The sequence below is a fragment of the Podarcis gaigeae genome, assembly GCF_964106915.1.
Source record: "Podarcis gaigeae genome assembly, chromosome: 9".
Taxonomy (NCBI): domain Eukaryota; kingdom Metazoa; phylum Chordata; class Lepidosauria; order Squamata; family Lacertidae; genus Podarcis; species Podarcis gaigeae.
In genome coordinates this window covers 61,046,309-61,620,852 of record NC_139685.1, presented here as the reverse complement: position 1 = coordinate 61,620,852, position 574,544 = coordinate 61,046,309, and the positions used below count along the sequence as shown (strand labels likewise).

The following is a 574,544-nucleotide window of genomic DNA, read 5'->3' as shown; positions in this document are numbered from 1 at the left end:
ATGGTGGCATGCATCACCTTGCCTCTTGCAGCTGCAAGTGACGGGGCCAAGAGGTTAGTTTATTAGGACTGAATTTAAGTCTTGATGAATGAATAGCTGTGGCTTGTAGCTATTGCTATGAGCTTGTCCCTGACCTGTGCAGCTCATTATAAGCTCAAGGACTGGCTCATTCTCTTTCGAACATCTTGATAGTCCAAGGAATTACACTATTCTCCCCTGCAGTGTTGGCTTATCCATTGATCAAATAGGTTGGGTGCCTTTGCTACTAGTGCTTAAAGGAATCCCCAACAGCCAATTTATCATTTATATCATTCCCTTCCATTGCTGCTGCCCATTCCAGCTTTACAGCCTGGGCTGCCATTTTGGTTGATATGTAGAAGGAATAAGCTGGGATTTGTTGAGGCAGAGGCTGGTGCTGGCATACCATTGGGTCCAGTTGGAGAAGAGGATGCCTTCACAGCCAAGCACAGAGAGGGATGAGGAGAGAAAGGGAATTGAATATGAATAGCAGCACATGTTTGGATAGTTCAATTAGTTAGAGTGTGATGTTGATGATGCCAAGGTTGCAGGTTCAATCCCTGTATAGGACAGCTGCATATTCCTGTACTGCAGGGTGTTAGACTTCCTGACCCTCAGGGTCCCTTTCAACTCTATGATTCTGTGTTTCTGTGTTAAAGCGATGCAGTGTGCCTACTCTGAAGGGATGGGTGAATAGAATAATCTGAATTTAAAAACTCAGAGGAGTATGGGGAACAAATTTGCACTTTCCAAAACAATACATGAACAGAAACTGTCATCCTTCAAGATTTTCACCTCTCTGAATTTTGGTATGCTGTTTAGCAAGCTAATGTTTACAAAAATGCATGTACGAGGGGTAAAGCATAACAATGCATTTGTTTGTGATAAATAACATACAAAAGCACATTACATTAGGGGAAATAAGACTGGGGGGGAATGAAATTAACAGATTCACCCATCCCTATATGGGTGTAGGTACGAGCAGCATGTCTAGGCTAGGCATTGTGGACTCTCCTTCATTGGTGACTGTAAAGCAGAGGTTGGAAGGCCATTTGTCATGGATGCTTTAGTTGAGATTCCTGCATTGCAGGGGGTTCCCTTCCATCTCTATGATTAGCCTAGCAGAGCTAATACCTGTTCAGGACACAAGCAATTCTGCCCTTCACAGTATATATATATACTGCCAGAAAAAAATACTGAGAAAGTCATTTATTTAATTAGATAAGCACTCCTATTTTATTTTTTATTTCATTTCATTTTTTAAAAAAGGTTCTCTTCAGTCTACACTGTGATGAGTACATAATTGGGCTGGCCTTGAAAATGGCTGTCAGTATGTTTATAAATCATCGTTTTAAAATTACATGAAAGGTCTATGCCCTGTCTTTGTTGGGAGAGACAGCTGTACAGTCCTAAAAAAATAAGCAAGGGCTTTTGTTTATTTTTCTTAAGAGTTACTCAGCAGAAAATGAACATTCTGTTCTCTTAATCTAAGGCCAGAGATTCTTCATCCTCCTGTTCTACTGTCAGGTGGGGATTTGCAGGATTTAAAAGGTTGTCATAATACACGGTTGAAGCTCCTTCCAATGGTTAATATCTAACCTGAAAAGAACCAGGTCCCAAATCTGCTAGGATGAAATGTGCCTTGTCTTAGAAGCCCTATATCTAATCCCGAATGTGTTGGGGCTTATTCTGATTACTCACTGATGAAAGAAGGGCTCCTCTAGAGCCACGTCACTCGATGATTAAGCTAAACATAAACTACAAGGATAACCCTCAGATATATTTTTTTTAAATGGCTCCGGGACTTTGCCCAGATTTGCTTGAATCCTTGGCTCTTTCCCTCTGAATATTTTCGTGCATCTTGACAGGTAGATCAGGCTCCATTGCTTCAGACCTTCCTTCCCAATGCAGAGAGTTGTTGGTGGGGCTTGGATAACAGGCACAGCCCTACTGTCTTTATCAGAGGATTGTGAATTATGTGAGAGTTAACACTTTCAGTAGGGGTTTTCAATGATGATCTCTCATCTTGAGATCAGAGAGAGAAATGTGAGGAAACAGAAGATGTAGAGAGGATGCAGCCTAAGACATACCAGTCTAAACTTTAATGGACAGAGAGGTCAGCATGGAGATGAGAGGTCCAGGGGTAGTCTGGGGATCCTGAGGTCACCTGAATTATCTGTTTTAACCCCATGAAAACCCCTTTCAGTGAGCTGAGTTGCACCCAAAAGTGCAGAAAAAAAAGTTGTAACATTTCAAAATCTATATTACATATCTTTTTTAAAAATACAATACTTAAAATGAATGTAAATACAGAAATTTTGTATCTGTAGTCAACTGTGCTTATGTTCAGTTCTGTCTTTACTGCATGCAATTCCCATGTTTATATATATATTAAGTGTGTTTGGTTAGAATCTTGGTGGCTATATACATTTAGTTAATGGTATTTATAGTATTATTCTGTATTTTTCTATACATAATAATGATATGTGGGTTTCTGTGCACGCGTGCACAATTTTCTTGCCCATTGGGAATTTTTTTATACAGTAGACTTCCACAATGCATGTTGGAGTAATACCTTTATTAGGCCAACTGGAATCTCACATGTGTGCAAGATTTTGAGTTCTCAGGAACTTATGATCAAGCTAAATGGTAAACAAAACAAATGCAGGGAGAGGGGGATAAAACCCTTGTCTAACACCCAGAGTCTACATCTGGTAAGAATCTTAAGGAAGAAAGGTTAGAGGAAGTAGCAGACATTGTTTTAGTTGCTATGCACATATCAGGTTGCACCATGGCCTTTTGGGAAGAAGAAACCTAACAATGGCTGATTCTCTGCCTCTGGAATTACAAAAGTCAGCTGTTGCTGAATTTTGTCTCCATCATTAGGCGAACACACAGGTTCCTTGGTAGGTACAAAACAAAGAGAAACTAAGCAGTCTTTCTATCAACAGCAGTAGAATTTTAAGCAGTGTGCTAGATTAAACCAAATTGGCAGCATTAGTTCAAAGGACTGATCCCTCAAAGTTCTTTTTCAGGTAGTATAAGACCCTCTTCCTCCATGTTAGGCTCATGCTGTTACACAGCTAAATTCAGTATTTTCCTACTCATTCAGAAAGTAAACATAGTTGTGTTGGCCCATAATGATAATTCCCAAATCCATATAACAGAAATACCTTTGTAAGGCCAACTGAATTATTGCAAAAGAATGGTTGATCAGGTTAGATTGGTGATTCCCAAAGTGGGTGGTACTGCCCCCTGTGGGGTTGTAGGATTGCCTAAGGGGCAAGGAAATGGCAGGGGACTCAAGAGGTGTAAATGATTACCAGACTTTGAAAAGCTGCTATCACTAGATTAAGTTCATCAGTTTTGTTGAATTAAACTAAATAGTTTTAATTGAATTTTAATTAAATGTGCAATTAAATGTTACTGTTCTGAATTTTATTGTGTATGGGTCATGCAAACCACTGTTCTGAATAATGCTTTTTATAGGGTAGGGGCATTAGGGATGAGTTCATGGACCTAGCTGGGCTGTGGCTCAAAAAAGTTTAGGAACCACTGGGTTAGATGGTAAACAAAGCCAGGGAAGATTGTATCAAGTGGGTGGATGTACGTACATACACACACACACACACACACACACACACACAAAACACAGAACAACCCACAGAAGGAAAACACCAGTCAATCCACAATCAACCTGTGTATCTTCATCCCAATGTATCTTTCCATGGTTTCCTGGTGGGCGATATTTTTTTGTTACCACATAATGAGTAAATCAAGATCAAGTAGCTGCCAATTGGTTTGTTTTTCCAACATGCACAAAGCTGGTGTGTTAATTTCCCAGGGTCCACAATTAGTGGTTTCTACAGATTATTAGATCAATGGTCAGGGATCTCCAGTAATTATTGTCATAGAATAAACAACAAGTTATTTATGCGTTAAATCTCAGGCCTCCAAATCAAAAATGGACAAGAGAGAGATTTTCATTGCATATCACGTTTCGGAATTAATTGCTGCAATCTAAAAATATAACTCTACCTGTGCAAGTGGGACTGTCCCATTGGTGGCTGTGGCAACATAAGTGCCTGGATATGTTCACCTTCCTCACTTCCCTTTTTTAAAAAAATTACCCATGAGGTAAACTCTATATATGTCAGTCTCTGGATAACAGCTCTTGAGATAAAATAGATTGTTTTGCTTACTGCTGTAAAGATACAGACCAATGGTTCTTAAAAGGTTTTACTAGAGGGGACCTGTCCACAGAACTGTATCTTTAATTGGATTCCACCTGTTGGTTGGTTCCAATCCTGAGACCAAATTAAAACCATCTACCATATCGAAACTATTTGGAATTCATGATGCAGAGAGTGTGGATAATCCACCATGAACTCCTCCTGCACATGTTCCACTAAAATGAACTGGGCATGCAACTGAGCAGAGATGTGCTTTCACATGATTCCTGTTAATTTGGATATCTTTCCCTGTGACAAAGCCCTGGTGAATTCCTTCCATCATGGATTCCCAAATGGGTTGCAAATTATAGATTGTGTTTATAGATCCATTTTTCTTCCCCCTTGGGCAGAAGGGATGAATCACATACCTTTCCTTGGACCCAGCCAGAAGAACTGTGGACTGGGGGGCCTGGTTTAGTTCGGTTATTTTTTGCTTACCGGATCAAAAGAAATCTGATTCCCTTGGAGCTTAATTGGACCAAAATAGTGCTGGAAATCCTCTGTGCCTCCCTGGGGTAGAAGAACTGGTCCAGCAAATTGTGTAACATGGCATCTTTTGAAAGAGCAACATATCAAAGTATTGGGGAGTACTTTGAGACCATAATGCCACTGGGCTCTTATTTTTAGAACTGGTGAACTGACAGCTATGAGGTGATGTTGTGCAATGGGAGATGCAGTGAAACAGCACTGGTCAGTCTTGGCCATACGATGAAAATGTTCTGTCTCTGTGTAGGGACTTTTTATGCTCTGCAAGATGTATTCTCTTAAATCCTTCTTCTTCTTTGTTTTGTGGGGTTTTTTAGCAAACTGCTATTCTGAACAATGCTTTTCAAGCAATTATCCTACTGATAATTTCAGGTTAAAAAGTAAGTTTGCAGTTCTCAAGAAGGCAAGGAGATTTTCTAACAGCAATCCTAAATGTTTTTCGAACGATATCCCAGTGATGCTTCAAAGCAAAAAAGGGGGAAATCTGGATATTGGGTGTCCAATATTTACATGCCAAATGCATTACATAAAGATTTTCACAAAGGCAATAGTTTTGCTATATTTGAGCAATTTTGTGCTTTCAGAGTTCTTGCCTTTTTTTCTTCTTAAAAAACAACAACAAACCCTTCTAGCTTTAAATATCTGTATGGGGTGGGGGAGTTCTGTACGGTGACCTGGGTTGAAATGCAAAAGGAAATGGTGAGTTCCTGCTTTCATGCGCCAATGCAGATGAAATATAACTGACATGTTTTTCTAAGTGCAGAGGCATAGAAACCTAAGATTTTGCCTAACCTCATTCTGAGTGGAAACGCAAAATCAAAGCGAAAAATATTCATTGCCAAAGATTTCTGTGAAGCTCAAGATTGATTTCCCCATGTAAGTCTCCTACAGTGTGTCCTGTGGGAGACTGAAGTCTAGGCCACTGCTTTTAATGCAGAGAAAGAGAATCATGGCAGAAACTAACTGGTCAACATAGTATGAGACCTGAAGCTTACTTTCTTCATAAGAACTTGCAGAGAAGGTGCACAGTCACATGGAGAAATATTAGTGGTTCTCAGTTGGTGGTCTGCTGACTCCAGGAGGTCCTCATAAACCACCCAGGGGATCTGTAGCACCATTCACATAACAAAAACTAAAGTAAGGGATCCATGGCTTAGCTTTTGAAAAACAGGGCGTCTGCAGGACTTGGCTAATTGGGAACCACTGCCCTAATCAGTACATTAGGGGTGGGGAATATGGTGGTGGGGGTTGTTTATTGGATTATCATCAGGACTAATCATTGGCCAGGCTGGCTGGGGATCATAAACTGGCCAATGGAGAAGAAGCTGTTTCAGGGTACACTGATGCAACAGGCTGCAGTGATGTGCAACCTTCAACAATATTCAGGTATTCGGCTGATTAACTTTCCATGGATTTTTAAATCTGTTTGTGGGAAGGGGGTTATTGGTTTTTTTGTTTTTGTTTTGTTATGTATTTTGTATTCTCATTTTTGTATTTTTCTGTTGTGAACTGCACTTTGATATTCAGATAATGGGTGGTATACTACTGCTACTACTACTAACAACAACAACAACAACAATTAACTCCTTCCTAAAGGGGGAGAGTGTTAATTAGTGGTAAATATTTTCAGAAATTTAAAATATCTCAACCTGTTAAGATATTTTAAATTTCTCAGAATATTTACCACTAGCAGCCTGATATTTGGTATTGCTCAGTAATTTTAAAAATACCAAAATATCAGTACAGTCTTGAAATTGGTGGTTAAAATCAGGGTACTTTTGAAAGGTTATGTCTGTCATCTTGAACCAAAGTACCATCCAGTTATATCCAAACATAGAAGAAAAGCTTGATCGTAGGAACCATCATTCAAAATTTGGTTATGATATCTTAAGAGATATCCAAATGCATAGTGAACAGACATGCAGCTTTCCAAAATATATAGTAGATTAAAAAATAATAATTCTGGCTGAAGCTCAGTAGTGTAAAAAAGAGTAGAGAATGATGCAGGTTGATGTCTTTCACACAAGCTGGATAGGGGTTACATGGAAAGTAGCTTGTTCTGGAGCCTAATGAGAGTACAGACCAAACACTGCAGTTTCTTACTGTCTAAACATGCCATAGGTCATGTAGAAAATATTGACCAACCTTACAAGAAAGTTGCAAAGGATACTGTAGGTCAACAAACGCAATTGCTAAAAATCAATTCCAAGTAGTAGTAGTAGTAGTATGATAAAATTATAACTGAACTTTTGGTAACCATGTATGAATCTCTCTCTCTCTCTCTCTCTCTCTCTCTCTCTCTCTCTCTCTCCTGAATATTGCATTATAGAAAACCTAGTCCCCTCTCTGCTGGTTCACAGAAGGCAAATGCATTAATTAGAAAAGTGGGTGGGGTACAGTGCTTTTTAAATAGAAAAATAAGTGCCAGTACTAACCATGAGGTTGTTACAGTAAATGCCACACTTTTTAACATCATCATCATCAACAACAACAACAACAGAGGTGCCGGTACTGGGTATCCTTGAGTACCCATTGAAAACAAAAGCCCTGGTTGGGTGGAAGATTACATTAGTACTGTGCTGAAATCTGACTAAAGAGTCAGCACCGCTGAATAAATACCATTAGATTAAACTAATTAAACCATAGAACATGAAGCTAAAAATGGGATTAGTCCACATTATTCGCATAATGAGTGGTTCAGGGAACAAAAAGAAATCAAATGCAGCTCCAAGAAAAGTAGATGGAGAAAAATGATCTTTGAGACATTTAGGAAATGTGAACAGCTTTGCTGACGTGAGTCATGCCATTGAGCTCCAGTGTGGTCATCCATTAGCAAATCAGCTTGTGAATATAAGTTTTTTTGTGGAGTGTACAAAGTTCGCTGTGGGATATTCCCTTGTCCAGGGGGAGGGTAGGAGTATAAGGAGACTATTTTTACCCTAAGGCATTGTGTTTGTGTGGAGGCCCGTTACTATGGATTCTTTGTTTTTATATTTTATCATTTTGTAACTGCTTGAAGGTTTTTTGCACTGTAAAACTTGAGTTTTACAGTTTAGTTACACTAAAAAGACCCCCAGTTTTCCTTGCAGTAGCAGTACTCATGTAAGTTGAAGTGACCACTTCCGTGAAATAATTCAGAACAGGGTTGTCTGCTAGCACTGGCAGAGGAAGAGGAGTGCGGGGGGAGCGCACAGCCCTCGGCAGCGCAATCCTGGTGGGGTACCATCGTGGCTGCCCCCCCCCTGCGCTGGGCGCCATGCCCCCGCAGGCAGTGTACCATGCCCCCAGGACATGTGCCATGCCCCTGCAGGAGACGTGTCACACCCCCGAGATGCACACCAGCCCCACACCCGCCTGCTCTCCACCTCCCCGGTGCCAGAGCATGAAGCTCCGCCACTGTCTACTGGCTTGTCTTCCAGAGGTGAGGCATAGAAAGAAAACAGTAACCCATATCCTCAAGGTCATCACGCCATCATTTGACATTTAATATTGTACACTAGGGATGGTGGAGAATTTTACAATAATAGAATTTTAATGCCAGCTCTGCGCTGTTCACTCACTCACTGACTGTAGAAGACAACTGGTTTTCATGAGACTGCTAGAGATATTTAATAGTACTGATGTGTGTGTGTGTGCTTGTGTGTAATTTGTGTATGTGTGTAATGAACTTAATGACTATACTAAGAAGCAATGTGCTAAAATATGTACTCCCTTGATCTCGGTTTTATTGAGGTTATGATTGTCTCCATTAATATTCATTATGTTTCTTATCCCGTCTCCCTACATTTTAAGCTCTTTATTACAGGCTAGATGCAAGTGTGTGTAAGGTTGTAATGCTTAATGGTTATAGCAGCTTTCTAAATACACAGCCAAATGAATTTTAAAAGCAAAGATGATTCACGGAGCTCCTCGCCAAGTCACACCGTGATGCAGTACAAACCTGAGCTCATTCTGATTTACACTAGTTTTATTTAGCCTCTTCACATCTCATCCTTAATTAGTAATATATTAATATCATGCTTTTCATTTATTTCTTATACAGAATAAAAAAAAATAGTGCAGGCACTTTTCCCCCATGGATATTTTTAGGACATATAGAGCCCATTACCACCCCACCCCCTGTACCAGTGGGATGTGCAATGAATTACAGTAGCAGTACTGTAAATAGCAATATCCATTATGCAAGCAAATGCTGCCAACCTAGCATTCGAAAGCACGTCAAAGTGCAAGTAGATAAATAGCTACCGCTCTGGCAGGAAGGTAAACGGCGTTTCTGTGTGCTTCTGTGGTTTCGTCAGAAGCGGCTTAGTCATGCTGGCCACATGACCCAGAAAAACTGTCTGCAGACAAATGTCGGCTCCCTCGGCCAGTAAAGCGAGATGAGCGCCACAACCCCAGAGTCATTTGCGACTGGACTTAACTGTCAAGGGTCCCTTTACCTTTACCTCTAAGCAAATGCTGGTAGCATTGCCAACAGGAACAAAAACAATTGAAGTTATTTTCACAAACCTCCAAACTGGGCCATGATCATGTACGTTTACAGAAATCAAGACCACAAGAGACTGGGCTTGAGTTATGATGAGGTGATCAAAGGACAAGCAAGTACAGAACAGGGAAACCAATCCCTATTATGAACATAGAATCACAGAACTGTAGAGTTTGAAGGTATTGTGAGGCTCATCTAGTCTAACCTTGTGCAATGCAGGAATCTTTTTGCCCAGCATGGGGCTCAAACCCACCACTCTGAGATACTCTACTGACTGATATACTCAGCCATAAATAATCACAGAATGTACACAGAGATAGTATAGTTAACTCTTTACTGTCAAAAGCGAGCACTTACAAAGCCTTCTATGACTCCAAATACCCATGCACACCAGTTGAACATCTAGGCAGCTATTCCCCGGTCTGCACTCTAGGGAGCAGTTGCAGCAGCAGGGGTCAACATCACCACCAGCTTATGTATCTTCCCCCAGTAGGCTGCACACAAGCAGGTAGAGACTACATCTGCATGGCAGCTGCCTCTGTTTCCCCCGCTTCAATTATCTCCTGGTTCTGGGAGACAGTGGTGCAGAAGATGGTGGTGAAGCACCTGCCCCTTCACTGACCAGACCTGCCTTTTCTCTTCCTCTCCCTGTGCTCCTCCCTCCAGCTCTAAAGCTGCCTCTCTTGCCTCCTGGCTAGTACAGGTCCCCACAAATCACTGGCCCCATCTCCCAAGTCAGACTCCAGCCCTGCTTCCCCTGTTGCACACTTGTCAGCATCTTGCCAGTCCTGATAGAAATTATCTCAAGAAAGTTCAGTTTATTTCCTCCTCATTCCTCAGATGCTGCTCAGGTCCTCTGATCCTAATCCTTCAACTTCCACCAATTATATCCCCCTTCTAGTGCAGAGTTCTGCAAGACAAGGGGGAATCTGGTAGCAGATCCTTCTGGTGTATCAAATGGAGTAAAACCAGGGTATGAAACCTGTAGCTTCACTATGCTGGCTGGGGTTAACAGAGTTCTAATCCAACAACATATGAAGAACCACAGGTTCTTTCTCAGTCCTACCTGAAGATGCCAGGTGTAAGTGGTATGACATCACTTTCTGGGGAGCTGGGCTGTGGGATACAGAGGGAGGAAGGGAGGATGCCACGGACTGATGGAGCAACTGCAGCCACCCAGGGACACTGTGCTGCTACCCTGAACAATCATCTTGTCAAACAGGTGTGGATTTGGGTCAATCCCTAGAATGGAAAACTGCTGGGTGAACCATATAAGACTGGAATATCATAAATATTTTGCAGGAATTGTTGAACAAAGTTTCAAAGCAAGTGATGATTTTTGTCCCCTTGACACTTTGTTTATACAGTATGTGATTACAGGGGCTTGTGTTATGCTGATATTTAGGGCATCTGAAGAATACCGTTCAACACTCTGAGGGTCAGGGAGCTGAAATCATGCAGACCACTTTGCAAACCAGAGTGAACATTTCTGTGGTTTTTGTCTTGTTTGCTTTGGAAGTAATATCAGTTTTAAACAATTACTTACCAACTAGTGTTGCTGCTGACAACTCCAAGCAGCATCTTGTCAGATAGCTCTATCTCTTCTTTGAAACATCGCTGTTGAGAGCTCTGAAACATCGCTGTTGGCGGCCAAGAGTTTTTACAAGTGCCATTTAATAGACAAAGCAGCTCAAAGAGACTGTTAACCCATGAATTATGCATGAAGTAGTCTCCCCTGGAAAAACAAAGCAGAAGGGCAGGAAGAAACATGGTCAGTGTTTCAGCAATTTTTTTTTTAAATAATATTTTTGGAGTTGGATTTTAGCAGCATCTGGAAGTCCATAGGTTCCTCAGCCCTGGTCTATCTGTTTTAGCTTTACAGCCTGAAAGACAAAGCTCGTTGGTCCCATTTATTTATTTTTCACAGCTTAACAACTTCTGCTTTGATAATTCTCCAGTTTAGCAATATCACATTGACCAAATACGGACACTATATAGTCTGCTAATCTTATTTATAGCTTTAAAAAGCAATTTGCCTTTTTTCAATCATGAAGGAAGGCATAACCATCAAAAATTTGAGGTGTTTTCCGCTCTATAAAATGCTGCTTAATTCCTTGCCTTTGCCCTACTTCTATTCATTCTTTCTTTTAATACTCTTTTTTCCATTTCTGAAGGTTTTGCCCTTTCCACAAACTCTAATTATATAGCCAATATTTGCCCATATACCTTATCACTTTATTTCCTGCTCTCTCCATCTTATGACATGTGCATGCTTCTTATGCTTTTCCTGAGCACTGTTCAACTCTTTTGTGCTACATAGTATGCCTATGGGTGTAAAATATTGCAAGGAACAGTTCAACATGAGGCAGCAAAGTGTCTGATGGGCAGCGGGGATCGGTAAACACCTACGAAGGGATCTATCAGTGCTGTGAGCAGGAAAATTGCCAAAGGAGCCAGAGGTTTTGAATGTGTGAGAATAATCTGTGAACATGAATTTTGCAAGCTTAGGCCACAGAAATCAAACAAGAGCAATCTTTCTTGTAAAGCCTCCAATATTTCCGCTTCCAGGCTCAGTCAGTCCTAAACCTTTTCTCGCATGCTTTGAGCAGTTCTGGCTTGGGTCCCAGGCAGGGCCTACAAGTGCAAAGGTGCATGAAAGGAAAAAGGCAAACAAGATTTCGCCCAACATGTCAAGAACTTAATCAAAGGTTCAGTCCTCAAAGTGGGTGACAGGTCAGGTGGAGGAACTTTTTGTTTCTGTGTGTTTGCTTTTGAACTGGTTTGCACACTCCTTGGTATGTTTCAATGTCCCAAAATCTCAAGAGCACTTCTTTGCGTTCTTCCTTAGCGTTCCTCCACAATATGAAAAACAAAAGCTTTGGCCTTTGTGCATGTGCTTCAGAAACACATCAAGTGGAACTTACAGTGTAGGTAAGGTAAAGCTAAAGGGACCCTGACCATTAGGTCCAGTCGTGACCGAGTCTGGGGTTGCAGCGCACATCTCGCTTTATTGGCCAAGGGAGCTGGTGTACAGCTTCCAGGTCATGTGGCCAGCATGACTAAGCTGCTTCTGGCAAACCAGAGCAGCGCACGAAAATGCTGTTTACCTTCCCGCTGGAACGGTACCTATTTACCTCCTTGCACTTTGACATGCTTTCGAACTGCTAGGTTGGCAGGAGCAGGAACCGAGCAATGGGAGCTCACCCCGTCGCGGGGATTCGAACTGCCGACCTTCTGATCAGCAAGGCCTAGGCTCTGTGGTTTAACCCACAGTGCCACCTGCATCCCTTCACGGTGTAGGTAATCTGTAGCATTCAGGGCCCTACCATTGGGAAGAATGAGATTCCCACCCCACTTCTTTTCTTGAACACAAGGGTGACATTCAACTAACTGGAAATAATGGACCTAATTTAGCCCTGTTCGTTAATTTCAATGGCTCTATGCTGAGTAAAACATAGTTGAATACCACCCAAAATGTGGAGTTTGGGTGGGGGTTGTGCAGTTGGAAAAATGACGAGGGGGAATTAACCATGATGAGCATATCCAATGACAACCAATGCCAGGGACAGCATGTGCAGTCAAAGGATGTGGTTGGTTTCCACACTTAAAACAAATGGCCCACTTTCTTCTTATTTTTGGCTGGCACCACCTCCTCTTCACTTTTATCTTCAGGCAGGTAATGCTTCAGCACATTCTTAAATTATAATATGAAAAGTACTCCTTTCTTGTGCTTGCTAGTTACTGTACTAAGGCAGATTCATAAATGGACCTTCGCCAACAAGAAGTTGCTACTACTGACTCCTATGGAGCTAAAGTGGTGCTTCAGGTTAAGAATAGTTTCAGGTTAAGAACAGACCTCCAGAACGAATTAAGTACTTAACCACAAAGGGAGAAGCACACTTTATACTTTTTTCAGCTTACCCCACCCTGCTTTTTGTGCGTGCGCAGTGTGCCTGATAAGATAACTTGTGCAATGAGAAAATCTACTACACCAGGTGGTAGATGCTGGGGGGCAGTGGCAACATAAACCCTCTGGCCTGCCTTTCTGCGTCCCCTGGCTGAACGCTTCTGTTGGAGGAGAAAACTGTCCTGCACCCCCTTAATTGGCCTGCTGCCCTCTGGTGTGATGCAGGATACAGTGGTACCTCGGGTTAAGTACTTAATTCGTTCTGGAGGTCTGTTCTTGACCTGAAACTATTCTTAACCTGAAACACCACTTTAGCTAATGGGGCCTCCTGCTGCCGCCACGCTGCCAGAGCACGATTTCTGTTCTTATCCTGAAGCAAAGTTCTTAACCTGAAGCACTATTTCTGGGTTAGCAGAGGTTGTAACCTGAAGCGTATGTAACCCGAGGTACCACTGTACTATCCTAAGACCAGTACTGAAATAAGTGAGGAGGGCTTGGAACTGGCAACCTTACACAGTGCACAATTGATATGGAGTAGAAGCAAGGATGAAATGTTTGTTCCCCACAGGGTCGGCTGTACGATAAGTCAGAATAAGGGTGATACCTCAGGTGGGAAGTGGGCAGAAATCATCTCCCTTAGAAGGAACATAGGAAGCTGTCTTATACTCAGACTATTGTTTGAAGTGACTGGCATCAGCTCCTCAGGCTTTCAGAGAGGGTTCTCTCCTGGCCCTACCAGATTGAACCTAGTACCTTTTGCATGCAAAACAGGTGCTCTACAACTGAGCCACAGCCTTTCCTTATAGTACAAGGAGGTACAACTCATTTCCGCCTTCTTACACTTCTTTTGCTACAGGACCAGACCAATCCTATCTCTTTGGCAGTTTGCATAAAGTAAATTTGGATGTTGTCTTAGTCTTTAATCCTGTGCACACTTAAATGGCGTAATCTCCATGGAGTATAGCGGAATTTACCTCTGAGTAAAGATGCCTAGGAGCACATCCATAGCGTCATTCTTTTGCAGATATACTTCAACCACATGCTGGCCAATTGAGGTTGCATAAGCAAATTTGGGTGCTCTTGCTCAACACACCCGTTTCCAAATCAAATCAGAGTTATTGGGTTAAGGGACAGGAAAATGCATTGGAAAGTGTGGGATAACATGACACTGTGCAATGCTTTCTCACACATTACACTGAACTCAGGCACAAGCTGCCTGTATGCATGTAAAAGGTTTTGTGTGTACACATGTTGATTTGTACAGTTCATCTGTTTGTGTACACAGATGGTAAACTCCTTGAACACTACATGTGAGTAACCCCATGAGTGTACAGTCTGCCTATTTGTGTACAGTGGTACCTTGGGTTACATACGCTTCAGGTTACATACATACGCTTCAGGTTACAGACTCGGTTAACCCAGAAATATTGCTTCAGGTTAAGAACTTTGCTTCAGGATGAGAACAGAAATTGTGCTCCGGCGGCCCGGCAGCAGCAGGAGGCCCCATTAGCTAAAGTGGTGCTTCAGGTTAAGAACAGTTTCAGGTTAAGTATGGACCTCTGGAACGAATTAAGTACTTAACCCGAGGTACCACTATACATAGCTACACAGATAGTACTGAATGTGTTGTGTGAACACCCCTGCAACATCCCCACAAACAATTTGGAACGGATGCTTAATAAACTCCTGGATCATAATAAACTCCCTGCAAACAAATTCTCATAATTGACTCTGCTGTCTGGAACTGATGGAAGTCGGTGCTTAAACACACCTGGGGAGGCACACAAATTCCCCATCCCTGATACAAGCCAAAGTGGGTTCTAAAAGCCATCGAGTAAATTTCAATACAGTAAAGCAGTAAATTCGCTGCACGTGATGCATCGCGCGCAGGCGGCGCGTTCTCACCCCCAACACGTAGCATGCTCGATAACGTGTGAATGAAGGTTCAGCGCCTGCATTCTTCGGCGTGTGGAGAGGGGGGGTGGAGAAGCGAGAAGAGCGAGGCGAAAAGAGCTGCCTCGTATACTCCCTTCCCTTGAAAGCATTTGGCTCTCTACAATCACTAGTGGGAGCTGGAGAGGGCAAGGAAACCAAGCCGAGCAGATCTGTCCTTGAGAGAGAATAGAGGCGAGAGCAGCTGGAGCAGCGGCTCCCTCAGCCCGGAGACGAGCAGCGGCGTGGCGAGGGGACGCCGGAGACGCCGCGCAGGGAGGCCGCCGCGGCTCCGGGGAGGAGAAGCAGCCTTTGGCGGCGCGAAGTGGGCGACGCCGCTCTCCCGCCTCCTCCCAGCCCAGGAAGGGAAGCCCGGCGTGGCTCCGCTGCAGCCTGCCAGCAAGACTTCGGGTTTCCAGGAGTTGCAAGTGAGTTTGGGAGCAGCCCGGGCGGGAAAAGAGCGAGCCGGGGTGGGGGTGCTGTGTATTGTTGAGGGAGAAAACTCTGAGGTGGGGGGTTTTAATTTTTGCCGCGCTTGTTTCACCGCGTTTTGCTTGGAGTCGGTCCGCGCGCCCCTCACGTTTTCCCGCCCCCTCCCTGTAGTCTCCGAGGCGCCTTTTCACTCCCGGCGAGGCAGGGGGGCTCCTGAGGGTGGCGGTGGGAAGCGCCTGGGCAGAATTGGGCGCGCGGGGGAAAGAGAGGTGTCTGGAGGGAGGGGGCGACGTATTCCTGCCCCCAAACCCTTCAGTTTGGGAAGGGTCCGAGTCCGCGGCGTCGGTTCCTTCCTGGGTCTCCTGGGCAGAGCCCGGCCCTCCCCTCACTTTCCGCGGGGTTCTGCCGGGGAAGCTTTCTGGGCTTCTGAACACAGGAGACCGAGTCGAGCACCTCACGCTTCTCGTCCTTCTGCCGGTTGCTATATTAGAGGAGTCCGATAAAGAGCAGAAGACGGCCGAGGAAAACCCACAGCTGGAGACTCCTTTTATTAGGGCCAACGAAGATGTCACAGAATAGTAGCAAGCTTTCAAGTTGAGCAGGACTCTTCGTCAGGCGAGATGGTAACACAAAGCAGGAGGGGACCGAGGAAAAATAAGCAAACCAAGCAGAAAAGTTAGGCTGGGTGTTGTAGCCCTAAGGTCAACCTTTAGGACAACGTTAGCCTACCCTAGGTAAAAATGATTGTCTATGGTTGCTTGCAGGTGCCCGATTGAGCACGCATCCTGCTTTGTTTGTGCAAAGGCTGCAAGCAAATTAGACAACGTTGGCTATTTATTGTGCACCCACTCTGGGATGTATGCAGCTAAATTGTGCTGGGAGTGGACTCCTTGAAATGAATGAACTTAAATTACTCCTGTCCATTAATTTCAATATATCTGCTCTGAATAGGGCTAACATTGTATTACCTTTTCCAAAAAAATATCAGAGGGCTGTATCCAATGTTGCACCAATCAATCATCAGCCCACAGTTTGCAGCACATTTTCCCGCTACTTTACTTATTGCAAAAAGTTTGATTTGATGGAGAAACAGGTTTGCTGTGCAAGAGTGTCAAATTGACACTAATGCTCAATTTAAAATTGTCACCCCTGCTATCCCACAGTGTATTTGCTATCCTACAATGGCCAACCAGATGCCTATAGGAAGGCCCCAAGTACATGGGCAGCTGCCCTCCCATCAATCAAAATCAATACAAATCTGGGGTTCTGCCCCCATCCCCCAACAAAAATCCTGGCTACACTGATGCCCAAGCAGGACATGGGAGCAACAGTCCTCTCCCATTGTTGAACTTGCAGTCACTGGGTGGGGGGGAGAGAGTAATGCTGGCACGATAACTGGTTTTGTGTCACTGTTGCTCTTTCTTTAGTTTGGAGTAGCAATGGCCAACACAATGATTGGGAACAGTCACCATGGAGATTGCAGGCATTGTGTGTGTTTGAAGCAGATACAGGCAAAACCATCTGGAAGTTCTGTAGCAGATTGATCTATCAATGTGATTAATTGCACACAACCACACATTTCTCTGTAGGATTAAAAAAAGAAACTAGAGCAAGACAACACAGAAATGTTGGGGACAGGCGCATCTCCTCAGCTTGGTGGTAGGAGTTAGGAGAGAGATGTATTTTTGATACATACAAAGTAGCCCACTGCTGAAAACTCCACATTTGTTTCTAATTTGACACCAGCTAAATTACCGGGGGGTGGGGGGGGAGTTATATCTAAATTACAAAAGCCATGTGAACCAACATTGCACATTTGGCCTGTAGTTGGTCATTTCACTGGCGAAATAAATTAGCCCCATGTGTGGTCTTTTGGAGTGAGGGCATTTTGAACATTAAAGGCGAAAAAGGTTTCTATTCATTGAAAGTCAACTTTGCGATCAGTAGTCTAATACTTAGTGTGCTACTGAGTGTCCTTTATCCAAGAACTGTACTGGCAGCAACTGCAAACTCCTTGTTCTAACAGGTGTCCTCTGTCCACTATAATTTTCCATTCCTGCTGGTAAGATGACCCACCGGTTACTAGGAACTTTTATCAAGTTAACTAAGCCTCATCAAGGATAGTAATCCATATGCTATTCATTGCACCTGCATTTTTTTGCACTTTACTGTTGTAAAGATACATAGATATTTTCTGTCTTGATTCAGTGATATCTGACTTTTTTGGACGATTATATCAGAGGACAGGTAGTGGATTTTGGTGGCTTCAATAAGCATTAATTATACGAGGTCCGCTATTCTTGGAAGAACATGTAGGCAAAGGAAGAATTGATTCCATATTCATAGTTTCATGGAGATGAATCTGTGAGAAGGAATGCAGTCTGAAAACCATTGTAGACAGCTACAAATAAACCATTCTTGGCAAGACGTGGCTAAGAGAAGATCTGGTGTACTTATTGGGATTTAAGAGAGGGGCTATAGCTCGTTCCTTAATCACAGGTTTTGCACACAGAATGTTCCAAGTTGAATTGTTGGCATTTCTAACTAACAGAGCAAGGAGAGATCTCTGCCTGAGACCTTGGAGATCCAATGTCAGTCAGCATTACACAGTATTGGGACAGATGTGCCAATGGTCTTACTCAGTAACGGTGAACTTGGGCAAAGACAGACTTTGCAAAATAGATGAGATTCAGTTTGGACCCTGATTTTTCAGCTTTACAGCCTGCCTCAGTCCAAATCACTTTGGAGGTTGCCCGATTTGATGGGGTTCAGTACCCTTTTCTGACCAAAATGAAGCTCCATTTTCCTTTCCCCTCTACTATTGGGAAATAAAAACCAGCTGTAACTTCCCCTCTTTTGACAGCAGTGGGTGAAATCTGCTGTTGTAGGAGCCTCTCTAGAGTCCAGAGTGGATAAAACCTGCCAAATTTTAGGAAAATGGGTTCTAGTTTGTTTGCCTCTCCCCACCCCCATGTGTGTGTGTTGACAGACAGATTTTGGTAAAGGGGGAAACTGTAACTGATTTGCTTCCTTCTCTATGTGATTTCTGTCTCTCTCTCTCTCTGGTCACTAATTCAGTGGCATTCGATGCGTGCCCCCTAGGTAGTGCTGCATGCAGAGATGCAAGCAAAGTGTTTTGACTTCAGTAGACTGGTGTCTTGCAGCCTTCTGCCTGACTTCCCTGACTCTGCATCTTCTTGGAGCAAGAGGACCTGGTGCAGGTGCAGGATGAGGCTGCTGCTGGTGTAGTGTCTTCTGCCTGCTCAGCTGCTTCCTGCAGTGCAAGAGGATAGAATAGCTTGTAAAGGTAAAGGGACCCCTGACCATTAGGTCCAGTCGTAACCGACTCTGGGGTTGCGGTGCTCATCTCACTTTTTTGGCCAAGGGAGCCGGCACACAGCTTCTGGGTCATGTGGCCAGCATGATCACTTCTGGCGAACCAGAGGAGCGCATGGAAACACCATTTACCTTCCCGCCGGAGTGGTACCTATTTATCTACTTGCACTTTGACGTGCTTTCAAACTGCTAGGTTGGCAGGAGCAGGGACTGAGCAATGGGAGCTCACCCTGTCATGGGGATTCGAATTGCCGACCTTCTGATCGGCAAGTCCTAGGCTCTGTGGTTTAACCCACATCGCCACCCGTGTCCCTAGAATAGCTTGTACCCACTGCCAACTCAAAGTAACCCTAGACTATGATCTGTACCTTGCTGCCACTGCTAGTGCTGCCAGTCTCAGAGCACCAAGGCTGGGGTGAAGCTGCCACTGCTGCCTGTCATCACTGCTCCTGCCTTCAACAGTGTTGGTGTGTTTGAGCAAGAGGAGTAAGCCAAATGGCCAGTGTTACTACCAACTCTGCCAGTGCTCCCAGTCATTGCTCCCTGGGGGCAACACATGGTTTGCTGCCAACATCATGTGCATGCCTCATGATCAGGCACAATAATGGATTGCTAACAATAAGGGTGTGGCTGTGTAACAATAATGGTGATGAATGTCAAAGTGATGCCTTGCTTCTTACAACACTGCCTGTGCACTCAATATTGTAGTGTAGCAATAGGCAGTACTGTGTGTGTGAGGGAGAGAAACCCACACATGCAGTAAGGTGGCGGTGGTGGTGATAAGATTTAAAAAGGTAGATTTTTGCTTGTTTGAAAAAAATAAATACATTTGGGACAAACAAAGGTGTATGTGTCTTTCTTCACACAAAGATACTAATATTTAATAATATAAGGCAGATCACTGCTGAATAAAATCAGTGCACAGAGCATGGGGTTTTTCTCACCAGGCTGCATGGTTAACAGCTGACTCTCTTTTCACTCTTTCAGAGGAGGCAGATGACAACAATAGGGGCAGTTCTGGGGAGGGCAATTGCAATAAGTCACCTTCCCCAGCCTCCCAGATGTTCTGGTTGCTGAACTGCATTCCTGAACACCTAGATCAGTGTTTCCCAACCGGTGTTCCGCGGCACACTAGTGTGCCGCGAGACTTTGCCTGGTGTGCCGTGGGAGGGAGGCGGGCTCCATGTGCTTAGAGCAACAGGCTGCCGCCCCAAGCCTCGCGCTCACGACGGGAGCTCCTGCCGGGTGCGCAAGGCTTGCAGACACTCGCCCGAAGCACGGGGCACCCTCCGGAGGGCTCCGCGTGCTTCGGGCAACAGGCTGCCGCCCCAAGCCTCGCGCGCCCAGCGGGAGCTCCTGCAGGGCGCGCAGGGTTGCAGACACTCGCCCGAAGCACAGGGAGCCCTCCGTAGGGCTCCCTGTGCTTCGGGCAACAGGCTGCCGCCCCAAGCCTTGCGCGCCTGGCAGGAGCTCCTGCCGGGCGCGCAAGACTTGCAGACACTCGCCCGAAGCACGGGCAGCCCTCCGTAGGGCTCCCTGTGCTTCGGGCAACAGGCTGCCGCCCCAAGCCTTGCGCGCCTGGCAGGAGCTCCTGCCGGGCGCGCAGGGTTGCAGACACTCACCCGAAGCACGGGGAGCCATCCGTAGGGCTCCCTGTGCTTCGGGCAACAGGCTGCCGCCCCAAGCCTTGCGCGCCTGGCAGGAGCTCCTGCCGGGCGCGCAAGACTTGCAGACACTCGCCCGAAGCACGGGCAGCCCTCCGTAGGGCTCCCTGTGCTTTGGGCAACAGGCTGCCGCCCCAAGCCTTGCCGCCTGGCAGGAGCTCCTGCCGGGCGCGCAGGGTTGCAGACACTCGCCCGAAGCACAGGGAGCCCTCCGTAGGGCTCCCTTGCTTCGGGCAACAAGCTGCCGCCCCAAGCCTTGCGCGCCTGGCAGGAGCTCCTGCCGGGCGCGCAGGGTTGCAGACACTCGCCCGAAGCACGGGCAGCCCTCCGTAGGGCTCCCTGTGCTTCGGGCAACAGGCTGCCGCCCCAAGCCTTGCGCGCCTGGCAGGAGCTCCTGCCGGGCGCGCAAGGCTTGCAGACACTCGCCCGAAGCACGGGGAGCCCTCCGTAGGGCTCCCTGTGCTTCGGGCAACAGGCTGCCGCCCCAAGCCTTGCCGCCTGGCAGGAGCTCCTGCCGGGCGCGCAGGGTTGCAGACACTCGCCCGAAGCACGGGCAGCCCTCCGTAGGGCTCCCTGTGCTTCGGGCAACAGGCTGCCGCCCCAAGCCTTGCGCGCCTGGCAGGAGCTCCTGCCGGGCGCGCAGGGTTGCAGACACTCGCCCGAAGCACGGGCAGCCCTCCGTAGGGCTCCCTGTGCTTCGGGCAACAGGCTGCCGCCCCAAGCCTTGCCGCCTGGCAGGAGCTCCTGCCGGGCGCGCAGGGTTGCAGACACTCGCCCGAAGCACGGGCAGCCCTCCGTAGGGCTCCCTGTGCTTCGGGCAACAGGCTGCCACCCCAAGCCTTGCGCGCCTGGCAGGAGCTCCTGCCGGGCGCGCAGGGTTGCAGACACTTGCCCGAAGCACGGGCAGCCCCCAAGCGGCATATAGTCAATATAGGCACAGAGTTAATTTTTTAAACATTTTCTAATGGTGGTGTGCCTCGAGATTTTTTTCATGAAACAAGTGTGCCTTTGCCCAAAAAAGGTTGGGAAACACTGACCTAGATCATGTCTAGATATCAGAAATCAGGGGTGTGCAATGGCCACAAGATTTGCTTTGTATCTGTAACATTTGGAAGCAGCCCATTGTGTTTCAGATCTGCTCTGATTCAATTTATTATTTGCCTCCAAATCTGAATATATGTTCAATCCCCATTGACTAAAAATGGCTATGACTCTCTTCCTCTTCACATAAGTGGATGAAATTTGCAGGCAGATGAACCACACCTGTGCGAATTAAGCCTGCCAAATTTCAGGTAGATCCATTCAGGGGATATTGTGCAGGAAAACTTTGTTAAAAATGCAAAAAAAAGGGGGGGAGTCTCTCTTAGTTTCTGATGAAACTGAATACAAATTGCACATGTGGTCACCCTTTGGAGGAGATGAAGCCTATCACATTTCAGAAAGATAGGTGCTGTGGTTCTCCCACAAAGGCAGATATTACCACTTTGGAGTGGGAAGAAAGAAATCACATTTCCACCTCCAATTTCTTTAGGGGGGCAGGCAGAATTGGTGCTGGGTTAGAAACCTGCCAAAGTTTGGAAAAATCATACCTTTTCTCTCACACCTCCTTACTGAAATTCCGCTTAGTGAAGAAAAGAGACAGTGAAAGCTATAGTTTTAAATTGTTTGTTAGGAAAAAGAATGCTTGGGAAAGAAGCAAGCCACCCCAAAAGTCTTAATTCTGCTGTTTACACGCTTTTCTCACAGACAAAACTCAGTGGAGAATGATGACCCATGAGAAGAACAACTCTGTTTACTTCAAAATCCCTCCACCAAATCACAGTGATTGAAGTGCTCTTGTAAAACAATTAACGGTGATTAAAAGCAGGGCCTGTATGTCAAAATGAAAGATTGTGTCCTCTCTCCACCCTTCCCCTCTCATCTTCATCATCTCTAATCTTAAGCTCTGGGAATTTCCTCAGCTTGTTTAATATCTCAGAAAATAAAATAAAAACTTGCACAAGTCACAGAGTGACTTGGAAGCTTAGCAGTGACCCTGACACCTCCTTGAGACACCTTGCTAATGGTGCAATCTCACTTGGGAATGTGACATCATGACCCAAATCATCCTGATTTGCCTTATTTTGGGGGGTACACAAAGAGCCACTGTGTTGGCCACTGTGGCGACAGGATGCTGGCTAGATGGGACTTTGACCTGATCCAGGAGGGGTCTTCTTAAGTTCTTAGACCTTTCAGAAGTTGATATGGGACCTGCAACAAACTGCTGCAGAATGGAGTCCTGTGGTTCAGGATTCCAGCCATTCCATTTCACCATTAATATTTCATCCCTCTTTGCAACCCTGTCCCAGCTCCCTGGTATGGTCAGTCAGCATTTGTGTGGCATGCACAAACCTTGTTGGGAAGGTTTGTTTGGTTCTCCACAGCCCTAAGATTTTCCAGAAATGTTTTTGTTTTGTTTTTTTTTTTTTTTTTTTTTTTGTACTTCAGCAAACCCTGGCATTCTCCAAAGCCTTCAGATATTTCCTCCTCTGGGGTGGTGGGTGGAGGTATGCCATTTTGGCTACATACACAACCACATTCACAGCCTGAACTTTGGAAATAAAAGGAATGACAGATTTGAAGATGCAGGGCAGTGTTTTAATCTGGTGGCCATTTTTTACTTTCTAAATTGCAACCAAATATTACTTCAATTCCTACTACTTATATCTTTTTTTCAATAATACTAACTGGATGCAAGCAACACTTGTGAGTGAAGCTCAGTTCTTTTGATTAGGTCAGTGAATGCTGTGTTCTGCTATCAATAATAATAATAATAATAATATAACAATACAGTGGTACCTTGGTTTAGTAATTAATTTGTTCCAGAGGTCCGTTCTTAACCTGAAGCACCACTTTAGCTAATGGGGCCTCCTGCTGCCGTCGCGCCAGGAGCACAATTTCTGTTCTCATCCTGAAGCAAAGTTCTTAATCCGAGGTACTATTTCTGGGTTAGCAGAGTCTGTAATCCGAAGTGTCTGTAACCCGAGGTACCACTATAATCTATACCCTGCCCACTCCGGGCAACTCACAGCATATATCAGAACATATTAAAACACCATACATTAAAAACTTCCTGATACAGGACTGCCTTCAGATGTCTTCTAAAAGTCAGATAGTTGTTTATTTCCTTTACATCTGAAGGGATGGTGTTTCACAGGGAGGGCCCCCCTACTGAGAAGGCCCTCTGCCTGGTTCACTGTAACCTTGCTTCTCATAGTGAGGGAACAGCAGAAGACCCTTGGAGGAGAACCGTTTTACGCCATTTTATGCTTGTCTGATATGTGCGCAACCGTGCACAAGTGCATCACAGCAACCCAGAGGTGACCAGAAAAAGGGGGTGGTTGGGGTGGGGTGTAATGGGCAGAGCGAGTTCCCCCAATGCACATGGGGGTCAGGAACATAACCCTCATGCAAAACAGTTGTTGCCTGTAATGTGCATATCCTTCCATAGTATCACAAACACATATTTTAGACAAGGATCAGAACTGTGTGTGTTTTTTATTAAGGGGTAAAATAAATAGCTGATACAAGTGAATAATTCTGATTTAAATGAAACACTTTGAGGAGCAGATGGAAAACACATTCACTTCTACAATGCAGCATATTTATAGTCTGGTAGAACTTCACTACATTACGTTCATGAGGAAAGGGATTGAAAAGCTGTTCTTAAAGCTAATATTTGTAAAAAAAAAAAAAAAAATTACTGTTCCTATTCCACAAGAAGGAAAAGGAGGAAAAGGACTCCGTCTCTCCACGCCTGAATATTCAGATTATATTAAAACAGTGATAAGGAACCTGTGTCACCCTCCAAATGTTTTTGAACTACACATCCTATCAACCCGAGCCATCACTGAGAATGGTCAGAGTTGTATCCCAGCATCTGGAGGTTTCCCCATAGTCGTATCAATTCTGAAACAGCAATAGATTAGTGCAATTGTCAGCCACATGCACAACACTATGACATCATCATTATTTGTGCATGTTAGGTTGAGCTTGTGAATACAGATGCCATCTGCCATCTGGCTTGTTCATATTCTGAAGCATGACAATAGAGGAAATTCTCAGCTGATTAATCTTTTGGGACCTGAATTTCGACCTGAATTTCACATTTTGCAAATTTTCTATGGCTTTTCTACTCAAAACTGATGGTCTAGGATTTTGATCTGATGTATACTTGTGTGTAGTCATGCAATCCAAACCTACTCACAAATAAACCCATTGCATTTAGCAAGGGGGCTTATTCTTCTGAAATAGTGTTTTCAATTGCAGCCCAAGTCCCATTGAACTTTAAATTCTAATTAAAAATTCACAGGATCAGAATGGAAAGCATGCAATTATTTTCAGTTTAATACAGAGCCAACCAAAAGTGAGAAAGGAAGGATCCAGGTCATCTGCAATGTTGTTATTTTGTTGCTGATAATATGTCTTGAGTTTCCATTCTATATGTGGTCAAGTAGCTGAGTACTGTACTTTTCTGTAGGGTGTAAGTGGTCAGCGGCTTCATCGCTGGTGATGAATTTATGAAGTCTGCTCTTATATCCGATCCCTTCCGAAAGGGGATTAACTGACAGCGTATGCCAGGTGGAGTTTTCCATTGTGGAAATAGGTTCACTTTGCAAATGTTGCAAGCAGGTCCGCATCAACTGGGCTTTAAAATGTGAAAGTTTACTCCCTGGCATAATATTTTGCTCAAGGAAACCCTCCTTTCATTTGTCAGCTAGCTCAGCACCCTAGTGACATCACAAGTCACTTGAGCTTTGCCCTTGTGCCTAACCATAATGTCATTACAAGTTCCTTGATGTGTGCAGTATCAGGTGACCTGATTTGGATCTCATGAAATAATAAGGGGACACATCATGGAAAACATTAGTTGAACCAGGTTAAAGCTTGCATGAGAGCCCACTATGAATCTCCTGAGCAAATGGTAATTTGTGGGGATTTTCTGGATCCCTTCCTTGCAACCTCAATTTAGCCCAGCTATGAAGCATTTCATTTTAAAAGAAGACAACAGTGGTTCTTCTTTTGAAATCTTCTTTACTGCAGGTTGTTGCTTTATATTCTGGACTGTTGTGGCATGAAACAGCAGCAGCAAGTTACATGAAATTTCTTGACTCAGGTAAATAGGACTTGCCATTTTTTTATCTGTATAGCTGCTGTGAATTTCAGATGTTTAAAGCATGAAGTATTGGCCCTGTTTCTTCTGTGAATAGAGCTATTGAACCATTGAGTCACTGTCTGGGTGAGTTCATGGAGAAGTATTAGGTGGAAAATGTAGTAATAGCTTGAAAAGTGGTTTTTACAAATTACATCATCCTCCTTCTCAGTGGTCCAGGTCAGATATACACATTTAGAGTGTACAGTGCTGAAAGTTGGGCGGGAAGGAGTGAGAAAGCTTGCTTTGTGTTTTTCTTCTAACATTAGCACACTCTGTATTTGGAGATTTATACTTAACCTTAGCAAGGCTTGGATGCAACAGATGTCTTATTAAATTAAATAGATATGCTGTTTTCCCATTATATGGATCGTGGTTGAAGCAGTTCCAAATTCCTTAAAGGAAGTGCTGGAAGAAGTATACCATATATACATACTTAATTTTGTTTGTATGCCGCCTTTCCACAGTTCAAACCATGCTCAAGGCAGCTTACAATATGAAAAGAATACATAGCTACAATATAACAAAACTAGTAATAAACAATGAATAAAACATTAAAGTATACACAAACAAACTAAACAATGTCCACATAAATCGCAACAAGGTCAATAATAAAAATGGAAGAAACTGTAGCAACAACAGCAACAACAACTCCCCAGCCCCAAGTAATATGTTTGGAGATATGAGTCACCCCAACACCAGAGGAGACATGGTAGAGAAGTGCAAGGAGCTGTGTTCATCTATGTGATTTCCTAGCGCTTCTACTGTATATTTGGAGACATAGGAGGACACGGGTGTCAATCTAGCAGACACACCCAGTTCTGTAAATGTGATTTGGACTTAACTAGGTTAAAGTCTTCCTTCCTTTTCTTATGGAAGGTAGCAATAACAGCAGCCTTGTGACATGGCTTATTTGTGCCAAATGGGTCCTAGATGTTAGAAAAAGGCTACGCTCATCTTTCCCAGGCACCAGGTGTTGGCAAGGAAGGCAGCTGATCAATCACAGCTATTATTTGTCAATCCATATGCATTGGTGCTTAGGACAATAGGTGCATTAGTGTATCCTTGCACAAGTTTCTGTCCCCTGGAGGAATGAAAGCTTTTCCTGTTAATGTTTGCAAAGGCAAGATTTCAAAATTTTATTTCCCCACAAAGATTTTGTATTCTCCCCACTCATTCTCTGCTGCTGATACGCTGCCTGATCCTTTGACCTGATTTTCAAAGGTGAAACCATTACAAATTGTGAGGAGTCAGCACCTTTTGAAAAGCTAGGGAACTGCAAAGAGTTTGTTCTCAGCTGAGTCCTCTTTGAAAGAAGGATTAAAACCCAAGCTGACAGATTGTGTCTAAAGCAGATCTAGGAATGGGATGACAGGGATCTTGTGATTGAATGGCAAAGGCGCATTGTTGTTTAGTTTTATGGCATTCATGAAGATGGGAGAGGCTGTGAACATCCATGCTTTTGCTATGGCTGACTCATGTCAGATGTTAGCTGTTCAGCTTATTGGGAACAATTGCCTTGCAAATGCATATGCTCCTGGCATAAGGATCTTCTTCAAAAAGTATGTTACCTCCTGTGGTGCAATGGGTCAGTGCATCCGGCTGTTAACCAGAAGGTTAGTTGGTCTTTAAGGTGCTACTGGAAGGATTTTTTTTTGTTTTGACTATGGCAGACCAACACGGCTACCTATCTGTAACTGGAACCAGAAGGTTGGTGGTGTGAGCTCACACAGGGGTGCCAACTTGAATAAAATATTGTGGTTACCCAGGAGGTTGGACTAGATGACTAGATGACCCTTCCAACTCTCATTTTGTAATTCTGTGTTGCAATGTGTGATACTATTAAACATATGAATTAATTACTTTTGCTGTATCTAAGCAAAGGATGCTGAGTGGTATGGAGATATGCACCAGCACTCTTATTGACTAATTATATTTTCTCGATCTCAGGAGTCTCTGTTTTCCTGCAGAAGAAATTTTTTTTAATTTTTTTTTGCAAATCCACACTGTATGTCTTGTAATCGAATATGACTCTGCTTGAATCAGTGAATTTGTGGGCATGGGTGTGATCAGTATGTTTTGTTTCACCTGACTCACTAATGAAAGATATTCCAAAAGCAAAGGGCATTGGTATGACTGTACTGCAGCTAAGCAGGCAAGTTTAGATTAGGCCACCATCTGAGCAATGGTGGTTATGGGGAGAAGGAAATGAATTTAATGAAAATCAAAACCCCTACCTCTTGACTTCCCCTAATGATAGCTAACTCATTTCCTGCTCTGAAGTTAGTAGTAAAGAGATCTCTTGGAAGGTAAGAGGCAAAGACCTCCCACCCCCTCACCTGATCTTTGGGGTATGTGGAGAAAAAGGTTCACCGACTCTTACTATACCAGTATAGTACAAAGGGTTGGAATTGGGCGTACCACGGGATGCTTCAAAGGCCCACTGTAACATGTTTGTACAACACTTTGAGGATAAAGCTGTTCACCTTTAGAATTATCTTGATGACAGCTCCTGACGACAGGTCCAATATTACAACTTTGTGGAATCAAATTCAGCTGATGCAGCCTGATTACATGGAAAATGTACTTGCATTAATGTGCCCAGCTATGTACCCTCTTCTACCCTGGGAGTGCTTCTGACACTATGGTCTTATGCAGTACAGTGGTACCTTGGGTTAAGTACTTAATTCATTCTGGAAGTCTGTTCTTAACCGGAAACTGTTCTTAACATGAAGCACCACTTTAGCTAATCCAGTTCAGTTGGTGTGGCAGTCATAGCCATTCCTAGATTGGAATATCTTGTTTATGGAAGCCCAGGCATTGGTAACATCTAGACTGGAGTACTGCAATGCACTCTATGAACCCCTGGAAGGCACAGCTAGTGTAAAATGCTTCGGCAAGGTGGTTGAAGGGGATGCCCTATCAGCAACATGTAACATTTGTGCTAAAAGAGATGCACTGACTGCCGATACATTACTGCACCAAATTTAAGGTCGTGCTATTACCAATTCAAGCCCTGAACGATAAGATACAATACAATACAATATCTTTATTGTCATTGTCCCATACAGAACAACTTAGGACCAGGTTTTCTTTGGAAATGCCTCATCTGTCTTGTTACTTTAATCCTCTGGAGAGACACCTTCAGATTTTTATCTGATATCTGCCTATTAGAGTGATGTGTACCCTTTTTTCATATTCCAGCATCTTCCAATTAAAGGTTGCATGTGTAGCCAAGCTGGAATCATAGAATTGTAGGGTTGGAAGGCACCCTGAGGGTTGTCTAGTCCAACCCCTTGCAATGCAGGAATATGCAGTTGTCCAGAACTGGGATCAAACCTGCAACCTTGGTGTTATCAGCACCACGCTCTAACCAGCTGAGCTATATTTATACTGGCTGCCTTGCATGCAGATTCTGGGCTGATTTCAGGGTGCTAGTCTTCACCTATAAATCCCCAAATGACTCAGGATCCAGATGTCTGAAGCAGCCACTCCCTGTCTCAGCCTGCCAGTGTCTTCAGATCTGGGAGGGAGGCCCTTCTCCTTGTTCCACAACTGGGAGAGGTCCATTATGTGTTGACAAGGATAGGGTTTTCTCTGCATTGGGGCCCTGTTTATAGAACACCTTTTCCCAGAAGCATGAGTGGAACTGACTTTTTTTTTTCATTCCAGAACCGGGTAGAGACCCATTTGTTTGCCTGGGAATTTGTGGGAGTGTTGCTACTTCAAAGTAGGGAGATGTTATGTGTCACATTTTTGCTTTATCTTTATAGATTTTGTGTGAACTGTTGTGGTGTTTTTATTGTAGTATACTCTGCAGTGGGATTGTATGATGAAGGGCAAGCTAGAGAAATTCTTACAAAATAAATAAACAACAAACAAGTAGTTCCTGGACCACACCTGCTCATTTAGGAGTATAAAAACCTTGCTTTAGTTAAAAAAGGAAATGGAAAATTAAAGGCTGATAAATTCTGCACAGTAATCAGTTTCTGTCTTGGGAGACCTGTTTGACAATATGGTTAGATCCCTAGCCAATGGTACCATCAAACAATACTTCAATCTTCATTGCAACTTTAAAGGGCTTGATACTGCTTTTGTTTTCTCATGATGTGACTTTTCTTTGTGGAATCTGTTCAGGTGTCCTAGTTAGGGAACTAGGTTTAAGACTGCCTTTAGTGAAGGTGTGTCTTGCTTATCTTGCTGTTGTTTTAGCAGTTCATTTGAGAAACTCCTTTAATCTATTACAAAAGGTTGTGCTGTGTTTGTTGTTTCTGTGGATTCATATTATTTATATTGAGAATGTTCCCCCCCCCCCATCTGTCACCCAGTTTGACAAGCCTAATTTTTTGGTCTTCTCCTATTTTTTAAAAAACATAATTATTATTTAACACCTATCGTTTAAAATCCAGCCAAAGTTAAACACAACAAAATCCCATTGATTTAAGTCTTTCTCCCATTGAATCAGTGACATTGTAAAGGTATCATGCCATTTTATATAAAAATAAAATAAAATAAATTGTCCAGTAGCACCTTAGAGACCAACTAAGTTTGTTCTTGGTATGAGCTTTCGTGTGCATGCACACTTCTTTTTATTTTTTGGTATATTTCTACTGCGTCAGACCAACACGGCTACCTACCTGAATCTATGCCCTTTTTATTTTATAGTTTAGGATTGATTTAGATAACTTACCCTTTCATCTTGCCTGTCTTTCTGAGGCCATTAAATGGATGGATATGCATAAATCTGAGCTATCATTTGAAGGCATCCACAGCAGCTTACATTTCTTACATTTCTCCTATCACTCATAGATGATTTAAAAAACTTAACCATTGAAAACTTGCACCATTCCTTTGCATCCAGCCAGTCCATGACAGCAGAGCTGTCTTGGTAGAGAATCGCACAGGGCCATTTTGTGAACCAATGGGACCCGCAGAAAGATTGGATTAGTAGCAGTATGAAAAAGGACTGCCATAATTGTACTGCTCATTTTGGCCTCACATGGAAATGCCAGACCATAAATTCGGATTCTTGTTGACAGCCTCAAGGTTACCCGTGGACAATTGCATGGGAGTCACCAAGTATTTGACTGCTATTAGCACCACCATATGACTATTACCCTCTTATATCCCAAGCTGGCATCTCTGTTGATTAAGTCTTTCATTTGCCCACCTCACTGCTCACATATGCTTTTACTTAAGCATTTTTTCTTGACAGATTTAGTTGCCTCTGCTCTGGCTAAGTGGGCACTTTCTAGTGCCATTTGCCCGCCAGTGAGAGACATAGTGGTATAGAAGGAATGTGAGTGAGGCAGCTGGTGGCCTGTGGTGCTGACAAGAGGAGAGGCGCCAGCAGCCAGGGAACTGATTTATTAGTAAGGCCAGCATCCTTTTCCAGAGCCAGGAGAGAAGATTTCTGATGTGGTTTCCAGCATCACCCAAATTAATTGGCGTGTGTGTGCGCGTGCGCTCACATCATCTGCATACCAGTGGCTGCAAAGGATGCTGAGTGCTATATGCAGTTCTTCAGTAATTTCACTGAATTGGTTGTGAGTCTAGTGAGTCACTGGCACTTTTTAGCCCAGCTTTGAAGCCAAATAATTGCTGGTTTTAATATGTATTCCATTGCCAGCTTTTGTTACTTCAAACAGCCCCTGCACTACTTGGGTCTCCCTGTTGCACAGTCAGTGTTTGAAGTGTGGTAGTTTGGGGACACCATTGCAGTTCTCTTCAGGTGGACCTAAAACTACCCCAATTTCTTCAATGCGTGTTATTGAGCCTGGCCCAACCAGAATGAAACCATTCTAGTTCCCATCCCCTTGCACTGCATGGCCTCCATGGCTTGTGCAGTCACAAGAGTTGCTAGTTCCCTTTGCTGGATGTTGATGTCTCCCATTGCCTCCACTGACACTTTGCTTTGGCAAGGCTCGTGACTGAGGCTCTGCACCTTTTGCACCTGGCACAAGTTCAGGGATGGCCCCAAAGCCTTGTTTTGGCTTGGGAGGACATTGCTTTGCTGCCCACTTCATGTGTTGGCTTGTCCTTATTTGCCCACTGTCAGGGCAATGTGGGTTTTATGGCTTACCAGTTTCATTTGGAACCTTGTAGGAATTTTTGTTCCTTAGGTTCCCCCCTCCATCTGCGCTGCACAGACTTTGGCGGGATGGGGCACTGGGGCCTTCATTTCGCTCTTGGTTAATGTCATGCAGGGCTGGATAAAAACAGGGGTAAAGAGCTTTCTGCTTGATGAAGGTGTGCTTCCTCATGCCTTCTTGTCAGTGCCACAAGGCTTCAGAGTGGGTATCTGAGTTAATGGGCAGGGAGGTCCTAAGCCATGGAAGCTCACCCCCAAAATTTGAGGTGTAGATATATGATCCTATGCCTCAGATTTATAGAATCCCACACAATCTAAATTGTTGTTACCTGCTTGCAGAGCCTTCGAATATATAAAATAAAACGTGTGGGTATTTTACAGTACTTCTGTCACAGCCTCTCTCTTTTTTGTGTGTGTGGGTAGGTGTCTGGGGGCCTCCGATGAGAAACAGGAATGTGAGAGCAGGTAGCTGGACTAGGTGGGCCTTCTGCCTGATCCATGTAGCCCTCAACAGAAAAAAAGGCTCCCCACCTCAGTTGTATAGCCTTTTTGTATGAACTGATATCACCTATATTTAAGCTGGCACATTTCAAGGGTAGAAGTACTTGCAAAAATAGAGTTATAACACTAAATTGCTTTCCCTCTCCAATATCCAGTTCTTCAAGTGTATATGTTCAACAGCGGAGTTGAATATATGTGTCTTTGTTTCTATTACTTAGCATTACAGTTTATGCAATGTGGAAACTATTTTTTAGCCCATGTACCTAAGCAGTGAACCTTCTCTTTGATCCAAATAGAATTTTCTCCCTTGACCGAATGGAAGACTCCAAAATGTTTTACTTGGCTGCAGGGAATATATATATCAAACAGGACTCCCTTACCCTGGTCTTTAGTAAAGAAATAGTACTGTAAATATCCCCAGTCGTAGACTCTTAGAATTGGAAGCGACCCCAAGTGTCTTCTAATTCAACCTCCTCCTATGCAGGAATCTCAGCTAAAGCATCCATGACAGATGGCCGTTCAACCTCTGCTTAAAAACCTCCAAGGAAGCAGAGTCCACTACCTCCTGGAGGAGACTGTTCCACTGTCAAACAGCTCAGAAAGTTTTTCCTGATGTTTATTCAGAATCTCATTTAACTTGGAAGCCATTGGTTCGAGTCCTACCCTCCAAAGCAGGTGAAAACAAGCTTGTTCCATCTTCCATGTGACAGCCCTTCAAATATTTGAAGATGGCTATCATATCTCCTCTGAGTCCCCTCTTTTCCAGGCTCTACATACCCAGCTCCTTCAACCATTCCTCATAAAGCTTGGCTTCTAGACCCTTGATCATCTTGGTCACCCTCCTTTGCATATGTTCCAGCTTGTCAACATCCTTCCTTAGCTCCTTATGCAGCCACACCAGTTTCTTTAGGTGCCTCCCACTTTTCTTTCTCATTGGAATTGTCTGCATTTTTACCATCAATATCTCACATTTACAAAATTCCCATCTATCTTGGACTCCCTTCTCTTTGAGTATTTCTGGCCATGGGACTCCACACAGTAGTTCCTTAAGCTTTTTGAAATCAGCCTTCTTAAAGTCCAGAGTACATGTCCAACTTCACTTAGCTTTCCTTTGCCTGTGTATAATGAAACCCAAGAGGACATGATCACTTCCTTCCAAGGTTAGTTTCACTTCATCAATCAGTTCAGAGGTGGTTTTAGGTTAGCACGACTAGTGCGGTGGCACTGGGCGCTGTGCTGCAGAGGGCACCACAACAATGCCAGGAGGATGCTGAATTTTAGTGTCATGCAGGGCACCACTGAAATTTGAGAGCCCAAAGTCCTCCACTGATCAGTTACTCCCTGTTGGTGAGGACCAGATTCAAGAGATATGACCCCCTTATTGTTTCTTCCACCTTCTGGGAAATGAAATTGTCAGAGAGGCAATTGAGGAATTTGTTGGACTTTACATTTTGGCAGAGTTTGAGTAAATTTCCCCAACCGTGTGCTATGTATCCTGATCCTGTCTACGCCATACATTTAAAGCACATCTGCCCCAAATGTGTTGCACTTATTCTTTGCTGTGTATGGGTCTCTTTTCCTCCCCAAGAAGCTAAAAATAATATATTTGCAGTTACCAAACCACAATTTTGTGGTACTATTTATCTTATTCAAAATGGGTTTTTCAAGCCTAACAAAATGCTTCTGTTACTCACACACCAATTCACTTCCTGAGATAAATATAAAATAAAGTATCTGAATAGAGCTGATAAATTAAACATAAGCTCTCCTCGTGGTGAAGTTAATTCTGTTGCAAGAGGAGCACAACAGGTCTTGCATAATGAATGCTACAGAGATCATGGTTCAGGTTGATTCTGTTGGTACACTTACCACTGCATCCTGTGCAGGGCTACTCAAAGTAAACACCAAGTAAGTGAACATACGGTTGCAGAATTAACATTCCAGTTTATTCAGAAGGTATATCAGTCCATTAACACAACTCATATGTCCACTGGTGCAGCAGCTAGGCAACATTTGATCCTGGACTAAACTGTCTTATGCATGGGGTGGGCTTGTGTTCAGTTTTGAAGCATGCAACATCCCCCTCCTCGCCCCCGCTTTACGCACCTGTTTCTAAACTGGAATTTTCTTTTTTTCAAACAACGTCTTCTCAGAAGCAAGTTCCATGGTGCATACTCCCAGGTGAGTGGGGTTAGCACTGCAGTTTTCAGTGCCTGGTGGGCTCTGAGTGGTGCAGCCATTGTTGGATCTGCAAGTCTGCTGCTTGTGCCAACCAGGTTGGAAGGTAGGGCAGGAGGAATCTAACAGCTGTGCCAGCTCAGAGCTGATTTGGGTTCCTGTTGGGCTCAGTGCTGTTACGTGATAGCAGTGGGGATCCTGTGAGTGGAAATGGGGAGTTCGTGCTGGCATCAGTCTGCAGGCAGAAGTTGGCAGGACTGGGTGGAGGGACAGCTCAGCCCAATCCAGCCCCACTCCTAGTCTAGGGCAAAAGGGGTCTTGATTGCAGCATACTTGTAGAAAAGAGTAATATATATATTAAGTAAAAGTAATAAAACGGTCATCTGTAACCATGTATGTATCTGGCTTGCCACCCTGACTATAAAATGTTTTTAAAAATAGGAAGAAAGGGAATGCTGTGGTGACTGGCTTCAGCCTTCTGGGTGGTCATCCTCCCCTCACCCTTGGAGCTGTCTATTTCTGTCTTTCCAAATGAATAAATAGTATCACAGTCTCTATTGTGTGCATGTTCCTGTTTGCATTGTTACGTCACAAGTTAGTTCTCAAAGCATGGACTTCTGCAGGGTGAAGTCAGGTGCTCCGTGGCAACATATATCTCTGGGGCCCTAGATTGTTGCTGAACAGAAGCACATTTCAGAACCAAACCAGATATTTCTTTTAACATGAGTCAGGCTTAAAAAAAAAAAAGATAAACAAATACCAAGTAGCCCCTTCCCATGATTTTGCAACAGAACCATAGCACATTAGGAGAGGTGCCTAAATCTCTCTCTCCCCACTAACAACAAAAATTGCCATTCATGGGTGTGACAATTAGTCTCAGGTGAGAAAAACAGCTCTCATTGGCACCAGTGAGAGAGATTTTCATTGGGTTTTGTCTTAATAGTTTGAGGATTAAAAGTATATATCTGTAGCTTTCTTTCTATAGCTTTCTCCCAGAAATCTGCTTTATTCTGTAGTAAATATCCATTTATGTGCTTTTTTTAAAAAAAATGCATGGCTGCAGCTAATAAGATATACAGGACTGTAGTCTGTTTGAGAAGCAAAGAGTTAGTAGCTGTATCAAAGTATCTTATAACTAATATTAATGCCAAGAACGATTCTGAAAGTTGATAAGCAAGATTTATTGCAACCTTGCTGAAATTGTTATAATACCCCAAATAACAGATGTAGCAGAGCTATATCAGAATTGGAGAGCAATGACAGAAGAGATTGTATACAAAATAGTATTAGAATATTAAAATTGTAAATGTTAACTGAATTGCAGATTAGTTTATCTCTAATGGAAATATTTTGCCTTCTCTGATATTATAATGATGGTGTATAATATTATCATTCCTGTGTTTGACCACCGTCTGTTTGCAGCAGTATTTCCTTTCAAAGAAAGAGCACAGCCTTTAGGAGAGAATTCTGTAAATCAATGAGGCCCTGATTTGTGGTAGACCACCACACTAATCTGTCTGAGCAAAATGCATATTAGCCACTTTTGTGCATGAAAGGTCTTAATTTCTATTTAAACAGTTTTTAAATTACTGAAGCAATACGTACAGGAGAAAGATGCATAAATTTAAATGGCTGTGATTTTTGGCTGCAGTTTCTTAAGGAAAACAAAAATGGGATTTTCTTTTCCTTGTCTCTTACTTCCCTCCATTTCAGTTAGCTCAGCATTGGTGGCCTGTTTTAAAGTTACCATAACTTCAGGACTCAATATTGTATGTTACACATAAGTCAAGAGACACAATTGTATTCATTCTGTAGTGAATGATGTGATTATTTTTGTGGTGCCCTTTGTTCCAGGAACCTCCAACTTGAGTTCTGAGTGTTGCTTTGTTTCTAAAAATGAGAATAACCGCTTTATGAATGCAGTTTTAGAAAAATTCAGGCCACATTCCTTACCAACTCAGGTTCAGCAACTGCCATGTTAGTATTGATAACCTGCAGAAGAATTGCATGCAGGAGAATCCTGGCAGTCTCAGTGCTCTAATTCTTGTATGTTGTGTCATCTGAACTCGCTGTGGTGAACAGCTGTTGTACAGATGCTCTGTTTAAGTATCCAGGACCCAAACCATAATTTTAGGCACACTCATGGATTTGCATATGCTTGCTAGGATTGATGGCATTATAGTTTGAAAGCATGCCATGTCAACCAAAATGCTTTTCAACCTTTGTACTGTATACACTTCAAAAGTTTTTTAGCAGTATGGAACAGAGAGCTGTTGTACTACTGTACAAGAAATGCAGTAACCTAGATCCATTAGTCGTTAACATAGTTGTTAATGGGACTCTTAGTTGTGGGACTATTCAGACTATGAGAAAGAAATGTTCTTTGAAGACTACCTGACATCTTTCATTTTAGCCTCCCCCATCGGCTTTCTCTGTTGCATTCTGTTTTAAAACACAGACTAAAACTTAGCTCCACCCCAGTTTATTTAATAACTTCTTTCTGTTTACTATTCTCCTGATTGTGTAGTTACCAATTTAGTAAGCTGCTCTGACCTCGTTGGAGGAAGAACAGGATATAAGAGAAATAACTAAAATAATATTTGGCACTGAGGTACTAAAAGTCCACCCAGGAGACTTGGGAAAGCTTAATTTTGAATCTGTTCAAGGTCAATTTATTAGACAGAGTGTTTTTGTCAGTGTTCAGAAAACTACAAAAAAAGCCTTCATAGATTCCTTCGGAATAAGAACTTAAGGGGTGGGGGGAAGACAATTTTTTACACTTCATTTCCCCCCCCCCCCTTAAAACTGTATTTTAAGACTTGGAAATAAATTGGAAGGGACAAAGTAATTCAGGCTGACAAGCAGTTTCAAAATGATATTCTTCAAATTAAGGTGGGCCACTTTATTAAATTATGAGCACATGTTAGGTTTTTGGAAGTACCAAATATTTTGGCTTGGTCGTACTGACATTCCCGACAGCGTTTGCAGGTTAAAAATAGGAGCGTTTGAGGAAAGAGAAAAAGATACACGCCCATTCAATTTTCAAGAAATACACTGGGCTGATCCTGTCTATAGACCCAGTAGTGACTAATTTGAGAAGAAATCAAAGGGCATGTCCTTTTAAAACTGAAATTGTTTTGGGGAAATAAGACTAAACAATGGTTAGTTAACTTAGAGGTTGTTCTTCTTGACCAGAGCCAGTGACTCTCGTTGTCTCCTCTACTAAAACTTTTCAGTGCAGTTTCCAGTTCCTGTTTAAATGTTTGGGATTTTTTTTATATACAGATTCTAAGCAAGAGAATATATTTCTTGGACTAAAATAAAACTTTAGATCTCATGTTTAGTTTCTGTAAAAGGGATGCATGCTCTTTTTAATGGACTATTTATTCATGTATTTTAATTAAACTCTGCCCTTTTTACCTGACAAGACTGAAGGTTGGCTTACAGATAAAAACAAGAATTGCTAGAAACATAGAAAAAAAATGAAACATCAATAGAATTAAAACTATAAAATCTGTTAAAACGGACAAATAATTGCAATAAAAATAAAACAGCACGGCACCAGGAAAGGAGTTCCAGATTCTGAAAACAGCCACCAAGAATGTCCTCTTCCATGTCCCCACTTAAACATGCCTATGAGGGTGGTGGGACTGAGAGAAGGGCTTCCCCTGAAGATCTCAAAGCCTAAGCGGGTTCATATGAGGGAATATGATCTTTCAGATAGCTTGGATTTAAGCTGTATAGGGCCTTTGGTGTGGCAGCATCTAATCTTTTTGAACTCCCTCGCATTGCTTATCAGAGAGTTGTCTTCTTTACTGGCTTTTTGGCGCTTGCAAAATTCAATGTTCCTCTTTCAACCAGCTGTCATGCTTTAAAGAGTAGGGTAGGAGCAGTGATTTGCATGGTTCTCATCAAGTGAGGAGACTGTTTGCAAGTGAGAGCTCTCCTATGGGGTGGGGCTGTGGCTGTGGCTGTGGCTGCGGCTGCGGCTACTGCCTCAGCCCAGATGGTGATGTAGCCTTAGCAATGAGACCTGAGTCCAACTATTCCAACTCTTTCTCTCTCTGCCTTCAACTCACCCAGTTCCACTGTTTAGCCAGGTGCCTTTTTGGCTATCCTGGGATCTTAGTTCTCAGGAAACAGAGCAGGAACTGGCCCAGCTAACTTTTCCTCCATTACAGAGACACCTGGTAACAGCCGAGCAGGACCCTCTTCTCTATCACTAACTGAATGTTCCCAACACCACCGCCCACACATTGGAATCTTCCTCCTTTCATAGATCCCACCATTCCCACCCTGCCATTCCCACCCTGTTCCTGGCTGGTGTTATGGGGCCAATAACACAAGGCTTCTAAAATCTCTATCCCAGTTGGTAACTGTCTTGCATTTGAATTTGTTTTATGTATTTGCAGTTGTTGTTTTGTACCACTTTTAAATTTATAGTTGTTATTTAATATTTTAATTTATGCAGTTTTTAATATATGTTATTTTACTGCAAATTGCTGAAGGATGTCTCACGGGAAACGATTCACAAATGAAATAATAATTACAATATTTTTTCTAATTATTAAATTGTTATCTTGAGATTGCTCTGTCTATTTAAGATCAGATTCCTCAAAGTTACAGACATTTAAATAGATATTCTATATGGTATCGTTTTCCATCCACACCAAATGTCAAACACTGAAAACTTAATTAAATATTGTTGGGGCACATTTTTATTTTGTAAGTTCAGTATATCAGATATGAAGAAAATCCAGTAATGGGAATTTTATGTCCACAAGCTGGGGATATAAAATTGAGGAGGTCAAGCAAAGAATTTGCTGGATTTTATTTAACATAGACACCTAATCCTATGTTTGACATTTTTAAGATTTTGGCCAAGGAATGTAACTACTATAAATTTATATTGGCTACAATAACGTGCAAAGCAAGCCGTGTCACTAGGATATCTTGAACATTTCACAATCATGTGTTCTTCTTATGTATTTCTTACATCTTATACACCTGCTATGAAGCAGTTTGTTCTTCTTGATTATTAAGTTTACCCATACAAAAATTCTCAGGAAGGAGTCAAACGAAGAGTCGATCTATTTAATTTAAATGTGTGAATAATTATTATTTCCTCAGAAATTTTGGAACTGTTCTAGAGAACATTCTGGAAAAAAAGCCTACAGTCTTCTCAATCCATTGGCCTATTAATGTTTAAGAAGTCATTAAAAGCAGGAGCCAATTGACAATAAAAGTCATGTATGTTTCCCAGAAATTAAGTACTGTTGGGTTGAATAGTAATTTGGCCAGCAAACGGACATACTTTTTCCCCTTTTTTGTGTTAGCAGAATTTAATTTGTTACTTTTTGGCATTTTCTTTAATAAGGTGGTATGAAACTTGAAGCTTTGAGAACCGATGTAATCTCTGAAGGATGTTGTTTCTCCCTTTTCCAAACTATCCACAGCTGTTGCCAGTGTAACCTGACTTTCTCATTGCTCTGGCCCCATTTTGCCAAACTTCAGGATTTGTGCTGGCATTCTCCTTTTTCAAAAAGGTCAGCTTTCTTCAACATTAACTTTGGTCTGCTAGTATGTGGCTGATCCATGTTCTTCCCTGCAGTATGCTGCTACTTTGGGGGTTTTGTTGTTGTTTACTTTGGGGCTAGGGTGTTGCTTTGGGGGTCTTGTTGGGGGTCTTCTTGCTGTTGGTTTTTGGTGTTTTTTAACCTTTCTTTTAGATACTGTAGTGATTTATGTGGAAATTGTTCAGATGGGTTGTGTGTATTATTACTTTTCGTATGTTGCAGTTATGTATTTTTTTCATGTTGCAAGCCGCTTTGAGCATGGTTTGAACTGTGGAAAGGTGGCATACAAATAAAATTCTGTTTTTATGTTTTCAACTTCCTCATGATAACAGTATAAGGTTACTAGATGCTCCATCTAAACCCTGGTTCTGAAACAAGCTCCCCCTTGCAGTCAGGCAGGCTACTACACCGAGTGAGTTCTGGCCACAGTTAGGGACATTTTAATTTTGCCAAAACTTGCAAGTATTTGTTGTAGCTGTTAACTATGCTGTTTTTAAGCAATGGGAAATACTGTGAGTGAGACTTGTCCTTGCTGGTTGTAGAGGTTTTAGTGATTTAGTTTGACTAATTATTTAATTTCTTGTTATTGCCATTTGATGTTGTAATCCATCCTGCACCCTTAGGCACAAAGGCAGGATATAAATTTTAATAATAATAATAATAAATGGATTTGCTGTTACTGCAAATATTATTATTATTATTATTATTATTATTATTATTATTATTATTATTATTATTTTATGTATTTATACCCCGCCCATCTGGCTGGGTTTCCCCAGCCCCATTGGGCAGCTTCCAACAAAATATTAAAATACAGTGGTCTGTTAAACATTAAAAGCTTCCCTAAGCATGGCATCCTTGTGACTTGTCTCCATCCACAATGTGTTGTGACATTTACCTGTGTTGTGGAGTTGTCATGCTGTGAATTTTCATCTCCCATTACACGTTATTGGCCTAAGGATGTATTGAAATTTCAAAAGTGGTAATATTATATTGACATTTAAGTATTATTGTATATTTATAGGCGAGATCATTTGACATGTTGATGTTGTGCTACTGCATCAGTATGAGTGGGCTTCCTTTACATCAGGGATAGAGATGTAAATGTAAATGGCTCCCACCATTTCTGACCACTGGTGTCAGGAGCCGGAGTTAAGTGTAGGTCAGCAGTAAACAAAAAACCATGGTGGCAGTACAGTTAACTCTTTATTCAAAGAAACCAAAACAGCACAGGTCTAGTGATCCCAGTAACTCTTCCCAGTAGGTCTTGCCCCAATGAAACAGTTGCAAGGATTGAAAGTCCCTGCCTTCCTACCACTCTCAATGGCTCCTCCTCCCCACAGTCTTTGCCAAGCAGTCACATACTGCATCTGCGCACAACCAATTTCTGCTCTTCTCTTTTCATTTCTCTCTGTGTTCTAGGAGACCAATGTGGAGGGGAGCTGGTCACAGCAGGAGGGGTAGACTCCCTGGATTCTTCAGCAGCCTTTCTCAGCTCTGCCTCTTGGGCCCCCCTCCTCTCCAGCCTCCACTTCTGATTCTCTGCCACAGCCTCTTCCTGCTCACTAAACCCTGTTAGCTCCTCTACTTCTGACACCTTCTCCTTCCAATCTGCTTTTTCATTTCCCTCTGAATACTCGTTATCCCACCACAACTCCCCTGGTTCTCGGGGGGCGGGCGGGTGCTAGTAAATTATCTCCATATGGCAGAATATAGGGTACAGGTTTTAGTCCTGGGAATGTGGATTTGGGAGAAAGCACCTTTGTTTGAGACACTGTCCTGCAGACATGTTGCAGCTGGTGCAGTTGAAGGTGTCCAGTTTGCTGCTACAGGTGCACTCAGGTCCTGCTTGCAAACTTCCCATAGGCATCTTGTTGGCCACTGAGAAGAGAATGCTGGACTAGCAGGGCCTTTGTTCAGATCTAGCAGGGCTCTACTTATGTTCCTAAGTGTAGTCCACAGTGCTTCATCACTGAATACCTTTCAGTGTGCTCCCATAGTCCATCATGCATCCTACAATTAGACATTATGGCTTGCCTTCAGTGGCAGAAACGGTTGGCACTCTTTTGATTTCCTGGAGCTGAGAACTAGAGCACATCTGTTTCTAAGTGTGGCTGTGATAGATATGATCCCATGTATAAGCTGTTCGAGAGGACCACCCAAGTGGCTGCTCTGGAAAATAAAATACAGGCACTCATGGCCACCTGTTTGCCCTCCCCCTTTGCAGTCTAGAGTTCTGTGGAACTGACTGTCCCAACTTTCTTAGCAGTTCCTTCTGAGTTTTCTGAAGGTGGTATCTGCCATTTTGAGACCACACACAATATTAATTGGAGTCAACAAGGAGGCTTGTTTCCATACCACACAGTTTTAAGCATGTTGTTGGCAAAGTTAGTTGCTGCCCTGCTCTACCAGCGCAACCCTTTAAAATTAAGTGTGCCAAGATATGCTGACCAGAAGCTCTGCTCAGTTCATTACGATAGGTGGAAAAATGTGTGAGCACATAACCGTTTTAATGGATCTCTTGGTGGCGAAATAGAATTGGAGAAACCTTCTAATTGCCTCTCATGCTATTGTAGCACTAATTCTAATAAACTGCCCAGATTTAATCATGATGAAAAAGTTTATAAAGTGTGGCTCAGAGCTGAAACAGAAGTGTTTCCACAGGTTTACTGCATGCATTCACTTCAGTATTAACAGGCTTGACTTCCCACCCTCTCCTGCAACATGGAAACTTTCCAACTTCAGATCACCACTGAAGCCCATGTGCTGGGGGCTGCTTCTCTAAACTGTCGCTAAGAAAATGGCCAGAAGGTCAAAGAAGAGTGTGATAGATTGTAATAGCATTTAAGCTTCTGCTTAACCATTAGATTTACGTGAGTGTCTCACTGAGTAGGCAATAGAGAAAGTTAGGCTCTAATCCTGATGCCCCAAATGTATTGCCAGCAAGACCCATTCACACCACCGCTGCTCCCTCATCACACTGCTGATTGGCCACTAATGTGCAGTGTGTACACCATACGGGTGGGTGGACAGATTTTGCCCTGTGATCTCTAGTTGCTTGACTTGCCATTTACATGTTACTAAATTGCTTCTGTGTTCTGGTTCCTTCTCTTCATATGTTTTAAGAACAACACATAACAGAAATGTGATTTTGGAAGTGACCCTTGGGGGGGGGGTAGCCAGATATCTCCACAGTGAAGTATGCAGTGGAAGGTCATTTCTGCCATTGCAGATTAGTGTCCAGCTAACAGCGTGATAATTCAGTTATGTTATGTCAAGTTAAACTGCAGTGGCTATCATGCCCATGCACTGAGCCAGGGCAGGCAAGAGTCGCCAGAGCAGATCTGGAAGCATAGCAAGTCCAAACAAGTGGAAGATCCAAGTTTCTGAAAGAGAATATTTTCAAGGAAGGTGATGAGCAGTGTGCCCAAAGGCTAGCAAAGGTCATAGTTGAAGGGATCTGCAGGTGAGGTGCCATGTTCAGACAGACGTGAGGGTTAAAGGCAAAAGCAAAGTTAATTTCCAAATCCAAGGCATGCTGGGGCAAGAGATCAAGAGCAGTGAGCCTTGCATTAGGGAAGTTACTTGGTGTGAACACTGTAACTTTGGCAGAATGAGCAGATGTACTAAATCATTTAAAGCACAATTAGTGCATAGGGAGAGAAGTTCTGAAGGACTTTTTCCTTATGGAGAGAGGAACTCTGTATGGAGTAAACATGGCCTGGATATTCTTTGTAAGCCTTTCCCACTTGCAGAAGCATTGGGGGAAAGTTGATTTGACATGGCATTCTTCAGCCAAATTATCCTATTGTGTTTGTTCATAGCCTTAGGTTTGAAATGTACTTCACGTTTCTGGATAGCTTCTCTCTTTTGATCACAGTGAACGATTTTTGGTCAGTGACCTGGCCACTACTTAATGACTTGGAACGAGTGCCTTAGTTAGCTCTGAAAATCTCAAGGACTTTGGAGGTGTGTTTTAGGGCCACCACGTTTCCCTCCTCCACCACCATTGGATCTTAGTATGGTAAACAATAATATTGTTTGTGTAAATTTTGAATCACATCCACTAGATTTCAGATCAAAATGATTATCATTTCCTGCAGCAAAATATTTGTAATGTCAAGTCTTTTTGCAGGGGTCACCAACTTACTTAGGTCGGTGGGAATATCTGGAATTTTGAGAAAGTGCTGTGTGGACTTGGCATATATTTCAAAACAGTTGCCACATCTAAAAGAGCAAAGAAAAGAGACAGGACCACAAATTGGTGCTGGCTAGCCCTCTTCCCGCCTGCCAACCTAGCAGTTCGAAAGCACCTCCGGGTGCAAGTAGATAAATAGGGACCGCTTACCAGCGGGAAGGTAAACGGCGTTTCCGTGTGCGGCTCTGGCTCGCCAGATGCAGCTTTGTCACGCTGGCCACGTGACCCGGAAGTGTCTCCGGACAGCGCTGGCCCCTGGCCTCTTGAGTGAGATGGGCGCACAACCCCAGAGTCTGTCAAGACTGGCCCATACGGGCAGGGGTACCTTTACCTTTACCTTTTTAGCCCTCTTCCCACCCATATAAATGGCAAAATGGGACCTATATCAGCCACTGCCACACTTGCTTCCAAAGAGAAGTTATTTGCCGCTCTCCTGTGTTCGGAAAAGTAGAGTGGGAGAGTTTCCAACCCCCCCCCCCCCAAAAAAAAATCCCACATCTCTCAAACAACCGTGAATTTGTAAACTAAGTATAAGAACTTCTTACTGGCAAGATGGAGGCAGAGGGGAATTGGCCACAGTGTTGTACCATGGAGTCAAGGCATAGAGTCAAGCCAGAGGTCATTGTAGAGAAATGAAGTTATAAATCTGAGCTGAGGAAGACAGTGGTTGCTTAGGCAAAGTCCCAGCCCAAATAGGAAGGCTTTTATGGCCTTTTCTGTCAGTCCACAGCCTGAGATTAATTCTTTGCATAGGAAGATGCTTCAAGCTGCAATTCTGGTGACTCATCACGTGAGTTTCCACTACAGTATCATGGCACGGATCTGTCTTCTGACTTTGCCAGAACTGTCTTTTCATTCAGCGTCATGTTCTCTGATGCCGAATTAGGTGGTTCTCTTTCAGTTTGCTGTTGCTGGAGCTGGGTTTCAAGGGCCTCATTTGTTTGCAATAAATGCAGCAGGTGTTTCACATACTGTACTTTCATGTGCTAAAATCAAGAGGGGGAAATTTCTAATGTTGGAACAATAGCTCTGTTGGCCACTGAGTTTTATCGGTTACATCCTGGCAAATCCAAAGTGACAGCTTCACGTTTGAACAAGTGACTGCACTGTGTCACTGTCCTTGGCTTCTGTCCACAATAAGCAGTTTATTTAGTTTCTCTGTGTGTGTGTGATTGTAGGAAGTATGAAGTAGAACAAGAACACCTATATGCTAACCAGAAACAAAGAAATTGGTGATTTGTGTACTGGTAAAGCTTCCTGAGGACAGTTTGTGCTTATGCAAAGATATGTCCTATACTGCTGTGAAGGTCAGGGAGACCTTGAAGATTTTAGGTGTTCTATATATGCAATACTTACCAATTAAGGTCTTTATACCTATTGTCCTTTGCATAGACACATAGTTCCATTTTATCTACAGTATGTCTTACTGCAGGAGTGGGGAACCCCTGCCAGAGGCTCAATAAGCCTCTCTGTCTAGACCTCAGGACTCTCCCCCAGGCCATGACTCCTCTGCAGTCCACACGTCTCACTTTTTCTTCTCAGTGTCCTCCCTAGGTGCTTTTGCCTGGCTGTAATGTGTGCTAGCCTTGATGGAGGTCAAAGAGATATGTTTGCTGGGGTGGCGCTGTTGTGTGTGTGTGTAGAAATATCTGACTTCTGTGTGGTGGGAATACAACTTATGATACAAAGATGTCATGATCCAGGAGTCAGCTTCTCCTGCTTAACAGCAGCCTGGAGGGGGAGAAAGCAGAGTGTGACTCCACCTGCAGTTGATCAAGGACACAGAGGCTGGCTTCAGCCTTCTTAAGCAGAGTTTCCAACAACAGGCAGATGCTGGAAACAACACTTGTAGTTCCTGGCCCTACCTCCCTGCTTTCTGCTTGTCTTGGCCCTTGACCATTGCATTCCCTGATTCCTGGACCATCTGACCACATGGATTGCTGTTCACTCGACCCTAGGACTGGAACTGACTTTGGATACTGACTCTGCCTTCAGGCAAGTACACCTCAGAGACTCTGCTGATTGGCTGCCGTCCTGCTCCACTGAGCTCTGCTCATTGTTGCTCAGCATGAGACAATGACAAAAGGGAAGTGTTGCATGCATTGCTCTTCCCAACTTTTTGCCTCTGGTCCCACCCACTACTGGCAGGGGCCCTCCAGCAAGCTGCCCACAAAGGAATGCAACCTTCTACCCCTTACAGTGATCACCATAATGTTTGAAGCCAGTGCCACCACAGCTTTCTGTGGAATGTGTGCCATGGGGGTCCATGGGATTAATATCAGGAAATTAATAATAGAATCATAGAGTTGGAAGGGACCATGAGGGTTATCTAGTCCAACCCACTGCATTGCAGGGATCTTTTGCCCAAGATGGGGCTTGAACCCATAACTCTGGGATTAAGAGTCTCCTGCTCTACCAACTGAGCTATCACAAGGGCACATAGCCATTTCAAATGTTATGGAGTCCACCAGGAGGCATACAATGGATATCCTGGAAACACATTTCCTATGTAAAGTGGCCTTAAGTGTTCTGTTACAGTATATCCCTAACCACCACCTAATATGAAATATAAATAACTTCAATATATAAATTATATTGTAATGCCCCAGGTGCATTTTTTCACTTGTTATGGTAAAAATGGGGAATAGATTCCCATTTTCATAGGCCAAAGTTGCTTGCTTTGTGGTATGTCTGAAGTCAGATGAAAATACAGATATTCTGGATCCAAACCTAGCACTGTATCCATTTGGACAATTTTGGCTTCTGTTGTTTGCCTGTCATCAGCAGACAGTTTTTCCCAGAAAGACTGAAGTATGTTTCATGTGAAGCAAAGTCATTTTTTTCTGGATGGGACTTCTTTTACCAGATCTTTAAACCAGTTGCCTAAGATAATGAGGCACAAATTAGGAAGAGCAAGTTATAGTAGAATGGCTACTGGAGCCAAGTGAGAATTCCCAGGTAAGATCCTCCCTCCTTTGTGTGGGCAGGTAATCCCTCCCCTACCTGGCCTGGTCTCCTTGGCAACTCTTCCCCCAGGCGGGATTGGACAACTGACTGAGGTAGGCGGAGACCTCCAGGTATCCCACCTGAGGGAAGGCAAAGCCTAGCCTATGCTGTTGGAGCCGCTCCAGATCTAGGGGCTGCATGCGTCCATGCAAAGGGCGCCCCCCGTTTTAAGCGGGGAGCGGTCATTATAGTAGAATGGCTCCAAGTAACTGATAAAAGCCAAGGTCGAGATGACAAAGGGAAGATAGTTCCAGCTACTTTCAGGATTTTCCTGGAGCTTCTAATTTTAACAAACCTGCCAAAAAAAGTGACAAGCCTTATCTTCCAAATATGATTGTTTGATTGCTATTGCTGGGGGAAGAGAAATGACTCAAAGGGTAATGATCTTCCCCAGTGAAAAGAGTACAGTAATGTAGGCTGTTGAACAAGGAGCATTTTTCATTCACACTATCATTTGAATGTGTCATGACTCAAGAATACTTCAGAGTTCCTCCTTTGCTTAGCCAGTAAAAAACTCAGGAAGATTCATCTGCACTGATGATGGTTCCTTTGTAAAACCTTTTCAGTAAATTGGTGCAATGGATATTAGCAGTACAAAGTGTGTTTACGTGGGTTAATGGCTACTTTTCTTCATCCACCCCGGTAATACTCTGTAAAAATGCAAAAATGTTTGCAAAGGTTTTTCAAAGCTTTGTACAAAATGGTAAGCTTTTTTATATATTTTTTAAAAATCAATGGTTTGTTTAACAAATGATGTGCAAACAGTAAGTTGTCTCACAGGTGATCAAACAACCATGACTTATCTGTTCAAGTTTGATTTGTTTTCAAGCAGCTCTTGACTTGTGCCTTTGTAATATAGTGGGGTTGGGTTGGGTCTGGGGTTGGGTAGACAAGCAAACCATGAAGGAAGGGTGCTGGCTTCACATGTAACACCAAGACCTCCAAGGTTTGTAAACCAAGAACAACACATGGCTTCAGATTGTGTTTTGTTGGCTGTGAACAAGGCATAGTTAATCTGCTAGTATTGTTCACACAAAATGCTAAGCCATGGTTTATTGAGCTATGATTCAGTGTTATGCTCAAACCTAGACAAGCACAGGAGTGAAAAAGAGCTATGAAAGTTTGCAAGAAAGCAGAACAAACCTGTTTCAATTGATGTTTTCAAAATTTTCAAGCTGCTCTATTTCAAGGCTATAATAGAACAATTTTAATTATTCTATTAATGGCTTGTATATTGCTACCTTAATAGTACTTCAGGCATGACTGTTCTGTTTAATGTTGACTACATCTTCATCGACCACATACAAGATTTAAATATCAAATGCTACAGCCTGTTTGAAGGTTGCAGAGGTTATGAAGTTTCTGCCTCAGGCTAAGGTCAGATTAATTTATAATTTCAGGCATTTTTGTAAAAGCACAAGTTGAACCTTTAACCTGCTGTTTCCTGTTGAATGATTACAGGATGTGAAAACAGAAGAACTGAAAAAGCTTATTCATAGTTATTAATGGAATTGGTCTAAAACTATTGTTATCTTGTTACCATAGGAAAGTTTCATAAATTAAACTCAGGCCAGCTACATTTTATTTTGTATGTGGACATAGAATACTATAATTAGATTTTCACCTCCTAGAACAAATGTCATTGGAATAATTTTTGTTGTTTTTAATACTAGAAATAGACGGACCTGATATTGATTTATCTGCCTATCTGAACACTCTGCTCTTCCTTTAGAAAGTTATTCCATCTTTGGCAATCACTCGTAGCCGAGTAAGATTGTCTTCCATAAACACGGTTTTGACAATAAGTCCGTAAGTGACTGTGGAGGCCAATTCTGGATCCACACATCCTTCCACAGTGGGGACATTGGTTTCCGGGTGCGAGTTGATCACTGTGTGGATTTGCCAAGCGTGCCTTCCTCCTAGCACGTTTCTCCCTTGCGTCCTGAGTTCGAGTGTCTTCAAAGCCCACAACACCTTTGGTAAATGCTGTTCTCCAACTGGAGCGCTTGCAGGCCAGTGTTTCCCAGTTGTCAGTGTTTATACTACTTTTTAAAGATTTGTCTTGAGACAGTCTTTAAACCTCTTTTGTTGACCACCAGCATTACACTTTCCATTTTTAAGTTCGGAGAAGAGTAGTTGCTTTGGAAGATGATCATCAGGCATCCGCACAACATGACCAGTCCAACAAAGTTGATGTTGAAGAATCATTGCTTCAACACTGGTGATCTGCTCTTCCTTTAGAAAGTTATTCCATAAGACTCCCAGGGGGTACCTTATCTGAGCCACTTCACAAGTCCTCACTTCCTTGGCTTCACCATTGTTCTGGGTCAGGGGTCTGCAACCTTTAAGACAAAGAGAGCCACTTGGACCCGTTTCCGAAGAAAAAAAAACTGGGAGCCGCATAACTCGTCATTATAAAAATAACTTTTTTGTCACTTTTTTATTATTTCTTTGTTTGACCCCTCAGAATTACTCCTCCTCATAGAAATAAACGTTAAATTAACAAGTTACCTTTTTTGTGTGTATGTGTTCTTCACTCCCCTTCAAAACAGTGACCAGCGTACATGCCCCTTACAATGTAGTGGGCAGGCGGGCGGGAAGGTGACATCGGGACGGTGCATGACTAACGCACGCACCGCCCCCATGCGACGTCACAGCCAGTACAGTGCCCGCCACAGTGGGGAGTGTCGGGGCGCACAATGCACCTCCTCCCCTCGCTAGTATCCGCCCCGGAGCCGCGGCAAAGGTGTAAAAGAGCCACATGCGGCTCCGGAGCCGCGGGTTGCTGACCCCTGTTCTGGGTTTATGATAGGGAGCTCAAAAAATACCACATGCTTCAGCTTAACATCTTGTGGCATCATGGCATTAACTACCCTGATCCATGCATTATATTGTTACAAACAGTAGTTTTTTTGTGTAGGCTGGGGCATTTCTTCAAATCTATTGGCTTTGGTTTACATCTCTAGCAAGAGAGATGGCTACTGCTAGGTTACTGCTTCTGAGCTGTTGCAACCCCCTGCTGTAGGTATTTAAACAAGGGAGAAACTGGTGTTTGTGTAGGGCATCCATCAGCACCACCATAGGGTCTCAGGCTACTATTTTTTATATTATACTTGCATGATTTTGAACAATGGTCATTCTTTGATATTTGCTTAACATTCACCGGCACTGCTAAGTAAAGTTGCTGCTCTAGAATACAAAGGATACATTTATTTTTAATTCTAATTACATTAAACATAACACTGGCTCCTGTAGAATGTAGAAAAATGAGTCAATTTGCAAAGCAGTGTGTCATTTGATAACTATTGCACAATATTTTTAGATCTTGTGGTATTTTTGGAGGATGGATGTAAGCATGGCTACATGTAGTGAAGTGTGACCCTTCAATTGGTAAATAATGTACTAAATTATCTTTCCTTTCATCTTTACATGAAAATAAATTGGCAGGCTGATGCCTGCGGTCTATTGGGCACCATTTCTAAAACAGTATGAGAAACAGGCAGGATGCATTTTAATGGCAGTCAAACTAGCTTGATAATTATTAACCTTGATGCATATAAAACATTCCCTATTGTTTAGCCAGTCTGCATACTGTTAGTGCCATATATGAAAATGATCTAGACTCGGGTAATTATAAGGTATCTACTAGTAAACCTCTGGTTGATTTGTAATAGATCAGCAAGGTTTTGTGCTTTCCAGTTGGCTAACAATAGCTACCACATAAAAATTCACCCCACGAAACAATAGGCTTCTGAGTTTTTGTTTCACAGTGGGAATTATGAGTGGAATTTTATGTGGAAAGTCTGTGAGCTAAGTTAATGGTAATGGCAATGAATCCATAGCTGAACAATTGCTCATAAGCATCCTTTCCCTTCATTATAAGTGTATGAACTGGTTCACATATATTGCTAAACTATGGTTTCATATTTTGAGGATGAGGAACAATAATTCTTGGATTTAAACATTTCCTTCTGAAGGAGTGGCCCAGAGAAGAAGGTTAGAGTTGGAAGATTTCACTTCCATTTTACATTGTCACCATAGTTTGGCATTTCATCTAAACTCTAAAACTATGGCCCTCCTGGTTTGACTCTTATCAGCCCCACCCTGCATAGCCAATGCTCAGGGATAATGCGAGTTGAGGTCCCAACAACATTTGGCCCAATTGCACCATAAACTATTGATAAAACTAACCATGGTTTGTTGAAACAAGCACACTTCTCATTATAGTTTGGTGCTCTTGTTTCTACAAGCCATAGTTAAGATGAACCAGCTTGCCCAGGCTCAAGCATCACAACAAATTGTAGTTAATGTAAAATGGGCCATGCCATAGGAGGGGAGATGGTGAATATGAGTCCTAGGCCCACCAAGTTTGTTGTCAGAGTTCTGATATATAGTGTAGTGTATGAACCAGCTGTATGTCTTCCCCTTGAACCACTATTTTTCAGCTTGCTCCAGCATGATGAACACTGTGGAGTCCTACTAAAATGAACAATTAGCTCCCTCAGGTATGGAGTCTGCTTACTCCTGTTCTACATCTTCATCTTAAATAAAATAAAATGATGGATGTAAACAATAGTGCGGCTCAGATGATACTGAGGCTTCCATGAGTGGAATGGGAAATGAAGCAATTTTTGGCACTTGCCTCTTCCTTGAAACTTCCTCGGTCTAACACTGCTCCAGAGCTTTGGGGTCCCTCTAGAGCAGACTTACAGGCTTTAGAAAACAGGGAATTGCTAAAAATTGCTTCCCTTCCCATTCTGATGATAGAAGCCTCACCATCAACTGAGCCCCGTCATTGGCTACAATGTATACCTGAGTGTATGGATGAGTCCCAATACTTTAGCATCAGAAAACACCATCTGTATAAAAAATTGTGAATGCAACAACAACTCATTTTCATAGTAAAGTATTGACATGCTGGTGTACCCTTGAGGATATTTGTTTTAGGCATTTTTATAAAAAAGATTCAGTTAGCTTCAGTGACCATACTGCTCAGGAATGGTGTAAATGCTCTTTTTATCTTTGTTTAAAACAGTGGTAGCAAACTTAAAATGTTGGAAAATAAAAGAGTGAAGAATTTGAGGTTGCTGGCATTTTGCAGCTTTTCCTTTTTTGTGGAGGGGATGTTGACAATGCAGAATAAACTAGTTCTGTCTCCTGGTAGTTTTTCAAAGTGCTTACTTTTTTTTTCCTAATTAGGTGCAGTTTTCCCCCAACTATTTAATGTTCTGCTACAGTTGATCTCTCTTTTTGCATCTTAAGAGATGCTGACATTTTTATGGCAGATTCCTAGACAGATGTTTGACAAGCATTTGAAAATATTTTAGCCCTGCAATATGTTGTTGTATTGTTCCAGGTATACTGAAAGGGATCTGGAAATGATTTAAGAGGGTGCTTTCTTTGGAAGCCAAGTATTTGTCTTAATAGGTGCAATGTGGACTTGGCACAATGGATGAAAAGCCAGTTCAAGCAGAATAAACTAAGAAGATATTTTTGTTTAGATACCCTTTCCCTATAGGAGAATGTTGCTGTAAAACAGAAAGATTTAATGGGATTAGAATGCAATTTTTTATAGCAAATGACCAATGATGGAGCTAAGTTTTAGTTTAGTACTATATGATGGATAATTTCCAGTGTGTAAGCTGTGCAAACCAAAAGCATGATGTTTGAATAATGCTTGTTTGTTAGTTTAGATTATTTGTATACCACCCTTTGCAGAAGCCACACAGTCACTTACAACAAAGTGACACAAGATAAAAAGAATACTTAATATAACAGTCTTTAAAATACACAGCATAGCGTCTCATAACAACTCACAAAATATTAGCAAAGACAACCTTCGCTTAGCTAGAATTGAAAGCTGTTAGCCTTTCCCTCCTTTTGTTTCAACCTTAATTGTCAGACCCAAACCAGACATGATGGCAATAGAGCTTTGTGTTTAAAACTTGAATTTCCACCTGTTAGAAAAAACAACAAAACCAGGAGTATGTATGGTTCTTTGACTTCATAGTTCATGAATTTGAAGCCACATTTGAGCTTTAAGAATATAATGTTATTAGTTTAGTGGAATGGCCTTAGAACACACATTTTTTCTGTCCTGGTAACAAACAAATACTCAGGTGTGGACTGGTTTAAGGGCATGCAATATTAGCTTACTAATCAGTCCATTGTAATTGTGGATTAATTATATTTTAATTGTGACCACTCTAGTATGTTTGAACTCAGCACACCCTTCTAAATGCAAAGGCACTTGTCTTAGCTGATTTACTGTTAGCTTTAGGACCTCTGAGAAGGGTTTTTTTTTGTTATGGAAAGGTGACTTTGCTTTTATAATTTTATCTCTTATCTATATTTACTCTTTGCTTTTTTCCTGGAAGCAGACATGCAATCTGAATTAGGTACAATAGTATCCAGGGCTAATTGATTATGTTTGCCCAATATTTCTGTTAGGGACTTCTGCAAGTCCTCCTTGGTGAATGTACTGTTAATAATATCTAGAGGCAATGGTCGTGTTCATCAGTCTCTCTCTCATTTGGTGAAAAGCAATGCATGAGTTATGGAATGCTTTTTTATATAACAAATGATGAAGTGAATTTTCTTTGTCAGGTCTTAACACATGGATAGCACAGCCAATAATCTGATACGCCTATGTTTTTAGCTCTCATAAATGCATGTGGAGTCAGGCACACAAATGATTGTGTTAACCAGGGGTCAGCAACCTTTTTCAGCCGTGGGCCAGTCCACCGTCCCTCAGACCATGTGGTAGGCTGGACTATATTTTGAAGGAAAAAATGGACAAATTCCTATGCTCCACAAATAACCCAGAGATTCATTCTAAATAAAAGCACACATTCTACTCATGTAAAAACAGGATGATTCCCAGACCGTCCGCGGGCCGGATTGGGAAGACGATTGGACCACATCCGGCCCACGGACCTTAGGTTGCCTACCCCTGGTGTTGACAAACAAAAAACCCCAAACCATAGTACATGTGCCTTGCAATATAAAATAATGCTGTTGTGGTCATTGGAATCTATGGGGTATTGAATACTACTGTGGAAACAGCCAGCAGCAGCAGCCAACTGTGTGTGTGGAAAATGTACAACACAAAGATGTCACAACGCAGGGCAAGTATACAGAGTAAGGTGAGAATCGGACATGATTTTGTTCATTTGTGTCTTATTTCAAATGAACTCCAAAACACTAATGACAAAGATCTACATCCCCTGATAGTCTAGTTAGGTTGATCCCATGAAAGGGTTGGGACCAGGAGGCAGCAGCTCTGGCAAAAGCTGTTATGGACTATGTGCTTAAATCGAGGCAGATGGCAAGGACAGTAAGAGATAGGTCCTTAAGTACCTTGGACAGTTCACAGAGAGCAGATGACTTGTTCAAATGGTTTTCTATCTGCTATGAGTCCTTATATCCCTTCTAGCTATCCCTCCTAGGCTCTGCCCTCTCCTGAGGAATATCAACTATTCTAAGGACTTGGGATGTGTTACCTCTCATGAGGGTGTTTCTTGGTTCTCGGGCTCAATGTTGAGATTCAAATCTAGCAACTCTGCTGCTTATATCACTGGTTGCAAAACTGGCTGGCTGCTCCCATTCTGAGTTGAAGTCATAACTGCTGCTTGAAGTTGAGCTCACAACATTTCCCCCCTATTGGTTTTATGGCATAAATATAAGAACTGGAGTGGTTTTTCAATAATTTAATTCCTACTATATTTGTTGCATGTATGGCATATTTATCCTGCTATTCTGTTATGGCTGTTAATAGTGGTGTTTATAAATTTATTGTTAGTTAAAAAGAAAAAGAAAAAGGGCTTAAGAAGAAAATATGTAGTCAAATATAAAATCAAAATATAAAACTGTATGAAGTATCAAAATTGTAGTACTGGAATAAAACGGTCTTCAAAATCTGATGAGAAATAGAGAGGGAGCCTGGCAGATCTCAACAGCGAGTGTATACACGATCTTGGCACCACCACCGAAAAGGCCTTGTCTCTTGTACACACACCTGCTCTCTCATAATGATGGGACAGAGAGCGAGGTTTCTGATTATGCTTTTAAGGATTGGGCAGACTTACGTGAGAACAGGTAGCACCTGAGGCAATTTAGTCCTAAACTGTTTAGTGTTTTAAAGGTTAGTATCAGTACTTTTAAAGAAATGAATAGGCAATTAGTGCAGATGACATGAGATTAGAGGGATGTGCTTGGATCTCTTGGTCCCAAATGGAAGTTTTGGGGTTATTTTTAAAGTCCATTTAGATAGCATTGTAGTAGCTTGGCCTGGAAATGACTAGAACATAGATATTGGATACCAGGTCTTTTGGAAAGACCAACTGATGCTGGTTAAGGCATTCCTAGTCACTGCCACCACCTGTGCATCCATGGAGAGTGCTGGGCCAAGAGCTACTCCTAGGCTGAATCCTTGCTCCCTCAGACACAGCACAAACTCATCCAGAACAGCTTGTACACTCTCTCAGGTGGTCAGAACTCCTGGACAATAGCACTTCCATCTTTTTTTGGATTAATTGCACCACTGATTTACATCAACCTTCCTGTTTCTCATGGAAACTTTCCATCTTAATGTGTGATTTTTAAAATTCGTGTTTCGGCTACTCAATTTTCTCAGTACCTGAGAATTATTATTATTATTATTATTATTATTAATTTTACTACTCTTAATTATCATCTTTCCTTGTCTTTAGATATTTACTGTATAAAATGATTATTTCAACACACACAGTTATCAACCACTTTTATTGATGAATCACTCTATAAAAATAAATACCACTATACTGTAGATTCAGTATCTAAAGTTGTTCTCTGCCCCTTAAATTTGGCTTCTCTCAGAAGTATTGCAAAGGATTTACACTCAGTATTACATTCAGTCTTTTCTCCTGCAAGCATTCTCGTTGATTTTGCTGTGCAGAAGAGGCATCAAATGAAATATAACCTTTTTTGTATTGTAACACTTTTCTTGTAATTTGCTGTGCTCTCAGAGGTTTAATGATAGATCCTTATCTTCTCAGATGTTTTGAGCTCTATTGAGTTTAAGTAATTTCCTTAATTATCCTAATGCTGTCTCTGTAATTATTCCAAGATGTTCCTTTTTATCAGAAATTGCCTGGTGGGGCATATAATTGGCATGGCAGGATAAAGACCAACTTGCTTTATTGAGTTACCATGATGTTGTTTCTGTAGAATTATTCACAATGCATGAAGTTTTAACAGCTGGGTTTTTCTTTTCTTTTAATTCTGCGCAGTGAGGTTCTGAAAGCAAACTGCAACAATGTTGTACTTCATTGAGGACTTTTTACAGAGCATGCTTAATAACAAAAGCCTCCTTAACTATTTCTGTTTCAGCGTTGCTAAATCTTTGATTTTACCTGTCATTGTTTAAAACTGCTGATCCAGGAATGATCCAGCCCACCCAGCAGGCAAATGGAGTAATTTGTTCCAGGTGGTGGAACCTGAAGGCTCAAACTGTTGGCCTTCCCACTTCTCTGAGCAGTTGCAGCCTCGTGGGACTGGTTTAGCCATGTCGCCCCAGGATGAATATCTCTTCTTCTCTCATTCTTCAAAATAGGAGAAGTTAGAACATTAAATTTCCTGAGAACCATGAACAGAAATAGCAGGAATTTCCTGCCGCCTTCCAATCCAGTGCCCTTGTACAGTACAATCCCTTGTACAGTACTCCCCAGAAAGCCATTCCTAAGAATTGAGAAACCCTGAATTGAGTTCCCCCTGAGTTCCCCATAATGCTCAGGAGCAGTTTTGGGGAGATTCTCTCTTTCCACCATATCCTTAACTTTCAGTAAGACCTCTTAATACCTCAGAGAGGCTTTTGTGGGTTGGAGGGGATGGGAAGCTTATCTTTTGTGAACATCCTTAAGATGAGGACTTAAGGTTCTAATATCATCAGAAGCTATATGTTCTTCCATCATTTTGATGTGATGCATCTTGTTGATGCCTGCCTCTTCTTGTAGCACATTCTGGATTGTTGCTAGCTTGTGTGTGTGTGTGTGTGTGTGTGTGTGTGTCTGTCTGTCTGTCTGTCTGTCTGTCTGTGTGACAGAGGGGGGGAAAGTGTATGCACAATATTCTCTCTTGGCCAAGGAGGTCCACTTTAAGAAAAAAAAGTTCATGTGCATTCTAACTAATGACCAGCTTCCTATATATTCCAGTCCTCTCTTCATAAAGCATCTATTTTTTCAATAGCCTGTTTAAAATCTCCAACAACCTATGTCAAGGTGAGCTATCTAGTTTCCTATTTGCTTCCCCCCCCAAAGATTCATTCTTGAGTGATAAAAGATAACTGAAATACTAGCACAAGGCATTTTGCCATCTCTTGTACAGCAACCGAATGTGTGATTGCACGAAGTTTCACACAAAATGTCATATTGCATGCTTGTTCTAAATCTGTCTTGTGTGAAGGCTGCAGCTAGGTCTTGTGCAATGGTTTGCAGAACAGCACCACTGCCAGAATTTCTTCCATTAACATATCTCAGGATCTAACCCATAATACATATGCGTGAATGCAACAAGTCTTGGAATCAAGTTGTAGAAGTTAAGTGTCATTCAGGGAATACCCTGCTTACATTCTGTGTATTCTTTTTTGGACAATTCTTAGCTTAGCACACATATACTAAAACATTTCTTGCAAAGACCATTACAGACTATTGAAATTGGTAGTTTGCTGTTGATTCTTTGAGACATAATCTCTTGAGATAAGTAAATGACTGTAGCTCAACATAACAAAGTGGATAGAAATTTGTTACACAGTCGCTTGTGGCATTTCCCACACTCAGGTTAATTTAAAATATTGGCTTACCCAGTTATTGTGCTGTTCATCAAACATTTGCACAGGTGGTGAGAGCTGTTAAGAAATATTGTGTTACTTTTGAGACACTTTAAATGAAGAGAAAAGGAATGTAAGCTCATTAGTGCCTTCGTAGAATAACAATTAATTTTGTTTTCTGCGGATAAGTTGACAGATGATGATGTAAACCAGGATCTAAACAGTTGTTTCAGGCTTGTGCCCAACAGTTTTGCCAAACTACTGTTATGAGCAGTTTTACAGGCAGCATAGTGATCTGCAGCTCAGTAAAATAATAACTCAATCACCTGCTTTGTCAGAGAACTGCATTTCTTTGGATTGTTTGGCTAAAGTGGGGCAGAAAATCTCCCAATGACAAAACCCTACACTTACTGTATATGGCAAGCCCTACCTTCACCCTGCCTTCATAATGAAGAGGGGAAAGGAGATACTGATTTCTTTCCCAATCTCTTCCTGGTGGTGTGTTGGGCAAATCTGCAAGTACTAGTATAACAGTTGAATTTCTGGATTTGATTGACGCACTGCTGTGGCTGTTTAGAGATTAAGAGCCTCTGATAGCCTGAGCTGCTTCTCTAGTGCTCAGGACAGGAATGCATGGAAACCCTGTGTTTGAGCTCCCTAGAGTGTAAGAAGTGTTACCTACTTCTTTCTGCAAACACTGGTGCTGTTATAGCTGTGATATGGGAAATCCCTTAAACATGGCATTTCAGGGCTTCGTGGGGACCACCCAAAACCACTTGCATACAATCCTAAAGGATATTGTGATGTCCTTGTCACATAGCAGCAGGATAGATTTGCTTCATCAGGAAGCTAATCGGGTAGATAAATGTGGCAAATGTGACCTTGAGTTTGAAGTTGCTCTACTAGCTAAAATACCAAACACACACAAAAATCTTAATCTTTGGAAGCTAGTGGAGCTGAAAATGAGCAATGTTAAATTATTTAATTTTGTAAGTATAGTGTCTCTAATACTGAGAAGAACATATTCCCCTGCAAGAGACATATTAAGGGGGGAAACTTCAGCAATAGAATGTGTTCACAAATGTAAGGCTGTTTCTCAGAGTCTTGACTAGGGCTAATGGGTGATGCTGTTATAACAAACAATAATTGCTTCCCATTTGGTGCTGCAAATGGGCACCATATGGAGGCAGTATTCATGCTTTGATGCTCCAGCAACTGTTGGCTTATGTATTGTATTCATGTTTCCACACCAGCTATCAGGATGTGTTCTTTGCATTCCTGTTATCTTTGGTTTTCACACTTCGTTAACTTGGTTAAAACCAACATGGAACAAAAAAAGAAAAAATGAGAACAGAGGTCGTACTATTCTAAATAATGGGGAAGCTGTAGCATCTATTTGTGACAACCTTCAAGGTTGGAAGTTGTAGACAAGTTCAGATATTTGATGCATAAAACATTGACATTTTATGTTGACTCTGTAGACACGTTCATCTTTAAACAAAGGAGTCAAGTGACACACTTGATCATTTCAAAGGCATGTAAAACTCTTAATTGCAAGTTTTCATACCATAAGGCTGTATTCCCATGTTAATTGCTTCAGTCATCTTTGTCTGGTGCTCCATACAATGCAGACAAGCAGGTGTGCAATGTAGGAAGTGATGCTTGTTTCTTTTTTAAACACGGTGCCTCCATTTATTCTGGCACTATACACAGGAATGTGGAAGAGGCTGCTTTCTGCTTTGCACCAGTGGAGACTTGGTGCTATACACCACAATCTGACAGTATGAAAGACTTGTTCATTTATTCCATTTATTTATAGGTCAAAAATTCATTCATTTGATTTATTTACTTTATAGGGCACAAATAATAATTTATTACTGTCATTATTATAAGAGATATCAAGCATCACAAAGTACTGGTTTCTGGTTGCTACAGCAACAATTCAGTATATTCATGTCTCATTTTTGTTGCAAAAAGAATGCAGTCCAACAAGTGACTTATTTATTCTGATGAGCAAGCATGTAACAAATCTTTCTTAGACATGGTGCAGCAACTGTTACAAATACTTTGAATAAACCCTTCTCTATGTGTGTTACAATTATATTCCCTATTACATTTTGGTAATAAACACAGAGGCATATCAATGATCAAGGCTGGCTGAAAAGCAGAAGACCACAAATAACCTTCAGTTATGAAGATTCTGCAAGCAAGACGTCTTTGTCATGGTCTCAGCTAAGCTCCTTCTAGTGTGCAGGCAAATTGTATGAAGCATAAGATAAACACTGCATCAGCTAGCAAGAGGAACTCTGTCAGAGCACAAAAAGATGAAGGGCTTCTATGGCATAAAATATGTCTAGATTGTTTAGGAGAATGCATATTGCCCAGCTGTTCTGCCTCATACAAGCACTCCAGAATGTACCACTGTTTTGCTTTCAAAAGAGAACATAACAGGAATACAAAGTTGTCATGAGTTTATGCCAGATTTAAATAGCTTTTTGCAGAAAGATCATTGACCCATCATCTCTCACTGCTGTTTCCTGATGCCTTTGTAAACTCACCACCTATTTCTCTATATACTTCCTTCCACAATTATATCACTAGTATTTGAAGCAAAAGACTTAAATGGCACTTAAGTTGGATTTCCTGAACTTGGAATGTACAAATTACAGGCAACATGATGGATTTGTAAAATATTTGTGACATCTTCATGCCTGTCTTTATTTTGCATGTTTGGGGGGGATAGTTAAAAGGGAGAGATTAGATGGAAAAAATAGCTGAAACTGGAAATGGCACATTTTTTCTTTTTGGTAGAATGATTCACCTACTGCCATAGGAACACAGGAAACTGCCTTATACTGAATCAGACCACAGACCATCTAGCTCAGTACTGTCTGCACTGACTGGCAGGAGCTCTCCAGGATTTCTCCCAACCCTAGCTGGAGATGCCAGAGATTGAGGCTCTACAACTAAGCTACGTCTCTTGCCATTATAGCTTTTACCAGCTCTGTCTTCTGCTGCAATAACTACCTCTCCCAGTTTGGTGCCATGTGCAAATTTGATGAGCAAATTTGAACTGAAGAATAGGGACCCCTGACCATTAGGTCCAGTCATGGCCGACTCTGGGGTTGTGGCGCTCATCTCGCTTTATTGGCCGAGGGAGCCGGCATACAGCTTCTGGGTCATGTGGCCAGCATGACTAAACCACTTCTGGCAAACCAGAGCAGCGCACGGAAACACCATTTACCTTCCCGCCAGAGTGGTACATATTTATCTACTTGCACTTTGACGTGCTTTCGAACTGCTAGGTTGGCAGGAGCAGGGACTGAGCAACGGGAGCTCACCCCGTCGTGGGGATTCAACCCGCCGAACTTCTGATCGGCAAGTCCTAAGCTCTGTGGTGTAACCCACAGTGCCACCCGCGTCCCATTATACATAGGTAGGGCTTCCATATTTCAAAAAGTGAAATTCCAGACACAAAAGATTTTGGGGCAAAGTTTTTGAGCTTTGTTTAGTTTAGTTTTGCCCAATGTTTTTGAGTTCATTTTTGACAAGGGTTGCATTACACCCAGATTTTCCTGGACATTTCAGGGATTTTCGCTTGGACACTGCTTCCGACTGCTGTATTCCAATAAATTCTAGATGTATGGCAACCCTAACATAGGGTCTTCAGAAACCAACTTGCTGTTTCTGGACTGGTGAAAATATATGTATATGTTCAAGGAGATTCCAGACATGGATAGAAATGGGTACTTTGCTAGTTCAGATGTTATTTTTTTGTCTTGAAGGATTGGGATGGGGTGACATGTTACAAGAACCAATAACTTGCTCCCTCCTCATACCAGCTTCGTTAGTCAGTGCCTGACCAGGTCTGATGATATACTTGCAAATTAAATGCAGCTCAAACCTTTGTGGGAATGAAACCTTTCTGTGCTTTCCTAAGTGCATCACAATACTTTCAACGATGGCAGAAGAATTTAAGAAGGAATATTTTATTGCCACCCTAATAACAGGCAAGGCCAATTTTACACGCCGTCTTCACAACCGGCTTTTGTGGTTGCAGCTGTTGGAATGCTAGAGAGCAGCAGCTGGAAAAATGTGAGGTTTTTCTGTTTTGCTTCATTTGTGAATGCACAGCAGTGTCACCAACAGGAGCTCCTGCTGCTGCGATAACTTGCAATGTTCTTTTGTGTGCATCTCAGGCAGGACTTTCTCAGCCTTGAGCTTGCTTTCTGTCAGGCCACCATGTGACTGTTCCAAAAAATGGAGAAACCTGAGAAGGAGATAGGAGCTTTCCTGCAAGTAACAGATGGTTACTGTTTAAATGCATGCATAAGCCATTCCTTACCTCACATATAGAGAGGAGAGGGAAGCAGTGCTGAGGGAGGTGAGAGGTGGAAAGGGGGAGGCAAAAGATGGAGAATCAGAAAAGTTGATTGGAGCTTTCTTATATCCTTCTTAATCACATTCATATGGTAGGGTTTCTTTAAGCAAGCAGGAAGGGGAAGAAGTGATGGCCGTTCAAATGTGCAGTGTGTGTTGGAGTTCTGCAAATGAGCTGCAATGTCTGGTAAGTGTATGTGTGTATGTGTGTGTGTGCTTTCTTCTTTAATGAATAGAGTCTTTTCCAAGTCTGCCAAGCCTGCAGCAAATGCGGTCAAGGGATTTATTATGAAAAGTACCAAATCTTGGCATGGAGCTAATTGTGTATAACAAGAAGCGTGCTGGAAACTCAGCCCTGAGAGGTGACAAATGCTGCAAGTATTCTATTTCTGACGTCCCTGAAAGAGGTTTTGTGTAGGAGAATGCCGGTGCGTCAGGGCTTTGTTGCTAATGAGCTCCTTAACAGGACTGCGTGTTTTCTTGATGTTTCAATGCGATAAAGATAAACGGAGTTTTCTCGTTTGGATGTTTCCACCACCACCTCTTTAAAAGCCTAGCATAAGAGGGATATTTCCCACCACAAACCCTCCAAGTCAATGTTTTAAGAGCTGTTCTCAGTCTGCCTTCCTAGCACACCCAGATAGGAACAAAAGATCAACATGGAGAGGTGTATTATTAAGATGGTGCTTTTATTTTTAGATAGCGGAAGTTTAGAAAGTGGGACTGTTTTCTTTTTCTTTTAATGGGCCTTATATTTTAAGGACGAGAACAGCAAATGCTTGTTAAATTAAGCATGCCTGTTAACAAGCTGTGAAAGTTTTAAAATCTTGTTAGACCCCTTTTTTGCACACAGCTCATTCTATTCATCGCTGAAACCCCTGCTATTACAGTGGTACCTCAGGTTACAGACACTTCAGGTTACAGATGCTTCATGTTACAGACTCCGCTAACCCAGAAATAGTACCTCAGGTTAAGAACTTTGCTTCAGGATGAGAACAGAAATTGTGTGGTGGTGGCTTGGCGGCAGCAGGAGGCCCCATTGGCTAAAGTGGTACCTCAGGTTAATAACAGCTTCAGGTTAAGAACAGACCTCCAGAACGAATTAAGTTCTTAACTCGAGGTACCACTGTACAAGCAATACCTTAGGAAACAGTCAAAAAAGCATGAAAGAGCTGGGTACCTTCTGCCTTTTCTACTACTTTCCCCAAGGGTGTTTATAGAGCTATTGCTGATTCTTGCTGCCTGATATGGCTACGATATCCTCTTTAAGCCACACCAAATGTTCTACATATACTCCTTTAAGGCCACTCTTATAGTGTTAGAAGAGTCTCTGTGAGAAGCCCAGACCCTCAAGGTATAATCACAAGCATCAGAAGTATTTTCTGACTGATCCTGGAGAGGACTTCACAACTGAAGCCTTTTGACTCCTTTAGCACTAGGAGTAGTAGCATTCTTATGCCTTTATTAAGAACATTAGAAGAACCTGGCTGGATCAGGTCAAACACCTGTCTTAGCCCACTACTCTGTTCTGACAGGTTCCAACCTGACAGCCGTCTTAAGTAGTGGCCACTGAGAACCTTATAATCCATTAATTAGCTAGATCCAAGGTCTACACTACCCATCACCTCGCTTGAGCAAAAATGACAAGAAGCTTGTGCAGAGTTGGACTTTCCCATTCCTGTTATCCATTCTACTTCAAATGTTTGCCAAATTCAGTAATTACTTGGACCTAACAGGGCTGGATATACAGGCAACGTCCAGTGCTTGGCTTCAACCAAGATCTGTAGCAGACTACTGGGTCCTAGACTGGCTGGGGGTCTGGTTCTAGTGCAAACAGGGAAGGGAGAAACCAAATGATTTGAGGCAGTGACAATGCCATGGCTGGAAACAGGCTGTGGTCAGCTTCTGGTGCAGGCAAGTTTGACAAGGAGGTAAGGCAAGTGAGCTTCTTGCACTTTGGAATGATGACCCAGGTTTGGGGCAATTATTATTTTAAGGAGTCAGTGGTAGAGCTTCTTCAAGCCACAACTGCTTCAGCTCAGATGTATCGACAGTATTACAAGGCTCTTGGAAAATTCAAATAAGTCATCTTTTGGAAAACTCCCTTTAATCTTAGTATACCTGGTCAGTGCCAGGAAGTATTTGAATTACTGAAACTGTAAACAGCCTGAGTTTAGAAGTTGCATCCATTGGAATCAAGGGGAATTATTATGATCTATGATCAGGCTGCACATATTCCACTAGCTTACCAGTTGCTTGTACTTTATAAATCTTTATTGAAATTATTAGTTTCACAAACTGCTTTGACCTGAATAATATTATAGGAATGCTTAAAATACTACATGTTTTATATTTGTTACTAGATTAACATTGAATATTACAATGCGGGCCTGGACTGGTGAAATGAAGTAAAAAGTTCACTACTATGGTTGGGCAACACCGCACAGCCCTTTGTGTGCTTGCTGATGGTGGAGTGGGCTCTCATGTTTCATTTACTGAGAGCAGGTGCTTTCTGGTGCATGGCTTTTTATGATTCACCATCTCATTCTGAGATACTACTAATTACAAAGGGATCTTCATGAATGTTAAGGTTAGATCAAATAAAAAAAATGGGGGGTGTTTGCAGAACCAGTGGCTTCTTGCCTTTTTCCACACTGTGTGTGCACCGTATATAGCGCAAGTCACACTTTTTGCACGTAAATAACATACCTGGTTTTACAAAATGGTGCAGAAAAGTTGCATAGCATATGAAGAGATGTTGCAGTTTTAAGTAACAGTTACTAAGGACGTAAAGAAATCAAGTTGCCACTGATTCTGTAAAGTCAATAAGAACTTTGAGCCTGACAGCTACTGCAAGACTTCAATTTAATAGTGAATAGAGAAAGGCAAAGCATCAGATGACTAGGATGTATGGACTCTATTTTTGTTTCTAACAATGAACCCACTGAAACACTTCCCAACCACGTGTATGTATTCTACTGTATCCACATCTGGGTAAATGACTCCAATATGTGCAGAAAAGGCTGGATTTGTGTTCATTGATTGTGGCTTCATAGGATGAAAACAAGGGCATAGTTGCTTGTCGTACAGTTCCTGTCATATTGAGTGTGGGTGTGACAGAATCCCATTTATTTCACTCGGCATTTGTTTCATTTGGCACTGAGTGATGAAGTTTTCTCCTAGAAAGCACAGAAAGATTGTGATATATGGTTTGGGTCCATGTTTTGCCAGGTCACAACAAGGGTGCGCAACAGCAGCTGTTATACTGCCACTGTAGCAAAGTTTAACATGGCATCACATAAGCAGTTAAATAAATTAAAATGTTTAGTGTTAGGATTTTAGCAAGTCTTCAAATGCATGCAAATACTATGCAAGGAGGAGCTGTTTCCCAGGCAACCTAGCCCTTTGTTATTTTCAGGGCATTTTCTTCTGCTGCTACTTTTAGCTGGCTGATTGCATGTTTAGTAAATTAAGTGCTTGTTTTGTACTGTAACTAATGCTTCGTAAATTGCCTAACCTTCTGACAAGTGACTTTTGCAGAGATCACATTACTGCTTTGTAAGGCACCTGCATCGTTTCTTTAAAATGGGGTTCTTCCCATCACTTACCAATTTGAATTATGCAAAAAACCCAAAAACAAATCCCATCTGTCTGGCCTCTGGGGTTAGATATAGCACTGAAACATTTGTCAGGTATGTCCCACATGTCAGCAGTGAATGCAGGTTGAAGCCTAGATGAAGCCATTTGCAAAAGTCATTGAGCCCAAACATGTGCAATAAACCATCTCTGGTACGTTTTGCCTCTTGTTCAGCAGACTGACTGCAGAAAGTGAAGGGAAACATGGTACTCAAGGGAGGGGGAGTCAACTGAAGCAACAGGCACTGAATCATTCTTTGGGAAGGCCAAACACGTAATTGCTCATCTGTTTGATCAAGTAATAGTAAGATATGCAGGAAACTGTAAGTTCCTTAGTTGATGCTGCTCTCAGTTTGGGGGTTTTCTGCTAAAGCAGGTGTCTGTAAAACTTGTCATGACGAACATTTCTCAAAGTGACTTTTTTTTAAAGCAACACCTGGAGAACCTCAAAAACATTTAACAGCTGCCTGATTTTTCTCTCAGCACAAGGTAAGAATTGCACCCATCCCAATTCCTCTGACAATACTGGAGCAGCTTACATATGCTTCCCAAGTGGTTTCCTATTTAGACAGCTTCCGTGGTCAAACCTGCATAGTATCAGTAGAACTTTATTGTGTGCTTTCAGATCCTAAGGATGGACAAACCTGTCCATTGTGGTTTCTCATATTTCCAACCTTAGCCACATTTTTATGTCAGTTTGCAATTATTATTATTTTAATCCTCATAAAAGTTCACCGGCATTTTATTCTATACCCCTCTTAATATGCACATTTTTTGCAATGACTTTCCCCTACTAAAATGCATTTTGTACATTATTTTCACAAATATATGTATTTTAATGCATGCTTTGCCCTAATGTACACATTTTTTGATGGAAGAACTGCATCACAAAATTTGTAGAAGTGTGATTTTCGAAAGCTAGTTGTGTTTAACCCGTGCTGTCTTTGGGACGATATGAATTAGGTAGGTTCTGAACAAAATTTCTTCTCCCATCCTTAAGTTTCACCTAGAGCAAAGAAGAACAAACTTATCAACGAGTCTAAGCAGCCTAGGCATAGAATATCTGATACAAAGAATTGCTCCCTATTCTAGCTTCTGCCACTTCTCTGTTTTCTACAAGAAGTGTCTCCAATTTTCCAGTATTCCTTCTTCAGAAAGACCCTTCAAACCTGTACCCTTGGACAATTGAAAACTTTTTATTTTCCCAGGCATTTCAGTTTGATCAGGCCAAACGCTTTAAAGTTATGTTGTATATGCAGCTGTAATATAGCTGATTGGTTCTTTTTATTGTGGAGCTTTGAAGTAAGCTTGTTGACATGGCTGAAAAGCAGCATAGAAAAGCGAAAAGAATTAAAATAACATATGTGGGCCTTAGGCCTTAGGAAAGGACAGGAGGAAAAGCCCCGAGACCATCTGTTAGAGAGCTTAGGGTGCCTTTTGGCACATTCTCCAGAGATTTATAAGAAAATAAAATTTAGAATTATAAGAAGGGAGAGAAAATTTCAGAGAAATTCACATGGGGTAGGATATGTGGTTTTAGTTGCACTGACTTAACTCTCAGCAGGTGTTTGTGAGTGTCTTATCTTCCATTCCATAAATCATCTTGGGCATTGCCTAAAAGAGTAATCTAGAAATATCTCTGGTGGCTTGTTGTCTGCAGCCTTCTTATCTGCCTGCATTTCCAGAAAACCTCATTACTTTATTGGCTTGGCTTTCTTGTAAGCCTAGGAAAGTGAGGAGGCTGTTTTCGATGTGCTTGACAGCTGTTTGTCATTCTTTAAAGTGAAGCATTTTTTACCTTCAAAGAAATCAGTATAGAATTTTTTTTTAAAAAAAAAGGATAAAATGAAGGACTTCCATTTTTTTAAAAATGAAATCTGTGAGTACACTGAATGACTTCAGGTGTTCAGTAGCCAGCCTCCCCCTCTTTGCAGTTCTCAGTTAAAACTCAAGGGAAAGATGTTATGAGGTAACTTATCCCAAAGGCCTTTCAAAAGCACATGCAGTCAAGGAGAGTGCAGAATGCTAGAGAAAGTCTTATGGCATTCTTACCACCCACAGCTCTCTTGTAATAATAAGGTAGGGTCAAAACACAGTACCAACTGAAATTCTAAAGTGGCCTGAGAAAGAGAGTATAAAATGGAAGTCTTTTTTTGCGGGGGGGGGGTGGCAAGAGAAGTTTCGAGAAACTGGAGGACACGTTTTGGCACAACACTAGGAAGCTGGACCTTAATAATGAAAGATTGTGATCTGGCAATACTAAGGGAGCTTAATGGAGGGAAGCATGCTCCTAAATTTTTACATATTGATTTGAAATATGCAGCTAGCCAGTTATCCAGCTGAAGTTTATTTTTAGAGTTTTGAAAATGTCTGTGTACTTTCAGCAGGCCTTGATATGGGACTGTTTTATTCCCAGTTCACAAGCAATATGGCTGACTGGCTACTTAGTAATAGGACTTCTTATAATGTGTTCCTTTGAGTCACACACACACACACACACACACACACACACACACACACACGTGATAAATGACCTTCACCTTTCAAGAGCCAGAGTGCTTGGCTTGATCAGCATTTCGCCTGGTCTAGTTATTTTGGAGCATAAAAACTCCTTTGGGGAAATGGGAAGCAGACTTCTTATCAATGTAGGCTTTCAATAAGTGTTTGGCGCCTTCAAAAACAGTGAGAGAGGTCTTGAAATCACAGCCACTTTTGAAACCTCACTTGGCTTTTTCCTGTACGGGCTGTATGGGCTGATTTTCAAAATGATGAAAACTTGGAAGCATTCATGGTTTTATATATAGTGGGATGCTGGCAAGAAATGCCAGTTTAATTTTGTCCATCATCTGCTAGCTTATTTCTCTTTACCTCTACCTCTTTACCTTTGGTTGCTGTATAGCATAGTCACCTATACACACCTACATACAGTGCTTAGTGCTGGAAGAGAGATGAATATGTTACAATAGGTAGCCAATTCCAGACAGGCAACACACCATTTTTCTGACTCCAGTCTTCACCATGGTGCATTATTAAAGTAAATGAATCTCCGGGGACAGATAAAGGAAAGCAGCTCCTTAGTTTTCTTGGAAGTAGTGAGTATAGGTGGTAGAAAAATGCAGCTGAGCTCATCTTAGAGTCTACCTGCTAAATGGTTGCAGAGACGCAACAGCTCCCTGCTACAATCACATCCCTGCCCGCCCCCTGTTGCTGTTCAGCAGCACCAGAAAATACATCTTGGGAAGGGCAATAGCTGAATGGTAGAACATCTGTTTTGTCTGAAGAAAGTCCCAGGTTTAATGCCCAGTAACTCTAGCTAGGACTGGGAATGTCCCCTTTCTGAAACCCTGGAGAGTCATCACTCAGTCTAAACAATGCTAAGCTAGATGGACCAATAGTCTGACTTGGTATAAGGCAGCAGCTTATGTTCCTTAGCCTTCTGTTTGCTAAGCACAAGAATAAAGCCACTGATATCAAATGGAGACTTGGCTGTCACTTCTTTTACAGTATAGACACTATACAGTTAGTGGATGTGCCAGAACTCTTATGTCCATTATTTAATTGTCTCGAATATTTGTATACCACTTTTCAACAATAAATTCTTAAAGTGGCTTGAGTCTTCAATGCTGCACTGTATAACAGTAGCTAGCTTTCAGTTTGTCTTGGGGATAATTTTTGATGAACAAGTTTTAGTTCCTGATACCCAAGGATGCAAATAAACTAAAAGTAGTACAGTGGTACCTCGGGTTAGAGATGCTTCAGGTTACAGACTCTGCTAACCCAGAAATTGTACCTCTGGTTAAGAACTTTGCTTCAGGATGAGAACAGAAATCGTGTGGCGGGGGGGCAGCAGCAGTGAGAGGCCCCATTAGCTAAAGTGGTACCTCAGGTTAAGAACAGTTTCAGGTTAAGAACGGACCTCCAGGAAAAATTAAGTTCTTAACCTGAGGTACCATGATATGGTTTTCCATCTGTTTTCTCGATGTTTGGAGGAGATTGGCCTGCTGGGTGCCAGGAGGTAATCATTGTATAAGTGGGAGAGGTTCCAGGAAAGAGGAACTTGTAAGGTCACTCATAAACAAACCTTCCTTAGATACTGAGGACTGTACCAACTACAGTGGTACCTCAGGTTAAGTACTTAATTCGAAGCAAAGGTCTTAATCCAAGGTAATATTTATGGGTTAGCGGAGTCTGTAACCTGAAGCATATGTAACCCGAGGTACCACTGTACTAGACAGTCACTAATATATGTTCATCCTGGGCAAGGTACTAATGCAGCTGATTGCTGTACAACACTAGACACTCCAGACTCTTGGATGATACTAATTATCCTCCACCACCTGAAAGTGAAGTGAGTGGAGATTAAGGAGAGACACTTTTCTGTCCTGAAGACATGGTTATCGAATGCCTCCCCAGTGATAGTATCATAGAATTGTTCAGCTCAAAGGGACCACATTAGTCATCTAGTCCAGCCCTCTGCAATGCAGGAATCACAGCTGAAGAATTCATGACAGATGGCCATCCAACTGAAGGAGAGTCCACCACCTTCCAAGGTGCTGAAGTGTTGAAAGTCATCTGAATGAGATAGTCAGCATTCATTGGTATATACTGTGCATAGGTGGGAAATATATATTTCCACTGGAACCCAGTTCACTTGTCTGAAGTCTTATTCTCCAAATAAGACTACCCGGTATACTTTGCATAAAACCTAATTTTTTTAATAGAATAACTTGCTCAGACATGAGATCTTCTCATGGCCCTGGGGCTAGCTCTTTGCTAGACAGCTCCTGACATGGAGAATAATGTAACTGGAACATCAAAGAAGATCCTGCCTTAAGATTGTTATTTATATAGTAATCAGTAATACTTCTGTCTACCACTCATAACAGAAATGCATGAATCTTACTTAATCTATGACTGCATTCTTGCTTAATAGTATTTTTTTGCCATTCTTTGTTACATGCTTTCAGCAGACCTGTTTATATCATAATTATGTACCATAGCAATATATGATTTTGCCCAGGCAAAGCTAAAGTCTGTTGCAGCAATAAAGAGCTATTAGCCTTGCCTTAAAATATGGACCATTCCGATTTTTCCATGGTTATCCTCACCTCACAAAGCCTTCCAAGGCAGTCAGACAACTAGCAAATATGCTCTAGCCTTGTGGTTGGAAACCACTTGAAGGAACCACTTGTAAGCACATAATTCATTGAAAGTATGTGTTATCTGTTGCCCAAAGATCATTGATGAGGATGTGGTTTCAGTGGCAACTATACCTTTGGATTTGTAGCTTATTCATTGCACCAAATCCAGTTGATACACAGGGAGGTTAAAATCTCTTCTCCTTTTCCTATAAGTGGGAAAGAATAATTTGAAATGCTCATTCAAGTTCTCTATTCATTATTTCCTGTACTCTAAAGTAGTCTCACTGACCCACTGATACTACCCTAGAATTAGCACAGCCATATTATGGTTTACTGGGTTGGCTTCCATTGACCAAGCCAATAGAAGTCATGCTAAATTAAGCTTAGTTAGAAGCTGCTTGATTTGGAGCCAGTGCTGTGAACTGTACTCATGCGTATTACAGAGCTTGGCCTCAGAGCAACTTAACATTCACATCACTGGCAATTATGCAAGTAACCATGAAGCAGGAACCAGTACAGAAACTAGCTATAAAACTCCTGCTTTCTATTTATTTTTATTTATTATTTCTTGGGAAGTGCTTGCTATGCGTTCCCCTATGCACACTGTGCTGTATTGGATTAATCAAAACAAAAACCAGAAATGGAAGCCTTCAACCCAGGAAGGGGGGTGGGTGGGAGGGAAGTAAAGCAAAATGTCCACTAGATGTATGTTTCATAGTGTTTTGCAATATGATGTTGGGTTAAGTTCAATGACCTGTACTGGATTCAGGCAGGCAATTACAATTTAATTTATTGCCAACCTTCCTTATGCTCAAACTGAGCTGCCATTTCTTCTTTTCCCTCCAGAAACTAAGTATGTCAGATTGACTTGTAGTAGACCTTAAGTACAAATTAACTATTTTCCCTCTTCTACCACAATACACACATGATTTATGAAATGTACTGCCAGTGATTTGTTACCAGATGTTATTGAACCAGCTGCAGAATATGAGAGGTTTTTACTTTTAAATGTGGACTGGTTCTAAAAATCGGGACATTCATAAGTTGAGATGACAAAGCGGACTCAGAAGAGGCTTAGACATAACATTCCAGGTGTATTTGCAGAACCTTTGAGTACACAAAACTGAAATCGCAGCAAGGTTTTAAATAAGAAGATATTTGACTGGTTTGATCAACATTTCATCTTGAACTACATTTGTGGAAATGAAAACGCCATTGAGTGGGGTATATTGGGTGGTCACATTTTGTTCCCTTGCAAAATATGTGTGCATTTTATGTCAGATAGGGTGACATTAGCCTTGTTCACACATCATGGTTAACCAGAGTGGCTTAATCTGTGGCCCACCCAGATATTGTTGGACTCCAATTCCCCTAAGCTTCAGGCAGCATGGTCACTGGTCAGGGATGATAGGAAGTGCCACCCAACATGATCTAGATGGCCACAGGTTAGTCTCCCTTTGTTTACCACAAACGTGTTGAACATGCCTATTTTGCTTTTTCCCACTGCTGCACAGGACAAACAAACCACAATTCCCAGCTTACCATTATGTCTGAACTGAGGATCATGTTTTGTTTAGATCATTATTAAGCTAAGAATAAACTTGGGCTGCAGATTGCACATTGCTTGGAGTGAAGCATGCCACCACGACCGCTGGTTTGCACATAATGCTTGGACAGGGGATCATGGCTTGTTTACCTTGCAAGCTAGCGGGAAAAGGAGCAAAGCGGCAAAGATCAGTGTGTTTATGGAAAACCAATAGTCATGGTGTTAAAACCGGGACAGTGGATGATTGTGCATTTTGCATTTAAATTGTTCAGTAGCAGAGGACAGCAACTTGACCGGAAAACTAATATGTGCATTTTATTTATTTATCTATTACATGTATTTGTTGAGCCGTTTCCTCGGCTCCTCTCAAAAATGACACTCAAGTGGAAGGGCTCACAGTGTTGCATAAGCATATGATTTGTGTGCAAAAGGTCCTCAGCCCAATGTCTGGCATCTCCAGGTAGGGCTGGACAAAAACTTGTGTTCAAAACTCTGGAGAGCTACTGCCAGTCAGGGTAGGCCAGTCTTCCCCAACCTGAATTAGACGGCAATCCTATATACACTTTCCTTCCTTCTTTTAAACTTTGAGCCACAAAGTGGTCTACAAATAAGCCATGATATAATATGGTGTACCTAGAATTAAGGTCAGCTGATCAAAGTGGGACTTGTGTCTGTGCAGGGATGCCAACTTGAATAAAATATTGACAGGCGGCAGGTAAGTCCCACTCTACATAATTGATCGCAAGATGCAGCACGCACACACTACAGTGGTACCTCAGTTTAAGAACTTAATCCGTTCCGGAAGTCCGTTCTTAAACTGAAACCATACTTAAACCGAGGCACGCTTTCCCTAATGAGGCCTCCCACCGCTGGTGCCCTTCCACCATTTGGATTTCATTCTTAGACCGAGGTAAAATTATCAAATTGGGACACTACTTCCAGTTTTGCGGAGTTCGTAAACAGGACTGTTCTTAAACTGAGGTACCACTGTATTTGAATGGCAATGCCTATCAGATATTTTATTGGGGAGGCAAAGGGACCTCAGCCCCTATGAGTTGACTCCTATGCATCTGTGTTATAGAATTGTAGATCTATACAGTGGTACCTCGGGTTACATACACTTCAGGTTACAGACTCCGCTGTTAACCTCAGGTTAAGAACTTTGCTTCAGGATAAGAACAGAAATCATGCTCCGGCAGCATGGCAGCAGTGGGAGGCCCCATTAACTAAAGTGGTGCTTCAGGTTAAGAACAGTTTCAGGTTAAGAACAGACCTCCAGAACGAATTAAGTACTTAACCCGAGGTACCACTGTAGAATTACATGGCACTTTGCACTTAGTTCCCATTGAAGTCATGGTCAGGGTTCACTTAATCTTGATACAATCTAGTGTTTAATATAGTGAGCCAGAGGAAAAACAGCTCTAAGGATGAGAAAGTGTCTACCCACCGCCAATAAGACAGTTAGGTTTGTTATAATGGTATTTAACTCTTCATTATTTAAAACTATTATAAATATAAACAGTTTCAGTATAAGATCTGTGTTATACTGTTAAGAAAAGTTAAGAAAAAACTTGTATGCAGTAAAGTGCAAATGATGTTGAATCCATTTAGGAAAAACAAGTATTTTTTCAACAATTTTCTGAATATTGCTTCTAATTTCTGACCATAACCATAGGTATACCCTTAGTTATCCCTAGCTATAGCTATAGCTATGTTTAGAGGCCACTACAGAATATATAGTGCGTTTGAAACTTAGGGTGTATTCACATTACCATTTAGCACAGCTCCAGCATGCTTGCACCACTGGTTTTTAAAGCTGGGTTCACACCACATTGGTCACAATCCATCGGTATCCTGTGGCTTTCCAAGAAATACCCCTCTTTGACGTGATTTCCCTCAGACCGTCTTCTGCCTGATTAAAAAATAGAAGCCACAGTTCTGTTATGGTGGGGACAGTTCAGGTGGCATTTGTGCACACACAGATGACCATGCATGCTTAAATGTAAGCTACACTTGATGTGGGGAAAGAAATCATCAGGTAAAATCAGCCCTGTTCTTAATCTGATGTGAACAGAGGCAGAAGCAACTGACTTGGAAAGAACATCAGTGGATGTTGAAACTAGTCTTAGTTTCATATTTAGATTAAGTAAGTTTATGTTTATAGGTGAAATCACAAAAACAGAAGATTCTGAGGACCTTTTATTCCCCAAGGAAATAAACAGCTAGAAAAGGAATAAAAGAAAAACAAAAGGAAATAGCAATTTTCTTAAACATCTTGACTATTACATTAATATCTAATAATATAATTAGTGGCTCTCAGTTCCAAGATGCATATTCTGATGTATAACTGTGCAGACAAAATTAGTAACTGAAAATAAGATCTAAATGTATAACTCATTCTTTCTGTTAAAATGAGAAGCTCTTTGTCAGTGCAATTAGCTAATATGATTTTGCCTGTCTGGAAATGTTTAACACCTTTGAGAATGGCAAGATTGGTGTTACATGGCCTGAAACCAAAGGCACTTTTGTAGAATTAGTTTGCTTTTCCTTCACAGATTAACACTTAGTACCAATGTGCTGGATGTCAAGGAAAACGAGCTTGAAAAAGTGTATTTTCCTCTTATTTGTTTTTCTTAGCCTCAAAACAGCTGCAGTGTGTGTGGAGCTGAATGCCAGAAAAAAGCCACATTTTAAATTAAATAATCCATTTAAAGGCTTAGGGAATTACTCTGTCTACTGAGTTTTTTTATACCCCCCCTTTTTTTGGTAGACACCAGAAGGATTGTTCGAGTTATAAATATTGTGACTCCAGGGCTTTTCTGAATTTCTTTTTAGAAATGTCATAAATAGTGACTTTCAGAGCAAAGGGATACTGTTGGAAATGTGGATTTGGATGTTCTGTTGTATGTTACAGGCAGACACATGAACTGGAACAGAGGATTTGAAGGAAATTCCTACCAGTCCTTTTCTACTTAGGTTCAGATACCCAAGTAAAAATGTAAGAGCCCCGCTGGATCAAACCAAAGTCCCACCTAGTCCAGTATCCTGCCCTTCCCAACAAATCCAGACAAAATGCATATTTATTGCATAAGTTGCACAGTGTGCCTGTTTGGCCAAACTAATGCAGGCAAGCACTAAATCCCACAAGCTTTAGAATTCACATGGAGGATGATGTGTTTGATGTTTCCCCATGTCATAAAATTAGCACATCATGAAGAACATTTTCAGCATAGCTTTCATCTCTGTTGTACTGGCATCCTATGTGCTGAGAGATTTCATGTGCAAGGCTGGAGTAGTACAATCTAGTGAAGATGTATTTATTTTAACAAAAAATTATATACTACTTCACGAAGAAACAATAACATCCTCTTGATGGTTTGCATAAAAAGTGTAAAAATATTCATAAGGAAATACTAGCAAGAACAACAGACTTTAAAACAAGTAGAATAAAACTACCAAAATACAGATATAATCATCAGTTTTAAAATATATATGAAAGCAAGTCTGGGCAGAAGAGATAAGTAGCAGGTGGCAGCACTTGTACTGCTGTTTACTAGGAAGGTAGAACAGCAGGACTGATGTGGTTGTGAGATTGACATAATGCAAATGCATTAGGTGGAGCATTGGATTGGTTTCACCATTGTACTTCCACCTTGCCCTCTCCACCTCTGCATAAGGAGCAGCAATGTGACCAACCAGAGGTCAGGTGAGCACCGTGCCACCTGCTGCAGGGAAAGATGGCACCACATGCATTGCTAACCATTTGGATAGATTATCAGAACTTGGGAAGAGAGATTTTCAGGTCATGATGAGCCTAAGTTAATATTGCCGCTTGCTTACTAGGAAAACCAATCACCTTGCTGCTTGGTAGAATGCGCCTTGGCCAGTTTTATTCTCTCTCTCCCTCCCTCCGCCAAAGATGATTTTCTGACTCATGGGCACAGCAAACTGCAATGGGCCAGATGAACCACTGGTTTGCAGTCTGATTGGTAAGTTCCTGATAGCAGTGGATCATGATGCAGCTAGCTGTTACAGCATCTTCATATGAAGTGGTAGGGGATACAAGAAGACCATTGATGGAAGAAGCATAATAACACACATAAAAACAATTCTGTCTGGGATTTTATAACAAGACCTTGTCTACAGCAAGAGTTTTTCTTCTTGTCCCAGCTGAATTGCAGGTATACGAAAGGACCCTAACCCAGCCTGAAAGTATGCACCTGAAATCTCCAGTCCCTGTGCCGCCTGTCCCATAGCACTGACACATTCTCTTTATTCCCTTGGCTCATGGATGGGCTGTAGGAAGCGTGGAAAGTACACCAGACTTTCCAGCGCACGTTGTTTCCCCTCATGATATTTTGAATAGGTTATGGGACAGCTCAGTCCTATTTTTTCCAGGGACAAATTCTGTTTTTGTTATTACAGAAAATAAACTTTGCCAGTACAACTGTGATTCAAAGTCCCCACCAGTCAGGTGCTGTATTTAACCTAACACAAGAAATTTACTAAAAAGGGATCCCTTCCTGCAACCGTTCTTGACATCACAGCAAGTGCCACGGTTGTTAAACTATGGAACGTAATTTTAAAGGGCGATTTGGGACACGTGCCATCCAAGATCTGCATTATGGAAACCTACAATAATTGCCCAGTTGGGCCAAGTGGCAAGCAATTGTGGATGGAATTTCCCCATGAGCTGCTTCCTGTACTTCCATGTTTATTGCGCACGACCTGGCTGCGTTATATAGACCTGAAGTATTTGTCCAGAAAGAGAGGTTGAATTAAATGAAATATTTCATCCCTTTGTTCTTTACTTGGAGGAAAAATACCATTAATGCATTTTCAGTGGTGCTTAATTGGCTGTACATTGTAAGTTGCTGTTTTAAAATGTACTTTTATTAGGTCACATTGATGTGATGTGCAGGAAAATAATCCCATTGCAGACCACTCCAGAATATGGAGATAACCACCTCACTCCTCAGGTTTGCAGTGCTTTGAATTATTGCAGGTGACTAACAGTTGGGAACTATCCTTTGTTGTCAGTAGGTAGGGATGCTACCCAATCCCATCCTGAGCATGGGTCCTTCTGTTCTACAGGTACAGATAGGGAAATTAGTAGCAAATTCATGCTTAGGGATGAGGGAGAAATTTGCTTTGACTTGCAGTTTTAATGCTAGTCAAGCTAATTCAAACTTCATGAAACAATACACAAACTGAAATGCAGATATCTCTTGACTATTTACAGTTCTCTAGCTGAAAAATGTGGGCCAAAATATGTACATTAGGAGAAATGTGCATAAAATGCATATATTAATGAAAGTAACATATATCAGTACAATGCATTGTATCAGGAAAATTGAGGAAAAAATGTATATATTTGGAGCAATTAAAATGATGACATATTTTCATGGGGATTTTTGGGGGGGCAGCGGATATATGTAAATTGCAAACTGATGCAGAAATGATAGGGGGGGAGAGGGAAATGGAGAGAAACCAGAACTGACAAATTTGTCCATCATTATTCATTCCATACTGATTTTTTAAAAACTGTATGGCCGCTCCCAATCTACAGAGCATAGGTAGCTGTGAACTACACGTAAACCAGGACATGTGACTGGTATGTGCACATTTAGCTTGGTTGTTGTGTGAGGCTTGTTTGAACAGCAGGTGTGTGTAACACACTTCATTTAATGGCTGCATACAGACATGGGTGTATCTTAAAGTAGCACTAAATACAGTGATCAGTTTTGGGTTTGTTTTTTTTTAAAAAAAAGTCCATTTCCTGCTTCTAATGATAAACTGAAACTCAAAGCCCATCTATCCACATGCATTGTTAATTCATTTAACATAATAAATAAATAATATTTATGATCAGTTATTTGTATTGTGTACTAGGTCAACTGCCTGTGCCCCCCATCTGAAAACCTATCTGGAGGGTCAGGGCCTAGCTGAGCAACAGTGGAGGGCAGTACTATCTTTCTAGAAAAAGAACAACATGAATTGCCTCCCTAGTTCTCGTATAATGGCAATGGTGCCCACCTGTGAGGTGCCAGAACTGAGTTCCTGCGAGTTCTGGCTATAAAAAAGCCCTGGCGGAGGGGACATGGTAAGATTGCCTGAACTTTAGCAGGTCTCACTCCTCAGTTTATAGCAATTCACCCTTGTGCAGAAGCCTGCATGCCTTGACCAACGTTGTTCAGGAGAGCCCATGATCCTATAGTTGGGGTTTTTGGTTGGTGCCGTGAGGAGCAGAGGGTGGTAAACCTTCCTTCTGTGAACATCCTTGAAGAACCGTATCTTAGTTTGTGTCATAGTTCTTCCATTGTAAGGCTAGAGTCTAAAGAACAATGAAGATGTGTGCATAACAGATAGCTCTTGAAACTTAAAGGAGAACAACTGGTAGTCAGTTGATTTAAAGAAAACAGTGGGGAAAATCCATGGGCTAATAATGCACACTCCTTTACATTACTGTTAAGCAGTTATTTGGATACTAGCCTAGAGAAGCACACGTGTGCCTTATTTTTGTATTTAATACCTCATCTCATTTTTTGATTTTACAAATTTGAGATGATGTACCTCAGAAGGAGGAGAGGGGGGAAACAGTGCTGATGGAAAGTTATAATGGGAATGCTTTTAAGCAGTCTTAATTAGTGAGGTTGGCCGTATGCCAGCTTTCATTAAATTGGGCAGGGGGAACCCTAATTTTAATTCAGAGGCACTCAGATATTTTCCATGTATTTTAGCTATCAGATTTTAGCCTTGAAATTTTCTGTGAGGTTTTTGGATTTTAATTAGTCAAGGAATGTAAGCCAGAATTTGACCTGCGAGTGACCCTCTTGCTTGTAATACTGTGTAATCAGTTACACGAAGCCTTACAATGGCTGCAAATCTTTTCCTCAGTAGTTATTTAATTGGGAAGTGTTTTGCTCATTGAAGCGTTTGACATATGAGGTGGAAGACATCAACTCTGGTGGTACTGAGACTCTGGGTATCAAAGGCATTTTTGTTAATGTCCCAAGAGGGCCTCACGCTGCTGCAAATGCTGTAACAGGACCAAGGCATTTGTTCCTTCATGCTGGGTAGTCATGTCTGAAAAGTTCAACCCTTCATTTAATGAAGGACAATATGATAGACACATGCAGCTGACCTTGTGCAACTGGACATTTATATATTTATTTTTTAAAAAGAAAATGGTGCTCAAAGTGGTTTACATAAACCAATAAACCCAATATTACAGCCTTCTAAACAAGCTCACAGAAGCTGTTAACCTGCAAATTTGTCGACTAGCCTTCTAAGAAACTAGTATCCTGTCTTTTTGATGCTGCCTACAGGGGATGGGAGCTAAAAGGAGACCATAGAGGAGGAATGAGGGACTGGCTTCTTTCTCAGCCAGACAGTGGAGGAAGGATAGAGAAATCTGTTCCTACTCCAGTCACCTGCATGGGATTCCTTGAAAATTGAAATAGAAGGCTGTTACACAGCAATAATATTAACAAGGAATACAAGTTCATCAAAAGAAATATAGATGCAGCACTTAAAATTATGCTAAAGGGCAGCCAAAACCAGATGTGGGAAGAAAGAATAATAAAAGAATGAAGAGAAGAAATAGAAGAAATAGGAAAAGAGAGGGAATAATTTTGGTAAGGGATTTTAATAAACTTGCTTGGTAAATGAAAATTTGCTTCAGATTTGACTTCTCTGCAACCATTTTTTGTCAATCAAGTGTGTCTTTTTTGCAGACTCTTCATTGTCATATCCGTCTTAGAATAGTTATGAGCTGGGAGCAACTAAGAATGGGAGGGTATGCTGCACAAAACACTGAAAATGGCTGCTTCTGTTGAGTTCACTCCCTCTATTACATGTCATAAACATTTTTGTGGCCTGGTAGGATCATGTTGTTTGCTTCCCTACACCTGCAACACTGGGGGAACAGACAACACAATTATCAGTATGTAGGTAAGTTTTACCACATTTACAAAGGGACATGAGCATAGCTTCCTTTTTATCACAATGTCTAATTGTCTTCAGACCTATAAGCTCACACCTGGCAAGCTTGATATCTGAGCAGAGATGAGCATGTAGCTGAAACCATGTGCCAAAAAAAAAGAACAAATGTTTAAGAATAAGTACAGGTAACTCACAACTTATGTACATTTAACTTGTGCACATTCAGCTTTATGTGCTTGGCAAAATAAAAATAAAATAAAAAGGAAGCAGAAAGAGGGCAGGCTTTGGGGGGTGGAGGCCTTTTCAGCCTATTCCCAACATTTAAATCTCCCTTTCCAGTGTATGCATTCTTGTTTGACCAAACTAGGACTCAGCACATGATGTATGTGTTTCTTGTAATAATAAAGAGACAGTACTTGTATCTATTTTCTTCAGCCACATAGTTCCTGGGCTGAGTCTGAATTGGTGCCTTGTGCATAGTGGAAAGCCTTGCTTTGTTCATCTGATCCACATGTGCAATGTCAGTGCAAATGCCCCATCATATGTGAGTACACTTGCAGTGCTGGAGCAACAACTCCCAAATGCTCAGTTTGATGTTAAGAGGCCAAACCAGAAGCAAGAAGAAACTCACTAGCAGATGCTCTACGTTTCGTAGTCTGCTTTGGAATTGCCAAATGGAAAGCATCCTTCCCTGATGGGACTCTTAGACTGTTAGTAATAATTTGTATATAGTGGTGATAGCAGGTCATAATTGGATTCAGGAAGGATATAATAATGTGTCCAATAGCAAGTGTAAAGGAAATTTTAGGTGTATTTAAGAAGTAATTAACTGAAGCAAAACTTGGCCAGAATGTTAGAGCTCACACCTCTCTACTTGGGAAATGTCTTGTGTGTTGTTTTTCTAATGATTATAATGTGTTCAAGACCTTGGTTTTTAATACTTTCTGCAAGTGTTTTACAGTCTCAGCTGTGGTGCTAAGAACATACTTCTACATTATTTTCAACTTTGTTACCAAAGTGAGTTATAACTTGGTGGGGGAGTTGTGAATTTGCCACTTCACAAAGTTTACCATACGTTTTGATGCAGAATATTTCAGTATTGTTGTAACCAACCTGTATTGTCTTGCATTATGATCCTAAGCATGCATTGGAATAATTCCATGTAAATGCATTTGGGATCCACCTGAGAAACTGGGTAGTAGCCTTGCAGCATACTATCTTAACATTGGAAGCTGATCCCAAATGCATGGACATGGAATTACTCCCATGGACCTTATTTCCAAGTCACTGGCGGAGGAAGAGGGGGGCAGGGGGAGCATACCGCCCCTGGCAGCGTGATCCCAGTGGGGTGCCATGCCCCAGGACGCACCTGTGGATCCCACCTGTGCTGGGTGCCATGCCCCAGGACGCACGCCACACTCCTACGGGCGGTGCACCATGCCCCTACCTGCGCTCCGCCCCCCGGTGCTGGAGCATGAAGCTCTGCCACTGTTCCAACCTGTTTAGGATTGCAAACATGCTCATGCTTACCTGAATGTAAGTTTGCCCCTTGGGGCTTAAAGGTACCCCTGACTGTTAGGACAACTCTGGGGTTGCGCGCTCATCTCACTCTATAGGCTGATGGAGCCAGTGTTTGTCTGCAGACAGTTTTTTGGGGTCATGTGGCCAGCATGAGTAAGCCTCTTCTGGTGAACCAGAGCAGCGCACAGAAATGCTGTTTACCTTCCTGCCGGAGCAGTACCTATTTATCTACTTGTACTTTGATGTGCTTTCAAACTACTAGGTTGGCAGGAGCAGGGACCGAGCAATGGGAGTTCACCCTGACGCGGGGATTCGAACCGCCGACCTTCTGATCGGCAAGCCCTAGGCTCTGTGGTTTAGACCACAGTGCCACCCGCATCCCTTACTCTCCTTTAACCTTACTATATTTTGCTGTAATTTATTAAGTCCATTGTAACACTTGCCAGAAGGAACAAAGTAACCCACAGAGGGTCTGTTGTTCAGGAGAGCTTCCAGTTAATATAGTTTCCAGTGTGGGTTCTAGTATTTTGCAATGTGTTGAGGATAGAGGAAAGGGCTGTTGGCCCATAGTGAAGGATGGCTTTCTTTCTAAAAATGTGAACAAACGGAACTGTTTTCCACCACTGTTAAATTATCAGATGGTATCCAGACATATCTGGATTTGTTTTATTCCCAGGCGTTGTTTCTCCATCCCTCTTTTCTGTACATTCATAACCTTATTTGCAAATAATAGGCATATGTTTCAAACGAACTAGATAATTACTTAAGGTCCACCACAAATATGCAGCAATAAAACAGCCACATCCTACTGTAAAACTGAGTACTGCTATCACTTAGTGAAAATATATGAGTGTAAGGTTTCTGAATTTTACAGAAAGTAACTGGATGTTTTGCTTCCTAGATATGCAGATATTTTATGGAGACAATTATTAAGCCATTAACACAAGATTATTACAACAGTCAGCACTGATTACAAAAAACAAAGTTAGAGTAGAATTGAAAAGGCAACTTGTTTGTTTGGAAAAAGCTGCTGCTGCTGCTTCTCACTCCCCCCTTCAGGTGAATCAGTAAGCACAATTTTCACATGCAAGTGTTAGTGATGTGCTCAGGTTCCCATGCATATTATCAAGGCAGGCTCTTTGGTGCAAAGCAAGCTTTCTCAGTGCTTTCTCTCACTTCCTTGCTTGCTCTAAGTCAGGGGTAGGCAACCTAAGGCCCGGGGGCCGGATGCAGCCCAATTGCCTTCTCAATCTGGCCCATGGACGGTCCAGGAATCAGCATGTTTTTACATGAGAAGAATGTGTCCTTTTATTTAAAATGCATCTCTGGGTTATTTGTAGGGCCTGCCTGTGTGTTTTTATTTAAAATGCATCTCTGGGTTATTTGTGGGGCATAGGAATTCGTTCATATTTTTTTCCAAAATATAGTCTGGCCCACCACATAATCTGAGGGACGGTGGACCGGCCCACGGCTGAAAAAGGTTGCTGACCCCTGCTCTAAGTGAATACAACAGGAGCACAGAGATATATAGCTCCATGCTGTCTTCAGAGTTACGTCTGTCTTTTTGGTGTTTATATACTGGTGCTGCTGAGTTGCATCACAGTCCATGCATAATAGCATGGGTGGGATGGTCATAAATATGGAGGAAGCTTTTTGGTTTTCCATTCCCTCCCCCACCCCCATTAGAACCAGTGGAAGGGAAACGCTTTGCTCCAGGTCTGCGGCTGGTGTAAAGTTGGACCACCAATGACAGCCTCTGGATTTTCCTTACCTCTGCTGCCCCTGACCTACCTGAATGGCCCAATTTTGGCTATTCCACTGGCATATCTAGGCAGTTTCACTGGTGCATCTTTCATGTTGGCAGTACAACACAAGTTCTCATTGGTGTATCAAAGCTTCTGCCAAATCCTATTGCCCTCAGCTGGTGGATCTGGAGTACAGGACTATACCCTGGGGCTACTAAGAAATATTCAATCTATACTGATTTGCAAAATGCAATATACTATGAAACAAGCCTGATAATTTATTTGTTTAAACTGTAGAGCTTATGTGTAAGAATTTGATATGTTCAAGCTACCCATTTGAGGTTTTGATGAAATGTTTTAATCCCATTGATTAGTATTTTGAGCTGTAAAAATATACTGTGGTTTATGGATTGTGTGCTCTTAGTTATTTATTTATTTATAATATAAATAAACTATGGTAATATATTTATAATGCTGCAACATAATCCATGTCATTAATGTAAGGTAGGCAATCAAAACATTTCTCTTTCACTTTGACATAAATTTCAACAAAAAGATATTCTGTAGCTAAATATTTGAAACAGCTAACTGTTTCTGGTTGAAGTGTGAAGCTTTTGTGTATCATGTTCAGGGTTCAAGTGATATTTCTTTCTGTTCTACTGCATAGCGATGGCCATGTTTTAGTTTACCTAGACAGCATGAAGAAAACATTTTGACCCTTGAGATTGGTGCAGGTAAAAGTTCTATTGTTTCAATGAAGCGGCCACTTCTTATGTAAAATAACTTTGCCCATTGCCTCCATTTCACAATTATTACCATAGCTAATACACTTCCATGCAAGTGATGTTGGTGCATTGTTGTTGTTGTTTAGTCATGTCTGACTCTTCATGACCCCAAGGACCAGAGCATGCCAGGCACTCCTGTCTTCCACTGCCTCCTGCAGTTTGGTCAAATTCATGTTAGTAGCTTCGGGAACACTGTCCAACCATCTTGTCCTCTGTCATCCCCTTCTCCTTGTGCCCTCCATCTTTCCCAACATCAGGCTCTTTTCCAGGAAGTCTTCTCTTCTCATGAGGTGGCCAAAGTATTGGAGCCTCAGCTTCAGGATCTGTCCTTCCAGTGAGCACTCAGAGCTGATTTCCTTCAGAATGGATAGGTTTAACCATCTTGCAGTCCATGGGACTCTCAAGAGTCTCCTCCAGCACCATAATTCAAAAGCATCAATTCTTCGGCGATCAGCCTTCTTTATGGTCCAGCTTTCACTTCCATACATCACTACTGGGAAAACCATAGGTTTAACTATACGGACCTTTGTCAGCAAGGTAATGTCTCTGCTTTTTAAGATGCTGCCTAGGTTTGCCATCGCCTTTCTCCCAAGGAGTAGGCGTCTTTTAATTTTGTGCCTGCTGTCACCATCTGCAGTGATCATGGAGCCCAAGAAGGTAAACTCTCTCACTACCTCCATTTCTTCCCCTTCTGTTACAGCTCAGCAATTCCCAAACTATGGTTTGTGAATTCAGACATAACAGAAAATCAAAGCAAGCCAGCGTCAAACTGTAGTTTGACATCCTGGATTGGCAACCCTTCATAGACTGTGCCTTGTACAATGGAGCAAGTTCAATTATAATGCTGAACCAGTGTTTGGGATTATATTTCTATATGCAGACACACTCAAGGCCAGTGTTGCAGTGTTAGTGAATGAGAGCAGAGGGTATCACAATACTGCAGTTTCCCTTGCTTTTGCATCCTCCTTAACATAGTGAATGTGAAAAAGACACAGATGTATTGCAAACGCAATGATTAGTAAAACCAAGATGACCCTTGGGTCCCTTCCAACTTCATAATTCTATGATTCTATACTAGATTGACTTAGAAATTAATGCTGCATAAGCCTTTGCCTAGCCTACTTGTATGTGACAGCCTCTAGGCTGTGGAATTCTCTCTCCATAGAGTTGTATCTGGCACCTTCATTGTGTAGCTTTTGTTGCATGCGTCTAGCACCCTCACTGTATAGCTTCATTGCATAGCTTTCATCATATCCCTCTTTGCAGGCGGAGAGGGTGAAATGGCTGCTGAGTGATACTGATGACTCTGTGACTTATAAGGTGACTTTCTATGCCCTAGCAGCTAGGAAGATTAGGAAGAAAGAACTGGATGGGCTAGCAGTCAATTGCAAAGGGGACTCTGAGATCTAATCTGCACATTTTATTTGAGAATTACTTTTCATTCTGTGTAATAAGAAATTTTGGTGGATTTGACCATGGTTTTACTGCATATGCAGCGACAGTTCTTTTCTTCCTTCTTTGGACGTTGCCATGGCCTTTGGCTAGCACAATAAAATATTTTAAATTAAATATGCCTCTTTACCCAGCCCTTTGATTCTTGCAATATGTTTTGGGGTTTTTTGGAACCACCCCATTCTTTTGCTTTTAACTGGTTTTAGTGCTATATTGTATTGATGTGATCTGGCCCTGGGACCCAGGGTGTCAACTTGAATAAAATATGGGGGGCAGGTAAGCCCCACCTCACATGATTGGTTGTGCCCCAAGGCCCCTAAGCCCTTTCCCAGTAAATAACTTCAAACGGACACATAATTTAGTTTTAAGTTTTTGAGCAAAATTTAGGCCATAAGTTTATTGATTACAAAACAAATTGAGCGGTATTGGCCTAGGCATTGGTCAGGGACTATAACTGACTCCTGCCTCTCTGGCTGGCAGTCTGAAAGGGTAAACACCAAAAGAGTGAGCAACATTGGTGAAGACTGATTGAAGCTCACCCCAGGGTTCCTGTGGTCCTGGCATGGCCCTAGCCCCTCAAGCAGACTTCGGATGAGATCCAGGACCCCCAGATTCCTTTACCGGAGTACCGTATTTCTGGAGGAGTAGGTGATGGCCACACCTCCCCTCCCGCACATTTCTATAAACCAATGCCTAACCGTCAATCCTTACAAAGTTGTGATGATTGCTAAGGGGGTAGGCGAAAACCAATTGGCTAAAGGCAATCTGCCAAATGGAAAAAATTCCTACTCAGCCCCTGCTCCAAAGCAGGCAACTCAATCCAAAGCAAGGCCAAAGCAGCAGCACCTAAAATAGGGAGGGAGGGCGGGTGTTTGGCAGTGCGAAGCAAGTGCCCCACCCCCATTGTGCTGCCACATTTATAGGTCCCTGGGATCACGCCACTCAACCCAATTGGCCCAAACAGCCAAGAGCAATCATGGGGCCCAACTGACAAGGCTTGGGCCACGCCTAGCAACAACACACCCTTAAGGGCCCTGAGCGCAACCAGGACCCTTGATTTAGGAGGATCCCATTTGCATGACATGGCATGCACACACCATTTGAATGACAATGCCCATCAACTTGGGGAGACCCTCAAATATTTTATAGGGGGGCTGAAAGAACCTCAACTCTGAGGAGTTGGCCCCTATGTCTGGGACTTTATGGTGGAGGTTGGGTAAGTAATTCAATAAATAAAAATAGGAACAAATCTTATTAGTAAGGTAATAATAAAATGGTTTTGGATATACATTGTATCATATATTCTAACTTTGTGTGTGCTTGTCTGTACATTAACTTTCAAAAGTAACATGTGCCGTGCTTATGTGTGTGAGAGGGGATGTTTTATCTCAAAATTGCATGATATGGTATTCATTGGAATTCAATATGTAAAGTTATTGATTCAATATATACACTATTGAAGTGTCTTCTGTTGAGTGCAGACCAGGTTTTATCCAGCTAATCCTTTCTTTGAAGTGTTTTAGTGGCTGCTCAGCTTTTACTACAGCTCCGGTGCCTGATGCCAGTTGCTTCAGAAGCCTGCTGTTTGGCCAAACTGAGATGCGGTTATAGCTCGAAGAATTTATAGAAACATTTTATTGTATGTCTGTTTTACTATTTATTGTTGGAAATGTTTCAAAAATGTATGGGACACCTTTTGGATTTATTTTACTCTTCCAGACTCTTTGATTAGAAAACAATAAATTTCTCACTTAACAAATAGGAATGAGGGTCCTGCAGGCTCTCACAGTATTATTTAAGGTCCAAAATCAGGATGTGTACAACCTTTCCTATTATTTTCATGGATAGTTCCACCTTGTGGAAGAATAACCTTGCACGTCCAGGACATGTGCCTTCAAAATAAACACAGGGTAATACATTAATTCGCAGTTACTTGTTGGCTTGCTGTTGCTTATTTTTTTCCTGTCAAAATTCTGAAAGCCTTTTGTATACCACTGGGCTGCTTCCCAGAAGACTGGACTATTGCTCATTATGCTTTACTCTCTGAAATATGGGCACATGTATGTTTTCCCTGTGTGTTGAATATCTGTGTTAGGTTCTCCAAGTGTGTTTGTGTGATTGAAATCAGGAAAATAGTATGGGGAAGAAGGCTTTCCTTCTCCCATCACATTGTGGGTGCAGTGGAAGCTAAAGCTGCTTATATCTCATATAGAATAATAATAAAACATAGGAGGTCCAGTTCACCAACATTGCACAAACTGTGTTCCTTTGCCTGTTGCTCCAAATATGTATCTTTTGCTTTTGTAATTAAACACAGAACCCTTAGAACAGTGTTCTTCAACCAAGGGGCTCCAGATGTGGGTGGACTACAGTTCCCCTCATCCTTAACCACTGGATTAACCTGGCTGTGTATAATGGGGCTTGTAGTCCACCCACTCAACTGGGGACCCTCAATTGAAGAATACTGTGAAGGTTCCCAACCTTGCTTGTATGCATTCTTCAGCTAGCAGGACTTCCCTGTCCAACAAGATTTCCCCAACTTTCATTTCTTGCCTTTCTTTATCTACATTTTCTCTCTGTATATTGACCTCTGCTTTGGCCTTTTTGACACCATAATGGTTACAGCCTTTAAAACCTATGTAAGGAGTTAATTTTATTGCCACAACACAGCTGCCATATTCAGGGCCACGCCCAGTTGGGTTATAGGCTATCAACCAGGCTTAAGACATAAATTATCCATCCTGCTTCTTTTCCCATGTTTGGCCTATAATTTCTTGCTGTGTGCTCAGAATTAATTCTTCCACAGCTGGACCAAGCAAGCTGCTTTTCAAAATCCAAACACTTAACAGTCTTGAGCTGTAAGTATTGCTTTCAGAGGAACAGTTCAGATATTTCCCCTACTTCTCAAGAGCAGCAAACCTATCATGTACACCCACCCTCCCCAACCTGGTATCCTCCAGTTGTCTAGGACTACAACTATCATCCCTGGCCAGTTCATCCATGCTGGCTGTAGACGGTGGGAGTTGTTCACAACACCTGGAGTCCAAAACATCTGGAGGACACCAGGTTGTGGAAAGCTGATCTCCATGGTCATTAGGCCTGAACGTGTGTAGATGTTGAAATCAAGCCTTGTCAGAGGAATGTGCCACTCTCCAGGCACCCGGCTGATTTCCTTGTTGACCTCCCCGTCTGTGACTCCCGGCATGATCAGGCAAGGTCTCTATTGGCGATCCTCCTCAACGTGAGAAGAACACACCACTCCTCCCTCCTCCCTGCCTTTCCCCAGGGAGGGGAAAGAGACAGACAGAAATGTATTTACATGCCTTTATTTCTGTCTTTTGCAGCAGTACAGAGAAACATGTCTGCACTCTCTTAACACCAACAGCAGAGAGATATAAGACTCCACCCATGTACTTCCAGTACAGGTCAGATGACACACTGAGCTAACATCCGGTGCTCAGTACAGTGAATGGACTGCCCCTTTCTTCTCACGGTAACAGTCACAAACATCAACATCCTGTTTGGCTTTCCAGCCAGCTGCAGCTGCTGCTCACTGCTGCATTGCTCCTTTTTCGTAACAGTTTTCGACCTGTTACCTTTTGAACATCCATAGAGCTATAGGAGAAGAAGTTTTCTAACATAAACTTGCAGATGCATGCAGATCTATACCATATGGCTTTGTATAATAAATATGACTTCAGTTGGCTTGACATGCCCATCTGAGGCTCTTGCTGAGTTCATGGAACAAGGAGGGTGAATCACAAAACTTCATTATGCTGCTTGTTATAGAAATTCCATTGATATGTTAACACAAAGCTTTTATTATAAGCAACAGCTGAAGTTCAAAAGGATCAGATTTTCAAAAATGGGCAAGTTGATTTATACAATTGCATTCTTCTAGGCACTGATTTTTTTTTATTTCCCAGTGCTTTTACAGAGTTCAGACAACCAACAAGAACATTTCTCTAGAAGCCCTCGTTATCCAAACATACTACATATATGTTCTGTTAATAGGACTCTTGGTTGATCTTAGTGTTTGTGGCAGGGTGCGAGAGATGTGGGTCTCAAACCATTTGTTTGACAGTTTGCTAGTCTTGTAATGATCACAGTTTCATTAAATAAAGCTAAACAAGCATGTGAATTGCCCAATCTCAATGACATTTTTTTGAAAAGGGTTCCATTCTCTGCTGTCTTGTACTCTAGTGCACGTGGCTCAATATGTGAACATGTATTATTTTGAGTGATTGAATGGTCTTTCTGTCTGATACATTTTAATCGATTCCAGGCTTTTCCATGACATCATTGCTATACCAGACTTTTCTTGAAAATAAGAACAGCTGCATGTACTTTTTAAATGCTTTATGTTACAAAGTGTAGCAGATTTCCTGCTCCACGCAAGTGACAGTGATGCAGCTTTCGATGCAGCAAAATGATTAGGGCCAAGCAATGAGCCAATAAGTTTTTAACTGGCCCTGTAATTTTTTTAAAAAGGGGGGGGCTCACCATCAGGAGCATTCTGTAATACATCAGGGGCAAATGTGCAGGTTCTTTTGCCACAATGAACAAAGGCAGATTACGTTTTTGAGCAACTAAGTTACAATGTGTAGGGTAAGGACAATACCGGAACCACTGACGATCCTGGTATATTAAACTTCATTGAGTTTAACACGCAGCAGAACCTTTTGTGTAGTTTGAGGGTGGTTCTAGAGTGTCACTGTTTGCAGGAGGGATTCAAGCACAAATCATAACTTTAGCTTGTGCAGTAAAAAGTGGATTAAATCACTATGCTGTTGTAGCACAACAAATGTACTTTAAAAAGGAAAAGAAATGGACCTTCTTGCAGTTAGGGCAGTGATGGGGAAATGCATTGAAAAATATGGGATGAATGAATGATGAACAGAATGAATGCAGGATGGATATTTATTGTTATGTTGTCTCATAACTGCCCTGCAAAGAAATAAGAATGAATGTTCAATAAACAGGTCAGCTGGAAAAGCAGGGTGTGATATGTGCTATTTCTACTTCTTTGGTATTTACCCCCCCCCTTGAATAAATGCTTTAAAAATTGTATAATCATTTTATACATTGCTAACTTAATAGACTCTAAAATTAAAAAGGGAAGGGATGCTAACAGTTGATGGTGCACTAAAGGTTTCTAGTTTCCCTTCTTATGGCCTACGCATAGAGGACTGTCCTCTAAAAAGCAGGACATGTGGCCACCCTATGCTGGTTCTAACTTGTGCATCAGGATTTTTCACATTCTAATTCTACCGGTTTGAATATTTGTTCATAACCTGGTACAGACCTGTCTTTGCCTCTCCTGGGATATATTTTATTCTTGTCTTACTGCTCATAATTGGTTTGTAAAAGCAAACCATGACCCCAGGTGCAGAGGTGCTGCTAAGCCAAACCATGGGAGTAACAAACCTTGGTTATAGCTCATGGTTTGTGTAGAGAAATGCAATGAGCCTGAGTTCCAATGCTATGCCAAGTATAGCAGGAGTGGAGGAGAAGTGAATTAAGTATGATTTCAGTATCGTGTACCAGGATGCTGTATGTTCAACCTTTAAACCATAGTTAAGCTTTACTGTATTTTAACATGATGTATGTATCAGTCCAGTTGCCCTGATCCTGAGCAAGATGGAGCCTGTGATTTTAGGAAGATTTCAAGCTGTGTTTTACTTTCATTTTTTCTGATGTTTTTATTGTTACAATTTTGTTAGCCATTGTGTAATCAGTTATTGTTAAAGTTTGGGTATATATAATATAACCAATATGTTTCAAAATCAAAAGGTTTGCCGATGGATGTGGGGTTTTGGGGGGGGCGGGGATTTATTCTGTTCTTCTGACGTACTGACTACCAGCAGATTGCAAAAGGCTTGCTACAATTCTCATTCATGGTTTTCTTGCAAAGCTTTTAGAAATGTGCAATGAAACTGCTAAATGAAGTTCCAAAAGGTATTTGGAATAGGGTAGTAAAAGGAGTTTGGTGGGGTCTGCTATAACTAAAAAGAACAAAAGTTGTAGTGCTTCTGGGCAGAGATCCTAAATATTTTAGAGTCAAATATGGAAACTGTTCATAATGTTGCATAGTTTTACTACTACTGACCAACGGGAAAAAAACAGTTTAATGAATTACTTTCTTGGAGTAGAAATTTTGCACAGGTTAAACTAGTTCTGCTCAAAAGGAAATCAGTTCTTGTGTATTTAGGGAGACAAAGGTAGTGTATGGAAACCATATGACTGCTGCAGTTTAATTACTGTATCATGGGCTTGGTCCCAGGAATTTCAGTGCATGAGTCCATTATTTTCTATTTAAGTCCATGGTCAAATGTCTCAAATATTTGACATGCAAGGACTGATTATCTAGACATCACATCTCCTGAAATATGGAAAAGACCACTGCCATTTTAAAAGCTTGTTTGGATTGTGTATTTTGACCTTGTATCATGTGGCATGTTAGCCTACGTAGTTGGATCAGGTGAATTTAGAGATGCTCAAGTAAAGATATGGGCAGTTATTTCAAGTATGTGATGTGTATACTTTGCTGTCCCTGATCCCTTGACTTCTTGACCTCCTATCCATCAAGGGCAGACCTCCCCCATTGCTTGCTTCACCTTTCTACTGCTACTCAGATGTCCACCCATTTTACTCTTTGATTCCTTTCTCCTCAAAAGTATATGACAGTCCCATCTGTAAGACCTTAGTGAAGTTTTGCCTGATCAGCTTTAGATTTTCTTGACAGCACTTGAACTAATTCCCAGCATTCTGACCCTGCCTCTTTGGCACTTAAAATGTTTCGTGAGCATTCCATGACATCATTACACCTTAAGTAAGACCTAGCAAGTTCACAGGTGTCAAGCTGACAGGCAATGTTTAGTCTATAAGTATATTTCACTTAATTATAGCTTTTCTTTTTAGTTGGATTTTATAATTTTATGACACTAAACATGAAAACGGTAGGACATAATAACAACAAAAAATCCTTTATTCTCCTCCCCCTGTTCCTTAGCCCTCAGTGGTACAGTTAGATTACAAGCCAGTTAAGAATAATTATTTATAAGTATTTCTCATCCTCATCTAAGTACCTCTTTCCAATCCATTAGTTTCATACCCAGGGTCATTCTCAAATCATAGTTTAAGCAGATCACAGTGCCCAAAATGGGTAACTGCAGTTAGTATATCATCAGCAACTGATGGTTCTGATATCCTGGAATACAAAAAGAAGATGGGAAAGTAGATTGTGTCAGCCTGAGGCTCACCATAGTTTGTTCACATTGTGGGAAACCATGATTTTCTGTAATGTTTGTACTAGGCCAACAAGTTAACTGGCTGCAACAGTAGAAATCCTGTTAAACAGCAGTGAGCGATAAAGATTTTGAAATACGAAAGGTGGAAACAGTAGTAATGCAAGGCTTCATTCTTGCTCTGTTTTGTGTGTGTTGCACACAAGAAAACAGTAAGCTTATGAGTCTCTCCTCCACCTGTGACCTTTGCCCTGATCTGGGCCCAGGTCTCTTGAGGTGGAAGTCATTAGTTCCACTTCCCCTTAACGATTTATCTTCCTTTCCTATAGTGTATGTTTAATTGAAATGGCTGCAAATGTATAGTTCATCGGGGCCTGCTACACAACCAAGTCTGGAAAGCATCGCTGCAGCATTTCCTGGGAAAATAGTAGCGTACTGAGCTTCTCCAGAGCTTCAAGAAATATAGGTGTGTATATCTTTAGCAACAGTGAATGCAGTAGGGCATGTGCAGTGTAACATCTTGTGTCCTGTACTTCAGGGTACTTCCCTGAAAAAGCAGAGAGGAAAAAGTACGGTAATTGTTTCTGGAAGGAAGAAGTCCTGCAGATAGCTATAGGCAAAGCAGATAGGGTCCTCCACAAACCTGAAATATTGACACAGTGATGCTTTCAAGCTTTAAGGTAAAGGTAAAGGTACCCCTGCCCGTACGGGCCAGTCTTGACAGACTCTGGGGTTGTGCGCCCATCTCACTTAAGAGGCCAGGGGCCAGTCCGGAGACACTTCCGGGTCACGTGGCCAGCGTGACAAAGCTGCATCTGGCGAGCCAGAGCCACACACGAAACGCCGTTTACCTTCCCGCTGGTAAGCGGTCCCTATTTATCTACTTGCACCCGGAGGTGCTTTCGAACTGCTAGGTTGGCAGGCGCTGGGACCGAGCAGCGGGAGCGCACCCCGCCGCAGGGATTCGAACCGCCGACCTTTCGATCGGCAAGTCCTAGGCGCTGAGGCTTTAACCCACAGCGCCACCTGTGTCCCCTTTCAAGCCCTTTCAAGCTTTAGAGAGCCTTAAATTCCATATCCGCAAGGAGCCACAAGGCTCTTGTAAGTGCACCCTTACTTGTCTCATCCCCTCCTAATTTAGACTGGCCCTATGTGCTTGGATACTATGGGGAGTTAGCTTTCTACATATCTATTCATTTTGCTTTGCTTCCTGCTTTTCTCTGAGGCTATGCTACCCCTCTTTTGCCTTTGTAACATTGGTTCATGCATCCCAGAGCTTCAACTGCTGCTGTATCTTGACATCAAACTATGAATGAAGTTCAGACAAACTACTCTGAAGTGAATCTGAACAAATTTTATGTGGAGGGGTCTGAGGAGTACAGTCAGTAGCTGCAAAAGGAGTTCAACATTCTTTCCCCCCTTTGGTACAGGCAGGACTGAAATGGGAGAATGGAAGCCATGATTACAGGGTGGTGAAATGAGAGCTCCATAGCTGGCCTACTTCTCCTGCCCCCATGAAAGCCCCAAATGAGTCTAGACTTTAGGATTTATAGAAGGACCCTGGGTGTTTGTCCTATATGCAATATTTAATCTGGATATAGATATTTGTAGCTGCTTTAGCCTCCCAAAAATATGAGTTATGGCACTGAGAAGGTGAGAACTTCTGCTAAACAAGTTCAGTTGGGGAACAAATATAGTGTGCAAAGTTTTTCATAGCTTTTTTTTCTTTCTTAGGTTGCAAATTGTGTGACCGCTTTGACCATATTCCTAGGTTATATGAAGTTGATCTGTGGACTTCTAGGTCTTTAGAAACAACCACCACCACCACCAGTGATTTATGCTTTGACTTTCTCAATTTTATTTTAGTGGCAATAATGATGAATAGCTAAGCTGCTTTTAAAAATTACATTGGAAATCAGGCTTAAATGGAGATATTTGTATTGTTTTTCTTGTTTAGCCATGTTTGCTTGAAAAGGTGAAGGCATATAATGCAAGTCAGAGTTCAACTAGAAGTTTTTGAAGCCACAAAAATGTTAGCCTTGTATCTGATTCTCTCTCTCTTTCCCATAATATCCATGCTGCTGTGTTTACATTTCACATTAAACCACAGCTCATATTAAATATGGTTTAATGCAAATAAGCAGTATGCTGGTGCACACTGCTCAAAAGTCCATGCTTTGCTCCTCCTGGCTACACCATGCTGGGAGCAGCAAACCAGAAGATTTGGGTTGGTGTGTCATCTGAACCCAGGCTCATTGTTTGCTTTCAAAGAAACCATGAGCAGTAAGCCTTGGCTACCACCAAACAAACCACAATATGGGGTTCTGATGGCACAACAAGCTAATGTTTCTGTTTCGTTGCTCCCAGTGTGGCATGGTCCAGGAGCATTAGAGGAGCCAAGTGGGGACTTTGGAGAAGTGGAGCACTACTATGCTGCTCATTTCCATGCAGCCATAGTTATATGTTAACTATTGTTTTAATGCAATGTGTGAACCAGCGCACTGAGATTTCCTGTGCTTCATCCATGTTGTTAGTTGTCTCTTCTAGGCTCTGTCAAACTTAGAGTTAAACTCACATATTGAGTTTCATTAGATGTTACAGAGGAACAATGGAAAACTAGACATGGGGATGATAGTTCTGGCTATATCCCTACATCTTTTGCAACCTTCAGTTTTGCCATACGTGACTTGTTTATTTCCTGTATTATAAAATTAGTGTGCAGATTACAGTTAATCTCAGTTTACACATTTTTGCCACTAATTACAGAGTACAGCTTGGGAAATGGAAAAGGTATTAACTTTGAGGGAAGACTAAGCCAACCATCTGCTATGCCATGACACCTATTTAATAGACACCAGCTTTTGTTTTAAGCACACAGTATTGTTTTAACAGAAGTGAAATCTTCTGGGTTTGTTCTTTCTAATAAATAATGATGGAAATATGACTTCAATTTTCTATCTTTTTTTTTCTTTTTCATTTTAAGCTGTTTAGCAGAAAACAGCTTTTGCGTTTATCTTTCCAAGTTCAGACTGCCTCAAGGCTCAGTAAACATTTGCCAAGGAGTCATAATAAGGAGCAATAATCAAATTATTTTGTCCATAAGGACTATTTTTTCCAAGGTCACTGTTGATATGCCCAGTCCCCACCTGCTGGAAGGATGTTGGAAGGATGGTAAATAGTTTAAGATGTATTAATTCAGAACCTCGCGACATTTGATCTCAGCGTTTTGAACATCTAGCAGTTGGGATTTCTTCCAAGTATTTTCCTATGTACCTTTCGAAGAGGGACCATAACTTAGTGCTAGAACACATGCTGTGCATACTGGACGTCCCAGGTTCAGTCCCCAGCATCTCTAATCTAAAGGATCTTGAGTAGCAGGCAATGGGACTTTCTCTTTGAGACCCTGGAAAGCCACTGCCAGACAGAGTAGGTGCTTAGAAGGGCAAGCAATATGATAGGGTCTAAAGCACCTTTGTATGTTCCTCCCATGTGGACCACCATGCAGTCTAGGGGCTTATCCACACTTCTGTTTGCCCCATGCCTAGAAATCATGGATCTGAGAAGTTTTCTGCTTGACCCACATTTTCCAGGGATACATCCAAGTGTTTTCCCCCTTGCCCCTCCTCCTTCCCTGGGGAAAATCAGTTCTTTAGCTCTAAATGGCAGTCAATGGAAAATCCAGTTACAGATAGGTAGCCGTGTTGGTCTGCCATAGTCAAAACAAAAATAATTCCTTCCAGTAGCACCTTAAAGACCAACTAAGTCAGTTCTTGGTATGAGCTTTCGTATGCATGCACACTTCTTCAGATACGTATCTGAAGAAGTGTGCATGCACACGAAAGCTCATACCAAGAACTGACTTAGTTGGTCTTTAAGGTGCTACTGGAAGGAATGGAAAACCCAATTACTGTTTGCTTCAGTTGAGCACTAAAGAGCAGTTTTCCACAGGGGAAATCAGCAGGACAAGAGGAAGTGTGGATAAACCCTAGGTTTTTGGAAGGGAAAGCCCTGGGTTAAACAAAGCTCCATGCAACAGACTTCTTAAAGAGAAAGCCATTCTGGAATGGGAGATTCAAGAGCTGCACAAATGCAGTTTTCAAACCCTTAAACAACCGAGATTCTCCCTCTAGGAGCTCTATAAATTTAAGAGGGAGATATCAGCCATCCTGAGCATTTCACCATGGAACTGCTGGATTCACTGCTGTGCCCCAGCAGCAGCAGGAAAGCTGTTGTAAGTATAAGACTAGACTAATGGCTTGGTAGCTACTTTATTATTCAACTCATCTGTCAATCTTCAGGGTGGGCAACATGTGGTAATCTCCCTGCTCTCTGGGATAGCTTTGAACCCTAAATAATTGGCCTATGAGCAAGAGAACAGTTGTAGAGCAGGATTAGCAGGGAAAGGGGAAAGTTTGACAAGCTAGATGTGGCCTCCAATATCTACGTTGTTGATCCTTTGTTCTAGTGTTCTTGTTTGAAGAACATGGAGTACTGAATCCAGGACTGGGCACCACTTTTTAAGGTGGACATGGACAAACTAGAGAGGGTCAGGATAGTAAACGGTCTAGGATCCAAGTATTGAGGAATACTTGAAATAACTGGGCATGTTTATTTGAGTGAAGTAAAGATTTAAAGGGAGATGTAATAGCTGTCTTCAAATCAGTAGAAGACAGAGCAGGCTTGTCCCCTCTATTGTTCCTGAGTGCATGACTAGAATCAACAAGGATAAATTAGAAGGAAACAGATTTTGGCTAAATGTTAGGAGAAGCTTCCTAGGTAGAAGCCTATTTCACAGTGGAGCAACCTAACTCAGAAGGTGGTGGGTTCTATTTCACATGACATATTTTAGCAGTGGCTGCATAGCCCTCTGCCAGGGATGTTGTTATTGCAAAATTCATTCATGCGCCGTTCCAAGTATAAAATTCTATGATCCTGCTTCGTAAAGCCTCCTTCATCTTGCTATTTACAAGCATTCATGTCTACTGACTTCCCAACTTTATTTTCATCTTCAAACGGGTTGGTCCAACCTGGTCTTTCTAAGGTGAAGTCCCAGAAGCTGCTTTCTTTTTACAATGTGGAACGTTTGTCTTTGCCCCCCTCTCTTTTCTAAGTGAGAAGCATCTCTCTTTGTTTCTTTTCAAAGGAGTTCAAAAGTAACTTTTTCTCACCCTTTATCAAATCTGTGGGAGGAATTGCACCCATACACCACTTTATCTTTGCCTTCTCATGACTTCTACCTTTTTTTTTTTTTTTTGCTTTATAAAAATCTTCTTCAGTACATAAAAGACTTTCTTGCATGCATGTGCATGACCTAATTACTCAACATTTTGCAAGTTTCAGCTGACTGATGTGTCTCAGGGGCTCTGAAACCTGTGTCTCTGATGTTTGATCTCTGATAGATCTTTTCCACTTTATGTTGCACTTGTCAAGTGTTAAATGTGCATGTGTGATCAGCATAGATCTCCACCCATTAAGACAACACTAGTATTGTTTCCATGGTAATTTATATTAGAATTACAAATATCAGAACTCAGGCACAGATCCCTTAAATGAAGATTGTCTTGTAAAAGCATGTCTTGTGTATATATTTTTTGGTGGTGAGCTATAAAACTTGGCAAAACTTGAATTGCAATGAGAAGGCAGCAAAGAAAACTGAATTATATCTGTTCAAGAACATTGCTACTCTTTAGTGGGTTAACCTGGATTCTGGGTCTTAATTAGTACCTTATTTCAGTCTTGCAAATGAGTCCAACTCTTACTGCCTGACTGGCAGTATGTGCCTAGAAAGAATTTGATGCTAACTGAAATGTTTAGTCTGCTTTTAAGCATTCATAGCATATCATTGTTTCTTTTTCCTCCCTGCCCTCAGCTATGAGTCCAGTGATTTCGCAGCAAAATTATGTAGCTAGGAGAGCAGGCAGGCAGCTGTTGGTGGGCATCAAATCTCCATAATAAAATGAACTACCTGAGGGAGGCTTTGGGTGAAACTGCATCTCTCTCTTAAGCACATGAATGTTGTTGTTGTTGTTTAGTCGTTTAGTCGTGTCCGACTCTTCGTGACCCCATGGACCAGAGAACGCCAGGCACCTCTGTCCTCCACTGCCTCCCGCAGTTTGGTCAAACTCATGCTGGTAACCTCGAAAACACTATCCAACCATCTCATCCTCTGCCGTCCCCTTCTCCTTGTGCCCTCCATCTTTCCCAACATCAGGGTCTTCTCCAGGGAGTCTTCTCTTCTCATGAGGTGGCCAAAGTACTGGAGCCTCAGCTTCACAATCTGTCCTTCCAGTGAGCACTCAGGGTTGATTTCCTTCAGTATGGAGAGGTTTGATCTTCTTGCAGTCCATGGGACTCTCAAGAGTCTCCTCCAGCACCATAACTCAAAAGCATCAATTCTTCGGCGATCAGCCTTCTTTATGGTCCAGCTCTCACTTCCATACATCACTACTGGGAAAACCATAGCTTTAACTATACGAACCTTTGTTGGCAAGGTGATGTCTCTACTTCTCAAGATGCTGTCTAGGCCTGTCATTGCCCTTCTCCCAAGAAGCAGGCGTCTTTTAATTTCGTGGCTGCTGTCACCATCTGCAGTGATCATTGAGCCCAAGAAAGTAACATCTCTCACTACCTCCATTTCTTCCCCTTCTATTTGCCAGGAGGTGATGGGACCAGTGGCCATGATCTTCGTTTTTTTGATGTTGAGCTCCAGACCATATTTTGCGCTCTCCTCTTTCACCCTCATTAAAAGGTTCTTTAATTCCTCCTCACTTTCTGCCATCAAGGTTGTGTCATCTGCATATCTGAGGTTGTTGATATTTCTTCCGGCAATCTTAATTCCGGCTAGGGATTCATCCAGCCCAGCCTTTCGCATGATGAATTCTGCATATAAGTTAAATAAGCAGGGAGACAAAATACAGCCTTGTCGTACTCCTTTCCCAATTTTGAACCAATCAGTTGTTCCATATCCAGTTCTAACTGTAGCTTCTTGTCCCACATAGAGATTTCTCAGGAGACAGATGAGGTGATCTGGCACTCCCATTTCTTTAAGAACTTGCCATAGTTTGCCGTGGTCGACACAGTCAAAGGCTTTTGCATAGTCAATGAAGCAGAAGTAGATGTCTTTCTGGAACTCTCTAGCTTTCTCCATAATCCAGCGCATGTTTGCAATTTGGTCTCTGGTTCCTCTGCCTCTTCTAAATCCAGCTTGCACTTCTGGGAGTTCTTGGTCCACATACTGCTTGAGCCTTCCTTGTAGAATTTTAAGCATAACCTTGCTAGCGTGTGAAATGAGTGCAATTGTGCAGTAGTTGGAGCATTCTTTGGCACTGCCCTTCTTTGGGATTGGGATGTAGACTGATCTTCTCCAATCTTCTGGCCACTGCTGAGTTTTCCAAACTTGCTGGCATATTGAGTGTAGCACCTTAAGAGCATCATCTTTTAAAATTTTAAATAGTTCAGCTGGAATACCATCACTTCCACTGGCCTTGTTATTTGCAGTGCTTTCTAAGGCCCATTTGACTTCACTTTCCAGGATGTCTGGCTCAAGGTCAGCAACCACACTACCTGGGGTATACGAGACATCCATTTCTTTCTGGTATAATTCCTCTGTGTATTCTTGCCACCTCTTCTTGATGTCTTCTGCTTCTGTTAGGTCCTTTCCACTTTTGTCCTTTATTATGGAAATCTTTGTACGAAATGTTCCTTTCATATCTCCAATTTTCTTGAACAGATCTCTGGTTCTTCCCATTCTATTGCTTTCCTCTATTTCTTTGCATTGCTCGTTTAAGAAGGTCTTCTTGTCTCTCCTTGCTATTCAATTTCCTGTATCTTTCACCATCTCCCTCGCATTTTGCTTGCCTTCTCTCCCCCGCTATTTGTAAAGCACATGAATACAAACACTTAACTGGTGACTTCCAGATTAAAATAGAGGGTCAATGAAGTGGATCTTGCATGTAATCAATGTTCTGATGTCACTTTGCTATGAAATTCCTAATTACCTTTCCCAATGGAGACTATAACTGCCTTGCTATGGGGAAATAGCAGGCACACTTAGCTGTGACTTTCCTAAACCACTTTCCTTACTGCTATTTTCACAGAGGATGCTGGTTGCTGTCACATCACATTAAAGAAGGTCATGGAAGGTCTTATGAAAGTCAGTGGGAAAACACAAAGCAAGCTTTGCTGTATGCTCCTTGGCCAACCTAACTCAACAATTGGAAAGATATTTGCAGTTCTTGAGTTAGATTGGCATAACATCTATTTCAGCCTGGAAGGACGATTTGCTAAGGCAGTGATGGTAGTTAATCATAGAAGCCACAAGTATGCTTCGCCAACAGCAGCGCTAATTATTTCCCACTGTGGTGATTTCTGATGTGTGAATCCATTAAGAATCTGGCAGCTTTATTGGAGCAGCCCAACTAGGCTAATTCCTGCCAACATAGATGCTGGACTTCGATAAATCTTTAATGTTCTGAGAAGGATGAAAGACTTCTGGGTTGTCTCCACTGCTGCTGTTCTGCTCAAACAACAGCATTCTGCTTACACGACAGAACTTTCCTTCCTCTCTAGCCCTCCTTCAAGAACTTCAGAATCTGCTCCAGAGCATTGGGGAACTCTCTGGGGCAGATGGTGAGGCATGTGTGTGGGGAGAAAGAGAGTTCTTTAGCAGCTCATGCAGCACTGGATACAGTACAACCTTCTATATGTGCAATCAGTAATCATGGAACCACCTCAACATGCTGTTCTTTCAAATATTGCAAATATTATATGTCTTCTATTTCATTGCTGAAATATGATCTAAGTACTGTTAGCACTCTTGCCTTTTTTTATTCAGTGTTTGTTAATTTTGCAAGGATGTCGAGGCGAACTGAAAACTCCCAAGCTCAAGAGTTTCCTAGGTTTTCTCTGAAGTTACACTGTACTGATACCATGGCTAAAAAAGCCCAGTGTATTTATTAAGTGTTCAGTCAATAGTTTTGCAGCTAATAATGAATAAGCACCTACAATGATCTGTCAACAGTAGAAGTCTTTTGGAGTCATGTATGATCTTCCTGTCTAGTCCCAGGACTCTAAAGTATTTATTATGTGAAAACAAAGACTCTTAGAGTCAAAGGTAAGCAACTTGGTGCTTAAATAGCAACAGCATGCTCATAAAACGGGAAGGCAGAAAACAGTTAATAATAGTCCTTCAGCAGGCTATACTGCATACTGAGATTTACTTGCACCCTTTACCCCTGTAATCCCTTTTTGCTGAATGCCACAGTTCCCAATGGCCTTGCTCATAAAGAGTAAGCTCACACATTCCCTATATTTTTCATGCTCTCATTAGTTTGTGAGGAATGTAACACTACTGCACGAGCATTTTGTCTAAACAAAGAGCCCAGGGTTTCAGACCCATGGTGTTGAGAGTAGTTTGGGACATTAAAGAGATGCATGGATACAGGAAGTGCGACTCAATTGCACTTCCTGCACTTGCACCTATCATTAATGTCCGAAGTTGCTTGGAGTGTAGTGTTTATTATGTTGCGTACTACCAGAAGAGTTTAGGGTTTTGGTCCCCTAATTTATGTTAGCTTTTAATTTGTGGTATTTAAAAAATATTAGCTTGGGGAGGGGGAAACTTCCTAAGGCACATACATAGTATTCTAAGTGTAGTCACAACATAAATTTGTATAACATTATAATGTTGTCAGTTTTAATTTCAAACCCTTTCCTAATGATCTTTAACACAAAACTTTTAACAGCTGCTGCACACAAGCTCAACATTTTAACTGAGGTATTCACTACGACCCCAAGATCGGTGTGAGTGAAGTTAGGATTTCAATATGCGTTGCTGTACACTTGCTTATACTGAATCACATTTGCTATTTAAATGTCCCTTTTTGCTTGGCTGTAGTCAAGATTAAGTTCTGAACACATGTAGCTTCCAGTAATTCAGATGCCAAAACTGTAAATCATGCATGCTTTGTGGGGGGTGTTTTTTGTGGTGTTTTTTTTTTTTTTTTTTTTTTTTTTTTTGAGGGCTGGCTGATCACAGAACAGTTTTGAGTGCATCTGCTTGCATATGTGAACATTCAATTCCACAGTTGGACTGGGTTGACAGACAATGGTAATTGAATGTTTTAATTCCCACCCTGACCATACAGAATGGGCTACATTGTAACTATAACTGAATAAGCAAAATAATTACAGATATTGGTCCTGGAATGATGGAAGGTAGACAAACTCTCTGACAGTCAATAATTGGGGGAAACTTTTAGTTTAGTTGCTAGTCATGGTTCAGTATTATATCGTTCATAGAACGTTATGTAATTTGTAGTTAACAGTTTTGAGCCAATTATTCCATCTCTTTAAGACGGCCTTTGCCAATCAGGTTTGAATTGCCACTCCCAGCAGCCTCAGCCAGCACAGATGATGGGTGTTGTAGTCCAAAACATTTGGATGGTACCAGATTGGTGACGGATGCTTTAAAACAGGCATGGCCAAACTTGGCCCGCCAACTATTTTGGGACTACAATTCCCATCATCCCTAGCTAACTGGACCAGTGGTCAGGGATTATGGGAATTGTAGTCCCAAAATGGCTGGAGGGCCAAGTTTGGCCATGCCTGGTTTAAGAGAAGGCATACAGATAAGAACATAGGAACAGTCTGCTGGAACAGGCCTCTGGCCCATCTAGTCTAGCGACCTATTCTCACAGTGGCCACCCAGATTCATGTCAGAAATCCATAAGCAGGATCTGACCACAATAGTAGTTGGTCCCCCACCCCCATGGTTGCCTGCAGCGGGTATTCAGAAGCGTTATTCGCTATGAGCACGAAGGCAGAGCATGCCCAGCATAAGACTCCTGGCTTCCAGAATGATACTGGCCCTGTTGCTGGGGCAACACAGCCAACAGAGAGCCAAGTCCATTAATAAAGGAAAGAGGAAGCAGAAGCCATTCAAAGAAGATGAGAGCACCTATGAGAAAGAGGCTGAGAACTGGCAGCTTTCAGTTGACCCGATCAGGCAGGAGCAGCTTGGAATTTAGGGCTTGTTGACAATAATATTGTAGGTACTGATTGAAATAGTAGAAATAATTGCCTTATGCTACTTCCTCTACATCTTACTTTTGGTTATTGTAGTTTGTTGAGGTGAAGTTACTTTAATATGTTATAGAAAGACTCCCATAAGGTTTATTAATATCACTTCGATATTACAACAACACTTTTTACAACGTAGTTTAGCAAAAAAAAAAAATACTTAACCTCTACTGATTCATTCCCGTTGAAATTTGGAGGAACCAGACAAACTTCAGTGTACAGTGGTGCCCCGCAAGACGAATGCCTCGCTAAACGAAAAACCCGCAAGACGAAAGGGTTTTCCGATTTTTAGCGGCTTCGCAAGACGAATTTCCCTATGGGCTTGCTTCACAAGACGAAAGCCCATAGGGAAATCTCCGGGGACAGCGGGGAAGCGCAGCGCGCCTTCTCCTCTGTTCCCGGACCTGTCCTGAAGGCTTGCGGTGAGAGGTCCGGGAACAGAGGAGAAGGCGCGCAGCGCTTCTCCTCTGTTCCCGGGGTTTGCGGTGGGAGGAGGGTTTTTCCTCCCCACCGCCAACATTCAGAACAGCATTCTGAATGTTGGCGGTGGGGAGGAAAGCCCTCCTCCCACCGCAAGCCTTCAGGACAGGTCTGGGAACAGAGGGGAAGGCGCGCAGCGCTTCTCCTCTGTTCCCGGACCTGTCTTGAAGACTTGCGGTGGGAGGAAAGTTTTCCTCCCCACTGCCAACATTCAGAAGGCTGTTCTGAAGGCTGGCGGTGGGAAGAAAAGCCCTTCTCCCCCGCCAGCCTTCAGAAGAGTTCCCCGCAGGGCTCTCCAAGCTGCGGATAGCAGCCTGCTGCCCATATCCGCAGCTTGGAGAGCCCTGCGGGGAAGTCCTGCAGGGCTCCCCAAGTTGCGAATGTCTGCCCCGCGCGAGGGGCGCTCTGAAGAAGAGCGCCCCTCGTGTGGGGCAGCAGGCTGCTATCCGCAGCTTGGAGAGCCCTGCGGGGAAGTCCTGCAGGGCTCCCCAAGCTGCAGATGTCTGCCCCACGTGAGGGGCACTCTGCTTCAGAGCGCCCCGCGCGCCGGGCAGCAGGCTGCTATCCGCAGCCTAGGCAGCCCTGCGGGAACTCTTCTGAAGGCTGGCGGCGGGAGAAGTCCTTCTCCCCCCGTCAGCCTTCAGAGGAGGTCCGGGGACAGACTGTCCCCGGACCTGGTCTGAAGGCGGTCTCCCTAGGAACGCATTAATTGATTTTCAATGCATTCCTATGGGAAACCGTGCTTCGCAAGACGAAAAACTCGCAAGAAGAAAAAACTTGCGGAACGAATTAATTTCATCTTGCGAGGCACTACTGTAAAGGGTTTTTACAGGTGTACCTCCTTGACAAAAACAACAATATCTCAAGAGCATGACACAAATACTTTTCCATGTGATCTACTGCTTATAGTGTCTTACTAGGATAGGGAAGGCTTAGGTTGAAATTACCGCTATCCATAAAGCTTGTTGGGTGACCTTGGGCCAGTCACTCTCTCTTCCACGAACCTACATCAATAAATACAGATAAGACACACATATATTAGAGGATTTTAGCCATGTTTTGTCTCTGTGTTGTTGTTTTTTGCACAATGCTTGGAGAATTGTTTGATCAAGCAAATAAGAAAAATTCTAAATAATAAAATTTGTATGTGCCCATTTGAACCGCCCTCCCTAAAGAAGCTCTGGCTGACTGGCTGGTAGACTGGCTCATTGTTTCAGCAAGCTTTTGGGAATTAACTGCTTTTAATGAAAGTGCTGGTGCTGTGCTGTTTTTACTGTAATTATTTGTATGGTTTTATTAGAAAGTCAATGTTTAATTATTATTTTTAATGATTCCTTCCCCCCAGCTATGTTTTTAGCTGGTCTTATTTTTATTAAGTTGCCTTGAGTCCCTGCCAGGGAAAAAGGTGGAGTATAAATAAATGAATATTTAACAACAACAAGAAGAAGAAGATCCAAGCTGGCAACCTTTTCCAATAGCGTAACTGCCATTCTTTAAAAGGAAAATGCATCCACATGTGTTAGGCAAACATAACTGATTTATGACAAACACTGGTAAGTTTCAAAACAAGTCAGCTTAAAACCATGTGTTACAAATCTGGCTTGTTGTTGAAACTAACCAGAATTTGTTGTAGCTGTGATTCCTGGTTCATTTGTAGCTTGTTGCCCATTTAATGCCATGCTTTAATGCACAGGTCAAACACAAGGCCCGCGGGCCGAATGCGGCCCGCCAGACCTGGTCATGTGGCCCATGTAGCCGCCGGCGGCCGCCAGCCTTCACCTTTTATTCTCGCTTTTTTTTTTTTTTGACACAAGAAAGCAGCCTCTTCAGCGCATGCGCGGCAGCCTACAAGCCAGAGAACGTCTGCCCTCTAGCGGTGCCGGCCGTTCTACACAGGAAACTTGCCATTATTCTATGTTTCTGCTTTCAGAGCTAGTTATTACTTACATTATTACAAAAAACAGTAACAATTGAATGCAGTAACAATAATTTATGATAATAAAGAGTGGACACATAATCCTACAGATACAACCGGCCCTTTGAGGGTGACCAAACTGCTGATGTGGCCCCCGATGAATTTGAGTTTGACACCCCTGCTTTAATGTTACTTTAGTGTTGCGAATGCAGGCAGTATCATAACCAGTAAAAAAAAGTTGCTTTCAACTAAACCTGATATGTGTTTTGTTAAGCCCTAAATGGCCTTGGCCCAGTATACCTGAAGGAGCATCTCCACCCCCATCACTCAGCCTGGCCATTGAGGTCCTCCTCTGAGGGACTTCTGGTGGTTTCCTCCCTGTGAGAAGTGAGGTTACAGGGAACCAGGCAGAGGCCCTTCTTGGTAGTGGTGCCTGTCGAATGCCCTCCCATCAGATGTCAAGGAAATAAACTACCTGACTTTTAGAAAACATCTGAAGGCAGCCCTGTTTAGAGAAGTTTTTAATGTTTTATGTATTTATATTTATCGTGTTTTTAATATTCTATTGGGAACCACCCAGAGTGGCTGGGAAAACCCAGCCAGATGGGTGGGATATAAATAATTTATTATTATTATTATTATTATTATTATTATTATTATTATTATTATTGTTGTTGTTGTTGTTGTTGTTGTTATATTAAAAATGTAGCCTGTGATAAATGTATTAGTTACATTCTTAGTCTTATGGTTGCTTTCCAGTGGAGCCATTGAGTAGTATTCAAAGATGAATTTGAATAATTCATAAATAATGTGTTAATTATTGGAACTCGTTAGAAGATTGCCAATTACTATAAACCACTAACGAGCTAATTGCAATGCAAAAGTAAACAGAAATGTTGCCAATGCTGGTTTCAGTGAAAGCAAGGCCTACTTAGGATGTTATTTTTGGCAGCAGAGAAACCCTGTTCACAATTTAGAAAATTCTATTAGAAGCATTTTTCCATCCCATCCCTAATCTCGGCCAGGGATTGCCAACATTATACTGCCCTGATGTTGTTGGATTCCAGCTGTCATCAGTCTGAGCCAACATGGCCAATGGTCAGGGATGATGTGAGTTGTAGCACAGTACCATCTGGAGGACCATGGGTTCCCTTCCCCAATGTGAATTGACCCAAATAATTCCCTCTGTATGCAGGAGATACATGCTTTAGATACAAAAGGTCCCAGATTCCATCCTTGGCATCTCCAGTTAAAAAATGATCAGCTAGGAGGTGAAAGAGATCTCTGACAGACACTGCAGGATCTCTGCCAAGAAGAACTGAAACAAGATGAAACAAAAGCCTGGCTCTGTACAAGACAGCTTCAGTACATTGACCTCTGAATCCTTTCCTGCACGGGGAGAAATAGGGGATGCGTGTGTCTTGCAGTCTTGCAGTTTCAGAGTAACTGCAAGATGTTTCACTCAATCTGACCACATCATGGAACAAATGGAGGCCAAATGGAACAAATGATGGAACAAATGGAGGCATTCCTAAATTGCAAGGGGTTATGGCCCTTGCAGCCCCTTCCAACCTACAAATCTGTGATTCTGTGAAGCCAGGTCACTGCACAAAAAACCATGTAGATTTGCAGGACAGGTTCATGTGATGGTAATGGAAATCACTGGAAGCGCTGGGCCAGACTGGTAGATTTCAATCATATACACCAACAAGGTGCCTTCTAGATGTTTGGGTCTACAACTCCCATCATGCTTGATCATTGGTCTCACGGGTTGGGCATCATGGGAGTTGTAGTCAACAATTTCTGGAGGGTGCAATCCCTGATATGCATGCTTAACCTGGAATTAAATCCCATTGAATTAATCTGTCAGTTTTCCAAATTCAATCTGCATTTTTGTCTGTCTTGTTACGCAGTTAGCACTTGCTATTATCCAGTCTTCCGTAGCTCTAAATGCTTTGGGTTTCTGTGGCTGATATTCTTAAATATGGTTGCACTGGATTCGTTACCAAGTCTATTCTATTCTCTGTAATTGTGTCTTCTGTAATTCAGAAAGTCTGCATGCTCTTTAAAACACTTAGGAAGCACATTTTTTACTCTTTAAGAAGCTGCTTTTAAAGAATGCTCTTCCAGAATTTTTTTGACATCCATATTATACAGTAATTAAATTTAATGATCCTAATTGAATAATATTTAGATATGTAAAGCCATAAAGGGGGTTGGAGATCAGGCAATTTAGCCAAAACAAAGGTAGTTGTTCCCTCCTCCTTTTCCCCTTCCTCCTTCCTCCGGCTTTTCCACCTGCTTGGAGAAAGCTCTGTTTCTTCAGACAAGCCTCATAATTACCCTTCTGTGCCTGATCTGAGCCTCCAGGAAAGGCCCACAGCATCTGTAAAGCTGGCAGCAAAATGGTATTTCCAGGCAGGCAAAGAGCTGCAGGGTAGGAGCCAATTCATGGCTTTGTCTGAGCAGCTGAGGACTCCAGCCCAGTAATACCATGGTGTACAGTAACACAGACCTGTGCCATGAGCAAGTAAAGGAGCAGGCCAGTGTCGGGGCCAATATTTATAGACCACTACGTAGCAATTCTAGAAAGTGGGAGTGAGAGAGAGAGAGAGAGAGAGAGAGGGAGAGAAAGACATATGCAGAAGGGAAATTAGAGTAAGCATGGGCTGAAAGGAAGCTTAGATTTGCAGCAGAGTTTTGCATTTCTCTTGCAATTAATTTTATTCACAAATGCAAGCATCTAAGTGTTGTTGTTTTCACTTACCAGGTTTAAACTGCTTTTCAATGGTGAATCATAGCAGTCTTGCTCCAATGACGAAGGAGAATTCTGGGGTAAAGGAAGGATTCTAAAGGTATGTAACTGCTCTTTCAGTTTCACCTTTCACATCGCCTCGCTGCATGCTGTGCCCTTTTGAGAGCTCTGCAGCCATAAGCAGAAGCCCTGTGGTCAGTGGCTTCTGCTGTCCGTTGAGTTACAACTGTTGTTGTGAGTGTGGCTGCCTTTGCAAATAAATCATATGAAGATGGAGAAACCTTAGTTGTGCACTCATTAAGGCACTTGAAAAGAGGACATGACTCCATGTCATGAGTGAAAGCACTCATCTTTTAAAAACACACATTTACTTATGTGTACTTTGCAATTTTCTGCTTTCAAGTATCCATCTTGACAAGTCATTTACCTGAATATGCGTGGGTGCACCTGCAAGTAGTTTATATACATCTTCTAACACCTCTTTTAAACAGTCTAGAGTCGAAATGAAAAGAAAAAAAGGGTGGGAGTCAATGTCTGCATGCTTGTAGTGTTCAGACTATATGTGTTGGTGGCCTCTTTGCTTTATAATGTATGTGCTGCATAGGTCTGATTTCTATTGCTGATGTGACACAGGTAAGGTACGGCGCTAAACCTTTATCTGTCCGCAGTATTCTCACCAGGTACTTTTCTTCTCACCAAACTCCAGTAAATTCACAGTAGGTAGAAACATGTCGGTGAGAGATCTTCAAAGAAGTAAGTGAGGGATGCAAGGAGGGTTCTGGTTCTCCTTTTCCTTTAAAGTTCAGACACATACCTCCCCATTTTCATACATGAGTGGGGTGAAACCAGGTTTAAACAAATGAGTCTCCCTTTGCCATGTGTGGTTTCTACTGCCTTGTGATGTCTGCCAAGCCTGCTTGTACAATTTGACACTGCAGGAGTGGGAGAACAGCCGATAGCAAAGGTCTTTGCAGGACATAAAATGTGTGTGTTTTTCAGGATTATGCAACGAATATGCATTTCTAGGCTAATAGAAGGAAATTAAATTTCATATACAGTATAGTGCATGTGTACTTATAACCTTCGGAATCCGTTTACCGTGCATGCAGTTTCTGTGTACATTATTCGCGGTATACGTTAGAAAAAACCAGAATGAAATAATACTTGGAAAAGGGGGGTGATTATTTTAAAGGCCTTTCCTTCCAGCAACAGCATGCTTAAGTATAGAAAATGCTTTTTTAAAAGGAATAATATACTTTTGAGGAAACTTGTTTTCAGTTTCCATTTGTCACAGCGCATATTTGTTTCTTTAAGGAGGAGAAGCAGAAGTGATTAGAACTTGTTGTTTTCATTATTCTGCTATATGTAGCCAAAGGGAAGCTTGTGTATTTTCCCTGTTGGAAATGTGCATCATGCCCAGTTTCAGGCAATGTGGTTCCCGCATCTGAAAGGTGGTGCTATTTACTATATTTCAAATCTCACATAGATGTGATAAACTTAGGACCAAATGTTAACTAGTTTTAACACCACTGCTGGAAGGGAAAAGTAAAAGCCCCTCTCCATGTTCGCTCCGTTCCGGTTACTGATCACATCCACCCACACTCACCGGCTGATGCAATTTGCACTTAAATAAAACAAAACCCCTGCATGCTAAATGTAGACATCATTTATAGTTTAGCCCTTGGTAGGTCACCTCAGGCAAGCTATTATTGATAAACCAAAGCTGGACTTGGACAGTTCAAACAGAAAATGCTTGCAGTGCAAAGTGGGAATAGGTTGGGGATTATGAAATCAGGACAGGGAAATGTCTACCCTATTTTGTTGGGCGAAGGGCTTCAGCAAGTTTGGCATCAAGTGATTGTGAACAGAGCTACAGTGACTGTACCTAGTAAAAGCAGGATCGATGAATGCAATTCAGTTATTGATTAAAGTATTTGTTTATATTTTCCTAAGTTTATGAATGCAGAATGATGTTGGGTCTCGCAATATTGAGCGCATTGGTGGATATCCTATAATTAGAGGACTTCTCTTGTTTTGTTTTGCTATACTTAGTGATTGTATGCATACTAGAAATGAGAGCTGCATTTCTTGTGCTTATTTTGTTTGATTGTTTCGTTGTTCCGATATTGATTGATATTAGGATTATGACTGATTCACATACACAAATGCATATTCACATACATAGGTTGTTGACAATACTAAATACACAAAATAAATTATTCCATACCATGCCAGTTGTAGACTATAATCTGTGCAGATTAAAGTGAGCTGATATGTGGGCTGGAGAAGAGAACAACAAAATGTTCACCCTGGATCACTGGCCGGAGTGAGGGGGTGATAACTAGTTAGTTTGGTCTGATAAGAAAGATTCCATGTAGTGAAGGCTATTTTTATCTGTAAATTGAGATTTAAGAAACCTCAAACCAGACTGTTCAAATGATGCTGCTTCTGTTGTCGCTGTGCATATTTGCCCACTCCATAGCTCTAAGGCTAGAGCTGGTAAGTATGCCTTTCCTGAATTTTGTGCCTGTCATTTGCACTGCATGCAAGTGTTGCTTAGTTTTAAGAAAGGAAGGGAGATTAAATATTTCTTTTCTAAGGGTCTGTAAGGCTGCATTCGCATGGCAATTTATTCTGCTTTCATGACTTTCCCCTAGCTGTTAAGCCAGGCATTATATTTGATCTTTAACGTGACACAAAAGCCACCTCTGTTCGATTTTGAAATACTGTCCAATCCGTTTGCTTCTCAAGGTGCAGCATAGGTGAGTGAGGAAGGAGCTGGGTTTTTATGTTCTTCAGGTGTTCAGTTCACACAGCAACCAGGAAGACAGAATTGGCAGGGCAGCTTTTCTCCTTTAAAGTGTGAGTACCCTGGTGAGGCTAGGGCTTTGGCTTGTTTATGATAAATCACCCCTTGAGAACAGCCTTCTCTCTCAGCAGGGGTCTAGCTATACTAATTTTTCTATATCCTTCATGGTCCAGATCATGTTACCATAAGACCATATGTCAGCATATCCTTTGTTTGGTGCCAGAGCACTGAGGCAGGACCTTTTGTTGAAAACTGAAATAATCCAGCGAATTGCCGCTATTTATTATTGCATAGCACCCTACTCTCTGAAGTCTAAAGTGTAAAGTATGACTTTTAATTAACAAGCACATTGTCCCTGTGCCTCGACTTGGAAAATTGCATATCAGCATCCATAACGGTTAGCTGGCTATGCCTACCTTCCCAGTGATTCTATAATGCCCATAGCCTTCTCAGCTGTCATTTTTTTTGGGGGGGGGGGGTTTCTAAACTGCATTGCTAATTAACAAGCTATGACAAACAACCAAATATAGTTGTGTGCTGTTAATACAAGAAATGCCTGTATTCCATTTTGTGCCTTCCTATCTCAGTCACCTGCATGGCTATTGACATTTACTAATCTTTTGAAACGTGATTTACATGTTTATTGTCGGCACTCTGCTGGTAAATCAAGTTTGGCAAGTCAAGTGGTAGGCTGGAGGAAGCAGAGTGACCTGGGACACAGAGTTCTGCTAAAACCTTTTGAAGGCTATTGAATCTACCCCCAGCCTGCCCCCAGATTTATAATGAATCTCATTACAAAGTGAGCAACCTGGTTAGCTATTAATGGGAAGCCTTTGAGGAATCGCGAGCTCCTTCTTTGGATCAAGGTTGTGAAATACAGTAGCTAAAGGAATCGCTAAATGAAGAATGGAAAGGGTGGTATTAGTGGGGAGGGAGAAGAAGCAGAAATAAGTATGGGTCTTAAAGGAGGAGGTGCTGCCATTTTCTCCTTTGTTAATTAAAATTTAGGGAGGTAGTGCTAATGGAGTTAATTTCTCTCTTCAGACAAGGTTTCTGAAAATAGTGGGCTGTTGTTGTTTTAGATAATACTGAGTTTTTTTAGATGGGGTAATATTGGATTTGATACTCTGCTGATTATTTCATGCCACAAAAGGGGCATGCAAGAAACAGGCCAATGTGCACCATGTTGGAAATACCTTTGGGTTAAGCCACCTGGAGCCTATCTGTTCTGCAGGAACATTTTGTGTGGCGTTTCCTTTTCATCTCATTGGAGCCTCCTTTCATCTCAACCATGTAGAGTTAAACATCTGTCAGTGATGACAGATGGGGGATGTTCCCAAGGGCAGCCTATTAGTCTAGAATCCCTATGAAGGTTCCTTGCTTTAAAAATAATATACCCAGATGGGGGAACATCGCGGCAGGGCAGTTTCAAACAAATATGTTCTCTCCCAAGCCCACATTCCCAGCGTGTTTGCACTTCTGTCTCAGTGGCATCTATGCTGGCTTGGTCATGTCTACAGGATGGAACATGGCAGGATCCTCAAGGACGTGCTCTATGGGGGGCTGGCTTCAGGCACCAGACCCATTGGCAGACCAATATTGCATTGCAAAGGTGTCTGTAAAAGTAACATGAAGGTTGGCAGCTTCAACCCTTGCAGACAACCAGGGTGCCTGGAGACAGATAGTCATGTATCCATCAGCAGTGACCAGAGGAGGAATGACTACTGGGAGGAGTGCAGAGAGAAGAGATGCCGTGGTGCATCTGCAACAGCACAACCACATGCTTTCATCGGCCCCTGCTGCAACAAAACATGTCTCTCCCGTATTAGTCCCTACAGCTGCAGCAACAAGTTGACTTAACCACCAAAGGCACACTCCTCCATTGTCTCCCAAAACAGACGGATGCCAACAACAACAGATGGGGGTGGGCAGCAACCCCACAAACCGTAGATTAAATTTCAATGTCATTTAGTTCTATTATATTTTATTTGTACCCCACCTTTTCTTCTGGGACCTCGAGGCTCTTCCTCTCCCCATTTCCTCCTCCCCATTTCCTTCCACCTAACTATGGTAACTGGCCCATAGTTACCTAAATAGCTTCCTGTTTCTGTAGGGATTTGAACCCAGGTCTCACAGCTTCTAGCCCAAGCCACTATGCATTAAGGCCCACTGGTGCTTGGTGGCAGAGAGACAGAGCATAGACTTTCAGGACCTGGTGTTCATCAATCAAAATGATCTTGGGAGACAGGAATAGGAAAGACCGCTCCCTCTGGGCCCTTGGGGAGCTTTCCTGTCAGTTAGATGGATGAATGGTCAGCCTAGATAGATGAATAGGCTGACTCAGTACAAGGGAGTCCCTTATATCCAGTCTGGTCATGGATGGGTGGGTGGAGGGCTAGAATTCATGACTGGCTCCAAATGTTCTCTGTTTTGGTTTTTAAATCCTCTTCTGCCTCCTAGCCCACTCATGGGCCATCCTGGTGGCTTAACAAATCAATACCAGTGCGAAAGCAAAATGCCATCCCCAACAGAATGCTGCCTTTGCTGTTTAGCACAGGTCCAGCTCAAGCGTTGCTATGTAAGACCTCTCTTGATCATGTAGACTTCAATGGTGATCCACAAAGCTTCTTTGTGAGCCTACATGGGCTTTCATGAGTGCCGTGGTTCCTCTTACCTCACCTCTTAACAGTGGCTTTCCATCTCTGCAAGATCATTTAGTTTTAAGAGCAGTGTGTCATGTGACCAAGTGGGTGTGTCATTGGGGTTTCAACTCAGGGATGTGCTTGTGGATCTTCTTGCATGCCCCTCTATTTTGCTGTTTTACTTTGTCTTGCATTTTGCTTCTGCCGCTTTGCAAATGAGATTTTGATGGAGACTGAATATGCTTCGGATTGTAGGCTAACTTTAAAACCAAAATAATTTTTCGACTTGGTGACATTTCTCTGACCCTCCTGAAAACAAAAATATGATTAAGCAAAGTGTATACATTTATTTGGGGCTTAAACAAATTCTGCATACTCCCTCTTGTGGCTAGAATTAGAAAAGGAAACTATGTCTTTTTTATTTTTGTAGACCCAGGAGTAAAAAAAAAAAAAAAAAAAATCGAAAGCAGCGGTTTTTCTAAGCCCCTTGGCCTTTTACCATTGTGGATATACTAGTCATTATGGGAATCTTGACAAAGAAAAGGCCACTTGTATCTTGTGCTTCTAATAACCTACATAAAAATCATTCCTAATTACATATACAAATGGGGTAGCTCTGTTCGTCTGTTGCAGAAAAAGCAACACTGGGTTTTGTGGCATGATAAAGACTTAACACATTTGTGATGGCACAAGCTTTGTGGACTAGAATAAAGTAAACTGTAGTTTGCAAAAATGTTATAGCCTAATAAATTTGTTAGTCTTTAAGGTGCCGCATAACGCTATATTCTTAACAGATAAAAGCAACCTTAGATCAGACGAATGTCTTTTAGGGTTTTGACTTTTTTTTACAAAACCAACTCTTATTGTTATCCATTCATTTTTGGAGGAGTACAGGGGGAAAATATTTTCATGCCCACCTTCTTCAAAGGTTTGAGAGAAATTGCCGTATCAAAAATCTAAAAATAAGCCTTAAAGTATATAATGCATGGGTTAATAAGATAAAACTTTGTCCCAAATTAATGTTCAGAGAATAATTAGGTGCTTGGATACATTTGCACTGGCTGTTTGGTGCTGGCTTAATTCTGAATCTTACTAGTACTGTGTTATTGTGTCAAACCAGCAGAGATGCCATGTTGAAATGCTGCAGGATGATCTACTAGAAGCGCAGTAGAGCAGGTCTGAGGAACCTTTGGCTCTCCAGATGTTGCCGAACTGCAACTTCCATACACTCTGGCAAGCACTGCCAACAACTGGGGATGATGGGAGTTGTAGTTCAGCGACATTTGAAGGGCCAAAGGTTCCTAATACCTGCAACAAGTAGTGTCACTTGTTCAGACTGCATTATTGCTTCTGGTCTCTTGGTGCACTAAGCAGAGAAACTTTAAAATGCAGCATTTTCCATACTCCCTTCTTCAGTACATGGAAACATAAGGTTACTTTTCATCTAAGCCTGAAGAAAATAATTTCATCTCTACTTTAGTTAATGTTCATTGAATTACAAACAAAGTCGTAATTTGCTGAAGTTAATGCTGTTTAAAAAAGCAGCTGTAATCAGAACCAGGAGTAGCTTCCTCTATCAGTTCAGTTTTTGCCCTTAATTACGGTCTTTGGCAAACAGTGCTGGTGCCATTTTTAAAAACTAGATTTGTATGTATTCATTTAACAATATTTGTGTACAATTTAATTTTTAAAAACTCTTCTAAACAGTTTACATAAAACAGTGTATAAAATATTTATAAGAAAATACCAATAAAGCAAAGGTAGAAATAATAAAAAGAAAACTCAGTGGATTAAAAAAATCTAATATACATCACAAAATTACATGTCTGGGTAGGCTTGTCTGAACAAATAAGGTTTTAACAGGTGTCAGGAACAGTATATCCCACTATTCCTCCAAGGAGCTGAAGATGGTGTGCACATTTCCTGCCCCTTCCACCCCAATTTTTTAACCTTGCAACAACAGTGGAACAGGCCCCCTTGGGAGGTTGTGGACTCTCTTTCCTTGGAGGGCTTTAAACAGAGGTTGGGTGACCATCTGCCATTGACGTTTAGCTGAGATTCCTGCATTGCAGGAGGTTTACCTTTGGGGTCCCTTCCAATACTACCATTCTATGAACCCTGTGAAATATGTTAGGATCAGAGAGGGTGACTGTCCCAAGGTGCTTCAGGGCTGAGTGGATATTACTGCAATCAGAATCGAATACTCGAGCCCACTGGTCTTCAGCTGGCAGGTTGCAGCCTGATCCAAGGTGGGTCACAGCAGGAGAACCACCAACAGGCTAATGTATGACAAAAGATTAAGAAATGGGTCCCCAGATTCATGTCTGGGTTAAAAGTGGGTCTTTGGTCTGAAAAGGTTGAAGGCACCTGCTGTAACATGGTTAACGTAGCTTTGGAGATGGCCTGATTCCTTTGGAAATGGTATGATTCCCTGAGTATAGTCTATTGTTAGTGAGGATTTTTATTCTGGTTGGTTTTGTGGCAAGTGTATCAAGGTTTTCTGTTGTCAGAGCCAAACATCTTTCAGCGTTCTCCTATGTCAGCCTTGCGTCTCTGGAGTCTAGACAGAGATCATGTCATTGTGATCAGGCAGGGGTTAAGTATAGAAGGGCTGTCACATCTCAATCCATCCAGTGCATTGTCCTGAACTTTTAGTCAAAGTTGGCTGTTCTGGGGTTGTTGTTTTTTGCAAAATAAATGTTAATAGCTGTTGCCTCCCACAGACTCCAGGTGAACTTAGATGGGGCAGCAGTTAAAAGAGCCACCACTTAACTTGAGAAAGTTTACCCTTGGACTCATTGCAAGACAGTTATTGAACTCCCTTTAATTCCATTTTTCAGATAATTGAGCTTGAAGGATAAGGCAGAGAAATTGACATAGCCTGTCCAGCACCTGCTTGTATAATTTTATCCTCCAAACCTCAGTTTTGCCTCTGCTTCTCCTCTCTCTCTTCTGCTGGGTTTCTTTGCCTTAGATTGGGGTCAGCAAGGTTTATCTTGCCTGGGCCAGATTGGTCCCATGGAAATCCCTCCGTGGGCCAGATCGTGCGCACACCTGTAATTTTCAGTATCTGCACATGCGCAGATGCAATTTTCAGCACCACAAAAGTGAGTCCCGTTTAGCCATAGCTGTCAATTTTAAGATTTAAAAATAAGGGATCAGCAGTCTCGAAAATAAGGGATCAGCAGCCTCACCTGTCCCGGGGACAGTCTACGGGATATCTAACAATCCAGGATAGCAGCGGGAAATGGCGCTGGAATAAGGGAATTTCCCACAAAAAAAGGGAAGGTTGCCAGCTATGCATTTAGCGCAGTGCGCGAGCGAGCAACTCGGTTCGGGGCGGCTTGTGCGTCAGTCAAACAACCTCCACAGGCCACTTCCAGCCCATGGGCCTTAGGTTGCTGACCCCTGCCTTAGTGACCACCACCTGCTTGCCTGCCTTTGGCATCTGCTTCTGGCCCCTCAGTCTTTCACTGCTGCTTTAAAAACTGATCTTCTACTTGACTTGAGTCTGCTCTTGCTTCTGGCCATTTGATCTTCTGCTGTCTGATCTGACCCCTGACCTCCAGCCTTTCCAGTGACCATGCCTGTTGCTCTTCTGGTCCTGTCCTCCACACCTGAACTGCATCTCAGCTTCACCCAGTCTCAGAGCTAGGCCAGAGCCAGACATATAGGGGCAAGGGAGTTAAATCATAGGCATCACTGAAGAGGTTACCTTTAAGGAAAAGACAGTGTTGTTCTAAGTCTAGGGGGCAGCAAGGTAGTTTGGGCAGGATCATTTAAGGGAGCAGGAGTGTTTATAGCAGCTGGTGTTGGTAGAATTGGAAGTAGCAAAAAGAAAAGTTGTTTCTGCAAAGCACAGTGTTGAACTTGGATAATTCAATTTGAAGCCCTTGTAGGATGTATTTGCTTCTGTCTATTAAAATATCTCTCTGTTGACAGCTGTTGCTGGATTCTGTTTCTGCTTATTAGAATCAGCCACCAAACACACACACACACACACAGTGCATTTGAGTTTCATTTGATATAGTGGTTATGCTGGCAATTACTGGCATAAATCTGATCATACACAGGTATTGCAAGGTCGCTATAGGAGCCAAGTTGTTGTTTAATACATCAGGGCAGAAAAGGCTAAGTTTAAATTAGAACAATTCTAGGTACAGTGTATTTTTCATGGTACAGTGTATATACTATCTGTTCGCCAGTGACTATGCTGCAAATGCAATATGGTTTTGTTTTGTTTTTAATTCAAGGCTATCATAAATCATGTGTAATAAAGAGACCCGATGCTTAAAGGATTAAGTTTATCTCCTCTCAGTACTACATCTGGCTGCTTTAGTAACAAACATATGCTGAACTATTCAGAGGAATGGCATGATGATAATTTTAAGGCTATCTCAATATTTGAAACCTTTTCTCCATTGTTCTCTATATTACTTGTATAAACTAATATAATACTCTGAATGTATTTCCTATCTAGAGGCATCTGGCAAGGAGTCTCCAGGTGCTCCATTTTTATCCCCAATGAACAGCTGGGTGAAATTCTATTATTTATTTTTATTCTGCTCTTCAGCAAAAACAAAAAACAAACAAACTCCCAGAGCAGCAAATTCCATATCCTTCCCCCCACTCCCCAACTGTCAGTGTATATTGACAGGCCCCAGTATACATAATAAGCATACTGCAATATAACCAGAACAAATGTTGCATTATTTGAGATATTTCTTTTTGCCACAGCCAAGCAGGAAGTCCTAGTGTGCGATTCCCATTGAAAGGAATGGAACTGTGCTAGCATTTGCCATTAAGTTTTAACATTTCACTTCTCCCTTAGGGGGAGTGAAAAGGCTACAATCTCCTCTCCAGTAGCCTGCTTGTTTGCTCAGTTTTGCTCAACCTTGGTTTGGCTTAGCTGTAGGTCTCAACAAGGTCAGTGTAAGCATCCAAGGCTTTGAAAGAGGATTAGAGAAATTCAAGGAGAAGGCGGCTATGAACACCTACTAGCCACAAGGTCTGTGGGCAGAGTGCTCTTGCTTGTGGGGGCTTCTCATAGGTATCTGGTTGGCCACTGTGAGAACAGGATTCTACATAAGCACTTAGCATGAATAAACAGGTTCTTCTTACATTCTTTTGCTACTGTGCCATTCTGAGCAAAGCCATGGCTTGGCTTAGTGTATCATCAAAACCTAAGCTTGTGGTTTAGCTCTCTACAGACTAATCATTGTCTGCAACCAAGGAAACCCAGCCATATGGGCGGGGTATAAATAATAAATTATTATTATATATGTTTGTCCTATGGTGTATGGCTCATGACTATGAGCCTGGGTATGGATTACACACTGGGCTAAGATATCTCTTAGCAATATACTTTCTCAGAGCCCATATTCTCACAAATTCATCCTAACCCTTGGCTGGCTTGGTGTGACGTGTAAACCAGGACAGATTTGCCATGGCAGCCAGTCTGATAATTGGTGAATACTGCACATGGCTGGTGCTCCTTCACATTTTTAACAATCTATCAGTGGAGAGGGGGTTTCTGTTTGTTGCATGACAGCTGCATTGACTAGTGTATAATACATCTTAGAAGAAAAAATGAAGATGGTATCTACAATTCAAATCCTGACATAGCTGTCTGGAAACAATCTATAAAAGTTTCCAGTGTTCTGTCACACCTTTGTATGACCAAGAAACAGAAGCCAGACTGGAGCTATGCAGGTAGCATCAGGCTTTATTCTTCGAGTGGCTTATTAGTGGAAGGTATAAGCTTTGACAGGGACGCGGGTGACGCTGTGGGATAAACTACAGAGCCTAGGACTTGCCGATCAGAAGGTCGGCGATTCGAATCCCCGTGACTGGGTGAGCTCCCGTTGCTCAGTCCCTGCTCCTGCCAACCTAGCAGTTTGAAAGCACGTCAGAGTGCAAGTAGATAAATAGGTACCGCTCTAGCGGGAAGGTAAATGGCATTTCTGTGCGCTGCTCTGGTTCGCCAGAAGTGGCTTAGTCATGCTGGCCACATGATCCAGAAGCTGCACGCTGGCTCCCTCGGCCAATAAAGCGAGATGAGCGCCGCAACCCCAGAGTCAGTTACGACTGGACCTAATGGTCAGGGGTCCCTTTACCCTTTACCTTTTAAGAGGGGACAGCAGGGACATTCATACTGGTGGTTGACACCCCCCCCCCCGCCTAGGTTTTCTATGTAAGTAAATTGTTGCCATTCACTCCGCTAGGGGGGAAGTAAAATGATGCACTGTTGCAATGAGGGCAAAACATTCACCCCAATACTCAGTGCCCGGATGCTCCCAATATGGTAGGTTTAGTCAAGCAGGGGTTCCATGTGCAGACCATTCAGAAATACCCTGCAGCTTCCCTACCCTGGCAACTTGCAGTACAGTGGTACCTCGCAAGACGAATGCCTCGTAAGATGAAAAACTCGCAAGACGAAAGAGTTTTTCGTTTTTTGAGTTGCTTCGCAAGATGAATTTCCCTATGGGCTTGCTTCGCAAGACGAAAACGTTTCCTTTTTCTTAAAACCGTTAATACCCAATGCATTCCTCTGGGAATCCGTGCTTCGCAAGACTAAAAATTTGCAAGACGAAAAAACTTGCAGAACGAATTAATTTCGTCTTGCGAGGTACCACTGTACATGCATCCTTTCTGCATACATACCACACCTCTTCAAATGACGGGCATTTTGCATTAATGCATTGGGCCATTAGGTTTCTTGTTTGCGATTGCATTGGTGCGACAGTTTAATGTCCTTTCTCTAAGAACTTGTGTGCTGGCACAGCAAGTCTTAAAATGGGCTACAGGCTATGGGATTTTACAGGCTGTTGAGTTTGACACAAACCTACAGCCAAAACAAATATTTTCAACCTCTGCCTGGGCTCCTATTGCAATATACAGATCAATGTGGGATTTGAAGTCATCGTAAGCTATTGAAGGGTAGTGTGAGTGTGCAAACACTTACAAATCCTTCTCCCCACCATTGAAGAAGGAAAGCCATTTGGCAGGGATGCAAAGCTTTCACCCATTAGAGTTTTAACAGCTGCTGAAGGTTTGTTTCACCATGAAGAAAATAATTGGTTGTAAATTTATATAATTAGCAAAGCATTTTTTTTAAAAAAATGGTGTGCCTAATTAAACTTTTAATTACAGATAGATAGCCGTGTTGGTCTGCCATAGTCAAAACAAAAAAATTTCCTTCCAGTAGCACCTTAAAGACCAACTAAGTTAGTTCTTGATATGAGCTTTCGTGTGCATACACACTTCTGCTCTGAAGAAGTGTGTATGCACACGAAAGCTCATACCAAGAACTAACTTAGTTGGTCTTTAAGGTGCTACTGGAAGGAAATTTTTTTGTTTTGACTATGGCAGACCAACACGGCTACCTATCTGTAACTGGAACTATGGAAGGCACCACATTGAGCCGCATGAAATGGAAGTCCATCAACCTTCTGAAGAAGTGTGTATGCACACGAAAGCTCATACCAAGAACTAACTTAGTTGGTCTTTAAGGTGCTACTGGAAGGAATTTTTTTTGTTTAAACTTTTAATAACACTTGCATCACATAGCTACTGTTGAAACAAGTGAGCTAGAAAATGGTTGTTGGGTTTTTTAAAAAAAAAGTTATTTTTTTATTAAAGTTTTACATAATACGATAAAATAATAGCTACACAAACTAAAAAAACAGAGCAGACATAATAAAAGAAAGAAGAAGAAAAAGGAAAAGAGAGAGAGAAGAAGAAAATGAAAGAAAGGGAAAAAACAAAGGGAAAATGAACATTAGAGATGGAGAAAATGAGCTTCTAATTTTCCATTTGCCGGTTACATTAAGAGAAAGATTATTTAAGACATACAGTCCATGTTAATATCCGTATTCTTCGCTTTCTGTTAAACCATATTTGTCTTCAGCCTGTGTGTCTCAGAATCATTCATTTATTCTTACAACGAAAAGTCCAAGAGGGATTCCCAAATTGTTGTTAGTTGATCTGTGCCTATTTGCTTAATCACCAACATCATTTTGCTCTTTTAAAAATGTGGACCTAAGTTTAAGATGTTACCTTTAATTGCCATAACACATATGTGGAACTGTTCTGTTAATGACAAATAAATTGACCTAAGTAAAACCTGTGCCTTTTCTGAAGGAAAACGCTTCTAGAGCTGATTGTTTTTAACAAGTTGCCTGTTGCAGATGAGTTTGGGGATTGACCCTGCTATATTTCAATGCCTTTAAATGTGACAGTGGAGTAAATTCTGAAAAGAGGCAACACCAATTACGAAGACTGTAAGTTTAACTTCCTAATTTTTCAGAATTTAATGGGAATTTCAGTTTAATGCCGCTGAAGGGTGCCTGAACTGACATTCGGTAAAATGAATCACCCCTCAGGGCAATAATTATTGAGTTTGGGGGGAAAGGCAGGTATTAACACTGATCTTAACTGGGCAAATGTAAGCACGCCGTTTGTTTCTTCAACATCTGTTGAATGACCTTCAGGAAACGATGAGGTGGGCTTGGATTTTGGCTGGAAGGTCGTGCAAATCATGCTAATAATTACCCCTTGAAAGAAGTTTGTGTTTCACTGTTGCATCAATAAACATATACTTCATAATAAAACAGACCTTGGTGATTATAGACTGAGTTTCATCCAGAGGTTAACAGTCATTTAAGCTTCACGGTGTTGCTGTAAACTTTTACACCATATTGCATAGAGAGGTGCCTTGTTAGTGGAACTGATGCGGGATTGGGATTAGGGAAACATGTGGCCTTCCTTGTGTTCCCTTGTGGATGTTGCATACTTGTGACAGGATGAGTCTTTGTGGTGTCTGCTTTGTGAGTCTCTGTTGATATTCTTAGGGTGTCTAACTGTCAGGATCTGCCAGGGCTGGAACTAGGAGGCCCCTGACTTCTGCATTTGCTGTTCCTTGAAGAATGCCATTTGAAGCTACAGGATTGTGAGCAATGTATCACTGCGCTCCAGCATGGCTCCATCCCCATGCAAAGGGATTGCTATATAATAATATAGTAATAATTTATTATTTATACCCCATCCATCTGGCTGAGCTTCCCCAGCCACTCTGGTTGGTTCCCATACAGCATTAAATATTAAAAACTTCCCTAAATAGGGCTGCCTTCAGATGTCTTTTAAAAATAAGATAGCTGCTTATTTCCTTGACATCTGATGGGCGGGCGCCACTACCAAGAAGGCCCTCTGTCTGGTTCCCTGTAACCTCACGTCTCGCAATGTGGGAACCACCAGAAGGCCCTCGGTGCTGGATCTCAGTGTCCGAGCTGAACGATGGTGGTGGAGATGCTCCTTCAGGTATACAGGACCTTTTAGGGCTTTAAAGGTCAGCACCAATAGTTTGAATTGTGCTCGGATCTCTCAGGACCGGTGTTATGTGGTCCCGGTTGCCACTCCCAGTCACCAGTCTAGCTGCCACATTCTGGATTAATTGCAGTTTCTGGATCACCTTCAAAGGTAGCCTCACGTAGAGCACATTGCAGTACAGTGGTACCTCAGGTTAAGTACTTAATTCGTTCCAGAGGTCCATTCTTAACCTGAAGCACCACTTTAGCTAATGGGGCCTCCTGCTGCTGCCGCGCCGCCAGAGCCCGATTTCTGTTCTTATCCTGAAGCAAAGTTCTTAACCTGAAGCACTATTTCTGGGTTAGCAGAGTGTGTAACCTGAAGTGTATGTGACTTGAAGCGTATGTAACCTGAGGTACCACTGTAGTACAAGTGGGATTGCTGCATTCCTGTTTCAGTGTCCTTCAGATAATTTCATTTCAAACCTTGGTCGTCACTTGGCTTGGAAGATTTGAATGGTGATTGGCCCATTTCATCATAAATATAGTGTGATGGCATGGAAGCACACCACAGGGAAACAGCATGGATGGAGAAACCTTTGGCTCTGCACATGGTGCTGGACTGCAACTCCCAATTCCTGATCACTGACATACTGAAACTGAGGAATGGGGGGGGTGGAGGATTTTCTACCATTCTGTAGCAGTAACACTGTTGTTTGAAGAGTTTGGATTTGATATCCCACCTTTCACTCCCTTTAAGGAGTCTCAAAGCGGCTAACATTCTCCTTTCCCTTCCTCCCCCACAACAAACACTCTGTGAGGTGAGTGGGGCTGAGAGACTTTAAAGAAGTGTGACTGGCCCAAGGTCACCCAGCAGCCGCATGTGGAGGAGCAGAGACACGAACCCAGTTCACCAGATTATGAGTCTACCGCTCTTAACCACTACACCACACTGGCTCTCCACCACACTGTTGTTGTTGCTGTTCCATCAATGTGCAGAGTTGCTTGAGCAAAAATAACAGCTTTCTGCCCCAAGGAACTTACTAACTTCATAGGCCGATGGTACATGATGCAACAACCTAAATTAAACTAAGCAGGGCTGGATGTTGTCAATACTTGATTGGGACACTGTCCGGAAACTTGGTAGTATAGAGAATTATTGTATATGAAATTAATATTCCAAATACATTTTAAACAATATTGTAATCAAAATACGCATTCAGACATGGTAGTATTTTATAATTCCATATTTAATGGAAATTTGAGTGCTAGCCCACATAATTAAATGAGGCCATGGAATGGTGGCATTTTAGTGGGACTTATTTGGCAAAGTTGTAGGCCACCTTTTGTTTGCTGAACGTATGTAGTATATCCAGTGTATAGATCAAATTCAAAATCCCTTTTTGCAGATTGGATTCCGAGGACTCCATAGAATGCAGAGCAACAATTCATAAGTAAACCCCTGGCTGCAAATGTCTCTTCATTGTCCTTTAAAGCTCTGGGAAGTGGGGAGGAAGGCAGAGAGAAATGTTTACACTACATGATTTAGGGTCGGTCAATTAAATGTGCAGTACTGATGAATAACTCAATCAGAGTTATATTAGCCCTACAATTACCAGAGGGTATAGAAAACACTTATTTTCCCTCGTTGTTATGTATATGTATATCTGGGCCTTTTTTTCAACCAGAGCTCACTGGAGCTCAGCTTCAGCACCTCTCAGGTGGGCGCCATTGCCATTTAAAGAGAACAAGGGAAAAGTTAATGGTGAGCTCTGCCATCTCTTTTTTTAGAAAAATAACAGTGGTGTGTGGGTGTACACACACACACACACACACACACACACACACGTGCGCGCACACACAGTCTATGCCAGGCTACCTCAGCCTCGGCCCTCCAGATGTTTTTGGCCTACAACTCCCATGATCCCTAGCTAGCAAGATGAGTGGTCAGGGATGATGAAAATTGTAGTCTCAAAACATCTGGAGGGCTGAGGTTGAGGAAGCCTGGTCTATGAGTTAGTAAAAAGATGTTGTGAATGTATTTAGTACTTTGTTTTAAAAACCACACTAGGAATTTTGTGCAAATATTTTTGAATGTTTTACTTTAATTGAGAAGGGATTCATTTTTTCCCCATCTTAGAAATGTTTTGTATAGTATTTGGGGCTGTGTCCACTACTGATGGAAGGCTCTCTTATCCAGCAATGGTTCCCATTAGCAGAAACAGGGAAGTCAAAATTGCCCACCTAGCCCAGATTTACTCCAGAAGGTTGGGGACACTTTGAAACTGCATGATAGGTGGTATAAGGGATTTCAGGCAAAAAAAGGGGATTTGCAAAAAACCCCACCTTCCCTCTCCTCCAGCGAATTGAAGAGTCCTCCATCAGTGGAGACAGAACTGGATACAACCTTACGTGTTTTCCTTTTATTTAAATAGTCTAAAATCACTTTCAGCTAGCTCTAGGTGCAATCAAGAAAGAGAGAGGACTCAGAATCAGAGAAGCAAGAGGAAAATCAGGGAAGTATGTTATGCCACTGAAGCGTAGCTGAAACCTCCAATCTCTGCATAAAAGTAGCCCCAACCCAAAGTAATGCAGCAGCAACAGCCTTTGTGCTCTGCATGAAATGGTGGCCTCGGACTGTGTTTACTGACCCCTCCCTCTTTTCTTTGTTAATTGGCACCTCAGATTCTGTACTAATTAGTGAGGTTGCAGGGGGCAGGTGGTGCCATTCTGTTTTGATAATCCTTGTCAGCAGCATCTGTATAATCTCTGTGTTTAATGAAAAGTAATGTGTAATAAGGGCTCATGAACTTTGACGGGTTATTGCTGTTGTTTTTGTACTATTTAGGAGTTTTGCTGGTTAAGCACCCGTTCTGCAATCGCTGAGTACGCTAAACATTCTGTCGCTGTCTGGAAATAACCACTCATTAAAGCTTATCCAAATATACGGCATTTATTTTTAGGAAGGTCTCTGCATTCAATGCTGAGAACTCTTCAAATGAATCCCTGCAATTAAGCTACCCAAGATTACAAAAAGAATACAACAATATGAATTTAGAAGGCATAGGTGCCAACTCCCTGGGAACCTGGGTGTCCGAGCACCCACAATATTCCCCATGAAGGGTCAGGGCACCCACAAATTTTGGTGCTAGGGCTATGCATGCTGCATGGCACCTGTGACCTTGGGCATCCATAGTTGCAGGGTCAAGTTGGTACTCTTGCTAGAAGGGATAGGAGCATAGGGAGCTGCCTTCTATCAAGCCTGACCATTAGTCCATCTTGTTTTTTCACAGTATTGAATGTCTATTATTGAATGGTGTAAAAAAAATTTAAAATCTTCATTTTGCATAACCAGTGTTAAAAGTGCAATGTAGCCATACTCTGTGGAAAATTATTAGCTTAAACAATTCAGTTGTGTTAAGGAGTGTTTCTAAATTGGGAATGTTAGCTGTAGTTGCAAGCAGCCTCCTAGTAATGAGAAAGGGAGCTCCATGGCGATCTGACCACTTCAGACTAAACAGGCACTGGCCTTTTGGGGACAGAGGAGCCTTTGGCCTAGAATTCTAAATATTGCTGTTGTTTGTTTGTTTGTTTGTTTGTTTGTTTGTTTGTTTATTTATACCTCACCTTTTCCCATGACAGGGACTCACGGTAGCTTACAGATAAAATAAGAACAGCTAAAAACATAGAAATATAATAATTTAAAAAACAATTAAACATTCATAGAATTGTGTGTTGTATGTTGGCATCCTTCTGTTTCAGAAGACAATGGAAGAGTTATCCCTTTGAGGGTGATGTCAAATCATTGGAGAGTTACAGTGCCTGCTGTGGCTGTAGAGACTAATATGGGAGAGACATGTTTTGTTGCAGCTGGGGCAGATGAAGGGACCTGGTTTTGCTGCTACAAGTGCACCATGGCATTTATTCTCTCTTTATTCCTCCCAGTGGTCATTTCTCCACTGCTCACTGCTGTGGATCCGTGACCTGTCTGTCTGTCTCCAGGCACTGCAGTTGTCTGCAAGAGATTCCCATACAGTGGGTTTAATGTTGTCAGCCTTCATGTCATGTTTGCAGAAATCTTTGTAATACAGTGTAGGTCTGCCAATAGACCTAGTGCTCCTGTATAGCATATCCTTGAGGATACCTCCATCTTCTGTGTGGTGAACATTACCTGAGACAGAAGTGTGCCCATGCTGGGAATATGGACTTGGGAGAGCATCCCATGTGATGCTCAAAATCTTCCTGACACAGCACATATGGAAGGCATTGAGGCATCATTCCTGGTGGGTGTAAGCTGCCCACAACACATTTCCATAAAGCAGCATGCTCAACACACAAGCAAGGTAGACTTTTATCTTGGTGTTGATCATTAGCATCTCATTCTCCCATACCCTTTTGCAGAGGCAAGCCTTTGCCGTAGCTGCCTTGCCAATACACTAGTCCAGTTCAGCATCAATACAAAGGTTGCTGGTTATGGTGGGAAGCCCAGGTAGACAAAACTGTCTATCACCTCAAGCATGTGGTCACCAATGCTGATGAGTGGAGTGCTGGTGACGTCCTGTTGGTCTTTGTCAGACTGATGGACAACACGGTTGATGAGTCTCTGTAGAGCTTCCTCAGAGTGCAACTGCATCCCGTGCAAACAAGATACCTTGGACAAAGACCCACTGCACTTTTCTCTTGGCATGGAGATGTGCCAACTTGAACATAGCACCATTACTCCTTTAATGGAAGTACACAGTCAAGCTGAAGACATAGGAAAGCAACAGGGAGAGAAATATGCCACAGAGATTTGGAGCCAGAACACAGACCTGTTTCACACCACTTTTGATAGGGTAGGCATCTGAGAATGAACTGTCATACTGGACAGTGCTGTTCATGTTCTCATGGCAGGACAGGATCATCTCATGGAGCTTAGGTGGGCATCCTATCTTGTTGAGCAGTGTGAAGAGTCCTTTTCAGCTGATGAGGTCAAAGGCCTTCGTCAGGTCTGTGAAGGCAATGTGCAAGGGGCGTCTCTGCTCTCAGCACTTCTTCAGCAGCTGGCACAGTGAGAAAATCATGTTGACTGTTGACCTCTGAGCTCTAAAGCAGCATTGTGACTTGAGATAGCACTGTCAGCGAGTAACTGTAATCTCTTGAGGAACTACATGGGCAAAGACTTTACCCACAGTACTCAGCAGGGAGGTTCCATGGTAATTGTTACAATCATGGCAGTCACCTTTGTACTCGGAGAAGGTCACAGTGCTGAGGTCACTCATGTTTTGTGGCACGGATCCTTTTTCCCAATACTGCAATAGAAGGCCGCGCAGGTGTGTCATGAAGGAGGAACTGAGGCTGGCTTTTCAGAACTTCTGTTGGGATTCCGTTGCCCCCCATTTGCATTGATTTTCTCTTCCCACATAATGAAAGAGGAATTGCCTTTTCCTTACAGCTGGTAGTGGGGTTATGTGGTGAGATCTGCATAGAGACACTTTGTACTCAACATGCAGACTTGCTTCTTTTTAACAGCAATTCCGCTGTGTTGCGAAGGCATCCTGTCAGGTCTACAAATCAGAATATGCACCAACCTTACAAAGTAAGACTGCAAACCGCAGGGAAGTAAGTGCTTCCAGTGGCACTTCTAGCTGCATACCAGCCATGAGAACGCATCCTATAAATCCTTGGAAGATATTCAGCTGGCAAAACTATTCTGTGGCATCAAGGCATAGGCATTCCTGACCTTTTATTCACCTTCCTGTCTCAAATGTATCACCGGGAGGATATCCTCCAAATTAGCACTGGCAAAAGATGCAGTCCTCAAAGGATTAGTGGCAGGATTAGTGATGGGATTTAAATTTCCTCATCTGACCTCCTTCTCCCTTCCATTTTAGATTCCTCCTGTGATAAATGGGAATCCAGTATATGATTGTGCAGCAAAGGTGCTAGAGTTAGGATGATGAGAAGGTGAGGACTGATGCTAAATGGGCTACTAAGGAGACTTAGAGCTATTTCATACACTGTGTGAAGGCAAATGAGGATTTACAACCAGGAGCAGGCAGTTCCAGTACCCTGGCCATTGTATCTGCACTGATACTTGCGCGTACTGCAATCATGCTTTACACTGCCAACTATATTTACATTTTAATGCATCCAGTAGCAACATTTTCTAAGTTGGTTTACCTTTTAAGTGTACACTCAGAAAGCTAAAGTAGACCTTATATACTGGACATTTTCATCTTTGGAAAGCTACAGTCACAAAACCATTTCAAATTCCATAAAAGTAGCCCTGTTACTTTTGAACGTTGGTTACACATTACCTTTGTAGCTGTAAGCCAACTCCCAGCCACTATCCCCCAGTTTGATTCCATAGTGCTTGGAAACTGGAGCTGCTATTCATGTGAGGTGGGAGATGAAACAAAATAAGGAAGTGGTATGGGAGTATGTAATTCTGGGACACAGTTCCAGACATAGGAGCACCAGGAGATAATGGTTAAGAGCTGATTGGATTAGGTCAGTGGTCCAGCCTGTCCAGCACCCTGTTTTCACAGTGGCCAGATACTCATGTGAAGCCTATCCTCAAGACCTAGCACAAGAGCACCCCCTCTTCTTGCATTTTCCAGAAACTGGAAGCATTACTGCCTCCAACAGTGGAGGTGGTAGAACATAGCCATCAGGGTAAGTAGCCATTGATAGCCTTACCCTCCCATGAATTTGTCTAATCCTTTTTTCAAAGGCCATCTAAGATGGTGTTGTATTGTGCAAGAGAGCAGGTGACCTTTGGGAAGCTGAGGGTGGTATAAAGGTGAGGCCCTGGAGAACTTCAAAATGGAAGGGCAAGAAGTTTCAGCAAGTAGATCTTGTGATTATTTGTCACACTTTCATATTTAGAGTCTACTCTGCGCTGAATATGGCACTGCCTTGGCGATTCTTTAAAAGCATTATTTGGCATAATAGAATTGACCTGTTTTCATCCTAATTCGGAATTGACCTGTCAGGATCATATTACATCAAGAGGTGGCGGAACCTGTGGCTCTCCAGATGTTATTGACTCCATGATAATATATCAGTTATGCCAAGGAAAGGTTATTTCATTTGTGTGCGCACACCTCACCATTTTAACTATAAAGCTTTCTGCTTATTAATTAGTATGGCAATTAAATAATGCATAGTGCAGTTATTTTTAATAACTCACAGATTGTGTTCCTGTGCATTTCCAAAACAGAGCAGAGCCGTTGCTAATTAAATCTCTGGAATCTAAAAAAAGGAATCTTTTGAGATAATGCTGCTTCAGCTGGGTTGGACTGACAAGTTGCTAGCTAAGTATGCCTTGCTTTAATGTTAGAGGCTTTATGTTCATGTATTGTGTCAATTGCCTGCCTGAGTTGCTGCATGGTTCATTATACTGTGAAAGCTGTCAGGGGGCATTTCTGGATGTCCATGTGCAGTGAACCCTCCAACCTGAACTGGTCATCTGCTTGTTGCCTGTAGCAGTGACTTTGTTCATTCTTAACACTGTTGGCAACCATTTGATTATTCCCAGAGAGAGAGAGAGAGAGAGAGAGAGAGAGAGAGAGAGAGAGAGAAATACCTTGTAATCTTGACTTGTTCAAGAGTGGCTGCTGTGGGCTTGCTTTTAAACTGCTTTCAGCTTTCCAAGTATGTTCCAGCTGAGCACCTTCATGGAATAAAGCTTTTTACTTAGGAGTCTTTACAAAATCCCACTGATCTCAGAATGAAAATGCATATAATGCTACCTTTCAGCTGTGGGAGAAAAGAGAGGGTGCTTTGAAACTATCATAAAGAGCTCTGGAATCTCATGCATCTTGATTCAGAAGTAGGGCCCATTTAAGTCCAGTGAGGTGTGCGAGAGTGCATGGCATGCAGTCTAAAGGTATGTGAATCTGTGGTTTAAAACAAATTAAATATTGATCAAATACTGGCAAAGTTCGCAAAGAGGGAAGGGTCAAATCTCTCCTGCAGCATCATGGCTCTTACAGTGATGGGCCCCAAATGGGATGGTTTTAAAAGGGGATTACATAAATCCATGGAGGATGTGGCTATCCATGACGACTGGCCATGTTCCAACTCTACTGTTCAAAACAGTATGTTTCTGAATACCTGTTGCTTGGAATTGCAAGTAGGGAAAATATTCTAAACCAGTCTTCCTCAACCTTGGCCCTCCAGATGCTTTTGGCCTACAACTCCCATGATCCCTAGCTAGCAGGACCAGTCATCAGGGATGAGGGGAATTGTAGTCTCAAAACATTTGGAGGGCCGAGGTTGAGGAAACTGATAATCTAGCTATGCCAGGAGGAGGTTGTGATTGTGCAAGATTATATAACCTTGCAAGCAGGGAGATTAGAAAGCCAGTATTGTATTTACTTCAGGGGCTTCTTTTTAATAGATGGCTCCCTTGAATACTAAACAGGAAGGTACTTTAATTTAGCATCAGAATTGCTACAGCCAAGTTCTGTGCTGCTACATATCTTCCAAGTCCCCAATTTTACAACCTTCCTTTGTAAGCATAAAGAGAGTTTGCGTTTCAGTAACCCTAGCAGAGATTCCTTGGGCTTTACACAATCCTGAGGCTGCCCTTTAAACCTTGTACATGCACACAGCAGATAGGTTTCATGGGAGGGGGAAAGGCCATTCAGCATGTAATGTAACTGCACATGTTGGTAGTTTTCTAATTTGTGGGGCTGGGGGACTTCAGGAGCTACTATGTGAGTGTTAACAAGACTTTCATTCTCCTTTTCCCTGAGCATCAGACTACTGAGTGAGACTTTTATCCAGTTCCATTCTTCCCACTCTTTACAGTAGCCAACCAAATGCTTGTGAAAACCCCACAAATGGCCTGAATTCAAGAAGTCTTTCCTGCCATTGCTCCCTAGCAATTGCTATTCAGAGGTAGATTTCCATTGAACATGAATGATTTATTTTCACTTTTAGGAATGAAAATTAAAAAGTATCAAATAATGCAGCCTTTCTTCATAGGGGAGTTGCTCCAACTCCTTGATCCTTTTGGTTGCCTTTTTCTGAGTCTTTTTCTACTCTGCAGTACTTTTTCTGAGGTGAAATGGACAAGCTATGGCAGAATACGTGAATGCAATTAAAGCAGAAAAGAGGAAAAGGAAGTTAATCCTTGACCTGAGAAGGTGACAACTATGTCCCTGTTTGCACCTGTGAAATGTTAGGGTGTGTATATAAGCATACACAAACATAGTTTCCCAATCTGGTGCTGCAGTGGTTTGTTCATAGCATCCTTCTTTGCTGCTACCTATAGAGAAAAGCTCAAATTCAGCTTTGTTCCATGGGAAGTGAAGCATGGTAGCCAAATGGGTTGCTGCATCATTACAGGAGAATGTGTTGTTTCCAAACATTCCTTCCTATCCCAACACTAGAGCTGTAAAAACAAGAGGTGCACTCTCCAGGTCAGGAGCTGTTACTCCACTCCCAGCTCAGCAAGCAGAGCCTAAATCTATTTCTCTTGAATGTTCAAATTGTAAGGACTGCATGCACTTAGCTGATGCAAAAACCACTTTGGGACATAACAGGATGCAGGGATTTACTGAACCTTGTTTTGACTCGTGTTCATATTTTAAATATGTATACCTATTACAAGCAGATTGTACACATGGCAGGCAGCTGCTGCCAAATTATATTCTGTGCATATTTGCCCTCTAATTAGAGAGTACAGCTGTTTATCTGTTTGTTTTCCCCGTATAAGGTGGCCTGCCTCTTGTGTGGGGCTTAAAAAACCCCACACAAGTTAATTTTTAGGGAGCGGAGACATTCACATCACACTTTTCTCAGTGGTTTGAACAAACATAAAGCATACAAATAGAACAAGCCAGTACCTTTTATTGGACCCATTAAAGTTAAAAATGTTGGAAGTGCAGGCTTTGGCGTCAGACTGAAATATCCTCCAGACCGGTTTCCTGTGAAGAAGAGTTTTGTATATGGTTTTTAAGACTGTGAGCTGCATTGGAGCCTTGTCTGTGTCTGGCTGCAGCAGCCTGGTATATTGAAAAAGATGGCAGCTGGTTATGGTGTAGTAGTTAGATGATTTTTTTTAAAAAAGTATTTTTTATTAAGGATTTTCTTGTTTTACAGAAGTGTAGTGCCTCATATTTTTTTCTTCTTCTTCCATGTAACATTTTTACAAATCCGTTTCACTTGTTGAGGCATTAGGGGGAGAAGAAAAAAGAAAGAAAAAAGAAAGGGGGTGGAGAGAGGGAAGATGGATGGCGGTGGGGTCGGGTGGCGGTGTTTCTATTATGTTTAATGTATGTAGAGTTTGGTGTCAGCGTTGCTTGTGTTGTTCACTTGTGTTCCTTTGGTGGTGAGAGAGGTTGGGGTTGGCCTAGGGTGTGATTGTTTGCTTGTGATTGGCTGTGGTGATCTTTGTTTTCGTGTGTGAGTGAGGTGTGTGTGTGTGTTTTGGATCAGGTTAGCCATATTGATTTGTATGCTGTTGGTGGATTATTGTCATTGTCTTGTTGGGCTGTGTATGTGATAAAGGGGAGCCATACCGGGGTGAAGGCGTCTTCTTCTGTTTGTCCCCGTGTCAGTTTCAGTTTATTAGTTAATTTTTCTAGTAGGGCTGTTTCCCATACTATTTGGTACCATTGGTCCATGCTTACTCCTGACAGGTCTCTCCAGTGTCTGGTTATGATGTTTCTGGCTGCTGAGAGCAGGTGGGTTATGAGTTCTTTGTGGTGTAAATGGGCATTGTTGTCTTGGAAGATGTTTAGTAGGGCCAATTCTGGGGTGATGTCTATTACTTGCTTAGTTATTTTACATATTTCTTGTATGGCTGTTGTCCAGAATAGTTGAATTTTGGGACACTCCCACCACATGTGGAGGTATGTGCCTGTGGAGGTGCACCCTCTCCAGCATTTTGGTGAGGTTCCTGGGTGCATTAGCGCTAGTTTCCTTGGTGTTAGGTACCACCTGTAGGTGAGTTTCAGTGTGAGTTCTTTTCTTTTCGTTGATATGGATTTAAAGGGGGGTTTAGACCACATTCTGGTCCATTGAGTGGGGTTAATCTCATAGCCTATGTCATTCTCCCATTGTTTTTTGATTGCGTCTAGGGGATTTGCGGGATTTTGGAGTAGTATTTTGTATATTGCGGATACCGTCCCTTTACCGTTTCCCTTTGTTGTTAGGAGGAGGTTTTCGAAGGTTGTCAGGGGAGTAGTTAGATGATTTGATTAGGACAGTGTTTTTCAACCACTGTTCTGCGGTACACTAGTGTGCCGCGAGATGTTGCCTGGTGTGCCGTGGGAAAAATTGAAAAATTCGAAAGGTGTAAAAATTAAGTATTTCATAATTTTTCATATTTCTGTTTACTATTTCATAATAAAGTAATTATAAAATACTTTGTGTTTATTTGATTCCTATTCAAGAGAATTACTTTGTATATAGTCAATATAGGCACAGAGTTAATTTTTTAAACATTTTCTAATGGTGGTGTGCCTCGTGATTTTTTTCATGAAACAAGTGTGCCTTTGCCCAAAAAAGGTTGAAAAACACTGGATTAGGACAGGGGAGACCAAGTTTCCGGTCTTTGCTCAGCCATGAAACCCACTGGCCAACCTTGGAGCAGTAACTACCTATTCAGCCTAAACATCAGTTTCTTGGAGGAAAGGTGGGATATCAATAAATAAAAGCTTACTCTTCCATACCCTCCAACATTTATCTGATGAAAATAGGGATGTCCCATTCTATAACGATAATTTTACTATTTATACCCCACACATCTCACTGGGTTGCCCCAGCCACTCTAGGCAGCTTCCAACATATTTAAAAACGTAATAAAACATTAAACATTAAAACAAACTTCTCTATACAGGATTGCCTTCAGATAGCTCGGGAGTTCGGATAAAGCCATACCCTCCAACATTTCTCAAATGAAAAAAGGGGCATCCTAAGGAAAAGAGGGACATTCCGGGATCAAATTAGAAACCGGGGCTGCTTCTCTAAATCAGGGATGTCCTGGGAAAATAAGGACACCTGGAGGGTCTGCTCTTCCAGCATTAGAAAATGTAATAATGATGATGATGATGATTTATTATTTATATCCCACCTATCTGACTGGGTTGCTCCAGCCACTCTGGGTAGCTTCCAGCAAAATGTAAAAACACCACAAAACATCAAACATTAAAATCTTCCCCAAAAAGAAGTCTTCTAAAAGTTATATAGTTGTTTATCTGTTTGACATCTGATGGAAATATGTTCCACAGAGTAAATGCAAGAAGGAAGGCCTTCTGCCTGTTTCTCTGTAACTTCACTTCTTACAACAAGGGAACTGCCAGAAGGTGCCCAGAGCTGGACTTCAGTGTCCTGGCTTAACGATGGGGGTGGAGATGCTCCTTCAGGCATATAGGGCAGAGACCATTAGGACTTTAGAGGTCAGCAGCACCAAAACTTTGAATTGTGCTTAGAAACATACTGGGAGCCAGTAATTTTCTCGTCCCTCGCTTTTTCTTGTCACTTTCCTAACTGCAAAAAGTCCACTTTTTAATAGATTTAATCCCCTTTAATTGAGCAAACCTAAAGTTCCTCCCTCAAAATAATGATAGTCTGCAGGCACCTTAACATTGTGAATATAAATAGTCACTGGTAAGAGTAGATTAACTTCTCTTTTTAAAAATCTTTAACCAGAACAGTTAGGTGGAATTTTGACAAAAAAATGCAAATGCATTAAATTGGGAACTACTCCACGTGGAGTGATCTTGAGAATGCACCCTAACTGAAAAGAAATGATTTGCAGGTGTACTTACTGCTTGATATATATTTTCATAGACATACAGGATATAAAGGATTATCTATTTAATGCTGTATCATAGGTCAGGCCAATGAAGAGAGTGTTTGCATCACTGTTTGTTTGAGCTTCACACTTTCTGTTAAGTCCTATTTTCTCTGCACTGTGTCAGCCAGTGTGATGCTTTATTCTCCCCGTTTTTTTAAATGTTCTTTTCCTAGAAGGTTGTTTAAACAACTCATATAGGGCTGCACTCACCCAGGCTGAGGAAAATCCTGTACAAACTGGAAAGTGTTAGAAAGGGATTTAATGAGATTATCACGGACTGTTCCTTCACAAAAACACACATGCATAAAACAATCCCCCCCCCCCCAAAAAAAATCCCATAAACCAAGCAGCTGCACTGTTTAACTGAGGACAGGTGACAGAATTTGAGGGAATAAAAAAAAAACAGTGCAATAGTTAAGGAGCAGGGGATTTAAAAGGGAAAAAAGGAAGGCTTTTCTTTTTGCAAGCGTTTAAAATCAATACCTAACCCAACAAAACCGAGTTGAATTCATATTTTATAGTAGAAAAGTGCTTCATGTTTCCCATCCTAGTATTCAAGTTGACATGGGTCTCTACACTTGTTTTGTAAAGAAACTCTCCTTGCAGTCTCAGGAACATAATCGAGCTTTGTGGTGCATTCCCATTCCATATTAGTTTAGGGCCATAAGTTTGAGAAAGTACATACATTTCAACATTCTCTGTTTACCAGGGAGAGCCACTACTGTTGTTGTTATCATTAGAAGTATTTTGTTTTATTTTACAGCTTCCTGGTAAATCACTCTCCTTCCCCCGCCCCCTAATTTTTGCCTGTTGGGGAAAAGCCTCATTATAAATTTGTTGCTGTGAGTTACCATATTTTTCACCTTATAGGATGCACCGTCCCATAAGGCGCATATAGTTTTTTGGGGGGGAAATAAATGGGGGAAAAATTTTTTTTCCCCCAGGCACGGGGCTGGGGCGGGGGAAGCCCGAGCTTCCCCCCAGCCCCCAGAACAGGCAACTCTCTGCAAGCCGTGGGAGCCCAGCGCTGGGCTCCCGCGCCTTGCGGAGAGCTGCGCGAAGCCTGGAGAGCGAGAGGGGCTGGTGCGCACGACCCCTCTCGCTCTCCAGGCTTCAGCGAAAGCCTGCATTCACCCCATAGGACGCACACACATTTCTCCTTCATTTTTGGAGGGGGAAAAGTGCGTCCTATAGCGCAAAAAATACGGTGCTAGACTGGACAGTCTTAGGCAAACCATTCTGGGTTCACAGTGATGCACATGGCTGTGCATGCCTTGAATGTGTGTAATTGCGGAGTTGCCTGTATACAAATTAATAAATAATCATAATCATAATCATAATCATAAATAATATATGTTGCTGGACCAATCCCCCACATCCCTGACTCTTGTCCATGCTGCCTGGGGCCAATGAGAACTGGATTCCCAACAGCATGTGGAGAGCCACAGTTTCTTTGTCCCCCTGATGTAAATTCATGCACATGGAATTCTAAAAGTATCATGCAGCTTATACACTCTGCTATTTCATGTACCAGACATGTGTATTGTGAGCTGTTGGTAACACAGCAATCATGTTTTCTCTGCTGTTAGGTCACCCTACTCCTCTGAGTCCTGAAAAATTCTAAGAGCACTGTGTTTACCCAAGTTTGGTTTCCTTTGGGAGGCTTAAGCTGCCTGATAATAATTGTGAGTTTATTTTGAAATGTACAGGTTTGAATATAGGTGGAGGCAACAGACAGTGAAAGTCCACTATCAGATCTCTAGGGGGATAGCTAGAACCTGACACTTACACATCTCAAAATGTAGCTCTCTTGTGTCTCTGTCTAAACTGCAATCTTTTGTTCTTTCCACACGCAAACACCTTGCCCCCTCCTCCTCCTGGCGATCATCTTAGCTCTCCTGGAGACATGTTGCCTGAATATTACAAGCTATCAACAAGTCTTTTGTCAAGAGGTTGGTCTGGTATTGCCTCAGGGTAACCAACACTGATTGCCCTACTCACAAAACTTTGATAGGAAGCCTATAAACATACCTTTATCTCTTCCCCACCCCCTTCTTGGCTTTTAAAATTGTATAGGACAGGCTACTCTTGATAGAGCAGAACTTTCAGCATTGTGCGAGGAGGCAAGGAGTGCTTGGACAGAGTGAAAAATAGGTATGTTATAAACTTATCCCTATTTTCATCTTTTAAAGGTTGGAAGGTGTGAAAGCTAGGTCTGGGCAGGGTCCCTGTGCTTTTAAATTATAGGAATGAGAAATTTGGCTGGTGTAGTTTTCCCATTAGTGCCACTTTAGTAATATAAGCTCTGCCTCTTGAAATTGTCACTGATAAACAATTGACAAAACAACAGGTGCTTTATTCTGCCTAGTTGCACAGGGTGATTCCAATATAATACAAGAAGAGAGGAAAACAGCACATGTACAGAAATACAAGAAGAGAAGGTGCCAGCACATGTACAAAGGAATTAGGTCTCCAAAGGGCTTTACCAATATATATACTCCATTAAACTTTTCAGTTCTGCATAACTATCATTAAACCTGTCAATACTTGGTTTCAGGTCAACGATTGTGGGAAGGCAAGAATTTCTGAATAGCAGTGCATTAGCAGGGGTGGGGTGGGGTGGGGATTTGCAGTAAAGTTGTATACAGGTGCGCTCAAAAGTAAGTCCCAGTGAATTCAGTGGTGCTTACTTCCATTCTCACATGGGATTAAGCCTTAATTCTGTGTAAACATGCACTGGGTTGAAGTGTAAGAGTAAGGCTACATGAAAAGAGATTTTTACATACCCATTATGACTATTTAAGAGACTATTAAATATTGAAATATTAACATGAGCCTAAGCGATGTTAAAGTACCGGTAATTCAAAACAATTGTTACTTACACACACACACACACACACACACACACACACACACACACACTTCATTGTCAAAGTGTTTTTTCCTTCTTTACTGAAATTGGTTGAGTTTTTGTTTCATACTTTAAATTAATGTTTACAAAACTGGTAAAAAGACGTGGATTTCTGATAGATGAATGACTTATTAACTCTTACTGGAACATTTGTAAGGCAGTGCAAGATAGTGGCTTCTTATTGTTCCTTTCTGGGCAGGAAGCTGAAGGGCCTTGGGGTGCAGGTGGTCTTTATCAACACTCCTTCCTCTTGAAGGTCATGCCTCAGGAAGAAAGAGGAAAGAACTAGAAGTAAACTACTGGCTGCACTGGTGTTGATTTCAGGAAATGTTTGGCTTCTTTGACCATTGTATCTGCTTTCTTGAGGAAGGACTTCTGGCAAGAGATGGATTATGGGCTCTTGGATACCCCATAAGGGAAAAAAGGGCAGATTTTTGTTTACAACAGTTGCACATCACAGTAGTGACAAGAATGTGTTTGCTGAGTTCAGAAGAGCTTTAAACTAAATCCTATGGAGGAGCAAGACAGAAGAACACCTGGTATGGGGGATAATAGTGTATCTGATGCACAGGAAATTGAGGCAGTGCTCCAGAAACCTGCTGAAGAGCAGGAAACTACAAGGAGGAAGCAGCTGGAGAGAATGACTCATGGTTTTAGTTGTCTCTATACTAATTCACAGAGTATGGGAAACTACCAAGACAAATTTGAGCTCTTAATACAGGATGGCAAGTATGTCCTAATAGGCATTACTGAAACCCAGTGCGATGAGACTCATGACTGGTACATAGAAACTGAAGGAATAGACACAACAGGAAGGGATAAGTATTTATAAAGGATGTGTTCATTTGTGAAGAGATCCATGACCTGGAGCTTGGAAGGGATAAAAGTAAAGGCTTATTAGAAATAGAAGCAAAGTGATTAAAATTTTGGATATAGGCTAAGATGATTTGGGGCAAATCCACACCATGCATTTAAAGCACACATTGATCTCATATTTAAAGCACACAACTTCCCCCCGGAATAAACCTGGGAGCTGTAGTTTTCCCCTCACAGAGCTGCAATTCTCAAGATTTTTTAACAAACCACAGTTCCCAGGATTATTTGGTGAAAGCCATGTGCTTTAAATGTATGGTGTGGATGTGCCCTTAATTCCCAACTCACTCAGTCTGGCTTTACCCCTTAGGGTTGTTGTTAGGATAAAATGGATTAACTCCCCACATATGCACCCTGAACAATTTGGAGGAAAGGTGGGGTGTAAATTGTGAAGAAATAAAGAAAATAATATAAATATAAGCAAGTCTTGCAAAATGCTTAAAGCAAACAAGAAGAACAAATATTGACAATTACCGGCAGTGTTTTCTTTGAAATATTGTTGCATTCTTGAAATGTATATGGCTAGGTATTCTGCAGTCATTGCTGTAAATATTTACGTTGGAATTAAGTTCCACTGGGTTCAATTTTGCTTACTCCTGAGTAAGTGAGCATAGGTTTCCCACCTCTCTATTTTGTGATGTACCCCGAAATTCTCCCTCAATTACACACCAATTTCTTATAAAAAGATATGCATTTAAAATAATGTTATGTTGTAGGTTCATGGGAAATTTACTTATATTTATTAAAGAGAACGGTTGGAGGAAGAAGAAACACATACACACACAGACACACAAGGCATTTCTGCCAATTTGTTTGTTCACTTTCCCCATGCTAAATTTCTTTAAGACATTGTTGCTAATAGCAACTGCAGGGAATTTGTTGAAAACCACACTTTTTCGGGGGGAAGACAATGGGCCCCAAGTCTACTGTGGCACAGCTTTAAACTTTATTAAGTCTGCCTTGGACTCTCCTTTCCTCTCGTCAGTTAAATGGAAGAAAAGTTTGGCAGCCTCCCTGCTGTGAGCTTGATTGATGCACAGAACATCTGAGGGACTTTTGTTTCCCTGGCTTGCACTCCATGAGTGCATAATGTGTGAATACTCAAATAAGGTCAGCCCTTATCACATGTAATCTAGGCCTGAAAGCAGATCAACAGTGACAGTCATACCCCATAAGCGAGAACACAAATCATCCTCTGCAGGCTTTGGAAAAGTTATGGGATTTTCTCCCCTCGCCTTGGAAGGTTGAGGGCGGCGGGCGAGACCCAGCATCGTTCTGAAAAGCAAGGGAATACGTGCTTGGAATATAATGCTGCTCATTCAAGGGGGCGGTGGGGGTGATTGGATTGGATTGTTTATTTGTAACAAAGTGTTAGTCTTTTCACTGGGAGTTTGAAGCAAGTTCTCCGCTACTGGTTGCTACTGGCCTGTGATGTGGAATGTTGAGACCTGGGAATGGACTGGGGAGGGGGGAAATTCTCTGGCTTCAGGGGAAAAAAGACTGTATCAAAGCGCTTTGATAATGATGCTGAATGGTTTTAGCCCACATCTACAAAGCAGAAGACTTGTGGGATTTGGGACCTGATTTAAAACCGACACCATGATGCTTCACATATACAGTGGTACCTCGTGTTAAGTACTTAATTCGTTCCAGAGATCCGTTCTTAACCTGAAACTGTTCTTAACCTGAAGCACCACTTTAGCTAATGGGGCCTCCTGCTGCCATCGCACCGCTGGAGCACAATTTCTGGTGTCATCCTGAAGCAAAGTTCTTAACCTGAGGTACTATTTCTGGGTTAGCGGAGTGTGTAACTTGAAGCGTATGTAACCTGAAGCGTATGTAACCTGAGGTACCACTGTAAAATGGTCCCTTGGCAACCCACATGCAACATTAGCACATCAGTACGGCGCTTGCTCCAGTTCACTGATTCCTGACATGTGCTAAGGCCATGTGTTCAGACAGGATATGTTATGAGAAATGAGATGCTAGACACATGAAATGCCACAAAAGCAAACAATTTCCTGCATGCCTGTGCACACGGAACATCCCATTTAAATTGATTCTTTCTTTTCAAGTGTATGCGCACAGGATGAGGAAATGAAAGTGACTATGAAGTAGGCTAGCTTTCTTTGTTGAGAATTTACACCTTTCTGCTAGGTTCAAGCAGCTGGCCAACAAACCAGAACATAACGCATATCACACAATCAGCCTTCTTCTGCTGAGGATATCATTTGCGATAACATTGACACAGAACAACTGGCCTTGTAGTGACTGAGCTACACTGCTAATATACGGAGTGAATTGTATATTGTAAAAAATTAATAGTAATTCTAGTATGTGTAGAGGAACATTTGGCATACAGTCATTTCTCAGTGACTTCTTTTCTGAACAATTTATGATTTTTCTTTTAAAACAACTGAAGCATATGCATTTTTGTACCAAACGTTTACTAAAGATAACATTTTTTTTTTAAAAAAAAAAGGAGAAGCATGACTGTTAACAGTGATGTAGCGTGGGTTGTCAGCACCTGGGGCAAGGCAAGTAATTTGCGCCCCCTAACCCTAACCCCCAGATGTTGCGCCCAGTGCGGCCGGCCCCCCCTGCACCCCCCACGCTACGCCAATGACTGCTAATCTTTCCCAATTTAGTATCATAGTTGGTTTGGGCTTGAAGAGGGAGCAAGGCAGGATTTCTTGTTGCAATTAATCTGTGGCTGTTGGTTTTGTTCCTTTACCTAATGCATTCAGTGGCTTTCTAAAGCACATAATAAGATGATCAGCATAAAAAAAATAAAGAGCTAGAGTTACATGGCTGATAAGATTAACAAGCATGGAAACAATGATGTCATTTTCCAAACCATGGAAACAAGCGAGATTCCCCCTTTTATATTTATATTACCTTGGATTTTTTTTTTATTCAAGGACCTCCCCCCCCCCCCCCCCCCGGACAGGACTTAATAGTAACTGTGCTAACCTTATACAGTGGGAAAATGTAATATGGATTAAATGACTTATCAAATGCAAAACTCCGAAAGCCTTGACTTCTACTTACAAAACTGGCATAATCATAGTAGTTACATGCTTTATTTTGAATCACACTGTTGTTGCCACATATAGGACCCTTGATACTTACTTAGTATCATTGAATACAGTCTGACTTCTTAATTGCACCAGTAATATGAAAGCAGGAATAAAACTGAGTAAAACCTGAGCCTCCCAGTAGAATTCACTTAGCATTATACAGCTCAGCAGCCTCTGTTCTCTTACCAAGGAGATAAGGAAGCTTGTTGGTCTCGCGTCAGAACTATCAGCACATGTCCCTTCTTATTTCAGGGTTGGATTCAGATGCAGACGTAACATGATTTTTTTGTCATGGGCTGCTGATTCAGTGGCATCTTTTATACGTTACTGGATTCTTAAAGTCAGAAGCTTACTGGTGTAAGAAATAGCTGCTGCCCAAATGAAGTATCACAGAATAGTAGAAGAGTAGAATTGGAAGGGATCCCGAGGGTCTTTTAGTCCAGCCCTATGCAATGCAGGAATCCTGCCCACAGCCATCCCTGGGTGTGTTCGAACCACCAACCTCCAAGTTAGCAGCCAGACTTCTTAAACTTTAGCTGTGCTGTCACATTGGAAGTAGAGGGAAAGGCTGTGTAGAACGTTACTGTTTACTCTGGTTTCAGCATGCTCCCACTGCTGTTTTTTTGTCTCCATGTACACATGGCATTACCCACAATGGAGCAGACCTATCCTGATGTTTCTTAAGAAATACTACTGTTTGATGTGTTTTCCCTCAATACAAAAGTTTAAGCCAAAGTCACTTTGCAGTTAGTCTGAGCTGTGCACTTTTGAGATAGCCATTGTGCATACAGTGGTACCTCGGGTTATGAACATAATTCGTTCCGGAGGTCCATTCTTAACCTGAAACCGTTCTTAACCTGAGGTACCACTTTAGCTAATGGGGCCTCCTGCTGCCGCCGTGCCACCAGCACACAATTTCTGTTCTCATCCTGAGTTAAAGTTCTTAACCCAAGGTACTACTTCCGGGTTAGCGGAGTTTGTAACCCGAAGTGTTTGTAGCCCGAAGCATTTGTAACCCGAGGTACCACTGTATGCAGATAACAGCTTCAGTTGTAGGTGTGGGAAAACCAAAGAGACAATGCCCATGCCCATCCCCTCTCTGGTATGTACAACAGTGTGCAAATGTGACTTGACATACAGTGGACGGGGGCAACAACCTCCATTTTAAGCTGCTAATGTGCATATAGTCTTGTTAGGCTATGGGCTCGGTCTAGATAGAAGCACAAGCAGTCCTCATGAGTATATTGACCCTTTCCTTCTCTAAAGTGGCATGACAGTGATGGATAAACCACACTTTTGCAAGCACTGCATATGCTGACAAGTAAGTTCTGTTAGGAAACTCGCAAAGTGGCGTTGAAACAAAGCAGACACGTTCACGATACATTAGGAACTGTAATAGAATCAGTTTTGTGACATGAAAAATGTTGTGAGATGAGCCACAAATAGGTTTCTGGGCTAGCTAGTACAAACATGTACAAATGACACCTGTTCAGAAAGAAAGGAGAGAGATGGGAAATGGCTGTCTCTCTGTGTGTTTCGTTTGTTCTCTTTACCTTTTAGGATCAATATTTATCTTCGCTTTCAGTTTTGCATGATATGTACATAGGCCTGATTCGTAGCATTATTCTTGTAATATGGTTGATGTTGAAACTTAACTATATGATACTCAGACTAATCTGTGCATGTTTTGATCATGGCGGCTGCATGGTTGCTTCTCTCATTGATGTCCCATCCTCAGAGGGCAGTGAGGTGTTGGTATAGAATGGGGTAGTCAATGAGCTCCCAGTGTCATTGGACTACAGCTCCCATCATCCCTGGTCTTTGTCCATACTGGCTGGGGCTGATGGGAGTTGAGGTCCATCAACATCTGGCTATGCCCACTTAAATATGTACCGTCACTGGAAATTGCACTTTAACATGTAAATGTTTTCTAGAGATTTTAATTAATTAAACTAGGAGCCTGGTACCTGGCATTGCTTGGAATTCCAAACAACAACAACAACATCATCATCAGTGCAGTTTTAAAATCAGTGGTTAAAAACTGTGTTGTTTTGAAATGTTTAGAAACGGCAGCCACTGTTATCCAAACATAGATAGAAACCTACTCTTTGAACTGAGGAACCATCACACAACATTTGGTTGTGATATCTTAAGAAATGTCCAGATGCATAGCAAGCAAACAACTTTGCAAAATATGTAATGAATTTTATTCGGGGTTTTCAGCCCAGTATCTTCCCAGCCACATGTTTATTGTAAAGCTCATAAGCAGCACGTGAGGGCAGTTGCCATCCCTAGCTGTTATTCCAGAAGCATGTTGCCTTTGATCTTGGAGAATCTGTCTAAGCCTCCATCCCTATTAGTCATGGTGGGGAAAGCCTCTCCCCCACCCAAGTATGTCACTACTTCACAATGTAGTGCTGTTCTAGGTCCAAACCTCTTAGCCTGTGGTTGGTGAGGAGAGAACTTAACCACAAGTCCTAGTTCAGAGGCCACACTCCTAGTTCAGAGGCCACACTAAGTCAAACCTTGGTTTTGCTCATGCAGTGCATTTAGCAGAAAGGGCAAGGGAGGAACTAAGTGAGTACAAACTGCTCTCTGGGAGATCCAATATGCATTCAGGCTGCATTCACATGACAGTTTATTTGATTTTCATGACTCTTACGTTCCACATTATATTTGAGCTTTTGCACAACATAAAAGCTACTTCTGGAACAACAGTGCAGGTTTACTGCTTTTTTTGTATTATTTGCTTCCAGAAAACATCCACCTGTAAATAATTCAGAAATATTCCACTATAGTTCTGGAATTGGCTTTTTACATCCTGTGAAAACTCAAATACAATGTTGGGGAAACGTAGTGAAAACAGAACCAATTGTGATGTGAATGCAGCCGCAGTGTCACTAAGTTCATAATATTGTGCGAACCAAGCCATTGTCTCCTTTTGATTTTGATTTTACATATGTTTTTAATGTATGTTTACATGTGTTTCAATACTTTGGGCCCACATGCATACAAGTAAAGGTAAAGGTAAAGGTAAAGGTACCCCTGCCCGTACGGGCCAGTCTTGACAGACTCTGGGGTTGTGCGCCCATCTCACTTAAGAGGCCAGGGGCCAGCGCTGTCCGGAGACACTTCCGGGTCACGTGGCCAGTGTGACATCGCTGCTCTGGCGAGCCAGAGCCGCACACGGAAACGCCGTTTACCTTCCCGCTGGTAAGCGGTCCCTATTTATCTACTTGCACCCGGAGGTGCTTTCGAACTGCTAGGTTGGCAGGCGCTGGGACCGAGCAGCGGGAGCGCACCCCGCCGCAGGGATTCGAACCGCCGACCTTTCAATCGGCAAGTCCTAGGCGCTGAGGCTTTAACCCACAGCGCCACCTGCGTCCCAATGCATACGAGTAATCTCCATTTAATCCTCTAGATTTACTTCTGAGTGGGCATGGTTAGGGGTACAGTTAGTGTTGAAATTCTATTCCAATTCCTTTGGGATTCTTGGATGGAAAAACGGTCTACAAACGACTCCAACAAACAAATAATGAAGACAGCAGCATCTTCAGCTTTTATTTTATGTTGTTATTTACAATGTTAATCCCTTCTTCGACCAGACTTTGGTGCATGAAACCCTGTAGGAACCAGCCAGGGTGTGGAGATGGCTTTTTATGCCAAATCCTCTGTGTCTGCCTATTCTTCACTTTTTTCAGGAAGGGGTTCCTCCTCAGATAGTTTTTGAGCCCATTCACTGAATACCACCATGCTCCTTCCTCCCTCTGTTCCTATTTCCCTGCCCAGGAACGGGACACACATTCCTGTTGCCCTATGTTTTTACCTTCCACAGTCTAGGAGGAAATGCCAAGTATCGAACTCCTAATGCCTCTGTTCCTCCTGCTTCTTCACACTGCCCTCTAGTTCACTTCATGTTTCAGTTCTTGCCATCCTTGTGGCCACCACTGTCCTGTTAGAATTCCTGCTCTGTGATTGCAGTAATAGGATTTTTGTCTTTCACATGATGGTGTATAATTTGACTCCACAGAGTGGGAAGTGACTGAGGCAGGATGATTGTGTTACTGGGTTCCGTGAAGTGGGACTTTTGTCCTTTGTTTTTTCTCTTTACTGTCTGATGCTAGAGAGAGAGGGAGCCATGTTGCAGTGCTCCGTGTGTGTTTATATGTAAATAAAGTAGATTAGCCAAAATGCTGAGTTGCTGAGGTCTGTTACGCAACCGTGCAAACTCTGCGGATCCCTAAGTGTGCCGGTGTCGGTTGGCATCGGTCGCTGTGATGTTCGGGCAGAAGAAAGCTTTTGAAGCTCCCGAACGAACAACCAGGAGGGAGAGAACATGCCAGTCAGGCATATGTCTCTGCCAGGGTCCTACTCGACTGTAGGCTGAACTCCTGACATGTCCTGCCCACCAAACAGAATCTTCTCCGCACACACTGCCTTTTTCTTGCAGTATTATAAGGACAACAGTATTGTTTGGGCCAGATGTTCGGTTCTTATTTTCAGAAATTGGAATTCTTTCAATTAAGATCAGACCCTTAGAGAAACTACTTTTAAGAAAGAAACAAAATGAAAGGGTGTCCTGCTGATTTTGGAACATAAGAAACTGCTTTGTACTCAGTCACACCATTGGTTTGTCTAGGTCAGTACTGCTGACACTGACTGGCAGCAGCTCTCCGGGTTCCGGGCTGGAGGCTTAACAAGCCCTAACTGGAGACACCAGGGTTTGAACTTGGGATCTTTTGCATACAAAGCTAATGTTTTACTACTGAATTATGACCCATTTTAAAAATTGCAATAATGTGATGTTGTGATTCTTTTTATATAAAAAAACTTTGTATAAAGTATATATGGTAAGAAATGGTGAAATATTGCTTTGTGCAATATATTCAGTTATATTGCATATACGTATATTTTTAATGACCCCTCCACTGTTGGTATACTGGTACGCTTGTATTTTTTGATTCAGTGTGCACTATCTTTTTCATCTAGTTTAACTTCTAAATTCATCATGAAAGACTGAGTCTTGTGTCAAAATCATATGTTTTGTGGTTGTTGAAGAGCATAGGTGTATTTCACCTGCACAACCTTTCTTTGATCAGATCAAAATAACCTAGATGTTATCCACAGAAAATGGTTTGTGGCTGCTCAGTAAATATATAACATTAAACTACAAATAACATGTACTGCTATATTTTGATATCGGGGTTATGGCTAATCTGCCATTGTGGGTGCCCAAAAGCAAGTGGATATGCTATCTTGCAAAAACATCAGGAACCCAGGCTTACAAAGTGGAGCCAGGTTTGGCCCCAGACATTCTAGTAACTAGCAGTGCCATCTTCTCCATGTCTTTTCAGGAGTAAGTCCCAGTGAGTTTTTAACAGGGCTTGGCGCTGTGGTCTCAACCACTGAGCCTAGGGCTTGCTGATCAGAAGGTCGGTGGTTCAAATCCCCATGATAGGGTGAGCTCCCATTGCTCAGTCCCTGCTGCCGCCAATCTAGCAGTTTGAAAGCACATCAAAGTGCAAGTAGATAAATAGGTACCACTCCGGCGGGAAGGTAAACGGCATTTCCGTGCTCTGCTCTGGTTCACCAGAAGTGGCTTAGTCATGCTGGCCACATGACCCAGAAGCTGTACGCCGGCTCCCTCGGCCAATAAAGCGAGATGAGCGCTGCAACCCCAGAGTTGGCCACGACTGGACCTAATGGTCAGTGGTCCCTTTACCTTTACCCACAGGTAAGAGGGCATAGGACTGTTGTCTAATAGTGATGCACCCAAACTTCAGAATCAAACTTCTCAAGTCCAAAATTTCTAGAGTAGTTGTTCCCTTCCACCTCCAGATTTCTGGAGTTTGAGCTTAGCTCATAATAAGCCGAGCCTCTACCTCCCCAGGAGCAGCCTCCAGCCACCTCACTGCCGAACCTTGCCTTACAGCAAGGATGCAAGGCGCTAGGCATTCATTAGGCCCTGCAACGACAAAAGCTATGTGCGATGTGATTTCCCAGTGGTTCTGGATCCTTAGCAAAGGAACCCTTGAATGGGACAATTCCTAGGAATCCTTAGCATGCATTCTTGGCACCAGGAGCCAAGGAAATTGTAGACTCTTGGTGCTTTGGGTTCTTATGAAAGGACACTTCTGGGGCACCAGCGTTGCATGCAGAGAGTTAAGGAGAAGAGCAGGGAACCTTGCAGAAGCAATGGAGAGCATTCGGAGCCCCAGCTTGTTCCAGATCTTGTGTTTCCAGTGGCGTCTCCAAAAGTGTGATGGAGCTTTGATGGAGCTGTGCTTAAAATAGTAATTGGGATTGATAAAAAATGAGCCGAAATTAGCCTGTGTTTAGGAAAGCCCAGTTTGAGTAATATCACCCATCACTATAGAAACAACGAAAAAATATTTCTGATGATTAATCACCCTTTAAAACCTGCAGATTGATGTGCCCACTTCCTTCTGCCTCACCGTATGACTGGTGCCGAGTGGAATACACAGTGATCTAAAGCTCGGTTTACTTAAAATGCCACTTTTTAAAAACTTTATTTTTTTGCCTTGCTTCCTCAGGAATAGGCTGAAATGAGAAGCCAAACAAACAACTTTAAAAAACCCCATAATTTGAAGCTGCGCAACTTTCTGTTGATCAGTGCAAAGCATGGTTAACAAGCTAATTCGAACTGAAGAAATCACAGTTGTACTTTTGTTTTCATAATAACGCCTGGCAGTTTGGTATTTTCTTTGTATTCCTCAAGGATCTTCTGGCTTTGTTTTGTGCACATGAATGTAAAAGAGAAGAGAGGAGCTGAAATCTCTCTGTCTCTGTCTCTCTGGCTGCAGCTTCTAAGTTTACACACATTCCCAGTGTGGGCAGCAATCAGTCCATGCTCCTGTCTCAGGAATCCAGTCCGGCTTGAGAGCCTTGCTGCCCTTTTGTTGTCCTCCCCACGAGGGTGATCAGTTGAGGACTATGTGGTGACAGAACCAGTTTGTAACAGGCTTGTCTTTCACCTTCTCCTCTCCAGGCTTTGCTGGCAAGACTCATGTAAGGATCTGAGAGAGGCGGGAGTGCAAAAGGGCTGCAAAGTGAAATAAGAAAAGGAAAGAAACGGGAGATTTAAACCACAAGCAAATCACTGCTGCTGCTGCTGCCGCTGCTGCTGCTACTGCAATGAACTGGCTAGAAGAACCAAACTGGAGGTTTCACGTTTCCCTCCTCATGCTGCTCTCGATGCACACCAGGGGTAAGGAGATAAAATGTTGTGCAATGTACTTCTGACAGGGTGCTGATGAGCTGAAGATAGCCTCTAACTGCTCTGTTGCTATTGTGAAATGGAAAGCTTAGGGGAGAGTAGCTTGGAGTTTGCAAGCCACCCGTGCTTTGTGCAAAATAAAAAAAGTTTCAGCAGTGCATGGGAATTGAAAGCTGATGTGTGTTAAACTTGCAACCCTCTACTTTACTGCATTTTTCTTCGCCTTCCCTGCATTTTAGTCACGTTGCCATTTGCTTTTGAGTAGGGTGATAGCATTCTCAAACTTATAGAAGCAGCAAAACGCCGTTAAGGTCGTTTTGGTATCAGTAGCAACTGATGTTTGCTCTTACACTGTTGATACAGTTCTTTGAAATTACTTCAGTGATGTGTTGGAGTAAAATTATGCAAAAAAGGAAAAAAAATCTAAGCGGGAATTTAGAGATTTATGCCTTTTTATTTTTAAAAAAGATTACTTTTTAAAAAGGAAGCTGAGTTGAATGCAAATGATTGGGAAACATGAGTCAGCATAATAACTTTTAGCTTGTTTAAAAGGACTGAAAAGGTTCTCATTTTAAAAAGGGGAAAGTGAAGAGTGAAGTTAATGAATGAACTGCACAGGAAACAAGTATCTGGGAAGTTTTAAAAGAATGTATAAATCGACATTCGCCAAAGGGAGATTTTGAACTGAATACAAACTGGTATAAATAAATGTGTTTAGTTAACGGTTTAGTTATAAGGATGATGTATCTTTAGAACTGTGAAGATGCTCTGACAGAAGCCAGAACCTAGGACCATTCTAGTTGTTATTTAATTAATTCATGAATCACCTTTTGCATTTGTTTCAAGGCATGTTACAAACATACCATAAACAGCTAAAAATTCTTTTAAAAATTACAAATGTAACTAAAAATAGGGTTTTTTTCTGTATTGTTTTTAAACCTAATGCAGATATATTTTCATGTGGCTGGAAAAGCTTGTGTAAACAAATTGTCTTCAGTTGTTTCTGGAAAGTACATCTAGTGGTTTGCTTGTTGTATGTCAGCAGGGATGCTGCTCCACAAAACGGGCCACTACACTGAAGGCCCTGCTCTGAGTTCATGCATCTGATATTTTGGGGACTTTAAGGAGAAATTCTCCTGCACAACACAGTGATCTACTGGGAATATAAGGAATAAGCTGTTCTCTCAAGTAACCTTGTCCTGAGCTGTATTGGATCTTACATGTTAGTACCGAAATCTTGAACTTTCCCTGGTAGCAGACTGGAAACAAGTGCAAATCCAGAAAATATTGTGTTGTACCTTGATAGTAGTTTGTCCCCCCCCCCCCCAAACAACCTAGCCAGTGTGGTGCAGTGGTTAAGAGCGGTAGTCACGTAATCTGGGGAACCGGGTTCGCGTCTCCGCTCCTCCACATGCAGCTGCTGGGTGACCTTGGGCCAGTCACACTTCTTTGAAGACTCTCAGCCCCACTCACCTCACAGAGTGTTTGTTGTGGGGGAGGAAGGGAAAAGGAGATTGTTAGCCGCTTTGAGACTCCTGAAGGGGAGTGAAAGGCGGGATATCAAATCCAAACTCTTCTTCTTCTTCTTCTTCTGCACTTGCTGCTGCTGCCCGACCAACCTCAAGAGTAGCCCCACATAGAGTGTATGGCAGTAATCCAACCTTGATGTTACTAATGCATGGACAAGTGTGGTCAAGCTGTCACGATTCAAAAACAGTCTGAGCCACCTTACCAGTCAGTGCTTCTTTTCTTAAAAAAATGTTTAGGGATACTCTCATTTTCCTACTCATATTAAAATACTGCCCCTCAATGAGGCCAAACTTAGATTCACAAAATGTTTAGGGGTATGCGTACCCCTGCGTCCACCCAGAAAAAAAGCACTGTTACCAGCCATAGCTGGTCAAATGCACCCTTAGCTACTGAGGAGACCTACGCCCCCAGTAACAGGGCTAGATCTATTATTTATTTACTTATTGCACTTATTAGATTTATAATCTTAAAACTAGTAGAAAACCAAAACAGAAGAAAAACCTGAACACATGCATAGATATAAAACGGATGAAGGTGCACCCACAAACTACACACTACAGTCAGGGAGACTGGGACCCCATTTACTGACTTCTCATCCTGGGAATCCCCCACATCTGACTTGCCAGGAATCTGACCCAGTTGTTAGCCCTCAAAGTCCACCACTGCATCTGGACATCAGGGCCTGCTCGACCATTCCTGATTCAGATGCTATCGAGAGAAAAAGTTGGGTTTCATCAGTGCCCTGATGACACTTCATTCCATATCTCCCACTGACCACTCCTGGTGATTTCATATAGATAGATGTTAAACAGCACAGGATACAATAGAGTGTTCTTTGGCACCACACAGCTCAAGAGTCATGGGGCTGAGGAACACTAATCTAATGCTACCTTCTTCAGCTGTCCCTGGAGATGAAACCAGAACCACTGGAGAACCACCAGGCAAGAGTGTTCAAGGAGGAAGTGGCCTGTAGGAGGTGGGTGGCCTGAAGGCTACATTTGGCCCTTGGGACTGAAGTTCCAAACCCTGGCCATAAAGTATAAGAACTGGAAGGGGCAGTCCTTTGATAAAAATAAATTGATGTATGGTTGTTGGTTTGTTTTTTTTAAAAAAACTTTTCTCAAAGATGTATCTTTTTTTCCTCTCATAGGTTAGAGAACAAATAGGTAGGGTTCTGTGTGTGTTTGTGTGTGTGTGTGTGTGTTTGTGTGCAAATGATTCCTAGCTCTACCTCTCCTTCAAATCAGATCCAGTGAGGTCGGTGAAGGTGGTTGGCAGATGGATGGTGGCTAACAGATTGAAGTTGAAACAGAAGTACTGTTTTGGGGGGACGGGCAGGTGGGTGTGGAGGACTCCCTGTTCCTGAACAGGGTAACTGTGCCCCTGAAAAACCAGCTGTGCAGCCTGGGAGTCATTTTGGACTCACAGCTGTCCATGGAGGCACAGGTCCATTCTGTGTCCAGGACAGCTGTCTAGCAGTTCCATCTGGTACACAGGCTGAGACCCTACTGTCCACAGACTGTCTCACCAGAATAGTGCATGCCCTGGTTATCTCCTGCTTGGACTGCTTCAATGCGCTCTATGTGGGGCCACCTTTGAGGGTGACTTGGAAACTACAACAAATCCAGAATTCTGCAGCTAGACTGGTGACTGGGAGTGGCTACCGGAACCATATAACACCGGTCCTAAAGGATCTTCACTGGTTCCCAGTACATTTCCAGGCACAATTCAGAGTGTTGGTGCTGACCTTTAAAGGCCTAAATGGCCTTGACTGAGTATACCTGAAGCAGTGTCTCCACCCCATCGCTCAGCCCGGACACTGAGGTCCAGCTCCGAGGGCCTTCTGGCGATTCCCTCACTGCAAGTAGCGAAGTTACAGGGGACCAGGCATAGGGTCTTCTCAGTAGTGGTGCCCTCCCTGTGGAACACCCTCTCTTCAGATGTCAAGGAGATAAAAAATGACACAAGACATCTGAAGGGAGCCCTGGAATGGGAGGTTTTTAATACTTGATGTTTTATGTTTTTAGATATGCTGTAAGCTATCCAGAGTGGCTGGGGAAACCCAGCCAGTTGGGCAGGGTATTAAAAAATATATATATTCTTATTAAACTGTGATTGTGAATTAAAGGGGTAATATGTAGCTAAGTTGTACTCTGAGTAGATCCATTAAATTTAATGAACAAAAGTTAGGTTCATCAGTTAAAATGAGTCCACTCTTAATAAAACTTAGTTGAATACCACTCAAGGTTTATAGGATTTTGTGTTTCCTGTGTCACTCCTATAAGATGCATGAGTGCACCCAAATTCACCTGTTCTGTCACTGTATCTTTGCTGGTGTGTGTTTTGGTGGCAGAAGTGTTCATGGCAATCTGTTGGTGTTTCATGGCTTCCATCAAATCCTATTGCCAGCAGATACTGAATATAAGAATATGCTCCAAATCTGCTTCATGGGTTTCTAGAATTTTGGAAATATGTTTACTGTTGTGCTGGAGTCATTTGTGGCTGGCTATCTTTCCTGCTGTTCTGTAAAATGTGGTGCTAGTTTGAGAGACATTAATTTTCCATCATTCTTTGTTCCACTCCTTTTAACATCCCAGAGTATTTTCTGGGAATGAAGCTCTATTGCAAAAACTTGTTTCCAAGTAAGCATACTGCTGCAGATCGCATTCTGTGTGAAAATCCGATTGTACAAGCACAGGTGCTCGTTTTTAATCTCGGAGGACCCATTAGAAAGAAAACGTTCCAATATTACTGAGGAAGTTGAAGGAGCGGCTTTGGAAAAATTAAAGAAGCCTTAAACAGATTTTGAATATATAGATTATATTCCATTGCCAGATGCTGGGCAGCTCCTCCCACATTAAAACACAGATTCTTAACGGTTTGGCTGACCCTCAAGGGAAACAGATCTGTACTAAGATATGAACATCTGTAAGGGCGTGGAAAGATTTATGCAGGAAACCTGCAGTGGACAGCTGAAAGACAAACACTGACAATCTCTCTACCCAACGAAATGGAGTTTTGTTGTCTTATTAGGCCTATTCCAAATGGGAAACATGAGAAAAAGTAAAATAAATATGAAGGAATACAAAGTCAAATTAGGAGAACTAATTCAGCTTAACATGTGATATGTTATCAATTTTCATGTAACAATATTTGTCCGTTCACATACACAGTCATCCTCCTTGCTTCTTCCTTTTCTGATAGGAGCATTTGTTAGCTACATAGAACCCTGATATTTGCTGCATACATAGGCAAAGATAAATCTATCTTACTTCACTTAAAGTTAGGATATTTATACTTGTTTTCAGACAGAGACTAAAAAGATACCCCAAGGTATTTCTAGGTCAAAAGTAGAAGAGGTGTCTCTTCTATTACAGTAGAAAACCATTGGTGGGGGTAGCGACAATGAACCACAGGCATAGTTTACAGATCATGGGCTTCATTTGCACTATACATTTGAAGTAGCGATGGCTTCTCTCAAAGAATCCTGGGAATTGTAGTTTACTATGGGGCAGGGACCCCTTCATGGATCACTGCCTTGCCGTGGCGAAGGGGCTTGAAGAACTCAGAGAAGCTATGAACTATGCCGAGCAGGGCACCCAAGATGAACAGGTCATAGTGGAGAGTTTTGACCAAACGTGATCTACCTGGAGGAGGAACCGGCAAGCCACTCCAGTATCCCTGCCAAGAAAACTCCATGGACAAAGACAACAGGCATATAAAAGATATGACGCTGGAAGATGAGCCCCTCAGGTCGGAAGGCGTCCAACATGCTACTGGGGAAGAGTGGAGGGCAAGTACAAGTAGATCCAGAGCTGATGAAGCGGCTGGGCCAAAGCCGAAAGGACGCTCAGTTGCGGATATGCCTGGAAGCGAAAGGAAAGTCCAATGCTGTAAAGAAAAATATTGCATAGGAACCTGGAATGTAAGAACCATGAACCTGGGTAAGTTGGAGGTGGTCAAAAATGAGATGGCAAGAATAAATATTGACATCCTGGGCATCAGTGAACTAAAATGGACGGGAATGGGTGAATTCAGTTCGGATGACCATCATATCTACTACTGTGGGCAAGAAACCCGTAAAAGAAATGGAGTGGCCCTCATAGTCAACAAAAGAGTGGCGAAAGCTGTACTGGGATGCAATCTCAAAAATGATAGAATGATCTCGATACGAATCCAAGGCAGACCTTTTAACATCACAGTAATCCAAGTTTATGCACCAACTACTTGTGCTGAAGAAACTGAAATTGACCAGTTCTATGAAGACTTACAAGACCTTATAGAAGTGACACCAAAGAAGGATGTTCTTCTCATTATAGGGGATTGGAATGCTAAAGTAGGGAGTCAAGAGATAAAAGGAACAACTGGCAAGTTTGGCCTTGGAGATCAAAACGAAGCAGGGCAAAGGCTAATAGAGTTCTGTCAAGAGAACAAGCTGGTCATCACAAACACGCTTTTCCAACAACACAAGAGACGACTCTACACATGGACATCACCAGATGGGCAGCATCGAAATCAGATTGATTATATTCTCTGCAGCCAAAGATGGAGAAGCTCTATACAGTCAGCAAAAACAAGACCTGGAGCTGACTGTGGCTCAGATCATCAGCTTCTTATAGCAAAATTCAAGCTGAAACTGAAGAAAGTAGGAAAAACCACTGGACCGGTAAGATACAATCTAAATCAAATCCCTTATGAATACACAGTGGAAGTGAGGAACAGGTTTAAGGATTTAGATTTGGTGGACAGAGTGCCTGAAGAACTATGGATGGAGGCTTGTAACGTTATACAGGAGGCAGCAACGAAAACCATCCCAATGAAAAGGAAATGCAAGAAAGCAAAGTGGCTGTCCAATGAGGCCTTACAAATAGCGGGGGAGAGAAGGCAAGCAAAATGCGAGGGAGATGGTGAAAGATACAGGAAATTGAATGCAGATTTCCAAAGAATAGCAAGGAGAGACAAGAAGACCTTCTTAAATGAGCAATGCAAAGAAATAGAGGAAAGCAACAGAATGCTTTCTGTTCAAGAAAATTGGAGATATGAAAGGAACATTTAGTACAAAGATTTCCATAATAAAGGACAAAAGTGGAAAGGACCTAACAGAAGCAGAAGACATCAAGAAGAGGTGGCAAGAATACACAGAGGAATTATACCAGAAAGAAATGGATGTCTCGTATACCCCAGGTAGTGTGATTGCTGACCTTGAGCCAGACATCCTGGAAAGTGAAGTCAAATGGGCCTTAGAAAGCACTGCAAATAACAAGGCCAGTGGAAGTGATGGTATTCCAGCTGAACTATTTAAAATTTTAAAAGATGATGCTGTTAAGGTGCTACACTCAATATGCCAGCAAGTTTGGAAAACTCAGCAGTGGCCAGAAGATTGGAGAACAGTCTACATCCCAATCCCAAAGAAGGGCAGTGCCAAAGAATGCTCCAACTACCACACAATTGCACTCATTTCACACGCTAGCAAGGTTATGCTTAAAATTCTACAAGGAAGGCTCAAGCAGTATGTGGACCGAGAACTCCCAGAAGTGCAAGCTGGATTTAGAAGAGGCAGAGGAACCAGAGACCAAATTGCAAACATGCGCTGGATTATGGAGAAAGCTAGAGAGTTCCAGAAAGACATCTACTTCTGCTTCATTGACTATGCAAAAGCCTTTGACTGTGTCGACCACGGCAAACTATGGCAAGTTCTTAAAGAAATGGGAGTGCCAGATCACCTCATCTGTCTCCTGATAAATCTCTATGTGGAACAAGAAGCTACAGTTAGAACTGGATATGGAACAACTGATTGGTTCAAAATTGGGAAAGGAGTACGACAAGGCTGTATTTTGTCTCCCTGCTTATTTAACTTATATGCAGAATTCATCATGCGAAAGGCTGGGCTGGATGAATCCCTAGCCGGAATTAAGATTGCCGGAAGAAATATCAACAACCTCAGATATGCAGATGACACAACCTTGATGGCAGAAAGTGAGGAGGAATTAAAGAACCTTTTAATGAGGGTGAAAGAGGAGAGCGCAAAATATGGTCTGAAGCTCAACATCAAAAAAACGAAGATCATGGCCACCGGTCCCATCACCTCCTGGCAAATAGAAGGGGAAGAAATGGAGGTAGTGAGAGATTTTACTTTCTTGGGCTCAATGATCACTGCAGATGGTGACAGCAGCCACGAAATTAAAAGACACCTGCTTCTTGGGAGAAGGGCAGTGACAGGCCTAGACAGCATCTTGAGAAGTAGAGACATCACCTTGCCAACAAAGGTTCGTATAGTTAAAGCTATGGTTTTCCCAGTAGTGATGTATGGAAGTGAGAGCTGGACCATAAAGAAGGCTGATCGCCGAAGAATTGATGCTTTTGAATTCTGGTGTTGGAGGAGACTCTTGAGAGTCCCATGGACTGCAAGAAGATCAAACCTCTCCATACTGAAGGAAATCAATCCTGAGTGCTCACTGGAAGGACAGATTGTGAAGCTGAGGCTCCAGTACTTTGGCCACCTCATGAGAAGAGAAGACTCCCTGGAGAAGACCCTGATGTTGGGAAAGATGGAGGGCACAAGGAGAAGGGGACGGCAGAGGACGAGATGGTTGGATAGTGTTTTCGAGGTTACCAGCATGAGTTTGACCAAACTGCGGGAGGCAGTGGAGGACAGAGGTGCCTGGCGTTCTCTGGTCCATGGGGTCACGAAGAGTCGGACACGACTAAACGACTAAACAACAACAACATGGGGCAGGGAGCTTTCAGGAGACTCTGTATTCTCACAGAGCTACAATTCCCATAGTAGTTTAACAATCAATCCTTCTTCCCAGGGAACTCTGGGAATTGTACTTCTGTGAGGGGAATGGGGGTGGGTGTCTGTAAGCAATTCCCAGCACTTTTAAAATCAACCGTTCTTAAGGTTTTTGGGGAGAAGCCATGACAAATTAAAGTGGTATGATACTACTTCATATGTATAGTGCAGATGGGGCCAGACTATGGATTATGACTGTGATTATGTGAACATGCTGGCTCCTGGGCGGGGGTGGGGGGAGCTTGACCTGCTTTGGTCCTCCCTGGTCCTTTAAGCAAAGTGTGGTGGGGCAGCTATGCTGAAGTTTGTCTGAGCCCAAGATTATGGTTTAGATCAGGCTTCCTCAACTTCGGCCCTCCAGATGTTTTTGGCCTACAACTCCCATGATCCCTAGCTAGCAGGACCAGTGGCCAGGGATGATGGGAACTGTAGGCTCAAAACTTCTGGAGGGCCGAGGTTGAGGAAGCCTGGTTTAGATCATGGGTAGGCAAACTAAGGCCTGGGGGCTGGATCTGGCCCAATCGCCTCCTAAATCTGGCCCGCAGACGGTCCAGGAATCAGCGTGTTTTTACGTGAGTAGAATGTGTCCTTTTAGGGGGCCCCATTAGCTAAAGTGGTGCTTCAGGTTAAGAACAGTTTCAGGTTAAGAACGGACCTCCGGAACGAATTAAATATTTAACCCGAGGTACCACTGTAATTAAAATTATATATAGCATATTAAAATTATATCATATGATTTATTATAGTGATATAAATCAGAGTTTTGACCTGTGAAGAACAAATTTCATTTTAACAAAGATACAGCTAAAATGACTTATGAATTATAGTGGTCTGCAGCATCCATATCAGTCACCAAACCCCCCCCCCCCCCATAACATCTCCTTTGGTATTACTTAACAAAAGAATAGTACCACAGCATTATTATAACACCATTATGTTTGGCATAGGTTAGGCAAAAATGTTCTGTGAGTTCTTGCCTCAGCTATTTTTTTTTCTAGGATTGTTTGAGGGTGTCAAGAAATGTGGCTAGATATCATGCAATAGCAATACCCTGTGTTGGCAGGATATTGCTCTTTGTAGTAGAAATTTCACAGGGTTGGAAGCCACAAGGAATGTACTGTAGGCAAAATGGGGCCATTAAGATGCAACACAAAAGTATTTTTTTCCAGCATGTTCAGGGTAGCCCCAAGGTTAGCAAAAATACAGGAAACTCTTTTTTAAAACAACAACAACAAAACAGTGAGACAAAATGTCTAAAAACAGCCAGTGGGAACTTAACAGGCTTGTTAGCCATGGTATGCAGAGTGACAGCTGGAAAGAAGAAAACCTAGAGAACACAGAGAAAAGAGTAGAATGATTGGTTTATGGATAATGGGTGAGATCAGTGTGTCCAACATAATTCCACCACTTTGTAACTTGTGGACTGGCTGTATATTTCTATGCAACTGTCCATAAGAGGGTGTGTACATGAATGTTCTGTATGAGGAACAGACAATGTGTCACAGTCTTCTGTCTTGTTCTTCAATAATACTTTTCCAGAATAAAATGATATTGGGCACCATATGGAAAAAAACGTAGTGGAAGTTGCAGTAGTTAAGGACAGTTGCCACCTGTCTGCCTCAGGAGACAATGGAGTGTGCCTCCAGAGGTGACTCACAGTGTGTGAAGTGACCTCTGTGGAGCGCAAGCCCTGGGCAGTGTGTCTGGAGGTCCTGGGCTGCCTAGGCGACAAGACCTCCCTCTGGGCCTTGCTGATGTTGTCCAGAGGAAAGCAGAGCAATACGTTTGGTGTTGCCTTAACTGCAGGAGTTTCCGGAAAAAGGAATACAAGAGTCCATCCAATCATCATAGGGACTTCAGTCCAGATTTGTGTAGAGTTTGCTCCTTAGCCTTCCCCTCCCCGAAGATGTCCTGCAAGGCAGCGGAGATTTAGTTTTCCTTTTCCTAGGTGGGCTACCTTCCCAGGTGGACAAGCCCCATCTGCCCCTCACTTCCCTCTGCATCATGTGTAGGCACAGTTCTTAACACAGAGTCATGACTGTGACCTGGTTCTCATGTCACAGTAAGCCAAACTATGGTTTATGAGGACCATGTGGATGTGTGGGCTTCAAAAGAACAGTTACTTTGCTCTTCCCAGGTCTTTTTCACTCCAAGGTGGTTTCTTCTTGATTACAGTTCATGATGACTGAGGAGAGTGCTTAACCACAAGTCAAAGTTTGGAAAACATGCTAAGTGTGGAGTAAATGAGACCAGGGAAGAGGAAAGCAACTGTGTCGTCCTCTCCAAGAGCCTGCACACACATGTGGTCCCAGTAAGCCATAATTTGGCTTCCTGTGACATGTGAACCAGGGGTGTGGGTGTTTTTATATTTAATACTGTGATAGCTGCAGTGGTGTCCCTCTGAAAAAAAAGAGGATTGTAGGTACTGACTTGAGGACTGTTGCCCCAAGGTTTTGCAGTACATCCATTCCTTGGCATTCCTGTTAAATTTTCTGCTAAAAAATTCAGTAAACACAACTTGTGCTCAGTATTACAGATGCTTGAAATTTTATCTCATCTGTGATTTTTCCCAAGGGAGAAATGACACAAACTTGGCATCCTTTTTCATCTCTCCTTCCCTCCCTCCCTCCCATTTACGTTGTGGAAAAGGTATAATATTCCAAGTCATCTTCCAAACTAGTAATAATGCATTTTTCCGTTTCGGCCATAAGATGAAGCTGTCTATATTTATTAACGATTATATTTATTATTTATAAAGCAACTAACGTAAGTAGGCACTGTACAAAATAATAATAATAATAATAATAATAAAATCAGGCTAACAAGTCCCTGGCTCTAAATCTGCAATCTAATAATCCCAAATTGCTGCATTTTAACTGCTCAGCAAAATTTGACAAGTTTATTACGTCTACATATTTATTTAATTGGTTAGTATGGGTTGTATTAAGTGACTGCGTCAAAGTGATACATTTTAATCTGTGTGTTTTATTGGACACATGTCTCTAGCTAAGTTATTTGGAATGTCTTTAAAAAAAGAAAAAGTTGCCGTCCAAAAAAGTTGAATAAATATGTTGCTTTCTGTAATGTTGATGTGTCTCTAGAAATGAATGTGAGTTACACTTGAATCCTGCCTAAGTACTTCTCTTTAGAGGGAGAAAACAGCTATCACTGTGATAACTCATTCCTGTATTTGGCAGTTATTGAATGCCCCGTGGGGGAAAATGCTTAGAAGACTAAAGCTGCAATATGTTTTGCATATCTCCACTCATGGAGACACTTCTCAAAAGAGGAGCTTTAGTGCCAGCACAACACAAGAAAATCAGTAGCATTGAAGACCTTCTAAGAGTGCTGCTGTGGTTAAAGCCCTACCTACTCTTTATATTTCCTTGAATTTAATTCCTAGCTGTTTTTGCTTTGTTACCCCATTATTTTCTGCAATAGGCTGCATTCTGAGATGCTGTATTGTTGGGAAAGAAATTTACCCTTGTACAGTAGTTTCATTGGTGGGTATAGTTTATGGCACTAATCAGGATTAGTACCAGTGACTCTAGCTTCTGGAATGTACAGGGACTAAAGTCTTAGCTGGTTACATAAAACAAAAGCAACTTAAAGACATGTGTGAAGATCTCCATTTTAATCAGACCTGTCTCAGTGTGGGGAAAAGTGGGTGGCGTTGGGGTTTTGTTTTGTTTTGTTCAGAAAGAACCCCCCCCCCCCAATTTCTCTCTCTTAAGCTTAAAGCAATCCTCCTTGCAGATTTAATTTTCATCAATATTTCACCTCTTTCTTCTGCTTGATTTAGCCCATGAAAGCACTGTTGAGATACCTGATATTTTGCCTAGCCAGATGCGTTTCATTTTCAAAAAGGGTACCCTAAGCAAGAGCCTGTTTCTTTCCAGAAGCTGCTTGTTATTTTGGTGGTTTTGGAACAGTTCTTCTGTGAATACAGCTGGCAGTGGCTGATGACTTGACTAGCAAAAATTGGATTCCACCTTCTTTGCATGGCCTGTAGGAGTGACAGATGGATTTATTAGCTTTATATATCCCCCCATGGAACTCCAGATGGCATGCGTAGTGTTCCTCTGGGCAGTATCCCCACCAGGCACCCGCCAGCCCCCAGGAGTGATGTGTGGAGAAGGTGGAGTTGCAGTGGCATCCCCCCAGTGGCAATAGCACTGCCAGTCACTGGGATGGCTAGGAAAGATGGTGGGGGAGTCAAGGGAGATCCATGTTGTTGCTGGTTGTCCCGCAAATATGTACTCACTGCATGGCCACCACCTGTGCAGGTGTCCCCAGCCTCACCACCATCTCATGCCCATCTTGGCTGCCTATGGGAGGAGGATGTTGCTGCAGCTTAGCTTATCACTGTTGCCAGGCCCAGGCAGCATGCTTCACATTAACAAGGGACACATCCACACAGTTTTCTGCTTGTCCCATGCTTTCTAACCACAGATCCAGGAAGTTTTGCTTTGCCCTGCTGCTTTCCCCCAGAACCCCCACTCTTTAGTGCTAAGTCAGGAGAAACGGCAATCTGCTGGAAAACCTGATAGCCGTTTGTTCTGATTCTGTGCTGAACTGTGGGAAAGCAGTAGTGCAGACGGAAGTAAGGATGAGCCCAAGGTGTCTGCCTCACCACCTGCCTTCATCCATTGCCCAGCTCTTTTAAGCATTTGTTCTTGAGTAGCTGCTTCAACTCTCTTAGTCATGGAATTGCCCAACAAGACGACGCTCTTTCGTTTAATCTGCACAGCCTCTGCATCCCTGATAGATAGCTTTGTCCTTGTTACAGATGGCATTAGAGACTGCCTCAAACAGTTTTCAGAAACTAGGACCATGCATGTATTGGGGGGGGGGGAGTTTTTTCTGGGTGGTGGTGGTAAGCAGGTTGTCCAAAATCACAACCATTCAGGGTTTCAAATGGTTTTAAACACAATTTTAGAAGGATTTCCCCCCCTCCAAAGAGTGTATAAAACAGCTTTAGATGCACATCTCCCCATCTAGAATGTAAAACCGAAACAAGTTGCTTTATTTCGCTTTGTTAGCAGAGCCCACTTCTGCCTAATCAGATATTATTTAGGTTAAACTCTAACATTACAGTATTGATTCATCGTTTTCAATGTTTTATTAATGCATTCTCCTCTTCCCTCTTGTGCTCATTGGTAATTCGATGTGAGGAGCTCCCACAATCGCCAGTTTAGGTTTCTGATGAGCACTGTCATCTCCCCCTCTCTGCCCCCACAATAAAATATGTTTGTGAATACTGTTTTGAGAAGCAAATTACCGCCACGGTGCTTGCAAAATGATCTCCAGTTACTATACTTTTACTTCTAATGGAAGTGTGCACCTTAGCCATGTGTTTGGGTGAATGTGCACTCTGGATTTGTGGCTGAGCTTTTAAAGTCCTGTGTTCGATTCTTAAAAGGGTTTTTAAGGAGCTAATTAAAGATGTGGTACAAATGGGACAGCGGTTTGTCTTTACAAGGCTATTAGTGAAAACAACAAGATTTGCCTTTCACTTCTGGCATGTCAGCCCTCAAGATTTACGTGTGTGTGTGTGTGTGTGTGTGTTAAAAACTGTCACTGTGGTTTCAGATGTATTGTCACCAGTGGTGACCTTGTTAAACTAATGACAAAGGAGAAGGGGGGGAATCCTCTTACTGTAGTCTCCTTATTTAATAAATGCCCTTGCACAGTACAGCTGCTTTCACCCAGCTGTGTTCTGTTTTGCACTGCTTTTTTAGGTTTTGCAGTCCTTAAGGTGGCTGCAAACATGGATAAGTCTGATTTGTATCTAACTGTTTAGCATCTTGAGGATTCCAGATGTCTTATTTATAAAAGGGTTTATTTTTTTACCCATCGTGACTTCGTAACTGTGGAGAAATGTTTGAAGATGGCGAGCGTACCTCCTTAATAAATCTTAGAAATCATCACAGTTTTTGTTGACCATGCTTCTGAATGCCCATTTTGGGAACCATAGGTTGCAAGAGCACTGTTACACTTGGGTCCTACTTGTGAACTTTGCATAAGGCATCTGGGCTCCCACTGTGGGAACAGGATGATGGGCTAGATGGGTCTTTGGCCTGATGCAGTAGGATTCTTCTTATGTTCTTACCATTGGCCAAGGAGCCAAGTGCTTTGTTTTGAGGCATCTGAGTGCAATATTTCACTCCAGGATTGTACTCAAAGACAGAATGAGGGCAGGCTCCCCTCAACTCAGGGAAAAGTGAGTAAATGAAACGAGAAAAGGCTGGATTTATTCAGGGACAGACTATGTCAGCAAAAGACCCAAACTTGTGGTTGAACTATTGCCTGAACACGTATTTCCCTGTGGTTAGTATTGCCCAGCCTTGGCTTTTGCTGCCCATCTAGATCTAACTTCTCTATCCTTCCCTACCGTCAAGCTCCCAACTCTTGCTAAGAAAGAAAGAAAGAGAAAGAAAGAAGTTGCAATTCCTTCTAAAAACTTGGAACATTGAAGCAGAATCAATTTATAATCAACAAGAAGTTGAACACAAACAGTTGTGATTTACAGTTAACTTTGCTGTCTTGAGTTTTGCATCCAAAGAAATGTGGGATCTAAATGTACTAAAATAAAAATAAAGTAGTTGTGAACACAGTTTATTTTTTAAAGTTAGAAATAGTATTATCAAGGTAGCTTGTAGTATGTAAAAGATTTGCACTTCTTTCAAGGACTTAAAAATAATTATTCCTACAAGATAGTGTTAATCCCTCTTGGCCCTGCAAAGCAACAGCCTGTTAGTTGGATGCATTTTCCACAAAAGTGCAGTGTTTACTCCTGTTGTATAAGAGCTGCTGACTCTGATATATACTGCAGAAGTGGAAAGGCTTTTCCCCTCCTTCTTCTGTGAAAGAAAATGAATAGTAAGGAAGTAGGGATTAAAATCTCTTTATCTGCACAGGGCTGTTAATCTTGTAAAATAAGGAAAAGCCTCCCTACTTGCCATCTCCTGTTTTTCTCCCCTTGTTCCCTTTTCACTATTTCTGTGGGAGTAATTCGAGGTTAAGCAAAACATGGACTCTTCCTGTCAGCAGCTTGGGATGGAGTAGAGAATGTGGATTAAAACACATAAACAAAGCTGAAGCTTTTCCCTCAGAACTGCCTCTACAAACGATTTCCAAAACCATCAGCATCACAATGCTAAGTTTAGACTGGTTGTTTCAAATATCTTTATGTCCCCTTCCAAAGAATAAAGCTGGATGTGGTGTCCTCTTTGAGAATAGTCTCAAAAGATGTCCAGGAGGGCTATGCACTTTAGGATTATTGTCACTGAAACTTTTTAGGCACATACCACAGTGAAATTCAAGGCATTTCAGCAATGCTCAAAATGCACTGTGCTTGTTTCTGTAGTGTTCACATCCCACACATAAAAAAAGCAGTTTTCATTTCTCCAGGCAGAAATTGAATAGCCACTCTTCCACTGCTAAGGTGGAGCTTATAGGGTCTACTTATATACAGCAGTTCTCTAGTGCTATATGTGTCCATCTAATGGGATGGTGTTGAAATGCAGGGTTGTGTCTGTTAAGTTGTGGGTGAACATATCAGACGACACAGCGATTCTTCAAACAGCTTTTGTTTATTCACAGGCCAGAACAGAACTGAACTGAAGGGTTCAGCCAGCCTGCTTATATAGAGCTCCACTAGAACGCAACAGTAACCACTTTCTGTAACGATCCAATCACTGAACGTCACTTTCAATCCCTTATTTGCATATGTGGACCTGAGTGAAAACTATCTACAGTATCCCCCTGCTGGCCCAGGGTGAGAACTTCAGTACATAAGTGTCTTAATGTTATTTGACATCTTAGCATTCTCTCTCCCTCTCCTAAGAAGCTACTTACTCTGGAGCATGTTGTGGTTCCTTCCCCGTAATTCTGTGGGATTTATTTGGGTGATGTGTTAAATCATGGAATAGGAACTTTTTTTCATGGCCAATGCTTAGCTTGATGTCCAAACACAGGCACTGTAAAGGCACTGTCCAACCTGTGCCCCCCCCCCCCAAAAAAAGTTCTCTTAAACAATTTCTAGAGTAAGGGCTCCATTTTGGGGAAAAACATCATGCTGGTTTTTGGGGGGGTGGGGTAAGATGCAAAAAGATGCAGCCCAAGCCTGGAACCCCCAACTTGGGAGTGTGCCATTTTGGGGGATAAGGCTTAATTCTTGCAAATTTCTTCAATGAGTGGTCTTAAAAATCTGTTTTTGGGTGTGAGGAATTCAAATCTGCTGTTATATTTGTGACTGGGCAACATTTAGCCTGGTAAGTCTACATTTGATGCAGAAGCACATAAGCAGCTTACGTAAAGTCAAATAATTTTAATTTTACCTTCTGAAAATGTCTGGCAATGCTAAATAATAATAAAGAGTGAAAATAATATTAATATGTAATATAACTGCAAGTGCTTGGCAATCATTGTAATGGTTTCTGTGCAATTTTACACATTTTGCAAAACTAAATTATATTAATATCTTTTGAATTCCAAGGTCATGTTATAAGATATTAGCACCCCTTCATTTTTGGAATTTGAAAGTTAAAAAATGCAACATGCCTGTGCAAGCCATGGGCATTGTGGTATAAACTTGGCATCTGCCAAGGTCCCCTGCCTCAATAAATTTGTATTGGTTTTTAATTGAAAATAGTTTTCTTTTTCTTTTTTTGCTTTCTGGAGGGGATTGTTTGGTTGAGGGGGGTTGATTGCTTTTTTGTCCTTTTTTGTAGGTGTTTTGCCTGTTTGGGGGCGGGGGGGGGGGAGAGGCTTCTGAATGCTGCCAGTTTTTCTGCTCTCCAAAATATCCATGAGTCCCAAAAAGTTTAGAGACCTAGGCTAAGCTGTGCTTTGCCTACTTCTAGAACCTAACCTTTTTTTGTGCTTGCAAAAGATGTGCAGTTTAATGTTGCATGGCTATGGTCTTGGTATCCAAGGTGAGTTATGGTCCGTGTTGCGTATTCATCACAAACAACTAACTCCAAATTTAATCTTATGAAAAGTCATGTTCTCAAATATTTCATAATTGTACCATTTGCAGAATGGCAGGCAGCCAGTAAGGCACTGAATAGTCATTTCTGTCCATCGCCCTGTCTGTCTAGCTAACAGTGTGTGCTGGTTTTTGTCTTGCAGACATTACACAGTTCTCTGTCAAGGGAACCTACTTTATATTTAGACGTGCAATAAATTAGCCTTGGAGAAGGCCCAAGCCATTCAGCTGTATTTCTTTGCAAAGCAAGCTGTATGTTTATCAGACAAGAGTTTTTGGATACAGTGTTTTCTTTAAGCTCACCTGCTTGGTACTGAAATGTTAAAAGTCGACCAGAAATCTCAGCTTTTATTTTTACACATACCCCTTTTCTTCTAGATTCCCCATATTTCATTATGATTTGTGTACAACTCCCAACTTCCTTAGCGTTGGGGGTTATCTTTGGTTACCTAGGTAAATACTGTATAATATTTTTTGAGATTTGATGACAAATGAGTCCTAGGAAGCCAGCTGATAAAGTGATATGGTGATTAACGTGGACTGGAGAGGCCGAAGTTCAAATTCCTCTTTGCTTATTTCTGCATCTAAAAGATTTCCTCCTCGCCCATTAATCAAAGATTCCCAAAGCAACTAGCAACATGTTTTAACACACATGGGCTGTATCCAACATTGCATTGAGTGGAAGGCAGCTTGTGTGCTGGATCTTTCTCTTCTGACCTCTGTGCCCCTTGGAAAGCCTCTCCTAATGGTTGAGGGACTTATAGAACATTGTGGTCCATGTCACCTGATACTACTTGGGACAGGCGTGAATTGCCCAAAATTATGCAAAGGAAACATGTGCCAAAGGAGGACAACATCATTCCTTCTCAATCCATTTCCTTCTCCCCATGCTAGATGACACATATCACAAAATTTGGTAGGTCCCCTGATACTTTGAAGAGGCTTTTAAGGAGTTATGAGGATAGCAGGTGGGAGGAAGTGAGGGGGGGGGGGCTTTCCTTCCACATGTGTGGTGTTGGGCACACTCCAATATCCACAATAACCTTGCATAAAAACTAAATTTAAAACAGGCATGAAACTGAATGAGCTGGTTCAATGCCACAGCATATGAAGAGACCTCATGCCTGTGTTACCCCTTGTTGCTAACCCCTCACACTTTCAGGCTTCCTTCCTTTGTTCCAAGTTGTCAGTAAAACACAGTTACTTGTGGCTAGCTTGACATGAACCCTGAGCTGAGAGAGATTTTGAGCACATGTGGACAGTGGCATAGCAATCCCAGCCAGTGCATCCCTGGGGCGGACCAAAGTCGACGAGCTTCTTTTGTTTTTCTTCTGAAACTCGATGTAGCTAGCGTACACGGTTATATCAAAACGGTGAAGTAGGTTAGGCTGAGACGCAGAATGAGTGGCTGAAGATTCCCCAATGAACTTCATAGATGACTCTTAATTGCTTTACTATGCTGGGTAGTTGAGGTGGGGAGGAATAAAAATGTAATAGATAAATAAGGAGGAGTCAGAAGCACTTTTCTTAAGGGCAGAGTTGTTCCTTCCCTTTGCTTGTCAAATCCCATTAGTTTCCGAGCCAGTTGGCTAAGATGGCAATTTGCTGCTCTACAGATGGTGTGCATGTTTAATTGGTTGCAAAGGACACACAGCTGCTTTCCTGAACTGGTGGTTATTTTGGTTGCTGCCCTGGGTGTAGTGGACCAATCAAGTGTACTTGACAATATTAGACTTCTTACTCAGCCTAAATGTCTGCATTTACTTTAGCCCTTGGGTATACGACCTTTGTAGATAGCATATCTGAGTCAAAGATGACTTTTCTTATTCCGCTTTGAATAATGTGGATATAATGTCCACTTGCATTCTTACCTAGCACTGGAGAGTCAAAAATCTACATTGTCAGTTTAGTTATTGACCGGTACAGAAGTACAATGCGTCACGGTGAATGAATGGTTAGAGTGTCACTTAATGAATGTCAATAGCATGTGTCTTGATAGAGCTTTGTGCCCTGCCGTGAGTAGTGGATTATTTTGAGTAGTTCTACTGCCCTAGCCAGATTAATAACACATGCAATTTATTTTAAAATGCTACATGCTGAGTGGAATGATTCCGACAACCTTAATGATGCTACTGATTAGACAAATATGAACACATTTAAAATACTAAAGGGAAGAATATTAAGAAGCTACCTTGCCAGAAAGGAACATTTGGAACTAGCAAGGAGTTTGCTGTATTGTGCAACCTGCACTTGTTTTAAGAGGGCTGTAGCTCAGTGGTAGAAAACATCTGCTATGTGTACAGAAGATCCCAGGTTCAATTCCCAACATCTCCAGGTTGGACTAGGGCTGGTGGGATGTGTGGAATCCTGCTTGAATTCCTTTCCCTCTCTTAGTCTAACCTGTTTCAATGGCTAGCCATGAGGATAAAATGAAAGGGTGGTCTATGTGTGTGTTTCCCCCCACCAAAGGATGGGACATGTCTGTAATTAATGCATTAATTAATTATCATTGAAAAATGCTATGGGGATTTTGCTGTGTAAAGAGCTTTAGCCCTCCAAAAATAAGTACATAGAATGCTGTTAGTAGGAAAGCCCCAAAAGGCTTTTGCAGCTTTCAGATGTTTGGATAAATAGGAAAGCTATTTAAAGCAGATTGCAATGCCACACAGTAAGAGAAGGGTGGCCTCCTCATTAGGGCCTCTTAGCACTACCGAGGCATTATTTTTCCAGTCAGCTGGAAAAGGAATTAAAATGAGGTTCCACATGGCACTCAATGCAAAACCGTAGTTCCCATACAAATCTGGCAGTACCTCCTCCCATGACTTAAGATTCCACCACATTGAGAAGCAAGGCCCATTGCTTGTAAAAAGCCCGCTTCTCTCTGCCTTTTGTTGGTATTTATGTGTTCTACAAACTAAAGTGGGAACCACCGTTGCTTGCGAGTCATTCAAGTCACACAGCTATCCTTGTTTTATATCTGCATGCACAGTTCTTGTTGGCAGAAAAGAAGTGTGTTGCATCTAACCAAGTTGTTCTCAGAGTAGGCCCATTGAAGTTAATGGACCTAAACTAGTCATATCAGTGGCTCTATGTATTCTGAGTGTGATTGGATGCAATCCAGTGTGTGTGTGTGTGGGGGGGGGAAGCAACAATTCATGATATTTGACTTGCCTCTAACAAGCATCATATTTGAAAATGCCCTCCACGTATGCAGATCTGTTCCAGAAAATCTATTTGCCACAAAAAGCCAAATCCTCTCTTTCTTTTCCCTTTTAGCTTTTCTTCATTATACCCATGTGCACAGCACAATAACAATTTTAAAATGTAGTCGCTTACAGCTATTCTGTAAAGAGGAAATTATTTCCATGGTGAACATGATTAATCACAGAAGATTGCAGTGGCGGCCAATAAATACAATGTCATGCAAATCCAATTACAGTACATAAATCTTAAGGGTAATTGTGTTTGTTAAATTAAAAGAGCAAATCTAATGATTGCATTGGATTGGATAAATGGTTGTGCACTGGAGCTGTCTGATGCTGTTTTGTGTTGCTTACTAAAGGAATGAGAGAAAGATGCCCATCTTTTCCCTCATAGCAACATTTTAGTTTCACAGCAACCATGGTATTAACTGTTTATATATATATAGAGAGAGAGAGAGAGTGAGTGAGAGTGTGAGTGAGTGAGTTACATATTGCTCGTCTTAAGGTCTTGTAGCTTCATCCCCTTTTGCTTTATCCACATCCATTAAGTATGAACCCCCTCCTATCAACCCAAACTAGCATAGCCCAAGGACTGGGGGGTGATGTGAGCTGTGGCCCTCCAAATGTTATTGTCTGCAAGTTCCCCATTCCCACTTTAAAGCAGATGGCACAGGTTAGCAGTGAGCTTCTTCCCCTCTTTGCTTGTACAATACATTCCTGAAGGGTGGAGTGATGGCGAGGAAACCACCCGTGCATCAGAAAATAGCTGTGCTAGACATGTTGCTACCTTCAAACGGCATTTGTTTAGGTTCAGCAAGACTTTTCCCACTCGGAGGATATAAATCTCATAGAGATTTTCCTCAAATAGAAATGTTCAGCTGCTTTTCCTGTGAAGGCTCCTGCTGCAGGAGCACTAGAACATTCAAATTTATAAACAAAACAAAAGGAGAAAGAGGATTCTGGAAGCCAGTCTGAAAAAGAAATTTACAACAACAGTGTATATAGTTTACTTTCTCCTTGGGACTCTGGGTTGCATCATGGCACCAGAAGCTGGGACAAATGAAGCCGGCTACTACTCTTTTTTGAAAACCACCCACTTGCATGCAGCAAGGTTGCTTCTAGGACGGCAGTCGTTTTGCTCCATAAAGCTCTACTTGGTCTGAGAGAAACGGATCTGCAAATGTCATGCTGGGTTTGCTCAGAGGCTGGCCAAATGGCGCTCAGTAAATTTGTTATTTCATTCTCGGGAGTGTCAAAGGCGCTGTCTGAACGGAAGTGCTTTATAAAGATAAAGTGCACTGTCCCCATTTAAAAGCTAATCAAATAACTGAGAATGTAGACGTTTATGGGCCACGAAGGCATGCTTCTTGTCGAAAAACAAATGGAGACTTGTAAAACGTAAAAAAACACACTCTTACCCCCCCCCCCAATTCATAGAGCACTCTGTTGTTGTTTTTCACAAGCATGCACACAGGAGGAACACATTTCTGTTCACCTCATTTCCCTTCCAGATTGCAGGACACAATAATGCTTTTTTAATTAACTGCTTTTCACAGACAGGAGAATGTTCTGAAGTGACTAACAACATAAAAGCATTAAAACTCCAATCTACTCTCACTTAGGCAAAAATGGAGAGCGATTACTGGTATTTGAGTGGCTTCATAGAGATGTTAAACAACATGATAAATGAAATAGAACCCTGCAGGATCCCAAAGCAATAATGCCAATAAGTTGCGCAGAAACGACTCAGCACAAACCTCTGCCATTGGCTGAATCACAGGAAAGCATTAACTGCAACAGCACTCTGGGGCAGCCTATCTAGAAAAGTACCATGTCTGATGCTAATGAAAGCCACTTGTTCCAGGAAAATTAACAGGGCCACACTCTTCCAGCCCCTCTCATGGCAAAGGTCGTCCCATGAGGTGACCAAAGCAGCTTCTATGCCAAAACCCGGCCTCTGAAACACAGTTGAAATGGATTTAGAAAATCACTTGTCCAGCAGCTTATTTGCTCAAACACCTTGCCTGGGAAAGGAATGTTAGCTACTGGCTGAGAGTTGTGTGATTTAGATCAGGAAAATGAGGACAGGTAGATAGATACCTCCCACCCCCCAGGTTATTACAGCTTTGTTTGACAAAACAGGGACCACCTGGACTCTCAGACAGGCATTTACAACCTTTTGGGTCCAGCTTGGACATTCTCTCACTGCTATATGTAATAAGCCAAGAGGGTCAAGGGTTGAGCTTGCAAGCGGTCAGCCGGGCTTGCCAAACACCTTGTCCTCAGGTCTTAAAGATGGAAAGACATCTGATAAAATTGGACCAGATGGTGCTCCTGACATCTCCGTGGGAAGCAAGCAATTTTGACCTCATTGTGTCTAGTTGTCAACATGATGATTCCTCCATATTGTCTGGGCCAAATTGTGAAACCCCAAAGCAGCGCTGAGAACATCTCGACTGAATAACCATGAGAAAGACAGAGTGGTTGTAGTGAAGAAATGCTCCTATCTCTGCCGCATAATAGACTCAGTTATGAACTCTTTTTCTAATTAGACTCAATATGAGTCTTTATCCACCTGTGTGATAGCTGTCTCTTAGCCCAACTCATTGCGCTTATCTGAGATGTACACCAGAGAGCCATATGGGTGCTGCTCAGTGGAGCAGGTCCTTGGGAGCAAATGTATCACCCCCTGAAGTCATTTCTGTATTTCACAAAGCTTCAGCAGCTGGAAATCCCTCCAAAGCCTTCAAAGACTTCCTCAGAGTCTTCATTAAGGGTAAAGGGACCCCTGACCATTAGGTCCAGTCGCGGACGACTCTGGGGTTGTGGTGCTCATCTCGCTTTACTGGCTGAGGGAGCCGGCGTACAGCTTCCGGGTCGTGTGGCCAGCATGACTAATCCGATTCTGGTGAACCAGAGCAGCGCACGGAAACGCCGTTTATCTTCCTGCCGGAGCGGTACCTATTTATCTACTTGCACTTTGACGTGCTTTCAAACTGCTAGGCTGGCAGGAGCAGGGACCGAGCAACGGGAGCTCACCCCATCGTGGGATTCGAACCACCGACCTTCTGATCGGCAAGTCCTAGGCTCTGTGGTTTAACCCACAGCGCCACCCGCATCCCTCTAGAGTCTTCATTAGTTTCCAGGAATTTACCATTCCAATAGCTCCCCCTATCCCTGGAAAAAATAAAGGGTGTTGTTCTTGTGAGCCTAAAATAAGGTTATTTGATCACGGCAAGGGACAGTTAACACAAAATCCCTCATTATCAGACCACCATGAAATCCAAGTCAAGAATGTGTTTGGGGAGGGTCAGAGGTAGAACATCTGCGGTGTATGCTGAGGTCCCAGGTTCAATTCCTGGTATCCCTGGGTAGCAAAGGGAGGGCACCCTGTCTGAAATCCTAGTGTGCTGCTTCCAGTCAGTGCAGACAACACTGAGTTAGATAGACTAATGACCTGAGTATCAGTATAAGGCAGCTTTCTATGGATGGAATCTAACGCCGTGCTAGTAGAATGGGGCTCCCCCCATGTGCTGTTCTGAGGGTTTCCCTGATGCTACAGAATGGCTTGGGGAAGAAAGCCCCATTGTGCTAGTGGGAGTCCTTGTTCTGGCTTCTGCTAGTGGAGCAACTTGGTTGAAACTGGCTCTATGTTTCTATGTCCTGCTGCATGTGTTGGGCTGATGACATGCTGGGACAGTCCTGTGGTTGTTGTCATGGTGATCAGGAAGTCTTGAGTTCCCTCTTCCCCTTTATTGGGCATATGAGTGGTACCTTGATTATTCTCATAAATGGTAATGGATCATCTTTCAGCAAGGAAGAAGAAAACATGATGAAAGTGAGCTGGGTTAGTCTCTCCTGTCAAAGGTTGAGGAACAAAGCAAGACAGTGCTTGCAATTTTTATGGCAAAACATGTTTTTATGTGGTATCAATGTTTCTGTCAAGCATATTGCAAATTCATAAGCCCTTCTACTTTTTGAGATTAAACGGCTTAAATACTGACTCTTCTCCAACCCTAATTCCAGGTTTTCAAAAACTGATTTTTCATAATTTGTCAGTAAAAGGCCTGCTGTTTTGAGCCTATGTGGAAGAAATGTGCTGCTTAGCTTTAATTTATGACCAAACAGTAATTCAGTTGGTCCAGCTACTTAGCTGAATGTTAGTTCCAACATTATGCTTTTGCTCGCTTGCAATTCTAATGTTGACATGTCCAAATTCTTATCTGTTTATGCTTTCAAACACAGGAAACAAACAATACCCAGGTCACATTGCAAGAAGGAGCTGCTTTTAGTGAAGATTTTAAAAAACCCCAAACCCCTCAACTCAATTTGTGGGCCTATATTGTTAGACCATACTGCATATCGGGGGGGAGGGGGGCAAACTTCAGGCTTGTTGGATCTACTTTATTTTTTTTTACCACAGCCATAAGATTTACCAGTCAGAGCCAGGTGCAAAAGTCATGCACGTGCTATTATAATGTTGTATATTGTATTGTGTATACTGCTCAGGTAAGAAATTGCTCCCTGCCCTATGAATGGTAGTATGTTGGAGGAGAGGAGTTATACTTTGGCAGTCTCACCGGGGCGCTGGTTTTCTGTGTGCAGAATATTTTTCAGTTCTAAGAACATTGAAATGTGACCACACACCTGCATTCTTAAGTGTACTGTGAAACCAGTATGTTGTCTCAAACGGCCCTTATTTGCAAATACAGAGATGACTTGGCTGCAGAGGTAGCTACCAAAACAATTCCTTCAACAGTTTTTGCATTTCATGAACTATGGCATCTCTTTGATGTGATCCACAGCTCTCTTTTTAAAAGATTCCAGAATCACAAAAACCCATAAATTTTACTGAGGGTTAGTCACACTTGCCACAGGTTTCTGAATTGTCATGCTTATTACTTCAGCCATCTGTTTTTTGTATAATACTTTGAAGTGAAACAGACTCTGATTCTACTTCTGTGCTCTGTGGACGGAATTGTGTTAAAATGTAAATATCAACCTAGGAGTAATGGGAAACTTGAAGACAAACATAACTTCCTCTTTTTGTTTTCCTTATGCTGGTTTTACCTGGGAAATAATTTACCAGAGTTTCTCAAACTGTGTCAGAAGTCTCTCTTTCTGTATGTGTAATTTTGTGCATTGCCAAAGTTCAACTCAAAGGCTCAGCTCAGGAGTGGGGAACCTTTGGTCCTCCAGGTGTTGCTGGACTCCAACTCCCATCAGCCCCAGCCGGCATGGGCAGTGGCCAGTGATGATGGGAGTTTTGGTCCGATAATATCTGGAGAGCTATAGGTTCCACACACCTGACTTGGCTGGTAGCATTCATTATTTTCCCTGTAAAAAAAGGGGGAGGGAAAGAGCCATGTCCATAGGAATTTGCAGTAACTTTTAATGCCCCCAAGGGTGGGACTTACTTGGAGGCAAAACTGAACAAAACACAGCACTGTCATTGACATTTAAGGTCGTTTCTTTAGTTCAGTTGAGCAAATCACTGCTGAAACTATAATGAATGGCTGCAGAACAAATTGCTGCTGCTGCTGCTGGGCCCATCAAGGGTTGCATGAAACCAAACTTGAATAGGTAAAATAAACAGAGGAGATGCTATTGCCTGGATTGGAGCTATCTAAATAATCAGCTTTCCCCCCTCTGTCTGTTCAGCCTTAACTTTCAAGTCAGTGGCATGGTTACTTCAGATAATAAGTCCCTTAGTAAGTGCCCCCACCCATCTGTAAGAAAGACATACTTTCCAGTGCCAATCTCTGTTTCTGCCCTTTGCTTGCCTATCTCATTTCTAGATAGTTTTGGCCACAGACATGCCGTATATACTCGAGTATAAGCTGACTTTTTCAGCACATTTTTTTATGCTGAAAAATCCCCCTCGGCTTATACTCGAGAGAGGGTCACTGTTGGTGGTGGAGGAGGAGCGAGCAGCCTGAAAGCAGCCCTTTTGGGCTGCTTGTTCTTCCTCCTCCGCTGCTGCCACCAGCCTCTGCCTCTTGACAGCAGCCTAGGCAGGCAGTGGGATGGGAGGGGCTGGGGAGGAGAGGTTTGTGGTGTGGTGAACCGGCTTATACTCGAGTCAATAAGTTTTCCCAGTTTTCCCGGCATATATTTGGGTCGGCTTATACTCGAGTATATACGGTATTTGCTTCTTCACACTTCAAACTCCATCTCCCCCTGCCCCCAATGAGTCTTACAATTCCACTTCTAATCCTTTTAAATATATATATGCTTCCCATTTATATTTTTCCATTAGATTGGTTAGTATCCAAAGTGAATGTCAAAAGAGACCTAAATGTTTATGATTTCTCATCCCTTTTGCCAATTCATAGGCATCACCATAGAAGTATTCTTGCTTATTACTTTCCTTTAAATGTGGGGTGAGGAACTGGAGCTAGTCAGGGGGCTGAATCCCAGATTCTGTCACCTGCTTAGGGTCAACTTTGACATAATAACACCAGGTAACTAACACTTATCAAAGAAGGTTTTACTGTGGGATAACCAGCTGCATATAACCAACATGCTTAAGTCTAATTAATGCACAAAGGGGTTAATACCATAGAGTAAGCTGTCCTGCCAGGCTTAGCTATATTTTCCACTTACCTTGGAAGGAAATAGGTAATCAAGCCTCTTGTTCCACCCCCCGCCCCAGCATGTGAAGAAGTTTGAGCTGCTTACTCCAGCTCAGCCTCTTGGCTCTCATCAGCAACTCTTGCGTTCCTTTACCAATAAACCAGGAACTTTTGCCACTTTATAACTAAACTAAGTTTTACTGCCTGTGCAACTTTTTTGACCCATGTATGGGAAAGCACATGAACCAGACCTTTGAAGATTTTGTAAGTGAAACAGTTTTTAACTCACCAAACGTGGTGTTTCCTTATACTGAGGGAAGAGGGAAATTCTGGAACTCACTTGGAAGTGCATATTTTAAAGGTCTAACAGCCTATATTTCCTTACTTTACTGTGCTGCATGCATGTTTGGTGACTTTAAATCTCTGCTGGTGTTCTCTCGTCAAAGAGTACTTGCCCTAAACTTGGATCTTGGAAGACTCATTTTCCCTCCTCCTACCTCCGCTAAACAATTATAATCATCAATCAACTGGTTGCAAATAAACTTACTTTTTAAGTTAATACATGATGTTAAGTGTGGCACAATTGGGCATATGTTGTGGGGAACCACCTTACAGCCCAAATTGGGAACTGGAGGTTCAGCACCACTGCTTTAAATTGCATGAAATATTGCAAACTGATGTTCACTACTTGTTCCTGTTCATTCTCCCCCTCTGCCTGATTCAGATGATGACAAATCATGAACCAGCAAAGAGCAGAAGGGGTTGAATTGCACAGGCAGGAGGAAGAGAGTGACCAGTTGCAAGACACAGTCTTGCTGACCGAAACACCCTTTGGCCCTGCCTTCTGTATTGGCCAGTTGTTTCACCAAAATTTTAATAATGATAAGCTGGAAAATTTATCTAGATAGTTTGTAATATCTTAGTGCTTGCTGGAAAAAGAAAGGACCTTCCTATTTACATATCCTCCATCTGGGTAGCACATTCTGAAATGTTGCTTAGACCCATGTTCATGGCAGTGTATCTTAGAGCGTATAGGTTTTGTTCATGAGATCTTTGTTTATCATTGTAACATTAGAACGGTTAGTATTTTACAATACTGCAAAATAGGACTTGCTGTTGTTGTTGTTGTTTAGTCGTGTCCGACTCTTCGTGACCCCGTGGACCAGAGCACGCCAGGCACTTCTGACTTCCACTGCCTCCCGCAGTTTGGTCAAACTCATGCTGGTAGCTTCGAGAACACTGTCCAACCACTTCGTCCTCTGTCATCCCCTTCTCCCTGTGCCCTCCATCTTTCCCAACATCAGGGTCTTTTCCAGGGAGTCTTCTTTTCTCATGAGGTGGCCAAAGTATTGGAGTCTCAGCTTCAGGATCTGTCTTTCCAGTGAGCACTCAGGGCTGATTTCCTTAAGAATGGATAGGTTTGGTCTTCTTGCAGTCCATGGGACTGTTACTATGATTCTATACTCTTTATTTACCCAGTCTTCTTTCACTTTCAGAAACTTGGTGCCTTTAGATCTGCCAGGATGGGTGATGGGGTGGGGGATGGAGTCCAAAATATCTGGAGGGCACCAGGTTGGCAAAAGGCTGCACTATAGGCTGGAAAATGCTCAACAGTCCGTGCATTTATTTGTGTGTAACAGTATCTATATTATACCATATCCATTTGCACACTGCTCTAATTTTAACAAGGTTTGCTCACCAATTACATAAAGTATTTTATTCACTTTGAAAAAGCTAAAAACCCTGGGAAAATATTATTCTTTCTCTCCGAAATTATACAACCTGCCACCATGAAGTGCATTTGCTTTAGTCACCTACTTCTCATTATTCAGTATTTATTTTAAGGTCTGACCAGCTGTTTTTAAAGGAAAGCACTGTCACGGAACAATATCTTTCTGTGGAGAACAGAAGAAAATCTAAAAGCCAGAGATTGGCGAGAAAATAAAGCATTTAAAAAATAATAACACCACAGTTCGAAGTAACAATTGCATCATAACTTCCAGTCAGAACCTCAGGATAAGTTGTGCTTTGTCTCATTTGCACAAAGTATTTGCTGTTGGGGGAAAGACAAATTCATTAGTTATTTAAGTTATATTGTGATAACTATTATATTTAGTTATGGTAAATTTGATTAAACATTTTTTGAAATAAACATATGTGGGAGCCTCTAAATACGTTCCAGCTATTGCTAAGCTTAGAATGTTCCAGCCTCAAGTGAAGTGTAGAAAGTTCTGTCAAGCCATTAAGAGCTCAACCAAGTTGTAACTGTCTGGTTCCTCCCACAGCACAAGATTGATAGGTGGCGGAATAAACAAAAAGGGAGGTGATGGAAAGCTAGAGACACATTAATCTTTGCCAAATGGACAATGTTTGAGAAGATGGTGATCCCTGCACTTTAAAGGAACACAACCTCTGAGTGGGTAGTTACTAATACAGTAGAAATCCTTGTTCTGTATTTGAAGATAGTTAATAGTGAATGTAAAAATAAAGTGGGTGGGTTGAGGGACCAATCAGTGTATTGCTTGCAATTATGAATGCTTCTCTCAATATGAACCTACCCATACTCCTAGATCTTCTCTGTTGTCTTCAGATCCTTCCTTTGAGGGAGTCTCAGAGCATGATGACAAGGGAGGGGCGGTCTTTCCCCTGTTTAGGGAAGTTTTTAATGTTTGATGTTTTGTCGTGTTTTTAATATTCTGTTGGGAGCCATCCAGAGTGGCTGGGGAAACCCAGCCAGATGGGTGGGGTATAAACAACAACAACAACAACAACAAATTATTATTATTATTATTCAGTTGTGGCACTCCATTTATGCAATGCTCTCCCCAGAGCAAAAACTAATATCTACTTAAAACTATTGCCCTTGGCATTTGATGGACCACAGTGATGTTTATTGCTTATTGATTATATATTGTGGTGTTTTATAGTGGTGTGTTTTTTTTAAAAAAACAACCAGTCATGTTTTTACTATCTTTTCTATTTATGTCTTATGCTCTTAAAAAGCTGATTGAAGAGTCTTTTGTGTCACAAGCAGCTAATATGTTCAGTTAATGAAATGGGCGCAAGCCAATCATCATTATTATATCAGCCAGTGAAAATGTTTGGAATGCTTGTCAGCCCTCATAAGATATAATGGATGAGTCCCTCCCTGTTACCTACCTGTCTTGACTGTGCTACAATGACTTAATCTACTGTTGTTTATCGTTAGTCAATATTTATTGATCCCTGTCAAGCTCCAACCTATTCTACTGGGATGGTCAGGAAAAAGGATGTACAGGCTCCAAGCAGATAATGGTATCCACTCAGAAGTGTGTGCCACTGAATTCAATGCAGCTTACTCCTTGGTAAGTGGAGTTAGGGTAGTATATGGCGAACCCTTCTTTGTGCATTGTGTGTATAGAAGACCTGACCTGCAGAGAAAAATAAAAGCTTTTATGTGAGCAGAAACAGCAGAGATCCACTTTACCAGCCGAACCAGCTTTGCACAATGCCCAGAAGGGGGGATGGGAAGCCTGAAGAGATCAGAGGTGTTTGTGAAAATTAGTCAGTATTAGTGTAATATTCCTTCAGGGAGTGTTTTATAATGCCCACCGGAATGTGTGGGTGGTTGGATCAGATTCCAGACTTAACTCAGTTGCTTTCAGTTACTGACATAATGCACACCTGTGTGTTCTCTCTTTTGACCTGTAAGTTGCATTGAAAAGACCCTGACAGCTGAAATTAGGGGGCTTTGTGTGGCTCATTGTTTGTTTGTTTATGGATGAAAAGAAAATATGTTATAGCTTTAAAGAAAGAAAAAAGTCGGAGCTTTTTTTGACTAGGTGAAATTTCGCTTCCCACCTGCGGTTTTGACTTTCTGTTTTATCATTTGCTTTGCATGCTAATGCTTTGTTATGCAGATGTTTGGCCATATTGTTAGCATGATGATAGTAGTGGTGTTTCTGTCCTGTTCTTCTACAGATGTGCTCAGTAGTGAGGGAGAAGCATCTTCTTTTTGCCGTGCTTGGTACTTTGCAGTGTATTACAAAGACAGGTTGCTGCACCAAGGAACTTGCAGGTGAATATTTGACACAGAAAAGAAGTGGTTTCACTTAGGTTTGAATGCCTGCTTAGTTGCAGTAAGGCATGGGAACTTAGCTGCAGTAAGGTTCTGCTAAAGCAGGAGACGGCAAGGTTTACCTTGCCTGGGCTGGTTCATTCCCTTCATGGAGATCCCTTCATGGGCCGGATTGTACGCGTGTGTGAATGCGCCTGCCCATGATTTCTGGTGTCTGTGTCTGTGGAGACGTAATTTCTGGTGTCTATACATGCGCAGACACGTTTTTCGGTGTCTGTGCATGCACAGATGAGATTTTCAGTGCCATGGAAGTGAGTCCCAGCGCTGTGCTGCACCGGTTTAGTGCAGCATACAGGGACTCACCAAGTGGGCAGCTCAGTTCGGGGGAGGCTTGTGGGCCGGTTAAACGACCCCCGTGGTCTGCTTGTGGCCCATGGGCCTTAGGTTGCCTACCCCTGTTCTAAAGGATTTGTAGGAACTTTGAGTTGCAAAGAGGAGATTCAAAGTGTGGCATCATAGAGCTGTCGTGGGAAGCAATTCTGAGCAGAAAACTGATGAGACAGGATTTATGGGACAACATCCTGTGATGTCTACTCAATGTACACAACAAAAATCCACATGTGCAACAGAACTTTCTCTTCTTCGCAGTCCCACGTGTGCACTCCAAACCTGTTCTAAAGGGTATTCCAACCATCTGTAACAGATTTTGTTTTTATGTGGAGGTGAAAGGCAAAAGGAAGTAGAGGCCCCACTGCATGAGTAGATGCCCATTGGCATTATGTTGGATCTCATCCATAGTTCTTCAGTTACACCTACATAAAGCAAAGTAATGTGTCCATTCTTTCAGGTGTGCGGAAGTGGTTGCTGTTGTATAATTAAATTCAGTGGGTGGTATTCAACTAATGTTTACTCAGAGTAGACCTATTGAAATCAATGACCATGATTAAGTTAGGCCCATTAATTTCAGTGAGTCTACTCTGAGTAAACTTTAGTTGAATGCCATCTAGTACAAATAACATGGTGCCTGCTTTTCTATTCTGCATGGGAACTGCTTGTCTGTGAACAGATCTACACAGCCAGAGCTAATAATTGCATGGGTAAGTCTGATTGCATTGGTCTTTCCCACTGCATTGGCACTCCAATAGGCCATTTAGATCCACCATTCATTTGTATTTATTCAACAACAACAACAATTTATTATTTGTACCCTGCCCATCTGACTAGCTTACCCCAGCCATTCTGGGCAGCTTTAAGCAAGAATTGCCACTTCTGCATGTCTAAGGGACCCACATGTAGCATCCGAATTGCAGGAAAACAAGAAGAGGCTGCTGGATCAGGCCAAGAAGCCCATCTAATCCAGCATTCTGTACTCACAGTGGCCAATCATTTGCCTATAGGAATCTCACAAGCAAGACGTTCTGTGCAGCACCACTCTCCCTACTTGCGATTCCCAAGAAACAACAATCCTAAATTAATATATACACTGATAGTGTCTGAACTAATGGTAACCAACCAGGCAAGTGATCCCGGGGTCATGATGAATAGCTCAACAAAAACGTCAACTCAGGGTCATCCAATTAAATTGATTGGCAGGAGGTTCAGAGCAGACAAAAGTAATTCTTCACACAATGCACAATTAATTTATGGTGCTTGCTGCCACTAATTGTAGTGACTCTAAAAGGAGATTACACATATTTGAGGAGAGCGGCTATTTGTCATGATGACTGTTAGGATTTCATTTGTTTTAATGTTGCGTTTTTGGATGTTTGGGTCTTCTTAGTCACTTTGGACACTTTTTTGTGAAAACTACTATTTTGTTAATATATGATAAATGTGGAACCTTTAGGTTTACAGATATTGTGCCACTGAATGTCTACTGCTAGGGGACAACAGTGGAAGAAAGCTGTTGAGGAAGCAAGATGCTGAATTAAATGGACCTTTCTTCTTGGACTTGCTAAATTGGTGACACACATAATCCTAATGGCATTTGCATACACCCTAAAGCTTCATTTCCACATACATTTTTTATTTAAGGTAAAGGTAAAGGTACCCCTGCCCGTACGGGCCAGGCTTGACAGACTCTAGGGTTGTGCGCTCATCTCACTCTAGAGGCCGGGAGCCAGCGCTGTCCGCAGACACTTCCGGGTCACGTGGCCAGCGTGACGAAGCTGCTCTGGCGAGCCAGCGCAGCACACGGAAACACCGTTTACCTTCCCGCTATAAAGTGGTACCTATTTATCTACTTGCACTTAAGGGTGCTTTCGAATTGCTAGGTGGACAGGAGCTGGGACCGAACGACGGGAGCTCACCCCGCCGCGGGGATTCGAACCGCCGACCATGCGATCGGCAAGTCCTAGGCACTGAGGTTTTACCCACAGCGGCACCCGCGTCCCCTTTTATTTACATAAAACTAAATAGAAATATTAAAATAACCAAGGGAATTATTTAAAAATCCATACATACCAGTAGAATATTCATATCAGCTACAATAATCCGGGTACTACAAGCTGGCGTCAACAGCATGGGAATGCCTGAGCAAGGATATAGTTTTCAATGCACTCTGGAAACACCCAGCAGTGTGTCTGTGCCTTCCTAATCTTCAAGGGGGCATGCCACAGGATAGGTGCCACCACAGAGCGGGCTGCTTTCTTTACTATAATGAGATGAGGTTCAGCAAGATCTGCTGCAGATCTTCATGGTGATTCCCATAGGCCCATGCACTCCATTACAAACAGTGCTTACAGTGTGCATGGAGCACTCCATTAGAGCACTCCATTGTTACCTACCACACCCTCTGGAGGAAGAGTGAATTGCTTGGCATGGGTAGATGGTTGTGTAAGGGGTAGATATCAGAAGGCCAAGCCCAGGCATTAGCTGTGTCTCTCTTTCTTGGATTTATCTGATTAATTTGTTGAGTGTGTAACAGAATCAGACTGAACTGAGTTAAAGTCCAGGCTAATTGGTTGTGAGTCGAGGCCCCACCTCCCGCCTCATGATGAAATAAGACACATGGACACCAGTGTTTTAGGTTAATGGGCTAAAAATGGCAACAACTTTATTGGATGTGAGTGGTATTGGCTTAGGCATTGGATCCGAACAGACTGTACTTGACTCTTTCTCGCCCTGCAGCAAATCACACAAGGGTTAACGACCTGTAGGGGGAGCCTGTTGATGCAAATCAACTGGAAGCTCTCTAGAGTCACCAAAGGGTTGTGCCATGGCCCTAGCCACCACTTGGGCATTGGACAGGAACCACGACCACTGGATTCCTTTAATGGAATACCCTTCAAGGGGAGGGGTAGGTGATGGCCACAACCTGTCCTCCAACACACAACGCATTTTCCAATGCCTAACCGCCAAATCTTACAAAGTTGTGACGATTTGCTACGAGGTAGGTGAAAAACTAAATGGCTGGTGCCAATTTGCCAAGTGGAAAAAATTCCTACCAGGTCCCTTCAACAGGCGACCAACCAAGGTCCATAGCAAGGTCAGCTGTTGAATGCATGAGAATAGAGGAAAGGAGGGTGGGAGATCTGTGCATGCAGGAAACAAACAGGCTGAGCCACAGTCCTGCATTCACTTAAGAGTGGCAAACCATGCCCCCCAGCCAGCCGGATTGGCTGGCTGAGGGCATGACATGGGCCCAGGACTCCTTGTGACGCAGTGGGCCATCCACGCCCCCTGCGAAGCGTGGGAAGCGAGACCTGCTCACAAAGCCTCCGGGAAGAGGAGAGGCTTTGCTTTGAAAATCTTTTAATGTCTCCAGAGCATAGTATGTGCTGCTGATTTCTGAAAATTAATGCATGGGCATTTATCTTATGGTGCTATATCTTGACCCCATTTTCAAACAAGGTCACGGAGTATAGTGGACTCGCTGTACGTTTATATGTTAACATTTCTAAACTGAGATATCCTTGTGCATTTTTAAGTGCCCTTGACATAGCAGTTGCTTGAAACCCATTCTGCACTTCTGCTACTTGAGTTGCACTTTTCGTTCTCAATATCCTAAATAAATGGTCATAGAATATGCATGTTTGATGTTTTAGTGGGGCGGGACTGCATTAATCAAAAGCGATATCACTCTTTTTAAAAACAAATGCAAATGTTAAATGATTTGACAGTCTGCAGCATATTTTACGTAGTGTGTTAAAGTGAGTGCCTTCTCCTGCTTATTCTAAAAATGCAGATAAGTAGCTTTCAAGCACTGTTTGTAGTTTAATAGTTCCTGAAAGAAGCGTCAGCACATTTCCGTCTTGCCTTTTCTAGACAAAACAGTGTGATCTGATCTGTTGGCTTGTACATAACTACTGATCTGTTGTCTAGAACAAGTTAGGAGACAGTGAACTCTGCAGAAAGAGAAAGTCCTCCAAACAGCATGTGGGTAGTTTGGATGTGCTGGCGCCTGTAGCCATGGCTTTCACTGCTCTGTTGCATTAATTAGGAGCAGAAAAAGGTCCTCAGACACAGCTAACTTACTGTCACTTAACTGCTCAGCTTATGAATATGAAGGCAAACTGAGTTCAAGCCAGCAGTGCTAAAACAGTTGCACGTATCAGGATAATTGAATACATTGTACTCTCCAGCTATAGACGCCTCTATACTGTATTTGCTGTAGACTGTTGTCATGGTATTTCCCAATGTTCTAAAGGTGGTGGATGGGTTGTTTGGTTCCCATGGCTCTGAATTTGGACATGCTATTGGTTTCCCCTGTGGGGACAGAAGACGAGGGAGGAAATCAAAGCATCGAAGCCCGAGAAGCGAGCGAGCGAGCGCACAGTATCCTCTAGTCCAGAGATTTCCAAACTGTGTGTCGTGACAGGTTAGTGCATCAGCTGCAGTGTGTGGCATGTATGCTCCCTGCTCTCCACCCGGGGCTGGAATGGGGGTAGTTTAAACTTTGGTTTGCTAGTAAAACTGAATTACTATGTTGTGAAATGATGCATGTCTACAGAAGTGTGTCACCAACACGAGCAGTTTGGAAATATCTGCTCTATCCTTAAAGAATGCACAGGCAAAGCTGGGCAAGTAGAAACTGCTTTGCTTCTTCCACTTTCTCCTTTTCATAGGATGCTACCGAGACCCCACTGCCCAGGAGAAACCACACGAAATGCAATGTGGCACCAGCACAGGCTGCAATCACCCTAAGAGCATCACCTACCACTCAGAATATCCCCCTTCTACACTACATGCACCATGGATGAAGACGGACCATGTGGTGTCCTATTGGGGACAGCATTTTCTATGGAAGCATGTGCTTCCATAGAACATAGAAAAGTTAAGATTAGAAAAAATAAAAAAAGCTTGAACACTTGCAGCCACAAGTTGAAAACAAACTCAAAACCAAACGATATATTTGCTTCCATGTGTAGTGTACAGATTCATTTTCTCTTATTCTCTTAAAGTAACTACAAGCATAGGGAGTCCCTGTTATCAGTGGTATCACAACATGTTGGAAAGAGAGGTTTATCCCTCCCTTCTCCAGCTGCCCCCCCCCCCCGAAAATCTCACTCCCTTCCCAACAGCTATGAGGCTTGAAAAAGAGTTCCCACCCTTAGGGAAAAAATATTGTTGCATATAGGAATTGGAAGAGAATGGGACAGACCTGGCTTGCATTTCCCACCAATATCAACAACAGACCAACACTGTCATATTCCCATTGGTTTAAGCTTTCCGAAAAACAGTAGCATAGCTTATTTTACAGCTGAAAACAGTGGGAATAATAGGGTCTGTATGCATGGGTACTTTAAAATGCATTTGAATATGTATATGTTCTACACCTGATCCACACACGTCTTTAGCGCCTGCACATATTGCATACAACAGGGCCGTCTCACCTGTCACCTCCATGTATTGCTGGACTACAACTCTCATCATCCTTCACCATTGGCATTCTGGCTGGGGCTGATGGGAGTTGGGAGTGCAACATCTGGAGGACATACAGGGTCAGCTATGAGGACAAAAACCCCTGCATAAATGCATTGGGAGAATTATGCTTGCAGGAATAAAAGGAATCTACATTTCCACTTCCTTCTTCACCTTTTATCTTTTGGCTAAAGATTCGTACTGGTATAGGTGGATGTGTCCATAGTTCATATCCAGTGAGTGAAGAAGTCATCCTAGTTAGGTCCTGCATTACTGTTTGGAATCTGTTCATGTAACACTGAAAAACAGAATCAAAATATACCAGTACCAATTTTTGTTTGTAATTTATTACGATCATTTGAAGGAGGGTTATTTAATTTCTACACCGTTTAATATATTGAAAATATTTCTAAGTGCTGTGCAGAGTGTTATTCTTGTTGAGTATTAGCACTGACTAATATTTGACTAATATCAGACAAATTTCCTTTGGCAAAAAAAAAGAGCTCTGGTCTTTAAAAGCTGCAGTGCGACAGTTCACATGTAGGTTCAGTGAGAAGCTTTTAACCCATCTGGAAATGGTAAGGAATGGTGAATGAGCAGAAAGCCAACCATTCTCTCTAATGTGAGGCTTTCCTTTTCCTTTCCCCTCATGTAGTTCTGTGCCTGGTTGGACTATTTCTTGCTTGCCAACTATACAATCAAAGAGAATTCTAGGGGCCCAGTGGGGTAGGGGCAACAGCTGAACTGCATTAGGGCAACGACAGCCTGGGTTGCATTTCTTAACTGCTGAATAACAGATCACAGGTGCAGGATTAACCCAACATACGGAGCTCTGTTTTGTTAATGGAAGCCCCTTAGCAGCCGTAGTTTACTGCTTTGTCACATGGTTCTCCTCCAAGGGAGGAATCTGGCAAGGATATAAGAAGCCTACGGAAATTGAATGTAAGTAGAATAGGTCAGCTTTTAAAAAAAAACACCCCCCCCAAAAAAAAAACCTTTACAGAATACTTTGGGGAAGGGGGAAAATGAGGAAGAATGAGCTTTTGAGTTTATCCTCTTTGCAGGGGTAGGGGAGAGGTTCAGTGGCTTTTTACAAAGGATCAGGCCTGGGCACACATGACCAGAGAATGCCATTTAATTGAAGTGCTACTACCTGTGGGGCTAAGATGATGTTATTGTGCATATTGCCTTGCATTTCTGTATTTTCACACAGGCCCTACCCAAAGTGTCCCCATTCATCTGAGCCCTTCTGAGTCCTTTGCACATTGATCAGTTAGAAACCTCCAAATAGCACAGATTTCCCAATCACATGGAAGGTCTCTAGCCATGTTCAGCTGAACATAGTTAGAAGCTGCCTTCAGGCTTTTATGCTAAGCACATGAAGGACAGGAGGAGAGAGTGTGCCTTGTGTGCAGGGGACATTGGGGTGGGGCCACACAATTAACCCTCCTGTGGTCAGGCTGAATTCTTGAATTGGGCTAGTGATTTTCTAAGGGGCACAGGAAGTAAGGGCAGTTGGGGCACATGAAGCCTGATGTCCTTGTAGACATTACTCAAACAAATGTAGGCTCTCCCCATGCATTTGTCGTTTTCCCCCTTGTGATGAGCGAAAGGTAGAGGGATGGGGAAGGAAACCTAGAAACCCAAGACCTCCCGCTTTTTCCTCGTTAAAAAGACCAAGCAATGTCTGAACAGTCCTCATGAATCAGCTTATATGCCCAAGCGGTCAGGCTCAGCTGGTTTTATAGACCTGGCTATTAATACGTTCTTATTTTAGAATGGTTTCCTTCCTTAAGCTTCAGATAAGAGAAGTTAAAGGGAAACGTTTGCGTGTGTAAAAGCAGAAATAGAATCTTGTATAGGTTATTCCCTTCCCATCCACATCTAGGAGGGACACGGGTGGCACTGTGGTCTAAACCACAGAGCCTAGGGCTTGCCGATCAGAAGGTCGGCAGTTTGAATCCCCGTGATGGCGTGAGCTCCCGTTGCTCGGTCCCTGCTCCTGCCAACCTAGCAGTTTGAAAGCACGTCAAAGTGCAAGTAGATAAATAGGTACCAATCTGGCGGGAAGGTAAACGGCGTTTCCGTGCGCTGCTCTGGTTCACCAGAAGCGGCTTAGTCATGCTGGCCACATGACCTGGAAGCTGTCTGCGGACAAACGCCGGCTCCCTCGGCCTATAGAGCGAAATGAGCGTGCAACCCCAGAGTCATCTGCAACTGGGCCTAACGGTCAGGGGCATCTTTACCTTTACCCACATCTCGGAATGGATGAATTTGTTGCTTCTTGGCCTTTTGGCTAATATCAAGTGCAGTGCAGTTAGTAGATAGTTGACACAGCAATTTTTTTTCCTAATCAAAGGCAGGGCTTTCCCTCCTCCGAAATTTGTGGCTTGCTGCCAAAAGACCAAATGGATTCCTCTGTATTCTTGTTGGAAGATTCAGAAGTCAATGTGCTTCTACCACTGCGAAGCTTAACAGCTGTTGTGCATTTCTGAAAAGCATAAATGTGTTTGTACTGTTTTAATCGATTGAGCAAATTACATAGTATTGTTCCTTGACCGCAGGTTTATTATTGTTGTTCTATGTTGTTCTATTTAATTACCATTTCCTTTAGACACATTTTCTGCCCCTGAAACAGGTTCCATATCAAACTGATACACACAACCACTCTCCTTCTGATTCCTGCTCCCCTCCCCCAAGAAAAAATACCATGGAGATCTTTTACACACACACACACACACACACACACACACACACAGAGTTAAGAGTTTGTGGGTGCCAGACACTTAATCCCTGTACCAAGCAAATGCTGAAAGCTAAGTAAGTTGGGCTAGTTTCCTCATGACTCAATCGCCTGGGAGATGAGCCATTAGGAAAACAAAGGAAAGGTGATGGCCCATTGAGAAAACAAAGGGATAAGGCTCTGTGCCAGATGGCAAGTGGGTGGGATCCCTCTTCCAACTCTTAGATAGAAGACAAAGACAAAGAGTTTGAGTTGGCTGTGATGTGATCTTGAGAAAAGAGGTTTGCAGGCTAGTTAAAGGTTGAAAGCTGGAGGGAAGGTTAGAGTTCAGTGGTTGATTTCTGCTTGGATCCAAGGCTGCACCCATGGGAGAAGCAAGACCCTCTTGTAGTAGTAATGCTGTGAATCCCTCCATCGTAGTCTCAGGTTGTGTATAAACCATATATTGTAAAGACACCACAGTCTCTGCTATGCCTCATTATGAACAGGAAACAGGACCCTGAGTTACGAACAGGACCCTGAGTAAAGTGCCTCAACCCCTAGCATTCCACTTGCTAAATTGAGGACAGATTTTAAAAATAAAATTCCTAACCCCAAAATTTCATTTTGAATATCTGACATAAGGTGCCTTTGTTAAGATCGCTTCTCAGTTTTATCATTCCATGAACTATGGAGAGGTAGCTAGCCCATGCCTTATTCAGCACATGATCGTTGCCAATGAAACCTTATCAGTGAAACTTTTTTATTTTACTGTCCCCCTCAGAACTGCTTTATACAGTAGGCTGTGGCTGTGGTTTCAGAGGGATAATTTATTGCACTTTCCTTCTGTGCTGCTGTTCTGTCACTGATTGGTTGCCAACAATATCCTGTGGAAATTCCTTTATCTGATGCCTGAAAAATATAGGGAGTTAAAGCAGTTAATATTTCCCTTTCCCATAAAAGCAGTCATTTTTTAGGATGTAATTTGACTTGTTCAGATATAATCAGGCTGTTGATTGTGCTCTCATGCATTCAGCACTACAGCCGGGTACTTCCTGATATTGTATAATAGAAGGAAATACTTCAGCAACTGAAAATTGTTCAACAATTTGGTAATTTTTCAGGAATGCAATAATAATAATAATATTCTGTGTTAAGATTCCTGCACTGACCCTTGGGATCTCTTCCAACTCTACAATTCTGTGATAGGAGACAGTATCGATCCCCATTGATTTAAATGGGAGATACTTAATTTCCAGTTAAAACTCTCCCATTTAATTTCGCAGGATGTAAAACGTGTCTAACCTTGGCTGGACTTTGTCCTAAATTATTTTATTTACACATTATTGTATATTATTTATAACTTCTGCCTGGAACATTTTAAAAAGTTCACTGTTTGTTCATGAATAACAACGTAACTAAGTAATAAGAGCCAGAGAGGACTGTGTGTGTGTGTGTGTGTGTGCGCGCGCGCGCGTGTGTAGGGATAGAGAGAGAGAGAATGAAATTGCCCCAGAAGGTAGATAAATTTAGTTATAAAAGTATCATGGTGTGGATGAAAGAAGACTGGTATTTTTATTCTTCTTTACTATTAATATATTTTATTTAGCTCTGTTGCATCATGAGCCAGATGTCTGAAACCTCTGCCTAGAACATTTTTAAAAGTTCATTCTCTGTCCATGAATAACAATGTAACTCAGTCACAATCCTAGCTTTGTGCATATCTGCTGAAGAAAAGGGGGACTTGGTTTTAAAAGGCTCTGTTCCACTGACCCAGAAAGGGAATATCTGTTGATGCTGAATTTCCCTGTGTAGGCTGGATTTTAAAATATCCTAATCCAAAATAATCGAGAGAGCAAGAGAGAAAACTTCTTTTTCCCCACCCAGAAAGAAGTAGTATAAAAGAAATGCTTGGAACCAAATGGTAATTGCTGCTCATAGGCTGAAGGCAATATGTGCTCAAAATCTAAAGTTATTATGGTTAAAATACCAAACAACCCCCCCCACCCAAAGAAGCCAGAAGAATAATGTACCTGTTACTGTGCCCTGTATTGAGGGACAAAAGTTTCCCAGCAAAACATTGAACAATGCATTTAGAAATAGCTCATGCTACAGGCCTTTCTATCTGCAGATCAACATGAAGCTTTCCACATCTGAATGTTCTTAAGACATTGAAAGCCACTTTCACCAGCCATTCACTTAGAAAACTAATGGGGTAGGGGAGGCTAGAATGGGCCATGGGTCCTGCAACACTATGAATCCTCTCCTGCAACCTTATGGTATCTGGGAGAGTATCCCAGGGGCCATGTGATGAACTCTTGAGAGCACACATCTCCTCTCCTTCTTGGTGGCTACTCCCAGACTGTGGAAGTCCCTTCCTAAAGAGGCTAATCTGGCTCCATCCTTGCTGTACTTCCTTCTGGCAGCAGGTACTTGTCCCAACAGATTTTAATGACAGTTTTTAAAGAAAGGGCTGGTGGGTTGATGTTTACCAAGTTTTTAATGGTTATTTTCCCCAAAAAACAACAACAAATCTTTATTGCGGTTGTAGACCAGTATAAGTTACTTTTCCCCATATACCATATTTTTTCACTCTATAAGACACACTTTTCCCCTCCTAAAAAGTAAGGGGAAATGTGTGTGCGTCTTATGGAGCAAATGCAGGCTGCGCAGCAATCCCTCTTGCTGTTTTGGCTTCAGGGATTCAGAATATTTTTTTTCTTGTTTTCTTCCTCGGTTCGTCTTATGGTCGGGTACGTCTTATAGAGCGAAAAATACAGTATTTTATAGTTGTTTCTATTTTAGCTGTCAGCCGCATTGAGTCCCTGTCAGGAAAAAAAGGTGGGATATGAATAATAGTAATAGTAATAGTAATAGTAATAGTAATAGTAATAGTAATGATGATAATAGGTAAGCGGGGTAAGACTTTGTGCTGACCATCAGGCAGTGGCTGTTTCTACCTGCCTTGCCCCACCCTCCAAGCCCTAGCTGGCTTAAAAAATAAAGTTGCTGCCACAGACATTATGTGTAGGTGCATGAGTGGAAGGTTTTGAATCATGGCAGCGGGGAAAGTGTCTGTGTGAATTTCAACAGTGCCTAGTTTGTTTTTGGTTGCTGGTTTGTTAATGTTGTTAATATTGTTTTGCGAGTTATGAATGCTGCGGTGCTTTGTAAATCTTATAATACGACTTTTGTTTGTACTGTTCAGCTTATTTTTGTAGTTGTTTTGTTAATTGTAGTTGCTTTGTTAATTGTGCTTATGGAAGGTGGTTGTTTTAGTGATGATTTGTAATTTTTAATTTGTCAATTATTCTACATGATTTATGCTGTACTGTGATGTTATGTTATTGCAATTCGTTTGTGAGCCACTTTGTGATGTCAATGGTCATTTTTGGCATAGGAGACCTTCTTATGTTTCTTTGTACCTATCCACACATGATCAAGCAAACAGTTGCTCACAAAGCCTTAAAAGCCTTTCGGAAAACCGCTCTCAGCCATTCCTGCCCAGCGACTTACCTTTTATTTCATTCTGTTTCTTTTACAGCAAACTTTCTAGACAGCAGGCCCTTGAGGAGTTCCGGGAAGGTGAACATGGAAACCAGGAAGGAAGATAGCGGGAGCACAGCAGCATCTCCTCCCCAGAAGAAGCTGTTTTGCCATTGCCATCACTACTGCCCCGAAGAGTCAAAAAACAACACTTGCAGGTGAGTGTGGGAATGATTAATCTGCGGAGTCTTCTGCCACACGATGAGGAGGGGGCATCCAAGAGCTACCTGGCTTAGATGGTTTTAGAAGACAGAGCCTGGAAGGAGAGATCTTTAAATTCTGTTAGCCGTGATAGCTAATCACGGTATGATGCTGGTGTACAAACCATGGGGAAAAGGGTAGTTGATGACATGCCACACTTGTGGGCTTCCCAAAAGTATCTAGTTGGCCACTGTTGGAAAAAGGACAGTGGGCTATATTATGGTCTGAGGGCTTTCATGGAATCATAGAGTGGAAGGGACCCTGAGGGTCATCCAGCCCAGCCCCCTGCAGTGCAGGAATATGCAGTTGTCCCATACGGGGATCAAACCTACAACCTTGGCCTTATCAGCACCACACTCTAACCAACTGAGCATTCCAGCTGATGAATGAATGAATGAATCTTTATTTGCGTCAGCCATCGGCCATAGCAATAAAACAACAATATGGTATACAAAGAAAAGAAATAAAGAGTCAATTACAGTGGTACCTCAGGTTAAGAACTTAATTTGTTCCGGAGGTCCGTTCTTAACCTGAAACGGTTCCTGACCTGAGGTACCAGTTTAGCTAATGGAGCCTCCCGCTGCTGCCGCACTGCCAGAGCACGATTTCTGTTCTCATCCTGAAGCAAAGATCTTAACCCGAGGTAGTATTTCTGGGTTAGCGGAGTCTGTAACCTGAAGCGTCTGTAACCTGAAGCGTCTGTAACCCGAGGTACCACTGTATATAAAATACTTTTTAGGGTTTTGAATCAATAGTCAAATAGTGGATCTTATTCTGATTGCCCAAGCTAAAAGCCTTGCAACCTTTGCTGTAACCTGCTCGTCTTGATCTGCCAAGAGAAAGGATACTGTGGGAGTGGTTGGGCGACCCGGAATAGACAATAAAAGAGGGGTGATAATCTCATTCCTCAAGTCTATATAAAGAGTGCAAGCCAGAAGGGCATGTGCCACTGATTCGGTACTGCCATCTCCAAAGGGACATAAGCGTTTTTTCATATGGAATCTGTTGGAATCATCCCTCAAGTACAGCCAAGGGCAATACATTCAATATTGTGAGAGTAAAAGCACGTCTGTATTTTCTAATTGCTAGGTTATGCAGATAGGGTGCCAGAGAGTCAAAATGATAAGGTGGAAAATAGTCATACCATGGGCAAAATTTCTTTATTGTGCCAAGTTCTTCTGACGCTCGATATTATTTAGGCGCTGACAAATTAGACTGTTTGCTTTACTAAAACCCAAAGTGAGTAGCTGTTTTGGTGATAAACCACAAGAGTGAAGTTTTTGATAGACAGTTCTAGTCCAGGCGCTCTTGTGATAATCTTGCAGCACTAGGGATATTAGACCGGGTGGATTTGAGTTTAGGCAAAGCCAATAGTTAAATGTCCTACACCAGATCCATAATTCTACCGAGAGAAGATTAGCCTCTAAGTGCAATGATGCATTTGGGACACAGGGTGGTACAAAGAAAATTTGCCATAAGAACTTTGATTGGAAAATTTCTGTAGATCCAAGGTGATGAAAGTTGGGTTTCCTGCACCAGCAATCCATGTATACCCCCCCCCCCCCCCGTTATTAACATTACACTTCTACTGGTTCCTTTTGGTGTTGCGCATTTCAGGCTAGTCTATAGCAGGCAGATTGGTCTTGCATGGTTCACTGTTTGGGGTTTTGTTTTTTTTTACTGCAAAGAACAGTTGTGGGGCTCTTCAGAATTGGACCCGTTTCCCTCCTGTACAATAGCCTTAATAACCCCCCCCCCCATCACGTCACTACTTGATATGGGACAGAACATGCCATTGGGGGCAATGCCAGCTTCTTCCTTGCACTAAATGACAACTGGGGACAGTTTTTGTTTAGACCTTGACACGGTCCCATTCATTATAATTTTGTCTTGACTATTCTAAGCTTTTATTTGTGAGTTTAAAAAATCAACTGCTCATTTCCAAACTATACAGTTCAGAATTCACTATGGCTAGACTCCTACATTCAGATAAATTTAGGTTGCCATTGTGCTTTAAACTGTTGATCACTTATTTCTGACCTCATCTTTCTAATGCCTTAAAAAAAGCATTCACTTTTTTTTTTTTTTTTTTAGATCTCCTAGCACTTGCTAGCCCTCATGTAAGATAAGGTGGTAACCTTACCTATTCCTTTTGTGCTACTTCGTACTGAGTCTGGGGAATAAATACTCTGAAGAGTGCAAACATTAAAAGTTATCCAACTGCAAATATTTACTTGGTTACATAATACGCCTGGCTCTTTTCCAAGTGCCGCAAAGTGGCTGGCTAGTAATTTGGTCCCCCAAATGGCTGCTTTGCACCTTGAATTTCAGAAGAAGGGTGATTTGTTTCTTGTGTGTGTGTGTATTTTGGGCTCAGTATGAATGACATGGGCTCTGGTAGCTTTCCAAGGCTGCGGTATTGGGTTTCCTTGTTACCTTACATCACCACAAAGGATATGTAAATACTGTCAGGGTATCTGAAGGAGGTGGCTGATACGTGCACAGGTGTTTGGAAGACTGATTGATTAACAAGGACCTTTCTCCAGGAGAGGTGAAACCTTTTGAAAGGGTTCCCTAAACCTAGGCTTGTAAAGGTTATGTTAGCCCCTCAGCCTTTTGAAACTTTAACCGTCTCTGTGAATATGTCGTGCACCTGGGGAGTTCCAAATAGACATTTATTTGCCATGCTTTTATGAACATCTTTCTATGAGAAACCTTTGATGTTGTCAGAACACACAACGTACCCCCACTCTTTAAAGAACTGAAATATATATAGTTTCAGTCATGGCGTGGCTTATTTTGGAGAGCTGGCCACATTCTTTGGAGTTTTTTTTCCATACACCACACATTTTAATAGTTATTCAGGTATGTGCAGTGCTGTGTGTGTGTGTAAAAATGAGGAGTCGGCACTCATATCTTGATGAATTATAAAATGCCTCTCCCATTGCTCCCTTCTTCCTTGCCCCCCCTTCCCTATTGAATTTGTGACAAACTTTTTAAAAGCTGACATTTAAAAATACATAATAAGTAATGTTTCATATGTGTAATAGGTGAAGTTCATTACTTTGAGTTATAAAGAATTAAAAATTGAGAGTGATGGCAAGGGTACCAATTGGAAAATGGCCGCTGTAGGATGCGTGGTACAGCATAACATTTCCGCCATGGGGGTGTGGCATAGCACCTGCCCTGAGATCTTGTGATGAAGGACAATATATATATTAAATAAATAAAGGCACAAAATGAGTGAGTCGTTGCTGCTTGCCCCCTGCCCCAACTCATGCTGGCCTTGATTATGGCAATCATACAATATTTCTGCACATGCGCACATAATAGTACCATAGTACTGTACCACAATATCGTCAGCCACACTCCCTCTTGCATCCATGTACTCAGCATACACATAAATAGGTATCTCCTAGGCTCTTCCTCTCATGGGCTACACATAGATCTCTCCCTCAATCCAAGGGCACCTCTCCTGCACATTGACCTCGCAGACATCGCCACTTTTCTTTCATATGCACACAGAAAACATCGAATTTGCCTCTCCTTGCCTTCCTCCGTCACTCGCCCCCAACAATTACACACCTCACACAAATTATACATGAATAGCGCTCTCTCTCTCTCTCTCTCTCTCTCTCTCTCTCTCTCTCTCTCTCTCCCCCCCACCCACCCACCCAGTGTTGTGTAGTGGTTAAGAGCAGTAGACTCGTAATCTGGTGAACTGGGTTCGTGTCTCCGCTCCTCCACATGCAGCTGCTGGGTGACCTTGGGCTAGTCACACTTCTCTGAAGTCTCTCAGCCCCACTCACCTCACAGAGTGTTTGCTGTGGGGGAGGAAGGGAAAGGAGATTGTTAGTCGCTTTGAGACTCCTTAGGGTAGTGATAAAGTGGGATATCAAATCCAAACTCCTCTTCTTCTCCTCCTCCTCCCCCAAAATCCATGAAAGCTCTGCCCTTTGCCAATGGAAGCACCTGCTATCAGCTCCACCTTGCTGGCAGGCAACAGCAACTTGGAATGTGTAGGGATGCCTCCACTCCTCCCCTCTTTAAAAAAAACAACAAACAAGCAAGATCCAGCATTGGACAATGGGAATGTCTGTCACTTGCTGGCAGGCAGTGACAGACTGAGCTTGTGGGGATATCCCTGCCTCTTCTCTCCACCCACTCTTCCCTCCTTCAAGTTGGCTCCAGCATGGGAGGAAGGAGTGTCTGCTGCAGGCATTCAACAGCAGCCTGAGCATACAGGCATAACCCTGTGGCTCCTTCCTTGTGTACCAATCCAAGTTTTTTGGTTTTTTGGTTTTGTAAGTAAGCCCCAACATAGCAGCCTGAACACTCTGGAGTTTTCCACCCGGATAAAAAACAAAACTGAGTACGCCTAAAAGTTCCGCAACGGGTGTGAATTTGTCAGCTAGCTCTACCTACATTAGTTCACTGGCACCTACATTAACCACTAAGGTTAAAAGGATAAGCTATGCTAAGCAGAGGAACTGATTCAGATAGGGTTTTTTTTGTTGTTGTTCTGCATACAGAGCAACTAACCTTTGACTCATTGTGCTTTCTTAAATGCCCAGAGGCTTCAATATGTAATGTGGTTGCCCACACAGCTGAAGAAAGATATTGGCTGCTTAGCACATTCTTACTTGGTTTCATGGGTTCAGCAGCTGAATTACTCTGACATTGCCCCCACCCAAAATGTGCATCAGATAGGTTTGTAAGAAATGTTGTATATATCCAGCTGATATCACTGGCTGCTGACATTCAGCAGTCTACATTCCTTGAGGAATTTGCAATCTCAATTAGGTGTGGGAAACCCACCATGAAAGTGGGTTGTATAATGGATGTGAATGTTATGTGTATAAGCAACAACAGTAACAATATAACCTATGAGAGGGAGTGGTTTAGGTTGCAGTTCTGATCCTGCTTACCTGGGAGTAAGCCCCCAGTGAGTTCAATAGAACTTACTTCTGAATAGATATGGTTAAGATTCTCTTGTTAGATCTTCTACACATCCAGCTTTACATTGAATTTACTGATACAACAATTTGTAAGAGGTATAGATTTAGGTCAAAAGTGCCTGGTCTGACGAAAGGTTTTTCATCTAAGGAACATGGAAAACTGAACTATAAGAGCTAATTTAAGAAAGGTAGAAAGTAAGAGTGGAGAACCTGTGGCCATCCAGATGTTGTTGGACTCCTAACTTTCATCAATTCAAGCCAGGATGAAAGCTGTAATCTAACAACATCTGAAGGACCACATTTCTCACCCCTGGTTTAAAGAATATATAATTCCGGATCTAAACTATCAACCTCATATCCTGAATGCACAGCTATGTAGAAGAAATATTCATTCACTCTCCATCATGATATCCTGTAGGTATTTTGCAAAATAAGGTAGTGTTATATATTGTAGAGTAGATGATTTCTGAATTACAGCATTGGTTCGTAATTACTTGAAACTGAGAGCTGGTTCAAACATTCAAGGGCAAATTTGTAAAATATATACTGTCACCTCACATCAAATATTAAGACAGTGCACAATGGTATATTGAAGCACAATAAAATGTAAAACAATACAAAATAACCATTAAAATGGCTGGCAAAAGATCCAAATTCATTTACATGAATGTGTGAGAACATGAGAAGACCCATGTCTGATCAGGTCAAATGTCCATCTAGTCCTTCATTGTCAACCAGATTCCTATTAGAAACTGCAATCAGGACCTTAGTTTAACATCACTTGTCGGTTTGAACCCAACATCGGGTGAAAGATTCCTGAATTCCAGGGGGCTAGACTAGATGATCCTCATGAACCCTTTCAGCTCTAAGATTCAAGATTCCCAGTAACTGATATTTAGAGGCATGCTGCCTCTGATATTTGATGTTGGACACAGCCATCATGGCTAGTATAAGTCTGTTAGGGGAAATTCCTCCTGAGATTTTGTTTGAATATCTGGGCTGGGAAAGGCGTTCTTTGACCAAATTTAGTAGTTAAGGTGCTGTGACTTGTACAAAAAGTGGGCCCTTCTCCAGTAAAGACATCTGCTTAAACAGCTGCAAAGTGGCTGGCCCACTTCCTTTTCTTTTGACATTTAGTAAAGGTCTGCATTAAGATCAGCTCCTTGGACTGGGCAAATCTTTAATTAAAAGCATCTTTGACAGCAACGTCTCTCAGCATTTCCGTTACAAACCACATTTTTTCAGGTGTTTTCCTTGGCTGTAAAAATTCACTCTCGGCTGAGAAACATGACACACCAAACCTTCTGCTTTCTTAATTATCTCATCCGAAAGCTGCACTGTAATAGAACATGATGCAAAATATGGGTTGAGGTTTAAGTAACATGTTTATATTTTGTCTCTTCCCCACTTACTCTCTTGAAGCTAAAAAAAAAGTGTGGGCATTTATTTTTTTTGAAGATCAAGCAGTTTAGATATAACAGTCCTATAAACCATGATTTGAGAATGAACTCATATCCCTCCTCCCTTCCTCTCTTGGTTGCATTTGTTGTTGTTGTTTAGTCGTTTAGTCGTGTCTGACTCTTCGTGACCCCATGGACCAGAGCACGCCAGGCACTCCTGTCTTCCACTGCCTCCTGCAGTTTGGTCAGACTCAGGTTTGTAGCTTCAAGAACACTGTCCAACCATCTCGTACTCTGTCGTCCCCTTCTCCTTGTGCCCTCAATCTTTCCCAACATCAGGGTCTTTTCCAGGGAGTCTTCTCTTCTCATGAGGTGGCCAAAGTATTAGAGCCTCAGCTTCACGATCTGTCCTTCCAGTGAGCACTCAGGGCTAATTTCCTTAAGAATGGAGAGGTTTGATCTTCTTGCAGTCTATGGGACTCTCAAGAGTCTCCTCCAGCACCATAATTCAAAAGCATCTTGGTTGCATATCCTATGCCTATATTTTGTCTCTTCCCCACTTGCTCTTGCAGCTAAAAAAAACTGTGGGCATTTTTAAATTTGAAGATCAGGCAGTTTAGATATAACAGTCCTATAAACCACGATTTGAGAATGAACTCATATCCCTCCTCCCCTCCTCTCTTGGTTGCATATCCTAGCACACTTGCTGGATCATCACCTTGTTGTGGTAAGTGGGCTTGCATGTTCCTATGATCCTTGTGAGCAAAGGCCCCAGGAGTCCTGTACTCCCAGTAGGGTCACCCAAGGTGGTAAGGTCAAGGGGGAGAAGCTAGACAAAGAATGACCCAAGAAGTCCTCAACAGCAGAATGCACAGAAAATAACAAGCAGTATGTTACAATGGCTATGAAGGCAGATGAAGGCTGTAGCAGAATCTACCGGTCGTCATGACACTCATGCCATTGGAATAGAGCCTTTCTGTGAAGACTGTGCGTTGGAAAAGATGAGGCTGAGAGGAGATGTGATAGCCATTGTCAAATATCTCAAGGGCTGTCAGGAAGATGGAACAAGCTTGTTCTCTCCTGCTCTGGAGGGTAGGACTCAAATCAATGGCTTTAAGTTACAAGAAAGGAAATTCCAGCTAAACTTTCAGTCGGTAACAGCTGTTCGACAGTGGATCAGACTCCCACGAGAGGTGGTGGGCTCTCCTTCACTAGAGGTTTTTAAGCAGAGGTTGGATGGCCATCTACCATAGATGCTTTAGTTGAGATTCCTGCATTGCAGGGGGTTGGACTAGATGACTCACAGGACCCCTTCCTACTCTACAGTTCTATGATTCAAAGCTCCTGCCTGACTTTATCTGCAGTTCAGAGATGCTTATCATTGGTGGATTTCTGCCCAGCATTTGTTCCTCTCTTTGCGCTGCTTCAGAGGCTGACAGTTTGGTGCCCTTCAAGTGTTCTGCACCATAGATCTCATCACTCCTAAGTATTGGCCATGATGGGAGAAGCTGATGGAAATTGTAGTCTAGGGCATCTGTGTGATACCTGATTACCTACTCCTGTTTCTTCATCTGATACAGTGGTGCCTCAGTTTACGAACTTAATCCGTTCCGGACCTCTGTTCTTAAACCAAAACCATTCTTAAACCAAGGCACACTTTCCCTAATGGGGCTTCCCGCCGCTGGTGCCCTTCCACTGTTTGGATTCCATTCTTAGACCGAGGTAAAGTTCGCAAACCTGGACACTACTTCTGGTTTTGCGGAGTATGTAAACCAAATCATTCATAAACAGGAGTGTTCTTAAACCGAGGTACCAGTGTATTGTGAAAGTCCTTATCTCTCTCCTCTTGGAGAAGCTCATTGTCAAAACTTCATTGGCAACCATTAGTTGATTGTGTCATTCATTGTTTTTTAAAGAAGTTAATTGTTATCCATTGTTTTTCACTGTATCCCTCAATTATCCTTGCTCGTTGATATGGATGAATGGCACCATGCAATTAAACAAAATGTAACATAATATAATATCCCGCCCTAATGGATGCCTTTCCGTCTCTTCTTGGCATTGCTTCCTATCATTCTTTTCCTGAGCCTGAGCAATGAAGTCATAATGGTTGGTACCCAGAAGGACAATTGTCTTACTCGAATTACCCAAATACATTGCATTAGAGCACAGTAGGAGTAATTGGGAATTGCCTGCTTCTTTGTGCTACATAAATCGCTAATGTTTCAGAAAAGGTCAGTTGTACCCAAACTGCACATACACCATACATTTAAGCACACCTCTCCCCAAAAAGAAATTGATCCTCGGAATGGTGGTATACCTCTTATGGAGCTACAGTTCCCTTTTTTCAAAAAATTGTCTTTATTGATTTTCATACCCACAGATACACACATATATACACAGAAAAACAACATAACTAAATTATAAGAAAACCCAAAAACCAAAAAACAGAAACAGACATGTAAGTTATTGACTCCCCCCCACCTCGATTTTGGGTTATGTAGTACAATTTTTTCCGCAGTTTATCTTTAAAGCTCCTGCATGTCGTAGGGTTATATGAATTTTAAAAATCTGCTTCAATATATGTTATAAATTTGTTCCATTCCTTAATAAACTTTGTTTCTTTCTGGTCTCTAATTTTTTGTGTTAATTTTGCCAATTCTGAATATTCAAATAATTTAAAACAAAAAAAAAATTCCTTCCAGTAGCACCTTAAAGACCAACTAAGTTCGTGCATGCACACGAAAGCTCATACCAAGAACTAACTTAGTTGGTCTTTAAGGTGCTACTGGAAGGAATTTTTTTGTTTGTTTTGACTATGGCAGACCAACACGGCTACCTATCTGTAAGTCAAATAATTTACTTTGCCAATCTCTTACCGTTGGGATATTAATTGATTTCCAATTTTGGGCGATTAAAATTCTAGCAGCTGTTGTTGCACACTGGAATAAGGTCTGGTCCTCTTTCTTAATTTCATTGCCAATCATTCCCAGAAGGAAATTTTCAGGTTTTTTAACAAAAGTGTATTTAAACATTTTTTTTAATTCATTATAAACGAGCTCCCAGAACTTCTTGATTTTTTCACAAGTCCACCACATGTGGTAGAAACTTCCTTCCTTGTTTTTACACCTCCAGCACATTTTGTCTCCATTCTTATAGATTTTTCCTAGTTTTACGGGGGTGATGTATCATCTGTACATCATTTTTTCCATGTTTTCTCTTAAGGCAACACAAGCAGTAAACTTCATATCTTTATTCCAGAGCTTACAGTTCCCAACACCCTTAACACAACACAGGATGCCCACCCTGTGGAACACCCTCCCATCAGATGTCAAAGAAATTAACAACTTTCTGACATTTAGAAGACATCTGAAAGCAGCCCTGTTTAGGGAAGCTTTTAATGATTGATGTTTTAATGTATTTAACTCTTTTGTTGGAAGCCACCCAGAGTGGCTGGGGAAGCCCAGCCAGATGGGCAGGGTATAAATAATAAATTATTATTATTATTATTATTATTATTATTATTATTATTATTATTGCCCATCCTTGGACGTAGCTGGCTGGGGTTTCCCCAGCTGCTCTCTCACTTCCCCGACTCCCCACCCCTACCCCATTTTTGGCTTCACATTTCTGGTTTTTAAAATTTGATTTTTAATTTCAAGTGACAAAAAAATACCCAAAACAGAGCTTAGTTAGTTGTACAGAAAAGAAATAAAAAGAGCAGCTGGAGCTATAAAGGACTTTTGATTTGTCTGAGTTTGTATAATCCCACTGGTTTATATTCTTAGGTATATTCACTCCCGGGTATTTAAAGTTGATCTTACAGAGATTTGGGCCAGTTGTCTTGCGCCAATGCTGTTGTAGGTTTGATGGGGGTGTGTATCGGAATTGTTCTTAAGATTTGGTGAAGTTTACGGTGAACCCAGATATCTTGCCATATATAGCAAGTTGGTCCATAACAGCAGGTAATGAGGTTTCAGGATCAGAAAGGAATAGCACATAATCTGTGAACATATTGATAAGATGTTTCTCCCCCCGCCAATAATTAAAAAACTTTAACATCATCATCTACTTTCCTAGTTGCTGTTCCTGCAAGAGGAGATGTGGAAGTTTAAGATTAAGAAATTACCAACATTGTAGTAAACATAAGGAATGCTTTATTTTTTTGGCTTAAGAACAGCAACTGAAGTATGGTATTACCTTGAAGAGGGAGGATAATCCTTTCAGGAGGAAAGTCAGAAAACAGGCATCCCTAAAATGTAGCTAGGGGTGACATTATTAAAAACAAACAAACAAACAAACAAACAAACACAAACCTTTATATTTCCGCCCTTCACCACACCCATTAAAACTGCAATCCTGTATACCAGGTGGTTCAATTCCAGTGATTGTCCATTGTAGATGGTTGTTCAATTTGACTTAATAGGATTTCCTTTGGAATAAATGGCACAAGATTTGGATACAACTGTTCTTGTGGGTGCATTGTTACTACTACTGCTACTACTACTACTACTACTACTACTACTACTACTACTACAACAACAATTTATTGCCTGCCCTTTACTCCAATGTACCAGGAAGGTACAGCAATTAAAACACAGAGAAAAGGTTTGTTCACACATTACACAGACCACGGGTAAAAGCTGTCTCTACACATGTAAAGAGTCTACATTTGTTGATGTGTACAGCTGTGTCCTCAGGGGCACAGATTGTACACTTGAATGCAGTGTGTGGAAGCCCTTAATATTAGCCATTCTGGACCTACATTTTATTTTATTGATGCATATGCCACTGTGTCCCAGTAATTAATAAGTATGCTTGAAATGCCTAGCATAATCAGACCTCCACAAATCTTGCTGCTCACAAATCTTAACATGAAGAACACAAGGGATCTCCTCTTCCTCTCCTCTGAATTGCAGAGATAGAAAGAGAGAAAGACGTGCGGCTGTATTTTGGAGCAGGTCAAGGTGTATTTATTTCCTTAATATTTATTCTCAAAAGATGTACCCTGTAAAATATTTAAGTTAACTTAAAATAGGAATAAAAAACAACAATAGAATATGAGAACTGCAACAATACCAAAAGGACATTGTAATGAGACAAAAGCAGTAGCAGCAGAAATATATGCTAAAAAGATGTTACTCTGCAAAATGTTTCTGGGGGAGAAACCACACACACATTTTCTTCCCATCTAAAAATAACGAGCCAGGCAGATCTCCCAAAGGAAGTGGTAAAGCTCCAGAAAACTTCTGCCTGCTCCAGAGGTCACCACAAGAAGAAAATGCCTTTGCCCAGGTCCTCTGGCATTTGAAGGGACCTGTCATGCTCATTCTGCAGTCTCTCCACAAAGGAGAGAGCTCAAAGTGGCTTTTGACAGCACTTCATCAAACAATCGCATGTTGTACTAGGCTTTGGAGCAGACAGAAATAGCACAAGTACCGCTTGCTGTTTCTGCCTGGTCCAAAACCTGCGACTGTGACAACCATATAGCCATATACCTTCAAAGTCCTCTACATATTCCAGAGGTCTCAGGAAAGGGGAAGGGTGACCACAAATAATAGCTTACTTTATAGCATGCACCTTAAGAAAGCTTTGTTTTATTTCCCTTTAATGATTTTCATAGCAGGGTAATCTGTGCATTGCAAGCAAGATACAGGAAGCTAATAATAATAAGTTTCTGATCAAATACATTTGTTTCTTTTCTTTCCCCACATTCAGTACTGATGGCTTTTGTTTTGCCATGGTAGAAGATGAAGACTCTGGAGGGCAGACTTTCACCACAGGCTGTATCGGGTTAGAGGGTTCTGACTTCCAGTGCCGGGTAAGAATATATTTTGATCTAGATTTGGTCTTTAGTTTTAGCTGGGAGTCAGATGTTGTTGGACTGCAGCTTCCATCAGCCTCAACCAGTGCTCAAATATGATGGGAGTTGCAGTGCAACATCTGCAGAGTACCATTCTAGTACCCTAACCTTACAAATAGTTAGGAATGGAGGGAGATACATAGTCTGTTGCCTTCCTCCTCCAGGGGAGTTGGAATGCAAGTCAGGCTGTGAATATCTTTGTAAGTCTTCCCAGTGGTCCATAACACAGGTAAGCAGAAGTCAGCAGAGCACTAACAGGTTGGAAAGCCCAGCAGTAATCCTCATTTTGCAAGATGATACCATCTTTCTTAGAAGTAGCGTCCTATCACAGGCAATGGGACCCACTTTGAGATACAGCGTTTTAAGAATGGGCTCATAATGTTTCTGTGCTACTTATTTAAATTCCCATCTCAAGAGCTCAGGTGCAATATTTAGTGCACAACCGTATGCATGTTTACTCAGAATTAAGTCCACGGTATTAAGAGAGGCTTACTCCCTAGTAAGATGTTCAGGACTGCTGCCTTAATGCTTTAAATGAAGGTGAAGTATGAAATGTAATTGGGGTGAGCCTGATTCATTTAGCCTTTGCATCTACCCTCCTTACCCCGTGTGCTGGTTTGTATACAGGAGTTTCCTGCTCCCAGCCCCCTTTCTCCACGACATAGAATGCTTCCATTGTACCAGGTCAGACAATTTTTAGGTCACCAAGACATTTGTCCCTACCTCTGTTTTCCCATATTGCCACCCTGTGACAACTTGCCCACATACTGATTGCTCTAAGAAAAATGAAGAGGGGTTTTCTAGATGCTCATAGTTTGCAGGACTAGATACAGACCTATGTTGTCACCCCTCATGTAAAGTCCCCTTCTGCATTAGGCTCAGAAGCAATATACATGTTCAGAAAACCCAAACAGTCGTGTACCATTTCAGGTTAAAAACAGTATATTTGAATTCTTGTTCACTTGAAAAACAACAGCAACACCTTCTGTGAACATAGAAAGCTAGCAGAGAGAGGAGGAGGCTACAGCTATTGTCCCTTACATACTAATTTTCCTTGTGCAGGGCTTTTTCTGTAGGCCTTCAATAATGCATTTTCCCCACATATTCTGAAGTTGTCTAAGCCTAGAAGAACAATACCATTTGCTTTCTCTAATTATATTGAGAACCCAGATTTAAGCTTTGCCCTCCATCGAAAAACGAAATAGTAAAAACTACACCTGTTTATTAAACTGTATCTAGGTCTAGATTCTTATATAGTTTAAAAGGAATTGTCATCTAGGTTTTTAAAAAGCACATTAAGGTGTTAGCACATGCATGGTTTTTCACATCTGAAAGCTTTCAGCGTTTCTAATGCCTTTTGGATGTGGACAAAGCTGCTCATAACTATTATCTGTTGCAGGACACACCACTGTCCCAACCGAGAAGATTAATTGAATGCTGCACAGATCAGGATTACTGTAACAAAGATCTTCACCCTACGCTGCCGCCACTGATAAAAGGAGGTAACGAAAGAGGCAAATCTTTAATTTCCATTCTGCATATTGCTTTTCTTTCTAGAAAACAAAAAAACTGCAGATAACATTTTCAGTGCCAGTGGCAACATTTGCAGTGTAAGCATTCCGGGCGCACTGCTTGCTCACCTAGCTAAAACATTTCTAAGATGGGTTTCCGATGAAAAAAAGATTTGTTAATGCTTCAGAGTGAAGAAAAAAATATTATTTCATTATACATCCTAAAAACACAATATTTGTTTTTATCCAGTTATTTTATTGGTTAATGGGCTTGGGTTTGAGTTTCTCAAAGCAGAATCCATTTTCTAATTCTGATTGAAGCTTTTTTACCTCGAAGTAGACATTTCCCCCTGAAAACGTTTTCAACTGTGTGAAAATTTATCTCTTAAAAAATCCTATTTGGTGCCTTTTTTCCATTAACTTGATAGATAGATAGTGATGTGTGGTTTCTCTCTCTCTCTCTCTCTCTCTCTCTCTCTCTCTCTCTCTCTCTCTCTCTCTCTCTCTCTTGCATAATACTAGAAGCCAGGGCCCATGTAATGAAGATGAATGGTGGAAGATTCAGGGCGGGGGCGGGGGGGGGGAGGGTGTACTTCTTCATGCAGCACATTAATTGAATCATATAATTTTCACCTTAAAGATTTGGTGATGGCCACCAACTTCAGTGGGTTTAAAATGGGATTGGATGACTCCATGGAAGATAAGGGTATCAATGGCCATTTGTCATGACCTTTGTATGCTACCTCTAGGATCAGAGGAAGTATGGGCTCTAAATCCCGGTTGCTGCAAAACAGCAGCAGGAGAGTGCTACGGACCTCACACCGTGCCCCTGAGTTTCCCACATGCATCTGGACTAGATAGGCCTTTGGTTTGATCTAAGAACTCTTAAGTTCTTGTTGCTTAAGTTGCTGCATTAGAACTGTTTTGAGAGTCATGCCTCCCTGCCCCAGGCAGTGCTGCTTCTTCCTCCCTCTTGGCTCACCTATATTCATGATCTACCCAGCCAGGAATCATTCAGCAAATGGGTTGATGTCTTGATGCTTCATAGCCAATCAGATTTGGCTGCCCAGTGACATATGTGAGAGCTAAGTAAGGCTGTAGTTTTAACCTTTCTCATCTGGGAGTAATCCCCATTGAATTCAGTGGGACTTGCTTCTGAGGAGACAGCATTGGAAAAATGATGTTTCTGGTTCAAGTGCTATAACAGGTACACCAACTGGGTTAGTGGAGACAGGAATATTTAACTGTAGCCCTGCAGTTGGGACCTTCCAGCAAAGAAGCTGCTGTTGGTGATGGTTTGGAATCACCTAAAGATGGGGGGTAGGTCTGCGGTCTCTTAAGTCCTCATCAAATTCAGTAGCTAAACAATTAAATGACAAGATTAAATCTATCAAGATTGAAGCATGACCTCTGGCACCAATATGAATGCTTAGGAGATGGAAGTGTCATATGGAGGCAAAGCGCATAAAACCACAGGGGCATTGATAAAGTTCTATTACAATAAGGGAAGGCAATTGGTTGAAGCTGCCCTAAAGATATTTGGTAGCAAAATGCTTATCCAAATGCTCCAAGGTGTTCTAATTTAGGGCTCTGATTAGAACGCCATTAAAGTTTTGGAAGCTGTGCAGAATATTTTCCCCAGAAGGTATATTCTCTACCATCAAGAGTATGAGCATCTCTTGTTTTGTAGAGTACCCAGGTTGCCAACAATTAAGGCAATAGCAGTCTGTGCTCAGTTAAAGTATGTTTAAGAAATTGCTGCTACACCTATTGAGCATTTTCCTGCCTTGTACTATACAGAATTGGGCAATAAACAACTCTGGAAAGCAGCTTGTCAGGCTGTTTTAGACTATTAATATTTCCCAGAACTGAGCTCTGCTTTGACCTTGAAGAAGTGTCAACCAAGGGATTGGCTCCTCCGGATAGAATCCAGAAGGGACCTGCAACTAATTAGAAACACCAAATTTTCCCCTTGGTTGGAGCAGACATGGTTAGGATTGCAACTTAAATTAATAAATGCCCAATTTCTCAATGAATGTTGACAAATTGCCATAAAGAGGACACTTTCAGCACTGCTACTGTTAACAAAAGCCAGTAGTAGTTTTGGCTCATTTCTGCATAAATTCAAGACAGGCGACTGTCCAAGAGAACATACAAAGAAAATCTCATTGTCACCCTTTTCCTTATTTTGGAAAGTACCTTACCAAAAACTATTTTCTAACACGAGTGTCTTTCTGTGGGCATGTGAAAAACAGAATAGATGTTGCTTTTGATTCAGGAGTCGTATGACTAGGGTCACATCTCAGGGGATGCTAAGGTCTAAGGAGGTCTTCCAGCTGTAGGTCAGAGGTGGTTGAACTACAAATTAACCCAGGCACAGAGGTGATGTCAGCAAAAGCGGGGACATTGTTCACTGAGAGTGCTTTTCTGCGCCTTGAATGTGCTAGAAAGGGAAAGGATAGTTTTCAAAAAATATATATGAAAGGAACAAAGGAGTTCTGTGGACTTGGATATTTCAGAATGAGGAGTTAAAGCTAACCCGTCCTGAGAGCAAGGAAAGTCTTAGCATGTAGGAAGGAATATAAACACACAACAATTCAGCTACACTCCCTGCTCACTATTCTGAATAGCTTCCATGCCCAACAAATAAAATAAAAACATCCTGATGAGTACAAGAAGACCCTGTGCTGGGCAGGCAGTCTGCTTATTAAGAAAGCAGGAAAAATAATCAGATCCCAATATAACATTGCCATTTTAAACAATAAAAAATATATTACTGGAAACCCCAATGAAAAGGCAGACTGCAGGGAGATGAGAGGAGAGATCCGTCTTTACTGATTTAACGCCCTTATAAGCAGAAGTGTTGGTGCCACCATGTCTGGCTCGCAGTCTCTATAGCTGGTGATTGAATGAGCTGGGCAGTGATGACTGAGGAAAGGATGGGGTTTGATATGTGTACTGGATCCCACACTCCTGGCCCCAGGCTGATGTTGCTGCTGCTGCTGCTGCTGCAGTAATAAGCCCTGTGCACATTGCAAACCTGGGAGAAGATGTAGCAATGGGCTCACAGTACACCAGTTCTCCTTGCTGGAACCGAGTAGGAATTGCAAGAGAGAAGCTCCTATTCCTTTTGCTGGGGCTTGTCCCACCAACCTTTTGCAAGTAAAAATTAAAGGAATGATTCACTCCCAAGTCCTTCTCAAGCCCTCTCCAGTTTTTCACAGCTGCTTAGGGTGATTAGAAGCAGAGCTGAGTGTATGTGTACGTACAGTGCATATAGTCTACAGTAGGGGTAGCCAACACCATGAGCTCTAGATGGTGTGGGCTGTCAAAAGTGCTCTAATAGTGCTGTAAGTGTATGGTGCAGATGAGGCCTTATTGACCTCGGATCTGAAAATTAGATTTGTGTTGCCAGGCACAAACCACCCTATTCTCAGCTGTGCAGTACCCTTCTCTCATCTTCAAGCCTTCCTTATCCCTTTGCAGACAGACTGGAACATGTTTACAACTATTACAAGCCGTGTGCATTGAAGATAAATGGCTTGCAGAAGTATGGACCTGATTAACAATGAAAATGGAGCGTTTGCTTCCCTGCCTGTCTTGCCCCCAGTAGCAGCCTCTTCCTTCATAGCGACAAGTGATCTCCCTGGCGGATTCTCAGTTTCCCGTCCCCCTTATTCGTAGCGATGGCTCAGGTACAAATCTGCTGGCCTAGCGAGAATACAGCACGCTAGTGTTTTCCCGGTTGCCAGTGTCTCCTTACAAAAGGGATTACAAAAAGTGACGGCAGTGTCTTGAATGTTTATGCCACTAATGCGCTAGTAGCAGGTAATGTTAGGTTAAAACACTGAGCCTGGTGCTAACAGGAGATACATTGTTTGCCAGCCTCTTGCATTAGGAGCAAGCGAGAAGGAAAACGCCGCTGTTCAGTGGCCAAAATAGAAGAAGAAACCAGAGCTTGGAAATAAAATAAAAGTGCATAGTGGAAAGCTGAGAGTCCCCATGGAACTTCCCTTTCTCATCACTCTAGTAAACCTGAAATGCAATAGCCCCTGTTCCAGGAGAGATCAATCAGAATAGAGTTCTCACAGCTTATGCCCTGCTCATCCTTATCTTGGAAGATAGATCCTGCTTCTGATCCCAAGTAACCAGACGCAACGTCGGATATGTTAGCGCGTTGTGGATATAGAAATTCACACCCGTACTGGAGAAGGTTGCTTTCCCAGAATATCTCGGTGCCTTGATCCACATAAGTGGATGCTGGCAAATTTCAGAAATTGGGGTAGGTGTGTCCCTGTCCATCTGTGTTTGGTACACACAATTCCACAGCAGAAGCAGCTGTGGCAGGGGAGCCATCCTCCAGACAGTGGCTTTGCTACTGTTTACTGAACAGCATAGAACTTTATAGGCACACTAGCGATGCTAATCTGCTGCTCTTGCTGGTGGTGTCCCTGCATAGCCTTGACCTTGCCACTGCTCTGACGTGCTCCTGTGTCGTCTCACACACTGTGCTGGCCTTTCGAGCCACTCCAGGCCAGGCTGGACCCTTTCCGAGTTTCTGCTGTTGGACGATGGCTGTTTATTTTCATTTATCTTTAAATATACCGTATTTTTCCATGTGTAAGACTAGTTGTTTTTTTTAACCATAAAAAATTAGGTTTAAAATTGGAGCTCATCTTATACACTGGTAGTGCTGAGGGGTGTTTTCTTAATTTGGAGTCCCCCAAAATCAGGGGGTGTCTTATACATGGGGGCATCTTATACACGAGAAAAATAAGGTAGATATCCTTAGCTTTGTTTTTATCATGCTTGCAAGCCACCTCAAACACTTGGGGGAGAGGGGGAGAGAGAGAGAGTGAGAGTAAGTGGCTTAAGGGAGATAAATGCGGTTATTACCTGCCTGCTAAAAGTCCTTTTGTTTTGTTTCAGGTTTGGAAGAGGGAAATGTCCATCACAAGGCCTTACTGATTTCAGTGACCGTCTGTAGTGTCCTCCTAGTGCTTATCATCATATTCTGTTACTTCAGGTACGGTCCAGAAAAGCTTGGTTTTCCCCCCGGTAGCTGTTTCTTTCTGCCATTCATATTTCAAGTTTCTGATCTATACTGACGCAGTGGTTGATTTGGAGATTTCATTTTAAAAATCCTATGTATCCTAGTAATGCTGACATTACAAAAATGTTATTGGGAGTACAGGTGGTGCGAATGAGCTTTGTTAGCTTTGTTATCATAGGCTGCATTCATATGGCAGTTTATTCATTTTTCAAGAAATTTCCCTGTTAATTTCCACATTATATTTGAGCTTCCGCACGACGTAAAAGCCACTTTCGGAACTATACTGGAAGATTAGCACTAGTTTCCGTATTACTTGATTTTTTTTCTGGAAGCAAATAGCATAGACATGAGCACTAAACTTCCACTGTATTCCACTATAGCTCCAGAAGAGACTTTTATGTGTTGTTAAAGCTCAAATCGCTGTGGGTTAAACCACAGAGCCTAGGACATGCTGATCAGAAGGTTGGCGGTTCAAATCCCCACGATGGGGTGAGCTCCCGTTGCTCGGTCCCTGCTCCTGCTAAACTAGCAGCTTGAAAGCATGTCAAAGTGCAAGTAGATAAATAGGTACCGCTCCAGCGGGAAGGTAAAAGGCGTTTCCGTATGCTGCTCTGGTTCGCCAGAAGCGGCTTAGACATGCTGGCCACGTGTCCCAGAAGCTGTACTCCGGCTCCCTCGGCCAATAAAGTGAGATGAGCACTGCAACCCCAGAGTCGGCAATGACTGGACCTAATGGTCAGGGGTCCCTTTACCTTTGAAGCTCAAATCTAATGAAGAATTTAACAGTTAGGGAAAAGTCATGAAAGTGCATAGTGTCTTCAGCACAAACTGAGTTTCCAGTGGGAGGTAATGCAGAAAAGAAAAGTGAATGAAAATGGACTTGGAGTGGTATTTCAAGTAAAGCAAGGATAGGCAACTTAGCTAGTGCCAAGTTGGTTTCTTTCTTTCTTTGTGCACTGGTGTCCAAACTTTTTTCAAAGAGGGCCAGATTTGATGAAGTGAAGGACCGTGAGGGCTGACTAAAGAGCCAACAAAACATGTTGAGGTTTTTTTAGGATTTTACCCCAGGAAATAAACTGCAGGCTGGATTATGCCCCTGAAACGGACCTTGGACATGCCTAATCCATTTATGTCCCCTCTTTCCTCCAAGGTGCCCAAGTTGGTGTACCTTGGATGTAGGTTGATGTAGGTTAGGCTGAGAGACGGTGACAGGGGCCAACTTTGATTTTTCTAATTTTAGTGGCACCCCTTGTGCGAGGCCAAAATTTGCCCACCCCTGTGCCTCTCACCTTCCGTTCTGCTCAGTTCACAACATCACCTCGCAGCACCCCCTAGGCTTGGTGCTCAGTGTGGCAGAACCGATCGCCCTGCCCTAAATCTGTCTCTGATAGTGACTGGCCCAAGGTTACCCAGTGGGGATTTGAACCCTGGTCTCCCAGGTCCTAGTCCAGCACTCAACCACTACACCACATGGGCTAGAGGCTGTAGGCCAGGGGTGGACCAAACACAACCAGCTAGGCTTTCCTATTTGGTCTGCCAGAGCATTCACAAGAAGCAGTGCCCACTCACCATACACCTGATACCAGATGATGAGCAGGTAAGGGTGGGGATTCAAAGGAACAACTGGGAACCTTTACTGGACTCCTGAAGCTGATTTTGCTGGAGCAAGGTGTGCTCCCAGCAGCTGATACTGGCTTTACTGGGAAGGACTTTTGCTGCTGGTCTGTCCCATCTTACTAATTCATCCTTCTTCAACCTGATGCCCTTGTGCTGTAGTCCACCTGGATAGCTCAGTCAGTAGAGCACGAGACTCTTAAATCTTAGGGTTGTGGGTTTGAGGCCCACGTTGGGCAAAATATTCCTGCATTGCAGGGGGTTGGACTAGATAACTCTCAGGACCCCTTCCAACCCTACAATTTTATGCTTCATCACCCAAAACAACTCCCATCAGCCTCAGCCAATAAAGCCATGCTGTGGCAGCTGTAGTCCAGAACATGTGGAAGACACCAGGTTGAGGAAGGTTATGGTAGCTGGTTTTATATATTATAAAGTGGCAGATTGTGGGGGAAAGACATGGGGGGTGGGGTAGGCCACCCAGTATTTAAAGTTTCAGTGTGAATTGAGGTATTGAATAAGATTGTGTGTGTGTGTGTTTTTTAAAAAAACCTTGCTACTGTACATCTAATTGCAATGGCCTGGGCACAAATTTGCAGAGATGAAAGTATTGCTTTGTTACTGGGGTTGCTGAAAATAGACGAGAAACGTGAAAGCTTTAGAGATTTTTTTTTAATATGCAATGCTAGTGGGAAATTAAACAGACTCAAATAGCAACTTTTGCCTGATGTTGCGACCACCCAGCGGTGCAGAGTCAACCTATGTTTATTTTCATACACAACTGCAGGTTTAAAAGGCAAGAAAGCAGACCTCGGTACAGCATTGGGCTTGAACAAGACGAGACTTACATTCCACCTGGAGAATCCTTGAAAGACCTCATTGAACAGTCTCAGAGCTCGGGAAGCGGTTCTGGGCTCCCTCTTCTGGTGAGAAAGGAGTACTGAGACACGGAGACATATTAATGATAATAGCGGCATAGGAACAGAGCATCATTGCTATCTGCATCCCTGGTTCTGCCTAAAACTTGGTGGCCCTTCAGAAGTTGCTGGACTCCCTACTCCCGCCACCCACAACCATTGGTCATGCTGTCTGGGGCTGATGGCAGTTGCAGTCCAGCAACATCTGGAGAGCCAAAAGTAAACCAGCATAAATGCAAAGGTTATCTGAATGCAGAAATTATGGCAACCAAAGTTGATTCAGCCTAAGATACAGTTAGCAAAATTGCTTTATTCCTTCAGCTTTTTTATTTGTTCTTAGAGGTTTGTTTTCATTGCTTCCACTGCAAGTAGTGGCAGCAGCAAGCAACCTGACCACCATTTTGCATCCTGTATGACAGTCTTAACTCTGCCCTGCAGATGAACATTGTGGCACAAGTTTTGTAATTTGTAAGTAGGCTATCTTTTTTTTGGGGGGGGGTACGTTTCACCACCTTTGCCAGTCTTCTCAGTTAGGAGCCTCAATAAACATCTGATGAACCCTCAAGGAAGAGGGATTGAAAACTACTGATTGTAGTGCCATTATCTGCATGAACACCTGCTCTGATTAATGCCTAAAAGGCATTCCATTTTTAGAGCTGTAGCCATCTTCTGCCGATGAACTGACTTGTTAATAAACTTGCTATCTCCATAACTTAACAGAGTGAAAAGGAAAGGTAGCTGTGCTGGTCTGTAAGATAATCTCTGCAATCCGAAATATCATGCAGTACAGTACTTTTTATTTGAATGTTCCAAGTTACCACAGGATAGTGAGCAACCTTTCACATTCACCTGAATACTTCATCAGACTAGGTGTTAAGCAAACCAGGAGAGCCAGTGTGGTGTACTGGTTAGAGTGTTGGACTAGGACTTGGGAAGCCTGGGTTAAAATCCCACTTGGCTATGAAGCTTACTGAGTGATGATGGGCCAGTCATTGTCCCTCAAGTTGTCAGGCTTGTGGTGATGGGGAAGAGGAGATCTATGAATGCGGTTTTGATCTTGCAGGAAAGGTGGACTGTAAATACATTTTTTTTTTACTTCCAAGATTTTCCATACAAATTAACATTTTGTAAAAGTACAAAAACTCCCCCAAAACATTAGTACGGTTTTCCTTTTGAAAAAAAGAGGCAAAAAACTTGGGGTGATAGAAATAAAATTTATTCCAGGCACAACATGTTTTGGAAGAAAATTCTTCCTTGGGAACACTTTTCTGGCATGCATTTCTTGCATTTGAGAATTACTGCTACAAACATTTTCGAAAGGGAGGATATTTCCCCCCTGAAACACATCAGATCTGGAATCCTGATTCATTGCACCTGGAGCTCGCTCTTTCTTTCTTTCTTTCTTTCTTTCTTTCTGGTGGTGAAGATCCCCATTTTTGTGGTCGGTTTCCCACAACCTCCATTGCCTCATTCAGTGATTGCCCTAGCAGAAGTGGCACTGTGATGAGTGTGGCTTATGTCTGTTTATTTATTGAACAAGATGCATGTATTGCTTAAATCAACAAACCTCTGAGAGCTTTACATACAACAATATAAATATTAACTCACAAGAAAGTTCCAGTGAAGTCAAACGTTAGAAACAAGTTGACATGGAATTTATCAAGAAATAAATAAAGCCAGCAGTTTTGCACAAATCTGCATAATAAAATTAAATGTTAAAATTACCATACATTTCTGGTTAGGCTTCTTTAAGTAAAAGCACTTTTAGCAGGCACTGAAAACAATACAGCAGACTGCTTATCCCGACTTTTCAACTTCAGTGTTATCATCATCTGTCTATCAAACACTGAGCTCCCTCTGCTGGCGTTTTCTAGTCCTTGAGGGTGCTGTCTATTTGTCTCAGCATTAGTTACTATAGCACCATTGTCTTTTCTCTTGATAGGTGCAAAGGACTATAGCAAAGCAGATTCAGATGGTGAAGCAGATTGGTAAAGGTCGCTATGGAGAGGTCTGGATGGGGAAGTGGAGAGGAGAAAAAGTGGCCGTCAAAGTTTTCTTCACGACGGAGGAAGCCAGTTGGTTTCGAGAGACGGAGATCTATCAGACCGTTCTGATGAGGCATGAAAACATTTTGGGTGAGTGGCACAAACTAAAAGTAAGGGTCCTGGTCATTTAAGGCGCCCCAATTTTTAATTCTGTATTTTGCAGCTGCATACGTACATAATTTTATTTGTATGCCGCCTTTCCACAGGCACTCAAGGCGGCTTACAACACAAAAGGAAGGCATAACTACCACATAACAAAGGTAGTCGTAAATAATAAATGAAACATTTAAAAATACACAGCCAAACTGAACAATTTACACATACCTCACAAGATCCAAAATAAAAATAACAAAACGAAACAGCAAAAACCCAACAACAACACCCCTCTGCTCAAACAACACTCTAGCCCAGGCTTCCGCAAACTCGGCCCTCCAGAAGTTTTTGGCCTACAACTCCCATGATCCCTAGCTAGCAGAACCAGTGGTCAGGGATGATGGGAATTGTAGTCTCAAAACATCTGGAGGGCTGAGTTTGAGGAAGCTTGCTTTAGCCCATGAGTCTGTTCAACAGCCTTAGCTTTTGTAGCTGGAGGGAGTCAGTCAGACACGGCTCCGTCCTCCCAGGCCAGGTGGGAAAAGGCCTGCAAGGTCTCCCAAGACTCACAGCCAAGATGTGCATTCTGGAGTATTAAAAAGATGTATCAAAAGCCAAAGTTAGCAAAGTGGTTTCATTTTGACAACCTGGTTTCATCTTAGCCCTGCGTGCTGCTTAACCTTTCATAAACAAGGTGAGAAAACACCTGTATAGCAGCTCACCCCCAAATTCTGGCTTAGACCTGACATTGTGGACTTACAGTTGAGATCACGTCCCTTAAGAGGAGCTATGATCCTGAGGACTTGCGAGTTCAGAGATTCCTCATATTTCCCCAGAGAAGGAAAAATAAATCCATGCCTTCACAGTTTTCAGGGTCATCGATGCGGTCTTCAACAATTGCTAATTTCAGTTGCTGTGCATTTGTTTTGTCCCACTGCTCAAATTCATTTGAATTTTAAAAACCGAACCTGGAATAAATTTCAAAATACTTGAGTTTTGAGCCCTTGCACACAAATTTCATTCTGCACTTTAATTTCTATGATTCTGATTCCAACAAATGAATGAGGGAATCATAAATATAGCAACAAACTTCGAATCACTGTTCATACTCCTAAAATTGAATTTAGATTTTCAACTCCTTGTCTTTCGGCCTGAGTTTGTGTGTTTTGAGTTCAGGAATGTGGACAAAGGTTTCCTATGATGAGAAAATTTAGATTTTCAACTCCTTGTCTTTTGGCCTGAGTTTATGTGTTTTGAGTTCAGGAATGTGGACAAAGGTTTCAAATCTAGCTAATGTTTTGATAGGGCTATCCTTTGAAGTGTAACTTATGCCCCTGGTGCAATGATGGCCAAACTTGGCCCTCCAGCTGTTTTGGGACTACAGTTCCCATCATCCCTGACCACTGGTCCTGTTAGCTAGGGATGACAGGAGTTGTAGTCGCAAAACAGCTGGAGGGCCAAGTTTGGCCATGCCTGTCCTAGTGCAAAGACTTGCTTGGTGGTATTCTAGGTCAACATAGTCTTGACCATTCACTGCAGTATCAGTTCCACATGTGTCGTGGAATGTGGAGCTATAGTAACTCCGCTGACTTCTCAGATTTCCAATTAGTACAAGCAGCATTGGATACGGCGTCTTCACCCTGGCATTCAAAAGAAATTGGCTCTGTACCTTCTTTCAAAACATGCACAATGTTTGAACAGCCCTGTCTCCATTCCTCCTTGTAGGCTTCATTGCTGCAGACATTAAAGGCACAGGGTCTTGGACTCAGCTGTATCTTATCACGGACTACCATGAGAATGGATCCCTGTACGACTACCTGAAATCCACTACCTTGGATACAAAAGCCATGCTGAAGCTGGCATATTCCTCAGTCAGCGGACTGTGCCATTTGCACACTGAAATCTTCAGCACTCAAGGCAAGCCAGCTATTGCCCACCGGGACCTCAAAAGCAAAAACATCCTGGTGAAAAAGAATGGAACATGCTGTATAGCAGACCTGGGTTTGGCAGTTAAGTTCATTAGGTGAGCAAAATACTGGGTTTTCTCACTGAAACTTGGTTTGTGAACATGCAAAGGGAGTAGGTTTCAAAGGGGGCCTGGAGTTGGGACCTTGTGACAAGGAAGGAAACAGTGGATTGTCGCATGAGCTGTTTGTGAAGATTAAGACTGACTGTTTGAGATCATGTTGACCATCCCAACACAGAGTAAAACTCACACTCTGTAGCTGCAAATTATGGGGCAGGCAAGCCACATGCTAACTGGCTTCACATGCCACAGGTGGTTGTGGTACAGAATTGTGGTCAGCCACAAGGGAGGCTAGGTCGTTGGATCTTAGCCCTAGAAACTGATGCAGCTGAGTCAGATATGATGAGAAACAAGTAGAACTGTATGTGAATGGGAGGAAACCACTGAGATTTTGGTTAAAGCTCACGTGAAGAATGTGGTGGTGCATAGGGCAAGCAAAATGCTCAGGAGATTGGAGCAAGTCCATTTGAGGAAAGGATGCCGTCTTTGTAGCATTTTAGATGACAAGGGGGGAAATGCAAATAAGGGAGATATGATAGAAGTGTATAAAGAAAATCGGTTTTTCTCATTCTTGGTACTGGAACTCAGAGTCATCCCAATGAAGCTGTGTGCTGGAGGATTGAGAACAGACTAAAAGAAATACATAATTCAATCATGGGAGCCACTACCACAAGTTGCAGTTATAGCCATAGTTAGTTAGATAAGCTATCAGGACTACGCGTAATGATGGCTTTGCTATATATTCCTTCCAGTAGCACCTTAGAGACTAACTAAGTTCGTTATTGGTATGAGTTTTTGTGTGCATGCACACTTCTTCAGATAGTGTGCATGCTTCAGATACTATCTTCAGATATCTATCTGAAGGTATCTTCAGATACCTTCTTCAGATACTTCTTCTTCAGATACCTATCTGAAGAAGTGTACATGCACATGAAAGCTCATACCAATAACAAACTTAGTTGGTCTCTAAGGTGCTACTGGAAGGAATTTTTTTATTTTGTTTCGACTACGGCAGACCAACATGGCTACCTACCTGTAACTTTGCTATATATGATCTCTAGTACCAGAGACTTCTGGATACCAGTTTGCTGGAGATTAATGCTGCATATTTGCCATGCTTGTGAGCTTCTCATAAGCATTGTGAGAGCAGAATGCTGGGCTAGACAAGTTCTTGGGTTGATCTGGCAGGGCTCTACTTATATCCTTAAGGAAAATAAAGTCTCTTCTTTACCGGCCCATCTTACAAGAGAGTTGATTTCAGTGCCCTGCCTTTTGGGTGTCCTCCATGAATGGCTGAGCAGCTAAAGCAAGGGGGTGGCAAATCTGAGCCTACAAGGCCACAGGAAGTGGCTCGCTAACCCCAGAAGCTTTTATCTTACCTCATGATCTGACTGGGAGATGGTATTCCTCTGTCTGCTCTTCAGTGAGGATCTCATCTCCACCTCCTCCCCTCATCTCCTCCAGCAGGCAAGCCCAGTGCTGCCTGAAAATGCAGCATGGGATGTGTGTAGCCTGCAGGGCACTGCAACTGCCACCTCCCTCCTGGCTGCACCGACCCAGCTGAGAGCCCCTGCCCAGGCTCGCCTTCCCTGGTTTGCTGCTTGCCCTGCCCCCATGGGCAGCTAGCCCTACCTCTGTGGCATCTCAACCCACTCCTATGAGGGTGCCCTGAACACCTAGCTACACTGCTGGTGTGTCTGTGTGTGTGTGAGGGGAGATGCATTCACCAGACTGGGGGGAGCCGAGTGGTGCAGCCACCTGCTGCTGGCACCCCTTAGCTCCTCCTTCCATGGGCCAGGTGCTTTTAAAGCCTGCTGACTCTTCGCTGTGACGTGCACCTGGCAGCCCTGGTTCTTGGCCCAGCAAGGGGAGGAGAATGGCGGCACAAAGGAACCCTCTCCTCCGCCTCCACTACCCGCCTGCCTGCCTCCCTCTTTGAGAAGTGAAGCCACAAGTTTTTGGGTGCATGCATTCACTCCCCTGCTCCCCTTGGCTCTGTTCTCTCCAGATTTAAAGCCCTTATGGCAGATTAAAAATTTGGCACCCAGAAACTGTGGCTTTAAAAGTCTGTTAAGGCCTGAATAAAGACTCTCTCTCTCCTTTTTCTGCTCTGCCTCAGTTGATTTGCACGCAGCCGGCGGGGAGGGGGCTGCCTTTTGACTTTCCTTTTTATAGATCTTCCTTGTCCCACTCCCCAAAGTCTTGCAGCTAAGGGGGAGGCAGTGGGCAGGATCCTTGCCCCGGCCTACCCTGCCCGGTGGGGGATTTGCCCCATGCGCCTTGGGCGGCTCATCCCCCCCCTTGTGTGGTGCACGCACACAGGGGTGCACCCCCCCCCCAGGAGTCTGAGCGGCTAGCTACACCACTGCCATCCTGGAATTTTTCCAAATTAAGAACTATATATAAATGAACCTAATAAGATTAATAAACATATTTAAGCATGGGAAACTGAGCCCTGCTAAGAAAACAACCTTTCAGGGAAATTGGACTGCTATCTTTGGCAGGGGAGTTTCATCTTAATGCTAATGAAATCTCACAAATGTTACCAGCAACCCCTGCTGAGTCTTATCACTGTTGTGTGTTTGCATTTGGATGCTTGAAGTATCCCCAGGCATGGAAGCCTCAAAACACAAAACAAAAGAGCGCCTGGTTAACAGTTAAAAACCTTTCTCTGAAAGGATCATTTCCATTAAGGTTTTCTTTTACTTTGACCTTGCTCGTAGATGGATTTAATTTGAGGTCCCTTTCTCTCCCACCTGCCCACCATGGCCTTTCATATACAATTTGGTTTTAGGGGGAAAACGCACTCATTTTTGTCTCCTTCTATCCACCCCCTTCATCTTTCAGTGACACAAATGAGGTGGATATACCACCGAACACCAGAGTGGGTACAAAGCGGTACATGCCTCCTGAAGTCCTAGATGAAAGCTTAAATCGGAATCACTTCCAGTCATATATCATGGCCGATATGTACAGCTTCGGACTCATCCTTTGGGAAATAGCAAGGAGATGTGTTTCAGGAGGTAAATGCCTTACAGCACTGGCGCATGTCTCTACATTACTTCAATTCCGTGTGTGTTTGTGTGTGTGTTTTAAGAGAGACAGAGAAAACCATCCGTTTCAAAGAACTGTTGTCGCTGAACTTATTTATTCCCATTTCCTTTCTGGTTGTTAGGACTTATTTTTCCCGTCCCTGTAGGTCCTCATTTAGCCGCAAAGATTTATCCTCTCTTTTAATAGTCTCTTCTAAAGATGTAGTGTGTTTCATAATTGCAATGGGAATTTGGAGCTCATTTATGGGCACTTCCAGAATTATAAGCATCAGAGCTTAAACCGAGAGCGCTCCCTTTGCTTATGTAGAGAAGGAATGGGGTTGGTTTTGCTTAGGTGCCGTGATTAACAAGGAGATTACGCAGATGTGATGCAAGAGGATCAGCATTAGCAGGTGTTAGCTAGCATTTGGAAACCTGTATTGAAAAGGCATTGTTGCCTGTATAAAATTAATTCCAGACCTGGCAAGACTGGCATTTTAAAACCCAGTTCCTCCACTTTCTTGTATTTTCCTCTGCTAGATCTCCTCTGGCTGATTGCTGTTTGCAAAGCTTTCTGTTACCTGTCTAAGAATGGCAATGCAGAGATTTCGTATGCTAGCCTCGAGGCATTTGAAGAAGGAAGTTGGCTTTTATTGACAGCACTTTGACTACAGGGAACCAGAGGGCAGACTTAAGGTCATCATGGTTTTGATCTGGTTTTTAACACCAAGACTAAGCCATGAGGTTTAGACAACGAAATTAGGAAAGTGCCTTGGAGCATACGCAAAAACCACCCTTCAATTGCACAGCATTAAACAACCAGTTTGAGTTAGGATTAGGTCTTTCCAATGTGGAAGGGTGAATTCCAGCTTGCTTTTGAATTTTATAAACTAAGCCCTGGGTATTAGTGGAAAAGATACCTACAGTTAGCCTGAGTTTTAGGACACAGGACATATGTGGGACAGGTCTGTGACATCTCAAGCTACTTGCTTTTGAAAGCATTTTGCAGTCACCTTACCTTTTACCTTTATATGTGGACCCACATGCTAAAATGGATCCAGCATCCACTTGCCTGCTTCCTGCTACCATATCCCAATGAACCTTCCCAATGAGCTTCGGTCTGTGCATGCCTATTCATTTGGGTTTTGATAAAGCATTGTTTGTAAACCTACCTGACACTGATACAACTAACAAATGGCACATTTTCCAGGTATAGTTGAAGAGTATCAGCTTCCATATCATGACCTTGTTCCCACTGACCCTTCATACGAAGACATGAGAGAAATAGTAGGTATCAAGAAGCTACGGCCCTCGTTTCCCAACAGGTGGAGCAGTGATGAGGTAAGGAATCATAGAATTTTAGAGTTGGAAGGGGGGACCCCTAAAGTCCAACCCCCTGCAATGCGCCCCATGTGGGGCTCAAACCCAGAAACCTGGGGTTAAGAGTCTCGTGCTCTACCGATTGAGCTATCCAAGGAGAGAATACTTTCAAAACCTGACCCATTACATTTACCTCCTTTTGTCAGAATCGACTCGGGTGATTTAAGGAGGAAAAAGTCTTGACATTATAGGATGCTGCCTTTTGCAGTTGGATAAGGAAAAACCAAGAAAAGTTCAAAGCTGAGTTATACCTGTTACAGTGCCTGTCAAAATTACGGTGTACCTATAAGGTCAGCTTTTTAGACTCAGTTCAGAATAAGCAAGTCCTCTGCAAGATGTTGATGTAAATCTGGTATCACCTAGTATTCTGGGCGAAAGAAGCAATGGCCGCTGGTCATTTTTTTGGAAATTCAAAGGGCAGCAGTTACCCAGATCTGTGAGTGTGAGCCTGTGATTGGCATGTGTTTTGGGTGTTGCCTTCCATTGTAATATACTGAAAGCTAAAAATATGGCAGCTTACAGATGGACTAGCTCAGCCATGCAGGCTGGCTATAAACCAATGTAAACCAGGCAGTACTGATAAAAGTTAGAAGCACCCGCCAACTATTTCTGCAATCACAATTCTGCCCTCTCACCATACCAATTACATAAATTGCTGATCCATCTCCCCCCCCCCCCCCAAATCTTCACTGGCTATTTGTTAGAATAAAATAAAAAGCCTCCTACAATAATAGCATTACACAAGGCTAAACCACTCGACCAGTGATGTGGGTTTTCTGGAAAACCTCCTGTTCAGATAACAGTAATTAGCATAGGGCAGACTGCTTTCAGAAAATTTTCATTTTGTTGGAGAAAAATGCGTTGGAATTTTTTTCTGAAGCGTCAGGGAGTGGATGCATTTTGTTACGTTTATATTACTGTAGTTAGGAAACGAAACAAAACTCAAAACTTTGAAACTTCCCAGGTTTCTTAATGCTATGTTTTCAAATGGATATTCATTGTTACTAATGAACTTACCCCACCACACATCATTGCTTGTGACAAATGCCATGCCTAGTGTGGCCCTTAAGAGTTTTTGATTAATTTAATTTTACTGATGTTGGAAGTAAATACTCCAGGAACAGCATTTACAGTTTGGTATTTGAGCCTCATTAAAAAGCAAATAAAAATGTCAAAATATTGATCTTCCTTTAAAAGCCCCAGTTTATAACAACAGCTTCTTAGTGAAAACCAGAGTACTGAAATGTTTTAAATATACACTGAATGTGCACATCAATTCTTTGGTCTCTATAGCAGGTCAGAGCAGATTGTCACAATTTGCATCAGGCCATGGATGGAGTACCTTTGACACTAAATGCCTTTTCCTTGCGAGGGAGGTTCTGTCTGTGAGCTACGGTACACACTCAGATGCAACTGATCCTGATTTTGCTCTTAGGACTTTTAAATCAGAGAAAGCCAACCTGGTGCCTTTCCGATGTTGTTGCACTGCAACTCCCATCAGCCTCAGCCAGCATTCCCAGTGATCAGATAGCATGGGTGTTATAGTCCAGGGATGTCCAACAGGTCAGTTGTGACCTACTGGTAGATCCCTGGGAGGTTTTGGTAGATCCGGTTGATTTAGAGGGTGCTGGGGTAGAGCAGCTCAGCTCAAGTCCAAGCCATGGCTGCAAAGAAACAGTGTTCCCTTGCATGCATGTCTGTTTTAAACTGCACCTGCAAAGGAAGAAAGGAAAAGATGGTTTCCTTTGAAGTTGAGTCACCTGATGTCATGGTAGCACCAGATGACTGACAGGTGGGCCGCCTCACCTCCCTCTTGAAGTAGCCTCCAGGAGGATGCGGGAGCTCAGGATATGACCTGCCACACAGGTCCTACTCCTGGCCCCTTTATTGATGGGAATTGTTGTCCAGCAGTGTTTGGAGGACTACAGGTTTCTCACCTCTGATATCATTAATTAATTAATATGCTACCTAATTGCCAAGGTAGCTTCTAAGCAGTTCACAAGTATAAAACCGATTTCAAAACATTTAAACACACATACCGTATTTTTTGCTCTATAAGACTCACTTTTTCCCTCCTAAAAAGTAAGGGGAAATGTGTGTGCGTCTTATGGAGCGAATGCAGGCTGCGCAGCTATCCCAGAAGCCAAAACAGCAAGAGGGATTGCTGCTTTTGCTGCGCAGCGATCCCTCTTGCTCTTCTGGCTTCTGGGATTCAGAATATATTTTTTCTTGTTTTCCTCCTCCAAAAACTAGGTGCATCTTATGGTCTGGTGCGTCTTATAGAGCGAAAAATACGGTAATTGCCACTAAAACAATTTCATGAAAACAGACACCTGCTGTTTGAAATGTGCAATGAAACAAGCTAATTAAAACAGGGGGTTCAGGTCCTGAGATAAGGGGGCATGCTTGTCTAAAAGCAGGTGGGTCTTCCAAGTGCCCATGGAATACTAGTACATTACATTGTATACAAGGCAGCGTGCATAATCTTACGAATATATTATATACATGTATATACGCTGCTTTGTAGGCCCCACCAATAGGGTACTAGTGTCTGTAAAAAGGAAAAACAAATTGGGAGGGGAGTTGAAAGCCTGTGTGTTAGTCTTCTGTCTCTCAATTCCACTTTTTGTCAATTAATATAGGAAATTGCTTTTCAAAGCTGTAGTGGTATTTTCCTTTAGGGGAGGGAGGAAGTTGCCTGAACACTTTCCATAGAGAATTTATAATGAAGCAAAATTGTGTTTTGGAATCAGTAGACCAGTAATTGATGTACCGCAGACAAATCTGCCGACAGTTATGGTGATGCTATGCAGAGGTCATTAATCTTGTTAAGTGGTACAGTGTAATGCTATTATTGTAGGAGGCAGCTGTGATTTGGGAATAGCAGTCTTCACTTAAGTATTCTGCAATTAGATTTAAAAATACTTAAATGGCAAGAGTTGTAAACAATCTTGAGTGCGTTGGGGAGGGTCGCAGAGGGGGGATGTAGAAAAAACAAAAACCCAAAACACCACACACACACACACACACACACACACACACACACCTAGGAGAAAAGAATGATCTAGCAAAGCAGATTGAGAAAATTTGGTATATGGCCCACCACAGAATAAAAAGAGTTTTGAGGGCACCACTGACTTCCTACAGTAACTTACTATCCTTTAGAGTGCTAACCCATTCTTTGACTTAAAGTAGCGTAACAGTGAAGCCATGCATCCTGTGCTGCAGTAAGAGCTACTGTACATGACTCTCTTCCATTCATTAGCAGAGTGCAAAGATGAAAAACCTGAAGCAAGGTGGGGTGTGTTATACACACACACACACACACACACACACACACACATTTATGGATTAGGGGATATAAATTAAGGGGATATGTGTGTGCGTCCTATGGAGTGAATGCAGGCTCCTTGGCTTCAGCGATAGCAATGCGAAGCCTCCGAAACACAGAGGGAGCTCCCGCTGCACTCTGGAGGCTTCGGGTTCCTTTTGCTGAAGCCAGGAGGGCAAGACTCTCCTGGCTTCAGCAGAGTGGGAGAGCTGCGCAGCGCCCTTTCAGCGAAGCGGGAGGAGAAATGGAAGGGGCTCCGTTTCTCCTGCCGCTTTGCTGAAGGGGCGCTGAGCAGAGAGGGGGAGAATTTTTTTTCTTGTTCTCCCCCTCTAAAACAAGGTGCGTCCTATGGAGCGAAAAATATGGTATATATCCCCTAATCCATTAGCTGTGAGGATATGTGACTGTTTTGCTTGTTTCCAATTGTTCTTACATGTTTGATTTTATTTTTAATTGTATTGTTCTACTGCTTTGATGGTTGCTGGCCTGGACTAATATCTATCCATCCATCCATACACAAACACACACATACCTGCAGTCTAGCACACATTGCCTTGATCTTCTGTTCCTTATTCAGCAATGCTAGTGACAAGGATCATACAGCATCAAGACAAATTGTGCAGGTACTGGCTGTGTACACACCATACGTTTAAAGCACATTGAAAACTCCACAAGAATCCTGGGAACTGTAGTTTGTCGTGGGTGCTGGGAATTGTAGTTCTGTGAGGGTTAATCTGCAGTTCACAGGAACCACTGTGGAGGAAACCATATGCTTGCTAAATGTGGCTTAAATGTATGGTATTTACACAGCCACAATACCACCCATCTAGTTGTGAACCATGTCTTGGGGCAGTGTGATTGCATATTGTCCTTCTGTACATGAGGCCTATAACGGTTGAAGGTACACAGGGGCAGAATTCCATGCTCAGTATGAGTTCTCAATTAGGTTCATTTTGTTTCTTTCCAGAGTAGTGTTTGGCTTCCAGCCAAGATTAAACCTTTAAGTGTTTGTGTGTGTGTGTGTGTGTGTGTGAGAGAGAGAGAGAGAGAGAGAGAGAGAGAGAGAGAGAGAGAGAGAGATGCATTCATCTATATGTTTTCTTTCTTCCTCTAGTGCCTAAGACAAATGGGCAAACTCATGACAGAATGCTGGGCTCACAACCCTGCTTCTCGGCTCACAGCTCTGCGAGTGAAGAAAACTCTTGCCAAAATGTCAGAGTCACAGGACATTAAGCTCTGATTCGGCTGAAGAAAGGCACCTCTTTGCTAAATCTCAGAAAAATGGACTTTCCTTCATGTTTCAAAGAGACAGGAAGAGGAATTACAAGACTTCGCTAATATAAACCTTGAATGCAGTCTTTCGGCAAATAATCTTCCACTCTGGCGCAGAGGCCATTCCAGGAGAAAGAAAGCAATGCGGCTCCATCAAGTTTGGCTCCTTGGCTGCCAGATGTGAAGACCTTTTGGCCTCTTTTGGAAGCGGTGGGAGAAACAGTTATCGATAACTGCTTCAAGATTATGCATGCTGCTTTCTGTGAAAGCCCCTAATGTTATTAATATTAATATTATTATTATATTTGGACTGTTTAATTTTCATAAAAATGAACCTTTGCAAATACAAAGTACAAGAAAAGAATTATATTGTTACTCTAAAGCGGGGTGGGGGTGGAGGAAAGTAAAGCAAAATTGCATCTGGAGTCTAAAACAAATTGGTTATGATTTCCTGCTGATGAAAGACTGTTGCACTCCCAAGGCAACACACTATGTTGTGAAAGAAAAATATAATAGAAATATAAGTGATTGCCTATACAAATTTGATTTTGGGCAACTCATATATGATGTAGGCCAAAGGAAGCCAATGTGGTGTTCTGATTATTTTTTTGGACTACAACTCCCATCATCCTACTCTGGCTGAGGCTGTTGGGAGTTGTAGTCCAACAACATCTGGAGGGTACCATATTGGCTGTCCCTGATGTAAGCTGTTCCTGATAGATAGACCGCATTCTCAATGGGAATCGGTAGATATGCTACCAAGCAGTTTATTGTGCACAGTAGACCTAGTGATCCATCAGTATCCCTTGTATAAGCCCTTCACATTTCAGGTTTATTAAAGCAACACTGTTAAAGGCATCTAAGGAACATTAGATGTGAAAGGTGGAAGGTGGAAGACAATGAAAAAAACCCTAATCAAACAAGCTCAAGTAACCAAGCACCCTTTATTTTCTATTATTTGGGAAATTTTTTCCTGGCATTTTACACACAAAACAATAATTCTGAAATTGGTGTAAATTAAAGTTTGGTAGAATATGGTGTTATACGTACTAACCTTTCCTTTACCGGCAAAGTCCCTGATCGATGAAACGGCTGACCAAGTTGCATTGCATACTGTTTTCCTTAAGAGAATTAAGAAAATGAAGAGTATTGACAAAAGAACGTGCACTGTTCAGCGTGCACCTGGAAATAGTAACTTGCCACTAACAGAGTAGAAGAAAACTGCACTGTGTTTCTAAACACATGTAGGTGAGCATTGCTTTGGAAAGGAGAGGTTTTTATTCTTTTCACGACTTCTCAAAAATATAATTTCCTCTTTAATTCTGAAAGGAAATTGAGAGAGTTTTTCTAAAGTGAAGGGGATTTTTATGTATTGGATTATTGGGCCACATGCTTTACGGGAGCAGAACGTTTCCTTTTTTTAATTATTGTTTTAAAAATCAGATTCTACTGGAGGAGTACTGAATTCCTCTGCAATTCTGGTCAAAGAAGCACTCACTGAGACACATATTTTGGTTTTGAGGTGAACCTATTAGGTATTTTGCACGCACAAGGAGTTGGGGGACTCTTCTTCCTCCTGCAGCACCCCGTTCCCCAGAATGTGAGTTGGCACACCCTCCAAAATTTGGCAAGTTTCCATATGCATGCAGAAGGCCTTCTTGCTTGCATAAGGGTGCTTTCAGTCCTGTCCTATCTTCAGACCCTTCCCTGAATCTCCTGAATTTGGGCTGTCTTCTGTAAAACATGTTGTTGTTGTTTTAAAGTAATACACTAAAGAAATAGAACTATAAATGGGATAAAATAATTTGTAGCACCAAGCTAGGAAAAATATGCTATGTGTATTCCTCCAGTTACAAGTTTTAAAAAATACTGCAAGTTTTTCTTAAAGGCACACATAAGTATCAAGCAAAACTGCATAAAATTCTGACCATGAAGTTCTAGGTTGCTGAGCTGTTTTTCACTTTGGAAAATTAAATGTAGTTTTGAATTGTTGAGCTGTTATGTTATATTTTTCATTTGAAAGTCCCTTTAAGGTTATTTTGAAGCCTGCAGAGGGCACTGTGCAGCTTCAGATTCCCAGTGCAGTGGGAGCCGTAGGTTGTTGTTAAGTTGGAAGTGCATACCCTCCCCAAAGAAAATCCACTTAAATAGGCTGGATTCCACATGCATAACAGTCAGTGTTCCCTCTCTCTTTGCAAGGTTAGTGGAAGTAAGAATTTAAGACGCTGGGAAAAAAGTATACTGTGTGAAGTTAATTTTTTGGTGCAAAATATTGGAGCCGACTGATAGATTGATGCAGTTTCAGACTCTGAACTTCAGAGAGAAATATGGATGGATGTTGGGGATATGTATTCCCCCTGACATAAAAGTTTAAGGCTGCAGTCCAGTGGCTCCTGGGAGGGTATTTCAGAGGCCAAATGATCTCCCTTGCTGACATCAGAGAGAATACTCTTAATAGTGGAGCAGGAGATCCAGTTTCAGATCCAAATCCCCACCAAAACCTCTGAACCCCTGGCTGACTGAATGTTGGAATTCCAACACTGAAAGACCCAATGGGACAAAAGCTGTTGGAGACTGGGGACCATAAAACACATTGGAAGTGGGAATCCAATGCCATCTCAGCCACTTGACACTCATGAATTGGACAGAAATATAGATTAGCTCAGGAGCTAGCTTAAATCTCTTTCACTGATTTCCTTTCATGCAATCAGAAAAGCATTTTAAGTTGCAGAACCGAAGAGCAAAGGCGTGTCTCTCCTCCCTCACTCCTGCCATGACTCTTGAGAAGCTGGTAGGGTTTTAGATAAGACAGTTCAACCACCTTTGGTTTCTACCTATTCACCCTCACTTTAAGATTGCAGCCTAGGTGGGTAATAACGGAAGAATTTCCACCTCTGATCCCTCCTGTAAGTATCGTACAGGGAGCCATCTGTAAAGATTCCTTGCTCAAGCACAGCCACAAACCCTCTACATACTTCAAAACCTGAATGGGCTTAGTGCTGCATGCAGTTAAGCGTGGGTGATTCTCATCGATTTGGGGGTAATTTATAGGCTATTCTGAAAGCAATTTGACTTCTGGAGCCATTAGTTGTTTTTACATGAACATTTCTGTTCCAAAACAGAGTCAATCATGCACAAAGCTAGTTTCTTCAGAAGTTGTCCTCTTTTTTTCTCTTGGGTGCCTCGTGTCTTGACAGCTGGCACCATAAATCACCTCTGCCTTGAGTGGTGATTAGTTAATGGAGGTTAAGAATGCATAGCACTAAGGAGTTTTCTGACATGGCCGGGACCCAGAAGTGGGGAAAGCCCATTTAAACTCTCACTGAATGAGAAATGGGAGCCCACAGGATCTCCCTTCCCATACCATCTTAAAAAATGGATGTCACGGCCCTTCCCTGTTGTGCAGTGTGAATCCCACCCCCTTATATTTGGAGTAACTTTGCTTGCACTTAGCAATTATTAAGACAGCAAGTTTCTGCAATCATTGAAAATATGAAGATGCTGCCACTTGGGCAGATAATGTAAAATTGATTGCTCCCACTCACCCAAGGAAAGCTGGATATTTGTCTCCAGCACAATATTTGCAGCCAAATCATAGAACCCTGATAGCGGCTAAAATGTGATTAGATGGATTATGTGTGCAGTTCAGTCTATGGTAAGCCAGTCACACAATTCACAGCCACCAGAGTTCCCAGAAAGTGATTGAGCATTTGGGTTGGGGGATGAATTTGCAGTGAGAATAGTTGAAGATTGGCAGACAACAGATCATATTGCCTCACCAGCAGCTGAACTGCAAAAAATGGGCATGTGGAGTCCCCATTGGACTGAATAATTAAAATAACTCCCCGCCTCTCTCATTTTATTAAAAAAGGACTTTAGGACTTTCTTCTCCTTTAACTTGAGGCTGACTCCACAGAGGGCACACATAATTTTATTTCACTATGATTCAAACACAGGGCCTTAGTAGTTACTTGAGTTTTTGGATTTTCCAAATACTTTAAAGATGAAAAAGCCTTTTCTTCTATGGTTCCTGAAGTAAATGGACTTTTGGATGCCAGTGTCCATAAGCCCTATATTCTTATTTTTAAAAATATATATATATATAAATTGTTGAGATGTTCAGGTTTGCATTTTAAGGAAATATTTGTGTGTGTCTGTGTGAATATATATATATATATATCACAGTTGGGAGTGAGGTCAACTCCATTATGTGGATCAAGAGTAAAATATTACAGATGATGAAGCACTAAGCAAAGTGTTTATTTATGAAAACATGTAGGCTGACAATTCATAGTGACAATGTAATATGGAAGAAGAGAGGCATTAGTACTGGAGTGAAAAGGGCATAATGACATAGTTTGTTTGCTCCAGGTTTGCTGCAAGACTTGGAAGGGCCTGTTTCCCCCTTCATCTCTTACGTTAGCTTTTCTGAAATCAGATTTTGCAATGTGGTTGTTCAAAATGACAGAACGCATCCTCAGCCATTGTTGCAAATTGGCTTTAGCACCAATATTTTATTTTACCACATAGTTACTCACTAAGATTGCCAAACAGTAATTCCTCTGTTCCAGTAGCAATTTGAGCTATGAACCTTAAAGATGATGTCCCTGTTGGCCATTAGTCTGAGAATTCACCATTTTTTAGGTCTTCAAATATCTGACATAGTTAATAGTTAAATATAGACACCAGAATTTTTAAAGGAGAGCTTTTCAGGGAAATATAGATTAAAATGTGTAGCCTGTGAAACTACCTTAATGGCATTTATGTTGGGAAGAGAGGAGACCAAGGAGAACAATAATCTTGTGCTGACACAGCACAAACTTTCTTTTGAAGAATGGTTGACAATGTAATTTTTTTCTTGATACTGATTTGTGTTCTTTTTTGAGAACCAGTGCCTTATTCAATCTGTAAATACTGTAATTGTTAAAAAAAGGGGGGGGGGGGAAAGAAAGCACCATCTAGGGAACAAGCCTGTATTGTAATTGTTCAAAATGGTATATGTCTGTCTTAACATTCCCTAAATAAAGCGTTTTAAGTTCCCTGTTTAAAAACAAAACAATTCTCTTTGAAATAGTTTGGCTTCTTTGTAATGTCCAGCATTATTGGTCAATGATAGATGTGTTGGCTGTGTCAGGTGCCGTGTTTCTTATTAAAAGTGTCTTCATTTAACTAGCAAGCAGGAAACTGCACAAATTCTCTCCCCAGTTTTTAATGAGTACCAAGCAGTATGTGTGCTTTGCCTGCGGTCCACTGAGCCTCTTCAAGAACTGGTTTGGCACAGGAGAGTCGAAAATGGCAGGTATGGAATCCTGTCGCCTTCAAGGTGTTGGACTCCAGCTACCACCTTTCCTGACCGTGGGAGTTGGAGTCAGGTTCAGGGACCAGAAGTGGTCCTCCAGGAATCCCCTGGACTGTCAACAGGCCATAACTCCCTTCCCAGGCCTCACCCTACAATGGTCCTGGCTCCGCACTTCAAGTGCTTTTGCCTGCCTAGAATGTTCCCTTGAACTGGATAGAGTGGTGGGGGAGTAGAAAGTGAAATCTCAATGGTGGTGGTGGTTTATTAAATTTGTATACCGCTCTATACCTGTGCAAAGGTGTCAGGGGTTCAGGGAGAGAGGCGCAGGTGGGGGAGGAGACAGAGAGCGAGGGGGAAGGATCCCAGGACGACGAGGAAGAGGATGACAATGACCCGAGGTTGTCCATGAGTCCGTCCAGTGAATCGGAGGACTCCCAAAGAGGAGCCCCCCTGGTCAGGCCAAGGGGAGCTAGAGGGGGAAGCAGTCAGGAGCAGGGGAACGAAGGGGGAACTCCCAGTGGGAGTTGGAAATCGGGACCGGCTTCTCCGCCGGAACGGAGTGAAGGGGGTGGAGTTACCAGTGTGTCAGAAGCAGCAGAACAGGAAGCAGAGGGGGGAAGGAGATCAGCGCAAGACGTCCTGCCGGAAGGGGCGGAGAGTAGTACCGAGAGCAGTGTAACTGTCAAAAGGAAGGTCAGAAGCAACGTACGCGCGCCAAGTTCAAATGTGGAGGCGCGCGGACGTGAGGAGAGTCCTGGGGAGGAGCCTGGTCCCAAAGCGCGAAGGAGGGGGGAGCAGGCGTCAGAGGATTCAGCCTCTGGGGAGTCCCGGAGGGAGAGAACACAGGGGGGCAGAAAGACCCTGCGGAAAAGAAAGGAGAGGAAGAGGTGGTCCAGCACAAGCCTCTTAAACTGGTGTAGAGGCGGGACTGACTCAGAGGGGACTTCAGCGGTCTAAGGGTAACAGACGTAGAGCCACGGAGCTCGGATGTAAAACCAAGAATGTTCTTCAATAAAAGCTTTTGTATATAACCCGCACTGGACTTTGGTCTCTTGTGAGCTGGGACCTCGGGTGGCTCTGACAAAAGGGAAGAGTTGTATCCATCATGTCAGTTGCCAATGGAAAAAAAACCCTAACTTTTGTATGCACTTTCCCCCAATACTACCAGATTTACTTGCGGGAACTTGAATGGTAAGCTGACCACAAAGAGTTCTCTGGTTTCAAGTGTTTCCTTCCCATAATCTTGGCCAGCCACTTGCCAAGGTCATTTATATATAGTTGGGGAAGACAGTGTGTTTTGCCCCATGTAGGGCAGTTTGGTTTTGTGTAAAATAAAAGTGAAAGCTGGGGTTAAGCTAGCATTGAGACAGGGCTATATCGCTAAAGGTTTATGCATTCCGAACCAGTTTTAAGTGGATGTTTTGCATGCACATCTTTAATTTATTGCTGCTTCCCACAAGCCTCTTCTGATTTTTATTCTCCACTTCACATCTATATTTTATTGCATGTGCATTTCATTTCTGCCAGTCACTTTGGTGCTTTGACCACAAGTGAGCTCTGTTTTGGACTTGTGTGAGGGTGGACAAAAAAGTGGCCAACCAAAATGTCAAAAATATTTTGGAGCCAAATCAATTTTCAAATCAGCAGCACTTTTGTGGTGGGATGTCATGCATCCCACAGCTGCTGCCTTTTTCTTCCCAGAAGCCGGTTATCTGACCTTTTTGGCCCTTCCTGCTTGCTTTCTTCACTTCCCTTCTGTTTAGCCCAAGGGAAAGTGTTGCAATGAGTTGTGATGTAGTATTCCCCTTGCCCTGCCAAACCTCAAGGGATTGAAGACGAAGCACAGGGCACCAATCTAGCATCACAACTGGCCTCCAAAGGCCCACTTTCAGCCAGGCCTAAGGTTATGCCTGATCAGCAGGGTTTAATTACCTACCTCAATTTCTTCTGTGCAAGACAATGACATCGGATTTGTACTGTGTACCAATCTTATATTTGCATACTCATTTGCTTTTGCACCCTGTCCATCTGAATGCTTTATAATAATGCAACACACTTCATCATCATCCCCAGTTAATGGCATATTGGTTTGGCTGCATCCTGCTATTGATTATAATGTAAAACACCCATTGCATTGGGGGAGGAATTTCCTCTAGATCAATGTGAGGATGTAGTCTATAATGTGGTCCATTGTGAGTGTTGGGGGTCCCATAGGACATAAAGGGACACTAGTTTTGAACACAGGCACTTTCTTCAATGAAGCAGGGAAATACTGGGTGAGGGGGAATGGGGGCTGTGTCATTTGTGTATCTCCTTGTGAGAAATAGGGGGAAGCTGGAGCTCAGTAATAGCACATCTGCTTTGCATGCAAAAGGTCGCAGGTTCAATCCCTCACTTTGGCAAGTAGAGCTGGCAGATATTTCTGCCTGAAATGCTGCAGAGCTGCTGTCAGCCCGTGTAGACAATATTGAGCTAGATGCTCCAATGGTCTAACTCTATAAAGGTTCCTTTCTATGTACCTAAGTGTTTTCAAAGGAGACCATTTGTAAACTGTACTCCTTGAGGGTTGCTCCCTCAAGTTGGCAAACCTACAAATGTGTGTGCTTTATACACCCCCTTTCCTGTAACCCCATCCCTGACTGTGCTGAGCCACTATTAGCCTTTGGCTCATTAAACCATCTATGGCCTTTTAAATTGTTGCTATGCTATTATTTTGTGCTTTTTATATTGTAAATCACTCTGTGATCCTTGGAATGAAGGGCAGTTCAGAAATATAATAAATAACCAAACTCCTTTCTCTGCAAGAGAACATGCACTGGTGCCTAAAAGGTAAAACCACTAGGCAAGGATAGCCATCATGCTGTCTTCCAGATGTGGACTACAACTCCCATCATCCCTGACCATTGGCAATGCTGGCAGAGGCTGGCTGGTTGAAGCTCTAAATCCTGCTTCTTCCTATTTGTGGAGATGGCTGACTACTTTGAGATTAGAAGCAGTGTACACTGCAGTGCTTATAAGTCATACAATTGTAGAGTTGGAAGGACCCTAAGGGTCATCTAGTCCAACTCATACAATGCAAGAATAATGCCATCTCCTGTTCAAGTGCTCAATGGTGAAATTAACAATAGAGTATTGGTTTAAATCATAGATAGGCAAATTAAGGCCCGGGGGCCATATCCAGCCCAATCGCCTTCTAAATTCTGCCTGCGAATAGTCCGGGAATCAGCTTGTTTTTACATGAGTAGACTGTGCCCTTTTATTTAAAATGCATCCCTGGGTTATTTGTGGGGCATAGGAATTTGTTTACCCCCCTCCAATATAGTCCGGCCCCCCCACAAGGTCTGAGGGACAGTGGACCGGCCCCCCGCTGAAAATGTTTGCTGACCCCTGGTTTAAAAGTCTGATGAGAGATCCCACTATAATAGGCTAGATAGATCAATCACAGACCTGTGCAAAATGATCCACAAGCTGCCTCTTGTGGTTTGTGCAGCTTTATGCTAGCAAATCAAAACATAAAGAAGTCTACTTGATCCATGCCTCTGGCCTATGAGAGTAAATGGGATCAGTTCACATACTGGAAAGCCATTTTGTCTGCAGCATGGTTCCATTTCTCCCTTGTTTCCATTGCTTCTTCCTGCCCAGGTGTTGTAGGAATTTGGCAGTGAGCCACCCGATGCACAGGGGCTGGGCCATCACTGTATCTAATGGGCCTCTTGAGTTCCAGTGTTTTACTGCATTTAAATGACGCCAAGTGAGAAATGGAAGTTTTGTAATACTGTAATGAGGAAGCCAACTGGGAAACAGCATGGCAAAACAATTACTTTTTAACTCTGATTTATACTCCTTTGATTTAAACAGAACAAAGCAAGACATTTTGAATGCATAAAAAAGCAGGTGTCTTTCAAGCTACAGAAAGATTTCTGATACAAAAGAGTATGTGGTGTTTGGGGCTCCAGAGGGCTGCTCTGACTGGAAAAAACAAATGCCTAATTGTCTTGTGAAGCTCAGAAGGTTTGGGAGGGCAGGGGGAGGAAGGGTGAAAGAAGTTGACACAACTGCTTTGATTTTCTGTACGGGGTAGCTTCTTCATTTATGTTCTGGGTCCCAGTGGTAATCTGTTCATGTGTTACCTCTATATGGTATTGTGGACTAAATGTTTTACAGAGAGAAAAAAGAACATTTAATAGCACATTTTTTGAGAAAAAGTTCCTCAGGCCTTGACTAATCATTACCATATTCAACAGCTGGCAGTGTTTGCCACAACTTGATATTTATTGATTTTGTTGTTTTTAAAAAATAATAATGCTCTGAGCAAGTTTGGGAGGAAGGTGGTGAAAAGCACAACATTTGGTTTGCTTGCAAAGAGGTTATATGGGGTCTCATTTTTCTTCCACACTTTCCAGTGCATTCCCCCCCCCCCCATCACTTTTCTTGCTGCAAAAAGTCCAGGGATTTATTTATTTATTTTTGAGAAGCAGATTTGTTGCGCAACAGCACCAAACCCATTTATTGTGCAACCTAAAATAGCGGATATGAAATTGAATATGTTAGCATCTGTCTTTCTTGAGAGACAATGGAGTGCACCTTTGGGGGTGAAGTCAAACCACTGTCCACCAGCAAAATAGCAAGTGTGTTATTGACTTTAGGCTGGAAACGAGGCTAAAGCAGATATTTGTGTGTGAACAACAGGTCTCTTCGCCAGTGATGGAGAGGAAAATAAGTTATGTTCCTGCAGACAAAGGTAGCAGAAGATGCTTTCTCTGGTCACTAAATGAAAAGACACATAGGATTTTTTTTTCCACTTGCTTATAAATATAATTTATAACCTGTTTAAAAATTCTTTCTTACACTTTGTACATGTCAGGCTGACAGCATAAATGCAGGCATTTACAAACGGAGGGCAGAAGAAAAAACGGGGAGAAAGGGACAGAGGCACACTCTGAACTAGTAAACTACACTTCCACTGTACAGCAATACAAAGAAATGCAATGGCTAGCACTTTGCTCTGTTAGTTATTCTTTAGAAAAAGGAATTGCATAGAAGATACAGCAATAAGGGAGATCAAACCAAACACTTTCCCATAGCTGATCAGCAAAACAATAAACAAAGACCACCCCCAGTACAAACTAAGTAACGCTGCTATGGTTCAGCTCTGAGATGCAAAAAGTTGAGAAACAAAATTCTCCTTCCAAGCCTGGACTAGACAGCCGTTCTTTCCACTCCGCCTGCCCATTCCCACCCTGCTGCCAAGGTTGCATTTGCCTGTGCTTAAGGCAGGTATCAAATGCCTAAGTCTTCTTACTGCTACTGCTCAGTAATAGGTTGAAAGAGCATCGCTCAGCGAAGGAAGTCACATACATAGATGCCATAATATGAGGCTCAGGAGAATCGTATGTCTTAGTGCCGATTATGTTCAGTGCCCTCTCAGAAAGAGGGGTTAGAAGCTGATGTGTGGTTAGGGATTTATTTTTGGAAATGATGATTTGCAAAGACCAAGAAGGAGAATGAAAGTGAGCACCGTGTGCAGCTTTGCTCGGTATTATCTTGTTTACTTGGTTGCATTATTTTCCTCCCTCCCCTAATCTCCTGGGTTTATATTATAGCCAGTCTGTGGAAATAGTCATGTGTGGACCACACAAGCTCAGCTAAACAATGCAACAATGGTTTATCCCAGGAAATGAGACATCCCACTCCCACCAGTCTCAAAAGGAATTGGCAAAGGAAGTGACATTTGGTTTCATAAACCTGGAAAGAAAATCAAAATCATTAGATAAGGATTCCGCCTCTGTGGTTTCCTTGCCTAACAAAAACTGCACCCATCATACAATTAACTTGGCCTCTAGGGGAAAATGGGGTGGAGTGGGGTGGCTGAAAATCTCTGACCTGCAACAGATGCTAAAACCACTGCACATTTTCACTGACATAGAAAATGCTAAATTCCTTTCTCCGTGAAAAAGAGTAAACTACAATACCAATGAGTTGTACACAAGTTGCTAAGCTCTTTTCATGTCTTGATGGAAGATCAACCTATTGTACATTGTTCTGAAGTTATGGCCCATCCCTTAACTTATGCCTTGTGAACCCCTTCATGCACTGCAGACATGAAGAGATAGTGATTCCATTTACTCACATTAGTCCAAACCATCAGCTTACGTGAAGATTTACATTATAACCAGCCACCTTGGGAGAATGACCCTGGAAGAGGAGTCATCAGTCAGACACACAACTGTCTTGTGCTAATGAACACCTCCTGGTTCTACTTGCTAAGGAGGGAGTGGCATACAACCACAACGTCACCAACCAACCTTGATATTACCCTAGTATAAGAGAGTGCTCCACAACACAAGAAGCAAAAGCCTTCCCCATTTCCTCAAAGCAGTGATAGACCTCAGGTGAGGACTCAAGCACCTCATAGCTGCTCACTCACCCTTCCGCTTTTGCAGCCTGATCACTCAAAACAAACACCGCAATGCTACAGGAACCATGTCAGCATCCATCGTGTGAGTTTTTTTGTGGTGAACGTCTTACAGGCAATATGGAAATAAGTAACATAGGTAGAATTTCCCTTCAGATAAAACACCTGATCAGATAAAACACCTGATTACCTCAACAGAGGTAAAGTTTGAGGGAATAGGGGTTTGGTTTCTCATTCAGAAACTGTTAGCTGAGTTTTGGAACAGAGAGAGAGAGGAGGAGGAGGGGGGAAAAGAAACACCCTCAAAATTCTCTGAAAGTTTCTTGAACGCATGAGCCAGAATTAGCTGTGTGTGTTTCTCACATGCCTTTTATATTTATTGCTTGCTCATCAGTTATATGATTATTCCCACAACTAAGAGAACAATGCTACCCAGCATTTGATAGGGCATTTGCATATTCAAAGCATTGTTCAGCCAGGTTGCTATGCCCACAGTACAGGTGGAGAACTGAGAGCAAGGGCTTCAAGCTTCCTGTTGAGTGGCAAGATTTAAACTAGGGGTCTTCCCTGGTTTGCAGCTTGCAGCCTTTAAGTCCCTTGCTGCCACACTGGTTCTCAGTACAGACTTAAAGAAAGAAAAAGAAAGCCAGAAAAGGGCAAGAATTACATTCATTACCAAGATGAAAAGTCACGTGTGGTACTATCTCCCAAGTCCTTGACTACACTACAAAAACAATGAAACATTTTTCAGACTGAAGAAGAAGAAAAGGAGTGAATGGTGGAAAGATGTTAGCCTGACCCAGAGATGTTCGCAGCAGCTTTGCATCTATTGGCAGCTTTTAAGCTATCACTCTTTACTGTAGAAATGATGGAGACTGTTAGTACTTGAACTCAACCCCTTTAAGTTGTATGTTGGATCCCTTCTTGCTGAGTTGGGGGTGAATGAACCCAGTGGTTTCCCCAGATGTCAAGCAAAGGAAACAGAAGTGCATGGTGATCCCTCAGACATTATTCAAATGATAAAATAGTCAAAATAAGTACACGGGAATCTCATGTAGAGAAATGAAAGGGCCACTTGCAACTACTACACTGGAAAGAAGAAAGTCCATTGCAGAGACTGCAGAACATCTAAGCACCCTAGGAATGAGCTGAGGCCATTCCAAGGATGATCTGTTTAAACTATTTAGAATGTGCTATATCAAGAGTATTCTGACATGTGATTTGTCAAGGAAAATGCTACAAGAAAATTGCAAATAAGCTAAAACAACTCTTCCTCATCATAGGATTTTTAAAATAAAGAAGTAAAACAGTTCTAGGTACTTTTATATAGATGTATATGTATATATAAATTTATATATTTTACTTATATTACTAGCAGCTGACATGTCATGAGTAGCTGTATACAATACACAAATCTGCAAAATTATAAGAGGCTAATAGGAAAAATAAGCAATTCCTTTAAATGGAACTAAAAAGACTAACAGTTGTGGAAGCTTAGCATTTTTTGGATTTATTAAAAAAATTGCCTTCTCTGTAGGTTGGATTCCTTTGCTGACTAATATTAAATTCCTCATAAATGCATTTTGCCAAGCTCTTATCCTGTACTCTGTACTAGCTCTGAGTCTGGTTATTTTAAAAGAAAAGAAAGAAAAGAAATTACATTCATTCCCAAGATAAAAAAGTATTTTTTACTAGTTTGAAAAACAAGCAAAACATAAAATGAAACATATTCAGATTGCGTATGCCTGCCACTAGATGGCAGCGAGAACAAGCATTTAGAAACACAGCCAAAGGATTCTGGTTTTCTCAAAGCTTCTCTACCATTCTCCCTTTTCCCCAGAACTTCTCTCTTCCCGGCTGCTTCATATAAGAGATAATTTAACCAGTGTGTGTGAAAACACCCACACACCCATATACATTTATATGTATATGTTCATATATAGGTTCACAGCAAATACAGAGGTTGGGAAGCCATTTTGTGTGTCTCTTTCCAACCTATATGGCTGTAGACAGTTTCCTGACAATTTTACACAAGCCAGTCTTCCCCATCTGTAATGCAGCCCCCAACATACCTGGCCACTGCTGGTAAGGCCAGTGAGAGTTGGGAGTCCACGCATATTTGACTATACAGGGATTTGTCTCCATGGGGGTGGGACATAGGAAACATTAGATAAAGCATGCATCCACATCAAAATCCTAACAACCCTCTCCTTGGTTATTTTCAGAAGGCCAAATCTGTGAACAGAATTTTCTGAGCTTCCCTTCCTTTCCTGTAATAATAAAAGACTAGAAAAGCACCCCCCTTATGCACAGCAAAATGGCACAGCCTAAAATCCTTCCAGAAGACTCACAAATCAGTGTAATGAAGAATGGCACCAACAGTTCACTTCTGATAGTCACAAAGCACAAACTAGGACCCTAGAACATGGTGCTAATGCTGTTTATGCTTCCATGTTCCTTCCTCCACCTTCTCAGAGAGGTTGGAATGGCCAGATGAAATTCTTAAAAACTCTTAAAAGAGGGGCATTATGAAGAGCTCTCTAGCACACCATTAATAAACACAGAATTTGTAATAATCACGACGTCCCACACATCAGCTACAGCTCACTTGTTCCTAGGGAGTTAGGAAAGGAGTAAGCTGACAAAAGTTGCAATCCTATGCCCACCTACCTGGGAATTCAACGAGGCTTGTAATAACCACAAAGCGTAGGGGAAAGTTGGACTTTTCCTTTCTTGCACTGAATAGGTGGCACGCCTTGTTTCCCAGTCCTCTCTCTAGGAACAACTGGATGGCTTTGATTTCTAAATTGGTAACTTTCAATCAAGGAGTTCTCTACTCACCTGAACCATGCAGGTGTGAGCCTGGAGGTCACAGAGACCTCAGCAGCTGATGCTCATCCAATCTAGAGGCTGCAGAAATTAGCAAGCAATGCACTGACAGGAGTGAACAGGCCAAGCTACGAGCAGAAAAAAATAGCCAAGAACAACCTGAAGACTACTTCCAAGGAATAATGATTAGGAACTGTTCTACTTTTGTTAAAAGTTATTCCCCCCCCCCCCCCGCCTTATTATCACCCACCTACCCGACACAATTTCAGCCAGGATTTGTTACTCCTATCTCATAAATATGAATATGATGGAACAAGCATCACACTGTTTTTAGAAACACCGAAAGCTGACTTTTATCAAGTTTTACTATTCACCTATTCAACTCATCACTGTTTTTGCTGGCTGGCAATTGCTTTCTGGGGTTTTCCAACCCTCACAAAGGATGACGGGGACTGAACCCTAGACCTTCTTCATGCCAAACATGTATTCTACCAATGAACCTCTCCCTAAATCAGCCTTTCCTAAGTTGATGCTCTCCAAACTTTCAGACCAGAAACTTTCAGTATCCCTGTCTATCAGACACAGTGGATGGAACTGAACGGAAGTGGAACCAGCTTAGGAGAGGCTGTCCTAAATAATACACACACATTGTCTTTTTCCAGGACTTTTCAGAAAAAGAATAAAAAAACCCCATCAGGGCATCATTCATCTTTCACACCTCAGAAAGAACACTTTGAGAAAGATGGAAGAATGAAACACCAATGGACATGCAAAATATTTTTTCTTCCCAAAGATGAGTACAGATAGCCTCTTTCTCAAAAGATTTCAATGCCTTGAAAATAAAAGTAGCATTTTATGCTCCAAAAGACAGTTTTTGATATTGGAACATGTGCACCAAAGGAGGAGACAGAGGGTATTCATTTGTACGTGAAAAAATATATGCAGAAGGCCTTGGAGACAACAATATAATTCTAAAAGCTACCAAGCCTACTTAATGATTGTACATTGTTCTTGCAAATATGTTTTCGTTTCCCTTACTGAACTTTGGGGTAGAGTAGGGTTAGTGAGACTGAGGTAACAGAATCTCCCCTGGTGGGGGTGGGGGTGGGGGTGGGGAAATGTAAATGAAAAATATGAAGTGAAACCTCGAGGGAGAATGGGAAGAGGTGTTAGGGGAAAGAACAGAAAATTATGCTGAACACAACTTTGCCATTACTATTAAATTGTTATCATTGCAATTAAATATTGTTGTCATTATGTTCTGTTCTCTCTCTTTGCTTGTACTCCACAGCACTATGTTATCATACCCTCCAACATTTATCCAATGAAAATTGGGATGTCCTATTTAATACTACTACTAATAATAATACCCCGCCCATCTGACTGTGTTGCCCCATCCAGTTGGTGGCTTCCAACATAAGAAAGCATTAAGCATAAAAAAAAAATCCCTATACAGAGCTGCCTTCAGATGTCTTCCAAAGGTTGCATAGTTGCTTATCTCCTTGGCTCGGGGGTCGCATAACTCCATACCCTCCAACATTTCTCCTATGAAAATAGGGGTGCTCTAAGGAAAAGCGGGACATTCTGGGATCAGAAACCGGGACAGCTTCTGTAAATCCAGGACTGTCCCTGTAAAACATGGACACTTGGAGGGTCTGTGTTATGCCTCTACAGTGGTGGTACAGATTTCCCTTTAAAATACCAGGTAGAAAAAGCCATACAGCAAAGGACTTTTTACTTCAAAAAGCTTCTGCATCTGATTTTCTGACAGTCAAGCAGAGGCTGTCTCTGAATACAAAGAACAACTTAGTCCAGAAGGCAGCACGTTGGGTCCAGAATCACTCAAAAAGTTCAGCTACAGCATTCCAGACCAAATCCTGACCACATTTTGAAAAGCGCCCTGTGTCCACCACAAACCCAGCCAAAACCTGTACCTTGCTTTTGACTGTCAAAGGCTGAAGGCCAACTACTTTCCTAACGTGAAAGGTTTTTATGAACGCTGCTCTGTGTTTAATAAAAACACGGTCACTGGACGGAACATAAAAGCCTGTGGAAATGTCAAAATGGGGAAAAGGTCAGGCAAAATTCACCTTGTGTGTTAACCAGTGGCATTTCCAGTTACCTTCAGAGAAATAAAATCATGCTTATCTGAATATCAGCTGGCCGGACTGAGGCCTCAGGCAAGTGGGGATGGTAAGAGAGCTCTTCTAATACAGAAAGAGAGAGGCAGGGAAAGTTGTAAACAGAAGCCAAAGAGGGACACCCTGTTTTTGCAGAGAAGACCCTCTTCTTATTACGGATGGGCCCCAACTGAACCACCACCAATTTCATTTGTCAACAGGCAGCAGGTGTCCTAACACTTCAAAGCAGCTGACAGGGAGCATGGACTGAAAACACATCCTTGCACAGAGCAACAAAGAAAATGAACTCATCTGACAAACAATTCTGAGAACAAGTACGGCATGGGAAAAGAAACTAAGAAATCAAAATGAAAGGGACGATTCTGCCCTTGCTATTCTAACTTGAGGACACAACAGTGCTTCACTGACCCCAGGGTGTTCATTTAAAATGGGATGCAGGGAGATTACAAGGTTTGTAAAAGGCCACTGTGTGTAACTGAGAACTGAATTCTGCTTCATCACTGTCCTGGATCACCAAGGCTATAGGACGGAAAACTCTGACATTCTCATTTTGTAAAAAAGTCTTTTCTCGAGAATCTCACATTTATTTCCACAAAATGGTACTAACTGGTCGATTTTAGTCCCTCAAAGAAAATGCCTGTGCATGTGATTCGAGAGGGGGTGCTATTTACATCTTTTGAGATGGTCACTTCCTTGGCCTGAGGCAAAGCATTGCTCCAAGTCAGCAATCTCTCATTTGCGCTGTGAAGGTGCCACATCTGCAGGATACTTCTCCTCTACGTGAAATCAACATCAGTCCCACTGATGGGCCTTGCAGATGCACACTCAGTTTAGAGTTCCTTGCCGTGCAATGGAACTCACAGTAATCCATTGTTTATGCTGAGACTTAATCCACTTTAAAAGGTCCGAGATGCCACACAAGCAAGTTATCTGCCCTTAAACTTAGCAATTCATTGACATTTGTCCCTACCTTTAGAAATAAATGAGTATATGCAAGCCAAACTGTCATCCAATAACTTGCATGGAAAGCTTTTTTAAAAAATAAAATAAAATGCATCTTTGGATTGAGACCAATAACTGGAAGGACTCCTCTATAAAGATAGGAATGTGAAGCCAATATTGTTAAAGTGGTGATATGCCTAGGATTGGTCAGTTAAACTGCAAATTCACCCAGTCCCCCTTGACTTGCACGATACTTTGGTTTATGGCAAACAGAAATAGAAACCAGCATCAACACCCACTAGAGAACGTCTTGAAATGATTAAGGGCAGATTAACTTGCAATGTTTCTTGCATGTGAAATATCTCATTTGCGTGAAATGGTCCACATGGGTTGGCCTCTGTTATAAATATGAATGCATTGCAATCCACATGGAAAAGGCAAGTTTGCAGCACGAAAGGCTTGCAGTTTGATAGCAACCCATTCAACAGCTCACTGGAACTGGTTTTGAGGGGAACCACAGAGCTAGAAAAGGACAGAGAGAGGATGAAAGCTCCCATTAGAAGGGATTAGAAGACCCTTGGCAGCCACATACAGCTTCCAGGGTGGGTGCTGCCATTGCTCAAATGATTAATGCTGTGGATAAATCTGGAAAGCAAAAATAATAGTAGTAATAATAAGAAATATAATATTCCTTGCACTAGATACTATTCAGTAAATAACCATACAAGCAAATTCTTTTTTTTCTCTCCCCCCCCCTTTTTGGTAGGGTTTCTCTCTCTCTCCCCCAAACCACGCCAAATTGCATATCACATACACCCACACACCCACACTTTGATGATGGAGGCAGGGGACACTGTGAGCTGGGAGAGAAAATCCCTGCAGTTTAAGTCACCAAGGGGCACAGGCATCCCTGGGGAAGGTAGGGAGAGGTACTTGCATTCCTGCTCAGAATCTACATTATCTCCTTGCCAGATGCACAAATTTAAAACTCTGGCTTAACAACTCAATCCAGAAAGCAGTCTGGTGATGGATTATTTTAAGACATCTGATGGACAGATTTGCAACCATGAAATGCATTTGAGATGGGTGTGAGGAACTGACTTATCTGGAAATAGCCACAACCCTGCTTTGTCCATGGCTTGGTCTAGAATGGCTTTCAACAAAAGAAGAAGAAAATATAGATATATATAAAAGAGAGCCATGGACAGTCCTTTCCATCCCGCTGCCCAGGATTTGATGTAAACAATGTTCATAGAAACTGGGATTGTTAAGAAAGTTTATCCATATATCTGGATAGCAATAAAAAGCGTTTCCTAGGAAACTGTAAAATCCTGTACCAAGCAGTGTACAGCCAAGCTGAGAGGAATGTTAGATTGAATTATATTATCAAGGTAACAACTTTGTGAGATTTCTTTTAAATCCTGTGATAATGTACAAGGAGAATGCATGTGAAAAGTCAGGATTTTGTGTCTTTCCCCCACTCTGGAATGCCTCTTGCATTGGAACGCATTGGTCTGGGGTGCTCGGTTTGAGTTAGTCACAGCCGACGTGGTGAACATTCCTTCCTTCTCCTCCTAAGGTTGCCTCAGTACTTTCCTTCTGGTGCCAGTGAAACGAATGTCTCGTGTCTTCCCATCTCTTCCAGAACTGTGGCCAGCATGCTCAGGTTCCCATCAGGGAAATTCTGAGCTTCCCAAAGGTCTAAGATCACACCGGTGGGACTTGATTTTGTAGCAAAATAATTGAGGTACCTGTAACGGGACAATGACTACAGTTAAGAGCATTCCCATTCACCTGACCCCACACTATCAACGTAGATGCTGAACAACAGGCTATGGAACCTGCGACCCTTGAGATGCTTCTGGACCACAGCTCCTATCATTACTGATCATTGGCTATCCTGGCTGGAGCTGATGGGGGTTGGAGTCCAGCAACAGCTGCAAGGCCACTGTCCATCCCTGGTCTACAGGGTCAATACAGTCATGCGTAGTTGCATGTGCAGCAGCTGTCTGTGAATGCAGCATTCAGCCACAGTTACCACTTACTGGCAAGTGTCATGGACCGAAGCTGGGGCAACTGCGACTTAACTATGGAAGCATGCAGCAGCTGAGTAGACAACAGCCCAGAGCACAACCACTTCCTTCCAGCAACACCTGCTATTATAAGGACACGAAATCCCTGTTCCTTTTATCTGTCATGCAGAAGCACCACATTCTGCCCCACTTGCATGACCAATAACTCTGCTAACACCTAGTCGCTGCTCTACTAGTAAGCATGCTTTGAAACGGCATGCATTCCCTATGTTCTCTGATTGTCAGCACAAAAACAACTATGACTGAAATATACTTGGAGTCGAGAGTGGATTTCATTCTCTTTATTCAGCTCATAGTGGTGAGGAGGAATGGGAGTTCCCCCAGAATGTCTGCTTTATATACATTATTTACACAATGGGCCCCACGTGATTGGCTAATTCCGGGATTCACCTGTAGGCCAATCAGGTTGCGGATTCACTTCCACCTGGAGCTGCATAGGTGGCTCCTGTGGACCAATCAGAATGTTGCATTCTGAACCCTATTGTTCTAGGACCAATCAGACTGCTGCCTTTTGGATCCTATTCAGCTCAGTACATAACAATGACTTTCTGTCACATGCATTACAGGACACAAAGTCTAATCCAAAGATGGGCATGCAAGCACCTCACTGGTTCCAGGGAGCCTTATTCCATACTTGGCTTCCTTGAGATGACTAAATCTGTGCAAATTTCAATGGAGGACTGAACCTCAGAATTTCCCAAAGGATTGTGCAAGGCCTCACTAGCACATGCACCCATTTATTGACCCTCTGCCACATTGCACAGCTTGTGTGGCAAGCATGCTTACCCACCTGTCCAATTTCAGTTTGTGGGCCAGCATCCTCCAGTCATGACCTCTTGTCTGAGGTGCATCTAGGCTGCTGCAAAGCTTCTGTCGGATTGGGAGGGGGATACTGAATGCACAAGGTCCTACTACGGTGGGGATGGTGTTTGCTGGGTCCATGAGTGGATAGTCAATGCCAGTAGGTTCCTGCATTTTAGAGAAGAGGAGAAGAGGATACGGCAGCATTATTAGCAGAGGAAATAAACTCATTATCTACAGAGAAGCAATCTGTGAAGCATAGTTTTCTAGATAGAAAGGGGGAGGAGTAAAACTAGGTACACCGTCTTGAGCTCCTCAGAGCAAAAGTGGAATACAAATATATATATAAAAAAGAAGGAATAAATATTATTGAAGAACACAGATGAAAGCACTTTGCAAGCCACTTTGGATGGGTTTTTAGTGGGAAAACAACCTATTTTTAAAAAAATGCACATAAACATAAAACTTCTTATGCTTAGGCAAGCCATTCATTTAGTTCATTATACCACTATACCACCTATCACCCTTAACTTAGGGATGCACTGCTCTCTATTACATCAGAGAAAACTGCTACATGTTGCTTCACGGTAGTTTTACAAAATGTCTTTTTCAAATAGGCAAAAGCCTAATGGCCTAAATATTGTACGTTCCAGATGCTGCTTGTCTTCAGACAAAATCGGCGAGAGCTCTGCAGGTGATTGTCAACTGTATAAATCCACAAAGAAAGATATACGTTTTGAACGAGCCTGTTAAAAAGAAAACTACTTTCTGCAAGAATAAATGTCACAGTGGAGGAGGCGCTTCAGAGCCATTGGGCAAACCATATTGACAAACTGAAAGAACGGCAAATAATAATGGATACACATCGTTGGGCAGCCTGATAAAACCGGGGTTGCCCTTCTTTGCAGCACACCACATCTGTAGTATTCTAAATCAATTCACAAAGCATGATTAACCTGATTTGCAGATGGGGAAATTGAGGACAAAACACGTCCAAGAAAACATAAACAACTCAGTAGCAGAACTAACACTCTGACCTCTGCCTTGCTCCCCGCCCCCCCCCCTGCAGATCAGCACACTTTCCCCTCTGCATTCACTATCGAATGAAAATATATGAAACAGTGCCTATCTCCTTTGAAGAAAAGGTTGACAGTCAGAGATAGACATATATTGTTAAAACCTGCATTAAAGCTACACACACACTCACCCCCTCCTAAACTGTGTGACATTTAAAGTAGATGGGAAGAATAAAAACGTATCATTTCAGGATCTTTCATCTGCAGCGGAAGAAAGGAAATTAATTTGGCCATCACATCAGCCAACTGGAAAAGTAAAGCAAGCCTTGTCTATGAACAACTAAAACAATAAAAAGACCCACTTTAAATGTCAATTTCTTTGTATTTCAACTAGCTGCCTTCCCAGCTATAAGGTAACTGGCTCTCCACAATGCATTGCCACAAATAGAACCACTTTAAATCACACCATTTTCCAGGGCTTAAATAGAACTCACCATAACAAGAAAATGCAGGGTGCAAAGTTTTTCAAGTTAGCATAGATGGTGGTAAGCGTTTTTCTCAGAAGCTTCATCTTAAATATAGTTTCACCTGTTCTATACGCTGGGGATGTTGGGGAAGGTCACTGAAGCCAAGCTCAGATGAGAACTTCGGGGACTCATAAAAATATGCTTCAAAGGAGAGGTGAGTTTCTAAAAGCCTCAAATTCTTCTCCCACTCAGATTGAAATCCAAGAATGACTGCCTTCTCTGGCTGACGAATGCTTTGCACAAGCATCTCAATGCTGGACCAATGCAATTTACCAGAATTAGGCTATTTTAAGAGATGGGAAGTTTGGATAAAATTTTGATGACCCATGAATGACACATAAGAGGGAGTGGCTTTCCCCTCATAAGAACAAATCCCCCATAAAAACAAAATATTCCATTAATTTCAATGGGGTGGAGAAAAATAAATGATGGGGGGGGATTGGGGGGTATGGGTCAAAGATCACCCACAGATGACAACTTTTGGCCCACATCCTCCAATTTTGGTCTGTAGTGTTCTTCACTGTCCCCATATGATCTAATGGTGCTACTCATTCCTATGAGGGTTTATTTCTTCTGCTTTATTTCAGAGAAAGAAAGTTTAAGGAGCTCAACTATCTGTATTACATACCCACTTTTAGATACTCACAGAGATGTGCAGCAGAATCTGATAGATATTTGTTCCTTGTAATCCACTGTGCTACACATGCCTCGGAAACCCAGCCAGATAGGTGGGGTATAAATAAATTATTATTATTATTATTATTAGGCAGACACTGACACTCTTGAAGGAGGAAACCCAGGTATATTTGACAGAGATGAGGACAAACATGGAGGAATGCAAAGATGGGAATTTTTTGCCAAAATGATTAGCCTTTAGAAGTCTTATACTAAAGGAGCATTGCTCTTGCTATCATCAAACAGATCTTAACGTGCAAAATTTGTTAGTTCTTGCAAACGTGGCTTACTCACCGCTGCACCTTGTCCTAGCAGTTATTATCGGCCGGCTAGGTATTTAGCAAGATTAAATGTTCCTAGATATAGGAGAGCATTCTCAATGGCTGGTTAAATGTTTTGCCATCAGCAGTTATGGGAGGCTGATTTACCAGGCTGTCTTGGCATCAGAGTTTGTCCTTGCGGAAGTGGCTCAGTCGAAACATTAGTCCACATTCTCCTGCACTGTAATTTTTATAGGGACATAAGATCCCATTTTATCTCCCTGGTACTTTCTTTTCACTTGGGGAGCTCAGATGAATTTTATACCTCACTTTTAATGGCAGTTTCCAATCCTAAGATCACAGAAAATATAGCTAAGTTCCTTGCTGTACCCATCAAAACTAGGTCACACTTACTAAGGGTAGATGAGTACTGAGCCAAAAATTTCTCTATTTTTAACCCTGCACTGTGTTTGATATTTATGGTCTGTAGACAAAATAAACTGAACTTGGGCATATTCAAAGACGAAAAACGGGGAAAAGAAAAGGAAGGTGGGAGGGAGGAATAGAGTCATATCAGAAGTTAAACAGGAAAAATAGATATGAACCAGGGTTTTCTAAGCCCCTGTATGATTTGTTTAGCTGCATAAGTCCTCTTTTATAACTACAAAATAAACCAGGATGGTGGTGGCTGATTATTTATGCCCATAGCCTCTCCCATGGCCTTCGCCATGTAATCTACCCAGTCTTTGACTTATTCACTGCCTTCATGCACACCAAAACCTACTTGAGATGTGGTAAACAGGGCTAGGTCACTCCATGGACCCCGATGCACTGTACCACCGGCTCCTAGGCATTCTTGTCATTACTGTTACCTCCTGGGAGGCTGGATGCTTCTCTTTTCCCTTGATAGCTCCACCTGTTTGCTCAGTATGGCCAATTTGTTGAGCTGCATGGAGGTAGAGCATACATGTATGGCCACCACTTGGGCAACATCTTAATTTGATTCATGGCCCTCCTGGACTGAACTTTGAGACCTTTTCTATGTAAGGGTCCTTGGGCATATGATTAGCCAAGCTGCCAACATTCCTTTCCCATCTCCCAACTTTCCATCAGCCTTCAGTGTGTCCAAGAAACAGGACCCGAAAGGGGGTTATGGAAATAAAAGCAGGTTTGGCTTTTTAAGACAGGGAATAGGTTTAGCTCCAAGTACAAATAGTAGACCTGCTGGAAAAAAACCCTGATGTTGGGAAAGATTGAGGGCACAAGGAGAAGGGGACAACAGAGGATGAGATGGTTGGACAGTGTACCAGCATGAGTTTGACCAAACTGCAGGAGGCAGTGGAAGACAGGAGTGCCTGGTGTGTTCTGGTCCATGAGGTCACGAAGAGTCGGACACGACTAAATGACTAAACAACAACAACAAATAGTAGAATAATAGAATTATAGAGTTTGAAGGGACCACGAGGGTCATCTAGTCCCACTCCCTGCAATGCAGAATATTTCACCCAATGTGGGGCTCAAACCCACAACCTTGACATTCAGTGTCTCATGCTCTACCAACTGAGCTATAGGGATAACTGGTATAGATCCCATTAATTCCTATATGGAGAAATAAAATACTGTTCATGGGCTCTGCCACCATGAACGGAAATTGTGCACTCCATCCCTGACACTAGGAAACCAGACTTCACTTACGGGTATCTGTGCTCAAAGTCTGCAGCTAAAACTGTGGCTCCAAAAGACAATCATCATTACAGTGGCCTTCAAGAAGACTGCAAATTCATTGGGCCAATGTGCTTCCTTTTCAAAATAATGCAAAACAGAAAACCTGGACAATGGATAATGTACCCACATACTCGTCCTGCCACTGTTCCTGCTTTTGCTGCTGGACAGGCAAGTGAAGAGAATACTAACTGGGGCTGCCCCTGGTTAGCTTCTGTGATCAGTTCAGATCAGGTGTGTTCAGGGTGGCATCGCCATAGGCAAAACTCTCCCAAAATAAAAGGGTCAGGTCTTACACAGCCCTGGCGTGCAATCACCCATTAAATACATTGCAGCTGTGTTATCCCTGTTCCATAATTCTCTCTGATAGACAGAATTAGAGCACAGGAAAAAAAATTAATGTTCTTTCCACATTTTGCTGTTACCGGGTCTCATTATGTATAAGAAGATGACATTTGTTACATTCCAGAGTTTCGCTGCTAAAGATAATACCTGCTCTTTTGCTCCTTTGCTAGGTTAAATTAGAGATTACTTCAGTACAGTACTTATTGTAATAATTGTTTATGATACTTGTTTTACCATCTGTCTTTAATGTTATGGAGTCCCCAGCTGAATATATAACTTTATACCCAATAACCAAGCAGATGCTACAAGCGATGTTGCAAAATGCAGAATTAAGTAACTTTCAGCTGTCATCTCCTGGCCCTTCAAAAATAATCCAGAAAAAAAATCACTTTCTGGCTGATGAACACTGGATAGTCCCTCAGCCAATTGAATAAATGCTTATTCTGCTGCAGATGGTCCTCCATGGTCCTCCATATGTTGTTAAAGTATAACTCCCTTCTTCCCTGACAATTGGCCATGGTGGTTGGGATGGATGGAAGGTAAAATCCAGCAACAGAAGGAAGTGGGCTTACAGGGTTCATGTTCACCATATAATAAGCTCCCAGGAAACAGGGATTCAAGCTATACATTAAAAGCAGTACCACACCACTCTAAAAAGTCACTGCTTCCCAAAAATATCCTGTAAACTTTAGTTTGCTAAAGGTGCTGTCAAGAGACCCCCTATTCCCCTCACAGAACTACAATTTCTGGAGTGGTGTAACAGTCAACTCCTCTTCCCAGGGAACCCTGGAAATTATAGGTCTGCGAGTGAAATTAGTCTCTTAACAACTCTCAACAGGCTTAACAGGCTACAATTCCCAGGACATTTGGGGGGAAGCTGAATGTATAGTGCATATAAGGCCTTAGTGTATCAAAGGCAGGTTATCTTAAAAGGCAGGTCAGAAACTTCAGCTGGTGCAAAATTCAATGGCCAGATTGCTCACCACAACAAGATGGTTTGCACATACATAACACTATTGCAGTGGCTCCCAGTTAGTATCCAGGCCTAATTCAAAGTGCTCAGGACCTCAATACTTTAAGGACCGCCTCTCCCCACATGAACCAACCTGGGCCCTGCACTTGTCAGCTGAATTACATCAGCTTGGGTAATTCATGATATGTTTCTAATATGGCCCTTAGATGGTGCTACTTGCTTCAAAGTGGCATATATCACATAATAGAGACCTTTCCCCTTATCAATCAGCCTCCCAGCCCATCTACTTGTTTATCTATGATGTCAGCTACTGGCACAAAACCTCATCAGCATTTCATTCCCCTACTCCATTTGGAAGCTCATACTGCTGCATGAACTGTGAAATAAATCGTTCTTTATCCCAGGTCAACTCAAATGAAATCTTTATGCTGCTGCTGCCCTCTTTGAGGAACCATCTCTCCATAAAAGGGGGATTTTCTCCTCCTTATTATTTGTTTCTCTGCCTCATCCCACCTCCCTCTTTATCTGCTGGCACTTGTGCACACCAGACGGCCAGCACTCATCAGAGGCATGGCTGGCCCTTCCACCCTGTTCCTCCAAAAGCTGTTCCTTCTGTTGTTGCAGGAGTTGTGTGGTTATTGAACTTCACAGACCTGCTGGGCTTCGGCAGTGAAAACACCGTCCAAAACCAGCAGGGGTGGAGCTCTGCGGCTCAGAGATATGGCTTGCAGAACGAAACCTGCCGGCTGGTTGCCATGGCGCCATGACATCAAGATCATTCCTTATTAATGTCAGTGGGGTCTTTGACTGAAGTTGTTTGTAAGTCAAAGAGGGTGGCGAAACTCTGGGAGGAAATGTTGGCTGCACCGCAGCCGGCTGTGAGAAAGAGAGAGGAGGTCAAGGCAGCAGCCTGACAGACGAGATGACTTGCCCTTAATTACGTGAAAAGAAAATGAAGACAAGAATGCTTCACCTCGAGACTGTTTGGATTTGCTTTTCTTTTTTCCCCTTACACTTCATGAGTGAGATGGCAGCACTTCAAAACACTTTGGAAATAAAATTACAGAGTAATGGCCTTTACTCTGCCACTGTATCTCTGGGCAGTCAGTAGGTCAGTTCCTCTGATCTGAAGTGAAGCAAGTCCAAGTCTACTTCTCTCACATCAATTCTGATTCTCCAGAGCAGTGCTCACTAGTTAATTCGAGAGTACATAATGAAAGTCCATTGTATTTGTCCATTGTATCAAGTCTTTGTCGGTAGAGCATGAGACTCTTAATCTCAGACCCAGGGGTTTGAGTCCCATGTTGAGTGAAATATTCTTGCACTGCAACAGGTGGACTAGATGATTTGTACGGTCCCGTCCAACTCTACTATTATATGATTCTAAGTTTTCCGCTGATTTCAATAGATCAGTGTTACACACAATTACTTTTTCTAATACACAATATAGCCTTTTAGCCTGAGTCCAGTTTAGAAAAGTTACATGGGGTTAGATGTGTGAACCATCCTGAGGCCTGCAGGTATAGGGTGGTATATAAATTCAATCATCATCATCGTCATCGTCATCGTCATCATCTGCCTTTGCAAACCTGGTACTCTCCAGATGTTTCACACCACAACTCCCATCAGCACTAGCTATGCTGAAGGGAGTTCCAGAACATCTGGAGGGCCCTTGGTTGGCAAAGGCTGGGTTGGGTCCAAACTAATTGGTCATCGCTGAATTAGTTGCCATTGAATTAGCCATGATTCCAGTTCAATTTATTTCAATGGGGACTAACATGCCACTTTGACTTCAGTATGCTGTATACGCAGCTACCTTAGTTTGGATCCAACCCATTGGAACAATCTGTTTGAACTCCTAAACATATTATTTGGAAGTAAGCTGCCCTCATTTAAGTTGCATTTTATTTCAAGGAAGATAATAAGGAGTGTTTGTTAAATATCAATTTTATTTATTTACTCAATTTAATATCCTGCACTTCAGTTTGGTGGCTTTAAGTTATGTAAAAAGCAGGGAAGTCAGCAGGAGTTGATACTAAGAAACCACAAAATATTAAAAGGTTGAGTAAGACACACTCTGCCTGGCATGGAAAGGACAAAAGATTCAGCGGTCTCTCTGGAGCAATACCACTAAGGTCCTTTCCCTGATTGCTACTTGGGCTCAGAGCAGGACGTCTGAAGGTGCTGTTAATGCTTGATCAGGTTCTTTTGGTAGTGGTTGGTCCCAAATTTTATATTAGAGACCTAGCACAATGGATTATACTTGGAAACAAATGGGTTGCAAGTAGGCTTGGCGCAGAAGTTTGGTTCAGTTCACTTTTAAATGTGAATCTACCTAATTTGCACTTTGTGCAACACTATGTGAATCGAAACACAGCCATTGTTCTAGGTGCATTTTGCAACAGGGAATTTCATTGGTGCGAGCAGTTTCTGAACTCTGGGCGCTGTACTGCACCTAAGATTTCAGATTAAAACTGCAGAGTGGAAGGAAAGGAGGACCTTTTTCTGCCTCCCCACTTCCAGCTACTCTCTGAAGACTGAAGAAGTGACCCTCTTCAGAATATTATGGGCATGGGCAGGGGAAGGACTAGACCATGTGAAAAATAAACATAATATTTTATCTGCAGTTCATTCATTTTCAGCTTTCTATTCTTGTTATAAAAAATGTGCCTAGACATTCTGTTGTTGTGCCCATAACCTAGGCTTTAGGTGTCATTTAGCTTCTAGCTTTCATATCTCAGTTTCTAACACTGGTGGGAATGTGGAGAACTGACCTGAACTGACTGGAAAATTGGGAGAGAAACTGAAATTGACAGATTTGTCCATCTATAGTTGCAAGATATGCTTTTTAAGACCTGACATAAAGTGCACCCAGCCCAGCCCAATTACTGCATATATATTCTTGACTGACGTTTTAGGGTGACCTGATGTACAAAACATTGCAAAACTCTAATCTGGAGGTTTACCAGAGCATGGATAGCAGCAGCCAGCCTATCTCTGCCCATGAGGTGTTGCAGCTGGCGGCAGATATTGCATAACACCAATGCCACCTAGGCATCAAAAGACAGGGCCAGATCTAACAGCGCCACTAACCTGTAAACCTGATACGTTAGGGGGAGAGTGACCCCAATCCAGAACAGTTGAGCATCACCTCCCAATTTATATAAACAGGGACTAATGTCCATCTTGTCTAAACAAGATGTGGTTTTACATGCCTTTTTCTCCTGCGGTCCTTGTATACGGGCATTCTCCAGGCAGAATTGTAAGATTATCTCCTGATGCATCATTAAGCCGACTCTCGAATGCTTCTCAGGGCCTAACTACACATTATATTAGCTACATAGCTGTGTCTCTAAGTGCAGGATTGTATTTTGAACATTAATTGCCAGTATAGGAGACCTGGTTGACTTTAGGATCCCTCAGTAGGGGATAGTGAAAACAAAACAAAACAAAATAAAACAAACAAACTTTCATTCTATCCAAATTGCTCCTGCAATTTGCACTGTAAAAGAAAAGGTACAAAATGAACTTTTTTTCTATGTAAATTTTCCAGGGCACTCCCCAATCCAGCTTTGGACCTTTTCACAGGGCAAAATATGTAAGTAGCACCTTTCACATTTGACCAGTAGATGGATCGAAGATGACTGCAAGATCACCCACCCCGCTTTAATGGATACCATACACATAAATTACTGAACCCGGGTAAGTAATATTGGTGACTGTGGGAAGCGGTTGAGTTTCCTTACCTCTGATACTGAACAGTTGAGCTGGAATATCTGCCCTTCTCCTTCAACCTGCCGTATGCAAAGTTTGCACACCAGCTCCAGTGTGTTCAGACTGAACCTTTCCAAGGTGAAGGTACAATGCAGGTTTCTTTGACATCCACTCCAGATATGGTAAAAGGGGATTTCCTGTTGGAGAAGTGATAGCTATAAGCCCCAGCTAGATAAAACTCTCAAGCAAAGAGGTGACTATGGCTAATAGCAAGGATAATGTGTGATGTCCAGCTAAGTCATACTCAGAGTAGGTCCATTTATTTCAGTGGGTCTACTCTCTGGGTATGATTAACATTGACTTCCATCCACTGTTTATTGGCTTACAACCAGCTAAAGATAATATTGCACAGTGCACACTTAACTTAAGTTTACCAGATTTTTTTCAATGAATCCGGGGGAACTTTTCAACTTCTTTTTTTTTTTAATAAATTTTTATTAGGGGTTTTTACAAAATAAAGTACAAAAATAAACAACCTTTCTTTTATCTCAACAGAATTTCATGACTTCTTTGGACTTCCTCACATCTCCCGCTGCCATTTTCATCATCATAAATTTTTCCCAGCAATTTATCATCTAATTTGCAAATTTTATAACCACTTATTTAGATATAATCCTCTGTAAATTAATTTCCCTTAATCTCACTTTACATCCCATTTCGATCCGATTTTGTGGTGGCCAATTATTTATGATCAAACATCCTACTTAACTTTCCACCAAATCACAATATTTTTGTAAATAAATCTTAAATTTCCTCCAATCTTCTTCAACCCTCTCTTCTCCCAGGTCTCGAATTCTGCCAGTCATCTCAGCCAGTTGCATATAGTCCATCAGCTGCATCTGCCATTCTTCCAGAGTGGGTAGATCTTGAGTTTTCCACTTCTTGGCGATAAGTATCCTTGCTGCTGCTGTTGCGTACAAAAAGAATGTTCGGTCCTTCTTTGGCACCATCTGGCCGACAATGCCCAGGAGGAAGGCCTCTGGTTTCTTAAGGAAGGTATACTTAAATACCTTTTTCAGCTCATTATATATCATTTCCCAGAAGACCTTCACCCTGGGACAAGTCCACCAGAGGTGAAAGAATGTTCCTTCATTTTCCTTACATTTCCAACATTTGTTGTCTGGCACATGGCATATTTTGGCTAGTTTAACTGGGGTCATGTACCACCTATATATCATTTTCATTACATTTTCCTTCAGAGCATTACATGCCGTGAAGTTCATCCCCGTGGTCCACAACCTTTCCCAATCCTCAAACATAATATTATGCCCAATATCCTGTGCCCACTTTATCATGGCCGACTTAACCATTTCATCTTGTGTATTCCATTTCAACAGCAAGTTATACATTCTTGAAAGTACTTTAGTCTTAGGTTCTAACAATTCTGTTTCCAACTTCGATTTCTCCACCTGGAATCCTAACTTTTTATCCTTTTTAAAAATTTCTTGAATCTGAGCGTAATGTAACCAGTCTCGCACTTTGTCTTTCATTTTTTCCAAACTCTGCAATTTCCAATTGTTGCCCTCTTTCTCTATTATTTCCCAATATTTCGGCCATTTGGCCTCCATATTGGGTCTTTTTCGGGCCTTAGCCTCCAGAGGTGATAGCCATCTTGGAGTTTTATTTTCCAATAGGTCTTTGTATTTTGTCCAGACATTAAACACTGCTTTCCTGACAATATGGTTCTTAAAGGCCTTATTGATCTTAACTTTATCATACCATAAGTATGCATGCCAGCCAAATGCATTGTTAAAACCTTCTAAATCTAACACATCAGTGTCCTCTAGAAGTAGCCAGTCTTTTAGCCAGCAGAAAGCTGCGGCTTCGTAGTACAACCTTAAGTCTGGCAGGGCAAAGCCCCCTCTTTCTTTCGCATCAGTTAATATCTTAAACTTAATTCTGGGCTTTTTGCCCTGCCAGACAAATTTAGAAATATCTCTCTGCCACTTCCTGAAGCACTCCGTCTTATCCACAATTTGCAATGTTTGAAATAAAAACAACATCTTAGGCAATACATTCATCTTAATAGCAGCAATTCGGCCTAACAAAGAAAGCTTCAATTTTGACCAACTGTCCAAGTCTCTCTTAATTTCAGACCAACATTTTTCATAATTATCCTTAAATAGACTCAGATTTTTTGCTGTTATGTTTACCCCTAGGTACTTTACTTTTTTAACCACAGCTAGTTCTGTTTCTCTCTGAAACCGTTCTGACTCTGCATCTGTCAAGTTTTTTCCCAACACCTTAGTTTTCTGTTTGTTTAGTTTAAAGCCCGCTACCCGACCAAAGTCCTGAATCAATTGTAACACTCTTTTTGTACTAGATTCTGGCTCTTGCAATATCAAAACAAGGTCATCTGCAAAAGCTTTAAGTTTATATTGTTTCACTCCGATCTGAATCCCTTGCACCAACCGGTCCCCTCTAATCAAGTTCAAGAGCACCTCCAGGACAGAAATAAACAGCAAGGGGGAAATCGGGCAGCCTTGTCGTGTCCCTTTTTCAATCTTAAACTCTTCTGTAACCACATTGTTAACTATCAGTTTTGCCTTTTGTTCTGAATAAATCGCGTCAATCCCATTTTCAAAACCCCGCCCCACTCCCATTTCTTTTAAATTCCCCTTCATAAATTTCCAAGAAATATTATCGAAGGCCTTCTCCGCGTCTATAAAAATTAGAACTGCTTTAGTGTTAATATTTGTTTGCAAAAGTTCCAAAATGTCAATAATGTTCCTTGTATTAGCAAATAGATGTCTTCCTGGGAGAAAGCCTGCCTGGTCTTTATGAATTATCTCATTTAAAACTCTTTTGAGTCTTACTGCCAAAACGTCAGCAAATATTTTGTAATCCACATTTAAAAGGGAAATGGGGCGGTAGTTCTTAAGTTGTGTCTTTTCAGTTTCTGATTTTGGTATCAATGTGATGAAAGCTTCCTTCCACGATTCAGGCGCCTTCTTTCCCTCCATAATTTCATTGCTGACCTCCATCAATGGTTGAATCAAATAGTCACTTAATGTCTTATAGTACTTGGAGGTCAAGCCATCTGGCCCTGGAGACTTGCCCAACTTCATATTCTGAATGGCCTGTTCTATCTCTAGTCGTGTTATTTTACTATTCAGGAGTGCTCTATTTTCTTGTGATAGTTTTTTAAGTCCATTTTTCTCCAAAAATTTTGCAATCTCTTCCTCCTTTTGAGGCCCTTGAGTGTATAATTTCTTGAAATATTTCTGGAAACATTTTCTAATTTCCACCGGGTTCTGAATATTCCTTCCTTCTATTTCCAAATTTGTTACTATGTTCAGCTTTTGTCTCTTCTTCAACTGCCATGCCAGCAGTTTCCCACATTTATTAGCCGATTCAAATGTTTTTTGTTTCATTGATTTAATCTTCCATTCTATTTCCTGATTTATCAGTTTGGAATATTGTGCCTGGTGAAGTTTAATTTCTCTCAAAATCGGCTGTGACTTCGGGTTTACTCTTAGTTTCTTCTCTAACTCTTTAATTTTCCCCAAAATCTTGTCCTTTTTCTCATTTTGTAGTCTTTTCTTTATGGCGTTCTGTTGTATCAAGAACCCTCTCATCACGGCTTTGCTTGCGTCCCAGATTGTTCTTTTTTCCACAGCAGTGTTCAAATTTATCTCAAAATAGTCCTTTATTGTTTTTTTGGCCTTCTTGATAATCTCCTGATCTCTAAACAAGTTGTCATTCATCTTCCATCTAAAGGAGCCGGTTGGTAATAATGTCATGTCCATTTTCAACGCGTTATGATCGGAGCAGGTCTTTGGGCAGATTTCCACTTTCTTCACCTTAGGAGCCAGACCTCTAGAAATCCATATTTGGTCAATTCTTGTCCAAGTCAGTTGGGCTTCAGAGAAAAATGTTCCTTCTTTCCCTAAGGGGTTCTTTGTCCTCCATATATCAATCCAGTCCATGTTGTCTGTCATTTCAAAAAAGGTCTTTGGTAGTCTGCCTTCTTTAGTAACCTTTTGGCTTTGTGACCTATCCATGTTTGTAGAAACGATCCCATTCATATCTCCCATCATAATGATGTTATCATAGTCCAGATAATCCAGCATAATCTCATGCAACTTCTTGTAGAATTCTGATTTCCCTTCATTTGGAGCGTAGATTCCTAATATCAAAATTTTCTCTCCTTGGTGCTGTATTTCAATTGCCAAAATTCTTCCATGTTCATCTTTAAATAAAAATTTTGGTGAGAGGCTCTCCTTTGCATATATCACCACTCCTCTCTTCTTAACTAAGTCCGAAGATATAAATTCTTGGCCTAACCTTTTATTTACCAATATTTTTCTGTGGAGCCTAGTCACATGTGTTTCTTGTAAACAAGTAATGTCTAGTTGCTCCTTTTTTAATATGTGAAAGATTTTCTTCCTTTTTTCCGGGCTGTTGCAGCCATTTATATTCCAACTTAAAAGTTGCAGAGACATCCTGGATAGATCTGTTTAGTTTCCTTGGGATGGTATTTTGTTCTGTAGGTCTTCAGGGTTCTGAGGTACAGGCACCTGTGGTGGTTCAGGCCCTGAGGGTAGTTCAAGTCCTTTATGCAGGTCCTCTCCGTAGGCAGTCAAAAACTTATCCCTATCTTCCAAAGTTCTAATTTTAATCTTCTTCCCTCTAAAGGTAAAAGATAGTCCTTGGGGAAAGTCCCACCTAAAGATGATTGAGTTGCTTCTCAGCAGTTTTACTAAGTCCAAATATTCAGATCTAAGATCCAACAGCTGTTTAGGAATGTCCTTAAAAATCTCAATTCTTTTGTCCGAAATATTCAAAGAGCTTCCGTAGTGCAGGCCCAAAATCTTGTCCCTTTCCTCCTTTGATCTCAACGTAATCAAACAGTCTCTGGGCCTTTCTCTCTTTGTAAGTCTTCCAAGTCTGAAGGCTGACACAATTTTAAAATCTTCCTCCTCTAGACCCCAGAACTTGGAGAATTCTTTGGTCAGAAACTCAGCTAGATTACCTTCTTCCACTTCTGGTATCGATCTTATCCTTAAATTAATCTCCCTGTTCCGAAGTTCCAACATGGAGAGATAGGTCTGATGTTCCCCAACCTGCTTACTGAGCGGCCTTACTTCTTTTTCCAACTCTCCCACTCTTTGGCTGGTCTCTTCGGCCAGTTTCTGATTTTCACCTGCAGCCTCCTTCAGTTGTCCGATTGCTTGTGCATTCTGTGCAACTTGCCCAGATAATTTGTTTAAAGTTTCTGTATTAAGGTCAATTTTCGCAGTTTGTTGGTCAACTTTCCTCTCCAAAGACTCCAATTTCTCAAGAATTCTCTCTAGTACAGAACCAGATCCTCCTGAGGCCATCTCTTCTAGTTGTAAATCCTCAGTTTCTTCCTCCCCTGCCTGTGACAGGGAGGTGACTTTTTCCTCCGAGGGCAAAGTGGGCACAGATGATCTGCGTGCTTGTGAGGCTGCAGTTACGGTTGTCAGAGTTGTTTGTCTGGTTCTTAATCCCTTTCTTTTTGCGCCACTCATTCCAAAGTTATCTAGCAGTCAAGGTCAAGCTGAGTTATTCCCATGGGAAAGCTACGGCCCAGATGGTAGCAGTCAAACAAAGGGCCGGGAAATAGAAAGTAAAACAATGTTTTTGTTGTAAATCCTCAATCCTCTAGGGGGAGCATAAAATGTCCTAGGAAGAAGAGTCCATTCCACATACGAAATCTGAACCAATACTTGGGGATCTTCACAAAAGTAGTTTTAGCAGAGTTGGTTTTAGATTTGCCACAATATTTCAAGTTGTGCTTACTGGAGTTCCAAAATGCAAGAACGTAACCATTCTGAACTCCCTCAGACTGTCTCAAAGTTTAAATAGAATGTATCCAAATTTGCAGTCTGACAGTTCTACTGCTCAGGCAGTTCTGACACCTGGGCTTCTTAAACAGAATTGTAATCCACAAAGAAAGGAGTATATAAGTCCTAATAAAAGTCCAAAAATCAATTGCTTACAGTCTTTAAAGGGAAAAGTAATTTCTGCGGGTGCTCAATCTGAGCTGTCAAAAGTTCTCTCTATGCCTCCACTCCTCCTGCTCTTTGCTTTAAAAGTCAATGGCTGCGGAGGACGGACTTCCTTTTCCTCGTCTCTCCGCTTTCAGCTTATTTTCAATATTTTTAGTCCCGAAATTTAGTAAAGTCCTCAATTACTCACGGGTTGTTACGTTTTAGAATCTTGTGTTGAAGGAAGAAAGGTCGGCGCTCACCGGCAACGGCAACGCGGCTTCGCTCCGCTGAATGCGCATAGACCCACAGCGCCGCTACCCCCTCTGCGATCCGGAGCCCCTTACGGGGTTCCCTCAACGTTTCGGGGGTAGCTCCTGGCGCCCGCCGGGTCCCGAGACCGCAGGCTTCCGCTGCCTGCGGTTTTCCAGAATGGGTCTCCGCTTCGCCGTAGCGGACGACCCTTTTCCAGCGTAGCTTCCCTCTCCCGGTTAGGAAAGGGCAGCCATTACCGTTCGCGCCGCCTCCGGAAGTCCAACTTCAATGGATTTTGTATGGGGACTGATTTGTAAATCTGGGAACTGTCCCCAAGAAACAGGGACATCTGGTAACCTTAACTTATAGAATTCTGTAACAAAAGGCATGTCGAAAGCTGCTAGCTGAGATCACTGTGAGATCAATTAATGGGGAAGTGTATTTGGCATTCCTTGAATTGCTCCTTTTAGTACATGGGCAAAAATGTAAAGGTTTAAATTCCTCATATTACAAATATATGTTTCTTCTACATTCTTGGCATGAACAAAGATGAACCGTGTCAGAGCAGAAACAGAAATAAACACTGAATCTACTAGGGAGGAGGAGGAGGAGGAGGAGGAGATCTAGTTTTAAAGTAAAAGTAAGGTAAAGGTAGAGGGGGACGCAGGTGGCGCTGTGGGTTAAAGCCTCAGCGCCTAGGACTTGCCGATCAAAAGGTCGGCGGTTCGAATCCCTGCGGCGGGGTGCGCTCCCGCTGCTCGGTCCCAGCGCCTGCCAACCTAGCAGTTCGAAAGCACCTCCGGGTGCAAGTAGATAAATAGGGACCGCTTACCAGCGGGAAGGTAAACGGCGTTTCCGTGTGCGGCTCTGGCTCGCCAGAGCAGCGATGTCACGCTGGCCACGTGACCTGGAAGTGTCTCCGGACAGCGCTGGCCCCTGGCCTCTTAAGTGAGATGGGCGCACAACCCCAGAGTCTGTCAAGACTGGCCCGTACGGGCAGGGGTACCTTTACCTTTTAAGGTAAAGGTAAAGGGACCCCTGACCGTTAGGTCCAGTTGCAGACGTCTCTGGGGTTGTGGCACTCATCTCGCTTTACTGGCCGAGGGAGTCGGCTTAAAGCTTCTGGGTCATGTGGCCAGCATGACTAAGCTGCTTCTGATGAAACCAGAGCAGCACACGGAAACGCTGTTTACCTTCCTGCTGAAGTGGTACCTACTTATCTACTTGCACTTTGACGTGCTTTCGAACTGCTAGCTGGGCAGGAGCAGGGACCAAACAACGGGAGCTCACCCCGTCGCGGGGATTTGAACCACCGACCTTCTTATTGGCAAGCCCTAGGCTCTGTGGTTTAGACCCCAGCTCCACCCGTGTCCCTAAAGTAAAAGTATCGGGCACCTAAGCATACTTGTTCCTGTTACCATAAAGCAGCAATGCTGCAGCAAGCAAAGGCTATAGCAGCTCAGCCAGCTGCTTGTGGCTGCAAAGCCAAACAGGGTGTGTGTGACTGTTGCCATGGGAACAAGAGGGCAGTCCATTCTCCTTATTGAGCACCGGATGTGAGCTCAGTGTGTGTCATATGACCTGTACAGGATGTACATGGGTGTAGTGAGATTCTCTCTGTTGTTCAAAGAGTGCAGACATCTTTATCTGTATGGCTGCTAAAGACAGGAATAAAGACATGTAAATACGCTTCTGTCTGTCTGATTCCCCTCCCTGGGGATATGCAGGGAGGAGGAGAAGCAGTGGTGTGTTTTTCTCACAGCCTGAGAAAAATCGCCGAAACGGACCTCGTCTGTTTTCCTGCCGGGAGTCGCAGGAGGGAGGTCAAAGGAATTCAGCTGGTGCCTAGAAGAGACTGGCACATCCCTCTGACCGAGGCAGAATTCCAACAGTTCCTAGGGAGCCACTGCATATTTGGCATTAAAGTATTCTTGTACATGCAGGTGAGGCACTGAATCTCTAAGCCTTTCCACAGCATTCTTCTCAGCACAGTGCAGTACAGTAGTTGTTTCTAGCAGTTCCAAATGCTTACCTGGTACTTAGCCAGCAGCTTGCTTTTCCAGAGGGAATGGGTGATATCATGAATGGATAAGCGGAGGTTATGAGTGCTACCCTTAAAATGCAAATCCTTTGGTTCTTCTAGCAGCTGTCCACCCATTTGCCGCTCCAGCTGTAGCACCTCCTAAGTATTGAAAGAAAGACAACATCCATTTAATGGAGGTGTTTTTTTGGGGTGGTGGTGTATTTTTAAAAAGACTTTAGGCTGATTTTGCTTCAACAGACTAACACAACCACCTCTCTGGACATTACTACTAGATAGCATCATAGGAAGACATTTGTTATACATCCCTCTACCAGAGAAAGGACACAATCAGAATCCATTTCAACAGTGAATGGAACAGTATTGACATTTGTGTGGCTCACATATACTGTAACACTAATCCCTGGATTGTTTAACAAACCATAACAAACCATGGGTTCAGATTTGGTTTGTTTGCTGGCAGTAAACAAGTCAAAATTAAGCCACTAGTCAGGGTTCAGACAATCAAACAAACCATGGTAGAGTATTACATGCAAACCAGACTACTGTGCCATTCTGCATTCTGCTCTGAGAGGTCTTCAACAGCATCTTATTCTTTGCCTTCAAAAGACTTCAGCTCATATTATCACAAAATCCCAGGTAACTTAATCAGCTCATCACTTTTCCCTCTCATTACAAATCCATGCACAGAAACAGGGAAAACTTTTGAAATCCAGTATAAAATGTGGTTTTGCTTGACCAGTGATATGCAAGAGAATTATGTTTGCCATGTTGTCTGTTTAGCATAAGAGACAACTAACCTGACCAGTCTTAAAGTCAAAATGGTGTTTGTCTTTACACTATTAGAAGAAAAGGAATGTAATTAGAAAGCTTTTAGAATTAAGGTTCTGCCAATCAATCAGTTCCAGGTTCCTTTGAGTACGCCTTAATTACCTCATGAAGACGTTTTAAAGAGCAAATCGATAGTAATTATTTGATTACTATCAATGTTCATTACACCCAAATTATCTCCCAGTTTTGTCTAAAGGAAAATTTGTTACATTTCCTTACAGCAAACTGACTTGGTATATACCATGGAAGATATTCACTTACACATGCATATGCATGAACTTGCTAATATAATTCTACTACTACTAATCATCATTCGTATAGAGCCTTAGACATTCAAGTGAATTCACAGGAACTTGCTGCCTAAGGCATAGCAGCAATGTTCCTGCCCTCAAGTTACATTACCCAAAGCTAATCAAGTTATATTAGTACGCCCACAAGTGCCTCTCCTCCTCCCTGGGAGTAAAAATACAACAATAATAAATTAAACAACAATTTGCTGCCTCTTTATGACATTCAAAATCTGTTGCATTAGGTGGCCACTTCACTCTACCTAATGATAGGGCTGGTCCTGTATTTCAGACATTTATTTATATGCATGCCAATCCGATGCCTGTTAACTTGGAAGGGAGACCCACTGCGTTCAAACTGTGCATAAGAATGCAGCCTTGATCTGCTATTTCAAGTACTTTTATGCTTTTCCACTCTAAGGGTCTCCAGAGCAGCTTACAATCAGATCATCAAAAATTATACCACTAAGTAAGAATTTGAAACAATGCTCTTTAATGGCACCTGATCTTGCAAAAAGGCCTCTTCAGTGGAGGGCTCAGCAGGTTTATATGGGGGAAGCACTCTAGGACCAAGCTATTTAGGGATTTATATGTCGAAATCAGCACTCTGCATTTTGCATGGAAACAAACTGGATCGATGCAACGGTCTACCTGCCATGCTCTGAAGTAGGTGAAATCTTCAGTCTAAAAAAACCTGTCCACTGTACAAGTACACATTATATTTATCTAGCCTGGGTGTTACTGGGACATGGATAGATGTGGCCAATACATATATTTTTAGAAAAGGCTGCAGTTGAGGGACCAGACCCAGGAATGAAAGGCATCTCATGACAAGAGTGTTACTTGTGTACCCAATGGAAGGGCTGGTCCTAAAACTGTGAAATCATCTCCCTAGCCCAGGTGGAACCAAATAAATGCCCTCCAGGGGCTGTTGGCTCCAGTTCCCATCAGCCCATCACCCCCAGCCAGCCAGTGGTGGCAGGCACTGTAATCCATCAACATCTGGGTGGCACAACTTTGGCTGCCCTTGCCCTAGAGAGACTCCCTACACAACATAACCTTCAGAGATCAGTTGAAACATTTATTTAAAAAGGCACGTGGGACCACTCTGAAAATGAATTCTTACTGCTGCTGTTTCTCTACCTAATTTATAGGGTATGTTGGTTTTATGATATGGCTGTCATTTTCTAATATTGTGATTTTAATGATGCTTTGTGAGTTGCCTGGAGGGTCCCACTGGGACTATAAAGTGAGATGCAATTTAAACAAAAATAGACACACACAACTTAAGGAAAGCCACGTGATCCCAGACTTGAATACTGCAGTGTGAAGCTTGGCTGTGGGCGAGCCATTCTCCACAATTCTAGAGTAATCGAGACAGCAAATACACAGCTGGCCATGAGCACCATCGGGTGGAAAGGTGGGATACAAATTTAACAAAAGGACTGGTCCTCAGTCTTGCAAACTGTGGTGCAGAAAGGGAGAAGGAAAGGAAATTGACAGCCCTAAAGGGGACAGTTTGCAACAGTTTCCATTTGCATTTTTTTAAAAAGGACAGTGGTAGGGGTCCTTCATTTACCCATAAAGAAATGAAGAACAGTGGCTACAGTTGACCCACATTGCACATTCCTACCACATCTCACCATGTAAGCTTTATTACTGATTAGTGCTCGATGAGACAAAAACATTTCTGCTACCATTACACAAGGAAGAAAAACAAGCCGTTTTTACAAGGAACAAGGCATTATTTATGACACGTCATTAGACTTTGCTGCTGCACCTAAGACTTTGGCAACTGTTCAGGGAATGCTTTAGCTGAATAATTTGAGGAGTAAGTCTGTCAGGAGGAATGCAGCATTGTGCCTTTTATAATCAGAACACCTCTTCAGCCTTTGGTGACTGTTTGGGGGGGGGGGAATATGTACATGACAAGCCATGGATGATTTATAAATAGCAATATATGATTGACAGCTTAGGAAAATTAGCACACAAACACTCTATACAGTCACTGTATATAGGAAGGGGTTGTGAGCACATATTCATTACCCATAAAGTAGGGTCAATGGAACTCCCACAAATGAAAAGGTCACTAGTGAAGAATCCATGTGAAATGAGTTCACCATTTCTCCCCGCTCCACTATCATTTATTTGTTATTTGTTGTTTGGTACCATGGACCATTCCTTGCCTTCATACCAATTAGAAACAGGCCAGAATGTGATAAGAAAAGACAGTGCTGGATAGACAATTCAAGGCAAAAGCTCCACACAAACATTCATCCAGGTGATGCTTGTAGCAGGCTTCCTTAAACTCAACCACTGGTCCTGCTAGCTAGGGATCATGGGAGTTGTAGGCCAAAAACATCTGGAGGGTCAAGTTTGAGGAAGCCTGATTTACAGAGACCTTTTACACACACCATAGTGGGTATTGGCAGGCTGGTAATCCCAGGGCAATAGTCTTAATAACAGCTAGAAGGGATTCTACATTAATTAAAAAAATAGGAAGCTTGCATTCCAATCATATTTCAGTCTGTGTCAGGAGCCAGAGTCCAACATAGGTCAGCAGAAAAAAAACGGTGTCAATGAAGTTAATTCTTCGTTCAGATCAACCTAAATAGGTGAAGGCCTATTGCAACTCTTCCCAGTAGGTCTTGCCCCCAATGAGGCAGTTGTGAGGACTGAAGGTCCTCGCCTTCCCACAGCTGCCAAAGTCCCCTCCTCTCAAGAGTGTTTTCCAAGCAGTCATAGACAGTATCTGCTCTGCTCTTTTCATTTCTCTGCATGATCTAGGAGACCAGGGAGGGAGGGGAGCTGGTCACAGAAGGAGCGGGAGACCAGCAGCCTGCCTCATCTCTGTCTCCTGGCCGCCCTGCCTCTGATTCTGCACTGCTCTTTGCCACAGCCTCTTCCTGCTCACTTCACTAAACCGTATTGCCCCTTCAGCTTCCGACACCTCCCAGTCTGCTCCCTCTTCTCCCTCTGACCACTCATCGCTGTCCCACCACCAATCCCCTTGCTCTGAGCCTTCTTCCACCGGGGGTTTCCCTCGGGGGTTCCCCAACTGATGCCTCCCACCACTCCTCTGCATCCAACCAGTCCCTGACAATCTGCTTCATTTTTAGTGTTAACTGTATAAATCAATCCCTAGGGTCCCCATGTATCTTGCTTCATAGATAGCATTCTTATGTCCAAAGTGCAAATCCTTTTAAAGATAAAGAAAAGAGAGCAGGGGTCTTTAAATTGCCTATCTATAGTTAGCAACTGGAAAGAAGACAGTTCCTACTATGATGAGATGTACTTATACTTAAATTGCAGCAATTGTTTCTGTATTTGCATCTCTACATATCAATCAGCCTATGCAAATCTTACAAAAACCCACACCGACTTTTGCCCTCTTTTTTTTGGTGCTGCAGTTCCTCTTCCATGGCGATGCCTAAGTGACCAACCTGAGCTCCCGCAAACTAATGAAGGTGATGCAGGGAACAGGGAGCACTTATAGAATTTGATTGTTTCAGCTGCAGAGTGTGCAGAATCCCAAATTTAGCCTGTCTCCTTGGCATTATCCGGTTGACAACACTTCCAAGTTTGAGGGCTTTTTCTGACTGGTCAGCATGCTGATTCAATGCAGCAGAAGCCTGAAAGCCACATGACAGCTGTGACAATCCCTGCTGTTTCCTGCTAGGTCAAACGACAGTCCACAAACTAGCTAAATCAGCATTGGTGGCACCATCTTACAGAGTAATGGAGTGCTGCTATCTCACTTTGCATCTGGCCTCCCTTAAGGTAGCTGCCTCTGCTTTTGGCTACTGCTAAAATCAGCCATGGGGAAAGCTGCTGCTTCCTGGGATGAAACCTCAGGCGGGTCTGCATAACAGGTGCTCCTTATGGCATACACAGCACACCAGCCATGTGCAATGGCTTGCCACATGCTTTGCATTCCACTATTCCTGCTCCTACTTTATAAAACACCTGGTGAACCACAATGTATTGCTGGCATGCCACATATGGTCCTGTGGGACATTTGTTGTGCTAAGTTTTATTATATTAGTTAAGATCTGCACATCTGCAAAGCAAACCAACAGAATACACACACATGCACAAATATATATACATGCATACATACTTGTACGTACATACATAGATACATGCACAACGTTTCTGTATGCTACCTTTATGCAGACAGTGCATATATGGGCAACCAACAAGGACCTGGGGAACAGCCTCATTGGCTCCTGCATATGTCAGCAGGTTAGATGCCTCTATTACTAATTCTCAGAAGATGTTTTCCTGTGCATGCAAATTCTAGAGAAAATGAGAAGACACCCACAGAGCATGTGGACTAAGATGGGCAGATAGGAAAAGATTATTGTCTTTTGGAGACTCAGACCTTGACACTGCTTAGAACTTAATCCCCTTTTAATGAGTCCGGGATGCAAGTAATAATATTATGATGAATAAAATGCAGTAATTTTCCAAGAGAAGCTGTCAGACATTGCCCCAAATAAACCCCATGCAGAGCAAGGAAGCTTTTCTGGCTTGCTTTTTTGCAGCTGCAGGCACATAATAGTTTTTAAGAGAGTTTAAGATGGTATAGCACAGGTAGGTATAGCCCATGGGGTACTAATTTGTTCTGTTCTGCTGTTACCTGTTTTCAAATAGGTGTTGCAGGTTTTTTTAACCACTCTACAAATACCTACAAAATTGGATTGACCTGTGGTGACATGGGAATGAGTGCACACCCACCAAGGGCAACACCTCTTTGATACCACCTTCAGCTTTCCCAAACCTATATACCTTGTCTTCATCATACTCCTTCAAACACTTCCCCCCTGTGTTTCCAATCACTACAGAAACCAGTCACTCTGCTTTTGTAACAAAGATAGTATGATTTGATGTTCTGGAAGACATGGTGCCAAAATGCATTCGGAATGAAAATTGAATTTGCTAGCAAAGCATTATAAAATGCAAACATCTTCTAGGCAGAGGTTATTGATATTGTTATGGATTCTTGTTATGTAAAACTCTTGGGAATAATCCACTCTGTAGGAAACTTGCAAGTGGAGGCAGTAAGATACTGGCAATCCCGCCAAATACTTAATGATGGGAATCTAAACTTCACATCAGTACAGTGGTACCTCGGGTTACAGATGCTTCAGGTTACAGACGCTTCAGGTTACAGACTCCACTAACCCAGAAATAGTGCTTCAGGTTAAGAACTTTGCTTCAGGATGAGAACAGAAATTGTGCTCTGGTGGTGCGGTGGCAGTGAGAGGCCCCATTAGCTAAAGTGGTACCTCAGATTAAGAACAGTTTCAGGCTAAGAATGGGTCTCCAGAATGAATTAAGTTCTTAACCAAGGCACCACTGTATAGATGTCGCCAGTGAAGGACCTTTACCATGATGCAGCAAACCTACCTAGGCTTACCTCATAGTGCCTCTTATTTCCCCAGAGCCCAATACCCGCCCTGGATCCCCTGCCTTCCAGCTTCCCTTGGTGGACACCTCTGACCACTGCTGCCCTGCTCTCTCTACGGCTCCCCCTCAAACCTGCTCTCTCTTTCCACCACTGCCCGCAAGGAGCCCACCCAGCCTCCTGCAACCATACAGTTGCCTCAGGCCGAGAGTGGGGCATGGGGGGGAGCCTATTCTGCTATGGCTAGAGGCTGCTCAACCTCCCTGGATCACAGAGTTCATGGAGAGTGAAAGCAATGCTCTCACTTCCGGTTTCTGGAATAACACACACACACTTGCACATGAGCCAGTGTTGCCTCCCTTTAACCTGCAGGAGATGGTGAGAGCCGTCAGGCAGGAGCTCTCACACCTTGTGGCCAGGTGGGCAGGCTCAGAGATGTAAATGGCAGGTCCAGGCCCCCGGAAAAGGAGTGCCAGGTGCTGGCATTGCAGCCACAGAAGAAGAAGAAGAAGAAGAAGAAGAAGAAGAAGAAGAAGAAGAAGAAGAAGAAGAAGAAGAGTAGTAGTAGTAGTTTGGATTTGATATCCCGCTTTATCACTACCCGAAGGAGTCTCAAAGTGGCTAACATTCTCCTTTCCCTTCCTCCCCCACAACAAACACTCTGTGAGGTGAGTGGAGCTGAGAGACTTCAAAGAAGTGTGACTAGCCCAAGGTCACCCAGCAGCTGCAAGTGGAGGAGTGGAGACACAAACCCGGTTCACCAGATTACGAGTCTACTGCTCTTAACCACTACACCACACTGGCTCTCCACACTGGAAGAACCCACCACACTCAGGACACTGTGCTGCCGCCACATGCTGAAGTGCTGCTGCTGCCTACCACACCATCTGCACCTCAGAGAAGCGGTTCTCCGATGGGGCGGCTGCACATAGCCAAGTGATGAGACAATGGCCAGTGCCAACAGCAGTGGCACCATGGGCAGCTGGAGCCCTTGCCGTGTGCACCGCATAAAAAAACCCAGAACCCCCCCCCCATCCCCTTTCCCTGGATGTCATTTTTGGCATCCAATTTCCATACATGTCTGGAATTTTCTGGATGCATGGCAAGCCTAAACCCACCCTATATTTGATCGCAAGTGTACATGGATTAACTTGCAGGATAGAACTAGCACCTGGTTTTATAAGTTTATTGCAATGATGATTATTGCCTAATGGGTGATGTGGATGGCAGGAAAGAGAGATTAGATCTCCACCATCCTTGTGACTTCAAATAGTTCTTCAGCTGAGGTCTTCTAAGTGGTCAATGGGCTTTGGGGATCTGGCCCAAATGGTGGGCTACTGGACCCCTTGGAGGCCTGCTGTAACAAATTCACAAACGCACTTACATACATTTGCTCCAAGTAAAATGCCACTCTTAGTATAGTTAGGGAGGAGATGAAGACCTGGGCCACTGGGCCCAATGGGTTCCTCACCTGCGCTTTACTTGTTAGCTCATCTTTGAGTGAGGTTTGTATCTCACCCCTGCATAAAAGGGCATTTTCAGCAGTGGCTCCTCAGCTATGGAATATCAGTTAACACTCCCCCCCCCCCCCGCACCAGCTAAAAAACTGTGGCTCCTTGATGCACTAGGACACCAATTTCTATAGTTAGGAGGAAGAGAGGTAATATTGACTGATATTTTTTATGCTTTCTATTGGAACCATTTAATTATTTTTACTGGTATATTGTTTTATGGTTAGTTTGATTTTGTATTTGATGCACCCCATCCTGGGATCACTTGCTTGATGAAGAGTGGCTTGAAACAAAATAAATAAATGAAATGAAATACATTTAAATCTGCATTATATAAGGCCACATGCACTGATAGGGAAAGCAGCAGCTGAGGTACATTTCAATTGCAAATTCTCAGGGCAGAAAACTACAGACAAAGTCATAGAAGAAAGTAATATAACAGCAAGCACTTGATTAACAGTCCTGGTGCTTTTTTTATCGTTATCAACTATTTACAAAGAGGCATTTATATGTTTTGCATCTCTGGGGAACTGGCACTTAGCATTAAAAATACATGAACCACCAATGAAGTTCTGGTGAACCTTATGGCCTGTTAATAATGCAAAAATCTCAGAATCCAGGTGATGATACAGGTAAACAAAAGAAGGAAGAATGCTGGGAGAAGAATTAGCCTAATGTACAAGAGAAATAATTATGGAAAAGGCAGTGTTGGTTCTTATCTCTGCTTTCTTTCTTTGCTCCCCTCTGTATTATAAAACAAAGTATTGTACAACATCCGACCTCATGCACAAAAAACGAAGTCTAAAAAATGCACAATAGCTGCAATCAGGAGGCTAATATATGGTAATTGCAGCATTTAGATCTCCACACACACAATTCTAAAATGAATGAGTCTAATTATTACCTTAAGGGCATCTTGGGTGTCATCCAGGCAGTAGACACGGATATTATATTCCAAGGATGAGCAGATCAGTGGTCCAAAGATGGCCAGCTTGAGACGCTTGGCAGCTGCTTTGGTGATCGACTGCCCTACCAAGGCATAGGTGCTGAGAGTTTCTGTCAGGATATGGCAGGCCTCTGGATCCAACTGAATGTAGCATGGGGTGGTGAAGTTTTCTTCTCCAACTGCTACTACATCCTAAAAGGTGGGAAGTTAACAACACAAAATAACAAATCAGCCATATGCTTGATAGGATCCATCCAGTTCACTGTTATGATTCAGGAACCACCTACCAAACTAAGGTGCAATGGTGAGATTTTCAAAAGCAGGAGGTGTCTGACAGCAGAGATAGCCAAGAAGCTGAGAATCAGGGGCCAGCATTCAAATAAGTTTAGGGACTATATCTTTTGGGACCCTTGTTTTTTATTTACTTATTTCTAGAAGCATGAATTGATGCTTTTGAAGTATGGTGCTGGACGAGACTCTTGAGAGTCCCATGGACTGCAAGAAGATCAAACCTATCCATTCTTAAGGAAATCAGCCCTGAGTGCTCACTGGAAGGTCAGATCAAGAAGCTGAGGCTCCAATACTTTAGCCACCTCATGAGAAGAGAAGACTCCCTGGAAAAGACCCTGATGTTGGGAAAGATTGAGGGCACAAGGAGAAGAGGACGAGATGTTTGGACAGTGTTCACGAAGCTACCAGCATGAGTTTGACCAAACTGCGGGAGGCAGTGGAAGACAGGAGTGCCTGGAGTGCTCTAGTCCATGGGGTCACGAAGAGTCGGACATGACTAAATGACTAAACAACAACAACAACAACAACAAGCATGTCTAACATGAGTCTACCACTAAAAAGAAACACTAGTTATATAGATACATTGACTTCTAAAAGAAAGCCTAGCAGGAAAGGTGCACTGATCTATTTCTAAAAAATCATCTCGTGAATGCCATCTCACTCATTCTATTTGCAAGGAAGAGCATAAGTGACCATCAAGAGCATGGAGAAAACTGACCTGCATAACTGATTATGCTTGTGGACAATTATGCTGCTCACAGTTCCATATGCAAAAGAAAACCATAAGGAAAGGGCCATAGTGCAATGGCAGATGACCTGCTTTGCATGCAGAAAGTGCCAGGAACAATCCCTCGCATCTCTGTGTAGGGCAAGGAAATAAATACCCCTGTCAAGATCCTGGAGAAGCGCTGCCAGTCAGTGCAGACAGTTGTGATGGACCAATGGTCTGACTCAGAGGAAGGCAGCTTCCTACCACTGGGCCACAGACAAAGAGGTACTTTTGAATACTTTCCCTGCTTATTTTTCTCTGCAATACTGGATGGGGACAAAAGGTGTCTGGTAAGTTTGGTACAAAAATAAAACAAGCAAGAACAGAGGAATGTGCATCTGAAAATGTTGTATCTGTGACACACGGCGCTCTGATGAACCTTCTCTCTGCAGTCTCCAAAGGATGCTGGCAATGCTGGTGATCCAGGGAAATAGGGATGCTGGATCTGGTGATTTCCTAGCTTGGGAACAGATTCAAGACTCTGGGTAGAGGTGATGCTGCACATTTGCAAAGGTGACACCATCCTTCCTAAGGGCTAGGAAGAAAGGTGCCACCTGAAATGCTGATTCTGCGCACCCCTGCCAGCCAAGTCACGAAGCATTTGTGCAGGCACTCATAAGGCTGAGCTGCCTCCAGCCATGCAAACATCTGTTCAATTGAGTAAGAGAAAGAGGCAGGAGATTGGTTCCAAAAAAGCATGAGTGAGGAAGCTTGCTGAAGGTGAGGCTTACTATGCAAGAACCTTGGTGATTGTTTGCAGACTATGTGTGTGATTCTGGAAACTAGTTTTAACAACTGCATGGTCATGATGAACATATGAAGTTGCCTTCTCCTGAAAAAGAGCATTGGTCCATTTAGTCCAGTCTCAAGGAAGACAGAGAGCTTTTCACAGCCCTGAGCTTCTGGATTCAGAGATGCGAAGGGCTGAATGCCTCAGGGCTTTCGTTAACGGATGGAACAATGTATTTAGCTGTAACTGCTTTTGGGGTTTTTTTATAATTATAATTGTTTTTAGAGCGTTCTGTTTTAGAGTGTTTTAGCTTTGCTTTTAAATTGTGTTTATCTGTCCTGGGTTCCTTGGGGATATAAATTCAATCCATCAATCAATATTTACTTCTTTTATTGCATTTCTATACTGCTTCACAGCAAGGCTCAATGAACGAAATACAAAAATGAAATATAAGCAATAAACACAATGAAACGCCATATACAGAATAAAAGTAAATAGCACGCACAAGGAATAAAGGACAGGGACTCCAACTGAAGCCTAATTCAATTAAGGCCTCTTCCACTGCATTACAGAAAGCAAGAACACTTGCAATGGAGTTTCTCAGTGCACATGAGGAATATATGCAGAAGAGGCAGAACCTAAGCTGTGCAGGACTTTAAACACACACACAAAACACTTGAACTGGGCCTTGAAATAAACAAGTAGCTTGTGCATGCAAAACATATGAAAAATAGTCTGAGCTATAATTTTCCCACATCTAATCTAAGGTCACGATTCAAACCATCGTCCTCTGTCTGCAGACCTACACAGAAAGGCAGAATCAGTGCATATCTGCAGCCCTGCTGGCATAGATATCTGGTCCAGAGGCGGCGTGATGCTACCATTATTTAGAATAGCCAGATAATTTACAACAAATGACTAATAACTTGTCCTGAAGACAAAACAAAAAAAAATTCCTTCCAGTAGCACCTTAAAGACCAACTAAGTCAGTTCTTGGTATGAGCTTTCGTGTGCATGCACACTTCTTCAGATACACTGAAACAGAAGTTTCCAGACCCTTCAGTGTATCTGAAGAAGTGTGCATGCACACGAAAGCTCATACCAAGAACTGACTTAGTTGGTCTTTAAGGTGCTACTGGAAGGATTTTGTTTTGTTTTGACTATGGCAGACCAACACGGCTACCTATCTGTAACTTGTCCTGAAGAGTTATGGCAAGCAAGCAATTATGGTGGTATATGGTAAAGGTTTGTAGGCTCACCTCCCACTGTCCCTGGGCAGTTTGGTTCTTCAGTTGGATCTTCCAGTCTTCCGTGTTTGGTTCCGCACAGTGGTGCATTGTCAGAATGACAGGGCGGGTCAGCAGTGCTCCTGGAGGTCCACAGCTCACCACAGGGGTCAAAAGGGTTTGGCTGTCCTCTACCGGTGGCCTGGCAAGATTATAGGAAGGGAAATCCATGTTTTCCACATGATTTTAATAAATATTATGTGGAAGCAGGTTTGTTTTTCAAATCTATCATCATAGTTATTCCTCAGTGCAAGATGTGATGTTCCTTAATGTTTAAACCATTGCACAAGAAGGAAGCACACAAGAAAAAAACACAAAAATCCCAGAACAATGGTAGCCAGCTGTAATGGTTCTAGGGGTTGCTCATGCGTAAGCCGGTGCTTATCTTCCTGGCTGGGTGCAAACACCTGGCTGGGTTGCCAAAGTGAACCTTTTCTATGCGGACAGCCACTCACTCGTGGCTGACTCAATCGCTGGCAGTATTCGGCAGTGGCCGTTTCTTAAACTTCTTCCAGCAAAGAAGCTCTTTGATGCCTAGTCTCCTCCTACTCTCTCTGCGCGAAAGCCTTCTGCGCAAGGAGGGTGTGGGCAACGGAGGACCCCTACTCTCCCCGCTGGTCCCAGGCAAGGAGTCACGGGACCGCCTCGCCGCTTCCCCACTGGTGCTACGCTGATTCTCTTCCCCAGAAGATGGGCTGCTTCTCCCGATCCCTGGACGCTCTCTGGAATCCTTCTGGCTTTTGCTCTCTCCCTCCGGCACTGATGGCAGTTCCCTGACACCAGCCTTTTTGGTAAGTGGAACAAAGTTCAAATTGACTATAAACTATAGAAGTATTTGCCAACCTGGTCCTCTTCAGATGTTTTGGACGACATGTGCCACCAGCCCCAGTAGTTCAAAACATCTGGTGGGACCAGGTTGGAGAAGGCTTCTATAGAGCAACTTTAATTAATTGTATTTTTTATTTTAGATTTATAAACCGGCTCATGGCTGGAAGTCATCGAAGCAGCAGACAATATAAAAAAATAGGATAAAACAAGACACTTGACTTCTAAAAGCAATAAAATCATTTCTATGAAAACAACCACACATCTGCAAATATACAATGAATGTTCCGTTGGCATCTGGTTGCACCCTCAGGGAAAGCCATCTTCAATACAAATGTCTTCAATGGGCACCTAAACTTCTTGACATTAGGTGACTGTCTAATTCAGGCTGGTAAGTGACTCCGGAGGGTGGTTCTAGATCAGGGGCAGGGAATTTCATGCCAAGCAGTCAAATGTGACTCTCCAAGCCTCTCTAGGTCACATTCTCTCCCCAAACCATACCCCATATTGCTCCTTGTCTGCACTCATCTTGAGTGCTTCTGCCTGGTTAGAATGCATCATTTGATCATGTTTCCTGCTCTTCCGGATGGACAAAGAGGTGTGCATTTGTAGAAATGTCTGGCTTTTGCATGGCTGAATTGTGACCAAGCCTACCACTTTCATGTGTCACCCAGAAGTGCCTACCACCTTCCCTAAACTATAGACTTGTGGCCCCAATCTCATTTTATATGGTCCTCAGCACTTCCTGAAGATGCTCCATTCTCCTATCCCTCCAGAGTTCCTTCATTCCTTCCTGCTTGTTCCCTCTTTGTTTTTCTTGGCTCTTTAAAATGTTCTCTCCCTCTTTTTATGTCATTGCCATAGTTCAAAAGTTGAAAATAATAACACTGCCTGCACACAAGGCCTAGAAATGGAGGGATTCTGTACTATGGATGAGAAAAGGTCCAGCAGAGGAGGAAGTAAGCTGCATTCCCAAAATATCTATCAGCTATAAAGACTCTAGTCTAGTCCACACATCACAGTATGCTAAACCAAGGCTTACCAGGGTAGTGCAAATGAATGCTTTGGATTACTTGTTCATCGTAAAGGGCATCACTGTACTGACTGTGTTTAAAATAGTTTAATTGTCATGACTCTCTCAAGGAACACTGGGAACTGTAGTTTTATATAAGGTTTCTGAGAATTCCATTCCCTACCTAACCTTCTCAGTGAGCTACAAATCTCAGGATTCCCCATGGGGAGTTCATGCTACCAGACCACTTTAAGCTCATGGTGAGTGCCATACAGATTTCATTAAACCGATTGTGCCATCTGTCAGTATTTCTGTGATTTGGTTTGCAAAAGTGAAATCTTGCTTTTGGACTGACATGAAGTTTCAACAGCTATATTCAAGGAAAAGGAGAAAGAAGAGCGTAGAGTGAGAAGAGGGAAATGAATCACTCACAAAGAGCAAATGGTAACCCTTCCAGTCAGGCTAACTGAAGGCTTTGCAAATTTAAAACTCTGTTGTCTTCCTACTGCTGTCTTCCTCTATTAATTTTTTTTTTGCCTCTTCTTCCAAATTAGGATTTCCCATTTCATTCTTATCACTTTTATCCTCCCCCATGTTTAAATTTTGAAAAAGGTGAGCAAATTTCCCAGTAACTGAAAATGATTCACAATTTGTCTACAGATCCAAACTGAGACAGAGAGGATGTCTGTACAGGCTTTTAATTATTTGGATTTTTTATTCACAGCTGCTAGGGTGAGCTAATAAAACTCGTACGATGATCAAATTAATTCTGTCAAATGCATTCCTTTAAAAAGGGTAAGTGTTTAAAAAATAATTCTCCAACTCCCGACTCATAAAGGGATCTCACAAATGTTATTTTAATATTCTGCTCCTTTTCAATATCTTTCAGTATCTGTTTGCCAGCCACCCACATCACAGCACACTACCATCACCAAGAGATGGCAAATGTGCTCTGGAAGCTGCTTTTAATAACATCACATGGTAATCACAATAGTGCTAGACCTTTGCAAAGATTCAATAATAATAAAATGCATTACTTGCCCACTTATTTTATTTTTGTTTTTAAGTTGTAATCATTCATCTTGTTTTTATTATTGCTTGTAAGCCGCTCTGAGCCCGGCCTTGGCTGGGGAGGGCGGGGTATAAATAAAAAAAATGTTGTTGTTATTATTATTATTATTATTATTATTATTATTATTATTATTATTAAATGAATGGGACTTAAATGTGCTCAAGTTTGGCTGGGTTCTAAGCCTCATAGAGGGAAAACAAAGTTTTGCTGGGTTGCCAGGTGATGTGACCAAGCTGAACATGGTTAGGATCCAGCCTAAGTCCCTCTTCTCTGGTCCCACCCCACTCCCAAAATGCCACTTTTGGGGAGACTTGCACCAGTCTTGGGACGCGGGTGGTGCTGTGGGTTAAACCACAGAGCCTAGGACTTGCTGATCCGAAGGTTGAATCCCCGCAATGGGGTGAGCTCCCGTTGCTCGGTCCCTGCTCCTGCCAACCTAGTAGTTCAAAAGCACGTCAAAGTGCAAGTAGATAAATAGTTACCACTCTGGCGGGAAGATAAACGGCATTTCCGTGTGCAGCTCTGGTTTGCCAGAAGCGGCTTAGTCATGCTGGCGACATGAACCGGAAGCTGTACGCCGGCTCCCTCAGCCAGTAAAGCAAGATGAGCACCGCAACCCCAGAGTCGGCCACGACTGGACCTAATGGTCAGGGGTCCCTTTACCTTTACCTTACACCGGTCTTGACTCTACCAGCTTCAGCTCAGCTGGCGGAGCCAGGATAAGCAAGTTCTGCCTGCATATATTGGGTTAAGCCAGGGTTGGAGACTTAATGCTGGCTGAAGCTGCTTATCCAGGGCTGGCACAGGATGTTTCACCAATTAAGGCCATTCCCCTGTGTCCTCTGCCGCCATGCCCCTGCCTCCTCCATGGGATAGGGGCATAGTGGTAGGGGGCATGGCTGTGGAGGAGGCGGGGCATGGTGGGGGCATGACCCAACAGTGAGCAGTGTGTTCCCTGGGCCCAGATCTTCTGCCAGAGGCAACCACTTCACATTGTGTTATGGACAGCCCAGCCAGTGGCGTAGCGTGGGTTGTCAGCACCCGGGGCAAGGCAAGTAATTTGTGCCCCTAACCCGTGGATTTGCACCCCCTAACCCTAACCCCAGATGCTGCGCCTGGTGCGGCCGGCCCCCCCTGCACCCCCCACGCTACGCCACTGAGCCCAGCCCTATGTTTCTCCTAGTGGAACTTGCCATAGGATTGCTCCCTAACAATGTAACCCTCTGCATGTCTATTCAGAAATAACATTCATGTGTTCCATGGCGCTTACTTTGAGGAAAGCATGCACTGATCCTTATCTCTTTGCTAATAAAGTACTGGTTTACGGTTGCTAGAGCAATTAATAGAATAATTTGAAAGAATATATATCTCATTCTTTTATTATACTTAGCGATTTAAATCTGTAATTAAGAGATGTTAAAGAATTGCTATGTCATATGGTAGTAGCAGCAGCTAGCTTTCTTTATGCTGAGTACTGTAAAGAAAGAACAATTCCTATAAATGAAGAATGAAAGAAGATAAATTTCATTGATATGAAATTAAGGAAAAATCAACACAGAAGAACAAAAGAAGCAAGATAAAGATGTAATTATTACAACAAAGACTGTTGTTTGTTTCTCAAGTTTTGAAACAGCAAAACACATACTTTTATTGATGTTAATCAAGTGATTAATGTTCTAGAGATTGTCGCTGACATACATTACAGCTCAGAAGATGTTTAGAAAGGTGTGCTTACTATTATTCGTAAGGATAATAATTTAGGGAAGTTTTGTTTATGTATTTTTGCAACAGTATTTTGTAAAATAAAAATGACATCTCAGAAATAACAATGGGCATAATTACATTGAGATGGCAGAGAGTCCTGAAACAATGCTGAACTTACAGAATTTTCCTTGCCATTAACATGCCTTTTGGGGAGAGTGAAGCGAGATCCTGTGAGTATCTGACAGCAACACTACCATTTCATATGGACCATTAGATTCCCGTGTTGATGGCTTACTAACACTTTCACTGACACCCTCAGGCTTTTATGTGCTTTAATGGGAAGATAGCACATGAGAGGCCTCACAGTACTTTGACACCCACAAACTTCATCCAGCAGAAAGAGCAGCTTTATTATTTGGCCAAAGAGTGAATGCTGTCAAGCTCAAGCGGAATGAATCTAGGGAGATTAGAAGGAGAGATAAAAGTTCTGGAGCATGGAGGTGCAAAAACAAGGAGCTGGGATGGAGGCCCAGAGGAATAACACATTTCTGATATTAGCCTGAGCTATTAAGAGCTGCTTTGTTGTATTCTGAAGTGAGGTTCACGGGACGGCATGTTTGCAGTGAATTAGCTTTGCTCACGCCTCTAACACTCTCAACACAATCTTATGCATGTTTACCTTAGGCTACAATCTTAAGCACAGGTACCTAGGAATCAGACCCATTGGACTCAACGAGACTTCTTTCCAAGTACAAGATTGCAGTGCTGAACTTGGCTTGTAACTTTCCATTGTTAAAATCAAACTTGTACTTCAGTACTCAGACAACTACCACTGATGATTATTTCTATTGGTGTTTTTGTAAAATGTGCAATTGTGATAAAGGTAAAGGTAAAGGTAAAGGTATTAAGTCTCCAACCCTGGCTTAACCTAATATACGCAGGCGGAACTTGCTTATCCTGGTTCCTCCAGCTGAGCTGAAGCTGGTAGAGTCAAGACTGGTGTAAGGTAAAAGGTAAAGGGACTCTTGACCATTAGGTCCACTCGTGACCGACTCTGGGGTTGCGGCACTCATATCACTTTATTGGCTGAGGGAGCTGGCGTACAGCTTCCGGGTCATGTGGCCAGCATGACTAAGCCGCTTCTGGCAAACCAGAGCAGCACACGGAAACGCCGTTTACCTTCCCGCCGGAGCGGTACCTATTTATCTACTTGCACTTTGACATGCTTTTGAACTGCTATGTTGGCAGGAGCAGGGACCGAGCAACTGGAGCTCACCCTGTCGCGGGGATTCGAACTGCCGACCTTCTGATTGGCAAGTCCTAGGCTCTGTGGTTTAACCCACAGCGCCACCCACATCCCTGTGCAATTGTGATAAACAATCCTAAATGGATTTCAGAACGATGCTGGTCTGCCATGCTACAGGCTTACCTAGCTCTTGATGGGTTTTTTGTGTGACAATTTTTGGAAGTGGATGGGTGGGAGGGAGTTGGCTATAACCCTGTTGAACAGCACCTTCAAGGCTGCTGCTTCCCCCCAGCCCTTGAATACTGGCATGAACCTGAGAGCTGAGTAGCTGCAAAATTCAAATTCCTACACTGCATGAGAGAGAACTCTTGTTAGATTTACAAACACACACACACACACACACACACACACACACAGGTGTTCCATTTCTGGGTCTGCTTGCAAACCATTCTGTGGCCTCAGCAGCTTTTCCAGTCTTGTGTCGATACAGATATATGCTGATCAGAACGCTGTGTTCACACACTTTGCCTCCTCCCTGCAATTAGCGCTAAAGCAAATGCACCGTAAGCAGAGCCTTCTTTTACCTCATGTTTTCTTTTCGGTGAACTGTCACATACATTTCATAGACTCTCCCCTGGGGAACGGCCCCTGCAGGAATCAGCAAACTTACTCCTGCAGAACAACAACGAGAGAGAGAGAAAAGCAGATAAAATAAAGAGTGGAAAAGAAAGGCAGGCTGACCTTTTGAGCAAGAAGCTCGGGAACACATGGCTCTGCATGCCAAAATCCCACTCCAAGCAGGGTGCTTTATGGCTATCTTGATGCTTTTACCTGGCAGTTTATTACTTGCTGATGCCTCTTCCGCTTGTCTCCAGCAATGAAGGAGTCGGGAAAGGGGGTGTTTTTCCCCCTCCCTTTTTGTTTTATTTAAGGAACAAGCAGATGGCTGCTCTGTTGCTTACATTGTAAAAATGAAGGAGGGGGAAACAACAATTACATCTACTATTCCAAACAGTAGTAATGGGATCATTTCCCTTGGCAATTCTCATTTAATTAAACTTTTAGAAAGGCCAGCAAAGCATTGCCCCATGAAACAACAGGAGCATTTTTTTTTCCTGCTGTCCAGAAGATATCAGTTTATCTGGTCACCATCTACCATTTAGATGTGGTAGTCAGTCCTGAATATTGTTGAATAGGGCATGGGGAGTTAGGAATCACTCCAAACCAGATCCTAAAATAAATGAAGGAAGTTAATGGAGGGAAAGTTTCATATCTGTTCAGCAACCCCTTGCCTCCCAGCCCCACCCCCCACTTATCTCATGTTCAGGGGAAGAACTATAACAAACAGATAGAGCTTCTGCTTTCTTGCAGAAGATCCCAAGGTCAACCCCTGCTTCCTTCAGGTTGGGATGGGACAACTGGAGAACCACTGCCTATGGCAGTATTGAACTAGCCATTGCTCTGACTCTGTATAAGGTAACTTCCTATGTGTCAGGGAACTGCCATCGGAGCGCAGGGTGATGGAGAGGCTCTTGGATGCTGGGAGACCCTCGGATGCTGAGGAGGAAACCAGCAGGGGGAGAGGGAGAGTTTCTGCTGAAGAAGGAGGGGAGGAGGAGACAGTGTTGGAGGTGAGGCACAGAGACACTTCAAGCGAGACCAGTGGTGAGAGCTCGGGGCCTCCCCTTGGGACGCCCACTCTGCGCAGAAAGCTGTCGCGCAGAGAATCTAGGAGGAGACTTTCTGTCAAAGAACTTTTATGTTGGAAGAAATTCAGGAAATGCCCACTGACGGATTCTGCCAGTGATTAAGGCAGCCACGCACTCATGGCTGTCCGGCTAGAGAGAGTTTAAAACTAACCACAAAACTGGGAGTGTTTTAGCGCTTACGCACAAGCAACCCCTTATGCCATTACACTATGCATTTCCCTATGTTTGTTTAGGAGGGCCTCCAACATCCTGATAAGGTGCTGTTGTTGTTGTGTGTGGGGGTTTTTTTGGGGGGGGGGGAGGAGAAGGGGAAGGGAAGCTTTCTTTCCATGACTTTCCTTAAATCAGTATGCAATATCACAGAATTATAAAATCATAGAGTTGGAAGGGACCCTGAGGTTCATCTAGTCCCTGTAATACAGGAACATGCAGCTGTCCCATACAGGGATTGAGCCTACAACCTTGGAGTTATCAGCGCCATGCTCTAACCTACTGAGGTATCCAGGCTACCCTTTTTCAGATGTTCTAAATGGGGGCAATGAACACATAGGAAGTGTGGGGTGGTGGCATTGTGGTAGCATACTCCACCCCAGAGCTACACACATTTGTGATAATTCCTGAGAGCCAGCATGCATTTAGTTAAATACACAATAAGTTCCCCCTATACAGCTAGAAACCCTTCCTTTGCAATGCTCTGTGTGCATTTATATGTACTTCTGAAAATGACCATTATAATCCTGGAAAAAGAACTTTCCCTATTTGAAACCCCTAAATATTGCATAATAACTTTCAAATACGAAAACACATATGCATTGAGGGGTTCAATGCAGCAAGAGCAATGCTTTGCACTGGAATCTGCAATGAGAAAAATAAAAATCTTCGTATTCTAAGCATCTTCCTTTCTATCCATGGTGTTTACAGCAAACTGAAACTTGGAATGACTACCGTATTTTTCCTTCTATAACACGCAGATTTTTTCTCCTAAAAAGGAAGGGGAAATGTCTGTGCGTGTTATGGAGCGAATGTGTGGTCCCTGGAGCCAAATGGTGCAAGGGGAGGCAAAAAAAAAGCAGGCAAAAATCGCGCTTCTCCTAGAAGGGAAAGCTGAAAAGAGGAAGTGGCTGCTTTCCTGCATTCTTCCTCAGGGTCTTACTGCCCACCCACCTGTTTCCTTGCTGTGTTTGCTCAAACGGAACAAAGAGCAGGGAAAGCCCCTCCCCTCCAGGCAAGCAGAAGGGAAAGCTCCGTGCAGGAGGGAGAGAGAGAGAGAGTGCTCGTGCGAGCTGGCTGGCTTGGGTGGGTAGGTGAGGGAAAACTTTTGCCTTCCTTTCCTCCCTCCCGTTATACCCCTGTCCTGCATTCTTAGCCAGCTGCTTCTCTGCACACCCCTCTTGTGCTCCTTGTCCGTTCTGTGTTTTTCCTTCCCTCCCCACTTAAAATGTGGTTAAAAAGCATGGATCCACATGGATCCTCAGGATCTTTGCATTGGGTCAGCCCAAATTCACCATCAGATCACATAGCATGTCCATGGCTACAGCCTGCCCCCCCAAAATCATGCACCCACTGTTGCCTGGGGCTGCAATGGTGCAAAAACGTGGTTAAAAAGCATGGATCTACATGGATCCTCAGGATCTTTGCATTAGGTCAGCCCAAATTCACCATCAGAGCACATAGCATGTCCATGGCTACAGCCTGCCCCCCAAAAATCACACACCCACTGTTGCCTGGGGCTGCAATGGTGCAAAAACGTGGTTACAAAGCATGGATCCACAGGGATTCTCAGGATTTTTGCATTGGGTCAGCCCAAATTCACCATCAGAGCACATAGCATGTCCATGGCTACAGCCTGCCCCCCAAAAATCACGCACCCACTGTTGCCTGGGGCTGCAATGGTGCAAAAACGTGGTTACAAAGCATGGATCCACAGGGATTCTCAGGATTTTTGCATTGGGTCACCCCAAATTCACCATCAGATCACATGTCTGTGGCCACAGCATGAAGCACAAAAATGATACATCCACTGTTTCTTTCAGAATGTTTTTTCCCTTGTTTTCCTCCTCTAAAAACAATGTGCGTGTTATGGTCAGGTGCGTGTTATAGAGCGAAAAATACGGTAAATTGTTTTGTAATTAATTTATCCTTTTATGTCTAGTGCCAACAGTGAGGGTTTCTGCCTTGAAGGTTGGTTTGTCTTTTGGTGCTGCATGAAAGAAAAGGTCAAGGGTTCTGAATCCCACTTCACACATGGAAGTTGAGAGGCCAATGCTTCTGAAGGCAATGACTCAGAGCTTTGCAATTTTCTGCTAAAGAAGGCCAGGGCTTTGGGGAGCAAATATTTGTAATAGCTGAATAAACCCAAATTGGAGAAAGCACTCTTTGGTCTAAACACAGAATATATAGATTTCCAAGAGTGACCTAAATAATTTTATTTGCTGGTGTGTGTGTGTGTGCGCACACACGTTCGTGCGCGCACACACACACACTTTAAACCATATTTTTGGACACATCAGTCAGTTTTTAAAATAAATTTTAAAAAACCAACTACTGTATTTGAAGTCACTTACCTGAATTTGGTACAATCAGATGACCTCCAAGAGAGTTAAAGGTGCTAAAAGCAGTGCATGATGGGTCTGTCTGCCGTGCAAGACTCTGGTTTTTAATGTTTAATGCTTCGTTATCCAGCAAGGATTGAGTGATCTGCGGGGAGAGTTTGGACGAAAAGTCGGACAGCTCATCCTGTGGAGTGACTGCACCCGAATTGTTGTACACCTTGATCTTCAAGTTGGGAAGTGGATCAAGAATGGGTGAGTTGGTCATTGGTATTTTATCTGACACATCATGCAAAGCATAGACAGGGCCCCTGTACATGGCTGCAGCAGAAGTGAGGTCCGGAGGCACGGCTAGGAGGTCTGTGTTAATAAAAAGAAAAGTAATATGGAAATTATTATGCATACCCTTTACTAGGTGCAATATTGGCTGGAGTTAAAAAAATAATGTGGCTTTGTGGCAGATGAAATCCAGGATGAATATCTATATCAAGGGTAGCTAATATGATGCTCTCCAGATGTTGAGAACACCAGTTTAGGTAACCCTGATTTACATGGAGACATAGAGAAGACTGGTTGTCTAGGAAAAGAAAGTTGCTATTCCTTACTTGATGTAATGAGAGGCGATAATCACTGGCTTTTAGCTGGATCCATATGATTTACATCCTTGTTTTTGTCAACAGGTTAAAAGGAAAATTCATTCTAATTGAACATACTACTGGAAATAATGAAAATAAAGGAAAGTATCTCTCTAACCTTAAAGAGTTCCTCTTTTTACTATACAAGTCAAAGAATATTTCAAAAACTGCAACAACTCCAAAGCCTGTTTTGAAAGGAGACTAATGCAATTCAGGAAAAAATGAACATCCCTATTACTCTACCAAGTCTCTGAAAACCAATAATTTGTTTGCATTAGGTCAGCAAAGCTCCAAAAACCCAAGACTAGACAAATCCCATAACTTTTAATATTGATTTTAGCAGCAGAACCCAAGCTCAGAATTTTGAAAACTGTATTTCTCTTCATGAAGCCCAACAGCTAGCAATAAGAAAACCCCAAATTCATGCCAAAATATTAGTGAAGTTTTGAAGTGTGAAACTCAGAATTATTTTTCTTTCAGCTCCTGCCAAGTATGCTTCGTTATTTATAATTGTGTTTCTGAATGCAAATTCTCTTTCCCCTCAGTACTAATTTTGACGCAAGTTTGAAAGTGCCTGGTTCATATGCACTTTGTTTGGTTATATGAGATTTCTATAGTATAGAAGTAAGTGTACCAGTAAATGTTTAATAATGATGGTGGTGATGGAGCAGTAAGTCAGGACTGGATTTAAAGTACTGGACAGAGGGCAACAGTTGATAAGGCTATAGTCATGGCAACTGGAGTCCAACTCCAAATTTCTCTGAAGGAAATGTTCTCTGTCAAATTTTTCATGCAAAATGCTGACTGCAAAACATCAGCCTATGCAACCAAATGGAACAGGAAAAGGAAACAGAGAATTCCAAATAACTATGAAATCGTGTACTTTATCATTCCTAGTCAGGACTGAATTGTTGCCTGTGGCATCTTCTTGAATTTCTTCTGCAGCAATGATTTAAATGAATCCTTGGCAACCAAACTGCAGCTCTGCTAATCTTCTGCCTTGGACAAAACTCTGGCTACGTTTACTTCCAACTTGATTTAACTTTAATTTGCAAAATATGATTTCTTTAAAGAAAAAAAGAATTGCAGCCTCAGCAAGTGCTTTTCATCAAGTGCCAAGAGGCTTACATGCCTTCATTTTCTGAAGCATCATAGCCACAAATATTTATGAGCACAATCAAGCCTAAGGGTCAATTTATATCATCAATATATTTCCCACCCCCCTGGGCTGTACTACTGAAGGCTGCAGGTTGAATGATCTGAGGCTGGATTTGGTCCTGGTGTCTCCAAACCCTGTACTAAAAACAGACTCCTGATTGAAGAGACTTACCATCTAGATTTGCCACAATGAAAGGGAGACTAATAGGTTTAAAATGGGATTATGGAAGATAAGGGAAGGTAAATTGATAGCATTCAGTGAAAACCTACATCCTGTTGATTAATTGCTGATCCATAATTACATGACTTGCCTTTTAGCACTTGTCCCAGGAAACAAATACATATAACAAAATGAAAACCTTATTGGATAGCTCAGTCGGTAGAGCATGAGACTCATAATATCAGGTTTGTGGGTTCAAGTTCCGTGTTGAGTAAAACATGGGAGGACACTGCAGGGGATTGGAGCAGATGATCCTCATGGTCCTTCCAATTCAGTGATTTGGTGGATGAGACCAAAGGACCATCTGGTCCAGCATTCTGCTCACACAGAGGCCAATGAGATGCACATGGGCAAGACCTGAGTGCAACAGTGCTCTCTCTGCTTGTGGTTCTTAGGAAATGGTATTCAGAGGCGTACTGGCTCCAAGAGTGGAAGGAGAACATATCAATTATAACCATTGCTAGTCTTCTCTATAAAGTTGTCTAATCCTCTTTTAAAAGATGGCCATTCAAGTTACTAGCTGTCACTAAAACTGGTAGGAAGATGTATACACATACATACATACATACATACATACATACAGATAAATTTTGATTTCTTATAGGGTGCTAGGTGCTAGGACGACTTCAGGAAATGTACTGTAATTCACATGGACAATAGAGATTGTCTTTTTATGGTCAATGTGAAAGGCCAAAGGGAAACTAACCTTGCCTCGCAGCTTTGATATTAACAGGCTGAAATCCACCATTTAGTGCTGAGGAGTCTATAATATCTGACTCAAAGTCACGGTGGTTCTTTCTGTAGATGAATAATGCGACGATCACTGAAATAGCCAGGCACACGATCACGGCTATCACAATCCCGACATAGAGAGCTACGTCATCTGAATCAGGAGCAGCTGGGGGAAAAGTTGGTGGGTTGGGGCAGAGAAGCATAAAGTATTAATTACGGTCTCAAGAATGTATGAAAGCATACTTATACATTGTTATCCTTTCCTACAGATGCATACTACCAGTTTTATAGGTTTATTTAAAAACTACTTCAAAAACTCTCCACTTTTAGTAGATATTTATATTTATTAAAAATAATTCTCATAGCTGTTTTCTAATTCTTCATCTATGTTTCTCTCTTTCTTGTAAGGAGGTAGAATAACATACTGTTTATAACCGGATGGACAAGGCAAATTTAATCAAAAGAGGTATTCACAATAGCAGTTCATGGTGAAATTATCAATGCTAATTCATCAAAGCATGTGATCATAAAACAGACTCTCTTTCTTCCTCCCCTGCCCCTTACATCGAATGTTTCACTTTTTAAAAAGCAAGCCAACCTTAAACTAAACAAGTACAGAAAATGGCAGTCATCTTCCGAATCTGATATTCATCAAGCATATTTCTTAAGGGAAACTTATACGCCAAAATTCCATGGCCTGAAATGGGGCTTAAGAGCACATAACTGTGTCTTCGGTTAATCACAAAGTTTCCATCAAGATATTCACTGTGATTGCTTGTGTAGTTTAGAATTCTCCTGCATACACACACAAATATTCAGGGACGGATCTATGATTAGACAGAGTGAGGCAGCTGCTTCAGGCAGCAGATACTGAGGGGTGGGGAGGAGACACAGTTGTGAGTGCCATGGGGCCTGCCCTGTACCCCTTACACTGGCTGACTGTCCTTAATCGCAGGTGAAGATACTTTCCGTTCACCAGTACTGCAGTAAGAGTCAACTGCCAACCCAACTGGTTTCTGTATGTCCCATTGGGAAGGGTGCCATCTTGTCTTTCACCTCAGGCAGCAAGATGGCTTGAGATCGCCCTGCAGAACTCTCTTGTCTGCCATAAACAAGCTGCTGAATAGCACGGTATGCTTCCTTTAAAGCAAGGCTGGGGAACCTATGGCCCTCTAGATGGTGTTGGGTTCCAGCTTTCATGCATAGCGCAGTAGGAATGATTGCTTCAGCAGAACATTTCCTAAATTGTCAGCTAATCACAACTGAAAGCTCATAGCTTCCCAATGCCAGCTCTAAAGCCATGAGTGGACCAGCCATTATGGAAGCTCTGCAACACACCAGGAACCTGATGGAAAGTGTCACACAACTGACAAAGAAATGTTTCCTACAGGCTCCTAATCAACAATAAATAAAATATCAAAATAACTGATTTTTTAAAAAGCTCTTTTTCAAGACTTTGACTTGAAAGCGATCTTGGGATTTAAGCCCCCCTCCCGCATTTATGAGCAAATGGACAGAATTCAAGGGGTTTGCCATCTGCCAAGCAGAAGAAGCCTACAGCAGCTGCCCAAAGAATTAGGAAAGGCTCAAGAGTTTCTCCTGCTTCCAGTGTGGGCTGACAGTGACAATCCAGTCAACTCTACATATAATAGCAGAATAAGCAGAAATGTCACCATGGCTTGAAACACATACTGGACTTAACTCTGGGGATGGAGTCTGAACCATATGCACAAAGCAGGGTAATACAAGCTGAAGGACTGCCTTTCTCTCCTGTGCACCTGTCCATGCATTAATAATGTTTGAAGGTTCTTCTTCAACCCTCTGAAGTGAGGTGTCTGGCAACTGGTGGTCTTTTGGAGCTAATGCGTTCTAGCTCTAGAATGCTCTGCGTACTTCAATGTCTTATCAGCAAAAGTTTGGTCTCTCTGTGTGTTCCTAGATCATGCTTCATGGTCCTACTCTAAATGTGGCTTTATGCTGTTGTGATTCTTTTACTTTTAATGTATAGGACAACTTTTTAAATGGAAGGGCAGAGTTAATATTGACTCAACAAAAAAGAAAGTAATGTATAGAACATATCTGAGTCTCCAGAATGTTTCACATAAGATTATCCCATGAACCCTTCCAAAAACTCTATAACATAGGACAGTACTATTAGCTCCATATTGGGGCAAAAGCTTAGAAACAGTAGTTTGCCTACCAAGTTCACAGCTGAACTGAGCTAGAATTCCCCAGCTTACTCACTTTGCTACATTTATTCTCAGAATTCAGTACAGATTCAAGTGCTATAAAAACCTCTAAAAGCAAGCCAGGATTTTCAGTAGTTCTCCTAAGGGAGCCTGTCCAGCTTGTGAGAATTTTCACTATCTGCTTGTAACACATCTCCTTTGCTAATCCCAGTGTAATACTTAATGCCACTCTTTGCACATACGCTCCCTCAAGGTATCTTTCCAAAAGGCTTAAGTATGTAACACAAATTTGATGCAGAGTTTTGATGTAGAGAGGGACAAAAATCCCACCATTATTATTTTCAAGCAGGCTAAGATTAGGAAATACAAACACATCAACAATTTTTTTAGCAAGCCACTTTGCATTCTTTCTGTATAAAGATAACACTTTTCTAAAAGAGAAAGAGAGAGAGAGAGAGAGAGAGGAAAACACACTTTTTTGTCCTTTGCTTCCTTTAAACTCCCCAACAGAGTCCTAGCTACACAGCTGAAAATGGAGAAATCTCCAAGAAGGAATGATCAAGTTCAATTTACTCTGTGCTAATGGAATTTAAAGGCTCCATTTTGCAAATGTTGCCACTTATTTTATTCAGCCTTCTCAAACAAGAGTAGAAGCAAAATCTGCCAACCATATATTCCCTCTTGCAAGTTTCTCTTCCTTAATACTAATCACATGTATGCAGCCATGTTATGCTTCCTGTTCCCTGGCTTCTGTGGGGATCTGAATACACTTCTCTCAGTCTCTCGCTTCCACATGTTTTCCTGTTGTCCTTTTCTCATCCCATTATCTACACTGGTTTCTTTAATGTAGCAGCCAATACACCTCTTTAAAACTAGCAAAACACATACAAGATAGGCTGAAAGTAAATCTTGGGAGTAGGAAATTGGTATCTAAGAACATAATATCAAACAACACTTACAAGACAATCCATATTCATTCTGGGTTCTCTGTTCAGTTGAAATAGGGTAAATGAAACCTTTAAAAGAAAAAAAAGATGGGAACAAAATCAAATTAACAAAGGGAGCTTTTTAAAAAACAAAAAACAAAAAACCAAACAACACATGAAGAATGGTTTAATTCAAAAAGGAAAAAAAGGAAAAGGAAAGGAAACCCATGGTACTTTAAAATTCTGATTCAGCACACTATTATAATTTTGCATCTCCTGTCTGCTCAGGAGCCTCACTAAGAATTAATAAGTAGGCAGATTGAATTTCAGAGCCAAAAATCGGTCTCGAGTCACTAACTTTGGAGTGCTTAAAGTCTTTCTTTTATTGAGCATAAACTCTAATGGATCTAATTTATTTCATACATCAAGGGTCATTAGCATATGGAAAGTCTTCTTCCCCCCAATCCTTGCCATATGCTTTAATTCCCAGGACATGTTCAGTGGGGCTCTAAACAGTTTTTTTTATTTAATTATAGTAGCTTGCTGTTGGCCTAATAGAACTGAAAGAGACCTGCCGTCATTGGTCAGAGGTTAAATACCCATTTACAGAGAGCTCAGCCCATGCAAAAGCCTCATTCCCCCTGCCCCCCCTTTCCCCTAGATTTCCGGGGAATGGTTTTAACCTCCCCTTTAATAGAAATCCAATAGGAATTCTCCAGGGAGCAAGCAATTTGCCAGAGAGTTGGAAATGGAATGTGTTCCATTTGAGATCATTAGAAAATCAATAGGAGCCTTGAGATTGTAAAGTAATTTATTTTAGATTTTGAAGGCTTTGTGTAATATTGACAAAATCATTGCACAATTCACATTTTTTATCCTAGAGACAAATAGCAAGAAAAGTTACTTTCTTCCTGATTTCCTGTGATAATTCAATGCTTCTAGGGAATCTGCCCTGTGGTTCCTGTGACAGAGAAAAGCTGCTGTTGTTGTTACTTTGTGCCAATACAGACATGATTATTTGGAAGTAAGTTCCTGCTGAGACCAGTAGGACTTACTCCCAGGCAAACATGATTAGGATCAGGGCACCAGCTAGAGTGAATTTGGCTCCACTTGTGTTCACAAAAAAACACACCCTGTGCCTAGATAGAAAAACACTGCAATGTTGGGCATGTGGGAAATAAAATGTCTGAAGACTGCTAGAAGTTGCTACCATTTCTACATGTACATCTCAACTCCTGGACTCTAAAATATGGGCCTATGCAACTTCAAATGTGTGGATCAAGAAGCAATTCAAACAAAGCAATACTAAATGGAGGACATGGTGTTTTGTGTAAGGTAAAGGAACTGTAAAAGATACTGCAATATGTAAGAATTAAGATTTTATGTGGATAGACATATCTTCTGAGTTCCCTGCCTATAGAGATCAAGCAGTAACCTTCACTGTACTCTTTTTGTCACCTGCTAAAACATTCTTGTTTAGGTAATTCAACCCAGATGCTTAGACAGTTGAGGTAACTAAAATATTTTAGTATTTTAACTTTTGTTTGTTTGGTTATGATTTTTTCTTGAATTTATTGTTTTATCTTTTCTTGCTTTGAGGTTTTTTACAAGCAAGTTGTGTATAAGTTTTATGAAACAAGCGCATTGTAGACACCTTTTTAGCTTTGGCCACACTTCTCAGGCATGTGTTTTCATGACTATCACTTGCAATCCCATAACAGTCCACCATTTTCAGCCTCAGACCACCATGAATATGTTAGTGGAAATAAGCAAAGTGGACAAAAGAACAGACTTGGCTTCTCAACTTTACACTCTGACCCTTTCACCTGTGCTAATAATTCTATCTCCCAGTCAATACTGCAGAAAAGCAAAAGCTCAAAGGCTGTGGCTCAATGGCAGAGCACATGGTTTGCATGCAAAAGGTCTGAGGTTCAATGCACAGCATCTTTAGCTATGGCTGGGAAGGAAGCCTGTCTGACACATTGGAGAGCAAGTGTCAGTCAGTGTTGACAGGTACTGAGTTGGATGGACCCATGACCTGACTCGGTATAACCGGCTTCCTACGTTCCAAGGGTGATAGTGCCGCAAGGGTGACAGAGTGAAATTAGATCACCATGAGACCCAAGAGTTGCTTCTAAACTCTCAGTAGATTGAATGTTAATGGCTGGGTTTTGTCTATTTCCATGCATACTTCCTGTTATTGGGTTTGGCTTCTTATTAATGAAAAGGCTGAACCATTCCATAATTTAGATTTGCTTTCAGATTCCTAGCTGATTCACATTACTCCCGCAGAAGGTGCCATCTTGAATGGCTTCCAAAGGGAATGGACAAATTCATCGAGGATAAGGTTATCAATATCTAATAGGCATGATGGCCATATAATACCTCCAGTGTGAGAGGCAGTATGTCTCTGAATCTCAGTCACTGGGAATCACATGTGGGGAGAGTGCTCTTGCACTCAAGTCCTGCTTGTAGGCTTCCCATAGGCATCTGGTTGGCTGCTGTTAGAACAGGATGGTGGACAACATGGGCCATTGGCCTGATCCAGCAGAGCCCTTAGGTTTTTATTAGGGGTGTGCAACATGTGGAAACCATCAACGTGGCAGCCAGATAGTTCACAAAGTCCTGTTCACTAGCCATTGACTGTAATGTGAAGTGATGTATTGCCTTATGAAAGAACCATTGCAGAGTAATCCTATGTCAATTCAGCTATAATACCTTGAGCTCAATCCAGCACACCATAGGCCCAGTGCCCACATGCAGAACAATTCCACAAGGCCAAAGAAAGCCTTGATTCAGTTCTCCACTGTTAGAGTTTGTGCATGGGCACTCAGTGGGAGTTATGCACAAGTCTCTAATTCCCTATAGTGGTCTGATGCTCTGAATATCCACATGCATGTGCCACAGGGAAAGGTGGCAACACAACGATATGTGTTGCCCCATGTAAATCCCTCTGTGCTCTAAACATAGCAGACTGGATTGACCCCTTCCATTTTCAGGGAGGTCAGCTCACACATTTGGCTGAGAGCTACCCAGCACTTGAGTGGTCAACTAATGTCAGATCTCATGATGCACGCTCAACATAAGACTAAGGGTGGGGTGACCATGTAGCACAAACCACTACCATTAAGTGTAAATGGTGATCTTGCTCTGTGTCATTAGGAAGAAATAACTCTACTTCAGTATATGTTGTTTATATGTATCAACTGAACGCAGGCATTTTGAAAAAATGCTCATGGGTGATTAACATAACACCCCTCGCAACTGTTTATACACAAACACTTTTGATAATAGAAATTTACTTTAAATCAGAAACTTTAGCACCTTTCTGAAATTACATTTTAATTCAGAATATTAATGGGTTTGGGAGAGGCAAGGAAATTATTTGGGGGACACAAACAATCAGTGTTTGGTGTCAACTGCTTCATAAGATGTGAGCCTGGCCATCTCTCTTTAGAGTTTTTGTGTTTTTTTTAATGCTTGGCAATCTGATCTTCCATATAATAAGAAAGGACATTTTCTTCAGATAATGAGGCAAATCTGCTGAGATTAGTACCTGCAATAATGAAAAATGACTTTTCTCCCAGCTTCAAAGTGAGAACAGTGCAAAGCAGGGATTTGTAGTCTCTCCTCCTTGATCTATTTTGCTCACAGTATCAGCACTGCGGCATGGCAAGTACCTGAGGGACTTCAACTATCATTGCCACATTTCTTTACTAGGGTAAATGTAGAAAAAAGTGCTGCTGAATTTGACTCCACAATAGTTGCTGGCTCTGTTGATCTGTGCCTGGAGCAGCTGGTGTCATAGTCGGTAACTTGCTTTGAGGGGGGGAAAAGTAATTTAAGATGCCTCAAGTGGCTTTTGATGAAACAAAAAAAAATTATTTTCAAAGGTTCTATCAGTGTTTGTTGCTAACTTCTTGTGTGTTTACTGTAGGAATAGTTAAAGTGCTGTTAGTTCGACGCTTAGTTTCTTCCTTGCATTTAAATGAACATCTCAAATTATTTGGAGGGGTGGGAATTATTCATTCCAGTTTTAGGAAGGAAAAAGTAGGGCACAGCTAGACTTAAGGCTCTGTTGAAACTTCCATTATCATTTATGGGTCGTCCCCCCTCCCAATACTGACAATGATTTTTCTAAAATCCATTTTTGGCTCCATTTCCAGTTCTCAACTTTGTAACACTGAGAGCTCATAGTGAAAATGGCATGATGGTCAAAGCAATATAGAACACCCAACATAGGCCTCAAGTACTTGCAGTGAAATCTCATGAGCGAAAAGCAAGTCAAGATGGAGATTATAGTAGGGGTTTTTCCTCCTAGTAAGCCAAATTAACCAGAAACTTAAATGCCTCTTGGCATTTAATATGCAGGTCGACATCCAATGTCACACCAGCAGACTTCCATTCTTGAAATAGTATTTCCCTTTCCAATTCTCACCTTTGCAGGCACCGATTAAAAATAAAATTAGTTTGGAGTGTTGGAGGCTGGTAATTACAGGTATCACAGGTGCTTGTGGAAGAGGAATTTAACCCTCATTCAGTCCTATGATGAAAGTTAACTTTATTGCCTTTGACTGCTGCATTTCCAATAATTATCAGCTCCTCCCCCAATCTGATATTTGCATTTAAAAAAACCTGAACTTTAAATGAAAAGAATCATTTAGCAATCATGTCTAGTTTGACCTCAAGCATAGCAAAACTTGGCACAAAATGCAGCAGTGAAGTATCACAAGAAAAAGCTCACATTATGGGGGGAACTATTTCTTTCTGGTAACGGCTGGAAAGAACTCTCCCACTGAAAACTAGGTGTGTGCAAGGTGGGGGCAAATCATTCCAACATGCATTTGTTTTCATTTTTAAAACTTCAATGTGTTTCATTTCTTATTCTACGAAAGCATTTGTCCTGTGACAAAGTTCACTGATCCCTGAATTTTTGAATTTTATTGATTTATTGATGGTACATTTTATGTTGTATTTTATGCTGTTTTTAAGTCACATTTTAATCAATGTTTTATATTTGCTGTTAGCCACCCTGAGCCCGGTTTTTAACCTGGGGAGGAACCTGGGGAGAAAGACAGAATGGACAATGTTTTCAAGGTAACTCCTAGTAGGATTTTTAAACATTTTTATTAACATCTTATATTAAGTTTTTGTAAGATTTATGTGGCGTGCAGGACAGCTGTTTTCATTCTAAAAGTCTATCTTGGGGACCAGAACTTGAGCTGAGTAATCTTTGATTAAGTGTAGTCAAATTTCAATAAATCAAGTTCTAAAGCACACTAGACCTACCCATCCTCTTTAGTAGATTCTGCATGGATCTTTCCATACTCTGTTTTAGTTATAGTAACACTGCTATACCATTTACTTATGATCATAATGTTATATCAGCTTTTTTTTAAAAAAAAAATAATAATCTAGATGGTACCGATTTAGGCTGCTATCTGGCTCATATCATTCACTCTTCCATCTTTGATACCCAGTAGGGAAATTTTGCATGCATGCATTTGAATTTACAGTGGTACCTCTGGTTACAAACGCTTCAGGTTACGAGCTCCACTAACCTGCAAGTAGCTGCTCCTGGTTGTGAATTTTGCCCCAGGATGTGAACAAAAACTGCACGCCGGAGACCCCGGCCGGGTGGTTTGCCCTGCCCCTGTGGACGGTTTGCCCCACCCCTCGACACCCTGCCCCGGGTGCCGGAGAGCCTTCCTTCACCACTGTGTACAAGTTCTCATTCATTTAGCGCATCTGATTCCTAAAAGCCACATAGATCAGCTCAGCAGTACTGACAGCATAGGCTTTGTATGCAAAAGGTCCCAGGCTCAGTCCCTGGCAATTCAATGCAGAACTGGGATAGAATTCTGTTAAAAACCTGGGAGGATGACTGCTGGTCATGGGTAGCATTGAGCTAGATTGAGGTGGGTAATCTCCAGTCCATGGGCTAAATTCAGCCTGGAAGGAGACCCAAATTGGTCCACCAACCCTTTCTTGGCAAACCACACCCACCTGCCGCACACCTGATGTCATCTGTGATGTCAAGTGAGGGCAGGTATCAATGTTGCTTCAAAGGAACCTGGGAGCTTAAAGTGAGCTCCTGAGTGCTCCTTTGCTGGAGTCAGATGTGCTTCCACAACCCATCAACTGATGTACAGATCGAGCGGACTTTGCACCAGGAGCAGGAAGAGTATTGCTGCTAAAATGAAAGAAAAGCAGCTTCATCATAAGTTTGAAATGAAACTACTCCCTCCTTCTGCAGCCAATGTGCCTTCAAAGAGGCTCATCACCTGACATCATTATGACATCAAGTGGCATCATTTGGTCCATGATGGTTTGTTGTTTAGTCGTTTAGTCGTGTCCGACTCTTCGTGACCCCATGGACCAGAGAACGCCAGGCACCTCTGTCCTCCACTGCCTCCCGCAGTTTGCTCAAACTCATGCTGGTAACCTCGAAAACACTATCCAACCATCTCGTCCTCTGCCGTCCCCTTCTCCTTGTGCCCTCCATCTTTCCCAACATCAGGGTCTTCTCCAGGGAGTCTTCTCTTCTCATGAGGTGGCCAAAGTACTGGAGCCTCAGCTTCACAATCTGTCCTTCCAGTGAGCACTCAGGGTTGATTTCCTTCAGTATGGAGAGGTTTGATCTTCTTGCAGTCCATGGGACTCTCAAGAGTCTCCTCCAGCACCGTAATTCAAAAGCATCAATTCTTCGGCGATCAGCCTTCTTTATGGTCCAGCTCTCACTTCCATACATCACTACTGGGAAAACCATAGCTTTAACTATACGAACCTTTGTTGGCAAGGTGATGTCTCTACTTCTCAAGATGCTGTCTAGGCCTGTCATTGCCCTTCTCCCAAGAAGCAGGCGTCTTTTAATTTCGTGGCTGCTGTCACCATCTGCAGTGATCATTGAGCCCAAGAAAGTAAAATCTCTCACTACCTCCATTTCTTCCCCTTCTATTTGCCAGGAGGTGATGGGACCAGTGGCCATGATCTTCGTTTTTTTGATGTTGAGCTTCAGGCCATATTTTGCGCTCTCCTCTTTCACCCTCATTAAAAGGTTCTTTAATTCCTCCTCACTTTCTGCCATCAAGGTTGTGTCATCTGCATATCTGAGGTTGTTGATATTTCTTCCGGCAATCTTAATTCCGGCTAGGGATTCATCCAGCCCAGCCTTTCGCATGATGAATTCTGCATATAAGTTAAATAAGCAGGGAGACAAAATACAGCCTTGTCGTACTCCTTTCCCAATTTTGAACCAATCAGTTGTTCCATATCCAGTTCTAACTGTAGCTTCTTGTCCCACATAGAGATTTCTCAGGAGACAGATGAGGTGATCTGGCACTCCCATTTCTTTAAGAACTTGCCATAGTTTGCCGTGGTCGACATAGTCAAAAGCTTTTGCATAGTCAATGAAGCAGAAGTAGATGTCTTTCTGGAACTCTCTAGCTTTCTCCATAATCCAGCGCATGTTTGCAATTTGGTCTCTGGTTCCTCTGCCTCTTCTAAATCCAGCTTGCACTTCTGGGAGTTCTCGGTCCACATACTGCTTGAGCCTTCCTTGTAGAATTTTAAGCATAACCTTGCTAGCATGTGAAATGAGTGCAATTGTGCGGTAGTTGGAGCATTCTTTGGCACTGCCCTTCTTTGGGATTGGGATGTAGACTGATCTTCTCCAATCCTCTGGCCACTGCTGAGTTTTCCAAACTTGCTGGCATATTGAGTGTAGCACCTTAACAGCATCATCTTTTAAAATTTTAAATAGTTCAGCTGGAATGCCATCACTTCCACTGGCCTTGTTATTTGCAGTGCTTTCTAAGGCCCATTTGACTTCACTTTCCAGGATGTCTGGCTCAAGGTCAGCAACCACACTACCTGGGGTATACGAGACATCCATTTCTTTCTGGTATAATTCCTCTGTGTATTCTTGCCACCTCTTCTTGATGTCTTCTGCTTCTGTTAGGTCCTTTCCACTTTTGTCCTTTATTGTGGAAATCTTTGTACGAAATGTTCCTTTCATATCTCCAATTTTCTTGAACAGATCTCTGGTTCTTCCCATTCTATTGCTTTCCTCTATTTCTTTGCATTGCTCGTTTAAGAAGGTCTTCTTGTCTCTCCTTGCTATTCTTTGGAAATCTGCATTCAATTTCCTGTATCTTTCACCATCTCCCTCGCATTTTGCTTGCCTTCTCTCCCCCGCTATTTGTAAGGCCTCATTGGACAGCCACTTTGCTTTCTTGCATTTCCTTTTCATTGGGATGGTTTTCGTTGCTGCCTCCTGTATAATGTTACGAGCCTCCATCCATAGTTCTTCAGGCATTCTGTCCACCAAATCTAAATCCTTAAACCTGTTCCTCACTTCCACTGTGTATTCATAAGGGATTTGACTTAGATTGTATCTTACCGGCCCAGTGGTTTTTCCTACTTTCTTCAGTTTAAGCTTGAATTTTGCTATAAGAAGCTGATGATCTGAGCCACAGTCAGCTCCAGGTCTTGTTTTTGCTGACTGTATAGAGCTTCTCCATCTTTGGCTGCAGAGAATATAATCAATCTGATTTCGATGCTGCCCATCTGGTGATGTCCATGTGTAGAGTCGTCTCTTGTGTTGCTGGAAAAGCGTGTTTGTGATGACCAGCTTGTTCTCTTGACAGAACTCTATTAGCCTTTGCCCTGCTTCGTTTTGATCTCCAAGGCCAAACTTGCCAGTTGTTCCTTTTATCTCTTGACTCCCTACTTTAGCATTCCAATCCCCTATAATGAGAAGAACATCCTTCTTTGGTGTCACTTCTATAAGGTCTTGTAAGTCTTCATAGAATTGGTCAATTTCAGTTTCTTCAGCACAAGTAGTTGGTGCATAAACTTGGATTACTGTGATGTTAAAAGGTCTGCCTTGGATTCGTATCGAGATCATTCTATCATTTTTGAGATTGCATCCCAGTACAGCTTTCACCACTCTTTTGTTGACTATGAGGGCCACTCCATTTCTTTTATGGGTTTCTTGCCCACAGTAGTAGATATGATGGTCATCCGAACTGAATTCACCCATTCCCGTCCATTTTAGTTCACTGATGCCCAGGATGTCAATATTTATTCTTGCCATCTCATTTTTGACCACCTCCAACTTACCCAGGTTCATGGTTCTTACATTCCAGGTTCCTATGCAATATTTTTCTTTACAGCATTGGACTTTCCTTTCGCTTCCAGGCATATCCGCAACTGAGCGTCCTTTCGGCTTTGGCCCAGCCGCTTCATCAGCTCTGGATCTACTTGTACTTGCCCTCCGCTCTTCCCCAGTAGCATGTTGGACGCCTTCCGACCTGAGGGGCTCATCTTCCAGCGTCATATCTTTTATATGCCTGTTGTCTTTGTCCATGGAGTTTTCTTGGCAGGGATACTGGAGTGGCTTGCCGGTTCCTCCTCCAGGTGGATCACGTTTGGTCAAAACTCTCCACTATGACCTGTTCATCTTGGGTGCCCTGCTCGGCATAGTTCATAGCTTCTCTGAGTTCTTCAAGCCCCTTCGCCACGGCAAGGCAGTGATCCATGAAGGGGACCATGATGGTTAGGGATGAGAAAATTTTCACCTGCTGAGAGGGGGAAGTTCTCCACCTTTGAACTAGATGGGCCAGTGTTACAATGTCTTTATCTAATAGCTTCCCATGTCTACCTTGTTCAACCACTATCACACATGTGTCTACACAACAGAGGGGGTAGTAGATTGTGGACCTGGCCCAATAAGGCAGCCCTGACACAGAAGTAAATTATGTTAGTACAGAAACATGTTGCCCCCACGGATCTTTGTTTGCATGAATGCTTTCCTGCATATAATTTAGTGCCTGAGTGCCATATCAAGTGCAGAAAGCCCCTGTGTGGATGGTTGGGAATGTGATTATGCAGATAGGCAGGTATATTCAGAGTGACTTATTCCATTTTAATACAAAGGCTCATTTAATTCCTTTGTGCGCACTCAAGAGGGTTTCACCGTGATGATCTTCCAAGAACACTTTTTTTTTTGCTTTTTTAAAACAACAACAACAACAACAAAACAACAACAACAACAGCAAAAGCCTTTTTTCTTGCTTACTGCAAGCTAATCTGCTCAAGGGCTTGATAGGTTCACATCACTAATATCATGATCTATAATCCATTATAGCTTTTAAAATAAGCACAGGGGGAATCTGAACACATATTGCATAGGAAAGGCCTGACATGACCACTTAATTATGCAGGGCTATGTGTGCTGCCAGATTAACATTGTGTTGTAACATTATTACAACACAAAAGACAGAGTTGTTAAATTAACCTTTCTTTCCCCTCAAGGAACAGCTTGGAGGTCAATGTGCAAAACATAGAGAGGGCAGCTCCTGGAGAGCTATGACTAAATCCATAGCTCAGGATTTATGGGCAAGCAGCCTGTTCCCCTGGTATGTGTGTGTGTGTTCATGTGTGTTACCCACTGAAAAAGCAAACAAAAAACAGCATCATAAACAGGACTCCCTGCTGTAACTTGGATGCATGTTTTAATTTTTTTTGTACATTTTAAAGTGCTACCAGTCTGGATGCTAGTTAGTGGAGCATTAGGCTTCTTCATGCAACTAAGGGTTTAATTTGGCCAGCAAGGAAGACTGAAGCAGTAGTTCACCTAGATTAACCTTTGCTGCAACCTGAGTGGTATTTTGAAATGGGAATCTGGACTAGTCTCAGTCTCACCTCTGGCATACAGTATTAGCAGTGGGCTACATTGCAGGCTTGCTGTAAATCAGGTTCTCCTTTAAAGAGGGCACGTGTTGCGGCAAGACCTGGCAACCAAACCCTGTGTTGTGGGTGGGTTAGATTGAATAGCCACAACACCCAATTGGTAGGTCCCTTGATGCTGGGTTCAATCAGGCCAATGGGACGCAAGCTAAACGGATCGAGGGACCTATATATACCCATGCACGTGACCCAGAGCTTCCTCTTTTGGTGCATGCATTGGAACACCTGCCCACCTCTCCCTATATTTAGGGCTCTGCGCTTGACCTTGCTGTGCTGTCATGTGTCATCTGCCGTTGGGACAGGGGCACGGCAGGAATTTTCCCCACTTGGCTGATTGGTTGTTGCCATTTGGGTTACGCCTGCCACGTAGTAAATCGTCGCAACTTGTAAGGTTGTGGATAGGCTCTGGTTCAGGTGATGGGAGAACGGTCTCACCATCCCTATGTGAAGGGTATTCCGTTAAAGGAATCCAGGGACTTGATGGCTTGGTCAACCCCTGTGAGGTGGTTGTGCCTGTGCCTGAGTCCAGGGGAGCATTTTTGGGTGGCGGAGATAGCCTGTTTCCGGCTTTCCACTTATCCTGGTGTTCACACTAGGCTGACCTATGCTGGTGCCCTGGGTCAGCGCCACCTGTACAGGGAGCTAGTCAAACCAGAGCCTATGCAACCACTCACTTGCTGTAATCAATAAAGTTGTGGCATAAATTCTGCCAAAAACCAAACCAAAATTTGAGTCTTGTCTGAATTTATTTAAGGGGGAGGTTTAAAGGTCCAAACACGCAAACTACTCTCTCTCAGCACAGCCCTCCAACCTGCAATTGAGATCTAACAGAGACTGACACTGCAGGGTTTGCTGCAATCTTTTGTGGCTGCTTGGGTGGATGACCTATGGCATACTTGTGCCTAAGCCCAGCACCATTAAAATCTTGGATTTCACAATTTGTATTGTCATCTCTCTATTCTGCCCTGTCTTATCAGTATGAATAGAAAGAGACTCACTGTCTCTCTGTGTGTCTTTTTTCTTTACCTCTTTTTCCCCCTTCTTTTCCTTCTCCTCCTGTGATGAGGCTACATTTTAATATTTTAATGTTCCATTATTTTAATTGTTGTGTTTTATTTTTGTTTTTAAGTTTGTAATCATTCATCTTGTTTTTATTATTGCTTGTAAGCCGCTCTGAGCCCGGCCTTGGCTGGGGTAGCTACTTGATTCTAAACTCCCTTCCCACCTGGTTGTCTGTCCACCACCTTCAGCCAGTCTCCATTTTGGATTCCTCCTGCCTTGGAGTTCCCATAATGCTCAACCCTCCTGATTTAAGTAGAGTATCCCAGCTTCTGATTGGATCCCGGAATGTCCCATCAGCTGACTCACGCACAGAGGGTGCCGTAACAATGATGTAGAACAGTGAGAGAAAGATGGGGATGGCAAAATTTTAGTGCAGCACAGGGCACCACTGAAATTTGAAAGCCCAAGGTCCATCACTGAAAGACAGGTGATAATTTCAACAGAAGTGGACTGCAGTGAAGCTACAGATCCATGACATAAAATAATAATAATAATATATTCCTCTGAAGTTGATAAAATACTTCATGGTGTGAACTGATCTGTTTCCCCCCCTACTCATAAAGGTAAAGGGACCCCTGAGTACTAGGTCCACTCGTGACCGACTCTGGGGTTGAGGCGCTCATCTCGCTTTATTGGCCGAGGGAGCCAGCGTACAGCTTCCGGGTCATGTGGCCAGCATGACTAAGCCGCTTCTGGCAAACCAGAGCAGCACATGGAAACGCCGTTTACCTTCCCGCCAGAGTGGTACCTATTTATCTACTTGCACTATGCTTTCAAACTGCTTGGTTGGCAGGAGCAGGGACCGAGCAACGGGAGCTCACCCTGTCGCAGGGATTCGAACCGCCGACCTTCTGATCGGCAAGTCCTAGGCTCTGTGGTTTAACCCACAGCGCCACCCGCGTCCCCCCACCCCACATAGCATACTATTAGTCAAGGATATTATTCAGCTGGAGTGATTATGTTGCAATCCCATGAAGACAAATCAGATTTGGTTACATGACATCACTAAGCCAGTTCAGAGTTAGGGCAGAAAGCTTTGCCCTTGCTCTGAACAATTTTGGTGAACACTTTTGCCTCTCTTTGCAGCCCCAGATGCTACCCCTCTGCCTCATGTTGTGCATAGACATGGAATGCCTGAATAAGCCTCATATATATGCAAAGTTTATTTTGCATGTAGAAAGTATGCTTAGGACTGCAGCCTTATTCTCCCGCTTAGGAATAATTTACTATTTTATACGAGAAAATTGCTTTTCCTTCAAGTAACCACAGGGGTCCAACAATGAGGTCTAGGGAGGAAGTAGCTCTTTGTTTGGAGATGCTTGCTCACTCTAGATCCAAAGTTCTCTCCGCAACAGGTTATATATTTTTTTATTCAGACTATGAACTGGGTCATCCCTACAGTTTTCATTAACTCCACAGTTATCTCTTTCTACGCAATCCTGATACACTGGTTTTTCTAAACTGTTGATGTTTAATGCACATGAAAATATGGCACATGTAGAGGTAAATAAATGAACTCTTCCGGATGGCAGATGGCCAGACTTTTAATGTGCCTTACAATGCAGACAGTGGCTGAGGCCTAATTGAAGCTATTACAATAATTATTAAATTATTGTAAGGGCTCCAGCTAGAAGAGGTTGTGTACTTGGGAGGCCTTTTCTAATAACAGCAGTTCTAAATTTTCACTACAGCTAGTTTTATTTTCCAATTCGGTCTTGCTGTCTCCCTCTCCCTCCCTCCCTCTCCCTCCTCTCTCTGAAGGCATGCTGACTTAATGACTATTCATCCTTTCACGTTAGGGGGAAAATACTAACTACAGAATAAGAGAGTGTGTGTACTGGCAAGATCATTAGTCTGAATAAATGTGACAGCCAAGTTGCACCAGAAATACCACAGTTAGCGGTAAGCAGAAACTACAGCTTTGGGTGAAAAATACTATAATTATTAGGGTTTGAGGGGCGGAGGGGCTCAAGGAAACCTCCATAGTTTTTATCCGCAAAGAAATCAATAGCAGTTCTGACTGCTTCTTTACACAGGAGTAGGGCTAGGTGAATGAAAGAGCTTATTGATTTGCCTGAGTGATGTTACTGTAGCAAATAATGGACTGGAAGAGAAAAGGCTTGTAGATACAAAGCAATGTTTTTTTAGGACATCTGTATTTATTTATGCAGCTACATATCCCTGGCTGTGTATAAGAGGATTAACTTCTTCTATATGTGTATTCTATCACAAGTACATTCCAGATGGCTAAGATCTTCCATTCACTATTACTACTACTTGGCCCAACATTACTCACCTAGCTTGTATCTGAGGAAGAATCTGAACCCAAAGCCAGTATCGTGAATTGGACCAAGTCATGAAAGTTTCCATCCTACGGCTAATAATATAGGTTTGTATCCAATAGCATAAAAAACAATATACTATCTACATAATAATGACATTCCTATAGGGCTCTTATTCTTCAGTCACATAAAAATCTCCCCCCTCCAAAATATTTCTGCTTAAATGACTCTGCACGCGCACAAAGATGACACACACCTGTCTAAATATAATCTGGCAGTAAAGCTCTGCTGGAAATGAAGGAGATATATTTCCGTGCTAATTTGTCTTAATGGTCCATTCACACCAGCAGAGTTATATGTACATTATCTCTTCTATCTCCAAGACATACTGTCAGGAAATTAAGTTAAGAATAGATATTCCCCTGCCCCCCACTCAGTATTACAAAAATATGCTTCTTTCTAAAGTCATAAGCTTCTTGCCTCCTTCCCATACACTGACGAACTGGAGACAATCTTGCAAGATGGCTGACAAGAACAGATATTGTCAGATAAATATCACATGGAATTATTTTTTGTTACTTTTGAGGTAACGAGAACCAAAAAGGAAGGGAAGGGGAAAGCATCACTCTAAAGTCTTTGCAGTGCTTCAAAAGCCTTCACGATCTATTTGAACAGTGGTTATATTTGAGCAGAAAAAGTTAATGTGTGTTGCCCATAGGCAATGATCACTCTTATTATACCATTGGCCCAATGAAAACTGTCCATTGTTTTCATTCTATCAGTACAATCCTATGCATGTTTATTTGGAAACTTGTTCAAAAGGTTTCGACTCCTAAATATGTGAGCCTATCAGTGCACATTTACTTTGGAAGGGTTGTAGCTCAGTCGTAAGGCATGCACATTGCATGTTGAAGGGTTCCAGATTCAATCCCTGGTATATCCAGTTTGTGCTGGGAATATTCCCTGCCTGAAATCCTGGAGAGCTGCTGGCTGTCAGTATGAAGAATCATGAGTTAGATCAGGGTTTCTCAAATTTGGGTCTCCAGCTGTTTTTGTTTTTTTTTGGTACTACAATTCCCATCATCCCTGACCACTGGTCCTGCTAGCTAGGGATGATGGAAGTTGTAGTCCAACAACAGCTGGAGACCCAAGTTTGGGAAACCCTGAACTAGATGGAGCTGGTCTCACTTGGTGTACAGCGGGTTCTTGGATTCCTATTTGGAAGAAAACCCCACTTCATTCAATGGGGCTTAATCCCTCATAAGTGTGCTGAGGATTGTAGCCTAAATGAATATGTCACGAAACAAGTATTTAGGAACAGGAGCCAACAGAAATCTAGTACCATGAACCACAGTCTTTCCTTTAAAAAAATCCTCATGCAGGACTAGACCCACACCAATCCCATAGAGGGATACACTAAGCAGAAACTAGCACTTATCTAGTAAGGTTGGGAACTTTAGCCCAGCCAGTGCCTGAAGGCACTTCCAGGCTGAGATTTGTTCAGGTTGCAGTTGCACTCAAGACCTAGAAGACACAGAAGAACTTTGCCAAGTCTCATACTGAAGCTTGCAAGTCCAAATCCCAGGAGGGAGAAATTAAGGTGAGGGGGAAATCAGTACAGGTGGCAGAATAAATAAAAAATATATTTGAAGGATTTGCTGTTGAAACCCTCATGCAATTGTGCACTTTTTTTTTAAAGGAAGCATGGCCTCCCATGCTTAGCAAGCTTCAGTCAAAATTCTTCCCAAATGGAGCACAGAGCAAGACTTTTTTCTGAAACTTCTGCCAAATGTTTTAAATGCAGGATTGTGGGTTTCCCACCCACCGCTGTGTTGTCATAAAGTGGAGGGTCCTTTTTGGATCCACTCCAGCAATATAGTATGAGAATATTGAATCTTTAATTGTTTTTAATTGTTTCAGTGGGTTTCTTTCTTCTACAAATCACAGTGCCAGTGTAGCTGCATTCATGTACTTCTACTTACTCTGCATACACAGACCATCTGTGCAGTTCTTGGACTGTAAGACAAGGCCTTCACAGTCTTTCCCCCCATTCTTTGGTGCTGGGGCCATGCATTCCCTCCTGCGCCAGTGGGTACACTCTGTTCCACAGGTAGACCATTTACTCCACGGTGTCCACCTTCCATCTACTGTTCCAGAAAAAAGTAAAAAAAAATAAATCAATCAATTTTGAAGGGGAGGGAGGCAAGAGGTAGAGATGTAAATAAAGACTTGTTTATAAAGTCTTTTTTTAAAAAAAACAAAAAACCCACATGTGAATCTGCTGTGCATGAAGAGTGGTACAACATTTGAGAAAGCCGATATCTTATTTATCCAAAATACAGATCATGCAATATCAATGATATTTATTTTAGTCTGAAAATACTCTGAAGCCTATATTAAAGGGCTTCGTTTCAGTCTGTTTCTGGACCATTTGCCTTATTTGTTTAAGGAACAGCCTAGATTGTGGGGGTGCCATGCTGTAATGAAGTCTTACAGTGATCTGACATTAAATTCATATTGCTCAAGGACAGCAAATTCCACCCAGAAAGCTGCTAGCGTATGTACATATGCAGCCCTTTCTATTCGGCTACTAACACCCTGATTCAGTGGACACTTCCAGATTCCCACTATTTGTTGGGTGGGATTTAATGCATCCCAGAAAATTCAGGTTGTGCAAACTCGGGTTGTACAACAAACCCTCTTCCAAATAAAAATCTGTAATTTTTACAGCAAAGAAAGTGAAGGAGAATGTGGTGGGATAAGAATTGCTTGACACCGTGACATATAGCATCACTGCAAACAAATAGGAGGAAATCTAACAGCTAACATTGTATAACACCTCCACAAACTTTGTGCGAACACAAATCATGTTTAACATCCAATATGAAGCATATATGGAAGCAATCAGTGACTCTGATGCGGTCACTGACTTCATGATAAGATTGAGCCCAACTATCCACAGTGATGACTTTCTGCTTTAACAAATGCTTCTAGTATGAGAAGCAGCAGTCTAATAGCAAGCTGCTGGGCTAACACCCTCATCATTAGAGTTTGTGTCACTCATTAGATTTAATAATCCTGATTAGCTGCACCATAATTCTCACCTGCCACCCCATCCAAACACACAAGATTTGAGCACAGATGCAGAAGTGACACTAAATTTCCGACCCTCCTTGACCCCAAAACACTGTTGCCCTTAGGCTGTTTCCTCTGCCAAACATGCTCTCTGTTTCTTTTGCATACTTGGACCACATCAGCAGTATCACAAGCAACTGAAGCACATAGGGAGATGAGAAGTTGGACACTTGCCCTCTCTTTGTCCATCATCTTAGAGCCCTGCATAGCAGTGCACTAGGGAGAGAGACACAGTGGTCTTTGAGATTTGTAGTATTCCAAGTGCTATTGCTTAGGTTACTACAACTATCAAGGGCCAGAAAGTCATGGTGAAAGATGGGGAGGTAGACAGACCTCCCCGTCTCCCATTTCTACACATACTACTGCTGTTCATGTTGTCACTGGCCAGGTGTGTGTGTGTGTTTGCTGGGTCTGATGGAGATAGGTAGGATGGGTCATTTTCAGAGACTTGTGTTGGTTCAGAAAATTATCCAAGTTCTTTCTTTGTGTTTATTTTGTTTTGCAGAGGTGGGGGTGGAACCTCAGATTATTTCAAAATCAATCCCAAATGAGATGTGGAGAGTTTATCAGTCTCTATTTATTCATTATGTTCTTTACTAGTCAATCTATAGATTGCTTACTATAAAAAAAATCTTCAGGCAGTTTACAAAAACAAAATATCTAAAATATGCTTTAAAACAAAATATATTGACAAGTATTCAAAAATATCAAATCTCTAGTCTCAAGTCTTTGAGCAAGGTGACCAAAATGTAGCAAGAAGGGGGGAAAGTTCCCCTACGAATGCCCTTGTTTGTCCTGGCAGGTAAAAAAGTCTTCACCCAAGAGCTTAAAATATTGTTTTCAGCTTTACAGCTCAGAATCCTTTTATATACTTAAATTCCAGTTTAGTTCCAGAGATTTCAACAGAGCTAAGAGTTAAGTCTCTTAAGATTTTGAGCTTTGAAATGTTACGTAAATTGCAAATTACAAAGAACAGAGATGGTGGGTAAGCTTTGTGCAATAATTGGAATGAACCTACTGCTGTTTGCACACCATTCTGTGCATTTATATAACAGAATGAAACATTTACCCACTAAAAGGGAGGGGAGGGGGGGACAAGAAAACAGTTATCTCCCAAAAGCTTGATGCTAGAAGAACAAGATGGAAACAAAATATACAGAAGTGGACCCATCAGAGTTATATTTGACATACCTGGACACAATGTGGTACAAGCTATTTTCTGCAAACTTTGGCCTTCACAGAAGGCACCTCCATTGAGTGGAGCAGGGTTGGTACAGGTTCTTGTGCGCTTCTGGGAGCCTTTTCCACAACGGCTGTTGCAGACGGACCACTCGGTCCAGGTTGACCATCCTCCATTGACTGAGAAGACAGAGAAATAGAGAAGGCTCAAAGGCAGGGTATATAAGTCAATGAACACTGAGATTTCACAGGAATCCTAATGCTTTTACTATTTCATGTACTGTGTTGGCCTCTTTATTAAGCCAGGTATGGTGAATGTTGGAGCTTAATCGCTTTAGTTATCTATATACATGAACTGGTGCTTCTTAAAAGCCTAAGCTCTTCACTCTTATGTATTGCATGCAATTTCCCTTTTGGTTTCCAACAGCCTGCCAAAATCCTCAGTTAAGTGCACTACAATTAGGGTAGTGATTCAACTGATCTTTATTTCCATCCCAGCTGATATGTGGAACACTGGCACACAATTTATGAATTCTAATTAAATGAATCAGCAAATGCAAATGAGTAATGTATCCCTCCCCTAGTAGATGTACCAACCCTAATTACAAAATTCCTTTTCTAAGGGAGCATTAATTCACAACTCTATCAGTTAACTTTTCTCCCCCTTTCCCATTCTAAACAGCGTTTATATGGCATGCCACTAAAATGCACCCTTCCCAGAGATAGATGGACTTCCAGACTGCTCTGATGAAGCTCACAATTGCTAGGAGTAAGGGACTGTGCTATACTGTTTTAACTGCTTTATCTGTTTTATTTTTATTATCTTGCCTGGTCCCAGGCAAAAATATTCCTCTTCTTGCAGACCTTTGGCTAATTAAAAAATCTTTAAAACTGTGTATGTCAGGGTTGTGTGTGTATTGTTTTAGTTTGTTTTTATGGAATATATTTTTACGTTTTCATATTGTAAACTGCCCTGTGATCTTCGGATGAAGAGTAATATAGAAATTTAATAATTAGTATAATAATAATAATGCTTACCACATTACAACAGCCTGTTGAGAATTCTGCAGGTTGCCCTGCCTTGAGGCAGAGAAAGCTGATAATGAATGCAACTACATAGACAGAAAAGGTGCTCTTAGTCACCTCTCTTTCTCTTTATAAGTTCTTTATCTCCCTTTATCTCTTCCCTAGGAAGCCTTCAGATTTCTCAACAGCAGAACGCCAGGCTGCTCTCACATGTTGAATGTAATATGGGGTCTAGGCTCTAATTCTTGCAGGCCAAAGGCAGTATTGACTGCATATTCCCACTGGTTCCGTTTTTATGCCTTGGTAATGAAATGTGAAAAAAAGCAAGGCATGGGACGTCAGCATTCCACAGTAACAAGAAGAACTAATTTCTTCAGCTCACTGTGTTTTGATTAAAAATGAGAATGTAAGAAGACTCCTTCTGGATCAGACCAAAGACCTACCTAGCCTAGCCTTTGATTTGCACAGTTGCCAACCAGCTTCCCATGGGAAGCCTGCAAGCAGAGTATGAGCACCATCACACTCTCCCCACTCATGTTTTCCAGCAACTGGTTTTCGAGATGCACAGAGCCTCTGATACTGGGAATAACTGATATCCAGAGTGACTAGCAAACAAAAACAACATTCTCTACATGCTCTGTTGGAAAACAAAAATAGCTCAGTGGACCTTTGCTCTACTCATTCCTGCACCGATGCCTATCCTCCTTTGCAGCATGCCGTAGGTCAAGGGTAGAGAGCATAAGGCCCTCTAAATGTTGCTGAACGTAGCCTCCAACAACCTTGACCACTGGCTTCTGTATAGGATCGAATGGCTGTTTTCCTTAATTCACTGACAATCTTTGTCATAGAGGTGTGAGCTCATGCAAAAAGTATCTTAGGTAGGCTTATCGGTTTTTCAACTCCAATCCCCTATTCCTCACAACATTTCAGCAACAGGTGACGAAGTTCCACCTACCTAGTCAAACTCTTTGTGTTTGGAAAGAATAATTATATATAGTGTGTGCTGAGCCTTGCTTCTGTTCCTGCGTGCTATTGTGCTCTCCAGCTGAACTATGCTGTGTGCGTCTGTTGGGCCTCCTTTGTATCACAAATACTGCTAATTAGCTGTATTCAACCATTTTCCTCACAGAAAGAGGAATGAAAAGCCCTCACTGTGACTTCACTGAGACAACTGCTTACAATTAAGCGAAACTGCTGCCCTACCTGCAAAATAAAAGTTCTAGCATAATCTGTCTTGTAATTAAACTGATTGTGATAAAAGCAACAAGGATCATCTATGGTACCATTAGAGCTAGGTTTTATCCTCACAATACTTTTCTCACTTTAGTAGACAACAAAGGACAGTTTATATGTACATTGTTCCAGGCACAAGGAGCCCACTGGGAAACTTCTATGTGGTATGGCAGTTCTGCACTGGGGGCATTATATGTAGGGATGCTTAATAAGTGGATTGCATAGATGGATTTGCCTGGATTTTGTGACGAAGCAGAAAGACTTCATGATTTAGAGGATCAGTGCAGCTTTATGACAACACTGCCATAGCTAGTGCAGTGAAATTTGAGATGCTGAAACATTTGCCAATTGTCCACATGCTTTGTGTTTGGGGAGGAGGGGAAGAGGGCAAGAACCTTTGTGATTTATCCCATTCCACGCAGTGCTAGTCCAAAAAATAGTTGGTGACAAGGTCTATAGACCAGTTTGGGTCATTTGATCTCTCCATCAAGTACAATCTTTGGTTGGGCAAGTGGCTATTGGAGAAGAGATATCCATTGTGTTCTGCTAGTGTTTTAATAACATTTGATTGCCTTTCAGGATAACTAATTCAAACTGTTTTAATGGCTCACTAGTGTCATTGTTTTTATGGTTATCGTTGTTTAATCTGCAGATTTTGTTATTTGCTGCTGTTGTTTTAATGCTATTGATTAGCTTAGCCACCTTTAGTCATTTGCAAAAAGGCAAAATAAAAATCCCTAAATACACATGCACACATGTCCCCCTTGTCCAAGAAGGTCTTTCCAAGGGATATACATTTTAGATGACAGCCATGTGATCATATGCATATTCTGCTTGCCAGGTCCTGGGGAGAAGTAGCCAACTGGATGGTACAACTCACTGTATTAATTTGGTAGATCAAGCTGTAGTTTCATAGTGAGGCAAAACCATTTCCCCTTACCATAAACAATGACAGCAGCAGTCGTGCTCTTCCTCTTGGCCACAATGTTTTTGGCAACACAAGTATAATTGGCTGTGTCAGAGAGGCGTGCCTGCTTTATGATCAGGTTGTGGTCAATAGTGATGTAAAAATTTCGGTCTTCAACGGGATCAATCACCTCTTCATTTTTCAGCCACTCTACCTGTTGAGATTCACAGGGAAGGTCAGCAGCCCCTACCATAAATAGCATGCAGTGGGTTTTTTTAAAATTAATATCTATATCAGAAGACTAAAAATGTAGGAGGCTGTTCTACTGAATCAAAAAACTGGTCCATCTAACTCAGTACAGTATTGTCTACATACAGGGCCACCAAGAGACAGAAACAGATGGCACTCTGAGCTTTTGCATATATAAATGTAAGTCAATAAGCCTCCTGAAAAGGAAAATATGAAGCAAAATGTGTAGGCGAACTACTGCATTCCTACCCTGCCCTTTGGCAATACTCTTAGAGTGTCTAGCAATAAAAATGTACAATACAGATAGAATCAAAGAACGTTACAATAAATGATGTATCTTGGCTGAGTGTGCTCACAATGCTATAGGCTTGCAAATCTGCCTCACTCACATATTACATTTGTAGACATAAACCCAAAGGATTTTACAAGTAAAACATCTTGTGTTCAGATGTAAAAACAAGGATAATGTGTGCATAGATTCTACTATATATGCTACAAGCATATTAGCCACAGTTGCAACTTAACACTCCTAATCTTTATACAAACATTTAAAAAAATGTTTGTAGACAAACAGAGGGAAATAGTTAAAGATATAGACATGCGTTCTCTAGCTATACAATATTCCATTCATTTCCACTCCAGAGAAGCACCCCATTCTCCCAGAGCTGCCTGAGGTAAGCTAGTCTAGCATAACTTGGCTGAACATTCAGTGGCTTATTTGCTTTTGAACTGAGCATGCTTTAGAGACCCAGGATGGATCAAAGCAGTGCCTTCATGTCACTGGATCATTGGAATTTGTGCCCAGCAATTTAATGAAACGAAGAAAAACGGAAATATGCTTTAGAGACCCTGGCCAACCCAATGGAACACAGAAGGGTCTCACTACTAATAAAGACCCGGTTTGTCCTGACAAACATCCCCTTTACCCTAAACCATTTGAACATCTGCCCAAGGAGACTGGAAGCCAACGAAGCCTGCTCCATCTTATTTCAGTCACAGAAAACACTATGAGCATATAGGCAGTAAGCCTCTCCCGTTTTCAGTAACACAAAGCTTGATTCATTCCTTGCTAGAACCAGTTAAGTCCCACCAAAGGAATGATTACTCCAAGGCAGGAATATCCATATTTGAACCGAGTGTTCTATGCTATCCCATAAATGATCGTTTGGTGTGAATGTGCAAAGCCCTGTCCATAGGTAGGCATGCACATCACCTGCAATCCTCACCACTATGGTGCCTAAAGGCAGCTGAGTAGCTTAAGAGGTGTAGAAGAGGCTACTTAGAGACTCAGCAGATGGTGGCAGAAATGCTTCCTCTTTCTGACATCTGCACCCAAGGCAGCTACCTCCCTCTGCCTAGTGATAGGGTGGGGTGTCTAACTGAATTTAATGAAATTGACTTCTATATAACAAACCTATGATCCTTATTTGTTAAAGAAGGGTGATACTTAGTTGTTGTTGTTTACATACTTGTAGTAACAAAGTACAAGGAAACCAAAATACTTTGCACACTTTGCTGCAAAAATCATACCAATATAATGACAGTGCTTTTCAAATATGTAGACTAAATACAGAGAAGCAAACACTGATGATGTAACCCAATACATATCTACTTTGAAATAAGTCCTACAGAGTTTGATGGGGCTTACGCCCAAGTAAATGAGTACGAGTACAAAATGAAGTATAAAATTAACTTTATTAAAAAGTACAGTAAAACCAAATACTGCCCATTGCAGATGTAATAATACAGGAAAACTGGCTCGAGGTATGTTGAGAGCCCAGATAACGTAAGCACAGCTGCAGAAAGCCACAAGAAAGACAAGATGGAGTTGAGATATGGGGCAGAGTCACATAAAAGAAGATGATTGGAAAAACCTCTCTAATGATGTTTGCCATTTTCTCCTGTACCTTAGGCTAACTTCCCTCCTATGGTTCCATCTCTTTCATAATGTTTTTCAAAATCAAGCCTTGCTATGCCTTCTTCATCAGAGCTCTGTTATAATTTCTTCTAAAATGCTGGATACACACAGAGGATGAAAATTCAAACCATTTGCCAATGTTTTATGTGTATAATTTATCATAAAAGACAGGATATTGCATTTTAAGCTCCTTGGGGCTTTGACCAAAACCACCAGATCTACTCGTAGGGCCTTTAAAAAATGAGAGAGTTATAATGCCACGGGTAATAGTACTATATAAGGCAAACAACAATTGCTCCAGATAGAAAATGCACGTTGCAATTACCTCAGGAAAATGAAGGACAATTTGCAATAAAAAGTCCTGCTTCATCTATATTTTCACATATTTCAGTAATTTAGGAGCTCCATATTACTATAGTTCTATGCTTTATGCTTCTTTACATCAGACACCCCTGTGATGTCGTCAGATTTATATCCTCTAATTTTGGTGTGAATTGAAGCTTCTGTCCTAACAGAACACTTGTGCCATGGATAAAGGATTAAGGCCCTACTCACTCAATACCATGGAGCGAATCTGGATCAGGGCCCTCCACAGCTGCTATTTTTAAAAAGAAGGTTATTGCAACTGATATATATGCAAATAACACATCTGCTTGTGAATCCAGGTCTTCTCACTCTGATAGCAACTAGCGGATTTCTTTATCCCTACTGACCTCGTTTGCACGTAACACTGAGCTAAACTATGGCTTAGTATGAATGAGCAAATGTGTGGGCTCCCAAAGAAAATATGGCAGCTGTTTTGGTCCTTTCCTGGCCATTGTGCTGCTGTGCCAAGCCATGGTTTGACTTACAGTGTTTCCTGAATTCATGTTTATGGTTTAACTCTCCCAGACAAATTTTGAACTGTAAACCATAGGACACACAGCTCACAGTCTGGAAGAGAATATATGGAACATGAGCCAGGGTTTGGATGCAACACTAACACAAGCCATAACTTAACTTAGTGCAATGCAACCACATAACAACCACAGGAGCAAAGCAGCCACAAACTCCCCACTAGGAGCTCACACATTTTCTTGTTTGCAGTTAGCCAATCATGGCTCACACAAAAGGAAACTGAAGAGAGTTTGGATTTGATATCCTGCTTTATCACAACCCTAAGGAGTCTCAAAGTGGCTAACAATCTCCTTTCCCTTCCTCCCCTACAACAAAAAAAATTCCTTCCAGTAGCACCTTAAAGACCAACTAAGTCAGTTCTTGGTATGAGCTTTCATGTGCATGCACACTTCTTCAGATACGATGGATACGTATCTGAAGAAGTGTGCATGCACACGAAAGCTCATACCAAGAACTGACTTAGTTGGTCTTTAAGGTGCTACTGGAAGGAATTTTTTTTGTTTTGACTATGGCAGACCAACACGGCTACCTATCTGTAACTCCCCTACAACAAACACTCTGTGAGGTGAGTGAGGCTGAGAGGCCTCAGAGAAGTGTGATGTGACTAGCCCAAGGTCACCCAGCAGCTGCATGTGGAGGAGCGGGGACGCGAACCCGGTTCACCAGATTATGAGTCCACTGCTCTTAACCACTACACCACACTGGCTACATCACACTGAAGGAGCTTTGAATGTGAGCAAAACATTAACGTATCTCTCAACCATGCCAAAATTTCATGCTAAAAGATGCATATATATATTCTCTCACCCTCCTCACCTACATCTGCAATATGGGAACAATTAGCCCACAAAGGCTAGAACACCTTTCATGCACAGTGATAACATAACAGATAAGTCACTGAAGCTCCTTTGCTTTTTTTGATGCACACCATTGCCCATAAAGAAGCAGCTGTGATACCCACAGGGTCCCAACAACCTAACACCATAAATACTACAGTGCTGTTGCAGAATTTTCACTGTAACAAAACACCTGGATAATTCTTCCAATATGTCAGCCTAAGGAAAATGTGATTGCATGCAACTTCATGCCCTCCCTGTGTGTGAACACACACACACACACACACACACACACACACACACACACAGTATTGCTAAAGCATGTGCAAGACTTTCATGACACTGCATTCATAGGGAAGAAATGTACAATCCACTGTGGCAGCAATTTAGAGCACTATGCACCTTGTAGTTCCTGCTTTCTCTCACTCACTCTCTCCTACTCCCTGGTGGGAGACAGATGTGTTGTCTCTAATTATTCACTGATTGGCATCGGAAGATATATTAACATAATTGGCACATTTGTTCTAATTAACTGAGGGAACCTGCCACATGTCACCCAACATGAAATGTGAGAACAACAGCCATCAGCAAGGGAGAAAAACCCACCATTGTCGCAAGGGCTCCCTTGCATGGCCCTAATCAGGTCTGTAGAACATTTTGAGCAACTGTTTAATGTTAAAATAATGAATTGAGGGCAGGCAAAGCAAATTAGTTTTAGGTTTTGCATAGTCTACTTAAAAGTCACACCAGTTGATTATTTGGCGTATATTTAATTTTTAACCTTTGAAAATATAAATCTGTATACAAATCATGGACTGTTGCATTCTTAAAAGAAGCACACTCCTCCTCCCCACAGGAGAAAATGATTTGCCTATCATTTGGGCCTGCTAGAATACACATGCACATCATATAATGAAACCTTATTTTGCATTTAAACTTAAGCATTGAACAACGTCTGGTGGAACGAGCTTTATCATGATGCGAGACAATTTCAATTAGCTCTTCAAAGGTTTGGCAGTGGCTTTTTCAGGTGCTACAAAGCTTCTAACCGTGCCATATGTCTTTGCGCCACAAACAGCTGCACTGCACACTTTTTGTGATCATAAATATAATTAGAAATGAAGTGCTTTCTGCCTGCTGCAACCCAGTCCTCCTATCAGCATCAAACAATTTCATAATTCCATAGGTAGTCATTTTCCAGCCACGCTCCTCCTTATAGCATATTAAGAATCAGGGAAGCAGCTTATCCTCATCACCAGGTACAACATAATGGAGGCGACCCTCACAGTATGAAATGATAACAGGGTTTTACTTTGTTATCTGTTCACACAAGCAACAGTTTGGCACCCATCCTGGAAAACAGGACAACTGCTGAGCATGCTCTGTCTTAACTCTAATAAACGTGAATTTGCAATTTTCCCCACCAGGTGGGAAAATACACACACACACACACACACACACACACACACACACACATCCTATCCTATCCTTCCTCAGCAGAACTCAAGGCAGCTGACAACAACAAATTAAAACACTAACAAATATAACACAGCAGACTAAAAAAAATTGAGGGAGTTAAAACTGTTACTAAAATTAATTTCATCATCACAGCTTCCAACGAGCTAAAAGGAATTGATCAAAGGATCTTACTGGAAGGAACAGTGAGAAAGTACAGCTGGTAAAGGCAACTGGACCTGGGTTAAGAGCCAATGAAGCAGGAGAGACATGCAAGAAAGGTGTTCATACATCACATTCAATAAGTGTATAATCTGAGCATCTGTGCACACAGTAGTTGAACTGTATACTCAAAGTTTTTCACATGTAATATCAACAAGTGTACAGACTGGATAGTTGAGCTGTACTCTTTTAATCCATCACATATAATGTTCAATGAGCGTGCAGGCTGTTTCTCTGCCCACAGTAGGTGAGCTGTCTGCTTGTACAGTTATTCACTTGTAACATACAATGAGTATACAGTCTATTTACATGGTATTTGAGCTATACAAATCAACAAGCATACACTCTTTCACACAAACAGTGTGCATGTGTACAGACAGCTTGTACTGGTTTACAGGATCATGGGTGAACACGCCTAAAGGAACTTGGAATGAAGGAACCTGACATAAGCAGGGCCCAATAGAAATAAATCCAAAGATTTGGGACCTGCCCTCATCCACCCAGGGAGCAGATTCAGGCAATTGCATAAGAGGGAGATGAAGCAGAAGTCCCAGTAAAGATATACCAAAAGCAAGGGCCAAGCAAAAGAAGGCATGGCAAAATCTGATGGTGGTTTAGAAAAAACAGAGAGGAACAAGGGAAGGCAGCAGCTAGTTGAACAAACCAGGAAATTCATAACAGAAAGTGGTGGAAGGGCAGGAGGCTTTCAGGAGGAGGGGGCCTAGTGGGGCAAGTGAAAGGAGTAGCCCAGTGCTATCTCACACGGGTTTTCAGGCAGTGGAAGGTAAAAGAGGTTGTTGCTTGAAGCACCAAGATTCTCGCCCTTTATTCCTTTCTTCCTTATCTGTTTTGTTTTATTTCATGTGGGGAAACCCCTTCTGGCGCTGCAGCTTCTTCGCCACTCAAGTCACCCAGCTGAGCGTTGGAACAACCTCGCCTCCATTGCTCCTGAGTCTATGCTCTTGCCCTCTTACTCTGCTGCTTGTCTGCCTTGAGTTAGCAAGAGTGCAGACTGCTACCCATTGCTGAGAGCTCTGGTCTGGAAGTCTTCAGAAGGTGGGGCAAAGGAAGCAGTGTGCAGAACGGGAAAGTGGTAACTGACCCATTCCTCAGCAGCCGCCAAGGTTTCCTTTTCTGTACTTATCCTCTGTAACTACTAAAACATACACAGCAGCTCTGCAGAACCTACGTGCCTTCTCTGCCCTACTGATACCTTCCAGATGATGCCCCACAATAGGTGTGTCACACAGCTTTGCAAGTGACAGCGCCATTTCCTGCCCTATCAGTATTCACAGGCATCTCTGCCTCTAGCGTTCCACCCGCCTTATAAAAGCTTTCCCCTTTCTGAACAGAATACAAAACACAGCCGGGCGACAAGAGCACCTGCATAGAAATGCATACACACAGGAGTTCCAATTAAGGGATAACGGCAGAGAAAGAAAAGAGAAAAAAAACAAGAGCCACTCTCATCAAACAAAGCAAACAGCAGTTATATTAACAATCAATTAGACACAGCAGCCACCTGATGCTGCATATTTGGATAAGTCCCAGGCTGCTCTGAGCTTTCTGCCCAGACAATGCCAGCTGAGCAGAATTTGAGTCACACTCATCCCAGCTTCACAAGCAAATGTGATTGCTTGACATCACAGTAACTGTCCCCTATGCCTCCCCTCACCCACATCTAACTGGATTTAAGCAGGTACAATGGCAGTTTTGAAGCCCAATTGGGTCACCAACTTTTACAGTTGATGTTCTGCAATTAAACTCTTAGGGAGAAGCAGCCCCTTTATAATTAGCGAGGCAATTATCCCCTTGTTGAAGGTGCAGCGAATCACACATTCCAATGCAAAACTTCATTTAGCTGCTTATGGCATATTAACTAATCTTAGATCTCACTGATGTTTGATCTATAACCTTATTGCTAGGAGTTAATTTGATGAGTCTGCCTCACTCAGAGACCGTTCCTCACTCCCAATGAGATTCAGGCATCTTTGAAAAGAGTAGAAGCAAAGAGAAAATGAATTAATTGCTAATAACTTGGCTGTGTTACTTTGGAAGGATCAGTATGTGTCCTAGAAAGAAAAAAGAGAGAACACAGGCTTGTCTTTCCCAGAGGACAACTGGTGGTAGGGCCTTGTTTAAAGAGTATCTAAGACCGCACTCTTCACTGGGGCAATACTGTTAAAGACATCCACTCTGGAAACCCAACACAAATGGATCCACACTGCCATGGACTATATGTCGCTTTCAATTAGGACTCCAATGCCCAAGGTTGTGTTAAGGTTTTCCTTGGAAGAAACTAAGAGAATCACAAATTCTTAGTGGTGCCATCTGGTTCAGACCAGAAACATACTGTGAGGAAGTTAGCCATCATTTTTCTGCACCTCCTGCCCCAGTTTACATACTATGACAACAATCTAGACCTTTAAATTTGATGTGTCTTGGTGTCATAAAAAGAAATGTGTATTTTTTCCGCAATATAGTAGAGCCAGTGTGGCACAGCAGAAAGAGTGTTGGACAAGGACCAGAGAGACCAAGACTCAAATCCCTGCCCAGCTATGAAACTCACTGGCTGACTGAGCCAGTCATTGTTTCTCAGTCCAACCTACCCCACAGGGCTGTTATGAGGATAAAATGGGGAGGGCAAGAACTATGTATGCCACCTTGAGCTTTTAGGAGGGGAAGTAGGAAAGGATATCTCTTCAATCTCAATTCCCCCATGATACTTTTTGGATGTAACAGATGCTCAGTTGTAGACTGATATTGTTATATACCTTTTATTTCTGGCTCTGGCTCAACTTTTGGCCTCGATTGTACATAATTTGGAATACTTAAACAATGTTGCTGCTGCTGCTTGCTGGTCTCTCAGTTAGTCAATTTGTTATTTTTCTTGAAAATAACAAAATCCATATTCAGAAAGAGTTGGGTAGGTAGAACAATCATCTGACTTCAGATCCTGGGTTAACAAGGAAAACCTGCTAACATAACCCTTAACCATGGTGCTATACACAGATTCATTAACTATGGTTAAGCAACCAGTGATGTTGGTAGAAAAAAGCCAGAGCTACTGGAAATGTCATATTGCTTTTGCCATTCTTCCTACAACCTTAACCTTTTCCTTCATCAGCTACTGGATTGCTGCTGCACTAATACTTGTGAAAGAGATGCCAAGTTGATTTTTCCATTGGGTGAACAAATCGTCTGTTGCCTTTCTTGGCTCCAAGCTACCCAGAAGAATGAATCTGGCTTTGACTCTAGGCCTTCTGGGCAATGTGTAGAATTCCTAACACACACCCATTCATTTGGATTTGGCTGTCTCTTACAAGGCCTGCAACTCCAATCCACTCAAACAAATGCTATGTTTTAGTGAAGCCTCAACTCAAGCTGAGCTGTTGCTGCTTTTAGAAACTGTAGCTGGCTGCTAGCCAGCTCCTCCTATGTGTTGGGTCTTGGGAATGGCAGCTTCTAGAGCTCCCGCTGGCTCCAGAATACAGTTCACACAAAAGTAAAGCAACTGCATCTCTACATTGCTTTATAATGGGAAACCAACACAGAGCAGCCAACACCCATCTGGACAAGGGCTGGAAGGAAAGATGGAAACAGTGGTGTAGCTTCCTATACAAAAGGTCACTTTGAAGTTCAGGAGTGGCTAGTAGCTAGAGGCAACAGGCACAGTCCTGAAGACCAGTCAGCTCTTTAGGCTCATCAAAGCAGTATTGAAACTGAGCTCTTTGGTATGCGAAGAGTGCAGTGTGTGGCCTGTGCATTTGGCTAGACAGTAGCCTTTACTTGTGACAATCATACACACAGAGATATTGTAGAGTTAGAAAACAATGAAGCTGTTTATTATAGGAAGTGCATAACTTCAATAGAAAAGGTTTCTAGTTCCAACCTAACTAATCTAGAGAAGACAAAGCAGATCTCTGAGGATAGATCCAAGAAGACCTCTCATCTTGAGATTTGATAGAGAAGTGTGAGGAGAAGGAAGTTGTGCACAGGATGTGACCTAAGATGTATCAGTCCAAACTTTAAAGAGATAGGGAAGACAGCAAAGAAGTCAAAGGAGCAGGGATAGTCTGGGAATCTGGAGGCAGAGCAAACCCACACTTTCACTGCTGTACATCTCAGTCTTCTGAATAATAAGATATGTCCTGCCATTTGTCGTTATCCAGAGTTTCATGATGGACTAGGGATTCTTAAGTACCGTAACTCACTCTTTACATCTTCCTCTATGAAATGAGCTGATCTACACTTCTCAGACCAAAGTGCAGCTCAGAACATAGCTGTCTACTGCATTTTGCACTTTCCCAAATGTGATGCAGCTTAAGATAAAAAAACACATATTTTTAAAAGAAAAAAATGCACATTTAAATATGCTAGGCTACTGGGTTTACTTTTCTTCTAAGTGGAACAGTAATGGTTAGAGTCTTGAACTAGGACCTGGTAGAGCAAATCCCTACTGAGCCATGAAGCTTGGGAAAATCACAGTCTGTCAGTGTACCCCATCTCACAGGATTGCTGCAAGGTTAAAATGGTGGGGACCATGTACGCTATCTTGATCTCCTTGGTGGTAAGGTAACCATAAAATGTAGCCATTTAATGTAACCATAAAATAACAGAATTATAGAATTATAAGGGACCCCAAAGATCATCCACTCCAACCCCCTGCAATGCAGGAATCACAACTAAACCATCACTGGCAGATGGCCATCCAAGCTCTGCTTAAAAACCTACATTGAAGGAGTGTCCACCACCTTCCATAAAATAAGACCAACTAGTAACACGTGACTGTGTTGAATACATTATCTGGCTTGACTTCCGAAGTCAAGCTAGTTGTCTGACTTCCAACAGCTACTTCTTACTCTGTTAACTATGCTATTATAATAAAAGTCTTTCAAGCAAATGAGTATAGCCTTAAACAAAGCGTGCATTCAGCTCCAAAATTAAAATAATCATGTAATCCTTCAACCAACCCAGTTATCTTTCATCACTTTATCTCGCCAGTTACAGCTAGTGGCAGCAGTAAAACGCCACATTAAGGTATTCATGCTCATTTGTGTTTGGTTCTTTGTTCCTTTAATAGCGTTGGAAGGAGTCTATACAGAAGCTCTATTAGGCTAATCTCCAATCTGGGTGTTTGATCTCCCCCTCCTGGCTTCAAAAACAAGCCAGAAAAGAAAAAAGAAAAAGAAAAGTCGGAAGGCAAGGTAAGGTGGAGGTAGGTAGGTGGGCAGAAGCCATTAACAGTATTATTCAGAATAGCTACTGCACAGATGACTCTGGGACCCACCAAGTGTTAATTGGTGTCTGCCCCGACAGCAGTACAAATAGGTTTAACAGACAATTAGCTTGCAGACATCAATCTCTTCTGCTTGACAAAGTGAATTAATATGTTGCATAGTCTGGAAAAACAGCAGCTATTAACAGGCCAGCTCTGGGGATGATCATTCTAGAGTTCAGTCTGTGATGCATTTTTACGAGACATGATGGGAAGGCTCAGGGCTTTTGTAGAAGGAATGTTTTCCAGCCTGGAAGCCTTCTTCAACTCATCCCAGATTCAGCAGCTAGGGCAGACTTTGTTTACTAAATGGTGACAGAAATGCAGTCTGTACACGCTCAGTGGTGCTGCCCTCCTGTTTACCACTTCATGCGTTCCTGAGTGAACCCTGCCTCAAACTAATAATTATTCCCTTCCCCTTCATGCATTGCAGGGGGTGTGGAGTGTTAGTGGACAGGTAGTACCTCTGGTGGGACACGTCATGTCGTGCTCCTTTTGGGGTTGTTTGTCCACCTTTGTGGAATGCTCTTTCCAGGGAGGTTCACCTGGTGCTTTCAATACATATTTTTAGGCACCAGGCAAAAATATTCTTCTTCAACCAGGCCTCTGGCTGAGTAATATTCTACAGCCTTCCAAATGTTTCTGTGGGAAGGGGAGTATTGTTTTGTTGTTTTTGTATTAATCGTTTACAGTGGTACCTTGGGTTAAGAACTTAATTCATTCTGGAGGTCTGTTCTTAACCTGAAACTGTTTTTAACCTGAGGTACTACTTTAGCTAATGGGGCCTCCCGCTGCTGCTCTGCGATTTCTGTTCTCATCCTGAAGGGAAGTTCTTAACCTGAGGTACTATTTCTGGGTTAGTGGAGTCTGTAACCTGAAGCGTCTGTAACCCGAGGTACCACTGTACTTGTGTTTTTATCTTGTATTTTATTCCGTGAGCCATGCTGTGAACCTTTGTGATAAAGGGCAGTATATAAATTTAATAAATTAATAAATAAACTAGGTTAGTCATCTGCTTCTTATGAGGAATTTTTTTCTCTCTATCCTCAGGAGTGGAATAGCTATGAAGATTTGACAGACTATGTCAATGAATAAATTACCTTTTTAAAATTGTGTTTGGGAAGCGGCAAATCAAAGAAGAGTCTCATTGCTTGAAAAATTGTGACCTTACATATTATAGAGAACCAGTGTGGTGTAGTGGTTAAGAGTGGTAGACTCATAATCTGGTGAACCGGGTTCGCGTCTCCACTCCTCCACATGCAGCTGCTGGGGGACTTTGGGCTAGTCACACTTCTCTGAAGTCTCTCATCCTCACTCACCTCACAGAGTGTTTGCTGTGGGGGAGGAAGGGAAAGGAGATTGGTAGTCACTTTGAGACTCCTTAAGGGGAGTGAAAGGTGGGATATCAAATCCAAACTCCTCCTCCTCCTCCTCCTCCTCCTCCTCTTCTTCTTTACGGGAATGTGATTAGGTCTAGAGCAGGCATGGGGAATTTCTGGCCTTCTACATGTTAGACTTCAACTCCTTGCCATCACTGTCAATGGTCAGGGATTATGGGAGTTGCAGTCCAGCAACAACTGGAGGGCCACAGGTTCTTCTCATCATCTCCGTCGAGAGAAAACAAACAGTAAGAAATACTGCTACCCATTTTGTATGTTGTTACTGGTAAATCAAAATGCTTCCTACACAGTCAGCTGGTGTGCTTAGAAGCTTATAGCATTTGTAAAAAATGTTTGGTACTTTCTATATTTGGAGTGTCATCTTTCTTTTCCAATCTTTTAAATAATTAAAAAACCAAAACAATTTATGGCACTATTTCCCCCCTCTTTTTCTGGAAAAAGATGATAATATTTCTTGGCAGGCTATGCACAACAAAAGTGAAAGCTTCCTGTCTACTCATCATGCTGTTTTTCCCTCTATCTTTGGCACGTAATCAGACTTCCTGCTCCTAGCTATTAAGATATTGGGAGGTACAGATCTGTGTTATGCATGTAATACTGCACGCAGACAATCTACCAGTCATGAGTAATCTCAGCTCCTTGCAAAGGTAATGAAGTCCCTAAGTACCACCATGCATCTGCAATATGACATGCCCTGATGCAGATTCTGTTGTCTGCAACAGCTGGTTGGTGGGATGTTCAGAGGCAAAGGAATATCAGCTGATTAGTACACCATGGCCACTGCAAAGCTGGCTTATTAGAAGTCAGCTCATCTTTCCACTGAATTATTATTCCTCCTCCTTCTCATGCCCCAGGAAATAAGAAAGCAAAGAAAGAAAATATGGGAGTAAAACAGAATTAATCATATATTATTTTATTCAGTTGCTTGCCCACAGTTTTGCTGGAACTGTGATGTGTAGTTTCAGAGTAAGGCTCAGTAGAGCCTCACAAGAAATCAACCATCAAAGCACACACCAAGCAGCTTCATACTAAACAATCCTTACTTGTATTTTAGCAAGTTGGCAAGACTTTTAATTTGGCAGATGGGAAAAATAAGGGCCACATTCTGAAATAGGTGAATTAAACATAATAAACTCTCCCAGAGAGATGGCAGCTGCTTGGTGATCCAGTGGAACACAACAACAATAGAAGTGGCCTGTGCAGCTTGTATTATGAGCTGAAATAGGAACTCATTATGTACTAAGAAGAGGAGGAGAATGCTTATTTTAAACTATCAGCAACTAGAAGGAACAGTACATTTCCATAATCAGCACAACTACCAGACTTAGGGGGTTATTCTTCACAGATGGTGTCCCCATGCTGAAAGCTGACTCTTTTTTCCTCTTCTCGGTAGGGTCACTTCCACAAGGAAGATAAAAGAATACCCACCCATGAGTTTTTAATTGCTATTAAGTAAAACAGACATGGAACATTAAAAGATGGATTATGGTCTTCCTTTCTTCTAGCTTCCTATCAGATCACAGCATGTGAATTCTTATAGTCATGCAGCTTGAATGACTTGCCATATGCACGAGTGTAGTAGTAAAACAAAATACAGCATTTATTAAAAAAAAGTTTTCAATAATGTATGTGAAAGCCCGTTGTCACAATAGTAGCATGTTGAAAAGGATAGGGATGGCTGGGTGGGAGATAACAGTGATGCATTCATAAATTCTTCCCAGTGTTTGTCTTAGAGATAACAGATAGAATTTTGCTGTGTTCTTGTTTCTTGAAAAGGGAGCAGAAGAATGAAACTAAACTGCCTGTAGCTCTGCCTAGTGGGGCATTCTAATTGACTCTGAAGTCATTAATCAGTTCCCAATCAATCTATTCTACCAGCAGCAGGCAGTTAGATCTCCATTACCTCCTATTTATCATGCCATCGCCTAATTCACTGCACCATTAGCCACAGATTAGGCCTCAGTTAGGATAACTGTGTCAGTTCCCCCTCCCTTTACTTCCCTCCCGTAAGAAAAGCTGTTGCCACTCACCTCAGCAACTGGGATTCCTTCAGGTGGCCGACACTGGAGAAGGACTTCCTGTTCCAAAGATACTTCCTTCCCAAGTGGCTCTTGCTCAAAAGTCTTCCGCAGATCTAGGGTGAAAAAAGAAGACCAAAAGTATTTCACTTTAGTGTTTATTCTAGCTTTGGAAAGTGCATTGTAATGATGGCTGCGGTGTGTACGTGGAAAGAGGTCTCCTATTTTGTCACCACTGTACCCTCTTGTGATATTTGGTTATTGAGAGCTGGACTACACAATGCCAATGATGGAAGACATGTTTTGCCCTCACTGCTGTAATGAATGGCAGTTACCATGTATGTGGGAGAAAGTAGATGGCAAGGCCATGAGGGACTGAGGAACTATCTCAGGTTGACGGTTAAATCTGCTTTCTGACATCACCTGTTGTTTTAAAATTAAGTCATTGTTTAGAACTGAATATTTTCATTGTCTGATCATACGTGCAGTTTTTTTTTGGCCACAGCAGAGTGTGGCAGACTCTCAGTTTTTATATAGATGCAGATAACATGAAGTGTGTGGTAATCTTGCCCATGACAGACACTATTTATTATTTTCCAGGGCAACTGAAGATTTGAATGCTTGTTCTCTAATTTGTTTTGGGAATCAAATTGGAAATGATTTCTTAGCCGATTATGAAGTCACTGATAGTACTTCCTCGATCATCTGCCGACATGGCCCAATGCCATCTTGCTTTGTTGGCATTAATCCATAATGCACTGATTGCAGGTTGATGGGCACACATCACAGTTAGCAAACAGATGACCTAAGGACTCCTAGCCATTAGATTACTTCTTTCAACTGAGCCCACTGGCAACCCACAGGAATGCTGAAGCAGTGCAAAATCTGTTTAGGTTCTCTATAACAGAAATGTTTTCTAGGGGAAATAAAATTACATATTATAGAAACATCTAAATCACAAAGTATCAAGTTCAAGAGTGCATTGTATTAGTGTGTGAGGGAATAGATTCCAGAAAGTCCTTTGGACGTTCAGCACCTGCTCCTTACCCTATCTTCAAGTACCCTAATACAATTATCACCTTGCAACAGATAGCAGTAATATTCCTAGTTGTTGAGTTTGGTACTTTACTTGCTACTTGGTCCATTTACCTAAGGTTGACCATCATTTATACAGTTACAGATAGGTAGCCGTGTCGGTCTGCCATAGTCAAAACAAAAAAAATTCATTCCAGTAGCACCTTAAAGACCAACTAAGTTAGTTCTTGGTATGAGCTTTCTTCTTATCTGAAGAAGTATGCATGTACACAAAAGCTCATACCAAGAACTAACTTAGTTGGTCTTTAAGGTGCTACTGGAAGGAATTTTTTTTGTTTCATCAGTTATACGGGTATGTTAGATTGATTTCCATATTTGACAATAAACAATCTGATCTATTCTAGTCTGCTAAATTATGGGACTTTTAAAACACAAGTAGGAAGTAGAATCACTGAGCTCTGTAGTCACTTTTCTGCTGGGTTCAAAGGGACATGGCTTGTATTAAAAAACAGTGTAGGGGTGATCTGCTGTCTTGGGGATGGGCCAACCATTAGGCAGAGTGAGGCAGCTGCCTGAGATGGCAGGTGCTGGGGACAGTCCCCTCATCTATTCTCGCCCTCCAAAGCCATTGTCCCAGAGGCACTGGTGCTTTGTTATTGCTGGCCTGGACTCATCAAGACTCATAAACACATATTGTCCCAACACGTCACAAGACAGCACTGTTGGAAAAGGTGGTTCACTGAGTGAGCAGACCCACAGGCAGGCAACCCAGGTCAAGCACTCCAGCAGGTACTAGGCATGTTCACATTTTTCATCTGCTCATGTGAAACATGCTGCCACCACTGTTATTCTGCAACATTTGTTTGACGAGGGCAGCACTTTGTGCGCCACATGACATGCCTTCTGCTCTCTAAGATGGTGTGCTGCCCAGAGATTCAGCAGAGAACATGGCCCCAGCACCAGAGTTTTATTATTTATCCATTTGAAAGATTTATTACCTGTCCTTCACCATAAGGTACCAATAGAATAATTCAAACCAAACCAAAGAAAAACAGAGGTGGTCCCACAAAAACTACACACAACACCATGACAGTAGATGAGCCAGCTGTATGCCCCATCTAGTCCAGCATCCTGTTCTCACAGTGGCCAACTGGATGCCTTTGGGAAGTCCACAAGCAGGACCTGCTTGTGCAACAGCCCTCTGCCCACCAGTGATTCTCAGCAAGTTTTAGAGGCATAGTTCATCCAAATCATAACTGACAAAGACCAGGTAAGTTTGCTCTGGGTATAAGTTTTCGTGTGCATGCACACTTCTTACCCAGAACAAACCTAGTTGGTCTCTAAGGTGCTACTGGACAATTTTTAATTTTTTAAAAATTATTTACTGTTTCAGACCAACATGGCTACCTACCTGAATCTGACAAAGACCAGGGTGCATTTTCAGCAAATGACAGAAACCATAATGAGGGTGCCTGACACACCTTTATGGGAGAGAGTTCCACATTTTGGGAACTGCTACAGGGAAAGCCTTTGCCCATCCCCTGTGTTTCTGCAAAAAGGGCACCCATTTTAGCATCTCAAAGGGCCTAGGTTCATATCCAGGTGGTGCCTTCATGTTTCAAAATTAATCACTTAATACTCAGGATAGCTCAGTCAGTAGAGCATGGGACTCTTGCATGCCATGTTGAACAAAAGTTTCCTGCATAACAGAGTGTTGGACTAGATGATCCTTCCAACTCTTCAATTATATGATTTGATGAAGTAGGTGCCCGCTTGACAACCAATCTCCCCACACCTACTCTCTGTTGGGTAAGCACCAGCAGCCCGCTGTGTTGGGAAGCCAGGAGAGCAACCAAGTCCCATCTGCGCCACCTTACAGGCCACTATTGCTGCCAGCCCTGTACTACCTCCATATAATCTGCATTTTTATAGCTGCAACTATTATTATACCTGACCGTCATATTAAACATGAGGTGGCAAGAAAGAAAAACACAGTATTGGCTGCAGCAGCACACAGCTACAGCAACAGATCATGGACAGATAATAAACTGCAACCATTCCAGGTTACTGCAGTGAGAGAAGCGGTGGTGTGCTAGAAACAGATAATAATCCAAGCGTGTTCCCTGGAGTTTGGTTTTACTTTTCCCCATGTACCCAACAAAGCATTAATTTAGGCCTGATGTTAATGCACCAACCTTTTAAATCATGATCCTCTCTGCTCATAACACGTTTTGTTTATGAAAGCACAATTCTGCAGGCAGCTTCATTAACTCGTAACACTGATAATTTGTTTTTGCTGATTCCCAGCAAGCTAAATCCTTTTCATTATAATGGGAAAAGGCAGCACAGATGAAGCCCCTTTCCTACCAGCCCTTCAGGAGAATTTAATGATTCCAAACTCTCCACTCCCATTTCCTCTTTATGTCCATCATAGTGACCTGATATGCACTAACACTTGAAAAGGCACCATTATGCTTCACTGGGTCAATGATCTACAAACTAAAAGTACTCTTAACTACAGACCCTGACATAATAGACTGCAATGCCCTTAAAACAGCCATTAGAGACTATCAAAGTAAAGAATACTCCCCCCTTTTCAAGAAGGATATAATTGTGTGTTTACAAGGCAGCAGAGCTCTTACATTCTGTTGGTTACTTCCTTTTGTGTACTTAGAGCTATGTTTCCACTACTATATTTCTAATCTAGACAGATGCAGGTTAGCAATGCCGTCTGTTTTCCACACAGCAACTACAAGGATGCAAAGAAAAGAAAAGAAAAGAAAAGAAAAAAGAAAATGCCAACCAGTTCCTTTGGGGTATAAAAAAGATGTGGGAAAGCACAGGTAAATCATACATTGCTAGACCTGCCATAGGTCCAGGTTTTCCTGGATAAATCTGGGATTTGTGCCAAAAAACGGTGGATTTCTTCTAAATTGGCGAAATGTCCGGGGAAACCCAGACGTATGGCAAGTAGGGTGATTTTTTTTTTAAGCAGCTTTAGACATTCCCTCCAAAGCCCAAAAACTTTCTTTGGGAGATGTTCCAAAAAAACTCAACAATTTTGTCCGGATTTTCACTTTTAGGAACATGGCAACCTTAAACATAACTAGTTTATGTGCAACTACAAATGTCTCATGGGTTTCTCATTTCTTGAGTTCAAGTCTTCCCTAAAGGCTGCAACACTGTCATGTTTTTCCAAGTGCTCAAAACACACCATTATTCTCTCACTTAGCCCCTTTGTGTACTTACAAGGCTTTTGGGTGTGTGTGTCCCGGAAGAAATGAGTGACAAGCACTATCCCTTCAGATCTCATTTATTTATTTTATTCATTCCTCAGAAGCCTGTTGACTCTCCTGCTGTACAGTTTCCTGTGTGGCTTGCTACATTCAGATTACAGTTGAACGAGAAAAAGCAAAGTCCCTTCTCAGCGCTGGATGCACAGCAAGCATCTGTAAGCTAAAAGCGGCTGTGCTTCTAAGAGTGCAGAGCTGCAGGTGGCAATTTCACAGTGAGTTTCTGTGAATGCCATTCTCTGTGACTGAAATCCCTCAAACAGCAGCAAGATTTCGCTCTCTTTTCAAAGCTAGTCAAATAAAGAAAGTTACAAAAATTAAAGTTTCATTTAAAATACTAAAAAAAGAGAGAGTCAAGTCAGGAACTTAATATCCAGCTCAATCATATCTCACCAACCTATATTCTTCTTGGAGATGCAAATTATTCTCATGGAAAAAACATACCTGATATAACAAACATTCAGAATTTACAGAAATACTGCATTTGAATCAACAGATGTCAAAATGTAGAAGGCCCTAGTGTTACAATGATTTTGAAGCTCTAGAGAAATATTTAAAGTTAAGAGTTGCCTAACCCAGGACAGTTTAACCCAGACTGGCTGGGATTCCCCCTGCTTTTGGGAGGGCTTCATTTTAGCCCAATTAATGGAGATCAATCACATTGTAAAATACCAGGGACCAACTCTGAGGGTTTAGAAAGGAAAGCATGTAGTGCAATGTTTCTCAACCTGGTGTCCTTTGGATGTCATTGGACTACAACTCCCATGAGCCACAGTTGCAGTCTGACAACATCTGGAGGACAGCAAATTATTATATGTTACTGAGTATTGGCCTCTCCTCCTCCTCTTAAGGTTCCTTGTGTCCTTGTAATTTTCTGAAATCTTAAACACTGTGTGGATTCAATATTTAACTTTCTGAAAATATTCCACCTCTACGTGATTTTTACTCACACTTTACTTCCCAACATCATTTCCTCTTTAAATTCATAGTCCACAAGGAATTCCCCTTTGTGCAAAATTGCCACTTAATCTCCTCCTGTATTATTTTATTTTATTTTTTTGGCTGGACTTCACTGTGATGGAAGGGGGTTGTGGGTAAAACTTAAAGGATATCTTTTATCATTTTGCACGAAATGTGATAAGAGGCAGGTGAGATGCCTTCAAGGCAGTGCTAATGCAAGGGTGACTAATGAATAGGCATGAAAAACGGACACTTGTCAGCTAGGAATTAAATGTAAACCAGGAACATACTGAAGAATGGTGCATTACTGTCAGAGAAAGATGGATTTTTGCCCTTGGTAGACCTTAAAGACTCCTTATTCCTCTCACATGCCCTTTTCAGTAATTCTATCTAGGACTTTCCCTCTAAAACAAACATAGCAGGAGTCTACAGAAAACAAGAAGGGCTTTTATATGCATTTTTCTTTGACTGAAACTTTGATTTAAAGCAAACTGATGGTGCTTAAGCTCCATTTTCTACACTTGATTTCAAGAAAATAACTTTAAAGACCCAAGAAGCTTATAGTATGAATTTATTCACATTCTTTTAAGCACATGCATAATGGAAGTCAAGATTCCAGTAGGGATGTTTTTTTGGCATGGGGACGACGACAATGACTTTATTTATAATGGATTGCCTATAATCCTATCTTCTGGGCAGATTTTTTGGTGACATACAAGCAGCCACCACTACGAGCTGCTATACTTATCAGAAATCCAAAATTGCACATAGTCCTACTGAAGTCAAAGTCAGTATTGTTAGGAAGGGGCAGTGATAGGAAAGAATATTACTGTGCTGAATTTGCACAAGCAGTGAGAATCATCCACCTTGCTATTATTCCAGAGCAGAATGGCAACTGGCAGAAAACCATTTCCTGCATGCTAAGAAATGTCTGGTTTCATATGCAGAGGCACCATGTTAATTAAAATGCATGGTTAACTTAAAATGCAGTTCAATACATGGGTGTTTTGAACAATTAGTCATTTCCAGTTATGTCTATGACTCGGTATATCCCTTCATCTTTTAAAGTGCTGAACAGCATACACAGGTGATCCCTGCCAAATGATGGATAGCACATAAGCTTTTTCAGCTGCCTGCCCAGTTGTTGGACCACAAATTCTCAGATAACCTTTCTCTCTCTCAATTCCTTCCTTCCTTCCTTCCTTCCTTCCTTCCTTCCTTCCTTCCTTCCTTCCTCTCTCTTCTTCCTCTTTTAGTAAAAGGTTATGTATTTATAAATATCACAGTCACATATGGACTCATTGTTAAAACCGTGTTTATGGAAGACAATGTTACTTGGCTACAAGTGATCGCCAAATAAGTTTGAATTCGTCTCAGCTGAGAAAGGCTACTTAAAATGGAATCTAGCAGGAGACAATCAACCATCAAATACTAACTTGGTATCCCAGTCTGAAATCTTTGAGGTAGGGATTATTGTTGTGTGGGATCAGGAATCTTTTCCAGTTTTCTAACAACCCCTTAATAACATTTTCTTTAGAAGAATTTTCTGCTCTCATTGCGTCAGTTGATTGAACTCATAACTTTGCTCGGCTTTCTTTAGCTGTAGGCATATTGACTGAGATAATACCATACACAGATGTTTGATAGTTATTAAACACAAATGTCTACTTGCATTATTGATCAAAAGAGTTCACATACACCAAATTTAGAATGAAGAAAAAAATCCTAAAGAATCCAACACTGTGATAACTAAGGTTGCATCCAGACTAGTTGGGGTTTTTTTTTTTTGGGGGGGGAGTATATTCCGTAACATGTTAATTGTTCTGTCATGCTTCCCCACTCAGAACCCAATTTATCCTCTATCCTTACATCAATAGGTATTGTGAAAGAGATAGTCAAGATACTTCAAGATTGGATTGCTGCTCTATGTGGGGCATCCCTTGAGCTTGATCTGGAAGCTGTACTTAGTGCAGAATGCTGCGGCACAATTGCTTGCAGGAGTGAAACCCCATTGGCATGTAACACCTCTGCTTGGAGCCCTGTACTGGCTGCTAATTTGCTACTGGATGAAGTTCACAATTAGTACTATTACAATTAGTATATAGAGCCCTTAACAGCTTGGGATCAGTTTACTTGTGATATGAATTTACCTCATATATGCCCACTTAGCAGATTTGATCTGCAGAACTGGGTCTGTTACAGGTGCCACATAATACTCCTTTTACATTTGTAAGAAATGAAATGTTTAGTGTGGCAGCAGCAACACCAGGCAGGCACCGTCGGCTGTATTCATTTAGGCACTATGGAAATTTAGTAAGTCTATTGTTCTTTACCCGTCATTATTAGTTTATACCATTGACTTTGCCTTATTCTTTTAATATGCTGCTATATAATCTTCTGCTGCCCATCAATCTTTGTCCTCACAACATGATCTGCATTATAAAGACAGGGATATGAAAATCAACTTCAGAAAAGATAACATATAAGCACTGGACTGCAGAATAGTGTCAGCAGAATGTTGAGTGTCAATATTGAACATGTAATTACTAATTCTTTTGGGGGGAAAGTTATTTTTTCCTGAAAGGAAGACTAATCAATCAGAAAAGCCTTCCTACTTTATACTGTCACACCTTTCTTATCCATGAATGCAAGCTACTCCTTAAACTTCCTTTTACTAAGACAAACTTCTGGGAAAGGGGGAGGTTAGAATAAATCTGCTGGAAAAAAGATGTCTTTAAATTGAGTCCAGTAACAACAAATATTTCAAGTACCGTGTTTTTCCGTGTATAAGACTCTCCCATGTATAAGACACCCCCAGATTTTTAACCTTATTTTAAAGTAAAAAAACCCCCTAGTCTTATACACGGAAAAATACGGTAATATTGATATCTTCGTTCAAAAGGCATTTTTTTTAGCTACTCTTGATTTGATTTCAATATACACTATAAAGATATATTTATTTAATTTTCTAGATCATCCAAAAGAACGGACAGAATTTTAAAACCTTGTAGCTCATTTTCACAACCATACATTTGATAGAGGTTTGCAGTGTGCTTTTTTTACAAGCTTTCGGGGGGGTGGGGAGAAGGGATTTGAGTAAAGGAAAGGCAGGTTGGAAGGAATGCACAATGAACTGCAAAGCAGAAGATATGCAACTCAGTACGAAAAGTGTCATGGACTAGGATGATGGAGGAAGGTGGGGCCTTGAACTGCATAAGTTAAGGATGATTAGTCCGACAGCTCAAAGGATCATTAGCCCACCCTGAACTTCTCTGGAAGAAATGGTGGAAAGTATTTTGACTTGACCTATTAGTATGCTCTATGCTTAGTTCAATGTTTATATATGTTAAAATGAACTGTTATTTGTTTACTAATTATAAGTGTTGTGTTGCAGTGATTTTGCATGTATTATTATACTTACGTATTGTTATTGTATTACAGTACTGTATTTAAATTTATTTATTTTTTCTGAAAACTGCTTTGAGCACAGATTTACTAGCAGAAAATGCAATATGCAAATAAACTGACAATGACAATGGACTTTGCAGTCCTAATGATGTTCCAGAAGTAGACTGGATTGCTCTTTTGACATGAATTAATTTAGAATTACTGAATTTTGTTATCTGAAGAAGTGTGCATGCACACGAAAGCTCATACCAAGAACTAACTTAGTTGGTCTTTAAGGTGCTACTGGAAGGAAAAAAAAAATTGAATTTTGTTAGTCATTTTGTGAAAGCGTTTCTGACACACCCCTTCCTTCTTTTCCTTTTTAAAGCAACGGTCACTGTAGAATATGTTTCAAGTCTCAGTATTTGAAGATGTTGCTTGCACCCTTTCAACACAACCTGACCAGGTGCTACTTAGAATAGTAAGGGAGTAAACTAGGTCATCATTAGCTGATATTCAGCTTCCTGAAATAAGTTTCCTCTTTCACTATCATGCAGTTAGCCGATGTGGAAATTAAATCGCTAGGTTTCTGAGGACAAACAGATCCAGCGAGAGATGTGCGGGAGACTTTAATTTGAAGTTGTATAACTCTCCAGCAGAATTGCCCCCCTCCCCAAATAATCTTACAGTTAGTTCATATTTTTACACAGCTGGGTCCATTATTATTATCCATGAATTAGTGAACTCAACCCAACCCAACACAGCACAAAATGTTTACCATGGAAGACAGCAAGCTGCCAAGAAGAGAGTCCTTTTAATTTAAAAAAGAAAAATAATGTCACAGTTGGAGGCAAGTCAATATCTATATATTCCCCTCCCCCTAAAAATAGACTATTGAAGTTAGCTTATGATGAACATTAGCATAAAGTCTGATCCCCTGTATGGGTTACTCACTGGCTCCTTCCCTAACTGTATACTCATCACATGTCCAGAAAACAATTTTGGGAGGAATGTACTGACGCCATGTGTGGGGCGACCCACAAATGGTGATTCTGTTTATAGCAGCTGGCACCATCCTGAATTTCATGCTATGAAATGACTACCTAAACATCACTATTTATTACTAAAAAGCACTAATTCTGTCATGGTAGTACAGTTTGGCTTGTCCGGAAATCGCCAGAAGCAGCCATTAAAGGAAAGTAGAGGCAAACTGAGCATTTTATGTTTATCTTTCCTCCTGCCAAATATAACACTCTTCATAATAGTACTTATTAAAAATGAAAAAATCCCTAGGCAAGTGAGATGTAGAATAAAAGTATTATGTTTTTTTCTCCCACTACTTTCTGCATTCACACTATACTGACTGCAGTCCATTTACATTAGTAGCTTTCCTCTGGAACAAATAGATTGCAGATTACCGTATTTTTCCATGTATAAGACTAGGTTTTTTAAAACCAAAAAATTAGGTTTAAAATTGGGGTTTGTTTTATATATGGGTAGTGCTGAGGGGTGTTTTCTTAATTTGGAGTCTCCAAAAATAGGGGGTGTCTTATACATGGGGGCATCTAATACACACAAAAAATACGGTACATGGTCTGGTCTGGTCAAAACAAGGCATTAGACATATGAGGATAATATTCCTGACCTGACTCATAGGAGAAACCTGCGTGTACACAACCCAATTATGTGTGTAAAGCTTCTCTCCCCACTCACAGTTTCTTCAATTATTATTAATATATTTATTTCTGTGGCATATGGTATTCAGGCCACAACCTAGGGGTGGGAGGAAAATGCATAGTTGGGCTTTGGCTTCATCTGTAACATACACTCATGTGTATAAATGTGTTGGAATTCATTTCTATGCTGCCTTCAGCCAAAAAGACTCCAAAAGTCCCCTTATATTCTGTAATCTGCCCAGAGTGGCTGGGGAAACCCAGCCAGATGGGCAGGGGATAATAATAATAATAATAATAATAATAATAATAATAATAATAATAATACCACCAAAGGGCCATACACAATACAAAATTCAAGTAAGAAAGATATGCAATTTTCAAAAATTTGAGACAACAAAATCCCAACATTTAGAAAAGGCCAACAGCCAAATACATCTATGTTTCTGCCAAAAGGTAAAGGGCAGCCCCCACAAAAATGTCAGAGAGCAGGAGTAAACCCTTAGGGAGATGTTCCCTCCAACAAAGGGTCTCAGGCAGAGTGGTGTGTATTCTTGCCTGTACATATTTTTGAACTTTAGCAGCTTTTACCCCGGCCAGCTTAGCTTTGTGTTTGAATGAAGCACCCTCTAACAGGCATTATAAAATGCAGTAGTCCTTCATGCTCTCTGCAGAAGATTTTTTTCCTCCAATCAAAGCAGTGGAAGTTTTTTTGTTTTTGTTTATTAAAGATAAAGAGTTCAACTTTTTAAAGAAACCATCTGCTGCTTTGCTTTAACAGCAACAAAACCATCCAGAGCTCTTTAGTGCTCTCTGGGCAGCATTTAGAGAGCCCACCTTCTTGCAAAGCCCATGGACCTATAGAACAGGAGTACAGGGATCTAGGGCAGGATATGGCTAATGAGCCACTTCAATGGAAGCCCTGCTCAAGGACGTCTACTTGTGCAATGGGAGTTTCTCCCTCTCATTCCCGAACACCCCTTGAAACTGGCTTGGTGGGAAGCTGGGAGAATCCCTAGAACAGCGCACAGAAGGAGCAGAGAGGGAACCATTCCATATTACAAGCTGAAATGCTTGCACACATGAAATAGCACAAGACTGAATTCCACCCAAGTGCACAGAAAAGTAGAGAGTGGAGGCATACAGACTAACAACGAAACAAGGCTTTGCAGGGCCACTAGTCTGACTATGGGCACTTTTCTTGACATTGCATTTGACTTGGGGAGGGGTAAAGACAATTTGTCTTGTTATTCAACTAGATATTTCTAGCAGAGAGAGAGAGAGTGAGGCCAAGAGAGAGACTGCTACATGTGCATTCTGAGTTTAGTAGATCAATGTGAATAGAATCAGACTGTAAATCCCCGAACTATGGATACAGTGGCTCGGCACTTCATGCTCCGGGCACTAGGGGAGGAAAGCAGGTGGGGGCGGGGCTGGAGTGCGTCCCGGGGGCATGGCGCACCGCCCACAGGGGTGTGACGCACATCCTGGGGGTGTGGCTTGCAGCTGCGATGGCAGCCTGGGAATCGCGCTGCCAGGGGTGATACGCTCCCCCCCCACTCCTCTTCCTCCGCCAGTGCATGGATATGTTTGAAATAGTGAGGATGTTGGCCCATTATGCTGTTTAGCAAATGCATTTTGCTTGTTTTATTCCTCAGTCCAGAGCACATTTAATTTTTGGATGCCACTGCTAACAAGTAGCCACCAAATTCAGCTCATTAGCAAATCTACTAATTATCAACCTGGGTTCAAATAAAACATTTTAAAAAAACGCTTATGGGCTCTTAAGCATCTGTGGCATAGCAGTTTTAAAGCAAAGGCTGAAACAGCACAAAGAGCGACTGCTTACAACTGGTGTTGGCTGAAATTTAATCAATCTAAGCTAGAGTACTAGTTTCGTAGACATAGATGAAACTGGAAGACAACAAAGTATAAAAAGTGCTGCTAAACCAGATGTGACTTGAGAGATTTTGGTTTATTAGAGAAGCAAGAGGTTTAGAGCTAGAATTGATTGAAACTTTTTATTTCCCCCCCAGAAGCACTTGCCACCCATTGACTTTTAGTCGCCACAATGTCCCCCAAATTCATATAAGTACCCATGCACTAGTATATATGCACAAGACATAGCTGAGCATGTCAAGCCAGTGGCCAGTGGCCACTGTCATATCTTGCTGCAGCAAGTTCCATAAACCAACTATGCATTGCATAAAGAAATCATCTGACTGGCAGCTGTTCTTCAGGGTCTCAGATAAAACACCTATATGTTTTACTGCTGATCTACCATCCAGACAATTTATCAGTCCAGAGCTCTTTAGCTTCAGCATGCTCCTTCAGACAGTTATTTCGGTCACTCCTGGATTCTTAGAAACTTAGGGTGTCCTGTGAGCATCAGTTGCAGAAACTGTGGCTTAGACACATCACTCCTTGCCTTTTGTCATCATCAAATGGTGCTTGAGAATGATCCCACTTCATATGGGTCTGAGCATTGTGCTGAGAGCTTACATGGCCAGTATGGAAGCCAAATTATCAATCCACAGAAGGACAGTTCATTTGCCATTACAGGGGAAGTACTGAAGCTCAAAAGAGCATATGGTTTTTAGGCAAAATATGCCAGGGTCAATCTGCCAGCATCTCCAGGTAGGGTGGAAAAGATTCATGTCTGAAATGCTGGAAAGCCACTGCAAGTCATTGTTAACAAACACTGAGCTAGATGGACCAATGGTCTGAAACAGTATAATGGGATCTGAACTGGTGATGATCTTGGGAGTTGCAGTGGATAACTTGATGACATTAACCCAGCATGCAGCTGCTGTGAAAGAAACCCTATGACATTCACTACCATGGCATATGGGACGCGGGTGGCGCTGTGGGTAAAACCTCAGTGCCTAGGACTTGCCGATCGCATGGTCGGCGGTTCAAATCCCCGCGGCGGGGTGCGCTCCCGTCGCTCGGTCCCAGCGCCTGCCAACCTAGCAGTTTGAAAGCACCCCCGTGTGCAAGTAGATAAATAGGGACCGCTTACCAGCGGAAAGGTAAACGGCGTTCCGTGTGCTGCGCTGGCTCGCCAGATGCAGCTTGTCACGCTGGCCACGTGACCCGGAAGTGTCTGCGGACAGCGCTGGCTCCCGGCCTATAGAGTGAGATGAGCGCACAACCCTAGAGTCTGTCAAGACTGGCCCGTACGGGCAGGGGTACCTTTACCTTTACCTTTACCATGGCATATAGTGATGGCTGTCAACTTGGAAGGCTTTAAAAAGGGATTAGACAACTTCATAAAGAATAAACCTGTCAATGGGTCCTAGCTATGATAGATATCTAACTTTTAAATGAAAAAAATTCCTTCCAGTAGCACCTTAAAGACCAACTAAGTCAGTTCTTGGTATGAGCTTTCGTGTGCATGCACACTTCTTCAGATACAGTGTATGGCAGACCAACACGGCTACCTATCTGTAACTTTTAAACGGTTGGAGGTGGTGTGGCTCTGTGTACCAGGAGTGGAGCAGCAGAAGTGGGAGGTCAGGACCTCTATCTATGTGTCCCCATTGTAAGTTAAGTTGGATGTGACTTGTTAGCACAGTTCTGTATATTGAAATGTGAAAAGAACTCTTATTAAATTTTCAGTAAACGTACCTCTGCCACTTCTCATTTCAGGCCAAGGGTTTGATAACACAACAAAAAAAAAAATCTGTCAACAGAAGCTGAAGGATTTGGCACTGGCTAATTATCCAACATAACTGAAAACAGTAATTCACTTGCACAAAGAAGCCTGAAAGCATAAATTTTAATATCAGAAACTGAAACTCACTTCTAAATTAGGAGAGTGCAATACACCCAATGTCACCTTGGTACTATCACATTTTGCATTTCATAGTTTGTTTTTGTTTTTCTTCCTCTCTTAAAAGAGTAGCTTGAAAGATCCGTCACTTCAATCTGAATGACAATTTTATATGCAAGATTATTTGTAAAACAAATAAATGTGTATTGAATTATAAACACTGGACAACATAACTCTATCATGAAAAGTTCAGGGTATTGTCCCAATTAGCTTGCAGTTGTCAGCTGACCAGGAACCATGATGGTGTTGTGTGCTGCTGTTGTAAAAGCCAACCAGCGCATGACTGAAACAATAAATCGAACATATGAGAAGCATTCAGAGAATTTCAGCTTAGCAAGGATGAGCTGACATCAGTATATCTCACTGCAAATGACATGTGATTACATACACATGGCTTTAACAATTTTGCCTTGTTACATTAGATCACAATAATGCCAATTAAATGTAACATGGTAGCAATCTGTCACACTTTCCCTGACAAGGCACTGAAATGCACTTCATAATTTAATGTAGTTTTATTTTTATCATCTTAGAATAAACTTATGAAACATTTCTAAATTGATCTTGGGCTCACTGCTAGCACTTGGAAGGGATAGGTTTAGCGTTCATCTGTCACGAAAGTCCCCAAAGGCTGCAATATTTGTTTGCTACTAGAAGTATAATCTCAGCAGAATGCCAGATATATATGTCTTGTTAAATACTTATGTTAGGGTTTCCTGGAATACATGAGGGCTCAGTTGTCATTTAATTGCTTGCCCTTCTAAACCTTACTATAGCCTGTGAAAAGGCTTTCAGTGAATGAATGGATACTTAACAGAAACATTTTGCAGATCCCCTGCTCTACAAAATCTTGTAGGAACAAAAGAAGAACCTTGCTGGATCAGAGCATGAAATGTCTAGTCAAGCATTCTGTTTCTTAACAGCTGCTGTCCAGATGGTTCTCAGAAGCCCACAAGCACGACATGGTGACAAAAGCTCTCCCTTGCTGTTTCTCCTCTGGCAACTGGAATTCATATATATTCTGAATCTGGAGATTCTTTCTAGTTCTCCCGGCTAATAGCCATTGATACACTATTCTCCATGGATGTTTTTGATCCCTTTTAAAGCCATCAAAGCCAGTGGCCACTGTCATATCTTGCTGCAGCAAGTTCCATAAACCAACTATGCATTGCATGAAGAAATCATCTGACTGGCAGCTGTTCTTCAGGGTCTCAGATAAAACCCCAAAGATTCCTGCCAAGCCCTGTGACCCTGTCAGCTAGAGTACCCTGGGATCTTAAATGTGGAAAATGTAGTATACTGCAGAGCTTTGCACTCCACAGACTATGTAATAACACCTGCAGATCCTATCCCTTGATATAACTCTAGAGCCACTAACATAATTTTTCTGGGCAAGCATCCTGGGTGAAATATGTAGGGGTAAAGCTGGAGAGCATCACCCCATTTCTCATTTAATAATAGAACTCCCTTTGCCAATGTGTCTAGAGCAGGGGTGGCCAACTCCCAAGAGACTGTTAAAAACTGGCAGTGAGCTACTGTTAAAAACTGGCAGGGGGGGTTCAGGTCAAAGTTGCTGAGCTGTGAGTTGTTGAGGGCAAAACTTCCTGGTGGGGCAGTGATCTACCAGTGATCTACCACAGATGTCTAGTGATCTACCAGTAGATCATGATCTACTGTTGAACGTGCCTGGTCAAGAGGATTCATTTGGGTTGCCCTTTTCTATTTTTCCATTTTTGATTCTTTTCTCCTTTTTGTAACTGCAGATGGAAAGTTAAGATAGTGAAGGAGTTGTATCATTTGTCAGTTCACACATGCATGCACATCACTTGATTTTTTTTTATACATTTGATTGCTGTACACTTGATGTCTGGCATCTGAATTTGTAAACAGATAGAAAAGTGTGGTGTGTAAGGTCATACAAAAGTGAATCCTATGGAAATAAGTATGCGATGATGAATATTTACATATGGGAGTCATCACTTGATGAGGCAGCCATCACAAGATAAAACATGTGTCTGGAAAGTTCAGTTGATTAGAGCATGGTGATGATAAAACAAAGCTTGTAGGTTTGATCCCTGTATGGGACAGCTGCATATTTCCACATTGCAGCTAGTCAACCTTTTTATACCTACCGCCCACTAATGCATCTTTCTTGATGGTAAAATTTCCTTACCGCCCACCAGTGCTTGGTAGGAGGAGGATTCAGCTTATGCTGTAGAACCCCCTACCACCAACCTAGAATCCTAAAACGGCCACTGGTGGGTGGTAGTGACCAGGTTGACAATCCCTGGGCTATATGATCCTCAAGGTCCCTTCCTACTCTACAATTCTATGAACCTATTAATCTATGAACATCTGAAGCAGTCCTTTGTGCTCCTCTCAGTTGGGACACCACTAGAAATTATTCAGAAAGAGTGGACAACCACTTATTCATCTTTAATTTTCTACCAATGTTAATCAAAAGCAAGAAGCATAATTGGAAATAAGACTAAATATGATTCAGGAAAAGCAGGGATGATTGTCAGTATGAAATAGGTGAGCACAGGAACAAGTCCTATTTTCAGTTCTTAAAACCTCACTGTGCCTTAATTTCTCATTTAGGAATTCTTCTGATAGCCTCCAGAGCAAGAGTACCTCTTGGAAAAACTGTACATCCCAATAACGGTTTTTTGCTGGATAATTCATTCACATTACTAGAAGTGAAATTCTTTTTCACTAAAATGTCAGGCTAAATGCCAGACAGATAGCCAGCTTCTAGTGAGCATTCACCAAAAGCTGTTTTGTTTCATTTCCCCAAAGGCAAAGAAAACCTGACTCTGAGTAATGTGGCTTACTTCCACTGTAAGTAGTGAAATGAGAGTCTCCAGAGCAAATACAGCATTGGAAAGACAGTCCTCCCTTTGAAAATTAATGAAAATTAAATATTTGTATAATAAGATGGATATCAGTGTTTCTAAGATCTGCTTGCCTTGAATTGTGTCAGGAGAAGCAGGGCAGTACAGATGTGATGGGAGAAGAGAAAATTTAATATTAATATGAGTGTCAATAGGGCAAAGACAGGGTTTTTTACAGTCTTATTCTCTTCTGATTAAGGCAAAATAGGCCACATCCATTCTTTATTCAGACTTTATTCACAGTGCAATGAAATGGTTGCATATATCTAATCTTCCACTCTGGGATTGCATACATCCTGACAGAAGGTTTATTTGGATATAATAACTGTTTGTTTGACTACAGGCAATTTCTCTGGGTTGAAGACCATTACTTGCACTGCACTTCAAATCTGACAGATTAATGGATCCACATAGCACGACTCTTAAGTTCAAGTATCTGTCAAGGGAAATAAATACCCAATTCTGATTTGTGAATTTGGAAAACACTATTCATTTTAATTTCATCTGCAGTGCTGAAAGAAATGTTCACAGTGGACTTAAAAGTCTCACTAATTCTGTGGGTTTTTGTAATGTACATTCAGCCGAGAAAATAAATACTGGAAGGAGAGCCACAAATTTGAAAAGCTCTGCCGGTTGTGTTTGACAAGCAATTGTGTTGGGGATTTTATCAGTAATTACAATCTCAGGTTGTCCAATGGAGATTTGCATTCAGATATGTCTTCAAAGTGCACCTTTTCGATGAAGGCTTATCCTTCTAACCTTCATTTCCAGCAGCAATGAAGACTTAGGGTCAAACTACACCTTACACTAATGCAGAGTGTGTAGATATGTTTCCCTGTGAGAGAAAGGGTATAGCTCAGTGGTACAGCATCTCCAGGTACAACTTGGAAAAGACTCCTTATCTGAAATTCTGGAGAATGCAGACAATACATCTCAGTATAAGGCAGCTTCCTATACTCCTATAAAAGGAAATTCAATCCTTTTGACTTAAGTAGTGCAATGAAAGGTTTAATCATGCAAACAAGGCAGAGCCATGCAGAAGCATAAATACTTACATGCGATACGAACGTAGGCCTTCCGGCTCTTCGTAGTACCTGCTGAGCTCCAAGCCACACACTGGCACCAGTAATCTTCTGGTCCGAAGAGTTCTTCAACTTGCTGGCGGGAAATCTCAATGCTGACTTCTCGAACAATCAGTCCTGCCAGAACACAATCAATATTCCCATATTTATTTCAGAATTGGGGGGGGGGGGACCTAGACAGCATCTTAAAAAGCAGAGACATCACCTTGCCAACATAGTTAAAGCTATGGTTTTCCCAGCAGTGATGTATGGAAGTGAGAGCTGGACCATAAAGAAGGCTGATCGCCGAAGAATTGATGCTTTTGAATTATGGTGCTGGAGGAGACTCTTGAGAGTCCCATGGACTGCAAGAAGATCAAAACTATCCATTCTGAAGGAAATCAGCCCTGACTGCTCACTGGAAGGACAGATCCTGAAGCTAAGGCTCCAATACTTTGGCCACCTCATGAGAAGAGAAGACTTCCTGGAAAAGAACCTGATGTTGGGAAAGGTTGAGGGCACAAGAGGAAGGGGACAACAGAGGACAAGATGGTTGGACAGTGTTCTCAAAGCTACCAGCATGAGTTTGACCAAACTGCGGGAGGCAGTGGAAGACAGGAGTGCCTGGCATGTTCTGGTCCATGGGGTCACAAAGAGTTGGACACAACTAAACAACAACAGCAACAAGCTGTTTGAATTGTTAACAGCAACATACCGTACATGGTGCTTATTAGCATGGGGACGGGAAAGGCTGCATGACCTTCCCTTTGAAGCATACATGCTGTTGGGTGAAAATGTTGGGTAATAAAATGGAATGGTTGCATACAGCTTGGCTTTAGATACTCAAAAGGAGCAGAGTTGATGCAAAATGATCCTGGGACTTTTCTACACACTTTGAGGTCTTGTCTAAAGGGGGAAATGTTCATTTCCCTCATAGAGCAATATATACGCTCTAAGGAAAGGGACAAAATATGCATCTTCCCCCTTCAGACAAGAAGGCAGGGCTGGCAGTGCAGTCAGACACTGGCCGAATCCCATACTTCAGGAGAGTCCCATCATCAAGAACTTCCAGGACCTGCTTTGCTGTGGCTTAGCTGCTTTGCTGTGGCTTATTACTGCTTGCATGGCAATCTACCTCCTTTAAACACCCAACCAATCACTGTGTCCTACAGGAGAGGGTCTCCTGCAGATACCATCCTCTCAGGAGGTCCACTCCATGCAACGTCAGAATAAGGCCTTGAGTGTGGTGGAAGATAGCTTTGGGAACTCCCATTAAATACCAGGCAGGCATCTTCTCTGCCTGCTAAAGATCTTCCTCCTTCAACAAGCCTTCTAACGAAGAGTTTTATCCCAGTTGGCATGTGTATTGGATTTGAATTGATTTTATGCATGTTCTATTGTTGCCTTAAAATCTCTCTGTGTGTGATATGTAAGTATTTTCATACATGCAATTGCTTTACAGGTTTTTATACATGTAACTGTTTTATATGTGTTTTTATTATATTGTGAATTGCTTTGGGATGGCTCATGAGAAGTGATTCATAAATGAAATTATTATTGATGCTATCAAGCAGCTCGAACTTCCTAATTGTTTAGTCTGAATCCTTTTTCTTGTAATTTTCTTAATTGTCTGTTTTCCTGGCTAAACATGCCCAATTCCTTCAACCTTTCCCCTCATAGGTCTTGGTTATAATGTAAGCAGGAATTAAAGTGATTTAGAAATGTTTGCATTGGCTGGATCAGTCCCGGGGGAGACCAGCAGGGAAAGGAAACTAGGTTCATCTTGCTGGTTTCACGTTTGTATATAGTTTGGTAGCAGCACACTGTTGACTAAAGTTTGTTCCTTCTAATGCAGTCTCTTGCAAATATTATGCTGGCCTCCTGGTCTCTATGTTTGTTGTTCTCTGGCCATCTGGAGTTAGCACTGCAATGAAGAGTTAGAACAGTAGGCAAAGTCTAATTTTGCAGCTTTGCTCCTTGCACCTTTGAATGTCTGAAAATGACACTCCTTAAGATATTTTAAAGAAATCTGGAACACACCTTATTGCTATTGAAATACCCCCCAAGATTCACTGAGGTGTTACTAACATTTATCATTTCTATGATCAAAGTGGTTACAATATAGTTGTATACACCTTACTGAGAAAGTGATTAAGGCAAAGTGGTAGAGATAAATAAAGTGACTTTTACAGCATTTAATTCACCTAGCAACAAAACAAGGTTAATATATGTAGCAGATCATCCCCAATACACTGGACTTAATGATGCCATGTTAAATCTGGATATTTTTAAAGCTGGAACACTTGTAGCAAAATTCTAACAGAATTCTAATGCTGCTAATTTGCACTTTGAAACAGCAGATCAGCGATCACAAACATCAGTTATCTAAAACCATAGCTCCAAAACTTATCATTAAACTACAATTATAATTAAAGACTCAGAATGTCAATCAACTTTGTACGTTTGCCCCTCAAAGTACTAACTAGCCTCCTCTTCCTGACCCATAATGGATTTTAAACTGGGAACCTGACATGAACAACCATTTTATAATTTAAAAATGTCCTTAAATTCCCCACTCGAGCATCCAAGGCATAACAATGCCCCCTCCCCTCTCAGACAAATAGAAATGCAACAATGTTTGGTCGCAGGTACCAAGGTAACATCAGCTGATGTTTTGTTTCATAATTTGAGGTTATGTCTGGGTGCCACTCTCACATTCAGGATTAATAGTCCAAGCCTACACATATTTAATATTTCAAAACTAACCAAAAAGGAAAGCATTAGAGATGTCAAAACACCACTCTTCAGCACTTGTTCTCATATTATTTTTGACAAGGGGTCGATAAAAGTGTTGCATGGGTATGCACGCTAATATTTTAAAATTCAATTTCCAAAACTCCACACTGCTAAAAGACTCAGACCCACAACACTGCCCCCCCCCCTCTGTATAAGATTGCTAGGAAATGTAAATTAAACAGTATCTGGATCTCAAAATGTGCAGTTTGACATTCAGCTAAACTAAGGTTTTCTGTCTGGGCTTTCTGCTTCCGTGTATAACACAGTGGGACTGCAGCAGCCCAGCCCAGAGGTTTTCTACTGAAAGCAAACGGGAGTACCTCTGGAAAGCCAGATGCTGCATACATACCACACAATCAAAGCACATCACCCCCCACCCCGAACTCTTATCCATCACTAAACTATGTTTTCCAAGACCCTTCAGAAACTGCAGTTACCAGGAGTGCCAACTCTATGGGGCCAAGCTGTCTTCGCCCTCCCCAATATCTGTTGGCCAGGAGCCAAGCCGCCTCAGTGTTAAGGAGGTAGAGGAGGTGCAGAGCTAAGCGAAGCACAGCTTCAGTGGTCAGCTCCTCCTGAGCAACAAAGAGGAGGAGCTGCAGGCCATTGAAGTCACACTGTGCTGGTTTCTGCACTCATACTCTTCCAAACGATGCAACTTCACATGGCATGCAATGGGCCCCCTCAGTCTTGGCACCTTTGGTGGTTCCCATGATTCTTTAGGGGAATCATGGTGGACTTTCCTTCCTTGGAGGTTTTTAAGCAGAGGTTGGATGGTCATCTGTCATGGATGCTTTAGGTGAGATTCCTGCATTGCAGAGGGTTGGACTAGATGTCTTTTGGAGTCCTATCCAACTTTACAATTCTATTATTCTATGATCCAATCCATGTGCTTCAAACGTATGGTGTGTATGTGGCCAGAGTGTTCTTAAAGAGTGGCCCAGGGACCAAAGCCATTACAATGAGTCCCAGGTCTCTTGGCCCATTCCCAACATTTTTTAAAATATTCTGCTCCTCTGAAAGCCAAATCAAATGTGCATGCAAATTAGCATATTCAAATTATATGTACATTTGTGTCATGGGCTTGTCAAAGTCTTTTGAGGACCTAGCAGTTCAGAAAGATAGTGCAGATATCCTTAATTATACTGCACAGTGTGTTCTGGCAAGCAAAAACCAAGAATGCTCCTTATTTTTTGCTCCCAGTTTCACAGAAAAAATCGGCAATTAATTACTGTCTGCATACACTTGCATACTGCCACTTACGTTGTATGCCAATTCAATTTTTAAAAAGTCACTGCCAAAAACACCTTCAATATTGAAGCAATAGAGGGAATGAAGCATATAAATGTAGCCCAGTGTTATCTGGTGGGAGTGGAGGACTTAATGAGATGCACTGTACTGTTAGGGCCTCTGTTGTATGCCAGTTTTTGTTTTTAAAAGATTCATTATCCTTGACATTTTGCCAATCAAATTATGAACTACTTTGGGGAAAATGCATAATAGCATTTCACCTTGAAATTAAAAGACTGACAATATAGCTGCTGTGGTTTCAAGAACTGAACTGAGCAGGGAGAGTGGACTGCATACACAACTCTCTCCACCTTTTTGTGTGTGTTCATGAGCAATTTCCACTCTAGGAAGTGGTCCTTGTAATGTCTCCTCCCCTGTTTACAATATGGGGAAACACAATATGCATTTTGAAATCTGCTTTAATTCCGAAGTGCAGTTGTTTCTAGGTTGAAGCTTCCTTTTTCCTTGTTTTCACAGGTTTAGCCTTGGCAGTGTAGCATATAAAAAGTGACATCAGTAGGCTCCAAATCAGTCTGATGAACTGCAACAGTTGGGAAGTGATCATTCTTCTAAATGCAAGCATATATTTGCCTAATAGGTTTGGAAATGTTTTAATTTGATGTGAGCTACAGTTGCTGATTGTTTGTTCAAGCTGAGAAACAAATGTTTCTTTAATAATAGCACTTCTGTGACAACCTAAATGCCCCAGTATTGGTTTTACTTTGGTTTGTTGCAACATGCACCTGATGGATTTCCTGCATTTGCAGAGGAGCTAGATGACCATTGAAGTCCCTTCAGTTCTATGATTCACTGTCTAGATATTAGCAGAAAGGGGAGCTAATTTTTCTTGTAACCTCTGAAGAAGAGTGGTCATAGCATAGTGGCTGCATTCAAGATGGGGGCTTAAATTTCAAGGCATTCTTAACCTCCTCTTGTGTCCTGAGCACACCCATCCAAGGACTATTGAGGTCTCACAATAGTAAATGTGAGACCACTGCACCAGGACTTGTTCCAGAGGAATGCTGTGCTCTGCTGTTCCTGCGTTCCTGTGATCGGAAGGTTGGTGAAGGTGCTCCTGACACCCAGCCCATGCAGGCGCTGAAGACGTGGGCTCTATACGGGTGTATGGACAGACAACACCTCCATTAGCACATTTAAACCCCCTCTTCTGATGTGACACATGCTAGCAACTGGCAAGTTCTCCTGCACATCAGCTCCAGCTGCTCGTGTCACTTTAAGTCCCTCCTTGTCCTGGGAAACAGTTTGGGAGGGAACAGAGGAGATTCTAATGATATGGCTGTCTCTAGGATTGCCTCTTCCACCTGTGCCTGCCTGCAATTCTCCCCCCGCCTCTTCTCCCATCTGACTGCCTTCCCCCTGCCTCATGGTTGGCGCAGTATTCCACAAATCACTGGCTTTTCCCCCTAGTTCAACCTCCTGCCTCCTCTGCCCACCCACAGACTCTTGCCTGTCCTTGACATCTTGTGGCACACCACAAGGTACGGCTTAGCACACACAATTCTGGAAGTATTGCATAGGCATACGGACTGCCTCTCTGTAACTCTGCATGCATCTTCATAGGTAAAGGTAAAGGTACCCCTGCCCGTTCGGGCCAGTCTTGCCAGACTCTGGGGTTGGTGCGCCCATCTCACTCAAGAGGCCAGGGGCCAGCGCTGTCCAGAGACACTTCCGGGTCACGTGGCCAGCGTGACAAAGCTGCATCTGGCGAGCCAGAGCCGCACACGGAACGCCGTTTACCTTCCCGCTAGTAAGCGGTCCCTATTTATCTACTTGCACCCGGGGGTGCTTTCGAACTGCTAGGTTGCCAGGCGCTGGGACCGAACGACGGGAGCTCACCCCGCCGCATTGATTCGAACCGCCGACCTTTCGATCGGCAAGCCCTAGGCGCTGAGGCTTTTACCCACAGCGCCACCTGCGTCCCCATGCATCTTCATAGATGTAGGTAATCAAGGGATGTGTTTCCAAACAGCACAAATAAATTTAAAAATGGCATAAATACATTTTAAAGAGTGCGACTTTAAATGGTATGATAATATTTTAAGATGCCATGAAAACCTGGAAATGTTAATTATATATACGCCTTGCAAACACATATAATATTTAAACAAGTCCCAGCTTTTCTCTGCTTAGATCACAAGCTTGGCTTCTGAAAATGATCATGATTTATTAGCTATACATGTATTCAGTTAAGGTAACCTTGCAATGGTGGTTTGCCTCAGAAATATTAGTTTTCGGAAGTAAAAGAAACTACTTGTTGGACCAAATAACAAAGGGAACTGTATGGCTTCAGCAACTGGAAATGATATATTTCTCCAGTGTTATATCAAGTCAGCTAAGCTAAATCTTATTAGCCTTTGCTAATACAGTTGAAGTCCCTAATATGACAACACTTCCTAGGTGTGTTAGAGAAAATTAAATCTGTTAAAGCATCTGCGATCGCAAAGAACTTATTGTGTGAGTGTATGATGTGATTTTGTAGACCATATGGAATAGCTAATTTTCTTTTCTTTGTGGTCATCTGGTGCTGTATCACAGACATGCTGCACATGGAGAATGTTAACTTAGGGAAGAGAACACCTGTGTAATATCTGAATGTTTGCTATTCCTTGCTGCAGAAGTTAATGCAAGTCCTTTTATGCTTCAGTAGTAGCCAGTATGTTCTAAAAGGCACCAAAGGCCAGTACATTTAATTCAGAATTATGCCTCATTTTCCTCTTCCTAAGCATAAATGTATAAGTAAATGGTTTGGATCCAGAGAACCACAAGCAGAAGAAGGTTTCTGAAAGGTGTGGCTGAATTTTGATCAATTCCCTTTACTAAGCAGCTTTCTGCACCCCATCTAGCAGCACAGATGGTGGTCTCTCAGCCCTCCAGAGAGGCTTTATGGGGCTGCATAGGGCTGCAGGAGGAAGGGATAAGAAAATCCCCTTTCATAAACTTCCTTCTACTTTGGATCTGAGCCTATGTCTGCAAGAATATAGTCATGTTGACCATGGTTAAGCCTAGGTAGCATTGCCACTTGACCACAATATATGACCAGTTGAGGCCAATAGGTCAAAAGCACTCTCAATCCCTAAGAGTACATTTGTGGTGGCCCTATATTAAATCCCATTCATTTTAGCTTCTCAGTTTTAGGACTTGTTTCGTTTTGTTGCACCTGATAATTAGAACCAGTTTGTAAGTACTGAAACCATGTCCAAGGTTGGAGGACGGTTGCTTCAGATGGTCAGTTTGCCAAAATATATCATTTGCCTCCACTGTAGGGCAAAACCATGGCTGTTATTTCAGGAGCAAAGGGAGGGGTAGTTGCCCTCTATCCTGCCCAAGTTTCCAGGCATATTTCTATTTCTTGGAAGCATTGATATCTTCAACATGCTGAGTGACTATAGTCATAAACAATTAAAATGGGCCTGCTGGGAAGGGGTGATGAAACTGAGCAGTCCTTGCCCACCAGGAGATCACTATGGTGAAAAAAGAAGTTAAAATGAGTTAATTGTTTCATCTAGTTCCTGGCAGACAAGAATCAGCATCACTCATCCATTTATACACCCAAAATCCACAACTGAATAACTGCCAGTAACCTCTGAGAGAAATCCAGGAAATTGCAAATTTGCATACATTAATATATTTGCATAAATTCAAACACCAGGGCTCAGAAGCATGTGCTTTCCATTTAAAGTTATGTCATAACAAACTTAATTGTAGGGGAATAATTGCATGAGTTTGCAGAGACCCATAGTGCACAATAAGTGCTGCGCACAGTATAAAATCCCAGTAATTAAGAATTGGTAATGAAATGTCTTCTGCACTCGTTTATGGTACTGCTTCTGCTGTTTTTCCATGGTGAGCACAAATAAAGTCAAAACATCATGGGACAGAAAGGGAATTCACACATCCCCCAATTTGAAAACCTTTACTTTCCAAAAGTAGAAAAGACACAATAGGAAAGGAAGGGCTGTGGTGGCAGACCACATGCTTTGCATGCAAAGAGTTTGCAAATTCAATCTCAAACATTTCCAGGTAGAGCTAGAAAGTCTTGTGCCTGACACTCTGGAATAAACCAACTCTCTGCCACTCAGTGAAGGAACAATGCTCCGACTATACATATGGTAGTTTCCTGAGCCACATAATTATGTATAATTATTTGAGCGGACAAGACCAACAGTGGGTCCAGTGGTCAAGAAGGCATTTTCTGCACATGCTGTGGAGGGAATTGAGGGGCAGACAGAGCCCATCAATTTGGGAAGGTACCCCATCCAGGAGAAGGAAAACTGTGGGATATATTTGGGAGAAGAAATGACTGAGGAGTTAACCCTACACAAATTTGGAGTGGCAGGTGGGTGGCACCTTGTATGACTCTATCCGGCAATTCTTGCAGTGAAGCTGGTGCCAAACACATTGCTCTGCTTTCCTTTGGGCCACATCAGTGAGGTTGGGGGAGGGGTTCATCTGGGCAGCCCAGGACCCCCATACATATTGCCCAGGTTTGCACACCATGGAAGGTCACTTTGGTGCTGCTAATGCACCTGAAAGAGTGATGGTTAGGGTATTCCCCATATTTCTTACATCATTTTAATAAAATGAAGAAAAGGGTAAATACTGGGATTTTAGAAGCCATACCATTAGAATCGAAAAACCATACCCTGTCTCCAGTCTCATGCTAATATATGTGTTGGGTAAGGTGCAATTCATCTCTGTACATATTGAGAGGCACCATATTGTTACTTTTGACATGACACAAAGCAAATCCATGGCACAAAATTGGCACATGATCCAGCAGTCTTCCTGAAGCAAAGCAGATCTAGGCTTGGGAAGCCAGCAAGCAGGACCAGAGTGAAACAGCACCCTCCTCTCAAAAACAAGTATTCAGAGACTTACTGTTTCCAACAGTGGAGGTACAACATAGCCAGCCAGGGACAGTGGCAAAGGTGGCACAGTGAAAGGCTCTTCCAAGCCCCCGTGATCTCAGCCAGTGCCTGATTCTGCTGACTGCTGGCATTGAGTCTGGGGAAAATCCCACTGAGAAATATTCCTAGTCCTGTCAAAGCTCTTCAGGCCATCTCCACTTTCCATGAATGTCTCACCAAAGGAGGAATCCCTAAATTCACTCCCGCTTTGGCAAAGTTCTGATGAATACTTAAGAGTATGAGAAAAAGACAGCACCAACCTGTTTGTGTAAATAGACTAGCTATCCACAACCTGATGCCCTTCAGATATAACTCTCACCAGACCTTGCCCACGTTCCCTGGCCCTGCCTCCTTTGTACATTCATTTGGAAAACTAAATGTGCACTTAACTGCCCTTACATAACCTTTACCTTTATGACTGAGGACCTTGCCAATTCAAGGACAGTTTATACAGATGTAGACGTTTTCTGACCCAATGCATATAACAGGCAAGATGGGGCTAGCAGGCACAATCATTCTGCTTGATCATCTGCATTCGGAAAACATCTGAACACTGCTCTAAGGGAACGTCTTGGAAAGCAGATGATGCAGTTCTATGGCTGAAGTTAAACAGGTCTGTTTATCAAAGCAATTACATGAAATGGTCCACTATAGGTCTGTAATGAAATCTTTGCCTCTCTGAAATCTACCTCATCTGCCCAAATTGGTATCAAGCACTGTTGACTGTATGTATGTGTGTTAGGGCTGAGTGCTGGACCAAAATCATATATGCTAACTTTTGGTTCACTGTATATATGGTGCTCATATTTCTTGTTCTTACCACATTTGTCTCTCTCAAAAAATCTTCACTTCTGACACCTTCCCTTCCCGCCCTACTCGTCCTCTTCCTTAATCCCCATCCTTAAATTACTTTGCTTCTTTCCCCCCAATGAAAATTCAGTTTTTAAATGTGAGATATAAAACTAGCATGACAGTTGGAGACAACTGCATTGTTAATTCTGCTTTATTTCTTTTTATTACCTTGTCTTTTCTTTCTCTCTCCCCCCAGTTCTGTCTTCTTCTTAAAGATTGTGATAAAACTGAGGAAGGAACTGTTCTTTATTCTTCTGTGACCTTGTCAGGTGGTGGCTTTTCAAGGAAGGTTGAGTATAGTTTCCCTGAGGATACTTTTATGGTCAGTGCAAGAAGCCATCCAACAGATTTACATGTGTCTGAAGCACAAGTGTGCAGATCAGAGAAACACCGGTGAGGGGAAGGGTTGTCCTATTTGCCATCCTTGAGGACTCTGGGAAACTCACCCAACCTGGAACTGGGAGTTGAGAGAGTGTTGAGGGAGAGCATTAAGACTCATGCTCTTGACAATGGGATGGGAGCAAAATGGGGTATCTATTTCAGAAAGAAGCAGCAGCAGCAGCAGCAGCAGCTGTTTTCTGATTTTTATAAAGTTGAATTCCAAACTGATGTGAAAGAGATTTCATCTATCACTACTACTAGTAATACTACTAATTTTATTATTTATACCCTGACCATCTGGCTGGGTTTCCCCAACCACTCTGGGCAGCTTCCAGCACATATACAAACATAATAAAATGTCAAACATAAAGAACTTCCCGATCCAGGGCTACCTACAACAAACCTATGCAGATGCAGGAGAAACCCCCACTGAACTCAGAAAGACCTCCTTCTAAGCATACTAATATAATAAAAATAATAATTTATTATTTATACCCCGCCCATCTGGCTGAGTTTTCCCCAGCCACTCTGGGCGGCTCCCAATCAGTGTTAAAAACCGTACAGCATTACATATTAAAAAATTCCCTGAACAGGGCTGCCTTAAGATGTCTTCTGAACGTCAGGTAATTCTTTATCTCTTTGACATCTGATGGGAGGGCGTTCCACAGGGCGGGCGCCGCTACCGAGAAGGCCCTCTGTCTGGTTCCCTGTAGCCTCACTTCTCGCAATGAGGGAACCGCCAGAAGGCCCTCGGCGCTGGATCTCAGAGTCCGGGCTGAACGATGGGGGTGGAGACGCTCCTTCAGGTATACAGGACCGAGGCCGTTTAGGGCTTTAAAGGTCAGCACCAACACTTTGAATCGTGCTCGGAAACGTACTGGGAGCCAATGCAGATCTCTCAGAACCGGTGTTATGTGGTCCCGGCGGCCACTCCCAGTCACCAGTCTCGCTGCCGCATTCTGGATTAATTGCAGTTTCCGGGTCACCTTCAAAGGTAGCCCCACGTAGAGCGCGTTGCAGTAGTCCAAGCGTGAGATAACTAGAGCATGCACCACTCTGGCGAAACAGTCCGCGGGGAGGTAGGGTCTTAGCCTACGTACCAGGTGGAGCTGGTAGACAGCTGCCCTGGACACAGAGTTAATCTGCGCCTCCATGGACAGCTGTGAGTCCAAAATGACTCCCAGGCTGCGCACCTGGTCCTTCAGGGGCACAGTTACCCCATTCAGGATTGGGCTGTATAGGATTGGGCTGTTAGAATTAGCGTGGTGTCAAAAATTTCTCCCATATGCTTTTCCTGACCACTCTCCATTAATCAGTGAGAAAATAAATTATCAAAGGCAAGAGAAAAATCCGGGTAAAATTCTCCTGAGTCAAGTGTGGAATTTTTGTTGTGTTCATCTTTTGTGGTGGACAAAGAACTTTTGTGGGTGCCTTTCCTTTCTTTCTACAGTTCATCTCAGCTCTGAACTCTGCAGTTCCTGGGCTTCCTACACTTAGAGCTCAGGGAAAGACATTGTGAGGTAACTTCTCACATGGACTTTTTTTTTCAGATCAGCAAACCTATGAGCAGTCAGGGAGGCTGCAGATTGCTGGGGAACATCAAGTGGAAATCACAACCTGCAAAATCTAAATAAATTCTGAAGTGCCCTGAGAATGAAGTGGAAAAATGGGAGCCTCTTTCAGAAGGGAATTATGCTTTTGAAACATTAACATACCACTAGTTCAACTATCCTGCAATGCAGGAGGCTGGGCTAGATGAACCATGGGGTCCCTTGCAACTCTACAATACTATGATTTTATGATTCTTTCTCTAGGATTTACTACTCAACATACTTTTTGTATAGCTGCTCCCATGGTGGGACCTGAACAAGTGTGTGTGTGTGTGTGTGTGTGTGTGTGTGAGAGAGAGAGAGAGAGAGAGAGAGAGAGAGAGAGAGAGAGAGAGGAAACAAACATGCCTTTGATATTAAGTAGAGTTAATCCCTGTTCTTCGAAGAAATGTTTACAGTATTCTCAAATATGGACCTCAAGCAGTCATAGAGTGTTCTTGTTCAAATACTTCAAAGCACATACTCTGCAGTATTTGCGAATCAAAAATTAATAAATAGGTTAAACATAAATAGATGACAGAGAGAGACAGAGAGAAAGAGGAGGGAGGGAAGGAGATGTTGGTTAGGAAAAAGAAAAATGCTATCTGCATCCGATCCGGAAGGTGATAATTTTATATAGGTATATGCCTCATACACAACATATCTGCATGGTTTATTAGTGAATTCAATATGTGGGTAAACGTTGCAAACAACTTCTTTCAAATGATACATCAGATAATAACCATGGGGCAGTTTCCTCTGACACAAATATTTGACATACCAGGTTTTATGGGCAGCTAACAGTAAAATGATTATAGAGCTATGTACAATGGGGATATATTTATACATTTTCCTTCAAAACTCAGATGCTTAAGGCAAAGCCCTGAAGGCTTTGCTTAGACTTATCAATCAGGTTCCAATTAGCAGAATTTTCTCTCACTCTGCTTTAGGCTGAGAACCTGATCTTTTTTTTAAAAAAAAACAACCTACAACCCCAAAACTGGAACAACTATGCTTTCATATATAAAACTTATGTCTTGTTTTAAAACTGCTTTGCACAAATAGTACATTTGAAATTGGTGTATCTTGCAGGGTAAGTTATCCTGATTATAATGCTTCAAGCACTTCTGATAACCTTCCTTTACTTCATCCCTTTTGGCCAATGGATGTAGAGATGGCTACTACCTTGGATGGATCTACCTGCAATTACTGCAGTGGCTCCCCATTTGTAAAATGCTCTCCCCAGGGAGACTCACCTGGCGCCTTCCTTACATATTTTTAGGTGCCAGGTAAAATCATTCCTCTTTCCCCAGGCCTTTGACTAATTAAACAATATACGTCCTTTTAAACCTGGGGAGGAATTTTTGTTTGTTACTATGCTATGTATTTTTGTGTTTTTATATTGTGAACCGCCCTGTAATCCTCTGATGAAGGGTGGTATAGAAATTTAATTGATTAATGATAATAATAATAAAAAACAACAAAAAGATAAAAGATAGATAGATGATTGCTAGATAGATGATAGATTAGATAGATAGATAGATAGATAGATGATAGATAGATAGATAGATGATAGATAGATGATAAATAGATGATAGATAGATGATGATGATGATGATGATAGCTAGATAGATGATAGATAGATAGATGATAGATAGATAGATAGATAGATGATAGATAGATTAGATAGATAGATAGATAGATAGATAGATAGATAGATAGATGATAGATAGATGATATAGCCACAATAGCTAAACCAGGTGAGTCAGCTATTGTTGAACGGCAGTTCCCATCAGCCCCAGGCAGAGTGGTCAATGGGAATTATAGTTCAACATCTGGAGGGCTCCAGGCTTCCCATCCCTAAACTATATTGAAGCTCCAGATGTGGAAGTGCCAGATGTTGGTGGTGAACAGTAGGAGAATCTATTGCCCTCAATCAAGCTCTTCTGTTGAGCTTCCTGGAAGTTCCCAACTAGTCACTGTGAGAAACAGGATGCTGTTCTCTGATGCAGCAGTGTTCTCCATATGCAATTCTAAATATATGCTCCCCCCCCCACTGTTTCAGTAGAATTTTATCTAGTCCCTTAAGTAAGCTTATAACGAGGTCAGTTTGTAAGCTGTGACCGATGCAAGGTTTAGGCAGATCATTGTCAATATCCAAGGGACTGATGTGAAATGGAGAGGCTTATCTGGACTGGAACAAGTGAGAATCAAACTGAATCTCCAAAGTGTCTTAAATGATACCATCCATGCACCATGTTCTTAAAGCAAGGCTCTGCTTATTATAGGGTTTTTTTGTCAGTGCTGTAAGTATGGAGCTCATAGTCCCTTGGACACTTTCTAAAGCAGAAGCCTGAGCATCTTTCAAAGGTCAACCATGCTTATTCTGATAGAGTAGGGTAAGGGCACTTTTAGCGCTCCAGGTGTTGTTTGACTCCAACTTCCAGTGATCAAGGTCAATGAGAGCTGTTGTCCAGCAACATCTGGTACAGCCATGGTAAAGAGGGAATTAACAACTGTTATGTTTTATGCCTCTGGCAGAATGCTGCACTCACACAGTTTTTAGATATGTGCATAATATTAAGTAACTAATAATTTTCTGCTAATTAATGGGTCACTTTTTTTTTTTTGCCTGAGGCCACCTCACCTTGCCTAATGACAAGACTGGCTCTGTTTAGAACTACTGGATTTAATTGCACTTAATTCTGAATTTTGTTTTTCATTAACCACGACCCATTCTCAAGCCTTTGGGGAAGGGTTGGCTGTAGCTTAAATCATATAAACACACCCTGTATATTGCATTGTAGGCGCAATCCCATGTGCATACTCTTGGATAAAATACCAACTGTTTCAGATGGGCTTCTTCCCTAGTAAGTGACTGTCGGTGGGATTCTAGCCTTAGCCCCCATGCCTTTCCAGTGACACTTGAGTTTAATAATTTCTAAAATAAGATAGGCTCCGGTTCATGAGCATAAATACATTTGTGACAAGCTGTCTGTGCTGCTCTGTGCTTCCTGTCATTCAGTAGCTCTTTATTGTCACATGCAGGGATCCCTTAGCAGTGCTTTGAAGGACTGGTACAAGTGAAAAGGAGCACGGGAAGGCCAGGTCCAAGCTGAGAAATGTGGCAAAGAGTGATGGCACCAGTTATTCTTGCACTTGACAGAAAGCCCAGAGTGGCTTCATCTATTTCCACATGTAAATGACAGAGAAAGAAAAAGAGGAAAGGAGGAAGGAAGGAAGGAAGCTTGGAGGGGGGGGAGTCTGCCAGAGGTTAATGATTTACATAAACTGCAGTTCAGACTTCGCAAAGAAAAATCTGTGCACTCTCTCATCCCTGGTTCAGTGGATTTGCATGCCCTTTTCTAATGATCTAGCCCTTCAGCACTGGGTAATCCTTCCCAGTCCCAGTTTAGTGCTCATGCAAAACTGAAGCACTCTGAGGCAGTTTAGAGCTGGCAGATGAATCTCAATGTGCACTGAGAAAGCATAATGGCCGTTTAGTACTTGTTAAAGGAAGCTGAGAAAATCAGAGTGAAAAGAGAGAGAGAAAAGAAAAACAGCACTTCTATCTAGCCATTTGGGACCAAAAGAAAACATTGCACAATATGGTTGCATCCTGCTAGTGCAACCAAGGTACAAATGAAGTCAAATAAATATTATTCTGAAAACAAAAGGTTTCTATTTTAAAAAATTCATCTATACTACAAACTTTTAGAGATACTGTTTTGATGAGGGTGTGTGTGTGTGTGTGTGGAAATGCCTTATTCCCGTGATCTTGATGCTGTGTCACAGTTCAGTGACTGTCGGAGACTGTGGGAATAAGTACAATCGGCAAAATGACACAAGGGGTCACTAGGGAGCCTTGCTGAAGGCTTGTTTTTGATTTTTCTTAGTTCATAAAGTGCAGAGGAGCAGGACAAGGGTAGATGTCTAAAGTCACTACTCTACCCCTCCCCTCTTTCTGTTGTCAGTTAGGGATCAAATTTCACAGCTAACTTTGAAGCTTGACATTTTTCACACACACACAAAAAGGAAAAGAAAAAGAAAGGAAAGGAAAGCAACCGATCTCAAAGGTTTCTCTCCTCCCCAGCTCTTTTCCAGGGCACTGTCAAGAAAAGTGACTTTTTCCAGACAGACAGCGGCTCTGGGAATTTAACACCTACTCCCACATTTTAAGCACATTCAGGTCTCTGAGCAGTCAGGAGTGTTTAATGCACCTTCTGACCATCAAGGGGCAACATCTCTCGAAAGGGAAACAAGTTGTCAGCAGAACAGAAGTGTGAAAAGGTAGTGGCCAAGTTCAATTATCTTCTGAAAATCTCCACCTATACATGTGAAATAAAATGCATCACCTTTGTGTACACACGCCATTAAATCCCTACCGACTCCACTGGGATGGCACAAAATCTAGGCTTTTCCTAGCATCAATAACCCTGCTGGTTACTTACTGGAAAATCTATATTGAAGTCAATGGGAATTAGACACTTTCAGTCCTGCTTGGAGATTGCTGTGACAGGGGGTCAATGGAAAGATCTGGAATGGAGTGAGCTTATCCAGCTCTGTCCCTCATTTATCATTCTGACAACTCTGTTAATTTCAGTGCTTGTTCTATTCACAGCTAGCCTTATGGTGAAGCAGTCTGCAGTTGGCCAAGCTCTTAATTTAGGATCTGTGTACCTTACGCATGTAGGTGTACAGATAGCCCAGGGTGCTTAAAAAAAACCCCTGTACCTTAAAAAAAGAAAAAGGAGGACCGATGAAGGGGCATACCACACAGTGACAGTCTTTGCAGGCATCTAAAAAGGCTAGGCAAGTCTACATTTTAATGATGAAGGCTATCCTTTACTCGGGAGGTGGGTGGCACTGTGGGTTAAACCACAGAGCCTAGGGCTTGCCAATCAGAAGGTTGGTGGTTCGAATCCCTGCGACGGGGTGAGCTCCCGTTGCTCGGTCCCTGCTCCTGCCAACCTAGCAGTTCGAAAGCACGTTAAAGTGCAAGTAGATAAATAGGTACCACTCGGGCGGGAAGGTAAACGGCATTTCCGTGCGCTGCTCTGGTTCGCCAGAAGCGGCTTAGTCATACTGGCCACATGACCTGGAAGCTGTACACCGGCTCCCTCGGCCAATAAAGCGAGATGAGTGCCTCAACCCCAGAGTTGGCCATGACTGGACCTAATGGTCAGGGGTCCTTTACCTTATCCTTTACTCAGTGGTCAATGCTAATATGCTACTCAGGAACTGAAGTAATGGGGATTTATTTATTTGGTTCTTACCAGCTTGTAAGCAACTATGCAGTAAGATGTATGTGTCTGTATTGAGTGGTGAAAGAATGCCTACATTTTATTGTAAGAATCCAGAATCTATCCAGAGGATATGTTAATCAGTATTCAGATTTACTTCTCTTGAGGGCCCTCCTAGTATTATATTGATGGCATGGGCCCCACCACAGCATAGGCCCTTCCCATGTTTCCAAAGAAACATAAATAGCTCCAGACTGAGTATATTCTCCAGAAAGGAGTATATTCTGTGGCTCTCCCCTGTACCAGCATTGTCCCAGTTTCCAGGAAGGGCAATACTGGCATGGGGAGCAGACATATCTCACACAATACGAGGCTTTTCAGCATAGGAAGGAATAGCTCCCACACTACCAGTGAAAATTAAGAACAGGCTTCTGTTGATTTGCCAGTTTTTTTGATAAATGAAAAGGAAATTGAAGGCTGTATTATATGACATCCTTGCTGTGGATGCACATTCGTAGGGCAACTTATATAAGTTGTTCTGGGCAGGGGCCACCTCGTAGCCTTTTCCCAATTTTACCTTCCTCCTATACAGCTCATCTCACAGCTCCTAAATCTGATGTGGTCATATTCCCCATGTTTCATTGTAATGCAGCAGGGGTTCATATATCTCAAATCATCAGGACTTGGAGCCTTAACCCCCGCGCCACCAGTGGTCTGCCACTCCTGCAAAAGTCTATGAATTCCAGAGCCCACAGGTCAACCATGGTTCTTGGAGGTCAATAAAGCCTTGCCTGAGCAACTGAGCAACGCATTGTTACAAGGAGAAGTAACAGCAGCAGCAGACATGTGATCCTTGCCTTGCCTAATCCAGCTTCATATGGATGTTGACCTTTTGACTGTACCTGTCATCACTACCACTGCCTCAGACCCTGATGGGCTTACTCTGTATGGACCCTGCCTCTGAATTTTTGAAGCTTTGATCATTGCAGCCTTGATGCCCCAGCCTTCACATGGCCTGTTTGGACTCCACTCCACAGCCACGAAAAGATTCCTACTGAGGGCTGATACCTCAGGCAGTTCCAAGAGTCACCCTCAGTTACCACGGATCCAGCCACTCCTCTTCAGCCTACCTCTGTCTCTGCCTCCCATCTGGGTTGAGAGATGCTACAGTGGGGAACTGCAAAATTCTGAGTTCACATATGATGGTGCGAAGATAATACCAGAAAAAGCTTGCCAATCTAGGTTACCTCTAGATTACAATTTTTTAAATGCTGTTGCTAATGCCATGCTCCTGCTGTAGAGTAGTGAAGAAGGGATAAAGGTAAAGGGACCCCTGACCGTTAGGTCCAGTTGTGGCTGGCTCTGGGGTTGCGGCGCTCATCTCGCTTTATTGGCTGAGGGAGCCGGCGTAGAGCTTCTGGGTCATGTGGCCAGTATGACTAAGCTACTTCTGGCGAAGCAGATCAGCGCACGGAAACGCCGTTTACCTTCCCACCCGAGTGGTACCTATTTATCTACTTGCACTTTGAGGTGCTTTCGAACTGCTAGGTTGGCAGGAGCAGGGACCGAGCAACGGGAGCTCACCCCGTCGCAGGGATTTGAACCACCGACCTTCTGATCAGCAAGTCCTAGACTCTGTGGTTTAACCCACAGTGCCACCCGCGTGGTGAAGGGATGCTGGAGTCCAAATCTGAAACCTAACTTCGGGCTTGCATGTTTCTGTGCAGTCATAATTTGTTGGTCTCTGGAAAATCAGTACATTTACCTAACACAAATTTATCTACTAAGGTACAAAACAGAGTCAGTACCAGCACCAGTGGTTAGTGTGTCCTAGAAATGATGATGAAGGGGAATTTCATACAATAGCATCATTGATTAGGGAATGGTAATTCTAGTACTCCCATGTTTCTGGCTGAGTAACACCAAACTGAAAGGTCAGGAAGCTTCCCTGAAGACATTGCATTAGCAAATTATGAAAATTATAAACATCTGAAATATCTGGTATTTTGGATTACTTGTAACCTACCAATATCTGTGCTATTCTGAAGCTTCAATGTGTGCTACTTTTTTCCATTTAAGGTGCTTGTTTTTTTGTTTTCAAGTGTAAAATGGGAAGTTTTGCTCTTCTGGTAAATATGACCACAAGGAACTTGTTGCCTTGTGTTTGTTCTTCATCCACTGAAGGCCTGGGCCTTTTCTTTTTCTTTTTTTAAAAAAGCTTGATTTAGAAGCTGCAAAGTCATGCTTTTAATAATGCTGCTTATGAGCCTCTCTGTTCTCAAATTGCCAGCAGAAAATATGTGAAGGAAGGAGAAGGGAAGCCTGAGAGACACTTAAAATGACAGCAATCTAAATGTCAAATATGATAAAGGGGAAAAACTGCATGGATACTTCATATTGAGTAGGAAAAGCCACATTCCATATTTTATGGCTATGATGTTACTGGAGAATTATAGCAGTGTTGTGAAATACAGCTACCCAGTGACAAGACAAATGGGATATACATTCTGCACCATGTATACTGCAAGAGTTTTTGAACATCTTTGTCTAGCATTTGGCATTATTGCTCATGCAGCCTGCAATTCTGGCAGATGCACTTAAGCTTCCTGACCAAAAACTTTATATTTTCTATTGCCCTGTTGATTATGTGTTTAACCTCGGCTGACTTAAAACTGCATTGATGCAGTTATCTGATCATCTCACAACTGAAGAGTTTCTTCTAATCCTTAGCCTTAGTAAGGTTTTACAGACTATTTTGTGCATTCAGCAGATGTGTTTGGTCTAGCCATTGCTCCAAAGACAATATCATCTCTACAAGCACAAGAACTGTAGTTGTCCATGCCTTGGTAACCTTCAGGTGGTATTGCTGCAGTGAGCTTCATGTGGGGCAGTCCTTGAGGTTGGTCTGGTAGCTTCAGCTAATGCAAAATGTGCCGGGATAACTGTTCACTGTGGCAGGATATCGACACAATGTTATTCCACTGGTGAATGAACTGCACTAGCTGCTAATGAACTACAAACTTGAAAAATGGTCTTAATCCTTATATACTGAATGGAGCCCTTTGCAGGCCTCTTGCAGAAACCATCATATCAGGAGATGTTTTCCACACAATATAGATATTGGGTCTTTAGTGATGTGGCACCATACTTCTGGAATTAACCCCCTCCTGTTAAATACTGTCTTTTCAATGACTACTGAGGACCTTGATCTCTTAAGTAGAGACTTTTCCCAGTCTGCATCTGTGTTAGAATTGTTTATAGATATTTTAATTGTTTTGTAATTTGTCTGCCGGCTGCCCTGGGCTCCTATGGGAGGAAGGGTGGGGTGTAAATTTAAACAACAACAACACTGTACCATCAAGTAGTTCTGGCTAGGATGTCCTTAAACAAGATTCTTAAGAGTCAAGACTATCACAAAATTCAAAGCACAAACAAGACTGAGCTGCCAAGTAGCCTGCCAAGCTGGGTCTTCCTGTTTTAGGAAGTACTAACAGGGTGAGAGTGGAAGCAACTTCCTTGAGGTGATACAATGAAGACAGAAATTTGTGAAAGATGCAGAAAGGCTTCTTAGAGTGCCCCTAGCATGGTGGCAAACTATTGGGGCTCTGCTTCAGGCAGAAAAAATGTCTTTGGCTACTATGCAAATCTGAGATGCTGAAGTCCATTTTAAGCCACCGGATTAGTTAATTGGCTGCAGCACAGAACTAGTTGGCACAAAATATGCACCGCTACAATAAATGCATTTTTTAAAAAAATGAAGTTAAGTGTATCCAACATGCCAAAAGAAAACAAACAGTCAGGAAGGAGAGGTGATCAGGAGTTTCTCTCTCTCTTTTGATTAATTTATAATGATTGCAAAATAATCTATGCTTCCACATTGGTTTATCGAGTCATCATCAAAGCTACAAAAGCAGCTACATACATGGAGGGTCTGCTGGCTCTAAGTCCTATTGGAGAAGGTGAAAGGAAGTATGGGTCAGATAAGTGGTGAACTTTGCTTCATTAATGTCAGAGGGCAATGCGGAGCTAGCTAAAGCTGGGCAAATCTTGCAAGATAAGTTGCCCAACCTCTCCAGTTGCACTTCTAGTAACAAGATGTTTTAACACTAGAGGTCAATACTCTGGAGGATACCCATGGAACACAGTCTGGTCTAATATACTCAGGCATACTTTTAAGCACTGCACTTTACAAGACTTATATTGATATTAACTTTCAACCTTTAGTCAGCAAGTGGGTATAAGATTCTTTTTGTTAAAATAATTGGGCCTCAAAGGACATATATTTCTAGTTATTCTCAATGGGAATTGGGATAACTAAGGCACACTCTCTCCAGAACTTCTGCATCATCAGTCATTGCTGAAATAGAATATACAGCTCTGCTGCTGTATTGATCAGTGACAAAATACGCTCATTCTTTCATTCTCGATTTCTCCTTCTCTTTCTCTTTCAGATACACTCTGACACACACAGGAATATATACAAGCTACTGCACCAATTTCATCTGGCTTGGCCCTTACAGTGCTTCTGAGTTCATGAACATGTAATCCTTTACAGCCCTTAGCGGATTTCTCTCTCTTTCTCTCTCCTTATCTCTTTACCTTTTACAATCCCAGATAAGTTGCTGTGCCAAGTACATTGAACATTATGCCTTTATTTCACATTCCTGGTCCTTCATCCCTGTAATCTCTGGCTAACACCTGCCTTTTAGGATAGAATGCATGATCAGATTTTGCCATTCACACATGCATGTTACTACTTGCTTGTCTTGTTTCCCTTGTCATTGCCTGCTATTGGCGGACTTAGAAGAAAATCTGGTTCAAAACTGGCATTTCAGAAGCAATTTAAGATGAGTTTTGCTTCCTGTTACTTGAGCGTTGATGCAGATATACTGACAGGAAGGAGAAATGTGAATTTAATCTTCTTTCACTGGTAAACACTTATGTGAGGTTAGACAGCTATTTACAAGCCGGTTTATTAAGAACCTAAGAATCATTGAGAAAAATAAATAAAACAGCATCTACAAGCACCCTAAAATGCTGCATAATCTTGATTTATTGCTTTGCTTTCAAATGTGGCACAGCCAAAAAGGCTGTTATGCACAGCACAGCACTGCTGAGTTATATTACATAGGCAAAACCTCTAGGATTTGGATCGAGAAGAGGGAAACTACTTGAATTTGCATAGAGGAACAGGATATTTACACTCATTACTAACTGGGACCACCTGGGCCTGGCATCTAAATGCCAACATAGAATTAATATGTGTGCATTTGTGTATATCCATGCCTATCCGTCCAACTCTCTCATCCTTTCTCTATGGCCTTATTTGCACATCATGGTAAGCAAAACTATGTTTTACCAAAATTGCACAAACATGGCAAGCTCCCAGAGAGGAAGAGGCACCTGCTTTGCTCCTTTCCCCAGTCCTTCTAGCACAGCACCATATGACATGTCATCCCAACCTGGATCATGGTTAACCATGATCTGTAACCATAGGACAAAGCATGGCTATAGATTGTGGTTACAGAGGAAAGACTTCAGCCAGTATCTGGGGTTCACACAGCATGCTATGCCAAACCTTGGCTGGATTGTGTTGCTGTGCTAAAATGAGAACAGCAGGGGTTGTTAGCTCCTCTATGGAGCCAGAATATTTGCATGGTCCTGGTAAGCCAAAGCTTGGTCTGCTGTGGTGGGCAAACCAGGCCTAGATATGTGTGTGTGTGTGTCTGTGTGTGCATGAATAAATAAGACAATTTCCTAACCATTGCAGTTGTGCTAATTTATCTGTTTCTTTTACTTCTAAAAACCTAGGTATTGGGTTTTCCCTGCACCAGTTTAACTTAAGTGATTGTCCCACTGCAACACCTCACTGCTTTCCTATTCTCAAATTGTGCACAGCACTGCACTGTTAAAAGTGCATTTTTTAAAAAAAACACTGTGCAAATAAATGAGCTGAAACAAATAAAGCCCAATTCACATGAGACTTCCAAGGCATCTGGTGGAATTATTTTTTCTGAGTAATTAGGCCAAGTGCTGGTACAATTCCCTTATGAAAGAAATCACCTTCCTTGCTAGCCAGTTATTTTTCATTGCTGTCAGACAGCACTAAGCTCCACTTCTCTCTATCTTGTATGTGACCCAAAGTATATTGATTACTAATCTTTCAAAACAAGAGGAATCATATCATTGACACAAATATGTTTATGGCCCATGGGATGTTTTCTAAGTCTCTTAGATTTTTTCAAGATATTAAATGTGGTCAATGAAGTCAATGGGAGCCTTGAGCCCTATGCAGTTGTTATGTTGTGCATGCATTCATCATCCTGAATGGACGTGGAACGTAATGTCTGTCTGTGCATTCAGTCTCAAACTGCACACTTGAATCAAACCACATGTAACCCAGTACAGTAGTATTTTTTCCCAATGTGTGTGGGAAGAACTCAATTACTGTGGCAAGTTTCACACTATGGTGTGCCTAACCTCCGTATGTTTATTGAACATGTGAGAGCAATCTCTTCAAATACACGTTCTGTACATGAGAAAACTGAGTATATAGATTTGCTTGACTCAAGTCTTTGTACATAGTCTGTTTGGCATAGACCAATAAATGAAGGTCAGACCCATGAATGCCCAAGATTTATGCCATGATCACTATCCTGTTCACACACACACACATATGCAGAAATGACATGTACACTAGGCTGATAAAAATCCACATTTTATGTCAAGGAAATCCTTTTGCATGCATCTGATTTTTGCCTGATGCATATATGATGACTGCATTTTAATTCTACCAGATAAACCATAGAGATTAGGTTATAATAGGGTCAGCATTCTGTATCCTATTCTTCTTACTCATCAATACTTGTTGAGAGCTAACATTACCTGTATGTTATGGTGTGTCATGGTATCAGATTTTAGGATTTCCCATGCTGTCTGTTTTCACCACCAAGTTATGATGAAGCACAACTCAGGAGACATTTTGTTTTTCCAGCAGTACAGTAAAGAGAGATTGCTTATGCAATTATATTTTAAATAATTTATCCAACATAGCCATTAGTACATTTTCTCAAAACAATAACAACTCACCAGATGTTTCATCAACTCTTTCATCTACTACATGGTCTTTCTGGTGGACCCATTCACTGTTGCATTTGAAGTAGATCTGGGTGGCAGGGCTAGCTTTACAGTACAGGTTCACAGGTTTGTTCTTCACGATGTAGGCCTCTTCAGGCTCAATGAGGAAGTGAGGAAGTGGCTCTGGAGGATCTGAAGGGAAGGTTTCTGGGAGCTCATGAAAAAAGTCATCATCTGCAAGAAAAGAAGTTGGAAGGGAAACATTAACAAGCTGTTAAATAAAATTGAATCTGAACTTGAAAGCTGTTTTTCAGCTTTCACCACAAGAAGAAAATAGAGATGGCAATCCTTACATGAATGATACATATTCTTAGAAGATTGCCCTATGAGTGTTTCGAATAAAAGATATAGCTGATTTTAAGACAGTTTTCGGGGGAATCATTATGACAAAACTGCAGCTATCCTTTCAAGCGGGCGCATTCAATTTTTCCCAACAGCAGGCTCTATTAACACACAGTTACAATACTGGTGACAATGAGATGTACCTGCTTAGATGGATTCGATGTGTACATCTGGAATACTTCTACATGTGGCCTCTTCCTTGCTGAGCAGCATTGATTTCTCAGTATCTTAATAATGTAAGTGTTTCTGTAATAATGATAACAGGAGTACGATGGCTTTGCAGGGTTGTATTAAGTTGTTTAACATTGATCAAAACACTTATCTTTTTGCTGTATGGAGTAGCTGACTGACTTACAGGTAAGAGGCCATTTATGTGGTATGTTTGGGTTAATCTCTGTTCACCATCAAAGATCTCATGGCTGAAGATTATATTATTCTACCATATGAGGAATTACCGGTAAATGCAAATTTTAATCTTAAACCATAGTCTAGGTGGCATTATATGCAAGATTGATGCCTATTGATTACAAATTTGGCCTAGCCGAACACTCAAAAACAATGATTTAATAGAAACTGAGAAGAATGAGACTAAGATCATGTGGGTTACTTATACACCTATGGAAGCCTACTGTGGGCCTTTCCTGAATCAACTGAGAATAATGCTGGTTAAGGTCTCCGGAGCTGATGCATAGAATTCAATGTAGCAAAAAGAATATTGTTCTATCAGTGCAATCATTTATGCTTCTCCCGACACACACTGTTCTGACCTTCCAAAATGGATTTGGGGGAGGTGGGGGAGTGCATGGGGCATGGAGTGTGATGGGACAGTTGAATCCAGCCCAAGCTAACTGGGCCAAGGGAAGCTGTCTTATACTGAGCCAATATTGCTCAGTATCGTTTAATCTTTCCCAGTCCTATCTAGAAATTCTGAGGATTGAACCCAGGAACCTTCTGCATGCAAAGCAGATTCCTGAACTACATCCTTCTTTATCCACTGAGACTGCATCCATAAAACCCATCTCAGGTAATACAGGTGTAAAATATCTTACAGAAGACAAAATCATCCAATGAGAGCAATGAGACTAGCAGTAGGGTTTGTTTAACTTTGCCTGCAACCACAGTGAAGACAGTGTGCTATTTACAGTGGTACCTCGGGTTACAGATGCTTCAGGTTATAGACGCTTCAGGTTACAGACTCCGCTAAACCAGAAATAGTACCTTGGGTTAAGGACTTCAGGATGAGAACAGAAATTGTGCAGCAGCGGCGCAGTGGCAGCAGGAGGCCCCATTAGCTAAAGTGGTACCTCATGTTAAGAACAGTTTCAGGTTAAGAATGGATCTCTGGAACAAATTAAGTTCTTAACCAGAGGTACCACTGTACTGTTAATGAATCCTCTTTTCTGTATTTTGCTCCCAGGATAGCTCAGGATAGCCTGACTAGCATGGATAGGTAGGGTACCAGCATTGGATGGAGTCATAACTACAGGTAGGCTGCAGAGTGAGGGGCATCGCTAAACATAGGATGAACATCTGTTACCCTTCACAATGACTACCACTCACCATGACTGGAATCCAGATTCAATTATGAACTCATAATTTCCTTTGGTTGCTTTGAGAATTATGCACAGGGATTGCAATTCGGAAGTGAGCTGACATCACAGACCCATTTCAATGAACCCAAGTAAGTTAACCATAATCCTCCTGCTCTGTGATCTCATAATCAACTTCAGCTTCTTACATCAGTATGGTAATTCCTTTCACTGAACTAAACTGCTGGGAATGAACTAATTTTCAGACAGCCTCATCATTCTCCTTTGTTAGAATCTTAAAACAACAACAACCACCATTCTGTTCTTTAAGGGGGAAAATCACAGTGATTCACAGGGAATAGCTCACCCCGCTGGCTTTAAACTCTAGCGTCAATATGCAAGAGTCTCCAAGATGCCCAAGACAAACAGTTCTCACAGTGGTAAAAGGATGAGGGAGCAGTAACTATTGACAGATCTATCAGTAAGAAGCTGACAGTCCTGAAGGCATTATTCAATCTCCTCTTTTCTGCCTCTGAAGCAGTTATCGTTATAGGCAGTGACCGACGCCGGAGATGATCAATAAAAGCGCCACAGAATATCAAACTAGAAATACTGCAGAAGGTTAGCTCTCCCCTTCGTGTCAGTCTTCATGAAGATTAAATGTCAGTCAACTACCTTTCTTTACACTAGATATACCTATATTTTCCTGTGTCCAGAATTACAGAGGATATGAAAGACTCTTCCTCCAGCCACAGCTTTTGTAGACAGACAGATAAAGAAAGAACAATGACAGATGAAAGGGATTGGATAGATTGCTACCACGATATCTATCTCCATAGCTAGAGTTACACCATGTCTTTATTGGATGTAGGTAAATCTAGAGGGTTTGAGGTTTCATGGACCTCCGAAGCCTCTCAAACTGTATTAGAAGAATGCAAACCTTTCCACAGTCATTTAAAAGCACAGTATTTAACTGTTTATGAAACACAAATCAATAAAAAGTACTGTCATTTAAAACACTGTATTTAACTCTTTTTGCAATCTAATCATTTTTTAAAAAAATTAAAATAGCAATAAATTCATGTTGCTGCATACAGTCGCACCACTACCGGGAGTAGTATGGTAAAGAATTGGAAACCCCCCCCCCCCAAGAACCGGTAAAAAAGCTGAAATGTCCCTGAAAAATTTAACCAGTCTGCAACAAAACTCTTTTTGCTTCCTACAAAATCCCTGAGGAAACACTGATTTGACCTCAACATTTTCCTTTAAGTGAACTAAGGTACCAGGGTCTGTTTACACATTGCCAAAAGAGTTATTGGAGTCCTAAACAACTTAGGCCAAGGATACTTTAAGAGGGCTGCTTGAGCCTTTATATCTCAAGAGTTCCCTGGGAAGAGGGTTCAAACAACTTTTGAAATTGTAGCTCTAAGAGAGGGGGAAAGGTCTCCTAACAACTCTCAGAATGCTTGACAAACTACAGCTCCCATGATTCCTTAGGGAAAATCTTACCATTTTAAGTGGTATAATATTGCTTTAAATGTATAGTGCGAATGTGACCTAAATTAAGCCAAAGTTTGGTTTAGCATGTTGCTTGGACTGGGAATTATGGCTAAGCTCTCTCCTCAGTAAGTATGAGTCCACACATTCACAGCGGCTTGGTAAGTCAAGGTCTGGCGAAGCGTTTTGTGTGATCTAGCAAAATGAGTGAAAGGAGGTGTTCCAATGCTGATTAAAAATCAATATGATCATTATCAAATATAAACACTTTGCCTAATTTGCAGATTTTGGAAGCATATGGCGTAGTATCAATGGAGAAGTTGCCATGGTTTAAATTGATGTGTGTGTTGCTGATTTTCAATTGCCTTATTTACATCTACCCCACCCTCTCTTTAGCCATTTTGTGCTTGCATCCCCGAATACTTTTCAAAGATGCAAGCAGAAAGAAGAAGATTGTGAATAAGACCTCACATACACACATGCACAAAAACAAAGTATAAAGTGTAACCATTAGAGATGAGTCATCCCCCCCCCATAGCCTCAGGGCACATCTTTTTCTTCTGGTCATTTAATTGCAAATCAGCAAAGAGACAGATGGAAACTAACAAAGCAGGCATATGTTTTATAATTAAACAAGTATTGCCTTGCTAATTCCTGGCAACTGCAAAAAAAAGTATTGTTTTTCATTGAGAGCTCCCAACACATTTAGTGAAGATGATGTTCATAACATTAAAGATCAAAGAGTAAACTAGAATTTCTCTGCTGTACTTAAAGTTCCAGATTTGTGATATATAGATCTCTGACAAAGAGCCTTGTTTCAAATAAGGACCTTTCACTGACAACATATTTTACTTTGTTCTTTGAGAGATCAAGTCTGCAATCCTTTACCCTCTTTCCTGGGAGTAGGGCCTATTGAATTCAAGAGTGCTTACTTTTGCTGCCTGTGGACAAACGCTGGCTCCCTCGGCCTGAAGCGAGATGAGCGCCTCACCCCACAGCCGCCTTTGACTGGATTGAACCATCCAGGGGTCCTTTACCTTACCTTACCTTTGCCTACTTTTGAGTAGACATAGAAGTAAGATTGCACTGTGAGAAAACAACCACCCACACAGCATTGCTGAGAACAGAATGGCATTCATTTTATACATTTGCTTCAAAATGTTTTTCAGACAAGCATGTTCTCATTCATTTGCGGGGTTTACATTTTTCATTATTCACCAAGATAATAGCTGTGCTGAAGAGATTGCCTAATAATGGAACAATGATTGGATTTTTCTACACCCTATGAAAAAAGCACCCAAACAATCAGATGGAACATTCTCATCTCCATCAGCATTCCAGGTCTCTAGCCTACACATCTGCTGCACACTTCTAAGGAGTAATAGGCACAGCCTTATCAGACTGATGGAATCAATGCGGGAAACTCGGTTTGTGCTTTTCTGGGTTCTCAGATGCGATTAGATCTCCTGAAGCAAGAGCACAAAACGTTATTTCCTTTTCTCCCAGGCAGACAAACTATGTCTTTACAAGTTCTGTTTCTGTATATACCTTAGATAAACAGCTATAACGGTGGGTGCGTGGGGGAGAGCAAATCACAACCTGGGCATGCTTAAGCACAGTTAAAATGTGCCCTCGTATCTCACTGTTGCTGTGCGATAGCCTTGCTATAATCCACAAAATGTGGACCATTAATTCAACTCAGCTGAATCAGAGCTAAGGCAGAAACCTGCTTTCCTTGTAAATGATAACTGGACAGTCTTTGTACATGAACAGAGGGCTTCTCCCTCACCATTAACTACCGGTACATCGGGACACATATACATCCGGGATTCACAAGAACAGTGCAGGGCAAAAGGAGTCTCTCATTTTGGTCAGCAAGCACTGTGAAGATTAAAACTTACATTCTGGCATGCTTGAATGATTTCAGTGGGGACTTCACTGTAACTGGATCAGCAAGTGGGAATAAGACAGAATAGGGAGAAAAAACAAACTGAAATCACTTTACCACACTGGCACAGCCACTTCCGTTCTAGGAAGTACAACCAAAATGCTTTCCCAGGACTTCACTGACCACAATCTTCTTGGGGCTGAGCACTGAGTTCTTAAAAACACAAAGTAAAAGCAGTAAGGCAAAAACTGTGCACCTAGCACAGTTTGCTTAGTTTCACGTGACCATAGTACAGGCCATCAAGGGAGTGGATTTTAGGACACGGCTAATAGGGATAAATGCTATTGTTACATCTGAGGTGCCTTTTGGATTTTCTGCCTCAGGCAACAAAGTATCTTGGGCCCTCTCTGGAATGCAGCCTCAGCCTGTTTCCAAAGCTCAAAATGTTAAGAATACTTTTAACGTTTCTAGTAAATCCATTTTCATTCTATCCAGTGTTCCAGAATGCCCTGGGTTATCCATTTACTAATCCATCACAGACCTTATAGTAGACAGGGAAGAAAAGAGAGCAAACTCTAGACAAAAGAACCAAGGAGTCCAGTTGTTGCTATATTTAAAGACCCAACAGGAGCATTGTAGTCTAACATTTATGTGCAAAGGAACACTAACAATAGAAAGTCAATGTAACTTATGCTGGTGTAATTTATGGTAGCATAAACCACCCTATTCCAAACTCGATTCAGGAGGAGTTCAGCTCACACCTCCTATTTTTCTGGCCTTTTTCTGCTAAGGTGCAGGGTCACATGACCAAGCTGAAAGGGGGTTGGTATAGGTATAACTCTCTCCTTTCTCCATTGCATCATGTCCTTGGAATGTCCTAGCTTAGCCAGGGAAGCCAAAGATCCACCAACTCCAGGCTTTCTCATTCTGGTGGATGTTGGGTTTGGATGGTGCTGTAAGCCTATTCTACATACTGATTCCCATTCCTAGGAGTTCCAGGCCTGCAATCTACTACAAATGCCATAACCACTATGTTAAGTTGTTTTGTCATGGTATTTTAGTAAACAGTAAAATAGATAGCAAAAACGGGAAACGTTAATGGTTGCAGCGCTCATCTCGCTTTACTGGCTGAGGGAGCTGGCCTTTGTCTGCTCAGCAGACAGTTTTCCCAGGTCATGTGGCCAGCATGACTAAGCTGCTTCTGGCGAACCAGAGCAGTGCATGAAAACGCCGTTTACCTTCCTGCCAGAGCAGGACTATTTTGACTGTAAGCCTCTTTGAATGGGCACATGTCCTGAGAAGCAGCCAAAAAATATTTTAAATACTTAAATAATAATAATACAGGTTCCATACACCAATACATTTATTTCTCTATTGACAGACTTGTCGCTACATGTCTAGAATAAATTCTCACCCATTCACATAATGTATCTTTTTCTAAATCTCAGGGATTAAATTATTATTACTTACAGCATAATACATATGACTATTATCTTCCTGAGATCTAAAGCAAATTCTTCTCAAATGGAATTTACTTTGGGATGGTTCAAGAGCAATTTAAAAGAAATAGCTGCCAAGGTAATTCCATTCGCTTTTGGATTCCATCGTTCAGTGAAATCTTTTGCAATACATTACAACAAAGGCAGCTGGAGTTAACTGCATGTTTGGGATTTGTGCTTAGTTTTTAAATGTTATGATTAAAGGGTTTTCTGGAAGAACAAATCCTGTTTTGTGTGAAATTAACAGCAGGTGCCACTTTGGACAGGCAACTTTATTAGGCAGGAGATAATGTCTTGTTTTTAGTGTGTTTCTTTCCAAAGGGACTATTACTCACTAGTGCTTAAAAAAATGCAACCCTCCCTTCTTACAACCAGCCAAATAAAGTAGGTAAATATGTATGGCAGCTTGTAAACTCTGTCACAGAAAACCATATTTCAAATATTGGTAAGTTCAACATATTCCTTAAAATTTTTATCCCACCCTTCATGTATGGTCAGTTCAGGTGTATTATATTGTCCACAACTCTATTTTGCCTGCAAAAGAAAAGCTAAGAGATTGTGGCAGACTCGGTAAACTTTATGGATGAGAAAGAACCCAGGTCTCTCAACATTTCATTTCATTCAAGGTACAACATTTCATACAAGCTGCTCTTCTGTCTTGCACAATGTTCTAAAACAATGTGTAATGCAACAAAGGGGCCAAGTTATTCACATGCACAAGAAAATTTAGGATTTAGGACATGTACATAAGTTAGCTCTTGCTTTTGGGGTGCATACCTACATAAGATCTTATTTTATTTTGTGAACCACCCTTAGACCTGCGGGTATAGGACGGTATATAAATTCAATCATCATCATCTTACAATCTTACTACATGAAGCTGCTGAAGGCTAAATCACACCACCATTCATTTTTCATCATTAGGGTGGGGCACATTAAAGCAGTTTCTCACACCAACATGTTTCCATCAATTACAAATTAGGTATAGTTGGCTAACCAAACTATTAAAAATGTTATGGACTAGTAGGGGGCGCTTTCTGCAAGACTGGTGTAAATAAGACTATGGCAAATGCAAACTTCTGCAGATCTTACCTGCCTCATCACCTGAAAGCAATTGTTCCAGGTGACCAGGAACTGGGGTATTTACAAATCTGTCCTAGCTGCTGTGGCAGAAATTCAATAATTGGCTGCCAACATGGAGTTGGTTTGGCTCAGTTTATCAAAAGAACCTCATTTGAAAAGAAAGGTTGCCATGCCCATTTAAGGTGCTGGGGGGGGGGGGGAGAGATGCTATGGAAACTTTCTTCTAATTATTACAAAGCTTTGCATGGATATTCCTTTGAGCTATCACCTTTTCTTTTTATTTGTTTAAGACTAATAAAATATTTAAGCTCTAAAAATAAAGGAAACGTGGATCACAAATTGAGTAGGGAACTTTATCTGTGCAGCTTTTCTCATGCAACAAAAGCACGTAGTCTGTAGATCATAAGCACTCAAAAGTGTGAGCTCTGGGCACTTTATCTAATTAGGAAACTGACACTAGTCAAATTAGATGTGGTTGTGATGCGATGGCCGATTATGAGCAGTTCAGTATCATTAATATAAGGTGTTCGCTTTCCTTGTATAACTGATTTTTGGATTTGGAGGGGCAATGGCTTGGCAGAAGAATTCAGGGTCAAAAGATACGATCTCATCTTTTCAACTTGCTCGTAAAGCTTGAATGCATTATTCCATTTGGCTTTTGTTTGTTCTCCCTAAAAGCCTGTCTTCTGAGCAGTTGGAGCTTCTGAACCACCTGCAACACGAGAAATATTTTCCCTCTCTACCACCATTAGTAGTCCTAATGGTTGACATGGGGTCACAGAATTATTGCACCTCTAAGCAACATCATTTCCTTCCCAGTGTAAGGCTTCATTTTTCTTTGACACATTAGTCCTGAAACTGCTTCAGGCTCTTGACCCTCCTTTAACCTTGATAACTAATTAAAGATGGACAAGGCTTAGGCTAAAATAGTTTTTGTTAAACCTATTCATTCTTAAGTCCCCTTAAGGCACACTTTGTCACTTAGGACACAGTTTGGCATATTTACATGAAGATGAAAGCTGATGCTAGAACACAGAACAAGGAGCAAGAGACACACACAGAGAAGTATAACTTTTGTGGCGTCTGTTATATATATGGCACTCAAAATATACATCCAACAAAAATACTAGGTTTCCTACTAATGCTCTCAAGCATGTGGTGTAAATTATCCTAGAAGATGCGATTCCTTTACAGTCATAAATGAGGTTGTTGTTCTTTAGCACAGCTGATAGCTGGACACAAAACTCAGATAGATGTCAATATTAAAGTTTGTTCATTATAAAGATAGACTTTGCTCTTATACAAACATGCCTTGTTCACACAAGGTATTTTCCCAGGAAAATATTAACCACATTGAGCATTATGCCCAGTGGAAAAATATAGGACCCTCTGGGGCTCTTTTTCAAACTCAGTAATAGTTTGTGCCATTAAATGTGTATCAAATGATAAATATCATGCTGAATATGCCACTTTCTCATTGTTACTGATGACGGGCCAGAATAAGGTAATGCAGTTTGGCCAATATATCCATATATATATATATATCTGTCTGTACTACTTTTAACCACATCTAGGTATTAAAGCAGCTTACAAAAAAGAAAAACATACAAAATGCAAAATTTTAAACATTAAATTTTAAGCATCAAAGAATAAAGCATCAGAACAGCATTCGTAAAGGACTCCTGAGACAAAACTGCTTTAATCTGGTTTCTGAAGCCTAGCAGGGACTATGCCTTCCTGATTTCTAATGAGAAGGAATCCCAGAGTGGTTCCACTGCAATGAAGGCATGACTCCTCATTGACATGAGTCCTTAAGGTACCCTGGGCCTAAGTTGTTCAGGGATTTGTACCTGGTGCAAGAACATTGAACCTGGCCCAGTAATAGGTGGGAAGCCAGTTATAGCTCTTTTACCACCACTGTCATGAATTGGTGGTAGTCTATTAAACTGAATTACTTAAATCCCATTTCCATGAAGCTAACTCGGCATTATTTGGCAATCACATGCCAAATATAAATAATCAAGTGTTGTGTGCAAGCTGGGGGGCAGGGACATTACTTTGGTTTTTAAGATTTGAGTAGTGCTCTGTGCAAAGCCAAAGTCTGATGCCCTTGCATCTCGCCTTCCGTTCTGCTCAACTCACTATTTCATAGTTATGATGCCCTGCGGTGCATCCTAGGCTCAGCACCCAGTGCAGCGGAACTGGTCGCACTGCCCTAAATCTGCATCTGGTACAAGCAGTTAAGAATTACTTCCGTTAGCATTCACATATTATTTGTCTAGAGTTTTGCATCTCTCCTTTTTTTAAAAAAAGAAGATGGAACCAAATACTTTCCCTTGATATAGGAAACATAATCCTGAAGAAGACAACACAGAAAACAGCTTATTCGAAATTACACAGTATTCTAGCTCAATTAAAATGGCTTGCATGTAATATAAATGCATCTTCCTTATGATCAAGTATTACTTTTTAGATGTCATCCCATTACTTTATTCCTTGGATCCTAATGGTATGCATTATTTGCCCGACACTAGTTATCTAATGCACCTACTGCCAATTTTGCAAGAATCATAAATCCTTCTCTTTGTGACTGATTTATTTCTGCATAAGTCCCAATTGCATTAGAAGTCCATTAGTGACATTCTAGAGAGAAGGCTGGCAAGAAAAAAGCCCACACTTAAAAAACTAATAAATATAATGACTATCTTAATATTGAATTAGGCAGTCTTGTTCTCAAGCAGTCAGATGTTAATTACGAACTCAAAATAAAGCTTCGAATAGAAATGCAGCATAAGCAAAACCAGTACATCATTGTACCCAGCACCATTCCCAAATTCAAAGTAATAGGATCAACACTAGGGTGAATGGGTTTTGGGTGCATGTTGGTTTACAATTATATTATACAGAAGATGAACATGAGATACGGTCCTGGTTCAAACTATGGCTTTCCAGCCCTGTACAGGGGTACCTCTGGATGCGAACGGGATCCGTTCCGGAGCCCCGTTCGCATCCTGAAGTGAACGCAACCCACATCTGCGCATCTACGTGTGCGCGGGTCGCGATTCGCTGCTTCTGCACATGACGTCATTTTGAGTGTCCACGCATGAGTGAGTGGCAAAACCCGGAAGTAATGCATTCCGTTACTTCTGGGTCGCTGCGGAGTGCAACCCAAAAACTCTCAACCTGAAGCAACTTTAACCTGAGGTATGACTGTACAAATTCCTCCCTGGGAGCCAGCACACTAGCACTGAGCCTTTGTTTGGCATAGCACTACATGCAAACATGGCAATGATGAGCCTCATGTTTGAATGTTTCGCCATTAAAAAAGGAGAGGAGGATTTGAAGCTAGCTTTCTTGTGTGCTAATTTATATGCAGGCAACTTTTGACTTGGATTTCCTGTTTTAATCTTCCTTCCCCAGCCTTTCTACCTAAAAGCAGCATTATTTTTCTGGGCTTCTTCATGTGTAGACAGACTCTAAAGCAAATAAAAGCTGATCGTTATATAACCATATACACATACATGGTGTATTGGGAGTCAAGAATACTAATAAACGCAATTTTTTTTAAAAAAAATGGATGTAAAATCATAGGCGTAAGGAACCAAAACTCCAAATAGTGTGAATAAGCTGGTGCTTAAAAGACATTCCTGGAGTGACCTTTCTTCTTGCAGATCAGATTCCTTATTTGAAGAGCTGTACATAATGCAGCTCTTTCAGTCCAAGTGTTTACATACAAGCGGGCACACTTTTCAGTCTCCATAGCTCTGCTCTCTCTCAGCCACCAACAGACTCAGTAAAACATTCAGGAATACAACTACTTCATTGATGTTAACACCCTATGGTTTCCCCTCCAAGATTTAAACAGCAATTGATTAATTTCCATGCTCACAGTGGGGTATTACAATTCCATCTGGCTCATATGACTGAACAGAAGCAATCTACAACCACAAAGCTAAAAAGTTCACAAAAGTGCTGTAATCCAGGGCACTATCTGGTTACATATTGCAATGCCTTACCCCCTGCAGTATCTAATTCTATCATCTCCCCCTTTGTCAAATCTGACTGATTTGCTATCATCTGCTTCCATTCCTCCTGCCACCCCAATTGATTTAATTCAAGGGAAGATGTCAAATCAGGAAAAGAACTCCTGTAATTTGCCCTCCTGGTCTAACATTCCCTTCTCCACACTGGTTCAACTCAAAATCTTATACTTTATTCCCAGAAGTGGTTGACATCAAAGTTAATTCCAAAAAGAACATGTGGGCAGGTATATGACATATACTTGCTAAAGGGAAGAATTCAGAAAATCATGCACAACAACTAAATCAGGCTGCTTGCATGTGTTAGGAAGTCTCCCATTCCATCAAGCTGCAAACAGAAAGGACATTCGAGAAACACATATGAGAGGCCCTCCCCAACATTCACCTAGTGGCAGCCATTCAATCTGGATGCGGATCAGAGAGAAACCAGCTATCTCTGGCTCTTCCTCAACTCTCAGATGAAGTCATTCCATTACACTAAGTGAATCTTTTCCATCCAGGTCTTTGCAAGAAGTGTGGCTTTTGAAACTGGTGTTTGGGTGTATTTTTGTTCTTCTTCCTCCCTGAGACTTTTTCCCTGTTGTGTCACACCTTTTAGATTTTAAGCCAGAATTCATGGATGGTCTTGCAATTCATTTCCTTATTATTACAGTGGTACCTCGGGGTAAGTACTTAATTCATTCCGGAGGTCCATTCTTAACCTGAAACTGTTCTTAACCTGAAGCACCACTTTAGCTAATGGGGCCTCCTGCTGCTGCTGCCGCGCCGCCGGAGCATAATTTCTGTTCTCATCCTGAAGAAAAGTTCTTAACCCAAGGTACTATTTCTGGGTTAGGGGAGTCTGTAACCTGAAGCGTCTGTAACCTGAAGTGTATGTAACCCGAGGTACCACTCTATCTGTAAGCCATGCTTGGAGTCTTTTCTGCTTTAAAACAGGATAGATATTGTTTTGGCTGGAAAGTAGGGTTTAAATAAATTAATTGATATATGTCTGGGGGAAGGGATACAGTCCATCCCTAGTCTAGGCAGTAACAACTAGACCATAATCAAAACATAAGACGTCAGTTTCCAGTTAGGATCATAATTTTGTTCTTTATGGTTCTTTTGTTCAAAGGTTTCTGTTGAAAGATTTTTACTTGTTTTCTCTTCACATAGTCTCCACATGTTACCTTTGCACATATGCAATTACAAACCACTGGTCTGAAAAACAACAACACCCAATGCTAGGAGTCTGGAGCAAGCAGTAATTTTACTATGGCCTATTAATCGCTATCTTTTGAAGAAGAAATGAAACCATTCCTATCAGTGCAGGGAGCATATAACAATGAAAGATTAGATATATTTCTCTTGTAAGTGCAAATGTACATTAATTAAGGAAGAATAAAAAAACACCAGAGATAATTTATTTAAAGATTTGGGTCAATTTGTTTTTAATATTTATTTTGAGTTATTTAAAGAGATTACTTAAGGTACTTCTTAGCAAAGCACACACAGTGAAGAGATATATGGTCTCCTCTTTCATTTCTTCCTTACAATCTTGAGCATTGATCACAAGATTTTACTGCAGAAAATGCCCATATGGGAAAGTGCAGGTGTGGCTCTCACACTCAAATTTCAAAAGATATTATCTGACCTTTAATCAAGTCAACTGAGTCAAAACATACTGCCCCAAAAGGATTCTGAACCTAATCATTATCAATGTTTCCTCTCATTGCTGTCTCTCTCTCCCTACCCCCATTCCCCATGCCCCAATCTGGCTTCCTTCACATGTAAAGTCAAGCTATGGTTTAGCGTTAGTTGGTTCACATCCCCTAACCATGGTTAAGGCTTTATCATTTGTTGATTTTTAGTTATTTAATTTATATATCACTCTGCATAAGAAAATCAAGAGCAGTGGTTTATAGAATAAAGATAAGGTCACAGCTTATCAAGGGTCAAACATATTAACCACAGTTGGTTGAAAACGGATGCAAAAGGTTCCAGATACTTCACAGCTACACCAGAGGAAGATAACAAAGTGGAGAATGCACGAGTGGTCCTGCAGCTCCTGCCCCTGATCCCACATAGAGGCAGAGCCTCTGCATATAAGCTGATTGCAGATCTGTAGTATGCAATAACTGTGTGATGAGCACCTATGTACATGCAGCCTATACACAAAGAGGTTCTGTGCACAAGGGACAAAGACAATGAGGCTGGAGGCAGGGTCAGAGGGCACATTCCTGCCCCCCTATTAGTTACCTGCACAGGGCTCTTTATGAGAATGTCCAGAAGAGTGACAAGATGAAAATATCACATTACTCCTGAGCACATCAGCATAAAACTTCACTGGGTGGCATAAGCTAATTTAAGTCTTATGTAGGGTCTGAGATCAGAGGCCAGCCTCAGCATCCAATCAATACCCACCATCAAGCAAGCTTTTGATTAGACATTTGGACCACTGCTCTGAGCAGCATAAATATAAGGTCAGCTTAGCCAGGTTCATTCAGCAGATTTCTAATTTGCAGCTAACAGAGCAAAGCAACATTACATCAGGTTTCAGCAAGTAAAAGGTCACACTGCATGGCTACATGGATCTTTAGGAGGAAAAGTTTTAAGGCGAAACACGTACATGATTAATGAAAGAGAAAGTTTTAGGCCAAAAAGGCCATTTTTCTTGATCCGATTGTACTCTCATAAACACTTCATCATAAGTGGCAAAGTCACAGCAAAAGTAAATTAATACCTCATTTAGAAAGAGTTGTTGTGTGCTTCAGTGTTAATATGGGTTGTACACAACTGCACTTCAGTGTCCAGTGTTTAGGGAAAGCTAAGTGTTTTGGTCTAGTTCCCATTCTAGTCTTTGTGCAGTTAGCACTATGGCCAATAAATAAGACTTAACCTTTTCCCCTGTTAAGCGGGGAGGAAACTTAACCTACATGCTTTGCATGAAGAAGGTTCTAAGTTCAATTACTAGCTTCTCCGGTGGATAAGGATCAGACAGCACACATGAGAGAGTGCTGGTTCAGACCCTGGATAGATGCCACTAGTCCAAATAGTCAATACTGGGATGGATGGACAAATAGTGTTTCAAAAAGGCTGAGATCCCAAGGGATGTGGCATACACACATAGTATTTTGTGGACCATTCCTATCTCTTGAAACGACTTCCTAAATGAAGCTCACAAACTATTTTTCATCTTTTACACCGGGGGTGGGGGGGGGAAACCTTTGGCCCTCCAGATGTTTCTGAACTGCAACTCCCATTGCTTTTTTGGGGCTGATGGGAGTCGGTGTTCCCTGCCAACTTTGGTCCAAGAGATGGTACCACAAAATAGCACATCATAAGTTTTTTGAATGTCTAGACCAAATATATTTTAGCCCAAATTCTCCCTGATGTATGCATTTTTATGCCATTTTCCCCAATTATATACATTTTTGAAAGCAACTTCCCCTAATATAATGCATTTTTGTATGCCACTTTAACCAATATATGCATCTTTATGCATACCATTCCCCAATATAGACATTTTTGTATAATACATCAACTGGAAACACAGTTATGCATCAAAACATTTGGAGATATATGAAATTCAAAGCATAACTGTGTTTCAAATTGATGTATTGTTTCAGAAAGTGCATTAAAATGCAAACCTAATCAAATGTTTGCCCCAACAGTTACTATCCAGCAAACTCTGAAATGACCTTGAGAATAGCAAGAATAGCAATTGCACAAACAAGCTTCATATAAGAAAGATCAAGGGTTCTTCTGGTACTCCTCTACCTTCAGAAGTTGGTCCAACTGAATGAAAAGTTTTGACCTTATCTGTTTTCTATCTGAAGGATACCAGCAGGTATTTGATATATATGAATGAAAACTGGGTGGGGGTGTGTTAGGAAATATGCAGGAGCAGAGTGAAGAACGAGTTGTTCTACATGACAGTTCATTTCTGGAGAGCTAAGGAGATTAATGTCTTCACCTACAGCTCATGCATTACTGTCCCCAGCCATAAAGAGATGACATGTTGTCATGTTCAGCAGGTTGTTCTTCATTGCTCAAGCGGAGAAGGATCGTGAGGTAGCTGCTTTGCCGAACCCCAAAGCCATGGAACAGAATGTTCAATTAAGAAAATGATGAGTACAGAGAGGCACTTAAAAAATAAATAAATGCTAAGTTCCCAAAACAAGTGGATTCTAAGTGTGAAAACCGATCCACCCACAAATTATTCTGCTAGGAAGTGTTGCATTTTGGTTGTCAAATTTGCTGCTTTCAAACAATGTCAGGAAGAATAGGATACTGAACACACATGCACAGATAGCCATCATCACAGCACCTTAAATGTTATTGAATTTATTCACAATATTTGTATACTGCCTTTAAGGGCTTTGTTGTTGTTTTTAAACCCATAACATTAAAATTAACTAAAACAGCAGCATTTAAATATCAGGCCAAATAAGAATGAAAATGTTAGTAAGTCACAGCTGTAAAATATAAAGTATAAAACCAGCAATTAAGATCAGGCTTAAACATCGAAGCCTGATTAAAAATAGTCAGAGAAGGATCTCAGTGAACCTCACATGTAAGGATGAGGCTACCATATCTTAAGAAAGCAGTTCCATAGTTTTTAACTATGTATTGTGTGAAGCACTCCCTTTCATCTTCCCTGAATATCCTTCAAATTAGAACTCCCAGGATTCATTGAGATTAGCAAGGAGACATGACAGCCAGGCTTGCTTCATTATCAAGCTGTTTTACTCAAGTGGTCACAGTTGAAAACCATTCCTCATTTCCCCATCATACCTTCCCATCACTTTACTTTTTTCCTGAAGCCACCTGGACCTCAAAGGCCCATCAAATCTCTTCCCTTCTTCCTTAGGAACTCAATCACTACTCTTTTAATTTCCAAGCCTGCTACTGGCCTCCTCCACCACCCCATCCCATCACTGAGACGAGTCAAGTCTGCTTCTCTGCTTCTGGATCAGATTGTATGTAGCTGGCCAGCACCCTCTGACTGATTATGTCAGCTCATTGTGCCTCAAGCAAGAGCAAAGATTTGTGCATTCATAGCCTTAAGGACGTAAGAGAAGCTTGCTGGATCTAGCCCATCTAGTCCAGTGTCCAGTTCTCACAGTGGCTGCCCAAATGCCTGTGGAAAGCCATGAAGCAGAACCTTCCTCTTATCCCATGACTGCTGAGTTTACAAGGGATTATTTGGGGATATGGGGATATGCATGCTTTCGACAGCTTCAGGCTACATAGATACTAAATAATAGCAACATTTTGACATTATCATTGTTATTGGGTTTGCAGTAGTTACTGTGTGGTAAATTCTGGAAGGAAAGCTTCTACTGGGAGTATGGAAAGACAACTTCCATTGTCAGCACAGGTACAAAAAGCAAGCACTCGGGGTTGAGCAGAGAACAAAACCTGATTCACTTGAATGTGGGTTCAGTGGTAAGGTGTACTTTTAATGAATTGCTTAATGTGACCCTTTCACACTATGAGAACAGCTGGCACCATAAATACGGTAACCTAGCTTCTGAAATTCAGTTGGGTGTCCTTGTTCGCGTTAAAGGAAATGAATAGACTCACATACAAATGCTACAAAGGTTCTGTTTAGAATCCCAACATAAAAGGATGCAATTGTCACAGCCATAGGATTATAAAATTGTGCTTGATAATAGCTCTGGAAATATTTAAATCAGTTGGAGCACCAACGGCCAAGACTATTACTGCCATTATCAGTATTAATAGTACTAGTAGTACTGATGACAATAGTAGTAGTACTGGTAGTGATAGTAACAGTCTCCCCTGCCCAGGTTTTCAGCAGAATTCTCTAGACAGCATAATCTGATTTAGGAAAAAAACTGTAAAAGCAGGGAAAACAAAACTCAGCATACATTAAGCATTTGCACACTGCCAACTCATCCCAGTTCCTTGCTTCTATTGACAGATTTGCTTCTGAAGCAATTAAATATGCACAACTCATTTCTAGTACAACTTGACTTTTCTGATATAAGCACTATTAGGGGCTGCCACTAAAAAAACATGGAAGGTGAAAGGAAGCTGGCTAGTTATAGTTCTTCCAATCCTTGGTCATTCAAATCAGCAGAATTGTGCATACTGACTTGCTTCTTCCATGCATTGTTAGCTGGTTACACTGAAGTTGGGAGAAGCATGTATCGACATTCATTATGTAATGGAGTCACATGCCACAAATGCCATGTTAAGCAAACTTTGGGAATACAAGTTGGTCTGGTTCACACATGCATGTTCACATATCTGAATCGTAGAATTATAGAGTCGGAAGGGACCCTGAGTGTCATCTAGTCCAACCCCCCGCAATTCATTACATAATGGATGCAACATCAAATAAATGTGTGAATAGATGACGAGAGACACAATGTGGCTTTTCAGTGGAATCACACACATATTCAGTAGTAGAAGAATTAGCAGTCAATTATTAGCAAATCTATTAAGAATTTGCTCCATATTTCCAATGGCTAGACAGCAAGTTGTGACATAACAAAACCATCAGTCAATGAGCCTAGCATCAGGAGTACAGACTGAAGATAACTTAAGCAAACTTTTTATTATTTTACTGTGGGTTTATACATGGAGTAAGAATGTTTAACCTACCTTTCATGATTATGATTTCAGAAAACCACGAGGTATTATTTGTTTCTGGTTAATTAACCCAAGATAAGTCGTTTACTTTCAGCAGATGCCAATGACTACATTTCTGCAGCCAAAGAGCCAACATTTAGATGATCACTGAATATGCCTGCTGCCAAATAAATTATTTTATTCCCCCCCCCCGTGTTGTTGATAAGGCAAATATAAAATTGAACAGGAACAACACATTCACTCTGTTTCAATATAGTCTGAACTAAATCACCTAAAATGTGCCCGAGGAAGGAGTTGCAATATTCATTTCTCTGTTTGTTGCCTTGTAACATACTGTCCAAAAAAGATTAAAAGTCTTCTTTCAGATCACTAATAGACATTTCTTCTAAGGCTACACAGAGACTGACCGGTAGTTTGTTAAGCTCCTTGGAAACGGGATAATTAGCACCTCATTAGCACCAGCTACTACTGAGCAGTTTAGTCACTCATTTGGATGCTACTGCTGCAGATCAGCTGAAGTCATTGCTCAACAATTAGCCTTTGCTTCATGTGGAGCAGACATTATCCATAGCTGGCCATGGGTCTTACCATGCACAGAACACCGATTATCAAAAGCAAAAACTAGTACAGTTAAAATGAAATTGGATTTTTTTGCATTTGATAACTATCTTTGTAGAGACAATATATTGGTCTCTATGGTTTCAGAGAAGAAGAGCCCAGCAGGATCAGACCAAAGGCCCATTAGATCTGACATTCTATTCTCACCATGGCCAACTAACACATGCCTAGGGAAAGCCTGCAAGCAACACCTGAATGTTTTTAACAAGCACAATGCATCAGATTTTATGTGGCCAAGGGAGTTTCAGTGTCTACAACTAATCCAGAATGTGGCAGCTAGACTGGTGACTGGGAGTGGCCGCCGAGACTATATAACACCAGTCTTGAAAGACCTACATTGACTCCCAGTACGTTTCCAAGCACAATTCAAAGTGTTGGTGCTGACCCTTAAAGCCATAAAAGGCCTCGGTCCAGTATATCTGAAGGAGCGTCTCCACCCTCATCGTTCCACCCGGACACTGAGGTCCAGCACCGAGGGCCTTCTGGTGGTTCCCTCACTGCGAGAAGCCAAGTTATAGGCAACCAGGCAGAGGGCCTTCTTGGTAGTGGTGCCAGCCCTGTGGAACACCCTCCCACCAGATGTCAAAGAGAACAACAACTACCAGACTTTTAGAAGACATCTGAAGGCAGCGCTGTTTAGGGAAGCTTTTAATGTTTGATGTATTTTAATATTTTTTTGGAAGCCGCCCAGAGTGGCTGGGGAAGCCCAGCCAGATGGGAGGGGTATAAATAATAAAGTATTATTATCATTATCATTATCATTTCTAAGAAAGTTTTATTTTTTGTATAACTCTCACACATTTGATTAAATGTTGACATATGATCTCTGTGTACCTTCAAAAAGAAAGTAGATGCATTGCAGTAAATAGCAATTGCTAATTTAGGGGAAAGCCTCTAATGGTCCCAGGTTCAATCTCTAGCAAATGCAGGTAAAGCTTGAAATGCCCCCAGTCTGAAATTCTGACAAGCCAATGCTAGTCAGTGTAGTGGGCTACATGTAGCAATGGTCTGTTTGGTATAAGGCAGTTTCCTAAATAGCACTCTTGAACAACAAATCTGCTTAAAAATTCCCTGGACTTTTGTGGTAAGAAAAGTGATGGAAAACTACAGTGCAAAGTACAGAATAACTTGACAGCAACCTCATATAATCTCTGTACAAATTTTATAAAAATGAACCAGGTAAATTGTTGAATATATGTTTTGTCTTGAAGAAACTTAAGAACATGTAATCATATCAGACTCTATCCATGAACGCCTGTTGTTTAATGCTAATTTCTTTGAGCTCACTAAGAGAAATTACTATTGACTGCTTTCATTAGGCAGCTATTGACCCTGGTCCATTGGAGCATCCGAGAGAAGAAATTCTCTAAATGTGCCCATATATCATCTTTTGAACATCAAGGTGCAACAGTCATGCTGAAGGATATGGTTTATTTAATCCAAAATTAAAATTTTATAGGCTACATTACCTAAAGTAAATTGCTTAATATATTTAGGAGAACAGCTGCTTTTATAAGCCTGCTTCTTACACTACTAATTCTTCTCCAGGGAGTGTCCTTGCAAGCCATTCCTGTGAGGTAAACTGTAACAGCAGAAAGAGTTACATGCACAGCCATTTGCAAGTCAGACAAGTGAAAAGGAACTCACTTCAGTGTTTGGTTTGCATCTCTTTTGGGGGCACACATTACGCTGAACAACAAGCACTGTTCCTATCTGGAGGCCCCCAGGAATATTATATTGTTTGCACCAAATTTCCCTAGGCTGAGGACACAATAGGGTTTTCAACTTTGTGCTTTAACAAAGACAAAATGCAGCAGATTAAGGGTGAAAGTTTTTCTGTACTTAAGTTAGCAGTATTTCTCTCCCTACCACCACTTTAGTGCAAAAGAATAAGGATTTTGTACAAACTTTGGTTCTTCTATTATTTCAACCTACCGTAGTGGTGTGTCTAAAGCACTTGGATCTGGATGTGGGAATCAAGGTTCAGATCCAATCATGAAGCTTCCATTGTGGCTTGGCAATGTTAAGTCTATCCAACCTCAGAAAGTTATCCTAATATAATACTACTAGAAAAGTGGGATTGCAGCCCAAACACATTAAAACCCCAGCTGTGTTAGAAACCTCAAAGATATGTGCAAATCATGTGGAGTTTCTTTTCCAAGTACACATATAGATTTTTAGGGCTGCAGATAAAAACCTTCATGCATTCAACCATGGTAAATTAAAAAGTAACACATCAATTCCCTTTGTTCATTGGCTGTTTAAATTTTTGCCTGCTCAGAATATTAAATTACCTCTACTTTTGAACTTGGTCAACAAATAGGACTTTGTTGAATGCCCTATATAATGCTGGCCACCTACTACTACATAAATGGTAAATCTCAATAGCATTGGGATTTAGAACCTAGTTTAAGATTGGCTATCCTGTTGTCATCCAGATATTTTTAGGCTCTGGCTCCCATTAGCCTAGCCAGAGTGGCCAATGATCAGGGATGATGAGTTGTAGCTCAACAACATTTGGAGGGCCACAGGTTAGCCACTTGTAGCCTAGGCAGTAGAGTCTACTCCTTCCACACCTAGCATGGGTGTCATGATTCAAATATAAAATGCACAAGTGACTCTTCAGGACAAACTAGTTGAAAATTACTGCTCCCTTATCCCTCAAAGACTGCACACACAATGAAATGACATCAGCTACAAAGCACAGGCTTAATTTAGGACCACTCATACAATTCTGGGTGGTCTGTAATTACACTATGTAATTATCACACAAGCAAGATAAAGTAAGATGCAAGCTGCTCTTATTCTTCCTGATATGTATACCTCACTAAGCCGCATCCCATTTCTTAACACCTTTGGAATATGCCACTATATGAAACCATGTGAAGCTTGCTTCATACTCTAGCTTGTTATGAAAACCACGGTTTCCCAGTCTGGAGATTTCCTAGGATGTTTTCTCCCACCAGAAAGGGAGGTGTGAAGGGTCTCCAGCAGGGTGAGGGTGGGAGTCTAGTAGTCCCTACCTTGGCTTACTGAGATATGCTCATCTGGACTATCCCTGTAAAAGACCAAATATATCAGATTTTAATATGAAACCTGGTATTTAGATGAAGAAAATCACTGCATATACCTATGATGTTCTAGAAAAACGTGTAAGTGAATCAGTGCAAAGAAAAGGAAAACAATACTACTATCAAGTAGCAGATTTGTCCTCAAAGGAGGGAGGGAGGGAGGCAAAGTAGTATAGAAAAAAGAAAGGACTGTTGTTTTGTGATGGTTGTAGATTTGTCCAGTGCAAAATTGGCTTATACTTGCATTGGTGAACTGCGGCTGAAGGTCATCCTGGGGATTGTTCTTTGTGAAAAGGTTTTACATCAAAGTTGAGCCTACAGGCTCTATTTGTATATATAAGCCAGCATCTGCCCACACTGATAATGATTTTCAAAGTAAGACTCTCTATTGAGCGATCTGCACACTCTTTCTGGGAAACAAACAGACAAAAAATCACCCTATTAGTAATCTTCTTGCAATTGCTATCGCACCTGGGAGCCGGATGGTGGTGTTATATAAATGATCAGAGACACTTAGTTGTATCAAACACACTTATCTCTCCTGCCACTGTTGTTGTTTGCTAGGCATATAAAAGCTACCCAGCTGGGAAAAATCTAGGAGATAAACACACATGCACACTTTCTCCTGTTTTTGCACCCACCTTTTAAAAACAGCAGTACTCCCTCATTTAATTCACACTTCATCTATCTACAGTTCACATGGCCTTTAGAGTGGGAAATCTAATTGCCTGACTTGTTTTCTAGTCTAAATTTTAACACAGTTAAGTGGGATTTTCACCCCTGTACTTTTTGCCTGCTGTTAGGATTGCTACGATCACAACACATTTCAAACATGCTCTTTCAGTCTGTCAACAAGCCCTAGGATTCTCTGTTCTCTAGTTGCTGTCATTTGGGAGAAAGCTAGATGACAAGAGGGTGGCAAAGGAATGAGGAGGTCAGAACAAGCTCTGCCTGTACTCTCCGAATACCCTCAGATATAATTAAAAATTTAAAAATAAGTAAAGGAACATATCCTATTGGGAGCTGGCTGTATTATTTGCTAGGATATTGATTCTCAGGCACCATGGCAAGTGCATATTTTACAGTGAAGACATTAGAATACCCGATCCCACTCTTAAAATTAATCCATTAAAGCAGAGACCATTATTATCAGGCAGGCAGCACTACATCTCAGTGTTAGGTTAGATTTTAGAGATTGGAACATGAATGAATAATTAGCTATTTCTTTTAATAGCCTCAGGCCAATGCCAAGCAATGTTTTGAAAGAGCCCAAAACATATTTGCCCACTTCTTTACTTACACAAACACAGCTGACTCCATGCCAAAGCAATTCTAATAAGTACCCAGGCTGGTTACAAATGTTGAATTTCCAAAGAAGCAAAAAGTTTAGATTCATTTCTCTAATGAAGTCCACGGTAAGGTAGGGAAAAAAATGAGCTTATCATAACCACAGCCAGGCATAAAGTGGTTATTGCCATTACTGATTGAGTGAATAGTCAAAGCGGGTTGCTCAACCAGGTAGCCACTCCTGTTTGGCCTTTGAGCAGCTTCTCAAGACAGGCAGAGCCTACACTAAATGCCTCCATTCTGCATCCAGTCCTCCATTGTTGACTACTACAGTAAATTGTTCTTTTCTAAGGGGAAAAACTCACCTTGGGAAAGGAGTCACAGAAGCAGAGGGTGAAGGGTTCCCTTAAAGATGAGCATTATTCATGAACCCTGGTAGAAAGAAATGTTAACATCACTGCACAGGTAGCATGCTTTCCTTTTTGTTGTGTAAGAGAAGGAGCCCAGTGGGATATTATCACTAGGATATTGCTGCATTGACCCAAGCCTCACTTCCCCTTAGGAGAGAGCTGATGTAGTAGGTGACAGAGGGAATTTGGTTGTTTGCAAATGCCTGAAAACTCATTCGAGGAATTTTGCCTGTTTTAAAGTGCTTCTTCAGAGTGCCTGGTTTTCTTACTGGATGTCTCAACTTGTCAGGTTAGCATACTTTGGGATCCAGTTGCTGCCTTAGCATCAACTGAAGATGGTGAACCTGTGACCCTCCAGATGTTATTGGACTACAACACCTATCAGTCCCAGTCAGCCAGTGTGGCCAGTGGTTAGGAATGACAAGTGTAATCCAACAACATCTGGAAGGCCACAGATTCCCATTTCTGCCAGAAGCCTAAACTACCCATCATCAACTCACTAAAATTATATAACACATCAGGACTGACTCACGCAACTCCCTATATATAGAATACAGCTTCAGTTATATCAAGAGTTTCCAGGATATGCAGTGTTGCTTAATTTATGTAGATCTTTAGGAGAACTGGAACCAACCCTTTTCATAAAAACAATGGTCCTCTTCTTTTATCATGCTATTGCACTGCACATTTCAGTGGGACTTGTTCTGGGTGGTACCCACCTCATTCAATTCTAAAGAGCTAATAACACCTGTAGAATGCACTTTTGCACAACCATAAGGATGCTCATGCATTTATCAAGGCACGTTCAACGGAGTGCTTCAGAACATCACAAAATGAAAAAGGTAACTTAATACAGAAATACTGCAGCACAGCAATAGTCATTCCATTTCAAGTCAACAACTAATTTCTCTTTCAACATCAATACAGTCTTTCCTCTACTCCTCATAAAAGCACTCAGAGCTGTTTAATTGTATTTCCATATGCTTTCAGAACCCTTGTTAACCTGATTCACTCACAGTTATAGACCGTTTGGATTTCAAATGGGTAAACTGAAATACTCTGGGAATGCCTTGAGCTCAGTTAGATGTGGAGAAGAAAGACAGCTAACAAGAAAGAAAAAAGGGGAGGAAGCAAACAGATTACACCCTAAGAAACTAAAACCTCCTCTGGAGACCCAGGATCCTCAAGTTCATTTAAACCTTAACAAACTTTACATTTCAAATCATATCTTGCAGGACAAGTGATAGGATTACACAGCTAAATCCATAAGCATTGATTTTGTCTCAGTCACAGATGCACAGTGTGCAGTATTGGAAAATCCGCTAAGAAGATAAGGTTATGACATACAGTAAATAGCATGCAGCTACATTTTAGATAAACCTGTCCATATCTCAGCTTCACATCGTCTGAAAAATACAAATGCATCTGGAAGTATATGGAGATTTTTCTTCAAATCAATGACCTTTTCTTTTGGAAGTTCCTACAGAGCGTTTACTGTCTCACTCATGGCATTATTGCCAGAAGTCTTGATTGCTTTGATTAGGAGTGCTTACCTTCCATATTCACTTAATGCATGTGCAAACTTTCAGAGAGAAGGAGAGAGGGAGATTTCTTCTGCAATTCCTGGCAGACATTTGGTAAGCCCAGTATTACATTATCAGTAAAGCTATGGCTCATGCTCACCATTATTTTCTTCCTGAATTCACTCAGACTTTAATCATTTTCAAGCTTTCATCCTGGAAAGCAAGGTTTCATTCCTTGAATGATGTCAACTGAAAGTAACTCAATAGCAAATAAGCACTTCAGAGTGACTGTAATCCTGCTATGGTATACAGGAGTAACAATGAGCAGTTCCTTTAGAATTCTGAGATGGATTAGTAGAAGCGCAGGACAGGACATAAAATACAGCCACTTGTGAACTCATACAATCAGCAGATGAGGATGGATAAAACACTTCCTGGATTGTATTACCTTAAGCTGAATGTATAGATGGAGGAATATTTATTTATTCCCTTCTCTTTTAATTTTTTAAAAAAATCTAAAGCAGTGTATAAAAATACCAGTTTAGAATACTGAATAAAACTGATAAAATCATACAACAGCAACATTAATAACTCATTTAACTTAAAGGCTACTTGGGTAGGGGAATGGCCTTGCCTTTGAAGAGTCAGAGGAAGAAGGCCATATAAACATTTGTGGAAGATCATTCCAGAGCACTTGAGCCCATCATAGAGAAGGCCTAACTTCTTCTGGAGGCCAAACTGAAAAAGCTCTCACTTGCAGATCTTAACTGCTATGATTGCAATGCTGAGTGCTCCTCCATACTAAAAGTCTCCTTATACATATGGTTAAATGTCAATAAGAAGTCTGAAGGCACAGGGGACCATCACCTTGCTGAAATAAAGCAGTGCCTGAATGGGTGATTGCCTAGAAGCCACATGAATGCTGCCTTGAGTTCCATGATGGAAGAAAGGTTGGATATAAATGTAGAAAGAAGAATAAATAAGTGTTATCATGTAGCCTTTATATTTGTTAGCACCCTGCACTTGTCAGGACACCTTACTGTCTTCCTCGGAACTGTCCAGAGTCCTGAATAATCCACCTTTGGTCATTTAAATGGTGGTAATCATGCTGGTATATTCCCCCCCCTCTAACTGCAGTTTTGGGGCAGATAAACCCCAACTATTACATTCATACAGTTTACATTTCCATAATCAATCTTGGAAAATTTGTTAACAAGTATTCTACAAATTCTTTTCTGAGAACTGTAATTTAGATCAGTATTTGCTAACAAACAGGAACATAATTTAACAAATGAATTGACATTGCAATGGTTTTTCTAAAAAAAATAATAATCTTGGATAATATGTATTCTGAAGAAGTGGTCTGATATTAGACTGATTTACAGTGGTGTAATTTCAAAATCTCTGTCATAATACAAGAAGATACTAGATGTATGGCCGATTCAGAGCAATCTGAGGATGAAATCACTACACATGATTTTTATAACATGTAAGGTTAAGAAGATAAGTCGTTGTCTTTTGACATATGGGAACTGGGGAAAAGGAAATGCTGTAGATAAACAGAAGAAAGACAAATGGTTGATGGCTCAATTTACATTCCCGTGGGCTCTACATCTGTAGCTCTGTACTAGAATTATTTTTTTGGGAAAAGATAAAACACCTTCCTAGTTAGAAGCTATGCAGTAAGCAGCAGCATGTAAAACGCCATTCATATGGTATACAAAATGACCCTTTAAGCCCAATATACACTCATTCAGAGACTTTGATGACTGATCAGATATTTAGATACTGCAAAGAGGTAGCTATATAAAGAGACTTCTATGTATATTACATAACTGTTTAAATACGAATTTGTTCACAGTCTACTATCTTGTCATTTTAAAAGCAAAAACATGTTTTCCACTGGCTGTCCATTTATACGCAGAACTGAGATGAACATGGATCATGGTGTTCTATTTTAAAGAAATAGTTACATTAATACCTAGATAATCCCAATCACCCACTCTTTAAACCACAGTTGCATTTTGTATTTTAAAACCCCTGACAATAGGAGATTAACTAGTCAACAGTAGATGCATAAGACTGTTTAGTATGCTTGCAGGGCACATTTAAAGCTATTTGGCTACCCAAACAGCTGGATGGAACAAACTGATTAACAGGTATTTTGAGTACATAAATCTTTTTTTCCTTGTGCTTTCGCTAAGCTGTTAAATACAACCAAAATCTTTCTTGAAAAGCCCCAGAAAACCTGCAGTGTTTTGTATCTTGCATTACAGAAGCTGATAAGGCCACACGGGGCAATGAAGCTTTTGGTCATTTTCAATAACATCTTGGTCATACAATGGACTTCTCTTGGCTGAAGGTACCAGTATACATAGCTAGGTGAGGAGCTGTACTTGACAAAGACCCTTTGGGCCAAGGGATAAATAGCCACTCTGTTGTCTGATTGGAAAATGATTCCCCTATTTAGCCCCTGCTTCATCAATGCTTGACTGAATGTAAAACTGAGAGTGAGCGGCTTCCCTGGGGTGCACTGTTCTTGATAGGTTAGCTGTCAAACGCTCCATTGTCCAAATTACACCACTATTGCAGATTTCCTGCTAAGAAACAATTTACTGCAGTATTGTGCCATCCGTCTTATGGGCCGTGTTTTCCAGTGAGATTTTCAGGTATCAAAGGCTGATTAACTTACTGGAGACACATGGAACACTCTAGTGATGCTCCTGCTATATATCCATCAAAATTTTCATTTGCCATATTGCCAGTAGGGTATTATAATAGGGGTACAATGGGGGACAAACACAAAGTTTGCATTTAAAAACAACATTATTTGCATTTAAAAAAACCCTCACACTTTTTCAAATAAATGTAACAGACATTGGTTGCTGTGCTGTGCAACAAGTCTAATGTTGTTGACATCTGTCTGTCTTGAGAGACAATGGAGTGTGTTTCCATGGGTAACGTCAAACTGCTGCATTGGAGAGACTGCCATTATGGTAGGCATTTTAATTCCCATTGTAGTTTCCAGCACACACTGGATTTTATCCAAGGTTAGTCCTACTCAGAGAATATTAGTGAAATTAATCTACATAGTTAAGGTCAATTCATTACAGTGGGACTACTCTGAGTATAACTTGGATACAACCTATTGTGTCATCCTCAAAAACAACTGTGTGATAGATTAGGCAGAAATAGAGCTGAGGTCAGCCATCTGTGTCTCTTATTCACAAACTCAACCTGACTTACTCTATCACCTTCACAACACTGACATCTGGTCACAAGGGTAACCAAGCCTAGGGTCGATGCTGGCCTCTGTGTTCAGAAGCTTATAAGAAAGTGTCTTCTGATTATCAGTCAAAATAAGCATGATTATCCAGTAATAGTAATGATGCTAAACCACCTGATTATCCAGGTCGCTGCATAAGAAAGTGCATCTTGGGGCAGCTTCTAATGCTACATTCTGAGCATGCTGGCGAAATACACAGATATATCATGTCAAGTTGTGAAGGGCATGTCTCTGTGTTCATTTTCTTTTTAAAATACACAGCAACAAGGACCAGGAAGAGATTGGGGTCCTGTATTCATTATTAAAGGTGGAAGTGGCAATTTGCCAAAGCTTTTCAGAACTGTTACGATAATGACATGCCTTCTACAAAATGTAGTATGAGAAACCACTCTCAGAATTCCAGTAATATTTACATGGTGTGTTCTTTCAACTTCAATGACAAATGAGTGAGTCAGTACATGCAAGCCTGTTAAAACTTTGTTGTTCACCACCCTTTAATTTAACCTACAAATACCCAATCCTCAATCTCCTCTCAAAGATACTCTCATTCTGCTATTTCCACAATTTTTTTTTATTCCTATCAAAACTAAACAACTCTCCTTCCCAATAACACTAGATAGGATTGGTCACTTTACACAAATGCTGAAAATTTATATGCCATTATACTAAGATTATACTAAATCTGGCCCATCAAGCCCAGAGTTGTTCATCCTAGGGGATTGAGTCTATAAAAGACCTTCTTTCTGCTACCTACCATTTCACTAGATATCTGGAATTGCCGCAAATTGAAACTGGGACTTTCTGCATAGAAAGCATATAAGTTATCACTGAGATAAAGCCCTTCTCCAACACCCAGAATGAAAGGAATATATGGCTAACTTAATGAGTTAAGCTTAGGAAACATAGTAGGATATTGCTCTGTGTATTTAGAGAATAGGATGTAAGTATAATTACAATGCATTTCCCTCCCAGTGTCACTGCTACTGGATATTTAGGACAGAAAGCAACTTTAAAGGTAAAGTGTTCTTATGTCTGCTTGGTCCAGTCAAAGCTCTGTGCTTAATTATGTGCTGTAGTTCTCAGCCTGCATTTGTTGTGGATTTATTTTCTGTGTTAATTTTTGGAAACCACTATGAAACATGATTACATAGCTATCTAGCTATCTGAAGAGCTATATAGCATTCTATGGCAAAATAGCTCAGGATTTATAAAGTAATCCACCGAAAATCTCTTGTGATTAATATAACAGAATTTCAATCAAGGAATTCCTTTATGTAAACACATACACACACAAGCCCACATTAAAATGATGCAACTCAAAACATGACTTATCTTTTATTGTGCCTCTGTCCATTGCAGCTGCTATTCTGTTTGTTGCCTTCAACATCCTATTAAAGAATTCCATGTATAGTTCTGTCTGTTTGTTTGAAAATAGGTCAACCACAATGAGTTGTTTTCAGTATGAATGTGACTGCTTACCTATTGAATACGAATTATTGTTCATGCTGGTACAGATGTGTGCCCTTGCTGCACTGCTCTGTTTATCTGCTTAACTGTAATCATTGCCTGCAGTGGTTCATGTACTTTTGATGGAAGTCAACCACTTACCTTGGAAGGTCCCATATCTATAATATTCAGTGAGATGATCTAGCTTCATATATATCTATATCTATATCTGCATCATGTATATGTGTATATATTACTGTTCCTTAAAAAAAATGAGAGTCATGGAATCATGCCAACAATTTGAGGTTCACACCCAGGTCAGCAATTTTGCGTATGTGTACATGTGATTATTTTACATGTGAGGGGACTCAAGTTGAGGTTGTAATACATGGGTAGGCAACCTAAGGCCCGGGGGCCAGATCTGGTCCAATCACCTTCTAAATCCGGCCCGCGGACGGTCCAGGAATCAGTGCGTTTTTACATGAGTAGAATGTGTCATTTTATTTAAAATGCATCTCTGGGTTATTTGTGGGGCCTGCTTGGTGTTTTTACATGAGTAGAACGTGTGCTTTTATTTAAAATACATCTCTTGGTTATTTGTGGGGAATAGGAATTCATTCTTTTTTTTCTCTTTCAAAATATAGTCCACCCCCCCATACAAGGTCTGAGGGACAGTGGACCAGCCACCTGCTGAAAAAGTTTGCTGACCCTTGTTGTAACACATATACTGAAAGGACAAAGTTCTGATGTCCTTGCTGTCCCCTCTTACTGGGCGGGGGGGGGGGGGGAGAGATGCTGGTCTGTAAAAGAATAAATACAGTATTTTTTTGTTTGAGCCATGATCCTGAACGTGGCTGCATTCACACATAATGCTAAGCTATTGTTTCTTTCCCCTAAAATTTGTTCAACAGACCATACATTGTCTCACAGATAAGTAGCAAACCATGGATTGATTTTTGCAAAACTGTTCCCCCATCCCCAGCAATGGGCCAATGCCCTCATTGGTTTCTTATGACTGTGCTCCTTTCCCTGGGAGGGAAGAAGGGAAATGTGAGTTCTGTTTTCCTGGCTAGATCAGCCAGATCCAGGGAGGGTGAAGTACGTGCCTCCCTCAGCTTCTCTTCCCTTCTCCTTCTCGGCCTCCCCACCATGTCATCTTCCTGTTTGCCCTTCATGTCAGTCTCAGCCTGCCACTCCTCTCCTGGCCCTGGAGATATCTCTGTGCTCAGGACAATACTGGGGACAGAACCTAGGACCTTCTGCATGCAATGCTAATGCTATACTTCTCAGCCATGGCCCTCCCCCAAGGGACAGCTGGTCCAAGGCATGCAATGCTGGTGGAGAGGAGAAAGATGTGCCACGGCATCTCTGTCCTACCAGGGTTGCCCCTTTGTGGCTACAATGTCTAGAGACAGCTACAACCTTTTCTGTTTTATGTGTACTTCCTCCAGATCAATAGGACTGGAGAACACCTGAAGCAATAGGACTGGAGAAAACCAGAAGGGCCTGTCTTAAAGCAGTGCCCCTCCTTGCTTTAAGACAAGCCCTTTTATACATCTTCCAAGTTGAACAGGATTACTACTATTTGAATAGCTCCCTAAACTACCACAATTTCTTTAAAAATAAAATAGGGGAGAGGGTTGTTGCCCTTGGCTATGGAAGTTATTAGATCATCTTGAAATCATGATCTACCTGTAGGGAAGGATTTTATTCACCGCATATTTACAGAAGTTCAAACCAGAGATCAGATAAAACTTTACATAGGAGAAAGGACACAGAACCAACCAACCCCCCCAAACCCCAAATATTTTAAGCTCGCCAGCTTTCTAATGTGTCAAAACACAGGTGGACACATTTGAAAACTAAAAGGCAGGAAGGAAATTTAATGCTACCAGCTTCTGGTTCTTGATCTTGGAGAGGTTCCCTCCCCCTACTCCATTCCCAGCCCTTTTATTGTGTACAAAGACATACACGGCAGGCATGGTGCTCATCCAGCAGGCTTTTCCACGCTCTAATAGCTCCAGTTTATAGCCCGTGCAGCAGAAGAACAGCTTTGCTTTCTCTCAGCCCTCCATTACCAACCCTAGGAAAAGCCACTAAAATCACCACAAGCAAATTACTGAGGCCTCAAAAACAGCATATCCTTTTTCCAGTGGAATGCTATTACACCTGCACACGTCAACAGTGCCATGCCTGATTGATCACTTTTGGTAGTGCAGATTGTTAAAGGTGATGACACCCACCACAGCACACAGCTGAGTAAGGTACGTGAACCAGTAAAGCAGTAAGTGGCATATTAGAATAAGGAAAGCACTAGACAGTGGACTGTCCTGTTCTTTGCAGGGATTGATTCTGTGCCCCTGGCACATCTGCTGGTGCTGCCATCTTCATTTTGAATCCTATACCTGCTCTGTACCCACCCCCTCCATTGGTGAAGTTCTGCTTTTCCCTTCCATCCTTCTCACCATGACATGAAAATATTTTCATATGTATTTTTAAGTCCTACAATTTCCATATATTTTCATGTTGGCAGCACTGCATCTGTGAAACAGCTTGTATGACAAAAAAACTGAAAAGTTATCAAGTTAGAAGAAATGCTTGAAATAGGTATCTTAAGTTATAATTTTTACATCTTAAAATTTTTTTAGATGTGGATTTTTACACACACACACACACACTGAATGAGCAACCTGTGCCACTTGAGATGATGTTGGAGTCCAATTGCCATCAGCTCCAGCAATGACAATTGTCATTGAGACAATCATTGCACATTTGTATCCTTCTTCCCTATGTATAGGTAAGAGCTGTGTCTTTGTTGTTTTATTCTCAAAGTGTCCATGTAGGGTATGCTAGGAAGAGACAGTAACTGGATCCAAGTTCACAGAATCAGACTAATGGCTAAGCAGATGGGCTTCAAGGCCAATCCAATCCAAGTCCAGCCAACTAACCACTCCACCATACTATCTGTTTAGCTTATCCAGTTAGCGAGACACAATAATTAACTTTTGAACCATGAACTGTGTGTCTATTAAGAGACTGTGTAGCAGTAGCAAAGATAATTTAAGAGGCATGTCTCATGCAAGACATGACCCACGTGGTGCCCTTCAGATGTTACTGAGCTAGAATTCCCATCAGCCTCAGCCAGCATGGCCAATATTTAAAGACGGTCTGAATTCAACATCTGGAGTGTAGCAAGTTGGTTATGCTTGCAAGATCTCCCACCACAAAGTTGGTGGGAGTTGGTAGGAAAGTTGGTAGGAAAAGCAGACTGCTAAAGTAACCTACAGTATATTGTTGTCATAGCAGGGAAGATTCTGCCACTGGCTAGCTGAGCAGATATGATGCCACAGAATATGCAACTGTTCAACCGCTTTCTGTGAGGGAAGGAAAAGTTGTCAGTTTTGCTGGCATTAAAGCCTTGGCGACAACTGGTGACTTTGCAGGATAGACTGCGGACTGAGAAGAGGTCCTAGGATGTAGGGTTGGTAAAGGATAGCTGTAAGGGTGAAAAGTAGAGAGCTGATTAAAGACAGCCCCTCTCCTCAAAAAAAGGATGTGGACAACACAATTTAAGGGAAAGAGAAGAGGAGACTGGGAACTAAGAACATTAAAGCTGAAGGGGTTGTATGCTCCAGTGGGCAGGATAATGTCAAAAAGCAAGAGTCTCATTTCAGATGTTTTGAATCCTTTCAGATGTTTAGAATATATTGCAGGGGATAGGTTCATATGGACTGCCCCTACTTCTGAGGTCCACTTGAAGGCTCCTCCATATATTCATCTGGAGAACAAACTAGAGTCTATGTATACACAACTGTTCTCTCCATGCCACTGGGAGTCTTACACTTTCAAGGGACCCTTTTTTCTGAAGGAAGTCACATACAATTGTAAATTGTCCAACAGCAGTATTTTTCAGCAGCAGCAGCACTCCCTTTTTTAAAGGTTGCTTACTGTTGCCTGTCTTACATATGCTGTGAATGTTCAAAGATAACTGCCAGGAGGAATTACTTCTCTCTCTTTTGCACCTATAGGAACTTTCCTTCTACTGCTGATTTGCATATCAGAGCTTCCTTTTGTCAAGATCGTAGCTGGGAAGGGAAGGGTTTAATAACTCATTTCCCACTTGTGATGTGGCTGCAACAAAAAATGGGGTCCCTAAGTCACCTATTAAATTCAAATATCCTAGATGCAGTTGATAGCCACACAATTAATGTCTGTTAGTGCTAACACTTGGAAAAGCAGACCGTTGTCCATATTGTTAGGAAGTGTGAGGCAACCTGCAAAGGTCTGAACCATTAAGTCCTGTGCAGACATTCCTTTAGACAGAGGGTAAACACAAGGAGAATAGAGTTTTTTGCATGCATTCTGCAAACAATAACTCAGTAGTAAAATCTCTTACTGTGCTAGTCATAGGTACCAACTGAATGCCTATTATTTCTTTGAAATGTTCAGCCACCACCTTTTCCTAATTAGTCTTCAAACTGTCCTTGAACTTGCTAGTATGCGGTAAATTGCAGGGAGAAAACCAGAAAATTATTAGCTTGAGTGAACTATCCTAACAAAACCTGTTTTTAAAAGACAGCACTTCTCATCCACCAATGCATTATCACTTAGCTCCTCTAGTGAGTTCTCTTTGGATAATTGGTTCGGGTGGCTTACCTCTGATTTGATTTCTATTGTCAATTATGTGATCTGATAGTACTTTCCAAAGTAGAATTTCCTCTGCATTTCATAAGTAAATACAGAAAAGCCAGTAATTAGAACCTGTACCTTTTAAATTATGAAAATGTGTTATGCAGACACACTTTTCTCCCCTGTAGCATGTGTTTATTTCAATTTCACGATACAAAGAAGAGCTTTATTTTGCTTTATTATGGACAGTTGTTACATAAATTACAAAAGAATTTTATTGGCTATAAGAAGTGATGATTCTCATGCAATCTGCTTCCTTAAGATAACTTTCTAAAGTTCTTTCCTCTAGGCCTGGAGGCTTGCAGACAGAATTGTGAATTTAAACAAGATTAAAATTATGATAATGGTCTTCCATTATGAAATCTGTTGCTGGCTAGTTACACAGAAGCTGGAATACCGCAGTGTGTCTTCATGGATTTCTTTCATCTGTAAATATGCATTAAATAAACTATTTGTCCTCTTATTTAGTGGGATATGGTGGAACAAATGCACTGTATTATGCCAGAACCCCCTTCCCCATTTATTTATGCAGGCTAAAGAAAGCTTATATCTTAATCAGAGAATTTAAACTACTGACAAAAGTAAATGGTTGATTCATATTTGCGTATTGACCCTAATAGACTGTGCATGAATTTATAGCCATGGGGGTGGGGTGGGGGTGGAACTGAAGTTATGCTTCATTATTTAACTCTATTACCCCCCCCCCCCTTAGTTAGGTGCAAGCCTTCCCACTGCAACTTTTAAGCAGTCTTAATCTTCCAGTTGTTTCAGCAAGCAGAGATTTCTTGCTGGAGGTAGCATAATATGTTTTAGTTACTTATGTATTATTTAAGATTTGTTAAATGAAGATTCTCATCAGCACAGATCACCATTTCACTATGAAAACACAACTGCTTTTCAGACACTGCACTGAGCATTTGAAGGGGAAAAATTTGTGACCTCCACATTTTCAGTTTATAATGTGGCATATGTATGGAGGTCAGGAACATGGGGTCCCCCTCAACTCCATGTGGAATGCACAAGGAAACATTGCCTAAAACTGTGACAGAAGTCAAGATGGCAAGGAAAGGAAATGGACAGCATTTAACAGCCTGGTTATCCTTTAATTAGGTTCCTAGTCCACATATAGTGTAACCTTTAAGGGTAGACAACACAGTGCCTTCTAGATGCTACTGGACAGCAACTCACATCACTCTCAGCCAAGATAGTCAATGATGTTAGGAATGAAGTTGTAGTCCAGTAGAATCTGGAGAGCACCATATTGGCTAACACTGCTACATCAGAGAAATAATATTAGAGGAATTTGCTAGATCTGCATTTCAAACTGAACCAAACTAATCCTCACCTTCTGGATTAATGTGCAGATCCAACCATAGTTATACTCTGAATTTTGCACGCATCTGAATTTTCACAACATTATATATGCCTTGTTGCGAGATGATCCAAGGGCTGCCTTTAAAGTTTTCATGTATTTGTATTTCATTCTAAAGGTAACATTAGAGAGATTCTTTGATCATTGATCTTTCTCTATCTCTCAATTTTTGTCGGTTTGTGAAAATAACCCTGCTGTTCTGACAAATAAGTATGGTGAAGTCTGCTGTGAGGTACAAAGTTAAAAGCATCTTAGTGGCACCAGCAACCCTAAAATATTATATCTACACATACATACCTCACCCTCCTGCATTCTCAACACCTAAAACAACAGGCTGTGAAAATGGTTTCATTAAAAAATAACAAGCACAGGCTCACTAGGGGATAGATCAGGGCAAACCACATAAAATATTCTTCAATCATTGCTCAAGTAGGTCAACTAGAATTAATTCAGAGGGCAAACATTCAAATTGAGCCTGCTGCTTCCCAACCCCCAACTTGCACCACACACACACACACACACGTCGAATGGCCCTTCTCCCCATCCTTTGACACAGCCAAGTGGAAAGCCTAGCATGCCAATTATTTGATTTGAAGAAAGCACTATCATGTTGTCCTGGTGACTTGCCTCCGTATCATATTGTAAACCTAGAAAATGTTTCGGGTTTGTTGTCTCTAGGTCCAAATATGTAGTGAAACCTTAAAAGAAACAAACAAACAAACAAACAAAAACAATTTGCTCTGGGTGTATAAAGATGAGCTGATGTTAAAATTATTGGGCAAAATGAGGTGGTCTGTGTTGTTTATAGAGCCTTTGGTAGGACATAGCCCTAGACGTAATACTGGAGAATAGAGCCAAATGCAGGTCATGCTAAGGCTGAATATTTCATTTTAAACCATATACTAGTCATTTTGAGCTCTACGAAGAAACAGGGCATAAGTGTAATAACTTCATTTCTATAAGAACAGGGAAGTCAAATGAACAAGAGTAGAAACTATAATTATCACACATCATCAGAAATAATGTTGAAAAATATAGAACTTGTTACCAACGGATCTCAATAAAGTATTTAAAATGCAAAAAAAGGGGGGAGGGAAAAATACAGTGGTATGCTTCAGGTTACAGACTCCGCTAACCCAGAAATAGTACCTTGGGTTAAGAACTTTGCTTCAGGATGAGAAGTCGTGTTCTGGCAGCGTGGTGGCAGCGGGAGGCCCCATTGGCTAAAGTGGTACCTCAGGTTAAGAATACTTTCAGGTTAAGAATGGACCTCCAGAATGAATTAAGTTCTTAACCCGAGGTACCACTGTATAGAACTTTGCTGTCTGTCAGGGGCCAAAGAGAAATAATTGCATGTCCTACAAATCAAATAAATGGACTCTAGAACTGGAAGAGGGTATAAGGAGCTTCTGTTGGTTCTCTCCACTACCCACCTTGCCAGCACTACAATCAGAAATGTGTTATAATCATCAGAGAGGGCAAGATAATCAAACATGTGGGTTAGTAACACCTAGGCAAAATTGTGTTCTGATCTCAATAATGGCAATAAAACCTAACTTTCAAATCGAGGGAAAATTTATTGTACCGAAAATCTTCTTCACCATGATCCTATCTGTTGATGGCAATCTGGGATGCCTCCCTATAAGATGACAATCCCCATGTAAGACTACAAAAGACTTACTATACAACTGGAAGACCAGACAGTAACTTATCAACTTTGTTGAAGAGTTTTTGGTCCACCCCAATGCCAATCTCTTGTGACATCAGATTGTAGAATCATAAAAAGTGGACTAGCTGCTTCTCCCATAGCCCTGCGTGCCAAAACTGAATTTATTTCACCTCTGACCCTTTGTAAAGACCTTTCAATCACCAATGACAAATTAATTCGGAAAGACCTAGCAAAAACTATTTTTTCAGTAATTTGGGCATTAGCGTTTTCATCAAACGATGGGGAATTTGGCAACTTACAAATCTATTTTGTGACAAAAACCCTTGGTTTCTAAGTCATTTTTAAAGACTTGCCCAGGAAATATCTGCATGGAAGCAGTGGAAGTGGAGCAAAATACAGATAGAAAAAAACTGGAAAACAAGCTGTCACATAGCTGTGCGGAAATTAGTTTGATGAATCGCTTTTTAGGTACATTCTTCCTAACATCAAACCCTAAACAGACAACAACAAAAGCTGTTCCATCACTGCCCTGTGGCACCATAATAAGTGGGTGACTATTCAGTAGTTAGTAGGGGAGGTACTACCATTTGAAGACACTATTTGGGAGAAGGGGAAAGTAATAAATAAAGGCTTAGAACAAAGAAAAAATGCTGGGAATGACTGGATGCTAATATTAAACAGAACTTGCACAGTTGTGTAAATTCAACCTAAAGTCAAGATATGCAGGTTGAGGTGCTAACTATTTTCTCCTATATACTATATAAGCGTATATACTATATATGCTTAAGCTTTCTCAACATAATACTGTAATAATTCAATCTGTTTCAATTGAACCCATGCACTTTCTTCAACCACACCATTACGACTCTGTTTTAGGGACCCTGCTCATATTAGCCCTTCAACATTCAATCCATAAAGTTTGTCCTTGGTTACAGAGGTCATTGGTTCTACATAGTTCTTCACTCAATAGAAAGTACTTCTGACGTACCTTCATTGCATTAATTCCCTTAATGGTTTCAGCTTTTTGAACATCGAGAGGCTAGCTGATTACTAGTTGTGCTTAAGAGACTTGTGGTAATGCAGTTTACAAATCACATTTAAAGACAAAACACCCTTCCCAAGTGAGTCGTTTCTATTTCTTTCTCTGAAAAAAGTGGGATGACAAAAATAATAATAATATGTAGATCACTAGCAAAGCTAAGCAGTGCTATGTTAAAAATAAATGAATGTGCAAGCTCCAATCAAAACACCATCATTTTAAAAAAGAAAGGAGAAACTGGGGCTGGGGGGAGGCCTTCAACTACAAGCTTGTGATATCTGGTCAGAAAAGGTTAACTCTGGAGGGGGCACCTGCAGCAACAGCTTTCCACTGTGGCCTTTCTAATGTAACAGCTGTCACAGTTTAAGTCGCTTCATCCCCACTGCCCTAGCACAGCTAATTAACCCTATCTCAGGGAAAAAACCACAGCCTGCTGGCTTAATAAAGATGTGCTGCTTCCTTGACACTGTCATTATGAAGATTCACAGGGTGGCAGCCAGCTTCTGCGTTCTGCTTAGATCTCGTTTGCTGAACAGCCAAGATGGGAAGTGCAACACAACTGACAGAAGGGGAAAGGGAGGCATTATGCCACATTTGGATTAAAGAAGCGCAGCCATGTTTGTCTGCCTTAGGAAAACAGAACCATACATGTGTGGCACCTTAGGAGTCCTTGGGGTTACCGTAGCATGAGCTTATCATCACATGCAGGAAGCAGACAGAGAACAGGCACAAGAGTCCAAGTAGGACTGAAGACAATACAAGTTAAAAAGAAAAGAAAAGCACAATTCATCTTCTCTTTTAAACACAACAAAAATCAATTTCTTTGAGTACTTCCCCGCTCTGTTCCAACCCCTGCCCCATATCTACTACACCAAATACGTGCAAAAGTATTGCAAGGATTTCTCTTCTCATGGTGGAACATGCAGCCTTCCAGATGCTACAAGACTACAACTCCACCACCCCTAACCATTGGTCATGGTTTAAATATAAGTTTAAATGTAAGTTGCTGGTTAGTTTGAGTAGGGAGAATGCTGCTGCCCTCATGCCCTGCTTGTGGGCTTCTCATATCTCTGTCTCTATTGATCAGCACTGTGAGAACAGGATACTGGACTACATGGACCTTTGGTCTGATCTAGCAGGGTGGTTCTTATGTTCTTAGAGGATGATCATACAAATTCAACATTAGCTCATTCAGTTTTGCACCATGTTCACCTAGGAAAATCATGGAATTAAGTGCCGTCAGTCTGTCTAGGTAATAATGACAGATATTAGAATTTCACATCAAATCTCTAGCTTTTGTCTTGGGGGGGGGGGAGCCATTTTATTTTAAATAAGTTCTTCCGTGCAAGGTATACAGATCACTTTATTGCACTATTACAAAGATTATTATCCAAAACATTCTCCCTAGCTCTCATTTACATTTAAGTGCCGTTTCTGCTATAATTGATTGTGTTGCTCTCACACTTCATAATTTAATGTGGCTGAGGCCTATTTGGGCTTCATAGAATTGGTCTCTTTATTACGCCCTTGGGCTGCAATTGTCTAAATGTAGTTTTCCCCTTTCCTTTTTTCTATATAAAATGCTTCTCTCTATTACCTGTAAGCTTAGTCCCACAGGACAGAAAAGAATTTATACTACTGAACTTGTATAAATGGAGACAAAGACTTCTGTGTCTAGAATCAAACTGTTCTCCCACTCGCTCCAACTGCATACCTAATCACAGGAAGCTATTTTCCACCACTTTGTGCAAGGAAAATATTTTTCCCTGCTGAGTATTTATGTTCCACATCTCATTATCATGAAACTAGAAACGATCAAGTTTTGAACTGGTCAAAATGCTAGGAACTGCAGACTCAAGTCTTAATGGGGATTTGTAGTGTAAAAGCTAAACTCCAAACATTGCTTAGCCTTGAACATGGGTGCCACAACTCTTGCAGACCTCTAGCCCTATGATCTGTTACACAGTTTATTATGTTTCAGAGGTTGCATCTGGAAGAAACATTGCCACTGTCCTTCACAATTTTTTTTTAAAAAGCTGCATTTTTTTGTACGTTTTGTACAGTGTCTTTCAAATCATATGCTTCTGAGAGATTTTACAGCATTAATTTTAGATTCCCTATAAAAAATGATGTGGCCTTTGTTTTAAACACATCCTCAGTATAATGATTTTTTGTGTGTGTGCACCATCTAATTGGTAGAAACAATTTCCACGGCCTGCCCTCTTTCTGCCAAAGTGCTTTCTGAGAGGGGATGAGAAAGCAGAAGAAGGTGCACATCAGTTATGACAGAAAGTTGGTGTGTACCTAATTAGAGGAAACCACAGCCAAAGAAAAACAGTAGCTTATAAAGAAGAATTTTAAGAGCACTTTTCTGATGCTCAGAGTTCACTGAATCAAACAGAATAGAAAAAAAGACAGGTTGCCCAATCAAACACCCAATCACAAAACATTTGTTTTATGTATCTGTTTTGAAGCATAGAAGTTACTTATTTATATCTTTTTAGGATTTAGTACTCTGAAATTTAGACCAAAACAGAATATAAACAGCAGGGATGTCAGGCTCTCATATTAAGAAATAAAGGGATAACAGCAACTCACCAGCAATAGCAAGTTACTGCCCAGTGAAAAAGAGGTGGGTTCCCCATTCAACTAACTACCATTGAGAATGTAACAATATGTGACCAACAGTCCAGCATCTTGTTTTCTAACCTAATGTCATACACAAGACATTGCATGCAACCTCTAGAGCTGAAGACCACTTGGCTAACAACCATTGACAGGTTTTTCCTCCATCCATTTGTCCAATATCCCTTTGAAGTCCTCTAAGCTAAATTAATCATATGTTGTGGAAAAAGGATCCTGCAGAACATAAGAAGAGCCTGTTGGATCAGGCCAATGGTGACCGCTCAAATGCCTTTGGGAAACCGTCAAGCCAAGCTCAAGAGTGCTCTCCCCTGCTGAGGTTTCCAGCAGCTGATATTCAGAAGCATCACTGCCTCGGTTTGTATCACATTTGGCAGCAAGTGGTGGGTCATGCTCATGAATCATGCTCCATGTGCTGCATTGTGAAGATACTTGCTGTTCTTTCTCCTGGTATAGTGTGCAGGATCTGAGCTGAGAAAAGCAAAGCAAGCTGTCATCAGAAGACCATATGGGAAGCTATACTCATTTTACAACAATTTACAGACTTCAGTAAAGCTACAGTTTTAGCTCTGACCCAATTGCTCTTGTAGGATGGGGTTGAGCACTGACTGACCTATCTTCTCATTCAGATGTAACAAAAGATTATCATTATATACTCGATGTGATGAAGGTAAAGCTGGTGTCTTCAACCTTTTCAGACCAAGGACCTATTTTTAACGCAAACATGCATATGGGCCCCGTCTATAATCTTTTATTGTATCTTTGTGTGATAGTAGTGCTCCTGTTGTGACCCACTATGGATCTGGCCAGAACCCACTAGCGAGTCCCCACCTACTACTTGAAGATCAGTGGGGTTAAGGACCACATTTATCCATCTGCTCTTCTCTTCCACTCAGAGAGATGTGAGCTGGGACAGTTAGAAAGCAAGATTCATTCCCTAGGAAGGATGAATCTCTGGCACAGCAAGCACTTCAGGCCAGCAGGACCTCAATATGAAGCTCCTGCAGAGAGAAGGAGATGGGCAACAGGCATCAGGTGGCCTTTTGCCTAGCTTCTCCCTGTCCAGGTTTTCAAATGGGCACGAAAAATGCACCAGTTCAATCCCTCTGCTGAAGATTATTCACATGATTTGGCATTCACAATCTGGAGTGCTGTGGTTGGAAGTGGGCATCCAGCCATGTGTGGGCCCTGGCAGATGCTCAGCCATGCTGGCTGCTGATGCCAACCCTGGCACTTATGCTAAACACATTCACTTATGACCTCATTGGTTTTAACAGCACTTTGAAATAAGTGTCCAATAATGTAATTCTTAAGCTATTTGTAGAGCAAATATGAGGTGGGTGGGTTAATAAGCCTAATTCAACATGCCATGTGTTTCTGCTGTTTTTGTCACAGCCACGGGGAGGCTCTTAAATAGGCAAGTGGATGATTTGTATTTGATCCTGCCAAAGCAATTTAGGACAGGCTGAGTAAGGGCCTTCAAGCAGGTATAGCCCTCAAAAGAGAGAAAAGAAAGAAGCACATCCTGGTTTCATGGCCATGGTGGCTGCAAAACTACATAAGGTGATTTCCCACCCATTTGCCTCCCTTAAGGTTGCAAAATGTGTAAACAAAAATGTTTCTGAAGGAACACCAGGAGGTTCTATTTTTCTACTTTCTCAGAAAGGAAACCAACCCTTAGGAAAAGACATTCCCCCCGCAAACAACAACAACAACAACCCAACGCTGTGAAATCTTCATTGCTCACAGAAAAGGGAGCAACAGATGCAAGTCTGTTGATATAGAAATTATATTCCACTACCAGATGGTATTTTTCTGAGAGTTCTGGAAAAAAATTAAGAGACAGAAGACTCTAAAGCAACTAACAAAATATTTAATTCATAATTAAATGTAAAGCAATATACTTGATGGCTGTCAACACTTTAGTCATGGGTAATCTCCACCTGTCATTCTGCAAGAAAAGAGCAAGTAGAAGCCATAAAACTCTGAACAGCTGCTGGGTGGTATTTACCTTCACAGGTAAAGGCTTCTTCAACTGTCAAAAGCAGTGGAAAGATAAAGGCAATCCTGAATATTACCGCACAGTCCAGCATCGTGACAATAAACTGGTGAGTAGTGTGAAATACAACATCTCTAGTGAGAGTTGGAGGAAAGGAGATGAAGATGGGTGACCAGGCAGTCCAAGACAAGAGTGCTCAGGAAATAAGGGGAAATAAAACTGCAAGCTGCAACCTGCAACACTAATAATAATAATAATAATAATAATAATAATAATAATAATAATAATAATAAATTTATATCCCGCCCTCCCCAGCCAAAACCGGGCTCAGAGCGGCTAACAACAATAAAATAATAATAATAATAAAAAAATTCCTTCCAGTAGCACCTTAAAGACCAACTTTTTTGTTGTTGTTTTTTGTTTGTTTTGACTGTGGCAGACCAACACGGCTACCTATCTTTAACTGGAACAATAAAATAAATACAACATTCTAAAATCATTTCATTATAAAATTAATTCAAATCAGATTAATGGCAACCATTGGGTTAGAGTTCTGTGAGGATTGCCAAAGGAGGGGGTCAGGCTGTGCCCTGGCCAAAGGCCTGATGGAACAGCTCTGTCTTGCAGGCCCTGCAGAAAGATGTCAAGTCCCGCAGGGCCCTAGTCTCTTGTGACAGAGCGTTCCACCAGATCGGAGCCACAGACGAAAAAGCCCTGGCTCTGGTTGAGGCCAGCCTAACCTCTCTGTGGCCTGGGACCTCCAAGATGTTTTTGTTTGAAGACCATAAGGTCCTCTGTGGGACATGCCAGGAGAGGCGGTCCTGTAGGTACAAGGGTCCTAGGCCATATAGGACTTTAAAGCTTAAAACCAGCATCTTAAACCTGATCCTGTACTCCACCGGGAGCCATTGCAGCTGGTTTAGCACTGGGTGAATGTGATCTCACAGCTAGGACCCCGTAAGGAGTCTCGCTGCAGCATTCTGTACCCGCTGGAGTTTCTGGGTCAGTCTCAAGGGCAGCCCCACATAGAGTGAGTTACAATAATCCAGTCTGGAGGTGACCATCGCGTGGATCACAGTGGCTAGGTCAGGGCGAGAGAGGTAAGGAGCCAACTGCTTAGCTTCTAGCCTATGCCAGGTCACGTAACCAAAAAGCCTGTTTTGCTGCTACATGGTACAATGAAGAATTAACACAGTATGGCCAAAGCATTAAACAAATCTTTGTTAGATGTACAGCAGCTCTGAGTTGCTGGAAACCGCAGGAGGGGAGAGTGCTTTCGTGCTCAAATCCTGCTTACGGCTTCCCATAGGCATTGGGTTGGCCACTGTGAGAACAGGGTGCTGGACCAGATGGGCCACTGGCTGGTCCAGCAGGCTGATTTTTTGTTCTTATAAGCATAGTCAGGTTCAGACTCACATGATAATTTTAGGGTTCCATTGCTTCTTCCCTGCTCCAGGATTCTGGTGATGGGGAACAAACATCCATTCAGTCCTCCCTCCCTGACTACTTTGCTTTTCACTGAGTATGTATACCTGAAGCCCAGTATACCTGAAGGAGCGTCTCCACCCCCATCGTTCTGCCCAGACACTGAGGTCCAGCGCCGAGGGCCTTCTGGCGGTTCCCTCATTGCGAGAAGCAAAGCTACAGGGAACCAGGCAGAGGGCCTTTTCGGTAGTGGCGCCCGCCCTGTGGAACGCCCTCCCATCAGATGTCAAAACGATAAACAACTACCTGACATTCAGAAGACATCTTAAGGCAGCCCTGTTCAGGGAAGTTTTTAATGTATGATATTTTAGTGTTTTCTGGTTTCTATGGAAGCCGCCCAGAGTGGCTGGGGAAACCCAGCCAGATGGGCGGGGTACAAATAATAAATTATTATTATTATTATTATATGTTTCAAAGGAAGCACTGATTAGTCTCCCAATGTACATTATTTCATTAGAACTTTTATTGTTCTCCAAATCACTGAATTACACTCTTCTTTAAATCACACTAGTTCACTATGCTTTAACATAGCGATTCCTTCATTTCAGGGGTTTGGACTAGATGAGTCTTGGGGTCCCTTCCAATTCTACAATTATATGAATAACACACATTTTTGCATTGCAAATCAAAGCATTGGAATTAACTGTGTTTGCTCTTTTCTGCACTGGATGCCTGTAGTTGAGAGAAAGCCTGAGTCACTTCTGAGAAGTGCAGTGATATACTAAAGTACAATCAACAGCAGCGAGTCTCAGGGTTTTTTTTATGCCAGACTGAAATGCTGAGTAAGAAAGAAGTATTAAAAGAGAAAACTACATCTGCTTATTTAACATAACAGAACGGTGGCATGAAAAATCACAGAGACTTGCTAATGAGAAATGTGCGAAGAGATTTCTGTTGGAAAGTACATGATGTACCTGAGGAAATAAAACAAACAGAAAAAAGGCTTACAGTATACATGAGATGATGAGTACCTCAAGCAGTCTAAATTAAAAAGGCATTAAAGGGGGGGGGGGAGAGAGAGACAGACTGTGGAGCTTTTTAAAAAAACTAGAAAAGTGATGGCTTGCTTTCCCAGGAAAGTAGGTCAGGATAAATGGAGAAAAAAAGTGGTAGACCATGGCACAAACACCTATTTCACGGGCGAAATATATACACAACCAGCAAAAAGACCCAGAAATATATAAATACACACAATGGTGGTGCATGTTATGTAGGAATCCTCATTGTGCAATGTATTACAATATTTCATGGCAGAAAGACCAGGTGAATGCAATCACTTTGAATATGCTATATTTGCTCTGTTTGATATCACCACACAACCAAGTCTTATCGTATTTAGTGTGACATCACTCTAGATGGAAATAAGCCCTAAACTGCAAAAGTGGAAGAAAATAGGGACCAGTAGATGACATGGTTGCCGGGCAAACATGAATACATCCCACACTGTTAATAGGAAGAAATAGAGGATATGTGCACGGTTGCTGAATAATCACGCATATTGTTTACCCAGTTTACTTTCCCCTCCCTTTTAGTTTAACCACAACTTAGTCCAGTCAATGTAAAGTCGTGTGGATACACCCAGCAGAAATTTTACTCCCAGCACCTTTACCTAGTGCAGGAATAAATGAGCGATGGCTCTCCAGATGTTGCCGGACCACCACTCCCATATACCATGACCAATGGTCATGCTGGTGGGAGTTGTTGGAAGGAGGAATCCAACAAAATTTGGAAGGTCAGAGAGGAAGTAGTGCTGCTAACTGGTACCAGAAGAAAACATCTTGTGCATCTTGGGTGGGGCAAAAGAGGCAAGTTATTAATAAATCAAAACTATTTTTTAAAGGGGTAAGGTAAGGCATAGAAGAGTGATGAGAAACACATAAGGCTTTATAGCTGTACTGCAGAGGTAGCCAGCACAGTGCCCCACACATAATTCAACTGGAATCTACCGCCCATCACCCTCAGCCATCATGCCTGATGGTCAGGGATAATGGGATTTGTAGTCCAACAACATCTAGAAGGCAGCACTTTGGGAACCCCTGCCAAACTCACGAGGATCCAGTGATTGGCATATCAGCCAGTGTAATAAAGTAGTTTGAAACTGCTGCTGCTGCTGCTGCTACATCATCACCATCCAATATGCCATTTGATTTTGCATTGGTCAGTATACAGCTTTTTTTAGTTCTGCCTTTTTAAAAAGGAAAGGAAAGGAAACTCTTGAAAAAGAAAAATGCATTATTTGGCAATAATTCTCATAGTAATAAGACAAGACTATGGAACCGGGCGAGAACAAGATGAATCTTGGGGAAAGAGGATGAGAGGACGTAAATACAGCTTCATAACCTTCAGCTATGTGGAGCCTGAGGCTCAGAGGGAAAGCGCTTATTGAATGTGTCTGAGGGCATCACATACACTCTAAACATTAAGAAGATGACAGCCGCCAGATCAGAGTGTAGACCAATGTTCAAAAGAATCATCTGCCTCCCCCCCCCCCACCCCAGCATCGCCTCTTAAACTAATATATGGAATCAAAGGACTTCAGTAAGTCATCTTCCATCTGCCTCAGGGTTAAAGAATGCAAGATCTGCTGCTTGGGGGTCTCTGGTTTGCTCCCTGCAGACTCCCCTAATGGTCTAAGGGCACAAAAATAATGCAATTTGTCAGGAAGGGACAAATGCTGTAATAACAATGTTCATCTAAACTGGGGCAACAGCTTGGTTTAATTGTCACTGCAAGACACTCTAGCTGAAGTTAAAGGCTTGGAAGAGGGGAGTATAGAAAATACCTTATTTGACCATCCTTTATGGAGAATTTCAGGGAAACCAAGTGTTGGGCCCCCCTGGGAGCTAAGTACAGAGAGCTAGTGACAGGGAAGATTAATACATCTCACTGCCACTGACAGTTCTAACTTATATAGGGGATATTATCATACCTTTTTGCTTTAAATGCAAGAGTTACTGCCTTTTTAAAAAAGAGATACTTTGTGCTGTACAAAAACTGGGACAGGCCCAAAGTAGGCAGAGATTGGTAGAACAATATACCTTCAAATGGTAAGAATGTTTCATATAGTTTACTTTGTAAGAGACATTACAAAGAGACATTCTCTTTGTAAGACAATTTTGTCTCTCAGGACTTGAAGGTACAAAACAGGCAGTCTTCAATTATATAGTTCAAAGCAATAAGTCACATGCAGGAGATAGTATAGTGAGCCCCACAGTATTACAAATGCAGAAGGGGACCAGCAGATGGTAGACTGGTTATTGAACTCAATCTGAAACCCTATATGGATCAATGTATTGCCCATGAAAGGCTAGCAAAGACATTTTGGTGTGCAGGGATTAAAATATAATAATGAAAATGGGGTAGAATCCATTGAGGTTTTGTACATCCCAGTTTGAAATTAATTTGGCCTGTGAAAGACCATTTCCCAGTGGATTGTGCTCTATAGACTAGACTTGTCTGTGTCCCTTTTTGCTGCTCTTAAATGGCACCCAAATCTAGTTCTTGGAAGGGCCAGCAGAAAAGCTTCCTTTTCCTTTGCTGCCAAGGAGTGTGGTGGAGTCTCCTTCTTTGGAGGTCTTTAAGCAGAGGCTTGACAACCATGTCAGGAGTGCTCTGATGGTGTTTCCTGCTTGGCAGGGGGTTGGACTCGATGGCCCTTGTGGTCTCTTCCAACTCTAAGATTCTATGATTCATAACATAAAAAGAAAATTGTGGGTGGAGGGAGCTCAGAGTTATTTGGAAACTCCATACACATATAAATGTTGTTTCTGATGCTCAAGTGCAACTTGTGGACAAGATATCCTCACGGTGGCAGAAAGTGAACCACTGCTTATGAACTGCTGTCCTTAATCATGCCAAGTTACATCTAGTCCGTCATTCTGTCTTCAACCTCACTGGTGTCCAAGTTGCATGTCTTTCCCATAAGGAAAATCCTATGTTGTGGGTGGCAACTTTATTGTGGCAAAATGAGCAGCTGAGTGCATTGAGCCAACCTCTCTATGTGTGGAGTGCACAGCTATGCATCGCTTCATTAAAAGCCTCACTTTTCTTGACCACTAATAGTTAAACTAAGATGCGAATTGTAAGGTCACTGTACTTATATAACCAAGGTTTCATCTGGATGGCCAGATCACATTGTCTGCATCAACACACATGTCTATATGTTATATTTTGCACCTGCATTTATGTGTCAGTCCCCATCCCCCGTTCTTTCTTTCTTTGAGTTCTAGAATTTTATCAGGCCTGAATATTATCAACACTTTTCTTTGGCTGAGGTTTTCTATAATTCACTGAGAGAGATCAATCCACTGATTAAGATTGAATGTGATTTCTTGTCCTTATTTCTTTTTTCTTTTCTTTTTTCTAAAATGGGAATGAGCCCTTTGTGAGCAACATGATGTACTAAAGACATTTTAGTGACCAAAAGAATTCAACGGATTGCATAGCAGCATGAAGATAAAATTAATTGGGTCTTCTTTCATGGTATCGGTTCCAAATGCTGTTAAAAAGGATTTGTGTTTTTAAGATGAGCTAGGGAAATGTCATTTCATGACATCCCCTCCCTTTTCTCCTCTTCCCCCAGCCCTCCATTTGTGCTATTGCTGTCTTTTTGCTTCTATATTCAGAAACACTTTACCATGTCCTCCTCTATTCACTGTTTAGCACGATTAGTTTCGTATTCTCTGGAAAATGAACAATCCGTTCCCCGAAGATGCCAATTATTTGGCTCCTTCAAAGCTTTTTGCTTGGAACATCAGTTGAGGAACATAAAAACAAACTCAGAAAGAGGTGAGCAAGCATCTTCTCTCCATGAGCTGCAGATTTTTAGAGGTCTGAACACAGCATTTTATATATATATATAAAAGAAAACCATACTTAAAGCTAAAACAACAAAACACAAAGCAAACAAATCATGAAGGCTCTTTTGGACAGAAAACTCAAAATTGATTATGGTGGTCTTCACGTACATTTTTATCACCATGCTAACACTGTGAAAATACATTTCTCATAATAAAAATTAGGAGTGTGGGAAGCTTTCTTATACTGAGTCAGACTATTGGCCCATCTAGTTCAAAACTGCCTGCACTAACTAGCAAAGGCTCTCCAGGATTTTCAGCAGGGGTCTCTAGATGATTAATTTATGGGGAGAAGGAGGTGTCGCATATCCCAGTGTCCCACAGAGATAACCACATTGTCTCTTTGTTCATCTTAGTGTTTCATTTCTGGATCAAAAGGAATGAGTTACACCCTACAACATTCAGCTGCTACAACATTCAGTCCCTACAACATTCAGCTGCTACCACCTACCTCTGTGGCTGATAATGCAAGTTAGAGATGCTCTGTGATACAGATGCCAGAGAATCATTACTAATATATTGCAGACATGTGACATGTAGTTTGCAGGTGGGCTCACTTGCATGAGTTATTCTCTCTGCATACACTTCTACTTGTGAAAATGTTTCATTCTCTGGGGACCTGATATCATGTGTAGAGGAGATAGTGTGATAGCAGAAAACTTGTCAGAACATCCAACAGCAAGTACAATTTAGAGCAGCAGTTCTCAACCTGTGGGTCCCCAGATGTTGCTGCACTACAACTCCCATCATCCCTGAGCTCTGGCCTTGCTAGCTAGGGGTGATGGGAGTTGTAGTTCAACAAATCTGGGGGCCCACAGGTTGAGAAAGGCTGATTTAGAGGGTTCTATCCCTGAACTATTAAGCTCTGTCCCTTTTACTCATTGTATGCAACCCAGAGCTACAGGACTCTACCCACAGAGCCTACCCAAGTACCAAAAGATTGTCTTTCAAGAACAGGCAGTTCTCCAAACTCAACTTGGACATTCACCCTCACTATGTGAGAAGGGGAAATGGACTGTAAATATAGTAGTGTCTCCCACTAGTAAGAAGCAAAGGCATTTTAGTCTAATAATAATAATAATAATAATAATAATAATAATAATTTTACTATTTATACTCTGTCCATCAGGCTGGGTTGGCCCAGCTACTCTGGGTGGCTTCCAACACATTTAAAAACATAATAAAACGTCAAATGTTAAAAACCTCCCGATATAGAGCTGCGCTGCCTTCAGATGTCTTCTAAAAGTTGTGTAGTTCTTTATTTCCTTGACTTTTGATGGGAGGGCATTCCACAGGGCGGCTGCCACTGCCAAGAAGGCCCTCTGCCTGGTTCCTTGTAACCTCACTTCTCGCATTGATTAGGGTTGCCATACGTCCAGAATTTCCCTAGACATAGCTGCTATTCGGCTGTCGGAAACAGTGTCTGGGCAGAAATTGCTAAAATGTCCAGGAAAATCCAGACGTATGGCAACCCATGTTGGAAGCATAGATTTTGGTGAATTTCCTTAAAAATATCTCACTATTTGAAATATGGCAACCCTACAAGTGAAGGAACCACCAGAAAACCCTTGGTACATGACTTGCAGTCTTGGCTTAACCAAAACAGCTAGATAGCTCAGGGCTTGCTTTTTAACAATGTGGTGTCAACAGCTAATTTTTTTCTTTTCTTACTTAGAAACCTCCAGTTTTATGGTTTCCTGATTAGCTCCATAAATGGCATTCACAGCCTTTTAAACAGCAGAAGCAGCTCCTCGCAAATGGATGGCGAATTTTAACAGCAATCATGACATATGTTTATCTCTGTTTTATCGCCAGTCCATAATTCTCCTTTCAGGCTTGAATGAGGTAATCTGCTCACCTTTCAGCAATCTCTGCGATATGGAAAGAATTTAGTTGTGCGGGGGGCACCCTAATGAAATGGAAACCGATTAGAAAGTAAACAAGCACAGCCTGAAATATGCCTTTGGACTGTGGCATAATGCATGGGAACAGAGTATATTTATAGTCTACCGAGGCCTGTCTTCTACTACAATAACAGGAACATCATTTACTAAACAAACACCAGCTGCCCATATATCTCTGACACCTGACCGTTTTGTAGAGCCCGGAAAGCTTCATCAAACACAGCCGTCTATTAAGGGGTAGAAGTAAAGCTTTTAGTGTTAATAATAAAAAATAAATAAATAACTTGGCTTAAGGCTACCCTGAAGGTTGTCCTTTTTTATTTTATGATCTTTTCCCTAGGAACAGCAAAGCGATCTGTCATAGCCACGATAGGTACACACTACCAGCAATTGCACGATTTTATGAGTCAACCCTTTGCAGGCTGGCATTCCACTGGAGAAGTGTGCGTCTCCAAACATGCAATGCAGCACACAGCAAGGGGTTCAGGGCTAACTCACCGCTCCCTTAATCTCTGTGCTTTCTGTTCCATAAGTGACACCCCACTCAGAGACAGAGGCACCCATTTCAGGAACGAAATGGGAAAGCTTTCCAAATGTGAACCTCTTGCCCCCTTTCACTGCTGGAATACAGCTTCCAAGCTCAAGTGCTTTCTTTTGTACTGAATCTACCACAATCACTTTCACTAGGTAACCCTGAGATGACGAGAGAGGGGTAATTTTCCCCCTACATTCATTTCTTCCACAATTTTATAATTTTAGTATTTTGTAGAAGCCAATCATGTTTTCTCAAATCATCATTTTTTAATCCCCCTAAACTAGAAAGCTTGAAAATACCCTTCTTAAGGGCACCATTATTGTTCCTCAGTATTTTATGTGATTGGCCCTGCGTTCAAAAGATGGGTGGAAGATAGATTTAGATAACAGAACATGTGGAATGCAGTGTAGAATGCTCTGCTCACAGTTCTAGCCAGCCATGCCTTCTTTCAGAGTATTCCATTCCATTTTGCCTACAATTTCTCATCTATTCCCCTCCACAACTTTCAGTCAGCATTCAATGGTTACTGAGTTGTGCTTGTTTTTGGTCCCCTACTTAGGGCTCACACAAGTATTATTTCTGGGGGGGGGGGAGAGGTAATTCTGCAAATATTGAGGTTCCCCCAGTCCTGATGCCTCCTTTTTGTGCAAGGATGGTGCCATTTTAGCTACATATGGACCCACACTTAAGTGAATTTGTTTCACTATGAGTGTATAGGATAAAGCCATGGTGGTGCTTGCCATTTTATCTTCAGCAACATAGGGAGCAGCTTTACAATGAGTCAGACTATTGGTCCATCTAGCTCAGTATTGTTGATATTGATTGGCAGAGGCTTTCCAGAATCTTGGGCATCTCCCAGTCCTACCTGGAGATGCCAGGGATTAAAACTGGAAACATCTGCATACAAAGTTTGTGCTCTGCTGCTGATCTTTAGTCCTTCCCTAATTTTATTTCAATACCCTTTCTAACAATCTCAAGCACATGGAAATGGTGTTTTCATTTCCAAAGATCTCACACCTGGATAGTCCCAGTCTATTCAGATCTCATCTGTGCTAGATGTGTAGCTGGAATTTATTTTTGTGCCTGTGTGCATCACTTTACACAGAACCTCTGCAATTCATTTAAAAGACACCACTCACTTTACCTCTCCTACCTGAAGATATTGTTTTGTATACAAACTGTTTCTGCCTTGAGTTCTATAGTACAGATGAAAGTGGATAATCCCTCAGAGTAGCTGAAAAGTCAATGCACCAGAGGTCAGGAGTAATGGAATTACTGCATTAGAAGCAATGGACACGGCTGATGGGAAGGACTCTCTAGTTTCAAATGGATCTCTGCTTCTCTACTAAATTTCACATAATCTAGTTATTATCAAAAGACAGCAGGAAAATGAAGACAACGTGACTTTGCCTAATTTCTCATAGCGATGTATCTGTTACTTCCTAGCTTCAGACAGACATATTTCCCCTCTTAGCTTTGAATAGACTATTTCTCAAAACACTGTAGGGTTGGTTCTGTGTGTATGTGTAAAACAGATGATATCAAAATCTAATTTTTCTTTCCCTCTGTATGTATTAATAGCTTCAGCAATTTCTTCTGTAATAATAGACTTAAGATGATGAACAGGGCAGAGCAGAGATAATTCTCATCAGAAAAAGGAGGAAACTTAAATGAAAAGAGCACTTAATAAAAGGTTGCTCGCCTAATAATTTTAAAGAATGATGCCAACAATCTGGAACAGATTCAGAAGAAAACTTCAAGGATAATGAAAAGCACTGACTGGTAGAAGGATTGATTATGTTTTGCCTAAACATACTCCCCAGTCCCCTTTTCTGACCTGCCCCCCCCATCCTCCAGCCTCAACATTTCTCCTCAATTCAATAGCCTTTATGGGAGACAGAAAGTGGGAGATGCTACTCCCTTAATCTCCTAAATCCTCTCAGCAGTGCAGGATACCATTGATCATGGCATTTATTATTTTTATATAATTAATTATATTTCTGTATTGCTTTTTTAATGAAAATATGTTTTTATATTGCTGAACATCACCTTGATGTTTTATGATAAGGCAGGATATAAATGCTTTTATTTATAAAATAAATAAATAAGAATGTTAGCACCCTTCATCATTTAAACAGGTTCCCTAATAGCAGTTCCTACAAAAAAACACTTGCTGTAACCTAGCACAGAGACGATTACGTCCTACCACTTTCCTGATAATGGAGCCTTTGGTTTGGTCAGTTACATGGTAGACTATTGAAGCTTTACTTTTTTACTGGAAAATGACTTTATCAAAATCTGCAAAGTGCTGAAAGGACAGAGACCCTCAAGACAGACACTCTACCACGCTTGTTTATTTTTAACCTCCCTCTCTGTTCTTTCTTAAAGTGTTCAGTTGTGATGTCTAAAGTCAAACAGAAGCCAGGAGTGCCAGGCATTTTAAAAGCACTCAGACTGAAAGACTGACATATCTAGTGACTGAGCAGAATGCTAAGGTTGTATATGCCTCTAGGCCCAAACAGATTTACTTTCATGTGGCTGTCTGGCATCTATAAACTCCCAACAAAGTGGACTTTCTTCCTGCAGTCCCCTTTCCTCCCCTCCCTGGCTGCAATCTCCAGCACAACAACCCAATGCCATTGTTAGTAATTGGAAATGTTCCTTTTCAGAGCCAGTGCCAAAAACTGCTGCTGGAAATGACAGCCATTTACGGTGTCTGTTGTCGGCCCATTTTGGAAGCTGTACTTTTCTTGTCAATACTGAGCTTCTTTTCTACAGTATTTTCAGAAATATTCAGCTAACCCTGTGGTTTTCAAACTGTGTTCTGGGGAACCATGGGGTTATGTGGAAGTTTACTAGAGCCTTGTCAATCAGGAGATCAGAAATGTTTGACAAGCTTCCCCGGAAGACAACTTGTCCATCACTATCTCATTGAACTGCACAGCTACAGGGGCCTGTGTTCTACAAGGGGGAGGGGCACATTGAGACCTCAGTGCCTGTGATTTGAGTGATAAGAATCAAAGAACCTTTTGCTCTGCTATATTGGCCTCTGGCCCCATCCACCACTGGCATATGGCCCCTGGAAGAGGCTTCTTGGCTGAAAAAAGGTCCCCACTATTACTCTGCCTAAAACATGACCTCAAAACCTCTGCAAAATGCCAGGTCTCCCTGGCAAATGATATGCAGAATTCCTTGGTGTTAATGAAGGAATGGCAATGTGAAAACCTAGAAAGCTTTTAAAAGATACATCACTGGGCTACTCCATACTGCTGAATCTAAATTTCTTCCAAAAGTACTGAAATCCAATTATCCATTTATTAAACTTTGTCTAGGACCTGGATCTGAAACCTGCTTTGCAATAAAAGGAGAGGCACAAAGCTAGTTTATCTCCTGATTACAATCCCTAAATGCCATTTTTGGAGGATCGTGGAAGATCTCGCTCTGTGATTTGGGAATTGATGTGTTTGGACAATGCAGCAAAGATTCTGCACTATTTAGTGTTCACCCAAAGCAGAGCTTTACCAAACTCTATCAGTAACCAGTCATTATTAATTTGCTCATAGAAAGTGGACAGGCCAGAAGGACAAAACACATTACTCCAGATTTTCAAAATGTTATTTGTTGATGGTGAGTAAAAAATCCGGAGGTCACTTTGGAGCTTAACAACAAATATGCCTTATCGGACAGCAATTGTACCTGGCATGTGTAGTACAAGATACCATTTCTGCAAATTTACATGGTAGCAACATTTTTGGGCTATGCCATTTCAGACTGCAGGGAGCTGGTTGCACTTTTGAATGCTTTGTATGTAGATAACTAGCAGATTAGGAAGGAGGTCTTCACCTACTGATCTCTGTACAGGGCCTTTTTTAAACAATATGAGGCCGCATTAAAATGTGCAACTCCTCTACTTGCAATCTGAACTGATGATAGTTCCAGAAGAAGTCTGCCAACTGTTTTTGCTGATTTTGTGGGCATTGATCCTTACGAGTTCTTTCAGGTTCTTCCCTGAATATTTATCCCTTTCAGTAACAAGACCTCCAGCTTGTTCAAGTCTATTTCGGAAACAGAAGAAGAGAGGAGAAAGAAAGAAAGAAAGAAAGAAAGAAAGAAAGAAAGAAAGAAAGAAAGAAAGAAAGAAAGAAAATAACATAACATATTGATATTTGATGTTTAAATCTGAGCAATAAATTGCTCATAGATTAGACTGTCAGGAAACCATAGACAGTGCAGTAGAAAAGGCCTCACAATTCAGCCAATCCATCTCACAGTCAATGCAAGACTGTTGCTAACTGTGTACATTCTCTTAGTGTCTAGATTGATTATTCAGTCCCAATTACTGACAGGCTCTAATTGCTTAGGCCTAGTTCCAGTTTCTGTTGTTACTCTATTGCCAACATCTATTATTTTATTGCAAGTGTCAAAACTCTACATGCTGCTTGCAGAGGAGAATTCATGAAAACTGTAGCCTCTTTTAACAAATAATAACGATGCAAATTGGAATGCTTCTAACGACTGTCACTGTACCAAAAATGCAGATCTTTTAAAAGTAATTGTTACCCTTAATAAGTATTTCATATGCAATTTAATGGTTTTAAAAATAATTTTCAAGTCTTAGAATAATTTTTATGGCTGATAGCCCTGCTTCTGTCGTTAATTCTCCCCCACTCTAATGGCTCTTTCAGATGGAGCATTATCTTTTAGTTACAAGCATGTTGACCTCCCTTGCCCTGCTTTCTGCCAGCACAAATGATAGACATTTCATAGGGCGGAGGAGAAGAGGGGTTGCCCCAAATAGTAAGTGTAGCTCGAAACCCTTAGGCTACTTATTTTAATTTATTTATTTATTTATTTATTTATTTATTTATTTATTTATTTATTTATTTGAGATGCCTTCCGTTCCCCACAGTTTACACACTGGTAAAGTAACGGTCCCAGCACTCAGCCTAACATTCCTTTTGGATGTTGACGATATAGAAACCCTTTCAGCTCAAGGGCTAGGAGCATCACTAAAAAAGAATGTCCTTCCGTTCTGGCTCACAGACGATACCATGGCTGAAAGCCGCCAAGAGATCAAGTAAGAATGGCAGGGCCACATCACCCTTTCTCACTCCTGTTTAAGGTAATTAAGGCAATACATCTGAGCTAAGACCAGGTCAGTCCCAGATCTAGGTCTGATCCAGACTGGAAGGGATACAGATAATCAGGCCCACCCATTGCAAGAGTTTCCGTGGCTGAGCTGCCACGATCTCCTCAAGCACCTTGCAACAAAGAACAGTATTTGCAAACAGGAGGTTACCCAAAACTTCTGGACCCTGTGTTATTTTCCAAGAGTGGTTATATTACTGCCTCTTTAAAGGTGACAGAGAATGTTCCCTCTTGCAATGATGCAATGACTAGACTCTGGACCCACCCTAGTAAAAGAAACCCTTGTCACAATGGACAAAGACTGAGAGGGCACTGTGGTCATATGAGCCCCTGCAAGCACCTTGTCTACATCCCTGGGCTTTCAACCTACTCAAAAATTATCTCTGTGTATTTTTAGGATAATAATTATTTTTTCCCCCTCTCTGTTAACCTTTTGGAAGATTAAATCTGTTTGCCGTGGCATTTACAGCAATCAGACTGAATACATTCATTACACAAAACAGACATATCCATGTTTATCATGCGCAATCATTTCCCATCCCTGCTGAGTTCTTGGTCCCTCCACAAATTATATACTATTGCCTATCAATGAAGCACCAGTAAAATCTACTTCATTTTTATATGAATATTAAGCTTTTCTTCTTGCTGTCAAACTTTATGGGGGGAAAGGAACCACAGAAAACGTTCTGTCATAAATTTTTTTATCAATATTAAGTTGTGAGAATAGCTAAAGTCTTGTAATTCTCCATAGTACTGAAGTACATATAGGTAGATATGTACACGGTGGTTTCATGTTGAGATTGCTGTGACATTCTCCAAGTGGGGCTGCCCTTGCACTTCGTTCAGAAGCTGCAGCTAGTGCAGGATGCTGCAACTAAAATACTGAGTGATACATCTAGCCATGAACACATTACAATAGTGCTTAAGGACCTGCACTGGCTGCTAGTTTGCTACTGAGACAAGTTCAAGGTTTCACTATTCACTTATAGAGCTATAAGCAGCTTAAAGTACTTGGGAGACTGCCTCCCCTACCATAGGTGGAACTGACCTTCATGGCCATCAGTGGAGGACCTGCTGGATGTAGTGAATTGCTACCAGGAAACTTGTTGGAAACAGACCTTTTTGGTCATAGCAAAAGTGGTCCACTTTTTCTGCCTTGAAAAGTGCCAAGAGTTGAAAGCATAAGTTGGGGAAATGAAACTCTTCCCCACTTCCTCTTACAACTCTATGTGTGTTTCAAGACTCAGATTAATTTTACTGAATCCAACATAAACAGATCCCTTAGGAAAGTGGTAAGTGTGTGTGTGTGTGTGTGTGAGAGAGAGAGAGAGAGAGAGAGAGAGAGAGAGAGAGAGAGAGAGCACCTTGCTTTGTTTCTGGTGCTTACAAGGCTGGCCAACCCAAGAAGCGAGTTGAGGCATCCATCTCGGGTAGTGAAATGCCAAAATGTGACACCCCGGTGGGCCCCTGTCCCATCCCACCACTGCCAATGGACAAGTAGTAGTCGAGAAGCAGTGGCACCAGTGATGGGAACTTCTGGGAAGATCTTGTGAGATCTCACCAGTATCTCGTGAGATCTTGCTGAATGTACGAGATTTCATCGGAACCTGCCACTGCTGCACAACCCAGATAAGGGAGGTGGTGGCAGTAGGATGGCAGTGGCATCTTCCTGTTTTGCCTCAGGCAGCAAAATGTGATGTGCAGCCCTTAGGTGCTTATGGAACACACTCAAAAATTAAAAATGTCGTCATGGGCTTAAAAAGATTAGCATTCCCTGGATTATAGGGTACTAATACAGCCACGTCCGCCATCAACTTGCATCTGGCTGGCAGCTCATGCTGAATAACAGTCTGCTCCTCCTCTTCAAGGCAGGTGAAAAGAATGCTATACAGCATGCTGCTCCAGGCACACACCCTGAGGCACTACTCCTTATGTGTAGTGCAGACAGAATGTCTCAGAGCCCCTCAGTTAAGTCCCAGAACCCCATTTCTCCAATGCACATAAAAGCACTTATTTGTAAGTGTACAATGACTTCTGTGATTATGCGGTTTGAGTCACTATAAATAAATGCAAAGTAAATGGCAATGTGTGCAGAATAGTTTGCACTTTAGAAACATACTCAATTTTTAAAAAATGAGCTAGGCTCAGTTGTTCATCAGTTACGATGCAGGGAAAATATTTCCAGAGCTTCACACGGTTGCTACAGGACTCCTTTTCACACCCACCCTTTCCGCTTGACCAAATTAGCAAAGTTTACCAGACCCCAGGCCCAGAATTAGATTTTCATGACGAATCATAGCCTGGGAATATATAAAATAGGGGAAATAGAAATGTTTTGAAATACTTTGTGTGTGTTCAGAGTACACTGGTACCTCGGGTTACATACACTTCAGGTTACATACGCTTCAGGTTACAGACTTTGCTAACCCAGAAATAGTGCTTCAGGTTAAGAACTTTGCTTCAGGATGAGAACAGAAATCGTGCTCCGGCGGTGCAGCAGCAGTGGGAGGCCCCATTAGCTAAAGTGGTACTTCAGGTTAAGAATAGTTTCAGGTTAAGTATGGACATCCGGAACGAATTAAGTACTTAACCTGAGGTACCACCGTATTATTCAACAGTATGGTTATGACTTAAATCAGAAGTAGTGAATGTGGTTCCCTCCAGGGATTGCTGGACTACAGCTTCCATGATCCCTGACCACTAGTCATGCTGGTAGGGATTTAGAATTTGACAACAAATATAGGGCCCCATATTGGCTACCCAAGGCATACAGAGAAGAGCCTTAGTTCTTCTGGACTTTTATGCCCTGGGCCAGATTTAGAGGGTAGCTGAATCAGGGTGCCAGAGTTGGAGGGTGTTTGTAATGGTGTATCTCCTCAACTCAACAACTTTAATGTATTACAATACATATGTACAGACCTTAACATGCATGTTTATCAACTTATATGACAAGGATAAATCATGCATACATACTGCGCATCAGAGTTTATGAAATGGGCTACAAAATCAATAAAAAATAATGTTTTTGAACAGTGGAATGAATGAATAAATGAATGAAACACCAAAGACTTCTAGCCTGAGGCACCATTTGGTCTAGGGACCAAAATTTCAGAGATGAAAATAAGGACATGCTTGTTAACCCAAATTTTCATACCTGGTATCATTGTTTTAACCCCATTACCATTTCCCATTGCTGCCTTTCCTTGCTTGATTTGTCACAGCCTGCTGCCCACTCATTTACAAACCAAGGGGAGTTTGTTATTTTGGTTAATTAAAAGTGCAAGTACCCTACAAAAGTTCAAAATATAATCTCAGCAGCTTTAGCATCTGAAATGGCAGGCTGTGCACTGCATGGTGCCTGAAAGTTCAAGCACAGGCATTTAGATGCACTTTGCACAAGAGACAAGATGTGCCCACGCCTGACTTTCGACATGTAAGTTCTATAGAACACTGGAAAATGACAACCTTTGCAACTCAGTGTTTAACTCCATGCTAAATGTGTTGTTGGCATCACCACCAGTTATTGTTGTTGTTTTAAAAAATAAGAATTAGTACTACTAATTTAGTAATAGTAGGGCGTGGTGTGTGTTTTCATCAGGACCACAGAGCATGGGGAGGGGAGATTTAAACATCTGAATCTACAGCCTCCATTTTTTAAAAAATGCCTGTTCTGCATAAAGCAAATGCCTGTTCTGCATAAAGCAATTGCCCAAAGGGAGCTCCCTTTTCCTATCAGCAATTGTTGAATGGTTGGGAGAAATTTCACAGATCCCCTCTCCATGTGCTTTAGCATACTGTTGTGTCCATGCAGTATTACTAAAAAAATAAATCATCTGAAGAATATCTGAAGAAGTGACAGAATTTCATGTGTGTCAGTCTTAACACACACTGAAATCATCTGAAGAATATCTGAAGGTATCTGAAGAAGTGTGCATGCACACAAAAGCTCATATCAAGAACTAACTTAGTTGGTCTTTAAGGTGCTACTGGAAGGATTTTTTTTTTTAAATAAAGGCAAGCTAATAACGCTGTAGATTACACTTTCAATATATCATACTTAGGCTAGGGTGGCAATGTATCCTACTTTGAAGAGGACATTTTTCTGCTTGAAGGCATACAGTCGTACCTTGGTTGTCGATCTTAATCCATTCTGGAAGTCCGTTCGACATTCGAAAACCAAGGCACGGCTTCCGATTGGCTGCAGGATCTTCCTGCACTCAATCGGAAGCCGCGTCGGACGTTCGGCTTCCAAAGAACGTTTGCAAACTGGAACACTCACTTCCAGGTTTGCGGCATTCGGGAGCCAAAACGTCCGAGTACCAAGGCGTTTGACAACCAAGGTAGGACTGTACTCTCTTTGAAAGGTTGCCATGTCCCAGCCTAGTTTAAAGATAAAGAACCATAGCAGGGGCAGTGAAAGTATCTATCAATAGTTAGCACCGGGAAAGCAGACTGAGCAGGCAAACACTATGGTGAGATTGCTGCATTTCTAATTACATTATAGAAAATATCCCTAAATATGCATACATACATAAAATTAGCATATGTAAATATTCTGCAAATGTGAGTCTTTTTTTTGGGGGGTGCATCCTGTAAAAAGACAAAAACAGGGACAAAACAGAGACGGTGAACAACAAAAAGTAGAAACTGTTCCTGGTAAACACAACATGCATTTTACTATGGAGACCCTGAATAATCAGTATATCCAATATCTCCCCTAACTGTAGTACAACTTCAACAGCAGCCCACTTCACATAATTGCCTGATGCCAACAATAGTCATCAACATAAAACAGAAGTAAGTTCAGGACCTCTGCTTGCAGCAACAACCTTCTCAAAAGCCCTCCGAGCTGAGTGCAAAGGAGCCTGTAGGCGAAACAGTGTGTGTTAAGACTGACACACATGAAATATTAATCCCCCCAATTGCCTACATTTGCATAGTAATAAAAGGAAATTCATCCTCTTGGCCTGCTCTGGCCCCAATTATGAATTCTGTCACTGTACCTGAGATTTGGGGAAAAGATCGAGAAAGGGAATGCGTCGTAGAAATATTTCCCTCTGGAAATGGCAACATTAATGGAGCTTATCACTACCATCATTAATTTAATCAGGAAAAACCTTGAGGCAGAAGGCTGTAGCAATCTGTTAAGAAAACATTTCCCCAAAATGAAAGCAATTGTAATTTCAATTAAGTAGAGGTTCCCCCCTTGTTCTTTTCTTTTTAACCTACTTCTTGACCCTTTTCTTTTCACACTTCTCACTGATTCTTTCTATCTCATTTCCTCCTCTTCAGTTGAAGATCTGGCAACTCAGTACCATCTTGCTCTCTAAAGAATGTTGGCTGGTCAACTGTGCACTGAAAAACAACCACCTTATGTAGCTGTTATGGTGCAATTTAAGGTTGCATACTTAGAATCCATAAGTCACATCAAAAGTGACCTCTTGACAATGCTCTCAAGGTTAGGTTTTGTGCACAGTATAGGGTCCTAATTTAGCACTCAGTGTATTGTTTGGTGGCAGGGTGTTAGGGCAGGCTGTACTCCTCTTCCTTTTGCCTGAATGCAGCACATGCCTCCCTAGGTATGATGGGAAAGGCCATACCTTAGTGGTAGAGTACATATTCAGGTAGGGCTGGGAAAACTTCCTGAAACCCTGGAGAACTTTTTGCAATCAGCTGGTTTGGATCAGTGGCATGTAGTCAACTAACTTTTACTCAGAGCAGACCCACTGAATTTAACGGCCATGGCTAACCTCTTGTTGTTTAGTTGTGTCCGACTCTTCGTGACCCCATGGACCAGAGCACGCCAGGCACTCCTGTCTTCATGGCTAACTTAGAGCCATTAATATCAATAGGTCTACTCTGAGTAAAAGTAACTGAATGTAACCCAATGGTCTGACTCTGTGTAGGGCAGTACCCTATATTCCTATGTTATACCAGCAGTTTGGCAATGGGAGAGCATTGAGGGAATTAATCATTTAATTACTAATTCTCCTTGCTTTGGTTTCATTGATCTACGTCTTTATCTTCAAAGTCATCCCTTGCTGTGGATAAATGTTTCAGGTTCCTAAGATGGTTTGAGGGAGATGAGTGAGGTCCTTCATACATAGATTCATAGAAAAAGAAAAAGTTTGCCAAATTATCACCCAAAATCAGATGAACATGACACCTTCATTATATACCTTTAGGCATCAGGTGAAAATATCCCTCCTCCACTAAGTTTTTGGCTGATTATCATCCTATACCCTTTTTAAATGTGTTTGTGGGAGGGGGTGGAGAGGAGGGATGGTTATTGGTTTGTTCTGTTCTTGTTTTCATTATGTATTCCGTGTTTTTATATTGTATTTTTATAAAGAGCAGTATACAAATTTGATAAACAACAACACCATGACAAACAAAGGAAAAGTCACTAGAACAACAACTACATAATAAAGGGAAAGCCACAGAGGCCATCTACATTATGCCTGGTTTAGAGCACTCTGATTTCAATTCATTGAAATAACCAACTCCTAGCCATTGGCTCAGCTGCTGAAGTGCTATGTTTTGAATGTTTATGAACTTTTCAACTGCTCAGAAGTTTAAAGAACTGTCAGCATCCCAACGCCTCATAACAGATGGGTCTATCTCCAGCTTGTGAGAGATCTTTCAGCAAAGAAGGGAGTCGGTAGATAATGAAGTGCTTATCAACTATTAAATCACATGCATGAGTGTTTTCTACATATGAGAACCTATGTGAATGGAACATGTGCATCGTGTTTGTACGTAAGAGTTCTAAATGTGTGCTGTGTGAACAGTGTGTGCAGGTTAATGGGAAAGTGTCTGAAGGAGACAAAGAAATGGAATCCTGTGATATTGCACTCTCATGAATCGCGCCATCTCCTTCCACTACTTGTTAAAATAAATATTCCAAAGTACTCGTAAAGGCATACAGCAAGCAAAGAGCATCTTGAAAAGGACAGATCACCTTCAACATCCATGTCTCATAAAGGAGTTTTGGCCACCAGTGAATCTCAGCTGAACACCCTTCTGCAAAGCCTTTTGTGATCCCTTTAAGCCCACCCATTCAGAGTAAAGGTCAAGTGGGCAAAAGCCATCAATACTATTCATACTGACAAAGCCCCTACAGTTCACTGTATGCAGACCATCCACTAGAAGTCTATTATCTGCTATTCACTTTCTCCAACACCCTGATCCTTAGCTCTAAGTCCTTCCATAACAGTCCCTTTCTTTCATTGTCTTCACTTTCTGCCTCTTGTAATGGCTTCATGTAAAGCATTTGAAAGCTTTCTCTCCTGATCTAAGCTATGGCAGCTGACAAGGGGCCCCCAAGCAATCTTTTTGTACTACAGGCATTGAGAGGAAAATCTGCAGCTCAAGTCACCTTCTTTTAGGTTCAGTGTTAATGAGAGAAGTATAATGACATTACCTAAAAGAATCATAGCCTGCCCTGTATTAAAGCACCTTTCCGGCATATTTCCTTTCATTTAGATTACTGTTACAGTGGTATCTCAGGTTAAGAACTTAATTCGTTCCGGAGGTCCGTTCTTAACCTGAAACTGTTCTTAACCTGAGGTACCACTTTAGCTAATGGGGCCTCCTGCTTGCGCCACGTGATGTCTGTTCTCATCCTGAAGCAAATTTCTTAACCCGAGGTACTAATTCTGGGTTAGCGGAGTCTGTAACCTGAAGCGTCTGTAACCTGAAGCATCTGTAATCCGAGGTACTTGGTCTTTAAAATGTGCAGAAACGTTAGCAATTGCTTAACAGTAAACTGAGATTTATTGTTTAAATTTGTTTATGTATATGGTCTGGACTTTATCAGGAACTTGAGGATGGAAATGCTTTTCCAGCCTGCATACCTGTCTCAACTGAAAACCTGTCCCTTGTCTCTGATTTAATCCAGATCAACAAGACATGCAAGCAACAAATTGCATCCAGTTGGTCATTCAGGCAACAGCTCTTTGGCAATGATCACTGAACATCTTCATCGTATTCCCCCATCCACCCTGTAATTTCCGGAGCTGGAAAAATATCCCTCCCCTCATCTTACTTAAGGCACAATCCAGCCACAGTTAAGCACCTTTGTGTCCCATAAAACACAATAATCACTCTTCTCTCATTGAAATCAATAAAACTTAAAAGTGCTTATGAGTTGTGGCCTTAATGGTTAGGTTGCTGCAGCTGCTGCATTGATTTGTTCTTTGGGCAGCAGAGTCGATGCATTTTTAAAAATCTTTATTTACTCAAACTGAGTGAAAAACAATTCAAAGCAGGGAAGGATACCTAATATATATATTTCTATTTAATTTTACCTAAAATAAAATTAACCCATGCATACATATGCACCAAATCTCAATCCCTGCTACCAAAAGCTTACTGCACCCCACTTCTGAAAAATGTTACAATTGGGCTGTGGGTAAACTGGGCTGAAGGACAGAATAGTCTACTTGTGTAGCAGTCTGAAAGTTCCACTGATTTATTCAAGATGCATATATACACACAGATTTCATTATCTACTCGTTTTCTGTGTTTAAGTTAAAATGTCAAGTGTTTAAGAGAAGGGTCCAGCTTCTGAAACATTTTATTTAAGTGTTTGTTTCAGCCTGCTCTGTGCATGCTTTCTAGTTAAAAGTGCACTGACATACTTTTGTTCAACTTTACAGATCTCATGCCTTGTTTTATGTAAGGAGGCATTGCATTTTGCTTCTTGTCCTCAGCACCAGAACTGTGTGCACTAATGTTAATGGACTATGTCATACTTGATCTTCCTTTCCATCATTTCACACTTGGAAAAGCTGACCTCACAGTTGTTGGTCACCACCATTGCATTATTTCTGCTGGAGCAGGATCCAATTCACAGTGATGATACAGAAGTCGATTAAATGACTCTTTAAGAGTTTCCCCCTTTTCACTTTGTCAGCATGCTATGGGAAGCATCTCCATGCACACAAAGGGTTGCACCATAAGAACTCATTGCAATAAGATGTCAAAACTAATCCCACTCCAACAGTAGCACATGCCAAGGAGAAAGCGTAGGCTACAGGCAGGTCCCGTCTTCTTGCCTTCTCTCTAGTTTTTGAATCAACAAAATTTCCACTTGAAGAACCTTTGTTTTTTTTACTTTTGAGCAATACTGTGTAGCTATCTATGTAGGGGTTTGCACTAGGACTCAAAGGAACCCACGTTCCCTTGGATTCTGGGCTACATTCTGCCAGGCTGTCATAGTACATCATTACAGATGTACTCACTTGCTCAGAAATAGACATAGATGGATCTCAGGCAACAAAAACATATTTGCTTGTCCACAACACTCTCCATTCCCTGACCGGTGAAATGTGTTGCTTATTTCCATCTGCCAGAGTTACACATTCCACATTACTGCCAGAGGGGCAGCAAACCACTGCTGATTTCTTTGTTGCAGTTAAAACAAAGATGTGCATAGTTCTAGCCGGCAGAACAGAAATTCCCAAAGTTTATGCATATAAAAACATTGTGTCAGGGAATAAAGCTTTTAATTATTAAAACTGGCATCAGAGTGCCTGCAGCTGGCTTCAGCCATCTTTATGAAAAGTAAGAACACAGCACTAACCCAGCAGAAGAGTCTCCCCACTTCACTTTCTCTTCTGCACGTTCCTCAAAGGGGAATGATCCACTAGTTTTCTTGCACAGCCCCTGTACAGTTCAGACAGGCTTCAGAAGGAAAATGTGGCATTGGATTGTACCCCAAATTATTTAGTCAACATTCTCATTGTCCCTCTGAATAAAATGAATGAAGAACAAAAAACAAAAAAACAAAAACAAAAAAACCCCCAGTGAGCAAATTAGAAGCTAGAGAAATAAAGGCACCAGCCATTCAGGAAACACAATACTTTCAGAAATCAACTGGTTTTGAAATTCTGTTTCTTATGTCCACATTAATTAGTAGTACAATTGCCTCTTCAGGAAGACAAAAAAAGGAAACAAAATAAGAGGAGACCATGGCTCAGCTTGTCCACTGACTCAAGAAAGTAAGGTGGCAAAAATCCTGGCAATACAGACTAAAACCACAGAGCTAGTGAGCAACCCTATGTAGCAATATGCTCTTCCATGATTGTGTGCTATAATAACTGCCCATAGGTTAAAAACAACAACAACATGGTTGTGCAAAGTGAAATTGTGGTGATAGAATTGTGCCACAAGCTAAACTGTGAGAGGCATGGCCAAAATGTATATCATCATTTAATGTCTTTACTTCCTTGCCTGCATAGATAACAGTGTCCCTCAGCTTTGCAGGAAAGGGTGTGCCAGAAGACAGTGAAGGTTATCCATGCCTGCACAGTGTTGTAGCATAACCCTTGTTCATACTATCAAAGTATGTATCAAAGTGCAATGGAATTGGATATTCCATGTTAGAACTTTTACACAAGGTCCTACATTTTCTTTCATTTCCATGGTCTTGTACTATGAAGGTTATGTAAACTGGGGTTGTGCCATCACTCTCCTTTTACCCCTCTGGTATTTAATAGTTCATTACATTTCACACAAGTACCGTATTTTTCGCCCCATAGGGCGCACCGGCCCATAGGACGCACCTAGTTTTTTGGGAGGGAAATAAAGAAAAAAAAAATTATTTTTCCCCAGGCACGGGGCTGGGGTGGGGGAAGCTAGAGCTAGAGCTTCCCCCGACCCCAGCACCCAGAACAGGCTGCTCTCCACAAGCCGTGGGAGCCCTCCCACAGCTTGCGCAGAGCTACCTGAAGCCCCGGCGTGACTGCTCAGTGCGCCCGGGCTTCGGGGTGCAGGCAGCTCTCCGCAAGCCATGGGAGCCCAGTGGGAACTCCTGCGGGCTCCCAAGGCTTGCGGATAGCTTCCTGAAGCCTGCATTCGCCCCAGAGGATGCACACACATTTCCCCTTCATTTTTGGAGGGCGAAAGTGCATCCTATAGTGCGAAAAATACGGTATACATCAGTGATAGGGAACCTGTGGCCATCCAGAGGTCGCTGGACTACAACTCCCATGATCCCTGACCATTGGGTAGGCTGACTGAGGCTGATGTGAGTTATAGTCCAACAAAAACTGGAAAGCTCCATGTTGGCAACATATGGAGTAGAGGAGTTTGTCTTATAGCCGTTGTTTGCTGACCAGTAATTATAACATCAAAGATTTAGAAAAGAACAAACAGAGCATTCTTGACTTATTTAAAAAGTGTAAATTTTCTAAATCCCTGATGTCTAATGTTCAAGACAGATGAAGTTAATTCACTGGTGAATTAATAATTTTGGAAGAATAAAAAAAAACATCCAACAAAGTAGATAGGCAGAGACAACTTTAGCCCACCCCCACCCCCAGCATTCTGCTAGGGAGTTTAGAATTTGTATATTTAGAATATGTCAATTACAAGTTATTGCATATGCAACTAAGCTAAAAAAATAGTTGCTTTAAAAACCCACTTGTTATGTACCTTGTTTATGCCCAGTCCCTCATAAAGAACTTCCACCTGGAGTCAAATGGAGCATTGAATGAAATTAAAAGAGAACAAATAGCCCTAAATTTTCACAGACAGATGGAAGACATCATGCATTCAAAGTGTGCTGAAAACAAAATGAGGTCTTTTTGCTCATTGGTATTTTATTTCATTTTTTTGTACAAAGCAGCAATTGCATTTTGAAAAGTTTCCATGAAGGCATGAGCTCATTACTTTCAATTAAACTTGTCAGCGTGCTTATGACTGCTGAACTATCTGTCAGCATTTCCATTATGAACTTCTTCTTTTGGTGGGGTATGCTGCCTAGCCTCATGCCCGAAACTGGTAGAAATGCAGCTCATTTTTAGCCTAGATGCAAACATTTAAACACAACTGAACATTAAAATGTGACTGATAGGTCTATATTGGGGACACACAGCATTTAATGATCTCAGAAAAGATTTGCGCTGCAAACTGGAAACATTGCACATAATACTACTGTCCTTTTCCTTGTATAAGACAATATTTTTTACTCTAAAATAATGTTAAAAATCGGGTGTTGTCTTATACACGGATAGTGCTGAGTTGGGATAGGCGTTTGGTTGCAGCCGCAAACATGAGCTATTAAGCTGTGATTTGGTGGGTGTTTGGTGGCTGTGGCAAGGGCTGCTTTGGATTGGCTGCTGCTGTGGTAATTGGTTGTGCAATTGCTGACTGCTGTTGTCTAGCGGGCAGACGCTTGGTGACTTCTGTGACACGTGTGATTGGCAGTTTTGTCATTCTTGTGAATTATTTTCTACATTTCCCCTACCAAAAAACCTCAACAATCCTGGGCCATGTCCCCCCTTTTTCTTAAATTGTAGCCCCCCAAAATAGGAGTCGACTTATACACAGTAATTTATTTGGTGCTGAAATCCTGATAATATTTACGCAATTATGACAGACATGTATAAAGGTTTTCAAGGTGGGCTGTGGTGTTACTAGTAGGGATTTATAGAATACCCTACTTCCACTACATTTCATTCTTGCACGTGTCGATTCATGAATCAGTTCTGTCCCTGCATTAAAAAAAACTGCACAGAAACATATAAAAAGTTCTATTTAAATACATACTTTACCACAAAATGTGTATTTACCCTAAAAATCACACATTTTAAATACACTTTTTAAAGCCAAAATTACAAAATTCAGAGAAGTACAAAATCCAGAGGATAATTAAGTAGAAGTGGTATAAACAAAGGCAGTGGAGAGAAATGTCATGCTAGGCCATGGGCTGAAGTCACATGATACAGCAATTGGGCTGAAACTCGAACAGGTCTTGGTTTGCTTTGTATCTGGATGGCATACTGCCTGGGCATGCTGCTTCTCCTTTGTACTCTCAAGATACCAAACTCTGCTTTGGATAAAAACTTGAAATGGATAGACTTTATAGTTTGAGAATTAAGAAGCAGCAGTTTGAAGGGTCTTGGGATAATACAGTAATCTGTAGCCTTTTCAACAATCAGTTATTATTGTCTCAAGACTGGAGAACCTTAAGAGATCAAAAACTGTTCAGAGGGCAAAAGCAGCACTGAATTTTGCAACAGGGAGATCAACCTGTACATTTCCAAATACATACTGAGGGCAGCTGCAGCACACAGTACAGAGTCCTTTTGGAAATCAGTGGACTGGGCAAGACAAAACCATCCTCTATAGCAGAGGTACAATTAGCTTTCCCGCCCCACTTCACTTAGCAAGGAAGTTGAAAAAGGTAGATATAATCCCCGGAATGCTGTTCTGTCACACTAACTCAGTCATAGCGATAAGATCTAAAGCAGTGTCACATGATACCGCATTGGAAGCAATTGGTACATCCTGAGGAATGCTGCTAAATTGTTTTCCAAGCTCAAAATAAATAAAAATAGAGTGGCAGGATCTTTATCAGGGCCCGGGACTTTAGTGTGATTAATTCCGCAATTTAGCCATACTTTATTTGAACGTTAGAGATAAGGGTAGAGTGGTGGGTAAGTGCCAGCTCAGTTGTGCTCCTGCCTCCATTAATAATCTGTGCAGATTTCATTCAGCTACTGGAAACAAAAACAAAGCAGCTTTGTTGTAGAGGGAGAAACATATTGACTCTGCCCACCACCCCCACTTTAAAGAACTTAGAAAATCTTCTATCAGCATTGCTGGAAATTCAGATCTATCTCACCAGCCATGCCTGCCGTCTTCCACTAGCATTTAAGAAAAAAGGAGTTCAGATGCTACAAACATTCACTATGGAGAGTTCTAAAAGACCTGCATAGCATTCATTATGGGGTATGCTACCCGCTGCTTCAAATATCAGTTTAATCCGGATAAAAACTGCCTTGTTGCATCTTCAGTTATTCACTACTGGGTTACCTGTTGAACTATACATTCATCATGCTGTCATTTAACAGCTGAAAATAAGGACACACACCGAACATCCTCTGTTTTCACACCAAATTACTTCCATGAAGGAAGGCCTGTTATTCATATTTCATTACTGAAAGCTCTACTCTGGCCTATTTATTCTGCAACAGCCTAGGCTCTACTTTGTGTTTGTTCTTTGGGGTCAAGATGTCCTGGACATATACAGATGTCATCCATTGACTAAAGGGGGCCATAGATTTATCTTTCCAGTGCATCAATATCAGTCTTTTGGCCATAGTAATGGCACAAATAATCCATTTACGTTATCCAGTTGTCAAATTCCATATAGTAGGTATGTAATTCAAAAGAATATTTTCCTCAGAGGACATAAGTTGTGTTGTAGGTAGCCTCTCTGATGTGGTTCCACCTTACTTTAAAGTTCTCTCAAGGGCAGTTCAGCAGTGCTAGTTCAACAGCATGAGAGAAGCATTCATAGAGTTCAGGTATGACTGTTCCGGCTATGTTTATCCATGGTCACACTTTCTGCTTTGTTCTATGTCTTCTTTGGCTGGAGAATGATCTTGCTCGCCACCAGGGAGAGATCAATGTTCCAGTTAGCACTGTGGTAGAGTCATTTGACACAAACACAGTTCCATGCTGATCACCTGGTGATAATCAAGTACAGCTGGTGCCAGTGGCCTGACATTGGATGCCTCCAGGACACTCACCGTTTTGCCTTGGTAGAGAAGAACATGTTTGTGTTGCAGAAGCTGCGGTATGACCACAGTTCAAGCAGCCTTTGTTTATTATTGTTCATGATGCCAATACCAATGTGGCCTATGCAGTTATTCCAGGTGTCTCATGGAGGTGTATGGATGCAGTACCTCTGGTGGGGGGGGGACACACTGTGCTCCTTCTGGGGGTTCGTCCATCTTTGGTCCCCACTCTGCACTCAGTTCTCACCTGTGGCTTCTAGAAGCTGTTAGCACGTGACAGTGGTCACACCCTGGAAAATGGCTTGAACTGGCCAGTTAAACCTGGTGAAGGTAGCCTGTGGTTGTTAAACCCTCAGTGAGTTAGAGACTTGTTTACCTGTTGACCGAGGGCTTGCTTTATCTCCGTCTTTCAACCACCTCTGGTCTGGTTAGCATCTTGAGCTTTTATACTTCCACTATGTGCTCTGATACATAGATCAAGTTCTATGAGGAACTAGGCCAGGCTGCCAGGAGGGTGCCTGTCTGCTGGGAGACAGGATGCTGCGAGATTTCAGTGCCAGAGTTGGGCATAATCCTCACACATGAGAGGAGGAATAAGTGACTGACAACAGCAGTGAGAGACAGTGGTGACAGCAGTGTTGGGAGAGACCCATTGGAAACTGCAGTAGGGGTAGGCCAGGCATTTGCCACAATGTGTGCTATGTACATGAACAGCCAGACATATGCTGTGTTGGACATCATGGTGAATCACAATTACTGCAAACTATGAACAGTTTTTTTATTTGCTATTCAATTGGTCTGCCAGTTCAGATATATATATAACACCAAATTATGTTTGAACTTGTATATCTTTTACATTGTGGAAATGGGCTTGCATGTTTTGGAATATGGTATTGATTTTGAATTTGTTTTTGTAGGATTCATTTCTTTTATTTACAAGTTTTAGATCTGAATCGCAAATAAATGTGTGTTTAACTGCTATAAGCAATCCTGAATGTATTTTAAAAAATAAATTCCACATGCAGGTTTTTATACTGGCCATAGCCCTGATGCAAAGCCACCCACCTACACACACTCAATGTGAAATCCACTTGCATTACAATTGATATGCATGTTCCATGGCAGTGTATGAATTTTTCAGGTTATGAAGCATTTCTTAATCTTAATACACATGAAGTGTATCAGACTGGGTTACTTTATTGACCAGGGGAGTCAATATGGTGTGATCTATAAGTGTTTGGACTACAAATCTACCAGTCCAAGCCAACAAAGCCAGTGGTCAAGGACAAACCATTGCAATCCAATACCAATGCTGGCTACGCCAGTTATTTATGTTTCCAATATTACTTTTAAAAAAACTTCTCTTGTATACCCATGGAAAGCTATTCAATAAATGCACTATCACTCTGAAAGCACTACAAATAAGTATGGTTCCATTATGCATTTGCCACAAAACAAGACAAATGATTCCATGAGATGCACATCAGTCAGAGCTAAATGGTCCCATGTCAAGTCAAGTCCCATTTCCATCCTTCACACCCTCTCAGTAAGTGTTCTTCATCGGGAACTGCAAGGTATTACAGATAAATAATCAAGCCACTTCTAGGATTTACATAAGGAAGAGGCATAGGCAGATGAATACAGAGTTGCTATCATAGACAGCAAAAAGAGAAAAGGAGAAAAGGCCAAATCTTTAAAAGGAAAAGCATATCCACGCAGGATGAATTTTAATCATTTCTCAGAACAGTGTGTTGTCAAGGAAATTGGAAGACTTGCTCTTCCTTGAAACCCCAGTTATGAATCTTGTACGGACAAGGAGGACCATAATAGGGTGAAGGAAACCTACTTCACACATGTCTCAATCAGCCTAGACAAGCTCCATGACCTCAGTGCTGGACTATTTATAAAGCAAGCTGCATTTTCATGACATACAGGAATCCTAACAGCACCATAGAGAGCTCAATTTACTTCACTGTCATTTCTCCAAGCTCCCAGGAAAAAAAAAAGGCTTCACTCAAGGTTGTTTGCCTTACCTAATAAATATTAATCTCCCTAAGATGCTGAAATGCATTTTCTTTTCTTTAAAGAACCTCTGTATGTGATTTAAAAAAGCAAAACAAAACAGAGGACTTTCCCCACCAGTTACATCAGAAGGTGGATATCATGGTAGATTACAGTTACAGTTTCCTGCACGCATACTTGGTTGTGAGCATCACTTAACTCAGGGAGACTTATTTCCAACTAAACATACAAAGGTTTGGAATATATGAGGCTTGTTTGTTTGTTTGTTTGTTTACTTTCATTATGCATTGCTGTTAGTCACTGGTTTCAACTCTACAGTAAAGTCAAAGTATTTAAGCAAACCCACATAAAATTCCTAGGAACCAATTTATATGAATTTTATGTCAGGTTGCTTAAATACTATGACCTTCCTGTAGCGTTCAAACCAGTGACTACCAACAATGGTTTCATAATCTCACAGTGGAGTCTATGATTTGGTATCGGCAGTGGCGTAGCGTGGGTTGTCAGCACCCGGGGCAAGGCAAGTAATTTGTGCCCCCTAACCCATGGATTGCGCCCCCTAACCCATGGATTGCGCCCCCTAACCCTAACCCCCAGATGTTGTGCCCGGTGAGGCCGGCACCCCCGGCACCCCCCACGCTACGCCACTTGGTATCAGTATCTATATACTTTTAATAGCCTTCTTAATGGAAATTCTTCTGTCTTTGAAATCACTTTAAGGAGAGCTGACAGCTAGAGGCATAAAACGCACCTGAAACAGTATGCCAATCAAAAAAGGTAAAAAGGGAATAAACATAGTTTCTAATGTATGATGCAGCTGTTATGCATTTCATCATTTGGCAGGACAGAAACAAACAAGCAATCTATTTTTTTTAAGATAATTTGTTCTCCCCAGCCCAATGTTGCAATTTGAAAGTGCCCCCCCAACCCAGCTTCAAGCCATTTTTATTTCTAGAGTGAGTTGTACATATTTCATTTTCTTTTTGAGGTCATGAACTTTGATTCGTCTTAAGAATCACTGAGTAGAGAAAATGTAGACCAATGAAGAACAAATGGGTTACATGGTTCTGTCATGTAGTAGTTTAAGAGTCATGCAATCCACAGAACTGCTGGAGCTCTGCACACTGAAACACTGACAGAATACCCATTAAGTCCTCTAGGTATGGTGACAATTAAAATGCACAAGCTAGGATCAAAGATCAGAGATAGAAAATAATTCTCCACTTGCCTTCTGGTAGCCTTTCCTCTGTGTGTAGCATTTGAGTTATAGTTGTTGAGTTTAAAAAAAGTATAGTAAAGCAGAAATCTTCTAAGACTTGTTCTTCTATCTAACAGATGCACAGCAGAACACAAGACTAATTAATCTCTAGCTTGATGCAAATGCTTTAGGGAATCTGTCAAAAGAGCCACCATTTCAGAGGTGAGAAATTACTACTCCTATTTTTATCTGAACTTTATAGAATGTGACTTCTAAACAAGGTTAACTAGACACCTAGAATACATTAAAAACCACCAGGTGGCAATATTGTATCTTGGGCACTGAGACCAAAACTCATCATTTTGGAGGCAATACACTGCAGAACAAGAACACACACTGCCTACAACACAACTGTGGTTAGGGTTTCCATATTTCAAAAAATAAAATTCCTGACACCCAAAAAGGTTCCTGCTTTTTAAAGAAAACCACCAAGGTTTTTTTTTTAAAAAAACCAAACAAATCCAAATTTGTTGAGCTGACGTATGGCAAGCCTAACTGCCATACTTTACTTAACACCTCTACATATATTAAAGGACGTACCATGCTTCATTTCTAGAGAGCAATTTTGCCACCATGAGCATCTTCCTGTGCCTGAGATGTGAGGTTTCATTTACAGATATATCATACAGATATATCAAACCGACATACAGCTAGAAGAGGAAGAGGAGAGGACAGAGGGTGAAGAAATAGCTCTGAGCAGAGGGGGAACCTTTCGCCATCCTTTGGAACCCATGGGAAACTCAATAAATCTGCTGTTCCTGAAATTGGTGTGGAAAGTGTAGCTGAATGGGATACAGCTGTGGGCCTTCTACTTTGGGCCTGCCCATAAAGTGCAAGTCCAAAGTGATAGACTAAGGTGATGACTGTGGTTTCCAGGATTTTTTCTCTCATTGTGAGACTTTTGTGGGTGAGCTGAGAGTTTGTTTGGATCCTGGGTGACAACCCGGAGGCTGAGATGGAAGGTGTATCAGAAGGAAAATGAATTGATACTGTTTTTTATATATTAGTAACCTGGTGTTAGTGTAACATTTTAATATGTAACTGTGTATTTTTGTAATATTTTGTTTAAGTTGTCTGTTGTTGCTTCTTTTCTGTACACTGCTTAGAGATATTTATAAATAGAAAATAAATAATCAATTAAAAAAATCATCCAATCTTTAAGGGCATAAACTCATGTATCTCATTCAATAGAAGTGGCAAACCTCCTTAATCATGACTACTACACTGACATCTAAACATCCATTTAAAATACTGTATACAACTGAATAGGTCTCATATGCAGATGTACACAGGAACCATTATGTAGGAAGTTATCTACCTACCTATGTAAAAGTTCAAAGCTTGTGTTAAATAAAAAATCACTATGTGGAGGTAATTTTCACAGCAGTTCTCATTGTTTCAAATCTATAAGCTTAGGTTGTAAATATTCACAGTTAACAGCAGTTTTCTTTTCTCAGGTCTATTCCAATACTCTGTGAGAATTATGTTGTTCCACTCTGTAAATTTCCTTGTGCACACCTCCTTTGTCACATTAGGTGAAGACTAATATATATGATGTTAGATGAAAAGGATTTCATGAAAAACCAAGATGTCATTTGCACCTATGCTAATAAAAGAGTTGTTCAAAAAGACCAATTATTTATCTGTTATATAACCCTTGGCAGAGCTGGGATAGGCTGTGTGAAGGACAGGTCTTGATGGCTCACTGTACTCTGACAGCCAGCTAAATGAGGTCCAGCTGAAGCTATCCTCTTATGTCTGCTTAAATGTTTGGCAGCCAGAGGTGTTCAGAATCCACAACCTATCTTCTATTAAAGGTTCTATTTATTTGAAACTAGTTCCATAGATTCACCTGTGTTCTCCCTGTTAATTTAATCAATTCATTCATCTTTCATGGAAAAGATTAAATGGTCATGTAAGATCTTTAAAAAGCCAGCATTTATAGTGTGCATAGGAAACCTGATATAGCATTATTGGAAACCAGCTGAGTTGTCCGATCAAGCTACACAGAAGTCAACTTTTCTGATTGCTATTTACAATAACTGGAATTCATTAGTACTCCGAATCTTAATTAACATTTTATTTAGTGCCAGCACTATGCATTAAAATATTCCAGACCTGATCCAGGAAAAGGGGGGCAGGGTGGGATGAATTTGAATGCAGACATAAGAGATGTGTTTCCTTGTCCCAAACACAGCAGTGTAAACAGAATTGCAGGCTGTTCTCCAAAACTCTCCTAAGTTAGCACTGCTGTGGAAAAACTATTTGGAAAAAATAATATAAAGTCCAAGTGTATGTCCACAATCTCTTGCATATGTGGAAAGGGATTGATCTGGGTCTTTTAAAAAGCCATAGTCTTTGGCCTATTGATCCTAAACACATTACTTGGAAGTAATTCCCATTTAAATAAATTAGTCCTGCATCCAAGTAAATACTTCTAAGAGGAGCCAGAAACTAAATCCTTCTCAGAGGCAAAAAACAACAACCCCACAATCTGAAACATTCCTTTCACCTAACCAAGGTCAGAATGCAAATCTGAAGTAAGATGAAGTCACTCCTGTGTGTGCTTTTGCTTTCTTTTTCACTAGGAAACAGGAAGAAACAAGGCTGGATAAGAGCATTTTGCCACTTTCTGTGCCAGTTCTGCAAGCAAAGCTGGAAGCCAAGCTCAAAGTAGTGAATGAATATTTCTCTGTCTAACTAGATTCTGTGTGTCTGACTTTGAGTTCTGCCCTTGAACTTAGCTGACATGCTGAGTGCCTGCGCTCTCTCTCTCTCTCTCTCTCTCTCTCTCTCTCTCTCTGTGCCTGCACAATGGTCCATTTTGCTGTCACATGCTAATTAAAAAATCATTGCTCTCAGTAATGTTTACCACCATGAAAGAAACTGAATCGGGGGTGGGGGGTTCAGATAGGGCAACACAAAGGAAAACAATTTGGACTAACTTTTGTCCGGTCAACCATGTTCCTCCAACCTGAAAGGGAACATACGGATGCATTTTGTAAGCAAAAGCAGTATTTTCTTACTGATTCTGAAATGAAATATTTTTGTTTTCCTCACACATGTGCTTTTGCTCTGAGCTAAAACAGAGAAGGATTCTCCCTCTCCACAAATTCTGGAACCTTGGATCAGAGAATCTGTGAAATCTGAACTCAGATTCAAAGTAAGGCCCTTTGTAGGCCACTTCTGTTTATTCGCTTAAATAACATGCCTTCTGTTGCATCTGCTGCTGCTGTTCGATGCCATTAATGCTTAGCTACCACCCCTAGTGTAGAACTGTCCCCCAAGTGAAAACCCTCGTGGCCTAGGATGGAAACAAGGCCTCAATTTACCAAGTCCATTATCGCCCCCGGACGTGTAGAATGATAATGGAAGTGACAGAGGTGCAGCTGAAAATTGGCTCTTAATATTTTATGTGTTAAAACGGAAGACTAGAAATCTCACACTGTTCTTCAGGGAAACGTGTGTGTGTGTGTGTGTGTGTGTGTGTGTGTGTGTGTAAAATGTCTTTCGGGATTCTCTTTTCCATAAGAATACCAAATGCAACTACCTTACATATTAGAAAAGATAACATAAAATGGCACAGATGATGTTCTTATTGTGCTATTAAACACCCCTGTTCCAAGAGGGTTTTTTTTAAAGCACCAAATGAAATAATATAAACACAACATAAATGTGATTGTCCAAATATTCAGGATGTTTAGAACTGTTGGAAAGATGAAAGGGATACATTGAAAATACACCCTACAATGTTGCTTTATTTTCATTTGTGTGCTCAATTTGGGTACAGATTTGAATGTTTGCCCTGAAGCAGTATTTTCAAATTGCTTTCATTAAACCATCTCTCTCTCTCTCTCTCTCTCTCTCTCTCTCTCTCTCTCTCTCCCCCCCCCTTGTACTTTTTGTTACCTGTTCATTTCATCCTGGCGTTATAATGCTTGCAAATTAAACCCTTATAAGAAGACAAAAAAGCACCAGCTGAAAAACTATTAATCAAGGCTGTCAGCATCTGTTGCCATGTAATGGTGAGGAAGAAACAACAATTGAAAAATTAAAATGTTTTTTGTATTCCTTTTAAGTGATTGCTTACATAAACAAAAATTCGGCTGTCTGGCCCTTTGCCTAGCATTGCCCATTGAACCTGTGCACCACCCACACTACAATATAGAGGCAAGCGAGTTCTTAAAAGACTAGTGCATTCATCTTTCATGACACCCCATTTGCTAGCTGGTCAGAGCATTAAAGCGGACATGTGATCTCTGAAAATGACTTGTCCATTCTTGCCCTCTCCCCACTCCAGAGTACTGTTTCTAACAACTTGCCTATGCAAGACAAAGTAGGCTTGCTCTAAATCTATTTTGGTATTCTTCCTGCCTCTAAATTATTCTCTCTGTGCCCCACAACAGTTGCATGACTACGGCATGATGCCTATTTGTACTTAGAATTTATCAAGGAGATTTCAGCCTCCTCAGCTAAGCGAAGATGCGAGAGGCAGGATCACAAAATTGTATCAATAGGAGATACAGTAGCACCTTGGCTTATGTTACCCATGGGTAACGTAAACTTCGGGTTGTGAAAGCGGCAAACTCGGAAGTGTTTTGTCCCATGCACATGCACAGAAGCGGTCCCTCCGGTTGTGGAAACCTCAGGATCTGACAGGAGCTCCAGAATGGATCCCATCTGCAACCGGAGGTACCACTGTATTACAATATTCTGTTGTAATATGACCAAGTATGGTTTTCCTGCTCTCTTTGCATGAGATTTCATATATTCCCCAATTACACTACTTGTGAGCGGTATTGCAGTAAAGACTGACAGTTGCTATATTGGGAAGCAAAGCCTTTGTTTGCTTTTCTCCCTTCAAGTCTGCCCATCCGTTAACATGCAGTACTGAAATGTAATACCTGTCAAAGTTCCGATGATATATATGTTTCATGGTTCATGAATTTCAAGATATTATTTTAGAAAGTCAAATTACTGTACTCGATCCACGTTTTAAAGGTGGGTGCAATTAGCTCCCTGTAGAATTACAATTTTGAAAGTTCACTAGGTTGGATGACACCTGCTGCATTTCAACAAGCACTTGTTCTGCATGTGCAAGTCTTCTTGAAAAAAAGAAAATAATAATTTCTATGAATTCCTAATGATGCAAGGTAATTTTTTTCAAGGTTGTTTGGAGGCCAATGAGTTATTCAGACCTTGAATTTGTTCAGAGTGTGTCAATTATATTGCTTGGTCACTGGGTGGCATTGCACTTTTAGAGCAATACCCTACATGTTTACTCAGTAGCTTAAGACCCACTGTGCTCAGTGAAACTTTGTCCCAGGTATGTATACATAGGATCAAAGCCTTAGTAATAACAGGGTGGAGTTTCCTGTGGCAGGATTTAAGACTTTTTATTGGAGTGCACATCTTTCACCTTGATCCCAACACAATCACCATTCATTTCCTACTGGCACAAATACTCCAGTTTATGTGAAGTAGGGAAGGGCCATAGCTCAGTGATAGAACATGAGCTGTGCACACAAAACTGCAACATCTCCATGTAGGGCCATTGGCCCATGCCAAGGTGACAAAGGGAGTGGGAAAATGAGAGTGGGCAGCAGAAGACAGGGAAAAGAGAGAAGCTCCACCCATTTCAGGCTCTGCTTCACCCACCATCAGTATGTGACTGTGAACACAGCAAAGGTTGCCCACCCTTGTTATGTTTTTTTCCCTGGCAATCAACCCCATACTGCTTTTGAACATGGAGGTACCAAAGCTAACAGCTATTCGTAGAGAGGCCTAGGCTCTGTAAAATTACTTAATTCTTTTTTGTAGCGCCATCTAAGCTACTGACCACATTGTGGCAAATAATCCTCCATTCTATGTGAAGAAATACTTCCTCTTGTCTTGGGTGTTCTGAATCTTCTACCAAATTCATTGGACTACTTGAGTTACTCATCTGAGAAAGGGAGAGGGAAAATCTCTCTCAGTTTCCACACTGTGCATTGTAGAGCAGAGGTGAATTTAGGGCAGTGCGAAGGTCACACCGGGTGTGCAGCCAAGGAGGGCACCTTCTCAAAGCATGATAAGTGCTTCACCGGCTTCGAGAAGGATGCATGAGAGCTCTGATGGGTTCCTAGAGTCCTCCTGCCTCTTTCTCCAAGTTGGGCAAGCATTTACCGGGCCTTGAGAAGGAGGTAGGAGGGCTCTAGGACCCTGCCAGAGCTTTGTGCTTCCTTCCCAAAGCCCGGCTTAAGTCAGAGCCATAAGGCATCTCTGCCTCTAGTAAACATTTCAATAAACTAATTTTAACCTTTCTGAAAATTCATCAATCACTGTTAAGAAAGGAGAAAAAACCCTCTAGTACTTTAGAGTGAACCCTACAGCTGAAGACTCTACATAAATGGATTTGTTCTTATATAAAAGCCTATGCTCAAGAAACTTGGTTGAGCATGCCAAAATAAGCCCTTCAAAATAAGTAAAGTGTCTGTAAAAACACACAATTGAACTAAACAAATATTCCTTTAACTTTAATAAGTTGGATCCAAACAAGGTTATTTGAAGCCATTTAAATCAATGGGATGAGTTTGTAATGACCGCTCCCCGCTTAAAACGGGGGGCGCCCTTTGCGTGGACGCGTGCAGCCCCTAGATCTGGAGCGGCTCCAACAGATTAGGCTTGGCTTTGCCTTCCATCAGGTGGGATACTTGGAGGTCTCCGCCTACCTCAGTCAGTTGTCCAATCCCACCTGGGGGAAGCGTTGCCAAGGAGACCAGGCCAGGTAGGGGAGGGATTACCTGCCCAAACAATAGAGGGAGGATCTTACCTGGGAATCCTCACTTGGCTCCAGAGCTTCTCCCACCCTACCCACCCTCAGTTAATGTCTTATTTTGCAGGTTAACTTTTCTTCACAGGTTTGCAGGTTAACTTTTCTTCACAGGTATGCGGGCGCTGCTACGTTAAGGTCACTGTTAAAGGGCCAGAAAGGAATTTCCCTGCATTGGCAGGTTTCGCCTTTCCCGTAGCAAAACGTCACAACTTTGGTGGTATCAGGCCTTGGGCGGAATCCTTTTGTCCATCTTCCTCTTTGCAGCGGTGATACCCGGGTTCCCCATTAAAGGGGTTTTCTGAAGGGAGGCTTTGACCGTACGCCGAAAGGTCGTCATTGCTCTCCCCTGCGGCGTCAGCGTTACGGGGGCGGCTATCTCTGCTTGAACATATGTTCTTCAGAGCCAGCCCATCCCCCCCACACACTGAATAACCCTGATGCTCCCTAGGTCCCTGGCTGGGGACTGGGGAGGAAGAGCGCCCAATGCCTGAGCCAAGGTCTACCCACATTTGAAATTTAATAAAGTTGTGGCCAATTTAATCCCATAGCACGTTGTCTTGAGTCGTTATTCCACATGACGGGGGGACCGCGTGGGATCTGGGGACTCCGCCTGTCCACGCAATGACTTAAGTCCGATTGACTTCAATGGGAACAAAATACAACTATCTTGATATGGATCGAACACAGGATCTTAATATCCACATGAACCTTCCAGCTGTAGGAATGGAAGATTGGCAGAAAATGACTAAGTCTATAGTAAAGAACAATTTGGGGTCATTATGCTTCTTTTACATCAATTACATCTCCAAACGTTAAGAAGAATCTGTTATTTTCAAATTCCAAGATCATTAGGAAACATCTTATTAAAATCTTGTTCTTGATTTCAAAATATATTTATTTGAATGAACAAGAGCATTAATTATAGTATGTACATGAAAACTGATTTCAGATTTGAAATCAGCATTGAAAGAACATATATGAACAGTTGAAAAATCTCATGCAACAGAAAATGAAAACAAATTGTTCCCCAGTGTTATAGGTACTTCACAAAAATTAAATAAAAATATACACACACATACATACACACATACACACACACACAGAGAGAGAGAGAGAGAGAGAGAGAAATCTAGAGAGATGCATGCATAAGCCAGAGATCGCACAAACATTTCTCCCTGGAGTTTCTCTGTACGTTTCAAAGGTAGCTTTGTATTTCCTGAAAAACCCATATTGCCTGCTAAATCTTATCAGACAGACAGCTTCTGCTATCAAAGAAATGCTGTTGCAATATCCACGATCCTCATCACCTCTGTCACTCTTCATTTGGGCAAGAGAAGCAGATGAGATTCTACTCTGGTGGCAACCAAAGGAGGGAACAAGCAAGCTAGAAGAAAACTGCCTGGAGGAGTCTTTGCCCTGCACACACATTTCCGATTCACCTGCATTTAATGCTATTAATGTTTTAGCAGCTGCGGTACCAGGGTCAAACTGAAATTTTGTTCTCTGTTTCATTCTGAAACATCGGCCACAGACATTCTGCTGCATTTCCTCTCTTTCTCTCTACATACAGCCTTCAGAAAAAGGGGAGCAAATAAAGGAACAATTTATGGAAAATGTCACAGCCCTCATTCCCACTAATTCAAATCTTAAAATATTGCATAGTGAATTAAATCAGAATCTGGGCATCTTTGCAGTGGGAGGCAGGGAATCCCCTTTGCTTCCACACATGTTCTGAATTGGATGTGCTTCATAATATCAGGGCTCCTTTTGAGGAAATAAAAGTCTCCTGTCCCTCATATCAAAAAATTGGGACATTCTCAAATGGAATATATATATATATAAGGTCTGTTTAAATCAGGTAATCTTATCCAGGAGGATAAGCCTTACTTCTATATTAATGACCTGTGTTCCTGAAGACACTGGGCAACCTCAGAATGAGAGCATCAGGAATGGTGAACATGCTCCCTTGAAAGAAACAGTTGCCACCACTCCTGATCTTCCCTTGCAATGCACAATGCAGAGACGTCCGGGGGTAGTCTCAGTTGATACAGGTCAATGAGGTAGTTCACTAGGCCTTATCGTTGTGTGAGCTGATGGTATAGCATAGCACTTGAAGTATATAATAGAAAACTGAAGAAAGCACCCCTAAACATATAGACTGTGTGAATAATACATGTGGCAGTGATTTTTACACTTTACACTTAAAAGGAAACTCATTTGTCTGCTGAAGAAACCCCATGGAAACCATATGAATTTCAGAAGATTCTGGGGCATGTTCTAACCACAATATTTGCTCTTAATACACATTTAATGTATATATACAGTGTGTGTGTGTGTGTGTGTGTGTGTGTGTGTTTAAATTGTACTGCTAATTTAACTGCTGTGGGATTTTTCAGAAACACAGAAAAAAAAAGGAGTGGAAAGAATCTTAAGAGAGGAAAATTTGAAAACAGTCAAATGAGAACTAAACATGCTCAGTGGTCATGAAATTTTGATTGAATGTTAAGTGGTTGGGAGGGAAGAGAAATAGAATGGAGAAGAATCTCCATGGGATGGGGGTAGGCCAAAAGTTTGAAAATGGTATAAGTGCAATTTACTCTGAACAAAAGGCAAAGTTAATTGTAAATAATGTGGTTACTGATGGATTACCTATTGAAAAGGGGACACGGCAGGGGTGCCCAATATCCCCATTACTATTTATATCGGTCCTGGAGGTTTTATTAAATATGATCAGGGGGGACCAGCTGGTGAAAGGAGTTCAGGTCGGAGCCAGACATTATAAACTGAAGGCTTTTGCAGATGATTTAGTACTGACTTTGCAAGAGCCAGACACTAGTACAAAAAGAGTCCTAGAATTAATTCGAACCTTTGGTCAGGTCGCAGGATTCAAGCTGAATAAACAAAAAACTAAGGTACTGGGAAAAAATCTAACAAATGGTGAAAGAGAGAGATTCCAAGAGGAAACTGGGTTAAAAGTGGCTAAAAAAGTAAAATACCTGGGGGTTAATATGACATCTAAGAATGTAAACCTATTTAAAGACAACTATGACAAGTGCTGGACAGAGATAAAAAAGATCTAGAAATATGGTCGAACCTGAAGCTTTCCTTGTTAGGTCGAATTGCAGTGATTAAAATGAATGTATTGCCTAGAATGTTATTTTTGTTTCAGACATTACAAATTGTGGATAAACTGGACTGTTTCAAGAAGTGGCAGAAAGATATATCCAAATTTGTCTGGCAGGGCAAAAAGCCCAGAATAAATTTTAAGATACTTACTGACTCTAAAGAACGAGGGGGGTTTGTCCTGCCGGACTTGAAACTGTACTATGAAGCGGCAGCTTTCTGCTGGTTGAAAGACTGGCTACTTCTTGAAAATGCAGACATTCTAGATTTGGAAGGATTTGATAATAGGTTCGGTTGGCATGCATATATTTGGTATGACAAGGTCAAAGTGCACAAGGGTTTTAAAAATCATATTGTCAGGAAAGCACTGTTTAATGTTTGGATTCGGTATAAGGACTTATTGGAAAATAAAACTCCCAGGTGGCTCTCACCAATGGAGGCCAAGGAGGTGAAGAAACTTAATATGAAAACTAATTGGCCAAAATATTGGGAAATTTTAGAACAAGAAAGTGGTGAACTTAAATTACAAAGTTTTGAGAAAATAAAGTCCAAGGTACGAGATTGGCTCCATTATTTTCAAATAATGGAGGTTTATAAACAAGACAGGAAAATTGGTTTCCAGGTGGAAAAATCGAAATTAGAAACAGAATTGTTAGAACCCAATACTAAGAATTTATCAAGGATGTATAACTTGCTGTTGAAGTGGAGCACAATAGATGAGACAGTGAAATCAGCCATGATTAGATGGGCACAGGACATAGGTCATGACATTATGTTTGCTGACTGGGAGCAGTTATGGACCACAGATATTAAATTCACGGCATGTAATGCCTTAAGAGAAAACATTATGAAAATGATTTATAGGTGGTACATGACCCCAGTCAAGCTTGCGAAGATTTATCATCTGCCCAATAATAAATGTTGGAAATGTAAAGAGACTGAAGGCACCTTCTTCCACCTTTGGTGGACCTGCCCAAAGATTAAGGCCTTCTGGGAAATGATTTATAATGAGATTAAGAAAGTACTTAGATGCACCTCATAAAAAACCAGAGGCTTTTCTCTTGGGTATGGTCGGCCAATTGGTGCCGAGGAAGGACAAGAATTTTTTTTTTGTATGCTACCACGGCAGCAAGGATCCTTCTAGCAAAGTATTGGAAGACACAAGAGCTACCCACGCTGGAGGAGTGGCAGGCGAAAGTGATTGACTTCATGGGACTGGCAGAAATGACCGGCAGAATCCACGACCAAGAGAAAGAGACTGTGGAGGAAGATTGGAAGAAGTTTAAAATATATCTTAAGAACTGCTATAAAATTGAAGAGTGCTAAAATGTTAAGGGAAAGGAAGAGGTATAATTGCAGCGGCAAATTTTTTATGATTTAGGGTGAAATTGAAAAGGAGAACAAATTTAAAATTTAATTGATTAAAAGGGTTGCTGAATAATTGTAAAATAAGGATGCGAAAAGGGGAAGGTATGGGGAAGTCTGAGAAAAGAGGCTTATGAAAATGAGGTTACGAAAATATGATTTTATGTGTTTGTTTGTTTGTTTGTTGTTGTTGTTTTGTCTTTTAAAGATGGAAAATTTAATAAAAAATTTATATATAAAAAAAGAGAAATAGAATGGAAGCTCCTGCAGCCAATCAAGAGCCGCGGAAGCCCCATTGGACATTTGGCTTCCAAAAGAACATTTGAAAACCGGAACACTCACTTCCGGTTTTTGATCATTTGGGAGCCAAAACATATGAGTTCTGGGTTTTTGGGGAATCGAAGTACAACTGTTCACTCATGGGTGCCATATTGGTGGCCTCTGGTATAAACAGGGTGCCTAAGTATGAAACTCTACGAAATCATCGCATCACAGAAATGTTGTTCTGAAAACCAAAGGTGATGTTTTTGCATCTCAACAGTGCCTCTCCTAGATCCTTAGCTAGCTTAACAGGCATTCCCAATTTTGATACCCTCATTTGCAAGATCACTATTGATTTCTTAATAGAAGATAAACGAAATTTGGGGAAATAAATGATGAAGAGACTTTCTCTTTTAACAGGGCAAATATCTCATTGATTAAAATCTCAGAGTGAAATGGACAAGGAATGTAGCCATATGACAGCTGAGAAAGCTGGGTGGTAAATCAAAAGTGAAAACTGCCCCTGTTAGTTGACCCACAAAAAACAATCTGGGGTAGAACAGCAAGTGAGATCAATGAGCTATTTAGCCCTATCAAACAGAAACACTAACTTGTAAATGTAACCACCAAAAAGCTCAGGGGGATTATTCTGTGTTTCTCCCAGTCTCTGTGATCGCATGACTGACACTGTCAGAGGTCTCAATGTTGTTCTTTTCTTCTTCTCTACCAATTCCCCAGGTTAGGTAGAAGGGTCAAGTTGACGTGGATCTGATGGTAGAATCGTAATTTAGATGCCTTCTCTGTGCTGGTAAAAACAGCGGCGTCTTTGTCCTAAAGGGATTATGTTAAAGTAAGTTGTGTGGCTTTTTATAGAACATACTGACCTGGCACAATGTTTAGTTTTCATATACTGTAGTGCTTTTCTAAGCACACAAAAAGTTTTATCCTAGCAGTCCTACAAATACCCCAGTACTAACAGTATTACTGTAATGCACCAATATTATTCACATATATTCACAACTGAGCTGAGATTTAAACTATTACTTATACGGTCTGACCCCAGGCAGCACTGTAGGACTGTAGACTGGCCAGAAAAGGTCTGCACAATGAGCTCCACCATGTTGCTCATCTGTACTCTAGAAATCAAAAATTCTAACACAAAATTTTGATGGACCTCTTAATCATATGTAAGAACCAAAGGACCAATTCAGCAAAGCCGGATAGTCATGCCATTCCTGGATAGGATCATTTGAGGCTGCAAATCTTTTCCTTTCCGCTTCCCAAAGTACTCCACTGCATGCAAGGAAGAAGTGCTATTAGCAAGGCCTTTATCTGATGTGCTAGTTTTCTACATGAGCATCAGAAGAAAGGAGAGGGACAAAAATGAGAAGCAATAGGTGTTTGACTATAGGCTGGGAAGAAGGAAAAGCAGGAGAGAATGGAGAGATTCAGGGGGATGGGGAAGGTTTATTAAAATGAAACTATTGTGGTGGGTGTTGTGCGTGATGTATTTCTAATGAAAATTCTTGTTCTCAAGGTTGTTTTTTTCATCCCCATCCCTGTCCTCTGGGTTCGCCAACCTGCTATCAAACTCAGGGCAATGAAGCAGACTTGAAAAGTTCTGAAGTTCAAATGCCGTAAGTGGGGTATTAAATAATGGAAAAGAACTAGGCTCCTCACAAGGACATGTACAATTTTTTTTTATTAAAAAAAACCACGGCAGAAGCCACAAAAATGGCAGCACAGTTTCTGCAGGGTGTCAGAAAATGCATTACTACTAAGTGGCACAGCTCCAAATGAAATCTGTATGGGTCAGCTGCAGGTTAAGCTAACAAAAACAATAAAAAATTAAAATTGAACAATTACAAAGCCCAAGAGCACTCAGGAGACAGAGTGATGGGTGGTTTCTCATGCAGACGAAAGGATCAATCCCAGCTCCTCTCCCTGGAGCTGATCTTTCAAACCGTGAAGTAAAGTGTAGCTGTATTTTTCAAGAGGGAATGAGAAGCTCCCACTGAGTGGCATTTTGCCAAACCATCTGACTTCAGAATTGTCAGAGATGCTGGATTTCGCTAGTGAAAGATCCCACCCACCCCACCGTATGCTTTGGGGATACACAATTTCTTTGCATGACCTCCTGTAAGAATCATATTTTCCATGCCTCTTCACTGTTTGTTCCTGGGTGAAGTTCTTTTTTACATAAATCAGCCTTCTACTTTTGATTACATTATTAAGAATTTAAGCAGATCTGAACAAAAAAAGAGCTGCTTCTGAAGAAAGGAAGATTCTCCCTCTCAATAAATCAGAAGATGAAATCAAACTTAAGTATAATACTTTTGGAAACGCATTGGGCCAGTCTTCACCAACATGGTGCCCTCAAAATGTTTTGAACTGCAATCCCTATCAGCCCTAACCCGTACGTGTTGTCTGGGGCTAATGGGAGTTGTAGTTCAAAACAACTGGAGGGCACTAGGTTTGCAAAGGTGCCAATAGGCCATTCAGAGCACAAGAAACTATAATAGCAACTTTCATGCTAGGAAATCACTAAGCCTCTTAAGTGTTCAGAGATGTCAGGGGTAAGGAATAGAAGGCCCCGGGAACATTTGGAGCAATATGCCTTTCCTCACTTTCCTCAAAGAATGATTTACCACAGGCTGATAGCATCACAGTGAATACGCAAGATGAGGCAGAACCCTTACTTGGCTACATACAGCTTACAAATTTACAATCTAATAAACCATGAGCAGAATTAGTTTGAAAATCCTTGTTGATCTTCCAGATAGAGATGCTTGCAAAATTGTTCCAAGTCAGAATTTCTCCTTGGATTTTGGTATTACAAATTACCTGCAAGTGTTGCTTGCAAGGTGGCACAGATGCATTGTGGAATCTGCTATTCTGGTTTTGATTTCCAGACTTTGTAAAGACTGATGTGCTTATGCTCCAGGCCCTTCTGTTTATTCCTGTCGTTCTCCCCTCTCCAGGTTAAAATTGGCAGCAGTGCATGTGTGCATTGATAAAACACAGCTCAAAAAAGTGAAGCGCTTTGGAAGGCAGTGGGGAAAACCCACACAGAACACAGTGAAACGATGTAACAGAAACAGAACAAGTGCAGCTATCAACAAAATGTTTCCAAGGACTGTAGCATAGTGGCAGAGCAGCTGTTTTGCATGCAGAAGGTCAACTTCCTGCATCTGATGAAAACAGTATAAAACCTACATAATAGTATACCTAACAGTACTTGTACTCATCTTTAGGTTAACAAGAAAAGGCCTCTGGGCTATATTTAGGCCAACTTTCTGCTAGAACTGAAAGACTGATAGTATCTGAGACCTGCAGATATAGGGTGGTATATAAATTTAATAAATAATAATTAAATAATAATAATATCAAAGTACCCCTGTTGCTAAAGGCTGGAGACAGAGTAGCAAACTGCTAGACTACACCCAGGGTATTAGCCCTCCCCCCCCCCTAGTTTTAGCATGGGCTGAATGTCTTAAAATGAAAATCTATCTTTAATTCTGCTCTTCATAAATGAGGAATGTCCAGTCAGTAACTGACCCTGCCTCTTCTGACTGCTTTGCACCATGTCAATGCCACAATACAGGGAGCTGCAAATAATCTACGTCACATCTGGTTGTTGTGTTCAGTACTAGTAAAAAGCTGGCTGTGATCTAGTAAGCTCCTTTCTTCTTAATCAATCTTCGGTTCTTCATAAAACCTTGTGGCTGTGAGTAAAAGCAGCAACAGGTAAGGATGTCTGGGAATAACCATAATTGATGGCCAAAATCAATATTCTGTTTAGCAAGTCAACTGGTCATGGAATAAGCTTGTCCCACTGGAGTACTATGCAATTCTCTGGGAATGCACATTCCTCACTAATTAAACCTTAAGGATAAACAATGACTCTGGGCATGAACTATCTAACAAGTAATTGCAATTTTAATATATATGTATTAAAATATTATATATTAAAATATCAGAAACATATCTATTTTAGGAGATTTTTCATTAAGAAATATCCCTAAACCTAGTGCAAAACACAGTGACGTATTCATCTCCCTGGCTTGTCATATGGTGTTCCACATGTTGACCCAAGACACACTAGCTTGTCACCAGGATTCCAAGAAGTCGTTTGTTACCGTGACACCCCTCATTTAAGATCAACATGCACATGTCTGCTGTTTCCACTGAGATGATTTGTTAATGCTGCCATATTTTCTGACATTGTGTCAAATGTCCTCTACTGTAACACGTGCATTCTTGGTGTCTGATTTGCTTATATTCCCCAAAACCTTTTACCACTCTGTTTCCTCCTTGCACCAGTTTAGTGTTCATTATAAGGTCAGTATAATGTCATAATTCGGGCAAGTGTTTTATTGGAGTTCCATTTGGTATGTTCATGCATCTAGCCTTAACACAAACCATCATATATTCCTGCAGAAGGTTGTTTGAAGTTGGTGGCTGGAGACAGATAATGCTGGTGTAAGCATAGGATTTGGGATTCTTTTCGTGAAGCTAATGTGTTACTCTTTCTCCTTTATATTGTGTTTTCAAACTTAGCCATTTATACATTTAAAAACTTGTATCAGTCCTTCCACCCTAATTTTTTTAAAAAGAGCTGTCTTGCTGCTTTGTTTTGTTTCACTTTGCTTTACAATTTGCAGCAGAATTAATTAGATACTTCATTATAAATTAAATAGGCATATACTTCCCTCTACTCAAAATGGACTTAGCTTCTTTGTCACTGGTTGGCAACCTTCCTAAAGCAATTCTTAATATGAATACTGCTAAGTGGTTAAGAGAGCATTGCAAACAATGACTGAGGAAACAAGTCTCTTCATTTATTTAAAGATCAAAGTGGGTTCCAACAGAATAAAACATGAACTTTTTTAAAAAAAACCACATATGAAAAATACAACCCTTCACACACCACATTTAAGCACAGTACAATAAAATCATCATAAGCAGCAACACCACCACCACAAGGCCTACTTATCGCTTTCCAGAAAAGTTTAGCTCTGCAGCTACTTATAGAAAAGTAACAGAACAGAGCAGGTCTAGACCTCATCAAACAATTCTTTCAACCCCTTAGGACAATTGTGATTCTCCAGTTGTGGAGAATCTCTGGCCCACAGGCTGAATGCAGCCCCTGCCTCAAGACCTTTCTATCCAGTCTTCAGAACTCTCCCAGATCATATCCCATTTCCTCAGGCCATGTCCCTCATCTGTCCTCCATTCCCTCTTGGAGAACCTTGGAGAACCTCAGCTGTGAGAAAGGCTCTTGTCTGTGTGGATGGAGTAAGTATAACTCTCACCCAACCTGGTGCCCTCCAGCTGTTTTTTGGACTACAGTTCCCAAACAACTGGGTGGCATCAGGTTGCAAAAGGCTGGCGTATTTTATTATTTTTACTTATTTACTTAGAAGCATTTATAAGTCGCTTAATACTTTTTTATAAATCTTCACGTGTTGAACAACAAACAGAACAAAGAATAAAGTTAGAGCAAAAATATAGCAATGCAGCAGCATAAAAGCAAATAAAAGCAGGAACTCAGAGAATTAAAAATAAAAACAGGGTCCAAACTTATGGGTCAGGGCAAAAATATCCATCTTTACAAGACATCTGAAGCAATGCATAGTTGCTGCTTCGCGTATGGCAGAGGGAAGGAAAATCCATTGTACAAGCAGAAAAGACCCACCCAATGATATTCTGTAGGGTAGGGTACCACAAGGAGAATTTCCCCAGGTGACCTCAGTGATCTTACAGGTCTACTGCCATTGTTGACTGCCAGTGCCTAGCCAAGATTTGAAGCAGGGGACATTGGGCAAACCTTAAAACTAGAATAAGGTACATGGATGTGAAGTGATCTATAATATTTTAACACAAGTAGCATTCCTAGTTCCACCCCAGTTTTCAAAAGGGATATTAAAATATGTGTCAAGTACAAGAAAGGCTCATTTTACCCAATGCAGCATCCTTCCCCAGGAAGCTCATTACTACTGAAGCACCACCTCCTTTGAGCAGGACAATGCAAACATGAATTCACCTTTCAATCACATCTCTAGGTTAATGACACTGAGTAATAGCACATTAGCAAAGTGCCATTCCAGACACTAGGCAGGCATGCCAAATAGATAATCTGACAATCGTTTCAGATTCATTTTCCATGAACAGAAACACTGTTAGGGCTTATTAACTGGCACATCTGCACACAGAGCAATGTGGAGCACAGGGGCTCAATTACAAGCAGTAATCTCTCTCATTAATATAATTTATAAGGATATTTGGCTTGTTCTACTGTTGTAAACCATTTTTTAAAAAATGCTCTCACCCAACAATATCCTAGCTTATATGCACTAATTGTACGGAGAGCCAAGTAATATGAAGCTGCAGCAATTTTTTTTTAAAAAAAAATCACACACCCCCCACAGCCATTATGTACACTCCAATGTTAAAATGAGTAGGACTGGCTTTGTCACTGAATAAAGGTTGGTTAGCTGCACTGAATTTGTACTTAATACTGGACTGATTTGTCGAATGTACATCTGCAGCTGACATAATCCTTGTGTGTTCTGGTGATAAACATTTTCCTCTGCCAAGTACCATATTTGAAAAGATCCCATGTCCAACCTCCGATATCTCCAGGTAGTAATGCAAAAGACCAGGAGCAGCTGGCAGGGAGGGCTTGTCATCGCAGAATCATCTGCCCAGCAGTGGCATCACTGTGGCTTACTGGGATAATAGAAGAGTACAACAAGGCAGTGATCAGGTTGGGGTGATTTAGGCGCATGGCAGGAGTGCCAGATGGATTCTGCCAGTGCACCCACCCTACGCAAGACACATCAATACCCTGCGCCACCTCATCACAGTATCTGCTTGTGATGCTGCTGCTAGGTGGCCAAATCAGTAGTGGTGCCCTCCTGATAGGTGCTCCTGCAGAACAATCCTGTTTAAAATTCAAGGGAACTGTTGGGCATTATCCTAAATAAAACAACGACAGCAACATGACCAGGTTTGTGGTCATGCTCTCTCTTTGCTAACCATTAGCTGTAGATAAGGTTTAATTTCTCCAACAGCCCACACTTCCACACAAGGGCAGTAAACCACAGCGGCGTAGCGTGGGTTATCAGCACCCGGGGCAAGGCAAGTAATTTGCGCCCCCTAACCCGGGGCAAGGCAAGTACAGTAATTTACTCTCCCAAGCAGCAGCAGCGAGGCTTCTCTTTCCCCCCGCGCTCTCCCGGAGCTGCCTCTTTTCTTTCCTTTTTTTCCTTTCTCCAAGGCTTTTCGCTTTCTCTCCTTAATTGATTCCCCCTCCACACCGCCGCGTTTCCTGGCTGCTTCCCCTCTCTCTCCTCCTCGCTCTGCTTGCCTTGCCCTGCCCTGCCTGAGGGCGTCCTGAGGAGACTCCGCGCTCCCTTTTGACCAGGGGAGGTGGAAAAAAGGGGAAAAGTCTCTTCCTGCCCCCTCGCCAGACTCCCTGCTCGGCTCGGCTCACTACCCAGGCGGCCAGTGGAGAGAGAGCCGCATAAAGCTCCTCTCCCTCCGCTTCGCCAAGCTGTCAAAGCCCAGCAGCAGCGGCAACGGCAGCAGCAGGCACAGCCAGACCCCCGCCAGCCAGCCAGCCAGCCAGCCCGCCCGGCTTCCTCTCCTTTTTTTGCCCACGGCAGAAGGCTTCGCTCTCCCCCTTCCGCGACCTCCTCGCCAAGCCGAGCGAGCGCGGGCTCCCTAACCCGTGGATTTTAGTAGGGGCAGAGAGCTGCTAGTGCGAGTGCGCCCCCGGCCCATGTTGCGCCCGGTGCGGCTGGCACCCCTGGCACCCCCCACGCTACGCCACTGGTAAACCATATTTTGCCTTTCTTTGATGTGTGAACCGGACCAATGAGGATGCTCTGCAACTAACAGGGGAAGAAGCTTTTGAGATAAGGAAATGTATGTGAAGGTTCCTTGGCACTCTTTGCTTAACATTATATTGGGCAGAAGGAACAAAGGAAAAGCTGCATTTATCTGTTTGTTTTGTCAGGGAACTAGAACTTGCACAATGCACAAGATCAGTCTGGTTCAACTCCTCAGATAGCACTGGGATACAGCAACATGTGATCGTTCCCTTGTAGCTAAGGTTACAAATAAAGCTGGGTTTATTTAGTTTTATTTGATCTTATTGTTTTTAATCATTACTGTATTTACAGAAACAAAATGTCTTAACAGAACAGATGCCTTTCCAGTCCTACATTTTCAATTCTTGTATAGCAAGATACAATTGGGTTTGCTTGTCAAATAAGGCTCATAACATTAGTCCTACTATTCAGCTGCCCACCCTGGCATCTGCTTGTGGAATCCTTTGGTAAGAACAACTTGCCTGCCTATTACACCCAATCCCATTTCAGTTCCTCTGGAATTCAAAACTTTCCGCAGAGAAAAAGTCACACAGAGTCTATTTCTAATTCTCCTGAGCTAACTGTGCTAGTTGGTCCCTTTAGGTAGGCCTCATTCATGGCATTGGCTACCTGTTGCGGCTTTTTCTGTGCAATAGAGCACACTCTTCCAAGCCTCTGCTGGAATCTTAATAGCTTGTGCTGCCACTGCTTCAATGCACCCAGCAGAGGTCTCTTCATGGTGCTGCCAGCAGCTTGCAGCCTGATTGATCACCCATGCTGTGCAGAGAAGTCATACTGGTAAATTTGTTGCACTCCAAAGAACAAGGCCAACAACTTCTCCCCTAATCCTTTCCACTTCTGACTGTATTATTATGAGCCACAGGACTGATAGGTGTGCTTCCATGCACCTTCTACTGTGAATGACAACAACTTATTCCAGCTGTTCCACTGTACTACATCAGTGACATTAGGCTTGCATAATTGCAGTGGCATAATTTTAGATCCTGACAGAAGCAATATGCCTGCTGCTCTCTGTGTTTGGAGTCCTCTTCTGCTGTGGGGCTCTGGACTTTGGACCCAAGTTCCAGCTCTAGCTGCATCAGAGATATAGTATTCTAAAACTATATATAATGTTGTTTCCTCAGTGAAATAAGACCTAAGGAGACATATTCATGAAAAATGTAATGTCACCATACAAAATATACATAACTTTTGCAGGTGGATGGGGTGGGAATTGCTAGCAAGAGAATTGATTCCAACCTGCTGATGCTTATGGATCTTTCCAATGAAAAACCGTATAGATTTTGCATCACACTGCAATGGGTTTTTTTCAATGCAGAAACTATTCTGCAGAAGAAGTATGTTATCTTAAACCAGTATCATATATCAGTGTCAGCAGCTGCTGCAAATTCTATTGTTAATTCCTCAACAATTAATCAAACAGCTACTAATCCAAACAGATTTCCCTTCAACCACCTGGATTTTATCAATGTTTACATTTTACAGACCAATTCACAATTATGTAAACCACAGCCATCCTTTGAAATCCGCACCTATCTGAATATGGAAATGCAGTTCTCCAGCCAAGCAATGCATGCAAAACTGCATATGCTGGGGTAAAGCATCTATTTTTAAAATGCACATACTAGTAAAAACATACAAAATGCATTACATTATGGAAAATATGCAGAACATGTCTATATTAGGGGAAACTTGCACTAAAATGCTGATTTTTTTTATGAGGACTTTAAAAAAATGTAAACTGATGGGGAGATGTGGAAAACTAAATTTTAAGATTGGAAAAATGAGAAACTGAGACCGAAAGATTTGCCTAACCTTAGTTCCCTGTAAGGATTGCCTCCATACACTTGTACTTAATATGAGGGGAAAGGGGAAAGGTAGCTACATACTATGATACCATCATAGGAGGGACGCGGGTGGTGCTGTGGTCTAAACCACTGAGCCTAGGGCTTGCTGATTGGAAGATCAGCAGTTTGAATCCCCGTGACGGGGTGAGCTCCCGTTGCTCGGTCCCTGCTTCTGCCACCTAGCAGTTCGAAAGCACAAAGTGCAAGTAGATAAATAGGTACCACTACAGCGGGAAGGTAATCAGTGTTTCTGTGCACTGCTCTGGTTCACCAGAAGTCGCTTAGTAATGCTGGCCATATGACCCAGAAGCTGTCTGTGGACAAACGCCGGCTCCCTCAACTTATAGGGAGAGATGAGCACGCAACCCTAGAATTGTCCGCGACTGGAACTAATGGTCAGGGGTCCCTTTACCTTTTACCATCATAGGTAGTTAAGACCCTCAACTTGCTTTAAAAAAAATATATCAAAATTTCCTCTCCTAAAAAGCCTCCCTGCAGCATTTTCCAGAAAGCTACCTTAATTATTCCAATTTTGAGTTTTTGCTTAGTCACAGCTATTCTGCTCACTTCTTGTTAGTGTATATGAATGTTTTCTGTAACTTACATTCCTGAAAGAAAGCACATGGTCAACCATCTACATGGCAAGCCTTAAAATATCCTAGTTTTAACTACACTGTGGTGTGTGTGGAATAAAAATATTGCTTCAGTATCTGGATGACAAGAAAATGTTGCCGCTGCTTCAAAGGGAATGATCTTGTGCAAAGGTGCTGTACTTGGATTTGAGAAGCTCAGGCAGAATTCCTCAGTTTGCCAAGGAATTCCCATAAGACTCTGAGCAGGTCTAAGCAATTTATTGCAGCAGTTTCAGTGGCTGCATTTTACAAACATTTATCTTAAGACTCATGTTGCCAGATATGTACACCTGTCGTTTAAGAAAGTCATGTTGCTTGGTCATTCTTGACTGTAAAATAGACACAGGTCTTAACATTAAAAAATATTGTACCAGTAGCAGTTTTCTGCACAAGAATCACATAGACCAAATGCCAAACAACCAGCTCTTAAATAAGATTACAGACTTTCAGATGCATTTGCCAAATAACAATAAATAGGCAAATAATAAAGTGTTCATTAATAACCCACTTGCCAAAAATAAATGATCCTTTCTACATTTGTTCAATTGTTTTATTTCTACAATTTATATTCCATCTTTCAGGCACTCCCTTCATCTGGCTTACAACAGCCAATGTTGAAAACATAGCAAGCTAAGAGACAGCAGCATAAAACTAGCTTAAAATATTTTGCCAGCCTTTCAGTAGCCAACCTTCCACCAAATGCCAAGTGAAACAAGTATGCCTTAACTCTTAGCACGCTTACACAAAAGTTGCCAGTACAAGCTACAACTTAGTTATAAATATGTTCAGCCCAATTCTGCCAATATCTCACCAGTACACAATTATCTTTTTTTCACCACTGCAAATAGTTCTCTCTCTCTTTTACCATACTCAGATTATTGCTTTGCATTATTGCCTTATCTAGAAAGACTTGTTGTCTCCTGGCCCTGCCGTCAGGCCTGCCTCAGCTACTGTGAGTAAACTAGGATTATAAAGCACACACAATCAAAATATACTTATATACACATGTGGATAAAAGTAGAAATATCACTGGCATTCTTCAACAGTGTGGTTTTCCAAGGCCCTCCTTGTGTGCTCTAAAGTTTTCACTGCCCCATTGGGCTGAGAGTGCCTGCTTGTCTTGGAGCAGAGTTTGCTTAGAGAATGTCTCATGGCCAGGATGATTTCATGCCTCATTAGTCTTGCCCTGACGCAAATCATGGAAAGAAGTTTTGAGAGCCAACAATTCAAAGCATATGTGGAGGCTGTTTGTGCTGTGGGTGGGTGGGGGGAAAAGAGTGAACTAAGCCAGACTGAGTGGTAAATGGATATGGGTGTGTATGGGTGTGTGTGTGTGTTTAAAGAGGGGGAAATAATTGAGACATGTTATGTGTATTCCTTGGGTCCTTAAAGTCTGAGCAGTCATCTGAAGGAGCAGCAGCTGTTTACCTAAAGCAAGGGCAGTCAAGGTGGTACCTCTAGATGTTGATGAACTTCAACTCCCATCATCCCTGACATTTGGCCATGCTGGTTGGAGGTGATGGGAGTTGGAGCCCACAATATCTGGAGTGCACCACCTTAGCTTCTCCTGACCTAGAACAGAGTCACCATCATTATATTGCCATTGCTCCTATTCTGAAATATGAGGTCTGTTTTCTGTACCATCTTACCTACAACTTTTTCTCTAATAGTTGTTGAATTAATCAGATGGTGTTTGAAGGTATATGTTGGTTGCCACCTTACAGTCAACATTATACTTGCATCCTTTTAAGGGATCATCCCTTGAACTTTCCAAAACTGGCAGTCTCCTTTAAAGAATTACAGTGGTACCTCGGTTTATGAACTTAATCCATCTTTCCTTACCGCCCACCAGTGAGCAATGGAAAGAGGATTCAGCATGTGCCGTAGAATCCCCTAAGGCCCACCTAGAATCCTGAAATGCCCACTATTCGGCGGTAGGGACCTGCCTTAAACATATACCCTACAATACCAGAAATCCACTTTCTACATGCTTAGGAGCATGACGTTTCCCTGCAACCATGGACCCCATCCCACAATAACGAAGCCTCTGGCCTTACAGGGAGCAGCACATTGTGCACAATCAGCTATATACCGTTAATGGAACACACAAGAGCAGTTTCAAAAGTATTTTATGGGACAGCCATAGTTAACACAGAACAAATATGGTCAAAAGACATAAGCAGTCAGTTGTAGGCCCGCCAGCTGTTCACCATCTTTCCGTCTCTCTTCATCAGGACACCCCTTACTTCTTAAGGCCATTTTAACAAAACCCATATATTGTCCATCTTTCATTTTCATTTGTATGCAAAGCAGTGGCAAGCACTTGGAAAAACAAAAACAGCAAGAAGAGACTAAATTCCTCAGGAACAAGTGCTGCCCCGCCATCACTATTGTCTCATGCCAGCAGACCTCATCATAAAACTGTAGTCATGGTATGGAGATATTGTTGTGTTAAGCATCTGCTCAAAAGACATTGTCTCACTGACACTCACTCAAGCCCTCAGCAACTTCTCTGCTAGCACCCAGCACAGAGCAGCTGTAGAGCTCCTCCACCATGCCTCATACAAGAATGGTCCATTTTCATAGGGCTACAAAGGAATCTGCTGGCACACCAGTGGGGAGCAAAAGCAGTTCCCACATGCCAACTGTTGCCATCCCAGAGCAAACAACAGCCTTTTGCTTATTCTCTTTCATGACCTCCTATGGAGATTCAAAGTCCAGGCCTCTGCTCTGGTACACTAGGACAATCAGTGGCAAGTAATTTTGCCTGCATTCAGGCGTAATAAGTCATCAGTCTTACAGTCTTTCAGACATAAAATAACTCACCCAGACCCTTTCCTCTCTTGTGTGTCCTTTGACCTCCTGTCGAGCAACCCGAAAAGAGGCATTTAATGCTTTTGTCAGACCATTTTGTCTAGCAGCTATCAGAATCAAATCAACAACTCCTTCCTCTGTCTTTCCCTTTCCCTTTCCAGGTTGTTGTTTTTTTTGTCTCTTCAGACTTCAGTTCGTTTAGCACAATGGGAGTCCCTAACTGATTTATAAAAGGCTTCAAAAGGCAGCTGCTCAACAGACACTGAAGCCAAATCTTAATTCTTAGAGATTTGTCTTTTGCAGTCCTGGCTATGGCAATTTGGTAACATTATTTTGGAGGGGTATGGATGGGCACAGCATTTCGAAAAGACACCATGACAGAGTTTCCAGAATAATTATTTTCTTTTCTTGCTTTGCATGTAATGTTCTCGTACTGCAACCAAGCTAAATATAGGATTTCCCTTGCTTTATGAAACTTATCCAGAGTCTTACCTACTACAGCAAGTTAATTAATTACATCTCCTTTGTTTCAGCTTTGTATCATGTTATGCATAATCTGATCCCCAAGCTTTGCACCCCTACTCTTTCCCCTTATCTGGGGATCTTGTAGGTCACATTCAACCTGCCATTGCCTTCCTGTAGCAGATAAAGATTTCCCCTGTTTTCTTCCTAAACAGCTGGCCTATGGTCAAGTCACTGTGGTCCAGGGGCCAGGCATTATCTAGCCAATTTTTAAGTGGATATTACAAAAGTTGAACTGCACAACAGGAGGCTGAATAATGCATGTGAGGCAAAGACAGAGAAATCTATAGAGGGGGTGTCAGCAATGTCAACTTACACACTCCCTTCACTTTGTGCAGATTGACCGTCTTTCCACACAATTGCACAGTAATGTCAGGCCACAATGATGAAGCATCTTCCTCAAAAGTACTATGAGAGGAAGAACAGGGTTAAGAGGTGGTGCTGATTGGACTTTTTTCATGCTGGCTCACAGCAATTGCCTCAAACTTTAAGTGAAATATTTCCATTAAGTAGAGAAAAGAGATCTAAGACAGCAGTTCAGCATTTGCACCCAGTGGTTAAACCACATGCTGAAGTGTTTTAATCCTGCAAAGCAACATTTTCTGCCTTTATTTACAATTGAAGAACTTTTTAGAAAGCCACTTGATCAAAAAACAAACAATTCAAAAGAGAACAGCTTGCTTGACATGCCCTTTCAATGGAACTCTTTGCACATGGAGTTCAATGCTGACAGATGATGGGAGGAACAAGCTAAGCAAGATCAAGCTACCTTAAACCATTTCCCCAAGTTGACACAACATTTCAGAGTGTTGTAGTAGTCTTAAAATAAATGCTGTTTAGAATATCTGTCACTTGTACCTCTCTCTCTCTCTTCTTAGCAGTACAGGCATTTTATGGTATAGAATTTATACTGCAATTTAAATTCAATGTGCTGTCTTATTAGTGAAGTGCCTCTGATGACAATTCCCACAGAAAGAAGTAGAAATTCATTAACTGTCAGCCACTAACCCACATTAGAGTTGCTCTGAATAAAGAATTTTCATAATTAATTTAATGATTTCTATTAATGTTTAAAACCTCTTTGAAAAAGCTGCGTACATAATACACAGACTCTCGCACACACTATATTCAGTTAACGTTATTTATGTCAATGTGAGATATATGTTTGTGTGTGTGTGTGTGTGATTTGAATATTAATGCAATTTATTAAACATCTATTCTATCCTTTTTTTAAAAAAAAAGAATACTAATCCACATTATTATAATTCAGATCACTGTGTTTCATGTATTAAAAAGGCTCAGGAGGGCTTAAAATGGGCCAGGGTACTTAACATATAAGTATCAGTACATTTCCTAAGCCCATCAAATGCCTAATGTACCCTATGTAGTATCACATTTATCCTACAAGGTATAGTTCTCCCGTGGCGCTTCAATGCACAGAGGAAAGCTACAGCTGGCTCCTGAATTTGGAGGAGAGCAAGTTAAGGGCAAACACAGCTTTGCACAGGAAATGTCTATGTTTGCCTTTGATATCTATCGATCTCTGCTGCTAAGAAGAGTTCATACTACCTGCACATTGCTAGAAGGACAGTATAGTTAGTGCTTAGCAGCGAGACTCAAATGTGCAGGGTTACCAAAGACATCAAGATTCAAACATTTTCCCTTCTGGCTAATACAAAAGCTGGGAAATTTTGCTGGGTGCATTCCTATTTCCTTTAATGTTTTAGTGTTTTGTCGGTGATTTCCAGATTCGGTCTAGCCATATTTTTCCTTCGTTATAGGGAAATAAAGAATTAACAAGGGGAAATAGTGTAACACAACACAACCAAAGTTGTATTTCATACAGGTTTGCATCCTTACCTTGAAAATACTGTATTCTCCACTTTACACCATCTTAGCTGCCGAATAAGCAGAGTTTGTTCCATTGACTGCAGCATATCGAAACTCTCAGATTTAAGTGGTCTGGATTAACTAATTGAACTGCAAGCAGCAGCTGTGTCTCTCACTTGGTTCATGTGCACCTATTCACATACAGTGAACTGGCCAAGAATGATACTTCTTTCTACTGCTAATGAGCTGAGTCAAAAGCAAAAGCATGTGACATCTTTAACAAACAGGGATTACTATTAGCCTCATTCAAATGCTGTAATGGAAGCATGTAAGGAATGAGCAACAGCACCACACTGGCAAATTCTGCTTGACCTACACATGTTCATAGCAGTATCTATAGAGAGATGCCCATGCATCTCACTCCATGCAGCTGAAAACTCTTCAAATCACGTGGACCAAACAGCATGAAGGGTTTTCTATAGACTTCTAATGAACGCATACTGGTCAAAGGTGAAACCTGGTGCTGTGATCCTTTTCCCCCACTAAGCAAACTTCATTAGACCTTTCAAAGGGGCTTCTGTGCACCATACATGTAAAGCACATTTTCCCTCACCCAAATAAAAATTAAATAAAATCCTGAGAACTGTAGTGTGGTAAAGGTACTGTGAATTGCAGATTCATGAGTAGTAAACTGCAGTTCCCAGGATTCTTGGAGGGGGGAATGGGCTTCAAATGTGTTTTAAATGTATGGCGTCTACATAACCTGTATAAGAAAAAGTACATAAATCACAGTTGAAGCACAGCAACATAAATTATCCAGCTATTCTTCCTCTATTCATAGATATCAAAAGTGAGCCTCCAGGTGTTTGATTCCAGCTCCTATTAATCCCACCCAGCATGGTTAGTGATCAGGGATAATGGGAGTTGTAGTCTAACAACACTTGGAGGGAAAACAAAAAAAATCCTTCCAGTAGCACCTTAAAGACCAACTAAGTTAGTTCTTGGTATGAGCTTTCGTGTGCATACTTCTTCAGATAAGAAGAAGTAACTGGTATCTGAAGAAGTGTGCATGCACACGAAAGCTCATACCAAGAACTAACTTAGTTGGTCTTTAAGGTGCTACTGGAAGGAATTTTTTTGTTTTGACTATGGCAGACCAACACGGCTACCTATCTGTAACTAACACTTGGAGGGCCACAAGTTCCCCATTCATGTATTAACAAAATCGCTGCTCTTCTTCTACCACAAACACCGTCAAAGGGAAGTAGCTCCAATAGTTGCACCCTCAGATTCTACACTCTGCAAGCCTCAGTTCTTGAGAGCGATTTATTTAATGTAGCATCTATTTTGACCCAAGTGATTTTTTCCCCTGCATGATGGAACCATGTATATGAATTCTTAGCAAGTGCGTATAAAAGGCAAAGGAGGCATAGTTAAAGACACACCACTTTACCCTTGCCTTTGACACCTGAGATATATATTACTGTATAGGGCACACCCTATTCTCTTGGCTGCAATTTGTTTCAACTCATTTTAATATTTTATTTTTAAATTGTTTTAACTTATAGGTAAGATAAGAAATTGCATTATATTGCAACATCCTCATCCTCATGGGTGGGATAAGAGTACACAGATAACAGGGAATATTGTGAATACTGGAGGCTCTTGAAAGAAAATTAGGCACTCCAGTGAATTGCTGTGTTTTATTTCAATGGATCATACTTGAATCCAACTTCGTCCTACTTCAGGCAGTAGTTCCTATGGAAACTGTTTATGCCTGGTTTGATCAAGTGATGTATACACAGGAACTGTATGGGACAGATGCAATTATGTGGTGACTTCCCAAACCACCATTGCTTTTGCCTTCCTCTGGCATACCAATGATTATAATGGGATTAAATTTCCAAATTAAGAATAATGAAATATCTATACTTTACTGTATAAAGTTGTAGACCTCAAACCACTAACTTCATAGATGTTCCGCTCAATGGGATGACTACAACAAGGCAATTCTAGAGTAAGTAGATTAATAATTTTTGTCTAGCACACAAAACACAGTCAGACTTTAAAAGGCTAGCAAAAAAAGTGTATCCTGTATGTTCAGTGGTTCTAAATCCTCTAAATGCAAAGTAAGCATGTCAAAGCAATACTTTACTCAGCCTTTTTTAAAAAACAACAACAAAAACCCAAACCAAACCTTGCAAACATTTATTTAGTTGATTTATTATATGAAAGCTGGCTCCAAATAGACTGTTTAATGGTGAAAAAGCATGATAAAACTGAAATGCAAGCAGTAGTGTTTTCAACAACTGGGAAAGTTCCTAAAGAAGGCTCACCTTTTATAAACCTAATGGTAGTCTGTCTTGAACACACTTATAACGTTATTTAGTAGGGAGAGGGTTGAGGTATAAAGGCCTTCTGCTGGCTAGAAATCAAAGAATAATAGCTTCCCCCTTCTGTAATAAATCTTGAATACACTTGGGTTGATTTTTATTCCTGTCCATATATTGCACATAAAATATATGTTGGCTTTATTTATGCTAGACAGTAGCTAGTAAGATAAAAAAGCATTCAGAAATTTTATTTAATTTTTTATTGCACCCCATTTCAAAGACTCAGGGCCAGTTATAGTAACTTAAAAACACAAGGTATAGAAATAAACTTTCAAAGTACTCCATATGCACATAAAAGCAGACAAATATCAACTGGAGCAAATTCCTCCCAACTGACCCCATTTAGCTTGGTGAATCTTAACACAGTGATGAAAATTCATGCATTGAATGTGGATGTGTTTCAGGAACTGATCCATGCCACCTTCTTTTAAAATAACTCAGGAAATAAGAATAGAGACACAAAGTCAAAGAGTCCTAGAACCGTAAAGTTGGAAGAGACCCAGGGAGTCATCTAGTCCAAGCCCCTGAAATGCAGGAATCTCAGCTAAAGCATTCAGGACACATGGCCATCCAACCTTTGCTTTAAAACCTCCAAGGAAGGACAGTCCACCACCTTCTGAATGAGTATGTACCACTCTCAAAAAGCTCTGCATCAGTGCTGCTCCACCCTGTAATATCTCCAAAGGCTGCTTCACCTGCAAAACAAGTTTCTGTTTTTCTGTGTATGCTCCCCCCCACCCCTTTTACAATTCTGGTGGTGCAGAGCGGAGCTTATCTTGTTGTTGCAAGATGGCAGAGAGCATTCTCTGTGTCCTTTTTTCCATCAAACAATTTCACAAGTGCTTTGCAACCCTTCTAGCTGCTGGTGCTTCCTGATCTCAAAATCCCCATGGAAAGAACTGCCACATGACACCCTCTCCCCTGTGCTTTTAAGAAGCGAGGAAGGATAGCTACTGAGTACAGACATATTCTGTTTTTAAGGGAAGTCCTTCTTTTAAAAATAACTTTCTGCAGCAATTCGTTTATAAGTAAAAATAATTCAATTAAAAACAACAATGTGCAGCACATAGCAGACAATCTCCTCAGCTTCACACTCGCAGAAGAAATTTTCAGCACAGAATTATTTTGTGCTGACAGATAAAAGATTGACCAACACACACACAAAAATGTTACCATGACCTTCGGCAACTTGAGGAGATGGATCACTGTCCTAGCCTGTACCATGTGAGTCTGTGGGCACTGGAGTCAACCTCCCCAAGTGTACAACTCTACTGCCAGATTCAGTAGTTGTGGCACAAGATAGTTCTAAAGAGAGACCCCAATATCTGGGGCACACTGCTGCAAGACATTTGCATGGATGTTGCAAATGTCTTGCAGCAGTGGATGTTGTTGGCATCCATCTGTCTTGTGAGACAATGGAGTGCACCTCCAGGGGTGAAGTCAGCACCAAAGTGACCTTCCCCGGGGCACAGACCCTGGGCAGTGTGTGTGGAGGTCCTGGGCTGCCCAGATGACAAGACCTCCCTCTTGGCCTCGCTGATGTGGTCCAAAGGAAAGGAAAGCAATATGTTTGGCACCAGCTGGGCTGCAGGAGTTGCCAGAAGGAGGTGTACAAGGCACTATCCAACCATCTTAGGGACTCCACTCTGGATTTGTGTGGAGTTTACAGCTTAGCATTTTCTTCTCCCAAAGATATCCTGGAAAGCAGTGGATGTTTAGGAGAAGAGATTTCCTTCTCTTAGATAGGCTACAATTGAGATAAATTGGATCTTTGGCCTCCATGTCAGGTACCCTATCCATGGTCCTGAATACCTTGATCTCTTTTCAAGGTGCTGACTCTCGCCTTGCCTTGCCATCCATCCCACCTGGGAATCTCCTCAGTGGTGAGCTTGCCCACAGATCAGAACAAAAACAAATGTAGAGAGAACACCGTTACATCTAAAATGCCCAAGCTAACAGAGGGATCTTAACCTGGCATCAAGAGGATGGTAATGCAATTGCCAAATGTGTCACCAGGGTCTTATTATTTAGTTATTTAAATTATTGGGAAGGCCTTCCAGTGTCAAGATGCCACCACAGAAAATTAACCTGTTTTGAATCTTTAATGTGCAGCTAATGTGCAGATTGGAGTCTATTATCCCCTGGCATTTACCCTTCTCAGGTGTCCCAATGAAGTTATTGTCTCAAAAGACCTATCAAAATATCTTCAGAGATGTATATTCAGAGAAAATCTGTTTAGAAACATAGATATATAATAGATTTAAATGGACATTCAATACATTTTTTTACAAGACATTTAAAAAATTGCAGAACTGGATGTAGCAGATTTCTGGGTGGATGCATATGAATGTGACATGTATCAGAAATAGACAGACCCACCATTCCTAATCTTATCTAAGCACTGGTCTGTAGTTGCAGATACAGAAAAATACCAAACAAGATTTATAGATTTGCAAACGCAAGGGGTGGGGAAAGGGATACTAGTATCTTTTATTCAGAACCTGACCAGAAAATAACAGTGATTTACTGTAACTCAGATATCCTATATTTCTCAATTCCCAATAAACATACTCTGTCCATATTTTAAAAGCATGGATTTTAGTGAGGACTGCAAAACACATTTCTGCATGCAATTCTCTGCAGGACAGCCATTTACAAGCCACAAATCATTAGGTATATCTCCTGTGCAAGCCCTAGTGAGTGTAGATACGCTGTTGCAGAAATTCGATTTATTGAAATGAGGGTTGGTCAGGATCTGTTCTTGGTAGATTATGCCTATACATGTAGGCGAAAGCTGTGAGCTATCACCATTTCAGTTGTTTGCACTTTGTACTGTTATGCTATGCTGTTATGAAAGGTTTTGCAAGATAGGAAAATTTAGCTGTTTTCCTTCTGGATTTTAAAAGACCACCACAAACAGATTGTTGTGCATTTGTTGCTTCCAGTTGGTTCAACTCATCCATCCATCCTGAATATAAATAAAAATAATAAGCTATTGCTGGACTATTACTCGCATCAAACTTGACCAATAGCCATATTGGAGTCCAACAACATCTGGAGGGCCACACATTCCCTCCATTGGCCATTGAAAACCTTGCTGCTATTTTATATTATTTTGATTGGTGTGATTTATGTATTGCAATTGAATTACATATTAATACAAAAGAAATATACACTGAAGTTGTTCACCTCTTTGGGGCTTTGAGGCTAAAAAGCAGCAAAAAATAAATCATACTATTTCTCATGCCTGTTTCAGTGCTCTCAGGGTAGCTATGTAAATGTAGGGTACTACTAGATTGCCATGGTTGCTTGTGAAGTCTAACTTAGCAAATAAGATGAGGAGTGTTGTTGGCTAATTTCTGCATCATGTTTTTGCTCCAGAATTGCAACTTACTGGTCACTGCAATGGTTAGAACCTGTTGGGATCAGTGATCTGGAAATGTTGAAACTGAAAAGGTGCTTAGTACCTGGATGGAATTCTACTGGAAAATCTATGCAAGAAGCTTCCAGCTTTCGAAAGCCTAATGTAAATATTAAACGCATCATGCTCTTAAAGGACCCAGAGCTCTTTAACTTTACTATGAAGCTTTCATTCAATCAATACAGAGGCACCTAAAGAATAAAACTAACACCATTCCATGAAATAACTGCCACTCATGAAAGGAATTTGATTCTTTGAGATAAGCATCAATAGGAGGGAACCTAGGAAACTGATTGGGCATGGTGTAAATCATAAATAAGATTCCTGTAGATCAGGATGGGGAACATTGGCACTGGATATCTGACTCTTGAGTGTCTCCCCAGACAATGCCACTCCACTGGCTCTTCCACACCCTCAAGCATTTTACCTGGCTAAAATTTATCCTTGAACTATTATATCTCTTGCTTGTTCTGGATGGGTGTATGTTTAGAAAGAAACTTCTAATTTTGGAATGTACAAAGAAGGCACAGCCATTGCCTCCCCACTTTTTCTCTCTAACACTTTTCACCCCAGCATTGGCTGCCACTAGCATCTAACCCTATGGATGGTTGCAAAAGAGGGATTGTGGCCATCAGACTGGACTAAAGATTTGCCATATTGGTTGTAGATTGTAGTCAACAGGTACAGTGTCACACACCCTCTTTTGTTATCTGAAACATTGGAAGGCCATTGACTAGAGTTTGCCTTGCAAATGTATTTCAACTCCTTTAAAGTATACTGGTTGTTTTGGTTATTCTTTCTTTCTTTTGCTTCTGTGGTACGTATCAAAACATGCTGAAATAACCTTAGATATTGTTTATATGATGCTTCATCTACCTCCTGTAGTTTTCTGCTTTTAAAAGCAGAGTTGGTGTAATTTCTCTGAGTACATTTTAGGAACAGCAAAGTTTTTTGGAAGAAAAAAAAAGCCAGCCAAACATAGAACAAAATTAGGCGTTTAAACCACTAACATTGGAAAGAATTACACTAAGTCAACTGGTTTCTGTAACCAGACATGCAACATGAGAGGCATTTTCTCCCTCCAGTTACTGGCTCCAACTTCAACAAAGCTAACAGAATGGTACTCTTTAGAAAACGTCAGTCTTTTGTTTATCTAGGAACTGTGTGCAATTGCAAAAACAGCAACATGAGAGGAGCAATCACCCTTGCTTAATGGGCCAAATGGGTTGGACCACGAAATAGGTGCTTTGGTAGTTCCAGTATTCAAGGAATTTCCTATCGTAAGTATCAGGAAACACACAAGGCATGAAGACAGAGACAGAAATGACTGTATCCATTCATTTACTGTAGAACGGGTAAGCTGGTAAAAGGAGAGCCAAGCAGGGATACAATTCAGAAACTTAACCACAAAGCAAACATTACACATGTACTGCTGCTGCAGAATAAGAACAAAATGCTGGGGGGGGGGTTAGTCTTGCTTTTTAAAAAAAGGAGTTGAATATTGTTAGAAAGGATCGCTCATGATTTTGATTAACCTTTGGACTTTTTAAACTGTTTTGTTCCCAATTCTGCTGCTTAAGCTGCTACATGTAGCTGAGCTGGCCTGTTCTGTGCTGATGGCAGAATGAGCAAATGCCGTCACAAAAGGAGATGATGCTCAAGAGTTCTTTGGGTTAAAATTAACACAGGCAAAGCTCAGCAGAAAGCATGGTATTCAAATAGCCATAGCACCCTACATTAGTAGGCCTTGAATTATTAACATGGCTTTGTTTTTTCATGATTAATTATTAAAAGTTGAATGCTTGTCAACATATTCATCACAGTACCAAGAGATTAGTGTTGTCTCATGCACTGTATTATCCGCGTTCTAAGCACTGACCTTTGAGTCATATTTCATGTCTCAAATGGTTTCCAGTTTTGGCATGTCTTACTTAATAGGAAGCAAGAAACAAGCAGTGATTTTTATAAGTCACTGATGCATTTAACAGATTGTGCCAAATTCTGCCTCTGTGAATATACTAAAGGGCTCATAAAACAAAGATAAAATCAGAAATAAGGTGTGGGCTTGTGCCATTGAATAGATATATATTGTATCTGGCAGTGTAGACATAGTTGTACAGGAATACAGTGTGCTTCCAGTTCAGAAACCCAGGTTCCATTTACCAGTACAGTGCTTCCAAAATCAGTCAGTGGCAACATGATAAATTTAGACTGAGTTTTGAGTTGGGCACATCCCAAAGAAAGCCAACAACTAAATAACAATACTGAAACTTTGAAATTTGGTAGAGGGGATACTGCTACATCCATTATGAAGTCAGCCCAACTGCCTCCCAAAATTTGGGTCCAGCATGTGGTGGTCCCTCTCTGCTCCCTCAGCTGCCTCCTTCCTTGGTGCATCCTCTTGCTGAGCCAAACTCAGATATCCATGGCTAAAATGAACCATTTAAAAACACACACACACTAAAGTCCCATTGCTCTCTAAGCATTTTGAAACATTCAGCGTCATTGTGCTCCTAATGGTAAAGGTAAAGGACCCCTGGATGGTTTGGTCCAGTCAAAGGCGACTATGGGGTTGTGGCACTGATCTCACTTTCAGGCCGAGGGAGCCAGCGTTTGTCCACAGACAGCTTTCTGGGTCATGTGGCCAGCATGACTAAACCACTTCTGGTGCAATAGAACACTGACGGAAACCAGAGTGAATGGAAATGCTGTTTACTGGTGTGAGGTGTTGGCACAGTGGGGCATTCAATGACAGCCCAAGCCCTCTGGGATAGGACCATGATCCAGGTCTCCTTCTCTGACCATACTGTGAAGGAGTCATATGCTAGCTACAGCAAAACAACAACAACAACAACAACCCAATATTAAAAGGGAGGTGGAAACACTGAGCTTTTAAGCTGCTGCTACTGCAAAAGTCTGCCTTACAATATGGAGAAAAAGGGGAAGGTGCTGCCATTTCTGCATTCACCCTTTGTGCAAGGAGTCCACCTCACCTTTCATAAGGCTTCATTACTGTCGAAAGTCTGCTTCAGTGGGTGCTGAGAACCTTGCCATACCTTGTGGCAGCCTTCCCAGCATTATTGCAAGTCCAACAGAGCCTAAATGCATGCACCCCAAATGTCTCATACAAGGTCTTAAACCCCTTCAAACCAAAATCCCACAATTTCTTCCCTTTCCTCAAAATATATGCTAGTGGAAGCAATAATAAGGGCATCTTACTATGAGAGTGCTGATGCCAGAGCCTACAGTATACCCAGGACCCCTGGGTAAATTGGATTTCCCACGGCTTCTGAGCTTTGGGAAATGTAAGGAGGCCGAAAGGGGTGGTAAGTGGACGTGTTTTGAAGGGCTCACAGGACAGGGTTGGGATAAGATGCTTATGTCCTGTTGATGTCATTGGGGTAAGATGGGACCTGAACTTTAGAACAGGCTTGAAGAGTGTTCATGTGTTTATTTACAATGATCTCTTTTGCTCAGGTAAAAGTTGACACGCTGCCACATGATATCATAACATAGTGCAATGCCATCATGCTTAGGATATAATTCTCTAATCAGCTGTATCACACAGGTGACAGATGCAGGAATCACTGCCCTCATTTTCAACTGACTTCATTTGCCATCATCACATAATCAAATATAATTGGCTATATAGAAATGCTATAACATCATCTTCACTACAATATCTGTAAAGGGATGGGATCACCTGTATGTCTGTTCCAGGAAAGATTTTTAAATGAAGTAGAATAGAATAAAAATGGCATTGAAACAACAGTTACGGAAAACAGTGGAACTAGAAAGGACAAAAAGGGTTTAAAAAATACCAAAACACTTTGTAAACAAGGAAAGAATTATTTTGGTTTGAAAATCGAAACTGAAGAATAACTGGTACACCCCTAATTATAATCATACCAGTAGAAGCAAAATACAAAATGCCATTATGCATTTGACCCAGTAAGGAAAAATAATTGAGTAAACAAGTAAATAACTTATCAGTAGCATAATCAGACCTGCTCATGTTTTAGGGATCTCAACATAGTTCCCAGACACCACTTTGTTTTACCTGCCAAGAGTTTTGCACAGAATTAATCCATTAACTCTAATTTAAAGTATGCAAATCATTGTCATTTAGACCTGCCGGTCAGCTCTGGTTCTCATAAACAATTTCCAGTCTAATGACATCTATATTGTCTTCTCCCTTCATTTTCATTTCATCTCCAGTCTTCTTTGAAACATTTGATTTGGCATTTGCAAAGAAATAACTCACGGCAGGAGCCACATTTCAATATGATAAAACAAATTATGTACTCAACATTCACTAGGAAACTTTATCAAGTATCCAGGAGTCTGTGACCTGCATTTATCTTCAAACATTCTAAAAACAGCGATGGCACCTAGACAGCATGAAAGCAACTAAATTAAAACATTAATTCCCTCCAGTTTGCCCCATGTTCCCTTTACATTAATAAAAGGACAGCACAGGATTGAACAGATTTATATCCGAGCACACAACATTTCAATTTGCCTTCTAATTTCTTCATGGTGAAGAGGCAAAAAACAATTACCTACCATTTTCTTTCCCCCACAATACCATAATGAAGTGCTGCACTACACTTCATAACCAAGGAGCAAAGACTACTCTAATGAAAACACACACACACACACACACACACACACACACCAGTCATGGCTTATATAAAGTTATTCTACATGTCAACAGCGGAAGAAGGCTGGAAGGCACCCAAAGTCCTTTCTCCATGAGCTGCACATGTCCTCTTATGTGGCATCATTTTGGAAGTTCCAACACAGCACTACCAACAACTTATGTTGCACTGGGATTAGGGGTTGAGTCACAACCCTGGCTGGCACAAGGAGGAAAGTTGCTCCGAATAACAAGACTCTTAAGTAGCACCATGAGACACAACAGTTCACAAGGACAGGCTGTGAGGCCAGAAGCAAAATATATTTTAAATTGCTTGAGTCCCCCTATTCTCCAAGAGTACTGGTCTTGGCAAAGGTGAGAAGGTGCATACATTTTATAGAAAAGCATTTGGCCTTGATGGTGGCAGTATACCGAGTACAAACAAACCTTTATTCATGAGCCCAAAGTGCTGTGATGTCATTCTGGTGTGATGCCTGATTAGGTGAGATCATTCCTGTGTCAAATTAAGAAAATACTGCCCTCACACTTCACTGACTTTTGCTTGCCAAAGTGCATCTCCTTTGGTTATAGGTACCGTATATTTTATGTTGTTTTAGCAGGCAAGGCAAAGAAAATTAAAGAATTGTGTGTGTGTGCACGCGCGTGTGTGCATTTACCACATAATAAAAATATTAATAAAAATAGTAATAAATAATAATAAAATAATTAATAAAAACAGATCGAATAAGTAACAACCATTTTATTATTCCTTAGCCTGTCTTATCATAATTATTTAATTACTTTACATTCATTCCCTCAGTAGTGTAAAACAACATCCCAGTGTTGGGTGGCTTTTGTTTTCTAACCAACAATGGCCAGTGTAACACTAAGTCAAACTATGGCTGAGTGGGAGTGGACAAGTGAGCAGGTGAATCACAGGCGCTTCACTCCTGTGTCCTTCTGTTGCAGCATTTTCTGGCACTAAGCCTTGGTTTTGCTTAACATTAAATCCAAATCTAGGCCTGTGAGCCAAGAGCAAACTCTTGGACATGGTTTGTCAGCAGCAAGCCAAACCATGAGCCTAGATTGTGACAGAATGCTGAGCCAAACCATGGTAGCATTGAAGCCAGCAGGACTGGAGAAGTGAAGTGGCCATGATTTCTGCTAAGGTTGTTTGCACATTCATACTTAGCCACGGCCTGGCTATGCGCTGTATGTTAACCGTGCCTTTGTCTGAGAAGTCAGCACTATTTTCCCACATTCATTAGCTATAACACCTCTTCACTTAATTCTGGGACTGTTGTGGAACACATAAATTTATTGTGAAAAGTTTTCAGTTCAGAGTCCAGTTATACCACAACTTTTATTACAGTGTATTTTTGTTACAGATGCAGGTAATTTAACCTGCAGTAGAAACTATTAAGACAGTGGTCTGAGGCTGGGGCTAAGGATAACAGAGAGAAAGTTGCTCTTTCCACTGTTTCCAGCTATTCTACAGCACCAAAAAAGAACAAAATAACACTTGGCCATTGTTTCTCTTTCCCCAAATCCCTACCCAATCAAATGTTAATCTACCAGTGTACATCCTTAATTGATCCCTTACCATTAAACACCGATAGTTTTGGAAATGGACGAGTCAATGAGTCCTTTTGCCCTTTTTTATCCACTCCACCGTGCTTTTTCCTTGGGATTTTATTGGACAAATTAGTCTATCACACAGAACAGACAAATAGTTCTGAAGCATTGTTCACCAACACCAGCAGTTTACTCAGATAAGCAAAGAGTGGCATTCATTACCCCATATAAAAGATTTTAGAACAGAATAGCTTCAATCCAAGAAGGACTAATAAGATGTATAGCTACAATCAACTCTCTCTCTCTCTCTCTCTCTCTCTCTCTGAGAGCCACAAAATCCCATTTAGTAATTGCAGAAAGCATGGATTTCCTTTGGTGCACTTCTGATTCCTCCTCAAGATTCCTCCTCCTAAATTGTGAGTTCCGCAAGATAGGGACCTGTTGTTATTTTGTTTATGGGCTTTTTCATGCACACCTCCTTGTGTGTTTTGAATGAGGCCTTCCTGATCCAACTGGCCAACATAATAAGTTGCTCATTTTTCATGTTTCTAACCTATAATAGGTTCCTAACCTATAATAGCACTCCCTTATGAGCAAGGACTTAGAACGCCTTGTCTTTCTTAGTGCATAGAAACTAGCATCCTTTTTTAAATCCCAAGAAACTATTACTCCTTATAATGAATGTTCTTATGATATATTCTGGAGGTACATGCTATGATTTGGTGGTCAGTTATGCCACTAACATATAAAACATTACATGTTCAACTCTTCTTCATTTAGTAGTATGTAAGTGCCATTGAGCCAATGGGACTAAAACAGATGGTGTCACTTTAGGTATTCCCTTTCAACTCTTGTCAGTCTGTCACTTTCTACATTGTTAAAAGGCTAAAAAGATTTTCTGTGTAGTTTTCTAAAAAGCAAAAGCAAACTTGTATTACAAATTAGTGATTCAAACTTGAGCAAAAAGATACCCTGTTTTTTCTTCTTCTATGCAACAGTCTTCACATGCATCAGTGAAATCAGGGGCCATTTGGAACTAGAATCCATATCATTTTCTGTAGACCCAATGAGAAGAAGGTATTAGGAATATACAGAAAGTTCTAAACCGTCTGGAATTGCAGGGGAGGGATGTGTGAAACCTGCCCAGCTTGTAAGATCTCAGAAAAACCTGCCCCAAATTTTTCTTCAAAACCAAGAATTAGAAACTTGGTCATAAAGAGAAGGAAAAGCTGAGATTTTCAGGGCTCTGCAGATGGATACAGCCATGAACATTTTAAAAACCCCAAACTTGTACATTAAATATCTTTTTTTTAAAACAAACAAACTATAAATTATTGCTTTGCATTTTCCATCAATGATTCAAAATAAAAAGGTTTCTTTGAAAATGCTCATGGTTCTGTCCATCTGCAAAGCTCTGAGAATTGCAGCTTTTTCCTGTAACACAAGATCACAAAAACAGGAACACAGAAAAAAACATAGCCTAATCTAATATCAAATAACATTAATAGTACTTAGCTACAACTACTAAATAAAACATCTTAGAATCATCTTTAAAATGGCATTGTTCAAAAGAAACCCTTTAAATAATTTAAAAGAAGCAAACATTTATGTGGGTCTTTGTCGAACTGCATATTTTTCCAAATTTATGGGCTGCACCCAACAGTGCAACCAACTCAGCTGACAGTAAGGTTTTTGTAAGTGAAATGGGAAGGGAAATCATTTTGGGGCCATTTCCCCCAGCACCCTCCTAAATCTGCTCTGGATGGTTTCCCAACCCTTTAGAGAAGATTTAGAATGGGGAGATGTCTATGGGAAACATATCATGTGGCTTCCAGCAACTTGAATTCAGAAGCATTACTGCCTCTGACCCTCCTGGCTGGGACTGATGAAAATTGAAGACTAAAATATCTTTGAGAGTACCAGGTTGGGGAAAGTGAACTAGTCTAAAGTTCCTTCCAAGTTCTGTCAAATATGCATAAACACCTGAACTTTGTTCTTCTCTGATAATCTGAAACAAACCAGCAACCCAATGAACTTTTCATTATTTGCTTTGTATCACTGGATTACAAAATATGGATTCAGCTCAGGAACCTTGCCGTGACGTGCCCTGGAATACTCTAGTGGTGTTACATGTTTATTAAGTAAGCGATTGGAAATTGTGACCATGCAGTGAATTACAGCCATCTCAAGCGACTTTAAAAAGATGAAAAACAAAATAATCACGCACAACTTGCTTCTTGTTTTCTACTCTGAAGGTAATTTGTATTCCTCGGCTATGCACAGGGAGGATGGCATTCACTGAATTATCCAACTTATATTACAAAAGTTAAGAATAGTGGGTGGTATTCTTATCCGTAATGCTAAAAGAGAATCCTCAACAACTAAATAAAACAGATTGCTAAAAAGGTCAAAGCCCCTTTCTTCCATGGAACAGGTTGTAGGAGATTTAAAAGCAAATTAAAGGCACGGGCAAAATTACTTCCAGAAAGAAAACACAACAGGGGACAGAGTTCTTGAAGGACTATTCCGCACACTTTGTTATGTGGGTTATTTGTGTGCTTTAACAATGCCAAAAAGGAGAGAATGGTACATTAAAAAAGGAAATTACTGGTCTGGATGAGGGGGAACAGAAACACAAAACATCTCTGTGATTCTGCCTCCTGTCACTTTGCCTTCTATTTTGGTAGTGTGCAGGGCAACACCCTAGGGCAGCTGTCACACAGGGCTTCTGTGACTTTCTGATTCCAAACCTCAGGCCAGGAAGTGTGTCAAAGGCCAGTAAACCACTCAGCTCTCAACTCCTCTTCATAAATAATTCCTCTAAGCCACCGAGGAAGACTAGATGTGGGCTCTCGGCTTCATTATGGTTACTTGAGAGCACTCTCTGGTCCTGCATCTGCGCATGCAGCTTATTCCTCTGTGGGAAACTGTAGCAGCCTTCTGGGAGTGGTGAGGGGAAAGCAGGCAGCAGTGACTGCTCTCCTTGCCTGGAATCCTCACTCCTGTGCACTCTCGTGCAATCAATCACGGCGGAAAGGTCAACAGACAGCTTTCAAATAACTGATCCATTTAACTACTGACATTGATCTGGGCCAGAGAAGTAGAGTTATTGAGGATGGGAAAGGGAGGTAAAGGAAGGGGGGAGGACAGATAAGGAAGGAAGGAAAGCAGAGGCTTGTTGGTCAATCAGTGGATGTTTAATTCTCTCTTAGCTTGGAAAGGAGACTTAGGAAAACACTCCCAGGAATGTTTTACTCTAATTTACAAAGTGATTTGCTAAGGGATGAAGATATTTCATTGTCTTTGCATCAGTGACTGAGCAGAGACAAATGAATATGAAAGGACAGAGACAAAAAGAAACGAAGACAAAAGAAAACAAGGACTTCTAGAAGAAGTGTTTCCCAAGTTTCTGATAAGTCAAACTGTCAAGGCTTTTACCTAGTGTGTAAAAGAACCTATATACCCAATATTTCTGATATAAATTCTTCCACCTATCCAAAGACAAGACAGAATTATCCAACCCTACTGGAGGTAGACTTGAGCTTGGACTGGAACCAAGTCCAGACCAGTGAATCAAGAACAGAAGCATCCGTCAACCTCCTGTGTGAGCAACTACTTTGGGTACACAGGATCCTTAGTTGATTAAACTAACAGTATGATAGCAGTTCTTTTTTTTTTTAATAAATTTTTATTAGGGGTTTTTACAAAATAAAGTACAGAAATAAACAACCTTTCTTTTATCTCAACAGAGTTTCATGACTTCTTTGGACTTCCTCACATCTCCCGCTGCCATTTTCATCATCATAAATTTTTCCCAGCAATTTATCATCTAATTTGCAAATTTTATAACCACTTATTTAAATATAATCCTCTGTAAATTAATTTCTCTTAATCTCACTTTACATCCCATTTCGATCCGATTTTGTGGTGACCAATTATTTATGATCAAACATCCTACTTAACTTTCCACCAAATCACAATATTTTTGTAAATAAATCTTAAATTTCCTCCAATCTTCTTCAACCCTCTCTTCTCCCAGGTCTCGAATTCTGCCAGTCATCTCAGCCAGTTGCATATAGTCCATCAGCTGCATCTGCCATTCTTCCAGAGTGGGTAGATCTTGAGTTTTCCACTTCTTGGCGATAAGTATCCTTGCTGCTGCTGTTGCGTACAAAAAGAATGTTCGGTCCTTCTTTGGCACCATCTGGCCGACAATGCCCAGGAGGAAGGCCTCTGGTTTCTTAAGGAAGGTATACTTAAATACCTTTTTCAGCTCATTATATATCATTTCCCAGAAGACCTTCACCCTGGGACAAGTCCACCAGAGGTGAAAAAATGTTCCTTCATTTTCCTTACATTTCCAACATTTGTTGTCTGGCACATGGCATATTTTGGCTAGTTTAACTGGGGTCATGTACCACCTATATATCATTTTCATTACATTTTCCTTCAGAGCATTACATGCCGTGAAGTTCATCCCCGTGGTCCACAACCTTTCCCAATCCTCAAACATAATATTATGCCCAATATCCTGTGCCCACTTTATCATGGCCGACTTAACCATTTCATCTTGTGTATTCCATTTCAACAGCAAGTTATACATTCTTGAAAGTACTTTAGTCTTAGGTTCTAACAATTCTGTTTCCAACTTCGATTTCTCCACCTGGAATCCTAACTTTTTATCCTTTTTAAAAATTTCTTGAATCTGAGCGTAATGTAACCAGTCTCGCACTTTGTCTTTCATTTTTTCCAAACTCTGCAATTTCCAATTGTTGCCCTCTTTCTCTATTATTTCCCAATATTTCGGCCATTTGGCCTCCATATTGGGTCTTTTTCGGGCCTTAGCCTCCAGAGGTGATAGCCATCTTGGAGTTTTATTTTCCAATAGGTCTTTGTATTTTGTCCAGACATTAAACACTGCTTTCCTGACAATATGGTTCTTAAAGGCCTTATTGATCTTAACTTTGTCATACCATAAGTATGCATGCCAGCCAAATGCATTGTTAAAACCTTCTAAATCTAACACATCAGTGTCCTCTAGAAGTAGCCAGTCTTTTAGCCAGCAGAAAGCTGCGGCTTCGTAATACAACCTTAAGTCTGGCAGGGCAAAGCCCCCTCTTTCTTTCGCATCAGTTAATATCTTAAACTTAATTCTGGGCTTTTTGCCCTGCCAGACAAATTTAGAAATATCTCTCTGCCACTTCCTGAAGCACTCCGTCTTATCCACAATTTGCAATGTTTGAAATAAAAACAACATCTTAGGCAATACATTCATCTTAATAGCAGCAATTCGGCCTAACAAAGAAAGCTTCAATTTTGACCAACTGTCCAAGTCTCTCTTAATTTCAGACCAACATTTTTCATAATTATCCTTAAATAGACTCAGATTTTTTGCTGTTATGTTTACCCCTAGGTACTTTACTTTTTTAACCACAGTTAGTTCTGTTTCTCTCTGAAACCGTTCTGACTCTGCATCTGTCAAGTTTTTTCCCAACACCTTAGTTTTCTGTTTGTTTAGTTTAAAGCCCGCTACCCGACCAAAGTCCTGAATCAATTGTAACACTCTTTTTGTACTAGATTCTGGCTCTTGCAATGTCAAAACAAGGTCATCTGCAAAAGCTTTAAGTTTATATTGTTTCACTCCGATCTGAATCCCTTGCACCAACCGGTCCCCTCTAATCAAGTTCAAGAGCACCTCCAGGACAGAAATAAACAGCAAGGGGGAAATCGGGCAGCCTTGTCGTGTCCCTTTTTCAATCTTAAACTCTTCTGTAACCACATTGTTAACTATCAGTTTTGCCTTTTGTTCTGAATAAATCGCGTCAATCCCATTTTCAAAACCCCGCCCCACTCCCATTTCTTTTAAATTCCCCTTCATAAATTTCCAAGAAATATTATCGAAGGCCTTCTCCGCGTCTATAAAAATTAGAACTGCTTTAGTGTTAATATTTGTTTGCAAAAGTTCCAAAATGTCAATAATGTTCCTTGTATTAGCAAATAAATGTCTTCCTGGGAGAAAGCCTGCCTGGTCTTTATGAATTATCTCATTTAAAACTCTTTTGAGTCTTCCTGCCAAAACGTCAGCAAATATTTTGTAATCCACATTTAAAAGGGAAATGGGGCGGTAGTTCTTAAGTTGTGTCTTTTCAGTTTCTGATTTTGGTATCAATGTGATGAAAGCTTCCTTCCACGATTCAGGCGCCTTCTTTCCCTCCATAATTTCATTGCTGACCTCCAGCAGTGGTTGAATCAAATAGTCACTTAATGTCTTATAGTACTTGGAGGTCAAGCCATCTGGCCCTGGAGACTTGCCCAACTTCATATTCTGAATGGCCTGTTCTATCTCTAGTCGTGTTATTTTACTATTCAGAAGTGATCTATTTTCTTGTGATAGTTTTTTAAGTCCATTTTTCTCCAAAAATTTTGCAATCTCTTCCTCCTTTTGTGGCCCTTGAGTGTATAATTTCTTAAAATATTTCTGGAAACATTTTCTAATTTCCACCGGGTTCTGAATATTCCTTCCTTCTATTTCCAAATTTGTTACTATGTTCAGCTTTTGTCTCTTCTTCAACTGCCAAGCCAGCAGTTTCCCACATTTATTAGCCGATTCAAATGTTTTTTGTTTCATTGATTTAATCTTCCATTCTATTTCCTGATTTATCAGTTTGGAATATTGTGCCTGATGAAGTTTAATTTCTCTCAAAATCGGCTGTGACTTCGGGTTTACTCTTAGTTTCTTCTCTAACTCTTTAATTTTCCCCAAAATCTTGTCCTTTTTCTCATTTTGTAGTCTTTTCTTTATGGCGTTCTGTTGTATCAAGAACCCTCTCATCACAGCTTTGCTTGCGTCCCAGATTGTTCTTTTTTCCACAGCAGTGTTCAAATTTATCTCAAAATAGTCCTTTATTGTTTTTTTGGCCTTCTTGATAATCTCCTGATCTCTAAACAAGTTGTCATTCATCTTCCATCTAAAGGAGCCGGTTGGTAATAATGTCATGTCCATTTTCAACGCGTTATGATCGGAGCAGGTCTTTGGGCAGATTTCCACTTTCTTCACCTTAGGAGCCAGACCTCTAGAAATCCATATTTGGTCAATTCTTGTCCAAGTCAGTTGGGCTTCAGAGAAAAATGTTCCTTCTTTCCCTAAGGGGTTCTTTGTCCTCCATATATCAATCCAGTCCATGTTGTCTGTCATTTCAAAAAAGGTCTTTGGTAGTCTGCCTTCTTTAGTAACCTTTTGGCTTTGTGACCTATCCATGTTTGTAGAAACGATCCCATTCATATCTCCCATCATAATGATGTTATCATAGTCCAGATAATCCAGCATAATCTCATGCAACTTCTTGTAGAATTCTGATTTCCCTTCATTTGGAGCGTAGATTCCTAATATCAAAATTTTCTCTCCTTGGTGCTGTATTTCAATTGCCAAAATTCTTCCATGTTCATCTTTAAATAGAAATTTTGGTGAGAGGCTCTCCTTTGCATATATCACCACTCCTCTCTTCTTAACTAAGTCCGAAGATATAAATTCTTGGCCTAACCTTTTATTTACCAATATTTTTCTGTGGAGCCTAGTCACATGTGTTTCTTGTAAACAGGTAATGTCTAGTTGCTCCTTTTTTAATATGTGAAAGATTTTCTTCCTTTTTTCCGGACTGTTGCAGCCATTTATATTCCAACTTAAAAGTTGCAGAGACATCCTGGATAGATCTGTTTAGTTTCCTTGGGATGGTATTTTGTTCTGTGAGTCTTCCGGGTTCTGAGGTACAGGCACCTGTGGTGGTTCAGGCCCTGAGGGTAGTTCAAGTCCTTTATGAAGGTCCTCACCGTAGGCAGTCAAAAACTTATCCCTATCTTCCAAAGTTCTAATTTTAATCTTCTTCCCTCTAAAGGTAAAAGATAGTCCTTGGGGAAAGTCCCACCTAAAGATGATTGAGTTGCTTCTCAGCAGTTTTACTAAGTCCAAATATTCAGATCTAAGATCCAACAGCTGTTTAGGAATGTCCTTAAAAATCTCAATTCTTTTGTCCGAAATGTTCAAAGAGCTTCCGTAGTGCAGGCCCAAAATCTTGTCCCTTTCCTCCTTTGATCTCAACGTAATCAAACAGTCTCTGGGCCTTTCTCTCTTTGTAAGTCTTCCAAGTCTGAAGGCTGACACAATTTTAAAATCTTCCTCCTCTAGACCCCAGAACTTGGAGAATTCTTTGGTCAGAAACTCAGCTAGATTACCTTCTTCCACTTCTGGTATCGATCTTATCCTTAAATTAATCTCCCTGTTCCGAAGTTCCAACATGGAGAGATAGGTCTGATGTTCCCCAACCTGCTTACTGAGCGGCCTTACTTCTTTTTCCAACTCTCCCACTCTTTGGCTGGTCTCTTCGGCCAGTTTCTGATTTTCACCTGCAGCCTCCTTCAGTTGTCCGATTGCTTGTGCATTCTGTGCAACTTGCCCAGATAGTTTGTTTAAAGTTTCTGTATTAAGGTCAATTTTCGCAGTTTGTTGGTCAACTTTCCTCTCCAAAGACTCCAATTTCTCAAGAATTCTCTCTAATACAGAACCAGATCCTCCTGAGGCCATCTCTTCTAGTTGTAAATCCTCAGTTTCTTCCTCCCCTGCCTGTGACAGGGAGGTAACTTTTTCCTCCGAGGGCAAAGTGGGCACAGATGATCTGCGTGCTTGTGAGGCTGCAGTTACGGTTGTCAGAGTTGTTTGTCTGGTTCTTAATCCCTTTCTTTTTGCGCCACTCATTCCAAAGTTATCTAGCAGTCAAGGTCAAGCTGAGTTATTCCCATGGGAAAGCTACGGCCCAGATGGTAGCAATCAAACAGAGGGCCGGGAAATAGAAAGTAAAACAATGTTTTTGTTGTAAATCCTCAATCCTCTAGGGGGAGCATAAAATGTCCTAGGAAGAAGAGTCCATTCCACATACGAAATCTGAACCAATACTTAGGGATCTTCACAAAAGTAGTTTTAGCAGAGTTGGTTTTAGGTTTGCCACAATATTTCAAGTTGTGCTTACTGGAGTTCCAAAATGCAAGAACGTAACCATTCTGAACTCCCTCAGACTGTCTCAAAGTTTAAATAGAATGTATCCAAATTTGCAGTCTGACAGTTCTACTGCTCAGGCAGTTCTGACACCTGGGCTTCTTAAACAGAATTGTAATCCACAAAGAAAGGAGTATATAAGTCCTAATAAAAGTCCAAAAATCAATTGCTTACAGTCTTTAAAGGGAAAAGTAATTTCTGCGGGTGCTCAATCTGAGCTGTGAAAAGTTCTCTCTATGCCTCCACTCCTCCTGCTCTTTGCTTTAAAAGTCAATGGCTGCGGAGGACGGACTTCCTTTCCCTCGTCTCTCCGCTTTCAGCTTATTTTCAATATTTTAGTCCCGAAATTTAATAAAGTCCTCAATTACTCACGGGTTGTTACGTTTTAGAATCTTGTTTTGAAGGAAGAAAGGTCGGCGCTCACCGGCAACGGCAACGCGGCTTCGCTCCGCTGAATGCGCATAGACCCACAGCGCCGCTACCCCCTCTGCGATCCGGAGCCCCTTACGGGGTTCCCTCAACGTTTCGGGGGTAGCTCCTGGCGCCCGCCGGGTCCCGAGACCGCAGGCTTCCGCTGCCTGCGGTTTTCCAGAATGGGTCTCCGCTTCGCCGTAGCGGACGACCCTTTTCCAGCGTAGCTTCCCTCTCCCGGTTAGGAAAGGGCAGCCATTACCGTTCGCGCCGCCTCCAGTTCTTTTGCCACAACACAGTTTGGGACTATGCTCTAGCTTTTGCCCTTGTTTTCCAAATGCACAGATGGACCATCTCATGCAGACAAAGAGAAAGGTTTTTCTTTTTCTTTTTCTGAGACTGTATTATAAAGCCAGCATTAGTCATTTACATATTATTTTTGTTTATTGACCTCTCTGAATGTGTAGCCCAGACATCCCAGGGGCACACACTTCAATCTGTATTTTGTAGCACACATATTTTTTAAAAAATTAAAAATAAGCCCACAATCTAATTCAGTATGTAAAGGAGAGCCTTCCTGCCTGCCTCTTAAGATGAACTCAAACAATAGCTCTTTTCAGAGAGAAAAAAAGTGCCACAAAAGAGGATCGCTTTCCTGACCACTTATCTATGCATGTTCAATTGAAAGACTTTCCAAGGCTGGATCTGGACACATCAAAGAAGCGTTTTAGTTTAAAGCGCTGTAAATTTAAACAGGGAAAACAGGTAGAGGAAATGGGGCTCCCCATCGCCATCTGGTGGCACACATACAACACATATAAATCACTTTTCCTTTACCAGTCTAACTGAGTACCAAGATATAAGGAATCTTGAAATAGCTGGGATTCTGACAATGTATGGTGGTAAGTACTGTTCCAATATTCAACTTAAATTGCACAGGTGGGGATTGGGTCCATCAGTTCCCCTTCCAAATGCATCCAATCACCCTGGACTGAAGTCTGAAACACTCTATACATGATCATCATTGAATGACTGCAACATTAAGAGTTGCTTTCATAGTAGGTAAGTCATCATGGAAGTGCTACTTGTTCTACAGTTCATAAAGTTCTACTGCTAGCATTTACTGGGGAGACCTCCTGTACTGAAGGGACCATCAATATCTCCTTCTAATTAATAGGTTTGATCCAAATCCACTTAAGTGAAGAAAAGGGTCATCACTGAACTGCCCCGTACTTCTCCCCAAAGTAGAATAATATATGACTATTTAAATGGTCCAGACTTCACCAGAGTAGGAGACAGAAGCCAAGATAGAAGGGATTAGGTCAGCCAGAGATTCCTGGATGAGTTATTTCTCAATAATATGCAGCAAGGAAAGGCACTGTGCTCAAGGCAGTATTATAAACATAAGAAGTGAAATCTGGGGTATTTTTATGTAAGCACATCAGAAAAGGCAATATTTCATTTAAGAGAAGAGGGGGGAGGATAGAATTAGAAAGAGATATCAAGAATAGGATTAAATAATAAAGTCCATCTAGTATGGACAATCCAGTTTTTGAGATAATCTTCTCTATAAAAGGAAGAATATTAAAGTAAATAACTCAAAGAAACCCAGGAAGCGCTAAGCTTTCTTGTGTAACAGATGGATAATGCAATCTGGTGAACCACACTTTCACATTCAGCGTTTACAATAAAAAAAGCTACCGGGGGAATGCTATTTTCACCTCCACATTATTTTGACACATTTGTGCAGTACACACACAAATGAAATTAACAGTATAATGCACATTAGAAGGCTGAAAACAAAATGCATAAAACGGATTTCTTCCTAATTTAGTGTGTATGAACACCTTGCCCACTTCTCTCCGATAAAAACAAAAATATTGACCCTGAATCAGATTGGGAGCAAAGTATTGGGGAGGTATTAAGCCATTTATCTGGGTTAAATACTCCCAAAATGCTATTCGCCCTACTGGGGAAAACATACAGGTATCCAGGGAGCAGAGAGCAGCTTTGATGGGACAAATCAGAATTCTCCTTCAGATGCTCAGGTACAAGGCAGAACACCTTTCATCATAGTGAAATTGATAACAAGCAATACAATGAACAGATCAAATAGGTGTAGCAGCATGCAATCAATGGAGTAGGATGATAGGCTAGTCCCCTAAATGTTCCCCCGGTGCCTCCTTCCCACAGCCTGGGAAGCTTCTGCCTGACTTAGGCAGGGGGAGTTGTGATGTTCATGCGCGCAACTCCCCCAACCCACCAATTGCCCTAACTGTTCCCCTATGAAAAATTACACCGCACACCATTGAATAGGTGCCTTCATTGCACTCTTTTCAGTACCTGCTAAAAACATTACTGTTTAGACAAGCCTACGCAGAAGCTTAAAAAGTTGAGGTCATTTTTGAATTTTAACTTTTGTATGTTTTAAAGTAGGGCTGCAATTTTGTTCATGATTTTATTGTTTTGTCCTTTTGTCAACTGCCCTGATATTGTTGTTGTATTTACAGTCAAGCACTGTATATATTCTATGAAATAAATAAATATTTCAAAAAGAGTTTTAAATATTTAAGTCTTGTATAATGTGCATCTTTTTTGAAAAGTGCACAAGGTTACCCTTGGATTCATAACTTATAAAACTGTCCATACAATTCTTCCCATGGTAAGGGCAGTCATCTAGAGACACAAGTGAAATCTTTATAGAGAAAGACATTGCGCCCATGTTTTATATGCGGCATAATTAGGGGTTGTCTATGATCAGAATTCATTGAAAGTGATGTAAAACAAGTTTTTAAGAACACTTTTGTGCCTCCCTTAGGGCATGCCAGCTGCAATGTTATGAGCTGAAGTTGGGCTTCCTTCTATTAAGGGTTGAATAAATAACACGTTACTCATGCACTTTTTAAAGTTAAACCAGATGCCTGACACAGGTTCCCCCCCCCAAAAAAAAATGTTAACCTCATGTAGCTGAAGAAAGCAAAATGAAGCGTTGTTTTCATATTATGATCTATCGGTGGAAGCCCTGCATGCAGCTGAGCCTAGTACAAAAGAACTCAATCCAAGATGGAGCATTTGGAAAGGACTCCCAAGTGGACATACAGATGTTTTCAAATTCCTGGTTCTTGCCATAATATTGATTTGTTAGACTGATTGTGTCCAATAACAATTTATTCGCAGTGTCCTTCCAGACACTGAGAATCATTTTTGTGAGGTTGTGGCTTCAAGTCTCATCATCTGCTTCTAACACACTTGATCAATAGCTGTGTTTGTGGCTAGGGAAGTATTCCTGGCTATTACTGTTATCATCTCCTATGCAGGAGACTTATTCTTTATATACATCTCTTGATATCTGTTTATGCGAAATGTATTTACTCATAGGGCATTCTTATTTGATGCAGCTGTTTTAAAATCAGGAACAAATATGTCCTCTCAACAGTAGCAGTCTTTTGCAGTGGTGAACATTTGAATTAAGACTGGGGTGGCGACATCTCCTCTGGGAGTGGGACATCAAACTCTCCGTCCTACACTGGAATCAGAAACACATACATCTAAAAGGGAAGCTGAACTTGGATGATTACTGACGCACACAGTTATGCCACAGGCAACCAATGTTTTATAAGGCCATAAGTTGCTAGCAAAAAGCTCAGGTAGGAAGCACATTAGAACAGCCTGTCTGGATCAGGCTAACATCCTATCTAGTTCAGCAACTGATTCTCACAATGGCCAGCCAGCTGCTTATGGGAAGCCCACAAGCAGGAGGGAAGTGCAATGGTACTCTCCGCACTTGACTCCTCTGACAGTAGAGGCAGAACACTACATTTTTTTATTGGTGGTAACCCTTCTACAGCCAAAGTCCAACTCCATCTTTGAGGACTCCAATTTGTCCTCAGCCAGATCAAAACTCTCAGGACAGATTTCTCATGGCTTCCACCACTACTGCTTCCAGTTCATAGAGGAGAACAAGTAAACAACTGATGGTCTTTCACCTCTGCCTAGGTTTCTACCTTCACTATGGGCATTAGAGGAAATCACCCCACACAAAATACAGGTTCTCCTTCATAGCACATAGGGAATCAGCCCAAGAGCCATATTCCCTTCTGGGTAGCCTTCTAAGGGCCATATACATGCCAGTGGCAGTTGAGGCCAGAGGGGAATATGTGCAAAGCAATGGATACTAGTTTCTACACATGCCTGCAAAATCCTCTCTATCGTCCTTCCAGACAAGCCAGAGATGTTAGCAAAGCTCAAGGGCACATTCCAATCAGGCAAAATCAAGCAGGGTGCAAAGCTGGCTTGTGAGGGTGTGGCCTGAGGAGAGTGGGTGTGGCCTGTGTAGAGTTCCAAAGGACACAAGGAGGAGTCTGAGGAGCTGCATTTGGCCTGAGGTTCCTGACTCCTGAATTAAAGCAATGAAATAAATTATTTGCACCACTGTAGATAAAATGGATTGATATGATCAAGCCCTTTAAATGAGAGAAACACTGCTGTTGCTGTTGTATTTTCTGAATTATCAGTATGCCCCTAGCAAACCAATAGCTTAAGGAAAAACATGAGCTCACTGTCTATAATCAAATTAAGGCTGTTGTTGTTTAACCAGATGGGAAGATGCTTATTTACTATTTTCTTTTCATCAAACACAGTACCAGGACACAACAGTTGTTTTATCTTAATCTTTCCCTGAAGGAATAGAGGCGGATTTTCTTATTAGATCCATGATTGTTGTATTAAAATGTATTGGCCTCTACCAATTTCTTGGTACATTCTCATATACAACAATCTAATGCAGGTGCAAAATCCCTCTAATTAATCTGGATTTTTGAAACTAGATCCTGGCTCCAGAAGATGCCACTAGGATCATCTACCAATCTTCCCTAGATACTCTTGTTCTCAAAGTTTATGTTTACCTATCTGAGTTTTTCAATTTGTTTAGTTCTCAAATGACTAGAGGAAGTGAGGAACTGTGGGAATTACATAGGCAAAGGGGTGGTGGAGGAGAACTGAAATTGTCCTCAAATAAACCAGCTTGCACATAATCCTTATACTGTACAGCTATATAGCTGTGGTTTAAATGTTGACTAGGAACAACAGAACATAGGAATCTGGTCCATCTAGATCAGTACTGTTAACAATGGCTGGCAGTGGCAGTCCATGGTTTCAGACAGGGAATCTTTCTGAGCTCCAACTGGCAATTCCAGAGAACTTCTGTATGGGTATTCTACTACTGGGCTATAACTCCTCCCTTATGAAATAATATGCTGTTTGTGTTCCCTTTTCTTTAGAAAATATATTAAAAAGGACACTTGATTTTGAACACCTCATTGATTTAAACTTGTTTTTTTTCCTTTTTGGAATAAAAAAAAATAGTTTTTAGTTTTTAAATGTCTAAACTGGTCTTTGCTCAAATGGATTCCAGGCCTGTGTACAACAACGACAATAATAAATGCATGAAGGCAAAACATAAACCATCATAAAACAATAAAAATTAAATTCCATTGGTTTAAAAACCAGTGTACCTCCGACAGCCAAAGACATGTCCTTTTGTATAAAGCACAAAAGTATGAACTGTACGTCTGAGTGACAGGCAGAAAACGAACCAAGCAAAGACCAAAGAACGCCAGACACACTGACTGTGCACTCCTTTGCTCATATTTTTTCCCCCAGGTATCCAGCTTTGAAGCTGTCTTGAATTACAAGGCTGACGTTGCCTTTGAATGGGCTCTTAGAGTGATGAATATCCTCTTACCTCTTTTTTGTCATTATTCTTATTATTTTGAAACATATCCTCATAAGGCTTTCTGCTGCTGATAGAAATGTCTGCTCTACGACAGACCACCTCAGACAAGCATCCAGACCCACTCTGTGACAAACCTGAAACACCAAAGGTCTGATACTCAACAGGACTGGATGTACATGCTCTATATTGCTGTTCCCTTTTTAATTCTGCTAAAGAGACATGCAAAAGGTTTATTTATTTAGACTCCATCACTTCCCGTAAGGAACTCAGTCTTATATCCCATCATATTTTCACAAAAACTATGTGTGGTAGGAAGACCAAAATATAATAATAATAATAATAATAATAATAATAATAATAATAATAATAATAATAATAAAGGCCAGTGGCTTCCCTAAGAGAGCCAGTGTGGTGTAGTGGTTAAGAGCGGTAGTCTCATAATCTGGTGAACCGGATTCGTGTCTCCGCTCCTCCACATGCAGCTGCTGGGTGACCTTGGGCAAGTCATACTTCTTTGAAGTCTCTCAGCCCCACTCACCTCACAGAGTGTTTGCTGTGGGGGAGGAAGGGAAAGGAGAATCTTAGCCGCTTTGAGACTCCTTAGGGTAGTGATAAAGCAGGATATCAAATCCAAACTCTTCTTCTTCTTCTAAGACCTTATAAACTTCCTGGCTGAGCTGAGGTTCAAACTCAGGTATTCCTTTTCCCAAGTTCTGTCATTCAGTCAACAACACCACACTTACCTGGATGAGACATAACTAATCTAGGTTCCAAACAAAGATAAAACCATGGCCTCCAATACTAGAGTGCAGTCAGAGTGTAAAATGCACAAAAAAAGAAACTGTGGTCTAACAACCCCCTCAAATTCTGCATTAAAGGTGCAAGAGAGGTAAGTGGAGGAAGGTTGGAGCAGGGGCTTTTTGGCACCAGGCTTGATCTTGATTCAGTAAACTGTGGTTAATAGGACCAAGACTATTAAAATTGTTACGCTCTGTAATGCCCTTTGCTCTGTCATACATGAAGCTTATATTTTGATGTGTACCGATGGTATTTTTATCTCTGTTTTTAGGATATTGTTTTGGTGGTTTTATGTTGATTGCTACTCTTGGACACTGCTTAGATTTTGTTTAAAAAAATTAAGCTGGGAAGGAAGGAAGGAAGGAATATTAAGACCATACTCCACAACTCCAATTTTGATGTAACATTTTTACTCCATGAAGAAACATCTGGAGGAGAACAATGTATTATGTCACAGGGCAGAATCTAGGTAGATTAAGTTCTCAATCAAAGCATTTGTCACATGTATGCCTCCAAAAATATTGTTTGGAAGGGAAAATGTTGCAACAAAATCATCCCGAAAGCTCACAACCAATGTGAGGAAAATTAGGCTGCTGGAATCTCCTGTCTCAGCATGATAATGGTGAGTGTTCATTTTTAGATATACCAAACCCTCAACTGAGCAGTCAGACTGAAATTAGCAGGCTCCCTTATATGTTTAATGCACTGACGATCAAGTTTAGCATTAGCAGAGCACTTTGAAGAAAGAACACAATTCATATTATGTGTGTTACATTGTTGGTGACATATCTGGGCCAGGCATCATTGTCTTACCGTGCCTGCTTGACACATTTAATAATGCAGACTTGATCCAAAACCTGCTGAAATTAAAATAATATATTCAGCTGGTATGCAGGTCCTCCTTATATGACTTAATGCAAACAAAATATTGTTAGGTAGAAAGCAGACACACAAAAAAAGGTTATCAAGGGACACCTTATTCAAACCTGTATTTGGGGATATTTCCTTGCTTTAAAAGCACTTCTGTCACTACAGATGCCCATGATCCCCAATTCTAGCACATCATGAACACGTCTTAACAGAATCAGCTAGGCAGACATAACAAGTCCTGGACAGAATAAATCAGAAGTTCAAGTGAGTTAAAACTGATTTAACAACTCTGGAAGGGACAAGAGCATCTCATTTCTGTTCCAACAAAGGATATGGAAGTATGGAAACAACAGATTCAAGTTCACACACTTCCACAGAGAGACAGAAGGCAGCTGTGGCTGAAAACAACCTAGAATTCCTGGTGCCCTCAAGTAGTTTTTGACTCCAACTCCCTTCAGTGTAGAGACTCTCCCTCCTACACCCAACATACACCTTCAGAAACTAGCATTCCTGAGGTACCACTCTAAATAATGACTGTAGAAGTTATTGCATATGTGGGCAGGTAGTAAAATTAGTCTTCTAAATGTAGTAACAGGATAACAGAACAGCAGAACTCCAATGTATATGTAATCACTGACAATGTGGTTTTATGGTATAAAAATAAAAGTCAGGAGAAGAACCTTGACTTTTTTAAATCTCAGCTCATTAGCACTGGCTTCTCAAGTTGTACTCATGATTAGATTGCAATTAGATGTTTTCTTCTTTTTTTACATAAACTTATCTAACTTTTAATTTGTTTACCTCACTGCTTTTGTCACATGTACCAAATGAGCTATTTTGCATGTTTACTGATACTAGAGCAAAATAGTTCTGCCTGTGTTACTCTTTATTTCCTAATTATTCAAAAATATGTCTCTGCCTGGGTTACTTGCCTTCTCTAAACACCTACCACTGCCCACAGTTTTCTACTCTTTATCTGCTCCTGCCTTTAAAAAAGAATCCTTGTTACATATTGCTAAATTGCTTTTTCTGATCAGCGATAAACTTTGCTTCTTTAGCTGTCTTCTTTTTTAAAAAACCACACACGCACAAGAGAACATTTTGCTGTGTGCCACAATGGCTCCAAGCCAGCAATAGTCTATCTATGAATAGTTGAGCAAACCTGAAGCCTGTCTACTAGATAAAGTCTAAACTCTGTGCCTTGAATAACAACAACATAATTTCTGAGGATTTGTATTCCCTGCTTCCTCTGATGAACCTATAATCATATTTGCCTTTTGTCCTGCTGCCACACTAGGCTGATGCCTTCAAGGACAGTTTTCTCAGCCTCTGCCGTTAAATATGACATTTCTGTCTAGATGTGTTTTCCACCATGAATGAATGCTCCTTTTCATTTGTAGCCTTTTAAGGACACTCACCCCCATACTTTCCTATGTATAAAGATAAACTCGGAAGGGGCCTCATAAAGTCCAGCCCCTTGCTAGATGAAGGAACTTACACCAAGCTATCCTTGCTAGAGGACTATGCCTCATCAGCAGAGATGTACTTCATCACCTTTGTATAGAAAACCAAACATGATGGTAAGGGGTCTAATTTTCAGACCTTCTTCAGACACTGAAGCAACCCCAACTAATCCAATAAAATGCCTGTTTGTCATACTGTACTTTTAAACACCTCTACTGATGGAGATTTGAAAGCACTCATTGGGAATCTGTTACAGTAATTCTACCACTCCCCCATTTTGGAAGTTCTCATCTAGCTGCTTGTCCAATCTTTTGAGCTGCTGTTTTAAGTCTATTGGTACAATGGCAGAAGGGTTGGACTTGGTTTGAGGAGCCCAGGCTGAAATTAGGCTGTCCACATGTTCCACTTTATAAAGGAGAGTTTTCTATTTCAAGGGCTGTCATGTCCAGTGCTGCTTAAACATAAGAAGGGATAGCAGTGACCTTGAAGTTGCCCATCAATCATAAGCATCTGGGCAGGAAACTGAGCAAGCATACAGATCACCTGCTCAAACTAGGTGCAAATACGTTTGTGCAAATATGTGCCTTCTTTTTAGTGATGCGGCTCCTCTGTTTTGATAATGTGGCCACCCTAGATGAAACTCCTGGTCAGCCATGAGGCTACTAAGAGTTATCTTGAGCTGGATACTATCTCTCAGCCTAAAGTACAACACTAGATTGTTGCTAGGACCCAGTAAAGTATCTTCTATGTCTGCTACCTTGATCTCCTTGTGGGGTCCAAATGTGCACATTATTGCTGTAATCCAGCAGGTGGGGTCATTCTCCAGTGTCAGCAGTTTAAAAAAGCATCTTGCATGCCTTATGAGGCTTGATTTACTATAGCTGGCTGCAGGAACTCATACTGTACATGACAGGGAGGCATTCTGGGGGTTTTCAAAGTTAGTGGAAGTGATGACTAATCACTGCATGCAACCTAACTACACTCTTGTGGAAGGACGATCAATACTGGCATTGCTTTTGCTAGTTTACACATGTGTATTACACCGATTCTGCATACTTGGAGCTGCTTTTCCAGATTGTCCTCAAGATGCCCTCTTGTTAGGCTAACTAGAACGGATTTTCCTGGCATGTGAAATTGTCTAAAGGAAAACCAGCTCTTTGTGATCTCTCCAGTGGAAGTTTTATTATAGTGGACAGCTTGTGGTTTGCTTCTTGCCACACAGCAAGCTTTCTGCATAATCAGAACTGGAATAGTCTAGTGGCTAAGGCTACAGTGTTTATCCTAAAAACAAGCAAACAGACCAGGTGATCCTTAGTTCAACACCTTGGCATAAATTCACTAGGTGACCTTTGAAAAGCCAGTCTCAGCAAATGTCTATGGTGAAGGGCAAATTATGTCAAACTGTTATAAAGATTATTGAGAAAAGGGTGTTTCAAAAATGCTAAAGTAGGGGTGGCCAACCTATCACCCTTCAGAGGTTGTTAGGCACCAACTCCCATACATCCCAGTCAGCAACGCCATTGGCCTGGGCTGATGGGAGCTGCAATCTAACCACCTGTGGAGGGCTTTAGCTTCCCCACCTCTATGTTAAAGTACCTTTGGCTTAACCCTGCCTCAGACATCACATTTCAAGGAGAGTTGTTTTCATAACCCCCCTTTTAATTGGCTGGTGGTAATTATGTGAATAGTGGAGGAGGCCCATTTACAAGACAACTTGGAGCTTCTGTAGTGAACAGGTAGACTTACTGAGGCATGGAAGGGTTCCATGGAGGGTGACTTGCTTAAGCCCCGCCCCCGGCCCTGGAGTTAGCATGGTGTGCTGTTGATATGCCTGAATTGTCTCTTAAATAAGCAAGCAGCTTGATACGAGGAAAACATTTTACCTTTGGAAAGCCCTTCAAACTAATGTTCCCCTGATGCAAGGACAATGATGGTATTCATGTCTTGTGGAGAGCAAGAGCAGATTGATCTCTCTGCCTGTCCATCTATCAAGCCACAGCATCTCTTAGGTACACGCTTTGTACACTACCTGAGCCTTGACTAGATAGCATCGCTGTGTGTGTGTGTGTGTGTTTGTGTGTCCCTTAAGAATTGATCTTGGGAGCCTATCATTGCTACCTCTCTGTTTGGAAATGGGGTTGTTTCAGGAATGACACTTGTTTGTTTGTTTTTAATTATGTTTGTAATATTGGGGAAAGCTTTTGCTTTTGCTTTTCATGCTAGGAGGTATTGGGATACAACCACTTACCAGGTCCTCCTTCATCCAAATTATTTGGGGAAGGATGAAGATGTTAAAGAAACAGAAATGCTATTTACACAGTATAACAATGGCACTTTTAAACATTTGTGTGTGGCGGGAGAAGGAGAAGAGTTATTCAGAGCAATTTAATTATAAACTAAGAGAATTTAGAATTTACCTGCACTGAACAGTATTCGGAATAATAGAATCATAGAGCTGTAGAACCATTGGAAGGGATGCAAAGGGTCTTCTGGTCCAATCTATCCCAATTTTGTGGCATCTGCAAATTTGGTAAGGTTTCCCTCCACTCATTCATCCAAATTATGATTAAACATAGCAAGGAAGAATATGACAACTGTGGTCTGTGTTACAACATGAAAAAACAGTGAATATACGTTTGTAACAGGGACTACTGAGGCAATGTGTGAAGTGTTTCAAACAATCAAAAATGCTATATATCATCAGTACTTACCCGATTGCGGGCTCCCTATCCCCCCCCCAAAAGCTCAACAACTCCAAGTCCCCCCCCCAATGACAATGGGTAGATGACTGCCAGTTGTTGTATAGTCTCTAGGGAGTTGGACGTGCCTGCTATATATATTCTGCTCCAGTAACACAGTATTCTGCTAATTTCTACCTTCATACACTTAGTCCCTGGTAGAAATATTGTTGTGCTGAACTAAGCTGTGATCCCTGGGAGACAAACACTGCTACTCATTTCTGCTTCTTGCTGGTTTTCTTCTTGCTCTCTCCCTCAACAATTTCCCCCCTCTTGCCCTTCAATATACACTCTGTTCACTTTAAAAACAGTTTAGAAATCACTCTGTACTAAGCCTGCCCTACCTCCATTTCCCCAGTCTTTGGAATTTAGTAGATTAGTTTCTTCTTTTGCTGTCTATGTTGGCTGCTAATATGCCAGCTTTAACATTTTACCTTGGGGGGGTGGGGAACACACACACACTGATGTTGTTCATTTAAGTGCTTCTTTATAGAGTTCACTTCATAGCAGCAGTATTCAAAAAGAAATGGGATGAATTTTAAGCATCATTGGGACTTTGGGTTTATATACAGGTCATCTTTTCAACACTCTGAATTTTTTAATACTTAAAGGTCAACAGCAAGAGAGAACAAATAAATTGAGAAAACAGCAACTCCTCTCAAGCCAGTGATTATAGTATAATGCACCAGTTCTTCTTCTTAAAACAGCAGCATCAGACTTAAACTGGACAGGCTAAAAACTGGAACAAAAACCTTCCAAGTATAAAAAGCCAAAGCCTTAACACCAGCCCTGATAAGATTGTTGACTTTTTCCCTTTAAAAATATTTTATTTGAATAGCTGTGCAAATATTAAAATATAAGAAGTACTGGCAATGGTGCATTTGCAGTGGAAAGTGGAAAACGGGAAATGGTAGAACAAGCAATGGGGGAGGGCAGCAAAGGGAGATATGGAGCTACAGAAACTGGTGCTAATTTCTTCCAAATCTGCTTTGTTCTGTAATTATTTGAAGGTAAAATGGCAGCAGACTGCATACAAAATGGATAGGAGGGAATGGCGCTGTCAGGACAACATTCATGCAGCTGGATTGCTAATGCCTCTTAGAAGCATGGATTGACAAGACTTCTTATATCATGTAGAAGCAAGGCAGTGCTTTCTCCTTGCTGGTTGGATGGCAATCTTTACGAGCTTGCAACTCATTTGTGTAAGGGGGAAAGATCTGTAAGACCATTCTGCTGGTTAAGAAAAAATTCAAGGGAGCCCACCACATTGTAAAGGAATTACAGTGGTACCTTGGGTTACAGACTCTTCAGGTTACAGATGCTTCAGGTTACAGACTCTGCTAACCCAGAAATAGTACCTTGGATTAAGAACTTTGCTTCAGGATGAGAACAGAAATCGCACAGCGGTGGCACGGCGGCAGTGGGAGGCCCCATTAGCTAAAGTGGCACCTCAGGTTAAGAACCATTTCAGGTTAAGAACAGACCTCCAGAATGAATCAAGTTCTTAAGCCGAGGTACCACTGTACACACTTTCCCAGACCCAAGCTTCCTCTCTCAGTTCTAGGTCTACACTTTCCTCTAGCAGTAAAAAAAAGAGGTTGCCAGTATACTGCCACCAGGTGCCAGTGGCTGCCTGCATTTAACAGTCCTCTTAAACATACCCACAATTTACTGGCTGAAAGGATTGGATGTCCACTCTCCCATTTTGACAAGAGGAGAGGTGTAGAAAGCTTACTAATGAAGCAGAATGCTGGCTGATGTAGGTGCTTCCCCTCCCCTACGGACGGGGCTGAATGATGAAGGTTTGCCAGCATGATTTTTAGGTTCGTGCTGTGCTACAGCCCCACTGCAACCAATTTGTGTCTGGCAGCTCCAACGCTTTCCCAAAATTTTGGGCACACTGGCCCAAAAAAGTTGACGGCAGAAAGAGCAGCCAAGGTAAAGTAGAACAGGTAGTACTGGCTTCCTCTGCAGATGTGCCTGTTAGAAAGTGAAGCTACTCTCCAGGTGCACCAGTTTTTAACCTACCCTATTTTACTAGGTTCTTCTCCCTTTTAAGTACCGTATATACTCGTGTATAAGCCGACTTTTCCAGCACATTTTTTATGCTGAGAAAGCCTGCCTCGGCTTATACTCGAGTGAGGGTCCCACTTACTGTTTGCTGCCGCCACTCGTGCTCCTGTGCCTGCCCTTGCGAGCGGCAGAGGCTGCTGTTGGCGGAGGAGGAGGAATGAGCAGCCTGAAAGCAGCCCTTTTGGGCTGCCCCTTCCTCCTCCACCGCCTTTGCCACTGTCGGCATTTCCCATCCTAGGCTTATACTCGAGTCAATAAGTTTTCCCAGCTTTTTTGGTAAAATTAGGTGTCTTGGCTTATATTTGGGTCGGCTTATACTTGAGTATATAGGGTATATAATAGCTATCAGCAACACGCCTATCCTGCCTTGTGCTCATTTTGATTCTTCTACCCAAAATATCCTGATCAACCAAATAGCAAGAGATCACCATCAGATGAAAATGACATTTGTCCGAAGAACGACCATGAACAAACTGCTAATGTCAATGGCCAATCAACAAATCGCTTCCCATGCTTTGCCACAAGGCAAATGTGACCTCTTAGAGCAGCAATGGCCTCTCACTCCATATTTAAGTCAAAATGCCCTTTCACTAAAAATTAGTGTAATTCATCAGCAGCTTTTCTTGGGGATTAAAAAATGTATTATACCATGTTATGGTGACAGCCCAGCTCTATACATGTCTACTCAGAAGTTCCATTGAATTCTTTATATACTGGGCGAGGTGAAAGTGAACACACACCAAACATGCTGTATACACATGTTATGATGCTGTCTGCTGTTTTATTGTTTTTATGTTATATTTGTATACTGTTTGCATTTTTAAAACTACTAAGCAATTTAGCAATGCATTTAAATAATTACATTAAAAATTACACTGTCATATTCAGGCAGAAAAAATTAGAAGGCAGCAAAAAAGTCTTCTTGATTTACACTAAAATTAAACAGAAGGGTTTGCCTTGAGAAATTAAACATTGCTTAGCTTAATTTCTGTCTCCGGGAGTTGCTAAGTTTTACTCAGAATAGAGCCACAGAAATTAATGGACCCAACTTAGTCATGGCTATTCATTTCTGTGGGTCTACTCTGAGCAGGACTAGCACTGGACACAACCCCATGGTATTTTCCTTTCAGAAACTGCATATCAAGTATTCCCAACTTATTCAAGGTTAAGTTGCAGCAACGAGAGGCATGATTCTTCCCCCCCAATCTTACAGCCCAAATATGTGGGGAGGAAGATCTCCATTTTCTGAGCAGCATGGCTTCTTCGTGGACAGACTTGTATTTGGTTTTAATTATTAGGTCATTTATCAATTATGCAGTTGTACCTGAACAAGCTGAAACCCCAAATGTGCAACAGTCCATTGTGCAGGTCAGTGGAGCCAGGCAAATAAAGAGGCCCGATTTCCTTCCACAGCCTTGTCTTTTTATGAGAAAGCAGCCATGGAAGAGATCCTAGAAAAATAAACTGTGGAAACATTTCAGCAACTAATCTGTGATTTAGCCAGGCTTTTCAAAGAGCACATTGTAGTAGCCTGCTCTCTCGCCATCAAAGATCTCAATTCAGGCTCAGAAGCTGTGCCCGCTGCCGAGTTAGCACAAAAGTATAGGAATTTACTTCCTAATTGTATGCTGTGCCTCACAAACATGGCCTGCCACCCAGTTCAAAGTAATTCAAGCTAGTAAAATGGGAAGATAGGAGACTGTTTTGCAGAAGAGACCAAAATTGTAACAGACTCCTTATCTGCATTTCTGTAAGGTTAAAGTTTATAAGAAATGTTCTCTTTTTCTCCCTCCACAACAAGAAATATTGTTGATTAACAAAGGGAAATCTTTAGAACTTCACATGTTGCTGGACGATATTATCCCTGACCATTGGCTATGTTGGCTAGAGCTATTGAGAGCTGTAACCCAGCAACATCTACAAGGCCACCCCCATTGTCAATGTATATTTATATACTATAGTGCTCTGAAATGGCAGTGTGAAGATAATCCATTGAATGTGGCCTGCTATTAACAGTGTGTTAAATCAACGTGGTGTGTCTAACACATAGTTCCTGGCGCTTGTCCTAAATCTACCCTACTTCTTGGTTCTCAAAACCCAACCCAGCTGTACTGGTGAATGCATGGAGAGCTTTGTGGACCAGGACAGTATTTCTTCTTACTAGGGCAGTGAATCTTTCTGAAGCTGGTCATACCTGTGGTGGCAAAACACCAGCTGGTTCTACCTGCCACAGGTTGCTCCCTGCCCCATGAACATTCATACCTCTACAGTGATGCAACAAGTAACAAGACAAGAGGCAGGGGCAGTTGCAGCAGCGAACCTTGAAGGGAGACAGAAGAATCTTCTGTACGCCTTGGTCTTTTGCATCCTGGATCCTGCACTCATGCTACCCTTTTACGCAGGAAAGCTTCTACCGGCAAGCATTATTACTAAGAATCTTAGGAACTAAACTCTAAAACAGCTTCCTGATGTTGTTTGATCATATATGAAAAGCATTTTATCCTACCATTCAGTCAAAAATAGCCCCCCAGGACAGCTTACAAATATAATAAGGCAGTTCGTGTCCTCAGGCTTGCAATCTAAAAACACATCATAAAAAGGTAAAGGAGGGCAGGGGAGAAGCAAAGGAGAGCACTATTACTTATATACCAAATAAACTATATAGTACTGTAGCTATCTCTACTAGAGCTGCATTAATTGCAGCAGGAAAACAATGACACTAAGGGCTCACCCAGATTTCCTTTGGCACTGCATGTTCTAGGCATAGGTTTGCACTTTTAAGGTTTGTGGTGGTTCTTTTTCCCCCGTCTTGCCACTTTCCCAGGGAAAACCCACTGTTTACTGCTGAATAGGAACAAATGACAATCCATGGAAAATCCAATTGCTATTGGTTCCAATTCAGCACTAAACAGCGGGCTTTGCCAGTGGGAAGTGGTAGGACAAAAAACAAACAAACAAACAAAAACAACCCTGCTCAGACATGGACCTGAAAATCATGGCACAAAAGGATGTTTGGATGAGCCCTAACTCCTGTTATACTCATTAGTCCTTTCCTCTGGGACATTTCCCATGTTTTTGGTTGGGAACAATTAAGATGTTGGTTTCAGGGCAAACCATTGCAAAATATTTCCTGTATAAAGGCAGACCCTTTAAGACAACAAATCTCAATATTCTATTAGGTTTCCTTCGAATGCATTATATGCAATATTTGGCAGTAAAAAAAAACTTACTTCCCTTTGTCAGAGCTTTACCATAATTTTGGTTGAATCAAAAGTACTTTGCAATATATTCTGGGATGTTTTCCAAATGTTAATGACAAAAATTGTTAACCAATGAATCAAGCTAGGGCTTGGTTTCTAAATGAGAAATAGACTACTTAGTTCTTGATTTGCATCAATACTTGATTAGTTTTAGATGTATCTAATATATTGCACAATTCAATGTACAATTTGCTACACCCCCAAATATCACTGTCGTTATCAAGGATATATTTAATGTAAGCACACTTAAAATACTTATTGCACATTTTATTAGTCAAGAGTCTTCAGCAAGTTTTTGTGTATACATTAAGCTTCTTGTTTATCTTGGACAGCTCAATAGTTAGCTACACTAATTACATCTTGTGTGATGACTTATGTGGCCTTAAGCGAGTGATGATTGTATAAAACAGCCCCTGAAAAGGCTGCCTTGATGAAACTTTAATTTCATTTATCACAGGATTGACTTTATTTTTTAAAAAAGATTAAGAAAGAGGCAGTCTTTATGCAGCAGTAACGTGATAATGTGACAACTATCTTCCATTGATTTCAAACTACAGTGACCACCGAGGTATAATTTTACAATAGTGCGAGCAAAAAATGGAAAAGACCAAGGACAGGGCAACTGCAAACAAACTTCTAAGCACTTTAGAGGCACATTAAAGAAAGGCAAGAATACACAGAGGACTCCCGCCGCTTCCTGTGAATAGGTAATGATAGATCAGTTGCTGTAAGACACAATGGCTCTGGCAACAATTTTTAGATGTCAGTACTTGCCTGCCATGCAATAGAGGAGGGCACTCTATATTTGACTTTCATTGCAATTATGTCTGCTGTTACATCAGAAATATAGATCCGTCCCTCCATCATAGTGGGCATGGATGGCAGAAGTTCAGGGAGGACAGGTAAGGACACCATCATGAAGCTGCTACTGAAACATCTGGGATTGACCATTCTTACTCCCCACCCTCTACTGCCCATCAGGTAGATTTAACTGGCCCATCTATTTGACATCACAATCTATTGACACATCTGAGTAAGGAGAGGCAAGTGAGGTGCTAGCCTGTGTTTGGAGGCAGTGATAGACTAATATATTCGTGTTATGTGTTCCAAGTTCTAGAATTCAGTAGGGTGGGGGGAGATAGCCTGTTCTGGATGGGGTTGTACTCTGCTGGAAGTAGGGTTGCCATATCTTGAAGAGCAAAAAAGAGGACGCTATGACAACTCTCATTTTAAACACCCCTACTATATGTAGGCTATTGAAGCTGTGATATATTGCTGAGGGGGGCAGGAGAAGAGTTGAGGAAAGCAAGTCTTCAGCTACCAGTTATGTCTATGTCTCATCCAGGAAGTATATCCAGAGACATTCTGGCAAATTTTGAAAATCCACCTGGACAGAAATTTTAACCCTGAAAAAAAGCAAGTGTCCTGGAAAAAGAAGACATATGACAACCCTACTGGAAGGAGCAGGTCCATACCTTGGGAATACACCTGGCTTAGATATTGTCACATGACATTAGGTGGTCTTGTTGGCTAGCAGTGCCTGTTTCTAGTTACAGCTGGTTTGCGAGCTACAGTTGCTTTTGGACAGTGATGCACTCTATGTGGGTCTGCCCTTGAAGAGAATTCAGAATCTTGGTTCAAAATGCAGCAGGCAGATTACTGGCTGAAATTCCATCTAGAATTTATAGTGTTTGACAGTGGAACAGACTCCCATGAGAGACGCAGCACTCTCCTTCCTTGGACGTTTTTAAGCAGAGGTTGGATGGCCATCTGTCATGTATGACCTAGTTGAGATTTCTTCATTGCAGGGGGTTGGACTAGATGACCCTCATGCTCCCTTCCAATTCTACAATTATATGAATCTATAATTCCTGATTTATTTATTTTTTAAATGGAAACCAGTTCATTTCTTGACCCAATTAAAGGTGTTCACATTAGTGTTTAAAGCCCTAAGCGGCTTAGGCCCCAAATATCTGAAAGACCCCCTGGAAATGATATATAATGAATTGAAGAAAATATTTAAAATGACATTTGTTTAAAAACCAGATGCATTTTTGTTAGGGATGGTAGGACAAGACCTGCCAAGGAAATCAAAGAATTTATTTATGTATGCAACAACAGCGGCAAGAGTCTTGTTAGCATAAGGATGGAAGAATGAGGAAACCCCGACAAAAGAACAGTGGCAAGAAAAATGAACTATGCAGAATTGGCTAAACTGACATACAAACTGTGAGATAAGGACAACTGTGACTTTAAAGAAGAATGGGAACTCTTCACAAATTACTTAAAAAGACAACAAAATGAATTAGACTCCTTGGCCGGTTTTGAATAAACATACACAAGTTTACTGACTGACAACATGGTAGATAGATAATGTAAGGATTTGTATAATTTTATAACATGCAGAGAATAATATGTGCTGAAAAATCAGAGAGAGGAGCTGAGGAAAGTCTCTGGGGGAGGGGAGGGAGGGTTTGAGGGGGTGGCGGAAAAGGGGGAAAATAATGAATATGTTATGTTTTGATATGTTGTTATATTGAATCTGTTAATACTTTTTTTTAATAAAAAAACAAATATCTGAAAGAACCCAAATATCCTACAATACAGATCCTTTAGGGTATTACAATCGACAGAGAGTGTTCTCTTGGTAGTTTCATCAAGTTTGAGGGGTGGTAGCCAAAGACAGCATTGTCTGTAGCAGCCCCCAGTTTGTGTAATTCCCTCCCCACAGACATGCATCTGATGCTGAAGATGCCCTTTGATACCTGAGACACACATTTAAAGGCCCATCCTATTCTCTTGATGGTAAACTGTTATAACAGGTTTTAATACTGGGACCTGCTGGTGAAGAATAGGGTAAAAAACAACAACCTTAACAACACAAACAGGCAGCAAGGTTTCCATTAATCCAAGGAAAGAGAAGGAGGGAGGGTTCTGGAGGTCATGTTGTATTTAAAGGGAAAGTGTACACTTGGTACATAACATAGAACAAGTCTTTCATACTGCCCAACTTTTTCATGTAAAAAACTGGGATGTGCATCTTCCGGGATGCGCTCCCAGGTGAGTCACATGACCAGCGCCACAATCTAGCCCTGGAAAAAGAACTTTCTCAGGGTGAGAGCGCAGTGCAAGAGTGCACAAGATCATGGCACCCAAAATGGCCACCACTATCTTGTGTGAAAAAAGCATGATGCCCTGTTTTTTCCAGGACACTTGGTGGGTATGGTCTGTGTGATCACTGGACTTGCAAATTTCACAAATGGAGTATTGTTTTGCACTGAGCATGCAGGAGAAAGACTCCATGCCAAACTTGCACAACGTGGATCTGAAATTTCAGAACTTGTCAGTCTACATGTTTATGGATCAACACATATGAAAGTGAACTAAAACATCTGAGTTCAGCTAAGACAGAAGCTCCTATTTCAAAATCAGTGAAGGAAAACATAGAAAGGAATTCACAAGGAATACCCTAATTTGTAATACTGATTATAGGAATATGTTATCGGAAACATAAAGGAATCTGCCTGAAAGGCAAAAACCAAAGGTTTTATTTTTCCTGTTTTTGATTACATTTTAAATGTTCCAGGCTGATTTGTTTGACATTTGGGAGGGCTTGATACTTGCCAATTACATCACAGAATCTCCACCATATATAATCCAACAGTTTTGACAGGGTAAGGAAGGAGCCACAAGAGACATGCTCCCAAGGATTAAGCATTTCCAGTAACCCGAGTCTATAACATAAATCCTTCTTTTCTTACATAATTAAATTTAAAGGTTGTAAATAATAAATCAGTAGTATTTATTTTCCCCTTAAGCTGTATGTCATGGCACAACTGGTCTTCAAAACGTACATAAGATAGAAGTTCAAAGATATCAAGGTTATATTTAAATATTTAGAAACACACATATGTTTAAAGTAAAATAAGTAATTCGTAAAATGATCCATTCTGGGCAAAATAAAGAAACGACACAGATATGAAGCAACTAATATTTTAATCATGATCTAGTACCACTAGAGGGTGTTGTTACTGCAATCTAGCACCTGTGCTATATTCTTCTGCTTCCTTAATTTCCTTGTTTATTCACGCAATGGACTGGATTTTAGCAATCAAATCATAATGTTATTACAGTATCTTTTACATTCATAGGATCTATTATCACCTTCTACCTCTCAGTTTCCTTTTAATTTCTTTTCCTTATCACTTTAAATGATATTGGTCATGTTTAAATCAAAGGGTTGGCAAAGTTGTTTTCAAGGGAAAGAGAGGAAGTTGTATTTCTTTTATACACACACACACACACACACACACACACACACACACACACACAAATCACATGGCCCTGGTACTGGAGTTAATTTAGACAGCCTCAACAATGAATGACAAATAACTGCTTTCAGAAGGATATTAAAATTATCAGGTATGTTAAACAGAATCAAGTCTGCAGGCTCCAAATTCAATATAATGTAGTCTCGAGAGCAGACTTAGCATTTCCATAACTCAATTTGCCTCCTCTGCGACAGAGATGTATAGCATTGATATGCAAAGAAGAAAAGTGGTTGTGTTGGTGTCAGGGACAATCAGGGTCCCCACTCCTGTACCCATTAGCTGAGTGATTTGGAAGTGGTGCAATGGTTGACTTATCCTCTTGGGAGATTAAAGAAAAAGGACACAGATACTCTGTCTGGGGATATTGATTGAGACAGGCCAGTAGCTAGGATACTTTTTCAGTGACAAAGAAGTTAATGATTTAGTGATTCATAGCACAGAAGCTGCCTCAACAACCTTTGGTAATTGTTTGCAATGCAGACAGTGCCACATGATCTGACCTTGTCAAATTAGCAGAAGGCTATAATAATGTCATAGCTGCAGCTACCTTGCTAGCAAACCAGCAAAGAAAAGAAGCACACATACACCTAAATGAATCTGCCCTCTTGATGTAAAAGGTTTTCCAACTGTTTGGAACATGAGAAGTTAAATCTTGGGGCAGCTGCAGAGTACGGCATTTTCTGTGCTCACCTTGCTGTACTTGAGAAATCCTTGCAGCATTATTAATAATAACAGCAACATTCACTCCTTCCCCTGTTGTACCTCACCCACTGAACAAGCTAAATTGCTGGGATTGCATTTTCTTTTCATCTTTGTTAGAACTGATAGAAGCCACTGGGTCAGTAAAGTCTTATGGGAATCTACTCAGTGAGGGCTGCCTTCTTGTGCCAGCCTGAAGTAGCTCCCCCATCCCCCACTTCTAAGCATAAAGAGCAGCAAAATGAGAATGGATATGAAATGAAATTTCAGCAGGAGTTCAAAATAGGCCCAGCTGGAAAATAACAAGCCTCGAGGGATTGTTAATGGGCTACAGGGGCCTTTAGGCAACTCTTTTTAATACATTTCATATTTATTGTAGCTGAGAACTTGTTTATAAATTGGATTGGCTTTATGATGGACTGCGTGAAAGTATTTTACAACTCTGTTGGTTTAATTCTGTTCAAATGTGGGGTTCTTTGGTCATTCCCACAACCACTTAGACCAGGGTTGCCTGAACCTTTTTCAAAGAGGGCCAGATTTGATGAAGCGAACATGCGTGAGGGCCGACCAAAGTTGTTGAGCTTTTTTAAAATTTTTACCCCAAAGTTTTTGGGCTTTTTTTTAGGATTTAAGTTACTGAGCCACAGGGTTAAATCAACCGGTGGGCCGGATTAGGGGGAACTCGATGGAGGAAAACTACTCCCACAAATCAGAACTCTGCATGTGGCATTGACCCCATGATGGGCAGAGTAGAGTGGTAGATTCAGGAGGGAAGAACCACCATTATCTGGCAACAGGTCCCACTCATTTCCACCATGCCCATGGTGAGTCATAGAGGTAGAAGACAGAAAGGAGGTAAAGAAGCTGTATGTAACTGTGTGTGAACATACAGAGATGCATGTGTCTGTGTGTGTGTGTGTATGTGTGTGTGTGAGTGAGAGAGAGTATGTGTGTGTACACACACACACACACACACACACACACATCTATCTATCTATCTATCATCTATCTATCATCTATCTATGATGTTGTCATGCTGTAGTTCACATGTGTGGCCAGTAGATGGGCACAAAAACTGCAGAATGCCAAGCAGGCAGCCCAGGCAAGCCTCAGATGAACAACTAGGGATTCCCAACAACTATTCTTCTCTGGTGTCACTGTGCACCTCACACCACCACCACCATTTCAGTCTCGGCAATGTTGGAGGCCAAGGAAGAGGGAAGCGGCAGCAGAACAAGATGGTTGCTGGGCAACTATCATGCCATGTCTGTTCAACTGTGGATAACCTGGGCCACAGTTTGGGCAAGCTGTATGGCAAGGGAATGCAGTTTGGGTGAGCTCTAAGGTGACGGGTGTGCAGTTTGGGTGAGTTGTAAAGAAAGGTGAGGCTTGGGTGAGTTGTAAAGGTGGGCTTAGCAATCTTAAGGGGTGTTTGGTAAGAGGATGGGGTTGGAGGAAGTGGAAGGCAAGGTGTAAAGGGAATGGGTGGAGTTGGCCAGGGTTGGAGAAAGCTGGGGTTGTAAAGCAAAGCAAGTGGGCCAATAGCCCTTGGTGTATATCGATATCTGGCAGTGGGGATGGGGCAGGCCCAGGAACACAACACAGCATTTTGTCATGTTTTAATTCAGCCCCATTCTGAGGCTGTCTCCATCATGGGCCTATTGACAGGTATCCTCTTGGATACAACGGGGTCTAAAAGCTTCCCCACCACCCACCTCATCACAAGTATTCCTCCTTTCTCAAACTTCACTGGTTTTCAACAGGTTTTTATGGATAATTGTAATGTTTTATTTTATATTTTTGTAAACCGCTTAGAGGTTTTCTTATAACCTAGCAGTATACAAATTCTGTTCAATGAATAAATGGTGTAAACTTCCTTAATATGCCTGGACATTGTTGTGTGCATGTGTGGAAGTGTCTGGCAAGGTCAGAAAGCACAGGTACTATTATTTACTAGTGGAAACTGTGCTGTGTCTGCTTGCAGCAGCACCTCCACCTCAGTCCTAAAGTACAATAATCAGAGGTCTTCACTCCACAAAAATGCACCCAGTGAACCTAACAAAACATGCCCATTTCAAGGTTTCCCCAGAATTTGAGGCTCATTCTATTGCATCCAAGGACCACCACTTTTAACCCACAGCATCCTGGTTAATGCAAGGACAAAGAGGGAGCATTGCTCCCGATGGAGAGGGGGTATGGAACAGGGAACACAACGCTCCTGAATTGGGAAAAGCCAGCATCAGGCTGATCTGCACCAAGCCTACATTGTTGTATCAGGTAAGATTAGCTTACCTTAGAAATGCAGTACACATTATTGTTATTGTTCTAAGGGGGATGGGAGAAGATTTTAATTTCAAAAAAAGCATCAGCGAAACTTTATTGGCGTATTTACAATTGCAATAGCTGCAGAAGGAATGTGTTGCTGCAGTGCAAGGCATGTAAATCATATTGAGCAGCATGCATCTAAAGGGAAGTGACAGATGACTGTAACTGCCATTAAACCTTTATCGCATCCCTGCCATGTAATACAATTAGATGGCAAGAAACAACTAATGTGTATCGCTCTAGTGGGAGAATGGAGAAAATATTGGATTTCCTCACTTAATCTATTTATATCTTGCAGTGGGGGCATTAGTTAGATTAAAGCTGGAGACGCTGTCCCCTTTCAGTATGCTAAATAGTGTTTGTCACTCATTGTGTTATACAACAGTAATAGCTGTAGAAGCCATGCACATTACAATCATACTGAATTAGCTGGAGATGTAGCTTTAACACCGTCTGCTCCCTGTGCGCTGTCTCATTACGTACACTTAACTTTATTTTCTTATAAATAAAAAGCAGGGGAAGCATAGTTCTGGATAATGAACATTGTTTCCCAGAACTGATATGACTAGACTAGTACAACATCCAAACTGTTCGCTATCACTATTTCAATAGCAAATTGCATGGCTGTTTTATTAACCAGAATAATGTCCGCACTTAAGCTGCACTTCCCAAAGCCATTGCAAAGCAATAACTAATCTTCACAATGGCATATAAACAGAAGACACAGCCCTCATTCTACCAATAAAAATCAAACCCAAAACCCTAGTGGGAAGCCCAGGTTTGTAGAAAAGGAGAGAACAGCAGGCAAATGACTTTTGCTCTACACCAATCTTCAAGTACGCAAGTGATGGTGACCCAGCAGCAAAAACCAGCAGTGAATTTTTACAGTGAACAGAATCAAGCATTAAATTTTTTTCTGGGTTGTGCTATTTCAGTTTTGAGCATACAGGGTTGCTTGTTTGAATGCTCCCTTACAAAAAACTAAGAAACTGAAGAATGCAGCTCCCCACTGATAGGGTAACACTTAGCCTCAATTCTGCTAGTTTTCTACATACAGGGAGCTTTTTCTAATGAGAAAGTATGTGCATATCTGAAGCCTGAAGTGGTACAGTCCAGAAAATACTTTATCTCTTGATTTTACAAACAGTATAAACTGCCCATAAGTGTTCCCATCATATACAGGATATATTAATGAAGGTTTTAGGAACACATCATTTCCCAAAGATGTGCAATAGCAATTACTGGCTGCTCTGGTATTTATAGTTAGATATCTAGGAAGATGCCTTATAAAATGGTAAAATGGATTATGCATCTAGCCTAGTATTGTTTATTCCAACAGCCAGCAGCAAGCTAAAGCCTCAGAGGACTTTCACATCACCTACTTTTTCTACCACCTGATGGCAGGTATTAAACCTTCTCCATACAGTGCATGTTCTCTACCACTTCGTTATGGTTCCTTCGTCCCCCTCTTGCAAGGGGAGGGGAATTGTGTGACTGTAAATAAATATGTAGGATATAAGCAAAAGGGTGTGTGTATAAGACTTACAAATCAAGAAAAAGATTGCTTAGAAGCTTCTCAGATTTTTGAACAAATATTAAATTGTTTACTTTGCCATTTTTATTTAAGAAAATATTGTGGAAATCAGCTCCCAGTGTAGATTACCATTTTCAGCCTCACACAGTGTCACTGTCCTCAGAGTTTCGGAGCTTTTCTGCTGCCCAGCAGTATCTTCAGCTAGCCCATGTTTCTGTACTCCTGAATATACACTGAAAAAACATGCACTGCTCCTTATTATTTTGGTAGCATTGTGCACTGCATCCCCTCTGGCAGGAAATGCACTAGCAGCGTGAATAGGGATGAGTTCAACCTGCCACTAAACTTTGACTGAAGGTACCCGGAGTGATGCAATAAATTGATGAAACTCAATCTCCAGAAATGATAACTAAAACCCAAGGAAGGAGGAAGCTACAAAAATGATGTATCACTGAGCCATTGTCATTTTACTGTGCCATGTTAAGAACAGCCATATGAGAAGTTCCAAATGAGTATCTGCAGAACTGCACTAAAAGAGGACTATTGCTTTCATATCCTGCTTGTGGGCTTCCCAAGTGATATCTGATTAGCAACAGCAGGAATCAGGATGCTGAACTAGACGGGCGTTTTGATTTGATGTAGCAGGGGCTCTTATTATGCTCCTTGTATCAGTAACAGACTTAGGCAAAAACAATTCTATAAAGAAAGAAAGTTGTTTTAAATGTTGTTTGTCTATAGGAAATCCAAAACCAAATATGCATAGTGGATTTTATATGCTTAAATATTAGTAATGCATGGGAATATTTTTCATGCAGTGTAGTCTTTCTCTGTCACAGTCCATGTCCATGTATAAACCAATTACAGAAAATCTTTGTACAAAAACATCAAGCATCTACAAGAATATTAAAAAAACTAAAAACTAAACAGAGCATAAAACTCACAGCAGTGAAGAAAGTAAAAAAAAAAAAAAAGCTTACCGCTTGCAAGTGGCTCTTAGGATCCTACCAATGCATTTTGCTTGCAAAGTTGAAACAGTGTAGTTCAATAAAAAGTAGCATTCATAATTTACAGCCCTGTTTTTCCTGGTGTGCCACTTTGGCATTGGTCATCGTCATGAAGGTTACTAATGTTTAATGAATTTGTTCCTTGTATAGAGAAATAAGTACCAAACAAACAGACAAAAAACTCTAATAGAATACAGTATATTAGATTATTTGTTGACCTAGGAAAACATCTATACAACTACTAGTTCTTTTGGCATCTCAGAAAACACCTGTGCCTTACTTCACAAAAAGCAACATGTAAAATATTCGCTTATGGAGTTTGAACTGGCGGGTGACTGACAGGAGTTGTGGATAGCTTGATGAAAATGTCAAGCCCTTGTGTGGCAGCTGCAAAAACAGCAAATTCAATGATTAGCATCACATCATTAGGAAAGGAATTGAAGATAAAACTACCAATATCATAATGCTGTTATACAAATCTGTGGTGTGACCACATTTGGAAATCTGTACAGTGGTACCTCGGGTTACATACACTTCAGGTTACAGACTCCGCTAAGCCAGAAAAAGTACCACGGGTTAAGAACTTTGCTTCAGGATGAGAACAGAAATCGCGCAGTGGTGGCAGAGGGAGGCCCCATTAGCTAAAGTGGTACCTCAAGTTAAGAACAGTTTCAGGTTAAGAACGGACCTCCGGAATGAATTAAGTTCTTAACCAGAGGTACCACTGTATACAGTTCTCATCACCACACCTCAAAAAGGATATGGTAGAATTCAGGGGAGGGATCAAAAAAGGGGAAATTAACATGATCATGGGGGTGGAACAATTCCTCTATGAGGAAAGCTTATAACATTTGTGGTTTTTAAGTTTACAAAAACAGGACACATGAGCAATGGAGAGCATAACAGAGGTGCATAAAATTATGCATGATGTAGGGAACATCTTTCGCCTTCTTTCATAATACTAGAACCCTAGTGCATCCAATGAAACTATGTGTTGGAAGATTCAGGATAGAACATAAGGAAGTCATTCTTAATGCAGCTTATAGTTAAAACTATGGAAGCTATAGCTATGGTCACCAAGTTGAGTGGCGTTAAAACGTGGGTTAGACCAAGTGTCAGTGGAGGGAATATATCTCTAAATACAAGTTGCAGGAGAGCACAAATGAGGAGAGTGTTGATGTGCTAATGTCCTGCTTGAGGCTTTCCAAAGACATCTGATTAGCCATTGTGAGAACAGGAGACTGGATTAGTTGGGTCCAGAAGGATTCGTAAGTTCTTAAAATAGCCGGATCTTTAGTATGGTCAGCTGTGGACTTAACTGGCAGCTTAAGTGACCAAAGCAGCCCACTAGACTAGAAGATAGGACTCAAGCAACATGTTTGGAAGTGTCAATGTTTTGTTTACTGACGTAAGAGAAGCTGTGGAAGGCAGATAGACAGAGGCTTTACTCCGCTCTACTGGAACAAATAAGATGGGACTTATTATAAAATCATCACACAAATGGTGGAAGAAAATGTTTTCTTATTTTCTGAAAAGCAGTGTTTAATGTCTGGACAAAATACAAAGACTTATTGGAAAGTAAAACTCCAAGGTGGCTTTCACCATTGGAAGCTAAGGCCCGGAAAAGACTCAATATGGAGGCCAAATGGCCGAAGTATTGGGATATATTAGAAAAAGATGGAGATAATTGGAAATTGCAGAGTCAGGAGAAAATGAAAGATAAAGTGCAAGATTGGTTGCACTACGCTCAGATTAAAGAAGTTTTTAAACTTGACAAAAAGTTAGGATTCCAGGTGGAAAAATCGAAGTTAGAAACTGAACTATTAGAGCCTAAGACTAAGGTACTTTCTAGAATGTATAACTTGCTGTTAAAATGGAATACACAAGACGAAACGGTCAAATCGGCTATGATAAAGTGGGCACAGGACATTGGTTATAACATCATGTTTGAGGACTGGGAGAGGTTGTGGACTACTGGGCTGAATTTTACTGCATGTAATGCTTTGAAAGAAAATGTTATGAAAATGATATATAGATGGTATATGACTCCAGTCAAACTTGCAAAAATATACCACTTGTCTGACAACAAATGTTGGAAGTGTAAAGAAAATGAAGGAACATTCTTTCACCTCTGGTGGACTTGCCCTAGAGTGAAGGCTTTCTGGGAAATGATATATAATGAGCTGAAAAAGGTATTTAAGTATACCTTCCCTAAGAAACCAGAGGCCTTCCTTCTGGGTATTGTCGGCCAGAAGGTGTTAAAGAAGGACCGAACATTTTTTATGTATGCAACAACAGCAGCAAGGATACTCGTCGCTAAGCATTGGAAAACCCAAGATTTACCCACACTGGAAGAATGGCAGATGCAACTGATAGACTGTATGGAACTAGCTGAGATGACTGGCAGAATCCGAGACCTGGGAGAAGAGACGCTGGAAGAAGGCTGGAAGAAATTCAAGATTTATCTACAAAAATATTGTAAACTATATGAATGTTAAGAAGGATGCTAGAATATAAACAACTGGGCACCATTAAGATAGAGGAAGTGATATATGAAGATAAGTTAAATTTAAGAAAAGACAAATTTTTGGAGAATTTTTAGGTTATATTTAATTCTTTAAGATTTGAATAAAGGATATCTAAAATTAGAGACACAACATTGGAAAATTAGATAATAAGAATGGAAACAAGGGGATAAATTTGCTGGAAAAAAAATTTCGGTTAGGAACATAGGAGCGGGAGATGTGAGGGAGTCCAAAGAAGTATAGAAAACTATGTTAAGAGATATGCTACATTGTACTGTTTATTGGTATTGTAACTAAATTAAAAAACTGCTAATAAATATATTATAAAAGAAAAGAAAAGAAAATGTTTTCTTAATACAATGCAACTTTTTAAATATTGGTATTACAATTGCTGCTTCGCTGGTTATCGATTCTCTGCTGATCTTCCCCATAACGTTTTTCTTTCCATGCTTCTATTCATGAAAGATCCCTACTATCATTAAATATCCCTTTTGAAGGAAACATTATTTTTTATAGTTAATAAGTTTTCTTATCGTTCTGCCTTTTAATGTAGCCACAGGCATTTCAGCATCCTCAAAACTGAATAGTGTTGTCAATCACAATCTCTTCTATGGTATACAGTGCCTTGCAAATACAGATTTACAGTGTTTACTTGAGATGTTCTCAGGCAAGCATATTTCTTTCTTTCCCTTTAGATATAAATAAATCCATTACCAGCTTCTGCCAGTGTCTCAGTGGTATTGCTGAAGTGGGAATGTTCTGAAGGTTTGACAAGTCCTGAATTTTGGCATATATGCCTCTCCAGCAGACTGCCTCACAAACCCTTCATTTATGTAACTCATTCCTGTGGTGACTTTCATTTCATTACTTATTTCTTTTTGCCTTTTTTTGTAACAGAATTCTGTCTTTTCTTTTTTTTTTAAGAAAATGAGGCCATCATGTATACATAATTCCTCTCCATAGTTCCAATAAGCTTAGACTTCTTGAGCCTTCATGCTTGTATCAGATAAAATCAATCAGGGTCTTTCCTGCAAAATACTATTTTTATATCGTTTATATCATTAAACATTCTTTTCATCTGCAGTTGCTGGTAGAAATTCATTTAATTTAGTTTTTTAAGATTTACAGCATGCTGCATATAGCAATAGCAGACTTCTCAGAGCTTATTCCTTCTCCTAGTTCCATGTAATCCCTTGAAGAGAGCATTAGCATTTGTTAACTCTTTTCTTGTCCATATTTTACTTGTAGTTATTAATTCTGCAGCTTTAATAGAAATTTTGGAGCATTACACCATTTGATGCAAACCATATCCAACAGTTTGTGGTCGGTTTCTACAGTTACTGTTTTTTTGTAGAATTGCATGCATCACAACATGCAATTGCCAAAGTTTCTTTTTCAGTTTGAGCATTGTTCTCTTGGGCAGTTGCAACTATTTTGGAAGCACATGCAACAAGAGCTGTAGGTTTCCATTTCTGCTGGTGCTCTTCAGAACTTGGTCCTTCCATGCAGTTACTACCCTTATAGTCCTCTGAAAACTATAACCTTAGCATCGGAACTTGTGAGCATGTAGGAAAGCATGCTGAATATTAATAAGCAGACAGGCCTTTGTCCTTCATTCCACATCTTTATAAGAGAGGCAGGAAGCGGAACAATGATACACGGATCATCCAAGAGAGTTTACTACCTATCCAAGGAGAGCAGTTCAGACATAAAGGCGGGAAACTTGTTGTGGCATTCATCCATGTCCATATACAACCTGCAAAAATTCACTAAATATATATGCATGCTATGAATAATGTATTGTATGAGCATTCTACTTGAATGTTGCAATGAGGAATTAACTTATTTGAAAAACTCATATTTCCAGTTATAAAATAGTTATAAAATACCGTAAAGATTTTACTTGTTTCTTCTCAAGGCAATTACCTTGATCCATCAAGAGCAGGGGTCAACAACCTGCGGCTGGGGTCACTTGCCCATGAGCCGCCCCCAAACCAAGCCGCCTGCTCGGTGAGTCCCCGTGCACTGCGCTAAACCAGCACAACGCGGAACAGGGACTCGCTTCCACAGCACCAGAAATCACATCTGTGCAGGCACCAAAAATCGCTTCTGTGCAGACGCGATCCAGCCCACGGAGCGATCTCTTGCCGTCCCCTGATCAAGAGAGAGCTACGGGGGGGGGGCTTTCGCAAGTAGCAGCTGCACATATGTATGTACATCCTCATTGGGATACTCATCTGGGTCACTCAACTCTCTGAGTCCATCTGGGAACTGGAATCTTCAATCAGACCAGCAGGTTGTTGCACACACACAGATGCCAGCAACTAGAGCTGGATCACAACCAGTGGCTATATTCCCACTAAAAGAGGACGTATGTCAAAGAAATAACTAAAAATAATTTGTCAATAGGCTGGTGAATTAGTTCTTGTTTTGTTACAAACTGTATTTGCCCACCAAATAATTTTCTAGGCAGCATGGCTTCCTTTCTAAGTGCAGTACTATTTAGCTCATATAAAAATGGGGGGGGGGGGGATAGATGAAGAACTCTTGCTGAATCCAAGACTTTACAACATCTGGGATAAGTTAACAACAGCATTTAGTGCCAATCTCAAAGACCATTATCTATACACTGATAGTTGATTTACTTAATAGCGGAAAAATCAACAGAGATATGAATGTGTTATCCAAGTTAACTCTGAACTCCCTCTTCAAGCACTGATAAAATACCAGAGAGGTTCACATCCTGGCAGATTTCGAGAATGGAGGCTGCTTAATCTCATCTCAGTTTGGCTTAAAATGTCATTGAAGGGAGTGTTTTAAGACATAAGCCGGGCATCCTCTCTCCTAATACATCTTGTGTGATAAAACCCCACAGCCCTCTGTTGAACAGACTGATGGAAAATAAGCATAGAACTACAGAGTTCTCCTCCACTTCCCCTCCCCTGTTTAAATAAAATGGAATACTCAGCATCCTTATTCAAAAGCATATGGTAGAGACTCGGTGTGACTTCACATGCTTTCATTATATTCCTTACTATTAATCATAATACAAGGTTAAGAGATGTTACCCAATCCCCAAAGATGAGGCCCAAGTGTATTTTGAACCCTGACCCTTATCTTTAAAATATTCTTCAAAGGATATGAAATCCCAAGAAATGAAAGTGATCACCATCCATTGATTGATCTCAGTGCCATGCCTTAAAGCCTGAGAGAAGGGGAAATAAGGTTTGTGTTTTTCTTTAGCAAAACTCAAACTGTATTATAAAATTCAGAGAAGTGTAAATTCCAAAGGATGCCTGTATTTCAGTTCCAATCTTGTTCTGCAAAGTCAAAATATGGTAGGTTTGACTTTAAATGCAAACTGAATCAAACTTCCCCCACATCCCTACTCAACCTCTCCTTCTACACACTGCATAGCTTGCTTTGCACCCTTGTTTCTAAAGGCCAGGCTGTTTTGCTTCTTTGGCAAATTGTTGTTTGGACTCAGGAAACCATTTCCCCTCCAAGTTGATGCTTTTATCCTCTGCCTGTGTTGCTGTCATGCAGAAAACATATTTCTGAAGATTTCAGATTAGCTTGCACTATCTTGTATAACACCCCACAACACAAATTTGGTCTGTGTTTTTGTCAGTTCTTCTGTTGTTTTATGGCACAAGCTCTGGCAGCTCCCTTGCATCTCTGCAGGAATTTGATTTTTTTCCCCCAAAACAAAAACAGGAAGGATATTCAGTGGATACAGAATTTTATGATTTATTTCTCTTCCCATCAATTCATGCATGGCTATTAGGGCAAATTATATCTATCTATCCATCCATCCCCTGATGCACCATCAAAAAAAGGTCCATGCAGCTCACACTTTCTCATTTTGGTAAAAACCGATATCTGGAAGCAATGCTTCAGGCACAGTGAATGCTCTCACAGGAAGTGCATTACTATAACTGCAGTCATTACTCATAGAACATTATGTGCATATAAAGCTTCTATAAGCACTGCTCACAAGACTAGTGTCTGTCTTTACAACTTTTCCATAATGCTCATATAAATGTTCATTGCAGATGAACATTTCACATTTTCATCAAGAGAATTATTATGCGCAGTGTCGAAGTCAGGCACTCCCTTTTTTACTCTGAGAAGCATGTCTCTACAACCCTGTTTTAATACATTATTAATATGCAATTGACTGACTAATCCAGCATTTTCCAATACCTCACAGAATGAAAACAGCTCGTTCGTCATGCTTAACTTCTTCACATTTAGGTCACCGAAAAGGTCAGCAATATTATAAACGTGACTTGAAGTTCTCTACTCCAAACACTGACTTTTACATGAGAATGACATCTGCCTTGCAGGTTTCAGATAGCTCCCTTTATCGACCCCCACAGCTCCTGCAGAATTGCACATATAGGTCCCTGCATTGTCACAGTAAACATGTTGCAATGTTCGACATAGCTGAAATTCTAGGGTGGTAGTCAACTAAGTTTTACTCACAGTAGACTCACTGAAATTAGTCAGGCCCGTTAATTTCTGTAGGTGTACTCTAAGTAAAACTTAGCGGGCTGCCACTCTCCCCCCCTTTTTTTTTAAGGTGACTGCTAACTGCACTAATCACTTCATCAAATTCAGAGAAAAACATATCTTCAAGTCTGCTAATATGTAGCCAAATCATTTGGTGTGTGTTTATGTGCTGCAGCATAAATATTTTGATTAGTGGGCTGCCCTATCCTTAAGGCTCAGGGTGAATGAAACCTTTGCAAGCGTTACAGATTAAGCAGGGGATGGAAGAAGCCAGTCTCCGTGGAAGGTGGGGTCTCAGGAAACCTAAACTGAATAGCAGTGCTCTGATTTCAGTGCTAACCGTGGAAGAAAGGACTGGCCCCCAGGGAAAATACATTGTAGCAAACCTGTAATCTTGAGGCAGCAACATACAATTACCAACACTTGCATAACTCTGTCTGGGACTCATACTCTTTAGTTTCACAGATGTATGCCATGTGAGCTAAAAAGACATTCCACTCTGGCTGCAAATAGCAGTTGGTCATTATCTTTTAAGATAACTAGTTATTAGAAGGCAACACCATTGAGGCTCTATAGATTCAAAAGCTGAAACCCATTAAAAAAAAATCAGGGAGCATGATTTTGGAGTCGGAAGAAGCCAAACCACTAGCCAAGAACTTACAGAAACCAGTTTTAAAAGTAGCTGGATTCCGCCCATCCTCATATGATAGTTTTGAGGAAGAGCTCCACAGAAACTCATTAGGGTTCCTGGCATACGCAATAAGAAGACTTTCCTCCCTTCTATGTTTGCAGCACTGATGTGACATCGGCTTGACTGCAGGAGTCGACAGAAAAAGACATACAACACACAAGATAAAAGAGCTGTTCCGCCTGGCCTTTGGTTTGGACTCAGTCTGACCCTCATGTTTCCCTCCCTTTATGTGATCTACGAGCTACTTTTCAAATGAGGCTGCATTTTAAATTGCATTTTAACCTATATTTTAAATTGGGTTTTCCCCCCTATTATGTTTTTACTGTAATTTTTACTGGTGTTAGCCGCCCTGAGCCCAGCTCTGGCCAGGGAGGGCGGGGTATAATTTTTTAAAAATTATTATTATTATTATTATTATTATTATTATTATTATTATTATTATTAAACTGCTTTAGGGACTCCACTTCAGATTTCTGTATGGTTTACTCCTTAGCCTTTTCTTCTCTCGAAGATGTCCTGCAAGGCAGTGGGTATGAATTATTCCTTAGGGTTTACTCCCAAAGGCTTTCTCATGAATGAGTATAGGTGCAAGGCAGTGGAAGTTTAGGATGAGAGCTTTTCTTCTCCTAGATGGGCTACCTTCTCAGGTTGATGAGCCCCACCTGCCCCTCATTTTCCTCAACAGCATATGCAGAAACCGCCTTCTTGAGCATTGAATCCACTGTTGGTCTCGTCTGCTGAATCCACAGCAGCCTACCTTTGCATGCTGGGGATAGATAAGTTCCTAACTCACTGAGGGTTTGAGACCCATCAGCTACCCTCACCTGGTTTAGGTGACTAGTCAAAGCACTTCCCTGGGTTGTGACCACTGTCACATGCTGAGGGTTTCTTTCTAGGAGCCACAGATGAGAGCTGAGTACAGGGTGGGGACCAAAGGTGGACAAACTAAACCAGAAGGAGCACAACAAGTACCTTCTTTTGCAAAAGCAGTTGGAAGGCTAACCTGAAATACTGGTAAATGTGTATCAAAACACCTTAGAGACAAATTGCATGTATTTTGCTTACTCTTCAAAATATGTGACATTGCAATACTGGTCTGCTAATCTTGCCCACGGTCTTCTGGATATTAACCTTCAAGAAGGGGAAAATGCTGTTTCTGTCAATAAAGAAAGTGATTTCAGTAGCTCAGCTAAAGTGGAAGCCAAGGGTTAATCCTTTCTGTTAAATATTAGCTACCACCAAAATTCTTCTACTCTTCAGTGCACTAAACCTATAAATATGTCAAATATGCAAAAAACAACGCACACAAAAACTAAGCACCATATTAACTCCCCTTTCAAAAATGGCCCTATTCAGGGAAATACTTAAATTTCACTAAGTTACACTGTGTTCCTACTCGGAAGTAGGACCCTTCAAGTTCAATGGAACTTACTCCCAGGTAAGCATGCACAGGATTGCAGCCATAGGGACTTAGAAAAGTGCATTCGGATGCTAGACCCCTATCTTCATTTGATTGGTTCCAGCCTTTCAAATGTTTTTTTAAAAAAAATGTTCAGATAGCTTCAGTATTTATTTACTTAAAGGAGCCTAGAAGATTTTTTTAAAACAGAATTCTCTCACTTCAACCACTCTAGAGATCCAGACAGTATTTTTTTCTTAGACAAAAATCAGGAAGGGTGGATGGTTTGCAATATATTGCAGAGCTGTACACTGACATCATTTTATAAACAGAAGAGTAGCAAGGTGACCATTACTCAAAATCTAAACAAGCACTAAGGCATGTAAAATTGCCTTTAAAAAGAAGAAGAATCAACCTGTATACTTGAGACAAATGTTAAATCGTCTAATGAGATATTTAGTAATGTCTAGACTTGGGTTTGGGGGCAATAAAACTTCAAGACAAGGTTGAACAATATATAGCACATAAGGGATTGTGGAAACCCTTAAAAAAGCAGTTTTCATTTCCTAGAAAAGTATCTAGTCCTCATGAGCATAGAGCAAGATTTCAAACTATGTTGTCCCAGAAAATTCACATAACTAGTCCCCTGCTGGTATTGATCAGACCTAATGAGAAGTGGTCTACCTGGAAGGCCTGAATCTAAGAGATAGCCAATGTAATGCAGGACACCACCTATGTTGGCTCAATGTTGTTTAGTCATTTAGTCGTGTCCGACTCTTCGTGACCCCATGGACCAGAGCACGCCAGGCATTCCTGTCTTCCACTGCCTCCCGCAATTTGGTCAAACTCATGCTGATAGCTTCGAGAACACTGTCCAACCATCTCGTCCTCTGTCGTCTCCTTCTCCTTGTGCCCTCCATCTTTCCCAACATCAGGGTCTTTTCCAGGGAGTCTTCTCTTCTCATGAGGTGGCCAAAGTATTGGAGCCTCAGCTTCAGGAGCTGTCCTTCCATTGAGCACTCAAGGCTGATTCCTTAAGAATGGAGAGGTTTGATCTTCTTGCAGTCCATGGGACTCTCAAGAGTCTCTTCCAGCACCATAATTCAAAAGCATCAATTCTTCGGTGATCAGCCTTCTTTATGGTCCAGCTCTCACTTCCATACATCACTACTGGGAAAACCATAGCTTTAACTATACGAACCTTTGTTGGCAAGGTGATGTCTCTACTTCTCAAGATGCTGTCTAGGCCTGTCATTGCCCTTCTCCCAAGGAGCAGGTGTCTTTTAATTTCGTGGCTGCTGTCACCATCTGCAGTGATCATGGAGCCCAAGAAAGTAAAATCTCTCACTGCCTCCATTTCTTCCCCTTCTATTTGCCAGGAGGTGATGGGCCCAGTGGCCATGATCTTCGTTTTTTTGATGTTGAGCTTCAGACCATATTTTGCGCTCTCCTCTTTCACCCTCATTAAAAGGTTCTTTAATTCCTCCTCACTTTCTGCCATCAAGGTTGTGTCATCTGCACATCTGAGGTTGTTGATATTTCTTCCGGCAATCTCAATAAGCTCCAGCAAAAAACAAGAGGTGCATCAAGCCTATGTCAGGTCACATTATACACAGAGTCTGGTGGCTGCATTCAGCTTAGTGAACCCAATGAAATCAAGTACAAGAGTGATTCAGGGGCTAGAGCAGCCTTTGCCAATCCAATGCCCTCCAGGTATTTTGGCCTCCAACTCCAATAGGGCTTAGCCAACATATGGGCTGAGCTTATATGGCATACTGAATATATGTGCTCATTATTCCAGAGTAATTTGATCTGATCTCTCCAGGACTTAAGCAGTTGCATAACTGACATTATTAGTTAATTTACCTGCCAGAAATACCTATTTCAACTGACACAATTCTGTCTACCTGACCCATTGGGAACCTAGATTAAACAAGTTTGCTTTTATACATATGGAGTCGCTTGTGAAAATAAACTCAGAAAAACAGAGGTAAAATGTTGTCATTTTCCTTTGCTTTTAATAATGTTTTCAGTATGCTTACTAACAAATTACCAAAAAGTTTACTATTTCAGTTACTGTACCATTGTTAAGACATTTGTATAGTGGCTGCCTTCTTTTCTTGTTTTGGATTCTCTTAAATGTACTGCTTGGATGGGTTTTTAAAAAAAATAATAATATCTTTTTAAAGTTTACTTTTCTATTGTAAGGAGTCATTTTTTTGCCACCAGTGAATTGTGTAATCAGTGCAGTACTATATGCTCCTCAAATGTAAATCCTATTGACTTCAATCCAGCTTACTCCCAGGTAAGTTGGTATAAGGTTGCAGCCAAAAGATGTTAAAGCAAGATAGGTTTTATGCAGTCTTGTCTCCAAGGTCTCCTGCTTTAGCTTGTTTTCTCCCCCCACAGTCAAGGCTCATTCTGTCTCTTTCCCTCCTCTACATGGTTTTCACTTTGCTGTCTTCTGGTTTCTTTTGACAGCCTTGAAGTTTTTCCTAAAGCAATATTTGTCTCTCTCCAACCCTCTCTCTGGCATTCCATTATGGGCACCTGCTGCTGATAATTACAGGCCTGTCTCCTAACCACTTCCTCTGTTTTATGTCAAGACAAGAAAGATTCCACCAGTTGATTACAAACAACTACCAGCAAAGCGTGTTCTCACTAAAAGGAGAGCACGGGTTGCGGATGGGGCTATACAAGGCACCCCATGATTGCTAGGCAAGTTAAAGCCAGGGCTTGTTTAGATGGGAGGATCTGGTTATCTGGGGAAAGTTGATGTTGCAAACTTAGGGGTGGGGTCAGTGGCTATTTAAGCAAGGTCCACAGCTTTCTCTTTCTCTTTTGCTGTGGACATCGGATCTCATCGGATCTCTGAGTGACTACAGCAGAAGTTTGGGTCGTATACCTTTTCCCTTTGTTTTTCTTCCTCCATTTTCTCCTCTTTCTTTAATTTGTTGCTGAAAGATCCTTCCCCACTTTATTTAATTTTCCTGTTTGTTTTAATTCCCTTTAATTTAGTCGGGGGGGGGTGCTCGGCCTGGGCCCAGGGGCCGTGTGGGGAGGGCTTCCCTCAATTCCCCTGCCCTCTTGCAGGGTCGATCCCCAGTCAAGGGAACATTTCTTCTCAGTTTGTCCTTGCTTCTCCCTTCCCCACAGGCTTCTGTTGGCTGCCTGGCTAGGGGTGGCTTACCTTGCCCTGTAGCAGGCCCTGGGAGGCCGGCCTGGTGTTGCTGGGGGGCTGGGTGCCGCTGGTTGTCCCCAGAGGTGCATTGATTTGAGCGGAGAGCTGTGAGGCCTCCATTTTGCAGCCTCATTAGGCGGGAGCGCCATTTTGATTCCTCTCGGCCACGTGGCGGCCTCTAGCGTTCAGGCCTAGTAATTGCAGGGCCTGGTGGTTGCTTTATCCTAGGCTGAGTATAATTGGTACTACTGCGACCTCTTGTGGCAGTTGATATGTTTGCAGGCAATTAATTTCTTCAATTGCACGCAGCCTGGACGGCTAGTGTAGGTGTGTGTGCTGGTAAAGAGCACAAGGTTGTGGTTTGTTTCCGTATTGGACAGCTTCTGATTTGGTGGCTGGTGCTCTTCCCAGCTGCTCCTGGGTTACCGATCTGTTGCATAATCTGTAAGCAAGTGGTTGCCTCCTGTCTACTGGTGCATCATTTTATAGTCTAGGTCTTAGTTTTAATTAACTATTTAATTCATTCTGCTTCATTTTCTTGCAGATTCTAGCGTCTTAAAGAACTTAGTTGGTTTTTTTTTTTCTTTTTTTTTTTTTGGTTTTTTTTTTTCTCTACTTAATTTTATTTTCTTTTCTTTTCTCACCAGTAGTAGGAATGGCTCCTAAGAAGGCAGCAGGAAGGCCTGTTCCAGCCCGCTCCTCGAAGCGGCCTATAAAAGGCCCATCCCAGGCCTTGCGATCTCCGCAGCCTGGTCAGTCCTTGAAACGCATCCAGGCTATGGTTTCAAGTTTGTCTGGCGACCCGGTGACACTGGCAAGGGTAGAGGCGGAGATGGATGGCCTGCTACACCGTTGCTCGACCCCGTCAACGTCATCAGCATTCCCGCCTCCCCCGGTGGATGTTTCCTCTCCTGCATCATCATCTAGTGAAGAAGGGGAGCCACTGTTAGCCGGAGTTGGCTTACCTGATGCTCCGCAGGTCCAACCTCCGGTGCTGCCTGTATCGCAGGATGCAGTGCCTAGGGGCCGTGGTCGTGCCAGGGTCGGCGCCAGAAGAAGCGCATCGACCCGGGGCCGCGCTGTACGGGGCTCACCTGTACGGCCCCCAGCGCTGGGGCATTCTAATCCAGTTCATTCACAAGTTGTCTCTGTTCAGTCAGCCCCAGGTGCAGTGCAACAGGGTGAAGCGTCAGATTCTTCGATTGAAGACAGTCTTCCTCTTCCTCCAAGGTCCTCTTCCGGTGGGCATCGTCGCCGAAAAAGGGGCTCCAGGAGGCACTCTAAGAAGAGACGGAGGGACACATCGTCCTCCACTTCAGGTACTTCCTCCATCAGCTCTAGCAGTGATGAGGGGGCCCCCCTTAAGCTTTACTGGGGCTACGGGGAGTCGTCGGGGCTGCCAAAGTGGGTTTGGGAGCGTAGGGCAAATTCTCATAGGGCCAGGTATGGCGCCGTACAGGAGTGTCGAGAAGGGGTCCTGGTGCCTGACGTAAGAGTCTCCACCAATTCTGCTAGGGATATTATTCCTGGTGCCCACTTGTCTTCCAAATTGCGGTCTAGGATTCTGGATGGCCGCTACGTGGATATTTTCAGCTTGGCTCCTCCGCTTGATGGTCAGGAGCCGCTGGACAAGGGCCTTTCCGTTCCCAAAAGACGGACAATTGTAGCAAAGGCTGACAGGACTTTTGAACGTTGGATGGATAGTTTCCAGGTTTTTGCTGGTGTGATTTCTGCAGCGTATCCCAAGAGTTCTCTGCACCTCTGGGTTTATCTGTCTATTGTCCGTTCAGCTTTTACGATGGCTGGCGAGACTGCTGCATTATCATATGACCAGAACTTTAGGCGTAGGGCGGCCAAGATACCGACGGCCCGCTGGGACAGGAAGGACTTGGATGTGTGGACCACTTATGTGGCACCACGTATTGAGAAGAAGGCTTCTGAGTTGCAAAAATTCAAGCCTGCCACCCAAAAAGTTGGGCGCAAGTGGTTCTGCTGGGACTTTAATAAGGGCATTTGCCAACGTCAAGCCTGTAAATTCGCACACCTTTGTGACAAATGCTCTGGGAGCCACTCGGCTTCTGCTTGCTCCGCGGCCAGGCGGCCCTTTTGCAGGGGAGGGGGCTCCCAGCAGCCCCCCAAGGTCCCTGCCCAGCCTCCTGTTCCCGGAGCAGGAAAGTGATATCTTTTCTTTGGCCTATACTCCGGTTCGGCTACAGCCGTTACTGGCGTTACTGGAATCTTACCCAGACAGAGAGTCAGCGTCGTATTTGAGTAATGGTTTTTCGCTGGGATTTAGGATCCCAGTGGTCGTGGCCCCTGTAGCCCAGAATCCTAGGAACCAGAAATCCGTTAAGGACATGCCTGGTGTGGCGCGTAAGAAAATTGAAAAGGAGCTGGCTTTACGTCGTATGGCTGGTCCTTTCGCCACCCCCCCCTTTCCTAATTTGCACATTTCACCCTTGGGAATAGTTCCCAAGAAGGCCCCGGGGGAGTTTCGCCTAATTCATAACCTCTCTCATCCTAATGGTACGTCGGTTAACGACGTAATTCCCCCGGAGCTCTGTTCGGTGAAGTATGCCTCTCTTGATCATGCGATCAAGATGATAAGGAAGTTTGGGCCTGGTGCCCTATTGGCCAAGTGCGACATTGAGTCGGCTTTTCGTTTGTTGCCAATTCATCCTGAGTATTTCTGGCTGCTGGGTTTTCAGTTTGACGGGGGATTCTATTTTGATAAGGCTATGCCCATGGGCTGCTCGGTAGCTTGTGCGGCTTTTGAGTGTTTCAGCTCATTCCTGGAATGGGCCTTGCGCGACAGAACCGGTTTGGGCGGGGTTACGCATTATTTGGATGACTTTTTACTGGCCTCCGCGAGGGACACGGGGAATTGCGTGGTTCTGCTGCGTGCCTTTGCGTCCCTGGCTGAAGACCTGGGGGTTCCATTAGCGGCAGAGAAAACTGAGGGTCCCACTACGCAACTTACCTATTTGGGTATCTTGTTGGATACCGTGGCCCAAACCTCTAGTTTGCCGCCAGATAAGTTAGTTGCTTTAAGGAAGGTCATTGAAGAACTGCTCCCATTGAGGAAGGTTACCTTGCGACAGCTTCAGTCGTTGCTAGGTCATTTAAACTTTGCTTGCAGGGTGGTGGCGCCGGGGCGCCCGTTCTGCTCTCGCCTGGCCAAACTTACCTCGGGGCTGCAGGCACCGCATCATAGGGTTCGTTTGTCCGCCCAAGTGCAAGCCGACCTCCGTGTGTGGCTGGAATTCCTGGAAGAATTTAATGGCGTATCACTGTGGCAGGACACTTTGAACCTCCACAATGATTTTCAAGTGCATTCGGACGCGGCAGGGTCACTGGGGTTTGGTTTGTTTTGGGACGGCAGGTGGTGTGCTGAACCTTGGCCCCAGGCTTGGTGTGGGGAAGCGATAACTCGAGACCTGACATTTCTTGAGTTTTTCCCCATAGTTGTTGCGGTACACTTGTGGGTCGAGCATTTTAAGGACCATCGGGTTTGTTTTTGGTCCGATAACCAGGCAGTAGTGACTGTTTTAGCTAAGCAGTCATCCCGGTCGTATAGGGTTTCGGCCTTGCTTCGGGTGTTTGTTTTGCACTGTCTGCGTTTTAATATTGTATTTTCTGCTCGCTTCGTTCCGGGTATTTCTAACGAGATTGCTGATGCTCTGTCCCGTTTTCAGATGGAACGATTCAGGTCATTGGCGCCAGAGGCTCGAGACCGTCCGGAGATTTTCCCGGATCATCTCTGGAACCTTGGCAACACTTAGTTTCACAGGGAGTAGCAGCATCAGTCGCCCCTTCCACGCTAAGGTCCTATAAGAAGGCCTGGGCTGATTTTCTGTCCTTTAATGGCCAATCGGCGGGGGCGGTCATCACCCCTCATTCTACTGCCCAGGTGCTTAAGTATCTGGCACATTTGTTCCAGATGCGCCGGGCGGCTAGGACCCTGCGACTTCACTCGGCGGCAATTTCTTTCTTTAGCAGGGCCACTTTTGACAAGGACCCATGTAGGAAGTTTGTGGTGCGCCGGGCATTGGAGGGATGGGGACGGCTCACCCCATCGAGGACTGTTCCCGGAAGTCCCATCACTTTTGAGTTGCTGATACAGATGCGCAGTAAACTGCGGAGCATCTGTTGGTCCAAGTTTGAGGCCCGTCTATTTTCAGCAGCCTTTTCCTTGGCATTCTTTGGGGCACTGAGGGTAGGCGAGGTGGTCCTGGAGCAAAAACGGGATGGAGGTTCCAGGGGTTTGCTGTTGCAGGACGTGAGCATGTCACAGTCGGACCTGAGGGTGCATATCAGGAATTCGAAGACCGACCAGGTGGGTAGGGGAGCCGTCATTCGGCTCTCGGCAACGGGAGAGAAGGGTCCTTGCCCCGTAAAGGATCTTAAGAGATACTTGTCCTTGCGGCCGGCAGGCGAGGGGCCTTTGTTTATTCATGAAAATGGGCACCCTTTAGTCCGGCATCAGTTCACTAAGGTGATGCGCAAGGTGGTAGTGGCCTGCGGCCGCAAAGCATCGGAATTTGCTCCTCACTCCTTCCGTATTGGTGCCGCAACGACAGCTGCCCATTGGGGTTTGTCTGCAAGGAGGATAAAGGACCTGGGTCGCTGGAGATCGGATGCATTCAAAGTATATGTGAGGAAATAATGGTGGTGTGTGTACTGACATTTTTGTGTTTTAACCCTAGGTCTGGCCGCTATCCGTATTTGGATAGTGGGACACAGCATTGTGCACTGGGCCGCTGTCAGAGCTCGTCAATCTGGTCTGGGAGCTGGCTTGGGCCTTCCGCAGCACGTGCAGGTGTCCTGGATTTCCAGACGAGGGATGCAGTGGAGAGAATTATTGCCTCTCATGCACAGACGGGTCCTCCACGCTGGCCCCCCTACAGCGATAGTGGTGCAGCTGGGGGAGAATGATATGGTTTCCTCTTCCTGCTTTGGGCTGCGTGCTGCCATATTACTGGACTTGAGGGATTTGGCGGCCTTGGTGCCTTCAGCCACACTAATTTGGTCGCAGCTGCTGAAACGCCGCATTTGGAGGGGTAGCCCTTGCCCGGCGGCCACCGAAAGAGTTAGGAAGCGGATTAATTCCGCGGCAAGCAAATTGGTGGTTGGTTTGGGCGGATTTGTGATTCCTCACCCTCTGATTTCGTTCAAGGCCTCTGAATTATTCAGGGATGATGGGGTGCATCTTTCCCCGTTGGGGAATGATGTCTGGTTGGATGCAGTGGTGTCCAAGTTGAGGGTGTGGTTTAGTCTGTGAGTGGTTGGCGGCGAGCGTAAAGGGCTCGGGTGGCGGTTAGGCATTGGTTAAAATTGGTTGGTGGAGGGGTATGGATAGGCTGGGCCTGCCCCTCCAATGCTGCACGGGTATTCCGTTAAAGGAATTCTGGAACTTACCATCCCCTTCGTCCAAACCCTTGGTGCAGGGTGCGGGCCGTGTAAGTTCCAAGGAGCATGCGGGGATTAGCTGAGGGTCTGTTTCGCAGCTCCAGTTGACCCTGATCTTGCTCTTCCGCACTGACTACGGAGTCAGGGCTGTCCCCAAGGCGGGGAGGACAGATAGTCTAACCAATGCCTAAGCAACCACTCACAATTTGTATTGATAATAAAGTTGTGGCCAAAATTATGCCAAAAACCTTAAACAAAAATAATGTGTGAAGTTTGAGTTATTGGGTTTGGGGTGTCTTGGGGACCTCAGCACGCAAAGCGTGTTCTCACTAAAAGGAGAGCACGGGTTGCGGATGGGGCTATACAAGGCACCCCATGATTGCTAGGCAAGTTAAAGCCAGGGCTTGTTTAGATGGGAGGATCTGGTTATCTGGGGAAAGTTGATGTTGCAAACTTAGGGGTGGGGTCAGTGGCTATTTAAGCAAGGTCCACAGCTTTCTCTTTCTCTTTTGCTGTGGACATCGGATCTCCCGCCCGCCCTCCCTTGTTGGGCTTCGCTTGACCTTGCTATGCCTGTCATGGGGTCGTTCGCCTTGGTGCGGGGGCCCAGTAGGAATTTACCTCTTGGCTGATTAGTGTGTGCCAATTGGGTTTTGCCTACTGCGTAGCAAATCGTCACAACTTGTAAGGTTGGCGGTTAGGCATTGGTTAAAATTGGTTGGTGGAGGGGTATGGATAGGCTGGGCCTGCCCCTCCAATGCTGCACGGGTATTCCGTTAAAGGAATTCTGGAACTTACCATCCCCTTCGTCCAAACCCTTGGTGCAGGGTGCGGGCCGTGTAAGTTCCAAGGAGCATGCGGGGATTAGCTGAGGGTCTGTTTCGCAGCTCCAGTTGACCCTGATCTTGCTCTTCCGCACTGACTACGGAGTCAGGGCTGTCCCCAAGGCGGGGAGGACAGATAGTCTAACCAATGCCTAAGCAACCACTCACAATTTGTATTGATAATAAAGTTGTGGCCAAAATTATGCCAAAAACCTTAAACAAAAATAATGTGTGAAGTTTGAGTTATTGGGTTTGGGGTGTCTTGGGGACCTCAGCACGCAAAGAGAATGTTGCACACAACCCCTGTGGTAATTATGGAGTTTTGTGTGTACTGAAGTCTTGAACCAAGAGGAGAGGTTTAAAATATCTTGCCTGATATAGAATAATTATTGTGCTGATTTTTTTTTTTCATTTAAAAAATTTCCCTTAGTCCTATGGAACTATTAAATATATAATATACTATTTCCCTAGAGTTAATGCATCCTTTAGTAAAAACTGCCCTCAAAACAAAATCTGCCTTCAATAAATGGGGTCATTCCTTTCTTTTTAAAAAAAATGTAGGGAGTAGCTAAGACTAATCAAAAGAACTTTGTGTTTACTGTATCGTTGGCATTCAGAAATATAATTTTCTTCATAAATATCAAAATATGGCAAATACACATCTATAGCATAATATGAAAAAGTTGCAGAAGTTACAAACACAAGAGACTCCTCTTTTTTCAACATATTCAAATTGAAACCTTTTTTTTAAGTCAGAAGAAAAAATAGGATTTCAGTCAGTGGAAAACAATTTGAGAAATTATATAGTAGAGGTGATGCTATTAGCAACATTATGTATATTTATTCTGAATGCAAACTCAAAGCTTTATGGAAACAAAAAGAGTAGAGAAATGCAGGGAATAATTAAGGAAGAGTTTTGGTGACTCTTAGAAAGAGTTCTTGGTTCCTCTGTGCCAGTAAATTATAACAAAACTGTTGTAAGATGGCCAAAAAGTGCCATTTAGCATTGTGGGAAATCTATTTTTAAAAATCTAAAGCTAGAGAAGGAAGTTGCTGTAATTTGATAAGAATATAATGGATAAATTTAGTCTGAATTTGTCTGATTTTTTGAACATCTGATATGAGATGTAAAAAAGAAAAGAAAATGGTGATAGGAACAATAAACAAGCTTTATCAACTGAACTAGAACTGATGATCTGTCTACACTCCCACAATCCCAGCCTGAATGTGTAACTAAACTCTGATAAAGTCTCTTGCTTGTCTGGATGGAGAATAGAGAGGGGTAAGTGAGTATGTGCAGAAACTGGTCTACTGTCAAATTTTATCTGCTGCTTCCCAACTTTGCCTCTGGCCCCAGCCACCACTGGCATGTGGCCCTCACATGGCTGCCCAGAGGGGAATGCAGCCATTATTCTTAAAAACGTTCTGCACCACTGATGTAGCCATATATGCTGAACCTTGCAATGTCTTTGTGCCTAATAGCGGCTCACTATTTTATAAAAGTGGTTTATAAAAGTGACAGTGTGCAAACGAAAGAAACTTACCCACACTGAATTAACACGACTGTTGTTGCCTTCTCATCAGGTTGCCATTTCCTGTGCACACCATAAGCACTCCATGTGCAAAATGGCTATGAATTCATGGCGTGCAAACTCTGCATTTGCAGGGACTAGCTATCCAATGACAACTATACAGGCAAGTTTGTTTTTACTACTACTACGACTACTACTACTACTACTAATTTACTTATACCCCTCCCATCTGGCTGGGTTTCCCTAGCAACTCTGGGCAGCTTCTAACAGGAGATTAAAAATACATTAAAACATCAGTCATAAAAAAACTTCTCTAAACAGGGCTGACATCTCGTTCTGGTTGAACTGCAACCTTAGTGAGTGTCAGTGCACACTTCCCCATTGAACTTCACTGAGTTTATTTCTGAATACATTTGCATTATTGCAGCATGTGAAGTCTCATGCAACTTTTTTATCACTGCTTCAGAGGAACACAGGGTTTGGCCACTGAGCCCAACACTAAGCATTTAGGATCAGGATGTCAGTGTGAACCTAAACACACTTAATTGGAAGCAGGATCAACTAAAATTGTTGGAAGTTATTTACGTGGATGTTCTGAAAGACTTGCACAGTTCGTTTTTGCCTTGAATTTTCACTATAAATTGATTGTGAAGGAAAACAGGACAGAAAAAAGCAGATCATTACATCTCCAAACAGCAACAAGGAAGCAGGAGACCAGTGTGCAAAAGATTTTTTGATCATAAAGTGCCATGTGAATGAGAAATGTTTCTTGTCTTGTAAGAAGTAACAAAGATTTATATCCTTCATTTTTAATTGCTCAAAAAGTTGTTTGAGTAAGGGTACAGAGCTAGCAGCGGTTTACTAAAAGCTTTCAAAGGAAAACTTTGCAAACCGAGCTCCCTTTAAAGTATTTTTTAAGCCCCCATACTTGCCATTAAAAGCATATTACCCAGTAATTGCTGTTCTGGATGCATGTCTTTTATTTTGGTCCTTTTAAGTGGGAAGAGATCTTGTAAAGATACAGGAGGATTATTTTCATGACTGTTCAGTGGCAAGAAAAAAATCTCATTGGTAATGCCAGAATTTCTGACTAATAGTTTTCCCTGCTGCATCTCCTTTTTGCTTTTGTTTCTCATTGAAACTATTCCCACAGAATTAGTGAAATTCTAGTAACATATGACAGGCATATTAGTGAAATTCTAGTAACATATGACAGGCATATTTGATGAAGAGACACTGCCACCCCAATACTAAGGTCTTCAGTTAGTACAAAAGAGGATTTAAGTTAATTGAACTGAAGCTAAAACATATACCATAAATTATTGGACTCCGTAAGATTTCCGTTTCTGTTTTGTTACAGGTATCCTAAGTATCTTTCAAAAGCTGGCTGGTGGAATCATCATCCTTTCAAACAGTGATTACTGGAGTTTTACAATCCTAACTCAAAACTACAACCCATCTTTGGTTTTTGTTTATAAGAACCCCAGAAGGTTTTAGCCACATGGTCTTGCTCTGTCATCTCCCGTCACAGTGGGTGGATGCAGCTGACCATTTATCATGTGGTAACTTCCCATGTTATGCATACAACCACATCTGCAATGGTCAGTACTGACACAACATTTCCACAAATTTCACTGGTAAATATGGAGGGGCCATTTTGGAGATTTCCAGGAGTTGAGAAAAAGGAGCAAAAGGAGGCAGTGTTGGTTGAACAGGAATTATCCTCTTATTCAACACTATGTCCTTAACTTCCCATGTTTTGGATAAGATGCAGGTGTGTGGTTGTGGTTGAAAGTCCATCGTGGTAAGATACCAGTTAGAAAGTGGTTGACTATGTACTGGGTGATGACTGGCAGTTCTAACAACTGGATTGATTATATAGTCAGCTAGTCTGAAGCAAAGCGTAACCAAAGAGAGGCCATGAACCTGATTTTGCCTCATTTGGTCATTAGATATATCCCTTTAACCTGTTAAGATATATCTTTAAACTAGCAAAAAACAGACTAAAGTACTGTTATCTTATGTTAAATGAATGAGGGAATGAAGGACAGCAGAGAGTGTGATGTCTTTATGGTACAGTATATGGTTTATTTACATGTATATACAACCTAAGCCTACGATTGAGGGGCTCACAGCATTAACACCCCACAAAATCTTGCTTCTCCCATAGTCACAGTCTCTGATTGAAGCAGAAATCAAGCATGGCTCTGTCTCTCTGGCTGCTGCCAGAAGCCTGCTTTTAGCCCAGCTTGTCTTTCTCACTACCAGCCAGGTAAGGGACATGGCCCAGCCATGTGTCCTCTGGCCCAGAACAACCTCCTTTGTTATACCAACTTGGGCCCATTAACTCACCAAGAAGCTGGCCTGAATATTCAACATTTGAATCTTCCAGTAGACTTTAACCCTTGCTGGATCTAGGACCCTGTGAATTACAAGAGGCTCAGGCATCTTGCAGGCTAAACCCACCCCCAAAACTCACAACAATGCATGTTATCAGATTTTGTTTTGCAGCAACCATTCTTACATGGTTACTTAAGGCTTTTGGAAATAAGCAGCACAATGCATTCTGCCATTAATACTGAACTGCTTCTTTCCACAAATAAACCAAGATTGCTTTCATAATGCAGGCTGAACAAAATGAACATAAAAATTGTATTAACCTATGTGATAGGAATAAGCATCCAACTTTCTTCTACACAAGAATCTATTTTTTTAAAACTTTACCAAAAGTTCTGTTTGCACACTAAGCACTAATGTGTTACTTTCTCACCTGTTGTGACACAATCTGTCACTTTCCTATCTTTTGTCTTTTATAGATGCATATAATGCTCCTTAAGTAGTCTCCACTCCTTGAATCTTTGCTCTGTCTCTCCTTCACTCAGAAAACGATTCTTGCACCTCTGTCTCAAATGGCTAGTTTCTTTTTCAGCCCACTACACAACTTGGCGCATGCATGTTCTCACCACGAGAGCAGCAGCTTTTACACAGTTTCTGTTGACAAACGCTTAAAAACTTACAAAGTTATAGAGAACTTAAACTAGCTGCGCTAGTCTAAAAGTGTGGAAGTGGGTTCATTGGGTGCTACTGAACACATGCATGAATCCTATCCCTATTCCTTTCCTACACAGTCAATGTAGTATCTAAATTAGCAGATGTTCATGGATCTCCACAAGCATGCACCATATAATATGTGCAACGTCAGAGAGTAAAATTTTGTAAGTAAAGCTTGCATAAATATTTACTCTTTCAACTATTACTCCACCATTCATTGAGAGAATGGATTAGATCAGGGGCCAGCAAACTTTTTCAGGAGGGGGCCGGTCCACTGTCCCTCAGACCTTGTGGGGGGCCGGACCCACCCTCTCCCGAAAGCAACCCCCTCCAGAAAGGACAGCCCTCTCCCGAAAGGACTGCCACCACTCACACCACAGCTGCCGATGCCACCTAGTCTTCGGCCGTGTAGTCATCATCCTCTGCCTCGGCCAGGGGTCTGCAGGGCGCAGAGCCTATGCCGCTGGCCTGGGTGGCAGAGGCAACTGCCCCGCCACTGCCGCTTCCTCCCACTTGGCTCTTGGCCATACGCGACCAGCTCAGCAGGAAGGAAAGGGTGTCGCCCAGAGATGTTCGCAGCTTCGGATTGGCTGCAGGAGCTTCCTGTGGCCAATCCGAAGCCGTGCCAGCATCACAGAAGTCAGCCCCCGCGCTGCGCCTGTTTAGCGCTGGGACTGACTGAGCAGGCAGCAGGGTCCACAAGGTCCGCAGGCTGGATTAACGAGCCCGGTGGGCTGCATCCAGCTCCTGGGCCTTAGTTTGCTGACCCCTAGATTAGATGTATTATCTTATATTCATCTACCAGGCATTCAATAGGAACATAGGGAGCTGCCTTATACCATCCAAGCATTAGTCCATATGGTTCATTCTCTTCAATACTAACTAGCGGTGATTCTCCAGGGTTTCATATAGGAGCCTCTCCCAGCCCTGCATAAAGACCCCAGATATCTTCAGCATGCTAAACATATGCTCTACCACTGAGCTACAAACCTTCTCTGGGTTTTGATGGTTTGCTGAATATACAAGGTCTGTAGTATGCAGCCACTGTCACAACCAATTTTGCATTATCTTTACAGCTTCCATCTGCACAGCATTCTTAGTTCTAAACATTAATTCAATTCTATAGTTCTCGCAGCTCATAAATACCCACATATATAATTTTGTCAACAAATGGAACATTTTAATTTAATAGGGGGAATTGTTAGAAACAGAATGTTAACATATTGGAAGGCTTGCATATGACTAGTGGTTTGAAGCCAAAAGATGATTGGAGGCAAGTGGGCGAATGTTAAAGGGTCCTGCACATATTGTAAAGAGTTAGTTATTCTTGTATCCCATAATACAGGATACCCAGGAACTAATGTTTGGCAGCGCTTCTAGGCTCTAAAGTAAGCCCAAACTCTTTCCACAAATTCTCTGAAAAACTTTGCAAAGAATAAGGCTATTCCAAACTGAAATGGGGTAGATGGTGTTCTAAAAAGCAAACAACCACATAGGCATTAATCTTTCGTAATGATTATGTATCCACTAGTCATACACTTAGGAACACTTGTTGATACTTGCACAGGTTTTTGCTAATGGACTGGTAATAGAAGTGGGAGAAGGAGGTCATAGTAATATTTCATAGTAGTTATAAGTGTGACAGAAAAGTGATTAATTACTGCTCTATTCCAATCCCAGCTTGCACATTAGCTTACCAAAAAACCCTCTGTCTCCACAATGGCATTACAGAAACAGCACAATGACTATTTTCACAAGACACTTTAAAATAACAACCTATCAAAATGGGGTTGGATGCCAGCAGCATTTGGGCATTAAGCTGTTTGTATTTTAGGAGCCTCTGATCTCTGGGTTAAGAGCTTGTAGTTCACTGCTTGGTTTTCAGCATGAACAGCAGAGCTCTGTAAAGAATACAATTCTTTTTTTAATGCACTGTCACTTATGATTTCCATTTTTTGCATTTCAATTATGTGATGAATGTTTTCAAAATATATTTCTCCAAGAACATCTGCTTCAGCAGGTCTGGATATTTATTGCCTGAAGAGTGCTGCAATTTAAGCTAGGTTTAACAGAGGCACACATGTGCACAGCATGGGGTATGAAGAATTTCAGGTTCTTACTAACTGACGTGCTTAAAAGATATGCATCTATCTCTAAACATGCCTACATTGAAGGAAAAAACCTCACTGTGCATTAAAATACATTTTGCTTCTACCTTGTGCAGGCAATTTCCCCCAAAGACTTCAATGCATCCCCTCCTCCGCTTGAACCTAGGCTGTACAAATCACAGTGAGTGGCTAACCTGCAGTTCATCAGCCGCCAGTGGCACAGGCCATGGGAAATGTGGTCACCAACCCTTGAAAGGAAAAAGTTCTGGTACCAGCTGTGTAACCATCTTGGCTGTGGGTCCTGGAAGACCTGCTCCCTGTATTTTTCCACTTGGCTTGGGAGGCCCAGGCCATGACTGACTCTAGCTACAAAAGCTGAGGCTGCTGAACAGACTCTTGGGTTGGGATATTGTTTAGGGGTTTTGTTGTTGGGAAGTTGTTACTTTTTTATGTTTATTTTAGAACTTGTGGTTTATGTGGAAGTTGCTCGTTTGGGTTGTGTGTGTTTTAAAGTTTCATTTATTGTTTATGACTACTTTTGTTATGTTGTAGTTATGTATTCTTTACATTTTGTAAGCTGACTTGAGCATGTTTTGAACTGTGGAAAGCCTGTGAATCTATGCCGCTGGCCCAATAAACTGACACCTAGATGAATAGGAAACCTGTAGAGGAATATGGTATCTTTGTAGACCATAGTAGCCCAGTCTTAAATGTGGACTCTTGTGCTGAACCAAATACCTGGGTAGGCAGAGCTGGTAAAGACTAACCCTCCACCTTCTTCCCCACCCAGGTCTTGGTTATACAGACTGGATCAGTGGCTTAATCCATGATTAAATAATGGATTACAGGGAACTTATTATAGACTGACCTGGCATCTACAAGCAGAGACTCAAGGACAAGACAACAAATATTTGGTTGGAAGAATAGTCAGAACATGGCAGAGACTTCAGTTATCTGTTCAACTATCCAAACCTCAGCTGTGAATCATGTTTACCCCATTGGGCCCCCACACAATCCACCACCAGAAAACTCTCCGCATCTGCCTCAGCAAAAAAAAACACCATCACCCCTCATCAAGCCACCAAGAAACAAAACCACAAACAGTTCCCAAGTCATTGGAAATAAATCTGTTGGCTAAAATATCTGAAGATGGGTCCTTGCCCCTTGCATTCCCCCTCCCAAAGGGACTAGACTCCTTTTGTGTCTCTGCTGTCACCGGGGACACCGTTGCCCACAAAAGGCACAACAATTTATCTGGCCCCACCCAGAAGTCTTGGTCTTAAAAGCCAACTGAGATCAGTTCATGGGCAGATTTTTTCCTGGCAGAGATGATCTTGCCCTACTGCAAAACTAGAAGATCCTTGCTGTCTTCGGAGTGGGGCCTGTATTTTTGCTTATGTTTTCAGATATGCCACCTCTGCTAATGACAGTGTATAAATAAATTCATGCAATGTGAGTAACCAGCCATAAACACCAATGATGCACACACTCTCACACACTGTGACCGTGAAAAATTACATACAAAGAATTTATATGTTATTGAAAGTTCCCAGTACACTTCTCCCCAAACAACTGAGGCTTTATTCTCACACATGTTTACCTGAAAATAAGACTAATGCAATTCAATGAGACACACATTTGAAGAGACAAGGCTGCACTGTCAGATGAGCTTGGCTTTCATTAACTTTGAGGTCTTTTTAGTTACATCTCTGCTTTCTTCTGCTTTTTATTGGTTTGGCTGATTACAGGTACTTTGCTCTTACATATCTACTTCTACCAGATGATTTTTGATTTCCTATAATGTACATTGTTTTAGAAAAATTACAGATGTCCCATTTGTGCATTATGTGAAAATTCCAATGTACATTTAGCTGACATAGCATCAGCTGCTGTTTAAACTGGGCTTAGCTAATGGACTTTTAATGTCAGTGGGGTTATATGCAGTGAGTGGCTATTAGCAGGAATACACCATTTTTATTTTTTTAAACCTCTTTTCCTCAAGTGTGTTTCTTTTAAGAAGGCTCCTTCCTTTGATTTAATGACTGTCACTGAATGCAAAACAAACTTGACGTCTCTGGAATCTGATGTTATCTGTAGAACCAACTCATTAACCTCAGTCCAACCTTACAATTGTCAAAATACACATTGCGATTGGGGCCAGGGGTTTAGCAAATTTATAAAAGGCAAAGAGCCAAGAGACTCCATATAACCTCACTCAAGAAAACAGTGTTACACAGATCTCCATCATAAGGTTCCTTTCCTGAGAAAAACAGTGGTCTGACTCTTCCCAAGATGAGAACAAGATGTGGTCCAACTAATGTTTAAGGTCTCTGTAGAAAACTTGTGCAATTAAGGCAAAATTACTTAGACGAAACTCAGCTGTGAGATACACCAGATGAGGAGTTTGTGGTGTATCACTCAGTTTTAGTTATTTGAAGTCCATTTATCCTGTGATCTCTTATAAATGCACATTCAAGAGACACACACATCACATCCGGATATTTCATCCCGCGAAAATTATTGCAGAGGAAGGAAATAAGTGAACATTTACCAATTTACCACACACACACACACACACACACACACACACACACACACATAGTTGGAGAGCTTCACTGAACTAGTGATCACTACTCAGAAGTATGTAAGGATTTGTTTTGTTCTTAAAAAATAAGGACCTTTAAAATAACATTGCAAGATGAAGCAGACAAATCAAAAACAGTTATCCCCATTGATGAATATGTAATACAAAAATGGCACTGCTGCATTCTACATGAAGGGTAACTCTGCACATTGCACTTAAAACACTATTATTGGAAAATACATCTGTGCTACACCCTAATTAAATTAGAGTTTCCAGATGTGTGTACACACCTATAAGAGAGAAACTCTGTGGGTGACATCCAATGATACTCAACTGCCTGTGCATGGAAATCTACAGTACATGCACAATGGTCTTCCACTTTCCAGCCCACCAAAGGCCCCCCAAATCTGCTAGGCAGGTGGCCTTCAGGGCTGAGTGGGATATTTACCCTCATCTCCAAGACCGCAGTATAACCCTAACTACCACACCACACTGATTCTCTTTTGGGGTGGGGAAGAGAAACACCACCCTTGAAGCCAAATTCTTCCAAATATACTTACAGATTGTTCATGCTCTGTTTTCTTGTGTGCAGAACACACAACAAAAAAATAAATGAAGACTTCCCTCAGAATAAATGAAATTCCCCTTAATAAGAACACACACACAAATTTCTTGGATATAAGAAGCACAATTAGGTTTCTCGGACTTTTAGAGTCTGCACCCAAGGGAGAATCCAAGGTAAATTCAAATTTGGGTCTTTTCTTGCAGGATTTGCTGATAATCCACATAGCTTAACATTTCAACCTCTTAGCAATAAACTCACTTTGCTTTGAGAAAACTGACTAAAAGGGGAAATCAGCTGCTGCCTGATGGAATCCTACTGAATTGGGATCACACTTGCTAAACATGAATATATATATATAAATTTTATTAAGTTTTTTTTTTTTGTATTTGGGTCAGGTCTGCAAAGAATACAATCAATTTTGACATCAATGTAACATAGTCACAACAAAACGCAGAGAATATTATAAATTATACAAATGTATTCCTCCAAAAAGAGTACTGGAAAGTCAGGGGATGCATTTCTTCTTTATGATTATTTATATACACAAAAAGGGCAGCCACACTTCATGAATTTTATCCTGCTGTAATCCTCCCCTGGGCCATTCTACAACTACATGCCAACTTTTCAACTAATGCTGTTTAGTGATGTCACAACACAGCATGTACAGCAAGATCCACTCTTTTTTGCCCCGGATTTCTTGGTTGGAATGTGCAGGGAAACAGATTTATGTTAAACATTAAGAGAAACTTCTTAAGGTAAGCAACAGACTGGCTCAGGAAGTGGAAGGCTCTTCTTCACTGTAGATATTTAAGGAGAGGCTGACAGTCATCTGTCAAGGATGCCAACTCTGCATCTAGCCTTGCAGGTCTGCCATGACCTGCAAGGTCTATTAACATTCTGTGTTAAACATTCTATGTTAAAAGATAAGTTCTCTTACGGTATGGTGATTATTGGCTTGTGGTAACATGGAGGCAACTCTTTTCAAGGGTAACAGCTGTCTTGCGAATTGCTGTCCCTGATGAAATATGAGAGGCTCCATCAGAACTGGCACTCCACCGGCTCCTGAAGATATATCTGTTTAGACAACCATGCCCCTGGTCTCTTGACTTCAACTTCCTGATCTAATTGCTTTAACTGTTTAAATGGGTTTGTTTTATTGTACACTTCATTATGGGTGTTTACATGTTTTGATGAAAGTGTGTATTTTAATGATGTTATTTTTTTATAATTTTACACTTGCATATCAAGTAAGCAGTATAAAGATTAAAAGCATTGCTCATACCACATCCATAGAGGTGGCAAGGGGAATGAATCCAATGTTTTCACAGACTGAAAGCTAAAAGGAAGCAAGGGGACAATTTTCAGGAATGGTGCTGATAAAAGCAGGTCAGAAGAATAATGTTGGGGGGGGGGGGAATGCCATAATGAGGACTGAATAAAAGATCCAACAGAGAGATAAGTTATCTAGTGAGATTAGAATCTGGACTAATGTTCCTGACACAATTTTAAGCAAATTGGATTCATTAGACGGGCCCTTCTTTCTGAATAATGAAATACGGCTTTGTCCTTAGGCTTTAATTACCTTGTTACCCCAGACAGCTATGGTGACAGATATGGCATGAATGAGTACTGAACAAGTTGGACTTCATAAAGCTGGCTGGTATATTTTTAAAAGGCAGCTCAATTTTGTACCAATCTGTGCAGGAAATCTGTCAAAAGTGGAGGGGAGGGGAAAGCTCTCCAAGAGACCAAAACTACCTTGCAGTTCCAACTGGCTGTGCTTGGAATGTGTGGATCAGATCCCTCTAGCACACAATATGAACCCCTGGAATCAATGAACTAGAGTCAACAATTTCAGTGGGTCTACTATGAATATCATTCTGTTGGATGCTACCCACTTACAGCTTTAAAGTAGTTCATTCTTTTTTTAAAAAAAAATAATTTTTATTATATTTCCATTTACCAAACCAATCATATCATATTAATTAATTATTCCAAATTATACCAATACATATCACAGTCCAAATATTCAACCGAATTTTAATTTTTTTGTGGGGGATACCCATGCTTCGAATTCGGTAGGGGTCCAATCATCTTGTATTTCTGCTGCTTTGATATTCACAGTCCCATCTTCCCATCTCCTTGTCGTTATCCTTTTTCTTCTTATTAACCTCCGAGTTGTTTCCACAAGCAAGTTGAAAGGAACGTTGTTTATATTTCTGTGTGAACTTTGTAATGCTCTCCCGTAATTTATCTCATGTAGATCCATAAAGTAGTTTATTCTAAGCCCTGCCCATACAGATACCAATGCCATGACTAATTTCATAATGGCATGCTGGCAAGGCTCAAATTTCTGTTGCATGGAGGTCTAGTATATGACAGTGTCATAATTTACACAGTATATAACCATCTCTGGACCTGCTTCTCACTATGAAAATACTTTAAGGCACAGTGACTAGAGCAAAAGTCCCACTGAGCACTGATAGATTAACCTCAGAGTAAATATGTTTATAGGTTTGCTTCAAGGATGAGCTACTTAAGGTCAAGTTGGATGTGATGTTGCTACTGGTTTCTCCCAATGCAAATAGTAATTTCAAAGGAATGATTATCTTTGAGGCTGTAGCAGAGAAGGGAAGGGTTAAATTTTCCTTCTCACCTGCTATGATCCTGATAATAACCAGCCCCCTCAGTGGCTCCTATTTGCATTTAAAAAACACTATGCATATTAAATGCAAATATACATTTAATGTCACACAGAGCAGAAACTCAGAGTTGCAGCGATCAGCCTGTTTTAGGCAATTATGATTTACATAATCTGTGTTAATGAATACTGTGGGTACAAAGCTACAAAGTTGGCAGATTGATACACTATTTCAGAATCTTAAAGTTACCTTAAAATTGAGAAATGAGACAGCAATTAACAAGTGGTGAAGTACGGACACATTTAATCTAGGGCTTTCCTTACTTGCTTCCCAAGAGTCAGCACATTTAGCTTGGGCAAAACATCCATAAAAGGTTAAGTGCAGTAAATTAAAGTTTTGGTAAAGCTGGTGAAAAATAATTCCCTCAAGCTTCTATGCATTCTCATATCTAATCTTGTCACAAATGAAACTTATCATTATTCTTGCATAATTTAGTTGTCTACATTTCCATTTTTTGTGTACTATCATATGGCAAAGAGTCATAGAACAAATGTTAGGTGGATAGTTAGCTACATTCATTTTTAAAATACATAAGCACACTGCTTATAAACATTATTTTAAAATGTCACATTGAAATGAAGCATCTGTAGAACTGAGAGGTCAAAGAACTATGTTAATATGAGTTTGACATTTCCCTGCTTACCCTTGTTTCTGTTTGTTTGTTTCTGTCTCCCTACACTTTCAGCACATTAATTGCAAAATGCTGCAAATTAAGTCATTGCTTAGATAAAATTTGCACCGCAGAGGCTTAATATCATTTCCTTAAGATTGCCTGTTTAACAATATTATGATAGAATGAGCTCAAGTGGTGTCTTAACGTGAGACTGGGAGCTCTGTGGAGTACTTGCAATAAATCACTTCCTGCATTTGTGTTCTTTTTGAGGCCTTGAAAGCAGTTAGTCCTGAACTATGACTCCATACAGGAAAAGGAACTGCCTGTCTCTTTTATTCTTCACACTTGATCCCTCACTTGGCCTTTGACAGCAAAACCCTATTCACATCTACTCAGAAGTAAACTCCACTGAGTTCCAGACCCTCCAAGTGTCCCTATTTTCCAGGGACAGTCCCGGATTTACAGAAGCCACCCTGGTTTCTGATTTTATCCTAGAATGTCCCAATTTTCCTTAGGGCGTCCCTATTTTCATCAGAGAAATGTTGGAGGGTATGGAGTTATGCGGCCCCCAATCCAAGGAAATAAGTAACCATACAACCTTTAGAAGACAACTGAAGGCAGCCCTCTATAAGGAAGGTTTTCAATTTTTAATGTTTTGTTAGGTTTTTATATGTGTTGGAAGCTGGATAGCTGGGGTAACACAGCCAGATAAATAATAAAATCATTATTATGGAATAGGACGTGCCTGTTTTCATCAGAGAAATGTTGGAGGGTATGGAGTTCCAGGTGGTTCACTCCAAGGTAAGTGGGTATAGAACTGTAGCCTAAAGTGCTTAAAATGTTTCATCACAGAACGTAGAGCCTAAAGGCAGGACTCTGAGGAAATGACTAGCACCAGCAGTCAAGAGTTCATTTTATCGGCTGCAGTCCTTTCTGAAAAGCGGAGGCTAACCACAATGACTCATGCTCTAACCAAAGCTAGACTAGAATACTGTAAGGTACTCAAAGTGGGACTGCCTTTAAAGCCAGATCATAAATTTCAGCAGGCTCAATATGCTGCTATACTAGATTCCTGATAGTGGCATAGTAGTCAGCTTCATTCAGTATCATCCAGTGCAGTTCCAGGCTCAATTGAAAATGCTGGTGTTAATGTTTAAAGCCTTAAATGTCTTGGGCCCAGGCATTCTGCTCCCACACTCAGAGGCTCAGTCCTGGTACAGCCACTCATAGGTCTGTGAAGTGTGCAACCGTAGCCTCTGCTATGCTGCTTCAGCATCTCTGGAACCCCTCCCAATAGAGCTGTGGTGGGCAGTTACACGTTGGGCATTTCAGAAGGCCTTAAAAACTCATTTTATTGTATTGGCCTCCCCTTAGTATTTTTTTTTTTTTGTCCTCCTCGTCACATAGAGGCTATAATATTTGTATGTTGCTCAAGTTCTGACTCAGTTTTATTCTTGTGGATCTGTTTTTGTTTTAGTAATTGACCGATTTTTATAATTGTCACTTTTACTGTTGTAAGCTGCTTTGGATGGGCTTCCCCTGGAAAAGTGGCATATTAAATATTTGAAAAGAAACATGCTAACACAAATGACCAGCAATGGCATTGCTGTTCTATCAGCTCTGATGTTAAGATTGCCTGCTAAATTTTAACATCTCCACTGGGTGGCTAAAAACTACATAGACAAAGAAATACATTTCCTTTTCGCTCTCTCCAAGATCATGTTTTTATGGATGAACTAAAGTATACCTACTAATCGGATATAATAATAATAAAAAACCTAGCACAGCTAGTGTTTGTTTTGGAAACTGATGTTCAGCAACAATTCATTGATGTCTCAAAAGTCGTTAGAATGCTGCACAAGATTCTGAAGGCATTTTCTAAATGCCTTACTTTTGATTTGGGACTTATATCTACCCTGAACATCAGCCATCATTACAGTGATGAATGGAGGGGGATATGCAGAAATACAGCAACAGCCCTAAGCAACTCAAGGTAATTTTAGATGAGGCTGGAGCAAGAACATATTCTTGATTAACTGGATTTACAGTGAATTAATAGGAGTGAGGTGACAGTAAAAGATGAGTAGTCATCCATTTCATTTTTTCAATTACCTAAGCGTGCTTCCAAAGCAAAGAAAACCATTAAATTCAATGGGAATTATTTCTGGGAAGATTGGTCAATCCTTAGCACCCTCCAATTAAGATCCATTGAAGACAATTAGACATATTTTTTTCATATGCCAAACTGGTTTCTGTCCCATATTCTCTTGAAAGCTAAAGATGCAATATATATCTAAAAGAAATATACAAAAGTAATGTCCAAATCATGGCTTTAGCTTACATTATATATGGCAATTCCATGTTGAGTAATTTCCAAACACAAATCAACAAGTTGAAAAATTCTGACATTTTAATTACTACAATTGGTGTTTTTTCTGGTAAAAAGATGGAGTGCTGGTACTCATATATTAATAAAAGTGTCATGGGTGCCAGCACAAAAGAGCTTCTGCAAGCCACAAAAAGAGGTGCTGTATTGATGAGTACTGTCTGTCACAAAAAAAACCCTAACTATAATATATCCCTGTTCTGTCTGTTTGGTAGCTAGGCCATGGAACTGATATGCTTCCTATTAAGCTCCTAACATTTTTGGTTTTACTTCAAATACATTCTCTTCCTTAAAATTAAATCAACAGTTCCCAAGTGGAAGATGTATGCTCACAGAGTAGGTAACCACGGTTTTTCATTATGTCCAAACTGGACCACTGATTATACTCTTATAACAAAAATGCATATAAACACCATCTATGTGGAAAAGAACTACACACCTACACACAAGATATCGTTTCCATTGTCTTGCTGAAGTTTGCATTCTGCACTGCAAGGAACCCCAGTGGACAGCTTTGATCATGATGTGTGGCTACCAGTGCAATAAGATGAAAGTGAAGGTGGCAGACAGGTTCCAAATTATTAAGGTTGTTGAATCCATCAAGTGCATGAGCTCAGAATATGAGAGAGAGAGAGAGAGAGAGAGAGAGAGAGAGAGAGAGAGAGAGAGAGAGAGAAATGTTGCAAACTGGTTTACAGGCAAATCCTACTCAGCACTTCTTTAACAAATACAAATAGTTACAGCCAACATATCAAATAGAACTGGTTCACTGATGCATCAAGATAATTAAGTCCTTTTTTTCACTCCAACCTCCCTCTCTCCTTCTCTCTTTCGGCAACAGGATTCATTTAGGTGCTTAATTAAAAAGCGTATCCCCAGAAGGTTGGCGTATTCTCATATTATATTTCACTTTTTCCACACCAAGCATTTTCAAACTGCTGCTGTTGCTAATACAGTGAGTTAGAGAAAATATCTGCACATATGGCTCCTTTTATTCTCCTCTTTCAGAATTATCACTTTAATTTAATTATAGGTTCTTTTGGGGGGGGGGGGGACTTGGTAACTTTTAACAATATAGTTGCCAGCATACACACATGGAACAAATGAAACAAAATCTGTGTAATATGCATAACCTTTGACCTCTACTTTCAAACCCAACTCTTTCACCATCATCCTCAGCATATAAATCTGTCAGTGCTGTGTGTGTCACCAGGGGACCTGAATGCTGTGCCACGAGGAGAATGGTTGCAGTACCTGACATCAGTAGAAATTTTCAGAATGCATAATTAAAGGCATAAGCCAGAAATGTTCAATAATCAGTTCATAGCAAGCTAAATGCAGAGATGATATATCAAAGTAAGGGAAGTTTAGTCGATAAGGGCATTTTGCCTACTTCAACCTGATATGTGGGGTTTAGTCTGGTAGTTATCTGAAATCTGGACTGCTATTTTATTGTTTCACTAAATAAAGTAGTTGAGCCTTCACAGATCTGGACCGGCTAACACCAGTCTCCTGCGATACAGCTTTGGATGAGAGAAAGAAAGAGCATGCTATGCAGGGTTATTTATTTATTTAAAAAAGAAGGGCATCACAAGACACCTACAAATGAGAAAGGACCTAAAGATTTCCTATAGCTCAGGGGTGTAGTATGTCACTTTCCATCCTTCTTCATCTGGTTCTTTCCCCAGTTAAAAAAAACTTTTCGAGTAGTATACTGTCTGGTCTTTCTCTGCTTCTCTCCACTCCTTTGATTTCCAGTGCTAGAATCTATATTCTTTGCACTGCAACCTTGAATACACACACATCTCTGGGGTCACAGTGAAGAAGTGATCATATAAAATGCAAAGCACTGTTTAGGGAGAATCCTATCCACAAATGAGGCATCCTGTTCCCTATTATCACCATGGCCTTGCTCCAAGTTTTAATCTCTTATGAAGTATTATTAGCAAATATACAGGGAATAGGAACTTCACAGTGGTGGCCCCATTTTATAGAATTACTTTCCTAGGGAGAATTATCACAGCACTCCCCTGCTTGCGTTTAGAAGCCAGCTTATGGCCACAGTCCTATACAATCATAGTGCTGGCAAGCAGGAAGTACATGTACAGTTTGAGATGCTGTGAATGTGTTTTCTGCAGCTGACTGTCCTCCTTTATAGCAAATAGAGTACTGAAGGGAAAAACAGCTTGCCTGGTCTGCTAGATTACCTGCTGTCATAAAAGTTTTGGAAATAGCTCTATTCTCCCATGTCCACATATTACTAGAAGTATGTCCTAAAGATGCAACAGTGCACACAATTAGCCTGAGTAAATCCCACTGAGGTCTATGGGATTTATGCAGTTGATTTGTATGCAGGAGTGCAGCCCAAGTCATTTCTCTTTAAGAAAGTCTTACGGAAATTTCATCATAAGGGATGGGTAACAGCTGGCTCTGCTTTTCTTAATCTGACATTATGGTTTTATTTTATTACGTTCTGTAGCTTTTACTTTTCATGTATATTACTGCAAGTCACTGTAACTTACCCTGAACTTATAAAGTACTGTATAGATATTATTATATATATAACTGCATTGTTGTTCATTTGTGTGACTCCTTGGCTAAGCCCTATGAAAGCGGATACAATATGAAAGGCCCGTAAGTTGTAGCTCACACCTAACAACTTCTCCCCAAGAAATAGCACAAGAAATCTTGGCAGCTTGAAGAAATCAAATATGCACACAGCCTGAGATGTTAAAATAAAGATTAGTAATACAATAGAAAACTATAATTATTTTCCCAGTTAATTATAAACATAGTTCTTCCTAATGCTTTATCCTCAGTGGTTTATTCGTATGCTGAGCAGCACATCTCTCTAGGGAGAGGGCTAAAAAAAAAATCCATCAATTTCTCAATTAGTGAATTTGTTTTCCAAGTTGTAGTGGAAAGAGAAAGGAGAGGGCTCCAGAATTGCCCAAGGCATCCATGCCCTACTTCAAAAGATCAAGAGAAGAAACAAGGCAAAATGCTTGATAATTATGAAAATCATTCCAGGGTGTACAGTTTTTTGAGACAAAAGAAAAGACCCACTTTACTTACTAAAATGGAAAAACTAGAAGAAGTTTTCATTTAAATCGTTCATTTAATTGGGTTTGGATCCTACAAAAGCAAAGCCAGGTTTGAAATACGAGTTCTCATGAGACTGGCTGTCTAATTCTCATAGTGCAGTGCACTATGGAGTCAAGAGTGTCGCCATAAACTTTAGGGATTTTTTTTTAAGCCCCCAAAAAAGAATTGTGGTGCAAAATTCAGCTAAAGAGGAGAGAGAAGGTTGTGGATCCAGTAATACCGCCCCTGCACCCCATACTACCCCTTCTCAGACTTTGATCCTCAGATGTTGTGTAATTCCAACCCTCATTGTTCCTGACCTCCAGCTTCACTGACAGGCGATGAAGAGTGTTGTAGTCTAACAACAGCTGGGAAGCCACATTTTGGAAATGCTATTCATTGACCATAGTGTCTGCACAGAGTTCTATGTGCACAGGGTCCTATCCTGTGCAGGTCTCTGTGTAGATATTATGATCAGTATAACACTGGGCCCATTAGTGGGATGGGCTGTGCGGCCATGACTACAATCCCTCCCTTGATACTCTCTGCAAACATCTGCATAGGGCAACATGCATCATTATATCAGTTGAAGGAGCAGGGGAACCTGTGAGCCATCCAAATTTGTAGCAAAAATATCAGTCTCCTATGGTCCGTGACCCGGAAGTGTCTTCGGACAGCGCTGGCCCCCGGCCTCTTAAGTGAGATGGGCGCACAACCCTAGAGTCTGTCAAGACTGGCCCGTATGGGCAGGGGTACCTTTACCTTTACCTTTATGGTCCATTACACTATCTTGGTCAAATAATTAAAAAGAAAGTGTCAGGAATTTTTGTTCAGCCTTTGCTTTAATGCTTTCTCAGTTGGTATCTGCTCTCACATATTTGTGACTAAGAGAAAGTCAGGAAAAGAGAAAGCTTCATGACCACCTGCTAAGAGTTCCAATGGCTATGCTTCATTCTCCTCTTTCTGCAATGGTTTTCACCTATGTATTTATTACATCCACTACTCTATTTCCAGGACATCTTATAGTAGGTATAGTGAACAGGACTCCTCTTTCATTCATTACACAGTTTAAATGAAATCAGAATGCCATATACAGTTAAGATTGAATGTGCACATATGAAGTTAACAATCATAATATTATTAAAATTGCACGGGAAAAGCAACATGCATAATTGAAAGAGAGAGTGAAGTGTAAAACGTTAACGTTAGCTAACCACTACATGAATGTTCTCCACAGATGAGGACAACAAAAAGTCTTCCACATCCAGACACTGCTGCAATTCCCTCTGCCTACAGCTGCAGAAACTTTTCTACAGGTAATCCTGTGCCAACCCTAACTATAGTTGTAATTACTGAATGTGAAAAACAAGAAGTTTACACAGAGCATCATTAACACCACTATTTACACATCATAAGCCAGATGTGAAATGCTAACACAAAGAAAGGAGAACAGCTTTATTTTAGGGCACTTGAATAAGGACCAGCCTTGCTATGAAATAATGCAGACCTCTCAAACCTTTTGGACTCTGAACCACACAACCCAGTGGCAGCTCTCCTGCCACCATATGATTGCAAATAATATTCAAGCACAGCTGTATGTATGCAATGTGCTGCTCCATGGTCAATATTTATTATTATTATTATTATTATTATTATTATTATTATTATTATTATATGAATCCAATACTGGTATTAGAAAAGGGTTAGAAAAGGGCATGTCAGGTTCATCCTAAAACAAGCTAATCACAAATGGAGGCACATGTGGGAATAAAATGCTGTAGAAAGGAACATTAATATATTTCAAGACTCTGCAGTTTCCAAGTTAGTCTAGCAGTCTTGGTGGCTACATTAAAGGTTTGACAACAGGAGAAACGGTACCTCTGACTCTGTCAGAGCTTCACAGCACCTGCAACTGAAATAATGTGAAGCAGTTGTACCAGACAGCAGATTCCAGAGGGGGCGCTATTTTGCCATCTTCAGTCTTGCTCATCTCTAAGAAAGCAGTCCAATCCAGAACACAGGGAAATGTTTTTAGCTTCTTTCTTCACATTCATAAAGATCGAAGAGTAGCACTGACTTCTAAGTTCACCCACATGACCCCACATCACCCCAAAATAGTCTCTTAGTATAAGAAATAAAGTGATCCAAGAGATCTTCATGCACAATAAACCTAGTAGCGGCAACTTCATAGTCATCCTTATAGTGGTGACTTTATTGATCCCTAAAAGTGGCAGTCCTTCAGACTCCCAAGACCCACAGGAATTCTTTGGACCACAGAAGTTTTTAATACATTAGGGTTGTTGTTGTTATTGTTTTATATTTTTTTTTTAAAAAAGTTCAAAAAAAGCATGTTGTATAATTGATGTCACTGTTTTCCATTTAACATTATATTGGAACATTAAATTGGAACTAAACATTAGTTTATTGGAATGCTTTACAAACTGCATGTCCAAGATTTGAGGGGATTCCTGTGAATTCCCTGAACCTGAAAGAGGAAATATGCCCACACTGAAAAGGTTTCTGGTTCTTACTTTATTGGGTGCTCTAGGCAAAGAAACCTAACTGGACAATATTCCAGGTGTCCTGGCAAACACCTATCCTTGTTGTCTTCTGTGGGGCCCTCTAATGCACACAATGTTTTTTCAGCTCTCACTGAAAATGTGAATTTCTGGTGTGTGTCTCTTTTACCCACTCCACTCCTTTTACCATGGTAACAATGAAAACAGGTTTCTCAGCTAGCTTTACTGAGACTGCTTGTTGTTATTGTATATATGGCATATAGCTCAACACATGTATGGAACTTCTTTCCATCATTTGTTATTGAGCCAACTGGTGTGTGGCAAGGGAAGTTCAAGAAGGCACTCGCTTAAAGCATCTTGCAAAGGAAATGCCTTGTGATGTAGAAGCCAAGGCAAATACAATGTAGAGACCTGATGCTCTAGTGCAAGGTTAGTCAGAATGTAGCAAAACATTCCCGGGGACACAGAGATAATTCTGAAGGAGATATTTTACAGTCATCTTCAGGCTATAATAATAGTAATAAAATTGCTGCGGATTTATTCTCAGTTTAAAAAACGAGCTAGTGATATATATCTCTGTATGATGGTGCTACTCTCTATATGTACACAGGCAAATTCTTTGGGCAAAGATTATGTTTTAGGCGTGCAGTGAAAGAGGTGGCAGGCAAGGGGGGTTAGAAACCAATGGATGAACATTTCAGGAAAGCTCTTTTCCTGCTGAGCAAAGCAAAAAGGAGAAAGAAGGATGAACTCCCAGGCACCTCAGCCTGCCAGATATGGCTAATATAAGAAGAAGCACTAAGCAATTCAACTAATTGTCCCATTCATAGTGCCTTGCCCCCTCCCTTTCCAGTACTAATCAGATTATCTTTCCATTTGGCTATCTCTATGGAGCCTGCTTTTGTTCCCCAATTAACCCTTTTATTTGTTTGTTTGATGTTATGAGATAAAAACAGTGCCAGCCTTTCAACATGAGTTGGAGCCTTATCAGCTTCTCTCATTAATTCGTTCAGTGAATATTCAGGGGTGAGGGTCTCTCCTTCTGGCTTCCTCAGTCTTATATCAGGAAAACCAGCATTCAATTTATATACATATAAAGTTAGTTGGCACCTGTCTGTCTGGGGAGACAACAGAAGAGCGTGTTTGTTAAACCTAAAAAGCCACCCTTCTGCTGGTGCCTAATCCTTCACATGGAAACTGGCTCCCCCTGAAAGGTCCAGCAGAAGTGTGATGTCTGTCTCTCCTCTTGTTTTTGTTCAAGTGCTGGGGTTCAAAGGAGCTGAGCCAACCAACCAGTTTTGATACTGCCCAGAGACTGCAAACTTTGCAAAGGGTCCTTTTCATGGGGATGTCAGCAAAGGAACATCAACAGGGTACTGTGAATACTTAAGTTCATTTTGCTCTAGGAATTTCAGCAAAGCTTAACGTTCTGACTCAAGTGGGGGGTGGGTTCATTTGTTTCTGATAGCATTGTCCACATATTAATATTTGGGTAGGGGCAAAAAAAAAAATCTCCCCAAACCCTGAGGGCTGGAAGTGTTAAGCAAGAGGTCACTTGCTCTGGAGGTGCCTCTCAGACATTTTTTATGCCTACGGTGGAAAACATAAATAGTGCCTTGAACTACTGTTCTAATATGGTACACAATCCATCAGGAAATTCTCCTTCACAAGTCCCCAACTGAAATGCATAGCATCTGTGAGAAGGGAAGCATTGCGTCCAGCTCCTGTTCCTTTTGATAGGGCTTGCCCAGGAATGCTTCCCCACTGGATTCTACCCCATGGGGCAGATCTGTCTCTCACTCAACTCTCCTGCCCTCCCATCCTTCATGGCTGCCAAAACCTGCCACTTGAAGTGGCTGTCTCACTTTGGCTCATGTTTGTAGAGCTGCCCCTGGCATGCAAACGATTCACTCTCTCTGAAGTGCTCCTGCTGAAAGTCAAATTCGAGAGGGGTAGCTCTGTTAAGTCTGTTTCAGCAGATCAAACACAGAGAGATGGAGAAAGAAGGTGATGGGCAGAGAACCAGCCTTGTCGCACCTTATAGGCTTCTGCCACAACAAACCTGCCAGTTATGAAGGTGGCACAAAACTAGGCAGGCGACGTCTCCTAGCGAAGTCAAAGAAAATGTGTTGGACCTAGAGGAGTACCTCTGGCTGTGATCAATTCAGCTGAGGGTGTGGGGGGGGGATTTCAAATGGTTTTCTGCAGTGCTGTTTTTCTAGAAAAAGAGGTGCCGGAACTCACCGTGAACACTCCCGCGGTTCTCTTGTAATGGCAAAGACACATAGCTGCATAGCAACACATATGCCGGGCCACATGAAGCGAAAGCCCCGGGTGCTACTGGCAAGGCCGGCAACAACCCTTTCCTTTCTCCTTCCCCAGAGATGCCGAGGGGAGGCGAGGGCACGGGGGACATGCCCCGCCTGGCATCCTGACCCTACTCTCCTAAACTGCGAAGTACAGGCGCCTGCGTAGCAGCACAGCTTCCCTTCGGGCCGCTTCCAGCACCCCCTTCGCCACTCGCGTTTCCAACGCCTCACCCGAGGAAGCGAAGCGGTCGAGCTCGTCCCTCACTCACTTATATATCTACACACACACTTTCCAGCTCCAACCAGAGGAGATCGCGGGTCCCCCCCCCCCACAGTCCTAGAGATCAAGCTGGGTTAGGGGAGAGTCCCTCTCGCTCCCCATCTCCTGGCGAGGGGAAAGGGGGGGGGAGCCTCGTTTCGTAAGTTTCTCCCTTGCAGAAGCTGCGTGGATGGAGGAGGAAGAGGCGAAGGCGTGTGCGCGCGCGGGGATGCCTGAAGACATCCATCCACACATCCATCTCTCTCTCAGGAGCCACCAGCCCCATGCGGCGCCTCGAAGGCGGCAGTTCTAAGGCTCGGGAGACGGGTCGCCTTTTGGATTCGTCGGCACTGAACACCGAGTAAACACGCCCCAAAGGTGTCGGGGCCACTTGGGCAGAGGAATGTAGAAGTGGCGATAGCGCTTAATGAGAGAGGTGCTCCTCCCCACCCCCGTCCCGAGCTGGCCCTGCTGGCATCCATTAACCTGTGGAGAGGTGAGCGAGGAAAGCGCTCGCTCTCGCCTTTGCGGGGTTCTGCGGGGAAGATGGACAGGCAGGCAGCGCCACTCAGTCCAGCCTGGGCAGGCCGGGAAAGAACTCTGAGGAGCCGAGAGAGGGAGGCAGGCAGGCGCCGCCTGGCCGAACAAGGACAGCCTTACCTTGCGCGGCGGAGCCGGGGCTGCTGGCGCTCAGGATGGCCAAGGCGGGCAGCACGAGCATTTGCAGTAAGTATCCCAGTCCCAGTCCGTAGCGGGCGGCGGCGGCGGCTTCCAGCCCTTTCGCCATGGCTGCTGCTGCTGGGGGAAGCAGCCAAACCCCAAAGCCGAAGTCCAGCTCGCCGGTGCCCCAAGCCCACCCTCCCGCCCCTACTTTCTCCGCGGTGATGGGCTGCTGCGTCGGCCACGGGCCCACCTGGAAGCGGCGCCGCCCTCGCGACTTTTCCTGAGGGCGAAGCGGAGCGGGAGCAGTTGGCGAAGTGGCCCGAGACTTCAGAGAGAGGCGCTGCCTCGCTTCGCCTCAGGAGAGGAAGCGCGCGCGGCGGCGGAGGCAGCAGCGCCTCCAGGCAGGCGGCACACTTGGGCACAGAGGGGCGCGCGCGCGTCTGAGGTGGAAAGAGAAGCAGCCACTCCGAAACGGGCTTCGCCTGCCAGCCTCGCCGACTCTCTTCCCTCAGCCGCCTTGACTTGGCCGGTAGACCCAGCTGGGGCTGCTCCTCAGGCAGGACGGGCGCCCTTTCGCCCCAAGCGCGAGCGGCAAGAGCGGGGTCCGGGCGGCGGGAACTGCTGCTGCTGCTGCTGCGAGGTGAGCAGGAATGGTCATTTCATAGTCTGGCCAAGAAGTCTGAGGGAGCTGGAGATGGCAGAGGCGGGAGGACGGGGGGAAGCGCCTCCGGCTCCGGCAGCATCCTTCTTCCCAACTCCGGCCGCGGGGACTCAACTGGAGGCGAGGCGAGGCAGCCCCGCAGAGGCACACGCCCCTGAGCGCGGCGCTGCCTGCGTGAAGGCGAAGCGAGAGCGAGAGAGCCGGCGCGCTTTTCCCCTCTGCCTCTCCCCCCCTCGAATGTGGTACACGAGCTGCGGAGCGGAGCCCTGGCGGAGGCACAACGCGCTCTAGCCAATGGAGCGCCGCTTTCCCAGGGACACTTGCAAAACCGGAGCTGGACTCGCGGACGGGACTGGCTCCTCCCCCGGCTGCTGCTGCTGCTGCCGCGCTTATCTCAACTCGAGAGTAGTAAGACTGTTGAGGGGCAGCGATCCTGAACGCAAATATAGCATGTGTTGCAATCCTATGCACACCACTGGGAGTAAGTCTCCTTCGCTCATTGGGGTTTACTCCTAAGTAGGCAGGTATAGGCAGGTTGGACACTTACTTGAGACCAGACGTGGGTAAGGATAGCTGTTGATATTGTGCCTTTAAAAGCCCGCATGCTGTGATTGGGGGGGGGGGGATGAGAGTAATAAGGGAGAGGAATCTCACCACACCCAGAAAACAGATTTCAGCAAAGGTTCTCACCGCTGATGCTGAATGGTGACCACACCCAGAAAACAGCGGAGCTTCTCATCTAAGTGGCTGTAAATCCCAAACACTAGAAATCCTAATGAAGTTAGAGGGATTTGTTTCTGAGTAAACATGCTTGGAAATGTGCCGCTGTGTGAGTAAACAATAGGAATATGTTCATGAGACTGGATTCATGAAGGATACACCCACCTCTGGGATCTTGCATTTGTGGTGTCAGGTGTCCTCTTAACAGCTGTAAAACAAGAGCAGCAGTTTTCTATACTACCTAAGTTAGGTCTCTTTGGAATGAGATAATTCTAGACCTTTGCCACAAACTGCAAAGGAAGTAAAGTAGTGCTTTTGAACTGCTAGGTTGGCAGGAGCTGGGACAAACCACTGAGCCTCTTGGGGTTGCCGATTGGAAAGTTGGTGGTTCAAATCCCCATGATGGAGTGACCTCCCATTGCTCTGCCCCTGAAATGGTGCTGCCAGTCAGAATAGGCAATAATGAACTATATGGGCCAAGGATCTGATGTGGTCTATGGCAGGCAGCTTCATGTTTAAAAGCCAAGATTCTCCAAAAAGAAGCAGCAGCAGCTGCCCTTCCTTATGGAGACAAGCTGCAGCTTGGTTCCCTCCAGATTTTATATGTGTATTTTATTTATAATATTTATTTTCCACATTTTACAAGAACATCCACCCAGCTGCTATCTGCTAGAAAGAGGCAGATTTTAACCCTTTACCTTCATCTAGTTCCATAGAATAATAAAATGTAGAGTTGGAAGGAACCATGAGGACCATCTAGTCCAACCTTGCAATGCAGGAATCTTTTGCCCAATGTGGGGCTTGAACCCACAAACCTCAGGTTGAGAGTCACATGCTCTACCAACTTGCACTTCTTTGCCTGTAGTGGATGCAACAGGACACTTGTGGCACAATCCTTTATTATTATTATTATTACTATTATTTTGTAAGAGTGGGGTGAGTCTGGAGCCTGTGTATGGTTGTTATTTAAGTCAGATCAACTTCTTGGGAACTCATTGCCTGGCCCTGTGCTTGTGGCATGGATAACATCATGATAGTAGGGCAATGGGGCATTTGTATAAGGCTGCAGCCATGTGAGTACCATCCCTGGGCAAGAGCATTGTGAAGACCTGGCAACACACTAGAAGACACCAAGCAGTGCCAGGCTTGAACCTATAGGCTGTAGTGAGGCTCTTTGGTCTGGAGAAGGCCACGTTATAGTCATTTCCTTTGGAATATAAAAAACTACTGCGTCAATAAAGTGGTTGACCAAAGGGGAGAACAAGAAACCTGAAAATGTTGTAAATATGTATACTGTTTATATGTTTATATGTATACTGATATAACTATTGGTATGTTTATGTTCATTTGTATATTTTATATCTATATTGATATGTTTCTTTGCATAATCTGAATAAAAATGTATTGGAAAATGTTGTAAATAATGTTCTAAGGGACTTCCTATGAAATACCCTGAAGTGATTGACAATGAAAGCATCTATCTATCTATCATTGATGGATTGATTGATCGATCTCCATTATAGATACTAATTAGGATAAGAATCTCCGCTTAAAAATGTGCTGGAAAAGGAAGGTCTTCAACAGACACCAGTGACAGCACCTGACTGGCGTATTATGGAAGGGAGAGACAAAGGGTAGGTGCAAGGGCCTTCTCCTGCAGAGATGAAGTGATTGGTTGGGATTTTAAGGGACAATATGATCCTTCAGTTCCCATATATATTCTTCTCAGGATTTCTGCTTGGGGCAGTTGTACGTTCTGCCTACTGAGTCAGGAAGAGCAAAACATTTATTTCTTGATTAGCTTTGTTGTCTGGCCAAAATACCTACCTGTGATCCTTACAGCTGCTTTTAGGCCAGCTAATGTAAAAATGGATTACCTCAGTAATAATCAAAACCTGTCAACTATGCCTAGAGTGTTTGGTTTGCTTAGTGGAGCTAGAGGGTTAACAATTGCCAAAAGCCTATTATGTGGGTCACTGCATTGTGCTGTAATGCACAACTTCTTGTTCTGTACCTGTAGATGCTGCTGTGGCTTTAACCAATAAAAGCAAAATAAACTTGGCTAAACACGGCCTGATTTGACTTGGCAGCCTTGTTTGTGATGATTTTTTTTGTAAAATCCAGAGTCCATTCCAAGAGAATATGCATCTCCTAGGGAGCAAAACATTGAGCAGGTTCTCAATAATACATTTTTGTTCTTTGTGGGCTCTGGTGACCTGCAAAGTTAGGCACACCACGACTGCATATGCATTACCAGCTGAAAATGCAGCTAATCTGTTGTTTTTCTCAGATGGGATCTAAGCTTGTTTAGGGGGGGAAACATAGTGTTTCCTAATAAATTACAGGGTAGATTTAGGATAGATTGTTGCTAAGGCTGTGATGGGTGCAGAGTATCAGGAGTGTGTACACAGCCTGTGTGTAGGGCAGAAGCTTGTATCCTGTTTTTGTGTTTTTGAGATGAAAGACCTCCAGATTCTTGGACTACCCAATGCATGGCATTGCTCCTTTCACCATCAGTCAGCCCCCTGTTTGTAGCTCTCTATTTTCAATAGTCTGGGAGTCATGACCAGATGGTAGTATTGGTAGCAATTTTTAGACCCAGACAGTTTAAGGACTTTTTCCTAAGTCATGCATGAGGAGCCGATGGTTCCCCCCGTCATTTTGCAGTTTACCAACCACGTAGACACTCCCCAATAACTTCCTGTTCCTTCAGTTACCATGCAGTTCTTAGAGGTAACATCTGGAAGAAAGGCCTTTGTGATTCCAGCTATACTGTAATTGTAGCAATAGGGAAATGAAAAAAGGATCTTTGCTGCAAAGCTAACATTTGAATAAGGAATGAGAAATGAATCCGGAATGGATGTGCAAATCTTTGTTTGTTGTGGAAGACAAAGTATTCCAGAGGAGTCAGAGGCTGATCCACTGAACAAATTCATAAAGTAGTGGAGATGAACTGTGATGGCCAGATAGAGTATTAATACCCAAAAGGTAAAGACATTGAAAACTTGGACATTTCCCAGCCATTAGAGGGTTTCACCTTCTTCACTGGGTGCTTGTCTCTAAGCACATCCATGGCCAAATACACCCTTTCCCCTTCTTTGGTCATGAAATAGGATGTTCCTTGATTTGTTTTTATTTTCTCCATATGTAAGAGAGTTCCAATTATGACAAAATTGGCTTTCTGAATGAACATGTATTTTTTTTTTTTGTTTTACTAAATTTGGTCAAATTGCTTGTCTGGAAAGTGTCCTTGAACTTTGATCTTACCTCTTGCTTGCTTAGATAGAGTGGGGTTTGTGGGTTTGTGCAAAAACTAGCATACACATTAGTTATTCCAGGGGCAAATCTAGGCTTTTATTTCAACCCAGGTGAAAGAACCAGTTTGGCACCCACACTGACACATTTGTGTACACACACACACAGGCTGGGAGCCTCAATGGTGCCCCTTTGGAGGCTTCAGCCAGGGCAAAAAAATCTGGCTACCCCCACCCACCAGCTATGGCTCTGGTTATTCTGTCCATTTTTTGTTCTAGCCCCACCCAGTATTGACTTCTGGCCCCGGGAAGGCTGCCCAGTTGGGAATGTGGACCTCAAACTGAAAATGTTTCCTCACCCCTGCACCAGATTCACTGTAGGAAGCCTCTTGTTTTCCTCTGCTGAGGGCCACATTCTCTCATGGCTGGTCTTCTAGGGGTTCCTTGCCAGTTCCATGAGTGGGGTTGAAGTCATTAGGAGGAAGAGCCAGAGCAAAACGTCTGTGGAGTCACCCTATCTTCCTCATTCTGTCTCTTTCACTTCCTCCTCCTGGCCCAGCTGCAGTGCTGGGAAACAAATCACTCTTGCCAGAGATCTGACCTAATACTTGGCAGATGCCCTTTCAAATTAGACTGAAGGACCACAGGCTTCCCACCCCTCAATGCTAGGCATTACCAGAGAAATGTAGGGAGGGTGATATGTTATAGCAGGGGCCACAAATCCTCCCAAACGTCTATTTAGGCCCTTAAGCTGATTCTTAAAAGACTTATGCAATGGGAAAGCAGTTGGCTGTAGATACTTTTGTGTTCCTTTGCTGCATACACTTTTCTGCAATTAACTTATCTCCTAAATGCACACACCACCACTAAATGCACATTCTACACCACCATTTACAGAAGTGTAGAATAAAGCACTAGCCCTCTGCTCCCAATAATGTGCTGTTTTAATGTGCATGTGCAATATTCCCACTTGTGGAATGCTTTCCCCTGGTGGCCTCGTTAACATCCTTTTGGTGCCAGGTAAAAACGTACATCTTCTCCTATTTAATCTGACAGGTTATGATGATTTTGCCATTTATTGATGGTATGTCTTTTGCTGCTGAAGTTTCTGCTGCTGTTCTACAGGGTCTGTTTTATAGATTACCATAAAAGCCATACAGTAACATATTGCTCTTTTTCTGATGTTATGTTACACTTTAAATTTTGCAAGTTGCTTGCAGATGCCTTATGTGGCAAGTGACTTATAAATCAAAACAGTAATAACAAGTTAATATATAAAGAGAAAACAAAGCACTCTATTACTTCTACTTCTTCCCATGAGATTATCGCATATAAATCCCGAAGGGAGTCCTCTTTTCTAGAATCCAAGCAGCTAAAAGTTACATTATGTGCCATCAAATAGTGAGAGAAAGGAATGGAAACAACTTTGTGCTACTATGTATGAATTGATTATTTTTTATATAATTGCTAAAGGCACCAAATGGAAACAAGTTTTTTCAATACAATCACGTTCCTTGGTTGGTATCTTGCAATCAAACTAGACTCTGGAGAGCAAGCAATGGTTACAGGCAAGCAGGGGTGCCAACTGGAATAAAATATGGGTGGGGGCAGGTAACCACCACCCCACATAATTGATCACGCAGCACTATATGAATAGAAATACCCATCAACTTTGTGGAGGCCCAGCCCCCTCAATTATTTTAAGGGGGGGGCTCGATTCCTAGGAGTTGGCTCCTATGCAGGGAAGAATGTGCTGGACCTGGACAAATTAAAAGTATCTGCAAAGATTTGATCAGTTGCATGGGCGTAGCCAGGATTTTGTGGGGGGGGGGGGAGAGAGAACCGACGTGATTGGTCAATTAGTTAAGTATTTCTATTGTTTTACTTGATTGGGGGGGCAGCAGCCCCCTTGGCTTTGCCCATGATCACCTGCCTATTCCTACTATAGATCACATTTAAATTAGCATGCAACGTCGGATGGCAAACTGACAATGAACCGACTTTCCCTACTGCCTAGTGGACTGGAGTTGAAAAAGCTTTTCTTTTTTAACCTCCAGAATGGTCATTCTGTAATGTGACGGTGCCTCCCCTGCTTTGTATATATTTTTCCGCCGATTTAGTTTAAATGCTGTGCACCGATATCATCATTCATACACACGTCTGCATCCCTCTGTATTTTCAAGCCACTCTGCCCACGAAGTATTATAGAAATGGAGAGGGGTGATGTAGGACTGGGGGAATCCTGATTCCTAGCCGAGCCCTCGCTCTACTTAACGGCTTGCAATGCCCCCAGCCCCATTCTCTACCTGGCTTGTCCAAAGTTTAAGCCCCACTGGGTTCTCTGGGATTTACTCCCAGATAAATGCGCACAGCATTGCAGCCTTCGCGAAACTCCGAGCAAATCGGACGAGGCTGCCTTTGAGCTGCGCAATCGGAGCCCTGTTCCAAATCCGCTTCTCTCCCTCGTCGTGCCCTGCCGGTGGAAGTCGATCTAGGCTCCCTCGCCTACTAGCACCGCCAGGGCCGAGAAACCTCAAATCGCGGAGGGTCAGGATGCTTTGAGATTTCTCTCCCCCCGCAAGCCATAGAAGCCCCGGATTCTCGCGCGTCGATCCCGCCTTAAATGCCTCCGCACGAGAGGCTTCCGCGCAGGCAGGGCAGCCCAAAGTGTGCCGGTGCGCCTGTCGGATAGATCGGAAGC

The 574,544-nt window shown here is 41.8% G+C and overlaps 2 protein-coding genes and 2 long non-coding RNA genes across 6 annotated transcripts; 1 reads left to right on the top strand and 3 right to left on the bottom strand.

Annotated features, from left to right (window-relative positions):
- Positions 1–10,774: 10,774 nt before the first annotated feature.
- Positions 10,775–22,387, bottom strand: LOC310852968. Its single transcript, XR_014568492.1, has 3 exons — positions 21,531–22,387; positions 19,198–19,923; positions 10,775–10,957 (listed from the first exon to the last, which is right to left on the bottom strand). It is a non-coding gene; the product is annotated as an uncharacterized lncRNA (long non-coding RNA).
- A 128,617-nt stretch (positions 22,388–151,004) lies between these two features.
- Positions 151,005–161,566, bottom strand: LOC310852941. Its single transcript, XR_014568464.1, has 3 exons — positions 161,436–161,566; positions 153,460–153,555; positions 151,005–151,143 (listed from the first exon to the last, which is right to left on the bottom strand). It is a non-coding gene; the product is annotated as an uncharacterized lncRNA (long non-coding RNA).
- On the top strand, positions 151,130–234,349 carry BMPR1B (bone morphogenetic protein receptor type 1B). Its single transcript, XM_083756617.1, has 11 exons — positions 151,130–151,308; positions 194,596–194,755; positions 206,875–206,977; positions 208,419–208,521; positions 213,460–213,556; positions 215,985–216,123; positions 218,057–218,249; positions 219,978–220,275; positions 223,126–223,301; positions 224,521–224,651; positions 229,136–234,349. The coding sequence occupies exons 1-11, from the start codon at positions 151,236–151,238 to the stop codon at positions 229,259–229,261; spliced, it is 1,599 nt and encodes a 532-aa protein (XP_083612743.1). The 5' UTR covers positions 151,130–151,235; the 3' UTR covers positions 229,262–234,349.
- Positions 234,350–245,278: 10,929 nt separating this feature from the next.
- Positions 245,279–568,221, bottom strand: UNC5C (unc-5 netrin receptor C). Of its 3 annotated transcripts, none has more exons than XM_083756419.1 (17): positions 567,206–568,221; positions 373,549–373,770; positions 349,375–349,518; positions 331,255–331,358; positions 317,003–317,183; positions 313,816–313,983; positions 311,472–311,633; positions 295,427–295,483; positions 292,253–292,444; positions 289,549–289,893; positions 285,860–285,947; positions 279,390–279,558; positions 276,299–276,532; positions 267,347–267,496; positions 259,078–259,242; positions 249,803–249,981; positions 245,279–248,670 (listed from the first exon to the last, which is right to left on the bottom strand). In XM_083756419.1, exons 1-17 carry the CDS (start codon positions 567,330–567,332, stop codon positions 248,505–248,507), a joined length of 2,853 nt encoding a protein of 950 aa, XP_083612545.1. In that variant the 5' UTR covers positions 567,333–568,221; the 3' UTR covers positions 245,279–248,504. The 3 variants fall into 3 exon arrangements, with proteins under 3 accessions (XP_083612545.1, XP_083612544.1, XP_083612546.1); XM_083756418.1 differs by having other exon boundaries at positions 311,472–311,636; positions 567,206–568,219; XM_083756420.1 differs by lacking the exon at positions 295,427–295,483 and having other exon boundaries at positions 311,472–311,636; positions 567,206–568,219.
- Between the last annotated feature and the right edge of the window lie 6,323 nt (positions 568,222–574,544).

Coding starts and splice junctions, on each gene's coding strand:
- BMPR1B (XM_083756617.1), top strand. CDS start 151,236: ATGAACTGGCTAGAAGAACCAAACTGGAGGTTTCACGTTTCCCTCCTC. Junction 220,276..223,125: donor TTGGCAGTTAAGTTCATTAG/GTGAGCAAAATA, acceptor TTCATCTTTCAG/TGACACAAATGAGGTGGATA. Junction 223,302..224,520: donor AAGGAGATGTGTTTCAGGAG/GTAAATGCCTTA, acceptor CACATTTTCCAG/GTATAGTTGAAGAGTATCAG.
- UNC5C (XM_083756418.1), bottom strand. CDS start 567,332: ATGGCGAAAGGGCTGGAAGCCGCCGCCGCCGCCCGCTACGGACTGGGA. Junction 313,984..317,002: donor TGCTGCTGTCATTGTTTATG/GTAAGGGGAAAT, acceptor CTGTCTTCTCAG/TCAATGGAGGATGGTCAACC. Junction 259,243..267,346: donor AGCTGCTGGCTAAGTACCAG/GTAAGCATTTGG, acceptor CTTCTCCAACAG/GAAATCCCCTTTTACCATAT.